Source organism: Phodopus roborovskii, unplaced genomic scaffold (genome assembly GCF_943737965.1).
Source record: "Phodopus roborovskii unplaced genomic scaffold, PHOROB, whole genome shotgun sequence".
Taxonomy (NCBI): Eukaryota; Metazoa; Chordata; class Mammalia; order Rodentia; family Cricetidae; genus Phodopus; species Phodopus roborovskii.
This window is the reverse complement of record NW_026126480.1, coordinates 19532035-20097610: the sequence shown is the minus strand read 5'-3', so window position 1 is coordinate 20097610 and position 565576 is coordinate 19532035. Positions and strand designations below refer to the sequence as shown.

At 40.9% G+C, this 565576-nt stretch overlaps 3 protein-coding genes and 1 pseudogene across 6 annotated transcripts; 1 reads left to right on the top strand and 3 right to left on the bottom strand.

Moving 5' to 3' along the window:
* Positions 1–123270: 123270 nt before the first annotated feature.
* Positions 123271–124765, bottom strand: Adm (adrenomedullin). Its single transcript, XM_051192674.1, has 3 exons — positions 124656–124765; positions 124355–124504; positions 123271–124235 (listed from the first exon to the last, which is right to left on the bottom strand). The coding sequence occupies exons 1-3, from the start codon at positions 124751–124753 to the stop codon at positions 123935–123937; spliced, it is 549 nt and encodes a 182-aa protein (XP_051048631.1). The 5' UTR covers positions 124754–124765; the 3' UTR covers positions 123271–123934.
* Positions 124766–140304: 15539 nt separating this feature from the next.
* Sbf2 (SET binding factor 2) lies at positions 140305–460165 on the top strand. 4 transcript variants are annotated; one of them, XM_051192671.1, is made up of 42 exons: positions 140305–140514; positions 184049–184134; positions 258374–258511; positions 279737–279856; positions 281460–281570; positions 283222–283327; positions 286510–286642; positions 288654–288762; positions 298192–298305; positions 308592–308669; positions 309683–309796; positions 310204–310332; positions 312064–312162; positions 324717–324921; positions 328276–328385; positions 331165–331314; positions 363272–363340; positions 388227–388397; positions 390606–390862; positions 393026–393198; positions 394062–394135; positions 396027–396222; positions 398459–398586; positions 400000–400175; positions 401167–401312; positions 406854–407046; positions 412940–413136; positions 415187–415327; positions 416210–416305; positions 422469–422543; positions 423700–423884; positions 428340–428516; positions 432510–432611; positions 433238–433423; positions 445643–445769; positions 449394–449521; positions 450479–450712; positions 453907–454011; positions 455059–455252; positions 455773–455860; positions 458030–458161; positions 458730–460165. In XM_051192671.1, the coding sequence occupies exons 1-42, from the start codon at positions 140460–140462 to the stop codon at positions 458826–458828; spliced, it is 5706 nt and encodes a 1901-aa protein (XP_051048628.1). In that variant the 5' UTR covers positions 140305–140459; the 3' UTR covers positions 458829–460165. The 4 variants fall into 4 exon arrangements, with proteins under 4 accessions (XP_051048628.1, XP_051048627.1, XP_051048629.1 ...); XM_051192670.1 differs by having other exon boundaries at positions 406848–407046; XM_051192672.1 differs by lacking the exon at positions 416210–416305 and having other exon boundaries at positions 140306–140514; positions 406848–407046.
* On the bottom strand, positions 417573–417959 carry LOC127228193 (40S ribosomal protein S25-like; annotated as a pseudogene).
* Positions 460166–483041: 22876 nt separating the features above from the next.
* Positions 483042–542074, bottom strand: Swap70 (switching B cell complex subunit SWAP70). Its single transcript, XM_051192669.1, has 12 exons — positions 541916–542074; positions 524225–524365; positions 508179–508352; positions 501902–502129; positions 500616–500762; positions 498135–498243; positions 495876–496057; positions 493131–493238; positions 491642–491808; positions 486768–486966; positions 485641–485737; positions 483042–485106 (listed from the first exon to the last, which is right to left on the bottom strand). The coding sequence occupies exons 1-12, from the start codon at positions 542012–542014 to the stop codon at positions 485000–485002; spliced, it is 1758 nt and encodes a 585-aa protein (XP_051048626.1). The 5' UTR covers positions 542015–542074; the 3' UTR covers positions 483042–484999.
* Between the last annotated feature and the right edge of the window lie 23502 nt (positions 542075–565576).

The following is a 565576-nucleotide window of genomic DNA, read 5'->3' as shown; positions in this document are numbered from 1 at the left end:
CCTATCCTGATGAGTCAGACTCCAAAGGATAACCAAATTCCTACCAGTGGGTCTCTGAGGTGTGCCAGGGCTGCACCCTCACCTTTGTATAGCAAAGACACCCTCCATATACACAGTGCTCTTCTAATTGACCAAAATGCATTTCATGGAGGCAGCGTTTCTTTAGTTCATGGTTTGAGGGTGCAGTCCGTCATGGCTGGGAAGGTGTGGTAATAGAAGTGCCAGGCCACAGCTCACATTGCATCTGCACTCATACAGCAGAGAGATGAGTGCTCAGCTCACCTCACTTCCTCCTTTCTTCCTTTTGTATCCAGTGAGGAACCGAACCTATGATAGGACCTATGCTTGAGGAAGGTCTTCCCTCTTTGATTAAGTCTCTGAAAACACTTCACAGTCTCCCATTGGTGATTCCAAATCTACTCAATTCAACAAGGAAAGTCAGCATAATATGCCCTTTAAATCCACCCTCAACATCCATCTCCATAGTGGCTGAGAACTAGAATCTCAGAGGCCTCTACTGGCCATTAACAGAGTGGCCCTTCTATGAGTAGGTCCCAACAGATAGTACCCATATCAGAGATGGAACGTTAAAGAGGTAATTTAATTAAAAGGCTCTTAGGGACAGCACTGAAAGGTGACTGGATAGAAGGACAAGGCAGGATGGCTGACTTAATAACAGAACTATTCACAAAGGTGGAGAAAGGCACAGGGAAATCATAAGGGCCTGGGCAGTATTCAGGGCTGGAGGGCATTGCCTTGTTGCTGGGCATCTCACAATCTGTTCCTGTATCTTCAAACCCCTCACAAGGTCTCTCCAGCCCCCACCCACACATCCACCTACCACCCACCTACCCATCTACCTACCTACCTCACCTCCCCCATGATGTAGAAACCCTCACCGGAGGAGTCTTCCTTTCTCTTGTATAGCCTGCAGGCTACAAACCTTACAACAACAATTATGTGTGTGGCTAAGGCTACCTGCCCCTCTCATTTCCTTCCCCCTCCTCAGTTGAGGACCTCAGAACAGTCCTGAGGGTCACTGCCTTTTCCCTCTGACCTCCATGGCCTTTTTCAAAGTGGGGGAATGGTACCCAGTCAGGCTGAACATTGATGTCACAGACAGTTCCTACAGCAGCCCAGTGTGAAGGCCTTTGACCTCTTGGTCCAGTCCAGTGTAACTTAGCCCAGCTTGAGGCTTACACAACTGTTTCCAATATCTTTCCCAGAGATTATCATGACGGGTGTGGAGTGGAGCAGGAACCCTTCCCCCAACGCTTCCTGGTCTCCTGTGGTCACTCTTATAAAGAGCACACAGCAGAGTGGCCCTGTACTCCCAGAGAAGTTTCCATGACTGCCTCACGTTGCATCACATTCCATTACAGCTGCCTCCTCTCAGGCTGAGCTAGAGCAAGTAGAATCTCCAAAACCATTCTCCTCAAGGGGCTTCTAGAGCAGTGGTTCTCAGTCTTCCTAATCTTCCTGACCTTTAATACAGTTCATGTGTGGTGACCCCCCCCAGCCATAAAATTACTTTCCTTGATACTTCATAGCTATAGTCTCGCTACTGTCATATTGTAAATATCTGTGTTTCCCAATGATCTCTGGGGGCTGCATCCCACAGGTTGAGAACCGCTGTCATAGAGCCTTTTCTATTGCACACAGACTGCAGCCTGCCTGCTCCACAAAGTTGGTATAGACACGCCCCAGTTCACCTGGATATACAACTCTGGTGCTGAAGGTGCCAGGCTCTCCCAGCAGAATCATGACCCTAAGACAAAGGACAGCTTTGTCCAAGTAGTCACCTCACTAAAGTACTCAGTAATGTCCTCTTTTCTGACCAGCCGTCAGCAGCTAAAATCACACCATCCAATTTGCCAGGGGGTGGCTTGTCATTTGTCCTAGTTAGGGTTACTATTGCTGTGATGAAACACCATGACCAAAACAACCTAGAGAAGAAAAGGTTAACTATTTGGCTCACACTTGCACAGCACTGTTCATCATCAGAGTCAGGACAGGAACTCAAACAGGGCAGAAACCTGGAGGCAGGAGCTAAGGCCATGGAGGGCTGCCTTGTTCTCCATAGCTTGCTCAGCCTACTTTCTTGTAGAACCCAGAACCACAAGCCACAATGGGCTGGGTCCTCCCCTACCAACCACTAATTTAAAAAATGTCCTACAGGCTGACTACTGCCTCATCTCAGTTGAGGCCCGCTCTTCTCTGATGACTCTGGCTTATAACAAGTTGACATCAAACTAGCCAGTACACCATTCTTACACCCTTTAGGACTCACCTTACTTGTATTTTTAAGAAGGGGAAAAATGAATATTTTTTTAAAAAATGCTTTGGGGCATGGTGGCACAGACCTTTAATCCTAGCACTCAGGAGGAAAAACAGGTGGCTCTCTGAATTCAAGGCTACATAATGAACTCCAGGCCAGCCAGAGCTACGTTGTTGTAGTAGAGAATTTGAGTTTTGATTTAATCTTTTCTTTAAGGAAGAGCTAGCACGCCAATGCTGGGGTGTTGTGGGTGCCCTGGAATAAGAGAGATGGGAAGGAGGAGGAACGGATCCCAAAATTCAGCAGCAGGACAGAGTCAGCCCTGAAACCCTGAAAATCCCCTGTGGGATGAGACCAGTTAAAGTCCAAAGAAGTCACAGGGAAGATTAAGGATCAGACATGGAAGAACAGAAAATAGACACACAAGGAAAAGAATTAACACAGTCTAAACTTCGGGCTCTAAAGGACATTTTAAAGACCTTAACATAATTGATAAACTTCTAACATGATAATTAATGAGAAACAGAAAATTCATTTATTTATTCACTTTTAAAGTTCATTATAAAATAGTATAAAGGGACTGGAAAGATGAATGGGCAGTTAAAAACTTTTAGTGCTCTTGAAGAGGCCTAGAGTTCAATCGGGTCTCAGCACATGCTGGCAATCCTACCTCTAAGATATCCAAAATCATCTCCTGGTTTTAGCAGATACTGCATTCACATGAACTAACACACACACACACACATACACACGCACATACACACATGCTCGTGCCCCACATAATACAAATTTGTTTTAGCAAGAAGATACTTTAATTTAGGCAGTTGATACAGTGCTTCCCTAGGAGACAGGAACCCTGGGTTCTATCCCTGGTACCAAGTAAAATCAAGAGTAGTGGGCACACCTACAATCTCAACTGAAGAGGTGATGGGAAGACTTTTGTCCAAGGTCATTCTCAACTACATAGAAAGTTTGGGATACATATGTGAGAACCTCTCAAAATAAGACGACAAAAGCAGATATTATAAATAACCTTATGATAATATGATAATCAAATGGCATTCTGCATGCCTTCATTTAGACTAATAAATTGGTATTTAAAACACATGGGTTCCTTAAAATGCAATTTGCCAAAATTACCATAAGAAAACCAAAAATCACTAACAATCATATAAATAGAGATGTGAGTGTGCCAAAGGAATTAATATCAAGGAAAGTAAAATCATTCCCAGGAAAACAAAACAAAACAAACAAACAAACAAACAGGGTCATAAAACTTAAGTAAGAAGTAAAAATGTGTTCAGAAAATACAAGTAGAGGAGACACATCCAAACTCATTTTTATGACCTGTAAAAGCTTGGTTCCAAAAATTCAGACAAGAAAGGAAAATTACTAGCCATCATGTCAGTCTGAGTGAACATGTCTGTACACATGGACCAGCTCTTACTGCTCCTCATGGGAAACCACCCAAGGCCAATCTGTCACCACAAGCAGAGGCTGGTACTAAGACAGGAAGATTACCATGAGTTCTGGGCCAGGCTGGGCTACAGAGTGAAACCTTGTCTCAAAAAGATAAACAAAATCTATCACAGCATTTCATGGGCCTTCCAGTCAAGAACAGACATGCTTCAGTTAGAGGGCAGACCTCTAAACTAAAATGACAGGTTGTGGATCTTCAAATGCTCATGGCAACATACAAACCACAGGATGGGAACAGGATGTGAGCACTTAAAAAGGGACGCCTGAGGCCTGGAGCCACTGGCCTGTGACAATACCAAGGTAACTATGGCAGACACTATAAAGCAGGAAGTCCCTCCCCCATTGTTTGCTGCAATCCTTGCCCCCCTTTCCTGAGTAGCTTCCTCCTGTCCCCTGACTCCCCTTGGCCATGTGGTAAAAGGGACTCAGAACACAAGACTGAAGTGTCACTTCATGCCTGAGATTTTATACAGACTGGTATTTTACCAATACTGTTTCCTCCCAGAGCTACTGGTGTGTTTGTATCTAGTGGGTTCCATTCACCAATGACCATACTCAATACCACTTTGTGAAGACAAGGGGTCTCAAATAAATATGAGGAGGAATCTAGGCTTAGGAGAGAATGACAGAGAAAGAACAGGAGACACCAGGGGCCAACCAGCCAGGCAGCTGCCAGACAGACAGACATGGAGGAAGCAGGAAAGTAAGACATACAGAATGAAAGAAGGGTTAAAAAAAAAAAAAAGCCCCAAGGCAAAATGGGCAAAATGTATATGAGAAACAGGTTAAAATAAGTTATGAGAGCTAGTGGAACAAACATAAGAAAATGCCAAACATTCATAACTAATAATAAGTCTCTGTGTCATGATTTGGGGGCTGCTGGTCTAAGAAAGCCTGTTACAAACCCTCAAAGGCATTTCTGATCAGGGAATTTGACATATGGTTTCTTGTGTCTGGTATCTCATTCAGTATTCAGAGTCCATCTGCGGTGTGGTATGAAACTGAATGGCATTCTCTCTTATAGTCACACCATTTTTGGCTTACTCAAAAATCTATGGAGGCTTACACATGTTCCCTTTTGGGAACACCATCTTTTTTAGCTCTTATTTTAGGGTCTTTGACAAATTTGAGCTAATATGAAAAATTCTGCCGACATACATTTGTGTGAAAGTTTCTCTATGGATGTGTGTTGTGTTGCTCTTACACAGAGCCCTAGAGGGAAACTGGTAACTAATCCAATACTTCTATGTTTAGTATTTAGGAAAGTGTCAAACTGTCTTCCAAAGTGGCTAAACCATTTGATATTCCCACCAATAAGGCATGGGGGGGGGGGTCCCAACCTCTCCGTATGCTCAGCAACCTTTGTCATTGTCTTTATTTGAATGTATCGGTGTTATCAAGTAGGAAGCAGAAGTGGCTTCTCATTGTGGGTCTGGTTTGCATCCCTCTGATGATTGACAGAGAGAGCATCTTTTTGTACGCTTATTGGCAACTCTACATCTTATTTCAAGAAATACCTGTCAAAACTTTTGCCTATATATTTTTTAAGATCTCTCTTTTTCTTTTTAACTTTGTATTTATTCTTTGTGATTCTCACATTATGCGTCTCAATCCCATTCATCTTTCTGCTTCTTTGTATCTGCCCTCTGCCTTTGCAACCTCCTCCCAAAAATAAAATAAAATTTAAGAGAGAAAAAAAAAAGAAAATCTCATCGTAAAAGCTATAGTGTGACACAGTAGCAAGTCATGCAGTGAACCCCTAAGTCCATGCACCTTTACTTACAAGTGCTCATTGCAAAGAGTCATTGATCTGGTTCAAGGCCTCTGGTTTCTGCTACAATATCAATGCCGACCCTTATTGGGATGCCTCTTGGATATCCTGTTGTTGTCATATGTCATGGAGAGCCTGCAGCTTTGGGTCTGCAGAACTGGCTCCTTCATGTGCTTCAGCAGATCATAGATGCAGTGGATGTTGGGGTGGGCCAACTCATAGTCTGATTGCAAGGTTGATCAGCCCTCCCACTGGCCTTCATCCTCACCACCAGGGGGAGCTCTCGAGCACTGCCCCAGCAAGTTCACCCTGTGCAGCAATGAGCAAGGGGCAGGGTTGGTTCTTTTGCTTTCATGCCCTCAGGGCTATGTCTGTGCTGCCCAGGTGATGGGCAGGGCCAGTTCTCCCTAGTGTTGCAGCCAGTGAGGGGCAGGACCAACTCTGTACAGCCCCACCCTCTAGGCCTTCAGTGGTATCAAGAGCCATGGACATCAATACAGACTACAGCTGCAGCAGGACCATGAACCCAGACATGGGCCTTAGCAGCAGCCCAGGCCAGACATCACTGTGGCCCTGGGTGGCAAGTAGGTCACCCATCTCAGCCCACTCCTCACTGCCTTCAGCCTCTTCAGATCTGCTTCTCTCCACAGGACATGAACCATAGTCTCTTTCTCTCCCATGTCCCACCATATAGTTACTCATCATAATAGTGCCAGCTGCTGGGGGGAGGGAGTGGCATGTTTTCTCCTCGATGCCTGGCTGCCCCAAGCATGTGTGTGGGGCTCCTCCCACTCAGTCTTAATGGTTAACCTTTGGCCAGCCTATTTTAAAATTAGATTATTATTATTTTTTGTTTATGATGTTCTTTATATATGTTCTAGATACTTAGCCCTTATAGAGACATTATTTGCATATCAGATTTGAATGTGTTTTCTCCTGTTCTATTTTTGTCTCTCAGTGTCTTTTAGGGGACCCTTTTTAAGAAAGTATGTTTTTCTCTTTACAAAAAGGAAATCATTATAGAGCTAGCACTTGTTGCCCCTGTGGAGGACCAGGTTTAGTTCCCTTCACCCACATTGTGCCTTACAGCCATCATAATTCCAGTTCTTCTGGCCTCTGTGAGCACTAGGCATGCACATCGTTCATGCACACACATACACACGCACACACACAAAGCTATGAGAGTTCATCCCTGTTTCATCTAACAGTATTATCATCGCAGCTCTTACACTTATGTCTTTAATAAATTTACAGTAAGTTTTGTACATGATGGGAGTGTCCTGCTTTGCTCTTTTACGTGGTTAATCAGTTTTTCTCATCCGTTTATTGAGTAGACTATTCATTCGTTCTTGACAGCCTCACAGAAAATCAGTTGAATATAATATGAATATGAGTTTACTGCCAGATGCTGTTTTGTCCACTGACCACTGTATCCACACTCGCACCAGCACAATACTCTGTTGGTTATTCTATTAACATTTTGCCAAGTTTTCAGGTCAGAATGTTCTTTCTTGAGGTATCTTTGGTTATCTTGCATCTTCTGTATTTCCACATGAATTTTATTATAAGCTTGTCAACTTCTGGATCTTGATAGAGTCTGGGCTGAACAGATCTGTCTGTCTAGTACAGCCACCTTGACAGTATTAAGCCTTGGAATTCATGAATCCAGAGTATCTTTCTGTTTGTTGAGGCCTTCTCTAATTTCAAGAATGTCCTGCTCTTCTCTGGAATCAAACATTGCTCTCCTTCTGTTCAGTTTGTCCCTAGGTTTATTCTTTTCTCTGCTACTTCTGCATGTATTGAGGATTGTGTTTTGTTTTTATGACCTGATGTCTTGTCTATTTCTAACAATGTTCCAGGTGTACTTGAGAGTTTTATTCTGCTGCCATTCATTTAGAGAGTTCCTTTGCTATTACGCCTTTTTTTATTTATTGAAGTTCATTCTATTCCAGCCTGTCCCTTTGATCTGTCCAGTTGCCCTATGCACTACTCAAAGTGGGGTGTTGAATTCTTTAAATATTATTGTACAACTATTCCTTCATTTTTTTCCAGTTTTGCTTCATGCATTTTGGGTTATGTCATTGAATGCACATATGCTCAAAGTTTTATATATTTTGATGCTTTGACTGCTTTATGATTATAAAAATGTTTATCATTGTCTCTAGCAACCTATTTTGTCTGCTAGCAGCCACATCGACTTTCTTTTAGTTACTCTTTGCATGGTAGGTCTTTTTCCATTTGTGATGGTTTGAATGAGAATGGCCCCCCATAGGTTCCTGTGTTTGAATGCTTGTTCCCCAGTTGGTAGAACTGTTAGGGGAAATGTGGTTTATCGGAGGAGACCTGTAACTGTGGGTGGGCTTTGAGGTTTCAAGAGCCATGTCAGGCCCAGGCTCAGTCTTTCTCAGTATCTTCCCCTCTCCCTCCCCTGCCTACTTCCCTCTACATCCTGCTTGTAGATCAGACATAATCTCAGCTACTGAACCAGCTTCATCTCTGCCTACTGCCATGATCCTCACCATGACAGTGGTGGACTCACCCTCTGTAACTGTAAGCAAGTCCCCAATTGAATTCTTAAATGCCTTCTTTTATAAGTTACCTTGGTCAATGTCTTTTATCACAGCAATAGAAGAGAAACCAAGACACCATTCTTTTATTTGCAGCCTATTTCTTTTTTAAAGAAGCTTTTTTGATGTTGTTGTAGTTTTTACTACATTTGTTTGCTTGTTTAGTGTCTGTCTGTCTGTCTGTCTGTGTTTGCACTCATGCCACAGCATGCATATGGGAGCCCAGGACAATTTGCAGGAGGTGGTTCTCTCCTTCCACATGTGGGTCCTGGGGGTCAAACTCAGATTGTCAGGCTTGACAGCAAGTTCCTTTACCTGATGAGCATCTCACCAGCCCATTCTCAATCTACTTCTATCTTCAAAGCTAACACACACATTGTTGAGAATATAGTTGAGTTATTTCTTATCCATTGTGAAAGTCTCTGTCCAATTTTACTCTCAGTTTCACTTTTTCATGCACTTAACAAATGTATTAAAACAAATATATCCCCAGGTCTCATCTAATCCAACACAACTCCATTCAGTAGAGGTTGTCAGTTCCATGGCTTGGCTCTCTCCTTACCTGTGGCAACTCAGCCAGCTTAGAGTCTTCCAATTCTGGAGACAGAAAAGGGGAGAAGAATGGGTGGGAGGGGTTTATGCCCAAGCTAAAATATGATACAGACCACTTCTGCCACTAATAGGCCAGGTGTGGTTATACAGCTCAGCCTCAACTTCAGTGGAAATGGGAACTTTAAAAGAATACATGGGGCTGGAGAGATGATTCAGCAGTTAGCACCAGCTGCTCTTGCAGAGGACCTGGGTTCAGTTACCATCACCCATGGGGCAGCTCACCACTGTCTGTAACTCTGGTTCCAGAGGATCTGACACCTTCTGGCCTCTGTAGGTACCAGACACGCATGTACACACATGCACAAACCACTCAGGCATACAAGAAATCTTTCTTTTAAAGAGCACACATATTTGATGATCACATGTAGTCTCCACTGGGCCCCTATCCCATACATATATCAGAACTCACATTTGATGGGGGAGAAAAGTAGCTAGTGCCCAGTCTTTTATGAGTACAGGTCATCCAAGGTACTAACCGGCATCATGGATAAGCTGTGCTGTCTCTGTGGTGCGTGTGTCCTTCTGGTTTCCTCATTTGTGAGATGGGGATTAAGTATTATTACTCTACCTTCTAGGTTTGTTGTCAAGATGAAATGAGGCAGTCCTTGTATCTCATTCACAGTAAATGCATGCCAGGCCAGAGAGGAGGAAAGCGTGAGACAAGAAATGAAGCTGTGCAGAGAGTATTATTATTATTGATGAGGTTTCCCTTTGCATGACTGACTGGCTCCAGTCAATGGCAGGAAAGTGAATGGTCAGACAGATGAGGTGCCAATGGCCCCTCTGAGTGATGAATAGGCGCCTAACAATGGCATCTGCTCTTACAAGTATATGTTTGGGTCTGGATGTGCCCTCCCAAGGACTGAGGGAAGTGAGACTTAATTGAAAATGATTTAAATCTCCATCTCATCCCTGTTCACAGGAAAGTAGGACTACCTGCTCTCTCCTCAAGCACAGATGGTGCTCAGGCTTCCTCTGAGTGTCCAAACCACATCGGCCCCAAAGAGAGAGTCTGAAGAAAAAGCAGAAGTCCAATTCTCCCTGTACCATTCTGAGGAGACAGATGGAAGTTCTTGATCTTGCAGCTAAAAAGTAAGGTAGCAAGTGGAGCAAAGAGTTAAAGTCTCTCACCAAAACTGGGTGGGTATATTCTGGGAATATATGAACTCAGGCTCTTCATCTGAGAGGTGACAAGGAATACTTCCAGAAGCATGGGTTCTGGAGCATAGGGCTGGAGACATAGCTAAGTCAGTAGAGTGCTTCCCTAGCATGAGGCCCTTGAGTTCAAACCCCACCATCTCATCAGGCAGATAATGAGTTCAAGGTCATCCTCAGCTATAGAGGGAGTTACAGGCTAACCTGGGCTACATGAAAGACACTGTGTCAAACAACTGAAAGTCAGTTCTGAAGCCTTCCCTCCAGTTAACTGTGTCAACCTAAGGGGGTTGTTAACTTCCTTCTCCAGACTTTGGTTTATTCACTCCCCAATAAAGTAGATTTATTCTCACCCCCCTATCTGTTCTCCACCCTCCTCTACCCTAACCAGAAAAATGAATGGAAAGGTGGAAGGCACATGGCATGCTGGTGTTTGTGCAACTGGACCCCACCCTGCAGGGGGGGCAGAGAAAGGCTGACGACCCTTCCAAGTAGCACAAATGCTTTCAAGCAGGGTCTCCTTACACTTCCTCCACAGATCCTAGAAGCCACCACCTCTTTCAGAACTGGGACTGTAACCCCAGTATACTGTTGCTAGCCCCAGGCTCTTCCCAGTTAATCCTCTCTTCCATTACCCACATTTAAATGAACCAGCTGATAGAAATACAAGCATGTGGTTGCTAGCCTTTTGATAAGTGACTCAGAGTGAATATGCTTCTCTGAAACCCCTACCACCACCATGTAAAGATGGGCACTCTCAAGGTCATGTGCCTAAGCTACAGCATCCTCCAATTTAATTAGTCCAGAAACAGGTGTATGACTCCAGAAAGGCCAATCAGATTCTCACTACCAGGAATGTGACATTTAGAACAGGAATAGGGACTTGGAAGCTCCTCAGACTGCACCAGATTAATTTCCAAATCCACCTTCTGAGGTACCCACAAAACCAGGCAAAAACTGTTCTCTGAATACCCATGTTTTGCACACTAATTCTTCTCCTGATAGGATGTCCGTTTCATACTCTACCATCATATCAGTAAAATTTTCTTTGCTAGCCAGAATTGATTTCTGTTGCTTACAATCCAGGTTGTCAATAAACCTAGCCCCACACGCAAGTTTTTTTGATTCATGCAGGATATTTACAGAAAGAAGTGTTTGTTGGATGACAGGCACTCTCAATAACTTTTAGCATTTATTGTCTAAAAAGACAAGGCTAATAGTAACCTCACATATGTTGTAGAAATTAAGTATAAATCGTTTAATTCTCTAGCACATTTGGGGGCAGAACCATCTGGGATCTGCAGATCTTGGCTTATTCTTCAGCCCAAACTGTGGAGATGATCACACTCTACTCACACAGTGCTCTAGCAGTTAGGGGTGGGGTCACACACTGGTGGTTCCTTCCGTTCATCTGTGACTTCTGCTCTATTTGCTGTTGGTGTTGGCTGTCTGCTGGCCCTGACCAGCATCTATTGTAAGCATTGTGTCAGATCAGATGGACAGGGATTCTGACACTCGGGAGCCACAGAATACTGAGTGTTACAGCTCAGATGGAAAGGTATTCTGGTGCTCAGGAGCCAAGGAATACCACAGGTCACACAGTAAGCTTACTCCAGGGAAAGGCTCCCAGCAGGGGTGGGCTGCCCTGCCCTGCCCTGCCTGAAAACTTGTTACTTTCTACTCAGTTCCATTCCTGCAAAGGAAGGTCTCACCCAAACCTTATTCATGAGATTTATTGGGAGATAAGAATCCAGGAGAGTGGCTGCCTTTACCAGGATAGAAGGAGCAAGCCGGACAGCCACAAGCTAAACAGGCTTATATAGGGCTTCTTAGGGGCGGAGTTTTTCCAGGGAGATTTCCAGGGTAGGGATTGGTCAGATTTCAATCCCTGCGCTCAGGATGGCTAGATCTGATCAGGGATTGGTTGGTTTTCTGCATGGTTTTAGGACCAGATTTGGCTCTGGTTTCAGGGCCAAAGTGTGTTTCTTTCACTGGTCCTTTTTAGCCTTTTGGCTCTAATTTTAGGACCAGGCTGTATTTCTTTCACTGGCTCTGATTCCAGGGACATAGTATGTTTCTTTGGCACTGGTTTCAGGGTCAGGGTACATTTCTTTGGTTCTGGTTGCAGGGCCAAAGTGTGTTTCTTTGGCTCTGCTCGGGGTGTGTTTCCTTGGCTGGCCCTTTTTCCTTATCTGTGACCTTGCAGGTGTTGCCTGCTTCTGACCTTGGAGGGGTCTGCTTGCTAGCTGTGAATCAAACTGTGATGTCTTTGTTCTCATGTTTATGTAGCCAGCTTGTAGCTTTCACCATTGGCCCTTTTCTCCTCCAGGCCTACAGAGTGCTAGTTCCTGCCTCAGCAAGACAGCTGCATTCCAACAGGTAGGGTTGCTCAATTATATCTGGAGGCTTAGATGGAATAGGCCGTAACCACTGTCTCCAACCCTCTAAAAATGGCAGAACAAGCCAGAATGTTGGAGGACAAACCTACACCTGCCTTATTGCTTTGTAAGTGTCCCTGAGAGTACAGAAGTTCACAGGTTTGTGAGAAAAATCTAAACTAAAAACTAGATAGGACATGCCTAAGGAGCCTAAGTAAAGCAGCTATCACTCAACATGACAGGAGGGGGCTGGAGAGATGGCCTGGGGGTTAAGAGCACTTGCTGCTCTTGTAGAGGACCTGGGATCAGTTTTCAGCCCCAACATGGCAGCTCACAACTGTCTGCAACTCAAGTTCTAGGGAATCCAATACCTCATCTGGCCTCAGTGGGCACCAGACATGAATATATTAATATATATACATATATATATATGTGTGTGTGTGTGTATATATATATATATATATATATATATATATATATATATGGGTTAATATATACAGGCTAAACATTCATACATATAGAATGAAACAGAATAATCTCAGGAAAAATGGCAGGGAGCACTTGACGCTCTCTTTAAAAAAACAAAAAACAGAATGAAACAAAGCAAAGCACAAGAGGAGAACTTGCCAGGCCACTGGGCTGTTAGTCAATAAGAACACATTGCTGGGAAATGCCAAGACACTGTAAGATGAGTGAGCATTTTTCTCAAACTGCCTCTTCCCAAAAGTGCTAAGAGAGTGACAGTCACAGCCACGGGATGTTGGCAGCGAGGTGGAAGCTGCTGCAGAAGGGCTGCAAAGACACAACCAGCTCCGGCTCTCCGTGGGACAGCTGTCAGCAGCACCTGTAGTTCATACTGAGCCTGTGGGTATCTAGGAGCATCCCAGGGCTTCACTAGCCTGACCCCCTCCCAGGCCCCTTAACTCTGTAAATCCATGGGAATGTTGTGATCCCACTGGGGCCTCCCTGGCCACTCATAAAGGAAATGCTCTAGAGGCTCTGCCTCTCTCTCTGTCCACTCTTCAAAACCTTCACATTTTATCTCCCCCTCTATTTTCATAAATGTGTTGCTATTTTTGTTTTTGGTTCTTTTCCCCAAGCCAAAGACATCAATAACCACAGAGACTTACAAAGGAAGGGAAACCATGATAAATAGGCATGTCCCAGGCTCCCGCCCAAAGTCCTGGGGAGAATGTGTCTTAAAATCTACTCTGAGCTTGAAACCACACATTTCAGCTCTAACTGGGAGGCAAAACAGACTTCTCTACAGGCACACAACACAAACAAAAACAGAAACTTAACTCTTGTGTGTACTCACGACCTAGGCCACTTCTGTGATTATGAAATGCTTCCTTACCAGTAAGCAGGGTTTTCTCACCAATAAGCCATCGGTTCTGCAGCAGATGCTCAGAGACACCCTCTACCCCAAGACTGACACCACCTACCTGCAGTCAGCATCACCACAAGACCACTGAGACGCCACTCACAAGTCTGAGCCTCTGACACTTCAGTCTGCCTGGCTAAAAATTGGGGACTTAACAATCCCTTCCCTTGGTTCAACTAATTTTCTGGGGGTGGGAAGTGGGGGTCACAGAGCTTGGAGAACACTTCTCACACCTTCATTCTATAGGACATGTTAGCAGATATGAAGGTAGTCTGGACTTGCCTCTGAGGATTCAGCCAGTCTTGGCCCCTCAACAGCACTCCCTCCTCCCAGGAACAGGACCCCTACTGAAGTGGGAATACATCTTGATTGGTCTTCACTGTCAACTGAATTTAGAATCACCATGGAAAAACATCTGTGGGTGTGTCCAGGAAGGTTTAAGGCAAGACCCACCCTGAGCTGGGGACCAGGATAGAATGAAAAGGAACAGAGGAGAAAGCCAACTGAACACTAGATTCCCCATTCTCAGCTTCCTAGTCAGCACTGTGGACCAAGCTGCTCTCACCGTGGTGGACTATGTGCCTCCAAACTGTGAGCCCAAATAAACCCTCCCTTTCTGAAGCTGCTGTTTGTCAGGCATGTGGTCACAACAATGAGAAAATCAGCTGTACAAGGTCTCATGATTCAACAGCAAGCTTGGTAGGGTAGTGTGCTGGTTAGCTCTCATCAGCTCAACATACGTGTGGGCCATCTAGGAAGAGGGAGCCTCAGTTGAGAAAAATCTCTCCATCAGATTGGCCTGTCTTCGGGGCATTATCTGATTAATGACTGGCGTGGGAGGGCCTAACCCATTGTGAGTGGTGCCACCCCTGGGCAAGTGGCCCTGGGATGGTGTAAGAAAGCAACTGAGCAGCCATGGGGTGCAACCCAGTAGGCTTCACTCCTCCATGGCCTCTGTTTCAGTTTCTGCCTCCAGGTTCCTGCTTTTAGTTTCGTCCCCACGTTACCTTTGGAGGAAACTAAAGCAGGACAGTATATCAGAGAATGGGATGCCACTTTAGGGTCTTATGACCCTGCTTCAAGGAGGAGAGGTTCTAGTTCCTCTGGCTTAGCTTGGGAAGATGAAGTCAGAGAGTCGGTGTGTGAGGGTACCTGTGAGTACTGACTTCTCTCGGCATACCTTTTGCCTTCATCACTCTGCATCTGGTCCCAAGATGCTTTATGAACCACAGTCCAAAGACCAAATACTTTAACCGTATTGTTTTAGACACTTGGGAAATATTATGGGTTATGAGCCACAAAGCGTGGACACAAACAGACCTAGGTGTATGGATATGAGTAAGTGTAAGTATTACAGCATTTTCAGTGTTTCCTGTAAGGAGCCACAAAGGAAAACTGTGTTACCTACTAGGACTCTCCCACATGAAGGAGAGCTGGGAGCCAGTGGCACCAACTCTTCCCTCTCTGATCTCTCTGTTCCTCCCGACTGTGTGTGGGGTCCTATCCTTTTACAGCTGCACGTTGTATTGCCACGTGAGAAGTTACTCCCAGTGAGTTGTAAAGAGTCATGGGAAGTTATAGACTGTTACAGTACAAGAGCTAGGCTGTTGGGGACAGAGGAATGGAGCAACACCTTTGCAGGACAGGACCTTCTGTATGGTAACTCTGTCACACTCCCTACCCACTGTCCCAACAGCAACTGAATCTTCAGTGTTTGCTCACTAGCCTTTTATAGGACCAACAGACTGCATGGTGAGCTGGCCTCAGATGAAGCGAAGGTGTCAGAGACACACTTAGAAATGCCTTTTCTGTCCACAGCACAAGGAACTGTCCCTGCTCCTGATCCCTCATTTATTTAGCACACATACATTTACCGAGCACCTAGTGTATTCCAAATTGTGCATTAAGTAGAGATGCAAAAGTTAAGGGGGGGGGGGAGAGGAAGAGAAAGAGGGAGCGGGAGGGGAGGGAGAGGGGGAGAGAGAGAGAGAGAAGGACCTTCTCAGAGTTAATTGGGGTGGATGATGGTTTGTTTTTGAGACAGCATCTCGCATAGTCTAAGCTGGCTTCCAAATTGCTATGTAGCCAAGGCTAGCCTTAAACTCTTGATCCTCCTGCCTCAGTCTCAGAAGTGCTAAATTTCAGAATTATTATTTTAGTAGAGAGAGGTGATTATGTAAAGTGAAGAAGGACCTGAACAAGGCAAGTTTGAATGATTCTTATTGGGATTTTGTTGCTGTTGTGGTTTGTTTATTTTTGTGGTAATACTAAGGATCAAGCCCAGGGCCCTAGATGGTCCACAAAGTATTCTTCTGAGCTGCATCTCTACCCCTTGTCTCTACTATTGTTGCTTTTGGGGCTGTTTTGTTTGTTTGTTTGTTTGTTTGTTTGACACAGTGTCTCACTGTGTGATCTTGACTAGCCTGGAACTTTCTATGTAGAACAGGCTGGCCTTGAACTCAGAAACAGCCACCTGCTTCCACTTCCCAGTTTATTTGTTTGCTTCTGTTTTGCTTTGTTTGTACATAGGTTTACTACATGCGTGGAGTTCCCCCAGAAGCCAGAAGAAAGCGTCAGACACCAGAACTTGAGTTACAGACAGTTGGGTTGTGAGGCTCCGTGTGGGTGCTAGGAACCAAACCCGAGCTCCAGAAAAGCAATGGGTGCCCTTAACTGCTGAACTATCTCTCCCGCACCAAGCTTTGCTTTGCTTTGAGACAAGCTATTACTTCATAGTTCAGGCTGGCCTGGAACTCACTATGCAGCCCAGGCTAGCCTCAAACTCATGGTCCTCCTGCCTCAACCTCACTAGTAGCTGGGATTATAGGTATGCAGCAATACATCCCACACCTCTACTATGAATATTTCAAGCAGAACCAAAACAAATTGGTGCTCTAAAGAGGGTGATTTGGGAGACAGTTGCCCACCTGGCAAGAGCTGACTAAGCAAGCCTCTTGGAAGAAAGGAATGGTGGTGACAAGGACCATGGTTGAGATGTGCATCCCTGGCAGGAGAAAGGACAGTGTTAGTATAGAACTGGATCAGGAGCAAGCCAAGATGTCACCTGGGCCTTGTGAGCCAGGGCATGTAAAAGATGGCTTTGCCACGAAGGGTGGCCTTGGTATGGTCACTTGCCTTCCTTACAAGGAACAGGAAACCAGTTTCTAAGCCAAGAACATGATAGACATTTTTTCAAATTTTTTTAAATTTTATGTGCATTAGTGTTCTGGCTGTATGTGAGGGTGTCAAACCCCCTGGAACTGGAGTTATAGACAGTTGTGAGCCACCGTGTAGGTGCTGGGAATTGAACCTGGATCCTCTAGAAGAGCAGCCAGTGCTCTTAACCACTGAGTCATCTCTCCAGCCCCTTTGATAGACCATTTTTAATAGACTCAGTTTGAATGCTGAATGGAAGGAGGATCATGGAGTGTAAGGAATGATGATGGAACAGGAGAGCCGATCAGGAGACAGCTGGAGTAGCCATGTCAAGCTACTAATAGGCATTCAGCAGTGGCAACAAAGAGAAAAGTAAAGAGTAGCCAGTGAAGCAAGAGTCAGGGCACAGGCCTATCACCCCAACCTCTCAGAGGCTGAAACAGGAGAACGGGAAGCTCAAGGCCATACTGGACTACAAAGTAAGTTCAAGGCTAGCCTGGGCAACTTAGTGTCTCAACAGGTAAAAGATATAGCTGAGTGGGAGAGGCTTGCCTAACTTATCTGAATAATTCCTGGCACGACAGAGAGAAAATAGCTGTGATAATGACAGGGAAGAGGGATGAAGGGATGTGCTACCAGGAGGGACAAAGGACCAAGACCAAGGGAGTGGCAAGCTGCAGGGAAAGCTGCTGAATCAAGAGGACAGTAAAGAGACACACGAGGTAATTTGCAAGTGTTCTCAACCAGAGCAGTTTTGAGAGGTAAATGGTATCAAGACATTGTGTCAAATATGACTAAGACTTCTCATTCAGCAGGGAGGCGAAACACTCATGATACCCCCAGTCATTTCTGACACTCATTAAGAAATGAAATGAAGTGGTGTGTGTGTGTGTGTGTGTGTGTGTGTGTGTGTGTGTGTGTGTGTGTGTGAGAGAGAGAGAGAGAGAGAGAGAGAGAGAGAGAGAGAGTACCATGATGGTCAAAGACAAAGGTCAGACAAGAGAAGTCAGCTGTTGTTGGAAGAGCAGAGCGAGTGGTCAGACAATGGCTGAAACAAAAGAGTGTAGAGAGTCACGCCAACAAGAAACCAGGGCCTGCAAAAGCTGAGGGCAGAACTGGAGTCTGGATGAGAAATGGGACCAGAGTCCTTAGAAAGAAGGGTAACTCCCCCGAGTCCCTCCCTGACCTGTCCCTCTGGAGAATTAACCTAGAAGACAGCAGCTTCCTCTGCTCTCCCACTAATGCAGGGACACTCAAAGGTAACCCACATTTAGAACCAGGGAAGGAAAGGGGAGACTGTGGAAAGCAACGATTAATTCCACATGCTTGGTGAGACTCCACCCTCCCCTTGCAGGAGCTGATTGCCCTCTGAATAGGGGGCCGAGAAACAGTCAGTGACAACTCTCTCAGGCTAGTGGACAGGTGGGACAGTGCTGGCAAAGAAGCCAGCAGAGAGGAAGCAGCAGAAGTGGAGGGTGTTAGGGATAAAGCCACTTGTGGGTGCTGACCTCCAGCCACAGCTAAAGGTTGCCTATGGTACCCACCACACACATATGTAGCAATGTATTTGCCTGAGCACCTGTAACAGTGGCCACGCCCCTTGGTTACAGGCAACTGGATAAAGGGAGCAGATCGGAAATCGTGGTCCCCTTCAGGTCACAGAGAGCACTGAGGAGGCAGAGTCTGCAACCTTGGAGTGGGAACACTGTGACTGTCACTGTGTTCTGTGTAAGTCCTTTACTCAATAAAACTCCACTATCATTTATACTGGGTCTGGCAAATCCTGGTTTTCATGCCTACACACAACATACACATGCATGCACACAGGCCCACTTCCTCACAGGCCTAGAGCGACCTCGGCTCTCGCAGCCTGATGGTCCCCAATAAAGGCCTGTGAGAGCCCTTTTGCTGTCTTCTGTTATGCAGAAGTAGGTGGCTAAGCTGCAGGATGTACCTTTCTCAGGGACTCTAGAGTGGTCTGGTAAAGCCCAACTGATCTAGAGGCCCTGGACAGACAAGCCATTGTCCTACCCATGTCACAGGAGCCAAGGGTTTAGGGCAGATCTAGTGTGGCCACGATATGCTACGGATAAGGATGGTAAAACTGGGTGATGTGGTGTGTGTGTGTGTGTGTGTGTGTGTGTGTGTAGTTTACCTGAAGCTTCCGTGCTCCATTATTAAAAGAGCTGGTCAAAAGCAGGCTGTTGATCCCCAGCCCCCAGCTCCTTCCACTGCCCATGTTCCCAGTCACTATGCATAAATGACTGGCTGGAAGCATGGTGTGGTGCCCAAAAGGCTGTTATTGTCTCCTCATTACCCCAGCACAAAAACTAAATCACCTGTGATGACTGTCTTAATTGTCAACTCGATTACATTCTGAATCAGAATCACCGTGTGTGGTTGGAATAGAATGGCTCCCAGAGGATCAAGTATTGAATTCCTGGTCATCAGGGAAGGGCACTATTTGAAAGGGTTATTAGGTGTGGCCTTGTTGGAGAAAAGCCCATGCCAAGCCCAGAGTCTCTCTCGCCCTGCTGTTGGCAGATCCAGATGTACTCTCTGCATCATCTCCATCACCATGTCTGCCTGAGCATCACCATGCTTCCTCTCACAATGACAATAAATGAAACCTCTGAAACTGTAAGCAAGACCCAATTAAATGATTCCTTTTACAAGAGCTGCTGTGGTCATGGTGTCTGTCTCTTCACAGAAATAGAACCCTGACTCGGTTACCATGGAAACACAGCTCTAGCTGTGTCTGTGAGGGTGTTTCTCGAAAAGATCAGCTGAAGGAGGAGATCCCACTCTCAGTGTGAGCAACAGCATCTCATGGGCTGCTGTCTCAGACAGAATAGAAAGGAGACAATGAGCTGAGCCGGGCACTCAAGTCTGCTCCAGTGGACATCATGTGACCAGCTGCCTCAAACTCCTCCCACCAGAGCTTCCCTGCCATATGGACTGTTTCTCAAGCTGTAAGCCCAAATAAGTTCTTCCTCTTTTTTTTTTTTTAAATTAAGTCCCCCATGTGTGCACACACTGTGTGTGTGTGCTTATGTGATTACAGACAAGTATTACCACAGTGTGCACAAAACGGTGTCTCTAGCTTCCACCATGTTTGCAGCAGGGGCTCTTGCTTCCACAGCCTCGAGGGTTCCTGCCGTCTCATCAAAGACATGCTGAGATTACAGAATGGCCCTGAGTCCAGTCACCTGGGGATTGAAGATTCAGGTCCTCATGCTTGCACGGCAAGCATCTTACCCACTGAGCCGTCTCCCTGTCCTCTTCCTTCCTTCAGCTGCCTTGTGCCAGGTATGCTGTCACAGAGATGAGAAAAGTATCTAGCGTGCTGCCTAGCTTTAAATTCTCTTCCCTGTCATAAAGAGCCCACTTCGTGCACCACCAGCAGCATGACCAATGCCACTCTTGACTCCCTTCCCCAAACTCATTTACCTCATTTGCAAAATGTGGCATGCCATGCCGTGAGAAAGCACAGAAGCCAAGACTCTGGGAGCGGCCTAGACATGCCTCTTAAATGTGTGGTTTCTGTAAGGGCTCACTATTTTCTTAAATAGATCTGTAAAAATGGCTTCTATTCCTAACTACAAATTCGTTTTAATACAAACATTAATGGAGGTGGCGTTTCACACGGGTATTCATATCACATTGCTCCTCCAGGGGCACTAACTACTTTTCCTTGCATAGCCGGCTGATACCCTGATATCCTTGTGAGATAAAGAAACAACTCACTATGGCAACAGCAGCTCAGGCCAGGCTGCACAGCTCAGCCCACCAGCTGTCTGAAGCTCCACAGCAGCCACAAAGTCCTGGCCCCCAGAGAGGTCCTCTTTCTGGACCTCAAACTGTTCTCTCCCACAGCACTCCTCTGGAGCCACAGCACGGAAACCTGGGAGCTGAAACTCCCTGCTGAGTTCTCGCCCACAGAGGGAGAGCCTGGTCATCAGTCCCTGAGTGCTTCTGGCACTCAGCATGTTGTCTGTGTTCATGGCTGTCCCCTGAGATAGGTCACTGGCTTCTCTGTTTGACCCAAGCAGGTACTCAGGGTCAAGGCCAGGGTCAGAGGGGGCACAGGTCTCACTTCCCTGCTCTTTGCTTTGCTCTCACCCAGGCCTCAGGCCCAGGCCTCAGGCCCTTTCTGTATCCCTGTCCTGGCCCCCTTCTCTCTCTGCCCTGTGGTGTTACAAGATTCCCTCCTTGAACCCCATCCTACTTTGCCCCCTGATTTCCCATCAGCAAACATGACAGGCTGTTTTGAGATGGAACAACAGGCCGGTATCCCAAGTAGCCAAGGGCCCCTGAGCGCAGGCGGTGGAGCTGGCTATAGCTTCTGGTTTCCAGTTGGGCCTAGGCTGAAAAATCAGGTCCCCCTACTGAACTACTGACTCTGTTCCAGCTAAAAGAGTTTCAGCGTCTACTGTGAACTCTGCCTGCACTAGGTTCTATAGGGACAGCTTTGGGTATACGCAGCATGGTCCAGCCCCTAAGGGGCAACAGGTCTGAGAAGCTGAAATCACCATGGATTGGCTGCACTTGGAAAATGGACAAGAGGAAGGGAAGAAAAGAAGGAAGAGAGGGAGAAGTCAGGGTGGCCAACCCTGCTATGACGTCACCACGGCAACAACACCTCTCCATGGGATCAATTCCTGATTTCAACAGAAACTCCCAGTCACAAAACCAACAGACCTCACAGGAGTTCTATAACAGGGAGAGGGAGGGAATAAGACAAGGGTGGATCCAGGTACTCAGGGGTGTGGGGCTCACATAAAAGACAGCAAGAAAAACGCAGAGATGACTGCGGATATTTGCCAGTGGGGATGGTGCTACTTATGTGTGGAAAAAGCTCAATATCATGCAGTCTCAGAGACCCTGTGACCATCCACAAAGCACCTTCTTCCCTAGCATGCACTCTGGATCCTAGTGGAAGTGCCTACATGCTCAGCTCACTGTCAAACTGCCTCCCTGGAGGTGACACCTGAAAAGCTCCTACTCTGAGTCTTATTCAGATAGTCACCCTTTCATAGACCTCAGTCGTAAGAAATTTGATAGCCAGTGTGGTAGCACATACCTGTAAATCCCACTGCTGGAGAGGCAGAGGCAAGAGGATTGAGAATTTGAGGCTAGCTCGGAAAACAAAGCAACACCCTGTCTCAAAAATAAGCACAAAATCAGAGATTGGTGAATTGTGACCCTTCGTGCCTAAGTCTGCTGGGACTGAGTGTGTTTCTGGTGTGTCTTCTTGGGCTCTTGTGTTTAGAGTTGGGTATATAGTGTGCTTGGGCTCCTGAGAGGTGGTTGGTCCTTTACAAGGTGGGTCCTAGTGGGAGAGTCTTAGTTCTCTGGGGAGCTGCCCTTAAAAGAGATTAAGAGTTATGAGCATGAGCCTGAGCACGAGCCTGAGCCAGGCACAGTGGCTCACACCTAGACTCCCAGCACTCAGGAAGCTAGAGCAGGAGAATTGCTGAGTTTGAGACCAGCTCTAACTACACAGTGAGTTCCAGGCCACCCTGGGCTACACTGTGAGACACTATCTGAGCAAAAAAGACAAGTGAGTTTGGTCCCTAATAACTCTGGCTTCTTTGTTTAAGATGCAATCTCTTCCTTGCACTTGTCCCTGGCACGGATACCAGCATATTTAGCCCCCCAGCAGAGGCCTGACTAATGGGACCATCCAATCTTGGACTTGAACCCCAGAAATGTGAGCTAAATGCCTCTTTTCTCTATAAAATTAGCCTGTCACAGTAATGCAAGCCTGACAAGTACAGTTCCAGACATGACTTTATGACAATTTATGGCCCGCTTTCAGTGGCCCTAATGGTGTCTGAAACTTACTTGAAAGTCAAACTGGGAAGACTGGGATTCACAGTCTCTCTGTGTTAAGGATGGAAACTGTGCTAAGAACAGTATTCAGAGGCTGAAGGAGCTTTTAGGTCTCACTCACAGCACATAGGAGCTGAGAACCTCCTACAAAACCTAAAGGCTGTGGCTTCTTAACCAGACTGAGAGCCAGGCATTCCAGATCCACTCACTCTCCAGAGCTCTCCACCCTCAGAGTTCCTATACTAACGCTCCTTTCTAAGTCAGGAGTTGGCAAGCTACCCCTGCCAGCCAAACCATGACTGCCAATGTACGAAAACTAGGTTTTATAGTTTTTTAATGGCTGGAGGTGGGCAAAATCAAAAGAAAAACAAGACTTGGGGGCTGGGGATGTAGCTCAGTTGGTAGCATAGTGACCTAATATGCAGGAAGGTGTGGTTTGATCCCCAGCACTGCATAAATTGGATTAAGCCCATTGTAGTGATGCACTCCTGTAATTCCAGAACTTGGGAGGTAGGAGGACCAAGGGTTCTAGGTCATGGCTAGAGAGATGGCTCAGTGGCTAAGAGTACTTGCTGCTCTTCCAGAGGACCCAGGTTCAATTCCCAGCACCTTCATGGCAATTCACAATGGTCTTTAATTCTAGTTGCAGGGGATCTGATGCCCTTTTCTTGCCTTATTGGTATGTACATGGTACACAGGTTCATGCAGGCAGAACACCCACATGTATATAATTAAAAAAAAATGTAAGAATTCAAGGTCATCCTCATTTATACAAGTTTGAAGCCATGCTGGGCACATGAGGTCCTGTCAAAAAGAAAGAAAGGAAGACAGGAAGGAAGGATGGATGGAAGGAAGGGAGGAAGGGTTTTATGACCCATGGAAATCAGTGAATTCAAATCAGCTTTCAGAAAGAAAGAAGTTGTTGTATCCTCTCCAATGTCCCCTGAGCCTCTATGTAGTCACCCCTCTGTCCCCCTCACCACTGACCCAGACAACTATTCATCTGCTTTCTATCAGTACAAATTTGTTATTCTTTTTCTCAAGTGAATGGAATCACAGCCTGAGCTTTTTGTGTCTGGCTTCTTTCAGTGGGGAGAATGTTTTGAGACTCAATCATGTTGTATCAATACCAGACTGGATATTTCTGCCTTTGTTTGTGAGTGAAAGGAATAATCACGTCAGATCTGAAGGCACAAATCAGAACTCCACATGACCAGGCAGGATAAGAGTCTCTCTAGGTACATGCTGTTTGTCTTTCTCAGCACAGGGGCACTTCTGGTCACAAGGTGGACATTTTACAATTGTGTGTGTGTGTGTGTGTGTGTGTGTGTGTGTGTGTGTGTGTGAGAGAGAGAGAGAGAGAGAGAGAGTGTGTGTGTTGGTGTGTATGTGAGAGTGTGTGTGGACTGTGAGTGTGTGTGTATGTGAGAGTGTGTGTGTGAGTGCGTGTGAGAGAGTGTATGTGTGTGTGAGAGTGTGAATGTGTGTGTGTGAGAGAGAGTGTGAGTGAGTGTGTGAGTATGAGTGTGTGTGTGTGTGTGTGTTTTCTTTGGGTTAGCATATCACTGCTTTATGAGTTTGAGCTGGAAAGACTTGATAGTCACAAGAAATGTCAAGAGTGCATTTGTTGATGGAAAAATGAGAAGAGGAAGTTGTAATAACCTTCAAATACAACTTCATCCACTATATATCTTTGAGTGGTTGTGTACATGTCTTTAATCCTAGCACTAGGGATGCAAAGGCAGGCAGATCTCTGTGAGTTCAAGGCCAGTCTGATTTACATAGTAATTCCCAGGCCAGCCAGGGATATGCAGTGAAACCTTGTCTTAAAAAAATACAGTTACTTGTAACTTTTTTTATTTTTAATTATGTGTATGTATGTGAGGATGCCCGTGGAGGCCAAAGGCATAGGATCCCCAGGAGCTAGAATTACAGGTGGTTGTGAGCTGCCTGACAGAGGTGCTGGGAACTGAACTTAACTCAGCACCATGAGCCCTTAACCACTGAGCCATCTCTCCAGTCCCGCTTGTAAGTTTTATTTCACCAATTTGTTCAAACAAACTTTGCGAATTCTGCTCCAGGAAAATTTGAAGAAATCACATTGTCATTTCAAGTGTATAATTAGATACTAATAGGTTCAGATTAACAGACTTGTGTTTAGTGGTAAAACAGTTGTGATTCCTTCATTTAGATTTTCATACAAATTCAATACCTAAAATTTTCCTTTACTTTGTATTTTAATTATAAGAATAATAAATTTTTTTCATTAAGCCCCTCGAAGGCACCTCCAAACTCATTTCAGCTGGCCCTATCTGTGTTCTGTGTGAACTGTAAAGAGAAAGCAGTGGCATCTCACAGCCCCAGACCAGGAGACAAAGTCCTGCTCTTGATTAGCAAGGTGTCTTGTTAAGGGTGTCCCTGCTGCCCCCTAGTGGTCATTTGTGTACATGGCTCTCAAGAGGAAAATGTGATACAAGAGGTAATAAACTGGTTGTGTACAGGCAAAGCTATCATCCTTGTTACACAAGCATTGCTCCTACCATGGGTTCTGGCAGGGATGTGTGCTTCAGAGGCTTCTTCTTGTTGGCCTGCCATCCCTGGGGAGGTCTATCCTGTGGTTCCTCTCTAACGATTTCATCTCACCCTTTGTCTTCGGCTTCATTATTCCATCATGAGCCAAGTCGCCACCTTTGACATCACCTAATACTATTTTCATTAGACCCCTGTTCCTAAGCCTGACAGATTTGAGGTCCATAGGATGGAAAGGAGACAGCTGATCTGGAAGGAAAACACCACCATTTTAGTGATTGATAACAACGGGCAGACTCTAGGTCTCAGGCACTCAGGGAACTTGGGACTCTCTTGACACAGCACAAGGACAGGGCCACACTGGACCATTAGCACTTACTGCACCCTCTGTGTCTAGGCAGAGACCCAGTCTTTTTGTCACTAGCCACAGCACAGAACAGGTGGCCACAAGAAGAGAACAGAAAAATCATCCTCACTGCAGCTCATAACCAAGCCTCAGTTTCAAGTTACCCATGTATACTGTTTTTTGTTTGTTTTGGTTTTGTTATCTTGACACAAGCTAGGGTCATCTGAGAAGATGGAGCTCAACTGAGAAAAATGCTTCCTTCATTAGACTGTCCTGTAGGCTAGGCTGTGGGACATTTACTTGACTAATCATTGATATAGAAAGGTCAAACCCCCTATGAATAAGATTTTCACCCCTGTGCAGATGGCCCTGGATTGCATAAGACAGCAAACTGAGTGAGCCTCGGAGAGCAAGCATGTAAATAGCTTTCCTCTGTGGGTCCTGCCTCTGTTCCTGCTTGAGTTCCTAACCTGACTTCCTATGATCAGATGTATAAGCCAAATAAACCCTTTCCTCTCCACTTTGCTTTTGGTAATGGTGTTTATTGAATCAATAGAAAACAAACTAGAAGACCAAGTATTGTTACAGAGGTGAAAGTTATGTCAAGCCCACATGGAAATCAGAACATGTCAAGGTTGAGGGTCATTTATGCACACAAGAAAACTGGAAGGCACCTGAATTTGCACCTGAAATGAGAATAGTAAATTCCACACTGAAAACAAACTAAGCCAGCTGTAGAATAAATCTGGAATGTTCTGGTACTCCATCTCATCTTTGTCCTGCTGTGCTGCTCTCGGAGCTTCTGCAGGCTGGAGGCCCCAGACTTCCTGTCCCATCCTGCCCTCCTCTCCCTGACAGAGCCCCATGAGTCCACCGGGAAGTGCTGTCAGAGGTTGAAGGGCACGAGCCAGTCAAAGATGGTGTCGAAGGGATGTCAGGAGGGTGAGCCCTGAGATGCTTACAAAAAAGGGTGATTGGTTGCCAAGATCGAACCAGGTGAGGTCACTGCATGAACGGCTTGTGCTCACTAGGTAAAGCATAGGGTGCCTAGGAGCAAGATAGGTTGACCTTTAAAACCATTGGCTGGCTATTTTCCTGCCCTCTGGTTTTTTACTTTAAAAGATGCTTGCTATGGGACAATAAATGAATTCCTGCTTGACTAGACTCCCCTCTGTGTCTGATCATCTGCAGGATCCTGGGAGGCTGGGAAACAGACTGACAAGCTGTGCACTTCACTCAGCCTTCCATGGTTGGCCTAAGACCCTGCAAGAGGTTATGTTAGGACTGGGGAAGGGCAGCTTATATGCCAGGATGGACATCAGGACTTCATTCAACCTTTGTTTCTGAGTGGGACTTTAGAAGTACTCCTTCTTACAGCAAGTTCAAGTCTTAGTATCTACTTAATCCCTCTTCTCTGAACGGTGAGCAGACTTGCCTTAGGCCATGAGGTTGGCAACAGTCAACTAATCTCTTCCTAGCTAGAGATCCCTGGAGCATGACAGGCAAGGACATTGGTGCTCAGGGGCTCAGGCTCTGGTCACACCTTGGAGCTGTCCTGGGTCACCAGGCTGTCAGTGTCAGAATCCATGGATTCCATTTTACTGCATAGCTGCCACTTACAGGTAATCCCATAAACCATCAGAGACCTACAGAGAGGTCTTATCTATCGCTTTGGTCTTTCAGGAGATGAATTTTATCCTGGGTTCTATATAACATCAGTCTTCTGGTTAGAAGAAATCAAAACAAATTCTAACTGGCTTATGTAATAAAATAAATAAAATAAAGTCCTGGGATAGTTAGCTTCAGGCAAGGCTACTTACCAGGCTGTAAAGATGGCTCTTTTCCTTTCTGGCATCAATCTTAATTTCACATCTAAGGAAAATGACTACTGGCAACTCCATGCTTCATCTCCTAGACACAAGTCCAATGTTCAAGTCTTGCAGATCTCTGTAGAGACAAACCAATGTTTGTAGACTGGGGAAATAGCACAATAGTCCTTGCCACACAAGCAGGAGGACCTGAGTTCGGTCCCCAGGACACCTTACAAAAAAAGCCAGCTATGATGTATGCATTCAGCACCATGGAGGTAAAGACAGGTAAATCCCTGAGTTCCCTGGCCAGTCAACCCAGACTATTTGAGGCCCAGGCCAATGGGAGACCCCATCTTAATAAACAAGGTGTGGGGCTAGTGGGTGCCTCAGCAAGTAAAGGTACTAGTTACACAAACCTGGCAGCCTGAGTGTTCATCCCTAGGACCCATGTAAAGGACAAAGGAAAGAATGAACTCCACAAGTTGTCCTCTGACCACCACACATGAAGCATGGCATATGCACATGAGAGAGGTTTGGAGGCAAGGGTGACCACTACTGGACCATGCATGACTCTGAACTCATCACTGTATCCATCAATGAGAACAGGATGGGGTCCAAAGCAGCCAGGCTGCGCTGTCCTCTGAGGTCTGGATGCCAAGTGCCTCTGGTCTTTCTGAGTCCTATCTCCTGTCCATGACCTCTCCTAGGTCTCTCCTGGTCTCTCCTTCTCTGCTCTGGCTCCAGATGTGGAATGTGAAGGGCTTGGAAAGCACAGCATAGGATAAAGACCAACCAAGAAGACAAAACCTCTCCTAGTTCCTTCCCAGACAGCTTTGACTGTGGAAGTTGTGCTAAGGCTTGGATTTCATTCAGTAGGGGGTTGAGAGTAGGCAAAAGACTCTGGGTGAATGAATAAGAGCCCTGAGATGCACAGTGGCTTGAATCATGTCACACAGCAAACAAGGGGTAGGCATAGGACCCAACGCAATGCCTCCTTGTGCCATCCTGGATCCAGGAGCCAGCCCAGGCAGCCTCCATCTCAGCAGGGCCATCTGGGATCCCTGGAGATTATCACCCTTGACTCCTTGTTGCAATGGAGCCAAGCCTGCACTGCTGAGCCCCAAGCCAAAGCGGGGGGACTAGGGATTAGAAACCTGGGCACAGTGAGACAGAACAGCACCTGGGAAATCTCAGGAAGGCTCACACTGGCACCTGAAATTGAGGAATTCAGTTTCAGTAAATTCTTGTAGAGCAATGCAGAGGAGACACAGGAGCCAGCCCTGAGCTCAGCCATGCTTGGCTCTGTGTGGGCACCATCCCTGACAAAGCCCAGAGCCCAAGGGAGGAGACAGCCAACTAGGGGAAACAGGAAGATGTGTCGCTGGTTGTCACTAGCTGTCTGAACTGGTATTTCCAAGTTCTTGGCATCATATTGAAAGAATTAAAAGAGCACACACCAAGGGCAACATAGCAAGTTTTATTTAAAGAAACAGTACAGCACATGCTGCTAGGGAGCAGTGGCCACATGGGTTAGGGTACCTCAAAGAGCAGTGCATTACTGTTTGGGGCCTTACACGGATTCAGGAGGATGAGAAATTGATTGATAGGAGGTAGGGAAAGGGTGTTCTTTCTGTTTTGATTGGCAAGCATGGATTATATAAGCCTTTGTTGCCATGATCATATAGTGGTGAGTACTCTGTGTTCTAGTCTATGTTCACCAGGAGTGTCCTTTCCCATGATTTATCTGACTTTAATTACATATATGCATGCCTAATTATGTATAGGCATAAGATGGTAAATAGTGGTTTTCCCTATTTCATTCAGAGGACACAGTTTGCCTTGCTGTGTTTGCACCAAGAATGAGTTTAGGCAAGCTGGGGCCCTGCTCTCATCCCCTTGTATGTTTAAATGGGAATCTGACATTGCCATAGTGATTCATTCCATTGTTTAAGTGCAGCGTGTATGTGGCTCAGTGCAGGAGAGAGTCCCAGATTGTCAAATACATTGAAGGAAGGGTATGGATATAGATAGCCCAAGTCAAATGGAGTCCCAGAATTCTAAGGATTCCCAGTTTTCCTGCGTCAGATGGGGGTTGCCTCTGGTCTCAGAGGTCCTTGGTGGTGCTCCTGCTGAGGTCAGCATTTGCCCCACAGCACAGAACTGAATTAAAGCCAGCAACACTGATGCTAGCATCCAAGATGGAGAAAAAGACGCCATTGGGCTCTTGCTTTAGGAGATTCTGAAACTAGCTTCATGCAAGATAAGCCAGGACACTGGACAAAAGGCCCAGAATTTCCATGAAAACAAGAATCTAGCTGTCTAGATGATTACATATCCCCAGTGTCTAGAATACAGACAGACATGCAACAGGTACCTAATAACCAGCTGAGACAATCTGTCCCTTAGCTGTAGAGAAGCAATATTTTTTATGACTCTCATGATGTACTGTACCATCTTCATATAATAAATGTCAAGTCAACACATGGTGGTTGGTTAAGAACTTACTGTCCTCAAAGCTACTGACCACCCCAACTAGAACATTTCATCCTTAGTCTAGTCAAACATGTTGACTGATACCACCTCCCCCCACAAAAAAAATTTTTTTTTTTTAAAAACTAGGCCAGAGACCAGGACATTTCAGTCCTAGGAACAGCCAGTATCTATCAAGGACAGATGTGCAAAAGTACTGTTCAGAACATCCTCACATTGATCCTCCCATGACTGCCCCCATCTGTAGATGTAAAGATAGTTATGATTGGCCATGGGCCACACAGCCTGTGGCTGACAATACACGCATTTATGTATCTTCATGACCGGGGTCTCTGAAGACAGTCCTGAGTCTCCTACAGTGTAGGCAGGAGACAGTCTGGTAGCACATTGTCATGGGATAATCTTTTGGTGCATTGTGAAGATGAGTCACTCTGATTGGTTTAATGAAAAGCTGAACAGCCAATAGCTAAACAAGAATTTCAGAGCATAAGACATGCAGAAGGAGAGATAACAGCCACAAGCCACATGGCAGCACATAGATTGATAGAAATGGGTTGATTTAAGTTATAAGAACTAGCCAGAAACAAGCTATTGGCTGAGCTTTCAAAATTAGTAAGTCTCCTTGTGGTTATTTGGGAGCTGACTTGTAGGACAAAAAAAGACTCACTATAGCACTTCCTGGGACCCTTGGTTCCTGGCTGACCCTTGAGCTACAGTCCTCCTAATACTTATAAAAGATCTATTGTCCCCACCCTGCTCCACACTGGTGGCCAGTCTGTCCCAGCTTGAGTATGGTAAGGTGGGTGTCAGGGGGACTACTTGGGACCTGCCACCCTCACCTGGTTTGAATTTTCCTATGACCTTTTTCTAGAACACAGCATGGAATAAACAGGAAGGACTTTTCAGTGGGGGGGGGGTAGTTAAGAAAGCCAAGATGGCAGAAGGGAAACAAAAGGAGGGCTTACAAGTGTCCAACAGGTGTGGAAAGTGCTTGCCATCACTAATCATCAGAAGAATGTCAATCAAAACTTCAGTAGGATACCAGCTCATACCTTCCAGGGTGGCTAGTGTCAAAAGGTTAAAGGCAGCACACATCAGCCAGGAACTGGAGGAAAGTGGACCCTTTGCACACTGCTGATAAAGGCAAAACAGTGCAGACACCATGGGAACAACATGGAGGGGCCTCCAAAGACCACAACTAGAACTGCCATAGGCTCCAATATGGCAGCTTCTGGGTGCACACACCCAAAAGGAGTGACATCGTCACTTCACAATGACACCTGCATCACCATGTCCACTATTCATAATAGGCAAGACATGGAAACAACTTAAGTGTCCATCTGCAGATGAGTGGATAAAGAAAACTGGTGTGTGTGTGTGTGTGTGTGTGTGTGTGTGTGTGTGTGTGTGTGATGAAACTACAGCATTTTATCTTGCCATTTGAAACAGGGTGAACTTAGAAGACATTGAGCTAAGTGAAATAAGCCAAACAAGTTTTAAAAAAGGTTGCATGATCTAAGTTATATATCGAATACTGTTTTTAAATTATTGAACACACAGATGGCTTGCCACCAAGCCTGGTGACCTGACTGCCATTCCTAGAACCCATATTATAGAAGGAAGGAACTGACCCCCAAAAGTTTCCTCTGACCTCCACATACTCACTATGGTATACACACACATTCTAAATAAATAAACAAATGCAAACAGTGAACATGTAGCATCAGGAGAAGAGAGAATAACTGGAGGGGAGGGGTCAAAGTACAGAGTTATGGTTTTATAGGAAGACTAGAAGGAGATCTAAAGTACACCATGAGAAATGTACTTAACAATATTGTACACTGGAAATTTTCTGAGAAAGTAGGATTTAAATATTAATATTAAATTGGAAGGAGGAGAAGGAGAGAGAAACTGGAGATAATGGATATTAGTTAGTCAATGAATATGTAAACTGTGAGATAATGTATATATTAGATATAAGTAGAGATAACAACAAAATGTCATGTTGGATATTTTAAATTCATACAATGAAGAAAGGATCCAAGACAGGAGACACCGAGGTTTCCACTTCATCTCCTCCCTGTTGTTCTCTTCCCTGGAGCCCCAGACACTCAGGCAGGAGTGCCTCATTCAGGGACCAGCTATTCAATACCCACAGAGATCTAGAATTAGCTGTGACAGACCCAGGGGACCCAAACATGAAAGAGGGGTAAGCCTGTTCCTAAGAAGTCACAGTCTCTTGGAGGTGGTGGAGCTTAGGCAGACATCAGTACCCTTGATACAGCCTGAAACATGCTTTGCAGAGACAAGCCCAGGGACTGAAGACACCAGGGAGGAAGTGACTGACTCTTTGGGAAGTCGAGAAAGGTGGGGAACCTGCAGGGCAGTTCCAGTGTGAGTGAGCCTTGGACAAGGTCACCAAGAGGAACCAGCTGTGAGCAGCCCTCTGTATGAATGCAGGTCCAGCCCACCCTCCCACATCCCTGTTTCTGCTTAGCCTGTCCTTGAGCTCTGGGTGACCCTCAGGTCCTGCCTGTCTCCAATCCTCTCTGCACAGCAGCCTGTGAGCAGCCAGGCACCCTCTGGCTTCTCTGATCTCCATTCCAGCAACACTAGGGGTAAGCCAGATCATATAGGAGCTCTTCATACCTCCCAGATGCCTCTAGTCCTGAACACTGATGTCACTGCCCCACAAGGACCACAGCAGCAACTCCTAAATCCAGCACACTGCAGCTGCCACACCATCCCTCACTAGTATGCGGCTGCCAAACCAGGTCCCCAGAGCAGTTAGTTCTGTAAGCTAGGGAACAGTCTGGCTGGCTCTGATGCCAGCCTTGATATTGCTGTAGAGGTAAATTAGCATTTAAGACAGTAGACTCAGGTCTGGAGAGATAGCTCAGCAGTTAGGAATACTGGCTGCTCCTTCAGAGGACCCATCACCCACATGGCAGTTCACACAAGTATGTAACTCCAGCTCCAGGACATCTACTGCCATATCTGACTTCCTCAGTTACCAGGTACATGCATGGTCCTCATATATACATGCAGGCAAAATACTAATACCCATAACATAAACAGGTAAATAAATAAGTCTTTAAATTAGCAAACTTTTGAATAAAGCAGATCACATGCTGTTACGGGGTGACCAAGCTTGTTTGAGGGTGGCCTTGAGATTACGACACAGAAACTGCCTCCATCTCCAGATTGCCAGCTTGCCCCCAAAACTAAAAATTCCACAATGACATACATATGTCAACTCCCTGAAACAAATCTCTCTTCATGAAAATCCCTAGGAGATGTAATGTATATATGAACATTCTATGTCACTCAGTCATCTAAATCATATACACACTCAAACACCTAATTCACACACACACACACACACATACACACACACACACACACACACCTGCTTGCACATGGTTCTAATCCTCTGAATAGCCCAATACACCCTTTCTTCTACTTCATCCACAGATCGACAGACAGGGCTGCAACCTGAGCTTCCCTCTGTGGCCATAAGTACTTCTAGTACATCAACCTGGGTACCAGGTTGAGCATCTGCTCCTTGCAATCCTTCCAGGAACAGCATGGCTCATGCCCAGTGCTGAGGAGGTCCTTTGCACTCATGGGACAATGCTATTAGAAAATGGATTTGATTAAAAGAAAATATTGACACAAATGACAAACATTAACACTGAAGATTACATATCAGTAATAAACAGTCACTGAGACCTCAATTTTCATCGCATGCAGTGACTCACTTGCTCATTCAACAAATATTTATTGAATGTGTGCATGAGCCAAGCTTTCTTCTAGGTGCTCGGAATCCATCAACAAAGGAAACAATTGCATTCAAGCAGGAGAAATGGGCAACATGCAAATTAATATCTAATATTTTGTTGAAGAGAAACAGCCTACTAGGAGATAGGGCACAGAGGGACTGGTGATGAGGGGTCCAGTTGGTGTGACATGCATAGAGGCTATAGTTACAATGGCATTTGAAAGGAAGTAAGAGGTAGGCTAGGAGGTTCTGTGAGAGGAAAGCATCTCAAGACAGGAGCCAGCAAAGGCAGAGCTCCTGGGGAGTCACACTGGGAGAGCAGAGAGCAGCCAGCATGGCCAGAACAGAGAAGTAATAGAGGGCAGCCAGGCATGGAATTTGATGGGTTTTATTCTGAAGAATGTCACAGTCACTAAATGTTGGCCCAGGGGAGATGTCCTAATTCTGTAAGACTCCTAAGGGGAGGCGGCTCTGAATGTGAAGGCCTGGGTTAGATATTTGTCAACAACAGAGAGTCCCATGAGGGGGAACAAAGAAAGGGAAAGGTGTGGGTTTTCTACATAGTAATTTAGCACCATTCCTGAGTTGCAATATACCCAGAGAAGCCTCTCTTGTCTTGCCTGGTCTGTAGAGGTGGGATTGCACTTAACCCCATCGTGAAGTAGCTGAGGATGAAGAAAGGATGATTAAAGAGAAGGTCACCAAGAGCCATCTGACAAGTTGATGTTTGTGTTATTTTTGGTTTTGTTTGTTTGTTTGTTTGAGTTTTGGTTTCTTTTTTAGGTAGTCTCACTTTGTACCCCAGGCTGTCCATGAACTTATGCCCAGGCTAGCCCCCATCTCACACTGATCCCCCTATCTCTACATCTTATCATCTTTCTGTCCCTCCAGCAATATTCTACAGCCATTGCCAACACTATTGTATCTCCTCCACTACTGACTCCATCCAATGGAGAGAAGAGAGATCCTATCCTGCTAGGCAAAGATCCCTAAGCAACACTCAGGAGGTGATAGATACCTTCCTCCCTGAAGAAGTTGCTTAGGGATCTATGTTTAGTAAACGGAGACAAGTAGCTAATCATAAAGAACTCTGCCCCTCCACAGTGTGTCCTCTAGAGCCAAGAATGGTGGCATCAAGAACCCCATGTCCTTTAACAGCTAAGTCAGTCTTCCATTCAGAGAGCTCAGTCCTGAAGCAAATTCAAAGCCCTCAGCAAGAAATTGTTCCCGACCTGGAAGCCAGAGAGGCACGTTGTGTTCTCCTACCCCCTCAGAAGTGACATGCCCTTCCTTTTCCAATGTCCCCTTTCTGCCTGGAACATGAGGAGGACCATGATAGTCCCTTCCTCCCAGCTAGAGCTGGTGGGTGACTCAGAGGCCACCTGCATCCATTTTCCAGCCCTGCCTGTGGCACATCCTCTGCTCTTGCCTCCAAGCCACCAGTGAGCGGTGCCCTCTGCCTGGGCTACATCTGAGCACTGAAGCATTCTTCTGGGATTCGTCACTTTCTGAGAGGGATTACATAAAGAGGAGCTGTTTCCAGGATAGCAAGGACTCACCAGTAGAATTTAGAACAATCCTCGGAAAAGCCAGTCCCCTAGAGAAAGGAAAATTCCCCTGCTCTAGCAGACTCATCACTTGCGAGCAGCCCTGAGGCTGCAGGGACCCTGGAATGAGAAGGGTAGCAGAGAATCCCAACCCCTGAGCCATGTTCCCTGAAGTTTTCAGGGCCTGGACACTAGGGCTGAGCATGTGGGGATGGGATGAGAAGGCTCTCACTCCTGCTTCTTCTTAAAGAGCATACCTCCCAGCCTACAGCTCTTTGGTACCAACCTCATGTTCCCCCATTGTCTCATCTGCCAGAGATGGTCAGATGGTTCATGAGTATCTAAAAGAGCAGCCAAAGCTGATCTCTGAATGCTTGGTTCCACCCTGCAAAGCTTCCCTGTTCCCTACCTCCATGTAATGCGTTCTGTTTGGGGCAGCCTAGAAGTCAGGCATGAAGTCCCCTTGCCCATTAAGCTGGACTTGCTGCACTACACTCAAGAACATCTCTGGTGACGTGAGACCAAGCCACCATCCACTTCCCCTGAAGCCCCTTTAGTTGAAACTTCCTGACCCCTTCTGTTCACCTTACCTGAGGCAGCAATGAAGGCCTGAACCCCAAAGGACCTGGAATGAAGGACAGGAGACACAAGAAACCAGCAGCAAGACAGGCTTTCTAATCAAGCTGCAAAATTTTATTTTCCTCAAGCATGTTATGTAGTGGTTAGGGCGGGAAGCTAGGTAAGGCAAAAAATCAGAGGGTGGGAGGTTGTTGCCTGGTAACCGGACTGCCTGGTGTTCTTAATTATAGATCACTGAAGGTGAGCAGGATATCAGCTAAGAGGAAATGCAGGTAGAGATAAGCAGGTTGTTAGCAGGGGAAGAGGTCTTGGGACATGCTAAATTCCATAACTGCATAAAGTGGGGTTATCAAGTAACCTAACTGTATTCCTGTAAGCCCTAAATTCTACTTCTCAGGAAGTTGGGGAGGGGGAGAAGGTAGATTGGGCTATTCTAAGGAAAAAGCTGGCAATCTCTAAGTCTTATACCACAATTTCTCCCAGCACCTGAGCTTTTTGCCCAACCATGTCTCCTGCATTCCTCCTTCACCTCACTTCATTCTACTCTTCCATGGGCTGTTCTTCAACTGGTCTTTCTGTAACATATTTTCTTTGCTCCCTTATCTTTTTTAAAGATGGTGTTTCAATAGCTAGCTCAGGCTCACCACAAATACAATGTAGCCAAGGATGGCTTTCAGCTCCTGATTCTCTAGCCTCCATCACCTAAGCACTGGGATTTTAGGTGTGTATCACATGGCCTTGCCATTTCTTTCTTCCTTCCTTTCTTCCTTCCTTCCTTTCTTTCTTTCTTTATTCCTTCCTTTCTTTCTTTTTTTCCTTCCTTCTGTGTGGCTCCTGTGTATGCTGTTGCTCCTCTAGCACATCTCTCAGATCTTAACCTCAGGGTCACCTCCTTAGAACGTTTATGCTAACACTCTCCCTAGGCAGGTCCCTCCTCCCTAACTTCTTGCTCTCTTTTGCTATCTGTTTATTTACTATATAGATTTGGCCAGCTTGTGTTGAGCACATTTTAATAATAAGTATATGCTTGCATGTTTCTTGTCAATCTCCCTACTATTGCTTCTCATGGTTATAGATTGGAGGTAGGAACATCAGAGAGTCCTGAGAGACAGAAATGGGGCTCAGTGGAAACAACAAGACTCTTTGAGAGAAAGAAGAAACCATTTCTCACACAGTGTTTCTACTATCCATCTCAAATCATGGCAGAGGACCTCCTAAATGGATGGATGGTGGATAGATAGGTGGATGGATGGATGGATGATGGCTTGATGGGAGCATTCTAGATTTGAGCATGAAGTAATGGATATCATAACTAAGAAATGGGGAGTAGTTTGAAAAGACTCTAGCTACAGGAAGACCCATTCCTAGGTCTTCGAGACCCATTTCAGAAATGCGGACAATGTCATTCCAGATCCTGGATGAGAAAACTTGTCCATGAGTTCACTCAGGAAATACCTTCCTAAAGGATGAGATGGAAAATGAAAACCAAATGGCTGAGGAATGCCGCCTGCTTTTCTCATTCTTCGCTGGGGGCAGAGCTGCTTGGACTCCACTGAATCACGGGTTGATGAGCTGATGCAGGATGACCCACGATACTCTGGGACATGTTTACACGACAGAACTTGGTTTTGCAATATCAGCATCATTCCTTGGAACATCAGGGACAAATTCCGGAGGAGAAGGCTTGCTATCTATGGACTCTCTGTGATTCATGCAATCAACAGAAGGGACACAAATGACTATTGGGCACAGCTCAATGGAGCAGGCAACTCAACCTATGCCAAATGTTATCAGAATGAGCTCACATGAAACCTTCTAGACTATTCAGTGAGAGGCAGAGGATAGTGGTTGCCTCAGCTGCATACTACTACATTCCCTTATCCTGCCTGACCTATGTGGTGAGAGAAATTACATACTATGGTGTTTGGGAAATCAAACCCAACCCTAACACTACCAATGAAGAACTGAAAAAGACTCCTAGCCAAAAATGTTGCCTCTTATACTAAGAGAATTGTATAACAAAGGAGGCAAAGAGGTAATTGAGGAGGAGAGGAGGTGGCACTGGGGATTTCCTCATGGATATCTTGGATGTTTTCTGGAGGAGGTGGAAGGAGGGTGCAGAGAGAAAAGAGGTAAACATATTATATGTGCACTTCAATAACCTTGGACTTACACAAGGATACAACAAGACTGGCTTTGCAAAAGAATGTGCTTTGTGACAAAAGTGAAGACTGTGGTGGTAATAAAGGAGCTGGGGCATACTGGCCCAACTGCAGAGGTAGTGGGATCCAAATTTAGATTCTCAGAAGGATGGGGAATGGTTTCAGAAATTCAGTCTGTGTGCATAGAGTACTAGAGCTATGGATCCCACTTAAAGACAGATGTAAAGGCTGCAATAGAAAGAAGACTGGGAGAAGATTCTAGAAGATTGTGTTGATTGGGAATTTTTGTCAACTGAACACAAGCTAGACTCATCTGAAAAGAGATAATCTCAACTGAGAAAATGCCACCATCAGACGGGCCTACATGTAGGCCTGAGAGGAATGTTTTTGGTTGATGACGGATATGGAAGGGCCTGGCACACTTTGAGCAGTGCCATCCCTGAGCGTCAGGGTGTATAAGAAGCCAACTGAGCAAGCCTGGAGAAGCAAGACGGTAAGTTCCTCCATGACCTCTGTTTGCTTCAGTTCCTGCCATCAAGTTTCTGCCTTGAGCTCCTGCCCTGATGATTTTTCAAGATGAATTACAAACTGTAAACTGAAGACTCTTCCTTCCTTCCCAAGTTGTTTTTGGTAATGGCGTTGTGTCACAGTCATAGAAATCAAACGAGGACACACAAATTGACACAAAGTATGGACAATGGGCAGAAGGAAACCAAAAACCAGCACTGGAGCCAGGAGACATCATCGTGTTTAATCGGGGCTGTGCTGTATTCACCCAATGAGAAGACCTTGATTATGGACGGACACACAGTTGACTGAAGCAAGTGTGTGTTCTCTAGACACTGTCCTCTTGATGATCAGTCATTGCTTCTTGTCCAGGTCTGATCGTCAAATACAGAGACCCCCAAGTCTGTGCTCAATGAAGGTGTGGCAGTTTATTATCTGCCTTATGGAGCTATGTAATTGTTTAGTAAAATTCCCTAAAAGGCTCTCTTCCAATAAACTTTCTTTGTTAGAAAACTCCTTCCCCTGGAAAAGGAGGTAGAAGAAACTAGTAAAATGGCAAGCAGAATAAGTGGCCCTTGATCCAATCTGAGAAGCCACACTAGAGGAGCAGCATGTGGGAATGGTGGACATCTTCCTAGAGATGGTAGTCTGGTTACTTTTTGTCAAACTGACAAGAGCCAGAGACAGCCAACAAGAAGGAACCTTAGTTGAGGAATTGTCTCCACCAGACTGGCGTGTCTGTAGGGCATTTTCTTGATTGCCAGTTGCTGGAGGAGGGCCAAGCCCCCTATGGGTAGTGCCACTTCTGGACACATGGTCTTGGATCGTACGAGAAAGGTAACTGAATATGAGCATGGAAGCAAGCCAGTAAGCAGACCTCTACTTCAGTTTCTCCTCTAGAATCTGTCCTTGGCTTCTCTTGATTATAGTCTGTAAAATGTAAGAAGATATAAACAGTCCCCTCCCCAATTTGCTTTTGGTCCTGGTATTTCATACAGCAACAGAAGGCAAACTAGTACAGATGGTGTTCATGTGCCTCATACTGAAGAATACATGGCCTGCTGGTATTGAAGGAACCAAACCCTCACCCAGCCCCCTGCTTTAGCAGCCATAACAGGCTGCAGAAAAGACACAGTAGGACATAGGCCTCTGACTCAGCAACATGTGCTGAGTCTCTGGCCTACTGACCTTGCCAGACCTGCCCCTAGTCACTTGGAAGTCAGATAACCTCAACATAGCAAGAAATCAATCAGAAGTTAGCTGGTGGTCTCTGAACAAGCTTAACAACAAAAATGGCCTAACAGTGATGTGCAAAGCATAGCAACCGCCCTGGCAGGACCAATAGGCCATAACAACCAGTTGACCAATCAACACAGGACTGGTCACCCAGGCCCAGAAGTGCACCAATCCTGAGACTGTTGTGTACCCCTAGATACTCCCCTTGCATACCCCAATAAATTCCCTGCCTGGCTGTTCCTCTGGCTCCTTCTCGAGCCAACTGCCAACCACTGTGTTGGGTGGACAGGGGAAATGAGTTAACTCATTAAATAATAAAAGACTCTTTGTTTTTGCATTGGAATGGGTTTCCTGGTGATTTGGGGGTTCAGAATTTGGGCACAACAGCATTTTTCCATGAAGGGGTGAGTGAGTGGGTGAAGGACTATAAACATTACTTACTACTATGTTGTTTCTCTACTCAACTATAGTAGTGTTCTAGAAGTTGAGTGAAGGATGAACATGCAAATACAGAAGCTCTGACTTTGCCTATTGTTTTTAAATGACATTACCTATATAATGATTTTCAGGACACAAGATAGAACAACTTAATGGAGGAAAGTTTTCAGTCCATCATGGCAGATGGGAAGGCATGGTAGCATGGCTCAGCTCATGGTAGTGTGGAAACATGCGGCAGAGACCATTGATGTCCAGGTGGATCAGAAAGCACTGTGTTAATCCCACCGATCCAGACTACTGCTGTAAGGATTCAGTCATTATGCTGGCCTGCCCTTGATACCTGGCAGAATGCACTCAGGCAGTAATTACTCTGGTCAGCCCAGGGTTCCATGACTATTAGTTTGCATGCAGGTGCAAAGTACCCCTTTAAAAGACAGACCCTGCTCACTTACAATCTCTTTCCACTCTCTCTTTCCCTCTCTCTTTCCCATTGTTCCCCTGGGCAGACAGGACTCTACCTGTCTCCCTCTTCTCTTCTGTCCTCTCTCTGTCTGTGTCTTTGTGTCTCTTTACCTCTTCCCCCACCCCCAGACTTCCCTTTATAATAAAACTTCTCACTTAAGCTCTGTCTGTCTAGCATGTTTGTCTTTCTGCCTCAGTCAACCTCACCTGCCATGGGATCGACCAAGATTCACCTCACACTTTATTTATGACAACTACCAGAGTTTAAAGCCAAATTTAAAGCAAGCTTTAATTAAATATTGAATGAAAAGTTTATACATCCAGATAAACCTCTCTACCAATGCAGCAATCCGTATCAAACCAAATCAAAGGGAATTAGAAAAAGCCCACTTTTAAGGGATACAGTGCTCTCAGATGGCCTTCCAAACCCCCAAAGAGGAGACAATAAAGGGAGACCAGAAAAACCAATCATCTATTTTCTGGAGAGCAATTTAAATACCCCATGGGAATGGTCTTGAGCATCTCTGGAGGAGCGGTCATCATTTGGCAAGCTTTCTGAGATGCAGCGGGGTTTGGGGAGAGATGGGGAAGGGGAGCTTGGGTGGAGCTTCTACCATAACATTCCAGACTCTTTGGGTATATGCATGCCAGATGATGGGGTGAAGCTTTCACCATGACACTGGCAAGGTGAGTGTGCTCTGGCCAGGACCATGTCCAGGTTCCTGGGAAATGGCCCAGAATCAAGTATGGCAAGGTCTTAAAAAGGAAAACCTATAATTCATCAGGTCCAGTCAGAGGCAAGTATACATCCTATTTCCTGCCAATGTACCTCCCACTCACATGTGATCAAGCACATCCGGTGCAGATGGGTCAAACAAACTTGTTTAGGAGAGTGAAAACATGTGGCTTGCTATGTCCCATAAACAATAACCTCCAACAGTTCAGGAACTATCTGCCTTGGGCAAGGGGCTTGCAGATCAGAGGCATTTTTGTTCCTTGGCTCTCTAAGGCATAGTAATTAAAACTTCAAATGTAACTTTGGCTTTCACAAGAGCAGCAAGAATCATGGGTTTAATTTTCAGAGGTTGTGATGGTTAAACTGTCAACATGGCTGGATTTTTCTTTTACATGTATTTATTTATTCATATGTAAAAGTGTGTGTACAGGCATGCATGCCTATCACAGCATACATATGGGAGCCATAGGACAACTTGTGTTAAGTCAGTTCTCTCATAACACCGTGTGGGTCCTTCAGACTGAACGCAGCAAGCACCTTTACCCACTAAGCCATCTCACTGACCACTTAACTATATTTAGAATCATCTTAGAAACTTCTCAGTGTGTCTATGTAGATGTTTCTAGAATGAAACATCCCCAAAGGGGAAGTCCCACCCTTTTCCATGGTCTATGGTCTCATCCGTGTTGTTCATGCTCACCACCATTCATCTCTGCTTCCCTGTGGACACATAGCCAGCCACCTCCTGTTCCTGCTACAGTGCCTTCCCCTCCCCTACAGACTTCCCCTCAAAGTGGGATCCAAAATAAACACTTCCTCCTTTGCCTTGTTTTTGCCAGGCATGTTGCAATAGTGATGAGAAAATAATTAATGCAGAGTCCCACCCTCAGTGATCCACATCTGCTAGGTAAGCCTCACCTCCTATAGGTTTCACAGATTCCAAAGTAGGGCCGCTAGCTGGGGAACAAGCATTCAAAGCATGACCCTGTAGAGAGGGCAGCTGTTAGTGATCACCTTTTGAACCAAGCAACCACTGTCTCAGCGAGGGCAGCTTTACTCTACATAAAAGATTAGCTGAGTTGGGCTTATTGGGTGGGAAGGGCCACAGAATGCTCACTTGAGTATCCAGACACTCCCTACCATAGACTGTTGCTCCTCTGCCTTAGTTGCATATGACTTTGGGGAGAGTCAAAGGATGTAATGGGGGGAGGACACTATAGGAGGAGGGCTTTCTGGGGAAACCCTCATCCCTACTTGGTAAGGCTGTATGTAATGTGGAAAGGAGCACTCACTTCCTTAAATAACCCCTCACCTGTGTTCTATAAGGAAACCAAATAAACTCATCGGTTCCCCCAGAGTAAACTTGGGTAGAATTGTGCTTCGGTTTGCTGTTGGGACCTTAGTTTTAGGAGAAGGGTAGATGTTGCTTACGTCTTCCCCCTCCAAAAGGGATTTTAGCAACAAGGAATATTTCAGAATCAAACCGTAACATCAGTGTTCACGCTGAAGTTAAAAATAAAAAAGTAAACAGAAAATGAACTCACCAAGGAAGTATGTAGGGCTGGAAGGAATAAAAGGGAACAGGGGGAGCCTCACTGAACTTGAGCTACAAGTCCAGCCCAGCTGCAAACTGCGGGGGCAGACTCTTCAAAGCGCATGTCTGTTTGACATCAGTGTTGTGGTTTAAACTGAGATGTCTCCCACAGGTTCGTGTATTTGAACACTCGGTCCCCAGCCAGTAGTGCTGTTTGGGGAGGTGATAAGATCTTTGATACTCGGGGCTCAGCTGCTGAATATAAGCCTCTTGGGCCCTGCATTGTACCTAAGATCTCTATTTCCTGATGTACTGAGATGCGAACAAGCTGTGCTGCAAGCTTCTACCACCATGACCAAGCTGCTTCAGCCCCTGTGCTTTCCCTGCCACGGTGACTACATTAGTCTGAGCCAAGAGCCGAAGTAACCTTCTCCCATAGCTGCTTCTATCAGGGATTTGATCACGGTGACAGAAAAGTAACTAATACAGACAGCCAGGTGAGTTGGCAGCAATGACAGAAAGGAAGGGGGCCCAGAGAACCAGGAGAAGGTGCACTGCCATGCCTAACAGGAAGCAGACCCAAAGGCTACAAATGTTCATGGAGCCCCAAACTGGCTGAGTTCAGGGAGGCATAACCAAGTACACCAGGAAGGGGAAGGCAGGGCTCAGGCTAGTGGGGGCACAGCACGGCAAGGCAGGGAGGACTCCAGCTCACTCAGCCCACTGCCCCTTGTATGAGCTTTCCAGTAGAATGTAGATGAAGCCACTGTCGGGATGAGCTCCAAACTGGAGATAAGATTGGTTCCAGCCACTTAGGTGCTAGACACACACACATACACACACACACACACACACACACACAGAGAGAGAGAGAGAGAGAGAGAGAGAGAGAGAGAGAGAGAGAAGAGAGAAGAGAGAACAAGGTACACATGCCACAGACAGCATGCTGGGAAATATTAGCTTTATAACCCTCCCCAAGACAGAAGAATAAGAGCAATGTGGTTGCTCATTAGGTGTGGTGCTTTGAATAAAAATGCTTCTCATAGGCTCATAGATTTGAATGCCTAGTCACGAGGGAGTGGCGCTATTTGAAAGAATTAAGAGGTGCACCCTTATTGGAGTAGGTGTGGCCTTGTTGGAGGAAGTGTATCACTGTGGGTAGGCTTTGAAGTTTCAAAAGCCCAAGCCAGGCCTGATGGATCCCTCTGCCTCCTGCGTATGGCTACAGATGCAGAATTCTCAGCTACCTCTCCAGTACCATGTCTGCCTGTACACTGTTATGCTCCCTACCATGAGGATAGTGAACTAAACTGAACTGTAAGCCATCCCCAAATCAATGTTCTCTTTTATAAGAGTTGCCATGGTCATGGTGTCTCTTCATAGCAATAGAGCATTGACTAAGACCATAACTTTCGCCAGGCAGTGGTGGCGCACACCTTTAATCCTAGCACTTGGGAGGCAGAGGCAGGTGGATCTCTGAGTTCCAGGCCAGCCTGGTCTACAGAGTGAGTTCCAAGGACAGGCTCCAAAGCAATACAGAGGGGGAAAAAGGACAATAACTTTTAGGCTGATTAAGTGCCATGAAGTCTCTTTCCCCTTGGATCCTCTAGTAGCAAGCTCTCTAGCCTGCTTTGGGGACCCTCTTCTTCATCCTCAGAAAAGGAAAGGGTTCTCCCCCCTGACCCCACTGCATGACTCAAAGTCCCTAGTTTGAACCAAGACTTGGGTAAGATGCCTCCTCACTGCTGGCCCCAACCTTCCCAACAAAACAAGGGTCCATCCTCACCAGTGCGCCATCTGTCCTATGATAGGCCACCCTGCCAGGGTCTATGACATGTGCTCTCTGCTAGTTTCCCCAAGGGTCACACTGCCACACCCGTGGGGTTCAGCTCCCAGCTCTTTCCAAGTTCTGCCAGCAAAATTGTCTTTAATCAATGCTGCTCAGTCTGCAGTGTTTCCCAAGGGAATGCCACTAGGCAGTCTGTTTCACAATCACTGGCTTCACATCAGGGCCAGAGGAACAGGGTGTAGTGGAAAGAGCACCACAAGAGACAGGAGCCCTGGCCCAGCCCTCTTGACCCTAACAAAGTCGCTTTAGTTTCCCTACTTGTCCCTTTCAAAGGGTTCAGTTGGGTGAAAGTGAATCTGTCTACAGTTGGGTCTATAAGCATTTTCTATGAAGCAGAGCACACACACACACACACACACACTAGTATGTGTGCCTCAGGGTATGCCTGAGGGTATGCATCCCTTGGACACATTTGTGCATGTACAGCCATAGCTGCTGTCACCAAGAGTGACTGTCCACACCTCAAATAAGGCCAGTTAGCACCTTTCCCCCAAATAATTTGGGATAAGGAAAGAAAAAAATCAAGAGAGGACTCAGAAGCTGGGGATAATCATGTTTTCACCTGAGCCATCTAGAGAGTGGAAACCCCACTGCAGGGAATGGGAAGGTGTGTGTCTGTGTGTGTGTCTCTATCTGTGTGTGTAGGGGTGTGTGTGACTGTCTGTCTGTCTGTGTCTCTGTGTGTAGGGGGGTGTGTGTGTGTCTGTGTGTGTGTGTCTCTGTGTGTGTGTGTGTGTGTGTGGCTGGAGGACAACCTGGACTGTTGTTCCTCAGGTGCTACCTATCTTGTTTTTGAGACAGAGTCTCTCATTGGCCCAGAGTTCACAAGTTCAGGCAGACTGGCTAGCCAGTAGGCTTCAGAGAGCTTCCTAACCCTTTCCCAGTGTTGGGATATAAGCATGCACTACCATTTCTGGCTGTGTATGTGCTTGCTGGTGACTGATTCAAGCGGGTTCTCAGGCTTCAGAACATTAACTTTAACAACAGAACCATCATCCCTGCCCCAACCCCCTGAGCTGGCTTTTGAAAGTGAGTTTGAGGACCCTGATGCCCCCCCACCCCTCCTGATGATTTCAAAGGAGTGAACATTAACAAGCCTGTGTCCTGCTGGTCCATTTGACTTCCTAGTTCTGCTCCACACATCTCAGCCCAGGTTCTGGTCCCCATCTGCATCTTGCTTGGTCCCCACCACCAGCCCAGTGCCTTGGCCACAGCAAGTGTTCCATCATCTCATGTCAGGTTGAGACAGAGAAAACTCCAAAGCCATCATTCCTCTGTGAGGTGTGTTCCTCAGAGCTAACTGGCAGCTCCTCCCTCCCTGGCATGGTTGTCCATAGTGGATCCATGACCCCGCATAAGGCCAGGACTCAACCCCAATGCAGCCAGCCCACAGCTTCCCAAGTTTTATTTTTATTAACCCAACTGGAAAATTGGACTTCACTCAGGGCTCTGCTGCAAAACAGATGCTAGAGCTGGGCTCTGGTTTCCTAGATAAACACATTGTGATAATATGCATCTACCCGTGAAATGTTCTCTGCGGCAGCAGCACGTGGCAGCACTCCAGAAGAAAGAAAAACAGTGTCAATGCTACATTGGCTACATTGGAGGCCTCTCACTCCCCTTCCTGGCCAGAAGCTTCACTGCAGGCTAGCTCCCCCCCCTGGCTGGCTCCCCTTGTCCTATCCTGCCTCTGGCCAGAAATTTAACAGCCTCTAGAAAGAGCACTAGGCTTTCCTCTATTCTCTTGCCTTGATCAAGGGCCTCCCTTTGCTCTCCCTCCATGCCTTTTGTGAACTCTGTCCCAGCACAAGGAGACACTTCAGTTTGCCAGGTGTGTCTGTCTCCTCCAGAGAAGCAGGAAAGCTCCTCAAGGTTAGGAACAGAGCCTGGTACATGGTGTCATGCAGCGCCCAGAGATGGCCCTGGCACCGAGAGAGCGGACAGAGTGTCTAATGTTGCTGAATGAGGGAATAAAAATGAGTCATATTAAGTGAAGCCAGTGAGGGAGGTACGAGATCCAAGAATGTGCCCTGGGTGTCATCCAGCCCAAGCTCGATGCGGGGACCAAGGGATCACCACACATCCTGCCCCCCAAAGTACTGATATCTGTGAAAGGAAATAAGGTAGCAAAATGAAAATTTCTTCCTACCCCCTTACTTGTGAAGAGAGTCTCTGGACAGTCACCAGTGAGTGGAAAAAACTATTAGCATAAAACCCTCAACCATGGACGGCAATCAATTTGAGGAAAAGAACGATGGAGGTGTAACACAGTGATCAAGAGCTCTTGCCTAGCATGTGCAAACCTTAGGAAAGAAGGAGGAGAGGAGGGGTAGGAAAGCCATCCTCCATCAGCAGATGCAGACTCTGGATCAGAGCAATAAGCTGCGGGAGAGGGAGAATGACTTGTGGCTTCTCTCTCTTCTGAAAGACATTAAGACCTGAGGACATTAGGCTATAACACCAAACAATTTTGAGTGAAGTTGAGACTCCAAAAAGGCTAAGAAGCACACAAAGGAAATATGGGGTCATGAGGGAGGTGACATAAGCAAGGGGAACTCCTAGTCACCGACCCCCTAAGGCTACTTGCCTAGGAAGTGATGAATGATTGATTGGGAACATTGTGTTAGGCGGGCTACTCCGTGTACATGAACCTGTTGGGAGGTGGTGTACGGGATGGTAGAAGGGTTACAGACATCCTCCAGTTTGGCACATCCGAGGACATACAAGCACCCACAGGAGCACAGAGAGCAGGAACAGTAATAGAGGGGAGTTCCAGAAACATTTGCCCCTGACCTGGGCTCAGGTCCCGTCACTGTCTCTCTTGCATATGCTCTGGGTCTCTCTGGACTCCGCTGCCCATAGTGGGAAGTGAAAATCTTGTCATATTGTACCCAGGGGAGAGGCTTGTGCTGGGAGGGAGAACATGAAGTTTCAAATAGCTGTCAGGGAAATAACAACCCCACCCGCTACTGTTACCAGAAATGTTTCCCTTTCCACTAACACAACTCAGAACGCGGTGTCTGTGTTCTGAGGATGGTCACATCAGAGAGAAGCTTGTAACCACCATCCCTCACCCAGCAGCCTTTGGCCTTAAATGTATGTCACTAGCTAGTGGGACAGAGCTCAGATGTCATTCAGAGAGCATTCAGGCTCTTCAGTAAAAGCAAAGACCAGAAAAAGCTTTAGATGATAAAATGTCATCTACATATGTTCAGGTTAAGTTGCACCCTGTTTTATGTAGAGGGAGAATTGAGTATTTTAAAAAATAAAGAAAAGCTAGACTTTGGTTTAAATTAAATTTAAAAGACAGAAAATCAACATAATTATGGCAGCTACAAAGGTCACTTTCAGATATATGACAATTACACAGTTTAGTGAATTTCATAGTTCTGAGTGACTCTGAGGGATGGCAATATTTCCTTTTGCCCTAACTAAGGGCAATTCCCTGGAAATGATCTTCAGCTCCTAGAGAGAGCCCTGGGGTGCACAGATCCCCAGACACTGACGAGTGAAAACCAGGATCCCACGGAACCCCACTCAGCCACTTACATTTCACTTAGAGTTGCCCAGACTTGTCCTTTCCCCTTCTAACCACAGTTCCATCTGTCTGAGGGGTTTATGACCACTGTGTGTTTATGAATCTTGACATCCTGATGGGCCTACACTTTTCCTCCACTGTGTCCTTCTTTTCCATCTGTCACTTCCTTTTTTCTTCTTCTTAGCACTTCCTCCCCACCCCACACTCTGCTTTATCCATGAAATTTACTGCTTATCCAAGACAGCGATGGGGTTGACAGAAAAACCCAAGATATGCAGGGACCAGGAGCTGATACTCAGGAACAGGCTGACAGGGTTCAGGAATCTCCTAGAGAAGGAGATTCCAGAGAAAGGGAGACTGAGACACGGGTCAGTTTCCATGGGGCCTTAACATGATTACAGTGCCTTAACTTGCACAACAGTTCACGTTATAGACTCAAACCTGCCAGCCTTTAGAATTTTAGAGTGGTCCTTTCCACCCCAAGATTTTTGTTGTTTTGTTTTGTATTCTGTTGTTGCTTTGTTTTGTATTGTTTCATTTAGATGGGGTCTCTTTGTGTACCACTGACTCTCCTGGAACTCAGTATGTAGACCAGGATATCTGCACGACTCACGATATCTGCACCTCAAGTGCTAGGGTTAGTTATCACTCCTGGCCAATAATATTCTGCCTCCCAGAAGTCCCTCTTTATCACTGTTTCACTTCACATGGTTTCAGTTACCTATGGTTAACCCTGGTCCCCACATAGAAATAGAAAATTTCAGAAATAAGCAATTCATAATTTCTGAACATTTATTACAGCATATTATTCTAATTGTTCTACTTTATTGCTGCTATTGTCAATTCCCCGCTCCTTTATAAATTACACTTTGCTGTAATGTGTGTGTATATAGAGAGGGTGGTCAATACAATCCTCCATTTAAAGCACCCATGAAATGTCTTGAAATGCAAACCTCTGGGTAAGAAAGGAAGCTTACTAAGTTTTGTTCTAAAATTTTTTTGGTTTGTTCTTTAAGTGTTATTTGCATAGTAAATTTGAATATTTGTTTTTCTGTATATATGAGAAAGCAAATTCAGTTTAATTCTTCTCTGAGTAGGCACCCCCCATTCTTCACCCCTTGGCCTCTCATGGGGAACACCATACCCGTCATGGAGCCCAAGATGCTCCTGTATCCTTACTGTGCTCTGTGGAAGAGCCTGTCTATCCCCATGCCAGTCCTACAGTGTTTCAAACACTGTAGCTTTATTGTGGATTTTGATATCAAATAGAGCAAATTCTTCTTTTTCAAAATGTTCTTGGCTGGTTTTGTTCACTTTCTATTCCAGATGAACTCCAGAACCAGCGGTCATGAAAAGTTCAGAACACATCAAATACCTTCTTTCTGAATGTTCCTCCTTTTCCAGTTACTGGTCCGATTCTTCTCCTCCCCACTCCCATTTCCTCTGTGCAGCACAACTGGGCATCAGCAAGGTCTTCCCATCACTCTGAGAACTGGACGCTGACAACTTCCATTTGACAAATAAAATTAGAACCACATAAAGAGGCTATTCTTGGGGTCAGGAGTAGGAAGTATAACAATCTGATTAGATTTAATCATTTTTAAAATATTTATTTTACTGTTAACCATGTGTATTGTGTGAGCATGTGCATGTGTGTGCTGGTGCCTGCTGAGACCAGAGGTACTGGTTTGCCTGGATGTGCACTTACAGGCATTGTGAGCTGCCTAGCATGGGTGTTGGGAACTTCACTAAGGCCTTTTGGAAGATCAGATTCAGTCTTAACCACTGAACCATCTCTCCAACCCCAATAATCTTTTTTTTTTCCTTATAGAAAAAGAGAATAACTTGGCATGGAGGTGCTGTCTTTAACCAGGCACTCTAGAAGCAGAGGTAGGCAGGCTTGTCAGTTCAGGGCCATCGTAGTCTAAACGGCAAGTTCCAGGTCAGCCAGGGCTATATAGTGAGATTCTGTCTTAAAGAAAAGGAGGATATATTGACTACAGGTAGCCAACATTGCAGTCCTCAAGCCCCTCTGCCTCCTGTTGCCAGTGACCATCTGACACGCAGTCAGCACAACAGGCACCTGCAAGCTCATATGAGGCCACCTCCAGTACTGACAGAACTAGGTTTCACGAGGTCCATGCTCTAGCCAAAGACACTTCCCAAGATAAAGCCTGCTCTGTGAGGCATCTGCTAAAAGTGAATGAGCCTCTCCTGGCAGCAGCTGGCCTGGCCACATGCTTTCTTACAGAATGGCGTGCCAATGTTCCATTCACATTAAATGAAATGGCGATAGCCTCATGGGCTTTCAGACCTTTCTTCTTTTGGTCAACAGGAAGTTTTGCATGCAATTTTGCTTATTGTGCAGGGTGTTTGCAGTGCCAGAACAGGCCTCTGCTTCCTGTTTGATTTCTCTCTTTTACCTGAGTCATGCTAGACTGCTGGCTATGGACATGGTCATTTGAATTCTGGATTTTTCTGAGACAGCCCAGATTTCAAAAATTCTGAACTTTAGCCTGAAGCCGTTAAAAAATACTTGGAATTCTAAGGTTTCCATGCCCAGCTAACCCCTCCCATATTGCATTAACGCTGGGAAATATCCCAAAACAATTTTGTAAGATGATGTGACCTTAAAGTTGGTTTGGTTCTGGAAAAAAAAATCTTGTTATAAAACATTCCTAAACCATGACAAACACATCCCTCGACTGTTTCTAACTAATCACTCCAACTCTTATATTTAGCCAAAGGAATTCTTTATTTGGATGACTGTGTATTCCTTTTTATACATCATGCCTGTTAAAAAAGATAAAACTTGAATTGAAACTTCCTTATATCAAAATGAATTAGAGGGAGGGAAGGAAGGAGAGGAAGGGAGAGGGGAGAGAGACACAGACAAAGACAGAGAGAATCATTCACAACACACAAGGTGGCCCAGTGGGGACATCCCAGCCATTTGTTGGGAAGTATGGAGCTGTCCACAAGGGAGGTGCTGACAATTTGCTGAGTTGTACAGGGGCTGCCCTCCAGGGTCCTGAACATATCCCTTCCACACCCCTAGCACAATCTTATCCAAAAAATGTAAAGTATCATGAGAATCTACTTCAACTTGCAGTACCCCCCTTATGCAGCAGACAGGGCGCCAGAGTTCTTTGAATCTTTCCCATACTATTCAAATCCCACATAAAGTCAGTCCACAAGGAGATCCTCTAAACACTCTGTAATGCAATCTATAGATGCTTCTAGAGGGTCTAACAGTCCCTATAGATATTCATTCTGGTGAACCTAGTACAAAAACAGGATCAGCTGCTCAGAAATGTAGGGGATGTGTTCCTAATCTCTCTCCACTTCCTGATGACCTTTATTTTTCTAGTTCCATGTCAAGTCTAAAGACCTGAGAGCCCACCTTTCTTTTCTCCTTACTTGCTGATGTCTAGGCAAGGCAAGGTTATTTTTTAGAGGGGGGACAATTGATTGACTTATATGCTTATGACAGGATGACTCTAAACAAGTTATTCTTCCCTCTAGGCTTGATATCCTCATAAGCAAGGCAAGGAATGGCAAGGATGTAGAGCCTTTCTCCTGCCTTCCTGTCCTCAGCTTTCTTTCCTTATCCCCACAGCCCCCTCGGCCCTATGTCTCCCATCAGGCCAGCAACAGCCTGTCACTCAAGGTCTCCAGCACTGAGGACTCCATGAGTGAATACTGCAGCAGAGACTAGAAAAGGAACCACTGTAAGTACTGAGGTACTGGATGAACCTCAAGGCCTTGGCTATGAACAATTTGGGATATGCAAAAGAACAAAAGCAAAGAGACCACAAATGTGCGAAATTCAGGAGCATCGATTGCTCCTCTTTTTATGAATTTTTTTATCTTTATAAAAGCATTATATAGTTATTATAAGTATTTGAACAATATTAGAGCACATAAAGAAAAAACCTTGTGTCTTCAATATAACAACACCCCCAAATAACCATAGATGGTGTAATAAAACATTGTTGCAGGTGTATTCCTTTATGTGCACAGACAAGAAGGTATGTGACTAAGAAAGAAAAAGCAGATAGTGCATTATGGACAGATGGATGGGTAGATAGAGGCTGCATTGATGAATAAATGAATGAATTGGTGGATGAATAGAAGATGTCATAAAGAGGTCATACTTTTTTTTTGCCATGGGTGTTGGGTCCCCTGTAACTGGAGTTGTAGACAGTTGTGAGCTGCCATGCAGTTGCTGAGAGTTGAACTCCGGTCCTCTGAAAGAGCAGTTACTGTTGTTTTTGTTTTTGTTGTTGTTGTTTGTTTGTTTGTTTGTTTTTACATAAGGTGAAATCGATTAATTTTTGATTTAACAGATTAAAAACACTAAGGTAATGGAATTTCTTGACTTTATTTCTTTTCCACAGTAAGTGTTTCTTAGCCAGAAACTGTAATGTACACCTGTGATCCCAACACTTAGGAGGCTGAAGCAGGAGGATTGGAAGTTTGCAACCAGCTTGGGCTATGTGGTGAGAACTTGCCTCAAAATAAAACAACAACAAGAATGTTGTTTAAAGCATAAATACATTTAAAGAATGTATTTAAAGTATTATTTAGAAACTAAAGTCCCTTTTTTATCTTATTATAGTTCAGTTTTAGGCATTGTCAACCAGGAAACCCCTCTTATACTGCTTCCCATCTCCCCTCTCCCATTTCCCAAATGCCATGTCTAATGCATTTCTTTCCTATTTTTGTCTCTTTATGTGAGTCACCTCAAGGGCATGAGATTGGGATTAAGTGGTGCCTATAACAAAGATGTGATGGCATAGATATGCAGTAAACAGCAAAGAATACCAATAAAAAGACCGTCTTAAAATGCCACTTGGTTACATAAACATAATAATTAATTCAACTATTTATACGGATCACTGACCCAGTGTGCCTAATTGCTCTGAGTCACAAGCATGATTACGTAGGATTATCTTCAAGTATCAGGGTTTTGTTTTGTTTTAATGAAATTAAGTGAGCAGACAACATGGGTAAGCTCAAAAAGTCATACAGTATGACGACATTTGAAATCAATCTCCCCATAGGTCCCCTCGGGGAATCCCCATTGGAGATGAGGGCAGACTGACCGAGCACTGTGCTAACCATAATGAGAACTCCTTGCCCATCCATCAGACACAGGGCTGAGAACCTTACACATAGTGACCCATTTAATCACCCAGCATTCTGATGAGAAACATACTAGATCCCCAATTTTAAGCATGAGGAAACAGATAGTGGTCAAGGACTGATCAAGTTCTCACAGCTAGTGGAGTCTCAGCTTCAGACCTTCACAGTGAGTAACAGAGACAAAAACCATTTGTTTGGTGGTGGGGAAGGGTTTTAGGTGGGAGAGATGTATGTATTTCTGTGGGGGCATATATCTGTGGGTGTATGCACATGTGTGTGCATGGCTGGAGTCAACATTAGGTGGTTTGTTTTTTTTTCTGCGACAGGGCCTTTCTGTGAACATGAAATTCACAGATTTTGCTAGCCTGACTCAAGGATCCACCTCTTTCCACCTCCCCTATGCTGGGATCATAAGACATAAGCCACTGCCCTCAGCTTTAAAAAAATGGGTGCTGGGGAGCTGAACTCAGGACTTCATGCTTGTGGGGCAAGCATTTACCCAGTCTCCAGTCTCAAGAGCTGCAATTTCAACATTACTTTCCTTTGCTGCAATAACTTGCTGGCTGTGTGGCCTTGAGTTAAGCACTCATCCTCTCTGGGCCATAGTGCCCCCAGCAAATAAGAGACTAATAAGAGCTTCCTTGCTGTCATCAGGACTTCACTGAGTACGCCTGGAAAAGAGCTTTGTAAATGGTGTCATTGTCTCCTTCCCTCCTGAGCTCTCAGGGTAGAGCCTGCAGCCTCAGTTGGAATTCAGTCAGGAACCAGCCCCCGCTGATGAGAAAAACACCACCAGAAGTCACAAAAACAAAACAGTTTTCTTGCCAGAAGACAGAAGAGGAGGATAGCAGTTCTAATGGCCGTGAACCTTCACCAAGTTCAGGTTCAGAGTAAACCCCAATACTATTTGTTCACACGATTCATTCTCAAACAATTATTTGAGAGCAGAATTCATTTCCCCCAGACACTATCAAGAGGACCACTGGCTATCATCTTCATTCCTTTGGTCAAGCTTTCTTCTGCTGGAGCAGACAATTCTAGGCAAAGTTGAGCCACCAACCGCCTTTATGGATAGGACACCTGAAAGGCCAAGGCCAGAGAAGGTTTGCTGGAAGCCTGAAGAGGGAGGCTGGAAGCCAGTACTAAGAAAGCACAAAGGTCTGAAGACAGAGACATTTATTTCTGGCCCCAACTCAAAGCCAAGACCTTGGATGAGTCCTCTGTAGGCAGAGGAGTGGCTTGTTTTCCCATCTACAACACACAGGCTTCCTGGATGCTCTCCCAAGGCCTTGCTAACTCTTCCTCATGCTATTCTGGGAGAGATGAAGCATTGACATGATAGTTGTGATTTATCTGGGAGAGTTTTCAGAGAAAGGAATCCAACAAGAACTTAGAGACTACAGACTAGGACAAACTGGAATATTAGAAGCCTTGGACAAAAGGACAAAGTGACAGAACTAGGGTGGCTAGTTTACAGAGCAAAGTGAGGAAGATGTCTCTGAGATTCAGATGCAAGACACACCAAGAAGCGAAGGGAAGAGAAGTTGACTGAATCCAAGCTCGGCAAGCCAGTGTCTCTCCCGATGCATACAATCTAGGAGCAAAATACAGAAGCCTGTTGTCTCCAAGCAAAGGGAAGAGTGAAGGAAATGAGTAAGGCTATAACAGAGGCCACTGCATTGATTGATTGATTGATTGATTGATTGATTGATTGATTGATTGACTGATGAATGGATTGATTGATGATTGATTTTGTTATGTGTGTGTGTGTGTGTTCATATATGCAAGTACACGTGGAGACTGGTGGTTGATATTAAGTTATCTTCCTAAGTCCCTCAATTGATTCACATCTTTATTTGTTTGCCTGTTTTTCCAGAGTTTCTCTGTATTGTTTTGGAGCCTGTCCTGGAACTAGCTGGTCTTGAGACCATGCTGGTCTGGAACTCATAGAGAACCACCTGCCTCTGCCTCCGGAGTGCTGAGATTAAAGGCATGCACCACCATGCTTGGCTTCCCATCTTATTTTTGAGGCAGGGTGTATTGTTTACTTCTCTGTTGCTATAATAAAATACCTTGACCAAAAGCAACTAAGAGGAAGAAAGGGTTTAGTTTAGCTTCAAGTTACAGAGACAGAATCCCGTAGCAGAAAAGGCATGGCAAATATATCAGGGAGCCGGCTGATCACATTTTCATCTACACAAAAGGAAGTGGGGTAGGGCAATAAACTATCAAAGCCTGTGCCCCAGGGACACACTTCCTTCAACAAGGTACCACCTCAAAAAAGATTCCATAATCTCCCCCAGAGAGCACCACCAGCTGGAGACCAAGTGTTCAAATAAATGAGACTATATGGGACATTTCTCCTTTAAACATCAATCACATAGGCTGTCTCACTGAACCTAGAGCTCACTGATCCAGCTAGTCTGGCTGGATAGCAAGCTCCAGTGCTGGCATTACAGATGGACACCTCTATGCTGGGCTTTTTCCATGAGCCCCAGGGATTCAAGCCCAGGTTCTCATGCTTATATACCAAGCACTTTACTGAGTGAAGCATGTTCCCAGCCCAAAGGGTCACTTTTGATCCTGTGCTGGGATGGCATGGCAAAAGGTGTGTAGGGGGTGTGTTTCATCCCTAGTCTAGATGTATGGAAAAGTAGACTAGACAGAAGAGGGACCATTTAATACATTTCAGAGGTTCAGAAAGGATTAAGAGCTCCCAAAGTTCTGGAAATCACATGTTTCTCAGGTTTCCACAACTCTAAGATGAAGCCTGGGCCTCTAAAAATCTTTCTCTTGACAATGACCAAAACCAAGGACCATTTCACCCCCTGAACACCCAAGTCCTCCCACCTTTCAGTAGTCAAGACTTCCAACTTGGTCCCATGCTATTCTCAAGCCTCAGGGAGGAGCTGTCTTTGAGAGCCTGGGAGCCCAGCAGCAGGAGAAAAGAGGCTTCCGTTGTTAGCTCTCAGGGTCTTGGGATGACTTCCCCCACTGGCTTCCTGTACTTTGCTGCAGGTCTAACGTGTAGCTCAAAGATACAGGCAGAAGAAAACTCATTTGGGGTTTCTCCTTAACCCAGGGGTGATGCCCACAATGTCATTGGATCCACTTGTTACCAGAAGTGTTAGGGTCAAAGCCTAGACTGGCAAACCTAACAAACTAGGATCAAATACCAATCCTCAGTAGGTCAATTGTACAGACAAATAACATTGGAAAGCAGAGAAGGGAAATGCATTTGATACAATTGCAATTGGGAAGATAGGCAATAAAGTGGCCCAGTGACCACCCCAGTCCAACACCAGGGTGTTGGCATGTGGCTTATGTTTTAATAGATGGCTATGGATATTGTATCAGCAGCTATCCTGCTGATAAGAAGTCTGGTGACATCTCTTCCTGGCTGGCACTAGGAGTTGGCCTTTCCTTTCTCCAGCATGAGATTCCTGGGGAAATTCCAATTCCCTGAGGTCCATCATTAAAGTAGTATGATAGGCAAAGCAAGAGGCACACACCTGTAATCTCAGTACTTAGCAAATAGAGGCAGGGGACTGCAGAGCTAAAGGTTATCCTCAACTACAGAAAAAGTTTGAGGCCAGCCTGGGACACTTAAGGCAACATAACAAAATAAATATGAGGTGGCTTACAGAATTTCCTTCTGTGAATGAAACTGTCAGGCAGTTTTATCAAGAGCCCTGTTTAGTCTTAGGGATGAGCAAGCAAAGCTAGTACTGTAGAACTCACCCTGGCCCTCAGTCAACACAGCTCATTTGTTATCTGTAACATCCTTGTTTGACAGGCCTCTAGGAAAACATGAATCCCACAGGGACTTTTGGCTGTATTATTTGTGTTGAAGTTTCCCAACCCCCTGGCACCACAGGAAAGGCAAACCAGAAGGCCCAGTGAAGACCTCTTTCCCTATCATGCCCCCTTAGTTTTCTGCCTTCCTATCCTGCCCCCATTTGAACAGGAACTTCCTTCCACAATCCCATTTCCTAGATGATGGCTATTCTTCAGGCTTCCTCTTTTTATTCCTTACATTTACTTGTGGCAAAACACATACATACAACATAGTATTTACCAATGTAGAGCTGGTGAGATGGCTCATCAGGTAAAGACTGAGTTCCATCCCAGGGCCCATATGATGGAAAGAGACTGTCACTTTCGTAAAGTGGTTCCCCGAGCTACACACGCACAACTGCACGAGCGCATCCCAACATACATACAAACAATCACTAATAAACAATGGGAGCTTTGTTGGTTTGCTTGTTTTTTTTTAATTAAGGCAAGTTCCAGGACAGTTAGGGCTACACAGAGAAACTCTGTCTCAAAATAAAATAAAACAAAACAACAACAAAACTACTGCAGCCATTATTTTTACTTTTTATTGATTTTTTTTGTGAATTTCACATAATACACCCCAATCTCATTCATCCCTCCACCCCTCTATATCCTGCCTCCAACCTGCCCCGCCCCCAAAAGAAAACAGACCAAAAAAAAAAAAAAAAAAAAAAAACAAACCCAAAAATAAACAATTAAAAGAGAAAAACAAGGAAACAAATGAAAAGCTTATCTCACTAAGGAGGAGTAGCAATTTTTGAAAGCACAGTCTAATAGAATGAAGTATACTCATTTTGCCATTCATCATTTCTCCTTTCTGAAACTGGCTACAAGTCTTAAAGTGACAAGATCATCTTTTTTATTAGACAAATTCCAGGAATTTGACTCCTCTTTGCTTCTGCGCAGAGTTGTGTGGAGCTGAAGTACAGGAGGTTCATGCTTGGCCTCAAATGTACCCCACTAAATGGCCATTATAAATCACCCACACATTTGCTGACTCAGCTAAGAGTAGCAAGGGCTTTCTTCCAGGGGACCTGCCCAGTAAAGGGCCAGAGCTTCAGGAATGTACAACATAACACATGTTAGATGCTCCAAGTCAGATGGGGGCGCTAGAGGACTGTGACTTCCCTGGTGATTGTCACCTACCTGTGTGGCCTCTGCTTCCACCTCTGAAGAAGCAGTTTATGTAATGCCTGGCTCCTTACCTGTGAAAATCAAATAATGCCCACCTAACAAAGTTTCCAAAGTATCACATGTCTGTGCTATTTATTTCATAGTCAAGCTTATACTAGATACTTTTTAGTTAAGTTCAATGTTTCAGATGTATCCATCTTTTACAGCATTTGGTATTTCATCATATGCCCAAATTTCTACCATGGAATAATTCAATTGACAAAAGTGTAGATATTTACAATATATAGCATGACATTTGATCTAAGGGTATATCGTGGGATAGCTACATCAAAGTAATTTACATATCCATACTTTACATATTTACCTTTCTTTTTCAAATGTGAAAGCTATCCTAGCAATTTGCAAGAATATGTCCTGTTAGCTATAATCACTATGCTATACACTAGATCTCTTGGACTCCATATCTAGTTGGAGAAGAAAAAGAAAAAGGTTTTGTTGTTTGTTTTGTTTTGTTTTAAAAACAGATTCTCACTATGTAGCCCTGGCTGACCTGAAATTCTCTATGTAGTATAGTCTGACTTGAACTCACAGAGAGCCACTTGCCTCTTCCTCCAAAGTGCTGGGATGAAAAGTGTGTGCCAAAACACCCCCACTGTACCCGAACTCATATTCTTTGACCCACATCTGTCTGTCCTAACCATGGTAAGTACTTAAGCAGTGGAGAGGTAGTTCTCATGGTTTCGTCGAGGTGACAGGTTTCCTTATATTTTGCAAGCGTCCAAGCATAATTGATGGGGTCTGAACAGCAATTGCAGGTTCTCTGACTCACACTTCCCCTTAACATGGTAAGCTATCCCTCTAGTGCGAGACATCCCATGGGCTATCTTTGCTGGTGGTAGAAACATGTGCCTCTATGGCACTCTAGTTTCTGAGGTCTACCCTCCCTGTCAGCCCCACCACTGGCACATGAGACACTGATGATGTCATGTAGGCTCTGTCCCTGTGTGTCACACCCAGCAATGCTCAGGGGATGTGGCTGTTGTGTCAATGTTTTATAAACATGCTTTATCTTGTTCTTGAAACTTCTTGAAGCACAGGACAAGCCTAGCAAGTCTCTTGACTCACCTTGGAGCTGCTGAGGCTGTAGCTCCGTTGGTGGAGTTTTGGCCTACATACTCAAGATCCTGGGTTCTATCCACAGCATGGTATAAATCAGGTATGGTGGTGCAGCTCTGAAACCCCAGCATTCAGGTAAAGGCAGGAGGATCAAAGTTTGAGAATATCCTTGGCTACATAAGCAATTTCAAGGCCAGCCTGGTCCCCATGAGACCTTAACAACACAAAAAGATGTTTAAAGGTGTAGACTCTGAAATGTGTTTTTACTGGAACCATTCTGGGAGAAGTACCATCCCTCAACAGCTATTCACAAAGGCATCTGAGAAACATGGCCTTTGGAACTACCAACTGTCAAGGCGGCTAAGTCTATCACAGAACAAGGGTACATTTGGGCTTAGCAGAGTCTTGTTATCATTATCCCACTACACTTGATTATGTCCCAAATAATCTCCCAGGCACATTCCCTATATTAGTTGTTTACTGCTACATAATGATTTCTTTTAAACTCAGTAGCTTAAAAAAAAACCACATGGTTATTATGGAGTTGGGAATCAGGACTGGCTTATCAGGGTCTCTCTTGAGATTATCATCAAGGGTTAGACTAGGTTGGAATCATCAGAGGTTTGTTTGGATCAGGAGCACCTATCTCAAGATCATTCACATGACTTCTTATTACAAAGCAAATCATCCAAGGTGGAAAGAATGACCAAGACCGAGATAGATGCCTTCTATCACCTGATCTTGGAAGCCACATACCTCCACTGCTGTCATGTTCTAGCAGCCACACAAGCCCACCCTACCAGGTGAGAGGCAGGTATCCACAGGGTGTGGATAAGGAAGTAGAGATGACAGGAACCACCTTGAACATTGGCCACCACATGCTCTCTACCCTCTCTCCACCTCCAGCCCCCAGTCTAGCTTGAGAGGATCCCACCTTTCCCCATAATCCAATAAGGGATTTTAAAGTCTCAAGACTGGAACTAAGCACAACCAGTATGGCCCAAGAGCCCAGGGAGGTGTGTTTGAAGGCCGAAAACCAGTTAAAAAAAAAGTGGGGAGAGCTAGGGAAGATAGTTCAGTGAATAAAACACATGCCACACACACATGAGGACTGGGGTGTGGATCCCCAATGTCTATATAAAGTCAGGCAGGTGTTGTGATCATCCATAATCCCAGCACTCAGGAGGAAGAGGCAGAATCCCCAGGGAAAGCTGCACAGCTAGATTAGTCAGAGTCAGAAGCTCCTGGTTCAGTGAGAGATTCTGCCTCAATATATAGGGCAGAGATCAATTGAAGAAGAAACTTGACTTAAGTTTGGGGTCTCCGTGTGCACCTAGACATGCACATGCAAAAGGAAAAAAGAGGGTGGGGGGAAAAATGGGGGAAGAGGGAAGGAGGAAGTCACTAAAGGGCACAGAACTTTTAAGAGAGGAAATCAGCATGATTGTGGGAATAGACAGGAGACCCAGATCTGAAATGACCTAGTGTGGCTAAAATAGGAGCCTTAGGATAGCAGATGGGTATTTCTTCCCTCATGCTCCCTGTTCACACTAGGGTTCTGTTTCACTTTTCATGGAGCCAGCAGCCACCATCTTGAACACCATCCACACCACTGGCAGAAAGAGAGCCCCGTGGAAGGCCCTGCACTGGCGATGAAATGCTTTAGCCCAGAAATGATGTATGTCCCTCTCATGCACAATCCACTGGCCATAAATTGTCACTCCATCTCCAGCCAGCCACAGGGAGCCAAGAAGTGCAATCCTATCACGTGCCTGGAAGAGGAGAAAGCTGGAAGTATTTGGCAAACAGTACCCATGGTTCTTTAGCCTAAAAGTAACAAACTGCAGAAAGGCAGAGGAGGGACTAAAGCTGGAGCCCAAGATTTAAACCCTGGGGAGGAGGAAACTTTTGCAAAGCTGTGCTAAATAAATTAATAATAAATAAATAAATATTAAAATTCTGGCAGTTGTTCCCTTCCCCAGTCATTCTCCACAGCCTCCTCACATACCAGTCCAAAGAATCAAGATCACTTGGGTCCTCGGCCTCAAGTTTGGGCCCTCCCTCACCTTCCCTCACTCCTTATACAGCACCCCACCCTCACCTCGACACAGGAAGGGTCCATGGACTTGAGATCATAGGCCCACTCAATTTCATCTTCTAAAGCACCAGTCAATCCCCTGGGACCCTTAAAGTCAGCCCCCCACCTACTGACCATGGTTCTTAGTAGGCCCGCAGGACCAGGTTTGCATCAACCCGCTGATCCCAGTTCTCTTCTTTTTGAGTAGAAGCTCAACTCCTAGTAATCTCAAGTGCTTCCACACACTATCTGGCCCAGCCTCTTTCATCCAGAAGACCTTCCACAGAGGGACCTAGGGGTGGCTGTGACATGGTGCATTGTAATCCTCAATCTTGCCTTGCTGTAGACTTCATAGGACCATTCACTTTTGTTCATGTTTTCACGTGTACTAACTGCTTTGGTTAGAGCATGTTTTATTATTGTCCAGGCCTAAGGACTCTTGCCCACTCACAGGCTAGTAAATGTTCATTGTCCATCAGGAGAGCCAACATCATCTAACCCCAGTCTCCAGCCTCTAAACCAGTGTTACCCAAGTCACACAGCTGGTGACATGTGCAAGATTCAAACCCTGAATCAGATTCTAGATGCTGTGGCCTTGGCTTCAGATGGCATCATGGGAGATGGCAAGAAAAGAGTCAGCCTAAGCCAGGTACTGTACTGCATAGCTCAGACCTCAGCATCTGGTTTTGCTCAATGAGAGCTGGACAGAAAGACTGGATATACAAGCTGTTTCAAAGTGCAGGACAAAGGCCATTCTGAGGTTTGCAGAACTATGCAGCCAGGCTACACCAGACCCTTGGTAACTTTGGGTAGACATCCAATTCTTGTTTCCCTTGTCGGTACCATCCAGCTTTGAGTCTCTCCTGTGATCCTTCTTTGGAAACTGCCAGATCAAGCCCCCTGCCTCCTTGCAACACTTCAAACCAGCTGCTCTTGGGAACTCCTAGACTCTTCAGTCCATCTCTAAACAGTGAACCTGGGGAAGTGCATCCTATTTTCAGTGTTTGTGGCTGTGAGAAGCCACGACCAGGGCACATATGGTGGCTAAGGGGCAGGCCAAGGCTGCAGAAGGCCAGCTGGGAGAGTTCCTGCAGGAAGTGGGTGGGGCTTAGGGAGAACCTCCATCTGCCAAGGAAATCCCCTCCCCTGGGTTCACTCAGAGGCCAGTTCAGGTTGAAGCAAAGATGCTGGGGAGCAGGCAAGGAAGCCAGACCCAAGGAGAGACAGAAATGCCAGAGACAACACAAGAAGAAAGCCAGGAACCGACTGAAGGCGAAGGACACTAAAGGTCCTGGAACGGGTCTGAACTTATCCAGCCCTGCCTTCTCCAGTCCAGGGGAGCAGAGAGGAGTTTGTTGAGGAGATGACAAAGAAGAAAAGCTACTCTGTTCATTTTATGAGCTCATCAAAACTCTGATAACAAGACCTGTCAGGAACAGCACACACAGGAAGCAACAGGGGGAGATCTGAACAACAAGCTCAATAAAGTATGTGGGAAATAAGTGTCCTCGGGAGTGAGCTGGGGCTTCCTCTGGTGATTAAAATTAAACGGTGTGGTTTGGGAATGGGGTTCAGTTGATACGGTGCTCGTTTAGCAAGCCCAAACAAAGCCCTGGGTTTGATCCCCACCATCACACACACCCAGCACGGTAGCGAAGGCCAAAACTTGAGAGGTGGAGCCAGGATGATCACAAGTTCAAGATCATCTTCTGTTACATAGCAAATTCAAAACCAGCCTGGGATACATGAGCTCTTGTGTCAAAGGTGGGGTGGGGGTGGACCACTCAGTTGATAAGTGCTTGGTGCACTAGCTTGAGGACCAGAACTGGAGCCCCAGCACCTGTGTAAGAGCAGATTCGTCCCCGCACTAGAGGGATGGACACAGGCAGATCCCTGGAGCTTATTGCCAGCCAGCTTAGCCTAATTGGAGAGACCCTGTGTCAAAACAAGGCAGGGGCTAGAGAAATGGCTCAGCAGTTAAAAGCACTGGCTGCTCTTCTACAGGACCCAGTTTTGATTCCCAGCACTCACATGGCAGCTCACAACATTCCTAGTTCTTGTTCCAGGGGAAATGATGTCCTCTGAAGGCACCAGGCTCACAGACACACATGCAGGCAAAACACTCATATATCAACTGGCTTTTTAGAGCCCATTCCCTGTGGTGGGTTCTCAGCTTTGATACAGGGGAGAGGAAGAGCTTGGCCCTGCTTCAACTAAGTATGCCAGCATTTGTTGACTCCCCAAGGAAGGCTTTACCCCCTCTTAGGAGTGGATGGGGAGAGGGAAAGAGAGGAGATGGGGGGCAGGAGATGGGGAGGAAGGGAGAACTAGGGTTGATATATAAAATGAAAAATACATTTTTAAATAAGAAAAAGACACTCATATATACATAAAAATAATAAAATAATAATACAAAAAAATAATAAGGTGGATGATTCCTGAGACACTGAAGGTTGACCTCTGGATTTCATACATAGTTACACATGCATGCATACATAGGATTGCACATACACACACACACACACACACACACACACACACACACACACACAAAACTCATCAGTAAGACAGCAAATCATTCAGACCCTCAATGTAAAAAACATTGGCTAAAATTCCACACCAACTTCTGTTTGTTTGTTTGTTTTACTTTTAAAATATAGGAAGGATAGGCCAGGATCTCTTAACTTAATAAAGAGTGGCAATATCTTATTTACAATTAAAATACAATAAAAAAGAAAAATTATAATTGGTTCATTAAAATTAGCAACTCAAAAAGATATTCCATTTCAGTGCTATTCCTTAATATTGCTCTAGAAATTAAGGTCAATGCCCTAAAAGAAAATACAAAATAAACAAGATACATTTAAAAATTACCAATCAGACCTTAGGTATCAATTCTATATATCAAAATTCTACTAAATAAATTCTAGGAATAACATAATCATTAAGTGGAGCTTTAAACTCACTAAAAATAGAATAGATGTAAATTAACCATCAGAACAAAGTGTTAACAATCAACAAGTTTGGGACCATGCTGAAGCCTTGGGTCAGCAGTCACCCTCATACATTGTTGCTATCTTAGAAAAAGCCAGCTGTCTTTTTTTTTTAATTTATTTAACTTTATTTTGTGTGCATTGGTGTGAAGGTATCAAGTCCCCTGAAACTGGAGACAAATGACTGGAACTGGAGTTACAGACAGCTGTGAGCTGCCATGTAGGTGCTGGGAATTGAACCCAGAGTTCTTCGGAAGAACAGCTGGTGCTCTTAACCCCTGAGCCATCTCTCCAACCCCATAGCTGTCTGTCTTACACTCTCATAATTCTCTGCAGGCACTAGCTGACTGCCCTGCCATTTAACTCAATTCTGAGAGTAGCCACCCAGAGTTAGTGCACACCCCACAGGCTCAGACTGGCCCCCACTTCAGAGGCCAATTACAAGCTGCTTACCTCTGTGTCAATCAGCTGTGGATTGGGAGTTCCCATAATTCTCTGCTTGTTTTTAATAGTTTGCTGCAATGGTTGAAGAAACTCAAAGCAATACATTTACTGGTTTATATGTAATGACAGATGTGACAAAGGGGACAAGTGGAGAGGGGCATAAAGTGGTATCTGAAGTATGCAGGGCTTGAGAGTGTCTGTTCCTGCAGAGGTGGGTACATTCATACACCCACACACTCAGCCTGCAGCTGAGGGGTGTTTATGGGTCTTCCTCACAGAAGTCTGGTCCATTTTCCATTCCAGCTCCAGCTCCTCTTCCCTCCCTGGAGATGGTGGGCTGGGACTGAAAATGGATGGGTCTTTCTGGTGACCAGGCCTCCTCCAGGAGCTCCCCAAATAATCATTTCATTAGAACCAGGATACTTCCATCACATTTCCAGGGGTCTTAGATCTGTGTCAGGGACTAGCGAACTATAGATACACATTTCTTGCTATTTCATAGTATTATGTATTTGTACAGGCAATGGGAACAAGGTGGTAATACTTTAAAATCATAAATATGCATGCTTTTAATCTAATAACTTCTCTTTTAGAGACTAAATTATATAATGAATGTAAGCAAATGCATTATAATGTACAAGAATATCCTAAAGATATCCTTGGATCTATGTTTAAAAGTGTATGTACAATGTTATTTCTATCTATTATTTCCACATTTTTAAAAAGCAGAAATGATCTAAACAACCATTAATAAACAATTGCCATTCATGGTACACTATGCATGTGAAAAGGAATAAGGAGGGGAGCTTTGTATGCTGAAAGGGGATAAGGACCAATGACATAAACTATAAACTAGGCATGATGGCATATGCTTGTAACCCCAACACTCAGTAGGAAGAGGCAGAAGGATCAAGAGTTAAGACTTCCCTCAGCTACTAAGTTCAAGGCCAGGCTAGGCTACATGAGACCCATCTCCAAAACAAACAAACAATGTTTAAAATACTATTACTAAACATTATTAATTGGCAATACTGGCAAAAGTACTTGACAAATACATAAATTAGTAACTTAATACATAGCAAAGTAAACAAAAAATAAGAAGTATGAAATTATTCAACACACTATCTGGTAAAAATAGCTCTTTGACAAAAAAGAATTGTCTCCAGCACCAAACATCCAAATAAGTTCTATGTTATTTAAAAAAAATAAAGCCATTCTGTGCATGAATGTGTGTGTGCATGAGTGTGAAAGTGTAAGCGTCAGTGTGCATGCACACAGAGGCCAGAGTAGAGTGCCAGCACCTTCTCCCACTCTTTGCTTTATTGCTTGAAGCAGGGTCTCCCACTGAACATGGAAGCTCTAAATTTTGGCTGACTGGCTGCCAAGCTCTTAGAACCCAACTTTCTCGTTAGTGCTCCCTGCCCTATGCTGGGGTAACAGGAATGCAGGGCCATTTCCAGCCTTTACTGGGTGCTGGGGATTTGAACTCAAGTCTTCATACTTGCAGAGCAAGTACCCTTACCCACTGAGCCATCTCCCTATCTCTGTTACTTGATTTTTCAAATGTACAAAATTAAACTCTATAAAACTAGGCAAAATCTGTAAGTAATTAACCAATTTCCACATATTTGCAGATTTTTCTGTTTTGAATTATAAATCTGCCTCTCATTCCTGGAATAAGCCCCATTTGGTCATGATTTGTGCTTTTTCAGACACTATGTTTCCAGTTTACTGGTATTTTAAGAACTCATGTCTGATGCTGGTCTTTAGTTTTCTTGTAACATCTTTATCCAGCTGTGGGGTCAGGATAAAGTCCTTCATCTATTCTTTTTTTAAAAAATAATTTATTTAACTTTATTTTATGTGCATTGGTGTAAAGGTGTCAAATCCCTTGGAACTGGAGTTACAGACAGTTGTGAGCTGCTATGTGGGTGCTGGGAATTGAACCCTGGTCCTCTGGAAGTGCAGCCAGTGCTCTTAACCACTGAGCCATCTCCCTAGGCCCCCCCCACCTATTCTTTAGGTGAGTTTGTGGTGGGTAGTAGTCCATTGTGATGCATAATAGACTTCCATTTATTAAGTACAAACTGTCCACAGTATCTCCCCTTTAAAATACCTATGGGGCCTATTATAATGGCCCCTTTTACATTTCCAAAGCTCCTCTCTTTCTTGCCAATTTTACCAACCTTCTTAAAAGCCAAACTTTCAGTTTTGTTAACTATTTTTCTGTGTGCTATTTTATTGATTTCCACGCTTTTTTTTTTAATTTTTTTTTTATTTTATTTTTCTTAATTTACATATAGATCCCAGTTCCCTCTCCCTCCCTCTCTCTTACCCTCCCATACCCCCTGGCCACCCTCCCATCCCATTCCCCCCATCCTATTCCACAGGAAGGGTGAGGCCTTCCAGGAGGGGTCAACAAAATCTATCAAGTCATTTGGAGCAGGGTCTAGGCCCTTCCTCCTGCCTCTAGGTTAAGGGAGTATCCCTCCATGGGGAATGTGCTCCCAAAGTCCTTTTGTGCACAAGGGATACATCCTGGTTCCACTATCCAAGGTCCCTTAGACTGTGCAAGCCTTCTAACTGAGACCCATGTTCAGGTGGTTCTGAGTCAGTCCCATGCTGGATTCCCAGCTATCAGTCTGAGGGTCCATGAGCTCCTCCTTGTTCAGATCAGCTGTCTCTGTGGGTTTCTGTAGCCTGGTCTTGTCCTCCCTCTCTGCATCTGGATTCCAGTTCAGCTCAGTGTTTAGCTGTGGGTGTTTGCTTCTATTTCCATCAGCTACTAAATGAGGGCTCTATGAGGGTGAATAAGTTAGTCATCAATCTCATTATCAGGAAAGAGCAGGAAAGTTGCTCAAATTGTTAGTTGGGGTCAGTCTTGTAGGCTTCTGAACATTTCTCTAGAGTCAGTTTTCTCTTCAAACCTATAATGGCTCCCTCTTTTATGGTCTCTCTCTCTCTCTTTCTCTCTCTCTCTCTCTTTCCTCTCATCTATTCCTCCCCTGACTCAATCTTCCTAGTCCTAGTTCCTCTCCTCCTCTTCTCTTTGTCCTAGCTCCCTCTCCACTCACTGCCCTCCCCCACTGCCAATATGCAAAGGAGATCCCCTTCTGTATGAATCTCTTAGATTCCTCCTTGTATCCTAGTTTCTCTGGTGGTGTGAATTATAGGCCGGTGATCCTTTGCGCTATGATTTCCACTCTTTAAAAAAAATGTATTTATTTTATGTGGATGATTGTTTATCCCCATGTATGTGTGTGTGCCACATGTGTGCTTCTTGCCTATAGAAGTCAGAAAGGGTATTGGATGTCCTAGAACTGGAGTTATAAATGGCTGTGAGCCACTGTGTAGGTGTTGGAAACCAAACCTGGGTCCTTTTCAAGAGCAGCAAGTGCTCTTAACCACTGAGCCATCTCCCTAGCCCCTGATTTCCTCTCTTATTCCCTTCCATTATTTATTACTTAATTTGCTATTTTTTACGGTGTTCAGGGGGCAGGGGAGTGGAATCTTTCTTTTCTAATATGAACATTTCAAGTTAAATGTCTTTGAAAGTATTGTCAGCTCCTTACACCAGTTCTGATGTTTTGAGTTTTCATTGCCTTTCAGGTCAGCGTGTACTTTCCCTCCTGTGACTATGAGTTATTCAGAGAACTGCCTTTTAATATCTGTCCATTTTGTTGGTAGTGATAATTTCCCATTTGATTTACAATTTAATTCATTTGCAGTCAGAGACTCCATATAATTTAAAATCTCATTTACTGAGACATCCTTTATGACTCATTATTGTGTTCTATTGTGGAGAACATTACACCTGTACTTGCAAAGAATGTGTTCCAGTGTGGCTGAGCGCTAGTGTTCCATGATGGTTAAACAGGTCAGTCAGTGATGGAGCTTAATACTTTGTTGGTTCTGTTTTTGTTTGATTGGTTTTGTTTGGAGTATGTTTTTGTTTTTTGTTCGGTCTTTTGAGACAGGTCTCGCTATGTGATCATGCTGGCCTGACTTTTTAAACTCATCCTTCTGCCTTTACCTCACTAGTGCTGGGATTAAGAGCATTTGCCATTGTATCCAGCCCTTTGTTTTCAGGCTGGCCTCAAGTTTGGTACGTAGCTGAGGACAACCTTGAACTTCTGATCCTTCTGCCTCCACTGCCAAGTTATAGGTGTGCACTCCCATGCTAGGTTTATGCAGCCATAGGTATCAAACCAAGCAGCTTCAGACATGCTGAGCTCTCTGGGATTGCTATTGTTTAGACAGCGTTTCTCTGTGGAGCCTTGGCTGTCCTGGAACTCGCTGTAGACCCAGCTGGGATTAAAGATGTCTGCCACCACATCCCAAAACAGCCTGTGCTCTTAACTCTTACTGGTCATCTGTCTGCTACATCAGTGACTGAAAAAGGAATGATGGGGTCTCCAGCTCCACTTGTGATTCATCCATTTCTGCTTTTGCTTTTGAGCCATCTCTTTAGCTCTCTTTGTCAGCTTTTGACAAATGTGTTTTGAAGCTCTGTTGGGTGTACACACTTAAAAAATCTTCATTAAGCAATCTTTTCAGTATTGAGCTAAGTTCCTTATTAACCTTGGCAGTTTTTCTTGTCTTGAAATCCATTTTGCTTTGTATTAATATAGCCATTCCACTTCGCTAATATAGTTTAGTGTTTATAAGGGATATATTTTCTATTTATTTAATTTTGACCCATCTGGGTCTTTAGTTTAAAGTGAGTTTCATCTTGTAAAGAGCACAAAGTTGGTTTTCTGGGGGTTTTGTTTCGTTAATTTTTTAAAACAACATACCAAGGGACAGGCTTAATTATGACAATAATCATTTCATTGACTTTTTTGGGGGGGTCAGTTAGGTTTGGTTCTATCCTAGGTCTCTGGGATGTCCAGCCTCTGGTCATCCAGGCAGTATCAGGACATGGGTTCACTGCCAAGCTAAGGGCCTTAAGTTGGACCAGTCATTGGTTGGCCGCTCCCACAAGTTCTGCACCATCTTTACCCTACATCTTACAGGCAGGACAGAGTGTAGATCAAAGGTTTTGTGGTAGGGTTGATGTCCAAGTCCCACTCTGAGGAGCCTTGCCCAGTTAAAGAAGATGGCCAGTTTAAGCTCCATATCCCCCATTACTAGGAGACTTCACTAGAGTCAGGGAGTTTCCCCTGCACTAGTTTTCTACAATATTCCCCAAATACTCCCTGAAGGCAAGAGTGTAATGATTTCACTAGGCCCAAGATAAATGATAAATGGGTGTTTATTGGGGAACACTTACACAGATAATAATAAAGCATCATCATGTTCCTCTGCCCTTCTGATCAGAAACACTGACCCAAGAGAGAGAGAGGCCACACCTCATGCTTCTCTCTGCTGTCAGCCTGAAGCCACACCTAAAGGGGGTGTGGTCACCATTACAGGTTCACAGGCCAGACACATACAACCCCCCAAATTCCAGTACTCTCCCAGTACTCTCTCCCTGCATCCCTCCCCACCTCACCCCACCTGAACCCTCCTGTTCCCATCCCCACTACCCCCAGTCCACCTGAAAAATCTATTTCGTTTTCACTTCCCAAGGAGAGCCATGCATGAGCCCTCCTTGTCACTTAAGTCTCTCTGGGTCTGAGGATTGTACTATGATTATCCTTTACTTAACAGCTAATATCTACTTACGAGTGAGCACATACCATATTTGTCTTTCTGGGTCTTTCAGGGTTACCTCACTAAGGATGATCTTTTCTAGTTCCATCCATTTGCCTCCAAATTTCGTGATGTTATTGTTAACAGCTAATACTTCATTATGTAAATGTACCACATTTTCTTTACCCATTCTTCTGTTGAGAAACATCTAGGTTGTTTCCAGTTTCTGGCTATTATGAATAAATTTGCTATGAACAGAATTGAGCAAGTGTCCTTGTGGTAGGATGGAGTGTCCTTTGGGTATATGCCCAAGAGTGGTATAGCTGGGTCTTGAGGTAGATTGATTTCCACAGAGGATATACAAGTTTGCACTCCCATCAGTAATAGAGGAGTGTTCCCCTTGTTCCACATCCTCGTCAGCATGAGCTGTCACTTGTGTTTTTTGATCTTAAAATACTTTCTTTTTTGAGTCTTGCCTTGGTCTGGTATCTTTTCACAACAATAGAACAATGATTAAGACATGCAGAAATAAGCATGGTATGCAAATATTCAAGGATGACCTTGAACTTTCAATCCTTCTGCTGCTACCTCCTGACTGCTGGGATTACAGCCAGGTTTCTCTGGTGGTGGGGATTGTGTTCAGGGCTACATGCATGCTAGGCAAACAGTCTACCAACTGAGCTACTGTCTCACCTTCACTCTTAAAGGATATTTTTCCTGGCTATAGAACTCTATGTTGACAGATTCTCCTCTTCACACTGCAAAGGTGTTAAAAAATAAATAAAACTTATTCTGCAGCCCCTCATATCTGTGTCCTCTGTATCTTTTGTCTGGCTGAGTTTCTGATTTTTTTTTCTGTGTCATTGAGTTCTAGCAGTTTATTTCTGTTGTTCCTTGGTGTGGTTTACTTTATGTCTATCTTATCCTACTTGGGGTTTGTTGAACTTTCTGAGTCTGTGGATTTATAGTTTTATCAGATATAGAAACTGTCTGCTGCTATTTCTTCTGTGCTTTCCTTTGGGATTCCAATTATACATACATTGTGCCCTTGTTACTGCCCTGTAGGTGACAGAGGTGGTGGACAATCTTCCCAGTCTCTTTCTGCTCTCCGTATTTCAGTTTGAATGGCTTTTACTGCTATGTTTTCAAATTCACTGGTCTTGCCTACAGTGTCTGGTCTGTTAATGATGCCCATACAGAGAATTTGTTGTCTTCCATATTTTTCATGATCTGTCACCCTGGCATTTCCATGGCACTATTTTTATATCTACCATCCCCTTCCCTGTTCATTATCAGTTAAATCCTCAAGTATTCCTGTTTAAAGCTCCTTCTTGTTAATCACATCATGTCCTTAATATCTATGTCTATAGAATATTTTTCCCGGATTCTGGATCACATTCTTTCTTCTTCTCAGGAGTAGTAATTTTTTCCCTTTTATTAAAACTAGCTTTTTTTCTTACATAATATATACTAATTATGGTTTCCATCCTTCTACTCCTTCCAATTCCTCCCCACCTCCTCTCCCATTCAGATCCACTGCCTTTCAGTCTCTCATTATCAAACAGGCTTCTAAGGGATGATAATAAAATAAAATAATATGATAAAGCAAAAACTAACACATCAGATTTGGACGAGATAAACAGAAGAAAGAGAGCCCAAGAGAAGACACAAGAAACAAGAGACATGCTTATTTACAACACTCAGGAAGCACATAAAAACACTAACCTGGAAAGCTATAATGTATACACAAAGGACATGTGCAGGCCTGTGCATGCTGTTTCTTCAGTCTCTGTAAGTTTATATGAGCTTCATCCTGTTGATTTAGAGGCCTTGTTTTTGGTGTCCTCCAACCCTTCTGGCTCTTATACTCTTATTTCTGAATGGTTTCCTGATCCCTAAAGGGTGGGATTTGGTAGAGACATTCCATCAGGGCCAGCCAAGTGTTCTGATGTCTCTTACTCTCCATATAATGTCTGGCTGTGGTCTCTGTATTGATTCCCATCTGCAGCTTCTCTGATGATGGACGAGGAAGGCACTCATCTGTGAGTATAAGAAAATGTCAATAGGACTTTTTTGTTTTGTTTTGTTTTGTTTGAGACCATTCTTTTTTTTTTTAAGATTTTTTTTATTATGTATATTATGTATTATGTTCTGCCTGCATTATGCATGCAGGCCAGAAGAGGGCACCAGATCTCATTACAGATAGTTGTGAGCCACCTTGTGGTTGCTGGGATTGAACTCAGAGTTCAATCAGAGTAGCCAGTGCTCTTACCCTCTGAGCCATCTCTCTAGCCCTTGTTTTGGGTTTTTTGGGGGGAGGTTGGTGTTTTGTTTTGGGAGATTTTGTTTGTTTGCTTTTCTTTCTTTATTTCTTTCTTTCTTTCTTCCTTTTTTAAAACAGTACCATTTGGTTTTGCCGTAAGTCCCTGGGCTAACTAGTCTCAGGTTCTTGCTCATTCAAGCAGTATTGGGTCTCACTCGGAGAGTGAGCCTTAAGTCAAATCAGCTTTGTACCAGCATTGCCCTAGCATATCTTGCAGGTAGGACACCATTTTAGACCAAAGGTTTGTGGCTGGGTTGGCCTTCATGTTTGTTTTTTTTTTTTTTTTTTTTTTTTTTTTGGTAGTACACAGAGTGCCCACACACACACTAAGATGTAGGGGTGAAGGCCCATATAGATACCAGCTCAACCTCTCCACTTTCAGTGAGTTGTGTAGGTGTTGTCATCAGCTGTCAGTTTGTGGAGAACAACCTATAGTCTTGGCAACAGCCTGGGTAGTTTGGGAGGTCCTATGGGACACCTTAGGCCAACAATTCAATTATATGTAACCCAATCCCAGTACTAGGAGCCTCATTTGGTGACAAGAGATGTCCAGATGGGGTTCTGTGTTTCCCATTATTTGACAGTTTCATTTATAACCCTTTCATATATTTATATATATATTTTATGAAGCTTCAAGTCATAGTATTTTTAATGTTGGGCCTTGTGGAGGTTATTTGTTACATAGTTCTGCATGTTGTTTCCAGTTCAACAGCTTTCAATCTAGAACAGGAAAGGGACACTGATGGGAAAATTGGTGAAATATAAATGAAGCCTGCAGTTTAGTGAACAACAGTGTTACAGTGTTGGTTTATTTTCTGTTTTGCTTGTTTATTTGTTTGTTTGTGACAGTGTTTCTTTGTGTAGCAGTCTTGCCTGTCCTAGAACTCACTCTGTAGACCAGGCTGGCCCCAAACTCACAGAGATCTACCTGCCTCTGCCTCTCAAGAGCTGGGATATAAGGCGTGTGCCACCACTGCCCAGCTAGCGTTGGTTTCTGAATTTGGAGAGCTACTTCACAGCTATGCTTACCTTGGGTAAGCTAGGTAAAGGATATATAGGAATTTGGTATACTATCTTACTTAATTTTTAAAAAAATACATTTTAAATAAATAAATAAATAAATCCCACCCCAAAGTTTATGTTATGATTGAGGGTAGTGGCATATGCGGTTGTGTATGTGCTCACCTATGTGTACACATGTGGAAGACAGACATTGATTTCATGTCTGTCTTTATTGTTCTCCACATTGTTGTTGTTTATAAACAAGGTCTCTCACTGAATCTTAAGCTCAATGCTTCAGCTATACTGACTAACCAGCAAGCCTCTAGGACCCACCTGCGTCCCTACTCCCAGCACTGGGTTTACAGGGCATGCCGCAACACTTGGCTTTTTACAAGGGTGCTGGGCATCCAAATTCAGATCTTCACGCTTGTACAGAAAGAACCTGGTGCACCAAGTCATCTCTCCAGCCCTTCCATCTTATTTTTTGAGACAAATTCTTTCACTGAACAAGGAAAAATACATGTGGGGGTCAGAGGACAGCTCTTGGGAATCGTTTCTCTCTTTCCCCCATGGGTTCTGGGGGTCCCAACTCAGGTCATCGGGCTTGCATGGCAGTTGCTTTATCTGCTGAACCATTGGCTCTCACCTGAGTCTTCCTATTTCTAGTTTGTATTCTCCTCACTAAACACGTGCTGTTTCTGTATTTTGATCTCCTGTTGAGTGGATCTTCCTGGCACACATATTTGTATTATCTGTAGGCATGTGATATTACTGTTGATTCCTTTTCTTTACAGGACCTTTCACCCTGACATTTTTCAGTTGGTTAGACTGATTATGGAAAAACTAGATAACACTACTGATTGGTGGGGTGGGGAAGGGGGCTCTAAACAGCCTTTGATATCTCACAGGACTCTCTCTTCTGTAGTTTCAATGTTGGGTCAAAAACAGCGGTTCACTTTCTAAAGTTAAAGGATTGCTGTCTTACACTTGTTTTCTTCTGCCGAAGCTTTTTCTCTTCCCCTTCTCTTCTCTTTCTTTGGTTTCTTCTGTCCTTATCTTACTGAGGCTCATGTCCTCTCCTAGAAGTTACTTGAAGGGTGAGTCCTGTCTGAAATGGCGCGTGGTGGGTCACTCCATCTTGAGAGTTCATGTACAAAGACGCTGGAGCACCAGTCCCTTCAGGCCTCACTGCAGCTCCGAGTTGTCTCCATGCCCTGACACGCCCTTCAGCTTCCACCGCTGCTCTTGAATTGAGCCTCTGTGCTTTCCTTCCGGCTTCTCATCCATTTTCAGATCTGTCTGTTGCCTTGTTATTCTCCCTGTCCCATGGAGATGCCCACTATATGGCAGGCTGTTGATGCACCCTATTCTGTTACCTAGCTTTGTTGTAAATGTCCCTAGGTATTCAGTTTTATCAATCAGCTCCTCTGACATTTGTATGGTTATTCAAGAATGTTTGTACACGATGCAGCCCTGTTCCCACTTTTTAAGTCACAGCAGGAAAAGGAAATAGTACACACTCTTAAGTAACTTTTGTATCTCATTTGGGTTTTAAACAAGAGTGATGAAAACCTTGGGAGAAATTAGTCAGTTTGGAGGCTGGCAAAAATGGTTCAGCAGGAAAGGCCCTGGTGGTCAAGTCTAATGATTGAGTTTCATCTCCAGGACCCCCATGGTGAAAGGAAAGAATGCCACAGGTTAGCCTTTGACTTCCACATAGGCACCGTGACATACACTGAACAAATACATCTGACTTTAATTCGTTTTTTTTGTTTGTTTGTTTTGTTTTGTTTTTTGAAAATTAGTCATTTAAGTGTGGTTGAACTGGAGAAATGACTCAGCAGCTAAGAGCATGTATTGATCCTGCAAAGGACCCTAGTTCAGTTCCCAGCACCCATGTTGGGAACTCTCAGGCACACAACACATATACAATTATATATAATAAAATATTTTTTCAGTTAACCAGTTGAAAAAGGACTACATGTTTAAAATCACATTCTCACTATATCATTTACTGTGCATGTCCGTCCATGTTTGACACAGCCTTCACAGTGGCCATCTCAACACCTCCAGGAGACTCTACTGAACAGATGTACCAAAAGTGAGGCAGCTCCTTGTTGTTGAACATGTGCTGCCTCTGTGGATGATATCATAAATATCTTTGTGTGATTAGCTGTTTGTTTTCGTTGAATTATTTCCTTATGAAAGAATCCCAAGAGTGGGACGGCTGGGTCAAGGGTAGGAACATCTCCCTGACACCAGCAGTTTATAATCTGAAAATGTGTTTTGAGGATTATTTTTCTTATTATAGGGGAAAGGTTGTGGCTCACGAGGAAAGCCCTGTTCCCAGAGTCACTGCTAATGTGACCTGTCTCCCAGCTGTCGCTCTCTCCCATTCATTTCGTTCAGCTTTCCTGTTTTGGAAGCATTGATGGAGTGCTGTCCTGCAGCAGCCCCTGGGGGTTCTCTCCACCTCACTACAGTCAGTGCCATAACACTGTACATTGCTCTGGCCAATGACTGGTTCAACACCTATAATGCCAAGAGGACCAGGTCAGAGGCACCTTGACCTGTTCTTCTTGATGAGTGAGGATGCTGTGGCCTGTAGAGCAGTTCCCTCATTCCCCCCCCCCCCATGTGTCTGAGACTGTCTAGGCAATCCTAGAATCTCCTGCCAGAGAGGTATGGTGTTAGCAATCAGTCCCTCTCCATAGGTGGGTATGGACCCCAGGCCCAGGCCTGAGGAGAAAGAGGAGTCTAAGCAATAACAACTGTGCCAGCTGCCAGGCGTTGGTGGCACATGCATTTAGTCCCAGCACTAGGGAGGCAGAGCCAGGCAGATCTCTGTGAGTTCGAGGCCAGCCTGGTCTACAGAGCTAGTTCCAGGACAGCCTCCAAAACCATAGAGAAACCCTGACTTGAGGAAAAAGCAAAAAACAAAAACAAAAAAAGAAAGAAAACCCTGCACCATAAGAGCAAACCTGACTCATAAGAGCATCTTGCTACTTTTTCCCAATTAACTGCTGAGCTAGAAATAGCCCCATAGTGACATGGTCACAACCTTCTCATTATCTGTCCGCACTTTACCTTCAGCCTCATTTCCCCTCAGTCCAACTTCCCAAGATCCCTGAAAACTGAATCTTGACCTAAACCCAGATCCTTTTAGTTCAGGCTCTGGGTGTGGTTCCGAGTCTCTGCTTATCCTAGTAGGCATTCCCTCACTTGAGAGTTAGATCCATCCTGCTCCCCAGCCTGTTGAGCCTCTGTTCGATAATCTGAGCACTGAAAATCGAGGTTCTGGGCCTGTCTCCACTTTATGCTCCATGGCCCTACCACCCACCTGATGGATCCTGCAATCACAACCTGTCTGCGGTGGTTTGATAGGAATGGCCCCCATAGACCGGTGTGTTTGAATGCTTGGCCCATAGGAAATGGCACTGGTAGGAGGTGTGACTTTGTTAGAGAAAGTGTTGCCATGGTCATGATGTCTCTTCACAGCAATAGACACCCTAAGACACTGTCCCAACCTTCACCATGTCTCTATAGCTTCTGTCAAGACTACGTAATTCCAGAGACTAGCCATGTTACTAGGGCACATGGATCTAAGCTTGCTAAGTTAATAATCACAATGTTTTCAAGGTGAGCAAGCCAAGAGCCAGAGAGTAAATATGACTTTTCAGAAGTCAAACAACAAGCCCGTAATCATATCTATGCATGGAGCCCAGAGTTCCTGACTCCTGGGAGGAAATGAACAGGTGGAACATTAGAGACGAAAAGCTGCAGAGTAGAGAAAGAGATGACCCAGGACTCGGGAGCAAAGACTACTCTTACTTCTCAAGACCTGAGTATGAAGTAAAGAAAATCAAATCATGGGGGTCACCTATGGTGGAGTTCCAGTTCATTGGACTTAGTTTAGTTAAATACTGCTTGTATCACAGAGTGTCCCAGAGACCTGGAGTAGCGACTGGCCAATAGATGTAGGTCAGGGGTGAGACCTGGGGGAATCATACTTATAGCCCAAGAGAAGAGAATAGACATGAAAGTGAGGAAAGATACAAGGGCTAGGAACTAGGCTGGACCTCATTCATATCCAATGCTCAAAGAACCTACACATTACTAGGGGGCCCCTGCATCACAGGAGCTATATAACCATTGCTCAAAATACACATCACCATGGCCTGTGAAAGTCCAATGCTTCTTGCAATGTTTCCATGAGACCCAGGACACATATCTGCTCCTTGACGGGTTTCCCAGGGATAATGGTCTTTTAGTACTGTGTTTGTTCTTCACTCTATCTACCCAAGCACAAAGTTTTGCCCTGTAATGGAAAAAATTAGCATGCCATATATTATTTTTTTGTTAATGAAAATAAGCTTTATTACATCAAGTAATAAATACAAAGATGCAACAGTTTCAGTCATTTTCTTCCAGATGTTGTGATCATCTCACAGTAAACATGGAACTGAGATCTACAGTCTCAGGGTGGACATTTGCAGGGTGCTTGGTAGCTTGGGTGGATTGCTCTTTCTTCTGTATTTATAACTTGTGCATTTTAAAGATTGACTTCAAAGCACTCAGTCATGCAAACGCTTAAGCAGAGAAGCTCCGTGAAGCAGGGTCTACACTGTAGACAGGCGGGCCAGCTACTAAGCAAACGTGCTGTGGTTTGCACTCAAGTCCTCAGAGGCAGGTGAGCTCAGGGAAAGGAAGTCAACTGGGGTGATGCAAATGAGCTGCCATATATTAGATTAATAGACTTTTCTGAAAATGATGGGCCAAGTTGTCCCTTCACTCATTAGACAACAGACAAATCACAATTCTACTATGTGTTCCTATTATCTTCAGTCAGTGTGAGCAACCCCAATGGCTTCAACTCTTGTGTCTACCATCATGGCAACCATGTTGACATGTATCTTCCTCCTCCATTTCCCTCCTTCCCTCTCTCTCCTGTTGATCTCTCCAGCATTAGACATACATTAGGAACATTCTCCCTCATTCAAGAGTGTGCCCCTGGCCATGACAGCTCAGCCTGAATCCTAGGACCATACTAGGAAAGCTTGAACGGCCCTGTGCCTTCGAAGGCATTTTACAGACTACTAGTTGAGGAAAGAGGCCCAAAGTAAAATACTGCTTTTATTTGATGAGCCAAAGTCATGCTTAAGACAACCAGAGAGTTACAATGTTTTCAGACCTGAGTAAACTCTCCAAGTTTTCTCAGGCTGCAAACACTAGGCTGAAATGCAACTTCAACTTCAACCCAGTGACCATTTTACTCAATGAGCATTTCCTGCAGTCAAACTAGGTAAGGAGGTAAACAATGAAACTCAGGACACATGGGTTGTTTCATTTACTATTTAGTGGCACAAAACAGCATGAGCTTACTGTTTTCAAGAGTTATATGGGTCAGGAATTACACAGGGCATGACAAGGACAGCTGTTATTTGCTACTCAACGGCTGGGGATTACCAAATGGCTGGACTCAGGAATTATCTGAGTATTCTTTTACTCATCTGTCTAGTATTTGTGCCCCTCCCCCCACTCTGGCTTTCTCACAACATAGTGGGTTCTGTGGTAAGAAGACTCTAAGAATGTCCCCAGTGATCCCTACCTGCTGGAACTTACAGCCTGTGTAATCTCATCCCCTTGAGTAACTTGCAGTTAACCAACAGAACATGGCAACATTGAGAGAATAGTTTTCCCATCGTTAAATTACAAAGGTGTATGACGTATTAACTCTCCATAGCTCTTGCTAGCTTTAATAGAGCAAGCTGCCATGTTGAAGAGGCTCCAACAGCCAGCAGGAACTGAGGCCTGCCGTTTAACAAGCCTTAAAGAATTGAACCCATCCCTCAAACCATGGAAATGGCCTTGAAATGGGCTATTCTCCATCTGTACTTTTCAGATGAGTGTCCCCCACTGTAGCCCTTTCCAAAAACCTCAATCACAGTCTTGTGACAGGTCTTGAATCAGAGAATCCAACTGGTCCTCTGGATTTCTAACTCAGACAAATTGTGAAATGAATAATAAATGTGTATTACCTTAAGTTGATGTCTTGGAATCCATTTTTTTTATGGAGCAACAGATATCTAATACAGGCTTCAAGAATGAATGTTTCATAAAAAACAGGCAGGGAAGACAAGGAAGATGGCTTAGTTAGTAAAGTGTTTGCTGTGCAAGTATGAACATCTGAGTTTGATCCCCAGACATACATATATATCGCGTGCCTGACTTTTAAATTTTAATATGCATATATTATTAAATTAATATATATAGTTAATGTATATTAAATTTAAAAAACTTGGCATGGTGATGTACTTGTAACCTCAATCACTAGGGAGACAGGAACAGGAGAATCCCTGTGGCTCACTTGCTCACTTACCAGCTAGCCTAGTGAGCCCCAAGTCCCAATGAGAGACCCTATTTCAAAACACAAGGTAGACAGTGGCTGGGGAATGCCTAAGGTTGACCTATGGTCTCCATGTGCACACATATGTATGTACATGCACACACATGCAAACATGCACAAAAATTTGATGAATTAATTAACTTGAAAAACCAGCAGAAACTATATTATTATATCATCATTTATGGCCTAGACTCAGAAGTCACATACAGAGCTGGGCATGTAAGTCAATGTAGACATTTGCCAAGCATACACAAAGTCAGTTCATTCCTCAGCACCAAACATGTGTGTGCGTACACACACACACACACACACACAGGCACACATTCCACAATATTACTTCCCTCAAAGTTACAAACCTGCTGATTCAAGAAAATAGGTGGTATACCCCATCTTTCAAAGGGAGTGTATAATGTCAAAATATCCTAGGACAAACATGAGGTAGGAGACTCACAGTGATGATCTTGGGAAAATATACTGTCCTCCAGCATGGCCTGGTCTGCTCAATGTATACATTTCAAGAAATTTGTATATTCTTTTGCTATTTTGAAACTGAAGTTTTGTTTATGTTTCTTCTGATTTGTCTCCCCTACATTAAAAAAAAAAAGTTCCAAAATTTCTCAGCATGTCACAATCTAAATGGGAGTTTCCCCTTCTGCAGTCAGAGAGACCTCAGGGCCACAATTTCCAAGAATATAACCATCCGAAGTACAAGATTCTTCCCTTAAGAAAGACTCCGAATGGATTACAGCATTGCTCCGGCTGCATGTGCTGAAATATTCCAACATTGCCCCACATTCTATGCCAGATGAGAAGCAGCACATCAGTGAGGGAGGAATGGGGAAGACTGGTGGGAATCAGACAAAGCAGGGCCTCTTGCACCCCATAGGCTCCTAGAACATCTGAGCCAGCAGGCACTTCAGAGAGCCATCAGTTCATCTTCCTGGCAACCACAGCTGCAAAGTTTAGTGAGACCCAGTGGAACAGCTCGCCCCTGACCGCAAAGGGGTTAATTTCAGTGTTCTGCTGCAGCCTAAATTCATTAGGCTTCACCACTTTGTAAATGCATACACCTGCTGGCTGCATAACACTGCAACCTGAACCACCTGCTACTGGATTTCAAGACGTGCAGGCTTTGGCCACATCCTGGAAAGATGCCTACAAGTTCCAGACAATTCTGTTCTTTCCACCTCTGCTGGCTCTCTGGCTCCATGTTGCAGATTCTTATGTCCAAACACCTGCTCCCCTCAGAAGCCAACTTGCCTGAACTCATTCCCCTGCCTCAGCATGAGGTTGTACAGACCTTACCAACTCCCTTTGTGATAACCCACACTGGGCTGAACTCGATGATTCATTAGTAAACAGTTGGAGAGCAGATAATTACAACACAAAGAAACTCAAGTAAATAAATGCCTCTGTTCAGATTCCCTGGGTCCTAGAGTGACCCCCCCCCACATTCCTTTCTGCTGTGGCCAAACATGAAGCAAGGGCCAGCTACCTCCTAAAATGGGAAGGCTCTTGATTCCCCTAAATCCTGAGGTTTGGGGAAAGGAGGGAGCTATTTCTCCACACTCCAGTCCTGTCTTTGGACTGGTCTTGTTCCTGGTGGTCTGAGAACAGGAGTGTCCATTTCATGGAAATGTGCAACTTCGAATGGACATCAGTGTAGGCATCCAGACACAGAGCACTACATGTGTGAGACTAGCAATCCCTGATGGAATCAGGTAGGCTTTCCTTATTCTCTTTTTATCACAAGTCTATGGCCAGGATTACAGTTTTCCAGTCTTGTGCATTTCTTGGCTCCTATAACTACAGGATGACTAGCCCATTAGAAAATGTCTAAGAGCTGGGTGGTGGTGCACGCTTTTGGTCCCATCACTCAGGAAGCAGAGTCAGGCAAATCTCTGTGAGTTCAGAGCCAACCTGGTCTACAAAGCAAGTTCCAGGACAGTTTCACAAAGAAACCCTGTCTTGAAAAACCAAAAAAGAAAAGAAGAAAGAAAGAAAGCCTAAGAGTGAGAAGTAACAGATAGTTTAAATACATATATGGGAAATAAACCCTGCTCCAAAAAGGAATCTGTCCTGGTTACTTTTTTTTAAGATTTAGTTTTTATGTGTATGAGTGTTATATCTGCATGGCAGAAGAGGGCATCAGATCCCATTTAGATGGTCGTGAGCCACCACGTGGTTGCTGGGAATTGAACTCAAGACCTCTGTAAGAGCAGCCACTGTTCTTAAGCTATGAACCATCTCTCCAGCCCCTGTCCCAGTTACTCTTAAATGTTAATCTGACACAAACCAGAGTCTCCTGAGGAAAGGGTACCTCAGTTGAAGAATTACTCTTATCAAATTGACTCATGGCATGTCTATGAGGAATTGTGTTGACTGGCGGTTGATGTGGGAGAGCCCAGTCCATAGTGGTGGCACCATCCCTAGGCAAGTAGACCTGAGATATTTAAGAAAACTAGATAAGCTAGTAAATAGCATCCCTCCATGGTTTCTGCTCCAGGTTCCTGTCTTGAGTCCCTGACTCATAATGGATTGGACTTGTGAGTGTAAACTGAAATAAACCTGTCCCTTCCCTAAGTTGCTTTTGGTCAGAGTGTTTTATCATAGCAACAAAATAAAACTAGGACACAGCCATTTAGAAAAGTCAACTCTGTAATTCATGACAACAGTAACCTAATTTTGCCAAGTAAAAATTTCAGGTTCTTGAAGCCCAGTTATCAGATCTTCCTCATTACAACTTGAGGCTTTGTTTGCTTGTTTGCTTGCTTTTTTTTTTTTTTTTTTTTTTTTTTTTTTTCCTTATGGCTGGAGCTGGAGCACAGACAGTATAGTGTTTGTAACATGCACAAATCCCTGTGTTCAACCCACAGCAGGAAAAGCACTGGCATGGTTAGTTCACACCTGTAATCCCAGCACTTGCAAAATAGAAGCCAGAAATTTAGGAGTTCACAGCTTGCAGCTAGCCTTGCTTTAAAAATCAAAACAAATAGTCAAACATGATGGTGTGTGCCTTTAATGCCAGACTTAGGAGGTAGAGGCAAGTGAATCTCTTTGAATTCAAGGCCATCCTGGATGACAGAGAAAGTTCCAGGACAGCCAGGGCTAAATAGTGAGACCCTGCCTTAGAAAGAAAGAAAGAAAGATTTTTTTTTAAATCTAATGTGTATAAAACTCTGTATTCACTCCTTTCTCTCCCCTTACACTTGATGATCTTTCTTGTTCTCTTTTGTATGTGTGTGTGTGTGTTATACTGTACCCTCTTGTACATTTGTGTAGATAATATACACATGTTATGAAAGGGGATATAAAGCTAATTGTTTTTCTAATTCTAATCCTATCATGGACGTTTTTTTTTGGTCTGGATGGTGATACATGTGTAAATATATTCATACTAAAAGCATAAAATGTAATATGAAGCTTCACAGCTTCCATTTTTAAGGCCAATTCTAACTGTATGTAGGTTCATGAAGTTATATAGACTTGGATATGCTTAATTTTGACTTGTAATGCTTTTATTTATTTGTGATTTTTTTTTTTTTTTTTTGGTGTTTTGAGACAGGGTTTCTCTGTGTAGCTTTATAGACCAGGCTGGCGTCGGAACTCACAGAGATCCACCTGCCTCTGCCTCCCAAAGTGCTGGAATTAAAGATGTGCACCACCACCTAGCTTTTGATTTTTAATAATAAAGTATCATTAAAATTTTTAAGTATAATTTGTATAAGACTCATAGGAAAAACATCTTTAGACACTTCCTCTTTTAGGAGACAAACTGTATATGCAAATCATAAATGAAAGCGTTCTATCATTTTACATTCTCCATCCGGTGATCCAAAATCTCATTTCTAAACTATGTTCTTTTTATAAGAGGGGGCAGAGTATTACCTATAGCTAGGAAGTGCAGAAGAGGGCAGGGAGTCCCTTAGCTAGAGTTATAGGCAGCGTGGGCTTACTGATACCAACACTAGAAACTGAACTCAGATCCTCTGCAAGAGCGATACAGTACACGCTCTTAACCACAGACCCAGATCCAACAATGTTTAGTTCCAATCTTACCCACCTTCACCTTGTTCTATCTACTTTCTGGACAGAGGAAAGAGGGCTCTGAGAACATTACAGTTTGAATTATACCACTAGAAGGTAGGAACGCTGAGGTTTAGTATCCTAGCTGCCCTGGATGTACCGGCTCTTTGCTGTTATACTAAGCCACACTTGAACTGAAAGGAAATGTTAGCAATCACAAAGACACACATGTGCCAAGCATGCAGCCAGTTGCTCTTGTTCAGCTGCAGGTTAAACCGGACAAACAATGGAGCCGCTTTCAAAGTGAACTTCCGTTTCCAGGATGAGAAGGAAACGCTGGGACACAAGCTCTTAGGAGACACCTGTGACAAGCAGGGGCCTGTGCCAAGGAGTGTAAAGAATTAGGAAAGAGAGAATTCCAGAGCCATCACATTGATTTGCCCATCTCATAAGCTTTTCTCAGTGGGTCCTTTATGCCTAGCTTTGTGCTAAGAGGCAGGCAGATGACAAAGAGGCTCCTGCCTGTCTAGGCCTCATGATGTAGCAAAAGAGAGAAACAAGTAAATACATAATTTGCATTCCTCTGATTCAAACAAATTGGACATCCTAATTAAAACATCTGTGGCACCTCTAAGACAATGTGTGCCTGTGGACAGTGGGAGTCTGAACTGGCTGCCATGTCCTCGCTCCACCAACTGCATTATGTCTGGAAGATCTAGGACACTTAGTGTGATCCCTCTGGATTCTTTGTATAGCTCACCACCCTCAAAATCATTTTACCCTGGAATGGTTCTGCCATTGAGGACTAGCGCGTGACCATGGCCATTGTCAACAGGCAGTGACACAAAGCACCTGTCGTCTTTGGCACAGACCAGCTGAGCAAATGCTTAACTCAGAAGCCTGTTATAGTTTCTGAAAAAAACAAATTACATCAGCACTTACCCAGGACTCTCCCAAGCAGGCTAAAGAGTGTGTGACAGCTGTGTTCCTGCCTCATGTAATTCGACAGAACTCTGCAAAGAGTGAGGTGGGACAAAAGTCTCCACAGCTCGGTACTTTGCCAGGCTATCCAATAGAGCCCTCAGAAAATAGCTTGGCAGAGAGGCAGACATTCTGAGAGGTCTGGGCATGCAAAGCCCTTTGCTGTAGTGAGGGAAATTAAGAAGTTCAGCCAAGATTCCAGGCTCCCCAGGAAATAGGGGAAATAGATGTTTACTGAGCTGCTTCCATGGATTGAGTGCCTTGGCCAGAGATTTCACTTACCTTCCTACTTACTTATAATCCACCTGTGATAACTGTCAACTTGACTGAATCTAAATCTCTTTGGAGGCAAGCCTCTGGGTACAGATAAACCCACCTTAGCAATATGTGTCACCATTCCATGGGCTAGGGTTCTGGATTGTATAACAAGAAGAAATAGAGCTGAGTACTGGCATTCAACACTCTCTGCTTGCTAACTATGGGCACAGTGTGACCAGCAGCCTCCCTCACCTGCCTGCTACTGTGACTTCCTCCATGGTGAACTGAGCATTCAAACTGTGAGCCTAGAAAACAAACCCTTCCTTTCCTGAACTGCATCTATCAGGTTGCCACAGCAACAAGACAAGCAACTAGTGTGCCTCCTGTGCTCAGAGCTTAACAAGGCCACATGTACCGTTATAGTGAGCACCTAACACCTGACCACAGACTCTGTGGAACGAAAAAGGGACATTTAGGGAAGACCACTAGTAAATCTTAATACCCAAGACATCTTTGGGCATCTGATATCTTCAGTTAATAACAAGGTATTATATTCTTGAAACTGCTAAGAGAATAGATTTTTTAAACTCTCCATTTACCACAAAATAAGCATATGAAGTAATATATATTTCAATCATCACATGTATCCATTCCACAAAGTGCACATATTCAAAACACATCACACTGTACATGGTAAAGGCAGTCTGCCCTCTATACTCACATATCCCATATCTCCAAAGTCAACTGTATACAGAAGGAAAATACTGAGGGAAGGACAAAAGCAGGCGTGGTAGCTCTTGTCTGTGGCTCATGTCTGTAATCTTAGCACTTTGGGGCTTAGGTGTGTAGTGTTCCACAGTGAGTTCAAGTGAAAAGATATTGAGCTTAGGAAGACCTGCCTTGTCAAGAAAAGGAGAAACAAAGGAAGGAAGGGGAAGGGGTAGATAAATGAAGTAAGAGAGGAAAGAAAGAGGAAATTTTTTTTAACTTCATGTATGTTGAATATGTACAGATAATCTTCCCTGGTTTTTATTCCCTAAGCAATAGAGTCTAGCTACTAGTTATGTAATTTCTAAAGCTAAAAATAACTTCAACTTAAAGTCTGCAAAAGGGTTGTTTTACACAAATACTAAATTATTTTATATAAAATATTGGGATGTGTTTGAAGATGCCATGATGGAAGCCATCATTTTATGCTAGCCTGAAGATTTAATAAATTAATGGGACTGGGGCACCCAAAGATTTAGATCTGTTTGGGGAACTCTTGAACCTAACTCCTGTGAATACCAAGAGGAAATTGTAGATTCAAAAATTATTTTTCAGTTAAATAAAGATATCAGAAAATTTGTTAATCTCTTGTCTCCCTGTCTTCTTTCTTTCTCCAGCCTTTCTAATTCCTGCAGCAGAGTCTCCTCCCAATAAATATACCCACAGCCTTGTCCCCACCTCTCTCTGCCTCTTCATGGACGTAGCCTCCCCCTACACCCACAGTATCATCCCCATCTCTCTCTGCCTCTCTATGGGCGTAGCTCCTTTTTAAAACTGTTTATTGGGGCTGCACGTACTGCTCTTAAAGAGGACCCCAGTTAGTCCCTAGCACACGTTTTGGGTGGCTTACACACTTCTATAACTCCAGCTCCAGGGAATATGACTCCCTCTGGACTCCACAGACATCTGCAGTCATGCATACAAACTCACAAACATGCACACACAATTTAAAAATACATAAATATTTCATATTACTTTTTTACTTATTTCGTGTGCCTGGTGGGTGCTATGAAGGCACAGCTGAGTGCAGGTCCCTGTCAGGAGCTGAGAAGATAACCCCGGAGAGAGTGGGTTCTCTCCTTCAATCATGTGTGTCATGGGGATTGAACTCAGGTAGTCAGGCTTAGAGACAACTGCTCATACTCTCTGAGCATATCTTCCTCCTCCATATCTTCCTATGTCTTTTGCCAAACCTCACAAGTAAAAATCGAATGGCCAAAACCAAGAATATTCAATTATCCCTTTAAAAGGACCCTTATGAGGCCAGGTTTTTTAAATGCATTCTTTAATAATTGTCAAGATGATCAAATTTGGAGGTGGAAATGGACACAAAAGATAAAACATCTACATCAATAAGCTACCATAATTCTCAGAAGCATCTATTTTTACATATGAGAAATTGGGCCCCACAGACACAGGCACACCAAACCCAAGGCCAACATTCGGTACAGTAAAAACAGCTGATTTGTGCCAGTTGGCCTTCAAGGGATCAGCTAACACCAGGAGTCTGAGGTGAGAGTGAATACGGCACACCTGGGGAAGGGGGGGTGTCAGGGGAAGCATGCATCACCTGATTGACAGCTCTTGGGGGCCAGGTGTACCAACTCACATCCTTAACCAAAGCTGAGGTGAGAGCGTGGTTGAGAGTTCGAAGCAACCCTGAAGCTGCATAGTGAGTTCCACACATAGTGAGACCCAGCCCCAAAAAGCAAAGAAAAAGGAAGAAACAAACAGTCCTTAGAAATAAGAAAGTCTGGCTTAAAACTCCTAGTCTGCCATTTACATGAACCAATTACTTAATTTTCCCTTAGTCTTAGTTTCTCACTCACAAAATATAGATGAAGTCCCTACCCACAAATAAGCTTAGAACCTACCCACATATTTGACTTCGAGTCAGTTTTTGTGCAAGATGATAGATACAAGTCTAATTTCATTCTTCTACACATGAACATCCAGTTTTTCCAGAACTATCTGTTGAAGAAGCTGTCTTTTCCTGAGTGTTTTTGTTTGTTTGTTTCAGGTTTTTTTTGGTGTGTTTTTTTTAACATCTTTATCAAATATTAAATAGGTGCAGCTAAATGTACTCACTCATTTTTGGGTCTTCAGTTTTGACCTCCTAGTCTACATTCCTTGGTCTACATGTCTGTTTCTGTGTCAGTACCATACTGTTTCTATTACTATGACTCTGTAATGTATCTTGAGATCTAGGAGGTAATCTTTTCAGCTTGGTTCTTCAGACTATCCAGGTTCCATATGAATTTTAGGACAATTTTTGGGTTTTGTTTCCATGAAAAGTAAAATGGGGATTTTGACTGGGGCAAATTTATAAATAGCTTTTGCTAAGAATATTCCCTTTCACTATATTAATTTACCAATCCATGAGACACACTCTTTTTAAAATTGCATTTTATTGGAGTTGGAGAGGTGCTGAACAGTTACTGCTCTTGGAGAAAACCCAAGCTCAGTCTTAACACCAGCGGATGCTTATAACAACCAACTCCAGCTCCAGGGCATCCAACAGCCTCTTCTGACCACTTCCTAAACTCATATACACAGAGTACCAGGTTCAGTCCCTGACACCCACATAGTAGCTCATGACTGCTGGTAACTCTAGTTCCAGGGGATCTAATGCATCCTTCTGGTCTTTACAGACACCAAGCATGCAAGAGGTACCCAGACATACATGAAGTAAAAACACCCATACAACAAATAAATAATAGAAATTTTTAAAATAAGCCTTTTGCAAAAACTGCATTTCATTTACCTATTTTGTAGTCAGGAGAGGTTATACAGAGACAAAGGAGTGTGGAGGTGTATCTACAGAGCTGTTGACACAAAAAGCAGAGCTCCTACCTCAAAGGAATAAAACTTTCTTTATTCTGGAGCCAAATTTGAGTGACCAAGGCCCAGGAAACATACAGGTAAGTCACCCCAGGTTCCCACACAGATACAAGTTTTTTGTTTTATAGTAGCAGGAAAAAAAAAAACCTAAATCAAAGCAGTTTTAAAATACACTGGTGGATACATCAAAGAAGCCATGACAGCAAGATGGGGGAATTTCTCCCACAGGTCTGATGCTATCTGATTAACATCCTTAGCTTCAGGGTTGGTAGAACACAGTGGTCTGTTAAGATAATCGATGGCTTATATCTGTTAATCACAGGATGTTAAATCAAACACATAGGTAGGCAAGGAAATAGCTAATGGGAGGCAAAAGCTACTCCCAGGATGAGGTACAAATAGCTCCGAGCTGGCAACATCCCAACCTGTCTACATCACTGCAGTTCTAATCAATTACTCTTTACAGATGTGTCCAGAGCTTCTCCTCACAGAAGTCAGGTGACAACTTTCAGAACTGGGTTCCAGGAATTAAACTCAGTTTGTCAGGCCTAGCAGCAAGTGCCTTTTGTCTACTGAGCTACCTTGCTGGCCTTGTAGACAGCTTCCTTGTAATTCCCTCCATATCTAAAGGTGTGTTCACTAGTTTACATCAACTAGATATAATCTTGAGTCATTTTGGAAGAAGAAACCTCAATCAAGAAAATTCCCCCAACAGACTGGCCTGTGGGCAATCCTGTGGTACATTTTCTTAACTGATAATCCATGTGTGGGTCCCTCCAGTTCACTATGGGGAGTGCCACCCTGAGCTGAGCTGGTGGTTCTGGGGTGCTATAAGAAACAGACTGAGCAAGCCATGAGGATCAAGCCAGTAAGCAGCACCCCTCCATTGCCTCTGATTTAGGTACTGCCTTGAGTTCTTGTCATGATGTCTCTGGACAATGGACTACAGGATGTGAGCTGAAATAAACAACACATTGTTCCCCAAGTTGCTTTTGATCATGATGTTTCATCACTCAATAGACTCAGCAGCATAGGTACGCAAGGAAAGGTAAATCAGACTCCTTGAGATGGTGGCTTCTTGTTTCCAGAAGACACTTCTGGGAGAAATGATGGAAAGGCATGCAGTTTGGTTTCTAAACAGGAGCAATAGTAATGGAAGGAAGATAGTGTGGACTATAAAATACCCAAGTCAGGATCTATTCAGTGGACTTTCAGACTTTTGTCTCACCACAGGGATAAAGCTTGTACTTTCCCTTAATACTCAGCCAAAAGCAAGAATGTCCTCAAGCAGGATACTCATGAGCCTCAGGTATAAGTTCATTATTTAACACATAATTGGAAATTTTCCAGATATAATTTGGATATAGAACAGCAATGAACACAGTAGATCTTGTCTCAAAAATAAATGAATAGGGACCAGTGAGATGCCCCAGCAGGTAAAGGTACTTACTAACACAAACCTGATAACCTGAGCTCAACATCCAGATCCCACACACAAAGAGAGAAATGAATCTGAAAAGCCATTCTTTAACTTCCCCTTGCCTGCTGGCACTCATACATATACACAACTAAATATATGATTCAAGACACATAAGCCACATAAACTCTTTCCTCCTGAAGTTGCTCTGCTCATGGTGTTTCATCAGAGCAATAGGAACATTTTATATATGTATGTATGTATGTATATACATATATATTTTTTTTAACCCTTAAGAAAGACAGATCTTTTTTTTTTTTTCCTGTTGATTCACTAGTCTGAGGTGTCCCAAGTGGCCTTTGCACACATGTCAACATGCCATTTCTGAATTCCTGCCTTGTCACTTTAGCAAAACCTAAAGTGGTAGTAGCTAGAAGAGAAAAAAATTTCCCAGTGGATTACTCAGAGAAATAGTAAAGAGTAAACTCATCTCTATCCATGATTCTTGGACTCATAAAAACTGGTGATGGGAAATGCAACAACACATGTAAGTCTAATTTGTGCTCCAGCACTGCAAGGTGCTCCATCTGATCCTCACTGTAACTAAGTCTCTGAAATGTCACTTCACCACTGGACCAGGCCACCATGTCCAGGAGGTAGGGAACATGGCAAGCTCAGTGAATTCCACAAGTGTGTCACCTTTGCCATACTTGATTTGCTGTGAGTTCCGGAGTCATAAGCAGTGTTCTGTCAGCAACACCATCTGTCAATCCCTGGGCAGTGGTTTTGGAGGAATTGTTGAGAACAGGAGAGAGACATCTGTAGATACGGTGACTAATTTGGTGGGAATGAAGTCTGTCCCTTCCGTTATGGAAGACCATTTGAAAGCAGCCTCTTCCCAGAGGCTACCGTGAGTCCTGTAAATGGATTCACTGCAATGTCCTGCTGAAGAGTGGTGACTGGAAATCCATGTCAGGGAGGCTCTGAACAAGTCACGGGTCGTTTTGTTTATTGGACTAAGATGAGGCTGACCAGAGGAAGAGGAAAGAGAACAGGCCATCAGACCAACATGCTTACTGAGCTCCTGTTTTGAGGGGTGACCATTAGATGATCATCCATATCTTCACATTCCTTTCCAACTTAGAGACTTCTGCCCACAGGCTGCTTTCTCAGACCTCTAGTCATCCACTGTTCAGTCCCGAGCCATGACTGTCCAGTCAAGCCACTAGCCACTGCCTATGATCCGATATAGAGCCACACTTCAACTGAGAGGATTCCTGCCACCCCATCATTCAAAGCTACTTTGGGGTAATTCCATTAATATTATACAGAACTGCCGTTATACAAGCTCTGGACTCTTTCCTCCTCATCTAACCTGTCATACAGAACTAGTAAGAGGTCACCAATGCGAATGAGGGGAAGAGGCCATGGGGCCCTGCTTATTCAAATCACTTATAACTTCAGGACTTACATGAGCCTGATTCACATCTACCATTTCTATTTAATGACATAATGCTGTTGTAAATGGCCAACTTTTTGCCTTGGAAGGCCTGTGATAACTTGGTGACTTGTAGTCAAGCATCCACAGTCATTCTTCAAAATACATCTGTCATAGGGAGATTACTACAGGACATACACATGAAAAGGCAACCCTACAAAGATTCCATACACCATAAAGTGAACACCTAGGATTTGAAAAGAGTTTGGTTGGTTTGGTTAGATTGGGCTGGGTTGGGTTGAGTTTCAGGGTTTTTTGTTTTGGTTTGGTTTTTTGCTTTTTGCTTTTTTTTTTTTTTTTTTTTTTTTTAAGTAGACATACTAAACTTACTATATAGCTGAGGCTGGCCTTGAAATCCTGAAACTTCTGCCTCCATCTCCAAGGCTCTGGGCTTACAAACCTGTCCTGGCCATATCCAGATTGAGAGCTAGATCTGAATCCAGCATCCACTATAATTTATCATTATCTTATCAAAGTCCTTTATCATGATTGCTTTAGGCTGTGTAAAGACACACCAGCCTCACTAGAAACTACATGAGAATTAGTTATCAAAAAGGTGCTGCTTCCAGATGTGAAGGAATACTGTGGTATGTGGTGATACATTGTTTATGATATAATAAAGCCACTAGAGATCAGTTTGCAAAGCCAGTCACACTAGTTAGCTGTAGAAACTAGACAGTGGTGGTACACACCTTTAATCCCAGGACTCAGGAGAGGGCAGGTGGATCTCTGAGTCCAAGACTACCCTGTGCTACCCAAAAGTGAATCAGAGCTCATGCCTTTAATCCCAGGATTTGAGAGGTATAAAGGTAGAGGCATTCAGTCTCAGGATTCTCCAGCCACGATGAGGAGAGCATGTCCAGGATTACATTCTGAGGTTTGATAGAGCCAGGATCTACTTTCAGTCTGAGGTAGAGATCAGAACTAGTGGCCATGCTGGGCATTGGTGGTGCATGCCTTTAATCCCAGCACTGGAGAGGCAGAGGCAGGTGGATCTCTGTGAGTTCAAGGCCAGTCTACAGAGCTAGTTCCAGGACAGGCTCCAAAGCAATACAGAGAAACCCTGTCTCAAAAAACAAAACAAAATAAAAAAACTAGTGGCCATGCTTTTTTATCTTCAGCTTGAAGCTTGAACCCCAATGTCTGTCTCTGGGTCTTTTAATTTCCTGTTACAGTGGTAAACTAGTAGCTATCACCTATACAGACCCTGTCTTTACCAAGCTTTGTCTGTTTCCCTCTAGAATGGGGTGCAGATAAAAAGGTTTAATTATAATACAGCCTGATGAAAGGCAAGAAGAGAAAAATTCAAGTCCTGTAAGAATATATGAATAATGTAGAGATAGATGGAAAAAATAGGGATCTTAGAGCCGGTGATGTAGCTGGGAGCAGAGCACTCACCTGGTGTGCCTGGGTTTGACTCCTAACCAAAAACAATAATATTATAAAATAACTGATACTAAGAAAAAGAAGAATATATGGATGGATATGATCATCTCATTAGATGCTGAAGAAGCCTTCAACAAAATCCAATACCCCTTTGTGATAAAGGTCTTGGAGAGATCAGGGATACAAGGAACATATATATCTAAACCTAATAAAAGCAATTTTACAGCAAGCCAATAGCCAATATCAAATGAAATGGAGAAAAACTCAAAGCAATTCCACTAAAATCAGGAACAAGACAAGGCTGTCCACTTTCTCCATTTTTATTCAATATAATACTTGAAGTTCTAGATAGAGCAGTAAGACAACAAAAGAAGATCAAGGAGATATAAATCAGAAAGAAAGAAGTCAAACTATCATTTATTCAAAGATGATATGATAGTATACATAAATGACCCCCAAAACTCTACCCAGGTACTCCTACATCTGATAAACACCTTCAGTAATGTGGTGGGATACAAAATTAACGAAAAATGAAAATCCATAGCTCTTCTATATACAAATGATAAATGGGCTGAGAAAGAAATCAAAGAAACATCACCCTTTACAATAGCCACAAATATAAAATATTCGGGGTTAACTCTAACCAAACAAGTAAAAGACCTGTATGACAAGAACTTTAAATCTCTAAAGAAATAAATTGAAGAAGACATCAGAAAATAAAAAGATCTTCTTTACTTGGCTAGGTAGGATCAATATAATAAAAACAGCAGTCTTACCAAAAGCAATCTACAGATTCAATCCCTAACAAAATCCCTACATAATTCTTTATAGACCTTGAAAGAGCATTACTCAATTGTATGTGGAAAAACAAAACAAAACAAAAAAACCAGAATTGCTAAACAATCCTGTACAATAAAGGAACTTCCGGGAGGTATCACCATCCCTGACTTCAAACTCTACTATAGAGCTATAGTAATAAAAACAGCTTGATATCATTAGCTTAAAAACAAACAGATGGACCAATAGAATCAAATTGAAGGCCCTGATATAAATCCACACACCTATGAAATCCTGATTTTTGACAAAGAAGCTAAAATTATAAAATGGAAAAAAGAAAGCATCTTCAACAAATGGTGCTAACATAATTGAACGTGGCATGTACAAGAATGCAAATAGAATCGTATCTATTTATATGTACAAAACTCAAGTCCAAGTGGATCAAGGACCTCAACACAAATCCAGTTACACTGAACCTGATAGAAGAGAAAGTGGGAAGTAGCCTTGAATGCATTGGCACAAGAGATTACTTCCTAAATATAACACCAGTAGCACAGACACTGAAAGCAACAATCAATAAATGGGACCTCCTGAAACTGAAAATCTTCTGTAAGGCAAAGGGCATGGCAAATAAGACAAAATGACAACCTACAGAATGGGAAAAGATCTTCACCAACCCCACATCTGACAGAGGACTAGAGTCCAAAACATATAAGGATCTCAAGAAACAAGACATTAAAATACCAGATAATCCAATTAAAATATGGGGTAGAGAGCTAAACAGGGAACAGAAGAATCTCAAATGACAGAAAGACATTTAAGTAATTGCTCACCATCCTTAGTCATCAGGGAAATGCAAATCAAAATTACTTTGAGATACTATCTTACACTGATCAGAATAGCTAAGATCAAAAACACTGATGACAGCCTATGCTGGAGAGGATGTGGAGTCAGGGGAACACTCCTCCACTGTTGGTGGAAGTGCAAACTTGAACAGCCATTTTGAAAATCAGTATGGTGGTTTCTCTGAAAATTGGGAATCAATCTACCTCAAAACCCACCAATACCAATCTTGGGCATATACCCAAAGGATACTCAATCATATCACATGGACACTTGCTCAACAATATTCATAGCAGCATTATTGATAATACCCAGAATTTGGAAACAACCTAGATGTCCCTCACCTGAAGAACTGATAAAGAAAATGTAGTACATTTACACAATGGAGTATTACTCAGCTATAAAAAAAAAAAAAAAAAAAACATAAACATCATGAAATTTGTAGGCAAATGGATGTAACTAGAAAAAAATAATCCTGAGTGAGGTAGCCCAAACTCAGAAAGACAAACAAGGTATGTATTCACACATAAGTGGATATTAAATTCAAAGCAAAGGATACAGACTACAATCCACAACTCCAGAGAAGCTAGGTAACAAGATGCACCCTAGAAGGGACATGTGGATCGCCCTGAGAAGGGAAATTAGGTGATGTCTCCTGGATAAACTGGGGCAAGGGAGTTGTTAAAGGGGAGGGGATGGGGGATGAGAACATAAGGGAACAGGATGGTCAAGGGGGGAAGGGACCAGGAGGAAGAGCAAGAAAAGATACCTTGATAGAGAGGGCCACTATGGAGTTAGGGAGAAACCCGGTGCTAGGGAAATTTCCAAGAATCCACAAGGATGACCCCAGATAAGAATCCTAGCATTGGTGGAGAGGGTGCCTGAACTGGCCTTCCCCTGTAAACAGATTGGTGAATATCCCAACTATCATCATAGAGTCTTCATCCAGTAATTGATGAAACCAAATGTAGAAATCCACAACCAAACACCAGGCTGAGCTCTGGGAATCCAGATGAAGAGAGGGAGGAGGGAATACATGATCAAGGGAGGTCAAGATCATGATGAGGAAATCTACAGATACAGCTGAACCAAGCTTGTGGGAACTCATGAACTCTAGACCAACAGTTATGGAGACTCCAGGGAACCTAAGTAGGCTCTCCATATGTGGGAGATAGTTGTGATGCTTGGGATAACAGAGAGTCCCCTCGCAATAGGACCAGGATCTACCCCTGGTACATGAGCTAGCTTATTAAAGCTCATTCCCTATGAGGGGATGCCATGCTCAGCAGGGGAGAGGGGCTTGGTCCTGCCCCAACTTAATGTGCCAGACTTTCTTGACTCCTCATGAGAACCCTTATCTGTAGGGAGGAGTGGATGGAGGGTAGACTGGGAGGAGGTGGAGGGACAGGAGGAGGGGTGGGAAGACAGACTTTGATTGGAATGTAAAATGAAACTAAAAAAATAATTTAAAAAAAGAATATATGGATGGCACACAATTTTAATCCTAGCACTCAGGAGGCAGAGGCAGGTGGATTTCTGTTAGTTCAGGGCCAACCTGGTCTACAAAGTGAGTTCAAAGGACACCCAGGGCTGTTACACAGAGAAACCCTGTCTGTCTCAAAAAAAAAAAAAAAAAAAAAAAAAAAAAAAAAAAAAGTTTTCTGCCTGGGACTGGTGGAGAACATCTTTAATCCCAGTACTCAGGAGACAGATCTCTATGAATTCAAGGTCAGCCTGATCTACATAGGGAGACCCTGTCAAAAATGAAGAGGAGAGGTTTTCTGAGAGGAAATTATATTTGAATTGAGACAGGAAGATTAAGTAGGAGGCAGGCAGATAAAGTGGGACAGGACAAAAAACAAATGTGGTTAGAGAAAATAGCAAGTGCCAGCCAAGGCCCTGACCTGGTGGTCAGCACAGGAAGTGTGGACCTTAGAAGGTAAAAAGAGAAAAGGCCAGGAATGAGGTTAGGTGACTAAGCTGTTTGTCCTGAGAACAGCTGACAATCAAAGTTTCAAGGACAAAGTCAGTGTCACAGTTGCACGTTTTATGATGCTTCTGTGGCTAACAGGGTTGTAGCAAAGGGCACAGAGAAAAGTTTATGGTTTGATACACCACTGACAAAACTGGCAACTGGGCATGGTGGCTCACACCTACAGTGCCAAGCATTTGGGAGGCTGAGACAGAAGGATCAGCATGAGTTTGAAGCCAGCCTGGTCTACACAGTGTGTTCCAGGACAGCCAGGAATGCATAATGAAAGCTTACTTCAATAAATAAATAGATAAATCATTTTTAAAGTTACAGGAAATTGCTGATATATAATATTAAAACATTTGAAATAGGAGATTAAACTCTGTCAGAGAACTAATGTCATGTTATCTTAGGGTGCAGAATGCAACCTGGGAGATAGAGTCTGGTTGCTAAAACATCAGTATTTCCCAGGTGATCTTGCGGTTTATAGAGATAGAAAACTGAAGCCAGCCTTGTCCCAGTTTTTCAAAGCCAGCAAGCAATGACACTTCTCTGACCTCACTTGAACAGACCCTGGAAAGATTTTTGGAATAGAAAAGTAGGATATATTTGTATTTCTCCACATCTCCTGAGAGTCCTATAGTAGAGACCAAGTAGATAGTGACTGAAGACCCAACAGTCTTCTAGTCTTTTACTGTTTAAAGAGAGTTGTGAGACATGTGTCAATCACAGTTGCACCCCGCTAAGAAAGGCAAGAAAACACTCACCACCACAAACACTGGCTTAAACCACAGGTTCTTGGTATGAGTTACACATTAGAATTGGCAGACGAGTTCTAAAACTTACAAAGACTTAGGTCCCGTCATCAGAAATTCCAGAATGAGCTAAGCAGGAGCTAACTTGAAAATTCCACTACCAATTCTAGTGGGAAGATCAGAGTTAAAAATTGAGTATTAGTTTTAAAAAGTAAAGGCTCTGTGTGTGTGTGTGTGTGTGTGTGTGTGTGTGTGTGTGTGTGTGTAGAGAGAGAGAGAGAGCGCTTGATTACTGCCTGTGGAAGAAGCCTGTGGATGATGAGTTTAGCTACCAAGAGTTAAGTGTCCTGACAGGGATCCAGCCTCCAGAATCTCATTTTGGGGAAAGTCCATTGGGAAAAGGAGGAGATCTACAAACACCTTGTGGGGTGGCTCACAGGAATGCATATCCCTGAGTGTGTGCATAGGTACATGTAGGTATACATGCAAGCACACATGTATTTGGAAGCCATAGTTCAACAACAAGTGTTTTATTCAATCACTCTCCAGCTTAATTTTTCAAGCCAGGGCTCTCACTGAACTTTGGGTTCTCTGATTCAGCTAGACTGGCTGACCAGCAAGCTCCAGGGATCCTCCTGTCTGCCTCCCCAGTACATACTGTACATCTAGCTTTGTACATGGGTAATGAGGACCCAGGCTCAGGCCCTCATCTTTGGTAGCCAGCACTTTGCCATCTCCCCAGCCAAACACGTTTCTTTTTCTTTTCTTTCTTTTCTTTTTCTTTTTCTCTTTCTTTCCTTTTTTTTTTTTTTTTTTTTTTTTTTTTTTTTTTGGACAAAGCACAAAAAAATTGAGTGAACTAGAACAACATAGTTGCTAGGTTGCTAGCAGATATCTTTAGAGTCAGCTTTCCTTCTGTTGGCTACAGACAGATGCTGCAATCAGTGTGTAGAAACTCCATACTGGAAGTCAACCAACTTCCTCTATACAGCCATCTCCCCTGGAATGGAGTCTGGGAGCTGATATGTGCTGCAGCACCTATAGACAACAAGGAATGGAAGGCAGATGCAAGGGCTCATGACTGAGCCCATCTACAGCATTGGCCAAGAACAAGGGGATTACATTTTAAAGGAAATGTAAACATAATGCTATGATTGTAAGACACATACAGCCTGGGAGCATTTTCATCACAACCTGACTCTACACCACTTTATGTCCCTTTACACGACTCTACCTAAGCCCCAACTCTCTGCTACTTTTTCTGAGGTTATACTAATTGGTTAATGTAACTGTCTTTTCAAATCCCAAATTTTCATTTGAGTAGAAAAGCAGCAGTCATTAGCCTAAGCCTGGAGAGTGGAATTACCACAAAATCCTCCCCACAAAGTCCTGGCCTCTTTCTGTCTCATGGTCTCCAAGATAAATTTTCATTTCTCTGCTGACCTGAAGTTCACATTCAATTATTTACTGCCAAGGGTTTAAATTACTGCAAATGTGCCCCTTGGGTCTATCCCAGTTGAAGCCATTATAGAGCCTCTGTCATGATCTCTAGTTTGGGAATAATTCCTGTCTGATCTACACACAGAACTGAAAACTCGTAATTTCCAGCGTCCTCTTGGACAAGAATACCTTGATATCCCATGGGTAAATCCAACCCAGGATGTCACCATGACCTCATGATGCTCCCATCCAACTTCCTGTATTCACTTCTGTATTAGTTACTTTCCTATCCCTGTGATAAAACACCATGACCATGGCAGCTTTTACAAAAGAGTTTATTTTGTCTCGTAGTTCCAAAGGGATAAGAGTCCATCATGGCAGGAAGACACAGAAGCAAGTGACAGGCCAAGGGACGGGAACAGGAAGCTGAGAGCTCACATCTTGAACCACAAGGAAGAAACAGAAAGGGCACCCTGGGAATGTTGTGAGGCTTTGAAACCTCAAAGATGGTCCACAAGGACATACCTCCTCCAGTAAAGTCACATGCCTAAGCATACCCAAACAGCACCATCAACTGGGAACTAAGTATTCAAACATCTGAGCCTGTGGGACACATTCTCATTTAAACTTTATACCTCCACAAGTAAATAGCACAACTTAAACTTTTTCTTTTCTTTTTTTTTTTTTGTTGAGACAGGATCTCACTATGTAGCCTATGTAGCCTTGGCTGTCTTGGAACTCTCTATGTAAACCATCCTAGCCTCAAACTCATAATCTGAGCTCACAGCTTCTCTTAGTTCTACATATATCCAGTCAACAAAACTCTGCCATCTTTGCCACATACACGCTCTTTAATCTGCCCCTCTCTCCTCCAATTCCAGGCCTCACCCATCTTCTGCAAAAAAACCAAAAAAATTTGATGTCTTGAAGGTAGCCAACCCTGCATTTCTAGGAAAAGGAAACAAAAGCCAGCAGACTTGGGCATGAAGAACAAGCAGGAAGGGTTGGGGTTACTGTCCAGATGGTAGGGTTCTTGCTTTTAAGAGACACAAAACCCTGGTTTGATCCCCAGTACCACATAAACAGAGCATAATGGCATAAGCCTGTAACCCAGCACTTGGGAGGTGGAGGTAGGGGGGATTGGAAGTTACATAGCAAGTTCAAGGCTAGCCTGGGCTACAAAGGGTGCTATATCAAAATAGATCAAAAAATAACAAGAGCTGAATATGTAGCTCAGTGCTGAAGCACTTACCTAGCACAAGTGAGGACTGGATTCAATCCTCAGTGCTGCAAAACAGTAGATAGATGGATAGACAGACAGACAGACAGACAGATGATAAACAGGTGACAGATTTGTTAGTTGTAGCAAAGGCACCATGCTGATGTACATTGTTAATAATAGAGGGCAGATGTGGTGGTGTATGACCATGATCTCAACACTTGAAAGGTCAAAGCATGAGAATCAAGAGTTCGAGTTTTTTTCTCAACTATATAGTTTGAGGAAAGCCTGGGCTCCATGAATCTGCCTCCAAACAACCTAAATAAGTAAGTAAATTTTTTAAAAGTAGGGAAACTTGAAGCTAAGCACTATTTGCTCTGTTTTCTGTGCATCTAAAAGTGTTCTTTAATAAAAGTAGGACAGAGAATTAAGGTGCAGATGTTAATGACATCAGGGTTTAAGAGTATAAGTCTTGGAGGCTGGAAAGATGAGCTGGCTACGTGGTTAAGAGCACTGACTCTTGCAGATCACCCAGGTTCAATTTCCAGCACCCACATAGCAGTTCAAAACCATTTGACTCCAGTCTCAGGAGATTCAATGCCCCCTTCTGGCCTCCTCAGGTACTTCTGCACATGGTGTACAGACATACACTTAAGCAACACATAAAAAATAAAATAAAATCTTTAATAAAAAATTTTGGTCAGGCAATGGTGGTGCATGCCTTTCATTCCAGCACTCAGGAGATAGAGGCAGGTGGATATCTGAGTTCAAGGCCAGCCTGGTCTATAAGAGCTAGTTTCGGGACAAGCTAGGTCTACACAGAGAAACTGTGTCTCAAAAAACAAAACAAAACAAAAACCATTTGAGTCTTGTCCAATGGGCATAAGTTCACTCCTCATTAATTGTGACAATTTAAGAATGAAATAAAAATATAACTTTAGGAATCAAGCACGGTGGTACATGCCTTTAATCCCAGCACTCAAGAGGCAGGCAGATCACTGTGAGTTTGAGGCCAGCCTGGTCTAAATATCAAGGGCTAGATAGTGGGACATGGTCTCAAAAGAATAAAAAACTTAAACAAAGTGTGTAGAGTTGATAAAGATGCTTGATGAAAAGGTGGATGACCTGAATTCAATGACCTAGACCTTCCTGGAGAAAGGAGTGAGCCACTCCCAAAGGCTGTCCAGGTTGTCCTCTGACCTCCACACACACACACACACACACACACACACACACAAACAAAATGTAATAAAATAAAGTGGGGACTAGAGAAACTGCTCAGCAGTTAAGAGTATTGACTCCTCTTCCTAAGAACCTGGGTTCAGTTCCCAATACCCACACAGCAGCTCATAATCATCTATAACTCCAGTCCTAAGACTATCCAGTGCCCTTTTCTGGCCTGCATGCACATGGTACAGACATACATACAGGCAGAACAACAATTTTTAAACTGATAAAATAAATTGTATACATGTTAAAAACACATACAACAGAGCTCAAACTCTGAAGATAGTCCTATTGAATCATTCTCTCCCTCCCTACCTCTCCCTCCCTCTTTTTAAAGCTTTATTTATTTGTGTATTTTATGTATATGAATGTTCTCTGTATGTTTATCTGCACACCAGAGAGGGTACCAGATCTCACTAAAGATGGTTGTGAGCCACCATGTGGTTTCTGGGAATTGAACTCAGGACCTCTGGAAGAGCAGCCTGTGCTTTTAATGCTATGCCACTTCTCCAGCCTGAATCTGTTCTCTCTTGACCTGAGCTTGACTTGGCTTTCTTCCTTGCACTAAATGGAGATGACACCAATTGCCCAGACTTTCCACAGAAAGTCTCTGTACAAATACCCTCTGGTTTTATTTTCCCATAATATGAAATACTTTAACCTTGTCTCTGCAGTTTCTGACACCTTTCTTCTCCTCTTCCTCTTTCTCCTCTGTTTTTTGTTTGTTTGTTTGTTTTATTGTTTTTTTGTTTGTTCATTTGTTTTTTTAGTATTGAGACTCAAACCCAAGGCCTCTCACAATCAAGGCAAGCACTGCTGCTGAGCTCCATCCCCAGTTCCATTTTTGCATTTTGGTTAAAAGCAACAAGAGGTCATGTGTAAGGACTCACACCTGTAACCCCTTCTCTTGGGAGGCAGAGGCAGGAGGGTCACTGTGAGTTCAAGGCCAACCTAGACTATTCTCTGTGTTCTGGATCTGTATGGGATACAGGATAAAACCCTATCTCATAAAGAAAATAATGACTATGAAGAATACTAAAAACCAAGGGAGTCCTCATTGAAAGGTGTCTCATTTCCCTTTTGCAAATATATGATTAAGAGGCTGATGAGTCACAGGACTCAATTTAATCCAACAAAATTTTATTGAGCATCTACCCTGTGCAAGGTATTGGGTCAGGGCCAAAATTCCAGAGATAGAAACGTCAAGGGCAGTATAACTTGATCTCATTAAAGTATCACACAAAGTATCTCCAGAGCCAGAGATGCCAGATACCCAGAGGATGTAAGACCATTATGAGATGAGTTAGCTGCTGTCTGACTCTCCCTCCCCACAGAGGCTGATGCACTAGGTGTCCCTCAGCAGGAGCCTGCCATGTGACTCAGTCATCTGTCTTATACTCGGCCTCAGCCTACAGTTTTATAGACTGGCTTAAGTAACAAAGGAGGTAAGCACAAAGTGTAGAGTCTTGGCTGCTAGATAAAGAAGCAAAATGCAAGCTGGCCTGCAATTCAATGAGGACCATTGTAAATTTCTGTACTTAGTTTCCAAAAACACCCTCAAGAGCACAGATTCACGGGGATTCCTGGCTTGGTAGCAATTTGTGTAAAAACAAAATTAATAAATAAATAAAAAATAAAAACAACCTGGCCTTTAATTGACCACAGATTCATTCTGAGGCATTAATGGAATGTGGCCGATAAAAACAAAGGCTAAGGCAATTCTTCAACACAGTCATAAATCTACTACCCAGATAAGAGGGTGGCAGTTTGATCCTGTTCTAGGCAGACCACACCGGAGCTCTAGTTTCACATTCAGGCATCCATTCCCCTGTTGGAACATGACACCCTTGACCTATATACATAATTTTTTACAATTATTTATTTTTCAGAAATGTATATGCATACACTCACAGGTGTCATGGAGCCCATGTAGAGGTCAGAGGACAATTGTCAAGAGCCAATTTGTAGGTCCTGTGGATCAAATTCAGGTCATCAGCTTCAGCAAAAAACTTCTTTACCCACTGAGTCATCTCACCAGCCTTCCACCGCTGCTTGATCCCATTTTTGTGAAGTAATGTTTTCTTACACACGTTTTCTGTCCTCTATTCAAGCATATTCTTGAACACAGTATGTGAGGACAGACAAATGAGCTCTCTACCCCCACCCCCACACACACACATAGGAGGATAATAAAGTGGTAATTATCATGGAAACCTGGTTCCTTCCTGAAAATTCTATCATGCTGGCTTTGTTAACTTATTCTGTTATTATAGTCTCCTTGCACTGGGAACCTGAACCTAACTGAATCTAGAAGACAGAGACTGAGAATCTTATTTTCAGCCATTATGTGTATTCCACCCTCCCATTCTTCATTGTAGCCAGGTATTTTGTTCTTCCTAAGCTCCCATCTTTCCTGCAAAGACTCCAGAGAACTGTCTTACCAAACACCTGCAGGAATCTAAATCGACCATTTAATCTGAGACCTAGGATGCTACGTACAAAGAAGTTACCAGGGCAAAACTGAAGGCATTCCTCTCTGCCCTTCAGTAAATAGCTCTTCCCCAGCCAGGGATCCATCCCAACTCTCATTTCTCCTTCTATCCCAGCCCTGATGAGAAGGGAGAGTAAGGCGGGAAAAGAGAAAACAGAAAGAGAGGAAGAAGCCAGCATGGGATCCCTGCCACTCAGTTTAAGAGATGGAAGCAGCAGACTGCATAATGAGACCCCATCAAAAACTAAAAAATAGGGAGAGGCAGGCTCAGATGGCTAAGAGAGCTGGCTGCTCTTCCAGAGGCCCTGGGCTGGGTTCCCAGAACCTACATTGTAGCTCATAACCATCTATAACTCCAGCTTGAGGGAATCTGTTGCCCTCTTCTGGTCTCTGTAGGAATGTACATGGTGCACAGATACACATGTGGGCCAAACATCCACATACATAAGATAAAAATAAATTTCAAAAACACCAAAAGTAACTTAAGGAAGGAGGGGTTTCTTTTTTGTCTACAGTGTTAAAGTATAATCCACTCTGGCAAGGAAGTTTATAGTGATGGCACTTGAGGTGGCTGGTCATATCATCCCAAGTCAGGAAGCAGAGAGGGGAGTGCCTGTGACCAGCTTTCTTTCTCCTTATTATTCAGTCTGGATCCATGTTTTTTTTCCTTTGGCTTCACGGCTACACATGAATCTACTGATATTTTAACTACAGCCCTGCTGCCTCACAGTCAGAGCTCAAGCACTTGGGGTGAAAACCTGATGGCCCAGAGGGGCTGAGAAGCAACCAGCTAACCTTTGGCTACAGAATCCAGCAAGAGGTCTTCATTTGTTCCAAACCAAAACAATGGTGAAACTCCAAGTCCCTCCGTACTTCTTCCTGTGCATCTCTCTATCCACCTTCCTGGGCCCTCCTAGCCATCTTCCTGAGTCCTCTGTACTCTCTATAGCTAATTTTTGTCACTGGCTCAGCCCCCTGATCCAAGGTTGATTTTACTAACATAGTCTCCAGGGTTTCATGGTGCAATTAAATATCCCTCAACAGATCAAGCCCAAAGGATGATACCGTCCACACAGAGTGGGAGCCACTAAGTCAACCCTCTAAAAAGCTGGGGTTGAAGTAACTTTGAGTTCACATGTCTCCCAGCATCCTACATGGCTCAGTATATATCTCTATTGCCTATAATGGTGTATCTAGAGCACTTCATTCTAAGTCCATGCGGGGTTCATTCACTGGTGTGGGCTAGCCTGGGAACTTTGCCACAACATATAGCATGGATCCTCCTGAGGAATAATCTTCCAGATCCAAAGGATAGATTTGCAAACAGTATTCTGGAGCAAAGCCTGTCCTCTGCTGGGAACTGCCTTTGTTGGACTTGTTTATTTGGGAGAACTGCTCTGGACTTTGACCCAGTAGCTGCCTGGCAGGAGGTGACCTGGCTTTAGCCAATCCAGGGTGGGGCCAGGAGCAGAGTAAAGCTGGTAGCTGCTGCTGCATGCTAGGACATCACAGATGTGCCACAGATAGGAGGAAGGAAGGGCCCAGTGTTCAGAGGCCTGTGGTACTGAGGACTTCACTTAAAGAGCACAAGTCCCCTCCTCACACTTGAAGTTGGTGGAGGAGAAACAGAGAGGCAACTCACTTGATGTGAGAGGCGGCTGCAATTTTCAAGGGCTGCTGAGCAAAACTCTTCCTATAGGCAGCTGCATGCCTCACTGCTGTTGAGGTCTCTCACAGGCAGCAACAGGTTTGAGTGTCATGGTCTGCCAGAGCCACATTGGCCTTGAAGATTCCGGAGAGCCATTCTGAGTGATTTCACTGCTCATGGTCCTGGCAAACCTATCCATTTTCTGACAATATTTAGATTGTGAGGTAAGTGTGAACTAGATAATGACCTTTCAAGCCATGGCACAATATTCTGTTTAAAGCTTTCATTTCTTCCTCAGCATCTGCAAAGTCCTCTGCCCCTTCTTCCTTCTTCATGGCCTCCTGGAGATTTCCCTGTGGTTCTGTCTACACTCCTGTGTGAAGGTGGGGGAGGTAATGAATGATGGGTCCTGAGAACTACAGAGCTTGTGGAGACCCTTTGCCAGCAGCCAGTTTGCCTCCTGAGATGGGCAGTACCAAAGCATCATCTGAGGCATTTCACGCTCTCTGAACATTTTTTAAGGTTAGCCTCAAAACACACGTGAGCACAGCAACAGTTCCCACTCCCCTGTGAGTGAGTGATAACTAGGAATTGGCTTGTATGTCAAACCTGCTATGGCTGAAACAATAGCATATCTGCAGCTTCACTTTAGGTGACTCACTAGAAGAGCTATTTTAAACACTCTGTGTCGACTAACATTACATTTGTTCTAAGAGAAACAGACTGAAGGGACAAAAGGCTAATTGCAAAAGTGCTCTTTTTCAACTCAGAGAGGCCCTGCTGTATTTTCTTGACAGCATCATAGTTACCAGACACAACAGGAGGCATAAGAACTGGTATTGAAAAACACTGGAAACAATCACGCCTTGACACCCCCTGCCAGATTTCTTGCTCATCAAAAGACAAGCTTGCTAAAGAAGCAATGGCCCTGTCTACCTGATCATCATGGAGCCTAGCTCACGTCCCTGTGTGAGAACCTTTGTCAGGCGGCAGCTGTGGTGGCCTTGTGACCAGTCAGTTACCCAACCTTCTGACGATCTTCAGAGCTCTCAGCAATTGCCATCCCTCCCCTCCCTGCCAGCTCAGAGTGAAGAAGCCAGTTGTGCCTTCTGCCTGGATCTTTGAGATAGGGATAGGGCTTCTAGGGATGAGCAAGGACAACAGATGCAAATGGTGGGCTCCCAAGTGCTCCTCAAACCAAGTATACTGGTCAACACTCACCTTATTGTACACCTGAATAGTTGTTTCCCTGCCTGGAGAAGAAAAGTGAGCCAACCTAGAATCTTCGAGAACTAGGAACTGTCGAGAGTATATTGAGAGGAGAGGGAAGCTGAAACCATTACCCTAGACCTGCAGGGGTTTTCCTTCATTGCCATGATCACATTGGCCCCCCAAGGAAATACCGCTTTGGTGACTGGCCTCTTGCCATGGCTGAGCTAGGCTAGAACATTCCCAAAGCCTTTACACAACTCTACAGAAGAACAACAGGACATAAACAAGAAAATGCACGAAACATAAACACAGGCTTGTGAAGCACATTAACAAGGGCAAGAGTTGGAGAACCAGACAGGGGAGGAAGGAATTTTGCTTGTTATAACTTTCCTGTTGGTTTTTCTTTTATTTTGGGGGGGGTGTGAGTGGGGGGACAGGGAAGGGTTTGGAGCCTGTCCTAGCACTCACTCTGCCTGTATACTAGGCTGTCGTGGAACTCACAAAGATCTGCCTGCCTCTGCCTCCCAAGTGCTGGAATTAACGGCGTGCGCCACCACTGCCAGGCTCTTGTTGATTTTTCAAGGGTCATTCTTATTTTATAAACAATACTCAGTTTGAAGCCTATATAACTTTTGGTCTCTTCTTCATACTCTAGTACTCATGGTCTGTCTACCCATGACATAGCCATCTGAGTAACTCTGAGAAGCTTCCTCCTGCCCCTTCCTACTCCCACCCCCGACCCCCACAGGGCTTTTGGAGATGAGCATGGAGATGATCAGTTCAATCATTCAACAAGTATTTCCCTAAGTACCAGCCATGGTACAAGATACTGAGTAATGAGCCATTGCATACCTACCTGGTCCTTATTAGGCACAGTCTGATAGGAGAAAATATCAAGGGTCATTTCTTTAGTAGTTTACATCATCTAAAAAGTACCAGATTTGACTTTAAAAAAAAAAATACTTAGATTTATATGAAAACACATTTAACAGGCTCATTAATCTCTACTAATAAAAAGATCATGATTTAAAGAATTCCCAGTGACAACAACAGAAAAGAACTCTTGTATGTGAGTACATCTTCGAGAAGAGGGCAAAGAGGAGAACGCTGCTCTTCTAGAACTGTCAAGATAGGTGATCTGTGTCCTCTGTGCTTCCAATCAGATGAGTAAGAGCCCTTATCAGGGCTGTCCAAGCTTATGACTGTTAACTCTTACCATTATCACCACATCTAACCTGAGCTCAGATTCTCCCACCTGGGAATATTACCTTCACTTCCCTCTTCCCTAATCTGACTCAGTCTTCTCAAAGAGGACAAAGATAAAAATATTTGAAGACGTCACAGTGATCTTCATCTGAAGCCCTCCAGCCAATTCTGCTAGGAAGAGAATTTCCACTTCCGGGGTGGGGTGGAGGGGTATTTACCAGGAACACTACCCACTGACACACCCTTGGAGAACAGTCCATGTGTCCATATGAGCCTTCTGTTATGGCTCGTATGGCGTCACTGCCCCATGAGGAAGTGATACCCAAACTCTCAAGGCTTGGACCTTGCTCAAGGGGCTCCCTGGGCAGGGCCCTGTAGGTCCTTCCTGTGGTCAGTGAGTATTCTTCCTCTTGATCTTATTCTGACAGACGAGGCAGACAGCCATTAAACTAGCTTAAAAGAGAGCAAGCACCCATGGGACCCAACAGTTTATCCCAGCACAAAACAGATCTCCTGATACAGAACCATATAAACATACATTTCACAGCCCCCAAATTCCTTAAAGCATTTGGCAAAGATCAACCAATACACAAGCTTAGAATTATTCCGATAATTTTTCCAAAAGAAACAGCAGGTGGCAGCAGAGGGTTACAATTTTTTACCCTTTGGCATGGAATGAGAACCGAGTGTCAGGGCATAATCTCATGTCTGAGTCACCCCACTGGCCTACAGACTGCACGCCACCATTTTGTCATGTAGATAGTTGGAGAGTCCTCTCCAGTAGGCTCTCTGAGTGCTGACAAAGGGTCTCCCCAAAGCCCCTGTCCACAGCCAGCAGTTTTCCTAATTCTGTGAGCCAAACAGGAAAGCAGCTGCCAGCAGGGAACCCAGATAACACAGGCTCTACCTAGCCCTATAGCCCAATGTCAAGGCTCTAGTTCATAGCTTCTTCACAAAGTCCTTCTAAGGAGCCTGAATATGATGAAGGAGAAGAGTGCCTAGCTACACAGCCTTTGCTCCATCTGTTATAATGTCATTCAAGGCTAGAACATGGGCCCTGAGGAAGTTAGCAGAACCTGAAGCTGAGGTACCTGGACAATTACAGACCTCAGAAAGTTCTGTCATAGCCCAAGAGCTGCTATAGTGTTGGGTTCCTTAGCTGGCAGTGCTGTGACCACTCTCCCATTTGTCCCAAATGTCTTCCTTGTCTTACTTAGTACTATGCTTAGCTTCCTATGTGCAAGCTGCAGCTGGAAATTTTGCATTATGATGTTATTGTGCTGGAGTTTGCAGGCCAGGCCTTTGCTGAATTGTTTTGGAGGGCATGTCAAGGTTTGCCTTTAAGAAGTGAGGTAGCTCAGTGGATAAAGGCTCTTCCTGCCAATCCTGTGGACCTGAGTTCAATCCCTGGGGCCTACAGGGTGGAAGGAAAAAACCAACTCCCACAAATTGTCTTCTGACCTCTACATGCATACCATGGCATGCAAACTTGTGGGCGCACGCACACACATAATATAAGCATTTTTTAAAAAAGAAAATAATATAAACGACCTTTAATAGATTTGATCTAAAATATTTTTTAAAAAGGAAATGACTGTCCATTTATTTCACTCCAAAATGGTACTTTGAACTCTCAGAAACACTTAGATTTAGCTGCTTCATTTCCATCCAGGAAGAAACTGAAACACATATCTTTTAGGGGGCAAAGGAGGGATGGAGAGGGATGGAGTGATGGAGGAGGATGAAGGGATGGGGAGGATGCAGGGATGGGGAGGATGGAGGTGTGGAGAGGATGCAGGGATGGGGAGTATGAAGGGATGGAGAAGGGTGGAGGGATGGGGAGGGAGGAGGGATGGAGAGGATGCAGGGATGGGGAGTATGGAGGGATGGAGAGGATAGAGGGATGGGGAGTATAGAGGGATGGAGAAGGGTAGAGGGATGGGGAGGATGGAAGGATGGAGGAGGTTAGATGATTTTACCCTTGTATAAAAGATACAAAATTTGTTAAAGAAAAAAAAAAGACAAAAATTGGAAACCTGGTTCCTAAGATCCTAACAGATCTTGCAAGCAGATGTACTTGTGGGTTTTCTTTCTGGAACTTAAATTGACAGAAAAATGAGCAGCCTTGACCTTTTTTAAGTTACATAATTGAACTTACAGCATCAACAGCACTTGGGAGAGCCTCCAGAAAGGTGGTATACTGAATGGGGACAACATTCATTGACTTAATGTGTCACTTGAACTCCGAACATATGAGCTGGTTTTACTTTCCTACAGAAAACATGATCTTGGGGCTGGGAGTATGGCTCAATTAGTAAAATGCTTGCCTAGCATGTTAATCCCTATTCAGTCCCCAGAACTACATAAAACCAGGGGTGGTAGTGCATTCTTTCAGTCTCAGTACTAGGAAGGTGAAGGCAGAAAGATGAGTTCAAGGCCATCCTCTGTTATATAGTGAGTTCAAGGCCAGCCTGAACTACCGTGAGATCCTATTAAGAAAGAGGAGGGAAAAAGAAAGGGAGGTGGAAGAGAGGGAGGGAGGGAGGGAGGGAAGAAGGCAATGATATCTTATTCTGACATCTTCAGGATGAACTTCTCAGCTCTCTTCGTGGAAAGGGTCATTTCAATTTATCAGCTAAGAAAACATTATACAAATCCTTCGAATGTAATAAACAATATCTTTTGGAGAAATGCTCCAGAATTCATATCAACATTTAATTTTCCCTCTGTGTGTATGTTCAACTACACAAACAGGGTGTTAAATCACTTAATGCAGAGAATTGACAGCATGAGAAAACATTTGGATTGACTGTCTGGAGTTGCCATCAGCAACTTTAATTATGACCCACTGCTCTTAGGTCCTGAAAGAGCCAGAAAATGGCATCTGTGTGCCAAAATATTCATTAGAATTCCCTTCTTGGTCATTGTTCAGAAAGAAAAGTTCCCTTCTGGCCCCATCTTTGGTATTTTAAGAGGATCGTTAATATGCCAGATTTTTTTTCAAGGATCTGACAGAAAACAAGATTGTGTGCATACCTTGTATTTCACATTAAAAAAACATCTTAGAAGGGTCAAATGTCCCTTTGCTCTCGTTTTGTTACCCCCAAAAATGAACGGTTCTTGAAGCCATGAGATTAATTGGTCTTCTCTATCCAGACTTCCTTTTCCAAGCTGTGCTTTCTTGTACAAACTGGATCTTGTAAGCTTCAGAACTGGAAGGTCTAAGCAGCATGGCATGTCTCCAGAGGAGCTGCCTAGAAAAGATGGCTGCCTTTCTGGGGCTCTGTGATGTTCCTCTCTCCCTGAATAAAACATTTTAGATTATTGGAGTTGCAGGCAGGTGTTAGAGATCCTCAAGTCTGGTTCCTTGTATCAATTGTCTAAGCTAAACCAGTCTGTGCACTGCTTCAGCCTTCTGTTCTAGCTTGGAGGAAGAACAGGTATGGACTGGAGAGATGGCTCAGATGCTGAGCAAGCCTGAAGACCTGAAGACCAAGAACCATGTGAAAAACCAGTGTGCCTGTGCTGGGGAGCAGGGTGAAGGGTGGAGTGAGATAGGACAGTGATGGGAACTTGCCAACTGCCAGCATAGCTCTTGTTTCAATGAGAGACCTTGTCTCAGAAGACTAAGGAAGAAATGGACAGAACAAGACACCCAAAGTCTTCCTCTGGCTTCCACATACGTGCACCAGGCATGTGACCTGCATACATGTGGGCATACACCACACATACACACATGTGCACACACATGCATACACACACACATTTATGCACAACACACAAAAGAACAGATACTTTTTGTTTTAAGTGGGGACATCCTCAGTTGTTACTACTTTTAAAAGTTGCCAGTTAATGAGCACTGACTGTACTGCCAACCAGGTGTTAAAGCTTCATACAAATTGTATCATTCATCCTAACAAGCCCATAAGGTAAATATGATTACCCTGGCTTTGTAGCTAATGGAATAGAGACTGAACTTAAAGAGATTTGCCCACAATTACAGGGCTGGGAGGAGGGAGAGTCGGCGTGCAAATTCAAGGTTGTCTGACTTCAAAGCCTAAGTCCTTTACTGTCCCCTCTACTGCCTGCCAAATGAAACAAGGCCAGAGTATAAATCAGCCAGGCTATCTTGGACTCTCACATCACTTCTGTGATTCAAATAGTGAGGTGAGTGAGGAGTCCTCCACAGTGATAAAGCACAGAGGGATGCCTGTGTCTAAGCAACAGGATCCTAGAGATGAGTTGGCTATTTTCCATTATCAGCTTGTCACAGCCAATCTGACAGTTCTAGAAGCTTCCCAGCTTTTAATGAGAGTTTGCTGATTCGGTGTTGATACATTGTCTATCATGTAATTAAAAAAAAAACTGGTATAAGGAATTTAGGATAGATACTTATTGAGAACAAAAATATTAGTTTGGAGGCCATTTTTGTTGTTGACATTTTCTTTTCCCTCAATCAAGGTCACACAGGGCTGGAGAGCCAATGTGATCTGAATTAGGGAATCTGACTGTCTACAGTCGCACCGGGGTTACTACCTAGAAATACCAGCTTCCCAGTTCAGGGGGCAGAGCCTTGACATTTCAAAAAAACTAACAAAGCTAAGATGCTGGAATTTGTTCATTAAATTCAAGAACAGACATGGGGCCTTCAGCAGAAACATTTAAGTTTGTTCACTTAGTGCCAAGGAAACTATTGGCACAGAAAACCAGCTTCCACCTCTAGAAAATAAATCCTATACTTAAAATGGGTATAGATAATCTGTTTGGTTCAGCTCTCACAGTTTCCTCTTTGCAAATAAGGTCTCTGAACACCCCCTACAAGCAATTATATGCAGGACCAATGTGAATTAACAAATATCACCTCCATGACTGGTTGCTTTGGTATCAATACCTCATTCTCTATATACTCCAGGACACACCAACATTCTTCTGTCATCTGGATCTTTCTAACAGTAATATAGCTGGTGCCTAGAACGGGACCCAGTCCAGAGTAGATTCGAGAACCATAACATTGCTACATAAATGAATAAATGAAATCCAAGAGCTGGGGAGATGACTGAGTGTAAACAGCTTCCTGTACAAGGGCAAGGCCCTGAGTTCAGATTCCTAGCTCCCTTATGAAAAGCCTGGTATAGCTGTGTGTGTGTGTGTGTGTGATCCCTGTGCTGGGAAGGCAGAGACAGGAGGGTCTCTGGGGCTGACTGGTCACTGGTCCAGATGGATCAGTAAGTTCCATGTTCAGTGAGTCACCAACCTTGTCACATAACTGGCTGACACCTAGCCACAGTTCTATGTCTCTGAAATGGTAGCCTTACCTTGTTCCTGCAAATCCTTTCTCCAGGTTGGGACCACAACAAAATACTAAATACTGGTAGATTAAGCAGTATAGCTCTATTTCCTTGTGATTCTGACAGCTGGATGTCTCATCTCCTTAGCTTGCAGGTAGCTAACTTGTCTGTGTAATTAGGAGTGGGTCTTCTTGTGGAAAGATAAAATCCCTGCACTCAGGAGGTTGAAGCAGGAGAATCTTAAATTCAAGGCCACAAAAAAAAGTCAATAGAAGTAAGGCACAAATTAGATTAGGGTCTTTTTTTTTCTTTTTTCTTTTTTCTTTTTTAACCTTCCTTTCTTTGTTTAATTTTATGTATATGAGTGTTTGCCTGCATCTATGTATGTACACCAAACTCATGCCTGGTGCCTCCAGAGGTGGGGGCAGAAGAGGGCATCAGAGCTGTCACTGGAGTTACTGGCATTTGCGAGCCACCATGTGGATGCTGGGGACTGAACCCTACTCTTCAGCAAGAGCAGCAGTACTCTTGACTCCTGAGTCATCTCTGCAGGAAATGTTTCTGAATTTCCCTTCAAAGGCAGTCATGTCCTCAGATTCTGGGGTTAGGAGTTTAACATATGAATGCTACCCCCCCCATTCAGTCCATGACAAACAGTAACTCCAGTTCTTTCTCTGAATTCTAATAGGCTTGCTTCTAGAATGCTCTCTGTCATTCTTTTCATTTATCTGTTTATTTATTATTTAGTTTTTGCTGCTGTTGTTTTGATTTTTGCAGGGGTAAGGGGAGGTCTCAATATGGGTCCCAGGATGACCTTGAACTTGCAATCCTCCTGCCTGAGGCTTGGAATTACAAGTATATACCACATAGCCATGCTCTCTGCCCTTCTTGGTACCCAGTCACATGCTGTAGCTCCTCCTGGATGCCTACATGGGCCATCAGAACACCTGTTTTGTGTTACCTCATCACTAGCTGGCTTTATTCCCACTGCCACAGCTTGTCTTCGCTCTAAACACCTGACCTTCTGCTGCTGTTAACCCTTCCATTTCTGGCTGCCACCCTAAGTCTAAAACAAACCGATCAACTCCTGTTCTAATCTGCTATGGAACCATTTTTGGAACTGCTGAAGAATGACAATATGTGAACTGAACAAAATGGAATGACCTCACGAGATAAATGTTGTGCACAATAACAATGGCACTGTGCCCTGCCCAGACAGCATCTGGTTGGATTAGTTTGGCATGGTGCTCCCATCAGGAGTTTCTGCAAAGCTCCTCATATGTTTTTAATAGGCGAAAGAGGTTAAGGATCACTGCTCCAACTGGCGTCCATCAAATTGAGACAAAAGGTTACCAACTAGGCTCAACACAGAAGCAACGTGAGGCTGGGGATCTAGGACCATTCGTGACTTGTAAGCAGCTTACTGTGAGCCTCCCCAAGCCCTATGTCACCTAACTGAGAGGTAGGTGACCATCACTTTATTCTCACAAGCTGGGGGAGGCTTATGAGTGTTTATTTGTGGTGTGAAGTAATCTGAGTTGGGGGAAGGGGACCTTAGCCCCTTGAGTCTGGGTATAGGCAAGAGTCATCTGTGCGAAGGCGGGGCCTGGAAGCTGCTGTAGAGGACAGTGGGAAGGAAGGAAGGAACGCAGCTGATAGGATTCCTGCTCAGAACAGGCTCATTTAGGTGGAGAGGAGTGACTATGAATGTGTGGCCGGGCCTCACTGGGAACTAGACTGACCTGCCATGTCTAGGCTGGATGCCCCTCTCTACCCTCTGTCCCTTCTCATCACCTCTCTACCTCCCACCACTTCCTAGGTCCCCAGAGTACTGGGTGAGGAACTCAGGACACTTTCCCACCAGCCTTTTCCCGAATGGGTGAAGCCCAAGTCCAGGAGCTTCCTGCTTTCCCTTTTGATTCTGAAGAGCCTTTTCTCCTTTTAACAAAACCTGCCTCTCTGTGAGTAAAAAGCTTTGACCTTCAAACCATTGTTTTTGATGTGGGCTTCAAGGGGCTATTTAGAAAGCCAGAAAACTCAACACTGACTGGCTTAGTTCAGACTGATTCTTTCTCCTTGCATTCCAGTTGTACCAATCTTAATTCTCCTCCAGGCAATGCTGCTGACTTACTGGGGGAAAGGTCAAGTGGTAAAAGTGTAGCATGGAAAAGCAGGAGGAACGACATTGCAAGATTCTTTCTATGTAAGAAATACTGCAACACTGGTAGATGTGCCACCTGCCCCTCCCATGCCCGGCAGGCCAGGCTGTCCCTGCTCGGGCCTTATTGGGGGGCGGAGGAGGGGGCGGGGGGGGGGGTGAAGAGGAGACTCCAGGGCTGTCTGTGTACTAGAAGTTCTGAATCATACTCATGAATACATTGCTTTTTTTTTTTTTTTTAGAAGTCAATGGCATGAAAACAAAAGGGAAGGGGCTTAGCTCTAGGTTAAGAAATCCTTAGAGATTGAACAAGTTTTCTTGGCATCTGTTTGGAACAAACCACTGTCAAATACATTTGGGGACAAATTTGATTATAGACTGGACATGAGATAGTACCTCAGAATTATTGTTTATGTTAAGTGATGGTTATATAAGAAGACTTTCTTCATTTTTTAAAGGGATGTATAATGAGATTTGGGGTAAAGGATGAAGGAGAGAGGGGAGGAGAGAAATAAGTAAAGAAGGGAGGAATTTATAAAAACGGCAGGTACAAAAAGAAACAAGAATACACAAATCATAATAATTGTTAAATTGTTTTGATTCAGGGTTCTGGTATGTAACTCGGGCTAGCCTTGAACTCACAATGTAACCCAGGCTAGCCTTGAGCTTGGGCAAGGCAACCCCTTCTTCCTCAGCCTCCCACGTATGGGATGACACACAGGCCAGTGCCACCACAACCAACTTCACTTGCTGGGTTGTAATAATAAACATAAGAATTTTTATTTTATTATCTCTATTTTTTTTTCATGAGTTTGAAAAGTTCAGAAAGGCTTTTCAATATTGTGAAATTAGTGCAGGAAAAGGCAGACTGAGACACAGAAGAGAATTAAAGAACCAGAAACATTCAAACATTTACTGTTTGACAAGTTATCAGAGTACTCATTCATCTATAAGCAGATGAACTCTTTCTTCAAATAAAACCTGACATGAAGCCGCAACATGTAACCCATTCAAGACAAGACACAGCCTGGATGCTATTGTTCCATACAACAGAGAGTAATCGGAGCAGGACAGTCTGGTCTCCACAGAAGGAATAGGCTATTTTATATTTTAAACACACACACACACACACACACACACACACCTGTCTCAAAAAGAAGCAAACAAGCTTTGTGGAGTGACTCACCTCAGTCCAGTCCACAGGGTCACCACAGATTAAGCTTTAATAAAATGAACCAGAACATTCAAATTATAATAGGAAATGAAGCATGCAGAAGAGTCAGCTGATAATGATAACTATGCTACTAGAACAAGATTATAACTTAAGTATTCTTAAAAATATTTAAGATATAGCCAGGCAGTGGTGGTGCACTCCTTTAATCCCAGCACTCAGGAGGCAGAGGCAGGCAGATAGCTGTGAGTTCAAGGCCAGACTGGTCTATAGAGAGAGTTCCAGGACAGGCTCCATAGCTACTGAGAAATCCTGTCTGTAAATACCAAAATATAAAAAAGTATTCAAGATATCAAGGGCAACACCAAAACCTTGAGGTGAATCATGGGTAAAGGCACTGTACAAGCTTGACCTCTGACTACCAGTCTACAGTGGAAGGAGAGAAACAACTCCCAAAAGCTGACCTCTGCCTGTGTGCTTTGGTACACCCATACGCACACTCCTGTGCACAAATTATATACCTCTTTTAAAGACAGGGTCTCTCTATGAAGCCCTGGCTAGCCTAGAACCCACAGAGATCCTCCTGGCTCTGCTCCTCTACCATTTTGCTTCCAATTATTTATCCTAAAAAATAGTCATGAAATGATCCAAAAAGAAATGCAAAAAAGAAGTACATAGGAGCTTTTTTAATGGCAAAAATATAGAAAAATTCTATTGTGTAACAGCAGAGAGGAATGATTAAACAAATTGTGATTTTTTTCTCTAATGAGATGCCATGAAGGAAATAAAAAATGATGTTGTATATAGATATGTTTATTGACACTGAAAGATGTCCAAGATACACAGATGAATGGAAAAAAGCAAACAACAGGCAAACACAATCCCACTTCTTTTTAAATTGCCTTGCCCATTAGGGAAAGTTCACGTAACCAATAAATGAGTAAATATAGGCATATTAAACTCCACTAGGGAAGAGTTGTGGAAATGTAAGCAACATTGCATTTGTGTTCTATTTCTTTGTGGGTAGGTAGTGCTGAGGATCAAACTCAGAGTCTAAAATATGCCAGGCAAGTGTTTTGTCACAGGGGTCACCTCCCCAGGTCTGGACAATTTTACTTTTATATTCATCAAAACCATACATCAAAATAACACAAAATGATGGATGGATGGGTATTTAATATAGAAATTGGCTAACACAATTATGGAGGCTGAGAAGCCCCCAAGATCTGCTATCTGCAAGCTGAAGAACCAGGAAAGCCAAAGGTATAATTTAGTCTGAGTCCAAAGGTCTGGGAATCTGAGGAGTTGAGGGTGTAGCTCCTTGTCTTTGGGGAAGGGGTGCAGCTGATGTAAGGCCTGGAGTCTGAAGGTCCAAAACCAGGAATCCAATGTCGATATGAGTAGGAGGGAATGACTATGCCAGTTCAAGAAGAGAAAGGGAATTTCCCTTTCTTCTGCACTTTCTTGTCCTGTTACAGTCTCAATAGACCAGATGATAAATGGCCAGGTTGGTACGTGTAGATCTTCTTCACTGTCTGCTGATTCAAATGCTAATCTCCCCTGGAAACGCCCTCAATGACTCACCTAGAAATTATGTTTTACCAGCTAGCTGGGCATCCCATGGCCCAGCCAAGTTGACATACATAATTAACCATCACATATGCCAGAGCTGGCAAAGCTGTGGGGAGCTGAGAAGTCTGACGCATTGCTGGTAAGACTAGAAACTTGTACAAGGCTGTCTCAAATGCAGCAATTTAGCATCATCTGAGCGCTAAAGCCTCTTGACTAAATGGTGAAAATTCTGGATATAGATAATTAAGAAATGCATACTCAGCTCCATAAGAGGTCATGGAACTGGATGTTTATCTACATGTTTCTTATGGCAAAGGTGATGCTACTACCCTTCACTGAAAGACAGGAAAGGGCCAGTGAGAAGATACAGTGGGTAAAGGCCTGACTACTTAAGTTTCAGGTTGGAACACACACAATACGAGAGATCCAACTACTGAAAGTTTTCTCCTAACTTCCACAAGTGTGTGGTGGCATGGATGCTTGTGTATGTACACACATTCATGCACACACTACTACTAATAATAATAATAGTAATAATAAATTTAAGTTGTATGCTTAAAAAAAAGAAGACAAGAGGTGGCTGGAGAGATTGCTCAGTGATTAAGAGCTCTTATTGCTCTTCCAGAAGACCCTGGTTCACTTCCCAGCACCCACATCAACGGCACACAACCACCTGTCCCTCCAGCTGCAGGGGATCAAATGCTTTCTGGCCTCAGCAACTACCTACATGTACATAGTACACATAGACCTAAGTATGCATACACAAAGATAAAAACAAATTTTTTTAAAATAAGAAAAATAAAAAGTAGTAAAATTTCTTATGTGTTAAATAAAAAAACCTGGGAAATGACAAAAAATGTAAAAATATATTTATATATTAAAGCATGTAGGTGTAAAATGACATATTTTACAATCCCACTTGCACATATACATAGATCAAGCATATTAAGGAGGGCTGTTCAGAAGCATGTGTAGAGGTACATACCCGTAACCTAGCACTCAGGAGGCAGAGGCAGGAGGACCAGGAGTTTAGTGCCAGTCTTGGCTACATAGCATGTTAGTGCCAAAAATAAAATCCTTGATAAAGCTGCTATTAAGGACTCAGGAAAGGATATTAAAATGAATATATATAATATATAACACAATATATAGTATATATGATATATAAAATAAATAAAGAGAGAAATGTTGTACAGCTGGTAATAACAATTTGCCTTAAGCTGACAAGTATGTTTAATTCAGCTTTCCCCACCCAAGAGTTCCATTCTTAAAAGAATATGTCTGTGTGTTAGATGTATATGTCTATGTGTCTATAATACACGTATCTATAATGTATCAAAGTATCTTTTAAAAGTATAAAATAATAGTGATTATGGCTAAGGATGGGAATAAAGGTGAGTCTTTGCTGTGTTTCATAAATACTATGTAATAAGTCAAATACTTCCTACTGTTAGATAAACGTATAATGGTCTACTAAAATCAGCTGCCTGTGTGGCCACAGTCATTTTATTGTTTTTCCAGACTGTTCCAAAATAGCTCTGGAACAAGACCAGTGGGACCACCAGATATCTATCTAGCCTCACCCTTCTTCCCATGCAAATGAAGATGAAGTCTCCAATCCAGCTTTGACAAAACCCTTGCTGGAACTCAGGATAACAAGGCCTCCTGCTCCTCTGCTGGGAAAAGGAGGGGCAGCCTGTGCAGCTCCCTCAGAGTCTCAGAACCTCCCCTCAAAAGCTGCCTTGAACAGCAGATTCCAAAACAAAAGGTCCCACCTCAAGGGTGGAAACGCTGTTTGCTGTTTTGTAGACACAGGTGTTCTTCTCGGCCACTGGAGAACTACAGTGCAGGACTGCACATGGCCAGGAATAGCTCAGAAGGCCCTTCTCTCAGAAGCCAGCTCCAGAGGCCATTCAGTGTATGTTCTAACTATATTTGGCAATGCAAACCAGAGAGGTCAGTGGCTTAGCTCAGGATGGGAAAGGGCTATTCCTCATTTATAATTCCTGCTTCAAACTGAGACCAAGAATGTAAAAGTCACTTCGTTTCTTCTGCCTGTGTTCAGCTCACTGCTGCAGTGACTCTCCTTCCCCAGTCTACTGGCCTCCACGGGAAGCTCTCAGAACCTCAGGTGTAAATCACCTACCCAAGCCGTCCTTGCAGTTGGAGGACATTTGAGGACATCTGGTCTGAGAGTCTAAAGGTTAAAATGATCTCACTTTGCTTAAGTCTTTGTAGCATCAAAATAGCCTGCAGCACTTGGGTACAAATCCAGGCTCCCTCACTGACTACTCACTGTGTGACCTTGCCTAGGTTACTTTCTGTCTCTGAAGTTCAGCTTCCTTATCTACAAATAGAGATAATAACACCTACTTCACAAAGCCACCATAAGAACTCTGTGAGATAAGGTGTATAAACTGGCTAGGAGAATGTCTGACACCAAGTGAGTCCTAAAAAAAGAATCAGTGTCCATCCCACCCACCCCAAGGCCCCTTTCTACTCTTAGCTACTGGGCAACATGTTGGTGCTGAATTTTCAAGAAATTGTCTGGTAGCCTTGGTTGATTACAAATGGACAATACCATCCCCATAGCCAGTAACAGTAGCGACAGATAAAAACTGTGACTACTTCTCAGCTGTGGACAGGTTCAAATCAGCTCACAAATGACTCAACGCCATTGATAAATGATGTGTTCTTGGCATGAGGAGGCCCTATCCTGATAACCTTCAACACCTTATGAAAAAAAAAAAATCGAGAAGGCTAGTTACACAGCTCCCAGAGAAGAGCCCAAAGCTTCATGCTGACCTTTAGTTAATCCCAAATGCTGTACCAGGCTGGTCATAAGAGGGTCTCTGTTTGCTCAGAAATGTCTCGAGTCACAGGTTTAGCCATGGGAAAGGCTCCAGCTGAGCAGCTGTCTGGTTGCTCTCAGGGCTGAACCACCATAGTTACACTTGCCTTAAATTCCCTGAGTCATAAGACTTCCTCAGATGAAGGCTAGATGCCTGTTCCCTGCTCCCAGCTGCCCCTAAGCCAGTGCCCAACCTGTCTTTGGCAGCTTTGTCTGGCAGATTGAAGTACTGCCAGAGTGAGGTTTTGGCTGGAGGGGTTGTGGCTTACAGGACAAACCTTGGCTTAAAGAAAGAAAACCAGTGAATGGCTTGAGCCAGTGTCTATGAGGCCACCGTGGTCTCTGCTCTCAGCAGTTTCCATAGCCCCTTCAGACCACCCTAAACCCACTGACGCAGAAATTGGAGTTTCTAGTCATTTCCTCACTCATATATGCCCTGTGCAGCTTCAGAGCCTGGCACAGGTCCAAGTGAATACTTAGCAAGAAGTCCTTGGGGCCAGAATGGTCTGTTGATGCATTTATGACCCCTTGGTTCTGGAAGTCTCGTGAAATTGTTAAGATCAAATAGGACAGGGAAGTGGATGGGACTGATACTGGTAACAGCCAGATGCCAGCAACTGAGGCTTTGTGAGGGGAGCTCTATGTGCCACTGGCTGCTTTTTTCTGAAGCAGAAGCTGTCTCTAATCAGGCTGTGCTTGGATTCAGACTCAGGACCAGTGCTTTCCATTGTGTATATAGGCTTCTGGAAGGGGAAAAAACAACAACAGCAACAACAACAACAAAAAAAAAAAAAAAAAAAGGAAAATCAAAAACATCTGGCCCCATAGCTGGGGCACTGTAATGCCATCCCCAAACAGGTCCATCCTCCAAACAGCTTCCAGAGAACCTAAACCAGCTAGAGGTACAGGCATTTCAGCATGTCCAAAGGTCCAGCAAAACTTTCAGGAAAGCACAATAACTGATCTTCAGGGATTGGCTGAGCAATCAGCCACCTCCTAGGTAGGCAGGCATATGGCACCACTAGCCTCACTTTCTAATAGTCCCTGTGCTTGGGTCTTCAAATTTAGGATCCAGCGCTCCTCACAGCATCCGGAGGTGATAGAAAGCAAGGAGGAAGGAAAAAGGGAGAGAAAGCCAGAGAGAAGTGGAAGGAGCATGAAAAAAGCTTGGGAAAGAGGAAGGAAGAGGAGAGCTGGAAGGGGAGAGGAACAATGAAGGTCTGAGGCCCTCAGAGGCGCACGGTTCCGGCTGCACGTCCGCCAGCCTCCGGCCACCAGCTGCTCGCTGCACAGCGTGTGGGCGCTGAGTCACTGTCCCAACACTGGGAGCCCTCGCTCAGGTCGGGGGAGCCCGGTTGGCATCTGCAAACTGCTTTTTTTTTCTTCTTCTTTCCTCTTTCATTAAGGCTGTGTGCTGACTCCCACGTAGGAGAACTTATTAAACCGCACGTACTACTCCAAAACTCTTGGGAACCACGCATGATGACCAGCAGGGGGCGCCACAGCCCCACTTATTGACGCTAGGGCCCAGTGAAGACTTGGGGCTACTAACAGGTTTCCCAAAGACGTGAGAACATTTTGTAGGGGTAAGCTTTTTACTTTAAGTCCCGCAGCTACAGCATAAACTCTCTACTTAGAAAGCCTTGAAGATCACCATAAGTATCCAAACAGCGCCTTAGCGCAGGTTGTGTGAGCAACCCCATAAAATCGGGAGTGTATTGCGCAACCAAGGGAGCCCAGTCTCCTCTAACAACTAGGGTTCTTCCTATCCAACCCGGTCTGGCGGCCACGCGAAGCGGCGAACTCCGGTGTCTCCGAGAAATCTTGACTCCCATCCAGGACACGCGCTCTGTGCACCCATATGAACAACGGAGCTCGTGACAGATAAGCCCGTGCATAGAGAAATTCCCAAAACAAGAGGCAAGATCCCAACACTCCCAGGCGATCCAAACCAAGACAATCTTTCCCTAGATGCATGAACCGAGAATGAATCAGCATTGAGACAGTTTATTGGTTTGCTTTTTCTCAGATCACATATTTTATGTAAATAGATACGGAGACACAATGTTTTTTCTTCTTCCACAGGCGGTAATCAGGCGCTCTCCACCTTACACACACACACACACACACACACACACACACACACACACACACACACACGGAACCAAACCTTACACCTCGCTGAGACATTCACGTCTTAAAATAGGGGAAGGTGACAATATAATCACTTTAAAATGCCCTTAATACAATATATAACGTACAAAAATATCTCTATATATTTGAAATTACAAAACAAAAAACAAAAAACTCTTGACAGCAACAAACTTAAATATGATAGTTACCTTTGGCTGTACAAGCATTGCACGTTTCCTCGCTAGGTTTTGGAAAGTTCAAGTAGTAATGAGGCTTATGCCCCGTGAGAAACCAGTTTGTGAGCGGGCAAGGCAGTGGCTCAGACCCCTGCCCGGAGGGTGATGCCTGTAATTATGTTTCTGTCGTGAGCCTGGCTTGATCTTGGATTCCTCTGCCTCCCCTAGGGGCAGCCAGGCAGATCTCTGCAGGATTGTCTCAGTCCGCCCTGGGTGAGAAGCTCTGATTCCGCAGGCGCCAACGGACACTCGCCCGACTGTTCAATGCTGCCACCGCACCTAAATCCTAAAGAGCCTGGAGATGATTCGGTTGTGCCTGGGAGGCTGCGTGTGTTTGCTCCTGGGAGGACACCACAGTCCGGGCCCGGAGGACCTCTGGCAGGGAACGCCGGCGCCGGCGGCCGTAGCCTTGAGGGCTGATCTTGTTCCTGGGGGCGACGCCGTCCTTGTCTTTGTCTGTGAACTGGTAGATCTGATGGGCCAATTTCTGCACTGTACACGTCCCAAAGCGGCATCCGGCGCTGCGGGAGCCCTGGTTCATGCTCTGGCGGTAACGTTTGACTCGAATGTGGGCTACATTCTGAGTACTGCGGAGAAGGAAAGATACTTGAGACCTCATCAACCCACCGGAGCTGCGGTCCAGCCCTGACAATTCCCAGGGCCAGGGCAATAGAGAGGGCACATCCTCTGTGGAGGACGTAGTTACCTGGCTTGTGGGGTGCTAGATGTGCTCTGCTTGTCCTGGATCAGATCAAGAGTATGTGTAGGGACTGTCTTCTCATCAGCGAGCCCCGTGGGGTAGCTGCTGGATGCTTGCAGTTCCCTCTTCTCATGACTTAGCGCCCATTTATTCCACCTAGAAAACACAAGTAGATGCGTTTGGCCTATGTTCAAGAAGTGTCCCAGCCAGCTCCTGTATCCACTCCCTTCTAACGCTTCTGGACCATCCATCAATTTTCCATTACTGTCAGCTATTAGGATTGAAGAAAGTACTGCCCCAAACTCACTTCTTTCGGAACTGCGAGGATGCGTCTAGCCGTGCGGTGTCGGCGCCTAGGAAGGCGAGTGAACACAGGAACATCAGGGTGACGGTAACCAGCTTCATTCTGCGATGCTCAGTTACCCTGGAAAGGAGCAAGGAGCCTAGTGTGAGCAATGAGGCCAGCTGCAGAGTCCCGGTGGAGCACAGTCCCTGTGGGGCGGCGTGGGGACGGGGGGGGGGGGCTTGGCGGCATTGTACTTGGCCCAGCTGCTTATCTCCCCCTGGCACAGAGAGGCGCCAGAGGCTTTTGCACTGGCTGGGTGGGTGACAAGCAAGGCAAAGAAGCCACTGCACAGCGCCAGGCTTCCAGAGGTTTCCAACTCAACTGCTAGGATCATAGCCCAACGAGGAAAGATCTCAGGAGAACTCCAGCCGTGTGCATGAGGTAGGCATGGGGCATGAGTGGGTACCCCAGTGTGGTCCGTTCCCCTTGTCCGGTGCTACAAGATTTTGGCCTTCAGCAAAGCCGCCCCCCTCCCCAACACGCTGGAGGCCAGCGATCCTCACCTGCTGAAGGAGTGATTCTTCAAGCACTTGAAGGAGAAAGTCCGAGAGGTCCTTCTGAAAGTGGCAAAACCCCAAAGTCCAACAATGACTGGGATGAGAAGCCAGGAGCGGTAAAGCTGAAGCTGTTCTGCCTAGCGTCAACAAGAAACCACTGAATATCCAGCTCCGGCTCCAGCACTTTATACTCGCTCGGGGGGGCGGGGCCTGATCTGCCCTGGAGCCCTCCCTTTCCTCCAGAGCGCTTGCTTCTAGGATATGATCTGCCCCGCAGCTTGCTTCTAAGATCTGAACTGCCCCGCAGCTTGCCTGTGGGTACTGGGACAGAGGTAGAGGTCTTTTGTGGCCAGGGGTCTCAGAGATCAGCTCTGGAAGATTACACTGGTAAAGGACTTCCGTTGCCCTAATTTCTCGGCGTAGGGTTCAGACAGTGAGAAGGAAAAGAAGGCCAGAACAGCTTGGGGTGGGGGGTCCTTTTCCCAGAACCTGTACAGCTCAGAGTGCTGATCTGATCTTTTTGGATAGAGCTCTAAGAACCAGGGGACGGGTGGGACACAAGGCTAATCTAATCCTGGATTTGGGGAGCTGTGACCTCAAATGGGCGCGCCCCCTGCCGGCTTATCATCTGACTGAGCCTCGACCCCCCCCCCACACACACACTTCTACCCACAGGGTACCCCCGGAAGGGTGAGGCTCACACCCCGAGACAGAGACTGAGACTGAAGGGTATCTCAATGAGCTAGCTAGAAAGATTTCGTAATAAGGGCAAAGCTGGGAACAGCTGAATTGAAAATTGGGGTTTGGAGAGAGTAGTTATCTGAAGATTCAGAACTCACATTCCAATTTGGAAATACAGGGATAGTAAAAAATAGGAAGAAAGTTTGTTTTGCTCCTTGTAATACTGTTATGCCTTATAAGGCTATAACCTGCGAGTTGGCCTGGCTGCCTTCATTCCCCCATTGTAAACGTGAAGAGTGACTGACGCGGAGCACACTAATGCTTCACCTATGTTAATCGCTTTACCGTTGGCAAATCCTAACCTCTTTTGATCTTTACACACACTCCTGAGCTGGGGTTTTCGTGTATTAAAGTTAAGTTCAGAGAAGGGAAGTATATTGCCCAGTCACACTAGTCACACTAAAGTTGGGAAGCTATAGAGTCTGATCTCAAAAGATGGGGGTGCCGGGGCCTGAATTCTTCGGACTGGGGAGTTCAACATTCTTGTCAAGGGGGAGAGGAGAATTCCGGCCCCCGCCCAGAGATATGTGCTAATTCACGGTGAATCAGTTCGAACACGTTTGGCTCTTTACAGATTCCTGAGTTCACTTACTTCCCTTCTAGGGTCAAACTGAGCAATTAGGTGCAGCGTCGCAGCCAGTTCTCCTGTGTCAATCCACCACCTTCCTGGAAGGTCCCGAAGCTAAAGACCTTGTCTACCCCCCCAGCTCCTCCTAGTCCTCCCCCCCAATGATTTGGATACAGACAAGTCATGTGCTCTTTCTAGCGTCCGGGCAGATCTCCAAGCTTCCTACCTGATCTGCCATTAAGTGAGACCCAGCGCAAAGTTGGCTAGGCACTGTGTCCCGCGGACCTTGCTCACTGCAAGGTCTCGGCTGAGCGCTGCTGGCTCAACCCACTTGTCACTCCCCAGACTGAACAGCGGACATTGCACCTGGATGAGAAACGGCCTCACTGAGGTTACTTATTCTGGGGAATCTTCCTAGAACGGAAGATCTGAGTTCCACCTGGGGCGAGGGACAGGTTCCAGGCTCTGCCTCTGGTAGGGGCTTAGGACACGAATGTTGAAAGGGTTGCATGCAGCTAGGCATGCTTTAGGGCCTTCTGGACAGTCACCGCACCAGCCCCAGCCAGGCTGTGGTGTGTCTGCACCACCGACCCCAGGTAGCACACAGCCTGCGGGGCTCCCAGGAATCCAGAACTTCACTATAGTTTTTTTTTTTTTTTTTTTTTTTTTCCGCTTCTGTCCTTTCCCCTGCCCTTTCTTTCACTTCATCCCGGGACTGTCCGCGCAGCGGCTGTCAGTCTCTCTGAGGATGCGACCTACCTGTCGCCAACTTCCCGCTGGGCCCGGGCCACATCAGGTTTTACTTTCATTTCCCTGGCCCGAGCCTTGGTCTGCCCAGGAGGTCAAGGACAGCCGCGCCTTGGCTCACAGCCAAGGCAAGTCTCCTGAGCTGGACTCCTTTTCTCCAGTCCCTACCAGACTTGAGGGGGGCTGTCTGCAGAGAATCCTGCTGGGCTGGTTCTCATTGCCTCCTTGCTTCGTATTTGAGGAAAGCCGGTGACCCGAGGTTCCCTCTGGCTTGGGACATGATCGCCAAGTATGCTCGTGGCCGAAATGTGTTGTTATTTGAATAGGATCCCCTGTATTCCGTTTGGCCTGTGAAACTAAGTAGCCCAAGATGACCTTGAACTTCTGATCTTTCTGCTCCAGTTCTTATCAACTGAGCTACACCTAGAACCTCCGCACCCCCCCCCCTTCACTTCTTTTTGAACCACAGGTGGTTTCAACAACCAGCGAACCCGAGGGTGAAAGAAGGGATTCCATGCTTGACTCCACCGAGGTCCTGTATCTGCGCCCTTGTGTTGGCCTTGTGCCAGGAATCCCCACCTGAGCGCCTTGGCACGCGCCTTATCAGCCTGGGTGCTCTTCGCTGCACTGGCACTTAGGAGATTGTTGCCTGGCCAATTCTTTTTTTAGGCGAGGTCCCAGACTGGCAACTCAGAGGATTTTGTTAGAAAATCTTAGAAAGCGTCTGCATGATTGTGGTTTGCGTGGGTGGGCAGCCTCTGCCAACGTGTGCCCCAAAGTGCTAAAGGGTGTAAGTGGGAAGTAGATGAGGAATTCACCACGTCTGGGCATCTACTTCTTCCTTCCATTCTAATGAAAATGAGTTGCTTTACTTAATCACAAGTACGGGGGTGGGGGGGGCTGGTTGTGGGGAGCGGTCACTAGAATGAATTTTTAGTTCAAGGTCTAAAGAAGTAAGGAGGCAGGGTACTTGTGGCCACTTGTTCACAGAATTGCACCCATTCAAGTGCAATGCTTGTAAATCCACATTGAACAAGGAAGGAAGGAAGTGAAGGAAGAAACATGTTTAAAATCTTCCTGGCAAGAAAACAGAAAGAAAAAAAAAAATCCTGGTTAATGAAGATCTACTGTGTGTGTGTGTGTTTGTGTGCCCTAGAGTTTTTAAATTGTGTTGATGTGTACATTCTGTCACCATACACATACATATACATTCATATATACATATATGTATATACATTTATACATACGTATGTATATTATACATATACTCTAAAAACTTGCTGTATAATGGTGTTTCAATGTCTTCCTCACAATTATTTTTAGGCCCTAAATCTCAACCTAATTTTTAGCAATTTTTGGTGGTTTTATTTTTTAGTTAACAGTGTATACACAGTCCCTAACATTAGGGTCATCATACTCAGGTCTTTAGAAAAGCAATGAGAAACAATAAATAGTACTAACAATATTAGTAACTAAAATGAAAGCAACTGTGTGCTTTGTGCAATGATCTCAGATGCCTCTTTTCAGACAGGAAATTTTACGATGCATTTTTATTCACAAAGCACAAAATGCCTGTTAAGCTCAGGGATTGTTTACAACATTCTCTTGAAAACAAGGTTCAAGATGCATCCTGAAGTCATAACATCAAGTGGTTTACAGAGAGGACACAATTGGCTTCTCGGATTTGGTCTCCTGGGGATAAGTAGGGCAGGATGCAAAGCTCAGAGCATCTTCCGGGGATCTGACTTCTCACAAGGACTAATGAAAATAGACATTCTTCCTAGAAAATGAACACACACACAAAACCAGCTCAGTATGAAGTAGGAGATGGACCCGGTTAAAAACTGGCACCAAATAAACAGCTGTTTCTGCATCTGTGATTTCTATCTTGTTTGGAATGGCAGAAACAGGAAGACTGTTAACCCCTGGCTTTGGGGCAGAGAATGTGCATAAAGAAAAATAATGCTGGAGCTGGAGAGATGGCTCAGAGGTTAAGAGCACTGACTGTTCTTCCAGAAGTCCTGAGTTCAATTCCCAGCAACCACACTGTGGCTCATAACCATCTGTAATGAGATCTGGTACCCTCTTCTGGAGTGCAGGCATACATGAAGACAGAAAGAACACTATATACATGATAAATAAAAAATCTTAAAAAAATAATACTTTTGAATTACTCCTCTTCTTCCTTCTTCCTCTTCCTTTACTTCATGTGTATGAAGCAACTGTTCTATGATAGAGCTGCAGTCTTATCCCCTGCACAAAACAGGCATATATAGACAGTCTTTGCACATGCTAGAGCCCGATGGCAAACCTCACTAAAGCTTAAAGAAAGTAACTTGTTAAGGGATAAATGAAGAGAACACAGAGAAGGCAACCGGTACAGAAAAGGCTCTTCTAACAGCAGTAACAGAGCGAGATAAAAAGACATTAGGAGTCATTTATTACAGATGGCACAGACTGGCATTAACAAATAAAATGAGAGTACCCACCATGTTCCTGTCCTCTGGATGGGAATTCTGTATTACAATCAGATTATGAAGACCTTGTTAAAGGCCTATATTGTTGGAAAGGCTTTAGTACAGTTCTGGGTACCTAATTTGCAGTTATTATCTGTGAAAGAGAAAATAACACTTTCAACAATACTATAAGCTTTTAGTCTTGCCAGGCAATCCACCACAAGCAAACTCATAGACCATGCACAGAAATGTATACATCACTATAAATCCCACTAAAGAAAAGCAAGAGGGACCTAACACTCCAGATGGAAGGAAGAACATATATACACAAAGGCCCAGAAGTGAGAAAATTTTAGTTCAGTAGAGAAAAGGAAAGGTGAATTTGTTTGGAATGTACTAGGGGAATGTAGTGAGATAGTCCTTCTGTGGCACTGACCACGCCCATTGGGGGGTGGAGCCATGGGCGGAAGTGACCTGTGGAAGGAGGTCTGAGGAAGAGCCTGGAAAAGCTCTCTTGCAGGCAGGACTTGCACAGGAGAGCATCCGGTGGAATTGCTGGTGTTCATCTGTCTAGGTTGTAAGTTATTTCTCCCTGAATAAACATCTATTCAGCCTATTTGTTTATCCTGATCCTTATTTAACAGCAATATCTGGTGTCAGAAGTGGGATTAGGATTTTTAGGGGACCTGGGTTTCACCCAGGCTGCAGACACCGCTCCCCTCCCCCACCATCCCAACGGGCAGGGTCCCTTGCCTAACCAGGTGGACTCACCACAGCTTTGGGACATTTGCCTCTTCCTTACGGCAAAGGAGATCTTTGCCGTCAAAGCGGGCCTGAAAAGGCACACTGCTTCTCATTTTTTGCCCATTTCCGCACTGCACTTTAAATTCGCGCAGAGCCGCTTAGCACCCGCCCTGCTTGTGCGTTTTCCTGCGGTTAGCCCTGCGGTCCCAGCAGTCCCAGCAGTCCCACTCTTGACACTAAAGAGAAGACAGCTCTCCAGAAACAATCACTTAATGAAGCAGAATCTGATATATGGTAAAAATACTTAATTGTACTAAACTATTATTTCTATACAGAAATCTATTTCTCTCTATTCTCTAGTATTCCTGAAGTACCAATTCATGTAAACCAATGCTGGCTTTGGAGTTGGATTTGGCTTTCCTTCTCTAAATTCAAGCATGTTGTTAAGATTAAATTCATGGTTTCTGCCTTAAATCAAGAAGCCAATTGGTGTAAGGCAGAAGAAAACAAAATCTGGGGACTCATTTCTTATACACAATTTTCTCTCTGAAATCCTAATTTTCTCACATACGTTTTAATGCTTATTGTTGTCTTTCCCTAATGCATACCTTAAAACTTGAAAATTTTACTTTAATATTGATGTGTAACTTTTCCACAAGGAATAATAACGATTCCTAACAGCAGTCTTTGAACTCTCCAGAAAGAAGATGGGGCCCCATATCATCGTTTCCATTTGACTCAACCTGATGCATCTGAACTACAAACTTCACCCTAAAACCGGTTTGAGACTGTTTTGCTCGAGACAACTCATGACTAGCTAGCTGTAATGGTGCACCTTCTTTTACACCCTGGCCAGAGTTTCAAATAGAACTACAGTCAAGCATTTTCTGCCACACAGTGACTAGCTACATATGTCACAGCCAGTTCTGTGGAGAAATTTGGTTGCTAAAAATTTTCTTCCTACAGGATCCATTGGAGCAATCATCGTCCCATTTCAGCAGGAATTAACCTTAAGATAACGATGCCCCCTTTCCCTACCCTTGGAATTTTGGGATAATAGTCATCTTCTTTGGGTTGGTTTTAGTTATTTAGGGTTGGGTATGGAAGGTGATGCTTACACTTGGGTTTATCTTTTAGACAGGAATAGGGAATGGTTGGGAAAGGTATGGTTTAGATGGGATATAGGTAGATTAGCCTATTTTCTTGTGAATTTGAGTAAGAATAAGATAGTATTTTACAGCTTACATTGTTATATATTCTTATTTGTGGTAAGCTATGTAAAATTAAGTTTATATTTTGTTATATTGTGTGAAATCTTTCCACTTATGATGTTTTATGCACATTATTTTTACCATATTCTATGTATACTTTTACTTATGTTCAAGACATTTCGTATATTGATACAATTTATGCACATTTATTCTTGCCATATTCTATGTATGTATACTTTTCTTGTATTCAAGACACTTTGTATATTGATACAATTTGGGATATTTATCATGCTGCCCTTTATAGTTCTACCTCTTGCCTTGACATTTCTACTCTCCCTCTATTTTAGGGATTTATATGTATGTATATGTATATAGTTATATTGTTTAAGTATTTGTTCCTGCTTTACTCAGGGAAGTTTTAATCAGTTTTTTAGCTTCACTCATGTTTCCTGTACCTATGAGATTAGTTAGATATAGATGCTTAATCTTCAATCACTTCATAGACATGCAGAACATGGCGTTTAAATGTTTTAATATTAGTACTCCGTTGATATGAGACACTGTTGCTCCTGACAGCACCGTGCACTTTCCCAAAAATATGTTTGACATTGTTGTTGCTCCTGCTGGAGTTCATTCTCGTCTCAGCTAATGGCCTGTTGGGCAAAGAATTGCCCCCACCTTGACCACTGATTTGGACATGCAGTCCTATGTGCTTGCAGGAGACAAATATAGAAGACTGCCAGACCTTGCCAAGTCAGGGTAAGACAGCCATTCTACCGCCCTGCTGTTGTTGTGGTCTGTCAAGTTCTCTTGGCCTTAGCCAAAACTGGTTGTACCAACGTTGCTGTGAGAACTAGGGTGACTATCCAGGTAGCTTGCTGTTTCTGTCCTTGCTGTACCTTTTGGAAGTTGCCCATCCGTACTTCCTGTCTACCCTAGTATCATTATTTTCCTTCTCAGGTTTGATGAGGTTGAAGATTAAACTATCACAACTATTATTCTCTCTTCCTAGTTAGGTATATTAGGTACTAGACTTAGTTTTCTAGCTTAGGACAACTCTATTGTAAACTCCGTTATGCCTTCACTCTAGGACTAGATATGTAGGTCATTTTGTTCTCAATTTTCCTTTTATTAGAGCACACTTGTTATTCACTGTTTTGTATATAGTTTTGTATTAAGCCTAAATCTTTTCTTTAGACTAAAAGGGGAATTGTAGTGAGATAGTCCTTCTGTGGCACTGACCACGCCCATTGGGGGTGGAGCCATGGACGGAAGTGACCTGTGGAAGGAGGTCTGAGGAAGAGCCTGGAAAAGCTCTCTTGCTGGCAGGACTTGCACAGGAGAGCATCCGGTGGAATTGCTGGTGTTCATCTGTCTAGGTTGTAAGTTATTTCTCCCTGAATAAACATCTATTCGACCTATTTGTTTATCCTGATCCTTATTTAACAGCAATAAGGGAGGAAAGAGGAATAACAAGAAATTGAAGGGACATCAGAAGGGCTAAAGAGATGGCTCAGTGGTTAAAAATTTTTTGCTTTTGCAGAGGACCTAGGTTCAATTCCTAGCATGTCCATGTTTGTTGGCAATCTTCTGTCGCTCCTGTTCCAGGGGATCTGATACCTTATGACCTCCTGGGGTCCAAGGCACACATGTGGTACACTTATATTCATGAAGGTAAACCATTCATATCACTCATATACACAAAAGATAAAAATAAATAAACCTTTAAAAAAAGAGGTGGTGACACATGCGTGTAGATAGAACATTCAGGAGATCAGGTATTCAAGGTCATACTGGGTTATATGAAACTATCTTAAATTAAACAAAACAAAACGAAAGAACTACAAGAATCTGAGTACATGATGCATTGGGACACTGAACATTTTGAGGGTTGTAGTGGTTTGAATGCATCAAATTATTTCTCTCCTATTTTCAAACCCTTTGTCTTAATTACTTTTCTATCGATGTGCTAAGTTACCATGACCAAGGCAACTTATGGAAGAAACAGTTGACTAGATAACCTAGAGTTTCAGAGGATGAGTTCACAATTGATGGGGACCACGGCAGCAGGCAGGCATGGCACCAGAGCAATATCTCACTATATAGCCCAAGACAAAAGGATCTTTGAGATCAAATTAATAACATTTCAGAAATTTAAAAAAATCCCTACATTTTACATACAAGAAACTTAAAAGTTAGTTTTGAGTGTTGGACATAACCTAATTCTGGCCCGCAGGATGTTGGGGCAGGATTGTGAGCTTGGGCTATATAGTAAGATCATCTCAACAACAACCATGACAAAACAATAACAACCAAAGATTATTTTGAGGTGGGGTAGATTAGAGTGCACAGGATCTCCTCACTCCCCCCACCCCCACCACTCCAGTGGGGGCATCACACACACACACACACACACACACACACATACATACACACTAGTGTGCACACACACTTTGCTATCACAGCCAGCCTTGTGGAAACGCACTGTTCAGGTACATGGGACCTGTGCTCAGAAGAGCCTGAGCCTGCTCTGCTGAAGCTCTTTTGCAATTCTTAGCTTTTGAATAAGGAATCCTTCACTTTCATTTTGCACTGGACTCTGCAAATTATGTAGCCAAGGCTTGTTCACCAAACATGCAATCTAACTAAAAGCAGACTATAAAACCTCACAGTACCTATTTATACTGTAGCTGCTGCAGTCATGGGTACTTCAAGTGAATGTCAAGACTCAATGGTCTAGGACACATTTCATCAGCCATTTCTGAAGTTCTCTTCCCTGCACCCCAAACATAGTTCAAAGTGAAAATAGTGTGCTTGATACACACATTTAATTTTAAGACAGGGTTTGGTCACTGGCCTGCTTTTTGTCTTTAGGTTATATATTTAGGAACTGGGAATGTAGCTCAGTTGCCTTGCACATTCAAAACCTTGAGCTTGGTACACACCTGTAATCCCTACAAGGAGGTGGAGTCAGGAGGATCAGAAGTTCAAGGTCATCTTCCAGTGCTTGGAAAGTTTGAGGCTAGCCTGGCATTCAAAAAAAAAAAACCTTACATAAATAAAATATTTTACTTACATAGAACTAATGAACAAGGAGACAGGTAAGGGAGGTGACAACAATGTGAGGGGAAGTAGATATGTGGGAAGTTGGAGCAAAAGGACTGAATGACGAATGTGGGGCTGAGAGAAAGACCAGCATCAAGGGTAGCAGTCATTAAGTTTCTTGCTTAGGCAACTGAGTGGTTAGAGATGTGGCAAGGGATCAGGGAATTTTCCACCACAGCTCTCAGTCTCCTTTGTTATGGGTTGGTAGAAGCAATTTGAAGGCCCCACCCCCCACCTCCTTAGGTCTTGCCTGCAGGACTTATGGTCAAATCCAACTATCGTACTACCTCCCTGAACTATGGTGGCTAACCACAGGAAGCACTTGAAATGACTGTACAGTTAAACCACTCACCCCACCACATCCCACTGGAGGAGGACCGGGGTGAGAAATCTTCCTCACTAGTTATCAGCTCCAGTTTGCCTTCTAAGTCAAGAATGTCATCTGTGTGCCCTTCATCACTGTGCTGTACAGCCTTCTTCCCTGCAGCTCTCAGCCTTCAGCAAAACAAATCTAGACTTGCTTTGCTCTTTCCCTGTTGTTGGAAGATGGTGGTAGTTATCTTAGGGCATGGGATGGCCTTCAGCCAACCTCAGCAATCAGGCTGCCTTGTTCAGGCTTATCAGTTTCAGCAGCCTGGCAGTTGGGTGAGAAAACAAAGGACAGCTTCAGTGGATGCTAATGTGTTCATGTGTAGATACGAACACATAGTACCTTTAGACATTACCTTAGGACAGGTGAAAACCTCTTTTTACAAAAAAACAGCCATTTAAATGTCATTGAGTACTGGGAAGGTAGTGCTTGATTCTAGGCTTGAAAAGCTACTCTGATAAAGCAAAAATAAATACATAAAATAAACTTGCAGGGTAGAAATATAGCTTAGTAGAAGAAATAGCGATTACCCTGGGTTTCATTCCTAACATCAGAAGGAAAATACCAATAGTTGCAAATAGAATTTAAATAATATACATTTAAAAAGTAAACAGGGTCTGGAGAGCTGATTCAGTGGTTAAGAGAATTTGATTCATATCCAAGGAACTAAGGTCAGTTCCTGGCACCCATGGTGGGTAGCTCACAATTGCCTGTAACTCTAGGTGTGGGGGCTCTGACATCCTTTTCTGGTCATCACAGGCATGCGGGCTTGTGTTCACACACACACACACACACACACACACACACACACACACACACACACGAGAGAGAGAGAGAGAGAGAGAGAGAGAGAGAGAATAAACATAGAAGAGAATAAACATAGATCTGGAAAAAAAAAAAGGTAAAATGAGAATCCTACCACTACAAAGTCAACTAAAAATGGATCAAAGGCCCAAATACAAGAGCTATAATTACGAATTGCTTACTTAGAAGTAGATCTCCATGATCTTAAATTCAACAATAGATTCTTAGATATGACACAAAAAACACAGAAAACCAACAAACTTTGGACTTTATCAAAGTTAAACACTTGTGAGCCAAAGGACAGGATCAAGAAAATGACATGGCAGTCTACAGAATATCTGCAGAGTTTATATGTGATAGGGATCTAGTCCTCAGAGTTTACAAACACAATAAAGACAAACAGGGCTGGACCTGGGGTAGGGCTCCGTAGCACAGAGCTTGCCTAGCAGGGGGGAAGCCAAGGGTTATATCCCTAGAGGGTGGGAAGAGGGTGTGATTGGCAAAGGACTTGTATAGACATTTATCCTAAGATGATTTAGAAATGGCCAATGTACACAGGAAAAGATGCTCAGCATCATGAGTCATTAAAGAAATATAAGAGCACAGTAAGACATTCATTTAGTTAGGCCTGGTGGTTAATTCCATGTTGTTAATCCCAGTGTGTGTGTGTGGGGGGGAAGGCGGGGGTAAAGAAGGAGGATCCAGAGGTCAAGGGTAATGTAGGTTACAGATTAGTGTGGTCTTTAGTGAGACTGTGTCTCACGAGCAACAACAAAGATTAATAATTTATACCTACTGGGCCAGGCACATTCCTTTAATCCCAGTACTTGGGAGGGAGAGGCAGGCAGAGTGAGTTCCAGGACAGCTAGAGCTACACAATGAAACCCTGTCTCAAAAAACAAGCAAACAAACAAAAGACAAAACAACAAAAGACAGAACCCTGCCAAACAAACAAAAAATGTATTTATACCTATTATGATGCCTATAGTATTTAAAAAAAAAAAAACAACCAGGAAAAAAAGTGTTCACAAATATATAAAGAAGTTAGAATTCAGGGACTGGAGAGATGGCTCAGTCTTCCAGAAGTCCTGAGTTCAAATCCCAGCAACCAGTTGGTGGCTCACAACCATCTGTAATGAGATCTGGTGCCCTCTTTGGGCCTGCAGGCAGACATGCAGGCAGAACACTGAGTATGTAATAAATAAATCTTTTTTTAAGAAAAAGAAATTAGAATTGTTGGTATCCTGGCATTATGCTGACCCTAATCCCTGACAACTGGCAGGGTATTCACACCAGCATTCAGGCAGATACTTAGCTTACTTTACGTGGCTGTGTAAGGACTCTGTACACATGTGCAAGCTTTCCTTTTTAATCGAGGACCTCCCACCTGTTTGCCCCTTATCCCCTCTCCTTTCCCCTTCTTCCCCTGGTTGGCTAACACCTACCCTCTCCCTTTGTTCCCTTTTCCCAATAAATTCCAGTTGGGTTCTGTTGAGTTTTGTGGTTTGTGTTTTATTGTCCATAGCTGAGCAAAATAACAAGAATCCTTGTTCAGTACTATAGGTAAAATCATTCAGTCATTGTGGAAAACCGTGGGTACTCAGGGTTAAACAGAATTACCATATGTAGTTCAGCAGTGTCCAATGGTGCCACTCTGAAGGGTATATCAAAAGAATTGCAAATCGATACTCACATAAAAGCTATGCATTGTCATGGTGCTGGTACCCATGAAGTAGAAACAATGCCTCAACCCATCAGCAGATAAGCAAAGCACAGTCCACACATATAGTGGAGTGTTATTCAACAGTAATGCACAATGAAATACTGATTCTCTAGTATAATGCAAAGAAATGCCCTGCTACAACAGGAATAAAGCTGGAAAACAGTATACTAAACAATATTATCAGACACAAAATTTCACGTATTTTACAAGTTACATGAAACACCCACAATAGGCAAACCCAAAGAGTTAGAAAGCAAGCTGGTTATTGCCAAGGCCTAGAGAGGGAAATGTGAATGTCTATTTAATGAATTTGGGGTGAAGAAAATGTTTTGAAACTAGACAGATGTGGTGATTGTCCAACAGTGAGATATATTAAATGCCATTGAAGTGTATATTTGATAGATAAGTTTTATCCCAATTATAAAAAAGATTTTTACTTCAGCCTGGTGGTTGTGGTGCATGCCTTTAATCCCAGCACTCGGGAGGCAGAAGACAGGTGGATCTCTGTGAGTTCAAGGCAAGCCTGGTCTACAGATGGAGTTCCAGGACAGGCTCCAAAGCTACAGAGAAACCCTGTTTCGAAAAATTAGAAAAAAAAAAAGATTTTTTAATTTCATGTGTATGGATGTTTTCATGTTCTTGTACCATATATGTGCCTATACGTGGAGGAGGCCAGAAGAGGGTGTTGGATCCTTTGCAACTACTAGTTGTGAGCTGTCATTGTGGATACTGGGAATCAAATCTGGTCCTCTGGAAGAGCAGCATACAGCTCTCAGATGCTGAGCCATCTTCCCAGTACCTTATCCCAAATTTCAAAAAGGTAAAATTATGGAACCCCCACTCCCATAACCATTTTCAAAATTATACTAAGACAGAGTCATGTGGTGTCTCTCCCCTACCAGGTAGCTTCAGAGAGGGTAGTTGCAAGACAACTCTGACACAGTACGTAAGGACTTTCTTTTCTTTTCTGTTTTCTTTTTGAGATAGGGTTCCTCTGTGTTGCTTTGGAGCCTGTCCAGAAACTCACTCTGTAGACCAGGCTGGCCTTGAACTCACAGAGATTTGCCTATCTCTGCCTCCCAAGTGCTGGGATTAAAGGTGTTCACCACCAAAAGCCAGCTAAGGAAGGACTTTGTAATATAACGTGGCTGTTCACCAGTGGAATGGGCTATCTCTAGAGGAAGTGAGAGTACTCTTTACTGAAAAAGTGGAGGAAGAGCTCCCTGGGAAGTTACTGGGAAATTTTCTCGGTGAGATGTAGTGAATGGTTTTGTTTGCTTTTATTATTTTGAAGACCAACCTACTTTTCATCACTGCAGTTATGCTGACAAGTAGCAGTTTACAAAGGAGGTCCTGAGTTAAAGTATCTCTTCAGTTTCAATTATTCTAGCATAATCCAACAATTTCAGCATGTGCTGAAAAAGTCTGGCCTTTTCCTGGAAATATAGATTAATGGTACAAAGCTTGCCTAGCATGTATAAGGCCCTAAGTTCCCAGCACGGAAGTGGGAAGGGGAATGCTGGCCCAGAAAAGAGAACGAATCAATCAGAGCAGCTGAGACAATGACCCTTTGGACTTGAGTTCATAGCTCCAGACACTAGCTTTCTGCTAGTCTACTGCAGAGTGTGTGTGTGCTGTATTAATCACATTAGCACTATGTACAATATGTTAAGGATCAAACCCTCAGTGAGTGATGTTCTCACTAAGATCATTTCTAAACCCCAGGTTACGAAAACTTCAGCCTTAATTCGCATACATATTCTACTATTAAAATTTCATGATCATTAAAAAGTGAAAAAGTAAACTGTCCAAGGGTTGTGTTAGCCAATTCGAAAACATTAGTGGAGGATATTTTTTAAAAAACTCAGTCGACTTGGTTATGTCGAGACCGGACTCAGAGCTCCACGAACTCATTCTGTTGAGTGTTTTGCAGTAGAGCAAAGATAACACCTGCTTCAACTACTAGAACCCTGAGACCCGCCGCAAGGCAGTGAAAGTCAGGCGGGCGGAGCTCTCCGGGAGAGACCGGCCCATTTCAGGAGGATCCCGGGAATGCCCCTTTCCTAGGTGGAATACAACTCCCTCGGGCGCTCCGAGGAAAGCCCAAGCTGGCCATTCCTGGCCCAGGCAGCCCAGAAACCATAGGCGCCTCTGAGGATTGCGCAAGTCTTTCCCTCCCCCGCCTGCTCGGTGGCATGTTTCTAAAATTCCCATCTGCACAACATAAACAGGAAACGTGCAGCAAAAAGACTTGGCGGTGCAAATTCCAAGCTTCCAGCGAGGGCGGGAGAATCTCCTCTGTGCTGCCGGTGATAACAAGCAGCAAAAAAGAGCAAACTTTCCAAGTGACCCCGTACCCCTCCATTCGCTTTCCCCCAACTGCAAAAGGGAGAGAGAAGGCGGAAGGAAGGACCCTAGCTCCAAGAAAATAAATAATAAGGGGAGGGGAGCGTTGAGGCAGCACACCAGCTCTAAGCGCACAGCCTCGGCGGCAGCGCGTGCCGAGGCAGCGCCCCACCGCCCACTTCCCGAGCCGCGAGTCCGAGTGGCCTCGGAGCGCCGCGTGGGCTCGCGAACGCCGGGAACCGGGTCGCCGAGCCCTCTCGGGTGGGGCGGGGGAGGGGCGGGCACGAGGCGCGGCGCAGGCGCAGTGCGCGCCTCGGTTGTCAAACATGGCTGAAGCGCCGCTGCTACCGCTACAGCCGCTGAAGGGAAAATGCTGAGCTCGCCCGGGCCGGGTGGGCGGCGGCGGCGAGGGCGGCGACGGGAACCCGCTTCCCGGGCGCGGCGGCGGCGGTCATGGCTCGGCTAGCCGACTACTTCATTGTGGTAGGCTACGACCACGAGAAGCCAGGTAAGGGTGTGGGGCGGGCGCCGCCCCCGGGCTTCGCCTCCGCCCCCGGCAGCCGTCCAGTGGGCTCGGCGGGGCCGGGCGTCGTGGTCGGGAGGCGGGGAGGCGGGAGGGCCGGGTCCCGCGGTGAAGGAGCGGTGGGTCGACTGGTGTCGGGCCTTCGCTGCGCGGTAGAGCCTGGCTGGCGGTGGGCGTGTGAGGGAACCGCGGGACGGCGGTCGCAGGGCTAGGCCACTGCGGTGCGGCCGGGGGCTGGGGGGCTGGGCCGGTGGGGAGCCTGCCCGCGCGCCACCACGCTCTTGGGTAGAGGCTGCTGGCACCCGGGACCGCGCCCTCGTGCCGGCGGGGTTGGAAGGGCGGGAGCACACTGCGAAGTTCCTAGGAATACACTTGTGCCCTGCATCCTGAATAAGAGTGACGCTGGGGGCAGTCCTCCCGGAGAGGAAGTCCAGAGAGTTCAGCGCTGCCTCCCGCCTGCCCTCTGGGGGACGGGGGGGGGGGGGGGGGGCTAGGACATCCCGGCCTAACGCCCGGTACTTGGAAAGGCCAAAGGACCCTTGCACTTTGAAACATTCTTTCAGGACGCATGTGCCGGCATTCCAGAACGAAATGATTCTCAAAGGATAGCCAGGCAGCCATCGCAGGTGCTCTTACTTAGCTTTCCTGTGTTTTGATTGTCTTCTTTAATTGATCGGAGAATTCTTCGCCAGGAACAATTTGGCAGATGCATTGCTTTTTATACATTGATTGATGGACTTGCACAACCAGGACTATACAGGGTCCACGCACGTTTATTTTCGTGTTTGTATCACAGGTGAGCTGTGGAAGCTATTTTCTTTCAGGGTTATTCCAGTCTCAAACTTGGAAGGAAGTTTAGATATCAGGTCTCTAGCCTCTTTGTCCCAGGAGGTGCTTAGTTTGTGCTTTGTCCATGATTAGTCGTTGATAACACTAGTATAGCATTGTTCTATCCACCTCTTACTCGTCCCTAAGACTTTATTTCAGAGAAGGGATCTTTCACTTCTTTTGTTTCTCACTACTCCCTGATTGAGATCGCTTAAGAAAACTACTTGCTGGTATGTGAGATGCTTCAATCGATAAAGGCTTTTGCTGGGCAAGCCTGGAGACCTGAGTTTGATCTCTGAAGTCACGAAAAGGTTGGAAGAACTGATTGCACAGAGTTGTCTTCTGACTTTCATAGGTGTGCCCTAATAGGATGCCCACTCTGTCATAAACACACACACACACACACACACACACACACACACACACACACGGAGACATTGGGCTATATTTAGAGAGTCTTCTGTGTGCTCCAAAATGTCATGTAATTTCTTAGTAATTTTTCAGCCTCTTAGCAAGATGACATAGTCTGTGCTATCTAGACTGACAGTGTGGAGAATCAGTTTTGTTTTTAACCTTGCTCAGTTTTTAGGACATTGCTCTTTCTCCCACAGTAATTTTATCTGCCTGTCTATCTACCTACCTATTTGTTTTTTGAGACAGGGTCTCTTTACAGAGCTCTGGCTCTCGGGGAACTCCCTATGTAGACCAGCTAACTTTGAACTCACAGAGATTCACCTGTGTGTCCCCCCCCCCCAGTGCTGGAATTAAAGCCCATGCCTAGCACTCCCCCAAACAGTTTTAAACAGTAACAAATTTGAAAAAAAAAATAAGTATAGTACACAGTAGTTGGTTTTTTTTTTTTTTTGAACATTTTGAGAGGAACATGCTGATGTTATGCCCTGTCACTCAGAATGGTTTAATGTGAATTTTATATAAATAAGAACATTGTCCTACATTCATATTGACTCAGTATTCCTCTTAGCTTTGGGTTTTGTTGATTATGCTGTTAATCACGTAACTGGCAAAAGGAGTGTTCATTGTTTCATTCTCTCTCTAGTCTCCCCCTTTCAGCATGGAACATTTCTTTCATCTTTTTCTTGATCTTGTCACTTTTGAAGATTATAGGTCAGTTATTTTTGTAGAATGTCCCTCAACTTGAAACCTCTGTGCTCTCATAGTTGGATACATACACTTGGGCAAGTGTATCACAGCACTGATGATCACTGAGTCTTTTTTGTTAGTACATACTTTCACTTTGATTACTTGTAATCAGTGTCTGCCAGGCTTTTCTTTTCTTAAACATAATTTTTAATTCTTCGGGAATTTCATATTATGCACTCCAAGCCTGCTCATTTCCCAGTCTCTCCATATCCCTCCTTACCCTCTTAACAGTCCTCCAAGAAGAAAATTAAAAAATATTAATTAAAAACAAAACAAACAGACCTCCCCACTTCAATCCTTCATCTTTCTGCCTCTCCAACACCTCTCCATTTGGCTTAGTGGCAATAAGAGCTGCCATGTGTCCTGCAGTGTACCCCTTTGTCCATTCAGCTTTACTTGCAAATGTTCATTGCAGTGAGTTGTTGGTCTGGCCCAAGGCCTCTGGCTTCTGGTACTCCATCAATACTGGACCCTCACCAAAACTTCTCTTGAATATCCTGCTGTCACTCAGAGTCGTTAGAGATCCTGTGGCTATAATTCCTCAGGACCAGTGCCTTCACACACTTCGCAGGTCATAGATCGGGTAGATGTTGGGGTGGGCCAACTCAGAGTCCTGGATGTGGGTCTGGGTGGTAGCTTGATTTAGTATGTCTGGGCTGCTGGGACCACCCCTTTAGGCAAAGGGCAGAGCCAGCTCTTCCATGCCCAAGCCAGCTGTCTCACGCCTGTGGTAAGGGGTGGGGCCAGGTCTTTTGCTGTGGCCAGAGAGGGCCTGCTCTTCCAGGACCATCTGCCAGGCTTTTCTACTACAGAGTTAATCCTTTTCAACTTCTACCTTGAAATTAGGTTTCTTTGTCCTCATCAGGATTTTAATGGATGTCATATACTTAACATCAATATAGATTCATGAATTATGTGTCTTTTGTAGTGGATTGTACTGCTATTGTTTGTTTTAGGCTATGGGTGTTATTATAACAAAGTACTATAAACTGGATGATTTATAAACAGTGGCTTTACTTTTTTCAGTTGTAAAGGCTAGAAAGTCTAAAATTAAAGTGCCAACAAATGTGAGGTCTAGTCAGATGCATGCTTGTACATAGCCATACTCTCACTTTATTTAACCTCAAAGAACTAGCGGCTGCATGAGCTTTATAGGATCTCTTTAATAGGGGAATTAACCTGTTTATGAGGACTCCAACCCCATGACCTGAGTACTTCCCAAAGATTCCATCTAGTTCTGTTACTTTGGATGGTAGGACTTCAATATAGGGACTTTTTGGAGGACACGGGTATTCAGACTATTTATTTTGATGTTTAAATTGTTTTGCACTTTGATCAGTGGGAGCTCACGTATTTGGCTTCTGTGTCATTTCTGTGTCTCATCATTCTTTGAGCATCATTATTTTGACATAACATATTCTTGGCATGCATACACATACATTTCCTCTTCTCTTCCGTGGTGCTGAGGCTCTGACATGGGGCCACTTATGGGGCTCTGTCATTGAGCTACATTCTTAGCTCTCTTGGCTTATTTTGCACTTTGCTCTGGAGTCAACTGTTTCTCTAGGAATCCATGCTTTCTCTGAGTTGAGGCTAATTTCTCAGTGCTAACATTTTTATTACTATTGGGTTATAACTATCCCCAGACCCTCTTCATGGTTGGAACTGGAGGATATATGTATAACACACACATCTATATTTCTGTATCTATACATTGTAAACTGAACTTTCTCTAGTACCTCTTACTTTAGTGTAACAATCTAGATTTTGCCTTTGTCATATTCTGAATTCTGATGGTTTTCTCAAACAGTGAGAAATCAGTATTCATTATCCTTCACACATACCCCTTGTTTGTTTTTTTGTTATTGTTTATAACTACTCAACATGCTGAGGCTATTTCTTCATTCTATATCTTCCCCCCCCTCACCTCTAGCCCTGTTGGATCTAAGAGCCCATATCAGGATGCCACAATACAGGGTCTCCACTTGCTCAAGCTCTAATTCTTTTTTGTTTTTTGTTTTTTGATCTTGAGGTGTTTTTTTTTGTATTTTTTTATTTATTTTATATAACCGAGTCCATTTAAATGAAAACAAACATTTATAGACAGTATTTGGGAATTTGGGCGTCGTTCTTTCCAAACTACTTCCTGCTGGTAAGGGGGTACTGTAGTGGGGGATTCGAAGAAGATTCAGAAATCCTGGCTGTAGTCTGTAAGGCTGCTTTGTCCAGCTGTTTTGAATGTAGGTTCATCTGGTACTCTGTTTCAGGTGGTCTGGCTTGAGCAAACCACATTAGTCTGGAAGGAATCCACATCTTTTCATTTTCTATGGAAACAAAAATAGAAATCCTTTTCCCCAGTAACTTGTCCTTGAACTTAAATATTGGAGTCAAAGCATTTTTTTTTAAATTTAATTTATTATTTTACGTGTAGATCCCAGTTCCCCCTCCCTCCCTCCCTCCCTCTTTTCTTCCCTCCCTCCCTCTTTTCTTCCCTCCCTTTTACCCTCTCTGCCCTCTCACATGCACTCTAACCACCCTCCCCTCCCATCCCCCCATCCCAATTCCATATGTAGGGGAATGCCATCTAGTTGGGGTTATGTAGGTCTGACAGGTCATGTGAAGTAGGGACTAGGGCTTCTCTCCTGTCTCTAGATTAAGGCAGTTATCCCTCCGTGGGGGATGTGTTCACAAAGTCCTTTTGTGCACCAGGGATATATCCTGGCTCCACTGTCTGAGGTCCCTTAGACTGCTCAGTCCTTCTGGCTGAGACCCATATTCAGGGGGGGCCTGAGTCAGTCCCATGCTGGCTTCCCAGCTATCAATCTGGTGGCCCATTTGCTCCTCCTTGTTCAGGTAAGCTGTCCCTATGTGTTTCTGCCGCCTGGTCTTGTCCTCTCCATCTGCATCTGAGTTCCACTTCGACTCAGTGTTTATGTATGGGTGTTTGCTCCTGTTTCCAACAGGCATTAGTTGAGGGCTCCATGAATAAGTTAGTTGTTGATCTCACTCTCCAGGAAGGGCATTTATGGTAGCCTTTCCACGGATGCTCAAATTGTTAGTTGGTGGCAGTCTTGTAGTTCTCTAGACCTTTCTTTGTGTTCAGGTTTATCTTCAAACCAGTATTGGCTCCCTCTTTTATGTTCTCTCTCTCTCTCTGTCTCTGTCTGTCTCTCTCTCTCTCTGTCTCTGTCTCTCTCTCTCTCTCTCTCTTTCCTGTCTTCTATTCCTAACCAGGCTCAATCTTTCTGGTCGCACATGTTTTCCTTTCCTCCCCCACCTTTTCTCCTACTTCTCTCTCCATTCGCTGCCCCCCCCCCCCCACTTCCCATGAGCTCTGGGGGACTTGTCCCTTACCAGTTCTGTGAGGGACTTTATATGATTCTCTTAGAATACACCTTGTATCCTAGTTCCTCTGGTGGTGTGAATTATAGGCTGGTGATCCTTTGATCTAGGTCTAAAATCCATATATGAGTGAGTACATTATTGTTGTACTTTTATGTTGCTGAATATTATTTTAACTATATAAAGGTATGTTACTTTGTTTACACTGCATTTGTTTAATGATATCCGGATGTGTGTTTAATTATGTATGATATGTTGCATCTGTTTCACCGTGCTTGCCTAAGGTACCTGATTGGTCTAATAAAAAACTGGACATTCAATAACTAGGCTGGAGGAATGATAGGCGAGGGTGGTGGGCAGAGTGAATAAATAGGAGAAATCTAGGCTCAAGAGAGAAGAAAAGAGAGAATGAGGGAGATACCTGGGCCAAGAAGCCCGGCAGATGCCACCCAGACAGACATAGAGACACAGTGAAAGTAAGATATACAGAAGTAAGAAATGTAATAAACCCCAAAGCAAAAGATAGATAAACATGTTAATTTAAGTTATAAGTGGTAGCCAGAAACATGCCTAAGTTAGGTTGAACATTTAAAACTAACAGTAAGTCTGTATCATGATTTGGGAACTGGTTGGTGGAAAGCCTGCAGCACAGAATTTATTTCTTCTCTCCATGTAAATGCTGTATTTGTGGTTACATCAATATTCTTTGTAAAGTGTTGGAAAGGGACCTCTAAGCTTTTATTCTTCCAAAAAATAAAATTATTGAGAAAGAGTTTCTCTATCTGATAGCCCTGGCTGTCCTGGAACTCACTTGTAGACCAGGTGGCCTCGAACTCACAGAGGTCTACCTGCCTCTGCCTTCAGAATGCTGGGGTTAAAGGTGTATGCAGATGCTGCCACCACCACCTAGCTTCTTTTTCTTTTCTCTACCTACCCTTCCTTCTTTCCTTCCTATCTTCCTTCCTTTCTTCCTTCCTTTCTTCCTTCCTTTCTTCCTCCTTCCCTCCCTCCCTCCTTCTCTCCCTCCCTCCTTCCCCCCTTCCCCCCTTCTTAGATTTCTCTATTTATTATATATAGTGTTCTGCTTGCATATATGTCTGCATGCCAGAAGAGGGCACCTGATCTCATTATCAATGATTGTGAACTACCATGTGGTTGCTGGGAATTGAACTCAGGACATCTGGAAGAGCAGCCAGTGCTCTTAACCTCTGAGCCATCTCCCCAGCCCCTCTTTATTTTTCTTAACACTGATGACATAAGGAAGTTTGTAGTATATATATACTTCAGAAGAACATAATTTTCGATGGTAGAATTAAATTGCTGAGGATCAGCTTCATTGACTTTCTTTTTATTGGAACTTACTTTTTCCCCCAGATTTGTGCTTTTTATGCTGCTACTATCTTTATAAGAACTTAGTTTAAAAGTCATTGATTTTTATGACAGTTTGATTTTGATAATTCATTATTTAAAACTATAGTTTCTAGGCATAGTGAGGTGGCTCAGTTGGTAAAGTGCTTCATGAGGGCCTGAGCAGATCCGTAGTACTCATATAAAAATAGCCAGGCTCAGTTATGCACAGCATCTGTAATCCAAGTGTGTGGGAAGCAGACACAGGAAAATCCCTGGCGAGATGGCTTAGCTGAATCAATGTGTTTCAAATTCTATGAGAAACCCTGTGTAAAGAAATATGGTGGACAGAAATTGAGAAAGACACCCATAACCACCTCTAGTCTCCACACTCATACACACCATACACTATCCCTCCCCACCCAAGAAAAAGTCTTCATTTTACAAGTTTACATTTGGATGATGTTGGAATAATTAGGAAGTATAATTTGTCTCTAAAAGACCTAGTTACTTATCCAACCACCTTTACTTTTCTTATTATATTATTTGGTTTTAGTTTTAATGAGATTTGTCAAAGTAAATTTAGTCGCTGAGTTACTTTCTTCCTTTATGTTTATATTTTTTTCTACTGTTCATAAATACATTTAGAAACAATCCATTTAGCTAAGGATATAGTGTTGTAATTGAGTTGTTGCCTAGCATGCACAGGGTCCTAAAGTTTAATACTTGGTACAGGTAAAAATTATTTGCAGGCAAAAATTATTTGTCTAGACGTTATTAAATTATGTTAATTTTAGGTTTGCTAGTCATTTAAGATTCTTGTATATCTTTAAAAATCAATCTGCTTCAGTGTATTAGAGAAAGTATTCAAAATGCTTTGTAGGTATTAAGCAATATATTGCAGGTGAAATAGGCAAAAGATAAATTCATGCATAAGTGAAATATATTTTGAGACTGTGAATGTGTGTGAAATTCATGCACAAGTGAAATATTGACTCTGTGTGTGTGTGTGTGTGTGTGTGTGTGTGTGTGTGTGTGTGTATACACATCATGGTGTATGTCCAGAGGTCAGAAGACAATTTGCTGGAGTGGGTACTCTCCTACAATATGGTTTCTAGAGATTGAACTCAGATCATCAGGCTTGATAGCAAACACCTACTGAGCCATCTTACTGGTGTGAAAGTGAGTGTTTTTGAGAAGCAAGAATTAATAGAAATGTGACTCAAGTGGCAGTGAGCTGGAGACAGAAGGACCAGTGTGAGGAAATTTAGGAGCACTTGCTGTGGAAAGAGCAGTGTGGATGCTAGAGTTAGCTGAAATTAGTAAAACTTTATGATAAATTATTGAGAGGGATGAAGTAGGAAAAGTAGTTGAGAGTAACAAAGATTCTAACTTGAATAACTGGGTGGGTAATGCTGTATAAATGAAAGCAAGGGGAGAAGTACTGAACTTAATTTTGGACATGTTACATGCGAGTACCTTTTATATGTGTGTGTGTGTTTATATTTATTTATTATTTTTCTTATTACATATTGATCCCAGTTCTCCCTCCCTCCTCCCATCCCATCCCCCCCCCCACTCCACAGGGAGTGGATGCCTTCCAGGAGGGATCATCAAAATCTGTCAAGTTATTTGGAGTAGAGACTAGACCCTCCCTCCTGTCTCTAGGCTAAGGGAGTATCCCTTCTTGGTTAAAGGGCTCCCAAAGTCCCTTTCATGCACCAGGGATACACCCTGGTTCCACTGACAGAGGTCCCTTAGACTGCCCAGGCCTTCTAACTGAGACCCACGTTCAAGGGGTCTGAGTCAGTCCAATGCTGGTTTCCCAGTTATCAGTCTGGGGGGTCCATGAGCTCCCTCTTGTTCAGGTCAGCTGTCTCTATGTGTTTTTGTAGCCTGGTCTTGTATCTCCCTCTCTGCATCTGGATTCCAATTCAGCTCAGTGTTTAGCTGTGGGTATCTGCTTCTGTTTTCATCAGCTACTAGGTGAGGGCTCTATGATAGCATATAAGTTAGTTATCAATCTCATTATCAGGGAAGGGCGTTTAAGGTAGCCTTTCTACTGTTGCTCAGATTGTTAGTTGGGGGTCATCCTTGTAGGTCTCTGGACATTTCTCTAGAGTCAGTTTTCTCTTCAAACCTATAATGGCTCCCTCTATTATGGTATCTTTTTTTTTTTTTTTTTCTCACCTATTCATCCCTCGACTCAATCTTCCTAGTCCCACATGTTCTCTCCTCCTCTTCCCTTTCTTCTAACTCCCTCTCCACTCACTGCACCCCCCCCCCCCAATATGCTCAGGAGATCTTGTTCCTTTCCCCTTCTGTGAGGGATCTTGTATGAATCTCTTAGGTTCCTCCTTGTATCCTAGTTTGTCTGGCAGTGTGAATTATAGGCTGGTGATCCTTTGCTCTATGTCTAAAATCCATATATGAGTGAGTACATACCATGTTCCTCTTTTTGTGACTTGGTTACCTCACTCAGGATGTTTTCTTCAAGTTCCATCCATTTGCCTGTGAATTTCAAGATTCCATTGCCCCCCCCCCCCAGGGTATAGTATTCCATTGTGCAGATGTGCCCCATCTTCTTTATCCATTCTTCAGTTGAGGGGCATCTAGGTTATTTCCAGATTCTTGCTATTACAAATAATGCTGCTTTGAACATAGTTGAACAGATGTCTTTGTTGCATGGATGTGGATCATTTGGGTATATGCCTAAGAGTGGAATTGCTGGGTCCTGTGGTAGACTAAACTTTAGGTGGCAGGGGTTGACTTTCTCTGAGGGCTTCTGGGGAAGATTATTCATCTCTTCTAGCTCCTAGGTGGGGTGGGGGGTCCCCACTTATGGCACTATAATTCTATGTTTTGCTTTTCTCCTCACATGTCTTTCTTTGTCTGAGTCTCTGCCTTCTTTTCATAAAAATGATTTCTGTGCTTGGCAGAAGCAGGGAGATGGCAAGTTCATGGCTTTTGTTAGTTACAGAGCTAGTTCAAGGCCTTGACTGGGTAACTTAGTCTCAAAACAAAAAGGAAACAACAGCAGCAACAAAGAAAAATGACTGCAAAAAATGACTGTGGCTATAGTCAATAGTGAAGCACTTGTCTAGCATGCTTGAGGCCCCAGGTTCAATTCCCAGTCCTGTGTGTTGGGGAAGATTAGGAGGCCTTGTTTTATTCTTTCTTCTCCTCCCTCTCTCCTCTCCCCTTCTTTCCTTCTCTCCTCTTCTCCTCCCCCTCTCCTCTCCTCTCCTCTCCTCTCCTCTCCTTTCCTTTCTTCCCCTCCCCTCCCTTTCCCTTCTCTTCCCTTCTCCCCCTCCTCTCCGCTCCCCTCCTCTTGTCTCCCTCCCTCCTTCTCTTTCTCTTCTTGTCCTTCCTTTCTTTTTCTTCCAGGTTCCAGGTCTATCTAAGTTCCATTTTTCTGGATCTCATATTCTGGCCAAGGTCAGTTTGATTTTTGGATGACTGATATCAGAAGTATGCTGGAGAAGATAATTTCATTCCCTACTCTTTGCAATACTTGGGGTTGAATTTAGGTAGGGCCTTTTGTATGCCATGTAAGAGCTCTGTCACTGAGCTCTAGCTCTAGCCCAATTCTCTACTTTCAACAGTGCCAACTGGGCTCTACTAAAGTTAACACAAGAAGGGACACACAAACACAATGGGATGGGATGGAACATCTTTGTTTTTGTACCTGTTTGCCACCATTGTCCTAGTGCTGACAAAACTTTGATGTTTTCTGAAAATATGCTCATATCTTTCATGTACACATCATGGTTCAGCTAAACAAGCATCATAGTTTCTATTTTTAAAGGAAAATTAAGCTTTATAAAACTACAAATTTAAATTTGTTTTTAATTGATAAAATCTTTTCTGTTTTGATTTTAATCTGAACAAATAATGATATCATTTTTTATTGCTCTCTATGCCTGAAGTTAGTTGATGCAGTTTTAAAAAACAATGCTTTGACTCTAGGAGCATCTAGATTATGGGCTGATTAATTTGTGTAGCTAAATTGTAATGGTGTTGGAAAGCTGACATATCCTTTCTGATTCACTCCCTTGAATAACAGGCCTGGAGTTTTGTTGTTGTTGTTTTTTTAATGATTAAACAGAATAGTTATAAAAACATTTAATTCAAAGGCCAAAACAATCTATTACTTTCATAGTGCTTAAATTCATTGTAGGAACTATTTTAAATGTATAATCCTATACTTGATCTTATCCAAAAGGCCTAGAAGCAATGTTAATTGTATAATTCTAATGAAATAGTATGATAAAATTAGTGTTTACCAAGGGTGGCTTGTTCTTGTGGTCATGAGGTTTGAAGCTATTAAAGATATTGTTAAAAGAATCAAAGAAATGATATGAATAGTTGATAAATAAGCCTCAGCTGGTCTTGCTGTCCTTCTAAGGAGTCGAGATTGCACACCTTGGTTTTGCTAGTATTATTGCCTTATTGTTCTTTTATGGTCATGGCTATCCCAGTGAAGATAAAGTAGTATACATTGTACCTGTTGACATTCTAAAAGATCTTTCCTGAGATTTTTGTTTTGTTTTGTTTTGGGTTTTTCGAGACAGGGTTTTCTGTGTAGCTTTGGAGCCTATCCTGGCGCTTGCTCAGTAGATCAGGCTGCCTTTGCCTTCCAAGTGCTGGGACTAAAGGCATGTGCCACCACTGACCAGCTCACACATATGCATGCACATATACATATACATATATATATATATTTGTGTATATGTGTGTGTGTGTGTGAGTGTCTGTGTGAGCGTGCATGCATGTGCCCGTCCTGTCGCTTCTTGTAAAATCAGGTCATACTATCTGTTCCTTTGTACAATCTGTGCTAACTGCATATTTGATAGAGACTTTCGACACAATATATATTATACAACTGTATTAAGGCTTATTAGCTAAGTATCTGATTATTAAACTATATAAAGTTTAGTGTTAGGGGTGAATCCATGTGGTCTGGGTTTGATTTCAAGTTTGCCTCTAAATACTTCTGGCCTTAGACAGGTTAGCTAATTGTTCTGTTTCTGCACCTACAAAATGAAGTAATTGTGATAAGTGATATATATATATATATATATATATATATATATCACTATACACACACACACACACCCTAGATTTGCTGTGAAGATAAGTTAATTTTTATAAATGTTAAAAACCTTGTCTGGAGCACAGTTACAACATAAGCTTTCATTTTAAAAGTGAAACTGCTGAGTTAAACGATTCGTGTTTTCATGTGGAAAGCTGTAAAGTTTATGCCTAGCATTGCTAATTGAGATTATACTGTGGTCTCAGGCAGTGTTGATCTTTGTTGTATTGTGCTATCCTCTGAGTACTACAGACACTATTTTTATCAGAGCAGCTGTGACTATTTAAAAACCCCTACGAGCAGGCTTCTTGAGAGATTCTCTCATAGAACATAGAAGGAAAGGGGGGTGTGGGTCACTGGACCCTTTCAGAGGTTCTGTGTAGCACGAATTATAATTGGTATTAATAATAAAAACTTGGAGTCAGCTATCAGGGGATGAAGCTGAAGGAACAGAGAAGCAGAACAACCAGCCACTAGAGTTCTTGAAATGCTCAGACTGCCTCCTAAGAATGCAACTTCAGACTGACTGCTGCTCAGACTGCTCTGCTCTTGTCCCCTCCCACCTTATATTCCTCTCTCTGTCCAGCCATATCACTCCTGTCTCACCTCCCTAGGGTTGGGATTAAAAGCATGTGATCCCAAGTGCTAGGATCACCATTGTATGGATCAATTTTGTGTAGCCCAGGATGACCTTGAACTCACAGAGATCTGTCTGCCTCTGTCTCCCAATTGATGGCCTCTGTGGCTAACTAGTTTGGCTAGCTCTGCACTCTGGTCTTCAGGAAGCTTTATTTGTTAGATCATAAACAAAGTATCACCAAAGTTCTGGCTGTTCACTTCTGCATCTCCCAGTAGTAGTATGTGATTCTACCCTAATTGCATGTGATCTAATGAGGGGTGTGTGTGTGTACGTGTACACATAGACAGTTGTGGAGGTTAACTGAAGATGTGACTCCATTTGTGCAACTATGGTGTGAGATTTCTGGTATTACCGGTTTGACAATTCTTTGTCTTTCCATCGAGAGACTACTGCAGCAATCCTGTTTTGCTAACCCCTACTTTAAATGGAGCCAGTGAGAGTCATCCTTAGGATGAGTCTACCAAGGTCTGTTTCTGATATGATTCAGGGTCTGAATAATGATAGAACCTAAGTCAGAATTAGAAGGGAGACACACTTTTGGAAATATCATTTATACCTTTGGTTCCAGCTGTTTCCGAAAACTAAAAGAATATTTCTTGGTGCCTTCAGTTTGCCTCAGGTTTGTTTGAGGTTGCCTGGTTTCTTCTCTTTATCTCATTTGATGACTACTCACACCATCTCTCCTCTCCTCTCCTCCCTCCCTCCCTCCTTCCTTCCTTCCTTCCTTCCTTTCTCCCACCCTCCTTTCATCCCTCCATCCCTCCATCTCTCCCTCCTTCCCTCTTTCCCTTCTCAAGACAGTGTTTCTCTGTGTAGCCTTGGCTGTCCTGGAACTGACTTTGTAGACCAGGCTGGCCTTGAACTCAGAGATCCCCCTTCTTGAATTAAAGGCCTGTGCCATCACCACTTGGCCAAAAGAACGTTTTTAATGGTTTTTGGGTCTACACTAAATTGTCATCCAGAAAGATTGTTAATTTAACATTAGGTAAACAAAGAATCTCCCACCCCCCACTTAACAGGGTTTGTTCAAGATCAAATTTTATATTTAATTTATATTGTATATCTGTAACATTAAAATTGGTGCTTGCCTTTGATATTAATTGTATCCAAGGGGGTTTTGAAAACAGAAATATGAATCATGAAAATTTCAAAGTCTTCCCTCTGGTATTTGCCTGATTTATTTAGATTGCAAGAGAGGGCATGGTCCAGACATATCCCAATATTCTGTGAGTAGAGAAATTTTAGAAACGGAAAACAGAAACAGTCCTTTCAACAATTACTGTATTTTTGAAGACTGATTGCTGAGTAGATAGTGTTGATCGTTTTTTTCAGTAGTTTGCCTAACAGATTAAGAGAAAGAATTGGTATCTTCCCTGAAAAAAAGAAATGCTTGTTTCCACTGATGAGACCATTACATGTCTTTTCCTTTGATCTATTGTTGCTCTTTATATACTTTATTAGTTGACAAGGTTAATTAGTTGGTTTGAATTAAAAACAACTTGTTTGGGAAGTTGAAATCTCAAGGTACTTCTCTTTCTACCAAATATTCTATTATAATGTTCACTTAGAATACAGAGTTAAGAACTTGTAGTGACAAATTGTTTTAAATAAACGAATAGTTTTGGAGCAGTTTTTTTTTTTGAGCTATTTTTTTAAGTAAAAAAATAAATCTGCTTCTAGGTAGTGATGTCTAGTTGTAGGTATTAGTGCATCTTTTGTATTTTCTCAGCCAAAGCTAAGTCTTAGTAACATTCAGAGAGAAATCAAGTGTCTAAATAAACTTAGAAAATAACAGTAGGAAAATTTATTTGCAGTGGAAAGAAGCAGTTAGACTGGAGTGAATTTTATGGATGCTTTATATAATTGTCCCACATGGTCTGCTCTGGAATTTGAAAAGAATGTGACTTGTTTTAATTTTGAGACAGATGGTTTACCAAATAATTTTAGCTCAAGTAAACACAAATCCATAGAAAATTAAAGGTAGTAATTTTTTTTTCTCCTTTGAAACAAGAAGAAAAAACAAAATTCATTTAGAATGGTGAAAAAACAGAAGAATTTTGAAAATACAAGTTAGATATTGTTAAGAACAAAACAAAAAACTGTTCTCTGTATGCTATCTTCTATTCAGATTGCATGTCTGAGGAATTTGGCTGTAGAAAACAAGAAGATGTGAAGAGTATATAGAGCATTTGGTCAAGTTATCACAGTATGATTGGATTACAGAATAATCATTTTTGGTCTTTTTAACAAATTGTTTTTTAAATTAAAAATGTATTAGTTCCAACTAGAAAGCATAATTCCAACTAGAAATGTATATTACCAGATACTGTGTACCAGACTAGTCTAATTTAGTTTCTCACATTAACTACATAGGTGAAGATAATGAGACTTGAAATCATTAAGTAACGTGTTCAAAATTCTGTAGCTAGTATTGGGATATCAGTAAAAGATCCTGTAACTCAACCTCATCAAAACTGTCACCACTACCCTGGAATGTTCCTGGATGCCCTTCCCATTCATTTCCTGTTCCTGTCCTCCCAGAGGCAGTCAAGGTTCTGACTTTTTTGTACCACATAGTGGTTTTGACCATCCTAGAACATAACATCAGAGGAATCACATGGCATATACTACTTTTTTCCAAGGTTTCTTTTAACTCAACACAATTTTTAGATATACCCATGTTGTTTTAGTAGAATATCATCTCCATTTCTTTTGTATTATACTGTTGTGTGAATAAACCAGTTTTCTTATTGATTCTATTGACAGACAACTGAAATGCTTCTACTATTTGGATAAAATGAATTTTAAAACCCTGCACTAATATACTTACTATTAAAAAAATGTTTTCAATTTCTCCTGAGTAAATCCTGTCAGTTGTGTTTCTGGTCTTAGGCTGCTACTTTAGTTTTCATTTGATAAGAAATGGCAATATCTTTTCAAAGTACCATTTTCTACAGTGTATGAGAGTTGTAACTATAATCTATATAGATTATTTATAGTTATAACTCTATAGTCTTATCAGTATGTGGTTGATAGTCTTTAGCATTTCTGGAATTAGAAGTAGCATCTCATTGTGCTTTTTGATTTCTAGGTTTCTCTTATGGTTAATTGTGCTGGTAATTTGCAAGCCTTGATTGCCATTTTATTATTGAGTTGTTGCTTTATGTTGCACAAACAATAAAGACCCAGAGACTGATATTGGGGTTCAAGCTTCAAGCAAAGCAGCCAAGCCAGTAGATCTTACCTCTACCAAGATGAAATGGCAATCATGTCTCCACAAATCCTCAGTGGCAAAAAAAAATTCCTGTCTCCTCCTCTTTATATTCCTTTCTTTGCTCAGTCATATCCTCCTGTCTCCACCTTCCTACTGCTGGGATTAAAGGCATGTGATCCCAAGTGCTGGGATCAAAGGCATGGCTCTTTTCACTCTTGTGTAGGCCAGGGTGGCCTTGAATTTAGAGAGATCCATCTACTTGGGTCTGAGTCCTGGGATTAAGGATGTGTGCCACCACTGCCCAGCAGGCTCTGCATTCTGATACTTCAGACAATCTTTATTAAATCATAAATAATATATCACCACTGCTTTATATGGGGCAATCCTCAAATATTGGCTATTTTTTCCTATACCAAAGTTTACATTAGTATTTAGAAAATATCTTGTCAAAGTTCCACAATAATTTAGTGTTATTGAAGCAACAGTAATGTAGATTAATTTTATTAGCACATATGGGTAGTAGGGGCATATTAGCTAAAAATTGTGGGCTTTAAATTTTTATAAAATTTCTAAAGTTGAACTAACTTCTTTGCTGTTAAGTAGAATTTGTTATCCCAATGAAAGGAGAGTGGTGTAGATAATTTAAAAAATGTCTCTAATTCCAGCTCCAGGGGATCTGATGTTAACTTCTTGCCTCAGTGGGCACCTCTACTCATAAGTGCACATAACCACATACCAAGCACACATACACATAGTTAAAAGTAAAATAAAATTTTAAAAATAATTATACATTATTTTTATTAAGTAAAGAACTATTTGGGGATATGGAATACATTTAGTATGAATTGGGCATTTCTAGAATTAAAATTTCTAGAGCTTGGGTAAGACATGTTTACTTTAATCCTGATACTTGGGAGGCAGAGGCAGGCAGATCTCTTGAGTTCCAGTCCAGTCTGGTCTATAGAGTGAGTTCTAGGACAGGTTCCAAAGCTACACAGAGAAACCAAAAGAAAAAAGAAAAAGAAGAACAGTAAAGTCTGATGTTCACAAATGTTTGCAGAGAGCCAATAAGCTGATCAATATTTATTTTAATGTATGTAAGGAAAGTAGTCATGGGAGAGACTACCAGATCAGTTGGTCCTATGTCACTTTCACACACAAGACTTGACTTCTGGAGAGTTTCCCCATGACAAGCTTTAGTCAATGAAAATTATGTTTTTGTTCTAGGCTAAGACATTTAAAACATATTATCCTATTATTATTTCTTTTACTGACCTGTAGCCACACATTTTATTTTTTCCCAGCCAATATAGCAGGCTAGTTCCTTCTATTTTGGATATGCACATCTTTTTCATTGTAAGGATCAGATGATTCCCTTTAGGTGATGTTTGAGTTAAATATAAAGAAAGATCATTTTTAAATTGGGGACTTTGGTTTCCAAGAATTTTGAAAATAGATACAAAGTAACTGTGCATAATCATGGGATACGATATGATGGTTTTATTTTATTTGTATTTATTTTGCCTTGTGAGACAGGGTTTCTCTGTGTATTCCTGGCTGTCTTGGAATTCCTCTATACACCAGGCTGGCCTTGTTCTCAGAGTTCTCTCTACCTCTGCCTCCCAAGTGCTGGGATTAAAGGTGTCTAGATAAATATGTTTTGATAACCTATATTTTATATACATTGTGTAATGATTAAATCAGGGTAATTAGCATATCTGTCAACTCAGGAATCCTTCTTTCTTTATTGTGGTGGGCACATTAGAACATTGATTTAATGAAATATATTGGGGGAAAATTTGTTTGCTTTCAGAGTGCTGTGCTTATAGGATCAAAATGAAAAGCAAAGCTATACCTCAAAGAAGATCTCAAAATAGTAAAACTTTTCTTTTTCTGTTTTTTAAAAATGCTATCATATTAGTATTTGCTAAATTTCTTCTTATAACTACCCAAGGAAGAATCCAAGAGAGCCTGTGAATTGGAAAAACAGACATTTATATAGAAGTATTAGAATTATTTTACATCTAGATCTTTACAAATAATGGTAAATGGATGTCAGGTTTATTGGTCCTTGGGGAATAAAGCACTGAGGTGAGTCAGGAGTGTGGATTCATATGAGTAAAGCAGGGTTGGGCAAGTCTCCTCAGCACCATGTGACCTGTCAGTCTTGGGTAATTCAATATGATGTTCTGAAAAGACTCTGGAATCTATAGGAAGAGATCACCACAGCAGTATACTGAAGCTGTTCTTTGTCCATTAGTTGGGAGATGATTGGAAAGATTTTTGGCTTTGGCCAGAAAGCTGAGGCTAAATACTATTTTCCCTGCAGCTAATCCCAAATTCTTCTTAGAAAAGAAATTTTAAGTGATTAATTTTGTTGGCTGACATACTGATTATTATTTTTTTTCAAAGCACATACTTTTGCATATTCATTTAAAGTATGTGTGTATGTGAATGTATGCTATATGTGTGTGAGTGCTCGTGGAGGCCAGAAGATGGTGTCAGATTCCCTGGGTCTGGTGATTGTGACCCATCTGAAATGGATGCTGGGATCCAAACTCTGGTCCTCATCTTAACCACTGAGCCATCACTTTAGCCCCTGTAATTTATTTTGGCTAGAGAAATACCTAGGGATTAAGAAAATGTGAATTAAATAGATACTTTATGGTTACAATTGCTAGGATAAGATTGTGAGAGATGGGTTACTCAAGTGTAAGACCAGAATAGCTCTTAAACAGTTGTTATAACATAATACTTAAAAGGTAAACAGATTTGTCAAACTATGATCAAAATGGAGTTGATAAAAAAATGTGAGGTTACTATTTTGTAAGAAAAATTTAAGAGTTAAATTTGTGTATCAGCATGAAATGTTGAAAGGAATAACATGATAGGGTAAGTTGAAATGAAAATAAGTTGTAAAAGTAGATCTTCATAGGTAGTTAACTTCTTGGGTGAAAATATTTGTTTAAAAGATGTCACTGCAGCTAAGAACATTTACTGTTCTTGTGTAGGACCCAGGTTCAGTACCTAGCACCCACATTGTAGCTCTGTGGGCTCCTCAGTGCACATAAACTCAGGCAGGTACAGACACTGAAACAGAAATAAATAATAATAATAATAATAATAATAATAATAATAATAATAATAAATTAAAATGGGGTTGTATAGACTGTATTTTCAGTATTCTATACCATTGTAACTGGGGCTTGGTAGATGACAATTTTGTTCTCTTGGTCACTCTGGGACTGAAGAGAATATGTATAAAAGCACAAATTAAAAAATTAATCACTGTCAGAGGAAACCAAGCACAAAGGAGATGAAGTCTTGAGGGACACCATAGTATTATAGTAGTAACAGGATTTAGTGATATCAAGGAAATTTGACTGTAATCAAATGAAAGAATTGTTTCCCAGCTTCTATTAGATTCTTTGGAGCTGGAATTACAGATGGTTGTGAAATGTCATGTGGGTCCAGAGAATCAAACCTGTGCTCTTAGTCATTCAAGTTTCTCTTCAGCCCTGAGAGTCTTAGTTTTAAAGGCATGGGTATTTGAAAGGTTTTGAAACGTATTACTAATTGGCTCCTTTAACTTTTGCACTAAGCTTGTAGTAATAGGATATATGAGCGTTTTATTGCTGCTGTAGTTTTTATGTGGTCCTAGAGTTTGATTCCAAGGTGTTTCATAAGTAAAGCAAAGCAAATGCTCTGCCACTGAGCTATGCCCCAGCCTCTGTTATTGTTGTTAAAATCCCAATTGGCTCTTGGCATTATTCAGTTTGATATTTGCCAATTTAATAAGTGGTATTATATTTTAATTTACTATAACTATTTCAGTCCAGAATGATGAAACATTTCTGCAAGTAGTAAAATTGTTTCCCTTGGGATGATAGAAGTCATCTGCACACAGTGTAAACACTTTCATGATAAGATGGATGTACTGAAGAGAACTTTTTAGCTCTAGTTTTTGTGATTGTGTGTGCATTTCTGTGTACCACATGTACGTAGGTATCTATAGAGTCCAGAGAGGGCATTTGATTCCTTGGAGCTGGAGTTACAGTTGGTTGTAATCCCCCAACCCCTGAAAGTATTGGGAACTAAACTCAGGTTCTCTTTAAGAGCAGGAAGCACTTTCAAATGCTGAGCCATCTTTCCATCCTCTGAAGAGTGTTTATTATATAATTAGATAACTGAAAGCAAGAACCCAGCATCTCCCCACTCCTCTCTTTCTCTCTGTTCCAACAATAAAGTCATTGTTATCTAGAACTCCCATAAAGATAATAAAAGAAATAAAAATAGAATACTTATTGGGAAATAAATTTCTATTTATAATAGCACAAATACAGCTTCTGTGACTAATCTTTAGGAACAGAGAGTACTTTTGTTTTGGATCTAGATGTTTACTGCTTTCTCAAGAACAAATTTATACCACTTAACTGCTTTTTTGATAGGAAATTGGGGTTTCAAAATGTGATATCTATTAACAAACAATTTATATGGCATAATTTCATGTTATTCCATTTGGGTGTTTTTATGAAGTGGAGATTTTTTATTTTATCAATTGAATTTATTAAGGATTGTTGATAATATCTCTCAATTTTTTTTTAAACCGTATGTGCTAGGGGTTAAACGCAGGGCATTCTTTCTATGTGCTAAGCAAGTACTCTGCACTGAGCTGTATTCCTAGCCTTGGTAATATTTGCCTTAAAATATGTTCCTGATTTGGTTTATTTGGAAGATTACTAATAATTAGTTTTTTTATTCAAGTTTAAAATTCCCATTCTTTTCTGAGTAACACTATTTTCACCCTAAGAAACATAGATTTCTATAAGGAAATATTTTTATTTCCTCAATTTTTAATAAAAATTCTCTCTAGGCATTTATTTGTCAGATCAATTTTTTCATATCCCCCAAGATGGTAAATTACTTCCTATAAATTATTTTAAATGGAGCACAATTTGAGACATTGGAAAAACCTACTTTGGGGTTTCACTTGAATAAAAATTTTGTTTAGAATTATTATTGTACTTGTTATATTGGCTCTTAGACATCCTAGTAAATCTTGCCAGTATGGTCCTGTTCTCATAGAGCTGTCTTTCTATAGGGTACCAAGGGACAAACTCAAAGCAACACGGAACAAGAACACCAAAATTCCAATTTATGACACGTGCTATAATTGTTAATGGAGAGACCTGTCCCTAAAAAGCCTCAGGCCAGACACTTAAAAAAAAAAAAAATAACATACAGATGTGTGAGTACTGAGAAGGGATCATCCACATGAATAAACAGAATAGTATGTTCCAGTGGAACAAATGAGGGCCAGATTACACTGATATTACTAGACTAGTAAGGGAGTTTGGATTGTACTCAAAATGCAATATGAGGCCAAAAAACGAGAGTTTGGGGGGATTGGAGAGATAGCTCAATGATTAAGAGCACTTGCTGCTCTTGCAGAAGATACATACCTGGCTCATAATTGCCCATAATTTCAGCTCCAGAGTATCTGATACCGTCTCTGGTCTCTGTGTGCATATACAGGCATAGATAGGCCTGCCTATACATATAAGTAAAAGATAAAATAAAATAAAAAAAAGAGAAATGATAGAAAGATGGATGAGAGAGGAAGACTTGTAATCAGGTAAGAGTGTTAGAGACCTGACCTAGTGTGGAAGATAGAGACTGGCAGAAGTGAATAGATTTAACATATAGTTAGGAATGTAGAAGACTGCAGATAGACATCTGTCACCATGCACAAAACTCAAGTTCAAATGGATCAAAGACCTCAACATAAATCCATCCACACTGAACCTCATAGAAGAGAAAGTGGAACATAGATTTGATTGCATAGATACAGGACACACACACACACACACACACACACACACACACACACATATATATGTATGTATGTATATGTATGTGTGTGTGTATATATATATGTATATATATTTATTTTATGTATTGATCCCAGTTCCCTCTCCTCCTATTTCCCCCATCCCCCTCCTACCCCTACCCTCCCACTCCACAGGGAGGGTGATGCCTTCCAGGAGGGATCATCAAAATCTGTCAAGTCATTTGGAGTAGGGGCTAAGCCCTCCCTCCTGCCTCTAGGCTAAGGGAGTATCCCTCCATAGGGAATGTGCTCCCAAAAGGAGACCATTTCCTAAACAGAACATCAGTAGCATAGACTCTGAGAGCAACAACTAATAAATAGAACCTCTTGAAACTGAGAAGCTTCTGTAAAGGAAATAATACACTCAATAAGACAAAATGGCTCCCTACAGAATGGGAAAAGATCTTCACCAACTCCACATCTGACAGAGGACTGACCTCCAAAATATACAAAGAACTCAAGAGACTAGACATCAAACTACCAAATAATCCAATTAAAAAAAATGGGGTACAGATCTAAATAGAGAATTCTCAACAGAACAATTTCAAATGACAAAAAGACACTTAAGGAAATGCTCAACATCCTTAGTCATCAGGGAAATGCAAATCAAAACCATACTAAGGTTCCATCTTACACTGATCAGAATGGCTAAAATCAAAAACACCAATGACAATTTATGCTGGAGAGGATGTGGAGAAAGGGGAACACTCCTCCATTGCTGGTGGGAGTGCAAACTTGTACAGCTACTGTGGAAATCAGTGTGGTGATTTCTCGGAAAATTAGGGATCAATCTATTTCAAGACGCTGCAATACCACTGTTGGGCATATACCCAAAGGAGGCACATTCACACCACAAGGACATTTGTTCAACTATGTTCATAGCAACATTATTTATAATAGTCAGATCTTGCCTAGATGCCCCTAAACTGAAGAATGGATGAAGAAAATGGGTATTACACAATGGAACACTACTCAGTGGTAAGAAACAATGATATACTGAAATTCACAGGCAAATAGACAGAACTAGAAAAAAACCATCCTAAATGAGGTAACCCAAAACCAGATAGACAAATCTATATGTTCTTACTCATAAGTGGATACCATAAATGGACTTAAAGGAAAATATACCCAGCCTACAATGTATAACCCCAGAGAAGCTTGAACCCTCTTCTAGAAACAGATGGAAGCAGATGAAGAAATCCACAACTAACCAATGGGCCAAGCTCCTGGAGTACAATCGACGTGAGGGAGGAGCAAAAATATGAACAATGATGGGGAAACCCACAGAATCAGCTGATCTGAGCTAGTGAGAGATCACTGTCTCAGGTTTGACAAATGGGGAACCTGCACAAGACCGAACTAGACTTCCTTAATATAGGTTACAATGGTGTAACTGGAACAGTATATGAGGCCACTGGCAGTGGGTCCAAGACCTAACTCTAATGCACAAACTGACTTAGTGGAACCTATTCTATATGGAGAGATACCTTGCCCAGCCTAGACACAGGGGTGTGGGGGTAGAGAGGTGCCTTGGTCCTGCCTCAACTAGATGATGGGACAGATTTAGTAGACTTCGTAGGGGAGGCCTTGCCCTCTCTGTGGAGCAGATGGGACGGGAGGGGAGTAGAGGGAGTGCAAAGAAAGGAGGGAGGGAAAAATGGGATTGAATATATGATAGGAAGATAGGAAATTCGTAATTTATAGTCTTTAAGTGTTGAACTGGAGTGATGTAAATAAGGAATAGACATTTTTCTTGTTATCCTATTTCCCCATCCCCATGTTTTAGAGCTTTCTAGGTTTTGTGGGAGATAATACAACTGAATTTTCCCAGTCTTAACAGATTTTGAGTAAAGTATTATGGCAACATAAGAAAGTTACAACCTTAACTTTAGGGCACAGATGTCAGGAAACATTTTTAAAAGGAGTTGACACTTGAATTGATGTTAGGAAACTAAGGTGTAAGTAAAAAGGAGAGTTTGTAAAAGGGACAGTATATTCAACAATGAATGAATGACAGTTTGGGGGAGCTATAAGCAGGATTTGAATGTAGAGTTTCTAAGCATAAAAGATAAGGTCACATTATTAGGAAGCCTACCTATCTTGACTATGATGAGAAATTAATTAACTGGAATAGCATGTTGCAAATTATAGTGGTGTTTGGGGAAAATATTTGGAAGGGTAGATGGTGAAGTCTAGGAGAACAAAGAGGAAAGCATAATTATAATCTATATAATAAATGCTAAGGATCCATTGTAAGAAAATGCTGTGTTCAAGATTATAAGGCATTTGTAGTTGCTGCTGCTGATTTAGGAAGGCCAGATGACATGGCTAGTGTGCCTTCGAAAACAGTGGAATGGGTGTGAGTTAGCAGTTTGTGTGCTGCTGTCCTGATAGTGGTGGTTTTTAGTTGAATGTTTACAGCAATTTCCTGCTTGATAGTTTTTGTGATTTTGGCAGAGAAGAGTGATTCTGTGGCTAAGAGTTGTTTCTCAGAAGTTAGTCACTCTGGAGCCTACCTCTTCACTTTTCTAGTAAATTTGTGAGCATGTGAGATTCTTGTAGTAAATCCATTTTTGCTTAGGATGCCTATACTGTAGTTTGACCCTGCATTCATATTCTTAACTGGCTATAACTAAAACTGACTGATGGGCTACAGATGATGGAAGGGTCACTGGTAATTAGTCTGTGGCTCTTAGTGATAAAAGTTAAAGTTTTCATCTGTGGTCATCTGTGCACTGGCTAAAAGCAAATCGTTGGTGAACTAATGGTGGTATATTTTAGGTGATTATAAGGATTATGGAAAGATTGTGGTTTTTAACTCCACAGCAGAATTTAAAGGGTGATTTTCTCTCTAAGATATTTAGAAGTATTTGGTGACATTTTTAGTTATCATCATGGAGGGAAGAGTGTGTAATCAGATTTAGTGGTTAGAGAGCCAGGGTCCTACTGAGTAATACTGTTTCCTCCTCCCTTCCACAACAGCTATCTGACCCAAACTGTCAATAGTGCTCAGTCTGAGAAACTGTGGTTTAAAGAAAACCAGTTTTTTGTTTCGTTTTGGTTTTTAAAGAGTCACAGTTTTAAATCATGGCTGGTTATGCTTAGAGAACTAAGGAGTTCTGTCTTGAGCTGAAGACAATCTCTGATATTTGAAGATGGAGGTTTCTGTCCCACCTAGTCTTGTTTAGTCTCAAATAAACACACAAATGCTATATTAATTATTAAACTGTTGGCTGATGGCTTACTGGCTAGCTCTCAATTATTAAGCTATAACTACTAATCTATGTATTTTTACATGGCCTTATCTTACTAGAGAATGCCTGATATGTCCCATCTTCCTGGTCTCTACATAGCATTTCTCGGCGACCTCTCTCTGCCTTTCTCTCCCCAGCATTCTCCTTATCTCCTAGCCCCGCCTATCTTTCTGCCTCTACTGGACAATCAGTGTTTAATTTATGAACCAATAGGAGATACATATATACAGAAGAACATCCCCCACCATCTCTTTTTTGTCTAAATAAAAAGGTGTCAACTTTAACAGTAAAATTACATATATCAAAATAGTTATCTAGCAAAAACTATAGTTAACAATATTTAATTCATTAACATTTGGAAAATGGAAAAATTATTCTATCTATTCTTTGTGAATCTAAAGTTTTATATGTAACTTATATTTTATCATAAATAAGGAAAATCATAACCATAACTATCTGTCTTCAACTCCATCAAAGACATCAGAAGGATAATGTATAAACTCTAGAATTGAAAGAGACATCTTGATGCCTGGATAGTCACCCAAAGTTCCTCTATAATATTGGGGCATCTATCTTAAGTCTGGCAGGCTTCTCAGTGAAGCAGGAAATTTTAAACTGTACACCTGTATTGGCAGTTTGTCAGTCATTTTTCTCTGTCTTGCAGAATATCTGGCAGACTCTTACATGAAGCAAGAACCCTGCAGGACTATCCCATCTTGTTTTTAAAAATTCAGCAGTCACTTTCCTGTGGTTCCTGCATGTCCAGCATACAATCACACAGTCCAGGAAAGAGCAGTTTCTTACCCAAATGGCTAGTCTTGCCATGTTGAAAGCAAACTTCGCAATGAGTTTCTTTGATGCCCATCGTTCTCTCTGACATAATTGGTGTTGCCAGGAGCATTTGTGTCTCACTGTTTTGAAAAACCCTAATAAACCATTTAAATGCCATATTCTGTAGGTCTTTGAAAGGTTTGAAGAATATCCATTTGAAATATCTCTATATATCTTGAAAATCTAACATAAGTTTTGACTATTTTAAGTGCCTACAATCTGCATTGTAGACTGTTTCGGGGGGGGGGGGTCCTTTCTTGACTCTTGTTGATCTACTTTCATTGGTCCAGTGTCAGCCTTTGGCACATTCTGCAAAATTCAGAAGGTTGGTGCCTTCTGTTTGAGTTATTCCAAGAGATATTGTATAATTCTTGCAACTATCACATCCCAAATCAGGTCTAGAATCTGACCCAAATTATTCAGCTGCAACATAGATTATGCTCAGAGCTTTGTCAGACTTCTTAGATATAAGGATGGGTCATTGAGAAAGAGTAAGATTTCAAGAATCAGATTGGTGAGAATGGGAATATTTGGATTTTTTTAGAATTCTTTTGAGATAGTGTCTTATATAGTAGCCTAAGCCAGCCTCAATTTCACCCAGTAACCAATGTTGGCTTTAAATTCCTGGCATCTCACTTGCTCCCTCCACCTTCTAAGTGCTAAGGTGTATAGTGTATACCACACCTGGCTAATTTAAGGTATTTTTAATCTGTAATTTTTCTTTACTCTCTCTTGCCAGCTGTTTATACTTAGTTTTGTTGCTGTGGACAAATACCATGACCAAAGGCAGCTTAGAGGAGGAAATGTCTATTTCAGTTCACAGTTCCAAGTAATAGTTCCTCCCTGAGGAAAGTTGGGACAGGAACTATGAAGGATGATTGTTTAAGGGCTTACTTGATGACTCATGCTTAGCTAGCTTTCTTATGTAGTCCAGGTCTACTTACTTAGAAAGATGGTACCCACAGTGGGCTATCTTCTTTCACTTCAATCATAAATCAAGACAACCTCTCACAGACACTGCTATAGACTGTCTGATCAAGGCAATTCTTCAACTGAGATTCCTTCCCCCCAGGTACACTAAATTGTGTCAAGGTGGCAGTACAAACTAACTAGGGTACCAGCAGAAGCAACAGCCTGTCTTCCTTTAACAGAAAGAATGGTCTCCCATTATCTAATGGTATTATAGTGGCCTCACCTTTTTTTTTTTTTTTTTTTTCTTTAAGAAAAGCCCAATCTGGCCTCAGACTCATTGTATACCATAGCCTCACTTTGAACTAAGGATTTTCTTATTTCAGCTTCCCAAGTGCTGGTATTATAGATATCTACCATCACAATTTGACATGGACTTGCTTCTTAAAGTGACAGTCTCATTGCCACACCACTTCGTAGCCTTCAGAACAGCTAAAGTAAGCGCTCACATCTTACCAACTTTACTGGCAAGAGACAAGTTTTATATATCAAAAGAATTACAGAATAGCTTTACTAATTTATATTAGCAGATCTCCAAAAAGTACATATAAAAAGAGGAATCTGTTGGTGGAAGTTCTCTGTCTACCAGCCAGCTCTCAAATAAATACACAGAGACATATTATTAATTATAAATGCTCAGCCAAAAGCTTAGACTTCTTACTAACTAGCTCTTACAACTTAAATCAACCTGTAGTTATTAATTTGCATGCTGCCACATGGCTCATGGCATGTTACTTAATTTTATGCACATCCTGCTTCCTCTTTGGCTGGTGACTACAGAGATTACTGCAACTCCTCCTTTCTTCTTCCCAGTGTTCTCTCAGTTTGGCTTCCTTGCCTAACTCTTCCTACCTAGCCACTGCCAACCTTAGTTCCTTCATTGCTGCTAAAGATGACATTTTAATTCAGTAAAATAATGCAGCCTAAGCAACTTTATGAAAACTCAGGTCGATATTTAATTTTAATTATATACTATTTAAAATTTTTATTATGTGTATATATAAATTATGTGCTTTAGTGCAGGTGGGCATATATCATGACACCTGTATGGGTGGTTAGAAGTCCAAGTTGTTTTTCTCCTTTCACTTTAGGTTGTAGGGATCAAACTCAAGTCTTCAGGCAAGTACTTTTAGCCTTTGAACCCATCTCACTGGCCCATCAGTTTATATTCTTTCGGTACTATTTTTCTTGGTTTTGATATTTACTAAGTTGTAGTTGGACTTAAATATTAATGAATTATGAGTTTACAAGGAATAAAGTCATGTAGCATTCATGCATATTATGCATGCTGCACAAGTACACTGTATAGAGAGTAATGGGCATGGCCACAACAGAAGTGCCTGCCTGATTTATTTATTTTTAATGACATTTTGTTCTTCATGCATTGTGTTCAGTATGTATTCTTGTCCAGGTGGGTAGATGTACTCAGTTGGTAATATTTGACTAACATTCAGAAAGTTTAAGGTCCTTTCCCAAACATTGCATAGCTGGGCACATTTGCATACACCTATAGTCTCAATGCTTAGGAGGCAGAAGCAGGAGGGTTAGAAATTGAAGGACATCCTCAGCTATATGGTGAGTCTGAGGCTTGCCTGGGTAACAGGAGACCCTGTGTCAGGGGAAAAAAGTCTTCTTACTCAGTTATGTTTAAAAGCCCATGGGCTCTTTGCTAAGTTTAACTTTCAAAAAAATTAATTTGGGTATTCCAAACAAAGTTTTTGAGTAATATTAGACTATTAAGAAAAATTTGGAATATTATATTACATTCCTACCTACATTGTTGAGTAGGCACAAAAAGACTTGTTTTAGTTGAAAAATAGACTCCTTTTATTAAATGCTAAGTAGTTCATATAGGAAAGCCTTTTGTGGAGTGATTTCTTGTATTCTTTCTATTAGTGAATGAACAGTTTTTTCCCCCCTTATTCTTTGGAAATTGGTCTGTACATACACAATTAGATGTATTTATTTTGGTGAGGTTTGAGTTTCTGATAATTTTGGAATTTGCAGAAAGAGAGAGCCTTTCCTGGCCCCCTCCGACCTCCTTCCACCGGTCACTTCCGCCCATGGCTCCACCCCCAATGGGCGTGGTCAGTGCCACAGAAGGAGGCAAAGTGAATATCCCACTACAGTTGTGCAGTAAGAAAATAGCATGTTTTAAAAGTTTTATTTACTCAAAAGCAAATTTAATAAATTAAGACAGGTAATTTGGGCCATTTGTATTGAATATGACCCTCACCTTTTTTGAGGGATGACAACAACAGGATTTCTTGGTGTTGCCCTTGCTATCCTGGATCTCACTCTGTAGACCATGTTGGACTTGAGTTCACAGAGATCTGCCTATTTCTGCCCTGCAAGTGCTGAGATTAAAGGTGTGCACTACCACAGTCCTGTTTGTAAAATTAACTTTCTTTCGATTAGCCTGTATCATATTAAGATGGGTACAATACTTCTGTATATCCCAGATGCCAGAAGTTTTGTTTTCTTGTATTGTGCCTTTGTTGAAGCCATTTCCTGAGTGGTAGATCTATCAGTGAGAAAGAGAATAGGTATGAGTTGTGATGTTAATGTTTCAAATTAACTCTTTGGGGATAGAATGGAGGGAAAGGAGTGGAACTGACATCAGGAATGTATTATGACATATTTAAAACTTGACATTTTTTTCTTGTGTGGGTGGGAATAGTTTCATGCTAATATTGGTGATTTATTTATTTATTTTTTCTCTTTATTCTGTGTGTCTTTTATATCATGTATCTTGATTCCATTCATTTCCCCTATTCCTTAACAAAATTTAAGAGGAGCAAGGGAAAAGAGAAAAGGAGAAAAATGAAAAATCTCATCATGAAAGCTGCAATGGGACACAGTAAGTCACACAGTAAACTCCATCTGTGTATTTTTACTTGCAAGTGTTCATTGCGAAGTCCCAGGCCTCTGGTTTCTGTTACACTGTCAATGATGGGTCTTCACTGGGCCTTTTCTTGGATATCTTACTGTTGCCCTGTGTTGTGGAGATCTTGTAGCTTTGGGTGTGTGGGTCAGATCTTGTCATGTGCTCCAGCAGATCATAGATGGGATGAATGTTGGGTCAAGTCATAACCCTGGGTCTAGGTCTGAGCTGCTGTAGAGTTGGTCAGCCTGACAGTTTTCCCATCCTCACCACCAGGGTGAGCTCTGCCATTGCCCGAGTTAATTCACCTCTTTCAGTAAAGAGCAAGGGGTGGGGTCAGTTCTGCTTTCATACCCTCAGGGTCTGCTCTCCCACACCTACACCATCAAGCCCAACTCTGTTGTGTACCCTTGTGAGGGACAGGGGCCACTCTGTTGAGTGTTGCAGCTGGTGAGGGTCAGGATAGCCCTCCGGCTCTTATAACCCCATAGCCAGCTAGCTCCTTTACCTATCCCAAGTTGATGGGCAGGGGGTGGGGAGGGCATCTCTCCTCTGCCCATGCTGCCACATGTCAGATCAGTGATGGGGATAGTTCTTCTTTGTTCACAATCTTGGGGCTGGGCCATCCTTACCTCCAAATACCCAGCCAGCTCTGCTGTACCGTGCTGTAGCTCATAAGGGGGAGGGTCAGCTTTCTTGTCTGAGGCAGGTGGTAAGGGACCAGGAGTAAAGGGAGGCATCTCTCCCTTCACAGATGAGTAGTGGGGGCAGTTCTCCTATACTTACAACTTTGGGGCTGGCTCACCCACACACACCTTTGCTAACAGGGTTGGTTCTATTATGTTAACCCAGTGAGGTGCAGGGCCTGCTCTCCCAAGTTCTGCAGTTGATGTGGGGCAAGCACAGCTCTGTCACTCTTGTGACCTCAGGGCCAGCTCTCCCACATGCTTGGTGATCTATTTTATGGCAGTATTTTCTGGAAGTGCTATTTGAGTAGTATGAATATAGTAGGTAACAGGCATAGATGTTTTTATTTTTATTTGTTTTTTCAGATAGGGTTTCTTTGTGTATCCTTAGCTGTCTTGGAACACTCTCTATAGATGAGGCTGTCCTTGGACTCAGAGATCCACCTGCTTCTGCTTCCCCAGTGCTGGGATTAAAGGTGTGTGGAACCACTCCAGTTTATGCACAGTTCTGGTATGTAGCTTAATTGATATAGAGTTTTTGTTTTCACATGCCTAAGATCCTGGGTTCAGTCCATAGCACTGTATATACCTGGTATGGTGGCACATGCTCGTGATCTTAGCACTTGGAAAGTAGAGGAGAGGATCAGAAGTTCAGGGTCATCTTAGACTACATAGGGAGTTAGAGGCCAGCCTAGGCTACTAGAACCTCTACTCTCTCAGAGAAAGAGAGGGGAGGGGGTAGGAAGGGGGAGAAAAAAGAAGAAAAAGAATAGGGATGTAATTTGAGTTTTATAACAATATTCACTAGGATCTGTGACATGAGCTGAAGTATTTACAGTTGAAAGAAAACATTTAGGGAGTGGGGAGCATATATTAGAAGGGATAGGAGGCAAGTTTTGTTGTTTTGTATGTAGGCTCTTACTGTGTAACTCTGGCTGGCCTTAACTTACTCTGTAGACCAGGCTGGCTTGAACTTGTGGTAGTACTTCTTCCTCAGTCTCTCAAGTACTGAGGTTATATATGTGTACTACCATGAAAGACTTGAGACAAGATTTTTGTTGGCTCTACTTAAATATTTGTTCCTGAGTATACATTCCATGGATTAACAGCCAGATTTATTAAGTATGGGGAGATGTGACCAATGGATAGAAACTAGGTTTTAAAATTTCTTCTCATGAAATGAAGTTGAATGCTTATTAGTATAATAAAATATGAGGCTGGAGAGATGGCTCAGTGGTTAAGAGCACTAGGCATGCATGTGGTAACCAGACATTTCTGTAGGCAAAACACCTATACACAGAATATTTATGCTTTCTTTGTTCTTATTTGTTTATGTAATCACTTTACTCATTTCAGTTAAGGACTTACATACATTTTATGTTTGTGCGTTATCATTAGTATTATGGATACTCTGAGGTTTCTTGCTTTTCCTTTTTTAAAAATGAATTTTCCTTTACATTGCCCAGCCTAAATTTGGTAGGCTCAAGTGGTCTTTCTGCTTCAGCCTTCTGAGTAGCTGGGAGAATAGACACCCACTATGCCCTTACCCCAACTTTTAAAAATAGTGCTTGTTTGCTTCCTTCCTTCCTTCCTTCCTTCCTTCCTTCCTTCCTTCCTTCCTTCCTTCCTTCCTTTCATTCATTATAAAGTTCCCCTCTCAGATATTCAGACCTAGTTCCAGGATCATTCATTTCTCCAAGTTTTAGCTTTGTCCATTGGAGGGAAATGTTTAGAAATTATGATCTGGCTATTGGATATATATTTAATGTCTTTCTTTTTTTTGAGACAGAATTTTATGTAGCTAGGAGTAGGAGCTCACACTCACTGCATTGCTAAGGGATGACCTTTAACTACTGATCCTCTTGTTGCCATCTTTCAGATACTGGTGTTGCATGTTAATGCTACCATTCTTGGTTTATTTGGTGCTAGGGATTTAAGTTGGGGCACGTTCATGTGAGGCAAGCATTCCACCAGTTACTAACGTAGTCTTTTTCCCATTCTATGGATGGGCTTCCACTGTTAGCTTTTAAATTGGCTTTCTGGTCTTCAGAACTCCCATTAAAATGGCCAGTTAAACTCTCCTCAGCATCTATGGGCTTTTCTCAAGTTTCAAATTTTTCCATATTTCCATATCCCTCCCATAAACTATTTCTAAAGATGTAAAAACCACCAGGTCATGTTGTTGATACCAGTTTTCTATTGATTGTGTCAGGCAGTTTTGTGTGTCATAGACTGTATCATCAGCAAGTGTGTTAATCAGCATTCTTTAGGAAAAAAATATATATGTGTATATATTCGCTCAGGAGTTAATAGAGTGGCTTACAGGCTATGGTCTGACTATTCTAACAATGGCTATCTCCTAGTAGAAGAAGGTCCAACAATCCAGTAATTATTCATTCCATGAGGCTGGATGTCTCAACTGGTCTTCAGTATACATCAGAAACCAGAAGTAGTAGTTGCTAATGCCAGTGAAGGAATGGACTTCCCAATGAGAGTGAGAACAAGGAGCCGAGAGAGTAAGCTTCCTTCTTCATATAAATTGCTCCCAGAAGTTATGGCCCAGTTTGGATTATCTTAACTTAAATGATTCAAAAAAGAAAAATCCCTCACAGGTGTACTCAGCTGCTTGGGTTTTTGCTTAACTATAGATGTAGTCAAGTTGACAACTAAGAGTTGCTATTACAGATGTTTTAAGGGAAAAAGGGCTTATTTTTGCTCAGGTTTGAGGGTGCGGTCCATCATGGCAGTGAGATCATAGCCAGAGAAGCTTGAGGTGTCTGGTAAGCTGAGAGTGATGAATGGGTGTTTTCCCATTCAAGAAGGGTGAGTCTTTTCACTTTGGTTTAACCTTACAAGTAGGTTCAGGGGCTCATCTCCGAAGTGATTTTAGGATCTTACCAATATGCTTAAAATTAGGGCATATACAACATATACGGAGAGCCCTGAGTTACATATAAAATAAATATGTGTCATTCAAGGCAAAGATCTATCCCATTCTCACTCCTGGCAAACTCCACCTAGACTCAGAAGAAAGAACCCCTGGAAAGGAATGTGAGCCATCTATCTCTTCAGTGTTCACTGCCCCTTTCAGCACATCTACCTGTTACTGTTTCTTTTACATATGAATTAAACCTTTTGCTGTTAAAAGTTTGGGGTATACTCTAATTCTTTGGTTAGGTCACTATCTCAGTTACTTTTTTTATTGCTGTGGCAAAACACCATGACCAAGGCAACTTATAAAAGAAAGCATTTAATTGGGGGCTTGTGGTTCTAAAGAATTTTATAGTCCATGACCATTACTGTGAGGAACATGGATATAGGAAGTTAGGTATGGCACTGGAACAGTAGCTGAGAGCTTACATCTAATTCACAAGCAGGAAGCAGAAAGGGGGGGGGGTAGGGGGATAAATTAACTGGGAATGACTGGACTCCTGAAACCTCAAAGCCACAGCTTCACCCTCCTTATTTTTCCCAAATAGTTCTACCAACTGGGGACCAAGCATTCCAATATATGAGCTTATGGAGGTCATTCTCATTCAAACTACCACAGTCACCAATAACCTGGAATTCTGACTGGTTATGCAGACTCTGATTAAGAAAACAGTCATAGTAGTTTTATTGAAATACATTAAAAAGTGAAATAAAAAGGCAGATGTAGTTGTTTTTTTTTTAAAAATAATTTGGGGGTCTACCACCTAGCTCTCAAATAAATTACATTGAGGCTTATTCTTACTTATGAAACGCCCATCTTTAGCTTGGCTTGTTTCTAGCTAGCTTTTCTTAAATGATCCCATCTATCTTTTGCCTCTGGACTTATACTTTTCTCTCTTCTATATACTTTTCTTTACTTCTTACTCCAGGTGTGGCTGGGTGTCTTCTTCTCCTTCTCCTCCCTTCTTTTCTTTCTCCTTTCTCTCTTCTCTTTCATCCATTTATTCTCTCTGCCTAGCAGTTCTGCCTATTCCTCTCTTACCTAGCTGTTGGCCATTCAGTTTTTTATTAGACCAATCAGGTGTTTTAGACAGGCAAAGTAACACAGCTTCACAGAGTTAAGCAATGTAACATAAAAGAATGCAATACATCTTTGCATCATTAAACAAATATTCCACAGCATAAACAAATGTGACACATCTTAAAATAATATTTCACAACAGGCATGCTAACAGGATAGCTTATCATGTAAAAATGTTTGCCATCAACCCTGATGACCCGAAGAGAGTCCTATGTCAGGTTGTCCTATAGGCTTGTCTCTAGGGAATTACCTTGAGATGGGAAAAACCTACCCACTGTGGGTGGTACCATTTTCTAGGTATCCATTCCTGAACTGTATAAGGAGTGAAAATGACAGCGCTGAGCATGAGTATGTATGCATTCATTTTGCTATGTTTCTGATGATGGATGCAATATAACCAAATCCCTGAAGCTGACTTTCCTGCTATGATGGACTTGCAACCTGGGACTGTAAGCTAAAACAAATCCTTTCTTCCTGAAATAGCTTCTGTCAGGATATTTTATCACAACACCACAAATGGAGCCAAGACATTACCATAACTTTTGGATCCATGGCTGCAAAAACTTCTGGATCACTAAGAATTTCATTGAGCCCAGGCATTCTTGCCATTATAGGCATGTCCCCTCCCATTCTAGGCATTCTTCCAAGAAAATTACCAGGCTTCCCCCTCAGGAAAGCCACCTGGAAAAGAGCCATATTGAACTCTTGATTAACATCTGGCTGCTTCCTGCCTTTGAACCTTTTAATGCTCATCTTTAGTTTTTATTTTTTTATATTTTTATTTTTTATGTCCTTTCTGTTTTTCTTTTGATCTCTTACTTCATGTTTTCATTCATACTATTTTCATGATCAACTGTGTTTTGGGCATGCAGTTGAAGTTATTTCAGCTTTAACCCAGTTCATAAGCGAAGGTAAGAACATGAGCTATTCCCTCCACTGGCCAGGAATGTGTGGCTGAGCTGAAATGGGATTTATGTTAGTGGCTTCATTGCAGTATCAAATGGCAGTGTTTGACTTTGTAATTTGATGAAGACACCAACTCTGTTGTCATTAGAATAGCCAGGTGAAGATTTAGCTTGATAGCATCTGAACAATCTGTCACCACCTATTGGTGACTTTCTGTGATCATCACTTAGAGTTTCAGTGGTATTTCTTCTCCTTTTAAAATATTTGATTGATCTGTCATCTTGGTTATCTCTACATTTTTATCTCCCATATTTTGAGAAGTGCCAATATGTTTTGTTCAATTATGCCTTGTCAGTTTCTAAATCACATTCCTCACTTTGTCATTTCTTCTTTTCAGTATCTTTTTTCCTCAATATTTTCTTACTTTGCTTTATAAAGAATAGTACATTACTTTACCTTCCATACTCTGCACTCACACTTCCCTGGAAATGCAGCTCCTTGGTGTGCACCACGCGCTTTAATTCTGCTTACACATTTACATGAGGCTGTGTATTAGTTGGGGTTCTTTAGAGGAACAAAACTGACTGAATATATACTTAAAAGGGTATTTGTTAGATTGGTATATATATTAATCACTGTCTCACACCAGAGAATGAGTATCCAGTAGTTACTCAATCTGAAAGGCTGGGTGTCTCAGCAGTCCCAATCTGGTGATGAAGGTCTGAAGGATATCTGGAGAGATGCTGTCTTCAGTCCATGTTGGGAGCTTGAAGAAGTTGGTTCTACTATTATCAGAGGAATCAGCAGTGGTAGAGAACAGGGTAGATGAACACTGCAGTGTAGCACGATAAATAAAAGACCCAGAGACAGATATTTGGATTCAAGCTGAAGACCAGAGAAGCAAAGCAGCCAGCCACTATATCTTAACTCTACCCAGCTGAAATGGCAATCCTGTCTTGTTATGAGTGGGGTTTTTCCCTGCTGGCCTGGGTCCACTGCTGCGCTGTATTAATATGTAATTCTGTTAGCCAGTTACTAGTTTCTTATCGGCTAGCTCTGTCTTAATTATTAACCCATTTCTATTAATCTAAGTACTTCCCTGTGGTCTTATCTTAACGGAGAGAGGGGCTGGTGTTCTTCTTTCTTCGTCCTCCATCTTGGAACTCCTCCCTACTCTACTTCTGGAATCCTCCTTGTTTCCTAGTCCTGCCTATCTTGCTTTCCTATTGGCCAACAGTGCTTTATTCATTAACCAATAAGAGAAATATATTTACAGACTGACATCTCCCATCACTGTCTCAGAGGCAAAAGCTTTCAGTTACTGGATCCTCCTGTCTTTTTATTCATTTCTTGGCCCAGCCATAATCATTCCTGTTTCCATCTTCCTAGTGCTGGGATTAAAGCCACGTGATCCCAGGTGCTGAGATCACCTTTGTGTGAGTTATTTTAGGACTGGATCAATTTTGTGTAGTCAGTGTGGCCGTGAACTAACAGCGATCCATCTACCTTTTAATCCTGAGTCCTGGAATTAAAGGTGTGTACCATCACCACTTAGGTTTTATAGCTAACTAGTGTGGCTGCTTTGCTCTTTTGATCTCCAGTGGCTTTAATAAAACATAAACAATATGTCACCACACTCCAGTGAGGTTAAAGGCTAAGTAAGCAAGAAACAAAAATCTTGGAGCTAGAGTTACCTCAGTGATCAAGAGTGCTTGCTGTTCTTCTAGAATTTGGATCCCATACCCACATCTTGTGGTTCACAACTGCCTGTAGCTTATGATACAGGAGATCTGATACCCTTTTCTGGTCTCCACAAGCACCTGCACACACATGGTATGTACACCCACAGAAAATAAAAGAGATAACAAAAATTTTTCCTACCCTGCTCATTTATCTGGGCTGCTACCCAGAAGGTGCTGGCTACAATTAGGGTTGATCTTCCCATACCAGTTCAGGCAATCAAAACAATCTGACAATCTGACAGGTATGCCCACATGGAGGTTTTCTGATTCTAGGTTTTGTCAAGTTGGCAATTAAAATTAACCATCACAGACTGATAAGCACTTACGGAGTGAGAGTTTATGATTGGAGGCAATAGATGTCGACCCTGCTCAGGTTGCCAAATTTCAGGTCTTGGCTCATCATGATCACTGAGAAGGGGCCATTGTCAACATGAATAGATGAGAACCTCTGCTACAGGCTCTTTCCTCTAAGTTTTTATATATATGAATACATCTGTCTATCAGTACCACATTACCTTTATTGTAATAGCTTTAGAGTAAGTCTTGTAGTTAGATAGTCCTGATTTAGTTTTTAAAATATATTTGTCTAAACTTACTGCAATTTCATAAAAGTGTTAGAATCAGTTTCTTAATTTCTTTAAAAAGTTCTAATTTACTTCACTTTTAATTAATCAATTTATCTTGTGCTGGTGATTGAATACAGGTTCTTGCATATTTTAGACAAGCACTCACTTAACCACTGAACTATGTCTCCTGTCTCCTACTGAAAGTTTGATTAGGAATTCACTGAATCATTGTTATGGATGGGACAAATTGTTACCTTTATTGCATCTAGTCTTCTAGCTCATTTGCATACTATCTTTACTTAGATTTGATTATTTACTTATATTTGCTTATATATTTATATATTTTGTGTATATGGTATATGCATGTGTTTATGGGTTATACTTGCCCATGTGTACACAGAAGCCAGGAGGTTTTCTGCCTCTGTCCCTCTCAGAGATAGTGTAGATCACCGAGCCTGGAGCTTGCTATTTCCTTCTTTCCTTCACACATCACACAATATAGTGTTTGCTGAATAAGTGAATTACTATTTTATTTTCCAGATTTGTCTTCTTCTGTTGATCCTGTTGCCTTTTTTAAACTATAAAACTTGCTAGCCTAATTTTTAAAAGATATTTTTATTTTGTTTTATATGTGTAAATGTTTGCCTTTCCTGCATATATGCATATGTACCATGTGTGGCCTGGTGCTTGTGGAGACTAGAAGGCATTAAATCTTAGAACTGGAGTTAGCAGATGGTTATAAGCTGCCATGTGGGTACTGGGAACTGAACCTTGGTCTTCTGCAAGAGGAGCACCAAGTCATTGCTCTAGCCTCCAAAGCTGGTAGTTTTTACTGCAGCTCCAGCTATAAAAATTGCTTTCTGTGGCATTTCATTCTGTTGTGTGTGTGTGTGCTGCATATGTGTGTGTTTTGTGTATATACAAGTGTGTACACATACATGTGGAGGCCAGAGGTTGACAATTTCTCAATTATCCTTCACCATGTATTTTTTGTTTTGAGACAGGTCTCTCACTTAATCTGAATGTGATCAATGAAGGTTAGCCAGCAAGCATCAGGGATGCCTCCTGTCTTTACCTCCCCAGTGCTAGGATTATAGGCACACACTGCCACTCTTTGATTTTTACATGGGTGCTGGACATTTGAACTTTATTTGCCATTGTTTTGCATTGGCTCAAAAAATGCCCCTTTGCCTTGAGTATTCCCTGATATATGTTCTTCTATATAACAACTTTTCAGATTCTTGAACAAAGTTATGCATTTCTAACCTTTCTTTTAAGATTTTTTTTTTTTTTTTAAAAATAGATCATTTTATGTAATTGTTTCCAGAGTAACAGTTTGAAGGAGTTCGATCTAGCAAGGTGCCTCTTACTGTGTGTTTTATTTTGTACTCCAGTGACAAAAATACTGATCTATACTAGGTTAAGTAATGGAGAAGTATTTTAAGTATAGCTTAGTTGTTTGCTGAAAGATGCCATGTGCTTTTAGAATATAGTGAAGATAGAGCCTGGAGAGCAATGCAGTATTTGTCTGATGACATTTGTTTTCTTTCTACATGTCTGTGCTGCTCCCATTCTGCTATATGCCTTTATTTTTACATGCAAAGTCCCATGGTTGCCTGAGGTATGCTTTTTCTTTAGTGCTGGAGATTAAAGCCAGGGTCTTACTTGTTCATACTAAGCAAGTGCTTTTTTTGAGTTATATCACCAGCTCATACATGAGCTTTTTTTGAGCAAATCTTTTTGTTGCTGTTTTTGTCTTTTAAACAAAACAAAACAAAATTGAAATGAGCTTGTTGTGCATGGAGCCCTGGATGGCCTGGAATTTGCAATGTAGACCAGGCTGTTTTTGAGTTCAGAAACATCTGCCTGTTTCTGTCTCCAACAATAGGTATTAAAGATGTATTCCATCACACTTAGCCCAAACCTATTTTAAATTTTTTTGAGAATTTTGTATATGAAGATTGTTTATATCATTCCCACTTTTCTTTCCCGCCAACTCCTCCTGTCTCCCCAGTCTCTTTAATCAGGAAATTTTAATACATCTTTTTAGCTATACATTTTCTTTTATGTGTTTTTTTGTTGTTTTTCCAAATTTTCTAGAAGAGGAATCTGATCGTCTAAGATATAATTCTTATATCGGTAATGCTAGTCGTAAATTTCTTGAAAGTTTATAGGCACACTTACATATCTGATAGTACTATTAATGTAGTCAACAGATACCTTATTAAGTACCTAATATATGTCAGAAACTATGGGTAGTATCTGGCAAAACCACTTAAATCGTTTCTATTGTTCTAGTAATGTGAGACCCACAGTAACCATAGCAATGTGTAGTGATTACTGAGAGATGAATGGTATAAACGTGTATTCCTGAACACAACTACTGTCTTTATAGATGTGGACAGATGGACTTAATAGGTATCCTGTAAATAGCCACAATTGAATGTTTTAGAAACTGTATCACAGAGAAAGATAATTTAGTGACTTATGTGTTAGAATAGCATTTACAAAGTTTAAGGTTTTGTAACCAAGTAGAATGCATATGGATTCTAAGCATATAGAAGGCACTCAGTTATTTTATCAATTATTAAAATCAGTGAATACCAAATATATTTCTTTTTATAGAGCAGAGTGTTAATTTCTCAACCAAGTTAATCCCCCTACTTATTGTTCAGTTCTTTGAAGATGTTCACCACTAGCAGCTCCACACCTTAATATCTGGTAGCCATAGAGAATGTTTGTTACCTTTAAGGTTATCTGTTAAGGCTAGAATGGCTACTTTGCCAAAGGTTGAGGGCTGTTTAATTTATCTTATGATACTTGGTAATCTTTGTAGCTTGCTGACATATCCCCACAGCTCTACCAGGACCCAAATGAAAGAGGTTTACTGACCGCCCCCTCCCCGAAGGGGAAAGGGACAAAATCTCCTGAGTAAATTGTAAATTGGGAGCATGGGGAGAGGGAAGAGGTATGTAGGAGAAAGAGGAGGGGAGAAAGGGAGGGGACAGGAGAACATGAGGGATCAGGAAGGTCGAGTTGGGGGAAAGGCAGAGAAGGAGAGTAAGGAAAGAGACACCTTGATAGAGGTATCTGTTATGGGTTTAATGAGAAACCTGGCACTAGGGAAATTCTGAGGAATCCACAAGATGACCCCCAACTAAGATTCTAAGCAATAGTGGAGAGGCTACCTTAAACGCCCTTTCCCTTATAATGAGATTGATGACTACCTTAAATATCATTATAGAGCCTTCATCCAGTAGCTGATGGAAGCAGAAGCAGAGATCATAGCTAAGCACTGAGTCAAACTCCTCAAATTCAGTTATAGAGAGGCAAGAGTGATGAGCAAAAGGATCTAGACCATGCTGGGGAAATCCACTGAAACAGCTGACCTAGCAAGCGAGCTCACAGTCTCCAGACTCATAGCTTCGGAACCTGCATAAGACTGAATGTGCATGTCAGTTGGGGGGATTGGGCAATCTATGGGGCTGCTGGCAGTGGAACCAGTATTTATCCCTAGTGCATGAACTGGCTTTTTGGAGTCCATTCCCTATAGAGGGATATCTTGCTCAGCCTAGATACAGAGGGGAGGGGCCTTGGTCCTGCCCCAAGTGATGTGACAGACTTTGATGATCTCCTATGGGAGGCCTTATCCTATCTGAGAAGTAGATAGTTGAGGATGAGATGGGGGGAGGTTGGTAGGGGGAGTGAGGGGGGTTGGTAGGGGATTGAGAGGATGGGAGGGATAGAAAACTGGTATTGATATGTAAAATAAGATTGTTTTTAATTTTAATACAAAAAGAAAGAGGTTTACCAAACACAAGAGAAGGAAAACAGTCTGACTGAGGCTGTATTATGTCACTTTTTCTAAGTTTGTTTTGGGTAGTTTGTTTGGTACATTCATAATCTTTTCATAGAAGACCATTTCAAACACTCTGTTGTCTTCTTGAGCTCCTCTTCCCTCTGATTCCTTTAAAAGATATACAGACTCCTTTTGGTCATCATAGTTCTTGAATTTTTTGATTGGGTAAGAGAGTAGGAGCTGGGAAGGAAAGCACAAAGGCCATGATAAATGGCAGTTTCCTCCCTTTTCCATTTTATCTGGGTACAGTATTTGTCTTCTAAGCACTATTTCACTCCTGAAGTGGTCATTCTTCTGTTGATGAGTTTCTCCTTTTCTCTTTCTTGTTGTCTTGACTCATTTAATAGGTAGCTTAAGTAGTCTGTACTTCTGCATTTACTATAATTGACATGACCTACTTCTTTTGTAGATACAAAATAGAAATCAGTCAAACAATCTTCCCTTCTCTATGAAAGTATCATCTCAGACTTTTCCAACACAGTCAGCACTACCATATGGTGGATATTGAAACTTAAATAAAAACTTTGGGAAGTCAGTTTGAACATTCAGAATAACCCACAAAATCAAACAAATCAAAAAGAGTGTTTACCTCTTATAGATGGTTCATTAAGTTCCTCAAAGGCTGTCAGTGACAGCAATTTACATATTTAGTATTTGAGAAGCAAATCTTTATTGCTCTTTTTGTTGGGTGGGGGGACATGTAAGTGTCTTTGTGTAGCTCTGGTTGGCTTTGAATTTGTAATTCTTGTGTCCTAGCTTCAGAAATGCTGTGATTGCAGTAAGTTACTACTACACCTGGCTTCTTTGTACATTTTGTTTAGAATAAAAGATGATTTTCCCATTTTGATTTATACTTCTTAACCAAATTTCTGTCTTCAAATAATAACAAGTTTTACCACTCATAAATCACATTTTGATAGGCATTTATAAATGTGTCAGAATTTTAAACTAAGCCATCATGTTACAGAAACACTAGCTATTATGAAATCAGTACATAGTATGTTGCTTCTGGAGAGGTTTTGAAAGTCACACTCTACCAAGGAGGAAGTTTTCTCTTCCAAATTGAACATAATTAAAACGAACTAGTATTAATTAACCACCTATTTAATTAGCTTTGCAATGCTTGGTATCGAACCAGAACTATTATAACTGATGTATAGTATAGGTCTGTGGTTTTCACTCCAGGAATATTTGGCAGTGTCTGGAAACATTCCATTCTTGGTTGTAATAACTTCCTTGCGAGAGATTGTAAGTGTTGTAATCCAGTGAGTTGACACTGAAGATGCTGATACACATAGGATGGTGCTCAAGGTCACATTCCCCTCACCTAACACCAAACACATTTAAGAATTATCCAGCCCAAGATGTCAGTAGAACTGATACTAAGGACTCTGCCTAGATGGTAAGGTCTCAGGCTAGCCTTAAAAATGAATACATGATAGTACTTATAACCTATACTTAAAATTTGGTGCTAACAGTACCATTTCATTCGGCAGTTAAAATTAATTTTTTTTTTTTTTTTTAAAGTGGAGACATGGGTAGCTGTCACTACCATGATATGGTAAATGTCTAGATTTCAGGGCCTCAACTTTTCTTAGCTTTTCATGTGTCAGTAAATTTCTGACAGTCCATGCTAGGGTAGGGATTGTCTGCTATTTCAGTATTATGTTCAGAAGCACATGTCCTCGTTTCTTAAAACTTAAGAAATGTTTACTCTATCACTTTATTCAAATCTTCTTTTGGAAGTGAATAGTAGTATAACGAGTATACATTCAGATTTTTTTATTTTTATTTTTTTATTTATTTTATATAACCAAGTCCATTTAAATGAAGACAAACATTTATAGACAATATTTGGGAATTTGGGCGTCATTCTTTCCAAACTACTTCCTGCTGGTAAGGGGGTGCTGTCGTGGGGGATTCGAAGAAGATTCAGAAATCCTGGCTGTAGTCTGTAAGGCTGTTTTGTCCAGCTGTTTTGAATGTAGGATCACCTGGTACTCTGTCTCAGGTGGTCTGGCTTGATCAAACCACATTAATCTGGAAGGAATCCACATCTTTCATTTTCTGTGGAAACAAAAATAGAAATCCTTTTCCCCAGTAACTTGTCCTTGAACTTAAATTTTGGAGTCAAAGCATTTTATTATTTTACATGTCGATCCCAGTTTCCCCTCCCTTTCTCCCTCCCTTTTACCCTCTCTGCCCTCTCACATGCACTCTAACCACCCTCCCCTCCCATACATTCAGATTTTTATAGTATTTTATAAGTGATTTGTTTTGGTTTTATCAACAGGGCCAGGAGAAGGTCTGGGGAAAATAATTCAGAGATTCCCACAGCAGGATTGGGATGACACGCCTTTTCCACAGGGAATTGAATTGGTAAGTTGATGGTATGCGGGCATGCCTTTATTCTGGTTTCCTCCTTTTAAAAAATTGCTACATTTTAGCTTACACTATAGTACTTTCCTTATTTAATAGAAATAGAAATAATTGATTATATGAATTATGGAATGTCTGTTATGCTATCCCCCCAAAGTTCTTGCAAGCATTACAGATTAATGATCTTTTATGTGTCTAGAAGCAGAAAAATTCCTCTGATTCTTTAAAATGTTGTGTTACAGATAGTCATGAGCCACCATCTGGGTGCTGGTAATCAAACCTTTTGCAAGAGCAGCCAGTGCTCTGAGTATCTCTTCAGACCCTGAATTGTTTCTTTGCTTATTAGCATGGTTCAGAAATATCCATTAGGAACAAAGTATGTTGAACATTTTAAGTTTTCTTATCCCTAGCTGATGACACTCAAACTTCACTTAGTGCTTAGTTTTGCTTCTTATAATCTAGCTCAATATAAAGGACTGTGTTTTTGTAGATGAATAAAGGTGAATCTTAAATTTTGGCTTAGAAAATGGAGAAGGAATTCGAGGATTCAAGGCAAGAGACTTTTTGGAGAGCTTCTTGCATTCCTTTCTCTTCTCTCCCACATGCCTCCACAAGCCAAGAATTGGTTTTATTATTTGAATAACCAGGCATTTGTACTATAAATGTTTTAAAACGGTTTCAGCATTAGTGGTGATCAAAAGAGAAATTTTTGGGGTCTTGATTGAATTTTCTGTGACTTTCTGTCTTGGTTCTCATGAAAATATAGATGTATAAAAATGGCTGCAGTTTTGCAGTATGGATGATGAACCTCTTCACAAGTTTCTAGATCAACAAAAAATATGGTGGGCTAAAGAGGTTGTGTATTTTGGTAGAGATTTTGCTAGGACCAAGAAAGGATATGCTTTATATTTTATAAATCAAGGGGACAGATAATCTGTGTTGCCTCTGGTATTTTTTTTTTTTTTTTTTCTGGCAGTGAGGGAGAGACAAACTGATTTTATTATCTAGTAAGTGGATTTTTTTTCTTGGTATGACAGAAAGTACTATGTTAAAGTGTCAGTACAATGACAGGTGGAATTGTATACTGTTAATTAGGTGGAATGGTGGTACTATAGGTAAACGGAACTTATGTGACTTCTTGGCTGATTCTTGGCATAGCATTTCAAAACTTTGGAAACTAGTTACTACTTTAGGAATACTTAAAATATTGCATGCGGATGCCTCAGTGTTTGTGTGGAGGTCAGAGGGCAACTTTTCAGGAGTCATTTATCTCCTACTTTGATTTGGAGGCATGGTCTTTCTTCTTGCATCCGATGCACTGCATGCTCCAAGCTTTTTGGCTCTTGAGCTTCTTGCCAATTTTTCTTTCTCAGCCTACATCTCAGTCATGTGCTGTGACTATAAATGTGTGCCATGGCATCTGGCTTTTTATTTAGGTTCTAGGGATCAAACTCGGGTCTTCAGGCTTATGTGGCAAGTACTTTTACCCACTGAGCCATCTCCTTAGCCCCATAGTGTGTTTTTTTTTTTAATTCTTTAAAAAATTTCCATACTTAATAGCAGCTTTGATTTGTTAGTGTCTGTAGTTTGTCTCAAAGTAAACTTAACTTACAATTATTGAGGCTTATTTTAAAAACTGAGTAAGTTACTGTTAATTTTTGATAGAAGTCTTAAACTGTTATTGCCTCATGATATCCTTGCATAAATTGGTTATATGATTCTGTATATGAACAACAGTAACTTGGATAACTGATATACTGTGTGATTGTTACTCTAATAGTGTCAGAAAGGAAGATGTCAAAAGTGATCTGTCTCAGTTTCTAAGCAGTTTGTTATGATAGTCTTGTTCCTGATGATACACATGAAAAGTTAAACACTTCTTACTTTCTAAGATAGAGTGACTTTGAGCATGTAACATTAATGTTAATATCTAATAATTATAAATAATTGTGGGCACTCATAAAAACTAGATGATTGGTGGTCATGTATTCATTTACAAATAAGTAAGCTGAGGCTTAGGAAGTTTACATAGTTTCAGTGAAGTCTTAATATGCAGGATGCAGCAAAACTAGTGTTCACTTACAGCCTTTGTTTATAGTCTCAGTTGAAACACAGTTGTTTTTTTTTTTGAGACTGTGTTTCTGTGTAACAGTCCTAAGCTGTCCTGGAATTTGCTCTGTAGATCAGGCTGGACTTGAACCCATAGAGATCCACCTGCCTGTGTCTTCTGAGTGCTGGGATTAAAGGTACACACCACTACTGCCTGGTTGGAAGTAGCATTTTAAAACTATGATAGTATTTGTATTCTAGTAGAAATACAAAATCTGAAAGATAATTGCTCAAGAAGAAAAATAGGTTTATTTAGCTCATGGCTTTAGAAATTGAAAATCCACAGGTTCTGTAATGTGAGGTGATACGGTGTGTAGTAAGACATTTTTTCTCTTTTTGGGGACCCTGCCACCCAGCTCCCAAATGAATCACATATGGAGACTTACTATTAGTTATGAATGCCCAGCCTTAGCTTGGCTTGTTTCTAGCCGGCTTTGCTTATCTTTAAATTAACCCATTTACTTTTTGCCTCTGGGCTTTTCCTGTTCTTCTGTAAGTCTTATTCTAACTCTGTGAATTGCTGTGTAGCTCTTCTTGTTCTCTTGCTGCTCCTCCCGTCCTTGTTTCTCCTCCTATTTAATATAATCTCTGCCTGTCAGCCCCACCTGTCCTTGCTTCTGCCTCGATTTTGGCCATTCAGTTTCTTTATTAGACTACCAGGTGTTTTAGACAAGCAAAGAATCATAGCTTTATAGAGTTAAACAAATGCAGTATAAACAAAAGTTACACACTTTAAAATAATATCCTGCCACAATGGTGGGAATACATGCAGGAGCAAGCAGTAGGTACAGAGTGAAAGATACCAGGCCTTCCGTTTTTATAACAATTCTCTCATAACAACTATCAGGGGAGCCTATGAGAATTAGCTCTTTCCTCCAGTGACCTTTATAAAGATTATTCTGTCCTACTTCTAAAAAGTTTTATCACTACCTTCCAGACCAGGTCTCATTCATAGTGAATTCTTGGGGGAAAGTCATATTATATATAAAACATAGTTCATGCTATTGATTAGAGACCAATTTTACTTATCTTATTTTGAGGCCATATATGGGATTAGAAAACATACATTTAAATTGCTTTTTGTTGCGATCTCAGCTTCTCAGGCGACACATATATGGTGTACTTAAATTTTAAATGATCACATGTTCAACCGTAACACTGAACTTTGGGTTTTACGTATTTATTTACTAAGAAATCTCAAGTGTAGAGGATGCTGAATTTATTATTTCCATTTTTACATAAAGAATTTGCCTTCTTCTGTTTAGAGATGATGAGCTTTAGTTTGGATAGATTTAAAAATAAAAATATGAAAATAAGCTAAACCAAACATAATAACTGCTTTTCCAGGTCTGGGATATTTTTGTCTTTTTTAGGTATACACAAAGCCACAGACAGTTGTATAAATAAAGTTGAAAGTTAATTTTAGTAACTGTATTTCAAAGAACATGAGAGAATTGGTTTTCAGGGGCATTCTATGGCTAACAATCTATTTAGAATTATAGGAACAAATACTTTTATTGTCTAGGTCTCGTGCATCAGGAAAATAGTTTTGTTTTGGCACTAGTTCCTTTTAAGATGCCTTGTCTCTGGAGTTGATCTTTCTATGCTGTAATTCAGAAAAAAATTGTTGCTTGAGAAGTAGCAATCAAATTTTCCAAAGTTGAATTTTTAAAGAAATTCAGTTATTTAAATTATTTGACAGTGATTTGATTGTCTAATATAAATTTGGTGTTCTATAAGTTTGTATTGAAGAAAAGAGAAATAAAATCTATATTCAACATTTTGAAGATATAACATAGAAGGAGTAGACCAGTGTGTGATGCTCCTTGAGGGCAGAGGATCAAGTTAAAAATACCATCTAAATATGTGAGTATTAAATATTGTTGGCTAAGGAACTGAGTGAAGAAAGAATATAAGCAAATTTTAGTTTTCTTTCTGTATTCTGAAGAATAAGAATGAAAACTTATTATTTCCAAGAATTAGAGTTTACCAAGATTTGGCTTTATGACTTCTTTATCAAAGAAGATAAGAGTGTAGTAGGTTCTTTCATGTAGGTATAAAGAGCTAGCTGTGCAAGTCATTATTTATAATAAAAATATGTAGATAACAAGACTGGAGAGATGGCTCAGTGGTTAACAACACTGGGTGATCTTCCAGAGGTCCTGAGTTCAAGTCTCAGCAACCACATTGTGACTCACAACTAACGATCTCTAGTGGGATGTGATGTCCTCTTCTGGCATGAAGGTATACATGCAGATAGCACTCATTCGTAAAATAAATAATTTTTTTAATGTGGATAATATGATCAACAGAGAGGTTTGAGAAATACAGGAAACTGCTTTAAAGAATTACAAAATATGGTCTAGTTGTATCTAAACCATGTGTGTTAAGGGCAGATGCTAGGTGATACATGTAATATTAAAGGTGATACAGTTTTTGATGTGAAATACATGTGGAAGGATACTTGTTTCTGTTAAGAGTCAGGGTACAGACATAGGAATTTTGATATAAAGTAGGAAGATGTGGCTTTAAAACATCGTAAGGACTACAAAAAGAATTTTTAGAGTTATATTTACAGCAAAACAATTGTAATTGTATATATCTGGGTAGAAAGTAGTAGTGGTAGTCACAGTTTTGTTTTTCACTCCTTTTTTTCTCCCTTTGAAGTAATGAGACCACATGGCAGAGAATCTAATGATGTCTAGGAGGTACATCTAAGCAGTTAATCCTTGCTGTAAGTATCTCTGAGGAAGTGAATGTAGTTCTTTTTTTGTGATCAACTTTTCATGTGCCTACAGATTCCTAAAGTCATTTACTTATCCTGTACTAGACTTTCAGTTACTTTTAGTTCTGCTTAAGGAGTGTTGTTAATCATTCATGATAGAGGATGCTTTTTTCCTCTTGTCAGCTGTTTCAGTACTGTTCCCAGAACTGCTTTAGACGAAGCTTTGTTGCCATTCTGGATGCAGCTAAACCTGATGCTTTGAAGCCTTAGAGTAGTTTCTGAGAAAGATGCGGAACTGCATAGACCTGGCCCGCTATAATTTTTTGTTTGCAATCAGCCTTCTCATTCTACTATTTATCTTTCATTCAGTTGCCTATCACCTCGGATTTGTGGGTCATTCTGCACTTGCATAGTCCCAATTCTTTTCTGTACACTTTCATTGATCTTACTCTCTTTGTCTGCAAAGTCTGACTAAAAGTAAAATCTGGAAATTGTAATGGCTTGTCATGGTTATTTTTTCTCTTTTTACATACATTAAGGATAATAATGGGGTAGCCTAGGAGCATGTTTTTCCATCTTCAAAATGAATTCTGTGAGCCATTTCGGAAATCAACAGTTCATCTGGTGGAAGTCTAAGAGAAAGTATGGAGGAGAGTAAAAGTGGGTTTAGGGATATACCTGAAGGTAATGTATCTATCACTTGTATTTATATTCTATTAGTCAGAAATCATTCATATACCATTAGCTATAGTAAAGGATAACAGATAAAATCTAGATGCGTGCTTTGGAAAAAAAAAAAAAGAATAAATTTAATGAGCAGTTTCTCTTTGCCATACATCTTCTCCCCACTATTATTCTGCTGGACCACTTTAATTATTTGACTCCAAGACAAGTTACCAGTTTAGGCTGTCCTCAAGCTTACTGTGTTCCAGGTTGGCCTGTAATTTACAGCCCTCCTTTCTTGGCCTCCCAAGAATGCTGGGATTATAACCTTGTACCAGCATACCTAAATTTCACTTTATTTTTTAAAATTATATTTATTTATTTACCACATATACTTGTGTGTGTGTGGGGGGGGGTGCAGAGACAAACACAGAGAGATAGCAAAACAAATGAAGAGAAGAGATAGAGGAGTGGGTTGTGCACATAGGGAGAGTGGAGGACAACTTGAAAGAATCAGTTCTTCTTCCACCATGTGGATTCCAGGGATTAAACTCAGGTCATTAGCTTGCCACTCACCCCCAATTTTTAAACACAATTAATTTATTCTTTGTGGTATACTGTTCTTGAGTTATATCTTGTATAATAAACCATTAAATGTAATAAAAACATTTTCTTGAGTTCTGTGAATTGTCCTACCAAATTATTGAACCTGAGACAGGATTGCAGGAACTCTTAAATTTATGGGCAGATTGTTTAATTTTAGCTCTACTTGTTATCACTGATTGTTTGTGAGGCTAAATTTTCAAGTGTGTGTGTGTGTGTGTGTGTGTGCGCACGTGCGTGTGTGCATGTGTGATGCGTCCCTGCTTGCCAGCCATCTCTCCCTCTTTCAAGCTGTCGTCTCTATTTCTGTGAAAAATAGTGGGATTATAGTTCTGCAAATCAGTTGTACTTAATTCCGAGTCATGCTTTTACCTATTCTTAGTTCATATCACCATTCCCTGTAACCTAATTGTATTGGATACATACCTCAGTGAGGGTTAATTGATATTTTGGTCTAACTAGTAGTAGGTTTACAATGTGAGTGAGTTCTGGAGATAGACTGAAAACTTGAATCAAAGGTAGCTCTTGTCTAATTTTACTTATAGCACCTTTCCCTAATTTTAAAACTGAAATCAGAGTAACTACTTAAACCAGAATGTTTTCTGATAGTAAATGGGATTGGGAAAGATGCATAAACAGGCTATTTTGAACAGATTAAAAAATTACTTAAACACACAGTTGTACCATATACATGTATATGCCATTCATAATAGAAGATTGGAAATTGCATAGGTCCATCAGTAGAAACTGATTTAGTTAGGGTTGCCAACAGCCATTTGTTAGACTGTAACACTACTGTTATGAAGGAGAAGCTATAGTATAAGATCTGTAGATGGCTACAAGACTGGGATAAGATGCTGACATCACGCCGGATGTTGGTGGTGCATGCCCAGCACTTGGGAGGCAGAGACAGGGGAATCTCTGTGAGTTTGAGGCCAGCCTGGTCTGCAGAGTTAGTTCCAGGACAGCCTCCAAGCCACAGAGAAACCCTATTTTGAAAAGCCCCCCCCCAAAAAAGATGCTGACATCACTATCATTAGGGAAATGAAATAACAACCTTTGTAGATTGTGGCCATGGCTACTATTAAAGAATTTGTTTATTATTATTACTACTACTACTACTACTACTACTACTACTATTAGTGTGTGTATGTATATATATGTCTGTCTGTGTGTATCTGTGTGTATCTCTGTGTGGCTATATATGTATACACGAGAGCAGATGCCCTTGGAAGCCAGAGGTGTCAGATCTCCCAAAGCTGGAGTTACAGGGGATTGTGCTAAGAACTTAGGAACTGAACTCAACTCCCTTGTAAGAGCACTCTTAGCAACTGAGCCATCTCTCAAGCCCCCATGGCTACTATTAAAACAATAGAAAACAAGAAGTATCAGATTAGGGGAAATAGAAATCCTTGTGCACTGTTGGTAGGAATGTAAGATGATGCCAATGCTATCGAAAACATTTTATCAGTTCTTCAGTAAAGTAAAATTACTTTGTGACCCAGCAGTTTCATTTCTAGGTATATTCAAAAGAACTGAAAGCAAGAAATCAGGTGTTTGTACTCACATGTTCATAGCACTGTTGTTCACAATAGCCAAAGAGGGAAAGGAACTTAAGTGTCAGAAGCAGGTGGAGAAATGAACATTTAGTAGTTCATTCAATGGAATATTATTCAGTTACGAAAGGATGAAATTTTGATAAAAGTGTCAGTTGACCTTGAAAACATTATGAACTTGGAAACAAGTGAGTCACTAGAAGACAAATACTCTATAATTTCTTTTACAGGTGGCATTTAGAGTAGTCAAATTTATACATACAGAAAGTAAAATGAAGGTTTCCAGTAGGTAGGAAAAGGTAAAAAAGGTAAATTGTGATCAATCTTGGCAATATTAAAAATAGTTCTGGAAATTGCTTGCCTATTAATGTGGATGTACCTATCACTACTAAATTATAAATGTGAATATGGCTCAGGCAGTCATGTTTTGCTATTTACTTTTCAAGAATTGTAGAGTTGTATATAGACCTAAGATAATGTGAAACACAGTATAAGGAATTGAAGGTGTAAGTATTCAAACAGTATATAGCTTTCATAGTTAGGGTTTCTATTGCTGTGAGTAGACAGTATGATCATGGTAACTCTTATAATGAAAAACATTTAGTTGAATATGGCTTACAGTTTCAGAGGTTTAGTCCATTATCATCATGGTAGGAGGCATGGTGGCATTCAGGCAGACATGGTGCTGGAGAAGGAGCTGAGAGAGTTTTACATCTTGTTCCCACAGGCAGCAAGAAGAAACCAAGATCCACTAGGCCTGATTTGAGCTTCTGAGACCTGAAAACCTTCCCCCCAGGGACACACTTTCTTCAGAAAGGTCACACTCTAAAAATGCCACTCCCTATTAGCCTATGGGGACCATTTTCTTTCAAACCACAACAATAGCAAATGGGCAAAACAGGTTGTAAAGGAGAGAACAAAGTTGTTAATACTACCTTGTTTCAAGACACATTGTAAAACTTCATAATCAACAGGGTATGGTATTGGCTTAGGGATACACATGTGTTAATAAGTCAGGGAACTATGTAAATGGATTTCAACAGTTTCCAGGTGTAATGCAGTTGTGGAAGAGATGGCACAGGTAAATACTAGTACAACTGATTGTCCATCTGAATAATTAATCTTGATCTGTTTTTAGACTACATAGAGAAATCAGTTTAAAATCTGTTGTAGACCCAGGGTAAAAGCCAAAGGTATAAGTCTTCCTGACCTTTTAAAAGTTAGGACAGGATTTTTAAAGTACAACATCTAAAACATGACAATGATATTTCTCTGAAAATTCTTTAAAAATATTATATACAATATGATGGTTAATCAAATAAGATGAAGGCTTATTTTTGTAAGTTTCTTGGGGTGGTCCTGTAAATTCTCTAGAAGCTGTAGAAGCTGCTTGGGCCTTCTGTATTTTGCCGTCTACCTTTAGTGAGAAGGAAAACACCAGAAGTAAAAGGGGACACAGAACACTTTATCAGCAGCTCATAGAGAACACAGAGCCAGTTTTTTTTTTTTTTTCTTCCCTGAGGAACTAATACCTTTTCCTTGTTACTAGATCTTCTACAAGTTGGAATTTTGGGTGTGTCACTGCTGTAGATGGTGGCAACTTAGGTGTTAAGAACATATGTGAAATACCTTGCAATATGAGAGAAAGCCCTCTGGCAATTTATATATGTTACACAGTGTTTGTGTATATACACAGAGACATTGTTTATTTATAAGAGGCACTGGGTGTTCAGAGAGAATATGGACTGTAGTTCATATACACTATTTTCAAAGATATCTATCTAGTGATATTTCTATACTACATAGTCCCTCACCCCTTTATTCTTTGTGTGGTAAAGTTCTTTGGTGATCCAGATATCCTGTTCACTGTGTAAAGTATGCTTCCTTTTTTTTTGTTGGAGTTTGTGTTGTTGAAGATTCATGTGCAACTTTTTTAGTTATGGATATTGAAGTTCATAGTTACTTGCTTATAAGATGGATTGACTTAAGTACTTAGAATGACTTACAAATGTTTTGGTTTAAGAAAAAGTAGTATTTGGTGGCCTCTAGTGGTAGCACTTAAGTTTTTTAGGGAGGAGCACTAAAGTGGCAGAATAAACACATATGTACATTTATTAGAACAAATTTTTGTTTCAAGAACTTAAAATTTATGATTCAATTACAAATTTATCAGTGGTGTGGCTGTATTTGTTACAATGATCATTACTGGATTCTTTTTCAAGGAAAGGCTTGGATTTCCTTTCTTCCTCCCTGCTCTCTCCCTTACTTTCTACCCATTCTTCGATAAGATTTTGCTTTGTATTCTAGACTGATTTTTAACTTTAAGGTCCTTCTGCTTCAGTTTCTCAGTGGTAGGATTGCAGATATGCACCAGCCTCCTGGGCTTCACATGCATCTTAATTAGGAAGTATTTGTCTGCACATTGTACTTCATGCTTAGTATTTATTGCATTGTATTTCAGTGATGGGATTGATGGGGATAATTTCTAATACTTTAAATGTAATGCAAGCTCCAAAGAGGCATAATATCTTACATATTAATCATAAAAATGATTAGCCCTGATAGCTTAAAGATATTCCATGTCAGTCTAAGAATATCTGGGATCTGGTAATTTAGATATAACATGTCAGAAATTGAGAAATCCATATAAAATCACTATTTGGAAAGCCGAGGAGAACATAGACACTTTTAGGACAGTTATTGTTAGATTAATTTCTGTTCATTCTAAAAATTAGCCATTGACATCTAGAAAGATTTAAAAACTTGCCCTGTGCCACATAGCTATTTGTTAGTTGCTAAGGTAATAAAATTGTGATCTTTTGGCTCTGTTAAATCTAAAATATTCAAGCAAGGTCAAGCAAGGTGGTGGTGGTAGCCCATGCCTTTAATCCCAGCAGGAGGCAGAGGCAGGTGAGTCTCTATGAATTCCAGGACAGCCAAGTCTACCCAGAGAAAGCCTGTATAACCCAATAAACAAAAAATAAAACAACAACAACAACAACAAAACCCTAACCAACCAAACAAAACAAAAACTCAAGAAAACCCCATATTTATGCGGGCTCAGACTATTGCTCAGTAGTAGCATTTTACCCAGCACATGCATATTATTGAGTTTGGTGTATGTGTGTTGGGGCACACTCATTGTAATAGGTAGAACAACCTGATTTTAAATATTTTTGTTAAAAATAGGACTAATCAGCTGGGCATTGGTGGTGCTTGCCTTTAATCTCAGCACTTGGGAGGCAGGGGCAGATGAATCTCTATGAGTTTAAGGCCAGCCTGGTCTACAAAGCTAGTTCCGGGATAGGCTCCAAGTCTACCCAGAGAAACCCTGTCTTGAAAAACCAAATAAATAAATAAATGACTAATCTTAGATTCTGCTTAGGAAGGTTAATTAAGTAGCATAAGGAACACAGTAGCAGGGGCTGGGGAGAGGGCTCAGTAGTTAAGATCTCTGGCTGCTCTTCCAGAGGACTTGGGTTTGGTTCCTAGTACCACACGGTGGCTCAAAGTTGCTATAACTTCAGTTTCTCTTCTGGCTTCTGTAGGCTCCAGATATAAACATGATGCATAGACGTGCATGTAGATGATTCACTCATCATACACACAAAATAACAAATAATTTAATAAAAAGTAAAAAACAGTAGTAGAAAAACCCTTTATTATTAAAATTTAAAGACTAATGATGTATGTACAGAGTTTGTGGCTCCTATTTTTTGTTTGTTTGTTTTCTTGTTTTCCCAAAGATAGACCCTCATTTACAAGAAACATCCATGCAGCTTGTGTACTGGGCAATTATGGCACCAATGGGGCTCTAATGAAAAAGGTTAGATTTTACAAATTGAGGTTATAACTGAATGAAAGATACTCCAAGGGCAGTAAGGCCTTAGTATCTTCTCCAGTTTAGAACTATGTACTTAGTTTAAAAGGAGAAATAACCTGTCAAAAACCTGAGTGAGAAATTCTATTCATTTTTTTATTAATTTTTTTTATTTATTTTATATAACCAAGTCCATTTAAATGAAAACAAACATTTATAGACAATATTTGGGAATTTGGGCGTCGTTCTTTCCAAACTACTTCCTGCTGGTAAGGGGGTGCTGTCGTGGGGGATTCGAAGAAGATTCAGAAATCCTGGCTGTAGTCTGTAAGGCTGCTTTGTCCAGCTGTTTTGAATGTAGGATCACCTGGTACTCTGTCTCAGGTGGTCTGGCTTGATCAAACCACATTAGTCTGGAAGGAATCCACATCTTTCATTTTCTATGGAAACAAAAATAGAAATCCTTTTCCCCAGTAACTTGTCCTTGAACTTAAATTTTGGAGTCAAAGCATTTTTTTTTAATTTAATTTATTATTTTACATGTCGATCCCAGTTTCCCCTCCTTCCCTCCCTCCCTCTTTTCTTCCCTCCCTCCCTCTTTTCTTCCCTCCCTTTTACCCTCTCTGCCCTCTCACATGCACTCTAACCACCCTCCCCTCCCATCCCCCCACCCCAATTCCATATGTAGGGGAATGTTATCCAGTAGGGGTCATGTAGGTCTGACAGGTCATGTGAAGTAGGGACTAGGGCTTCTCTCCTGTCTCTAGATTAAGGCAGTTATCCCTCCGTGGGGGATGTGTTCACAAAGTCCTTTTGTGCACCAGGGATATATCCTGGCTCCACTGTCTGAGGTCCCTTAGACTGCTCAGTCCTTCTGGCTGAGACCCATATTCAGGGGGGCCTGAGTCAGTCCCATGCTGGCTTCCCAGCTATCAATCTGGTGGCCCATTTGCTCCTCCTTGTTCAGGTAAGCTGTCCCTATGTGTTTCTGCCGCCTGGTCTTGTCCTCTCCATCTGCATCTGAGTTCCACTTCGACTCAGTGTTTATGTATGGGTGTTTGCTCCTGTTTCCAACAGGCATTAGTTGAGGGCTCCATGAATAAGTTAGTTGTTGATCTCACTCTCCAGGAAGGGCATTTATGGTAGCCTTTCCACAGAAGCTCAAATTGTTATCTGGCAGCAGTCTTGTAGTTCTCTAGACCTTTCTTTGTGTTCAATTTTATCTTCAAACCAGTATTGGCTCCCTCTTTTATGTTCTCTCTCTCTCTCTCTCTCTCTCTCTCTCTCTCTCTCTCTCTCTGTCTCTGTCTCTCTGTCTCTGTCTCTCTCTCTCTCTCTTTCCTGTCTTCTATTCCTAACCAGGCTCAATCTTTCTGGTCGCACATGTTTTCCTTTCCTCCCCCACGTTTTCTCCTACTTCTCTCTCCATTCGCTGCCCCCCCCCCCCACTTCTCCTGAGCTCTGGGGGACTTGTCCTTTCCCCCTTCTGTGAGGGACTTTATATGATTCTCTTAGAATATACCTTGTATCCTAGTTCCTCTGGTGGTGTGAATTATAGGCTGGTGATCCTTTGATCTAGGTCTAACATCCATATATGAGTGAGTACATACTGTGTTCCTCTTTTTGTGACTGGGTTACCTCATTCAGGATGGTTTCTTCAAGTGCCATCCACTTGCCTATGAATTTCAAGATACCATTATTTTTTTTCTGCAGAGTAGTATTCCATTGTGTAGATGTGCCACATCTTCATTAACCATTCTTCAATTGAGGGGCATCTAGGTTGCTTCCAGGTTCTTGCTATTACAAATAGTACTGCTATGAACATAGTTGAACAGATGTCTTTGTTGCATGGATGTGAATCCTTTGGATATATGCCTAAGAGGGGGATTGCCAGGTGCTGTGGTAGACTAATTCCCATTTTTCTGAGGAACCACCATACTGATCTCCAAAATGGCTGTATGAGTTTGCACTCCCACCAGCAGTGGAGGAGTGTTCCCCTTTCTCCACATCCTCTCCAACATGAGTCATCATTGGTGTTTCTAATTTTAGCCATTCTGGCAGGAGTAAGATGGTATCTCAAAATTGTTTTGATTTGCATTTCCCTGATAGCTAAGATGTGGAGCATTTTCTTAAGTGTCTTTCAGCCTTTTTGATTTCCTCTATTGAGAAGTCTTTCTTCAGTTCTGTACGCCATTTTTAAATAGGGTTATTTGGTGTTTTGTTGACTACTTTCTTGAGTTCTTTGTATATTTTGGAGATCAGCCCTTTGTCGGATATAGGATTGGTGAAAATCTTTTCCCGGTCTGTGGGCTGCCGTTTGGTCTTGTCCACTGTGTCCTTTGCCTTACAGAAGCTTCTAAGTTTGAGAAGGTCCCATTTATTAATTGTCGAACTCAGTGTCTGTGCCCCTGGAGTTATGTTCAGGAAGCGGTCTCCTATACCAATTTGTTCAGTGGTACCTCCTACTTTCTCTTCTAAGAGGTTCAATGTGGCTGGATTGATGTTGAGGTCTTTGATCCATTTGGACTTGAGTTTTGTGCATGGCGACAGACATGGGTCTATCTGCAGTCTTCTACAAAGCCTTATCCAATTGTGCCAGCACCATTTGTTGAAGATGCTGTCCTTGCCCCATTGTATAATTTTAGCTGTTTTGTCGAAAATCAGGTGTTCATAGGTGTGTGGGTTAATATCAGGATTTTCAATTCGATTCCATTGGTCTGTCTATTTTTATGCAAATACCAGGCTGTTTTCAGAACTATAGCTCTGTAGTAGAGCTTAAAGTCAGGAATGGTGATGCCTCCTGAAGTTCTTTTATTGTATAGGGTAGTTTTGGCTATCCTGGGTCTTTTATTTTTCCATATAAAGTTGATTATTATCCTTTCAAGGTCGGTGAAGAATTGTGGTGGGATTCTAATGGGGATTGCATTGAATCTGTAGATTGCTTTTGGCAAGATTGCTGTTTTTACTATGTTTATCTTACCTATCCAAGAGCATGGGAGATCTTTCCATTTTCTGGTATCATCTTTAAATTTCTTTCTTTAGAGCCTCAAAGTTCTTATTATATAGGTCTTTTACTTGTTTGGTAAGCGTTACACCAAGATACTTTATGTTGCTTGTGGCTATTGTAAAGGGTGATGTTTCTCTGATTTCTTTCTCTGTCTCTTTGTCGTCTGAAAAAAGTAGGGCTCCTGATTTTTTTTTTTTTTTTTGAGTTTATCTTGTATCCTGCTAGCTTGCTGAAGGTGTTTATCAGCTGTAGGAGTTCCCTGGTAGAGTTTATTGGGTCACTTATGTAAAATATCATATCATCTGCAAATAGAGACAGTTTGACTTCTTCCTTTCCAATTTGGATCCCCTTGATCTCCTTTTGTTGTCTTATAGCATTAGCTAGAACTTCTAGTACGATATTGAAGAGATATGGAGAGAGAGGGCAGCCTTGTCTTGTTCCTGATTTTAGAGGAATTGGCTTAAGTTTCTCTCCATTCAGTTTGATGTTGGCAGCTGGTTTGCTGTATATTGCTCTTATTATGTTTAGGTATGTTCCTGTTATCCCTGACCTCTCCAAGACCTTTATCATGAAAGGGTGTTAAACTTTGTCGAAGGCTTTTTCAGCATCTAGGGAGATGATAATATGGTTTTTCTTTTTCAGTTTTTTTTTTTTTTAATATGGTGGATCATGTTCATAGATTTTCATATGTTAAACCATCCCTGCAACTCAGGGATGAAGCCTATTTGGTGGTCATGGTGGATGATTTCTCTGATGTATTCTTGGATTCAGTTGCCAGTATTTTATTGAGAATTTTTGCATCGATGTTCATCAGGGATATTGGTCTGTAGTGTTTTTTCTTAGTTGTGTCTTTGTGAGGCTTGGGTACCAAGGTTATTGTGGCCTGGTAGAAAGAGTTTGGTAATGAACCTTCTGTTTCTATTGTGTGGAACAATTTGAGGAGTATTAGTATTAGTTCTTCCTTGAATTTCTGATAGAATTCTGCACTGAAGCCTTCTGGCCCTGGGCTTTTTTTGGTTGGAAGGCTTTTAATGACTGCTTCTGTTTTATTGCTTGTTATAGGTCTATTTAAGTTGTTTGTCTGTTCTTGATTTAATTTTGGTAAGTGATAGTTATCCAGAAATTTGTCCATTTCCTTTGAATTTTCAAATTTTGTGGAATACAGGTTTTCAAAGTATGACCTGAAAATTGTCTGGATTTCCTGTGTCTGTTGTTATGTTCCCCATTTCGTTTCTGATTTTGTTAATTTGCATGTTCTCTCTCTCTCTGCTTTTTCGTTAATTTGGATAAAGGTTTGTCTATCTTGTTGTTTTTCTCAAAAAAACAACTCTTCGTTGCATTCATTTTTTTGTATTGTTTTCCTGGTTTCTATTTTGTTGATTTCAGCCTCAAGTTGATTATTTCCTGGCATCTACTCCTACGGGGTGAATTCGCTTCTCTCTGTTCTAAGGCTTTCAGTTGTGCTGTTAATTCTCTTATGTGATTATCCTCTGTTTTCTTCATATGGGCACTCAGTGCAATGATCTTCCCTTGTAGCACTGCTTTCAAGGTGTCCCATAAGTTCGGGTATGTTGTATCCTCATTCTCGTTGAATATTAGAAAGTCCTTAATTTCTTTCTTTATTTCTTCTTTGACCCAGGAGTGGTGCAATTGCACATTGTTCAGTTTCCATAAGTTTGCAGGTTTTCTGCTATTTGTGTTGTTGTTGAATTCCAATTTTAAAGCACGGTATTCTGATAAGATACAGGGAACTATTCTAATTCTCTTGTATCTGTTGAGGTTTGCTATTCCACCTAGTATGTGGTCAGTTTTAGAGAAGGTTCCATGTGAAGCGGAGAAGAAGGTATATTCTTTTGTGTTTGGATAGAATGTTCTATAGATGTCTGTTAACCCCAGTTGAGACATAACTTCTGTTAGTTCTTTTGTTTCTTTGTGGAGTTTGTGATTTGTGGTCCTGTCTAGTGTTGAGAGTGGAGTATTGAAGTCTCCCACTATAAGTGTGTGAGGTTTTATATGAGGTTTGAGTTTTAGTAGTGTTTCCTTTACGAATGTGGGTGCCTTTGTATTTGGGGCATAGATGTTCAGAACTGAGACTTTTTGGTAATGGATTTCTCCTGCGATGAATATGAAATGACCGTCTTCATCTCTTTTGATTAATTTTGGTTTGTAGTCTAATTTGTTAGATATTAGGATAGCTATGCCTGCTTGCTTCTTAATTCCGTTTGATTGGAAAATCTTTTCCCAACCCTTTACCCTAAGGTAATGTCTATCTTTGAAGCTTAGATGTGTTTCTTGTATGCAGCAGAAAGATGGATTCTGTCTTTGTATCCATTCTGTTAGCTGGTGTCTTTTTATAGGTGAATTAAGACCATTAATGTTGAGGGTGAGTAAGGACCATTGATTGTTGATGCTTGTTTGATTTAGGTTTGTTGTTGGCAGTGGTATTGTGAATATATTAGTTCTGCTTCACCCTTGGTTTCTGGTGTAGTTGGATTATTTGTTGCCTACATTTTTGTCGGCATAGTTACCTTCCTTGGGTTGGAGTTTTCCTTCCAAAACTTTCTGTAGGGCCGGATTTGTAGATACATATTGGGAAAATCTGGTTTTGTCATTAAATATCTTGTTTTTTCCATCTATCGTGATTGAGAGTTTTGCTGGATATAGTAGCCTAGGCTGGCATCCTTTTTTTCTTAATACTTTTAGAACATCTTTCCAGGACCTTCTGGCCTTGAGGGTTGCCATGGAGAAGTCAGGTGTAATTTTGATGGGTCTGCCTTTATATGTTACCTGTCCTTTTTCCTTCACTGCTCTTAATATTCTTTCTTTATTCTATATGCTAGGTGTTTTGATTATTATATGTCCAGGGGTCTTTTTTTTTTTTTTGGTCCAGCCTATTTGGGGTTCGGTATGCTTTTTGTACTTTCATGGGCATATCCTTCAGATTTGGAAAGTTGTCCTCGATGATTTTGTTGAATATGTTTTCAGCACCTTTGAGCTGGGCTTCCTCACCTTCCTCTATGCCTATTATTCTTAGGTTTGGCCTTTTCACGGTGTCCCACATTTCCTGGATGTTTTGTGTTAAGGATTTGTTGGATTTATGATTTTCTTTGGTCGATGAATCTATTTCTTCTAGTTTATCTTCCGCGCCATCTCTTGAATTCTGTTGGTTATGCTTGTATCTGTAGTTCCCGATGTTTTGCCCAGTTTTTCTATTTCCAGCATTCCTTAGGCTTGTGTTACCTTTAATTTCTCTATTTCAGTTTTCAAGCCTTGAACCGTTTCCTTCACCTGCTTAATTGTTTTTTCTTGGCTTTTTGTACTTTCCTTAAGGAATTTGTTCATTTCTTCCACTTTTTTGTTTGTTTTCTCCTCCATTTCTTTAAGGGATTTTCTCACATCTTCTTTGAGGTCCTCTATCATTTTTATGAAGGTAATTTTTAAGTCGTTCCCTTCTGTTTCCTCTGCTTTGGTGTTGTGTTCCGTTCTAGTTGGTGTAGATTCCCTAGATTCTGGTGGTGTCATGCTTGTCTTTCTGTGGTTAGGTGTTTTCTTGTATTGCCTTTTTCCCATATTTTCTTCCAGTAGGTGTTGGTGGGGTCTCCCCTTCTCTCTATGGTACTTCCCCGGTGTGCTTATGTGGGTCAGAGATTCAATATCTGTAGCTCTGTGTGGTCCAAGCTCTCTAGGAGGTCTCTCCGCAGTCAGGGACTCTGTGATGGGGTCAAGGATGAGGATCCAGAAGAAGATGCCAGCAGAGATATGCGGATCTCTGGGAGGGGCCCGGGACTCCAGCAGAGGACTGGAGGTGGGGGTCAGAGACCAAATAGTTGGGAATTATGGGTGGTCCCACGTGGATAGGCAGGTCTCCTTTGTTCAGAGTTGCTCCGAGAAGTCTCCGAAGTAGGGTGGACTGTTGGCTCCACACTCTGTCCCAGTGCTCAACCAGAGCGGCAGGACCGTGGGCAGGGTATGGCACAGGGTGGGGGGGCAGGCTCATGGTGGGGATGGGTGGGGGTGTATCAGATCTCCAAGGGTGCTCTCGATGGGACCGGACACAGGAGCAGCAGGATCAGGGGCCAACCCAGGGAGTTGGGGGGGGTTGCAGGGGAGAGGCAGCCCCGATTGGGCCCAGACTCACCTCTGGTCAATAGCTGGCGGAAGTGGACAAAGGCTGAGCTGAAACTTGGGAAGGTTTTGCAGGATAGTCGGATCTCATTCGAAAGTGGAACTCTCCAGCTGAGGCCTTTCTGTAGCAGAGGCCTGGATTTGGGGGTCAAGGATCTTGCGGGCAGGAGCTCAGAGTGGACCTGCAGAGATAGGTGGATCTCTGGGAGGGGCCTGGACTCCAGCAGAGGACTGGAGGTGGGGTCAGAGACCAAGCAGGTGGAAATTACGGGTGGTCCCGCGGGGATAGGCAGGTCTCCTTTGTTCACAGTTGCTCTGAGAAGTCTCCGAAGTAGGGTGGACTGTTGGCTCCACCCTCTGTCCTAGTGCTCAACCAGAGCAGCAGGCCCGTGGGTAGGGTACGGCACAGGGTGGGGGGGCAGGCTCATGGTGGGGATGGGTGGGGGTGTATCAGAGCTCCAAGGGTGCTCTCAATGGGGACAGGAGACAGGAGCAGCAGGATCAGGGGCCAACCCAGGGAGTTCGGCGGGGGGGGGGGGGGTGTAGGGGAGAGGTAGCCCCGATTGGGCCCAGACTCACCTCTGGCCAATAGCTGGCAGAAGAGGACCATGCTATTCATTTTTTTTTAAAATCAAGTGCAGTTTTCATTATTTGAATTTCACTGGACAGTGATGGCTTTTTCACATATTTCTGAACTCTGATAAAGTAAGGTAGAAATATGCATTCTTAAAGCCTTAACATTGCTTTTTAATTAAACATTTTTTATAAATATATTTTGGTTCCAGGATAGCCTCCAAGGCCACAGAGAAACCCTGTCTCGAAAAGCAAATATGTGTGTGTGTGTGTGTGTGTGTGTGTGTGTGAGAGAGAGAGAGAGAGAGAGAGAGAGAGAGAGGGAGAGAGAGAGAGAGAGAGAGAGAGAGAGAGATTTCCCTTTTCCCAGCTCCCCCCCAGATCCTGCCCTCCTTCCTCCTCACCTAACTTTATTTTCTGGCTCTCTCTTTCAAAATAAAGAGAACACAAAAATGAGAATCAAAACAAAAATCAAGTTTCCCTCCCGTACCCAGAAAATGCCAAAACAAAACAAAAAGCTTGTTTATGGCTTCCATTTGCTTGATAAGCTGGTTTTCATCTTCCAACTCTCAGTGTTTTGGGCATCTTTGGTAACAGTGTGTTTCTTGAAGAAAATACATAATTGATCATTATTTCTTTAAAAAAACTTTATTCTTTGGGAATTTCATATATTTTGATAATATTCACTCTCAAATCTTTCCCTGAACTCCTGTCAGATCTACCCCTCTTTCCATCTGCCCAAACTTAGTGTACCTTGAAAACAATTAATAATTCATTGACTCCAATTTGCTGTCTGTATAATTGTGGATGTGGGGTCATCCAATGCAGCATGGTTAACTTACTAGGAGCTGTATACACCCTTAAAGAAAACTGATTCTCCCTCTTCCAGAAGCCATCAGTTGTTTGGAGCTTCTCAGTTAGGGACAGGGGCCCATTAACCCCTCCCCAATCAATGCCAGAATGTTGACTGAATTCATCTTGTCCAGGTCTGGTGTAGGCAGCCATAGCTGCTGTGAATTCACAAGTACAACCCTGTCATGTCCAGACAGGTCTTTCCCTCAAAGTCTGGCTCTTAAGCTTTTCTGCCTCCTCTTATCCTCTGAGCCTTGAGAATGTGGTGTGATATCGATGTCCCATTTGTGATTGAGTACTCCATAGTCACTTAGTTTCTGTATTTTTACTAGTTGTGAATTTCTGTGTTAATTACTATCCACTCCCAAAGAAACTTATCTGATGAAGCCCAAGAGTTTTACTGATCCACTTGTAGAGACTGTTGTCTTTAGAGGGCATTTTGATACTTTGTCCATTTAGCGAAACAATAGGTAGTAAGTAGATTTATCCTTGGGTCCTGTGAGATCCTCAGCCACAGATGGGTTTTTGGCCAGATGTTGTGTGATGTTTTACTGTTGGCCTTTTTTTTTCTTTTTTTTTTTTTGGCGGGGGGATTAGGGGGTGGGAGGTGGGTGGGTGGTGGCAGCAGCAGCAGTGACTGTTTGACCTTCCTTTGGCTTATTTCTTGCCTGCTGTTCTTAACTTAAATTACCCCAGATATTTTTGGCCTAGAGGCTTTTTAACTTTTTCTTTCTTTTGTAATATTTTACTCTCACCCATGGCAAGCTGGGTGGCTAGCTTCTGAAGTCCTCCTTTCTTTCTTTCTTTTATTCCTTGAGTTTCAGATTCCTTTCTTTCCAAATTTATCCTCATATTTATCCTCTTTGCCTGCCAGCCCTGCGTATTTCTCTTTCCAGCCTTGCTATTAGTTGTTCAACACTTTATTAAACCATCAGCTGTTTTAGTCGGGCAAAGAATCACAGCTTCACAGAGTTAAACAAATGCAAAATAAAAGTAACACACCTTAAAATAACATTCCCCAACTCCTGTGGAGTTGGCCTTAAATACAGTGTTATGATTACCCCCTGTCTTAGTTAGGGGTTCTTTTTCTATGAAGAAACAACATGACCATGGCAATTATTTATTTATTCATGTATTTATTTATTTATTTATTTTGTACATGTCGACCCCAATTCCCCCTTCCTCCCCCCACCTTCACTCTCTCCCTCTTACCCTTTATCCCCCCCCTCACATTCACCCTGACCACCCTCCTCTCCCATCCCCCCACCCCAGTTCCACATGTAGGGCAATGCCATCCAGGTGGGGTTATCTAAATCTGTCAAGTCATTTGAAGTAGGGACTAGGACTTCTGTCCTGTCTCTAGGTTAAGGGAGTATTCCTCCATGGGGGATGTGCCCACAGGGTCCCTTTGTGCACCAGGAATACATCCTGGTTCCACTGTCTGAGTTCCCTTAGACTGCTCAGGCCTTCTAGCTGAGACCCATGTTCAGGGGATCTGAGTCAGACCCATGCTGGATTCCCAGCTATCAGTCTGGGGGGCCCATTAGCTCTTCCTTGTTCAGGTCACCTGTCTCTATGTGTTTCTGCAGCCTGGTCTTGTCCTCTCCCTCTGCATCTGAATTCTAGTTCGACTCAGTGTTTAGTTATGGGTGTTTGCTTCTGTTTCCAACAGGTACTAGATGAGGGCTCCATGATGGTGGATAAGTTAGTTGTTGATCTCACTATCAGGGAAGGACATTTATGGTAGCCTTTCCATGGTTGCTCAAATTGTTAGTTGGCGGCAGTGTCGTAGGTCTCTAGACCTTTCTTTAGGTTCAGTTTTCTCTTCAAACCAATAATGGCTCCCTCTTAGTTGGCAGCAGTCTAGTAGTCTCTAGACCTTTCTTTAGGTTCAGTTTTCTCTTCAAACCAATAATGGCTCCCTCTTTTCACTTCATTCTCTCTCTCTCTCTCTCTCTCTCTCTCTCTCTCTCTCTCTCTCTCTCTCTCTCTCATTTTCTCTCTTTTCTGTCTTCTATTCCTACCCTGACTCAATCTTCCTAGTCACATGTACTTTCCTCTTCTCCCCTTCTCTTTCTATTACTTCTCTCTCCATTTGTTGCCCCCCCCCCCACTTATCCTGAGCTCTGGGGGACTTGTCCCTTCCCCCTTCTGTGAGGGACTTTATACGAATCTCTTAGAATACACCTTGTATCCTAGTTCCTCAGGTGGTGTGAATTATAGGCTGGTGATCCTTTGTTCTAGGTCTAAAATCCATACATGAGTATGTACATACCATGTTCCTCTTTTTGCAACTGGGTTACCTCATTCAGGATGGTTGCTTCAAGTTCTATCCACTTGCCTGCGAATTTCAAGATTCCATTATTTTTTTCTTCAGAGTAGTATTCCTTTGTGTAGATATGCCACATCTTCTTTATCCATTCTTCAGTTGAGGGGCATCTAGGTTGCTTCCAGGTTCTTGCTATTACAAACATTGCTGCTATGAACATAGTTGAGCATATGTCTTTGCTGCATGGATGTGGATCATTTGGGTATATGCCTAAGAGTGGAATTGCTGGATCCTGTGGTAGACTGATTCCCCTTTTCCTGAGGAACTGCCATACTCATCTCCTGAATGGTTGTACTCCCACCAGAAGTGGAAGAGTGTTCCCCTTTCTTCATATCCTCTCCAGCATAAGTTGTCATTGATGTTTCTAATTTTAGCTATTCTGGCAGGAGTAAGATGGTATCTCAAAGTTATTTTGATTTGCATTTCCCTGATAGCTAAGGATGTGGAACACTTCCTTAAGTGTCTTTCAGCCTTTTTGATTTCCTCTATTGAGAATTCTTTCTTCAGGGGGTAGGACACAGTGAGATTTTCTCCCTTCTACAGTAGTATGTCTATTGATATTGCCAATGTTCAGGTTTTGTTTATGCAGCCATTTTTTTTTTCAGAGAGAAAGTCTCATGGCAGACTTCCTGTATTCTATATTTTAAACATACACACACACACACACACACACACACACACACACACACACACACACACACACCCCTACACCTGGTATTCTATATTTTACACACACATTCTCTCTTTTTCTCTCTCTCCTTCTCTCTCTCTCTCTCTCTCTGTCTGTCTGTCTCTGTCTCCATGGCATCTTCTATTTGTTTAGCATTGCTTCCCTTTCACTGATACCAGAGATGCTATTCCTAAACCTGTCAGATTCTACCACTCTTCCCCTTCCTCTTAAAGCTCAAGTGAAGTTTCATTCTCTGCAAAATGCATTCTCTACCATGGCTCTTAATGATATGTAATGAAGGTGATATGTAATTAGTCAATTGGTATTGCTTAGTTGAAGTGAAATTCTGATCAGAAAGCATATACATAGTGACAGTAATGAGCTTCACTATTAAGAGGAGTTCAGATTTTCTGTAAAGTTAGAAGTTTCTTCTGTGAAATACACTGCTGTCTTATCCATGATTTATTATTAAGAGTTCAGGTTAAATAAAGAAACAGTAAATAAATATCAATAATCAACAATCATATTTCTCTTAAACAACCTAAAAGTCCCTATTATAGCTAAGTTATGTATATTTATGCTTATGTACATTTCATGCAAATATGAAAGGTATTTATAACTTTGTGTTATTCTCTGCTTTGCTCACCTTGGTGATTAGGAATTCCCTGTTGTATACTGTATGTAGCTCTGTTTGGATACCACCTTAATGTTTGCAAAGATATTTTGCGGTGTGATATTCCTTTTACTTTTTTGTTGTTGTTAGTTTTTTTTTTTTTTTTTTTTTTTTTTTTTTTTTTTTTTTTTGAGACAGGGTTTCTCTTTGTAGCCTTGACTGCCCTATAATAACTTACTCTGTAAACCCAGCTGTCCTAGAACTCACAGAGATCTGCCTGCCTCTGCCCTGATGCTGGAATTAAATGCATTCACCACCACTGTCTAGTTCCTTTGACTTTTATTAACCTTTTGAGGAAGGGAATTCTAGTCAAAGATATCAAAGAATATATGGAATCTTATGGTCTTTCTGCCTAATCAGTAGGAAAGCAGGACCTAACAAAGGGGTGACTAAGTGGATAGAGAAGTTCAGGGGTGTTTATACTTGCTGACAGCTAGGTTACTAGTGCCACATAATAAGCATTTAGAGCACATACATATCTTCAGATTCCTTTTGGTCCTTGTAAATCAGGACAATGTGTTTCAGAATGTAAGGTTGGTAAATGTGTTTTCCTCTAAGGCAACTAAATGTCACCCTTTAACATGGAGACTTGGGAGGAACCCTTTAGTTATGTAGGAGTGTTACAAGAAATGCTGACTTGTGTCTCTGTGATGATTTCACCCCAATTCCAGGAGGTTTAGGTCATGTGTGATCATTAGGTAATTGCTCTAGTTCTGCCTTTGCCCTTACTTGGTCATATAACCTCCCATTTCATGCCTGTTCTTGTTTCTATTTGGCCGTTGACCTTTTCACACAGACTTGGCAGGGGGATCCCCAAATTCCACACACAACAATGAAAAACCTTCATGTCATGTTTGCCCATACTTTAGGAAAGCCTTTTAAAGATTGCTTTGAAGTGCTTAAGTCTGAGTGCTTTTTCTCAGGTATACAGTAGAGCATTTATTTTAAGGAAGAGCTAAAACAGATGAACATCTCAAATACTAGCAATTTTTTCCACTCAGTAAAATAGACTTAAAAATTAAAATGATTGAAAATTAATGTTTAAAACATAAAGAAAATATATTAAATGGTAAATATAAAAATAACATTTAAGACAAATTCTTTGAAATATTTAAAAATATTTCAGCCAAACTGAAATATTTTGTGTTAAATTTACATTTAAGTATGCTAAATTTACATTTAAGTATCACTTTTTCCATTAATTTTCCTTCTCTATAGAAATAATGTTTTTAGGGTTATTGATCCTAGGATCTTACTGCTTATTTCTGAGCCTGGGTCTCACTGTGTTACTTAGGCTGGACTCAAGTGTTTAGCCTTCTGAGACGTGTGAATCTGAAGTTTATTTGCGTTACAGTTTTGAGGCTGAAAAGTCCCAAGTTTGAGTTGCCATGGCTAGTGAAGACCTTCAACTGCATCATAGTCTGGGAGGTGCAGGACACCTGTGTAAACAGTCACCAGTACACATAGAAGAGGCCACACATGAGGTGTCTTCGTTGTCTAGCCAGATCTCAGAAAAACTAATCTCCTGAGAGGCTACATACTTCTTTGATACAGATTTAACCCCTGCTAGGATAGTTCTCCCAGTGACCTAAAAGGCCTCCCACTAGGCTCCACTTCCTTGAAATAATACTATATTGGGGATCAAGCTTCCAACACAAGATCCCTTGGGAGACAAACCCATCAAAACCCTAGAAGCTCCTTCTTCTGTTATGTGGGGCTGTGTGACTTGTTTTTGAAAATGGAATATAGGTAAAAACAACAAACATGACCTTTAGACCCACCTCTGAAACTTCTTTCAAACTTTTTATGCTGTCTTCATTTGTTGATTGTCGCTGTCAGAATAATCAGTTGGGGAGGTGTTTGAGGTCATAGGATAGAAACTACAAAACCATTTAGTAGATAGTCATCTGTCTTTTCCTTAAATGGATCATGACATAATAAGAATTTTGTTATGTAAACCATTGAAGCTTTTGGGTTGGGTGTTACAGCAGAGAGGGTTAGTTACGCTAGTTAATACAGAAATTGATATTACCAAAATGGGGTGTTATTATGTCTTAGGATTTCTATTGCTGTGGAGAGACACTATGACCATAACAACTCTTATAAAGGATGACATTTAATTGGGTGGCTTACAGTTCAGAGATTCAGTCTGTTATCGTCATGGTAGAACATGGCAGTGTGTAGGCAGACATGATGCTGGAGAGGTAGCTGAGAGTTATATATCTTGCAAAGGAAACAGGAAGTGATACTGGGTGTGGCTTGACCATATTTGAGACCTGAAAGCCCACCTCCACAGTGTCACACTGTTGTTGGTTATTTTTACTCTTTACTCTTTAGGGGGCCTGCCACCCAGCTCCCAAATAAATACACATGGAATCTTATTCTTATGAATGCCTGACCTTAGCTTGGCTTGTTTCTAAACAGCTTTTCTTAACTTAAATTATCCCATCTACCTTTTGCCTCTGGGCCTTTACCTTTCTCTATTTCTGTATATCTTACTCTTACTCCGTGGCTGACTGTGTGACTGGGTGGCTGGCCCCTTGTGTTATCCTCTTCTTGTTCTTGCTCTTCTTCTTTTTCTCCTTCTATTTATTCTCTCTGCCTGCCAGCCCTGTATGTCATTTCTCCTGCTTTGCTATTGGCCATTCCACTCTTTATTAGACTAATCAGGTATTTTAGACAAAATAACACAGCTTCACAGAGTTAAACAAATGCAACATAAAAGAATGCAGCACATCTTTGCCTCATTAAAACAAATGCTTCAAAGCATAAACAAATGTAATGCATCTTAAAATAATATTCCACAACAACACACTTCCTCCAAAAAAGGCCACACCCACTCCAACAATGCCACATCTCCTAATAGTGCCATTCCCTTTGGAGACTGTTTTCTTTCAAACCACTACATACTTAAACAAAATCCTAAACTAATATGACTTGGCTTAAGAGTGGGCAACAAATATCAAATATATGCTATATGATGAGTAGTTGGTAAAACTCACACTTTTGGAAATTTGAAGACCTCACCAGGTTTTTGCCAAACTTCAAGCTTTAGAAAGAGCAATAGTATTGTGCATTAATAGCAAACTTGGCTAATGTAGCCAAGAAAGACAGGTTAGAATGGAATTACTAGTTCATAGGTATTGAAGAAAATAGGGGTCAGGACTTCAGTGCATTGAAAAGTTTGCAAGAAGCAACTTCTAAATTTCAAAAAGGTGAGTTTTTAAAAGGTTTTGAGCCCAAAAGATCTAGTAATGAAGATACTCTCATTTAGAGTATCTTTTTTTTCTATTTATTTTTTGTTTTACATATTGATCCCAGTTCCCTCTCCCTCCCTCCTCCCTCCCTACCTCTTCCCTCCCCCCACATGCACCCTGACCACCCTCCCCTCCCATCCCCCCAACTCCATATGTAGGCTGATGCCATCCAGGAGGGGTCATCTAAATCTGTCAAGTCATTTGAAGTAGGAACTAGGACTTCTCTCCTGTCTCTAGGTTAAGGGAGTCTCCCTCCATGGGGGATGTGCCCACAGGGTCCCTTTGTGCACCAGGAATACATCTGGTTCCACTATGAGGTCCCTTAGACTGCTCAGGCCTTCTAGCTGAGACCCATGTTCAGGGGGTCTGAGTCAGTCCCATGCTGGATTCCAAGCTATCAATCTGGGGGCCCATTAGCTTCTCCTTGTTCAGGTCACCTGTCTCTATGTGTTTCTGCAGCCTGGTCTTGTCCTCCCTCTCTGCATCTGGATTCTAGTTTGGCTCAGTGTTTAGTTGTGGATGTTTGCTTTTGTTTCCAACAGGTACTAGATGAGGTCTCCATGATGGTGGATGAGTTAATCATTGATGTCATTATCAGGGAAGGGCATTTATGGTAGCCTTTCCACTGTTGCTCAAATTGTTAGTTGGAGCCAGTTTTGTAGGTCTCTAGACCTTTCTTTAGGTTCAGTTTTCTCTTCAAACCAATAATGGCTCCCTCTTTTATGTTATCTATCTATCTATCTATCTATCTATCTATCTATCTATCTATCTATCTATCTATCTATCTTTATATTGCAAATGACATTCTTAAGCCTGAGAAATCAAAATAGGCACCATTAAGTTAAAGGATGCTAAAATTTAGAAAAACAAGTAAATAAATACGCTACATTTTCAGTCTAGAGAGAATTTTTTATTTGATTATTGACACATGGATCTGACTGAAAGTCTAGTATGATCCTGATAGAATTGTGTTTCTAGTAAACTTGGTCTTAAAGTGGATATGATTATTCAGTTAGCTCTGAAAATCGTCTTCGCAAGAGAGAATGTTTTGCAATATCAATTTCCTGTGTTACCAAAGGAATTAATAAAGAAGAAAGATGTGAGCAGAGTGGACCTAAAGACCATAAAGAATGAAAGATTAAAATATTAGCCACCCTGCTCCTCCACACAAGAACTGTAGATCAGTGGAATTTGAGACTTACAGATCAGTAACTTACCGAATGTGCCCTTTGCCTTTCTAACTGCGGTTATCCTTTCTTTTTTCTCCCATAGTGTGTGCTTTATACAGGAATGGATAAGACATATGTCTTTTTTATAGAGTTTGTGGATCTGATGAAGTTGGTGACTCTATTGAGTGTGGTTTTATTTTTTATTTTTTATTTTTTTTTGTTCTGGGTGGGGCTTTGGGTAGTTTTCTTAGGGAGGTGCTTGAATGCATTCCATATCTAGGGAAAAAATGGGGTGTTTAATGACTGGCAGAAACCAATCAGATTTTCTATTTGTTCTTTTGGGGCATATAACTACATCTGTATGCATTCATATATATATATTAGGCTCCCCTAATCTGGAGGTGAGATCATATGATTTTTTTCTGGTCAATAAAATATGAAACAGAAGTCATTTTGAGGCAAAGATAGTATGTGTTTTCTTTTTCTATGATATCCTCAATGCTAGGTGTCAAGATTTTTAGATCCAGATTCTCTGAATGACCAAATAAAAAATATAAAGTATTTGCTATAATTGCTCTCTCCCAACTGTGAGTTACTGACTTATTTTATGAAGGAAACTGAGAGTTGTATTATTGGTTATACTAGTAAAAAAATTATACTATTTTTGTAAAGCAAAGTAATATATGTTTTATGCTGATATGTTAAGCTGGTATTGTATATTACTACTACTCTTGGTGCTTATTAGGAAATATCATTTTTCATTTATTTATGCTGTATTAGACACTTTTATCATCTCTTTTACTTCACTGGAAGTAAATGTTGTCAACTATATTTCAGAGAATTGGATTTTAAAGCTTAGAATATTTATAATTATCTTGATCTAGTAATGCTGTTTATTCTTTTATTATAACTACATATTTGATTTCTTTCCTCTAGACTGTAGTGTTTTAGAAAGCAAAGTTAGCTGTCATTCACTGTCTGCAATGGTTGCAGAATAAATATTGAAGAAATATATCAATTACATTGGCATAGAGTAGTAGTATTCTAGAGACTACAAAGGAATGCACCAATTATTAAGTCCACTAGAACTCTCAATCAAACCAAAGGTTTTAAGTAATAATGACAAATACTGAATAAATTTAGAGAATTTAAGTCTTCTTAGGGGTCATTTGTGAAGATTTTTTCCCCTAAAAATAAATTTTATCATAATTAAGGCAAGCTTTAAAACAGTGGTCCTGAAATTCTTTGGCATTTTTTCCTTCAAGGTGTATGTCTTTCTTCTTTCTATGATCTGGATGGTCTTGTGGCTATCTGCCTGTGACAAAAGAACATGGACTTCTGAGCTAGTTCCTAAGTAGTGACCCAGATGTCTGTCTTGCCCTCAGAATACTTACACTTGAGTCCTTTAACCCTTAACCACAGTTAAATTTCCCATTGCTGTGGCAAAATACCTGACTGAAGCAACTTAAGGAGAAAGATCTGTGGTTTCAGGGAATTTTAGGAGAATTAAATGCTTTTAATGATTTACGTTATGTGTACATGGGAATATCTGTATGTGGGTATGTGTGTGGGAATGTACATATCCATAGGTCCAGGCCCACAGAGACACAAGAGTTCTTGGAGCTGGAGTTACAAGTTATGAGCTCTCAAATGTGGATGCTGGGAACTGAACTTAGATTCTTTATAATCTCTTCCGCCCTGAGAATTACATTTTTAATAATATTGATCTACCTATGCATAAGCTCAAAAATTTCTGATTATTTGGATCTCTGAGTCTTACGTGTTTTGTAGATGTTTTGCAAGATTGTTAATATCACTTGTCAGTTGTAGTAACTTACTGTTTTAAAATTTTTATTCGATAACTTTCATTTATATTTAGAAAACACTTGAGCTTTTCAAATAATAACAATAACAATAACAACAACAACAACACATTTGTGACTATGCAAGTGTAGTCATAATAGCCTTTATAAAGCTTTTTTTTGTGCAGAAGCAGTATTTTTTTATTAAATTTGAAACAAGCTTGTTATACATACTAATCCCAGTTTCCACACCCTCCTGCCTCCCCTGTTTCCCCCACCAACCCCCATCCCATCTCTTTTGTGCTCCCCAGGGAGGGTGAGGCCTTCCATGGGAAGTCTTCAAAGTCTGTCATATCATTTGGAGCAGGGTCAGGGCCCTCCACCATGTGTTTAGGCTGAGAGAGTATCCCTCTATGTGGAATGGGCTCCCAAAGTCCATTCATATACTATTGATAAATACTGATCTACTACCAGAGGCCCCATAGACTGCCCAGTCCTTCCAAATAACACCACATTCAGGGAATCTGCGTCAGTCCTATGCTGGTTTCCCAGCTGTCCGACTGGGGTCCATGAGCTCCTCCTTGTTCAGGTCAGCAGGCAGAAACAGTATTTTAAGGCAGCTGTTAAGATTAAATAATAATGTTTGTTTACCATTAACTCTTACTTGGTGCTTTTAGTGTTTTTATAAGTTATCATTTCAGAGCAGCAGCAGCAGCAACTAGTGTTACATTTTGTTGATGTTTCATGTGGGTTATGTCACAGGGGGTCAGGGAACCTTTGTTGTACTTTCCTTTGGCATACTTTTATGGACAAAAACCAATATACTGACATTGATAACACTTAACTAATGACTGACATTGATAAAACTGAACTAAGGACGGAAAAATGGTATAATTTTCTATTTGTACCCCAGTACAATTGCTGTTTTATGTGTCAACAATATTTATAATTTAAAGATGCTTTACAAGCCTTCTGACTTTGTTGACAGGATATTTCATCTTTGGATATAAATTTGATATGTACTTTTTATAATAGTTACTACCTTTATGAAGGCAGCCTGAGTTTCTAGTAATCTTAAAGCATACTTGTATTAGTTACACACTGTCATTACATTGTTAGAAAGTACCTTTCTTTATACCATTGTTCTCTTGGAGATACTGCTTATGAATAATCTGAAGGTAAATTCTGAAAGTATGAACCTTCTTCATACTTTCACTGTTGTGTTGTATTGGTTAATTACAATCAGTCTATAAGTTTAATGTATTCTGTGGGAAAGTTTTGCTTCTCCAAACTTCACTATTAGCAGTGAAAGAAGTTGAGGCTGAAATCTTGAAGGACACATGTTTCTAAGGGCAGGTGCAGAGATGGCAAAGTTTAAGAATTAAAGAAATGGGTGAGTGTTATAGCTAATATTCCAAGAAGTGAGATTTGGGTGTAGAAACTTCATGACAAAGTTTCTTGGTGAATGCAAGTTTTGTATAAGGGTGATGGTAACTGTAAGGTTATACTTGAGATGACACACCTGTCAGAAATTTTGTTCAAGAGCTGGACAGATGTGTCACTGTGATCTCATTTTTTTCATGTGTAGTGGGGGTACATGTGTGCACGTGCCATGTAGAAGCCAGAGGGCAATCTTGAATATCATCCTAAGGAATACCATAAACCTCTTTTTGAGACAGGGTCTGTTTTGTCCTGGAGCTCACCAAATAGGCTAAACTAGGCTGGTCAGCAAGACCCAGGGATTCTCCTATCATTATCTTCCTTGTGCTGGGTATGTAATTAAGTATACTAAATATATATGTAATTAAATATATATATTTCAGATGCAATTCACACAAATATATACATATATATGTTTATATATGTATATACATATATATTACACACACACACACACACACACACACACACACACGCACACACACACAATTATAGCACCCTGCCTTTTGACAAAGGTGCAAAAGCAATTCAGTAGATAATAGCCTTCTTAGGAAGTGGAGCTAAGATCAATTGGATATCAGTAAACATCCTCCACATCCCCCTCATCCCCCCAAAAAATTGACTCTAAAATGCATGATTTGTACAAAATAACTCAGAATGGATCTTAGATTGATTTTTAAAATGTAAAACTATATAACATTTAGGAGAAATCAGAACATCTTTAAGAACTAACTAGAAAATTCTCAGGTGTCCACAATACATGGCCTGTAAAAGTAAAAATGATAAATTTCAATTCATTAAAATAAGTAAGTTTTGTTCCACTAAATATCCTGTGATGAGAGAAAAAAAAAGGGCTAAGATTAAAAAAAAATAGTCAATTGCATCCAACAAAAGACTTAAGACAGAACACATTGGAAACTCAAACATCAATCTCGAAAACAATAGCAACAGAACAGTCTATTTAAAAAATAAATATTTTTGTCTTCTCATTCATTTTTTTTCCTCCTGGTAAACTCATTCAAAGTCTTTCCTGGGGCAAGTATTCTCTCTAGTTCAGATCAGGTCACAAATCATGTGACAGAGGCTTGACAGGAATCTCTTTTTGAGTAGTTATTGAGACACAGTAGAGGCATTTGGGCAGCTGGTGCACCCAGGTATAGAGATTGATCTTGTGAGAGAATGAGGGTCATATGATGGATATGTTCTAAAGGATTCCCCTATAGGAAGTTAGCAAGTGTTGAAGGGCTCCATTCATCTCTGTGTTATATAAGATGATGTACCTGTTACTAAAGCACCCAGTGATAAAGCTCCCAAGCAGGCTTTGTGATCTAACATCTGCCCCCACTCCTGCCTGCCCCCAGGTCATGCCATATTACCCTCCCTAGTCCTTTCAACTGAAACCTGATTTCTTACTTCCTTTTTTGCCCTTGCAACAGATCAAGGAACCAAAATATTCTCTATGAGTTTGAAAGGTTAAACTGAGATATAGCTCTAGTGTGGCATAATTTTTAGCAATGAGAAGTAATGTGAATGCTTGATACACTAAGCAATTTGTATTGATCTCAGAGGGTATTTTTAAAGTTTCAAAGAAACATCATGTATGCATCCATTGATAAAGCTTTTCAAAACAATATAGAGTCATCAACACATTAATAGTTGCTAGGGATTTGTGTTAATATGTTGCTGGAGTTCCTTTTCCTTCCAGGCCCCTCCGCTTCAGCCCCAAATGAACACACAGAGATGCTGTATTAATTATTAAATTGTTGGCTAATAGCTAGGGCTTCTTTTTGGCTAGCTCTGTTTTAATTATCAACCCATTTTTATTACTCTATGTATTTCCTTGTGGTCTTGGCTTACTGGAGAATGGCTGAACCGGTTACTCCTTTGTGTTCTACATGGTATCTCTTCGAGGCACCTCTCTCCGCCTACCTTTCCCAGAATTCTCCTCGTCTTAAAATGTTTTATTCATCAACCAATAAAAGAAACATATATATAAATTCTACTGAAAACAAAAGTGAGAAAAAATACACTCATAGACAATAAACAGAGTTTTGGGCATGAAGCTGGCTACTTGCTAAAAGTCCCTGGAGGTTTTCGGTTTTTAGTCTTTGTGTCCCATCATTAATGGGAGGTGGGTAGATGAACCCATAAATATGTACCTCATGATAGAGCTACAGGGTAATGGAACAGTTTTTTTTTTTTAAATTGATGATGATCATTATACAAATATATGCAAGTAATAAAATGATATTCAAGGTCATGTATACATTATGTTAGTATCTTTTTTCTGATTATGATATCATAAATAGGTAAAGAGTAATCCCTGGGGAGAACTGAGTAAAGAATGCAGGGTATTTCATGGTACTGTCTTTGTTAACATGATAAGATTTTGTAGTTATTTCAAAGTATTGTTTTACCAGAATAATATTGAGATTTGATGATACTAAATTTTGTCTAGCACCCCTCCCCCGACTTTAGTATAATTGATTAAAGAAACTGTGAAGAAACTGTGGGTTAAAAGATAGCAGGCATGGTTATTGTTCATGAGGCAACTTTTTTTTTTTTTTTTTTTTTTTTTTTTTTAAATAAAGCTGTTCTGCTATACTTCCCAGAAAATTAGAAATTAAATAATTCTTGTCTGGGCACAAGTCCTTTTGGAAATAAAGTGATTACCAATGAATTACCCAATCAAGAAAATTAAGGAGGATCAAATTAGATTTTGAGCTCCTGTTTTACTCATAATTTAATTTTTAGTTTTTTTACAATATTAAAGTATACTGAGTGACTGTGGTTAGTTAAAAGTTTTGGGCTGAGCGTTGGTGGTGCATACCTTTAATCCCAGCATTTGGGAGGCAGAAGCAAGCAGAGATCTCTGACTTCGAGGCCAGCCTGGTCTACAGAGCAAGCTCCAGGACAGACTCCAAAGCAATACAGAGAAATCCTGTTTTGAAAAACAAAACAAGTTGTTGGGTCTTTGGGAAAAAGGAGAGAAATCACAAGGAAATAACCCCTTTTAATCAAGATTTCTAGAAAAATTGTAGCAAAAAAGGAAGGTAAATTATTTCATTCTAAGCAAGACTAGTGTGTAATCAACTTGTTTGGATACGATCTGCTTGTTCAGGTAGTGAGGACTTCCTGTTTTCATAGCAGATTTAAACTAGGTAAGAGAGTAAGAAGGAAGAGAAACATTTACCCTGGCCTGTGGTGAGGGGCAGGGGCCATCTCTCCAGCATGGAGGGACCAGCTCTCTTGCTGTAGTTAATGTCCAGCAAGAGGCAAGGCCAGCTTTTCCAAGGGCCAGCGAAGGGCGTAGCTAGCATGGCCTTCTGATTTCATCTTGCATGGTTCCTAGGGTTGGGGGTGGAGGCAGTGGTGTAGAAAAGCAGGCCTAGTATGGTGGCTTCTAGTTATTGCCCTTGAAGGATTATGTGGGGGGCCTTGGTCACTTCCCCTCTCCCTTTTGCTTCTTGCCCATGGAATGAGGTCTTTGCTCTGTTGTATACTCCCTTTGGTTAGTTGTTTGACCATGGACCCAAAAGGAATGTTGTCAACCAGTCATGAACTGAAGCTTCTAAAATTGTCAGTAAAAGTCAGCCTTTATAGGTTGACGGTGTTGGGTTCTTGGTATAGTAACAGAAAGATATCACATCTACTAATCTTAAAGGAGAAAATACAAGTCATTACAACATAATTACTACTACTTAGTTAAGTAAACAACTTAGAAAAAGAAAAGTTTTACTCAACTACATTGCACATATTTATGAGCTAAACCTCATGTTGCCATTCTTACTCTCACCAAACTCTTCCTCAAGTGTCTCTTTAGAAGATAGATGCACATTACAGGTATCCAGGCTTTTATTATTTTATGGCACCACAACCCCTGATTCATCTTGAATTTCAGTAGGTAAAATAACAGGTGAATCCAGCTACTGAAGTAGTGAGACCTAGTCAGGGAGGGATAAAGTCATGGTGATGTGGTGACTCATGAAAGAGTTGCTATGGCAGAAAACATAAAAAGGCATAGACAAAGACAGTTTGTGTGTAACTGCAAAAGCACATACCTTATAAGTCATGCACATTCCAAAAACTACATGCTAACAATATTTCATCATGAATAGCTAAAGTATTCTTTGGGAGTATTAGGTATCATCATCTCCTATAACAAGTGATGCTTAAAATAAGATGTGAGTGTGTAGATATGAAGGTCTGACCTAACCTACTTTTTTTTTGGTGAAACTTCCATGTCTTCATCGTTAGCCTTCATGTAAATACATTTGTTGTGGATTCCAGAATCACCTGCATTTGCTAGAATTTTATTCAAGATAAAATAATGATTTAGCAACAGCCAAGGGGTTCTCGTATAAGTGAAACCAATTCCCTTTAAACAAGGTTTGTGATACGTAATTTTATTCTTTTACTGTTGATTTGTTTGACCTAATTTTACTATTTGGGTTCTTTGCCACACAGTTAAGAGTGTTGAATAAGTGAGATGTTAGAAAATCCTTATTCAAATATTTAGCAGCTTTTCATGCTTTTTTTTGAGTCCTAGCTTCATACTCTAAAATATCAGAAATATAGTTTATTATCCAGGCCTTTAAGAAAATTCTTGGTTAATGAAAATATATTCTTAGAGCATTATTGGTCACTTTATATTATTATTATTATTATTTTAATAATAATATTTTAAATAGGTAACTTCTGGTGAAAGATTAACTACTAGTCATGTTTAAAATTCAAGTTTAAAAACCTGTGGGAGACAGGTTTTCCTCCCCTTCTCAGTACTGTGTGGTGGGAGGAAAGAAAACAAAAAAAAATTCCTGATCGAAACATTATTGGGGTCTTATAAATAGAGGTGGGGGTGGGGGTCAAGAACATTTCCACAGTGTTAAATCCTTCCATAAGGGGAAGTTAGGCTGAGAGATTTCAGAGAAGGAAATATGCTGAGTCTGAGTAAACCAGGTTAACTTGAAAACTGTTTCACCTGTATTCCAGCCATTGCCTCTCTGTGTATATATTATTTCATTTCTGTAAGCTGGTTACATATCAATTGGGTGGATGGTACTTACTTCATGTTGCCTAGCATTATGAAAATAATTTCACTCTAAGGAATTAAATATCTATAACTTACTTGCTGTTTTCAATTTAGACATTAGAATTGAAGTCAGAAAATCTTTTTAATGAAGAAAAACAAACAAAAAACCCCCAGAAACCTAAGTTGCATTCTTGGGCATCTTTAAGGATGCATATCAGTATAAATATTTAAACACGATAGTCATTACTGATAAATGTATTCATTGCAAAAGATCAGGGGCAGTTTAGAAAACATAGAATTAGGCAAATATCACAGATTTATGTAGTCAAGTATATTATAAATACAGCTACTTTAATTTTTAGTATAGGATTTCCATCTTAAATATGTTAATATGTAAAATCACTTCTGTGTGACATTGTTCAGCCCGACTATTGAAAACTATCTGCTGGCAGGATATGAACTTGGAAGAGAAGAATGTTCTTTTTTTTAGTAGCCTTTTCCCCCCCTGCAGATGTGACTTTAACAAAGGAAGGTGTGTGTGTGTGTGTGTGTGTGTGTGAGAGAGAGAGAGAGAGAGAGAGAGAGAGAGAGAGAGAGAGTGAGAGAGAGAGAGACAGATGAGAGAGAGAGACAGACAAGCAGGCAGGCAGACAGATGGGGGATCAGCAGTAGAAATAACAATAATCATGTTAAAGTAATTTAGATAAAGAAATTATGTTACTGTTTGAAAGTATATGGCTTGGGAAAAGATTGTGAGTTTAATATCATGCTGAGCCATTATAAGACCCCCTTTAAAAAGTCCTTTATTTGTGTTCTAGAAAATAAAAATAACTTGTTTAACCATCATTTCAGATCTTATGGAAAACAGACATAGTTTTTCTTCTAAACTGGAAGATGAAATTGATGGTGATAGTTCTTATCTCTTATACAAGTACATTGTATGCATGGTATAAGCAACCAGTAGGAAGCTTTCTTTATAAGCACTTTCTCCTAATACACACATTAGAAACATATGTTTTCTGATTACATTTCAACGTTGAAATAAGTTTCATTGTGCTAAATTAGATGTTGTATATGGTTGCTTGTAAGTCTTGTCCTGCCTAACTCTTGACTTACTCCATTTTCCTCCCTTTGTTGTACTTTGAGTCCCTGTTGTAATCTGGAATGCAAAAATAACTTCCAGGAAGGACATAAGTCTTACTTTAGAAATGTACAAATAGGAATAGATCATCAGTCAGTGACTAAGGATAGCTGAATTCAATTTGCTGCTGTTTAAATTGTTTAATATCCTGTCCTTCAGTGTAACTTACATTTGCATTCAGTATCTTTAACTCTAGTTGAGGTGAAAGGAAAGGTGAATTCTAATAATGAGTCAGAACAGGAATTGAAAGAGGCTTTGTTTGTTTCTGTAGCTTGTTTTGTAATAAGATCAGATGTTTCAGTGGATAACCAAGTTGTAGTGACACGAGGAATTGCACGTTGCTTTGTGAGATGGAAATTCTTCTCATTCATTACAAATTCCAGAAAGAGGACTTTTAACCAGAAGTATTATATTCCTTCCTCCCCCTGGGGACCTTCTTAAAACTAGATACTCATATTTTAGGAACTGTATAGCATTACAGCTTTACATTAATCCTTGAGAGGAATCTCATTGTGTGGTTGTAATCAGGGAGGAAAAGTGTTGGAATAGTACAGAGAGCAACTCTTAAGGCTGTGTCACCAAGTTCAAACACAGCTTTATATTTCTAAGAGGTTACCAATGCTTGTCCACTTGTTCCCTTTCAGTAATTACACTTAATTAGTCTACTCCCAAAACTGGAAAGTCATCAGTTAAAATGCAAGAAACAGCTAAATAATGGGCCTGTTTGTATTTTAAAATTTCATTAAGTTGAAAGAGCATAGGGTTTGGTTCTTACAGTTTGATTTGCTTGTTCATGTGTCAATACTGTGAGAACAAAACAGTTCCCAAATTGGGCTTTGAACTGGCTTAACTACTTTTAACTCTTTGGTTGAGGATTTCATTTAATTTTCTAAGATTGGGTTTTCTGTCTTTAAAGCCCCCCTTCCGCTCCCCTTCTCATGGGCTCCCTTCTTTGCTGCTGTTCACCTGCCCTCTCTCTTCTGGCCTCTCCTTTTGCTTTAGCATTCCTTCACTCCCCAGCCCTTTTTCATCGAACCCAGACCTCATCAGCCTACTTGCTTTTTAATTGAGCTATACTCTATTCTTAAAAACCCTCCTCTTTCTAAAATCTCTGATGGAGAAGAGATGGCTGCTTTCCACACTCCTAAGGCTTTTAAGATCTATTAGGGGAAAGTAATTGTTTAGAAAGGAACAGGTGTAATTATGTAATTATACAACAGCATTCACCTAACTATATTGAGAACTCAGAATGAATTTGAGTGAAACCTGAACTGAGCCTGAAGGCTGGTTAGGATTTTTTTTTTTTTTTTTTTGCGGGGTGGGGGTGGTGGGGGGGAGGGCTTTGGAAAAACTGGTAGTGAACAGACTAAAGCAGAGTTGTAAGAGAAAGATAAAAACTTGCTCAAACATACTGAACCTGACTCAATTCGGGAGCTCAGCCAGGGAGTGGTGAGGAGAAAAGTAGAAAGTGTAGTTCTCTAAATTTATGAAGCCAGGGAGTGGAGGGCATTGAAAGTTGTGAGGTATCTGTATTTGAAGTAGGAAGCAATATGAAACCATTGTAATTTGTTGGCTTGTTTTCTTAAGATACTTGGTTCAACTATGATGCCCTTGAACTGCTGATCCTCTTTCTTCTGTCCCACCCCAAGTGCTAAGATTATAGGTGTGTATCATATCCAGACCATTATAGATTCTTATACAAAAGTAATACAACATACTGGAACTTTTGAACTATTTTGATTTTTTTTTTTTTTAAAAAAACTAGTTTATTAACCATTTCCTGGCATTGTAAATGAGCAACAAGTCCTTAAAAATTTTCCCTTTTTAAGAAAATTTTATTTATTTTATTTAATGTACATTTTTTTTTGCCTGCATGTACATATGTATGAGGGTTTCAGATCCCCTGAACTGGAGATATAGACAGTTCTGAATTACCAAGCAGGTGCTGGGAATTCAACCCAGGTCCTCTGGATGAGCAGCCAGTGCTCTTAACCACTGAGCCATCCCACCCTCTAGCCTCAAGATTTCACATTTTCTGCTGCATTTAACTGACTGTATAGTATATGGCCATCCACTTTATATATGTGGTCTTATTTTCTGTTTGAGAGCAGTATGACTGTATTTTTTTTAACAAATGTAAATATTTTTAACCAAAGTTGTGTTAAAACAAATAAATATTTTATGAGTATAGTTTTGTTTGTTTGGTTTTGTTTTTCAAGACACAGTTTCTCTGTGTAACACATCTGGCTGTTCTGGAACTCCTTCTGAGAACCAAACTGGCTTCTAACTCACAGAGATCTGCATGCCTCTGCCTCCCAAGAACTGGGATTACAGGTGTGCACCACCACCACCCAGCTGCATAGTTGTGTTTGTTGTGATGTCTTATTGTCTACCTTTCTCAGTCTGTTTGAACATAAGATTTATGTGACTGTAGAAATATTAGAGTGAAAGATGTGTCTTAGGATCAGGGTCACATGGTATTTTCATAAATGCCTTCAGTAGCTTCAGTGTCTAGTATAGTAGGAGTCTTGATTAGTATTATATGTGAATAGTTGAAGCAGTAAAGGAGGTAGGGAGAGTTTCAGGCTTTATTACTTGAAATTAGCCAAAACGAGTAAGAATAGTTAGTAAGAGAAAACCAAATCTGTGTACTCTTAATGAACAGTTAGTGTAATGGGTTTTGTTGTTCTCATTGTATTTACCTATTTGTGTGTGTGTGTGTGTGTGTGTGTGTGTGTGTGTGTGTGTGTGTGTGTGTGTGTGTGTAGGTGACTTGACAGTTTCTTACCTCAGATCGTATGTCTTAAAACTTAGTAAACCATGCTCTTTCTTTTTTCCTAGGATGGTTATGAGAAACAAGGGAAAGATATTCTGTTTTAAGGTGACTTAAAGGATTATGTAAACTTGTGTTTCCCAAATGCATTTGGTAACATCACTATTTCTTCTACTATGTTTTGAATATATACTCTGAAGTTGAGACTTTAGAAATTTGAGTGTGGTGCTGTGGTATTGAGAGGAGGGCCAAATGGGATGTAAGTCATGAGGACACAGATCCTGTGGAATGGACTAACACTGTTATCAAGAGAGGGTTTCTGTGGGAATGGATTTACTACCTTTTCTGTCTGTCCCACTCCTTTGCCCTTGTACTTTTCAGCTGTAGGCCTCTGCCACAACTTGAACAAACAAAAGTGGTCTTTGGGAATGTGTGTGTGTGTGTATGTATGTATGTATGTATGTATGTATTACTTTATGTGTAATCTTTACTTTTGAGAAGTCAGTTTCTCAAACAAGCAGGAAAATAAACACAAGTAGAGCTAATAGTAATAAAGATAATAAATAATAAAAATAATTAAAGCACAAATTCATTTAGAATGAATGTAGATAAATAGCACAGAGATGCAAAGATAAAAAGTAAAAGATAGTAAGAATAATGAAGACAGAATGAGAAGAGAGGGTTCAGCTTATGTCTTATAGTTCTGTTCTTTTTAAAAAGAAAAATAAACACCTTTATTACATGAGCTACAGATGACAACTTATTTGCTTTTCCAGGCTTTGATCTTCCTCAGATAGAACTCTAGTTCCTTGCCTTCAAGCACGTAGTCCTCTGCTCTACCACACTGGCTCAGGCTTGATGCAGTGCAGGCCAGAGACTGGTCCTATTGGAACTGCTTTCCCAGATGACTTCTGATGTTGGCATTCTTTTTTCCTTTCATCATATTTCTTTTTAATTTTGATTATTTTTGGTTTAAAATCCCTTTCTCCTCAAGAGTCAACTTGGCCTCTCCTTAGCTCAGGGGCAGTGCATAGTGGGATTCTGTTACTTGTTGGGTGTGCTCTCAGTGAGCACAATGCAGTTCTTCACCAGGGTGTTGGTGCAGACAAGCTTGTCACTGAATTCATTGTAGACAGCAGCAATGACACTTGTTTTTTGAGTGCAACACTCAGAACCTCAGAAGTTCCCCACATCCAGTTTCAGGGCATGATATGTGATACGGGTCGATCCTAGTTCTGGTAGCAGGTTGCTCCAGCTCACACTTCTACTTGTTGTGGTGTGGAGGGGCTTTCTCTTGTCTCCAGTTGTCCCAAGAAATGTTTATCATTTGACACTGTCTGGACAGGGAAAGGATAAAGCTTCCTAGTTTAGTTTCTAGAACACAGCCTTCTTCCTTTCTTATAGGAGTTTTTGATCCAGACATTAGAGATTCTGAGAAAAGAGAAAGACTGCATTTTCCATAGCTGAAGAAAAACAGAAACCTCAGGTTGATGATGCATGTGGAGTCACAAAGATAAATAAAAGTACATTAGCAATAGCTAACACTCACTGATTGGTTTTGATATTCCAAGTGTCCTTACATGCATTACTTCATTTAATATCTTCTATAACTTTTTAGAGAAAGCACTGCCTTTTTTCCTATTTCAAAATTGAGTGAACTGAAGTTTAGGTAAACTAATTTACCTAAGGCCTCACAGATAGTATTTAAAGTGTATGTTTTCTCCCATTACTTAGAATTGAGAACAGGACCTCACACTTGCTAGACAAACATGCTACAATTTAGCTATATCCCCAGGATCTCACACACACACACACACACACACGCACGCACGCACGCACGCACGCACGCACGCACACACGCACACACGCACACACGCACAAACACAACAACAAAACTACCACCAACCACAAAAAAGTTTTACTTTGAAATAGTGTTTGGTCTGACTGGTGTTGAATTCACTCCATAGTCCAGGCAAGCCTTGAATTTATAGTCTCTCTCCCTGGGTCCTGGGATTGCAGACCTGTGCATCAACCAGGTTTAGTCTAAAGCATTTAGAGTTGGGCAGTTTTCGTGATCAAAGGGATTAAGAATTAAGAGGAAAACTAATAACATTAGTACTATGAAGAACATTGCAAAGATTTTAAGAATTATAATAGCATGTTTGAACAGATTTATTCTAAGAATATGAAAAATTTGTGCATAATTTAAAATTTCTACTTTTCTAGAAATAGGAAAGGAAGTAGAAATAAACTGGAACCATTAATGAGGGTGATTCGTTAGTTTTTAAACACTGGGTAAGAGAAGCAATAAGAGAGATTTGACTTGGGAACTTCACAGAAACTTTAATTAAAAATTCACCAACATTTAACATTAAATATTTCAGAAGGTGAAAAATTGAATAACTTTTTGAGTAGCACTTATCATGACTACTTGCTTTCCCACTGACTACTAGAGAGCAGCTTTCATGAGGGCAATGGGCTTGCCTTGCTCTCCAGCTCAGGGCTGTATCTTTGCAGTGCTTGAAGTCCTTGGACCACAGAAGGCTTTCATTAAATATTGACTAAGAAATACATAATATTTTAAGTCTTGTTTTTAAAAGTATTTGTTAATTGTATTCTCTATTACTTAACCTATCAAAATTTCTATAGTGACATACCTAAATGAAATGAGTTTTTAATACTTGTTTTGTGGTTTAGTTTCTGGAAACATGAGATTGAAATAAAATACATTAGATTATAAAAGTGTAATGCTGAAAGTATGTTGTTAGAGAACAATCTCACAAAAGCAACAATGCTTTGTACGTGTAAAGACAGTTTAGAAGTAGCTGGTGATAGAGTTCAGGCAGTGAGGGTGCTTGGCTCAGACATGTGAAGCTCTTGGTTCAAGCCCAGCACTGCCAAATAAAAGCAATAATAATTTAAAAGGAGAAAAACTCTCCTCATTTCTGTTTTATCTACTAAGTTAAAATTAGATTTTTTTTCCTGTGCTTCATTTTGTTTTCAATAGCCATAGTAGGCTTTTGTTGTAAGGAACAATCTCATAGTATTTAAAAGCTTGTAATTTTTGTTTGTTTTTAACTTTTTTTGAGACAGGGTTTCTCAGTGTTGTTTTGTAGACCAGGCTGGCTTCGAACTCACAGATATCTGCATGCCACTGCTTCCTGGGTGCTGGGATTAAAGGCATGTGCCACCACTGCCTGGTTTAAAAACTTGTTATTTTTATATCAGATTAAAATAATTTTGCTTTTCTGAATTTATCTTTTCTGTTTTTTCTTTTTTGAGCACTAACCAAAGATTACGTTAGGATGCAACTATCTTATCTATTGGTGAATGGGTGATCTACCCTTAGGTGTGTTTTTATTTATTTTTTTTTGTTTATTTGTTTTATTAGTATAAATCAAGGAGAAGTCAGATGTGTTTTAGAAATTGGGATTTAATCTTAACATATATGGAACGTGATACTTTAGTTCATGGCCATTCTCAGGTTGTGTTTCTTTAAACTAGAAGCTTTATACAATTCTTTTGAAATATTTTCAAATTTTTTACTTATTTTTTAAAACTTCCTTCTTGAATGTTTGGAGGTTTCATATCATATACCCCAATTCTGTTCACCTTCCCATCTTCCCATATCCCCCCTTCAGTCTGTTTTGTCCCCCCCCCCTCCCAAAAGAAAACAAAACAAAGTAAGCAAGTAAGCAAACAGAAGCAAGAACATTGAACTCCCAGGAAACCAAAACTGAACAAAACCACACCAGGAACATTGAAAGTTTCAGTGTGTCATATAGTATACCCCTTTGTCCCATCAGCTTGACTGGCAAATGTTAATTGCAATGAATCACTGGTCTGGTTCAAGGCCTCTGGTTTTTGGTACACCATCCTCAATAGATCCTCACCAGAGCTCTTCCGGGGTATCCTGTTGCTGCCCCCAAGTCTTGGAGATCTTATGGTATCATTCCACAGGACCAGTCTCTTCACGAGCTCCAGCAGGACCTAGATGGGTAGATGTTAGGGTGGATCAACCCAAGGCCCTTTTGTGGGCCTGGGTGTTAGCGAGGCAGGTCAGATCAAGCCACTGGGGCTACCCGTCTTGGGTGCAGGGTTAGAGTCAACTCCCCTACATGCATATCCTCTTGGGTAGGTTCATCCTTTTCTGGTGGTTAAGAGTGGGGGCCCTCTCTCCTGAGTGCAGGGGCCAGTTCTCTTGCTGTGGCCAGCAAAAGGCAAGGCCAGCTTTTGTAGGGCAGTGAAGGGCAGGACCTGACTAGTAAGTATATCCATTCAATTTCATCTGGAATAATTCCTAGGGCCTCCTGAGGTGACACTAGCCACAGATATCAACACAGACCCCAGCTGTGACTGGACCATGGACCCAGACATGGCCCTTGGCAGCATTTTAGGCCCAGATGATATCCTGGCTCTGGGTGGAAGGAATGGAATCTCAGGTAGGAATGATTCTGGTAGCCCTGTGGCCTCAGGTTGTGGTTCCAACCCTGAGCCTCTATGTGACCATTGGTGGCAATGTAGAACCCAAACTTCAGCTCAGGCCCTAGCTGTGGTAAGGTCATGGACCCCAACATGGTCCTCAGCAGCAGGTGGGTCTTGATGTCACCACTGCCCCCCAGTGGCAGTATGGCCCTGAGACTCTTGATCTTGAGTGTATATGTTGTGCCCAAAGGCTGGACCACCAAAAGACCACCAATGCAAAGGCCTGATCCAATGCAAAAGCAGAGTCTATTAAGAGGTAACTCAGGCCTCTCTGCCCATCTGACCTAGCAGTAGAGAAAGAGAGACCTCAAGCAGCTCAGGGGTAGGGCCTTTTAATTGTGGTTTGACAAGTGGGGATGTGGGGTGGAGGTGGGAATGTTGGTGGATTCCAAAATTTGGTAATTTCAGACTTGGGATTGGCTCAAGCATTGGTTAGGGGTATCTGGACAGAGTTGATTGGCTATTTTGGGTCTAGGAAAGTTGCAAATTTTAGTCTCAACAGGAGGACATCTAGAGTTGTTTGTTTCTGATTGGACTCTACCTGTGAAGGGAAATGTTTATAGTGTTTTTTTTTGTTTTTTTTTTTTTTTTTTTCTGTAACTAAGGCTAAGTAAGGTCAGGGGCAGTCATGCCCTGCTGAGAGGGAGGGGACTGGCTGCATCCTGCTCAGGTCTTTATGCTATAGTTGCAGTTCTGAGGCCTGGGTCTCTCAGTCTCTACTTCCTTCGATAGAAACAGGAGCAAGTGGACTTCAGCACAGACCCTGGATGCCATGGGTGTAAACATTACAAAGGCTTGGATCAGATGGGATGGACAGGGATTCTTGCACTCGGGAACCAAAGAATACTGAGTGTTATAGCTCAGATAGACAGGTATTCTGGTACTTGGGAGCCACAGAATACTCAGTGTTACAGCTCTGATGGAAAGATATTCATGGCACTTAGGAATCAAGGAATACCACAGGTCACAGTAACCATAGCAGCTTACAGCCTTGCTCCAGGGAAAGGTTTCCCCAGTATAAAAGCTCTGCTCCAGCAGGGGAGGGCTTCCCCTGCAAAAGTGTTGCAGCCCTGCTCTGCTAGCTCAGCTTACTCAGCTCTGCTTTGCTCTGGCTCCTATGAAAAGTTGTTACTTCTCTCCTCCTCTCCATTCCAGCAAAGGAAGGCCTCACCCAAAGCTCATTGAACAGATTTATTGGGAGGGAAGAATCCAGGAGAGTGGCTGTCCTCTGCCAAGGTGGCAGAGAATAGTCGGGCAGCTGGACAGCTACAAGCTGAACAGGCACAGGGTTTATATAGGACTTCTTTGGGGGCAGAGTTTTTCCAGAGAGATTTCCAGGGTGGGGATTAGTCAGACTTCAGTCCTTGAGCTCAGACTGGCTAGGTCTTCTGCTCAGGGATTGGTTAGTTTTCTGCATAGGTTTAGAGTCAGATTTAGCTCTGTTTTCAGGCCCAAAGTGTGTTTCTTTCACTGATCCTTTTTAGCCTTTTGGCTCTAATTTTAGGACCAGGGTGTATTTCCTTCACTAGCTCTGATTCCAGGGACAAAGTGTGTTTCTTTGGCACTGGTTTCAGGGTCATGGTGCATTTCTTTGGTTCTGGTTGCAGGGCCAAAATGTTTCGTTGTCTCTGCTCAGAGTGTGTTTCTTTGGCTGGCCCTTTTCCTCTATATTGGGGCCATGGACCCTGACATGGCCCTCAGCTGCAGCTTGGACCCAGACATTACCATATCATTGGGTAGCAGTATAGGCCACTCAAATATGGGTACATCCTGGTCCTCAGACACAACCTGGACTCAGGTGGCTGGATTGACTCTGGGCTCCTTCATGGCATTCAGTGACAACCGGAGCTATGTATGTCAATCCGGATCCTGGCTGCTACCCAGACATGGCCCTTGGTAGCAGCCTGGGCCCAGATCACACCTTGTCTTCAGGTGGTAGCACAGGCCACTCATATCTGTATGGTTCCTGCTGTGGCATGGCTCCCTGACTCCACCACAGCTACAGGCTCCAGCCCAGATCCCAGGCCTCTGTATGGGCCCTAGTGGCAACCTGTGCCAGAGTTCAACACAGACCCCAGGTGCAGTTGGGCCATGGTCCTAGACATAGATAGCCTCAGGCAGCAGCTCAGCCTGATGGGCATCCTTTCTCCAAATGGTATCTTCAGGCACTCAGATCAGAATTCTGACAGTAACATGACCCCTGAACACCAACAAGGCCACAGGATTCATGTGGTCTTTGGTGGCACTGTGGGAACACGGGCATCAATATAGACTTCAACTATGGAGGACTATGGGTACAGGCATGGTCCTTGGCAGCAGCCTAGGCCTGGCTGTCACCATGTCCCTAGGACATGATTTCTTGCTTTTTATTCTACAGTAATTATAGTGACTGGTTTCCAGCATCCATGCTCATCTGGAAATTATCCTCACTCTTTAAATAGTGATCACTTCTAAAAATAACTCCTACCTGCAAAAGTTTTTTTATTTTAGTTTATAATTTGAATCATTTGAATAACTATTAAATATTACTGTGAAATCATTTAAATTCATTTTAGATTTACGTTAAAATAGATTGTTAAATTTTAAATAATCATTTTTTTATACCAGGATAAAATAAGGTAAATTTCTTATTAAATAATTGAAAAAAGTTGCACAAAATTACAGTAAGTCTCATGTGCCGGTGCAAATGTATTTAGTAATTTGCCTTAGTAATTTGCAGTGGTCCCTGAGTTGCCATTCTTTCTTAGTTGATTAGGCAATTATCATTTAAACTAAGAATAAGCATTATATAGATCTATTCATAAGTCTTATAACTAAATTGCATTTGTGCATCAATTCTGCATAAAAATAACCTCTCATCCATTTTCTTGACTTGACTTTTGTTAAATATTTAATAGGATCTGTTAAATATTTGAAAAATATCTGATGGAACGGACAAATAAAATGTAAGCACCTAAGGCGTGGAGAGATCAGTGGTTAAGAGAACTTGTTCTTTCAGAGGATCCAGATTAGATTCCCAGCAGCCATATGGCAGCTCACAACAATCTTGCACCTTCAGTTTCAGGTGATTTGATGCCCTCTTCTGACCTTTGGATACATCAAGCACACAGATATATATGCAGGCAAAACATCCATATGCATAAAATAATACATCCATCTATACATACACATATACACACATAATTATGTTCCCAAAGATGACTTTTGTTTAAGTTCTTAATATGGTAGAAATTGGGTTTTTCGATACTAAATTTTAAATTTTAGGACTTGTGCCATTTGGCATTTTAAAGTATTATAAAACTTTGAGATCATGAAATTAGATTTTCTTAAATTTTATTGGGATCATTAATACCATTGTAGATTCATTTTCTTTATATATAAAATCTTACCTTGGATCTTGAAGTCATGGCATTTCATTAAAACTGGAGGTATATTTTTTCCTCTTTAATTTCTATATAATGTGAAGAAAGTGTTATATAAAACAATTTCTTTTTTGATTGTTATGGCTACTGAACACAGACATGATGGATTGTAAGTGTGAAGTTGATGAGGTTGATGTTCACTGATAATGTGGAACAGTAAGTAGTTCTTTAGTGTCTAGTGAGTGATGCCTTATAGTAGTGGAATGCTGAAGGTCTCTAAGAGTTCCTCTTTGCTATCCAATGTATTTTTAAGTAGAGAAATGTTTTATTTGTCCTTATATTTATAAAATGCATCTGGAAGAATGAATTCACATCTGGCTTATGGATTTCCTCCATGGAGATGTTCCAAATTCAGTGTTAAGATTAGAGTTTGTACTCATAGGGTTTGCAGAATCTTGTGTGGAATTTGAAATATTTTGTTTGGAAGCAGTTGGGGGAAACAATTGATTCAGATGTTTTTTGTTGAGTTCTAATTTTAGTTGTATTTCTTCCTCTTTAAAATACATTTGTGTTCCATAGAATAATCAAGGTACATTTATAATACACACTGTTTACATTTAACAAGCTGTTATAGATGATCATTTTGACCTTGTTTTATGATGGATATATAAATTAAATTGTTAAACTTACCAGGATATGATCATTGGTAACCATAATTATTATTAGAGATTTACTTCTCATTCTTAGTGTACAGTATTGATTATTCTGTCAGACTTATGGACACCATTTCAAAGCAGCAATAGTCACTTTTTAATTGTGTTCTTAATGTCTTTCCAAATGAGATGTATTATTTGAATTCTCAGAATATAATAATTCAACAGAGTGTTTTACTCTCGTTCAATGGCTAACAAACATCTTTGTGCCTGAATGGAATTAGTCCCTGGAGTAGCATAAAGTAGATGCGTTTATGGGCTCAATCCAAGAAGCATGTGAACTAAAAATAATATTGTCAAACTTTTATGAATTATTTGTCTTATGCATTGAGATTGCCAAATTGAATTGCTAGTCATGGGAGTTAAACTTGATACACTGGAACAAATGGGTATTGCTTAGTAAATCTTCATTAAAGATGCTTGATCTTTTTCAAAGATTGTGTTTTGGTCCTTTTATTTGATATATTTTTAATGGAATAACACCATAATGTTTTTTTTAATAGATAAATCTAAGTTTATTTGCTTTACTGTGTTTAACTTTAAACTTTCAGTAGAATAGGAGCCATGCATTTTGCATACGTGTTTAATTTAGTAGTTTCAAAACAATACAGGAGGAATTTTTGTGTTTGAGCAGATTTTCCAGAACACTATTAAACACTCATTAGTAAGGGTCTGAGAGGAGGCAGTCCTGTGAGAGTTCATATTTCTCTCCCCTTTCAGTTTTCTTCTCTCATAGTAATTGCAAGGTAAACTTTTATGTTGGTTATTGAGAATGAAAGTGGATACAGACTGATTTGATGTACCCTTTAAAAAGTTTTCTATTTGCTTTTGCAACCTTCCTGGATGTTCTCTCACTTCTTGGTTTTGCTTAGCCAACCTCCCTGGTCTACAAGCATTACTTGGTAGTTAGCACAGGGGGTTGTGTGAGTTGTTGCTCCTGTGGTTCACTGATGATATAAGCCTTCACCAACAATCCATGTGAGGCTCTTGGGAAACAAGCATTAAGCTCTCTGATTTACATTGCTTTCATATTTGGGGTAGCCACTATCATTCTGCCAACCATTGAACTTATAATTGTTTGTTCTCTTCCTCCTTAATTCCACCTTTTTTGTGTGTGTGTGTGTGGGTGTCTTCCTGTGTAGCCCAGGCCTCTCCTTTCAATGGTCCTCTCCTTTCAATGGTCCTCTCCTTTCAATGGTCCTCTCATTTCAATGTCTGGAGTACTGGGATCGTAGCTCCCTCAGTTTTCACTTGTTAAAAAACTCTATTTTGCTTTTTTTCCCTTGTTTTGAATTTTAAATGCTAAGAATTAGTATCACTCATGATTGCATTTTGAATCATGGTTTTCTCATTGCAAAGTGTTATGATAAAGCGTGAGGGGGACCTTGGCGGATTCCATGGCAAGTGAGAGTGACTGAGGTGGGGGACAAACATGCCAGGCAGACAGAACTTAAGTGAAAGGGAAAGGGTCGGGGCAAGGAAAGAGAAAAAAGATAAAGAGACACAGAAACAGAGGGAGAACAAAAGAGAAGAGGGAGACAGGAAAAGTCCTGTCTGCCCCAGGAGAACAGCAGGAAATGGAATGGGGGGAACGTTAAGTAGGCAGGGGTCTTCCTCCCTCCCTCCTTCCTTCCATTTTTTGGTTTTTCAAGTCAGGGTTTCTCTGTATTGCTTTGGAGCCTGTCCTGGAGCTAGCTCTGTAGACCAGGCTGGCCTGGAACTCATAGAGATCCGCCTGCCTCTGCCTCCTAAGTGCTGGGATTAAAGGCATATACCAACTCCCAGCTAGGGGTCTTTCTTAAAGGGGTTCTTTGCATCTTTGTGCAGACTAATAGTTGTGGAACCCTGGGCTGACCAGGTACTGCCTGAGTGCATTCTGCCAGGCAACAGGGACAGGCCAGCATAATGCCTGAATCCTTACTCAAAGTGTACACACTTTAGTAACATTTTTTGGGGGGAGTGGTGAGAGTATTTTGTTTTGGTTGTAAGACAGGGTTTCTCTGTGTAGTCCTGGCTGTCCTATTACTCACTATGTAGACCAGACTGGCCTCCAGCTCATAGAGATTCATCTGTCTCTGCTTTACCAGAGCTGGGATTAAAGGCACCCAACTCATTTTAATAACTTTAATATATGTTTATACCCATGAAGCTGTCACTACAATCAAGATAACAGACATAAAATTTTCTCATGCCTCTTTGTAATCTTTTCTTATAATCTCTCCCTATCTCAATTTGTTTTCTGTCTCTGGAATTACATAAGTTGAATGATGTTCTTCAAAAGATGTATTTACCCATAATCTACACATGGACCATATTTGGAAAAGAAAGTCTGCAAATGTAATTAAGTTTCTAATTACAGATAATTCTTGATTAGTATGTGTTTTAGTCACTGTTCTATTGCTGTGAAGAGACACTATGATCAAGGCAGCTCTTATAAAAGAAAGCATTTATTGAGGGTTTGCTTACAATTTCAGAGTAGTTTCAGGTCCATTATGGCAATAGGGTACATGGTGGCAGACAGGGTCATTGAGAGGCAGGAGGAAGAGCCTGGTACCTACTCCAAATGACAAATTTTGATGATCCCTCCTGGAAGGAATCACCCTCCCTGTGGAGTGGGGAATGGGGTGGGGATGGGATAGGAAGGGGGTGGGGGGATGGGAGGGAGGGAGGGAGAAGGAAATGTGATCGATATGTAAAATAAGAAAAAAATAAATATATAAAAGTGCTGAATAAAAAACAAGAGTGCTGAAAAAACTTGAAGGCTAGAGAATTGGCTCAACAGTTAAAGAGCATTGGCTGCCTTTCCTGAGGACTCGAGTTCAGTTCCCTGTTCCCACATTGTGGCTTACAGGTGTTTGTAACTCCAATTCCAGGAAACCAGTGTCATTATTTTAGTCTTCCTTGGGTGCCAGGCATGCATGTGGTACACAAATGAAAGGTATTAATGTATACACATAAAGTAAAACTAAACCTTAAAAAAAAAAAAAGCTGGTATTATTTTAAGTGCTCTGCAAATCTTTCTGTTTCCTGTTAAATACTAATACATATTAAAAATAATTAGTTAAAAACCAGTATTATTATAATTTCAGTTTGTAACTCTGAAGTTTATTTTATGCACAATTTAATAGATTAGGTAAGGGTCTGAAATATGGCTTGGTGAGTAAGTTTGCTTGCTATACAAACTTGATGAGTTTGATCCCTGGAACTCATGTACAGTGGAAAAAGAAAACTAGCTCCACAGGACTGTCCCCTGATTTCCAAACATGTGCTTTATCACATGTCTGACTTCCCCATAATGAACTTACACAGACACATAATAATAATTATTTTTTAAAGGCTATTACACTTAATCAACTATGAGTTTGTATCTTGGGCATATAGTCTATAAGAATTAATTTGTGATATCAATAACCAAAAGAACTGGGACAAAAGTCTAAAAGAATAGAGTCTGTATATTTTTGAAGTTAAGGTTGTATGAATTAAAATTAGAATATAAATGTTATTATAATGTCCCCAGTAACCAGTTTTAAGAAAATGCTACTGGTAAAGAAAAGAACTGCATAAAAGTAACTATTGCTGAGTCCGTAGAGATGGCATAGTGGTGAGAGTTTTTCCTGTGTGTCTTGGATGGGGTTTCTATTGCTGTGTTGAGACACCATGGCCATGGCAACTCTTTCTGTTTCTTTTTTGAGATAAGGTTTCTTTGTGTAGGTTTGGATGTTTTGGAACTAGCTCTATAGACCAGGCTGGTCACAAACTCAGAGAACTGCTTGCCTCTGCCTCTCTCCTGCTGGAATTAAAGATGTGGGCCCAAGCTGACCACAGGTAACTTTTAATAAAGGAAAACATTAATTGTGGCTGGTTTATACTTTTGAGGGCTAGTCTATTACTATCATGGTTGGAAGCAAGGTAACATGTAGATGTCATGAAGGAGAAGTAGCTGAGAGTTCTACATTGTTTTTTGTTTGTTTGTTTGTTTGTTTGTTTGGTTGGTTGGTTGTTTTTTTTTTTTGTTTTGTTTTTTTTGTTTTTTTTTTTCCAGATAGGGTTTCTTGAAAGCTTTGGAGGCTGTCCTGGAACTTGCTCTGTAGACAAGGCTGGCCTCAAACTCAGAGATCCACCTGCTTCTGCCTCCTAAGATTAAAGGTGTGCATCAACCACTGTCCAACTTCAATGTCTTGATCTGCAGGCAATAGGATGTGAATTGTGAGCAACTAGGTGTAAGGGTATGGTTTTTCCGCCTGCCGCCCGGTCTCATCCCACCACCGCAGACTTTGTATTTGATATGATGCTGTTGGTCAGGTACTAGTTTCTTATGGGCTAGCTCTGCCTTAAATATTAACCCATTTCTGCTGATCTATGTATTTCTCTTACCGGGGAGCCGGCTGGCATTCTGCTTTCTCCAGACTCTCCATCTTGACCCCTCCTTCCTCACTACTTCCTCTCTCCTCCTTGTCTCCTAGTCCCACCTATCTTGCTTTCCTATTGGCCAACAGTGCTTTATTCATTAAACCAGTATGAGAAACATATATACAGAATCACATCTCCCATCAACTAGGCTTTGCTTGAGCATTTGAGACTTGACAGCCCACCCCCTAGTGACACACTTACTCCAATAAAGCCATATGAATAGTGCCACTCCCCAAGTTTTCAAGCACATGAACCTATGGGGAGCCATAACTTTTCAAACCACCATGCCTGTGCAAAACAACATGATCAGAATTTGCATATCCTGATTCTGTATAAGTGCCAGTAGATATGTAATTTTACTTAGCAGGTAGGGGTAGGAATCCCATGGCAAACTGGCTAGTGAGATGAGCCATTTAGCCCATATCTGGGGTAAGTTGTGAAACTCTACCTTGAAAGAACAAGGGAGAAGAGCAGTGAAGGAAGATGTCCACCATCAAGCTTGGACTTACCTGTGTACATATGCACCCCACATTCAGAGGAAGACTGGAGAGGGGAGTGTTGCACAGTGAAGATAATAGTGCACCCTACTAAATAGTTCCTGAAGAATAATGAGGATTAGATATACTGGAATTTGGGCAGATTAATAAAATTCCCTAATTCTTGAATTCTTCATCAAAATTCATGAGAATTTTTTCTACTATTTTTCTTTTATGGGTTTAGGGATATCTTACTTATTTGTGGATTCTGCTGAAATAAACTTGTAGTTGGCTAGAATGTAATACTTATTCTACTGCATGGTTTTAACTGTTTAATCCAGAGTATGATTGAGTCAGTATGTCAGCTCCTTTAAGCTGAGCATCTTATAAAAGATATTTATTTTCTTGCTGAGTGGTGATGGTGTACACCTTTAATCCCAGCATTCATTGCCAGAGGCAGGTAGATCTCTGTGACTTTGAGGTCAGTCTGGTCTACACAGAAAGTTCCAGGGACAGCCAGGGCAACATAGAGACAAGCTGTCTTGAAAAACCAAAAGAAAAAAAAAAATATTTTCTCACATACCAGAAGTCTGGAATGTTCTGTCAAGGCACTAACAGGTTAGTTGTCTCTTGAGGTCATGAGTTTAGTTTCTAAGATGGTACTTGTTACAGTGTCTTTCAGAGGAGACACAAGCTGTGTCTTCACATGGTAGAAGGGGCAAAAGGGTAAACTTGCTCCCTAGCCCGTTTACAGAGTTTTCTAATCCCATTCATGATTGAGCCCTTCCACAATGACTTAAGCACCCTTGAAGGTTTCACTTGCTAGTGTCATTACACTGGTGATTAAAGTTTAGCACATAAAATTTGGGGGAGCTTTAGACCATCACAGTTAAAATAATGGGGTCTGGAGAGAGCAGAAGTGACCAAATACTACAAATGTGCTTGTCTGTTTCTTCCATCTTTGTCAAGGCATTTTTATAATAGATATACATTTTTTCCCGGTTTTAGGTAACACTGCCTAAAGTTGTGCAGAATTTGTTTGGTTCTTTATAAAATAGTTTTCTTAGTTGTATGGGATGGCTCAGCTGATGATCCGAGTTTGACACATGGATCTCTTGGTATTAGGGGAAATAGCTGGCTTCCAAAGATGTCCTCTCATCTCTAATGGGTTTGCCCAAGCTCTGCCCTTGGTCATAATAATAATAATTATTATTATTATTACAAAGATAATAAACATTTTTAGGAAGTGAAAAATAATTGCTAGGTGATTCAGAAGCTCAGCCTTCCTGTGTCAAGCTGCTTTTCCAAGTGAACAGGAAGGCAGGACTTTTCATGACTTGCCTTGTTTGTGTTGCTGCGGATGCTTTGTTCCCAGCTTTGAACAGTTCTTTCACTGTGCAACTTTTTTTCTGAGTTTCACAGGCTTGTGAGAAATAATGTAATAATAGTATTTTGAAATGCCTTGAGGGATACAGAACCAGTGATTTAGATTTAAATAACTGATTTTTGATCAAGTCATGGCTATAGCTAAGAGCATTTTGCTATTTTATTCGTTTTGTTTTGTTTTTTTGTTTTAATCAGAGCCTTGAGTTATAAGGTCAACAACTGAAGGTAGGACATTTTCTTTATATACTATATCACATGTTAAAAATGGAAAATTTGTACTCATCCGAGGTTTTTTTTTTTATTAAGATATAGTTTTAATTTTAAACCTTTGATGATATTTAAGACATAGTGATAAATTATCTGGAATTTAGAATAATGTAAATTATCTGGAGTTTTAAAAAATTTAGGCTGTATTTACAATATATGGGGAGGTTATCTCTGTTGTTGAATCAGTGTGGCATGGTTCATAACTCCTGGTGCAGTTTACTTTTGAAATAGTTCCCTATTTAAAGTAACTTAAGCAATGGTAGCTTAAAGTAAAGATTAAAGGCCACTATGCCAGCCGTTTATTGAATTATTTTTATTTACATGCATCTCCGTCCCATTCATTATCCCATCCCTTTGTATCTACCCTCTGCCCTTGCAACCCCACCCCCTGCCCCACAATAAAATAAAATTTAAGAGGAAAAAGAGAAGGAAAAAAAATCAATAGTCATGGAAGCTGTAGTATGACACAGCAAGTCATGCAGTAAACTCTCTTAGCCATATATCTTTACTTGGAAGTGTTTATTACAGAGAGTCATTGGTCTGGTTCCAGGCCTCTGATTTCTACTACATATTGATGCTGGGCCTTCACAGGAACTCCTCTTGGTTATCCTGCTGTTTCCCTGTGTTGTGGAGATTCTGCAGCTTTGGGTCTGCAGGACTGGTCCCTTTAGGTGCTCCAGCAGATCACAAATAATCCTGTTTATGGGCCTGGGTATGTATAGGGTTGGTCAGCCCACCAGAGTAAGCTCTCCTGCATTGTCCTGGCAAGTTCAACCTTTGTAGTTATGAACGAGGGGGCAGGGCCAGTTCTGCTATCATTTCCTTAGGGCCAGATCCTCCACACCAACACCTTCAGGCTCAGCTTTACTGTGTTGCTCAGGCATGGCATAGGGACCACTTTCCTGAGTGCTGCAGCTGATGAGGGACAAGACCAGCTCCCTCACCTGCCTCAGGTGTTGATGGGAGGGGGGCATTTCTGCACCACCCATGCCACCACATGACAGATGAGTAATGGGGACAGCTCTCCCATGCTAACAACTACTACGGGGCTAGCTCACCTCCACCAACAGGATTGGCTCTATTGTGCTGCCCAGGCAAGGTTCAGGGCCTGCTCTCCTGAGTGTTGCAACTGGTGGGGAATGGGGGCTGCTCTCTCCTGCCATTATGACATCAGGGCCAGTCCTCCTCACTCCCTCATGCAGCCACAAGAGAGATAAGTAATGGGGACAGCTCTCACATGCTCACAACTTTAGGACTGGCTCACTCATGCTTCTGCCAGTGGTGTTTGTTTATTAAACTTTTAACAAATGTTTATTTATATTTATATACCACATGCTTTAGTTTTTCTTATTCTGTACCATTGATTGGCTGTAACAGCAATTGTTATTTTAGAAAATGTTTGTGGACTTGAATGATGTTGCTTTTATTTGTGGGTACAAATGTTTAGTCCTATCATAGCTTGCTTAAAATGGCAAGTTAGGTGTTGACCACTTTTTTTTTAATTGAACTATGTTTATTTCATGATGTCTTACATTCTCTGTACACATTCAACATGCTGATCTTATTTTAAGAATAATGATTTTAGTACTAAAATATGTTATCGTGTTTCATTTTTAGTACTTTCTCAAAATGTAAATACAGTAACTTAAAGAAGATGCTGTTACGCCACTAAAAAACTAACCTTATTGGTAATGCTGTTACCTCATATACTGGTCCTCATTCTGTCCTTTGAAGAATCAGGAAATAATGTCAATATCCATATGCATTTTGGTATATAAAAATTTTATGCAACCAATGCCCAGGGGCTTATAAACAGCCATTATGTGAACTTGCAATTGTCTTAAATGCATAGCTGTATATTGAAAGTGATTTCTAAGTGAAATGAGACATTGCATGTCTAATTTTTAATGTTAAAATTTTTATTTACAAAATTAAGATATTTTATTTATTACAGTTCATGTGGAATTGAGAGGACAGCTTGCAGAATTGGTTCTCCTACCACATGCATTGTTTTTACCCAATGAGCCATCTGACTAGCTCTATTTATAAAAATTCTTTCTTGGGGGCTGGAGAGATGACATAGCAATTAAGAGCACTGACTGTTCTTTCAAAGGACCCAAGTTCAATTCCCAGCACCCACAGTGCTGTCTGTAGCACCAGTTCCAGGGAGTCTGACACCCTCATGCAGATATGCATGCAGGCAAACACCAATGCAAGTAAAACAAAAATAAATACATATTTAAAGAAATCCTTATTTTGACAAATGCCAAGGAGTACTTTTAGAAACTTAACCTAGACACTTTTTGTTGTTGTTTATGTTTTTAGAGACAGTGTTTCTCTGTGTAGCTCTGATTGTCCTGGAGCTCCCTCTGTAGCCCAGGCTGGCCTCAAACTCACACAGATCTGCCTGCTTCTGCCTCCTGAGTGCTGGGGCTAAAGGTGTGTGCTACCACTGCCAACAAGAATTCTCTTAATTTGCGTGTGTATTTCCTACTGCATGTAATTTGAAACTTATGTGTGACAACAATAATAATATTTACTTTTTCTCCTATGGTGTATCAAGATTTCACACTATTACAAAATAACATAAGTATTCAACATGGTAGCATATTCCTATGTCTTAGCACCTGAAAGGCTGAGGAAGGAAAAGTGCCAGCTTGAGAACAGCATGGTTATGTATGGAGACACTATTCCCAAACAAATACCAGAAGGTCATCAATTATGCCATTTTAATTTTTAAGAAATATTCAATAATACTTTCAGGTAAATTACGGACCTGACAGATATTACAGAACATTTTGTCCAAACACAAAAGAATATACCTTCTCAGCAGCTCATGGGAATTTTCTCCAAAACTGACCACATATCAGATACCAAGTCTCAACAGATAGAGGAAAATTGAAGTAGCACCCTACATCCTGTGTTACTACCACTGATCAAAAACTGAATATCACCAACTATAGAAAGCTAACAAACTCATGACCAAGGCACCTGAGATTAGATAGCTGAGGGACTTATGGTAAAACCAAATACTATTGTCCTAAAAAACAAAAGCAAAAATCAAACAAACAAAAAAACATAGCAATAAAATGACTGTTAAGACATTCTGCTACAGAACCTTGCTCAGCCATCATCAGAGAAGCTTCCTCCTGCAGCAAATGGGAACAAACAACAGAGACCCACAGCCAGACAGTGAGAGACCTTGGTCACTCAGCCCTGAATGGAATGTCTCTGTCAAATCCCTCCCTACAGGGCTCAGGGCACCCCTTGGATAGCCCAGAGAGGGTAGAGCACACCAAGAAAACAAGACCTTCTAGGTCAGCATGATAGATGCACATATGAACTCACAGAGACTGAGGAGGCATGTACAGGGCTTGCAGGGGTCTGCACCAGATGGATCCTAGAGCTGAAAGGAGAAGTGAACACATCTCCAAATCTCTAACTCAGAAGCTATCTCCAGTTGATAACTACTTGCACATTCTTCCAAATGAATCTCACAGAGGAAACAAACTACTTGTAAGATCTGACATGGACAACAGAAAATTAATTTGGTGGCATCTTTGGAAGTGCCTTGTCTCATAATGGCACGTCAGGGCTTTTTTTCCCCTCTCTTTTTGAAATAAAAGTTTATTTTATTATATTGCAGGTCCATTGCACGCATGTGTATGTGCATGCGCATGTACACACACACACACACACACATACACGATGGCTTCCAGTTTCATGGGGGTTTTTGTTTTTTGTTAGTTTTAAATGTAATTCCTCTTGTTGATTCTTTGTGAATTTTACATTCTATACCCCAGTTTCACACATTTTCCAGTCCATTCATGTCTGTAACTTCACCCCAAAATAAAATTAAAACAAAACAAAATGTTTCACTCCTCCATCTTTCCCGCCTCTTCATCACATGTTCCTGTTTGTAGTAGCCTTGGGAACTGCAGTGTGTCCTGCAGTGTACCCTTTTGCCCAAACAACTTTACTTACAAATTTTTGTTGCAAAAAGTTGTTGGTCAAGTTCAAGGCCTCTGGCTTCTAGTACACTATCAATGCTAGACCCTCACTGAAACTTGTCTTGGATATCATGAAGGTGACACAGCTATGGTTCCACAGGACCAGTCCCTTCACATGCTCCGTCAGGTTTTATATGGGGTAGATGTTGGGGTGTGCCAACTCAGAGCCCTGGATTTGGTCCTGGAAGGTAACTGAGTTGTCAATTTGTGCCCCCACTGGGACTGCCTCCCCCAGCTGATGGTGGTAGCCAGCTTTCCTGTTCTCATACCACCAGTGCCAGTTGGGGGTGGGGGCGGGGGTTAGGGGGAGACAGCTCTTCAGCTGAGGCATTGGGGGTGGGACCAGTTCTCTGGTGCGCAGAGCAACCAAGGCCAGCTCTCTCATGGCTCCCTGTGGTAACATGGGTGATGGGAGATGTCATTCTGTAAATATGTTTCTCATACTGGTTGATGAATAAAGCACTGTTGGCCAATAAGAAAGCAAGATAGGCGGGACTAGGAGACAAGGAGGAAAGAGGAAGGAGGAAGAGGAGTCAAGATGGAGAGACTGGGGAGACTAGACACCTGCCCCATTCCCCAGTAAGATTAGAGCACATGGAAGTACTTATATTTAACAGAAATGGGTTAATACTTAAAACAGAGCTAGCTGATAAGAAACAAGTACCTGGTCAACAGCATTATATCTAATAGAGAGTCTCTGTGCATTAATTGGGGCAGACACAGCGGCAGGACAAAACCAGCGGCGGGTGGAAAAACCTACTCCTTACACATGGGTAATGCACATCAACTCTGACCCCAGATGCCACCAACCCACACATGACCCTGGCCTGAAGCTTAGACTAGACACCACCATGGCCTCAGGTGATAGAGCAGGCCACTCATATTAGTATGGCCCCATTGGTAGAATGGCCCTCAGACATCAACATGGCCTAGGGTGGTGGCCCAGACCATGAGCATCCATGGCTTTTGGTGGCAACATGGGCCACAGACATCAACATAGACCCCTGCTTACATAGGGCCACCCAGACATGGCCCTCTCTGGAAGCACATGGCTCCAGGTGGTATGTAGGCCACCCATATCAACTTGTTCCTCACTGCCTTTGCATCTTCAGTTTTGCTTCTTTCCACAATTTATGAATTGCTTGGCTTCTCCTTCTTTCCCATTTCTCCATCATAAACCTGTTCATCATAGTGGCACCAGTTGTAATTTTTAAAAATTCAGCTTGAGAAAGATACCATGTGACAGAGTTCAAGCAGAGGTTTTTTTTTTTTTTTGTTTGTTTGTTTTGTTTTTTGTTTTTTAATTAAGAAAAAAAGGAGGGAAAGAGAAAAAGGATGGGAGGTGAGCAGGGTCCTTTTAAAAGGGAACATAGTGACTATGTACAGGTGGTGGTCTTAGTGGCTGCAGCTGAGGGCATATCCTGTCAGAACTACAAGGACAGGCCAGTACAGATGCCTGAATACTTACACTTCCTGTCCAGTTTTGTGTTTCATTAGTAATCTTGAGTGTGCAAATGAGTGTGTTTATCTGTATCTGTTTTATGTGCCTTTTCTTGGGTTCTTTTTGTTTTGTCCTATTCTGTTTTTTGTTTATTATATTTCACTTTTTTTTTTCGTTATTATCCCTTAGATATCTCTTTGTTTAAGGGGAGACAGAAAGAGAGTGGATAAGAATGGAATGGAGGTGGGGGGAACTCTTCAATTTCTTTCTTCAATATTAAAAAGTTTTTATTCTATAAGTCTTTTACTTGCTTGGTTAGAGTTTGACAATATTGTGAAAGATGTTGTTTCCCTGCTTTCTTTCTCATTTGTTTTGTCATTTTTATATAGGAGGGCTACTGATTTTTTTGTGTATGAGTTAATTTTGTATCCAGTTACTCTGCTAAGCGAGTTTATCAGCTGTATGGATTCCCCCGGGGAAAATTTTAGGGTCATTTATGCATACTGTATCATCTGCAAATAAAGATACTTTGACTTCTTCCTTTTTAATTTATCTACCTCTGATCTCTTTTAGTTGTCTTACTGCTCTAGCTAAGACTTCAAGTTCTATATTTTTTAATGGATGTGAAGAGAATGGACAGCCTTGTCTTGTTCTTGATTTTAATGGAATTGCTTTGAGTTTTTCTCCATTTAAGTTGAAGTTGGCTATGAGGTTACTGTCAACTACCTCCTAGACTTTTATCATGAAGGATTAAACTTTGTCAAAAGTCTTTTCTGCATCTAAGGAGATGATCATGTGCTTTTCATCTTTCAGTTTGCTTAAATAATGGATTACATTTAATGATTTAGTGATTATATCACTCCTTAGATCTGCTGATGGTTTTACAGTATTCATTTTGAAATGCTATTTCTTTTTTGTTATGTCAGAATTGCAGTTAATGTTCCTGTTCATAGATTTTTTTAGATCCAAGAATTCAAGAGGAAAAAGGTTGCATTTGGTTTAACATATCTGCCTAATTCCAAGGGTTTAGGTAAGAGGGCAATTGGTTTGAGGTGCTTTTTCTTTGTCTTTCTTTTTAAATAGGTCTCACAGTGTCACCATGGTTACCCTACAATTTACTGTATAGACCAGGCTATTCTTGAGCCTTTAGCTAGCCTCCTACCCCCTTGTCTCTGAGTGTTAGGATTACAGTTGTGTGTTACCATACCTGGCTTCAATTATAATAGTTTTATATTTTTCATTTTAAAATAATATTGTGTATTCCCATGTTGGTAAGTAGCTTGTGCCTGCTGACTCTTCTTTCACCGTGTCTATGTGTAATTTAGTTCAAATATGTACAACATAAAATTTACTATTTGAAGTGTATAATTATGTGGCAGTAAGTGAGTGAATGGAATTGAAGACTATTTTCTTTTCATCTTGGTTTTTCTGGGTTCTGATGTCTGGCTTGAGACATGCCTCTATTGCGACAGTCAGTCTCTATCTGTGAGCAACTAATTTTGATGTTGCTGTTTCAATGGAAGTTTCTTTCTTATATGTTTTAGTTTCAATAATATAACATTAAAAAGTGTCTTTTTCCAGGCTCTGTTTCAAATGTTGTTACCTCTGAAGTTCCAAAGAAACACCCATTTGCTATCATCCAGATACATTCAGAATGAGCTTTTGGAGTAGAACATTTTGTTCTGTTTGTTCTAAATTTTTTTTCAAGGGATGAAGACAAACAGCTTAACTAGATAGCCATCTCTGGTTGTTGCTTCTAACAATAATATTTAGCAGGCAGAAAGTATTCTACAAATGCCTTTCTCAGAAGGGCTGCATTAAGTAAACAAGCAGTAAACATTCTGGTGACTGACAGATGATAGCTTCTAAAGTTATCCAATTGCCCAAATCAAGCTAAAATATTGTTTCTGTTTTGGTAAATAGAACCCATCTTGTTTAGACAGGTCTTATCAAAAACAGTGTTAACATTTCATACCAAACATTTTTATGAAGCTCATGTGAACTAAAACTAACAAATTTGAACTGTTCGAATCATATTTCATTAGTTCTCTTTAGCTGTATGTTTTGAGTCATTTCCAAATCACAGGTTCTAAAGTGTCCTGTATTTCAAAGTGACATCTATTCCAACCAGTCAGCATTTACAGCATAGCTTAGTTAATTTTTGCACTGAAATCTTGTCTGTGGTTTGAATTATACTTGGGGATTTATTTTATTTGGTCTTTGGTGTCTGAGGGATAATTTGATGTAGGTGTTTTCTGATGTTTATGTGAGTGAATTGTTCATCAGGTACCAAGGAAGAGAACAGATTCTAAGAGATGTGGCCATTCATAAATCCTTGCCTTTGTTTATAGAATAGAAAGCTACTGTTTATATATTTTTAAGTCCACATGTTTTTTGAATTATTTTTATGTATAAGTTAATAACCATGTGTCATTGAAATCACCAGAAAATACCAGATAGTGAAGTGAAGGGGAAAGGCTTCATCTGTCTAATTGTGTTTTCAGTTCTGGAGACTGAGGGTGGCATGTGGTAGTTTCTCAATAGACTAATTGGATCAGTTCCTTTTAGCATGAGGGTCACCATCATTTATATTCCCAACATATATTCTCTCTCTCTCTCTCTCTCTCTCTCTCTCTCTCTCTCTCTCTCTCTCTCTCTCTTCCTTTGAAAAAACAGTTCCTCTGTTCCCTCTATTATTCAACTGGTTGTGACTCGGTCCCCAAGTTTGGTAGGTTTCATTTGTCAACCCTCTCCTGTTCCTTTATGTAATATTAATAACAGTGAAAACAATACTGATTACTTGTAAAACTGAATACATCAACTGTGATTAGCCAGCTCGATAGCATTACTATTTCAGCACTGGGCACTATGCATATTTGCATGTGCAAATATGTACATGCATATTTAATACTAAGTGTGAAGTGAGAGATATTTTGTATTCAAGAAAGATTGAGGTTCAGAGAAATTAGGAAATTTTACCCAAATAATATTCTAAATTAGGGGTCAAACCAGGACCTACTTCTTAACTGTATGGTGGCAAAAGTCATGAGATAATCACATTTAGCCTTCTTTATGAACTCTTTTTAATACATCTGGTAAATTGCCATAATGTTTATAGTAAGGGAGTTTCATTCTGTTAAGAGACTAGATTGATAGTTCAGTGGTGGAGCATTTGCTCAGCATGTGTGATATCCTAGGTTCAGTCCTCCATTTCAAACAAAACACAAAAAAGTAAACAACCCCCATGTGAAAAAGGGAGTCACTGTTCTGTGTTTTGATATTTTAATCTATGTCCTTTTTATAACTGAAATTTGAAATTCATTTTATGTACACGAGTGTTTTGCCTTGATGTGTCTGTGCACCATGTGTGTTTCTGGGGTCTGAGGAGGGCATAAAATCCCTTGGGACTGGAATTATAGACCACTGTGGGCCATACCATATGGGATCTGGAAATTGAACCCAGTTCCTGTATAGGTGCAGAAAGTGCTCTTACCTTTTGAGCCATCTCCTCAGCCCCTAATTTTTCTATGTTCTTAAAGAAAACAACAACAAAAATTTATTTTGAGATATGGAACTCTTCTGTAGACAAGGCTAATTTTGAGTTTGCCATCTTCATGTCTCAAAATCATTCTGTATAATTTATTTTAATAACATCTTATCCATAAATATTTCTGCATGTTGACTTGTAGGGGAAAAGGGGAGAGAAGATCTCACTATGTAGCCTAGGCTTTTCTGGCCTTGAACTCATGATCCTTCTATCTGTATCTCCTGAGTGCTTAGATTACATGTGTATACTACCACACCTGAGGATCAGTATGTATTTCTGAAACCCAAAAAACTTTAAAAAACTACACTGTCATCATCATACCTAACAAATAAGAGGTCAAACATTTAATCTTCACATATCTGTTTGTATATGTCTGTGAATGTTATTCTTTTACTGTCTTTCCATGGTGGTTTTATTTGAATTATCATCTAAAGAATGGCACAATGGCAATACATGCATTTAGAAGATATGTATTTTAACTATTATTTCTCTCCCCCCCCCCCGCATTCTTATGTTTTTCAAGAACATGATTCTCTGTGTAGCCCTGATTGTCTGGGAATTTGCTCTGTAGACCAGGCTGGCCTGGAATTCAAAGATTTTCCTGCCTCGGCCTCCTGGGGGCTTTAAATATTTCTTAATCTATAGTTTTCTCTTTCTTTGATGTATTTTTCTTGTAAGTCATTTGTTAAAGTATTCCCCCTTAATTTTCGTTTAGTAAGAAATTTAATATTTTCATCTAAAAGTGGAATATATCAGATAATTTTAATTCCTATTAATGAAAAGTATAGGAAACACATGTAAATATATATTAAACCAACTTTATTTTTCTTAAGGTGACCTTTATTATGGGAGGCCCTCCTACAAACAACAACCGAATAAAGACTTGTTAATGACTTCATATTATGTTGTAGTCACAGATGCTTAAACCTTTTTTATTTCTTCAGTAGTTCTAGGGATGGAACCCAGAACCTTGCACATATGGGACAATGCTCTATTACAAATTATATATGTAGCTCTTAGACCATATTATGTATAATCTTTGTGGAGAAGTTAATTGGCAATATTATACTGATATTTTTTTGTTTGAGAACATGGTAATGGAATTATGAGTGGAAAAGCCCCAAGTGATAGCATACTTTCTGTTTGTTATCCAGGAAATGAGTAAAATTCCAGTGTTTGTAGTTTACCAGAAAGGAAGAAGTATTAAAATGGGATGCACCTTATTTCCTCTATTTAAGCAAGAAAAAATTTAAATTTCCTGAAAATCCAAGGAATTTATATGACTAATGCTAATTTTAAATTTCTATTAAAAGTTCCTTTCTGGGACATTATGCATATATGTTTCTGACTTTTAAAAGAGTACATTTCAAGGAATGAGATTTGTTGGTCTTAAAAGACTGTCAAATGCCAACTTTTTATAATCTTAATTTTTAAAATATACAAAGTATTGATGTTATGATTCTTTGTTCCATTGAAGTTATTTATAAAATTTTGTTCTGAGTGACTACAGTTTTAATAAGTATCTTATAGAGCTTGTGAAAGATATGTGAAATAACTTAATGTTACAAAAGAAAACTAATCCATTGGGCTCAGTACTCAGGAGGCAGGAGCAGGCAGATCTCTATGAGTTCAAGATTAGGCTGGTTTACAGAGTGAGTTCCAGGACAGCCAGGATACACCAGAGCTATAGTAATGAAAACAGCTTGGCATAACAACAGAAAGGTGGACCAGTGGAATAGAATTGAAGATGCTGATATCAATCCACACACCTATGAACATCTAATTTTTGACAAAGAAGCTAAAACTATAAAACAGGAAAAGAAAGCGTATTTAGCAAATGGTGCTGATATAACTGGCTGTCAACATGTAGAAGAATGAAAATAGGTCCATATCTATTGCCACACACAAAACTCAAGTCAAAATGGTTCAAAGACTTCAATAAAAATCCATCCACACTAAATCTCATAGAAGAGAAAGTAGGAAATACACTTGCATACATAAGCACAGGAGACCACTTCCTAAGTAGAACACCAGTAGCACAGACTCTGAGAGCAACAATTAATAAATGAGGCCTCCTGAAATGAGAAACTTCTGTAAAGCAAAGGACACAGTTAACAAGATAAAACAACTCCTTATGGAATGGGACAAAACAACTTCCTATGGAATGGGAAAAGATCTTTACCAACTCCACACCTGAAAAAGGGCTGATCTCCGAAATATACAAAGAACTCAAGAAACTAGACATCAAATTACTAAATAATCCAATTAAAAAATGGAGTGTAGATCTAAGCAGAGAGTTCTTGACAGAACAATGTCAAATGGCAGGAAATGTTCAACATCCTTAGTCATCAGGGAAATGCAAATCAAAACCACTTTGAGACACCATCTTGCACCTGTCAGAATGGCTAAGATCAAAAATACCAATGACAGCTTATGCTGGAGAGGATTTGAAGAAAGGAAACACTCTTCCATTACTGGTGGGTATACAAACTTGTATATCCACTGTGGAAATCAGTGTGGTTATTTCTCAGAAAATTAGGGATCAACCTACCTCAAGACCCTGAAATACCACTTTTGGGCATATACCCAAACGAGGCACATTCACACCACAAGGACATTGCTCAACTATGTTCATAGCATTATTCATAATAGTCAGGTCTTGGAAACAGCCTAGATGCTCCTCAACCAAAGAATGGATGAAGAAAATGTAGTATGTTTACACAGTGGAGTACTACTCCAGTGCCAAAAAACAATGGAATCCTAAAATTCGCAGGCAAATGGCCAGAACTAGAAAAAGCCATCATGAGTCAGGTAATCCAGACCTAGAAAGACAAATACAGTATGTACCCACTCATAAGTGGACCCCAGACATAAAGCAAAAGATATCCAGCCTACAATCTGCAACCTCAAAAAAGCTAGAACCCTCTTCCAGAAACAGATGGAAGCAGATTCAGAAATCCATAGCTAACCGATTGGCCAAGCTCCTGGTGAGGGATCAGTGATAATATGAACAAAGGAGTCAAGAATCAGCTGACCCAAGCTAGTGAGAGACCACTGACTCAGGTCTGACAAATGGGGAACCTTCATAAGACCAAGCTAGACTCCTTTAATATAGGTAACAATGGTGCGACTGGAACAATATATGAGACCACCGGATGTGGGTCCAAGATCTAACACTAGTGCACAAACTTACTTAGTGGAGCCCATTAGTGGGCTTTGGGGGTGGAGAGATGCCTCAACTAGATGATAGGACAGACTTAGTAGACTTTCTAGGGGAGGTCTTACCTTCTCTGAGGAGCAGATGGGTGGTTGAGGGGGCAAGTGTGGGAGTGGGAGGAGAGAAGGGAGGGAGAACTGGGATTGGAATGTAAAAAATAATAAAAAAAAATGTTAAAAGTTGTGTAGGGTTACACACTTTTTAAGTTTCATTTAATCAATGAGTTCTGGGTAGTTGCTATAAAATATGCTTCATCGAAAGGTCCTTGCTGAAGTTAAGCATCTATGTGACTTCCGTCATTTTATAATAAAAGGTTTGAGTTGCAAAGTCTTAAGTTGGCTACCCTTTGAAACTGTTTATTGTACTTTTTTCTGAACTTGGAAAAATATATACAAAGAATAGAGCATATGTCTAACCCTCCTCTGACATAGTTTAGTCTCTTAAAATTTTTTGTTAATTTACTTAGCAAGGCAATTTTTCTTTGGTTTGTATTTCGTAAGACCTTATTTAATTTTTTTAAAAGAATTTAAAATTTTATGTGTGTGTTTTGTACCTGTATTTGTGTATATACACATTGTATGCAGTGCCAGGACCAGAAGAAGGTATCTGATTCCTCTGGAACTGGAGTAGGGATTTTTGTGAACCACCACATGGATGCTAGAACTAAACCTGGGTTTTCTGAAAGAACAGCAAAGCTCTTCTTACTGGACCATCTCTTTAGCTCTATAATAATATTTTTTTAAATCAGTTGTAAAATTTTCCTTAGAAATATGCCACAAAACTAAAATATTCTTGCAGTTGCACAACCTTAGAAAAGTATCTCAAGGATAATTAAACTTTTTTTGTGTTAGATTATACATACTTTACAAAATGTCATAGTTCCATAAAGAATATTGATAAATATCTCCAAAGATTCCTGTAATATTTTCTGTATTTTAGTATTAGTTATAATAAAAAGGTGATGAGCACCCCAGTACAGTTTAAAGGGTCAGGTGCTTAGGCAGGCTGTGATATGCAATTCTTTGCCCAGTAAAATCCCTTACTGCATCTGGAGCATCAGGTCCTAGATTTTCTTGGGAGCAATCATCCTGTAGATGGCCTCATTTGTCACATCGCCAGCAAGTTCTATCTACTTGGTGCCCTTGGGTATGTTGTCAGCATGCTGCCTGTCTGTAAGAAGGGCATCCAGGAAAGCAGTGAGGCCAGCAATGGGACCTTACTGGGGTTAAGATCTCTTGTGTCCAGTACCCACTTGTAAATGTCCTCATTGCAGACTGCTGCAACCACATTGCAGGTGGGGGCATTAAGCATTTCCCAAACCAATTGTTTGATTACCATTTTCCTAGTGGGGCCCAAGTCTACTCTGCTCCATTGCCTCATTGACACATGTTGAATAAGATTGTGGAAGTATGCTGAAGGGTCCTGTGGGGTGCATGCCTTAAGAGCCTTGAAGGTCAGAACAGAAATCAGTTTGTAGTAGGCTTGATGGCCAATCTGTGCCTGATGGACAGAATGAACAAAGTTATTTCATCCAGTGCGCATGTCAAGGATCACTGGAACATTAAGAGGTTCGTTGGTGCTTGAGCTTCTGCCTGATCATCGTAAGCCAATTTCCAGCTAAGAAAGAGCCGGCTTCAGCACAGCATTGAGCAGACTATACCAATCAAAGTAAGTTGTTAGTTGCATTGCCTACTGAGTAAGGACCTGCCCAAAGTAAGATGAATCTGGGCCCAACTCATTAGCCACCTTTCGGATAAGGGAGAGTTCAGCTATGGGGGTGGGAATCCAGGGCTACTGGTTAATGGCATTTTGTTAGTGTTTTTACAGATACAAAGTCTCTGGTTTTCAACTCATTATTTTAATAGCTCTTTAATACATTATTAGGTACCATTAAATTATCCTGTTCTTAATTTAATTGAACAAAATGAAAACCAGCAAAAAGATTAGCTTTAATATACAAACATGCATGTTTATGGGACCAAGGTGACTATGGCTATCCCTCTGGAACTCCACACTCCATGCCCTTTTTGTGCATAATGCTTTTACAAATATGAGGTCTTCTATATTTATACTTTAGTTTATAGATAGTTGAGCTGTTTTCTTGAACTTGATCTACTTCTAATGTTTGGGTAATGAAACAAAGAGTTTGTAATGCATTGCAGAAATTAGGGGTACTGAGCACTGAAAGCTCCTAACTTTGCCCCCTTGAGTACCAGTTGCTAAGCTATGCCAGGGAAACTTTAGATTAACAAGGAATGCCCTGCTTAGGTATTCCCAGATACATTGTAATATTTTCATGGACCTAATTTGTGTGAAGTGATGAGGTCAAGACAGAAGGGGGATGTAGCATGAATAATAAAAACTCAGAGACAGATATCGGGGTTAAAGCTGAAGATCAGAGAAGCAAGGTGGCCAGCCACTTGAGAGTTCTCACCTCTTCCAGTGTTCAGACCCAAGGGAAGATCCACTGAACCTCAGACTCGACTGCATTGCTCCTAAGATTCACAGAGACTGTACTGAGCCGCTGCATTGTTTTTTCTGTAGTGCTGGGACTAAAGGTGTGAGCTCTATTTCTCCTTTAGACTGATTTACTCTGATGTTGTTCAGGGTGGCTTTGAACTTACAGAGATCCATCTGCCTCCTGAGTGCTGGGATTAAAGATGTGACCATCACTGCCTGTCCTCTGTGGATAACTACTGGCTTAGCTCTTAACTAGATGTTTGGCTAACTAGTGGTTTAGCTCTGTCTGAACTCTGATCTTTATTTAGGCAAGCTTTATTAGATCATAAATGAAATATAACCACAGGAAAATGTTGAGACATATTTTGTTGCATCTACCCATGTGTGTGTGACAAAAAGTAGATTTTTTTGTTTGTTTGTTTTGTTTTTGGTCAGTTTATGTAGTATCTTCTTTGATAATGTAGTTCTAGATATGTATGCTTCTCAGCTATTTGAAGGCAGCCAAACTGTAAGTCTAATTGTTGTCAGTCAGTTCCAAGCATTTTAAGTTTGCACCTGTGATAGCAATTGTTCTCTTTTTTTGCCAGTAAAGACACTAGGGAATATAAAACCCTGCATTTCTTCTATTTGTTTAATGCTTATCATTCTGTTCATTGTCTTTTTAGTGACTACCCTTTTCCCAACTGTCTAAATATTCTCTCACATTCCTGTCAGAAATGTGACTGGAGCCTAGGTTTAAGAATTGTAATGTCTATTCTCTCCTTGCTTATTGGTTCTTTGGCATACATTGTGAAGAATTAAAATGACTAAGCCGATTATCATTATTGCTTTTCAAATCCAGATCCTAAAGGAAATAACTTCTCATTATGTATTAGGATCATATCTCGATCCCCAAATGCTGTATTGCTTTGCTGTGATACAGTAAACATACATTTGTAATCATATTTTCATGCTTTGAAAACATCATTTTTTATACTCAGTTGTATAAACTTTATTAATTGGATATTTATGTACTCATGTATTTCATATGAGAATATAGATTCATATTTTCCTGTAAAGCTTGAGTCTGATGTTATTTTCCAATGCATAAATTAAAATAATTCCTTTGTGTAGTTATAATTTTATATTTGAAATAAGGGACCCCACAAGTAACTAGTGTATAGAAACTATTGGCAAGTTTTTTTCTGAAAAGCTTGTTAAAACTATCTAACCAAGCTAACCATAAAGTACCATTGTTTTCTTAGCTCTGGTTACATTAAATAGAATTAGGAAGAAATACTTACCTAATTGAAAATGATCCTTTGAATTTCCCTGAATTTTAAGGTTAGTACCTTTTAATCCCACAATTCTTGTTGTGATGTAAGCAACAGAAATAGGACTATTTGAGTGACTGAGGAAGTCTTACAGTCTTTTCCCTTTGGATGTTTCATGTTTTGTTTTAGGTTTGGGTTTTTTTGTTTTTTTTTTTTTTTCCTTCTCCTCCATGCCCCCAAGATACAGTTTCTGTGTTTTAGTCTTGGCTGTCCTGGAACTCATGCTGTAGATCAGGCTGGCCTCGAACTCACAGAGATCTGCTTTCCTCTGTCTTTTAAGTGTTGGGATTAAAGGCATGCACTACCATTGCCCAGCCTTTTTGCTTTGATTTTGTTTTAAAATAATTAGTTTTTGTTTACATTGGTGTTTTGCCTGCATGTATGCCTGTGTGAGGTGTTATATATTGGAGTTACAGACACTTGTTAGCTGCCATGTGGGTGATGGGAATTGAACCCATGTCCTCTGGAAGAGCAACCAGTGTTCTTAAACACTGAGTTATCTCTCCAGCTCCTTGAAGACTTTTAAAAGGGACACACTTATTATTTTAGTTTAATGATGGCATACACCCCTTTTACAGGTCAGCAAAGTATGATTTTACAGATGTGGATGAAGGCTAACTTACCAGAGATGCTCAGTGTGACCATTGTCCAAAGACCTTAGTTTGCCATCTTTGAAAGGATCATTCAGTTTAGTTCAAGTAAACCATGAACCTTGTCATTCTGTTAAATTCTTATATTCTCTGTATGTATAAGAAAAATGAGAAAACTGGACATAGTTGCTTTTTCTGTTTTCAGGTATTGAAAAATACCCAAGTCCCCTTCTTATAAGTCTGTTTGTTCTAAAAAGGTTACTTTGTTATTTGTTAATTATTCTCTGACTGGTAACTTCAGTTTTATAAGTTTTATATTTGACAAAATGAGAACAGAAATACCATTTTTAATTCCTTTTTGAACCCTTAGTAGCATTTAAAATTCAATAAAGATAACTAATACTCCTGGGTATGCACTTTTCCACACCTAACAGTCTGCTAATGAAACTGAACTATATACCCCATGAGCATATATGTATCTGCTATTTATTCATAGAACTTATTTGCTTTATATCAGACTAGTAGTTTGTCAAATAAGTGGTAATAGTACACCTGGTGATGGTGAATGTGCAACTTTTATTATTTTCAACCAATACCAGGCCTCTTAGGTCTGATTCTGAGTCACTTTACAAGATGAGACTGTTAGGAAGAAGGGTTTCAGAGAGAGAGAGAGGTAACAGGTGTATGTATGAAAGAGACTAAAATTCAGCATGTCCATCTATGAAACCATCCAAGCATAGAAAAACAAATAAGCCGGCAATGGTGGTGCACGAATGGTGGCGCACGCCTTTGATCCCAGCACTCAGGAGGCAGAAGCAGGCAGATCTCTGTGAGTTGAGACTAGCCTAATCTACAAGAGCCAGGACAGCCTCCAAAGCCAAGACATTTCTGAGCTTGTTATAATCTGAATAAACTTTTTGGTGGGACCACAGCTATGCCTTTCTTCTACCCTGGAGTACAATCCAAGGTTAGTTACGTGCTAACAACCACTTGCCATAAAACTATGATTCTCAGGAATTTTTGGCTCAGTGTCCTACATGTTAATGGATTGTAAAGACTATAAAAGAGTATTATTCACATAATTTACTCACATGTCAGAATCTACAATAATTTTTAATGATTACATTTTATTGTTTTTAATGTGTGTGATATATGCATGTATGGTATATGTGCCCACTTGTATGTGCAAACATGTACATAACGATGGGTGCAGAGACCAGAAGAAGGTGTGGGATATCTTCCTTTATCATTCTCTGTAATATTCCTTTGAGGCAAGGTCTTTCCCCGATTCTGAAACCTGTTTTTTTGTTTATTTTTTTTATGTATTTATTTATTTGCTTGCAAGCCTCAGCAGTGCCTTTTATCTCTCCTTGTAGCAGTATGGGGGTTACCGGTATGTGGGAGACCATACTTGTTACAAGGGTGCTGGAGTCTGAACTTTGGTGGTCTGGTTAAACAGCAAGCACTCAACCACTGAGCTATTTCTACAATCCCCTTCCCCCACTGACTTTAAAAATTATCTTTTGGAATAATAAAAACTGAATAATGTTTTGGGCAGCACACAAAGAAGTGATGTTTCATACATGCCCATCATTCCACTTCATCTTTATTCATCCTCTACTGTCATTTCTTTCCTTTGCACTTCTCTTGCTGGTCACCTGCCTTCATCCCCAGCTTGTACCATATTTATTTTAATATTTGATGCTATGTTCCTATATATGCCAAAAGTGGATTGGCATTGCAGAATGATATCTATGGAACAATTTGGTGAATGTTTTCATAGCTATGAATCTGTATATGGATTTTTTATATTATCTGTTGTAGCATACTATATCAAATAGATAAATTTGCATGTGATACATGTATATGTGTGTGCCCACACCTGCATGTATGGAAGCCAGAGGTCAATAGCATGTACTTTTATTGATTTCTAGCTTATTTTTTGAATCATAGTCTCTCTGAATCAGGAGCTCACCAATGGGTTAGACTGGCTGATCAGTGAACTTCTAGGATCCCTGTCTGCTTTCTAGTGCTGAGATGTCAGGCATGTGTGATCACCCTTGACTTTCTTTATATGAGTGTTAGGGTTGAAGCAAGCACTACTTACCCTGTGAGCCATTTTCATAGCCCCTCAATTATATAGTTGAAACGACAATGTTATGTTTAATATTTTTATGTATTAACAAATGGTAAATTTTTATTTTTATTTTAAAATGTGACTGTCCCTCTTGCTATCCTTTCAGTTTTGTCAGCCTGGTGGGTGGCATCTGTCCAGAGAGCGGAAACAGCCAACATTCTTTGTGGTGGTCCTAACAGATATCGACTCAGATCGACATTACTGCTCGTGCCTAACTTTCTATGAGGCAGAGATCAATCTCCAGGTAAAGAAACTTCCCTATCCAAGGATGGGGATAGATGGCATTACAGAATCTTTTACAGTCAATATTTGTTATTGTTAAAATTGAAAATTTCATGCTGTCCTCTAAAAAGCTTGAGGATTGTATATGTTTAATGTTGGAGAAGGAGCAATGAAATAGAAATTGGCAGTTTAACTGTCCTAATTTAAAATAGTGGTCATATTTGAATTAATGTATCTGTGAAGTAGTTACTAAGATTAGTTACCTTTGGTGGTAAACTATCACAGTTCTCCTACACATACTTCATGGGACACAATTTATCACAGTGTTTCACATTATTGTTACTCTCTGAAATCCATATCCAAGCACTGAAGAAATTTACAGTCCCTCCTCTTTTAGACCAGTGATTAAGTTCCTAGTTTTCAGGCAACTAGTTTAATTTCTCTAATTTAAGCAGAAATATCAATGACAAAATGTTGGGCTATTTATGGAAGTTCAGGGATGAGGAATGAGCAGGGGTTCATATTCTGAGTGTGAGGGATAGTCCCTAGAAGTGACATTTATGCCCTATTTTAAGCCACTGGCACTTTGTGGAGCTTGATATCAATCAGTATAACTCCACCCTAGTTGCCCTAGAATATTCCATCTCCCCTGAGTGCTTCCTGACACACACCAGAACTTCTGCTTTGATGTTTCAAGTGGGTTTCCTCTTTGGTAGAAGTTAAGAGTCTTATACCCACTCATGTGAAAGGGAGTAATAAACATGACATAGTTTCCTTAGTGGTGGTGTGGTGCCAGTAACTTGTTGGTTCATTTGGCTCTTATTTGATAATATAGAAACTGCACAGAACTTTGGAGTTATTAATAGTTGTGAGCTGCCATGTGGGTGATGAAAATTGAACCCATGTCCTCTGGAAGAGCAACCAGTGCTCTTAACCACTAAGCTATCTCTCCAGTCCCCTATGTCCATATTCTTAATAACTCCCTTGAGTTGTCCAATGGAAACTAAATGATAATTTGACTTCTCCCTCCTCTCTTCTTCACATGCATTCAGCCCTCAGATAAGCTGATAGAAAGGCAGTATATTAAAACATCATTAAGTAAAACAGGATTGGTAGGTGGATATATGCTTATAATTCCAGAATTAGCAAGTCTGAAGCAGAAGAATTGAGAATATGGAGATACCCTGAGCTACATGGTGAGGCTGTCTTAAAAATAAAAAGAAGGAAAAACAGGAAGGAAAGAAAGAAGGCCCACCAACTAAAGTAAAAAAAAAAAAAAAAAAAAAAAAGAATACTTCCTAAGTATGTTCCTTCCAGTAGTGTCCAAGGGTACACATTTGGATGCATTTTATATCTGTTTGTCCCTTACTGCTGGTGTTCATTTGTTAGACTGTTAGATTGTTATAGTTGCAGGTTCTTTTTTTCAGTTGCAACTAATAAATATTCCAAGGAAGGTAATTAATATATATCCCGTTGCTTGTCACTCATGGTCCCCTTGATTTAGTATTTAGTGTTGACTCTGCCTCTGTCTTATTAGTCAATAGTTGACTTTTTTGTTTTTTGTTTGAAGCAGGGTTTCAATGTGTAACTTTGGCTGTCTTAGAACTCACTATGTAGACCAGATTATACTTGAACTCATAGAGAGCCACTTGCCTTGACCTCCCAAGTGCTGGGATTAAAGGTGTGTGCCACCATGCCCAGCTAGTAGTTGGCTTTTTAAAATTAATTAATTTTTCATATAGAATATTTTGGTCATGTTCTCTCCTTTCTCCAACTCTTCCCAGATTCTCCTTACCCACCCAATTTGATGTTTTTTTCTCTTTTTCCCTTGCTCTTCCACAACGCCCTCCAAAAATTAAGATCAAATCAAAACAAATACTTTTAAATAATCACAAATAAAAGGATCTGTTTATGTTTGTCATCTACTCCTGGACAAGGGGCCTGCTCTGGAGTGTTGTTGATACACCCAGTGACACTCCACTGGAAAACTGATTTTCCCTTTTTCAGTAGTTATCACTTGTAGATCCCTTCTTAGTCAGAAGTAGGATTTTTGTGTCTGCTTTCTCCTTCTCCAGTGCTCAGATTTTGTCTGGTTTGAACCTGTGTAGGTCTTGTGTATGTTGTCACAATCTCTGCAAATTCATATGTAAGTATATCAGCACTGTTGTATCTGGAAGACACTGCTTCCTTGGAGTCACCCACCATATGTGGCTCTTACAATCTTTCTGCTGTCTCTTCCACATAGATCCCTGAGTCTTGAGGGGAGGGAGTCAATAAAGGCATCCCATTTAGGGCTTAGAGCTCCAAAGTAGCTCAGTCCTATACATTGTCCAGTAGTTCAATATCACCTGCTCCAAAAAGAAACTTCTTTGATGAGAGTTGAACAATGTTCTGTTCTGTTCTAATAGCAATATATCATTAGGCATGATTTTATAATGGAAGTAGGTTTAGCCCTAGACCCCATGACTTATCTCAGATTCTTGACCACTTTAGAAGTGTCAGGTGTGGGTTTTATCTCACAGTGACAATTAAAAAAAAAATGGTTGGTTACTCTCATGACATTAGTGCCACTATTATACCAGTATATCTTGTAGGCAGGTTACTGTTGTAGATTACAGGGTTTGTAGCTGGAGATATTGGTGATGGCTTTTCTGTTAGCATGTAAAGTACCTTCCAACAACCTAAACTCCAGTCAGTAATGCTGAAGCTTCTAGTTGGGCACCTGCTTGCTTTTATCATGTTCAGTGACATAAAACTGTGTCATAAAGAGCAACCAATAACCTTGGAAATAGCCTGTGATGTTTGTGGCGGGTGGGGGGCTTCTATAGGACCCCTTTGGCCAATGACTCAACAAGATATAACTCATTCTTAGCACTGGAGACTTTATTTGGTGGCTTAAGATGTCTAGTTAGCACATTGTTTCCTCTATTATATGGTGACTCCATTTAAATTCTTTTCACACATGTTTATATTTTAGGAACCTTCTACTGTGGTATGTTTCCATATGGCTTTTCAAAAGACCTTTGATGTTTGTTGTCTTTTCCCATGTTCCCTCCTGTACCCTGTCATCCCACCCCCACTTCCCATTTAATCCTCCTATTTATATTCTTCTTTATGTCTATATAACACTATACTCTCCTTCCTTGGAAGATCCTCTCTTCCTTGCTGATTCCTACTAGCCACCTGGAAGATGGAAAGACCTCTCATGCTCTTATATCAGTAGGATTAAAATTGTGAAAATGCTATCCTAACAATCTATAGATTCAGTGCAGTGACCATCAAAATTCCAACACAATTCTTCACCAAAATTGAAAAATCAGTCTTCAGCTTTATGTGGAAATTAAAAAGTCCAAGATATCTAAAATGAGCTTGAATATTAAAAGAATTGCTGGAGGATATCACCATCCCATAGAGCTACATTAACAAAAACAGCTTGGTATTGGCATAAAAACAGACATGTTGAACAATAGAATTGAATTGAATACCCAGACACAATTCTATACACCTACAGACACTTCATTTTCTACAAAGAAGCTAAAAATACACACAGGAAAAAATTGCATCTTTAACAAATAGTCTGGTCTGCTATATAACTGCATGGAGAAGGAAAAAATAAATTCATGTCTGTCACTCTGCACAAAACTCAACTATACATGGATCATGTACCTCAAACATAAGGCCAGATACACTGAATCTGAAATAAGAGAAAGTGTGGGATAGCCTTGAACTCATTGACACAGGAGAGGAATTTCTGAACAGAACATCATTATCATAGGTACTAAGAACAACAACAATAAATAAATGGGACCACATGAAGCTAAAAAGTTTCTATATAACAAAAGATACATCATTCAAACAAATCAGAAGCCTACAGAATGAGGAAAAAAATCTTGGCCAATTATACATTTTATAGAGAGTTAGTATCAAGAATAAAGAAGTTTAAAAAAAAAAAAACCTCAAAACTGAACATTAAGAAAGTAAATAACCCAAATTAGAAAATTGGGTTTTAGAACTAAAGAGAGAGTTCTCAAAAATTGAAACACAATTGGCTGAGAAGCAGTTAAAGGAGTGTTAAGGGATTCATATAAGGTCCCTCACAGAAGGGGGAAGGGACAAGTTCTCCAGAGCACATGGGAAGTGGGGGCAGGCAGTGAGTGGAGAGGGAACTAGGAGAAAGAGAAGGGGAGGGGAGGAAAGCACATGGGACTAGGATGATTGAGTCAGGGAAGGAATAAAAGACAGAAAACAGAGAGTGAGGGAGGGAGGGAAGGAGAGAGAGAGAGAGAGAGAGAGAGAGAGAGAGAGAGAGAGAGAGAGAGAGAGAGAGAGAGAGAGAACATAAAAAAGGGAGCAATTATAGGATTGAAGAGAAAACTGAACCTAAAGAAATGTCTAGAGACCTACAAGGCTGCCGCCAACTAACAATTTGAGCAACAATGGATGGAAAGGCTACCATAAATGCCCTTCCCTGATAGTGAGATCAACAACTAACATATCCACTGTCATGGAGCCCTCATCTAGTACCTGTTGGAAATAGAAGCAAACACCCACAACTAAACTCTGAGTTGAACTAGAATCCAGCTGCAGAGGGAGAGGATAAGACCAGGCTGCAGAAACACATAGAGATAAGTGACCTGAACAAGGAGGAGCTAATGGGCCCCCCAGACTGATAGCTGGGAATCCAGCATGGGACTGACTCAGACCCCCCTGAACATGGGTCTCAGCCAGAAGGACTGAGCAGTCTAAGGGACCTCAGACAGTGGAACTAGGATGTATTCCTGGTACACAAAAGGACCCTGCAGGCACATCCCCCATGGAGGGATACTTCCTTAACCTAGAGACAGGAGAGAAGTCCTAGTCCCTACTTCAAATAACTTGGTAGATTTAGATGACTCCTCCTGGATGGCATCACCCTACATGTGGAGTGGGGGGGGGATGGGATGGGAGGGGAGGGTGGTCGGGTGCATGTGAGGAGAGGAGGGAGGGGAGGAGGGAGGGAGAGGGAACTGGGATTGGTATGTAAAAAAAAAATAAAAAGGATGGTTAACATCTTTAGCCATCAAAAAATGCAAATTAAAACTATCTTAATCAGAATGCCCATACTACTACTACTACTACTACTACTACTACTACTACTACTACTACTACTACTACTAAGAATAATAAAATGGAAGTACATGCTGGTGAATATGTGAGAACAGAGGAACACTTATTCATTGCTGGTGGGAATACCACTATCAGAATCAAGGAGATCCCGCAAAAAGCTTAACAATTTAGCTACTACCAAATCCAGCTGTGCTACTCTTGGGCATATAATCAAAGGGCGCTACATCCTTCTTGTTCTTCCTTGTTCACTACTACTCTGCTTTATTCATAATAGCCAGATATTAGAAACAACCTAGATGTTCACCAGCTGATGAAAGGATAATGAAAACGTGATAGATTTGCACAGTGGCATATTGTTCAGCTGTTAAAAAAATGCAATTTGCAGGTAAATTGATAGAACTAGAGACAGTCATTCTGAGTGAGGTAACTCAGAGTGAAAAAGGTCATTGTTCACCCTTTCCCCCCTTTGAGAAAGAGACTTACTTTGTTGCCCTGGCTGGCCTGGAACTTGCTATGTAGATCAGTCTGACCTCACATTTACAGAGATTAACTGCTTTAGTTCCCCAAGTCTGATATTAAAGGTGTATGCTACTATGCCCAGCCAGTAGTTGACATTTTCCTATAAGCAAAGTTCTCTTATCCTCTGACTAAGCTAGGGGCTCATGGATTCAAGCCTTTTCTCCTTCTTTTAAGAAGCCTATAATTCATTAATGGCTTGTATTATTTTCATGATCATGTTCTCTCATATCTGGCCAGTGGCCACTTGTAAGTTAGGTCTCATTGGGTTTGTGGGGTGCTTTTTCATGTAAACACTTTAAATCTCTGTCATAAAAAGCTCTAATCCAATTCTTAGTCTTCTCTAGCACCAGCCCTGAAATGAGACATTTTATTAGGGAGCCTTGTCTCCTCTGCAGAGGGTAATACTGGAAGCCATGGTTTGGGCTCTTGTGTGCTTTGAATCAGTGTCTTACAGCTTCCTTTTCATTGAGCTCAGGTGTTTGTGCACTTGTCATTTTAAAAGGAACACACACACACACACACACACACACACACACACACACACACATATATATATATATATATATATATATCTTTTAAAGCTGACTTTAAAAAATTTAAAGCCTGATTTCCTTTTGAGCTTTTTCAATCCTGAAAATATAAACATGTTATCAGGATTCTGTCTTTGTGTGATGTATTAGGTGCTGCTGGAGTTGTAAGCCTCCTTTTCTGTGTTGGAAACAAACTATTGTCATTTGAGATTGTTCTGAATGAGAGTATAAACCATGAGGTAGAATTTGGAGAAGTAAACTAAAAGACATTCCTTTTTAGGTCATTAGTAACATTATTCTCACTTTTGGCACTGTTTTTAACAAATATGTTTTTCTTTTATTTTTGGATCATATTAACAGTTCAAAATAGATCTTAACTCATTTGGTGTGAATTACTTCATACAAAATGTACTATGACACATTGCTTGGAATACTGAAGAGAAGGAACTTCAGGACTTACACTATCCAAAATAAAATTGTGCAATTTAAAAATATTGTCTTATCATTTAAAAAATACAGTAACATGTTCAGTAATCATAAGCAAAACTTTGGCATTAAATTTTTAATAACATGTTTCCTAAATTATCTAACTAGATAATATGAACCTTGACTTTTTTAAAGAGTAAATTATAATATCCGATTTTTATTGTTTAGATTAAATACATATATCTTATATATGTTTTATATATATATATGTTCTTTTCTTTAGGTTTGTATCTAGGTTTTTAAATGTGTTTTATATCTCTGAATCAATAATAATTATTAAATTCTCAGTAAAGAAAGACTTTTGGTGTGTTAGCAAATTAATTGCCATTAAAGAAATGGAATGGGAATTAATGAAGATGATTTGGGGAGATAAGATGAAGAATGAAAAAGAGAAAGACACAGAAGCCATAAGACATTCTTTTGTGTTGTTTTTTTCAGTGGGTATAAAATTTGGATATGGAAGCAAACAAAAAATTCAGATGCAAGAGTATCTCAAAGTACTGTCTGAGTACTATTCTATGAAAAAGATAACGACTGAGTACTGCCGAGTTTTTAAAAATCTAACTAGATTTTTGAAAATAAAGAGCTAAGAAAAATAGCAATCTGAGCAAAAATTTGGAGAGAAGAAACAAAGATGAGGTTTTATGATCAATTAAGGCTTGGTGTGTTCCAGATACCATGCCAAACGCTTGGTAGTGATTTATCTCATACCACTATATTTAACTCACATCAGTCTCATCTTAGTCACTCTGTTACATTCTCATTTTACACATAATACTAAAAACTTAACCCAATATAGTAAAAGGACTTGACTTTTTCTGTCTGTCTGTCTTGAAGAGTGAGATACTAAAGAATACTCCATAGCACTAAGAGATTACACCATTGTGTGATTGATTCAAGAATAAGAGAAATGATGGGCATGGAAGTTACAGTTGAGAAGCACAGTGGAGCGTGTAACATATCAGTATCTTACAATGAAAGCATGAAGTTGGTGGGAGTCTGTCCTTGGGTTCTGTTGTTGTGTAATAGGGTCCTATTATGCTGGTCTTGTACTCTCCTTGTGTTACAGACTTTTGAGTCTTGGTTTAAGGACAGAGCATCTAATGAACCTGTACATTTCAACAAATGCTACTAAGCACATGGGAGGCTAATATGAAGAAACAAGAAATTAATTCATAATATTATAAAACAACTCTTAAGTGATTAACGAAGCACCCAGAGAACCGAATGGATAAAGAAAGTGTGGTACATTTACACAATGGAGTACTATTCATCTGAAAACAAACAAACAAACAAAAACAAAACAATGAAATAGATAGAACTAGAAAAAAACTATCCTGAGTGAAGTAACCCAGACCCAGAAAGAAAACACAGTATGTACTCACTCATAAGTGGATATTAGATGTAAAGCAAAGGATAACCAGTCTGCAGTCCCCATCCCTGAGAAGCTAGGTAAAAAGGGGAACCCTAAGAGGGACACACATGGAGGGCCACAGGAAGGCAAAATAGTTAAGATCTCCTGGGTAAACTGGGAGGGGAGTAGAAGGGAGGAGATTGGGGATGGGAACATGAGGGATCAAGAAGACTGAGTTGGGGAGGCAGAGGGGGAAAGCAATGAAAGAGAGATCTTGTTAGAGGGGACATTATGGCGTTAGAAAGAAACCTGGTTATTGATGTTTAATAAGGATCAGGAGAAACAAATAGGCCAAACAGATGTTTTCAGGGAGAAATAACTTACAACATAGACAGATGAACACCAGCAGGTTCCTGGTCCCAAGGATGCCTCCAGATGTCCCTGCGCTTCAAGCAAGCAAGCTCTCAGAGGCTCCTCCTCAGACTTAGTTCCCCCAGGTAACACCCACCCGTCCCCACCCCCAATGGGTGTGGTCTGTGCAGACAAAGTGAATATCTCACTACAATTCCCCTTTTAGGCTAAAGAAAAGATTTAGGCTTGATACAAAACTATATACAAAACAGTGAATAACAAGTGTGCTCTAAGAAAAGGAAAATCGAGAACATACAAACTTAAGACCTAACTTTCTAGTCCTAGTGTGAAGTCGAAAAGGGATTTACAATAGAGTTGTCCTAAGCTGGAAAGCTTAAATCTCTCTTCCTAAGAAGAGAGAATAATAGTTGTAATAGTTTAATCTTCAACCTCATCAAAGACCTTAGAAGGAAAATAACAATACTATGGTCGGCAGGAAGTACAGATGAGCAACTTCCAAATGATGCAGCAAGGACATAAACAGCATGCCACCTGGACACAGCAACGTTGGTGCAGCCAGTTTTGGCTAAGGCCTAGAGTACCTGACAGACCACAACAAAGGCTAGGAGGTAGAAAGGCTGTCTTACCCTGACTTGGCAGGGTTCAGCAGTCTTCTATGTTTATCTCCTGCAAGCATATAGGACCAAATCAGTGGTTGAGGTGGGGGCAGTTCTTTGCCCAAGAGGCCTTAGCTGAAGCAAGGATGGACTCCAGAAGGAGCCACAACAGTGTCCAACATTTTTTCGGGAACATGCATGGTGCTGTCAGGAGCAATAGTGTCTCGTGTCAACAAAGTACTAATATTAAAATTTTTAAATGCCATGTTCTGGAGGTCTATGAAGTATTTGAAGATTAAGCATCTATGTCTGACTAATCTCAAAGGTACAGGAAACATGGGTGAAGATAATCTGTAATACTCAGGAACCTAGCTATAACACTGATGGAAACTTCCCTGAGTAAAGCAGGGACAAATACCTAAGCAGTATAACTATGTATGTATATATACATGTAAATCCCTAAAACAGAAGTAGAGTAGAAATGTTTAGACCAGAGGTAGAACTATAAAGTGCAGCATGATAAAAATATCCTAAATTGTGTCAATATACAAAAATGTCTTGAACATAAGTAATATGGTAAGTGAACATAGAATATGGTAAGGATTTTGTGCAAAGAATATAACTGGAGATATTTTCACAATATGACAAAATATACAATTTATATACAATTCTTGGAAGGGAATAAAAACTTAATTTTACAAAGGTTATCTCATATGAGAATCTATAACAGTGTAAGCTGTATAATACTGATATCTCACTATTACTAAAATAATTCACAAGAAAATACCCTATCCCGAGTCTAAGCATCACCTTCCATATCTAACCCTAAGAAGATGAATATTATTCCTAAATGCCAAGAGTAGGGAAAGGGGCATCATTATCTTAAGATTACTTCCTGCTGAAATGGGATGATGATTGCTCCATGGGATCCTGTAGGAAGAAAATTTTTAGCAACAAAATTTTGACAGGACTAGCTGTAACATATGTTGTTAGTCTGCGTGGCAGGAAATGCTTGACTGGAGTTCTATTGAAATTCTTGCCAGGATGTAATAAGGTGCACCATTACATCTAGCTAGTCAGCAGTTGTCTTGAGCAAAACAGTCTCAAACTGGTTTTAGTAGTCCAGATGCATCAGGTTGAGTCAAGAGGAAATGAAGACATGGGGCCCCATCTTCTTTCCAGAGAGTTCAAAGATTGCTGTTAGGAATTGTTATTATTCCTTGTAGAAAACCTAAGCATTGATATCAACGTAAACTTTTCAAGTTTTAAGGTATGCATATAGGGAAAGGCAACAATAAGCATTAAAATATATATGAGAAAATTAGGATGAGAATATGAGGGATCAAGAAGACTGAGTTGGGGAGGCAGAGGGGGAGAACAATGAAAGAGAGATCTTGTTAGAGGAGACATTATGGCATTAGAAATAAACCTGGTTCTAAAGAAATTCTCAGGTTCCACAAGGATGATCCCAGCCAAGATTCCTAGCAATAGTGGAGAGGGTGTCTGAACTGGCCTTTTCCTTTAACCAGATTTGTGATTACCCTAATTGACATCATAGAACCTTCATCCAGCAACTGATGGAAGTAGATGCAGTGACCCACAGCCAAGCACTGGACTGGGCTCCTGGAGTTCAATTGAGGAGAGAGAGAGAGGAGGAATTATATGAACAAGGGTGGGGGGGGGGGCAAGAGCATGATGGTGAAAGCCACAGAGACAGCTGACCTGAGCTAGTAGGTGTTTAGGAACTATGGACTGGCTGCTGGGGAACCTGCATAGGACTGAAGTAGGTAGGCCCTCTGAATGTGGATGACAGTTATGTGACTTGATCTCTTGGGGAGCGTGGGGGGTTGGGGGGATTCTAGCAGTGGCACCAGGACCTATCCCAGGTGCATGAACTGGCTTTTTGGAGTCCACTCCCTATGGTGGGATACCTTGCTCAGCCTTGATATGGGGGGGAGGGGCTTTCCTGCCTCAGTTTGGTATGCCAGATTTTGTTGGCTCCCCAAGGAAGGCCTTACCACTCCTGAGGAGTGGAGAGTAGGAGGAGGGGAGGGAGGGAGAACTGGGTTTGGTATGTAAAATAAAAAAAAAAATTTCTAGGAAAAAATTAAAACAAACTTGTAGAAAAAGAAAAGAAATGCCTTTCATGAGCTGTGTAACCTTAGCAGGTCACTTGGACTCTCTAGACATGATTGTTAATTTGTACAATGAACTAGACATATATTTATAGGACCTTCTGTGGTATTGTTTGTCATGGTAATTTCCTAATTTTAAATATATATCTAAGTTTTTAATAATATATTTAAATTTTAAGTATATATAAATTCCTACCTGAGTAATTCTTAAAGAATACTACACCTGCATATAGCATACTAATTGGAGTGGTGTCCATTGTAAAATTAATTGTATGATATATATATATATTCATAGGCAGATATACTATGTCTTTAAGGAATGTTTGAATAAGCTATGTTTAATTGTAAACAAATGCTTTGGTGTATATTTCTAATTGATGTTGAAATCTTGATCTTTGAGGTTAGTTTGTTATCCGCTTTTCCATTAGGAACTCTGGGAAAATATATGTTATTTAATATAAGAACTAGGGAATTTATCTGGAACATGGTGATGCACACCTTTAATTCTAGCACTGGGAAGGCAGAGGCAGCTGGGAGCCAGTCTGGAGCAGCTCCTGGCAGACCTCTGGAGTTCAAGGCCAACAGGGCTACCTAGTAAATTCCATGACAGCCAGGGCTGGGTAGAGAGACCCTGTCTTAAAAGAAAAAGATTTCTATAGTTCATCTAATAATACAGTGTTTTGCATTAGAAAAAATAATCACATTTTATTCTTAATTTTTTCACTAATCTTAGCAGTGAAAGGCAAATTTAAAAAGGATCATTGACTCCACAAAAAATTCATAAATCTATGAGGAACTAATTTTAAAATAATTAGTCATGCTTGAAAGATGACATACATGATGCTCATGTCATGTTTCCCATCTCTCCTGAAGGATTGCGCTGATTTTTCTCTTCTCCTCAAAAGTCAAATGTTATCCTAATAGTATTTCTCCCAGTCTTCACATTTTACAGTCATTCCTAAATTTTCTTATTATTTTTTATGTAATCCAAAGAATTCTCAAGTAATCTAACAGTTGAAACATGAATTACTTGTGTTGTTAGAATAAATGATGAGCAGAAACATGTGGCTATGCCAGTGACCATATCTCTTAGTTTATGCTTATTAATTCATTAATTCTGACTTACTAGCTATTAGTTAATGAGCAAAAGTTGTTTTAAAGAGTATATTTAGTAAAACTTATGGAAATAAAATGTGCCAAAAATTAAAACACTGAAATATCATCATCATTCTCTGATATTAAAATTAATGTTCAGATTAATTTTTCTAAATTATGATGATGAAATAGGCACAAATTTTAGTTCAGTGTATTTAACATAAAAAATTAGTCCATGTTGCTATTTTCGTTAAGTATATGTGGATTAAAAGTAGTAAATCTAAATGGCAGTTATATAAGGGTGCATTGAATTCAAGCCAGTCAAGGAACAAAATGTGTTACATTTTGAAAGCTTAACCTCTTTGGCTTCCCTTACTGTTGGATTTCTCTTTTTCATTTTGCTTCTTCCTGTTTTGATTATCTTTTTATGTTCTGATGATCTGTTTATCTTTTTAAACCCCAGTTTACTGCTGTGGGCTTTACAGAGTCCCTTCTCAGACATGTGACTCTGACCTCTAGTTCTAAAACTGTTTTGACTTGTGCTGTTTGTTCACCTGTGTTGCTCTTAGCATTTACGTGACAATGAATTTCCTGGCAGTAGAGGTGGTACCCTATCCTTTTGTGACAGGTGCTATGTGGCTAATGAGCTACAAATGTTTAATAAATAAACAGACACTAACATATTGGTCTTTACTTAAAAACCTTTAGCCCTTTGTTTTAAAAATAATACAAATGTAAATATTTTAGAAAGTTGTTTTGCTCTGTGTGTACATATATTTTCATGTGATCTATATCAACTATAGTCCCACGGCCTACAGGCATTTGAAATACAGTCTTCTAGACACTTTTCAAATTCAAAGTATAAACAAGCATAATACAGGTAATCATACTTTCCATATAGATAGCCATTTAAAAGCTTGTGTTTATGTATATATTTATAGTTATTTTTAAATTGTTTTATAGCCACTATTTCTAGTAGTGTTTTGCAATTCTTTTATAAAAGAGGAAGACAAAAAGAGATTGAAAAGGAGTAGAACTCACATATATTGTTTTTGACATATGTAAGATACATTGCTTCCTTAATATTGTTCATTCTTTTATTCTGTTCTCCCTGCTAGTTTGCTAATTTTCTTTGTTAAAATAAATGGCTTTACTCTCAATCATAGTTTAAAACATAATCTTCTTTTTTTTTTTTAATATCCAGATTCTATCCATCCCCAAACCCTGTCTGAGACCCCACTTTCAAGTAGTCTCCTCCAGTAACCACACTACCATTTATCTTGTTTGAACTACCAAGTAGATTTGTAAATAGCCTTCCTATTTCTATTTTTGCCTCCTTACAAGCTATTCAACTCTTACCATCAGATTAATCACCTAAAAACAACATTGTGATCACTCTTCTTTAGTGCAAGGCATTCAGAACAAAAACTCAAGTGTCATCCTCTGAGCTCTGACTAATCAGTTCCTGGCTTCCACTCCAGTTACTAGCCAGTCCTCCAGCTGCTGAGACTGCCCGGGTCCTTTGCATTTGCCTCTCTAAATGTCTGCTTAAATATCCAACCAGCTACTTCCACCCACCCCCGTTTCAGATATCATCTTCTTTTGCCAATTACACTCATACATAAACATACAGTGCCTAGAACATTCTAGATACCAAATAAAATAATGCTAAATGGATATATATGCCTTCAGCCATCTTTTCTAGTCTTTTCTAGTTATACACCAACTTTTCAGCCTCTGCAATTACCATCTGCTTGTTAATAAATTAAATTAGATGTTTCTCTATCCTTTATAATGGAATATAAACTCTGAAGTCAGACTTTAGTTTTAAGACATTAACTTTGAAAAATTCTTGACCTTTTCATATTTCTGATTTGTTCCATAGAACATACTAATAATAGTACCTACCTTTGAGGGTTTTTGGAAGGGTGTAATGAGATGTAGTTAAGAATAAAGATCTTGGAGCTGGAGAGATGGCTTAAAGGTTACAAGCACCCAGCTGTTCTAAAAGACCTGGGTTCGATTTCTAGCACCCACATAATGGCTCACAACTGTGCTAGGGAATCCAAAGCCCTCTTCTGGCCCCCATGGGCATTGTATGCACCTGGTGTACAGACATACATATACATATAAAATTAGAATAAAGTTTAAAAAAATGAGAGAATGCAAGTCTCCAGGGTTTGAGATTTGGAATCTAAGCCATTATTAAATCTGTCACCTAGAACAGTATGTGACATATAGTCGGAGTTCTGTAGGGTTTTATTTACTTTAGCTTTTATAATGAACTTCACACATTACTTACATTTTAAAATTGTTAAGATTTTCTATCTTCTCGAATATAAATATCTGAGGAAGAAGATAATATTTTAAAGTGAACCATATTTATTACATCATTTCACTTGTAAACATATCTTTGATGGATGAATGAGTGGATTGATTGATTGACTTGGTTGGTTTTATGAGGCAGGTTATTTGTCCTGGATGATCTGAAACTCATTATGTAGGCCAGAGTTGGCCTCAAACTCACAGGAATCCACCTGCCTTTCTCTCCATATGCTGATATTAAAGACATGTTCTACCATGTTTGGGTGATTAAATTCAATTTTAAAACTAAAATACCTCCAAGATTGTGTTGTATTTTTTGTTGTTTCCATGATAACACCATGGATCAGTTGGTCCAAAGTAGTGCCATTGATGATCATCGCCACATCCCCTTTCTTACTAGGAATCTCATACAGAAGTTTCTGAATCTGTCTTTCCTTCTGCATTTACTAGCTGATCATCTCTGAGACATCTTTGTTCATCAATTATAGACAGAAAACATATTTCATTTTTATTTTTCAGAGTTGTAGAGTAATGCCCTAATTACTTTCAATAGTGGTCATGTAAAATTATAAACATGTGATTTTTATATATTTGATGGGTTTTAATAATCTGTACCTTCTATTCATTTTGATACTACTAATCTTTGACAGATTCTTTACTTTTTGATACAATAAGCTAAACATTGTAATTTATTTTGTACATTTCTTGACCCTGAAGTAGAGTGCCATTTCTCCAAGGAATTTTGTTTTCTTTTAATGGATAATAACATTTAGTAATCTTTTATTGTATTAATGAGTTATTAGCATTTTTATAAAGCATAGCTTGGCATTGCCACATAAAAACTATGTTGGCTGATCTGATTTTGTTTTATATTAACAATAGTCTAGAGCAGTGATTCAGAAAATGTAGTCCCTGTGTCACCAGGAAACTTGTTACAAATACAAATTGTCAGACCCTACCTCATACCCACTAAATGAGAAATGCTATTGGTGGAATACAGAAATCCTTATTTAGACAAGCTCATAGTTGTGCTTTTTGATTTACACTAAAGTTTGAGAACCGAAAGCTGGGAGTAGAAGGCCCTATCTTGTTTATTAAGTCTAAAAGTATTGTATGAATTCTAGGGCAGTTGTGCAGTGCCCTGTTGTCCAGCACCCTGTCTGTGCAAGTCTTATCTTTGTGAAACAGGAGAACTAATGGAACAGATGTCAACAAGATTAGCCTATTTATAAACAATAAGCATTATATGCACCTAGCCTTCAAAAGACATAGGACATATGTGCAAGTGTTTTAATGACAGCTTTTTCTAGGTGTGTGTATTCCAATAATGTATTATGTTTGTGGGGTGGGGGGCTAATAAAATCAAAAAGTGCTATATGCTATGTGTCCTCTGATAGAATTTACATATCAGAGTCAGAAATCATTCTGTAAAGACACCCGTTTTAACTTAGCTTTATTTATTGTTTCTAAAATTCTTTGGTTAGAAGACCCTATAGCTAAATGATATCTGTCAACTTCTAGGGAACACTAGAAAGTAATGACTTGTAAGAAGTTTTTTGTTTTTGATGTGGCCATAATTTATAGCAGCAGCATCTTTCTGGGTCAGTACGTAGCCCTACAATTGAATTTCCTCCCTTGCTAGTCTGTAGACTCAGGAGCTGTGCTATTATTGCACAGACAAGACTGCAGTATATTGCCATTACCAGAGGAAGTGTGTACTTGTGAATCCAGTATTTTCCAGGATGGACATTGCCTGAAAGGACCAGGTTTTTATCATGTGAACATTCCATTGTAATTAAATAATCATTTGGCAGAAAATTAGGAATCTTTTCAGGGGAATTTTGTAGCATAAAGGATTTTTGCAACTATTTAGACTTCTCCTTTTCTAATTCTGGAATGTTGAAAGTCTTTGTTTTATTAAAGAGACAGTGTAATAGGATGTGGTAAGAAATGTATTTCAGAAAGGAATTTAGAACTAAATTTGTTTTACTTTGTTTCTTGAGACAGGGTTTCTCAGTGCAATAGATAAAGGTATGCATTCCGTTTTTTAGAGAAGAATCAATGTATAAAAATTAGTTCTAGCTGATATAGTGGCACATGCCTTTAATCCTAGTACTCAAGAGGCAGAGCAGGCAAATCTCCATGTGTTTGAAGCCAGCCTCGTCTATAGAGCTACTTCCAGGACAGCCAGGGCTAGGCAGAGAGAAACCTTGTCTCAAAAAACCAAACCAAACCAAAAACAAAAACTGAATGTTTAGAGAAATGTGGGAAGATTTGTAGGATAATGTGGTATTAGTAGAAATGAACATAATAGAGAGATGTTGAATGCAGCATTTACTCTGGTATGAAAATCAAGCATTAGGGTACAACAAACATGTGGCTGGAGTATCCAACCTGAACACTAGTATTAACTTCCTGAAGCTAGAACTTCTCAGCTATATAGAGTCATCACACGAAATCAGTAGAGTACCTTTTAGCATTGCATTTTAGGATGTGCTTGAAGTGCAATAGTGTAATACCCTTCGGAAATGCATTTATATAACAGGCGTTAATTTAGCCCGTGCAGAATCATGAGGACTATAAGCATAACAGGACTATGTAGGGTGGAGAGTCTCACATAGTTGATGTAATAACCAGTAGACACAAATACCTGCTAATAGATAAGGTATGGCAAGTGATTCTGATGTAGATAAAAGATGAAATGGGGTCTGAAGAGATGTCTCCATGGGTAAGAGCACTGTCTGCTCTTCTAGAGGACCAGGGTTCGATCCCCAATACTTACATGGCAACACCTGTAGCTCCAGTACCAGGGGAGCTGATGCCCTCCTTCTGGACTCCTCAGTCACTAGACATACATGTGCTGCACAGATCAAGCATGTGGACAAAACAATAATGCACGTAAACAAAAATTAAAAACGATAAGGTGACCTTCCAAATCAATGCAGGATAATTCAGTAAAAGTATTTACAGTAAATTTATTGGGGCATACTGAAATTTTTAAAATCCTTTTAGTTTAGAAGACTTAGAACGTTGAGCTAGATAATGTAACAATATTTTACAATATCAAATACTAAATTTCAAAGTATCAAAGTATCAAGTTCATTTAATTTCCTGCTTTTTTTTTTTTTTTTTTGTGAAAATTTGTTCACTGTTAAGTATACAAGCCAAGCAGGATTTTCATGTCTATAATTCCAGAATTCAAGAAACTGAGGCAGGAGGATTGCCATGAGCTCAGGCCAGTTTGAGCTACATAGTAAGTTTAAAGCTATCCAGGGTTACAGTGAAACCCTGCCTCAAAACGAAACATACAAACCAGTGTCAATGATAATTATTACACAAAAGAGTTTAACCACAAAATGGGAGAATCATTATTTCCATGGCCTGATAAATTATTTGAAAAACATTATTGAAACATATTGTCTTAGGAAAAATACTTTATTTTATCTAACAATTGTCTGCATTCATTTTTTTCTTCAAAGTGAGATTAAGACTGTTTCTTAAACTGGGGACATTTTTTGGGGTTGAGCATAGGTCCTTGTGCATGCTAAGCATGTGCTCACTAGTGAACTTCATTCCCAGCCTTTGGGGCACTGGTTCTTAAAAGTCAGTTAGAGGGATTAAGAATAACAGCATTTCAGGATTTATAAAAGTAGATCTCAAAATCTGTAAGAAAAATCAGTGTAGAAATGTAAAATGTGAAGTTGTTTTTACTTAATATTGATTTACATTGTATTGATGCTTTTTCCTAGTTAATGATTGGTGGGTATTTAATGAACAGCTTTAAGTAATGGCTACACATTCTGTTTTGTGTTTTGGTTAAAGTGGTCCAATGATCATTTATTTGAAATGGCTATCTGCTTACTCAAGTTGTCTTTTAATGATACTCTAGGGCAATTATCACAATCTCCTAAAAATGTGGATAGGTTTATCTGTTCCAGGAATTTCAGTCATTTTTGCCATTTTGAGTTTTTTAGTAATTCATGAAAGCCATGATTCATTAAGTGTAGGAATTTTGGTAAATTAATAATCATTACTTTTCTATTATTTTTAAGGATTTCAGAAATCAGCTAGACCCACTTTATTTGTACTTTGTAACAACCAAAATCTTTGTCTTTCAGGAGTATATGGATCTTTTATATACACATAGTTCCCTTTAGATGTTTGCATTCCTTGGACAACTAACTTTTGGTTGTCATACTAGAAACCAAATGGATTCTAAAGGGGAGTAAAATATATTTTCCTGGCCTCTAAGTGAGGAAAAAAAGATTTCTCTTGGTGAAATACCCATTATTCTAAGAAAATTTATTCTTGCATTTATGCAGTGAATAAATACCAGGTAATAACCTCATGGCCCCAACCCTTACTTTAGGAGCTTGGTGATCGTAATTGAACAAAACAGAATTCTGCTCTGTGTTTAGTTCAGTGGGAGAAACATGTCAAAAGAAAAAGGCTGAGATATTCAAAATTGTTAATGTGTTAGATAGTAATAATAGCATGGAGAAGGAAAATAAGGAAAGGAAAAAGGAAGAGGGATGTTAGACTGCAGTTTCAAGTAGAGAGGGCAGCAGTAGCTGTCAGAGCAGAAAGAACAGGAACACAGACATAGCTTGTCTGTGGATAGCATTCTAGGCAAAGAAACAATAGGAACCCTGGTAGATGGGACCATTCCTGATGTGCCTGAAGAGCATCCAGGAATAGTAAGGCTTAAAAGAATAAAGGAAATGAAAGCAGGCTGTTGTACTAATCCAAACAAGATATAAGCTCTCTATTTGGTGGTAGCTGTGGGAAAATTAAGATTTCAGGCTATTTTGATAGTTGGATATGGGCCATAATTGAGAAAAGAATGTGAGTTTTGCTACATCCCCAAAAAGTAGAATTGCCATTAATAGTTACGGACCATTCACCATAGGAGAATGACGTTTAGGAAGAAAGATTATGTTTTGACCATGATTGAGATGTCAAGTAGACAACTTGCATTTTGTGGCATTTGGGGAAATGTTGAATAGCAAGCATAATAAGCAAATCTGATGTGTTAGTGAGCCATACTGGAAAGCAAGAGAGCATAGGTCAGGAAAGGAAGGTTTCGGGAGGAATGAATTTAAGCTGGACTTTAGATACTGGAAAAGGGACAGGAAAGGGGCTTTAGTTAGAGGAAATATTCCAGAATCTCAGAATATTCATTAACAGATCTTAATGTTTCATTAGTTTGCTCTTCCCCATTCCCTTCTTAACTTTCAGTGTGTCAGAGTCTTGTCAAACAGTAAGTACACAGGAATTATTTGTGGACTCAAAACTTCTTTTAAAGATTTATTTATACTCTTTGAAGGTATTCTTCATCTAGAATAATGTGTTGGGTCTCTTGGTGGTGAAGCCCAGCTTCTGCTGGCATCACCTTGGGCAGCGAGAACTTGGAGCCTTGGATAACTTGACAGAAGCCACTGGTACTTGCCATCTCGCTCACCTTGATGGTTGGATAGATTGTGCATTGGCGTGCTTGTCATGATACCTCTGCATGCTGGTGATGGTTGGATAGAATGCATGGTGCTTCCCTCTGTGCTCAGGTCATGGCACTGGCAATGTGTTTATGCCACTGACATCATAGTGCAGCCAGTTGTTGAATTTCTTTCTTTCTGCTTGGTGATGTTTCAGACGACTACCCAAGTTCACAGTCTCCCCTAGGACCTCTTCTTTTGCTGTTACACAAAGTACTAGAAGTGGGATTTGGCCACCATAAAGTTGAGTGCAAAGATGCACATGCTAACGGTGTATCCTTCTTGGGGTGGGCTCGTGCAGCACTACACCTTGTGCTTTGCCTCCTATGACTTGTGCTCACAAGCTATGTCCGAGGCCTTTATGGAACTCAGTTTTGCCTTTGCCCCAACTTAAAGATTTGTTTTTGTTTTATGTGCATGGGTGTTTTGACTACATTTATATTTATGTACCTCTTGCCTTCAGTGTCATGAGGCTAGAATAGGGCTTCAAATCCCCTGGAACTGGAGTTACAGACAGTTGTGAGCCACTGTGTGGATGCTGAGAATCTAATTGGGGTCCTCTGGAAGACCAAACAGTGCTCTTAACCTTTAGCACTCCAAATAATATTTTTGCAGGCTTATTAAGTAGTAGTTAGTTGTTGAAACTTAGGTGTGTGCTTTTTTTTAAAAAAATTGTGGTAAATCTACTTTAAATTTTAACCACTTATAAGCATACATTTTCATGACCCTAATCACCAAGTTTTGCTTCCTGTACAAAAATGTTTTCTTTTTAAGGCAACTGCTATTGTTGTATGTGAGCAGAAACACTTGACAACTCAGTGTGCTTTATTTCAAGAGGACTAAGCTTTCTGCAGGCTTTAGAATCCCCATAGGAAAGAAAGATTGGGCCAGAAAAACAGAAATGAAAATCAGTGCCTTATTTCTAAAATATACTTTTCTCATTCTTTTTAAGACCAACTTTATACTTAAATAAGTTACATTTTTAATTGTTTGGGTCATTATTTAAGATTAACTTAAACATGCCTTACCTTGATTCCTCAGAAAGGAAACACTCAAAGTTGGTGCATATATCTGTAAATAAATGAAACAAATGTTACTTACTTTGCCATTTCTTGCCTAATATTTGTAATTAATTTGGATTCTTATGAATTATCTGTAAGGTGTGTGATTTGAATATATTGTGTGAATTGTGAAACTAGGAAACTTTGTACATTGATTGTAATTTCTCTTTTTCCAGGGAACAAAGAAAGAAGAGATTGAAGGTGAAGAAGTGTCTGGTTTAATTCAACCTGCAGAAGTATTTGCTCCCAAAAGCCTCGTCTTAGTATCTAGATTAGACTACCCAGAAATTTTTAGGGTAATGAACTTATAGTTTTCATTTTTAATCTATATTATTATATAAACTGATTTTAAATGAGCTAAGGTGACAAGATTTTTTTTTAATTGGAAATACTGTTAGATTGAGTTAGTGATTCACCAATAAACTAAAAATAGTGTGACATGAAGAAACAAATTTGTGTTGAATGAAAGCAATCCCTGAATAAGTTAACATAATTAGTTACACTAATGAGTATAATGTTTGTTTAAAATAGACCTCATGTTACATGCAAAATTATAAATCATAACAACAATTTGACTACCTTCAAGAAACTTAAAATGCACTCATAGTATAGTAACTATGAACATGTTTATTAAGTTTGTGGAGTTAGGTTACAGTATTATGTGAGATTTCAGATAATTCTGATCCTGTCTTTAAAATATTGTTTACTGCCAAGCCTGATGGCCCATCTTTATAATTGTAGTATTTAAAGTATAGACAGGAGGACCTGAAGTCCTATGTAAGCCTGGCCTATCTAGTGAGACACCACTTGTTACTTGCATATTTTCCCCCTTTTATTAATATTCATAATTTTCAAATATGAAAATGTACGAAAGTATAAATATCTGTTCTAATACATAAGTATAGAAACTAGAAAGTGAATTAATAACATCCTTACTATTACAGTGACAATTATGACTCCTTTAGTGTGTTTTGTGACATACTGTTTAGTTTGTGTCTTTACTACATTACTATTAATTAGTGACAATTACTAATTTTTCAGTCATAAATTTCAGTAAGCCAAAAGATTGATTCAGTTTGTATTAGGACCAAGAAAAGGAATCAGTCAGAAAAGAGCTTGCTGTACCAAGAGGATTTGAATTTGGATCCCTAGCACTTCTTAAAAGCCAAGCATAGGACTGGTCACATGTCTGATCTCAGTGCTAGGATGGAGGAAACAGGACAGGGAGATAGGAGGATCCCCAGAGCTCACAGGCCAGCTAGTCTAGCTGAACCCATAAGCTCCATATATTAGAGAACTACTGAAGAAAACTGTTGGAATTTTTCTCTAGCATCCACATGAATACACACACACACCCCCAAATACAAGTAAAATAAAGAAAATAAAGATTGAATTTTATCTTATTTTACCATTTCCTGTCTTCCAAGCTCAAAGTGTTAATCTTCTTATCTTAATGTTTCTTGCTGTCTTTTGTTGTAATTCATAGAAGTTTAAGTTTCTATAAACATTCTGGATTTATAAGAACCATAAAACAGTATTTCTAAATTTTTATCTTGAAATGTGGAGTTTCTTAAAATAAGTTTAAAACAACCAGGCAAACTATATAGAAAAAAAACCAATTCAGCCTTGGAAATTAGCTGGAGTGGTCATCTAAATAGGATACCTGTTTTACAAATTATGGCTCCCTGCTTTCTACAGACTTATCTTGGAAACTCATTTGGGTGTTCTGCTCCCAGAGAAAAATTTAATTAACTTAATTTGTTGCTTAAAATTTATTTCATATTCAGTGCAGAGTATAATTTATGTGGTTCAAAGAGAAATTTCCTAGGAGAGATGTCACAATTTATTTTTAGTGACACTACACTGCCATGAAATGACTGCATGCAACTCTCTCTGCAGGCTTGCTTGGGTTTGATCTATACTGTGTACGTGGACAGCCTGAGTGTCTCTTTGGAAAGTCTCATTGCAAATCTTTGTGCTTGCCTTGTCCCAGCTGCTGGAGGGTCTCAGGTAAATAGAATGAAAGGCAGATAAACTGTTTTGTGTGGTTTTGCTTTTTTCCCTCCAGTGACTTAATTTATGAATAAAGAGAAAGAAGTCTTTAACATACATTTATTTTACAGAGGATCCTACTTTAGTTAAACCTTGTCTCTATGGTGTGCCTTCCAGACACCTACAATTCCATTCTGAAGTCAAGAGGCTGATTCCAAGGCTGGAGAGATGGCCCAGTGCTTAAAAGAATATGTTACTCTTCCCAAGAACCAGAGTTTGATTCCCAGCACCCATCAGGTGGTTCATAATTGCCTGTAAGCCCAGCTCCAGTGGAATCTAACCTCTGTGGGCTCTTGCATTCATGTGCATATACCATACACACACACACACAATCAAAATAATAAAACTAAATATTTTTTAAAAGAGTGATTTCAAGACTGAGTTCCCCTTTTACATAGCATAATTAGCAGGCATATTTGATATAACTTCAACTCTACTTTTTAACTTTTTGGACATACCTTTCTTTAGATAGAATTTTTCAGTATGTTTTTGGTATTTTATTATTTCTGTATGTAGTTATACCTCAGTTTTATTAAGTAAAAAATTTGACCAAAATTAGGAGACAACATTAAGAAAACTCTCTTTATAACATTGTGACTGTTTTTAAAATAGATTTTTTAAAAAATTTTCTATATCTTGACATTAAAAAAAAGTCTCTGAAGCAGGAGAATAAGGATCTTTGCTTTTATGATTTACTTGTTTTAGGACATCTGTTTTTTTAAAAAGAATTGGAACTATGGATTTGACTCTGGTGAGAAGCACGTACTCATCACGTATAAGGCCTTGCAATCAATCTCCAGTACTGAATAGAGCAAAACAGAAAACTTTGCTCCTTAAACCTAAAAAACAACTAGTTGGCCATGTATTTTGTTTCTTATGTAATATCGAGGAAGAAAGACAACCCTCTGAAAAATCACACTGTATTTCAGACCATCAAAAAAGAAGAATTTTTGAAGTTTCATGTATATTTTTAATTTATGTGTGTGCACATGTGCACACATGCTGATATCCCAGGAACTCAGAGGCAGCAGATCCCCTAGAGTTAAGAGTTACAGATGGTTGGAACCTCTTGACATGGATGCTGGAAAGTAAGCTTTGATCCTCTGAAAGAGCAGCAAGTTCTCTTAACCATTGAGCCATCTCTCCAGCTCCCCAAAATGTTAAATTTTAAAAAGATGTCACATAGAGAGAAATTACCATTTTCAATTCTTCCCTTTCCCAATGTCTTTTGTCTTAAATTATCCTCTCTCTCTCTACCTCTTCTTTTCTCTCCCCCTTTTTCTCCCCACTTCTTTCTCCATCCTGTTCCAAGGACAGAATCTCAAAGGTGGTCTTGGTAATCTTCAGGGCTGCCCTTCATCAAATAAGCAAATGGTCCTGTGGGCCTTCAAAAATGCAAATAGTTTCTGATGTGAACATGTTTTTAGTCAGTTATAATTATCAGTGATTTTTGTGTCTCATCTACTTAATTTTCAACTTTTATGGGCTGCATTTTCTGATATTTTGAGTTGTACATAGTGTAACTTATATGTTTTAGGTTATATGTTATCGCTTCATATTGTCTCATGACTTTTTATATGTTTTTTTTTTTTTTTTTTCCATTCTGCAGAAGCTATTTTCCTTGGGTGCAGGAGACAGACAGCTGATTCAGACTCCTTTGCATGACAGTCTTCCTGTCACAGGCACTAGTGTGGCTCTTTTATTTCAGCAATTAGGTATGTCTTATCCTGGCTTTTTAAATATGTTCTTACAAAAACCTATGGATGGCAAAAAAGATTTAAGTTATTATCATCTGACATGATAAAGAAAACAATGAAACCACTTATTATCTGTTCTAGCTTAGCTGTGTCAGAAAGAGAGAAGAATGGAGCAAGCTTCCTGAGGGACTTAACTTTTGTATCACCCCACTGACATAGTTTGGTCATTTGAGAGCAACTTAACAGCAAAGAAAAGAGATAGAGGAAGGATTCTTAGCATTTACTGATTGGTCTGATTATAATGAGGCATGCAACTTAAGGATGGAGATAGGCACATCAGAAATTCCAGCTTGTTAAAAAATTGCCTGACTACATATTTGAAGACATATTGAGTAACTGGAATATTGTTCTTTACTAATGAAATGAAAAGATTCCTTGGACTATAGTTTGTTTGCTTTTTAAAGTTAAGTTCATTTTTAGGGACGTATTTACCCAAGGAAAATGATAATACAAAGCCATAAAATATTTGCACATGAATGTCCATTGTCATTTTATGATAGTAAAACTGCTTTATGAAAACAGTCTTAGTGTTCACTAAGGGTAATAAAAAAGTATTAATAGAAACACAGTAAATTCTGTGGTCTATCCATGTGATGGCATATACAATATATAACAATTAACTTAAAAATAATTGTGCTGAATGAAAACCATCACATGAAAAGAATGCATAATTTATGATTCAGTTTCTTTTTTTACTTAAATTAGAAACAATCTTATATATCAATCCCAATTCTCTCTCCCTCCCATTCTCCCATGCCCTCACCAACTCCCATCCCATTCCCTCCCTCTTCTGCTCCATAGAAAGGGTGAGGCCTGAGCTGGGGAGTTGGCTCAGAGGTTAAGGACATTGACTGCTCTTCAAGATGGACCTGAGTTAATTACCAGCAACCATATGGTGGCTCACAACCATCTGTAATGAGATCTGGTACCCTCTTCTGGCATGCAGGCATACATGCAGACAGAACACTGTGTACATAATAAACAAACAAATGTATTTATTTTTAAACAAATCTAAAAAAGAAAAGGAAAAGAAACCCTTTTTTGTGTTTTGTTTTGTTTTTTAAAGGTGAGGTCTTCTATGGGGGAATCATCAAATTCTGTCACATCATTTGGGGGCAGGCCCTAGCCCCCCCACCCCCGTGTGTCTAGACTGAGAGAGTATTCCTATATGGGGAGTGGACTCCCAGTGTCCATTCGTACACTAGCTATGAATGTTGTTCCATTACCAAGGGCCCCATAGACTGCCTAGGCCTCCTAACTGTCACCCACTTCAGGGGGCCTGATTCCGTCCTATACTGATTTCCAAGTTGTTAGTGGTATCCATGAACTCCCCCTTGTTCAGGTCAGCTGTTTCTATGGGTTTCCCATAGAAACCCAGCATGGTCTTAACCCCTTTGCTCATCACTCACTCCTTCCTCTTTTTCAGCCTTTGCAAGCCAACTGCAATAATTTGAGTCTCATATTGGTATGCCAAATTGTAGTTGTTTTTTTACTCTTTGGAGACCTGCCACCCAGCTCCCAAATAAATACATAGAGACCTAATCTTACTTATGAATGCCCAGCCTTAGTTTGGTTTGCTTCTAGCCAGTTTTCCTAACTTAAATTATCCTCTTTTTTGTTTGTTTGTTTGTTTTTTATTTGTTTGTTTTTGTTTTTGAGACTGGGTTTCTCTGTGTAACAGTTCTGGTATCTTGTTTCTCTTTAACTATATTTTGCCTCTGGGTTTTTTACCTCTCTTTATTCTATATATCTTGCTTCCCTTCTTACGTTGTGGCTGAGTGACTGTCCCCTGATGTCTCCTCTTCTCCTTTTTTGCTTACTCTCCCTCGTTTTTCCCCTAGATTTCTTCTACATATCCTCTCATGCTAGCATCACCAATTTAGCTCTCCTCCCAAGCTATTTGTGTTTCAGCTCTTTATTAGACCAATCAGGTATTTTAGGCAGGCAAAGTAACACCGCTTTACAGAGTTAAACAAATGCAACATAGCCGAATGCCACACATGTTGGCATCATTAAATATTCCAAAGATTAAATAAATATAACACATCTTAATATTTCACAACAACAGAATCTCAAGAGAAAAGATAGAAAACCATTTGTGTAAGTCAGCATTCGGTGTGACAAAATACCTTCAGCCACAACAACTTAAAAAAAGAAAGGCTTATTTTAAGATATTTCACTCCATGGTTGGTTGGCTCCATTGCTATGATCCTATGGTAAGGCAACGGGAACTGTAGTGGACAGAAGATTAGGTGCTTACCTCATATAGTTATGTGTCAAAGAATAGCAAGAATGTATTCCTAGAAGTGGATCATTGGGCAGACATCCTCAAACATATGCCCTTCCACATCTTAGATAATATAACCTGCTACATATCTAGGCTATACAATGAAAACAGATAGCTAGCATAATATGTTAAGCTGAGGACCTTGTATGCAAAATAACATTAGATTAAATCAAGCACAAAAGATGATACAGTCAAGAATCACAGTTGTAGTATATAAGACATATTTGAGTAAATATAAAATGTTTGAGGCTACTGCTATCATAACACAATATAGAGTTTTCTTTGTAAGCAGAAAGAATACAGAATACAAACTATACTGTGGTATAGTAAATAACATAAACCAATTATATAGTCATTGATCACATTATTCACTGTACCTAATTGTTCTCTGCTTTCATATGACTAACAATAGTTTTGTTATGCCTACATTACCACAAATATGAAATGCATTGTACTATCATATTAGGACGGCCACATTGTCCAATTTTCACCTCTATTATATTGTGATTGTTGGTGGCTAAAGTGTCATCTTGAAACACAACTGTTTTAACATCAGACAAAGGAGAACAAAAACCAGTGTCAGCATCTTTAATGGGAATCTTGGAGATGAAGTAAAGAAGGTAGTAGTAAATATCCATACAACTCACATGATCAGTGAGTATCACATCACATGTGGAAGACATCACATTGAGGAAGACAGATGCCCATAGGTTGTGTAGGTTAAGGTGATCAATTATTTTCCTTTGGAGATTTTTAGAATATTCATTTTGTTTCTTTGTCATAGATAATCTGTGATTCGTGGCAATACAATACAGTTTGTTGTGTCAAGTAAGCCTTTGTTCTTTTTTTTCAGGAATTCAAAATGTCCTCAACCTCTTTTGTGCAGTCCTTACAGAAAATAAGGTTCTCTTCCACTCAGCAAGTTTCCAGAGACTTAGTGATGCCTGTAGAGCCCTGGAATCTTTAATGTTTCCTCTTAAATACAGGTAAAGTTTTTACTTGATAATTTTATTTATTCCCACATTATGCATTACTTGTTGATAAATCAAATTGCCATGACCCAATTGCTTTAAACTATGGAGGTTTGTATATGACGTTAGAGAGTCATGATTCTAATAAAATTTAGTCTAGAATTTGGGACTTTTCCAAGTTGTATATGACTGAGAGCTAATTAATTTAATGAAAAATATTTAATTTACTTTGAATAGTATTGCCAGCAATATTTAATTATCTTTCAATACTGATAAAATTCTTTAGTTAGTGCTATTTGATGCCAATGTATTAGTTTTTAGGAGCTATTGGAATTCTGTTAATGTAGGGTTTTCATCTGTTTTAGATAACTCTTAAATTATTTGTATGTAAATGATGTGATGTCACTTCACAATAACAGAAGATAGATGGTAAGTCAGTAGACATACGTGGCTATACATTGGTCATTGTCAAACCTAGATTAGACAGCTTCATTATACATTTCCCACTTCCTTTTAAGAGGTATATTAATTGTTTTCCATAATAAAAATTCAAATTATAAAAATTTAAACTGTGATGGCAGGTAGAATATTTTAACCTGGTTTAATTTTCTAATCATAATGTCCCAGAAACTTAAATTCATGAACAATAGATAGACTTTTAGATCACCTCTGGAATTTTCATAAAATTTTAAAATGTGTTTGTTGAATGTGAACATCAAACACAGTGTAATTTAGACAAGTCCTTACATTGCCTTGAGAATGGAGGTCCGTCAGCACTCCCCTCTGATATCAGGATTTTACATAATGTAAAGTGCTTTAAAAACAGCATGCATTTTAGGAGGAAGAAGTCAGACACTTATTGGGTTCCATTTACTTTGTGTTTTATCATCTATGATGATGATCCTATTTCCTTTTCTTTTTTTTTTCTTTTTTTTTTTTTTTGTGTTTGCGTGTGATCCTATCTTAAACATTGATATTTTTAAAATTATTCCTTTTAGAACTTTAGTGTTAACAATAATGCCAATAAAATTTAAGTTCTTCAGTGCTTTAAAAAAATTATTAGTTCTTTGAATTCATATTTGACCATATCCCCACCCCTTACCACTTTCCAGATCCCCTCTCCTTCCCTACCCATCCAATTTTGTATCCTTAAATATAAATAAATAAAACTTTCAAGGCCAATTTGTGCTACCCAAATAATCTTGGATGTGTAGTCTTCCACTGGAGTATGGTAGACTTACCAGGTGCAGTTACAGAGAAAACCACCTCTTCATTTCCTGTCAGCTAACAATGTTATTATCTCCACAGCTAGAGGTAGGATGGAATGCATGGTTCCCATCTCCAGGCCAGATTTGGCCTGGTTTGGGCTTACACAAACTTTATTCATGCTGTCACAACTACTGTGAATTCTTATGTAGACCTATCCCTGCTTGGCCTAGAACTTAGTATATAGACCTAGCCAGCCATGAATTCATAGAGGTCAACCTATCTCTGCCTTCCAAATACGAGGCTTAAAAGCTGGCACCACACCAGCCTACTTGATAATTTCTAAATATAAATAAATTTAAAATCAGACCAAAAATAAATTAATAAAACAACACAGAGTTGGCAGATAAGGAGGTGGGGCAGATCTGAAAGGAGTAGAGTACTGACTGCAATAGAAATACATTGTATGAAGTTCAAATAATTAATAAAAATAAAACAGTGTTACTAAAAAGTAAGTAAATAGTATTTATTATTTTACTAAACATTATATTAAATGAATATTATAATAAATTTTATTTATTAAAATAATTAAGAATTATAAAGAAGACAGAAAGCTGAGGTGGCATAGGGTGGTAAGGGGTTTATCTGGGAGAAGTTGGGAAGGAGTCAGTGACTATAATCAAAATACATGGTATGAAATTCTCAAATAAGTAATAAATACATGTTTATAGTTCAGACTGCATAGAAATAAAAGGAAATGTGTTCACATTTAAAGAAAATATAAATAAAATATTTTTATTTATTTATTTTTTTTTTTCAGTTATCCTTATATTCCCATTCTTCCGGCTCAGCTACTGGAAGTTTTGAGTTCTCCAACTCCTTTCATTATTGGAGTACACTCCATCTTTAAAACTGATGTTCATGAGCTTGTAAGTATCCAGTTCTTATATTTATGGTTGTGAGCCTAGCCTTTAATGGCTGAGCTATCCCTTCACTCCAGAAGTATCTAGTTCTAAAATGTCTAGATTTTGAGTCTTTCGTATTTGAGTGTTAGAAGGTTTCACATCATTATTGTTTTCAGATATGGTGCTTTTTTCATAGAAAAGATAGACTAGAAGTAAACCAATATCAAGAAGCCTAAGTGTATTTACTTTTGCAAGTATGAGAGTTTTTAAAGAATTTAATCATTCATATATTTATTTATGTATAAGATAGCTTTAGACAGGGGAGATGGCTGAGGGTAAAAATGCTTGACCTGAGTTCATTGCAGTGATGTTTGGAATTCCAGCACTCCTAGCAGAGCTAGGAAAGTCACCTGGAAGGCTCTAGGTCAGCTATCCTGTTGTGAGCAATGTTGCAGAAATAAGAGAAACCATGCCTCAAACAAGGAGGAAGGGATGAATCAACTCCTAAAGTTGTCTTCTGATCTCTATACATGTACCATGGCATGTGTGCCCCCCCATCTCTCTTACAAACATTGATTAATTAATTAACCAACCAACTAAACAAAAAAAAAAAAAAAAAAAAAAAAAAAAAAAAAAAAAAAACAAGACAGGGTCTTGCTGTATGGCCTAGGCTAGCCTCTAACTCCTGAGCTTACAACAGTCCTTCAGCTTACAGTCTTCTGAATAAGTGGTGACATGTGCCACTGTGACTCACTTTAAAATACCCTTGTATAGCAGATCATTTCTATCTTAATGTTGTCCTCATGTGAGAAACTCTATATTCCTGTAAATCAGTGGTTTTCAGTCTTCCTAATGCTGTGACCCATTAATATATTTCCTCATGTTGTGGTAACCCTCAACCATAAAATTATTTTCTTTGCCATTTCATAACTGTAATTTTGTTACTGTTATAAATCATAATATAAATACCCGTTTTCCAATGAGAAGCACTGCTGTAGATGATAAGAATTAACAATATATTTTTTATTCATAATTTTCTTACTAATTCTTAATTATTAGTGTTTTCAAATGAGACCTGCCAATATAGACTTCCTGAAAACTAACTAGCAAGAGTAAAATGGTTTGCAGAGAGTTTAAATTATGTAGAACTCAATTTCAATATGAGCCCCCAAAATATTCCTAATCCATGTGGATAAAGAAAAGCTAAGGTGAGTTCAAGAATAGTGTGTTTGCTCCTAATAGAATTGTAGCAGTTTACATCAGAGGACGTCAGAATCAAAAGTTTACAGACTGCAGTTCTTTGAAGAAATTGTCTCAAGTGATAATTTGGTACTACTTAATAGCTACAGATTACTATTTAAGGACTATCACATAGAGGAAGGAAAAGGTGGTGGCTTGTAGCTATAAAACATTCAAGTAGCATCGGTAGATTTATGAATACAGAAACAAATTTCTCTTGGGTATGTTTCCAGATGTGAGAGCTGACAAGTAATAGACTGGGACTTCTAACATGAGATGGGGAGTATACTCTGAAGCATGATGACTGAAGTGTAGGAAGCAGATTATGTGGCACTTTTCAGGGAATATAAGAAAATTTCTTTACCAAAAGGATTTGGTTGTACAACATCTGTAATCCACAAGACTTTGTAATGCTGTTTCTGTTCGAAATGCCAGCAAAGAAGGAAGTTTTGGTGGTCCTTATACAGCAACTGCAGCTAGAACCATATCACAGAAGTCGTTGACACTGTTGTAGAGTAGACAAGACCCCCAGACATGTATACAATTAAATACTGTATTTAATATCTAGTTCTGCTTAACTTCAGTATCATATAAACATGTGTAAGCTACTAAATATGTTTATTAAAATTAGGTATCATACAGTATGTAAATTATCTTATTACTACTAAATAGATAGGACAAACCAAATGTTGCCAGTTGAAGATTTCATAATTTAATGAATAAATTAGAATGAATTGTAATCACATCATCAAAATATTTATGTAAGTTATTCATGCTTATGTAAGTTGATTTTTTTTTAATTTTTTTTTTATTTTACATGTCGATCCCAGCTCCCCTCCCTTCTTCCCTCCCTCCCTCCCTACGACCCTCTCTGCCCCCTCACATGCACCATGACCACCCTCCCCTCCCATCCCCACCCCAATTCCACATGTAGGGCTATGCCATCCAGGTGGGGTCATGTAGATCTGTCAAGTCATTTGAAGTAGGGACTATGACTTCTCTCCTGTCTCTAGGTTAAGGCAGTATCCCTCCATGGGGGATGTGTCCACAAGGTCCTTTTGTGCACCAGGAATACATCCTGGTTCCACTGTCTCAGGTCCCTTAGACTGCTCAGTCCTTCTGGCTGAGACCCATACTTAGGGGGCCTGAGACAGTCCCATACTGCATTCCCAGCTATCAATCTGGGGGCCCATTAACTCCTCCTTGTTCAAGTCAGCTGTTTGTATGTGTTTCTGCAACCTGGTCTTGTCCTCTCCCTCTGCATCTAGATTCTAGTTCAACTCAGTGTTTAGGTATGGGTGTTTGATTCTGTTTCCAACAGGTACTAGATGAGGGCTCCATGATGGTGGATAAGTTAGTTGATGATCTCACTATCTGGGAAGGGCATTTATGGTAGCCTTTCCACTGTTGCTGTTAGTTGGCAGCAGTCTTGTAGGTCTCTAGACCTTTCTTTAGGTTCAGATTTCTCTTCAAACCAATAATGGCTCCCTATTTATGTTCTCCCCCCCCCTCTCTCCCCTGTTTTCTATTCCTACCCTGACTCAATCTTCCTAGTCACACATGTTTTCCTTTCCTCCCCTTCTCTTTCTCCTACTTCTCTCTCCATTAACTGCCTCCACACACTTCCCATGTGCTCTGGAGGGACAAGTCCCTTTCCCCCTTCTGTGAGGAACCTTATATGAATCTCTTAGAATACACCTTGTATCCTAGTTCCTATGGCAGTGTGAATTATAGGCTGGTGATCCTTTGCTCTAGGTCTAAAATCCATATATGAGCGAGTACATGCCATGTTCCTCTTCTTGTGACTGGGTTACCTCATTCAGGATGGTTTCTTCAAGTGCCATCCACTTGCCTGCGAATTTCAAGATTCCATTATATTTTTCTGAGGAGTAGTATTCCATTGTCTAGATGTGCCATGTCTTCTTTATCCATTCTTCAGTTGAGGGGCATCTAGGTTGCTTCCAGGTTCTTGCTATTACAAATATTGCTGCTATATGAACAGTGTTGAACAGATGTCTTTGTTGCATGGATGTGGATCATTTGGGTATATGCCTAGGAGGGGGATTGCTGAATCTTGTGGAAAACTAATTCCCATTTTCCTGAGGAACCGCCATACTGATCTCCAAAATGGCTGTATGAGTTTGCACTCCCACCAGCAGTGGAGGAGTGTTCCCTTTCTCCACATCCTCTCCAGCATTGAGTTGTCATTGGTGTTTCTAATTTTAGCCATTCTGACAGGAGTAAGATGGTATCTCAAAGTTGTTTTGATTTGCATTTCCCTGATAGCTAAGGATGTGGAGCATTTTCTTAAGTGTCTTTCAGCCTTTTTGATTTCCTCTATTGAGAAGTCTTTCTTCAGTTCTGTACGCCATTTTTTAATAGGGTTATTTGGTGTTTTGTTGACTACTTTCTTGAGTTCTTTGTATATTTTGGAGATCAGCCCTTTGTCAGATGTAGGATTGGTGAAAACCTTTTCCCGGTCTGTGGGCTGCCGTTTGGTCTTGTCTACTGTGTCCTTTGCCTTACAGAAGCTTCGAAGTTTGAAGAGGTCCCATTTATTAATTGTCGATCTCAGTGTCTGTGCTACTGGAGTTAAGTTCAGGAAGTGATCTCCTATACCAATTTATTCAAGGGTACCTCCTACTCTCTCACAATTCAGTGTGGCTGGATTGATGTTGAGTTCTTTGATCCATTTAGACTTGAGTTTTATGCATCGTGACAGACTTGGGTCTATCTGCAGTCTTCTACCCACCCTCATCCAATTGTGCCAGCACCAATTTGTTGAAGATGCTGTCCTCGCACCATTGTATAATTTTAGCTGTTTTGTCGAAAATCAGGTGTTCATAGGTGTGTGGGTTTATATCAGGATTTTCAATTTGATTCCTTTGGGTCTACCTGTCTATTTTTGTGCCAGTACCAGGCTGTTTTCAGGACTATAGCTCTATAGTAGCACTTAATGTTGGAGATGGTGATGCCTCCCGATGTTCCTTTATTGTACAGGATTGTTTGGGCTATCCTGGGTTTTTTGTTTTTCCATATAAAGTTGATTATTATCCTTTCAAGGTCGGTGAAGAATTGTGGTGGGATTTTAATGGGGATTGCATTGAATCTATAGATTGCTTTTGGCAAGATTGCCATTTTTACTATGTTTACCTACCTATTCAAGAGCATGGAAGATCTTTCCATTTTCTGGTATCTTCTTTAATTTCTTTCTTTAAAGCCACAAAGTGCTTATTATATAGGTCTTTCACTTGTTTGGTAAGCGTTACCCCAAGGTACTTTATGTTGTTTGGGGCTATTGTAAAAGGTGATGTTTCTGTGATTTCTTTCTCAGCCCCTTTGTCATCTGAATAAAGTAGAGCTACTGATTTTTTTGAGTTTACCTTGTATCCTGCTAGTTTGCTGAAGGTGTTTATCAGCTGAAGAAGTTCCCTGGTAGAGTTTATTGGGTCGCTTATGTAAACTGTCATATCATCTGCAAATAGAGACAGTTGACTTCTTCCTTTACATTTTTGATCCCCTTGATCTCTTTTTGTTGTCTTATAGCTTTAGCTAGAACTTCAAGTACAATATTGAAGAGATATGGAGAGAGAGGGCAGCCTTGTGTTTCTCCTGATTTTAGAGGAATCGCCTTAAGCTTCTCTCCATTCAGTTTGATGGTTGGTTTGCTGTATATTGCTCTTATTATGTTTAGGTATGTTCCTATTATCCCTGATCTCTCTAAGACGTTCATCATGAAAGGATTTTGAATTTTGTCAAAGGCTTTTTCAGCATCTAGGGAGATGATAATATGGTTTTTCTTTTTCAGTTTGTTTATATGGTGGAACACGTTGATAGATTTTCATATGTTTAACCATCCCTGCAATCCAGGGATGAAGCCTACTTGGTCGTGGTGGATAATTTCTCTGATGTATTCTTGGATTCAGTTTGCCAGTATTTTATTAAGTATTTTTGCATCGATGTTCATGAGGTATATTGGTCTGTAGTTTTCTTTCTTGGTTGTGTCTTTGTGTGGCTTGGGTACCAAGGTGATTGTAGCCTCATAAAAAGAGTTTGGTAATGAACCTTCTGTCTCTATTGTGTGGAACAATTTGAGGAGTATTGGTATTAGTTCTTCCTTGAATTTCTGATAGAATTCTGCACTGAAGCCTTCTGGCCCTGGGCTTTTTTTGGTTGGAAGGCTTTTAATGACTGCTTCTATTTCATTGCGGGTTATAGGTCTATTTAAGTTGTTTGTCTATTCTTGATTTAATTTTGGTAAGTGATAGTTATCTAGAAATTTGTCCATTTCCTTTGAATTTTCAAATTTTGTGGAATACAGGTTTTCAAATATGGTCTGAAAATTGTCTGGGCTTCCTCTGTGTCTGTTGTTATGTCCCCCTTTTCATTTCTGATTTTGTTAATTTGCATGTTCTCTCTCTGCTTTTTCATTAGTTTGGATAAGGTTTGTCTATCTTGTTGTTTTTCTCAAAAAAACAACTCTTCGTTGCATTAATTTTTTTGTATTGTTTTCCTGGTTTCTATTTTGTTGATTTCAGCCTCAAATTGATTATTTCCTGGCATCTACTCCTACGGGGTGAATTCGCTTCTCTCTGTTCTAAGGCTTTCAGTTGTGCTGTTAATTCTCTTATGTGACTATCCTCTGTTTTCTTCATATGGGCACTCAGTGCAATGATCTTCCCTTGTAGCACTGCTTTCAAGGTGTCCCATAAGTTCGGGTATGTTGTGTCTTCATTCTCGTTGAATATTAGAAAGTCCTTAATTTCTTTCTTTATTTCTTCTTTGACCCAGGAGTGGTGCAATTGCACATTGTTCAGTTTCCATGAGTTTGCAGGTTTTCTGCTATTTGTGTTGTTGTTGAATTCCAATTTTAAAGCATGGTATTCTGATAAGATACAGGGAACTATTCTAATTCTCTTGTATCTGTTGAGGTTTGCTATTCCGCCTAGTATGTGGTCAGTTTTAGAGAAGGTTCCATGCGAAGCGGAGAAGAAGGTATATTCTTTTGTGTTTGGATGGAATGTTGTATAGATGTCTGTTAACCCCAGTTGAGACATAACTTCTGTTAGTTCTTTTGTTTCTTTGTTAAGTTTCTGATTTGTGGTCCTGTCTAGTGGTGAGAGTGGTGTGTTGAAGTCTCCCACTATAAGTGTGTGAGGTTTTATGTGAGGTTTGAGTTATAGTAGCGTTTCTTTTACGAATGTGGGTGCCTTTGTATTTGGGGCATAGATGTTCAGAATTGAGACTTTGTATTGATGGATTTCTCCTGCGATGAATACGAAGTTTGAAGTCTTACTTGTTCGATATTAGGATAGCCTCACCTGCTTGCTTCTTGGGTCCATTTAATTGGAGGATCTTTTCCCAACCCTTTACCCTGAGGTAATGTCTGTCTTTGAAGCTTAGATGTGTTTCTTGTGTGCAGCCGAAGGATGGAATCTTTCTTTTTATCCATTCTGTTAGCTGGTGTCTTTTTATAGGTGAATTAAGACCATTAATATTGAGGATAAGTAAGGACCATTGATTATTGATGCTTGTTTGTTTTTGATTTGTTGTTGGCAGTGGAATTGTGAATATATTTGTCCTGCTTTATCCTTGGTTTCTGGTGTAGTGGGATTATCTGTTGCCTACATCTTTGTGGGTGTAGTTAACTTTCTTTGGTTGGAGTTTTCCTTCCAAAACTTTCTGTAGGGCAGGATTTGTAGATACGTATTGTGAAAATCTGGCTTTGTCATTAAATATCTTTGTTTTCTCCATCTATAGTGTTTGAGAGTTTTTCTGGGTATATTATCCTGGCCTGGCATCCATGGACTCTTAGTAGTTGTAGAGCATATATCCAGGACCTTCTGTCCTTGAGGGTTTCCATGGAAAAGTTGGGTGTAATTTTGATAGGTCTACCTTTATATGTTACCTGTCCTTTTAACTTTGATGCTCTTAATATTCTTTCTTTATTCTGTATGTTAGGTGTTTTGATTGTTATATGTCCAGGGGTCTTTTTTCTTTGGTCCAGTCTATTTGGTGTTCAGTATGTTTCTTGTACTTTGATGGGCATGTCCTTCTTCAGATTAGGAAAGTTTTCCTCGATGATTTTGTTGAATATGTTTTTGGCACCTTTGAGCTGGGCTTCCTCACATTCCTCTATGCCTATTATTCTTAGGTTTGTCCTTTTCACGATGTCCCACATTTCCTGGATGTTTTGTGTTAAGGATTTGTTGGATTTATGATTTTCTTTGGTTGATGAATCTATTTCCTCTAGTTTATCTTCTGTGCCTGAAATTCTCTCTTCCATCTCTTGAATTCTGTTGGTTATGCTTGCATCTGTAGTTCCTAATCGTTTGCCCAGTTTTTCTATTTCCAGCATTCCTTTGGTTTTTGTTGTCTTTATTTTCTCTATTTCAGTTTTCAAGCCTTGAACCGTTTCCTTCACCTACTTAATTGGTTTTTTTTTTTTTTTGGGGGGGGGGGGGCTTTCTGTACTTTCTTTACTTTCCTTAAGAAATTTGTTCATTTCTTCCACATTTTTGTTTTTTCTTCCATTTCTTTAAGGGATTTTCTCATATCTTCTTTGAGGGCCTCTGTCATTTTTATGACAATAATTTTTAAGTCATTCCCTTCTGCTTCATCTGCTTTGTTATGTTCCAGTCTAGTTGGTGTAGATTCCCTAGATTCTGGTGGTGTCATGCTTGTCTTTCTGTTGTTAGGTGTTTTCTTGTATTGCCATCTTCCCATAGCTTCTTCCAGTAGGTGTTGGTGGGGTCTCTCTCTCTCTCTATGGTACTTCCCCGGTGGGCTTAGGTGAGTCAGAGGTTCGATGGCTGTAGCCCTGGGTGGTCCAAGCTCTCTAGGAGGTCTCTCCATAGGCAGGGGCCCAGCAATAGGGGTCAGCGATCAGGGTCCAGCAGAAGACTGGCAATAGGGGTCAAAGATCCTGAAGGCTGGGAGTCAGGATGTTCCTTGTACCTATAGGAAGATCTAGCCTGAGCCTGGCACTCTGCAGCTGAGGCCTCTTTAGCAAAGTCCCTGAGATGGGGGTCAAGAATACTGCTGGAAGGAACTCAGAGGGTCCCGCAGAGATAGGTGGGGCCTGGAACTCTAGTAGAGGACCGGTGGTGGGGGTCAGAGACCAGGCAGGTGGAATTTATGGGTGGTCCCGCGAGGATAGGCAGGTCTCCTGTGTTCAGAGCTGCTCCCAGAGGTTCCCTGAAGGTGTCTGGATTGTTGCCTCCACCCTCTGTCCCAGTGCTCTACCAGAGCAGTGGTCTGGGCAGGGTCCAGCACAGAGTAGGGGGAGAGTAGGCTCTCGGTGAGGGTGGGTGGGGGTGTTATCAGAGCTCCAAGAGCGCTCTCGATGGGGACAGGACACAGGGGCAGGGGAATCCGGTGCCAACCTAGGGAACTCCCGGGGAATGGTGTAGGAGTGAGTCCACCCAAATTGGTCCCAGACTCACCTCTATGTAAGTTGATTTTAAATGTCATCTTTTAAACACTACAGATGAGGTTTGGGGCCTTGATTTTGTCTGTTTTAGTCTTGGTTTTGAGAGAGGGTCTAATGTATCACAGGCTGATCATAAACCTAAACTTATTACATAGCTGAGGATGGACTTGAACTCATACTTCTGCCCACCAAGTGCAGAATTGTAGGTGTGCATCACTATTCCAAGCCTGGTTTTGTATCTAGACAGTAATTTTTGTTACATAATGCTTTATTTATTGATTTTTATACAGTCCAAATGAAATAGCTCAGTTAACATGGAATTTTATTAACACATAGCACTTCATAGAAATTCTCCCATGTGCCTGAGTAGTTTGCTCCATGACATCATTTACCATCCAATCCTCCTTCCATCCTGCTTTTCTATTACAATTCTCTCAGGTAGTGTCCTCATCTGGATGATTAATGCTTGACTGCTCAAATTCATTGTTTTTCCCTATGGAAAGAAGAGAGAAATAGAAGATCCCTACAGCACTGCTGTCTTGAAGAGCCAAAGAGCACATATCATTTTTCATCCTTCAGTGGCAAACTTGTTCTCACATACTGTACCTAATTTCACAGGAAGTTGGGAAATGTAAAGTAATGGGAATTTCTAAATGTAGAACTCTTACTGTGGTAGCCAAGAACCTCCTTCTCAACTGGTCTTTCTGTTTGAGTTAGCCAGTTCATTTGTTTAACAAGAAATATGCTTTATGAATTATAGTTAATTTTAAAATCTTTTTCAGTTAGATGTAATCATAGCGGATTTGGATGGAGGAACCATTAAAATCCCTGAATGCATTCACCTCTCCTCTCTCCCGGAGCCACTCCTTCACCAGACTCAAGCAGCACTTTCTTTGGTATGTTTCTTTGTTCATGGTCATTGGTCTTTATTTAAACCTGAAACTAACTGGGATTTAAAAAAAAAAACACTGCCTGTAATTATATGTGTGTGTGTGTGTGTATGTGTGTGTGTGTATGCATGTTTACACATATATACATATGTTGAGATATTTCTGTTACTGTGTTGGTTTGGCACTTGTATTGTAAACACGGCTGACCTTGATCCCACTTGCTTCTACCTCCCAAAGTGTTGGGATTAAAGGTATATGCTACCATACACTGTTACAGATGTAATTATCTTAGTCCTGTATTTGAGACAAATATAGTTTTTTATATTCTTTAGAAGAGAATCATTTATTTACTATGTAGTTATATTTGCTTCTTGTTTGGTATATTTATATGTAGACACTATATACAAAATACTGTGGAAATAAGATAAAACTTTGCCTCAAAAATCTTTGATTCCTGCCATCTGTGGGGGTATACATCTTTAATCCCAGCACTAAGAAGGCAGAGGCTGGCAGGTCCTTGAGTTTGTGGGCCAGCCTGGTCTGTAGAGTGAGAGGACAGGACAGGACAGCCATGGTTGTCTTGAAAAAAAAAAAAAAAAAAAGATATGTATATGTATTTTTTTTCTCATATTTTTTCTATTAGAAGTTGTTAGCTTCTGGTCCCTAACTTAACTCTTGGCACATTATGTTTTTTGTGAATGTTACTTACAAAACAGGCTCTCTTGTCTGTGTTTTTAGTTTGTTAACTTATGATTAATCAAAGCAGTAAAGATCCAACATTACATGTTGTCAAAGTTTTAAAAATCTTACGGTCTATGTTTTTCACATTGAAACAGATTTAATAATTTTTGTTATGCTATTTTTGTTGATTAAAAACAAACAAAAACTAGTGTATGTATGTGTATATGGAGGCCAGAGGATAATCTTAGCTGTCATTCCTCAGGTGCCAGCCACCTTATTGTTTGAGACAGGGCCTCTTTTTAGTATGGAATTTGCCAGGTACTCTGGGTTGACTGGTTGGCAAGTCTGAGGGATCCTCTAGTCTCCAAATCCTCTGAACTGAAATTACAAGTGTAAACCACCACGCCCAGGGGTTGGTTTTGTTTGGTGTTGTTTTAATGTGCATTGGTGTTTTGCCTGAATGTATGTCTATATGAAGGTGTCAGATCTTGGAGTTAGAGACAGTTGTGAGCTGTCTGTGGGTGTTAGAAATTGAACCCAGATCCTATGGAAGAACAGGCAATGTTTTCAATCCCTGAGCAGTCTTTCTAGCCCTTAGTTTTTTGTTTTGTTTTGTTTCTTAAATAAAACAAAAACAATAACTAGGATTCTGGGATCAAACTTGGGTCTTTGTTCTTTCAAGGCAAGCATTTGCCAAGAAAGCTGTCTCCCCCGCCCTGAAACATATTTATTTGTAGTTTTTTAGGTGCTCATTTATCTGACACCAGAAAAATAGGGCCTTAGAAAGTCTACATTCCCACTGGGTGGTAGTGTACATGCCTTTAATCTTAGCACTTAGGAGGCAAAGTCAGGCAGATCTCTGAGTTCAAGGCCAGCCTTCTCTATGGAGAAGTTCCAAGAAATTCTATATTCCCTTTAAAGATGTTGTTAGAAGTAAGGCCTTTGTAATCTTTTAATTCTCCAATTTTGGCTGTTGAAATGTGTTGTTTTGTTCCTTTCTTAATTAGAAGTTTAAATGTTTACCATTACCTGGGGAGATTTTATTCTCTGTAAACTTCGAACTTTGTGTTAATTCTTATGCCTTTTGTAGTGGTTATCTATAAAAGGGAGGCATTTAGAGAAGCCTGATGTTTCCTAATATAATTTATAAATTGAAATACAAGGAGTGACAGAATGGGAAAGAAACTAATATAGGATTCAGTTTACATTCTGTAGCTTGATGCCACTGAACAAATCATATCCCTTCAATAGGCCTATACTCTAGATTTTATAGGATGTTTTATTTCTTAGAGAGATGAATAGGTAGATTCCTCGGACTTAAGCATGGCAAGGATAGTTAAGGGTTTCTTATGAGTAGGAGAAGCCATCTCAAAACATATGAGGAGACATCAAAATACCAAATGCTTTAATTTGGTAGAGTAGTCCATCTGAGAAGAAATTTCAGACAAGACATACCTAGAAATAATATTTCTTCTGGGAATAACTCAAACAAAAGGCCCCAAACTTCTGGACTGTGTAGGAGATGCGGCAAAGACTGACACTGGACCAATGAATGTAGATCAACAAGAAACAAAGCAACTCTTTAACATTGGGAAACTCCTTGGGGGCTCATGTCAAAATTGGTCTAGTCATTCCCAATCACTGGAGGAAAATCCTCCCCAGAACCATTAGGAAATCCAGTGGCTATTGAAAAATATGATACTGCTCTGGATGGTAGAATAGCTTTGGAGAATGAATAAAAAGTCCAAGAAGTTAACAGAAAATGTATATTTTGACAGACTTCGATAAATGACCAAAGACTAAAACTAAGAGTACAAATAAATAATGTTATACTTGAAGGATACCAGATGTCACCATTATCACTCCAGAATCTTGGCATCAAGAGGTAGATGTCCAATTCTTAGGGATTTGACCCCTATCTCATGTAAAGCATAGCATGAAATGGGTTGAGTGCGTAGGGCCAGAAGGACAAAGAGGAAGGCTGAGGCCATATGTGGCTAATATATCAGTAAATCTATGGTGTTATGATCTGCAGCAGTTTAATACCCAAATTAACATTCCTCCGGTATCAAAAATGAACCTTAAGCCAACAGATATTTATGGGAAAAGTGTTATAAGGCACTATATAAAACAGACACTGACCATCCAGGATGTACAAAAACAGAATAAAACAAGTGTGGAACTCATAAAGGGACCAGAAGCCCTACCCTTAAAGTGGTTAACTGACAATCCTGTCTGGGTGGTGCAGTGGCCTATAACTTCAGAGAATCATACATACAGAATGACTTCCCCCATCATCAAGACTTGTAATTTCAAAGATAGTATCATCTCAGATAATCCCACATTTCAAAAGGCGAATCATTTTAAAGAAAAATATTAACTATGTAATATTAACTACTGCATATGTATATAGCAGTTGCTTTTGTAGGAGTTCTTTTACACGTTGTATGCTTCACCTGCAGTGCCTCTGCTACCTAATATGGTTAAATATATACAGTTTATTTGTGGTAAAAACTGTATGTATTTATTATCACAGGTCTCAAGCATAATAGGTTATGTGCTATAGTATACAGTATAAAATATCATGAATAAGAGATAAGAGCAATTTATATTGCCCATCAAAGACCCAAAAGAAATCAGATTTAATGGTCTGATTAGGGAACTTGGAAAAACATGTATAAAATGTTTGCTTAGTTATTAAATAATTATAATCAAATGGCAGTACAGTACCAGGACTGCATAAGAACCATGAGTGGCTTCAAAAACACCAAAACTAAGATAGTAAAGGAGGTGATTTATAATTAGGATTGATATTTTTAGTGGGTTTTTGTTGTTGTTGTTGTTGTTTGTTTGTTTGTTTTGAGGCAGTTTCTCTGTATTGCTTTGGAGCCTGTCCTGGAACTAGCTTTGTCAACTTGGCTGGCCTCAAACTCATAGATATCTGCCTGCCTCTCCTCCCAATTGTTGGAATTAAAGGCGTGCCCCACCAATACCTGGCTAGTGTTCATTTTATTTTGAGAAAGGGTTTCACCATGTGTCACAAGCTGGCCTCTGACTGACAGTCCTCCTACCTTAGCCTCCAGAGTGCTAGAATTGCAGATGTTTACTACTACAATTAGGTTAGTATTAATTTTAAGGATTACTTGAGTCTTCTAGCCTATTTATTCTTAATAATACTATGAACAACCTTAGTTTGTTTTTGTGGTAGCAGGGATTGAACTCAGAGCCTTACATATACTTGGCACCATACTGAGCTACATCCTGCCCTTTTTAATTTAATTTTGAGACAGGCTCTCCCTACGTTTCCAAGGTCGGTATCTTATTTGCAACCCTACTACTGCAACAGCATTCCATGTATCTGCAATTACAGGTGTGTAATTACACATACTTGAAAATGATCTGAAAAAACTAATTATGTCCATACTGACAGAACCTCATCTTTTCCTCTGTGCAAGTCTTGCCTAGACCCTCTACCACTTCCACCCATTCTCTCAACTTGCTTACCTTCAAAGTTATAGTTGGACTTTACTTTGGGCTGCCAGGTTACAAATAGCGACACACAGACTTATTATTAATTATGAAAGCTTGGCCTTAGCTTAGGCTTTTCCCCAACTAGTTCTTATAACTCACATGAACCTGTTTCAATTAATCTGCATTCTGGCACTTGGCTCGGTTACCTCTCCTCTGCAATGTCTGCCCAATTTCTTCAGTCTTTCCTGGCATCTCTTGTCTACCTAGATTCATCCCAAGTTCCTCTCTTTGACTGGAACTCCCACATATTCTCTCCTTCTTAGCTATTGGCCATTCATCTCTTTATTAACCAATCACAGTGACACATTTTCACAATGTAAACAAATATTCTGCAACATTTCCCCCTTTTGTCTAAATAAGAAGGAAAGGGTTTGACTCTAACACAGTAAAACTGTATACAATAATAACAATTATCAGTAAGAATTACATTAACAATGTTTAGTTCATTTGTATTTGGCATATACAAAGAAACTATTATCTACCCTCTCTTGATAAGTCCAAAGTTTTACACCTCAACACTTTTTATTATAACTTGTATTTACCTTTCTAAAAATGTCCTTTTAGACTGTAAAATATTTTCTTAGATTAAACAGCTTTTATATTTCTCAACCTTATATACTTTTACACCTCTTTTGTGAGTTTCTTTTTTCTTTCTTTAATTTGGTAACAAGGACAACTATAACTATCTATTTTCAACCCCATCAAAGACCCAAGAAGTATATTACCTGAGTAAGCAGGAAATTCAGAGAAAATATCCAAAACTATAGAAACAACAGAGTCATCTGGCTGCCTGTCACCCAAGGTTCCTCTGCAGTGTTAGTCATCCACCTTTGGCCTACAAGCCTAGAATACCTGACAGATTTTTTGTGAAGCGAGAATTTTTTGGAGGACTGTCCTACCTTGTCTTGGCAAAGTTTAGCAGTCATCTTCTTTTGTGTCCTGCTTACCCAATTTAGACAATAGACTGTCAGCAGTTGAGGCAAAGGGCAGTTTCTTGCCCAGTGGCTAAATTTGCCCCAGTGAAAGCTAATACCATGTGGAGGTTCTTGCCTATCATCTTCTCTGAAGTAGATTGGTGCCACCAGGAGCAGACATATCCCACTGTCATGAAAAGGCTTATGTTATTAAAACATCTTTTTTAAAATTTTATTTATTGTATATCCAGTGTTCTACTTGCATGTATGCCTGCATACCAGATCTCATTATGGATGGTTGTGAGCTACCATATGGTTGCTGGGAATTGAATTCAGGACTCTGAGCTATTTCCCAGCCCTATTAAAACGTCTTAAATGACATATTCTGTAGGTCTCTGAAGTATTTGGAGACCATTTGGCTATGTAAATATATCTCCTTTAAACCTCGAAAAACTATCTAATGGCTACATGCTTGATTATTATAGATGACTAACTACCAACCTGATTTCTTAATAATGCATTACATTTTTTAGACAAGCTGCATAGGTACAATACCTTAAACAAGAATAGAAACATATATACAGTATATTTAAAAATAACCTTAAATTTGTATCAATATACAGAAATTAATACCAGTTTAAAATATTTAAGGCTAGTAGTTGCTTTTTTAGTTCAAAAGTAGTTTCAGTAATCTACCCTTTTAGCCTACCTTTCCTTTATCTCCCTTTTATTCTTTTCAGACTGAGATCCCTGAATCTAACCTCCTTTGCTTTGTTTCTTCCTCACCATGACCAATAACAACTTGTAACTAGCCACCTAAACAATAACAAACATTCATAACGTACTGAACAACCAAAACCCATCTTCTCCACCTCTTGGGAATGTGGGCATCAAGTTCTCTAGTCTGCTTCTTATTGTGTTGGGACACAGCATCTTTAGGAGACACTGAGAAAATTGGGATAATGATCAAGTCCTAAGAGAGCTAGCTGTATCATTTGTCGTCCAGTTTCCCCCCCACCCCCCAAAACAGGGTTTCTGTATGTAACTTTGGAGTATGTAACTTTCTTTGAACTCACTTTGAGGCTGGCCTCAAACTCACAGAGATCTGCCTGCCTCTGCCTCCCGAGTGCTGGGACTAAAGGCGTGCACCACTACCACATGGCTTTGTTGTCCAATCTTTATGTGATGGGAAAGTGAAGGGTTTATCTGAAGTCCTGGTGAGAGTAGTTTGTGATGCTGGACCATCTCAGCTAGCAGTGTTGCTGTCCTAGATGCAGATTTTTTGAGGAAACTGCACCAGAGGCATTCTGTGGGATTGGATCACCTTGGCTATTTGACTTGTCTTCATTGGTGTCTATCCTTTTGTTCTGATAATATACAAACTTTTAAAGGTAACATACATACATACATACATACATACATACATACATACATACATATGCATTGGCACAAGTGTGGAATTGTGTGGCATGTGCAAGTCAGCTAAAGATAATTGTCTGCTCTGTGTTTGAGCAATAAAAGATGTCTCTCAACTTTATAAGTCTGTTTGGATTATATAACCAAATTGTAATATAAATCTTCATCCATGTCACATGAAAGTATGGCATGTAATAATAAGTCATGAGGACTTTGTAGTCAACAAGATTTATCATGTCTCATCCAGTCTTAGAGCTGTTCCCTTGCAGAGGGATCAGCATATATGTCACCTGTCTTGTAGTTTTTCTTGGTTTCTTCCTTCTTGTCTGTAGCCAAGATTTTCAGGTGATCTCTTCCAATCAAATCTGATCTTTATTAACTTTGAAAACCCCATAGCTTTTTGTTTCCTGAGGAAACAAAGTCATAACCTCTCCCCTAATATAATACCTTTCCTGACTTACATTATGAAATTAAGACATTTTTAAAAATGTATAGGTTGGTTCAGTTTAGCAAGTGCAGTGTCTCACAACCTCGTTTGTCTTTAGCTCATCAGCATTCAAAAACCTTAAAGTCAACAAAGTAACTTACAGATCCAGGCACACTGTATTTCCCATCCTTATATGGCTTATTATAATACATACGTACATATATACATGCATATAAAACTTTATTCTTTCTTTAAAGACTTAACTTTATTATTTGTAAACTATTTTCTATGCTTGTCTATACCTATTTTGTTTTCTTTCTTTAGCATCTATGCAGACTTTTAAGCATTTTGTACCTGTTTAGAGGTTTATTCAGTCTGGACCTGGCTTTACTAAGTACCTCCAACATTCTCTGTCCAAATGAGCCAAAGCTTAAACTGCTAGGTTGCAGCTAGGCCCTCTGCTGTGCAGCTAACTCAGCAGTTGGTACTGGTAGCTGCCTCTCCGAGTCCCCACCCTCCGACCCTGGGCCTAACTGTCCCTGCTCTGGAAGCTGCTATGTCTAAGCTGTGGCAGACATTTTTATCTAGTCTGCAGCACCAGTAGCTCACAGGCTGCTTAAGTGATCAGTTGTATTAAAGGGGCCACCCCTCTGCATGCTGCAAGCACTGAGTCTGCTTGAAAGACAAAGATTGCCTGAAAGCCATGTCTGACTCCATGTTCTGATTTTTTTCCCCCCACATTTCTCAGCCCTTATGTGGATATGCATAGCTGGACATTGGGTACCTTCCTTTAGGCTGCCAGCTCACAAACAACAACACAGAAACTTATTAATTATGAAAGCTTGGCTATAGCTTAGGCTTTTCCACAACTAGCTCTTTTAACTTGAATTAACCTGTTCCTATTAATCTACATTCTGCCATATGGGTCAGTTACCTCTCCTCTGTACTGTATGTCCAGCTTCTTCAGGGTCTTGTTGGCATCTCTTGTGTGCCACCTAGATTCTGCCTAGTTCCTCTCTCTGCCTAGAAGTCCCACCTATTCTCCCCTGCCTAGCGGTTGGCCATTTAGCTCTTTATTAAACCAATGACAGTGACACATCTCTGCAGTGTAAACAAGTATTCCACAACACAAAGCTGAACTCAAATATTAACCTTTTTCTTTAACTTTTCTGGGTAGTTACACTTGGTATTTCTCAAGTTACTATTCATAGATTCATCACAGTCTACACTGTACTAAAATGCAAAGCTTAAGAGCTTCTTCCTTCCCTGAGTAATTCAATTAATTAGTTTGTTGTGTTTTCTGCTTTTATTTTTTCAATATACTTTAAAAAACTTTTTTTTTCATTTTTACTGTATGGGTATGCATTATTTGCTTGCATGTATGTACACCATATGTGTGCAACAACTGAGTAGGCAAGAAGGTATCTAAACTGTAGTTGTAGGTGATTGTAAGCCATGATGTAGGAACTGGGAACCAAACTCAGATTCTTTGGAAGAACACTGAGCTGTTTTTGCTGTCTCCCCTTTAAACATTTATGAATTAATTTTTGTTAGAATACAAAATGGGCTTTCAATTATGACACTTTCATCAATTCCAGTTAAAACTGCATAACATTTTCTTTATTCATCAATAGGCATCTGGGTATCTTGGTCATTTTAACTAGTGAAGACAGAGTTTCTGTTTTGCCTGGTCCCACAAACATTTAGTCCCAAATAAACACACTGAGGCTTATATTAATTATAAACTGTTTGGCCGATGGCTCAGGCTTCTTATTGGCTAGCTCTCTAGTAGCCCATTTCCATTATTCTGTGTAAACTAATACTGCAGTATACATGGGTATGCCTATTTCAGTGGTTTGCTGATGTAATTTCTTTTAGGTGACTACTACTCTAAGAGTGGTATAGATATGTGAGATTGTGGGGTTTGGTTTGGTTTTCTTGTTTCACTTTTTTGATGACCATACTGATTTACATAGAGGTTGCACCAGTTTACACGCCTCTCAGTGGTGTTTTAAATTCTGCCTTCCCCACAGCTTTGCCAGCATTTGTTGTCGTTTGTTGTCTTGATGACAGTCATTCTGACTTTGCAGGAGATGAAATCTAAGTATAGTTTTAATTTTTGTTTCTCTGATTGCTAAGAATGTTACCCATTCTTTTTTCAAATATTTACTAGCCATTTTTTCTAATTATTATAAATTATTAACTTATTTATTAGGTGATTTGTTTTATTGGCTTTAACACTTGAGTTGTTTATATATTTGAGATATGACTTTCTGATCCAATATGTAGTTGGCAAAGGTTTTCTCTAATTCTGTAGGCTACCTCTTCTCTCTTTTAATGGTTTTACTTTGTGTAGTACCATTTATAGGTTCTTCTGAGCCATTGGAGCCTTCTTCAAGAGATCTTTTTGCCTGTGAATAGATTTTGAAGTATTTTTCATGTTTTCTTCTAAAAGTTGCAAAATTTCAGGTCTTATATTACAGTTTTTTTAGTTCATTTTGAGTTTTTGTTTTGTTTTGTTTTTTTGCAGGATAAGACACAGAAAGGTCTAGTGCCATTCATGTGTGTGGCACTACTTGTTAAAGAAATTGTCTTTTTTATAATACATGTTTTTGATACTTATGTCAAAATCACATGTTTGTAGCTGTGTGGTGTTATTTTGGGGCTCTCTATTTATCTCATCTGTTTAATTTTTAAATTACAAGATATAAAATTCACCTCTTTTAAAAAATAGCCATATGGATATGTAGCACTGCTCCCAACTGCTCACTTCCCAATAGTGGCTTATCTTTTATAATTTGGTATATGCTCTTTGAGAACTGTACGTACTCAGAGGTATGTTTATCTGTGTGTGCATTTATTTGTTTATTATTTTCAAATAAGTGAGACATGCTATATGACTTTTTCTAGTTTGTCTTTTTTTTTGTAATGTTTATTTTATTCCATTTGTATGGGTATTTTGTCTTCATGCCACATGAGTACCTATCTGAAGAAGATGTCAAAGCCCCTAGAACTGGTACAGGAAGTTATGAGCCATCATGTTGGGAATTGTACCTTGGTCATCTGCAAACACAAGTGCTCTTAACCCCTGAGCCATATCTATCCAGCACCTAGGAGATTTTTTTTTTTTTCTAATCTAATGGTTTGTCTTAGGGATCTTTCCACAACAGTACATGCAAAGCTGTATCAATTAAGTGATTTATATCACATAGTGGGAATATAATCTAACTCATATACTGACAATTCACTTAATGCCTCAAAGAAACTATAGGGTAAGTCTTATTAATCCTAGATATCTTATATAATAAACTTGTTTTCTTTAGATTTTGCACCCTGATTTGGAAGTAGCAGATCATGCTTTCCCTCCTCCACGAACAGCTTTATCCCACTCAAAAATGCTGGTAAGAAATTTAATATTCAAATTTGGTACTTTAAACGAGTGCTAATACTTTTAGGTTCACTGAAGTAAATTAGTTAGTAGTATCCCCAAATAGAAATTAGAATTCTGTCCTCAGGAAGGTGTTACAGGAGAGAATATTTGACTTTTTTTTTTTTTTTTTTTTTTTTTTTAGGAGGCAAGAGTAAGGACAACAAAAGAAATCAGTGCTTCAGATTTAGTCTGGAAAACTACTTCTGTAGTGCTGTGTATCAAACCATGAGCCTTACTCGTGCTATGCATGTGCTGTATCACTGTGGTACATCAGCATTAGGATGGGGATACTTAGAAAAATGAAGCAATGAATGTTGATTATAGGAGAGAGTCAGGTTTGAGGAATAAGTGTTCCACAATGTATTTGGATTAGCAGTCATAACAGAATGGAAAAATAGTAGACACCCCTTTTTTATTTTGCTCAGTTTATGTCTTACAGGTGAATGTGGGACCAGTAGGAGATCTTGCAGAGCTATGGTCCTTTGAAAAGTGATATAAGCATTGTTGACCTTGATTTCTTTATCTGTTAAATAAGATTTTGACTAATAAATGTGGACTTTTCTTTAATGGTTTTAAAACTCTTTCTATTAAAGCCTGGATTGGCAAGACTTACTTTTTAAAGTCATATAATCTTTTGAGAGCTTTTCCCTTTTATATTTGTAACTATAATTTTTTGCATATAGAAAAATCAAAGGTCTTGGCATATATTCCTTTCACTGACACAGTAAAAGAGAAAACTCTTGTACTTATTTTTCCTCTGGAAGAAAACTGTATGAACTAGAATCAAATTTTATTTGGTTCAGTAGAAAGAACAGACCAAAATAGGTAGACTCCCATGGGTCTGTGTCTGCTGCTCAGGGAGACAATATTGGAAGCACAGGACACTTGCTCACTCAAATGTCTTCCTTCTCTCTGTTTTACTTAATTTGTTGTTGTTGTTGATTTTAAATTAAATAACCTATGTGTTTCTTTTTATAATTCCAGGATAAAGAAGTACGAGCAGTTTTCCTTAGGTTATTTGCACAACTGTTCCAAGGATATAGGTCATGCCTCCAGCTTATACGGATCCATGCTGAGCCTGTGATTCACTTTCACAAAGTAAGACATAGTGCCAGGTTGTCTGCCAACTGGACTCACTTAAAGAACCACTCTCTTGGCCATGTGTATTGAATTAATTTTTTGAATGTGATTAAAGTCACTGTGTTATGTGACACAGTGTTGGTATAATATTTTCCTTCAGAATATATAAACTTAAAGTTGATTTTTCTCTTATTAAAGTTGAATATTAATATCTGATTTTTTCCTTCTCTTAGATGGATTTTTATTTTTCCAAATACATGTAATATTTCAGGTATTAGACAAAACCCTTTGAAAGCAATGTGTTTCATGACAATGTTTAGTTATACCTGAAAGCATTCAAGCAATTTTCAATCTTTCTATTTTTATTTTAACTATTTATTAATTACCCAGTGATAAATTATCGTTTCACATTTGTTTCTTTATAGACAGCTTTCTTGGGGCAGCGTGGTTTGGTTGAGAATGATTTCCTCACGAAAGTGCTCAATGGAATGGCATTTGCAGGTTTTGTTTCAGAAAGAGGGCCTCCATATAGAGCCTGCGATCTCTTTGATGAGGTATAGTTCTTATCAATGACTAAAACCATCATTTTAACATTTACTCATTCATAAAAATTGTAAATTAAACATTAAGTAATCTAAATATTATGTATCAAATCTTGATATTTATAATGTAAATTGAGAAAATTATAGAATGTTTCAGAACTACATAAAGAAGTTTGAATAACTAAGATTGAATAGCTTCTTAGATCTTTTTGAAAACTGGACAGTGTTTATAGAAATAAAGCTCAGTTTTGAAATACAGTTATTCAGTATTGTCAGTCTGCCACTGGATTTTACTTGATGCACAGATTTGTGACTCTAATTTGCCATTATGTTTAGTCCACCAATGTCATAGAGCCATAATTTAAATTTATAGCATTCCTACTAATCAGTAATTACCATTTTCTAGCACCTTAGTAGAACTATTTGGGCCAGATATATATTCTCTATCAAGGATTTGGCCACATGTAAAGGGAGAAATAGACTAAATGAATAAGATAGTATTTTACATTTATTGTGCTTTCTCTTTCTTAAAAATACATTTCCATTTATCACTTAATTCTATATTCACAACAGTGTATTATGGGCACAGGAAAGCAAATACCATTTGTATTTCAGTTTCTGAAACATCACCATATTGGAATCAATAGATTCTAAAGTTCCCAATGTCCATCAAAGAAAATCACTCCTGCAGCCCAAAATAAAGAAGGCTCTGTCACCCTTTGCCACTGGTAGCTTATCTTATGAAAAGAAAGTAGGAATAAAGTTTTTTGTTTTGTTTTGAGATGTATCTTTTATTCTTTGTAAAGATAGTTAAGTACTCACAGGTAAGGAAAGGGAAGCAGAGTTTCTTTTCTGAATAAAGACCTATGCTTGGGCCTCACTTAGTAATGAGCACATGCATCTATAAGACACAGTACCCTGACTTGCATGGTTGTTTGTAGGTACTTACTGAGCTTTGGTTCCCTGTTAATATCAGTTAATGTGACTTAGTCTTTGATCAAACCAACATTTATATCAACCTTTAGGTTCCTAATTAAGTACTCAATGGTTGATGGCTTCTATAGTTAAACTAACATGCTTGCCAAAGTCCTTTCCTAACTGGTTTCTGAAACTTCATTAATAGCAATATTAGGCTATGTGCTGTCTTTGTTTTCCTGGAAGGAAGGCACTCTAGTTCCTTTCCCTTCTCATCTGTTTCCTCTCCTACATTCTTTTCATGTCAGTCTTCTACAGGAAGACTATATTCCCCCACAATTGTCTTAACAAACTAGTTAATAGGGAGATGGATCTCATATATATCATTTGAGAACTAAAAGGAGTCTAAATGGCATCCTACTGTTCCATAGTCACTTAAAGATGAGGACTATGAACCCAGGTCATACTGTCCATAAAGTCCAGTCAGCACAGCATGAATTATTTGTTAATATTTGTAAGTTAAAAAATATTTTGAGTCTTTTCTCTCATTCTGAATTTTTCTAAATAAGTGAATTATCACGAGTGAGGCCTATAGCGTGAAATGCTTCTCTGCACTCAAATGACTTCCCCAGGAATCACTTGAGTACCTGGCAAGCCATGAATTTGATAAGCCTTTGTCATCCTGGGATAAAGGTGAAACCCAGTATAAATCTAAAGTAATTTATTTTTAAAATAACATGTATTTTTAGTTTGCATTTTTATGAAAATCAAGTTTTTCAATTCAGCGTATTTGGGTATTGATTATTGCCATTTGATTCTTTTTCCAAGTTGGTAGCTTTTGAAGTAGAGAGAATTAAAGTTGAAGAAAATAACCCGATGAAGATGATAAAGCACATCAGAGAACTTGCTGAGCAACTATTCAAAAATGTACGTAAGTGTATTTAGTTAATTTTAAAATATTAATAAAATGTTTCATTTTCAGAACTGAGAAACTATACCATCATAGCAGTGATAGTTATACCTTGGATAATCAATCCCAAGGTGTCACACTTGGTCCTGTGTGTCAAAGTGTGTCACATTTTCATCAGTTACTGTATCATGACAATGCCTCGACCACACTTTTTTCCCATTAATCTTTGCCTTCATTATAAATTTCCTTCTGGGGCTCCTGTTTATTTAATACAGAGAGTTTAACACACTGGAGCTCAGAAGAATCTTAGATAGCACTAAGGGATGTGCTCTGTATCAGCATAGTGCAGTGTTGTCATTTAGGTTTCATTCTTTTGAATTAATGAGGTAATAAACTAAGGTGAAAGAAAGAATGAAAACTGGCATGTGACCACAGAAACTCAGAAGCCAAAATACTCCCTGGAGAGAAGAATGTTGTAAGTTAGCAGATGAGAATGTGGTGGACTAACCACCTGAATTCTTAGGCTGCCAGGGAGAGTCCATGCCTGTAAATAGTGGATTTTGGCTAAATGAGTGCTGATCACTCTTGGTTGTGGAGCTTTTTTATTCCATTTGCTAAGAAACATAAATCAAATGGGAAATGTGGCCCTCTAAAGAAAAGCAGAGGGAAGTTTTTTTGCTTTTGTTTTTAAAGGAATTTATAGAGAAGAAAAACTTGGTATTAGTGTTCTGGCCCCAATGTGAATTGTTTAATCTAGCCATTTGATAAAGTAAACTGTTTTGACAGTGAGTTATTAGTCACACATTTGTCATAATCATTTGAAATCTGGTATACAGTAAGTTAAAAGTAGAAATACTAAATTAGAACCTTGTTACATATTGCTTAATTATTTTCTTTGCTTGTGTGTACATGTGTGCATGTGTGCCTGTGCATGTGCATGTGCATATACTGAGCCTACGCTATACTTGTGAGCTATTCCCCCTACTCTACTTAATTATGCTCAAACTCTACATTTGGAGTCTGACCTTCCTTTGAGAGAAATAATTCTTTTTGAAAGATTTGTATTAAAACAAATGGTCATTCTTTCTGAACTATACCCATCTAAATTTTGATACATAACTGAATATTCCCAGTTTATTTCTTCATTTACTAGTGATTTTTATTATCAGTTTTGGCAGTGACTTTTGTCTAAAAAAAAAAAAAAACAAACAGTAACACAGGCAGAAATCGAGCATTACATGCTTGGTCCTGGCAAAGGATTATTTTTTATTTTAATTATCAACAGCATTACTTCAATTAACTACCATTTATAGATAATTAGCTCCTTTTATAAGAATATATTTTGTGGGCTGGAGAGATGGCTCAAAGGTGAAGAGAACTTGCTGTTCTTCCAGAGATCCTGAGTTCAATTCCCAGCAACCACATGATGACTCACAACTATCTGTGATGAGATCTGCTTCCCTCTGCTGGTATGCAGACAGAACACTGTATACATAGTAAATACATATTTTTTAAAAGAATATATTCTGTATTCTTAAAATCATCTCATTTTAAGTCATAAGTATAATCCATACTCCTGTAGCATCTATTTAAGGCAGGTTCAGTATGCCCATTTTCTTGAGAATTTAATTGCCTCAGAATCATGTAGTTATTAAGTAATAAAATCCAGACTTTAAATTTATGAACTTACTCATGTATGATCCCTAACTTCACTCTGTCAGATTGGCTCTATCTGTAATTAAAAAATAATAATAATAACAACCAGGAAATGATGGTATGCACTTTAATCCCAGCAGTCAGGAGGCAGAGGCAGGCAGATCTATGAGTTGGAGCCAAGCCTGGTCTACAAAGTGAATTCCAGGACAGCCAGAGAAACTCTGTTTCAAAAATTAACAACAACAACAAAAAGTAACAATGTTTCCATTACATTTTTTGACAGTGTTTTAGCAAACTTTCTCACTTAGCAGTGACCCTAAGCAGTAAAAGAAGGCTGGTGTTGAATAGATGAGGAAATTGAAGATTTGGAAGTAGTTTATTCTTCTCTAGGTAGGAATGGTTTATTGATGTATTTCAAAGATGATCAAAATGCCATCTGGAAATCAGTTTAATCATACAAGTCAAATGGGACTGATATTTTTAATAACTAGTTGTTTATTTCTTTGATCTTTTTTGGGGGGAGGGTGGTGTTTCCAGATGGCTTCTCTGTGTAGCCCTGGCTGCCCTGGGACCTCCCTCTAGACCAGACTGGCCTCATACTTTGAGATCCCCTTGCCTCTGCCTCTGGGTTAGGGTTAAGTGCCACTTAACACCACCTAGTGTTCTTAGATCTTTTTTTCAAGACAATTCCAGGCCAAATGTTGTAGCTAGTAAGGTGACTAAAATTAGGATTCTGCCGTCATTTTGGCTCTAGTATGTGAGAGTCTAGTTTATAAGGGATTGTGCCAAACCATTTTAATGCAAAGACAAAATAAGTAATTGCTTCTTGCTATCTTATAACTTAAATTTTATGATGCATTCTTTATATTTAATAGTATATAACTAAAATTACAATACAATTAACATCTTGTGATTATACTTTCTTTTTTATTATTCTCACATGTATTACTTCCCGACCTCAGTTTCCTTTCCCTTTCTTTCCCCAGTCTCTATTCTGCACCTCTTCTCTCCCCCAGACTCAGCCCCCATCTCCCCTCAGAAAAGAGCAGGCCTTCCAGGGATATCAACAAAACATAACCAAACTTAACATATATGCTACAATAATAAATACCAGGCACATACCATTACATCAAGGCTGGATGAGGTGACCCAGTAGGAGGAAAAAGTTCCCATAAGCAGGCAAAAGAGTCAGAGGTATCCCCTACTCCCACTGTTAGGAATCCCACAAGAGTATCAAGCTACTCAGCCCTAACATATATGCAGAAGATTTAGGTCAGACCCCTCCCCTACAGGCTTCCTGATCCCTACAAGCCCCCATTTGTCCTGGTCCGTTGATTCTGTGGGCCTTGTTCTTGCAGTGTTACTGTCTCCCCTGGTTCCTCCAATCCTTCTTCTTCATCCTCTGGAGAACTCCCCAAGATCTGCCTCGTGTTTGGCTTTGAGACTCTGCTTCTGCTCCCATTGGTTTCTGGATGAAGGCTCTCTGATCTCTTTGATGACAGTTGTGCTAGGCTCTAGTCCCAGAACACTCAGCAGGCAGGACAAACTGTAGGTCAAATATTTTGTGGCTATGTTGGTTTCCTAATCCCCCTCTTAAGGCTGTGCCTGGTTATAGAAGATGGCCAATTCAGGTTCCATGTCTCTCATTACATGGAGTATTTGCTAGGGTTACTCTCATAGATTCCATTGAGTTTCCATTATACTAGGTATATTTCTTGCATGCAGCAGAAGGATGGATTCTGTTTTTTTATTTAGTCTGTTAGCCTGTGCTTTTTTTTATTGGAGAACTGAGTCCATTGATATTGAGAGATACTAATGACTAATGATTGTTAATTTTGCTATTTTGGTGGTGGGGGTAAAGTGGAAAGAGAGAGTTTCCCTTTGGGTTTTGCTGGTGCGAGATTATTTATTGCCTTTTTTGTGGGTGTAGTTAACTTATTTGGGTTGGAGTTTTCTATCTAATGATTTTTGTAGGGCTGGGTTTGTGGATAGATAGTGTTTAAATTTGACTTTGTCTTGTAGTATCTTGTTTTCTATATCTATGGTGATTGAAAGTTTTGTTGGGTATAGCAGTCCGGGTTGGCATCCATGGTCTCTTAAGAGTCTTCAAGACATCTGTCCAGGCCCTTCTGGCTTTCATAGTCTCTGTTGAGTAATCCTAGTAATTCTACTAGGTCTGCCTTTATATGTTACTTGGCCTTTTTCTCTTACAGGCTTTAATATCATTTCTTTGTTCTGTGTGTTTAGTGTTTTACTATGTGGTACAGGGACTTTCTTTTCTGGTCCAGTCTATTTGGTGTTCTGTAAGCGTCTTATACCTTTATAAGTATGTCCTTCTTTAGGATAAGAACATTTTCTTATGCTCTTGTTAAATATATTTTCTGGGTTTTTGATCTGGGATTCTTCTCCTTCTATTCCTGTTATTTTTATGTTTGGTCTTTTCATAGTATCCCAGATTTCCTGGATGTTTAGTGTTAGGAATATTTTAGACTCAACATTTCCTCTGACCGATGAACATATTCCTTCTATTGTATCTTCAATACTTGAGATTCTCTCTTTTATCTCTTATATTCTGTTGGTGATGCTTGCTTGTAGTTTCTGCTTGTTTACCCAGATTTTCCATTTCCAGAATTCCTTCAGTTTGTGTTTTCTCTATTGCTTCTATTTCAATTTTTAGATCTTGGATGGTTTTCTTCACCTGTTTGTATTTTCTTGGCTTTCTTGGCATTCTTTAATGGGTTTATCAATTTCCTCCAACTTTTTGTGTTTTTTCCTCAACTTTAAGGTTTTTGTTGTTGTTGTTGTTGTTTGGGGTTTTTGTTTTATTTCCTCTTTAAGGACTTCTATCATCTTCATAAAGTTGGCATTAAGGTCATTTTCTTGTGCTTCAGCTGTGTTTGAATATTCAGGTCTTGCTGTTGTTGATTGTGTTCTTACACTGGCGTTTAGGTATCTGGATTGGGATGATTATGTCTAGGTGTTGATTTATGAGTTTGTATTTGTTAGATGGGTGTTTTTTTCCTTGGTTTCTGTTTCATCTTTGGTCTTCTGGTCTTCTGGATTTCTAGCAGCCAGTGTGACCTCTGATCCAGTAGGAAGCCAGTGTCCAAGTTGGGAGCTGGACTTCTGGTGGCTAGCTTTATTTAGGTGTAGCAGGGGATCTCTGTACTCCTGACTGGTGTGGCCTGCAGCTGAGCTAATTATATACTCTTACAAGTGAATGTAAATCACAGCCTGTGTCTTTCAGTTTTTAAAATGATCATAATGAAACTTTGTGTTATTATGTAAACTAAAACTTGTCTTATTTATTAACTTTTTAAAATATACTTTATATTTCATGAGTCTTTAGTAGGCTTTAAAAAAACCTAATTCAGTTCCATTTATTTAGTTGATTTCACTCATCCAGTATGTAAAGAACTTAGTAATGACAAGTATATTTTAGGCACATGATTCTCCTAATATCTTTCAGAAAAAAACAAAACAAAGCAAAACAAAACAAAAAAAAAAAAAAAGAACACGACGACTGAGAATCTAAGAGTATTGTGATAGATTGTCATTGTTCCTTCTTTGTAGAATTCTGGTTTGTGACAGCCCCAACATTGCTAAAGTATAGATACTTTATAAAATTAAAAAGACAAAAACAACAAAATAGGGTCATTTGGGAAATTGGGGGTAAGGAGAGGAATCATGTCAGTTTATGGAAAGTGATCCACATGCAAACCAGTCTCACTACTATGTCAAAGTCACATTTCTAAAGTTCCCCTTTGGTAAGCAGGAACCAAACAGATAATTTTACTGTTTGATTGTTCTTGGGTTAAAATTGAGAAATGGTGAAGCCATTCAAATGTTTGTAATACTTTGTTGTATCTAAATCTGGTATGTGTGTTTAGCTTGTCTTCACAACCCATTTCATGATTTCAAAGAAATCTTGATTTTTCCAGTTTCTTCTCATCACTTCTTTATTTTGCCCTTTAGTGAGGTTCAGGAATGTGAGTTCTATGAGTTGAACTATATTTGACTACTTTTCTTGATTCCTGGAATGTCCTAAATAGTTAAGAAAAGTACTGGTGACTTCAATACCTTGGAAAAGTGGAATAGAAAAGACTAAATGCATTTGAGACTAGTTGTGCAATCATTGGTAAGTTTTATGCCATAAAGATTAGTGTATACTCATCTCTACAACTTTTCCTTTTTTGTGCCCAGTTGATAATACTGAAAGCTGTCCTCTGCCTTTTAGTGTCTGTAAAAGCACATGTTTTCCTACTTAGGCACCTTATCCCTGTGATTCTAGACCTTATGCAAAACTTTATAATTGAATGCCAGAGTGGTAAGAATTTTATGGAACTTCATTTCAAGGTACTTGAAAATCAGCTGAAATAAGACCCTTTAATTCAAAGCATAAATTTCTCTATCTTTTTTGCTTGTTCACCTTAAGTCAACTTATTGTGATTTGATTTACATAGAATAAAAATTTTAATGTGACAGCTATACATTTCGACAAGTTCAATATACCACCAGCACCATAGTAGATGCATATAACATTTTTACCACTCTGAAAAGTTCTTTACTGCCTCTTGATAGTCACATCCTCCTGCCACCTCAAATGCTTTGTCACCACTGGTCTGTTCTCTGTCTCTGTGATTTTGTCTCTTTCATAATTCAGTTGTTTTGAAATTGGTTTCATTCACTCTCAATATAGTTTAAGTTTCTCCATGGTCACACATAGCTGGAGAGTGTACATCTCATATTTGAGTAGCATTCACCTTGTATGGATTACATAAGTTTTATCTCTTTGTTGATCAGCTGAGAAATAATTTTGGCAATAATGAATATTCTAAACATTTATACATATAATTTATTTACGTAAGTATAATCTTTATTTCCCTTAGACAAATACTTAGAACTGAGATACTAGGATATATGACAATACAACATTCAACTTTGTTTAAAACTGTTAATTGTTTTTCTAAGTTTCTATATTATTTTGCATTCCCACTAGCAGCATGTGAAAGTTTCATTTGCTTTATATCTTCAGCAATACTCATTATCATTTATTTTTGTTTCTTTGTTTTTCTTTCAGTTCTCATAAATGTGCAGTAGTGTCTCTTTGTGGCTATTGTTTTAATTTAAACAGGCAGTGTGTATTATCTTAGCTTATCATTATCTGCAAATGCTGTCTCAGTTTTTGTGATAAAAGTAATTAGGTAAGAATAAAGACCCTCCATCTGGAGTCATTAAAGTAATGACAACAACAAAAACCTCAACCCTCCTGCTGTATTTAGAGACATTGTCATATTGGGCAATATTAGAAGATACTTTTGGTTATCATGGCTAGAGAGGCTGTACTATTGTCATTTAATAAATACAGGCCAAACTTTTTACAGTACATGGTCAAGTTTAAAATACACATCCAGCAAAGGTGAAACAGCATATTAGATTGGAAAAATCCTCAACACCAAATGCATTGGCATTAAGAGACTGTGATGCATCTAAGTGATCATTGAAAGACTTATAAAGTTGAAAGATCAAGAATATTTCATTCTATCAATCTTAAGTGCTACCAGTCAGCTCAAGTCCAGTTATATTGGTAGTATTTAGTGATTTACATCATCAATAATAATGTGATTAACTATATTTGGAAGGATTTGAGTGATACCCCAGAGTGCTAAGTATAAGTAGAGGATATTAAAGAATTTTAAAGAGCTGAGCTAATCTTGAATATTTGGTAACCTTTATTTGACTGCTAAGTCAAATTTGTAGGAAGAATTTTTTTCTAGTGTGGCTATTGCCTACTTTGAATTCCTAGTGAATCTTAGGATTTTTGTTTTATTTTGTTTTGTATTGCCTGTATTTGACATGAATGCTTTGCCTTCTTTTCTGTAAAACCTGTATATACTCTCATTTACTCTGGCAAAGAAAGAAACAATAGATGTTCCCTGGCTATATGGGGTATATTTTTGTAGGTTTTTTTCAAGACTGAGAAAAACAGGGAGTTTCTCTATGTGTACTATATCAGGATTACAAAGACCATGCCTTGAAAATCATCTTCAAAAGTTAAAATTTACTCCTAATGGTAGGCATTAATTTAGCCAGACTTTCTCAGGTTGTTCATTCTGGCAGACTTACACAGAAGTGTTTCCATGTCATTTTGTTCAGTTGTGTAAGGCTTTGGTTATTACTTCGTATTTACATTTCTCCGAACCCAAGTAAAAATTTGTTTGTTGGTTTGGACTCTTAGAAAAATAACGGATTTCCTTATTTCAGCAGCAAAACTGGACTGTATCTCTTAATGAAGTCAGTAACCTAGGGAACCAGATAAAACCCCTTTATCCCTTTACAGTGAAAGTAAAAATAGGTATTTCTGAGATCCCCTTGAGTACAGCAAATCCTAAGGCAAATATCCTATCCTTGCTGCTCTTTTAAGTCCTTTTAGGGACCAAACATGTGATGGTCCTTTACACTTAACATGCTGCCCATTAGAGGGCAGTAGTGCACAGACACAGAACCGGGGGAAACCAGTTAGTAGATTTGCATCTTGTAAACCCGGTATGTCATACTTTAGTAAATTTATCTAAGGTCTGCATTTTGATGTAGAATATTTCTACAAGTACAGATAGGGTCACCTTTGAACTTTTAACTTGGAGTTTTCAAATGCCTGTTGTGTGGATTTGGTTTGCAGTTTTTCTGATTTTATTTATAGGAATATTGTTAATGAGCAACATCATATATATCCCCAGTTTCCTCTCCCTCCTATGCCCCCTGACCCCCCTCCCAACACCGCCCCCCATTCCACAGGGAGGGTGATGCCTTCCAGGAGGGATCATCAAAATCTGTCAAGTCGCAACATTTTTTCTTTAATAAGTGATTTATTTATAGACTGCTACTGCTACTTTTACTGCAAGTACAATCGCTATTGTTACTAACAAGTAGTTGGTGTAGCGATCTTAGAAAGGAAAGAAATACATTTCATTTTAACACATGGCATACAAAAACATAAGTACCTAGTATTATCATAATTTCATATCTAATCTTGTTTCTGGGCTGTCTGTTCAATTTGTTCATTTAAGTTTATATAAGTTTGGATACATCTGGAAACCTAGACTCACCCATTTTCTCTCTGTTCCTCAGTTCTCTGTTACTGGGACAAGATACCTGAAACAATGAACTTACAAGGAGAAAAGAATAGTCTTGATTCTATGGTTCAGAGACTTTCAGCAGTAGCTTCTGGACTCTGATGTTTTGGACTTTGATAGCATAGTTACCATGACTAGTATACATAGTGGAAAAAGCTATTCATCTCACTGTAACTAGGAAGCAGAGACAAGAAAGGGCCAAGGGTGCATACTTGTTCCTAACTCCTAAAGATTTTAGCATTCCTAATAGCACCAATAGCTGGTGACAGAGCCTAGTGTATGAGTCACTGGGGGGCATGTAAGATTCAAGCTGTAATGTTTTTCTGAACTTCCTTGACTTTTTGTGGGTCTTTGTTCTTTCCTATAAAAATTACAGATTTTGACTAGAAGTGCTGTGTGTGCCCTTTGTTTTTCTAAACGACCTTAAATCATTGTTAGAACAGCAGGTAATAGAGATGCTAAGAAAAATAAAATGTAACCCGCATTATTACAAAAGGTTATTTTTAATATGTTAAAAGTTGTTAAAATGAGGAGGCTAGGGATATGGCTCAGTGGGTAAAGCCCTTACCATATAAACGTGATGGCCTGAGTTCAGATCTCCAGAGCTCATATAAAAACAAGACACAGTTGCCAGGCATTGGTGGCACCCACCTTTAATCCCAGCACTTGGGAGGCAGAGGCAGGAGAATCTCTGTAAGTTCGAGGCCAGCCTGGTTTACAGAGTGAATGCCAGAACAGGCTCCAAAGCTACAGAGAAACCCTGTCTTGAAAAAAAACAAACAAACAAAAACCCCAAAACACGGGGTGGTGTCCAAGTCCATACTTCATTTCAGTGTGCTTCTGTGTGGAGATGGAATGTAGAGACAGGAAAAATGCGAGAAGCATGAAAGCCAGCTAGCCCAGCCTACATGGGGGTGAACAAGAGAGAAACTGTCTCAAATAAGATGTAAAGTGAGAACCAACACCTAAAATTTTCCTTAGACCTCCACACACACTCCTTAGGTATACATCCATGATGACACACTATGAACATATATGTGTGTGTGTGTATATTGTATATATATACACACACACACATATATATATATACATATACACAAAAAAACTTTAAAAGTTGTCATGGTGACTGTTACTTCATTTGAAATAGCGTGCAGAGTTATGTGTTTTTAAAAATTTCTACACAAGTCAAAATAGAAATAATAAATATACTTAATGGATTCAGGATTCAAGGTCCTTATGAATTACCTCTCCACCCTAGAAAAACAATGCATTAAAAAATCGTTAATTAAATATTTTGACAATATATGGATAAAAATCATGCTGAAGATCAGTTCTAAACAAATGTACTTTTTGAAGAAGGAAATTACAGAGAATATAGACAAGTGATGTTTGTGTTAATCCAAGCAGAATTTTAGGGAAAAAGTTAAATATACATGATTTTGCTTTTTCAAGGAAATTTGTAACATAAGCCTGATTATCTTAGGTAAAGTTTTTTTTGTAGCATCACATATTGAGCAGTACAAGAACCAAAATATAGTGTTTTGACCTATAGAGCACTCTTATTTCCATTGTGTTTTGGGAAATGCTAACTGTATCTTCTGCTCTGATCTATCTTTTTCTTTTTCTGGGTTTGAGCGACATAACCAAAAAGAATTTGGAGGTGCATTTCTAATAGATGGTGACAGTTGACCATTTTTAACTGGCAAGAGCATGTTATAGGATACTATTGAGTTTAGTCTATGCCATGAATACCATAGGTTCAGTGGAAGTAAGGAATTTCCTGGTGGCAGAAGGATAATAAATGCTAGAATTGGTCTAAGAAAGGTTGTAAAGCAGCCTTCCCCAGAGAACTTTAGAGAACACATAAATTCCACTCTGCTTAGGATTTGAAATAGAATCCTCCTTAACTGGATGCTAGATAAAGTTTCATGCTTGCCCCAGAGTATATAAAAATATTAGTTGGTAGGGTTAGGGGGTGTCACTCAGTGGTAGCATATGGAAAGTCCTGGGTTCAATCTACTGAACCAAAAGCTTTAAAATAATTAAATAATTACAATTTTGATATGTGGCATTGTTAACATGCAGTGAGAATTACTTTAGTACCTTCTGTATACCTCTCAGTTTTTTCCTGCAGCAGGTATATAGAACAGGACAAATAAAACACAACAAAGAACAGCAGGGAACAACAACAAAAACCAACTCTTTAATATGGGGCTGGAGACATGGCCCAGAGGTCTTTTAAATGACTGGAATTCAGTTCCCAGCACCCATACTAGACAGCTCACAGCCACCTAGCTGTGACTCCAGCTTCAGGACAGTTGATATCTTCCTCTAGCTTCTGCAGGCACATGCATGCATGTGTGCATATGCACACAGAAGCACACATGCACACACACAGGGCAAAATAAAATGGTTTAAATTTTTTTAATTAAAACATAACTTAATCCAAGGAAGACATCTGCTTTTGTGGTGCTTCATTTTAGTAAGATAAGGCTAAACAATAAATAAAATTTATACCGTGTGAAAAGGTTTTACATAGTAAAGAGAAAAACAGAAGCTAGATAAGGGATGTATTAAGGGAGGCAATATATTTTTGGTAAAGTGTCCAGAAAGGGTGTCTATAAGAAATGCAAATTCACAGGGAATGGAGAATTATTCCAGACCAGGGTAATAGTTGTGTGCCATGGAATCTATGAGCCCCCAACTCAAATGGATGTAGCGTATAGTTGCATAGAAAGGTTAGATCTTTTAGCCTCATTAATAATTTTGAGTTTTACTCTGATGGGAAGGCCACTTTACTGAACAAGGTTGTGTGGTGAGTTGTCATGCTTTTAATGAGATCAATGTCTTCATTGTTGAAAGATGGAAAAGGGCAGAACCAAGGAGACCAGGTGTACTGGATAATATTAGAGCTGTTTGGTTAAACTGAGAAGTAGTCAGATTATAAATGTACTCTGAAGGTGAAGTCCGCAAGAGAAGTAGATAGTTACATGTTAGAAAAGGGGATAAAGATGACCAGTCTTTCTACAAGATGATTGGAGAAAATGCAGATGCCATTCACTGAAGTAATCAAGACTGTGTAAAATAGATTTATAGATAGACTATGTTTAAGACCTAAATTGAAGATGTTATTTTAAATCTTAGTGGAAATGTTTTGTATAAATAGTTAAATGCAAGACTATATAATTGAAGAACACTCAGATTAAGAACATTGAGTCAAGCCAGTCAGTGGTGGCACACACCTTTAATCCCAGCACTTGGGAGGCATAAGCAGGCAGATCTGATTTCAAAGCTAGCCTGGTCTACAAGTGAGTTCCAGGACAGCCAGGGCTACACAGAGAAACCCTCTCTCAAAAAAAACAAGACCAAAATAAAAAGAAGCCTTCCCCCTCCCCAAAAAAAGAACATTGACTCATTGATGTCTTTATGATTAAGAGGTAAGAGACTGGAAGTGATCTCAAAGGGATTTAAATGTTAATAGAGTAAAGGCCCAAGGATTGAGGATTGAGGTATTCACATAATTAAGAGGAGGTGAGGAGATGCAATCAGATCTAAAATCCCAGCAAGGGACATAATCATGGAAGAAGAAGGCCAGCTGTCTCAGATGCTGCTGAAGACCCTGGAAGAAGATTCTGGCATTCTATATATGTTGACATGTATATGAATATATAATCATTCACCTGATTTCAGTGTGTCCCTCTGTGTTATTGTAGTCTTCCTATTTTCCACTGTTATGTTCAATATGTTAACTTGGATAATTTTACTTGTGTCTGATGCTACAGGAGAATCCAAACCCTCATATGGCGTTCCAGAAAGTTCCACGCCCAACAGAAGGCTCCCACTTGAGAGTTCATATTCTTCCTTTCCCAAAGATTAATGAAGCCCGGGTTCAGGAACTAATACAGGAAAATCTTGCTAAGAACCAGAATGCACCTCCTGCTACACGGATAGAAAAGAAATGTGTTGTGCCAGCAGGTCCACCTGTTGGTATGTATTTATTTGTGTGTGTGTGTGTGTGTGCGTGTGTGTGTGCGTGTGCTTACTTTAAAAATAAACCTTTTTTGAAATGGGGATGGTGGCACATTTCTATAACCCCAGCACTCAGGAGGCCAAGGCAGGATTGCCCCAAATTCTAGGCTAAACTTGCTATACAGGGAGTACAACACCCAACTACACTATACAATGAGACTCTCTCAAAACCATGAAAACAAAATTGGTGTGTCTTTCCCCCCCCTACCCCCCAGAGAGTGTCCTTTTATCAAATACAAGACACAGCAAAGAGAAGTATATAATTTTATAAAATGAATAAGCTCATGAATTGGAATCAGAGTGTTAGCAATACTCAGATACTCCACCCACACTACCTCTCAGGGAAAATGATAATTATCTGACTGCTACCACTAAAAAATCTATTTCTTAAAACACTTTACTGAGCTGTAGTTCCCATATCAAAAGTTCTCCTACAAGTGTACAGTGCTGTGACTTTGAGTAATTCAGTTAACTCTTCCATTATCACTGTTTAGTTTAAGAATATTTTCTTAAGCCATTTAAAAATGTTCTTCTTTACCTGTCTCAGTGATTTCCTACTTTCTTGCAGAACTACCTTCTCTCTGTGTTGGAGAGTAATCTACTTCCTGTCTTCACAAATTTGCCTTTTGTGGGCATTTGTACAAATAGGATTGTGTAACACGTTCTTTTTGTGACTGGTTTATTCATTTAGCATAATGTTTTCTAAGTTTTTGTAGTAGCAGATGTCAGTATGGCATTGCTATTTGTGGGTGAGTATGTTCAACAATTAGGGAAAATAATGTTCAACAATAAGGGGAAAATATACATTTGACCTTTTTTAATCTATTCATGAGTTGATGGATATTTGGTTCTGCTTTGGGCCTTTTATGATGCATAACTTCTGTGTAGATGTGTTTTAAATTCTCTTGAGTACATACCCTGGAATGAACTGGTGAGGTGGTGTGATACTCTGTGTTTTAAAGAACTGACACTCCTTTCCACAGCACATGCCCTTCATTATACTCTACCAGCAATGAACAAGGGTGTGACACCCCCCACACACACACCAGAATACTCAGCAACTTATTATGTTTGTTGCCTTTTCTTCATCTTCTGTTAATGGTTGCACATACCTTTAGTTTCAGCAATCAGGAGGCAGAAGCAGGTAATTCTCTGAGTTTAAGGCCAGTTTGGATCATGTAGCAAGTTTCAGGGGCAGCCAGGGCTACATAGTGAGCCCTGTTTTTAAATAACTAAAAGAATATCTGTCCAATTTTAATTTGAGCTCTGTATTATTGAATTACTAGAATTTTCTATAGTTTTTAAGTGATTTCCTTAGCAGATGTCTGACTTATAAATACATTCTCCTCTTTTGTGGACTTTTCTTTTTCCTTTTTCTTAAAGTTAAAATATTACTTAATTTTTTATCCCTGATACCACTATCACAATTTACAGGACAATATAGCTAATATAATGAAAAGAAAAAGACAAAGCTACAACAGATAAAAGACCCCAGGAATGTACATCTAGTTGACACTACATTTCATTAACCAATAGATGCACTTTTTTGCAAACTGTGGCTTTGACAGTCCTGAACAAGAAGGACTTGCTGTTTAAGCTGCAGTAACTTTTCTGACTATGAATCATCATTCCTGTTCTGGAGGATTTTTACAGTTCCTCTAGTACATTTAGGACAACTGTCTCAAAGTAACCTGCCACTTTCCTGAAAACTCTTCTCTCTCTCTCTCTCTCTCTCTCTCTCTCTCTCTCTCTCTCTCTCTCTCTCTCTCTCTCTCTCTCATTAAAACCTATTTCTTACACATTTTTTTCTGATATTTTTTTAAAGCCTTCTACTACCATATCTACCACTTCCACCACCAGATCCATAGGCTTCTGATAGGGAGGGACTGCCTGAACTTCTTCCACCAAAATTGTCTGCCTTCATGGGTCCATGATTTGATTGCTGTTGTCCACTGTAATTTCCAGAGTCATTAAAGTTCCCACCACCACCATAGTTCCCTCTACCAAAATTTCCTCCTTCGTTGTGATCATCATATCCTGTTCCACCACCACCATACCCACCACCCTGGTATCTACATCATGATCTACTACCACCATAGCTTCCTCTACTGCTGTAACAGCCATAGTTGCCAATGTCTCCTCCAAATCTGTTATATCCATCGTCGCCACCTCCATAACTACCTCTGCTGCCACCACCTCCCCCCTCCCCCACCATGGCCTCTTCTTCCACCAAAGTTTCCACCACGACTAAACACCTCAGCTACCTCCAAAGTTTCCTCCATGACATATAAAGTTGCCAGGTCCACCTCCATGACCTCTTGTCATCCAGCAGATTGCATCTCTTGTTTAGAAAGGGTCTTTTCCATTTTACAATTATGCCCATTAATAGTGTGGTATTTCTGAACAACAATCTTATCAACTGTGTCATGATCACCCAAAGTTACACAAGCAAATCCTCTTTTTTCCACTCTGCCTGTCTTCCATAACTTCTGTGCTTTCAGTCTTGCCATACTTTTCAAAGTAGTCTCTCAGAATATATTCTTCTATATCTTCTTTAATACTACCAACAACCATTTTCTTCACTGTTAAACTGGCACCGGGCTTTACAGAATCCTCTCTGGAAACAGTTCTCTTTGTTTCTACCACATGTCCATCAACCTTTTGTGACTGAGCACACCTTGCAACATCCACCTCTTCAACCCAAGAGTAGGTCACCAAACCAAAGTCCCTGGAACATTTTGTTTGGGAATCTCTCATTACCACACAGTCTATAAATGTGCCCCGTTTCACAAAATGTTCTCTCAAGCTATCATCTGTAGCTTCAAAGCCCAGCCAACCAGTAAACAGCTTCATCAACTGTTTTTGTTCCTTTGGATGTGGCCCTCCATTTTGAGACTGGACTTACCTCTTCCAACTCAAGTTCAATATGGGACAAAGAGGAAGAGGTGGGGCTTTCTTTACTGAATCTTGTTCCTTCTTCCCCACCAATTGAGGGAGATGTATTAAAAAATGATTTTAGCTCTAGCTCAGCATTCTAGGTGTATCTTGAAGTTGATTTGATAGATGAGTATATATTTGCAAGTGTTATACTGCTAATTGTCATTGTCATAAAATGTGAACTAAGTTGTATCCTCCAAAGGGAAAACTTAATCACTTTAAGACTGTTTTACCATGACTAATACATAGTAATTTTTTCTTGTTACATGGCATTTGTTATTTTAATTTTTTTCCAGGATTTGAAAGATTAGGCTAGTCATTGCATAATTTATGTAGTTTTCATTTATTTGTATTTTCTTTATTTTCCTCCACTAGTTTCAATAATGGATAAAGTGGTAACAGTTTTCAACAGTGCACAGAGACTGGAAGTTGTTAGAAACTGCATCTCGTTTATATTTGAAAATAAAACTTTGGAAACTGAAAAGGTAATAAAATAACATTTTCCCTGTTTAATATTTTCCTTCTAGATTTACATTTTGAAGTTGATAAGTGGTCTGTTTTCTAATTCCCTTTGGAATTAGCTATCTAGACACTAAAATGAATAGTGTCTAAAATTTAAGACTATAGTTCAAGCCTATCAAGAGAATTTGGTAGTCATTTTTTTTCTCTCTAGTTGTTATAATGATTAAATATTATCACTTTAAATTGTGTGTGTGTGTGTGTGTGTGTGTGAGAGAGAGAGAGAGGGGGGGGGGAGAGAGCTATACACATGTGAGTAGTGCAGGCACCTGCAGAGGCTATGGCATCAGAACCCCTGGAGCTAGAATGATAAGTCACTTGATGTGGGTGCTGGGAACTGAACTTGTATCTTCCACAAAAACAATATACACTCTTAACTCTTTTTTTTTATTATTTCATTTTATTTTCTTATTTTTTATATATTAATTTTTTTATTTTTATTTTACATATCAATCCCAGTTCCCCCTCCCTCCCTCTTTCCCTCTCTCCCGCCCTCTCATACCCACCCACCCTTCCACCCCCCCACTCCATATGTAGGCTGATGTCCTCCAGGAGGGGTCATCTAAATCTGTCAAGTCATTTAAATTAGGGACTAGGACTTCTCTCCTGTCTCTAGGTTAAGGGAGTATCCCTCCATGGGGAATGTGCCCCCAAAGTCCTTTTGTGCACCAGGAATACATCCTGGTCCCTTAGACTGCTCAGGCCTTCTAGCTGAGACCCATGTTCAGAGGGTCTGAGTCAGTCCCATGCTGGATTCCCAATTATCAGTCTAAGGGCCCATTAGCTCCTCCTTGTTCAGGTCATCTGTCTCTGTGTGTTTCTGCAGCGTGGTCTTGTCCTCCCTCTCTGCATCTGGATTCTAGTTTGGCTCAGTGTTTAGTTGTGTGTGTTTGCTTCTGTTTCCATCAGCTACTGGATGAGGGCACCATGATGTTAGTCGCCGATCTCATTATCAGGGAAGGGCATTTATGGTAGCCTTTCCACTGTTGCTCAAATTGCTAGAGAAGGGGAAGAGAGGAATGCACGTGGGACTAGGAAGATTGGGTCAGGGGAGAAATAGATGAGAGGAGAGAGAGAGAGAGAGAGACAATAAAAGAGGGAGCCATTATAGGTTTGAAGAGAAAGCTGAACCTAGAGAAATGTCCAGAGACCTATTTTATTTTATTTTTTAAATTTAAATTTGAAACAAGGTTGTTTTACATGTCAATCCCAGTTCCCTCTCCCTCCCATCTTCCCCTATCACTCTCACTAAACCCCAACCCATCCCCTTTCTGCTCCCCAAGGGAGGGTTAGGCCTTCCATGGGGAGTCTTCAAAGTCTGTCATATCATTTGGAGCAGGACCTAGGCCCTCCCCCTTGTGTCTAGGTTGAGAGAGTATCTCTCTATGTGGAATGGGCTCCCAAAGTCCATTCACATATTAGGGATAAATACTGATCCACTACCAGAGGCCCCATAGATTGCCCAGGCCTTCTAACTGAGACCCATGTTCAGGGAGTCTGGGTCGGTCCTATGTTGCTTTCCCAGCTACCAGACTGGGGTCCATTAGCTCCCCCTTGTTCAGGTCAGCAGTTTCTGTGGGTTTCTCCAGCCTGTTCTTGACCCCTTTGCTCATCATTCCTTCCTCTCTGCAACTGGATTCCAGGAGTTCAGTTCACACTCTTAACTCTTAACACACATTTCTCCAGCCACTTTCTCTCCAATTTTAAAGCACAATTCTTTAAACCTTTTTTTTCCCACATACTTCATTTTGTATATAATTTCTTTTTTCTTCTTGTGGTAAGGAATTTAGTTAAATTGTATGGTGTATACTAGAAACTGACACTACAATTTAAATGTGCCTCTTTGGATTTTCTTGCCTTCTTCAATGGAACATGTTGAACATAACATAGCCTTTTCTTGGTGACTCATGATCACATTTCTGAACATCTGCTACAGGAGGTTGGTAAACAAGTACAGTTGCTTGCTACTATACTGAATAACCAACCCATCATCCCTCACTTTTTCATGCAGATTGTTTTTGTTGGTTATTTGTTTGTTGACTGGTTTGGAGGGGTGGGAGGAGCAAGTTTCCTATTGTTTCTCTTCAGCTTTTGCATTCTGTTTCTTTCTTTCTTTGGTTTGTTTTGGTATTAGATTTTTGAGACAAAGTCTTGCTCTGTAATAGTCTAGATTGGCCTTGTTCTACTGGTCACCTTGCCTCAGCCCCTCTGAATACAGGCGTAGACCATCATACCAGGCTTTTTTTAATACCTGCTTCTAGTGTTGTTACACCCTCCTGTTATAATGTTTTCTTTTCTTGCTTATGTGTACCTTCTTTTTAGGTTTTCTGAATTAAATAAGCTCTTTATTACTGTATGCAAATGAATGGCTTTATATGGTGAATTAGAGGAAGCATTTCTGAATATCCTTACAATGAGAGTTAATGCATATATCTAAAGATATCTAAATGTCTGTAGCTTTGCATCATGGTCTAAGCAGCAATTTATTTGGCCACTAAGATTCTGTCAAGTCTGGAGCGGGGAATGAATTTAATGTTTTCTCAATCTACATTATAAGCTACCTGTACTTGTTTTTCTTGCTGTCTTACAAATGAACATACGAATCTATTTGGTCATAGCAGTCAATCACCTGTTCTCTAGAAATTCAATTCTAGTAATTTTATTAAATACTTGACAGGCTGTACTTGAATTTTCAGTGTCGTTGCTTGAGGTACATTTGGTCACTTGGAATTCTCTTGTCCTCAGACCCTTCCTGCTGCCTTGAGGGCCCTTAAAGGAAAAGCAGCCAGACAGTGTCTCACTGATGAACTGGGTTTGCATGTCCAGCAGAACCGGGCAATATTGGATCATCAGCAGTTTGACTATATAATAAGGATGATGAATTGTACTCTGCAGGTAATTCTGAGTGATTTTGGATTATTCCTCTCTTTTGCAAAATCCTTTTTTACAGATGTATTATTGAAGTATCAATATCTTAAGGCTGTTGTAGCTAATGAAGATGTGATTGATATCCATTGAATAACTTTCTCACTAATTGATGTAAATGCTCACTTCTTTGTTCTTTGTTTTCTCTTGACAAATACTATGTTGCTATACTGGAGTCATATATTACCTAATCCTATAGTCATATCACTCCTCAGTCAGTTTTTAGTTGTACTGTGAAAGCAGAGAATAATTAATGATAAATAATCCAATGATAAAAGAATGAGTTATAAGAAACAGTCTCCTATGGGCTTCAGAGTAGGTATATGTTCTTACAGAAATAATATTTCTAAAAATAATGAAGACTCAAGTTAGAAGAAACAATCTGGGTTTCTTGTTTGTTGTTGTTCTGTTCTCTTTAAATATTGAGAATTATTGTATGCCAAGTGATGTAAATAAAATACACATGAAGTATTGTGTAATAGAAACAAGAACCACAGGATATAATTGATAATAAAATTTGTAAATGAAATGAACCTAAATAAATGACAAGGTACACTATATAACAGCTCTCAAAATAATTTCTGGTGGTGATATAGTTCTGTCAAAAATCCAAGTAGATCCATAATCCTCTTTGTAGATATCATCCTTGTCCTAATAAGAATAAGAAAAAGAAAAGTCATGGAGAATTGCCTTGTCAATTCTCAAATAATTAGATAATATAAAATGGCACAGTTAAAATCACATTGACCAGTAAAACAGAAGAAAGAGCCCAAAAAGATGCACACTTATATTGAAAAGTGCTGTGTGGAAAAATGGCATTTTAGAACAGTGGCAGAATTATGACTAACTCATTAAATAATTGTGGGACCGTGGATAAACACATGCACATATTATACCATCAACATGTGCCAGGCATAGTGGCATATGACTTTAGTTCCAGCACATGGGAGACAGAGGTGGATGGCTCTGTTGTTAGTTTGAGGCAGCATGGCCTACATAAAGTGAGTTCCAGGACAGCCAGAGATACATATTGACACCCTGTTTAGGAAAAAAGGAAAAAGTACCAAAACAAAAAGTATGCACTCTCAAATTAAAAAATGTCAAATCCAAATGGGGTAGAGCAAGATTTGTATAAGTCACCAACAGTGGAAATCTTAAAAGATTTTATTTCATTAAAATTTACAACTTCTTTTCATCAAAATAAATAAATAGAAAGCTAGGGAGAGTGACAACACAAGCCAGATATGGCAGTACATACCTCACCCTATGAGGGGAGGCTAACACAAGAGATCTAGAATTAGAGGCAGTCCAGGGCTACATAGTGAAACCATCTATAAAATGAAGAATAATGAAAATACAAACCTCAGACTAATAGATATGTGTAAAGCATGTAATTGCCAACAAATTTGTATCTAATTGTAATAGCATCTGTAGATTTCTTTTTCAAGGCAACCTAATTTTTAAATGGGGAAAACGTAAAGAAAACTGTCTGATTAATAAGTATATAAAAAGATTGTCTAGGCCAGGCAGTGGTTGCACACACCTTTCATCCCAGCACTCAGGAGACGGAGGCTGGCTGATCTCTGAGTTTAAGGCCAGCCTGGTCTACAAAGTTGATTCCAGCCCCCTTTCCTTTCTGCCACCGCCATGCCATCCAGACTAAGGAAGACCTGGAAACTCCGGGATCACATGAGCCATGGCCAAGGTCTCATTGGTAAACACCACAAGCACCCAGGAGGCTGCGGAAATGCTAGAGGCATGCATCACCACAGGATCAACTTCAACAAATACCATCCAGGTTACTTTGAGAAAGTTGGTATGAGGCATTATTACTTAAAGAGGAACTAGAGCTTCTGCCCGATTGTTGGCCTGGATAAGTTGTGGACACTGGTCAGTAAGTAGACATGGGTCAATGCTTCCAAGAACAAGACGAGTTGCTCCCAATATTGATGTTGTGCGACCGGGCTACTACAAAGTTCTGGGGAAGGGAAGCTTCCTAAGCAGCCTGTCATCGTGAAAGCCAAATTTTTCAGTGGAAGAGTTGAAGAGAAGATAAAGGGTGTTGGAGGTGCCTGTGTCCTGGTGGCTTAAACCACCCAGGGAAGTTAATTAAATTCTAACATTAAAAAAAAGTTAGTCCCAGGACAACTGAGACTACACAGAGAAACCCTGCCTTGAAAAACAAAACCAAATGAAAAGAAAGGAAAAGGAAAAAAAAGTAGTCTAAAAAAGGAAAGCTATTCATATATCTAATAAAGGAAGTAAAAAAAAAACTTCTTCATTGAAAACTTTAAAACACTGAAGAAATTGAAGACACTGGGAGACAAAAAGACCAACCATCATGTTCATGAATTGATATTGTGACACCAGAACACTCTCAAGATTTGCTGTGCTCCCTACTTAAATTCCTCCATTTTTCACCAAAAAAAGGAAGAAAATAATAAAATTTATATAGAAGCACAGAAGAGCCTGGATAGCCAAGGCAATCCTGAGAAAAACCAAATAATATTAGAAGTATTATCAGACCTGGTCTCTGGTTGTACTACAGAGCCATAGTGACAAAACTGTCATGGCACTGGCACAAAAGCAGACATGTAGATCAATGGGATAAGATAGCAGAACCAAATATAAGCTCAGATATTGCCACCTGATTTTTGACAGAGATGCCCAAAATGCACATTGGGGGGAAAGCTGCCTCTTCAATGAGTGATGCTGGGGAAACTAGACATCCACATGTACAAGGATGCATCTAGATCCCTGTCTCTAACTCTGAAACTTAGAAGACAAAACAGAGAAAAACATCCTCAAGACATTGACCTAGGAAAGGACTTTCTGAAAATGATCCCAATCACTTGTAATTATATTAAGCATTAAACTATTTTCACAAAGGCATATATATGTTTTCTCTCATTTGTGGTATCTAGATATTATATAGATAAACTTAGGTCTGTATATATAATACAAAATTAGAAATGATACTGTCTAGGGTAACACAGGGATCTTAAAGGAAGGGAAGACACTTGAAAATAAAAAATAGTCTGGGGGAATATACTTAACATACAATATATACTTGTATGAAAACTTAAAAAACAAAATCTGTAAGATACAATTAATAAGATATTAGAAAAGAAGGTAATTTGTGACTATCTTATAAAGCTACACCTGAATCTTATTATAGAACCCAGATATTCCATTAGATGGTCTGTTGTTTATATACACTAAGAGATGTGTATCAGTGTTCTGAGTTATACAGGACAATTAAAGAAAGAGGGTTACTTCAGAAGTCATTTAGGCCCTGTGGCAGCAGAGAATTTAGCCTTGATGAATGAACCTTGAACAGCTTTGCAGAAACATAGTTATTGATTATTATACACAAGTTTTTTGGGAACAAAATAAGTTCCTCATACCAAAGCTCCTAATATAATCTATATGTTTCATGAAGGAAAATATCATACCCCTGTAACTTTAGACCATTGTGTACTGTTTGCAGTACTCAATAATGCAAGACATTATGTGTGTGCCAGGACCATCTTGTGACCAAAGTCATGTAAAGGTTGTAAAGCTTCTTCAGAAAAACAACTCTATAGATAACAAAAAAGAATCACTGTTTTTTACAATGACTTCTCTGAGGTCAAGGTGCTATATAAAAAATTCATTCTAATGTTTATGCTAGATATAGTTAAAACAATTATTTGACTCTAATGTTTACCCTAGGTACAATAATTCTACTAGAATTCCAGTCCAGATGTGCACAAAAATGTCTGTTGCAACATTATTTAAAATAACAGAAAAGCTTGGACCTGGAGAGATTTCTTAGCAGTTAATAGTGCATACTTCTTATGTAGCCAACTGGAGTTGGGTTCTCAGCACCCACATCAGGTGGCTTAAAACTTAAAACCTTTAACTTCAGCTTCAGAGACTCCAACTCTCTTCTGTTTTCTGTGAGCGCCTATGCTCACATGTGCACATAATTCCCACCAGACATACTGTTAAAAATAAAGTAGATCTTAAAATAATAGGAAAGCTGAAACTTGTCAGTGATTGAATGAATATAGAAATATATAAATTTTCTTTCTGTAGGGTATTATTTAGCAGAGATTACAGCCACAGGTAACGCTATGATTGAATTGTAAGATACTTTCTATAAGACAGCTTAATTACAATATGGTTCCACATAAAAAAATCAAAAGTATATAGTTTTATATAAGTATATATAAAAAGTATATAGAAATGTTTAACTTAGTGATGGTAAAGCCACAAAGAAAATCAAAGTCAAGATAATGGCTATGGGGATGGAGATCTAGTTCAGTGATAGAATGTTCCAAGCATGCAGGAGGCCCTGTGGAAATTCAAAACCCCTAAATAGTTACCATTTTGATATTGATTTATTTAATGGTGGTCTCTTTGGAAGACTGTTCAATTCTAAGTAGAAACATGTCAGTCTACATAAATACTGATATGGAAACATTTGTGTTATATAGTAAAGATAGGGTAAAAGATAATTACATAAAGTAGGTATGTGATTCTTTTTTATCTGTAATTACATAAATGTGTACATATAGTTGATTTTAAGTCTGGAAAGATATTTACACTAAATCCTATTAAAAATTAAGTGGGCTTTTCTCAAATGGATTCTAATAGTTTTGACTTATAATTTAAATTCTTTGAATCACATACATAATAATTAAATTACATAAGAGCATATCTTTAATAATGAAAATTATTTTGTAGAAAATAAACCTTGTTAACCTGTATGAAAAGAATAAACGATACTAAATTTTCTCTTCAAAAAACCCACATATTCTTTTTTTCCCCACACATTCTTTGTTATAGTAACCTTTTTTATTCATAAATTACAGACCAAAGAAGTAGGATTGATAAATCATGACGTTAAGAAGTCCTGAAGTCAGACAGTTTCCACACTTCCTAATAACTGAATTAAAGCTACAAAAACTGTATTGGATTTTTTTTCTAACAGTATTTTCTATGCTGTTTATGAACTAAGTTTCAAAGCTTTAAGTTTCACATTTTAAGATGATGTTTTTAAGGTTTTATCTAAATGTAGTCTTTTCTTCTTCTCCTTTTTTTTTTTTTTTTTTTTTTTTTTTTTTGGTTTTATAAGATAGGATTTCTCTGTATTGCTTTGGAGACTGTCCTGGAACTAGCTCTGTAGACCAGGCTGGCCTCGAACTCACAGAGATCCACCTGCCTCTCCCTACCAAGTGCTGGGATTAAAGGCATGCACCACCAACACCCGGAGTCTAAATTTAATCTTAACATATATAATTAATCATGTCATGCATAGACCTATAGGCAGCTGACTATAATTTTTTCTTTGAACATTCATCTTTCTGGTAAATAAAAAGTACAATCATAATTTTTTATTTCTTTCACATACATCTTTCTTACACAAGTACTTCCATAAATTAGCATTTCTCATGCATATAAGCATAGTCCTGTGTCAATGTTCCTACCATTGTTTGCCATCATATAAGCATTCTTTCTGGTTATAAATGGTCCTACATGTACTGTCCTTGTTTGAATGAGTTCTTTATTTACAACTTGGGGCTGGGGCTTATTGGTGTCTCTTCTTGTTGGGATTGCATAAATCACATGACATTATTAATATCCTTTACAAAAGCATAGAATTTAAAAGCAGGCCAAACATCTGTGTTGATATTTTAAGAAAGGAACATTAACTAAATGAACTAATTTTTAGTTAGTGATTCAAACACTTAGTAATCTTTTTTTTTCATGACCTAGAAGTTAGTCTCTTTCTTGCCCTCAAGGGAAAACCAAAAGGAACATCAGTACTGCAAAACAACTGCTTTGTTTACCAGGCTCTTTCAAAGCCAAGATAAGTTTTTCACAGTATTGTTAAAGTATAATTAATTTCTACATACATTTCATTTCAAAAAATGGATCATTTTTTAAAACAAGGGTACAAAAACATGAATTGAACCTTCATTTAAAGCTTTTATTTTATTGCAGCTAGATCCTAACTACTGTTTTTTAACAATAAATTATGATTTGAAAACCCCAGGAAAGTTCTCCACTTCTGCCATTATGTTAAACTTCATGCTGTGAGGAACCCATTAGACAACACAGAAAAAGATACTAGAAATCTTCAAATGAATGTAGATCACAATTTTGATATACAGTTCTTCTCAAGAAGATAATATCTCCTAATATATTTTCCCCTGTATTCTTAATAAAGGAACAAATAGAACATCAGCAAGATTTTAAAAGGATTTTTTTTGAAGACTTATTTCTGTATGCAATGGTGTTTTATCTGTATGTATGTCTGTGAAGGTACCAGGTTCCCTGAAACTGGAGTTAGAGACAGTGAGCTGCCATGTGGGAACTGGCATTGAGCCTGGGTCCTCTGAAAGAGCAGCCAGTGCTGTTAACCACTAAGCTATTTCTCTAGCTCCTGAATCAGTAGGTTTTATGACCACATTTATACATTGGTCTCTTTAAGGCTTGAATATCTGGTTAAACCTAAAAAGTGTACATTGAGATAGAAACACTGAAAATAAGAGGTAATCCCTACTTAGTAGCATGCCCTTACCCTTTGTTGTCAGGATAAGCAATTATATATCCTTTTTAAAATAATACACCCCCTCTTTGAGCAATCAGAATTCCCTAGATCAAGTTCAATAAAATATGAACTCACAGTTTTATAATGGTCCAAAACCATGGTCAAGATCCAGTATGAATTAGTTTCAACATCAACCAGTGAAAAACTTAGACCTCCCCCTTAGGCTGTATTTACTTATCTAACATGTATATATAGCAGTTAAAATACTTTAAAAATTGATTATTAAAAAATGAAACTAACAAAAATGACTCAGTAAGCTTAAATTATGTACTCAAAAGTAAAAACTCAAAGGATGTGGAAGACTTAGTGTTATTAAGTTGTCAGTTATCCTTAGTGGAGCCCATTCTATATGGAGAGATACCTTGCGCAGCCTAGACACAGGGGTGTGGGAGTGGAGAGGTGCCTTGGTCCTGCCTCAACTAGAATTTGGAACAGACTTAGTAGACTTCCTGTGGGAGGCCTTACCCTCTCTGTGGAGTAGATGGGAGGAGGGGGGAGTAGAGGGAGTGGAAGGAAAGGAGGGAGGGGGAATTGGGATTGGTATGTAAAAAATAAATTAATTTTAAAAAGAGAGAAAGAAAAAAAAGATGTCGGTTATCACTCTATAAATGAACTCTCTATTAAAATGCAATCTAAGTCAAAATTACAGGTAACATCTTTTAGAAGTTAACAAAATGATTCTTAAATTTCTGTGGAAGTACTGCAGACGTAGAATAGCACACTCAATAAAAGAACAAAATTGGAAAACTTTAAAACATATCAACCCAGGTTAATCAAGATATGTTGTATTAACATAAAGCATCAATGCTAGGTCAGTAGAAAAGAACAATCATAAGTAGACCCATAGGCATTTTCCACAAAAGCATTGAAATGATGCAATAGAGAGATGAAGGCTTTTATGTCTTTACAAATAGTATTAGAAGCTCAGTGGTGGTGCATACATTTAATCCCAGCAATCAGGAGGCAGAGACAGGCTGATCTCTGAGTTAAGGCCAGCCTGGTCTGCAGAGTGAGTTCCTGAACAGCTATGGCTACACAGAAACCCTGTCCCCAAAAGCCAAAATAATAATTAATAATAATAATGGAATAACTAAATGTCCAAATGAATACTGACTGTACATCAGAAAACAAGGATTAGAGATAGAGCATTGACAAAATGTAGACCTATACAATTTTGATTCATTGCTCAGTTGATATTCTTAGATGAAATCTTTTTAAAACTGGTTATCTAACTTCAGATTCATTATCTTCCTGAACATGTGAGACTACCAGTGTGTACCTACATGTATGTACCTCAGATAGGGAGAGGTGATACAGGTGATAAAACACCACAGGGCAGCTCCAGCAAAATCAGCCATTCATGGTGTTGTACATCTATAAGCTCAGCACTTGGAAGGTGAAAACACAGGGACCTAAAATCAGTATTATCCTTGACTGCTGTGCTGGACAGTTGATGTCAACTTGATACAAGCTAAAGTCATCTGAGAAGAGGGAACCTCAGTTAAGAAAATGCTTCTGTTGTATAATTTTGGCTTCTTTGTCAAAAATCAGGTGCTCATAGGTGTGTGGGTTTACATAAAGGTCTTCGATTTGATTTCATTGATCCACCTGTCTGTTTTTATGCTAATACCATGCTGTTTTTATTACTATCACTCTGTAGTAGAGCTTGAAATCAGGGATAGGGATACCTCAGGAAGTTCATTTATTGTACAGTATGGTTTTAGCTATCGTGGGTTTTTTGTTTTGCTATATGAAGTTGAATATTCTTTCAAAGTCTGTGAAGAATTATGTTGGCATTTTGGTGGGGATTGTGTTGAATCTATAGATTGCTACTGGAACAATTGCCATTTTTAATATGTTGATCCTACAAATCCATGAGCATGGAAGATCTTTCCTTGTAATATCTTCTCCAGTTTCTTTCGGGTCTTTCACTTGTTTGATTAGAGTTACTCCAAGATATTTTGTGTTGATTGTGGCTATTATAAGGGGTGGTGTTTCCCTGATTTCTTTCTCAGCCTGTTTATCATTTGTATATAGAAGGGCTACTGTTTGCTTGCTTGCTTCCTAACATTCTACAATGATGAACAGTGATATTTTGGAAGTGTAAGCCAAATGAACCCTTTCCTCCCCAAATTGTTTTTGGTCATAGTGTTTTATCACAGCAATAGAAACCCTGTAACAGCTACATAGTGAGTTAAAGGCCAGCCTGGACAACATGAAAGAAAGAAAAACAAACACTTGGATTTGCTATCCAAGCAGACAGTAAATGGGGGTGGGATCCAAAGAAAATACTGTTTTTTAGGTACACAACTAAAGCAGAGGCAAAAGGGCATTTAAAAATACCCCTGCTGAGTCAGTAGTCCTAAAGGCAAAGGTCCTCCCTTTGCATCTCACTCTTAGAACCTAGGGAAAGTACTAGGAGCCTGTACTCTGAGACTTGGCCTGTAGGATTCTTCTGGTGACAAAAGCTTTGAGTCAGAACCATGCAATATTTCTTGTGGTGAAAATCTTGTCTAAACCAGAGATTGGAGTATGTTCTGGGATTCACCAGCTCCCCTAGAAGAGGAACAAATACTGGCAAGTACTGTAAGAGGCTGAGTCTTAAGTGCCCAAAAGAAAGGTTTTTAACAACTCTAACATGACTTAGAGACTAAAATACTCCTGAAGTTACAGTACTCACCACTTGTTTCACTATCCATACCCTTTGGTTGTGGAGTAAACAACACAAAATTCAGCAAAGGACGTGCTATACCACAATGTTTTGTTCTCATTGGAAGGCATCCCTGTCAACCCAAATATTCATAGATGAAAATCCAGGACAATATAGCAACTGTACCTGCCTTCACAAAAGTAACCACATAGAGACAGATTGAACTACTGACTGAAGTGCAAATATAATTAATCTTACCAATAAAAATCAGGAGTCAGATATGGGGTAAAAACCTGTAGGAGCAGAGAAGCAGAGGAGTAGCCTTCAGTTGCTTTCAACTGCTTCTGTTCCTAGGTCCAAAAGGACCAAGATCCTCTCTCTGCCTTGTATAGTTCTCCAGATCTCTATGATTAACTAGTAGCTAACTCCACTCTGTGACTCCAAGTAAGCTTTGTTTGTTAAAACACAGAGTATCATACAACATTTCCCCCTTTATGTCTAAATAAAAAGCAAAGGTTTTAACTAACATAGAAAAGCTATACAATAACTATATACAAATGCATATATTAAATATTACATTAACAATGTTTCATCTATTTGCATGTAACAAGTTCAGAGAAAATGCTCAATAATTCATCTTATTTTGATGAATCCAAAGTTTTGTACCTAAATCACTTTCTATCCTAACTTGTATTACCAACTCAAAACTATCTTTTTATGTCTCTCAACCTTATACACTTTACACCTCTTTTATGAGGGTTTTTTTTTTTTTCTGTTAACATGGAAAACTATAACTGTCTAGTCTTCAACTCTATCAGAGACCCGAGAAAGATATGTTACCTGAGTAAACAGGAAGTGCAGAGCAAACAACTTCCAAAACTAAGAAAAGACAGAAGCATCTGGCTGCCTGGACAATCATCCAAGGTTCCTCAGCAGTGTTGGGTTGTCCATCTTTGGCCTACAAGTCTAGAATACCTGACAGACTTTTCTATAAAGCAGAAAATTCTGAAGGGCTGTCCTACCTTGTCTTGGCAAAGTTTAGTAGTCACTTTTCTTTTGTGTCCTGCTTGTCTGGTGGGCGACGACATCTGTAGAGGAGCCTGAAAAAAAATTAGGAAAATTCTCAAATCCTGGGAAAGCTAGCTATATCATTTGTTGTCCAGTCTCTGTATAATGAGAGAATTCATGGCTTATCTCAAGTTGTAGCTAGAGTAGTCTGTGAGACTGGACCATCTCAGCTAGCTACCTTGAAATTGTATTGATCAATTTGTAATTCAAAGCCGATCTTTGGGTGGTGTATGTCAACTTAGAGGCATTATAGTCCCAGTGGAATCATTGTTGTAGGGCCTAATCCTTCTTTTTGAGACCTCAAAGGTAGCTGTTAAGCATGGTCATGGTTCACTGCAGAAAACTTAAACATTTTAAATGTCATATGCAGTAGATCTCAAACAAGTTAAAGGACCATAATTTGTTATATATATCCAGAGTACAAAAACATAATTCCTAGTTATCTGAGACTCAAACCTAAAATCATGTACAAGAAACTAGATGAAGCCTTTTTTTCTAGAATTAGTATTCTATATAACCATTAATATTATGCCAAAGTTTGTTTGTGTGTGTGTATATATATATATACATATATATATGTATATATATATATATATAATTTTTGAACTAATATTTATACCTTAAGAAAAGTTTTAAGGAGTCAAAACAAAACCAAAGAGTTATGAGATTAGTGTCAATAGAATAGTCCCTTAATTTTGGTTTTTCTTCTGTCCCATATCAAGTGGCTATTCTGACATGAGACAAGATTTTGGGTTTTCCTTTAACAAGCATGCTTAGGTTTATAGAAAGACAGAGTCACTTTCCAACTCCAAAGCCAGCTTTAATTTTTAATTGAACTAGGATTACACAAAAAGACCTTTTACATTATGTGCAAGCAAAAACAAACATTTGGGAAGATTTATGAAATTTTGTCCTGTTGGATATGGGATATACCAGTAAGAGAATTTACTCTTTTTTTTCTTAGGAGATTTTCTCTTAATGATTCATCCATTTTCTTCAGATGTCTCATTTGTCTGGTAGTCTTCAGATTCCTTAGCTTGATACCTTTATTCTTCTGGAAAGACAAAAATAAAACCTTGCCCCATCCCCAACTATGGGACGTTTCCCTTTTAGCAAGTTATATCTAATCAAATGAAAAGCATTTGTTACTCTTATAAGTCAGTTTAGATTGAATGGTCTCATGTTTGTTGAACTTTCACCTCTTCTAATCAAGAGGTCTCTCTTGTTTGAATCTAATCTTTATAAGTTTTGATGGTATCCATAGCTTTTCTTCTGTAGAAACAAAATCAAAACCTCTTCCCCAACATAACACATGTCCTGGTTTCCATTCTGAGGTCAGCACACCTTTAAAGTATTCATGCTGATTTAATTCAAGAGTGTTTTCTGTTATCCAGTGTCACTTAGCAGCTGTTGTTCCCTTCTCATTAGCATTTAGAAAATTTAAAGTTAATAAAGCATTGTGTAGTATATTTCTGTGGAGTCTTTATTACCCCTTTCTGTTTATTAAGCATATATTTTAGAGTTCAGTTATATCATTTTATAACTGCTTGCCCTGTAGGGTTGTATGGTATATGTGTAATATGTGATATGTTGTAATATGCAAAAAAAAAAAAAAAAACCTGTTTCATTTTTCTAGAGACAAATGCTGGATCATTGTCAGTCTTAATTTGTACAGGTGTACACACATGACATCCATGACTTCTAACAAATGTGTGATTGTAGAATTAGCCTTTACAGAACTCAAACCAGTTGCCCATTGAATTCCTGGATAATTTATATATATGTATATGTATATCAATCAAAGGGTATGGATAGTGAAACTTAACACCCACATTCAGGCAGTCTGGGTCAATCCTTTGTTGGTTTCCCAGCTATCAGACTGGGGTCCATGAGCTCCCCCTTGTACAAGTCAGCAGTTTCTGTGGGTTTCTCCAGCCTGGTCTTGACACCTTTGCTCATAACTACTCCCTCTGTGCAACTAGATTCCAGGAGTTTGGCTCTAGGATGGCATATAAGGTAATCATCAATCTCATTATCAGGGAAGGACATTTAAGATAGCCTCTCCACTATTGCTTAAATTGTTAGTTCGGGTCATCCCTGTAGATCTCTGGGCATTTCCCTAGTACCAGATTTCTCTTTAAATCTATAATGGCTCCTTCTATTATGGTATCTCTTTTCTTGTTCTCCTCTGTTCTTTCCCTTTCTCAATCTTCCTGTTTCCTCATGCCCACCTCTCCCCTCCTCTTCTCCCCTTCTCTTTCTCCTAACTTCCTCTCCCCTCCCTCCATACACCCAGTTTGCTCAGGAGATCTTGTTCCTTTCCCCTTCTCCAGGGTACCATGTATGTCTTTAAATCTATTTTATATACTAGGTAATTAATAGAATCTCCTTTTTTGTATTTTTCAGGAACAATTAATAATTCCCAATAAGGCAAAGTTTTCTTTACTTATTCAATAATTTTCTGTAAGTTATCTACATTTGAATTGGCTAGTAAGATAATGGTAAATTATAGATTGAGGAAACTGTACATGAATCATTTGCCACAGCTGCCATATAAAATATTGTCACATGTGGGGCTTTTTAACATCCTTTGTAGAAGAAACCTCCCCTGATATCTCTTAACATGTTGAGGATTATTATAAGCAGGCACCATGAAAGCAAAATTCCTATCCTTTTCTTTTAAGGGTATAGTGAAGAAATAGTCTTTTAAATCGATAACTAAAATATACCATTCTTTAGGTAATAGAGAAGGTAGGGTAATTCCAGGCTGTACAGAGCCCACTGGCTAGATTACTTTATTTATGGCTCTCAACTGTTAACATTCTCCACTTTCCAGTTTTCTTTTTAATAATAAATACAGAAGAATTCCAAAGACTAGTTGATTCTTCTGTATGTTGTGTATTTAGTTGCTCCTGTTCCATCTGTTTAGTACCTATAATTTTTCTGATACAAAGGCCATTGTTCCACTCAGACAGGTGTTTCAATAAACCATTTTTTTTTTCAATAAACCATTTTAAAGGTAGGGCTGTTAGTACTTTTGAAAGAACAGTAGCTATTGTGCCCTGTTTTTGTACAACCTAAATGATTGGTGAGTGTTCTTTATAATACCTTTTAATATTTTTCCCATGATTATATATTAGTTTTTTTTTCTGAATTTAGAGGAATGTTAATCTGGATATTCCATTGCTGTAACAAGTAATGTCCCCATAAATTCATTGCTATGTTCACCATATATGGTTTTAATTTTCCTCTCTGTCCTTATGGCTCTATACATTCAACTTGGTATGCTTCTGAGTTACTATTCTACTCTGAGAGTTGTATTGGTATGTGTCATACCATGAAACTTAGTGATAAAGGCTTGATTATTAAGCTATAAACCCCTGGCCCAAAAGAGAAACACAGTGCCTAATCACTATTGCAACCTAGTCACATTTAAAATGTTGCAAATACTTCAACTTAAGGAAAATGGATTTTTTTTTTTTTTATCTAACCAAATACCATATCTCAGATGTATAAGTTTCAGTGCACTAACACACGAAATTTAAAAAAAAACAACAGGACTTCTCTAAAAACTTACCAGTTCCTTAGTAATGGATTTCTATGGGAGTGAACTAGATGAAATCTCAGGCAAAGAATTCAAAATAATCATAGTAAATTCCATGAATTTATGAATAAATTCCAACACAAATTCAAAAAATTGCAGACAACTGAATGAAATAAAGTTAATATAGAATATGAAAGAAGAATCCAATTAAAAAGAGAAACACTGAAAAAAATCAGATTAAATTTTGGAAATGTAAAGCTCAAAGAATGAATTAATAGAACAGAAATATTTACCAGTAGAATGGATCAAGTGAAAAGCAGAGTATCAGAGCTTGGAAACCAGTATAATGATAAATCTTATTTGTTAACTCTAAGATTTAGAATCATCTGATAGATGAGACGTTGGGCATGCCTGTGGGGACGTAACCCTACATAGATTAATTGAGGTGGGAAGACTAACCTACTGTGGGTGGCACTGGTCCCTGGGTCTGGGATTCTGGACTGTATAAAGAGGAAAAAAGAGAGATAAAGACAAGCATTCAACATCCTCTTCAAGACTGAGGATGTAACATGGCCAGCTGCATCAAAATTCCTGCCATCTTAACTTCCCCACTGCGACAGAAAATATGTTAAATTGCAAGACAAAATAAGTATGTCCTCCTTTCTCATTCTTTCCTGCTTTCCTTTCTTCCTTTTTTCCTTAAGTTACTTTTGGAGGATATTTAATCATAGCCTAACAAAGACACCAAGGAAAATGAATTAGAACATTCAGACAACAATAAAGACAAAATAATAAAGTGTGAGGAGACATTTAAGATCTATGGGACACCATTAAAAGATCAATTTTACAAGTCATAGCCATAGAAGAAAAAAAAGTATAAGCTAGAGGCATAGAAAATATGTTCGATAAAACGATAACAGGAAATTTTACAGAGAGAAATACCCATTCATATACAAAAGGCATTTAGAATGCCAAACAATCAAGACCAGAAAATAACCTACCCAATGTCTCATCATAGTTAAAACACTGAATATACAGAACAAAGAAATAATATTGAAAAGTGACAGAGCATGGTGTCCCACATATAGGCAAACCAATCAGAATATTAGTTAATATCTCGAAAGCAACTCTAAATGCCAGGAAGGTGTTATATGATGTGTTTTAAGCTCTGAAAGGTAAAAAATGCAACCCAACTTACTGTATCAAGAAAAGATATCCTTGTGATTAAAGGAGAAAAACCTCTATGAGATAAACAAATCTGAAGGGATTGACAATCACTATGCCAGCACTATAGAAGATACTTGAAAGAAGCCAGCATGCTTAAGAAAAAGGTAGATACATAGAGACATAGGAAATAACAAACTGTACTAAAACAGTAAGCAAATGAGTATTAGGAAAGTTACAAGTATAACAAAAAGAACAAAATTATATGAATTGATATGTAATTTTAATAAGAACTCTGGTTGTTAATGTTATCAATTCTCCAAAACTGCTGACTAGCATATTGGATTAAAAACCAAGGTGTACTTACTTGTTGCTGTTAGTTCATTAATAAAAACAAACAAACAAACAAACAAAAATAAACCCAAAAAACAAGGATAGTCTTAAAGTGAAAAGACCAAAGAAGTCATTCTAAACAAAACTAGAAAGCAAGCAGGCCTTTTTCCATTCCTTCAGTCTAAGGCCAGAAGAAACTAGTCAGGAGATTAAAGTCTATAACCTATTATTTTATTTTATATGTTATGAATGTGTGCCCAAGTGTATGTATATGCATCACATGCATGCAGTGCTCATAGAGGCCAGAAGAGGGCAGTGATCCCCTGGGACTGGAGTTGCAGGTAGTTGTGAGCTGCCATGTGGGTTTTGGAAATTGAGCCCAGGTCCTTTGCAAGGGCAACAACTGAGTTCTCTCTCCAGTCTCTTCAACCTATTTTAAAGTCAAGGAAATATATACCTTTTTAAATGTAACATCTTTTTAAAATTCTTATGTGTATGAATATTTTGTTTGCATGTGTGTCTGTGTATTGCATGGGTTTCCAGTGTATGGTCACTTTAGATGCTGGAAGAGGACATTAGATTCCCTGAAACTGGAGTTATGGACTATCATGAGCTACCATGTGGGTTCAAGAGCAGCCAGTGCACTTAACTGCTGGGCCATCTTTCCAGCCCATATAATTTCATTTTTATTTGTTATTTGATTTTATTTTATGTGTATGTGTGTTTTGTCTGCATGTATGTTTGTGTACCTACCACATGTATACAGTACCCATGGAGGACTGAAGAGGAGGCATTGAATCTCCTGGAACTGGAATTAGACAGTCCGGAGCCACTGGGTGGGTTCTGGGAATTAATAATGGGTCCTCTAGGAAAGCAGTCAGTGTTCGTAATCACTGAGCCATCTCTCCAGGTCCTGTAGCTTCATATTTTCTATTATAAATGAAATTCTGATAGATTAAAAGTTACACATAGTAAGCAGTGACCATCATGTTTCTGTACACTAGACTTATATTTACATTGAATTGAAATACACTTACTATCTTTTACAATGCTTAATTTTCCCCTACTGTCTATTCATAGTAGCCCAAAATTCTTCCACTGAACTTGAATTGCTCAGGCTCTTCATTCTGGAACTCAGCCCTATTAAGTAGAATATGTTTGAAAGTAGGCTTTACAGTTTGAGGGATGTTTTTTCTATCAGTAATGCATCAAAACTTGTTCAGCCAAGATTTTTACTATTGCCATGGCCTCTTGAGACACATCTCTTTAGAGATGAAGTAATGTATTTTAAGGATACTCTTTCCTAATGTGAACTGTTATGAGTACATATTGAGCATAACATTGTGTTCTATAAACTTCATGCAACTGGCTTCTGGAATCCATAGTGTTTGCAAGGAAGATCTCCCTGAGTTCCCATTCTTAACAATCTTTTCATTGAACTAGTTGAAATCAGAAATGGAATCTTCCAAGGGATTTAGGACAGTATGAAATAAAGGTCCTTAGAAATCACTGATAAACTTTTGTCTAGTTGATGAAAACAGTTCCATGAATGTGAAATGATTGGGTCAGGATAGCAGTACCATAGTAGTGTATGCAAGGGTTAAGAATGGAGGTCATAATGATGTCCAGACATGTGCTTTTTTTCCAGTATTGTAGACAGAGTGTCTTTAAATAATAGTAATGTTTGATCTATATGGTAGTCATTCTTTATTGCTTTCACAAAGTACTTGAGAAAACAATTTTTAGGGGAAAGGATATATTTGGCTCCCAGTTTCGAAGTTTAAGTTCCTGGTTGGCTGGCTCCTTGTTTCTGAGCATTACTGGGGTAAAACATCATGAGACAGTGCATGACAGAACAAAGTTGCTCACTTTATTCATGATTGCCAAAGAACAGAGCAAGAGGAATGAGCCAGGAACAAGATAATACATTTAGAAGTCATACCCCTAATGACTTCCTCTAACCAGACCCCACCCCCTATTCAGCTGTAGGTGAAGGTCAAGTCCTCCTGGTCCAATTATGTCTTCAAAGCTGATGTCTACAGTTTTATCACGTGAACCTTCAGGGACAAATTTAGATTCAAACCATAACACTTCCATTTCTTTGGATTTTTAAAAAAAAAAAACTTAATTTATGTAAGTAGATAATTTTAGAATCTTTATTGAGACAAAATACTGCTTTTATTACAATTTAGTAGATGTTGCTGGATGGTGGTGGTGCACTCCTTTAATCCCAGTACGCAGGAGGCAGAAGCAGGTAGATCTTTGTGAGTTCAAGGTCAGCCTGGTCTAGAAAACAATTTCTAGGACAGGCTCCAAAGCTACACAGAGAAAGCTTGTCTCAAAAAACAAGAAGCAAACAAACAAACAATCAAATAAATTATTGAATGTCATGTCTAATGTGAAATAGAAGTACACTATAACAATAGCTTAAAATGTTAAATTGTGCTTAAGTGTATTGTCCTTACATATTAGCTTGCTTATCATATATAACTTTTGTGTATTTTTAAAACATGGCAACTAAAGCCACATGTAAAACAATACCCATTAACTGAAGTTGTAAAAGATTGTTTTTATAAATGAGAACAATGAGTGAAAGAAGAACATTGAGTCCAAATAGTTCATCTTCCCTCAAGTCCAATTCAGCTGTACCTGGTTCATGAACCCTTTTCTGTGTGTTGGATGCAGTCATCTGTCTTATATGCTCCCATAATATCTTTCTCTGCTACCAGTGTTGCATGTAAAATACATTAATTTTTTTTCTTAGCTATTTCTGAGCCTGTCTGTTCATTCCACTAACTTGTGAAGTCTCTAACAGAATAATTCCCAATGTTAGGGACCATGCACACATTTTTAATTTGTAGGCACTGGATTTATTCTTGCTGCATAAAGAAAACAAAGATATGTGAGTGTAAATAACAGTAGCTTATTTCTTTAAAACACTTAGATTTAGTTATTAAGAACTTGGGGACAATATACTTTAAGCAAATTCTAATAACCTGTAAAATGCTCTTTATTTCACACATAACTATTAGCACCACAGAGGATTTTCATTGGACATAACTGTTTACCTCTTGTGGTAAACATCAAGAAACATACCAGGAGGTGTGTTAAGAAAATATTTCATTTTTATGAGGAACAGTCTAACTACTTCCAAAGTGGCTGTCCCAGTTTGAATCCCAGCCACAATGCAGTGTTTTTGTTCCCTAACAAAATCTTATAATACTTTATATTTGGTTTTTACACGCTATCTTTTTTTGTTTGTTTGTTTTGTTCTTCAAGACAGGGTTACTCAATATTGTTTTGGAGCCTATCCTGGAACTAGTTCTTTAGACCAGGCTGGCCTCAAACTCAGAGAGATCCACCTGCCTCTGCCTCTGCCTCCCGAGTACTGGAATTAAAGGCGTGCACCACCAACTCCTGGCTACACTATCATTTTTTAAGAAAGAAGTAACTCAGAGGTTTTTTTTTGTTTGTTTGTTTGCTTGTTTTGTTTTGTTTTAATCAAATAATTTTAAAACCTTTTCACGTTAAGTCCATCTCTTTTTAAAGCACATTTTATTATTTCATCTTCGTCTCTTCTTTTTTGAACCAATCTTATTTTGTTGTATTCTTCTGTGTAAACAACTTTGGACATCAACATTGTAAACAGTCTCTCTCTGAGACTCTTCCTAGGCAACTCTAGATTGTGTCTAGCTGACAATTTAAGCTACTGGCCAAAACAAGTAGAACTCCATTTTCCCCTGAATGATCAAAGTCTGTCTTCACTGGCTTTTTTTCTACATTTGTCAGAGTGGACATTTGAAAAAGGAAAGGAAAAAAAGCTAACGCAGTTATACCCCAATTAATGAGTCTCTGTCACATTACTGGCAAAAATCCCAAGAAAATGTTGATATTTTATCGACTGTAAGTTTTATTGATGGAGTAAATATTTATGAAAAGTTTTAAGAAAGTTCTCTTTTAATTCTTTTATAATTACTTTTTTAATTTAAATTTTTTATTTTTATTTTATATATTGATCCCAGTTCCCTCTCCCTCCCTCTTTCCTTCTTTCCCTCTTTCCCACCCTAACATGCACCACAACAACCCTCCACTCCCATTCCCCCCCCCACACACACTCCACATGTAGGGTGATACCCTCCAGGAGGGGCCATCTAAATCTGTCAACTTCTTTGAAGTAGGGACTAGGCGTTCTCTCCTGTCTCTAGGTTAAGGGAGTATTCCTCCATGGTAGATGTGCCTGCAAAGCCATTTTGTACTCCAGGAATACATCCTGGTTCCACTGTCTGAGGTCCCTTAGACTGCTCAGGCCTTCTAGCTGAGACCCATGTTCAGGGGGTCTGAGTCAGTCCCATGCTGGATTCACAGCTATCAGACTAGGGGCCCATTAACTCCTCCTTGTTCAAGTCAGCTGTCTCTATGTGTTTCTGCAGCCTGGTCTTGTCCTCCTCTGCATTTGGATTCTAGTTCGGCTCAGTGTTTAGTTGTGTGTGTTTGCTTCTGTTTCCATCAGGTACTAGATGAGGGCTCTATGATGGTGGATAAATTAGTCATTGATATCATTATCAGGGAAGGGCATTTATGGTAGCCTTTCTACTGTTGCTCAAATTGTTAGTTGTAGGTCTCTGGACATTTCTCTAGGTTAAGTTTTCTCTTCAAACCTATAATGGCTGCCTCTTTTATAGTCTCTCTCTCTCTCTCTCTCTCTCTCTCTCTCTCTCTCTCCTTCTTCTCTTCTTCTCCTTCTCCTTCTCTCTCTTCTTCTATTCCTCCTCTGACTCAATCTTCCTAGTCCCACATGCTTTCCTCTCTTCCCCTTCTCTTTCTCCAAGTTCCCCATCCACTCACTGCCCCCCCACTCCCCATGTGCTCTGGAGAACTTTTCCCTTTTCCCCCTTCTGTGAGGAACCTTATATGAATCTCTTAGAATACACCTTGTATCCTAGTTCCTATGGTGGTGTGAATTATAGGCTGGTGATCCTTTGCTCTAGGTCTAAAATCCATATATGAACGAGTACATGCCATGTTCCTCTTTTTGTGACTGGTATTCAGGATGATTTCTTTAAGTTCCATCCACTTGCCTACAAATTTCAAGAGTCCATTGTTTTTTTTCTGCAGAGTAGTATTCCATTGTCTAGATGTGCCACATCTTCTTTATCCATTCTTCAGTTGAGGGGAATCTAGGTTGCTTCCAGGTTCTTGCTATTACAAATATTGCTGCTATGAACATAGTTGAGCACATGTCTTTGTTGCATGGATGTGGATTATTTGGGTATATGCCTAAGAGGGGGATTGCCAGGTGCTGTCGTAGACTGATTCCCATTTTCCTGAGGAACTGCCATACTGATCTCCAAAATAGCTGTACGAGTTTGCACTCCCACCAGCAGTGGAGGAGTATTCCCCTTTCTCCACATCCTCTCCAGCATAAGTTGTCATTGGTGTTTCTAATTTTAGCCATTTTGACAGGAGTAAGATGGCATCTCAAAGTTGTTTTGATTTGCATTTCCTTGATAGCTAAGGATGTCGAGCACTTTCTTAAGTATCTTTCAGCCTTTTTGATTTCCTCTATTGAGAAGTCTTTCTTCAGTTCTGTACGCCATTTTTTAATAGGGTTATTTGGTGTTTTATTGACTAGTTTCTTGAGTTCTTTGTATATTTTGGAGATCAGCCCCTTGTCAGATGTAGGATTGGTAAAAACCTTTTCCCGGTCTGTGGGCTGCCGTTTGGTCTTGTTTACTGTGTCCTTTGCCTTACAGAAGCTTCGAAGTTTGAGGAGGTCCCATTTATTAATTGTCGATCTCAGTGTCTGTGCTACTGGAGTTATGTTCAGGAAGCAGTCTCCTATACCAATTTGTTCAAGGGTACCTCCCATTTTCTCTTCTCAGAGGTTCATTGTGGCTGGATTTATGTTGAGGTCTTTGAGCCATTTGGACTTGAGTTTTGTGCATGGTTTCTACACACCATCATCCAGTTGTGTCAGCACCATTTGTTGAAGATGTTTTCCTCCTCCCATTGTATACTTTTAGCTGTTTTGTCAAAAATCAGGTGTTCATAGGTATGTGGATTAATATCAGGATTTTTGATTCAATTCCATTGGTCTACTTGTCTATTTTTGTGCCAGTACCAGGCTGTTTTCAGGACTATAGCTCTATAGTAACACTTAATGTTGGAGATGGTGATGCCTCCCGAAGTTCCTTTATTGTACAGGATTGTTTGGGCTATCCTGGGTTTTTTATTTTTCCATATAAAGTTGATTATTATCCTTTCAAGGTCAGTGAAGAATTGTGGTGGGATTTTAATGGGGATTGCATTGAATCTATAGATTGCTTTTGGCAAGATTGCCATTTTTACTATGTTTATCTACCTATTCAAGAGCATGGAAGATCTTTCCATTTTTGGTATCTTCCTTAAATTCTTTCTTTAAAGCCACAAAGTACTTATTATATAGGTCTTTCACTTGTTTAGTAAGCGTTACCCCAAGGTACTTTATGTTGTTTGGGGCTATTGTAAAAGGTGATATTTCTCTGATTTCTTTCTCAGCCCCTTTGTCATCTGAATAAAGTAGGGCTACTGATTTTTTTTTTTTTTTTTTTTTTTTTTTTTTGAGTTTACCTTGTATCCTGCTAGTTTGCTGAAGGTGTTTATCAGCTGAAGAAATTCCCTGGTAGAGTTTTTTGGGTCGCTTATGTAAACTGTCATATCATCTGCAAATAGAGACAGTTTGACTTCTTCCTTTACATTTTTGATCCCCTTGATCTCTTTTTGTTGTCTTATAGCTTTAGCTAGAACTTCAAGTACAATATTGAAGAGATATGGAGAGGGCAGCCTTTCTCCTGATTTTAGAGGAATCGCCTTAAGCTTCTCTCCATTCAGTTTGATGGTTAGTTTGCTGTATATTGCTCTTATTATGTGTAGGTATGTTCCTATTATCCCTGATCTCTCTAAGACCTTCATCATGAAAGGGTGTTGAATTTTGTCAAAGGCTTTTTCAGCATCTAGGGAGATAGATGATCATATGGTTTTTCTTTTTCAGTTTGCTTATATGGTAGAACACGTTGATAGATTTTCATATGTTTAACCATCCCTGCAATCCAGGGATGAAGCCTACTTGGTCGTGGTGGATAATTTCTCTGATGTATTCTTGGATTCAGTTTGCCAGTATTTTATTAAGTATTTTTGCATCGATGTTCATGAGGTATATTGGTCTGTAGTTTTCTTTCTTGGTTGTGTCTTTGTGTGGCTTGGGTACCAAGGTGATTGTAGCCTCATAAAAAGAGTTTGGTAATGAACCTTCTGTCTCTATTGTGTGGAACAATTTGAGGAGTATTGGTATTAGCTCTTCCTTTAATTTCTGGTAGAATTCTGCACTGAAGCCATCTGGCCCAGGGCTTTATTTGGTTGGAAGGCTTTCAATGACTGCTTCTATTTCATTACTTTTGAAACCACAAATTAAAGGGCAGAACATTTTCTTTTTTTCCCCTGCTGATATGCTCACCATACCCCTAGTCTGCTATTAAAATGTCCTTGCTTTCATTTTTTTTTAAACAACATTTTCTCATTTTACATACCAATTCTAGTTTCTACTTCTCCTCTTCCTGCTCCCACCACCTTCTCCTACCCCACCCCCATTCACTCCTGATAGAAGGTAAGGCTTCCTATGGGGAGTCAGCAAAGTCTGTCTGGCATATCACTTTGAGGCAGGACCAAGGCTCTATGCCCTATATCTAGGCTGAGCAAGGTATTCCTCCAAAGAGAATAGGCTCCAAAAAGTCAGTTCACTTGCTTTCATTTTTTTTTTTTTTTTCATCCTTGTAAAAGTATTTTTGAGCCAGGCATGGTGGGGCACACCTTTAGTCCCAGCACGTGGGAGACAGAGGCTGGTGACTCTGTGTGTGTGTGTATGTCTGTGTGTGTGTGTGTGTGTGTGAGAGAGAGAGAGAGAGAGAGAGAGAATGTGTTTGCTTTTTAATAAACTACATAAAGTAATACAATACCTAATAGAAAATGGCAGTTCACAACCATCTATAACTGTAGTCCCATAGAATCCAATGTCCTCTTCTAGTGTCCAGACAAACACCCACACACATAAAATGAACAATTAAAATACTTTTTTTTTAAATTAAAGATATGGAGAGATGGCTCACTGCATAAAGGCATTTCCCCCAGCAAACCTGTTGACCTGTTGATACTAGAACCCAAACAAAGTTGGGAGGAGAGAATTGACCCCATAAAGTTGTCATCTTACCTCCCTTGACATGTATTCACTGGCACTCCTGTACAAAGACACACACATACATACTGACAACTTATTTTTAAAGTAAAAAGCGAGTACTAGGAAACAATATTGGCAGAACAGGTTTGATAAAGTTCTTACAGCCAAAACTAAATTCTTACAACTCAAAAATAAAACTCTAGTCACTTGATTTAAAAAAAAAAAAAATGGGTATGTAAAACATACTGCATCACAGGTGATAAATAAGCACATTAAAATATGTCCAATATTTTTGGCCATTGGAGAAATATAAATTGTTAAGCTTGCAAAGAAACCTCTGTGCACCTATTAAAGTTACTGCAAATACTAAGTTCTGGCAAAGTTATAAAGATAAAATAATTCTCTGATAAAATAGTACAACCAATTTGGCAAACAATTTGACAGTTTCTTATCAAGTCAAACATATATTTGCTGTATAATCCAGCAATTCCATTCCAAAGTATTTTCTGTGGAGAATTGACATTAACATAAATCCAGTACATGAATGTTTGTAGCCCTGTAGCCTTCAATAGGTGAGTGCCGCTGAAATGGGATACTATTTAGCAATTAGATTGAACTGTTGAACACTATCATGTAGAGGAATTCCACAGATATTGTCCTGAATGAAAGAAACTGCTTTCAACAGGTTATAGATTGTACAGTTCCATTTAGACAACCTCCTCAAAAAGACAGATATACAGCTGTTAGTTACCTAGGAGTAGGAGTAGGCTCAGAAAAGGATGGAAATATTCTGTGTCTAACTCTGATGGTTGTTATGGTTGCATGGGTCTCTACTGCACTAAAAGACAACTATTTAACCAAAACAAATAACAAAAGCAAGTTAATATCACAGTATTATTTCAAAATATAAATAAATTTAATAGAATTTTTCTTAGAACCTTGAAATACTGCTCTGATTTTTCTATTACCCAACATTTTTGAACTTTGTAAACTTGATGCTTGTCAGTTGTAGATAACACACTTTTTAAACCAACTTTTATAACAGATTTAGTGTTTTATCCTTGTTGTAATGAAATTTTGTCAAGACACATTTTAAGACGGGTCTTCTATATTTGCTCTGCATAACACTCACTGAGTTCTTTGTATCTCATCAATCATTTTTCGCCCCCATTACCTCTTCTACTTCCTCCCATCTACCTTCTCTTTTCTCTATTTCTGGATTCTTCCTAGGTGTGTTTTAGAAGCTTTGATTGCATTATCTATATTTTTTATTTTTTAATTCCTACATAGAGAGGTAAAATAAAAGACTTTAATAAGAAAATAGATCTAGTTTCTATCCATCCATTTGCATTTTAATTAACTTTTAATTTTCAATTACTATTTCATAGATATGATTCAAACTCTCTTGAGCAGATTTATACTTTGTGAGAATGTTTCTTCTTCTACCTGGATTGTATGTGTTCACAGATGCCAGTTTTAGATTTAGTTCAATAGCTGATTGCATTTGAGAAACAAGAACACATGTTTAAAACAAAAATTACTGAAATAAGATCACTTAGATTCAAATATAAGCTATGATATTTATAGCTATGTAAATCTCAGCAAGTATTTTAGTCTTTAGAAATTCCATTCCTTCAACAATAAAATGGGCATAATTATAGCATATATCAAATAGAAATATTATCATATTAAATGAAATAAGTTTAGAAGTAGACTGTATGTGTTACCTAGTGGCACTCACTATATGTTAACTGTTATTTCCATGTGCTAGGTATAGTGTTCTATTTTCCAGGTAACTAAAATCAAAACAGACTTGACTCATTCACTCAAAGAACTTAATACTTGATATATTTGTCAGGCCTAGCACTCATCTTCTGTCTCTTATGAGTGTCACAGTACACATAAGTTTATATATGGCCTTTAGAACTATGATACATCCTCTGTGATTTTATAAGTCTACTTAGCACTAAATAATGAAGATCCAATGAGATGGATCAGACGATAAAGGCACCTGCCACTCAAGCCTGAAGACCTGGGTGTTATCTTTGAATTCCACATAAACATAGGTGAGAACCAACTCCATGGAGTTGTCCTCACCTCACATGTACATCATAGTGTACATGATATACACATATACCATTTAAATAAGTGGGGAGGGAGAGCTGTAATGATAGCTATATAAAAGTGGTAGGGTTGACAAAGCAAATAATGAATCCATTCCCTAGATGCTGTTGTGTTAGAAATGAGTACAGTGTGCTATCGCGGTAAATAAGGATCATGATAAACAAATAGGCCGAATAGATGTTTATTCAGGGAGAAATAACTTACAACCTAGACAGATGAACACCAGGAAATTCAACCCGATCCTCTCCTGTCCGAGTCACGCCAGAAATAGAGCGCCTTTCCTGGCCCCCTCCGACCTCCTTCCACAGGTCACTCCGCCCATGGCTCCACCCCCCAATGGGCGTGGTCAGTGCCACAGAACTATCTCACTATAATTCCCCTTTTAGTCTAAAGAAAAGATTTAGGCTTAATACAAAACTATATACAAAACAGTGAATAACAAGTGTGCTCTAAGAAAAGGAAAATCGAGAACAAAATGACCTACATATCTAGTCCTAGGGTGAGGGCAATATGGAGTTTACAATAGAGTTGTCCTAAGCTGAAAACGTAAGTCTAGCACCTAATATATCTAACTAGGAAGAGAGAATAATAGTTGTGATAGTTTAATCTTCAACCTCATCAAGACCTGAGAAGGAAATTAACAATACTAGAGTAGACAGGAAATGCAGATGGACACCTTCCAAAAGGTGCAGTAAGGACAGAAACAGCAAGCCACCTGAACAGTCATCCTAGGTCTCACAGCCACGTTGGAACACCCAGATTTGGCTAAGGCCAAGAGAACTTGACAGACCATAACAACAGCAGGGAGGAAGAATGGCTGTCTTACCCTGACTAGGCAAGGTCAAGCAGTCTTCTATATTTGTCTCCTGTAAGCACATAGGACTGCATGTCCAAATCAGTGGTCAAGGTGGGGGCAATTTTTTGCCCAACAGGCCATTAGCTGAGGCGAGATTGAACTCCAGCAGGAGCAACAACAGTGTTCAACATATTTTCGGGAAAGTGCACGGTGCTGTCAGGAGCAACAGTGTCTCATGTCAATGGAGTACTAATATTAAAACATTTAAATGCCATGTTTTGCATGTCTATGAAGTGATTGAAGATTAAGCATCTATATCTGACTAATCTCATAGGTACAGGAAATGTGAGTGAAGATAATCTGTAATACTCGGGAACTTAGCTAAAAAGACTGATAAAAACTTCCCTGAGTAAAGCAGGAACAAATACTTAAACAATATAACTATTTACATATACATACATGTAAATCCCTAAAATAGAGGTAGAGTATAAGTGTCAAGACAAGAGGTAGAACTATAAAGGGCAGCAAGATAAATATCCCAAATTGTATCAATATACAAAATGTCTTGAATACAAGAAAAGTATACATACATAGAATATGGTAAAAAATAATGTGCATAAAACATTGTAAGTGGAAAGATTTAACACAATATAACAAAATATAAACTTAATTTTACATAGCTTACCACATAAGAATACACAACAATGTAAGCTGTAAAATACTATCTTATTCTTACTCAAATTCTCAAGAAAATAGGCTAATCTACCTATATCCCATCTAAACCATACCTTTCCCAACCATTCCCTATTTCTGTCTAAAAGATAACCCAATTGTAAGCATCACCCAATCCCAAATAACTAAAACCAACCCAAAGACGATGACTATTATCTCAAAATTCCAAGGGTAGGGAAAGGGGGCGTCGTTATTTTAAGATTACTTCCTGCTGAAATGGGACGATGATTGCTCCAATGGATCCTGTAGGAAGAAAATTTTTAGCAATAGATGTAAATAAAGCTGACTCCCTAGAGCTAATGGTCATATGGTTTTAGAGATGGGTCCACATGACCTCATGATTCTACCATGTTTACAAACCTGACAGGACAATCTGGTTATTATTCTGTGACCATCAAAACATAACTAAGACTTGTGAACAGTAGACTATTGTAATATAAAGAGGTATTTTTGGTTTTAGTCCCTTTGTAGAAGATGTGCATATTTTTAATACTTTGAACAATTCACAGCTATTTTATTTTTCATTTTTCTGGAGCTACATAGCCTCAGTTCTATAGTTAGCTCCATAAACAAGCAGTACCTTTGATTTTCATTTCTTATTCTTAATGTTTAAATGTAACGATTTTGAGAGAACCCATGGTTTTATGAAACAGGAATGTTGGCTAAAACAGTTCAAAGGTAAGCAGGTTGTTAAAAGTATTAAGTGTTTAAGGATAAATGGGAATTGAGATTGCAGAGCTCATTCTCTAATTGTAATAGGAAAATTAAAGGTGAATTACATAGTGGAGTTGAGAATACAGCATGTATAAATATTTTAGTCCTTGCAAGTTTATAAATTGTCTGGTATGTTTATAGCTACAGTGCTATTATGTAGCCAAAGCACAGGGGACTCCAGAATGTGTATTTATGAGCTGATCCCCCAATAGATAACTGCACTATTCTGGAATGCAATTGCTGTGTCAATAGCTGTAGTCTTATTGTTTTAGAATTTTTCCATCTTTCAACTTAATTAATGTCTCTAACATGATTTGCAAAGAATTTCATATTTATATTTTGCAATCAGTGTTTGAGTGGCAAACACAGTTTTTAGACATTAACTACAATGTGTAAATATTTTGTAAAATAATAAATAGCTCTTTCTAATCTAAATATTTTATGGTTGCTGAGTCTCTGCTAATTGGTCATAGATTAAAATACTCCCATTCTTTAATTTTTTTAATTTGTGGGAAATTTTTATAAATGAGTATGTAGAGCTTCATATCACAGCTGTTGTCATTTAAAGTTTGGACAGCATCATTACAAATGAAGCCCTGCTGTGAAATCAAAGTCAAAAGGCATCTTGGCATCCCAACCATTTCCTTGGGAGAAGATTACAGCTCAAGTCTGTTGAACTTTATTGCCTTGGGCCTCATGACAGTCTTCAGAAACATGCAAGGCATTTCTGTTAAAGAAATTCAGATGTGCGGGGACATAGATGACATTCTTGAACATAGCAGTATCCTAGGAGGATAAAGAATAGTCAAGAGGGAAAAGATAAACAGTTTTTGCTGTGTTCCTAGATTATTTTATAAGATTTATAGAGATGATGAAGGCCATTAGTGATACCATGTAGGGTTTTTCTGTGTGGCCTAACTATATTTTAAAACAAAAACCTAAACATGACTCCAACATAACAACTTAGCCTCAAAGTCATCTTCCTGTCTATGTGCTGTGGGTACTAAGGTTCAAGGTCTTATGAGCACAAGGCAGGCCGTGAAATTCATCTTTGATTCAGTTGATTTTATTATTCTCCTTGATTGTTTTTCTTCATCTCCCCTCCTGTCTCCTGACACATGTGTGTCTGAAGGAGAGGCATTACTATAATAGTTCCAATAATTACCTCTTTTCTAGCTAAAGCTCATTTTGATCTAAAGCCAAAGATCACTCATTCTAATTTATTATCTATACAACCAATATCTAGATTCCAACACAGATTCTCACAGAGAGCATAAAACAACATGGCAGGCCTCTTGTCTTCTCCTTTTTAATTTCATGATATGTATGTATGTGTTGTGTGTATGTATACATATATGTGTGTGAGTGTGTGTATGTATACATGTGTGTGCATATATATAATATATATGTATGTATGTATATGAAGTTAGGATCCATGTATGTATGTATGAGAGAACATATGGTATTTGTTTCTCTGAGTCTGTTCTACCTCTGTTATGATATGGCATGAGGTGGGACCTTTGGCAGATCCCTTGGTGGGGGTGCTACAAACAGTGGGTGAGAGAGACCTGCAGACATAATTTATGTGGAAAGCTTATTGGGGAAAGGGAATGGAGTAAGAGACAGGAAGGGAGAATTGGGAGAGAAGAGAGACAAAGGGACAGACAGTTGCCTCCCTGGAGAAATGGCAGAAACAGAGAGAAAAAATAGGCAGAATTTGTCTCTTAAAGGGGCCTTCACATCTGCATACAGGACCAAGGTACTGCCTGCTAAGGTAGAGGGTAACAGTGTTCCAGGTTCCCAAGGGATGGGGCTAGGTTTACTTGAATTACAACAGCCTCACTTAATATTTTTCAGTTCCATCCATTTTCTTGCAATTTTCACAATTTCATTTTTCTTCATAACCAAATAAAATGCTAGTATTTATATGTACACCATGCTTTCATTACCTGTTCATCTGTTGTGAACATTTTAGGCTAATTCCTTTTCCTTACTGGTGAGAATAGAGTAGCAATAAACATGGGTTTTGCAAGTATCTGTGGTAAGGTATGGAATACTTTGGGTACAGGTCTAGGAGTAATAAATATAGCTAGGGTATTGATTATGGCGATATTTGGTTTATGATCTGACAAATAATGCTTACCTCAAGATCAGAGTGCAAAGCTAACCACACTAGTTTGCCATAGAGGCCAGACAGTGGTGGCATATACCTTTAATCCCAACAGCCACACTAGTTATCTATAGAGGCCTGGTGGTGGTGGTACACACCTTTAATCCCAGCACCCAGGAGACAGAGGGAGACCTCTGTTCAGGGCCACCCTGAGCCATAGGAAAGTGAATCAGTCTAAAAGAGAAACAGCACACACCTTTAATCCCAGCCCTAGGGAGGTGAAGACAAGAGTGACATGGCTGGGTGGAGAGAGGAATATAAGGTGGGCAGAGACAGGAGCTCACTGCAGTCTGGCAGGAGTCTGGGGAGCAGTGAAGTCTATAGATGGAATCTGAAGACAGGATCAACCCTTTAGTCTGAGGTAGAGGTAAGAGCTAATGGCTAGCCACTTTGCTTTTCTGATCTTCAGGCAAGCGTTATTTGTTAGGTCATAAACAAAATATCATCACAATTAATGGTAGCTCTATTTTTGTTTTAAGAAAGCTCTACACTGATTTCCATAGTGGTTGTACTAGTTTGCCCTCTAACGAAGTGAATAATGGTTCCTTTTTTCCCTATAGCCTTTCCAGCATTGTAATTTATTTGATGATTGCCATTCTAATTGGGATCTCAAAGTTATAATTTGCATTTTCCTGATGTCTGTGGATGTTGAATACTTCATTTAGGGATTTGGGGTTTTATTTTTAAGATTAATTTATCTGTTTTGTTTGCAGAAGAAGACATTAGGTCCCATAGGACTACAGTTTTATGCAGTTGAACTCAGAACCTCTGGAAGAGCAGCCAGTGCTATTTACCACTGAGCCATCTCTCCAGCCCCAAAACATATATATATTAACCATCTGTATTTCTTCTTTTGTAAACTGTTGTGATTTTGCTCTGTTTATTGACTGAGAGTTTGATTTTGGTACTTTGATTTTTACAGTTCACTATACAGTCTAGATACGAACCTCCTGTCTAAAACAAAACTGGCAAACCTTTTCTGCTGTCCTATTGACAATCTGTTCATTCTTCTGATAATATCCTTTCCATGAGGTGGCCATGGATGTCAGAAGAGTTCATTGAATTCCCTGGAACTAGAGTTAAAGATAGCTGTGAACTGCCATGTGGATGCTGGGAAGCAAATTCAGGTCTAAGCACTGTGGAGTCTCTCAGCCCCAGTTCTTACATTTGGTTCTTTAGGTTCCTATCAAGATGTTGATAAGCTAGAACTTACAGTAATTTCATATACATATATACATTTTTATATATGCACTGATTTCAAATCCAGTATAGTAGCTCTGTTTTACCTTTTTTTAAAAAAAAAAAAAAAAATTACCACTTTTCCTCAGCATCTGCACCATTTTGATCTTTCCATTAGGAGTTTTTTATTCTGTTCCCCAACAATGCAGTAAGTTTCAGCTTTTTATATAACCCTGAGAAAGAAAATTGGTGCTTGTAACCAGTTATAAAGTACACACCAATATGAAAGATAGTTAAGCATGTGGGGAAAAAAAATCCTTGACCCAGTGAAATATATTGGGTCTATCGAAAATCCCTTCTAAAAGTTTCTGACTTATTAAAACATCTTTTAACACAGACTCTCAAATTCAGTAAAACATAAAAGTCATATTCTTCCCAGTGTGTTTATACTTTGTTTCAAAATGAATATGCTTTAGGGACAATATTTTCCCCTGGACTTACCCAACTATGCCTTAGTAACAACTTGGAATAAAATGAAAAATTTTCACAGGTTGACAATGTAGCCCAAACCTGGTATGGCATACATAACAAGTGATTCTGATAAAGATTCTAATGATGTTCATTTGCCTTTGTTTTCTTTAAGGATTGTTCAAGTTTAGAAGAATATAACATTGCTGCAGCACTACTCCCTCTTACCAGTGCTTTCTATAGGGTAAGTTTTTTTGGTCTATACATAAACTTGATATGATTTACATATATGTATTTTGTTTGATTTCTCATGGCATTATGTCCCCTAAAGACACACCTGTAATTATATTAATGATAGCATTTATCATATGGCATGTATAGGAAGTGTAATATCAAACAAGTCATCATCATCTTTTGGTCCAGCACCCCACCCATTCCAGCCAGCTTCACTTTCCTTACAACAGCCTAAAGTCTATTCTAGATTGATTTATGGGTAGGTTCACCCTGCCACAGAAAGTAAACCCCATGAAGCCAGGCTACTATTACTGTATACTTAGTGAATGAATGAATGATATCTATGGAGACAGAACATAGAATTTGCTGTCAGTTTTCTGGACTGTCCAAAGGGTTTTTTTTTTCCTAATTCTGTACTTTATTATAACTCTGTTGTTCATGCCATCACATAAAATATTAGCTCTAACTTTTTATGACATCATTTACTTTGCATGCTTGTGTATGTGTGGGGGTAGGTAAGTGAGCAAGTAAGTTCATGCCATGGTGTGCAGATGACAGCTTGCAAAGGCTAATTGTCCTTCCACCATGTCAGTTCTGAGGGTTAAACTCAGGTCATAAGGCTTGGTGGCAAGTATCTTTATCCACTGAGCCATCTTGCCAGCCTTAACTCTTAGAAACAAATCTAGCAAGTGCTCTCTCTCTTCTTCTCTCTCTCTCTTTCTCTCTCTCTCTCACACACACTCTCTCTCTCTTTCTCCCTCTCAAGATTCATGTGCTGAATGATACATTTAGTACATTTCTCTAAAATAAGCAATAGGAACCAAACGGTGACCATATCTGACTTAATATTGAGTCACCTGCACCAGTCAGCTACAGGAGACAGCAAGCTAACAAGTTAGCTAATACTGTTTTCTCTGCATTGTTAAACTTAATAATAAAAACTTACATTTATGAATTTGCTTTGACTTTAGGCCAGTTGCCAAAGTTTACATAGGAGCCAAAAGCCTATCAGTCATTTAAACAGGGAAAGATGTTTGGTTTTGGTTTTAGGGGATAATTGAGGCAAGGTCTATGTAACCTCGTCTGACCTGGAACTAGCAATGGAGACCAGGCTGGCCTCAAACTCATAAGATCTGCCTTCTGCCTACCAAGTACTGAGATTAAAGGCATCACACCTATCTCAAGAATGTTTAAATGCAAAGAACTATTAATAATTAACTACTAAAATAAAGAGAATTCTAATGTATGCAGGAATGGAATACAAGGAGCAGCTACTACCCATAGGACTAAGTCTGGATGCCCAAAACATAAGTAGAATTGGAAGAAGGCCTCTCCTCAGACAGTGATGTTAGAGAGGTTTTACTGGGCCACTGCAGCATAGGATACAACTGGCAAGTGGCAACTGGAAACTACCTGCTGCAGTGCTGGCAAGATTTGTTTGGATTTCTATCTCCTAGAATGCCACTGGGTTTCTAAGGTATCTGTGAAGCTTCACTACTGAAACTCCATAGAGTTTCCAGATGTCCCACATTCAGGAGCAAAAAAAGAAAACAGTCTCCAGATGTAGGCAGAAGTTTCTGTCCCAAAAGCTGCTTCCAAATAATCATACAGAAACTTAATATTAATCATAAATTAATTAATGCTTGTCCATAGCTGAGCCTTGTTACTAACCAACTGTTACACTTAAGATAACCAATATTTCTGTCTGTGCTGTCATGTGGCTTGGTACCTTTTGTCAGTACAGCATGCTCATCTTGTTTTTCTCTCTGTCTGCTTGTGACTCCTTTGACCCCGCCCTTCTTCCCAGCATTCTGTTTGGCTCTCCCCCAACCTTATCTTTTCCAGTTATTGGCTAGTCAGCTTCTTTCAATCACACAGTGTAAAGGAATATTTCACATCCAGAAGCAGAAAAAGAAGCCACTTCCTACTGCATTGCCCCTTAGTAGCTTTATTAATAACCCTTAATATTCCCATTTGCAAAGGAAAGATGTTTATAAGACCCATTTCCAGGGTTATAAGGCAGGGCAAAGAGATACATATTTGGAAGGAAGAGTGCACAGTGGTCAGGGAAGGTGAATCACACAGATTGTTGGATATTTTCTCATTATGCATCTTTTGTGAATTATTTCTGTGCATAGCAGATTTCTTAAATCAGGAAGCAGTTATAAATTGCTTTAGCCTGGCCATAAATTAAAATGAGCCATCATATTTCCCAGCCAGTATAAACTCTTTGGATGTGCTCACAATTGCCTTAGGAAATAGATTCAGCTGATTTCTATTTTTTAATTTAATTTTTATAAGTTCTTTCAGAATTTTATACAGCATGTATGTTCATATTCACTGCTCAATTCTTTCTGGACCTACCCAACTTTGTGACCCTCAAAAAAACAAAACCAATTTATACTGCCCAAGTGTCCTTGGACATAAGCTCTTCTTCCACTGGAGCACAGTCTACTTATCACAGGCTACAATTTTAAGAGAATTAACTTCTCCCTTTCCCAGCAGCTAGCAACTGTTAATAACTCTATGGGTATGGGTAGGTTTCATGCCCAATTCTCATTTCCTGCTGGAATTTTGACTGACTTGCCCTTGCACGGGTCCTATGCATGCTGTTATAACTGCTACAAGTTCAACTGCCCTGCTGTGTCCAAGAGGCATTGCTTTCTTTGTAGTCATCCGTTGCCTCTGATTCTCACTCTTGCTGTCCCCTCTTCTACAATGATTCCTGAGCCTTGGAGGTGATACTGTATATATACTGTCTCTTATTCTTAGTACCCTGACTAGTGGATGTCTATATTAATCATCATGGACTATAAGAAGGAACTTTTCTGATGAGGATTGAGAGATACATTGATTTATGAGTACAATAATAAGTCACTAGGAGACTGCTGAATACTCTGTCCATTTAGCAGAATAATAGTTTTCTTCTATGGCCTATGACTTGTCTAGCCACAGGTTCTTAGTCCTATAATGCTACCAGTTACAGATTGCATCTTGTAGAACAGTAATTTCAATCCAAAATTAGTTACTTCCTATTTTTAAATATTTGAATAAGATCTTTTTTTTTTTTTTACTCGATGTAAAAAACTTTATTGGATGACTGGAGAGATGGCTCAGCAGTAAGAGCACTGGCCACTCTTCCAGAGGACATGAGTTCAATTCCAGCACCCATCTGGCAGCTTACTTAAAACTGTCTGTAACTTCAGTTCTAGGGGATCTGACACCCTCATGCAAATATACATGCAGACAAAACACCAATGCACATAAAATAGAAATAAAGTAATCATTTTTTTTAAAATTTACTCCTTAAAAAAACTTTTTTGACCATCTCAACATATAAAATTACTATACCGGAGAATGTATGAGCTGCACCATTGATAGTATAGTAGCATGACCTCAAGTAACTTAACTTGATAGTCTTGCTAATATAACAGTGATTTAAAAAAAAAAATAGTCTGGTCCACAAAGCCACCAAGCCATTGGAATTTTCTTAAATAAATCTAGTATATGTGTATGCTTAGAACATTCAAATACGGGAGGTTGTGAGGTAGCTGAATTGTAAAGGTCATTGCCACCAAGCCTGGATGACCTAAGTCCAATCCCTGGCACCTATATGATGAAAAGACAGAGCCAGCTCCTGCAAATTGTCCTTTGACCACCATACATGCACCCTTACACACATGTACACACACCAACCAGATAAATGAATGTTAAAAAATAATTTTTAAAAATAAAATTCAAATATTATAAAAACCTCATTTTTCCAGTTTGACCCCCATTTTTTCCTGTTGCTTTCTTAAGGACGGATGGCATTGCTGACAGCACATACTAACAATTTATCAGTCCTTTTTCTCTTTTTGTTTTTAATTGAAAGCATAAGGACAGAGAAGGGCTCTTCATTCTGTGATTTCCAAGGCAGAGGCCATGGTGATTTCATTTACAGTTGTGAGTTGTATATATTCCTTTAGAATGTATAAGCCAAAGTAAAAAATTTAGCAAGTTAAAGAACTGTAAAATTAAGCAGAAATACACCTAAGGCTGGCATGGCACACAGACCTCTTGTCGTGGGTTTCAGGTGAAGGGTTGAATCAGTCATTGAGCTAGTGTTTTTTATAAACCCATTGGCCTGGTTTCTCTGATACAGTACAGTGTGTCTCTGTGTCGTGGTTTAATTTGATAAGTTCATAAATGGCAATGTTTTGTTAGCATAAATAAGTTATCTATCATTTTGTGCCTTGTGATTGTAGAGTACAGATGGTGATTGTTATCCTAATGAGTTCAGAATGTCCAGCCCCTGGTTATTAATTCCTTGAACAGACAGCAAAGTTGCTGCTCTGTATATACTGATATAATCAGGGCAGAAAATAGCCTGCTAGCTGCCATCTAGTATTAGGACACTTCTGTCACCCCAACAAGAAACCTCATGTCTGTTCCCAGGCAATAATGAATCTACTTTCTATTGAGTCTGCCTCTTGGAAGCCTTGCACATGAGTGAAATCATACCATATATATTCTTTTTTCTCTCATCCTAATCACAGTCTGCCCTCCCTCCTTTTGTTCTGCTTTTCATTTTTCTTATTTTTATTTATTTATTTGTTTATTTATTTCAATATATTCGTGTGTGCGCACAAGTACATATAGTTGCATATGCACATGTGTGTACTCACATGTTGAGACAAGATGACAATGTCAGATATCTTCGTCAGTCACTTCCCATTTTATTTTTTTGGGATGGATCTTACTAAACTTAGAACTTACACATTTGGATTGACTAGCTGGCCAGCAAGCTCCAGGTATCACAACTCAGGTCCTTATGCTTGTACAGCAAGTGCCTTATCAACTGAGACATTTACCTGCCCTTCGGTACATGTTCTCCTAACCCTCACTTCTTCCACTAAGCATAATGGTTCATAGTCTCACCCATGCTATTAATTGCTGCCTTTACATCTTTTAATTTTGAAATAACAATTCTTTCTGCACATACCTACAGTGCCTATCAAAAGCTGAAATTAGGAGGATCATGAGTTTGAGATCAGGGCTCATAAAAAGACAGACCAGGGGTAAAGAACGCACAAGTGTAAATATGTATTTTCATCTGTGATCAGAATGCTTCAGCTTATGTGTTATTTCAGCTAATTCTGTATTCAATGCAGAATTAAGCTAATCCTCTTTTAATAAATGTATATGATGCAAAGAGCTTGATTTCTCAGTTTGAAGACAAATTTTATATTTTGTTATAATTTTGCAAGTCTTTCATTTTCTAACTTTGGCCCATCCAACCTTAAAAATCATACACAACTATAAATAAATTTTTTATCATAAGTATTATGCCAACGTATTTTCTTTTCAAGACTTAAGAGCCTATGACTAGTAAACTAAACTATTGTAATAGGAAAATCTGTTGATGCCCAGCTGAAAGGCCTTTATTGAAAAGCTCTGTCAGCCCACAAAGCAGAAAGTGAACATGAAAGCATAGAGTCACAGAATTTCCTGTGCTGCCTTTAGTGGTCACTTTCCTGCCACTGCCAAGCTCTTACCAGTAATTTTTTATGTCAAAAACTGCTATCCCCTAAAATTCTGTTTGCCTAATGGAATAGTGTAATGAGTAGGCCCAGAGGAAGGTGATGGGAATGAGAGCTGGTATTTAATGAAGCATCATTCCTAATTTGACACAAAGAGTATATGGTTCAGAAGGGCTCTCTGCCTATGATAGGGTTTAAACTCTATTGTGTGTAATTCCAAAGCTCAGATGTTTTTTTTTTTATTCTTGTTTTTTATTCTAATAGTATTTTCCAAGTGAGTCACAATTTGTACAGGCATACTTCTGAAAATCTTTTGGGAGTTTTGCCCAGACATGTTGAACTGGTATCACTCTTAGTCCCACACTAACCCAGCCATTTTCATAGTCATGTCCAGCTAGGCTATTTCATTAAGCATTGAACAAGGTCAGGAAGTACTAGTTAATTAGATGTTACAATTTCAATAACTGTTATATAATATTATTTAAAAGTCTCCAATCTATATTTTTTAACCAAAAACATACTAAGTGCTCAGACGATTATAAAATACTTCCTTTATTTCTTTTTGAATACTAACCTTGCTCTGGTTAATATGGACAGTAGTCCTACTGTAAAATTACAGTCTGTAAGAAATTATGGAAAAATCCAAATAAACCTTACATAGTATTAATATTAAAATTGTTTCTAAGAGAAAAATCCTACAATAATACAAAAGACATTTCACCAGTCATTAATTTTAATTGGTAAGAATTAGTCTAGATATATTTCATTCCCTATAACAGATCTCAGAGGATTATATTTTTGGTCCCACCACGCAAAAAATTTGCAGGAGATTGTGATAAAGGGTCTTCTTGCATCATTTTCTGCTATAAAACCAAATATCTTCAAAATGGGTTAGCAGGAAAGAAGTACAAAGTGAGAAGAAACACCAACACTCACTGAATCTAGCTTAGCCAGGACACATTGCATGTTTACTACAGCAGATACACTTCTAGCACTATAGAAAAAAATTAATTACTAATTAATTAAGTTTATTTATTTAATTATTATTCCCTCCTTTATTTTCTCCTTGACTAGTTTTATGTCAACTAGACTCAAACTAAACTTATCTGAAGGAGGGGCCCTCAATTTAAAAAATGCCCCCAAAAGTTCCAGATGTAGGTAAGCCTATAGGGCATTTTCTTAATTGGTGATTTAATTGGAGAGGACCCAGCCCATTGAGGAGATGCCACTCCTGGGCTGGTAGTCCTGGGTCTTTAAGAAAGCAGGCTGAGCAAGCCATGGGGAGCAAGCTATAAGCAGCACCCCCATGGCCTCTGCATCAGCTCCTTCCTCCAGGATCCTGCCCCCCTTGGGTTCCTGCTCTGACTTCCTTTGATCATAAACTCTGATGTGGAAATATCAGCTGAATAAACCCTTTCCTCACCAACTTGCTTTGGTCATGGTGTTTCATGACCTAGGGCATTCTTTAGGACAGCTTAGCTTACCTTTCTTCTCTTTTAGCACAGCCTTCCCTGGGTCTCACTTTCTCTTTCACGTTCTGAAGGACTATTGATTTTTTTCCTAGTGTTCCTAAGAAACTACCAGGATTTTTTTCTTAATATATTTATTATCTTTTCTTATTTTACATATTGATCCCAGTTCCCTTTCCCTCCCATGTTCCCTTGGTCCCCCTCCTATCCCATCCCCCCCCCCACTCCACAGGGAGGGTGATGCCTTTCAGGAGGGATCATCAAAATCTGTCAAGTCATTTGGAGTAAGGTCTAGGGCCTCCCCCCCCCCCCCCCCGCGCCTCTAGACTAAGGGAGTATCCCTCCATGGGGAATGTGTTCCCCAAGTCCTTTCATGCACTAGGGATACATATTGGTTCCACTGTCACAGGTCCCTTAGACTGCCCAGGCCTTCTAACTGAGACCCACATTCAAGAGGTCTGCGTTTCCCAGCTATCAGTCTGGGGGTCCATGAGCTCCCCCTTATTCAGGTCAGCTGTCTCTGTGGATTTCTGTAGCCCGATCTTGACCCCTTTGCTCATCACTCCTCCCTCTCTGCAACTGGATTCCAGGAGTTCGGCTCAGTGTTTAACTGTGGGTATCTGCTTCTGCTTCCATCAGCTACTAGATGAAGGCTCTATGATAGTATATAAGCTAGTTATCAGTCTCATTATTAGGGAAGAGCATATAAGGTAGCCTTTCCACTGTTGTTCAGATTGTTAGTTGGGGTCATCTTTTGTAGGTCTCTGAACATTTCTCTTTAGTAAGTTTTCTCTTCAAACCTATAATGGCTCCCTCTATTATGGTATCTCTTTTTTTTTTTTCACTCTCGTCTGTTCGTCCCCGCACCCACCAACTCAATCTTCCTGGTCGTACATGTTCTCCTCACCTTCCCTTCTCTTTCTCCTAACTTCCTCTCCACTCACGCCCCCATCCCCCTCTCTGAATATGCTCAGGATATGTTGTTCCTTTCCCCTTCCGTGAGGGACCTTGTATGAATCTCTTAGGTTCCTCCTTATATCCTAGTTCCTATGGCAGTGTGAATTATAGGCTGGCGAACCTTTGCTCTATGTCTAAAATCCATATATGAGTAAGTACATACCATGTTCCTCTTTTTGTGACTTGGTTATCTCACTCAGGATGGTTCCATCCATTTGCCTGCAAATTTCAAGATTCCATTGGGTTTTTTTTCCCCCCAGTGAGTAGTATTCCATTGTGTAAATGTGCCACATCTTCTTTATCCATTGTTCAGTTGAGGGGCATCTAGGTTGCTTCTAGGTCCTTGCTCTTACAAATAATGCTGCTATTAATGTAGTTGAACAGATGTCTTTGTCACATGGATGTGGATCATTTGGGTATATGCCTAAAAGTGAGATTGCTGGGTCCTGTGGTAGACAAATTCCTATTTTCCTGAGGAACCGCCATACTGATCTCCAAAATGGCTGTACAAGTTTGCACTCCCACCAGCAGTGGAGGAGTGTTGCCCTTTCTCCACATCCTCTCCAGCATAAGCTGTCATTGGTGCTTGTAATTCTAGCCATTCTGACAGGAGTAAAATGGTCTCTCAGAGTTGTTTTGACTTGCATTTCCCTGATGGCTAAGGATGTTGAGCACTTTCAGCCATTTTGGATTCCTCTATTGAGAATTCTCTATTCAATTCTGTACCCCACTTTTTAATAGGGTTATTTGGTATTTTGTTGACTAGTTTCTTGAGTTCTTTGTATATTTTGGAGATCAATCAGCCCTCTGTCAGATGTGGGGTTGGTGAAAATCTTTTCCCAGTGTGCGGGCTGCTATTTGATCTTAATGACTGTGTCCTTTGCCTTACAGAAGCTTCGAAGTTTGAGGAGGTCCCATTTATTAATTGTCGATCTCAGTGTCTTTACTACCGGTGTTATGTTCAGGAAGCAGTCTCCTATACCAATTTGTTCAAGGGTACCTCCCGCTTTCTCTTCTAAGAGGTTCAGTGTGGCTGGATTTATGTTGAGGTCTTTAATCCATTTTTTATGAACATTAGTTTATGATCACTATTTAAACTGATAATTTAAAAAATATATGGAATAATGTATATCAGATTATCAAGATGCCTATTGTGTTTTCTAGTGAGTAGTTAACAGAATTTTTAATTTTTTAAAATTTATATATTTTAATCTTGAATTTATATATTTTAATTAATACATTTATTTTGTAAATTTGGATTTTTTCTTAGTTACTTTCTCATTGCTGTTATCAAATAACTTGTCAAAAGTATATGGGCTTATAGAGCCATAGAATACAATCCATGGTGGTTGAGAGGCTATGGTGGTAGAAAGTGAAGGCTGGCTGGTCACATAGAAGTTGTACTCAGGAAGCAGAGCATGAACAGGAAAGGGGGTCAGGCTATAAAACTGACCTGAAAAGCCTACTCCTAACTACACACTTTCTCCAGCAGGTTCTTCCTTCTAAAGGTTTCACAGCCTTTCCAAATAAGGCCACCAGCTGGGGACCCAGTATCCAAACACATGAGCCTGTGGAGACATTTCATGTCCAACCCACAGCAGAGTATTTTTATGAACTTTTTCATTTCTTTCTTATAATGGCCAAGAATGTTCATTCTGCTGAAAATGAAACTACTAGAACCGCTGTTCCTTCTGAATTCCAAAGCCATTTTGTACCTGTGGGTTCAGTAAAACTACTACCACAATCTAGTGTTAGACTATAACGATGAGCAAGTAAGTTTCTCTGCCTTCAGAAACACATACACCTATGGAGATAGGGTAAAAACTATTTGCCATTTAGTTACATAATCACACGCTCAAAAAATATATTAATTGTTGAACCAGAGAACTCTACAAAGAAATAATTATGTTTGTGCTGGTGAAAGATACAGGTAGGGATGAAGTGAAGAACAAGCAAAGAAAAGAATGTATAAATGTTACAGGCAGAGAAAATAAAAAATTTACTGGGAATGTAGCTGGAGGTGGAGGCAGGTGGAAAAGATACTTTGTGGTTAAACTGTGACTGACCTGTGTGCCAGGGTAAGAGATTCCAGTGTCAGAAAAACAAGGATTTGCTCCTCTTTTCTCTTGACTGAAATGCAAAGGTTTAAATAAATGAATAGCACAAACAAGAACTGAAGGTACAAATCTATTTAATAATGTAGATACTTTACCTTAGTAGAAAAATTTTCTTCACCAGAATCTCCATCACTCCATACTAGGTATTGTAGGTTTCAGTGGTGGTGGCTCAGACTAGGCATGGTGGCCCACACTTCTAATTCCAGCACTTAGGAGGCAGAGACAGGCTGAGAGGCCAGCCTGGCCATGGCAGTTCACAGCTATAATTCTAACATGGAAAAGCAGAGGGAAGAGAGGAGGGATAAGAGAGCCATTCTATATGAATTGGTTAACTTCAGGTTCAGTGAAGGAGTCTTGTCTCAAAAAACTAACTTTAAAAACCTGTCCCAAACAAAACAACCAAGAGAGTTGATGACCGAGGCCATCAAGGAGTAGGACCTCCTGCTCAGGGGTGCCACCATCCACAGCAGGCTAGGCCTTCACAAACAGCAATCACTAAGAAAAGGCACCACATACTGGTGTACAGGCAAATCATTTGGAGGCATTTTCTTGATTGAGAATCCCTCTCCCCATACATCTTTCAACTTGTGTTGACGATCATCCAGTCAGTACAGTTGTGCATACTTTCAGTTACATCACTCAGAAAGTGGAGATAATTATAGCCCATCCTAGACTAAATATGAGCAAGACCTTGCCTCAAAAGAAAATCTAGTGCTAGGAATTTTCTAATTGATTATTAATAATAAGATTCAAAAAAAGGTGGGTAGTGGTGGTGCATGCCTTTAATCCCAGCACTCAAGAGGTAAAGGCAGGAGAATCTCTGTGAGTTCAAGGCCAGCCTGGTCTGCAGAGTGAGTTCCAAGACAGCCAGGGCTATATGCAGAGAAATCTTGTCTCAAAAAAACAAATAATAATATTCAAAACAAAATAACTATAAGATGCTAATTTGTATCTTGGACTTTGTGGACCTATAGAGAAAAATAGAATTTGTATATTTTTAACTTCAGAGATAAATCTAATTTAAAATATAAATTTGAGAAACTTCTACAAAGATACCTAAGACAGAAGAGAAAAGAATACAGGCCAAAAACTTGGAAAACTCTATGGAACAAAATGAAGGAAAGCCAAATAATGAGACAGCACACAAGAGCCACGTTGTGGGGTAAGGGTGTCCGGGTCAAGCAGACTGCACAATGCCTTCTTAGAATAACAGTCAAAGTTACTAATTTGAAAAAATTTTAATATAATACTACTGTCATTAAAAATTAACTGAAAATGTTGAAAAGGGATGTACAGTTATGTACCAAAACCAAATACTACTTTATTCCACAGTAGCATGGAATTTGATTTGTTCTTTATTTTCCTTTTAGAAGACTGTGGCAGATTAAAGGAGTGTTTGGCAATAACAACAGTGCTGTCTCCTTCCTAAATCTGAGACAGCAGGAAGTGGGGGAGGGGTACTCAGTAGAAGGTCATGGAGAACATGCAATCTGCCCTTGCAGAGGACTTCCTAACTCCAGCCGGCTTCCTTGTTTCTCTTCAATTATTGAGCTAGATTTTGAAACCCCTAAGAGTTTGTTATTCATGTTTATGTGAATGCTAACAACACTAGACAGGGTACTGAGATTTCAGAGTTTAAAATGAAGGGATACTCTTTCAGCCTAGATTCACAGGGGAGTGCCTAGGCTCTACCCCAAATAACTTGACAAATTTTGATGATCCCTCATGGAAGGCCTCACCCTCCCTGGGGAGTGGATGGGGGGGGGGGGGTTGGTGAGGGGAATGAGAGAATGGGAGGGTGCTGGAACTGGGACTGATATGTAAAATAAGATGATTTATAATAAGAGCTTATAGCAGGTTACTTTCCAGACAAAAGTATAAAATTCCAAAAGGTAGGTTAAAAACTAGTAAGAAATCTTGGCAGTTATTTTCATGCAACAGTAGATAAATAAAAATATTAGTGTAAGTAAGTTCAGGAGACTTTAGACAGTACATTAACTGGCATTGTGTAGGTATTTGAAATCAAGTTGTGATATCCAGGTGTCATCAATATGAAACTATTGTATGTGTACTTGGGAAAGGGAACTATCATGAATTAAATGGTATTCTATTAGCTTCTCACTGGAGTGCAGCTTAAGAAATACTGACTAGTGCAAACAGATATTTTCAAGCACTTTAAGTTTTTTTTAAAAAGGGACTGGAGAGATGTCTCAGTGATTAAAAGAGCACTTACTGCTCTTCCACAGGACCTGGGTTCAATTCCCAGCACCCACATGCCAGCTCACAACTGTCTATAATTCCATTTCCTAGAAGACCCAACACCCATGGCAAAACACCAATGCACATGAAAAAATTAAAAAGTTTTAGAAAAGCAGACTACCATATATAGAATTGGTAATGAATGATTCCATGCTAAATTAGTTGATATTACAAATATCTGCTAACATTGTATAGTTGTATACCTTTTGTGACTCAGATTGTTGTGTTACCATTAATAATATTCTTCCTCATAGTTAAAATCTAATTTTACTTGCTTTCTCCCAATACCTGTGAGTTTTGTAAGAATTTTTCTATAAGAGAGCAATATACATAATAATTCAGTTCCAAAATTAGCAAATAATGAAGAGTTTGTTTCTATTCGAGCATGTCCTAGGATGCGTTTTCTGAAATATTTTCTGCCTGCCGTTTGCATTTTTGAGTGTTTCTCAGATGAAGAAGACATTTGCTGGAACAGAATTCTTACCTATTTGCTAATTGTTTCCCAATTAAACATTTGATGACTTGATTTACCTTGTGAAGATATGCCATGTTACAAGAAAAGCTGTGAGCAAAATACACTTTTGTACTTTTTCTTAGAAAAAACAAGCTTATTTGTTTAAGGGGGCAGTTAAGGAGAGTTGCAGACACTATACTTGACCAAAGTGAAAACCTGTTCTCTCTTTCTATCCAAAACCATTAACTGAAGCTGACATCAGCATTTGCAGATGCCCAAGTGTAAGCATGAGAAATCAGCCCAACAGAAGTGGAATTTGAATCCCAAGAAAGGATTGAGATTTTAGAAAATTATCTGGACAACATCACTTTTTTAGAACTAGTAAACTTTAAATTTTATAGACTAACTCGTTGTGTGGTTAAGGGAAATACACTGCTGTGAAACAATGAACAGTTACTTGTTACTAAGAAAACCATATGCTCAGTTTGAGTGGCTTTGTTTTAGTATTTTGAAGCTTGAATGTGATAGTACATTTTAGACTTACCACATAGCTTATGTGCAAAATAATGTTCATGGTTACAATATAATATATCCTTAAGTACCAATGTTGCGCAATAAGACATTTCCAAAAACAGATCATATCTTACTTAAACATTGCATCTATTCATTTATATCTTTTATTTAACATTAGTTTTTTCTTTTTTATCTTAAAAATTAAGTAAAAGAAGATTCCATATTAAAAATGTTTTAGGAACACTTACTATGTCACACACACACACAAAGTAGAATATTAGTTCCTTTATCTCTATGATTTGTATGTATGTAGGGTTTCTGTCTTGTTTTGTTTTGCTTTGTTTTAGATAGGGTTTCTTACTGCTCACTCCAGCCTAGGCTTAACTCAGCATCCTCCTCCCGCAGGCTTCTAATACTGGATTATAGGCACTGTGCCATCATATTTAGCTTGTATATGTAATTGTAAAACTATCATCAAGAGGTCTGAAGCAATGGCTTGCAGATTAAGAGTACTTGCTGCTGTTTCAGAGGGCTCAAGCTCAGTTCCTAATACCCACATAGCAACTCATGGACAACTCCAGTAGCAGGGGATCCAACACCTTCCTCAGACCTCTGCAGGCATAAAATGAAAATAAAAGAATCTTTTTTTAAAAAAAATACCATCAATCTCATTATTCTTTTTGTTCTTGCCAGTGGCTTCTTTAAGTGGTAAATAGACTAGGGCACATGTCTCTCAGAGACAGCTATAAATAAATTGTAGGTTCCTGGTGTTTTTTGTTTGTTTGTTTTTAATTAACTTTGAAAACCATACTTGCAATCCAAGCCATGTTAAAAAAAAAAACAAAACAAAAACATTAAAAACAAAACACAGAATTCTACAGCAAGACACTTGAATACCTCCTTTTAAGGTAACCATAACCTACTCACTCATTAAATATGGAAAATGTAACAGCAAAGGTAATTTGAAATCAAGCAGAATGCCTAAAATGCCTAAATGCTAAACTCTAAGGAGTTTAGACTAATATTATTCTCTAGTCTCTAAGAAGTATGCAATACTAAGCTTTCAGGAACTTAGAGCAATGCACATAAGGAGACTTGAGAGATTGACAGGCCATTAGTAGGCCAGCACAAGATACTAGCACTCATAAAGCAATTTAGGGAGAAATGCAGAAAGGTATTAAGAATTGCTTACCTAAATGCCTAGAGACCAGAGAATGCAAATGAGTAAAGCAAGGTAAAGGAAGAGCGGGTTCCTATCTGCAAGACAGCCACTGTTCAGCTCCAGCAACTATAGCCATGCAAGACTATTATAAGTATATCTGTTTTTGTTTTTTTAAGAAAATTATAAATTTGGTGTTGGTGGTACACACCTTTAATCCCAGCACTCAGGAGGCAGAGGCAGGTGGATCTCTGTGAGTTTGAGGCCACCCTGGTCTACAAAAGCTAGCTCCAGGACAGTTTCCAAAGCCACAGAGAAACCTTGTCTCAAAAAATAAACAAAAAGAGTCTTCCTATCATCTTTTTCTCTATTTGTCTGTCTGTTTTATCTGTCATACACACTCCCTCATAAGCTTCCTAAATAACCAAAGCAAAATGTTATACTACATGCAGTTGATAGGATGTCAGCTTCACAACCTCTCACTCTGACTATAAACTCTTGTGGTGTATTATAGTAGTTTGAATGAGAATGGCCCCATAAGCTCATACGTTTGAATACTTGGTCCCTAGTAGGATGGAACTGTTTTGGAAGGGTTAATAGGTATAGACTTATTGAAGAAGGTGTGTCATTGCTGAGTGTGGGCTTTGAGGTTTCAAAAACCCATGAAATTCCCAGTTGGATCCATCTCCCTGGTTTGTTATTGTCTTAACATGCTATCTCTCAGCCACTGATCCGATGCCATGCCTGGTTTCATGCTCCCTGCCATGATGGTCTTGAACTAACCTTCTGAAACTGTAAGCAAGCCCCCAATAAACTCTTTTGTAAGTTGGCTTACTCATGGTGTCTCTTCACAGCAATAGAGACATTAGTGAAAAGCCCTAAAATGGGAATCAGATCTGAATTTGAACTCTGGTTTACGCTGAGATTTTAAGCAGATGTCTGGGATGGTGATGAGTAAAGGTGGAAGGAGGTAGTACACATAAAGAATCTGTTGAAGTGACTGGCATATACTAAGCACACAGTGAATATTGGTGGAATGAAGGACATAGAGAATTCAGCTGCAAGTTGAATGTCTACTTCACCAGTCACTGCATATGCACAGAAGTACAGAGCTCAGTCAAAGTCCCACACTCAGGCCAGCATTCATAATTATTATTGTGCACTACCTGTTAAGGGCCTGTATTCTCCATTACTATCTTAATTCTAGCTAAAGTAGGAAGCAAAAGTCTTCTGTTTACTGACTTTCACTCCAGTGAAAAAGTAAGCAAACTAAATATGCACATCTAAATATATAAGTACACTTGTGTATTTGGTGCTGTTGAATTACTCTAAGACCCCATACATGCTAGGCAAGCATCCTACCACAGCATTATTTTTCCAGCCCCAAGCAAAATACTTTCTTCATAGCTTTATCTGTGTAGTTTTTCCTATATAATCAAGAGCAAAGATTATTGCCCTTTGCAATATTAAAAAGTATTTGACCCTGATTAACAGTGGAAGAAAATGTTCTTTCTAAATGAGCTGAACTGTTCTGGTGGGATTTTTTTTTTTTTCTGTATCTTTCCATGCCCTTTCACCTCCTTAGGGCCCCTCAATAGTTCTGGTACCTGCTCTGGTAATCGTTGATTGCTTGATGTTTACATTGATTTTTCAGTGGACTTTAATATATTCATTAGGGTGTGGGTTTTCTGGCCTTAGGATGGAAATTATAAAGTTTTGAGGTACCTACAGCATGTTGTAATTGGAAAATGCAGAACTCATGACTGCCTTTATGAGTAACAAAAACACATATTTTTATCAACTGCTTGTCCCTAAAGCAAACTTTGAAAATAGACTATTCCTCTCGTTTAATTTTGCTTAGGCAGCAGTCCTTCCTTTATAGTAGTCAGCATTGTTAACATTTTTGAGAAGTCATAGGCTTGATGAGGATCTGTGGGGGAGCTGCTGAATTACAGAAGAAATTATTACAGCAGGAAGTGAACTGTGTGCTATTATAAACACTCAGTGACTCAGCAAATTCCCTTTCTATATGAATTGCAAATACTTTGTTTTTAATTTTGTTAGCTTTACAGTTGTCGTTTTTTGTCACTGTGATTTGTAAAGACAAACTCCTTTCAAAGATTTGAGTATTAGGGTGATAAAAGCAGAGGGAGCCCTTAGTCAACAAAAATACTGTCCTATTGATGATAGGGGATTACAGTGAAGAAGTCATAGAACCATCTGGAATGCCTGGGAGAAATTGATCTGTTTTGTTATGCCCTTGGAGGGTATTTCCAGCTAATAAAATTAGATTTAGAATTGTATTCTTAGAACCAAACCTGAAAATATATAACAAATCTTTTAGAATTTGGCAAGTTCTCTGTGTATCTGCAATATCCGCAGGCAGTAATAGGCATTTTTGAAGATGGATGTCAGTAAATGGTAAAGATTTTCTGGGCTTGAAAGTGTAGCTTATTAGTAGAGTACAAGTTTCAAATTAATGATATCCCAGCACCCATATCTAGCAGTCTATAGATTTAATGAACTCACCATCACAATTCCAGTGAAAGAGTTCACAAACACCCAGATAAAAGAATATCAAATATTTATTTGGAGAACACTTACACAGTGAAGGTAAAAAGCCACTGCTATTTTCTGCTCTGTAGGCACAGGATGCAGCTCTCAACTCTCCAGACACCACCCAACAGAGTGCCAGCCTGCTCCCAGTCCACCCATAGCTCCCATAGCACTTTGAGCTGGTACCTCAAAGACTATTGGCTGAGTGAGTTGCCACAACATGACATCCTTCACAGAATTAGTAAAATAATCCAAAAATTCATTTCTAAGCACAAAAGACTATGAATAGCCAAAGCAATCCTAAGCAGAATGAGCAGTGTTGGAGACATCATAATACCTGACCTCAAAATATACCACAGAACCATAGTAGCAAAAATCCAGGATGTTAGTGTCACAAAGTAAAATAGAGGACCCAGAATTGAACCCATACAACTACAGCCACATAATTTTCAACAAAGTTGTAAAAATATATATTGAAAAAAGATAGCCTCTTTAACATGTAGTACTGTGAAAACTGATATCTACTGTGAAAACTGAGTATCTACCTATCAAAAAAAGAAACTATTCCTATCTCTCACCATGCACAAAAATTAATTCAAAACAGGATCAAATATTTTAATGTAAGACTAGGAAATTTAGAAAATGCTGGAGGAAAGAATAGGCTTTAAAAAAAATATTCCAAGATACATAGGCAAGGACTTTTTTTTTTTTTAAAGGACTCCATTAAGAAATAACCACAAGAAATCACAAATTAATATAAATGAAATTTAAAAGCTTTTGCATAGTAAAAACAAAAAAAAAAAAATCAGAAGAATGAAAAAGAAGCCTGTAGAATTGGGGAAAGTCATTGCCAGCTATACATCAGACAGGACCTTAACATCTAATACATAAAGAGAACTGTCAGAGTTAAATACCAAAATAAATCAGGTAATCAATACATGGGCTAATGAACTTTAGGTAGTTCTGAAGAGAAATATAAATAACCAACAAGAATTTGAGAATGTATCTAGCATCTGTATCCATTAAAGAAATGTAGAATATAATTGCTCTAAGATTCCATCTCATCCCATTCATAATGGCTACCACAAAGAAAACATGACAGCAAAGACTGACAAGAATGTAGGGAAATTCTAAGAAGATGCAGAAATCCTGGCATCTTCTTAGAATCCCCCATGACAGCGCCCCTTACCAGCAGGAAGTAGTTTGGAAAGAACGAAGCCCAAATTCCCAAATATTGTCTATAAATGTTTATTTTCATTTAAATGGACTTGTTTATAATAAATATATAAATAAATAAAAACAAACAAAAAAAAAAAGAATGTAGGGAAAGAGGAATTCTTACTCACTGCAAGTAAAAATACAAGCTAACCCAGCCACCAAAGAAGTCAATGTGGAGGTTCCTAAACCTAAAAATAGAACTACCATATACCCAGCTATGAGCTGGAGAGATGGGCTCCATAGTTAAGATTGCTTGCCTTTACAGAAAACCTGGACTCAATTCCCAACACCCACATAGTAGTTCACAGCCATAACTCCAGTTCCTTCAGATCAATTGCCCTCTTCTGACCTCTACAAGTACCAGGAATACACATGGTGCACATACATACAGCAAGCAAACATTCAAACACACAATTTAAAAAATAAAAAATTACCATTCTTAGGTATCGAACTGAAGCAGTCTATATGGACATACTATAAAGATACTTGCACATCCATTGTTAATTACAGCACCATTCACAGTAGCCTGAAATGGAACCAGTCTAGATACAGAAAATGTGGTATATACAGTGAACATTTTTCGGCCATCAAGAAAAGTGAATTCACAGCATTTGCAGGGCAAAGGATATGAATGGTCATCATCATCATGTTAAACAAACTAGACTCAATGACAAAGAATAGAAAAGCAACTAATATATGACCTATTACCCTATTTCCTACTTCCTTAATATCTCTTCCACCCACCCCTTCACCATCTTCTTTCTGTTTTTTGTTTGTTTGTTTGTTTGTTTTTTGTTTGTTTGGTTGGTTGGTTTAGTTTGGTTTGTTTTTTGTTTGTTTGGTTGGTTTTTTTTTTTTTTTTTTAATCTACAAACACATACATATGGAAAATGTGACCAGCAAAAAACCCCAGGAGCCTCCTACTTTCACCTCTCATGTGATGAGAGTGTAGACACATGCATCTCACTACCTTTTCACCTAGGGTCTGGATATCCAAAACCAGGACCTCATGCTTATTGGCAAACACTTTATTGACTAGGCCATCTCCTAGTACCTTCTCTAAATTTTTGTGTACCTGCAGACCTAGCCATAGCATAGTTGACTTGTTTTATGAAATGTAAAAAGTGCTTCATTTGTAAGCATATCATCATGGTAACCATTTTAATACCAGCATGATATTCAAGTGTATTGATAAGGTGCTGATCATTAGCCTTTTTTTCCTCTACAGTGAGCATTGAAGTCACTAACTTTGTAAGGAGAAGCTACTGAAACAACTCAACAATAAACTGTGTGCATTTGTGTGTCCTCTTGCCTGGGTGTGGATTACATGCATTGTCATAGCTGCTTTTATGAGTGCTAGTCATCTAAACTCAGATCTTCATACTTATTGCCCCAAGTGCTCTTAACCTCCTCCTCAGTTTTTTTGTTTTTTTTTTGGGGGGGGGGGTTGTATTGTTTTTTGCTAAAATTTAGAGCTACTTGCAAATCCATGTAATGAGAGATGCATTCTTTCCTTTTGTATATTGTACATACTACTCTTAGGTCCCTGAAATAATACCCTGCTAGGATCATTTTGTTCATGGCATTGTAATAAGTCTTTTATCCTCTCAGATTGCAGGGCTCTTATACGCATAGTTATTAGGTTCATCAAGTATCACATACTCTGCGATGATCATTTCCCCACATAGGTTTTAGAAACTTTGTATGTAGGAACATCATAGCGCATGACATTGAGTTAATGAAAATATGGATTTCTAATAAACACTTGAGGATAGGGTTTGTTTATTTCTAAACATAAGTTTAAGAATCTCTAAATATTTTAAATTCTCAAGTTTATAAATGTGTTAATGAAAGAAAGGCCAAACTAATGTGTTACTGTAATGATAAAATTAACTCATTTATTTTAAATACTACCAAATGAAGAGATCAAATCAAGTATTGATTCTGATTATGTGCATGCATGTGTACACATACATGTTTCTCTTTTTAGCAATGTCTCAGGTAGTGAGTACATAAGGAAGTGATGTTCAATAAGAACATCATGTCCTCTCCATGGGGAGCAGAAAGGGTATGGGGTGGAGGTGTTCGGGGGAGGGGGTGAGGGAACTGGGATTGACATGTAAAACAAGCTTGTTTCAAATTTAAATTTTAAAAATTATCAAAAAAAAACCTATCTTGTCTTACTACTAATAATAATGATCCCACTTATTTTCTGTCAACAGTGCTAACATTATGAGACAGTACCAGGTGTGCCCCTTGAGATGGTACCATCTGTGAAGTATTCTTTCCAGACAATCCCAAATCTAATCAGACCATTAGATATTGCCAATCCGTAGGAAACACAGGGGCCAAGAGAATGTTAAATGATTGCATTCCATTCTAGTCAGCAACTGCTATAGGAATACATAAATGGTCCTGTTTTTTGTTTTGTTTTGTTTTGTTTTTAATAAAGTCCAACTTAGAACAGAACGTATAGTAGAACTGATCTGAGTGATGGTCAAACTAATGTTAATATGTATCCTCATTTGGATCCTACCTGAATTAAACAAAACTATAAAAGTAACACTGAAGATGAGGGGGAAAGGGAATTTTCTTATACTTGGAAGACAATTGGAAGTTAAAACCCCAAACTGAGATTTTATATTAAGCAATTCTAGTTAACTATTTTTAATAGTGAATTTGCAGAAATTATGTATGGAATAATTTGTTATTGGGATAAATAATGATCAACAGACCCTCACATGCTTTTTGATACAGATGACAATAGGAATCATATTTCTTGAGACCTCTTTCAAGCATTCCATACAACTCTAAGCAATACTGAAACTCAGGCAGGTATGGTGGCACAAGCCTGTAATCCCAACATTTAGATGGAGGCAGGATTATTGTGTCAAGATCCTCTTTGGCTAAATAGCAGCTAAGGCTACATGAGATCTGATCCAAAAAGTGATACTGAAACTATCACAAGATGACAGTTGACTTGTGTTTTGATGTTTGTGCCCCATTTTCTGTTGTAGCAAAGAGTTAGAAACAACCTTACCTGGAACAGAGGAATGCTATATATTCTCACAGTAAGAATTCCCAGCTCTAGATTTGCCGCTTGCTGGCAATGCCTGTTTTCTCATGTTACAGAAATGAGAATTAGAACCTGTGTCAGTGGTCAGTCATAAGACTGCTTTGAGTACTGAATAAGTACAGTAAAGAAATCCTCATCAACTTAGATAGTTCTACATTATTCTTAAAGATCATTACATGTTTATGGCTTTGGACCTTCCCACTAGCCTTCTCCGAAGTGTAGTTTCCCTCTGAATCCTAAATGGAGCTGTGAACCATTTCTAGCCAAACAGATGTTAGACAGTTCTTGCATGCTCGGGTAACTCTTGATCGTCTCTTCAGGTGGTGTGTGTGTGTGTGTGTGTGTGTGTGTGTGTGTGTGTGTGTGTGTGTGTGTTTTTCAGTTGGGCCTGCTGTTTGGTGAGCACCATGAATCTGTTCTCCCCTTCCTGTCTCATGCTGGGTTTCTTTTTAAAGCTCTGTAGAAAATAAATGGCATTGATTAATCTAGTACCTTCAGGGCAGTTTTTTCTAGATAAGGAAGGAAGTCAACACATTTTTAAAAATCTCACAAAATTGGATGACAAAATATCATTTGTTTCTTTAGGACATAATTATAAGAAGTGTTATGAAATTCAGAGTAAATATTTGCGCCAGAGTAAGGGTAAAAGAGATGACATTTGACAAGTATTCCCTATCACTACTCTGTCACTCTCAGGATAGTCACTAAGAGAACACATGGACTGGTTTGGGAAACTTTACCAGAAAAAGTTTGCTTCAAACCAAAGAAGTGACTAGAATAAGAGAGTTTTGTCCATAGTTGCTTTTTTCCCCAGTTACTAAACCTGTGCTACTGCCACTGGTTTCTGAAAGTCTCATTACATTTCTTTACCCATACTTGTATTAAAATTCCATTTTATAGGATATAGTAATATTTGTATCTTAAGGAAAGTGTAATCAGATGTGGTAGAGAAGTCCTCTAATCCTATTAAACCTTAACTTAACCAGAAGCAGGAGACTCTTGAGTTTGAAGCCTGCTCGGAATGATTAGTGAACTCTAGAACAACTGAGACCCTGTTGTTACATACATACATAACTTACTTACATGCATGCATACATACCACCACCTCATTTCTGTGTGACTTGGGCAAATCTGTTCTCGCAGAGTCTCAGATGGGCAGTGAAAACATGAAGTGTTCCTTCTACCTGCTTTCAGCAAAGTTCTGCTTTTATAACGGCCAAAGCTATGATGCTGTCTAGGTAGAAAAGGTTTCAGTGCCCTCTGCTGGTCCTAAGAACATACTTGTCCATCAGTATAGTATCCACACTAACTAGGATACCTGTTCCCTCCTCACAATTGAGCACAGCATGAAATCACCAAGAAAGAAGGTGTATTTCGTGCTCTAAAGAGGTAATATTTTAAGTGCTTGAGAATTAATGATTTCATATACATAGCTTAAGCAGATGCTATTATCTTATGATTCCCTTCATTCTGTTGTAATTCTCACCTAGAAAACAGACTGTGGCTCTGACTCTTTGGGCCACTATCATTCAGTTTTACACCATTTTTCTGCCTTTGAATGTATGGTCTCATTTTGTTGAAAAAAAATTTAGAAAAGTTTTACATATTTATCTAGTTTATATGTAAACAGGAAAGTTATTTCAGTGGATATGTGACCAGGAAAAGAAATATGTAGCATAACTAAGAATATTGCTTAAAAAGAAGGGCCAGGCTTCATTAAACTGTCAGACTCATGGAGAATCTCCTAAACCTACTCAGTTTTCTGAACTCATCTATATTCATATTATGTCAACACTATAGACTATATAGTGCTTCTGTAGTTTACAATGTGCTGCATTTGTAAGAAATAGTTCTACCTTGGGTTATACTCAAGGGAAAGACAACTTAGTATTATGTTTTGAGAGAGGGAGTATGAATCAGGGTATTTCTACATAGTATCTAGCCATGGCTGTCCTGGAGCTCACTCTGTGGACCAAGATGGCTTTGACCTCACAGAGATCTGCCTACCTCTGCCTCCTAAGTGCTAGAATTAAAGGTGTGCACAACTACACCCAACTCAAAATTATGTTTTTTCTTATTTGAATTTTATGCTCCAACAATCTCTTTAAGACATATATGCATGTTTTCTCTCATGTAAAATACAAGAAGCTCATAATATATATCAGAAGGAGAGTTATTTGGTGAGGAAGAGAATGGGGAATAATGGGTAAGTATGAGCAAACTACAGTGGTATGAAAATGTCAAAGTAAAGTCTCATTCAGAATAGGCCTTTGCACTGTTTGAAGTGAAAATCTAAAATGCAGAGGGGATAATGTATAATAAGCTCACTGGATGTCTCTCCAGAGTCTATAAGAAAACACATGGTTCATTGTAGTTTCTGCTAACACAACAAGCAGAACCACACACGTTTTGTCCATGTTTTCCCATGGAAGAAAGCATCTGAAGTGAGCAAATGAGGCACCATGAAAACCAAACTTGACTTTCCCCTTGTTCTGCATCATGGTCAGCATCTATTTATAACTACCTTATAGAAGGAACTGTATTTAGAGCTAATCACCTCCATAGCAGTGCACAGCCCTGTCTTGAAAGGAACTTGCATCATATATGACACATTGATTCTTGCAGGCAAAATCACAGTCACCCTGCTTGTAAGTGTGTAAGACTAAATTTCATGATACACCTGTTGCTTGCTCTAGTTTAGGGTTGGTATGCCCTAGATCAAGAGGAAAATTACACCAAGTATAGCATTCTACTGGTATCTTAGTTATGTTACACAGCCCTAAAAGTGACATGTATATACCCTTGACAGTAATGATCTTTGGTAATGAACATTTCAGAAGAGAATTCACCTTATTACATTGCTTTAAAAAAAAAAAAAAAAAAAAAAAAAAAAAAAAAAAACAGAAGCCAGTAACAGTGGTAGGCACTTCTGTAACCTCAGCACTCATAAGGATAAGGTAAGAAGATTAAGAGTTCTGAGACAAACTAGGCTGGATAATAAGACCAGCCCAAAATAATTCATTAAGTACCATTCTTGGGCCAGTGGGATGGTTCAGTAGATAAAGATATGTGCCAGTAAGCCTTGAAATTTGAATTTGACCCTCAGAATCCACATGGTAGAAAGAGAGAACCTAGTCTACAGCTTGTCTTCCAATTTCTGAACACAGGCCATAACATACATACACATACGCATACCAAATAAATGTAAAAAAATCATAAAGTAAGAGAAATTTTAGATTACTAAAGTTTTATGTTTAGGTTGTGTTGGGTTTTAGTATGCATCCCAGTTATAACTGCACAGTACCCACCCTGTACACAACAGAGTAGTATCTACTTTTTGTATAGTCTATAATTCAAAGAATTACATTAATTCTATTATTAAAAGTATAGCGACTGTTTAAAAATTGTCATTTAGGTAGGTAAAGTAAAAGATTTTAAAGGATTTCATAGAGACCCTACAGCTGTCAGTTGAACATGAATGCAGTGTTGATTACTAAGTTTTTATCACCTCTATAATTAAGTATAGCACCTGTGACCTGAGAACTGTATAATCTTTTTGCCTACACTGTGCTGATAGATATCACATGTTCTCACAGAAACTTGCCCCTGGAGTCAGCCAGTTTGCCTACACCTGTGTACAGGACCACCCCATTTGGACAAATCAGCAGTTTTGGGAGACAACTTTTTACAATGCAGTACAGGAGCAGGTTCGCTCCCTGTATCTCTCAGCAAAGGAAGACAATCATGCACCACATATGAAGCAGAAGGTAAGAGAAGGAAGGTACTTGTGTGTGGTTGGGATTGACTTTAAGGAATGCTCAGGTAGATAGATGTTCCTAGGGCAAAGGTTCCTGAGTGTTAGGGAGTCCTGTGGTGAGCGTCTTTCTTCCTTTGATTCTGGCATTGTACTTTTCAATAATGGTCTCATAGTATAGTTTTTTAGCACTAGAATTGTGTTGTTCTATTTTGATGAGAATCCCTTGAAAACAATTGGAGAAAAATGAATAAAAGGAACAAACCTAAAATGGACGCAGGTATAAATCTCTAACTGCTTACTTCCTTGAAGAAATTCCAAGTTTAGCTCAGTGATAGAATGTTTTTACCTAGCATGCTCAAGGCCTTGAGTTCAGGTACTAGCATTAGAAGAAGAAAGAAAAAAGAAAAGAAGAGAAAAGAAAAAAGAAATTCACTGACTATAAAGAAAAATGTAAATTCTGTAGTCCTGTTCAAAAATATGTCAGCAATAGCCTAGGTCTTCCTTTGTCCTGTATGTGTGTGTATATATATGTATATTAGCAATATTTGCTATATATACATGTATTTAAATATCAGGAAAATTAAAATACTCCTATTTTTAAACGTAATTTACTAGCTCTCTGTTCTTGTACTGACTAATCACATTACCCCCATACTTCCTTATTGGCAAAATATGTAGCTGTCACTACTGTAAGATTTTCATGTCTGGCTGGGCGATGGTGTCATACACCTTTATCCCCAGTACTCAGAGAGGCAGAGGCAGAGGCAGGTGGGTTTCTGTGAGTTTGATGCCACCCTGGTCTATAGAGTGAGTTCCAGGACAGTTGGGTCTACACAGAGAAACCCTGTCTCAAAAGAAGAAGAAGAAGAAGAAGAAGATTTTCATGTCTGATATGTATTAAAGTTTATTAAGAGTTCTTGGCACACACTAAGTAGTAAGTTTTAGAAATCATAATTCTCATGAACTGAACTTAACACAGCCTAAAAGACTCAATGCTGATTCACTTAAGAGTGATTTTAAATCAACCATTTTAAACTGCAGATTTTGGGATATATATCACTGCAGATTCTGTCCATCATCTTCTACTTAACTTATGTCTAGATAGGATGGATTATCCTAGGCATCTGAGAATGTGCTTTATCACCTTAAGCATATTATCAGTTTATTATTAAGTAGAAGAATAGAAACTTAATTTAAAAAGAACTGACATGTAATTGTTCAAATGTGAATTGTTTGCTTATTTTAATTAATATTCAGAATTTTTTTTGTTATTGTTGTTGAAACACTAAATGCACCACTTAAGGTATAACTTGTAGCAGATGCAGAGACTGTTTTCCTGGGGCCACACCCAAGAATAATCAGACTGTTAGGATGCCTTGGTAACTTTTAAGCAGCTGTGATTTGCTGACATTGATATTTCTAGAAAGCATTCATACAGCAAATTGTCACAGCTGCTGTGTCCTTCCTTCTGAAAAAGAGTCCTATCTCTGCTCTCTAGATTAGATACAATCCATGTTTTAGCTCTCCATGGCTAGATAAAATACTATGCAGATGTGAATTGCTATTACCAGCTATCTCTTCAGCTTTCTAGGAAACCCATCATTAAAACCCCACTATCACATTACAAGGAGATCTAGCTACACTTTTTGTGACCTTGGTCATTCCTTCCTTTCAAAGAGCAGAAAAGAAAATAATAGTTTTAGCAGATACTGCTGAAGGGCGTCCATGGGAAATCTATGTTAATTTTTGTAAATAGTAGCTTCAAAGAGGTAAAGCCACAGAGTGAAGTGTAAACAAGTGAGATGTTAGAGTGAGAAACATGCATCTGTGTTTTGCTGCTGCTTCTTTGAGATTGCCATGTGATGCCAACAAAGGCATGCAGGCCAGGGGTAAGACTGTTACTGAGTTTCACTCTGCTGAAACATGTATTTAATAAATGCTTTCCAACATTATGACGTACACCAGTAATCCCAGCACTTGAGAGGTGAGTTCAGTCATTTCAGCTATACAGCAAATTCAAGATGAGATCCTTTCTCAAAATTAAAAAGGAAATCCATTTTTCTGATCTTTAAATATTTTCTTGATATTTTCCTTAAAAATAGTATATACTGATTAAAATTATACTAAAAGATACAGAATCACCCAAGAGAAGACCTTCCATGTCTGTGGGGCTCGCTTGCAGTGACTTGGCTTGTTTTGCTTTTTCTTCTATGTTAAGCTTCCCAATGGCCGGTGTCAGGAGAAGACAGCAATGGACTTGGCAGCTGAGCAGCTTCGCCTTTGGCCCTCTCTGAGCAAGTCAACTCAGCAGGAGCTGGTTCAACATGAGGAAAGCACTGTCTTCAGTCAGGCCATTCACTTCGCAAACCTGATGGTTAACCTGCTAGTTCCACTAGACACAAGTAAAAACAAGCTCCTTCGAGCATCAGCCCCAGGAGACTGGGAAAGTGGGAGCAACAGCATTGTCACAAACAGGTACTAAGATGGAGCCCACAGTCCCTCCTCTTCTCAGAGCTAATCATATCTCAGCAGAAACAGCAAATATTACTGTATATATTTCAGAACTGGCCTTTTTTCCCATCTGTAGCTTGCTCAGTCCTGTTAAAAACAAAATTTTCCTTCATCCTACTTAATCTCTCCCTCCCTCCTCCTTCTCTCTCTCTTTCTCTCTCTCTCTCTCTCTCTCTCTCTCTCTCTCTCTCTCTCTCACACACACACACACACACTTCTGTCTAATCTGTAGTGTTCTAAAAAATGACATATGAGCAACTTCTTGTCCCTCTTGTTTCTCAGTTTATCCATAGAATTTGTCTAATTATGGTATAGGAATTGTTTTTCACTGCTTTAACCGAAATACTGGGAGAAATAAGAGAAAAATTGCTTATTTTTGAGGTTTTTGGACAATTAAATCCATTATTGCCTGGCCTATGACCTTGGACAGAGCATTATGGTAGCAAGAGTTTGTGTCAAAGAAACTTCTCCACCTGATTTCATACAAGAAGCAGAGAGAAGGGATTGCAGGAAGGGACCAAAGCAAGAACTGCCTCAGTGATACATTCCCACTCCCAATGATTTACTTCTCCCCACCTCCTACTCTTCCTAGTAGAACCATCATATTATAAATAGTTCAGGGTCATTCAGATCTAATCACTTCTCAAAAGCCACCAGCTGGCAAGCAAGCCCCAATACATGAGCCTGTAGGCCCATTTCATATTCAAGCCATAACATAATATCCTCAACCTTGCCTTCCTCTCTATTCTCTAGTGACTTCCCATGTCCCAAGAATAAAGCCCAAAGTCTTTGCTATGACCTTCAAGGCCTAATAAGAACTGTACATTAGCAGGCTATGACTCTAATCTTACTTCCTGTTGTTCTTTTTGTCAACTAGCCTGGCCTTTCTACTAATACTAGTCCCCAGACACTCCAAGGATGATGCTGCCTTCTTATTATGCCATCAGTCTACAATACCTTGTCTACAGTAGTCCCTAGATCTCTCCCTTGCTGTAGATTTTTGATCAAGTGCTACCCATCAAAAGGCTTTGTTCTCCTTTAGGTGTCCGAATTGTTTGTTACTATTTTTTACTCTGATTAGTTGTTTTCCATAACTTTTCCCCCCTTTTTATTTTCTCTTTTATTTTTGGTTTATGGGGGTGTGGTATTGAATTTGGGATTTTTTGACACCAGCTCTCACTAGGTTGGCCTCAAGCTTGTAATAATCCTATCAGCCTTCCATAGTATTCCACCACATTACAGTCTGACATGTTTTCATGTTTGCATATTGTCTGTGTCCTTTCTTTGTTGTATTCATTGTTTAGTTCTCTACATCTTTGCAGATAGTAGGTGCTACGTAATAAAGTTTAACTGAACAGATGATTAAGTGAATAAATAAATGAATTCACCACTAAGCAACAGTTTTAGCTCAGTGCCCTGCTGCAACACCCTGCTAGTTGCAGTTCCCATAAACTTTTGTCAGACTCCTGTTTTTCTTTTTATTGTCAGCCCTCTGCTTCATTTCATTTCAAATGTGTTGCCTTGTCTTGCATGAGTTTACCACCTACAGAGGAATGTGCCTTTACAATGGCTCTAAGGGTTGTGATTTACATGCAGGGGTGCAGGTGCAGGGAAGCTGGAAGAGAAACTCTAGCAAGAGAAAGGGTCATAACAGTCACCTTCTTCCATGTGAAATAACAAGTAGGTTTCTCAAAAGGAACATGTTCCACAGTCACTAGCATCAGACATTCCTCTTGCCTTTCTAATGATTAACTTGGACAAGTTTTGTTTTTTTGTTTTGTTTTGTTTTGTTTTTTTGTTTTTGTTTTTTAGAAGGTTCTGATAGTAGATAATAAATAGCGTGGCATTCCTTTACTTTATTTTCTGTGATATTTAAGTTCCTTTTTGGAGAGTACTAGCAGGTATTGCTTACAAAAATAGATCTTAGTCCAATAGATGTTGTTTAAACATAGGCACATAGAAGATAACATTTCACACCTGCCAGTTACAGAAAGAAACCACAGTTGAGTGTGTCCCTCCTCTTTTATCAAGCTTCAGTTCCTCTGTGGAGAGATTATGATGTTGTCTTTATTTTATTTTATTTTTAGTTTGAAGCCTGGCCTTGATTTCTTTCCTTGGCTCTCTTAGCATTGCAGGAAGTGTAGCTGAGAGCTATGATACAGAGAGTGGGTTTGAAGATTCAGAAAATAATGATGTTGCCAACTCCGTTGTAAGGTTCATTGCCCGATTTATTGACAAGGTTTGTACAGAGAGTGGAGTGACTCAGGACCACATCAGGAGTCTCCACTGCATGATACCAGGTAATCAATCTTTGTTCAGGTAGTTAAGCCCTAGCACAATGCCTGTGATGATGCTTGCTTTTCTCTGATTTGCTCTTTATTTCTTTTATTGTTGTTTTGTTTTCTAAAACAAGGTCTTGTAGAACACAGGCTAACCTCACATTCGAAATGTATCCAGGCTGGCTTTGAGTCTGGACTTGATTTCCTGATCCCTAGCCTGTGCTTCCCAATTTCTGGGATTATAGGCGTGTGCCACCATGACACGTTCTAAAGTTTTATTACACTGTGGCAAATACATAGTATAAAGGTTGCATTAATTATATTCACAGTGTTCTATAAATCACCATTATTTCCTAAACTTTTCAATCACTCAAAAACAGATAATCAGTAATTAATATTAGGTAATAAATTTTATTTCTTCAGTCCCTATCTGGAAATGCCTAACCTGCTTTCTGTTTCCATGAACTTTTCAGTTCTAGCAATTTTACATATGTAGAATCATATAATGTTTCAAAGTTGTGTGTAACTTTTTTTAGTTAGCATAATGTTTACAGGGTTCATCCATGTGTTATTTCACTCATTTTTTATGGTTGAATACTATTCCATTCTATGGATATAACTTATTTGTTCCGCCATTCATTTGTCAATGGAGATGGGTTTTTCCACTTTTGGAGATTGTGAATGATGGTCCTATGAATATTTGCCTACAGGTATCTGTTTGAGTTCTTGTTTTCAATTCTTTAGCGGTATATACCTAGGAATAGAATTTTATGGATTACATGATTATAGTTTAACATTTGGAGGACCTATCAAACTTTAATTGGTTTTTCATTCTAAAATATCTGGAATGTGCTTTTGTTCTCCCTGGTTTATTTTCATCTTAGGAATTGTAGCTATGCACATTGAGACTCTAGAGGCAGTACATCGAGAGAGTAGAAGACTTCCACCTATCCAGAAGGTAATTACTCTATACTGTGTGCTTTCAAGGTACAACAGGCCCTTCCAACACACAGCTATTTACAGACAGTTTTAATGGTGCATGAAAAGTTCTGGGGAGTATCCCATACAGAATTTTGTAAACTGTTGAAATCCAAATGCTGCCTTTTTTGTGATTCAACAAAACAACAATAATAATCTCTTGTTAACTTTTATATGGAGGTCATAAGTTATGTATAATTCTAATGCCCAAGCCCAGGGTTTATATACCTGCCTCCCACTACCACCACCACCACCAAAAGAAAAGATTTTAAACGTAAGAGTGCTGGGTTCTTGAATCTGACTGTCCACAAGAAACATCAGGGAAATTGATTAAGGATTTGGAGTTCCTGGTCTCCTGGATTAGAAAACCCTGGGACCTAGAAATCTATATTTGAAGAAGCCACTCAGATAGTTATTTTGCTACTGGCCTCACGCTTATTGCTGACTAGAATTTGGGCCCTTAGCTCTCTGACAGAACTATTAAAAATATTCCCATAGGAGTGATCAGAAGCCACACAGTTGTGTGATGCCTAAGATAAAATAGTCAATACACTTTGATTTCTGCATTTAGTTCTAAGATTCCTAGAACCTTTAAAAAAAAAAAAAAAAAAAAGAATAATGCTGATTTCAGTCATTTTTTGGTTTTGGGAGTTTTTTGTGGTTTGTTTTTTGGTTTGCTGTTTTTGTTTTGTTTTGAGACAGGATCCCATTATGTAGCTCTAAGACTGTCCTGGAACTCACTATATAGACCAAGCTAGTCTCAGACTCACTCACAAAGATCTACCTGCCTCAGCCTCCCCAGTGCTTGGATTAAATGCATGTGCCACTATGCCTTACTTACTTAGGTAGTTTTTATTTCTGATTAAAACACAGATGTTCAAGGGGAATGATTGTTTTCCTTGCCCATATCTCCCAAGAGGATTCTTATCATGTTGTTCCTTTTATACTGGACACTAAGCTAAATGTCTCATTGTGTAAAGTTCATTACTTAGCCAAAAGTACATCTCTTTAAAAAAAAAAAAAAAAAAAAAAAAAATCTATGGCCAGCCATGGCGGTGCATGCCTTTAGTCCTAGCACTAAGGAAACAGGGGCAGATGAATCTCTGTGTGAGTTCAGTACCAGCCTGGTCTACATAGTGAATGCCAAGCCAGGCAGGACAAACAACAAAAGCTAACTGTGGAACCAGGAGTGGCAGCAGTCAACTGTAACCTCAGTATTTAGGAAGTGGATGCAATAAAATGAGGAATTCTTATTTAAAAAAAAAAAACAAAACAATAAAATCTCATGATGGGCACGCCTTTAATCTCTGGAGAAACCCTGTCCAAAAAACAGGTGAATCTCTGTAAGTTTGAGGCCAGCCTACTCTTTAGAGTGAGTTTCAGGACAGCCAAGGCTGTTTCACAGAGAAACAAAAAACAGACAGACAAACAAAAGATAAATCCTCTTAAGTATTTGTTTCTTCAGTTTACAGTATAGTATTATTTTGTGTAAAGTTTAAGTGTAAAAGAAATGTGCAATGTATTATCTTCCCTTCTCACCTTTCTCTCCGCCATAGCCATCATAGCATCACCTTTATAAGTTATTCATATTCTTAATGCTTTTTCTTTTACATTTTAGTTTATAAAAAGTTGTACAATGATAGTTTGAATAGCCATTGCAAACTTTCAAGTTATTTCCCTATGTCTTTACTGTTAAAAAGCAATGCTGCAAAGAACGTTTTTATACTTAGATATAGAAACATCATGTCTGCTCCCTCACAAATTAAGCTTGGGGTTGGCTCAGGGCTTCCAGATTATACATGAGAAGGTAACCTGAGAGTAAATGATGGAAACCCCACAAGAGTTGCTTTAAAACAGTTACCTATTTTTAGCCCAAGATTCTTCGACCAACTCTGCTGCCAGGAGAAGAAATTGTATGTGAAGGTCTCCGAGTCCTACTGGATCCTGATGGTCGAGAAGAAGCCACTGGAGGTCTCCTTGGAGGTCCTCAGCTCCTGCCTGCAGAAGGGGCCTTGTTTCTTACAACTTACAGAATTCTCTTCAGAGGGACACCACATGACCAGCTAGGTATGACCCAGCACATGCCATCAGGCAGGGATCCCTATATGACACTTGAGATTTTATTCAGTCCATTCACAATGATTTATGTATCATTTCAAACACAGAAAAGGAAAAAGGTAGGCTTAGTGTTGAAATCTCATTTTGTTACTCTTTTCTTTGCAATTTTAATGTTAACTGTAGGTTTTAGAAAAATGTTTTTGACAGAGAAAACCTTTTTTCTATTTCTTTTAAAATTTTTAATTTACAAACACATAGACACAGGTGGGGGGGGTTCCACAGATTATATAGTCATAAGTTGTTTAATACATATTAGAACTTAAACTGAATGTATATACCAGTTTTACTTAGCCTCTGGATATGAATTTAATAAATGGATAGTCCAGATTTTTCAGGGTGAAGATTGACAAATCCAGAGAATGAGGATGGTGAACAAATATATAAGCCTCTAAATCCGATAATCCTAGTCCATGTCTTCCCTGCTCTGGCTCACTGGCTATGAGGCCTTCATTGCTATTCCTATCATGTTATCTATCACAGTGCCTAAAATGCCTTCCCTCTTCCCTCTGCAAATTCAGACCCTATCCTCTCTTCAGAGTTTGTCTTCCCTCCCACATCTTGCAGAAATTATTCTCTATCCATCCAGCATATAGAGATTGTCTTCTTTTCTGAAGCACTCAAATCCTTGAGTTAACAGTTCCCTTGAAATGAAGAGTTGTTACTCACATGTGACTGTAGTGTTCATGTGACATAACCCCAATGGAGACCTGGGAACTGCCCAAGGAAGGCCATGATACTTCTTTTTCTAAATGTATCTTCATCCCCACTGGTAGTTTGGATTTTCACATTCTTATTTTATAAAATGTTTAAATTCCTAAAACTCTTGGACACACATCTAGTCTCATCTTCCAAAGGCTTTCTGGAAGAAACATTGAACTATACTGAATGAAAAAAAAAAAAAAAAGAAAGAAAAAAGAAAAGGATATGTCTGCTCCTAGGTATGGTGGAGGAGAAAGTTTATTGTAGTCATATGGGAGAGCATAGTCAGAGGTAGGGACATCTGGGAGAGTTCAAGGTGGACATACCAGATTGAGCCAGACCATATGGGGAAAGGGAAAAAGAGGGAACCAGGTGAAGCAGCCAGGAGGCCAAAAGTATAAAAGGGATGGGTTACCAAAATGTCTGGATTATGTAGGAAAGAGCAGCCCAGGCCCCAGGACTAGAGAGTTCAGGGTAGGGAGCAAAGTATACAAGCCAGGAGGACCCTATAATAGTTAGGGACTTGGGGGTGCTGGGAGAAACAGGCATCCCATTTTGATATGTTAAATAGGCACTTAAGCTGTTTGTCCTGGGTTTGAAATTTAGCAAATACCTTTTACTATATGTGGAAACAAATTTCCAGGAATGATAGCTTAAGCCTGTAATCCCAGAACTTGTGAGGGTGATGCAAGAGGGTCATGAGTTTGTGGCCAATGTGTAGTAACAAACTTTTTCCCCCACCCCCAAAAATATGTTCTTTTTTGTTTCATCATTACATTAATTATCTTGGCTTTCCTCTCAGAATAATGCCCATTCCTATATGACTGCCCTGAGGCAGGTGATTTTATATGTACACAATAGGTAAAGGAGATAGAAACTTTAGCAGATGCCCCAGTTCTGTATTCTGTAAAAAATGGTATGCTTTTGGAGTGAATTGCAGTACAGTAAAACTAATTAGTGATTTAGGTGTGGTGATACACAAGTTTAATCCCTGCACTTGGAGCCAGAGGCAGGAAGATCTCTGTGAGTTCATGGCCAGCCTGGTCTACATAGTAAGTTGCAGGACAGCCAGGACTACACAGAAAGACCTTACCTTTTTCTTTCTTTTATTTTTCTTTTTTGGGGGGATGGGGAGTGGCAGGGAGGCTGTTGCTTTGGTTTGGTTGTTTGAGATAGGCTTTCTCTGGGAGCCCTGGCTGTCCTGAAGCTCACTCTGTAGACCAAGCTGGCTCCAGACTTGGAGATCTGCCTGCCTCTGCCTCCTGAGTGTTGGCATTTAAGGCCTATGCTGCCACACCCAGCATGAGAAACCTTGTCTTTTAAAAAGAAAACAAAAACAAAAAACTACTGAGTGAGATCCTAGAATCTTGACGTTTTCTCTCAGTGCATCCCTGGCATTGCCCTCTGCTGATAGAGTTCTTCAGAAAAGACTCTAGACCTTAGCTCTAAAGTGCTATTGCTGAGTCTGTGTCCCATCTTCTTACAGTTGGTGAACAGACAGTTGTGCGGAGCTTTCCCATTGCCTCCATCACCAAAGAGAAGAAGATAACCATGCAGAACCAGCTACAGCAGAACATGCAGGAAGGGCTGCAGATTACATCAGCATCTTTCCAGGTACACCATAATATTTCAGATTTCAGAATACGTGCACACTCTGTCACTTGAGTGTTCCTAATTAAAAACTTCAAAACCCAACTCACATGGTGTTTTTAGAGTATTTTCAACTTCGTATGTCCACATACATAATACTCAACATGTATCAAGAAAGAAAGCCCTTCTTATTAACAGATCTAGTGATGTATCTGTTTTCTGTGGTCATAGGGGTAAGAAGGTGAGTATCTGAGGGGGTTGTCTTTGGCTTTGGATGTGACACTACACTTCAGGATTTCCTTGGTCAAAAAATTGTTAGTCAGATACACAGTTGCTCTTGTTCTCTAACAACTTATTCCTCAACTCCTGCTGATAAAACTTTACATAAAAATAATTATCTTCAGCAAAAAATACTCTATGGCTTTTTTGTGGGAAAAGTAAAACTGAGAAGTTTAGCTGGAGCTAAGATACTGTTTTCAGGAATGACTAAGTGACCCTTGATGAAACAGTGACTTTTCCAGAAGCCTTTGACTTATCAAACATGTAGAAACAATGATATATACTGTGCGTGGGAAAAGGGACCTTTTCTTCATCGTTTCTTTTTTTAAATCTGCATGTCTGTAATGGTTTGATTTCCTATTCTTTGCTGCTTGGTGCTGACTTCTGAGACTGCCAGGAATCCCAGTGCTTGCCTCTCTAGCTCCTGTGCTCTTTCAGTGGAGTCACTGCTTTAGAACCTGAGCCCTTCTCACATCGGCTGACAGCCCTGACCACTAGGGATCTGCTTACTGTCCCCTGCCTAGGCAGTCTACACTTAAATGTTGCCTGCCTACACTATTTGCCATTCTTGTAAAACTGACTTTTCTATTCCTAGATTTGTTTGTTTCTATAGCTAAGAAGGAACTCTATTAGGCTACATTCATTCTCTAGACCTAACAGTTGAAAAACAGAAAGGACACATTTCCTATTTCACCTAGGTTAATTCTTAATCTCATGGTAAAAAAGATAGTTTTAAAGAAAATCAACATCAAGAACATACTTTTTCTCGTCAACTGACAATCTATATTGAAAATAAACTTTCCTGAGCCTCACTTTTTTTACTTCTAGGCTTTATTTTATTGTATGTATATGTATATGTATGTGTGTGTAGAGGTCAGAGGACAACTTTGTGGAATCAGTTCTCTCTGCCCACCTTTACATGGGTTCTAGGGATCAAATTCATGTTGCAAACACCTTTACCTACTGAGCCATCTAGCTAGTCATATCCAAAATCCCTACAACTTCTAAAATCCTATAACTTCTAAACTTATAATTCTATTACTAATATTTTTCTATTTAATATTGTTATTTTTCTGTTACTTTTGTTTTCAGTGATGTGAGTAAAAGTTGTCAAGAAATCCTTAATGCTTCTGATGTGTTTGTCTCTCTTATCTCTAGTTGATTAAAGTAGCATTTGATGAAGAAGTCAGTCCAGAAGTGGTAGACATCTTTAAGAAACAGCTAATGAAGTTCCGTTATCCTCAGTCCATTTTTAGTACCTTCGCTTTTGCTGCTGGACAAACTACCCCACAAATCATTTTACCCAAGCAGAAAGAAAAGAATACCTCCTTTCGGTAAGAGGGTCTCTTGCCTTCATCACTTCCATAGCCAACTGAGAGGAAGTAACCTATATTTCATTAATGATGGCTTTTCTCATATCTTGTCTGTGTGCATGTGTGTACATCTGTATGCCACCTGTGTGTGGAGGTCAAAGGACACCTTGTGGGACTCAGTTCCCTCCTTTTACCATGTGGATACCAGGGATTGAACTCAGGTCATCAGGAACAAGCACCTTTATCCGAACTAACCATTTTGCTGCCCCCCTTGTGTGTGTTTGTGTGTGTGTTTTGTTTTTCAAGACAGGGTTTCAAAATCTGTGTAACTTTGAAGCCTAAAGTTTTGGACTCCCCCCCCCCCTTTTTTTGTCAGCCTCTAATATTTCTTATCTCATTAATTAAAACTGATTTTCAAAAGGATTCTCAATATCTAAGTTGTTATTTTATCCTCCTAATGTGAAGGAAGATTGAGAATTTCAGTGCATGATTGAAGACTTGCTAATGTGATTTAGGGAACCATGGTGGAGGTGATAGTATGGATAACAGAATAGGCTTGGGAATGCTGAAACTGAACCAAGGAGTTTAAGATTTGAGTAATCAGCTGGGCATGGTGATACACTTTTTAATCCCAGCACTCAGGAGGCAGAGGCAAGTGGATCTCTGTGATTTCAAGACAAACCTATTTTACCTAGAAAATTCCAAGACAACCAGGAGACATAGGAGACCGTGGGGAGGAGGGAGAGAGATATTTGAGTGATCAGTAGTTTGTGTCACACTTTGAGTTCTTGTACTTTGAGCCCGAAGCAGTGTCCTCATGGCAGTGACATTTATATATAGGAAAGTAGTTCTCCACAATATGGAAAGTGATACTAAGAAGCTTAACAACAGTATGATCATAGTACATACAATCCATAAGGATATAGGTCTGAAGAAGAAACTGAAGTAATATAGCTATCATAAGTATTAGTAGAGCCTTTATATTAAACTTATTTTCTCTTGTTTTTATGAGAACTTTCTCAAAAACCATTGTGAAAGGTGCCAAAAGGGCAGGAAAAATGACAATTGGGAGGCAGTATTTATTGAAGAAGAGAACAGGAACAATTGTAGAAGAAAGAGTAAATCGTCCTGGGTGGAATGAAGAAGATGACATTTCTGGTATGTAAGAAGAATTAATTTTCCATAATTCAATTTTCTTCCTTGTTTTCTTTTTTGGTTGGTTAATTGGTTGGTTTTGTTTGGGGTTTGTTTGTTTGTTTGTTTGTTTGTTTGTTTGTTTGTTTGTTTTTTGAGACCAGGTCTCACTATGTATGTAGCCCTGGCTGTCCTGGAACTTGCTACCTACACCAGGCTGGTCTTGAACTCACAGAGATCTGCTGATGGAAGTTTCTGTCCCACCAAGTCCCACAGCTGTTTGGTCCCAAATAAACACACAGGGGCTTATATTAATTATAAACTTTTTTGACAGATGGTGCAGGCTTTTTATTGGCTAGCTCTCTCTTAATAATTAATCCATTCCTATTAATCTATGTATCTCCACGTGGTCTTGACTTACCAGAGAATGTCTGGATGTCCTACCTTCCAGGTAGCTACATGGCATTTCCCTGACTATGCCTACTACCTTTCTCTATCCCTGTTTGGATTGCCCACCTGGCTAAATGCCTGTCGGTTGGCTGAAACAGCTTTACTCATTGACCAATAAGAAAAACATATGTTGACAGCATACAAGAAGGCATCCCCCATCAGAGATCCACTTTCCTCTGCCTTCTGAGTGCTGAGATAAGGTGTATGCTGCCATGCTTGTCTGTTTTTAAATGAGTAACAAGAGACTAAGTTGTTGTACATAAATTCTAATGCACAATAGCTGTGAAAACTTTGTGAGCACCTAACAGTTTCTCAGAAGTGGGAAGATAAATTTTTACTAATATTCTATTGTTTAGAAAAGATTTGGTTGGATATATATAAATAAAGACAGGTTCTCATGTAGTCCAGACTAGCCTTTAAGTCACCATGTAACCAAGAATAAATTCCTCATCCTCTTGCCTTCACCTCCTGGATGCTGGGATTGCAGGTGTATGTTCCATCATGCCTGTTTTTGTAGCGCTGCATGCATCCTATGCAACCACTCTGGCTAGTGAACTACATCCCCAGCCTGATATTTGTTAACTTATATTGCTCCTTTACTAAGTCACATGCCAGCCATTTTTATCTGGGTCATATTAGAGGGAGAAAGAAGGAAATCTTTCTCACAAAATAAGAACAAGGGAATAAGAATCTAGGTTGTGGTGGTGATGCACCCCTGTAATCCCACACTAGGGAGGTAAAGGCAGACAGCTTTCTATGAGTTTGAGGCCAGCCTGGTCTACAGAACTAGTTCCAGGTTAGCCAGGGCTTCACAAACCCTGTCTTGAAAAACCAAAAAAAAAAAAAAAACTTCCAAGTTAAAGAGTAGGGGAACTGAAGATGAGAAATCATTAGGTAATTAAAAAATAATACCTGAGAGATAATTTTTAAAATACATGTAGTTAGACAAGATATTTCTTAGCTGGGAAAAATAGAAGAAAGCAAGATGTCTTGTTGAATGATTTTTTTCCCCCAATTTTTAACCAAGGATTGAATATGCTATGGATATAATACATAAAACAGTATGTAATGGATGGAAAATAATATTGTCCCTTTGCCAACTCAAGAACTTAGATTCCATCAACAGTAATTATACAAGTAGCACATGTAACAATCTTTTTAAAAAAAAAAAACACCTCATTTTTAGTGAGAATGTTGCCTAAAAAATGCTCATCTGGCTTGCTAAGATAAAGAACCTACAAGATTTTGTGGGTAAAAAGACTTATCCCTGTGAACAATAAAAAGACCTCTGTTGTTTGTTTCACTCTTTCTATTCTTTGGCTTTTTACTCTTTTTTTTGGGGGGGGGCTGCCACCCAGCTCCAAATTAAAATACACAGAGGCATATTATTTATGAATGTCCAGCCTTACCTTGGCTTGTTTCCAGCCAGCTTTTTTTAATCTTAAATTATCCCAGCTATCTTTTGCCTTTAGGCTTTTATCTTTCTTTATTTCTATAATCCTAATTTCACTCTTACTCCATAGCTTGCTGTGTAGCTGGGTGGCTGGCCCCTGATATTCTCCTCTCCTTGTTCTATCTTGCTTATAATTTTTAATCTATTTACTTCTTTCTGTGGCTGTCTATACCCATTTTCTTTTCTTTTCTATTTTTTTCTTAAGCCTACGCTTAAGAAAACATACTGGAACCTGTTTACAGGTTTTTTTCTATCTGGATCTCTTTCACTTTGTCTCTCCAGTCTTTTTTGACAGCATGAGCAAACTAAACTGCTAAGCTACACCTGGATCCTCTGCATGGCTGTCAGCTGGCTCTACACGCTTCCAAGTTTGTGAGAGGCAAGCCTAAAGCTCAAGGCCTATTTGTGGGTTCCTGACCGGGAACTGCATTCAACCCTCCTAGATGTAGGAAGCTGGTACCTGAGTTGCCACAAGCAGTTTTTTTGTTTTTTTGTTTTTTTTTGTTTTTTTTTTTTTTTTGTTTTGTTTTGTTTTAACTTAGCTTATCAGGCATTTTAATTTTTTATTTATTTATTTATTTTAACTTAGCTTGCCTTTTCTATTTAGCACTACTGCTTGAACAGCAGCACCTATAAAGGAACAATATCCTATTTCTTTCTTTCTTTTCTTTTTCATTCCATCTTTCTCAGGCCCTACATGGAAATTTGAGAGTCCCACACTGGTATGCCAAAATGTAGTTATTTTTACCTTTTTACTTTTTGGGGGGACCCACCACACAGCCCCCAAATAAATCACATGAGTCTTAGTCATATATATGACTAAGGCATATATATATATATATATATATATTTTTTTTTCTTATTTTACATATTGATCCCAGTTTCCTCTCCCTCCCATGCCCCCTGACTCCCCTCTCATCCCATCTCACACACATACACACACACACACACACACACACACACACACACACACACTCTCTCTCTCTCTCTCTCTCTCTCTCTCTCTCTCTCTCTCTCTCTCTCTCTCTCTCTCCCCACAGGGAGGGTGATTCCTTCCAGGAGGGATCATCAAAATCTGTCAAGTCATTTGGAGTAGGGTCTAGGTCATCCCTCCTGCCTCTAGGCTAAGGGAGTATCCCTCCATGGGGAATGTGCTCCCAAAGTCCTTTCATGCACCCGGGATACATCCTGGTTCCATTGTCAGAGGTCCCTTAGACTGCCCAGGTGTTCTAACTGAGACCCATGTCACAAAAATATAAGAGTCTTAGTCTTTCTTATACACTCCCAGCCTTAGCTTGGCCTATTCCTCTCTCCTTTTTTTTTTTTTTTTTTTTTTTTTTTTTTTTTTTAATTGTGCTATACATATATTTTTCCCTACTCCAGTTCCCTCCTCCCCTTTTCCCTTCCATCCTCCTCTGTGCTCCTCCCCCCCCCCCCCCCCCCCCCCGCTTCCAGTTTACTCAGGAGATCTTGTCTTTTTCCCCTTCCTAATCAGATCCACGTATATCTCTCTTAGGGTCCTCTTTGTTACCTAGGTTCTCTGGGGTTGTGGCCTGCAGGCTGGTTGTCCTTTGCATTATGTCTAATATTCACTTATGAATGAGTACACATTACATTTGTCCTTCTGGCTCTGGGTTACCTCACTCAGGATGGCTTTTTCTAGTTCTGTCCAATTGCCTGCAATTTTTTTTTAACTGCTGAGCAGTACTCTATTGTGTAAATGAACCACATGTCCTTATCCATTCTTCAGTTGAGGGGCCTCTAAGTTGTTTTCAGGTTCTGACTATTACAAATAATGCTACTATGAACATAGTTGAACAAATGTACTTATGTGAGTGTGCATCCTTTGGGTATATGCCCAAAAGTGGTATTGCTGGGTCTTGAGGTATATTGATTCCCAATTTTCTGAGAAACCACCATAGTGATTTCCTAAATGGCTGTACAAGTTTGCACTCCCACCAACAATGGAGGAGTGTTCCCCTTTCTCCACATCCTCTTCATCATAAACTGACATTGGTGTTTTTGATCTTGGCCATTCTGACAGGTGTAAGATGGTATCTCAGAGTCCTTTGATTTGCATTTCCCTGATGACTAAGGATGCTGAGCATTTCCTTAAGTGTCTGTTGAGAGTTCTCTGTTTAGATCTGTACCCCATTTTTTTTTAATTGGATTATTTGGTGTTTTGGTGACTAGCTTCTTGAGTTCTTTGTATATTTTCAAGATCAGCCCTCTGTCAGATATGTGATGTGTAAAGATCTTTTCCTGTTCTTTAGGCTGCTGTTTTGTCCTATTGACCATGTTCTTTGTTTTACAGAAGCTTCTCAGTTTCAGGAGGTCCCATTTATTAGTTGTTTGTGCTACTGGTTTATATTTAGGAAGTGGCCTCCTATGACTTGGCTCATTTGCCAGCTTTTCTTAAATTATCCCAACTACCTTTTGACTCTGAACTTTTTCCTTTTCTAACTTCTATATATCTTACTCTGTGGCTGGCTGGGTACCTGGCGACTAACATCCTTCTCTCCTTGATCTATCTTGCTCCTTCCTAGCTCCTTTTCTAGTTTCTTCTTCCCAGATTTCTCCTCCTATTCTCTAAAGTACTTGGTTATTGAGTAAATTCTTCCACATTTAAATCATAGAGGAATGTGAACCTGTGATTACAAAGACTGACAGTTTTTTGTATATATTACATCCTCTAATGAAAGGATTTCCAGGAACCAAGTGAACTTTTCATAGTTTTCCCTCTACTATGCTTTTAATTAATTTAGAAATTTCAGTATAAATGTATTCTTTTAGAAATAATATAAAACCTTGGATGATGACTTCATGTCGTGATCTTATTAAAGATGCATTTTAGTAACAGGTTATCCTCTGTTTTAGAGTTCTGTATACAAATTACTATACTTCAGTATCAATGGACAGGCTTGGCTGAAACAAAAGAAAAATGTGCCTAATAAATTTAAAATCATGTTATTTTTTAGTTGTTTTGCTCTTGTTTGCTCCAGTCTTTCTGGCTGGCCTGAAACATACTATATAGACTAGTCTAGCTTCAAATTTAGAGGTCCACCTGCCTCTGCCTCCTTAGTACTGGGATTAAAGCCCTATGCCACCACACCAGGTGAATTTTCAATTTCCTTGTTTTTTGAGACAGGGTTTTATATAGCCAAGGCTGGCCTTAAACTTCTAGTATTCTTGCCTTTGCTTCTCAAATGCTGGGAGTTTTAGGATGCACCTACCATGCCTTACTTGGTTTTTAGAAGTTATTTAAATGGTATTACTACACTGATTTTTTTGTTGTTACTCTTAATATATTTACTGACTTCCATTTACTGTTTTCATCTCATCTATATTGAACTATAATTCCTTGGAGAAATTATGATTTAGTTTATTATACATAAAATCCTGGTAACCCTAACATAAAAACCTTCTTCAAAAGGAGGTTTTGAGACAGGCATGGCATTGGGGAGGAAGACGTAAGCAGGTCTTTGTGAATTCCAGACCAGCCTTATATACATATCAAGTTCCATGTCACCCCAAACTACATAGTGAAAACCCTGTCTCCAATAAAGATGAAGTAGTAGTAGTTTTTGTTGTTGCTATTGTTTTAAGTCCTTAACTTTGAGATAATCATTTTGACAATACCTGTTTCTGCCTGTAAGTTTCAGATGATAGTGAACTCCCAACAAGTACAACCCTGAAGGCCTCCGAGAAATCCACAATGGAACAGTTGGTGGAAAAAGCATGTTTCAGAGATTATCAGCGCTTAGGTTTGGGAACCATAAGTGGCACCTCCTCCCGTGCAAAACCGGAGTATTTCCGAATCACTGCCTCCAATAGGCTGTATTCACTATGCAGGAGGTAAGTGTCACTTGGCTCTAGAAAGGGATCTTTATTTCCCATTTGAATCTTCAAATATTCCAGAAACAAGATCCCAAAGATGTGTAGACTTAAGAGATATGTCTTATGCAATATGAGATGGCATCCCATTGGTGTTCTCAGAAAAAGTAGGTTACTAAAAATCACCTCTGCTGTAGCAGAAGGTGACAGTGCTTGTTCCCTCTGCAATTTCCTTATTATCTTTCCTTTTGTAGTCTGGCTGTTTTCCAGCCTGTGTGTGAAGATGACCTAAAGTAAAAATAACATCTGCAAGAGAAGAATGTCTGCTGGAGGCCTGAACTCCACAGACATTCTCCAGAGGCAGAGAGTGAAGATGGACAGTTTGCAGACCATATGGCCTATTATTGCAGGAGCTTAACTCTGCCACCAAAGTAACCATAGACTAAGGAGTGAATAGGTGTGGCAGGCTTTGGCCACAGGCTGTGATTTACTGGCCCAGATATAGGTAGGGGCTCTCCTATATTGTCTACTTAAAGTGCTTTCCTAAGATACTGCTTTAAAAAATGTTAATGAACACATCTTTTCTTTGTTCTTGTCACTTATTGCTGTTTTCCAAAAATGTTAAATTCTATTTTATGCTTTACTATATATATATATATAAATATATTCTCTAGAACTATACTCCACTCTACACAAATTTAATACTTTGATTACACAGTAGGTGATTTTACTTGAACTTATAAAATTTCTGATTTCATTAAGTAGCTCTAAAAGCACTTTGTAAATTGTAATCCTTGTATATATTTTAGACAGTTGCCTTAATGCTGATAGTAGTCTCAGCTCTATTTGTTGAAGAACTGTAGGTAATTCAAGCTTACATATGGCTTTGTAAAACTTAACAAGTTGGAAATATAGTTTGAAACTATGGCCAAGGAAAATATTTGCACAAAAACATAAAAACTTAGGACTCTGAATATATAGTCATTTTTCTGAGCTTCCCTATCCTTCACACTAACTCCACTTCCTAAATAAGTACAAGTGGAATTGTCAGTGCAATATCCTGTTAGGGAAAGCTTGCTATCAGAATTATGTCTGCTAGTGAAAGAACAGACTTCATTTATCATTCCAATCTGTCAGAAACAAAATCTTTTCTTTTTCCTTCTAAGTTTATAACCACTGCTTGGTTAGCTTTTTTTCCCCTCTCCCTTTTCCTCCTTCCAAACCCTCCCATGCATCACTACCCCCTTTGCTCTCTTTCAACTTGGTGGCATATATACATACATGTATATATTCCTAAATGTATAAATACAACTTTCTCAGTCCATATAAATGTTATTTGTTGTGCTAGTTAGAGTTACTATTGCTTTGATAAAACACCATGGCCAACAGCAGGTTGAGGACGTAAGGGTTTATTTCACACACAGTGCCATATCACAGTTCAGCATCAAAAAGAGTGAGAGGGCAGGATCTCATGCAGGGCAGGAACCTGGAGGCAAGAACTGATGCAGAGGCCAAGGATGGGTACTAGCTTGCTTCCTGTTGCTTGCTCAGCCTGCTTTCTTACAGACCAAGGACCACCAGTCCAGGAGTGACTCTACTCCTAATCAGCTGGGCCCTCCCACGTCAATCACCACTAAGAAAATGCCCTATACACTTGCTTACAGCCCAGCAGGATCTTATGGATACATTTTTCTCAATTGAGACTCCCTCCTTGAATGACACTTGTGTCAACTTGACATAAAACTAACTAGCCAGTATGTATGCAAATGTGTGTGTGTACATATATGTATGTTTTTGCACATATATATGATTTCGGGACTAACCACTTGGTATTGGATAACCACTTTAGAACCCTTCCCTGGGAAAGACTATTTTTCTGCTCTCAGCATTCCTTAGTTGCCTGTAGTTCTTTATTGAGGATTGAGGCCTGATGGTCTTTCCATGTCCACTTTATCAGGTCTGTTATTGTCTTAATAGAAGATAGTTGGAATACTTCTTTTTTTTAAAAAAAAAAAAATTGCTTTTAATTTAAATTAAAAGCAATCTTATTTTTTGTTCTTTTTTTTTTTTTTTCTACATTCCAAACCCAGTTCCTTCTCCCTCCTTTTCTCCCAAACCCTTCACACCCCTCTCCTCCCATCTGCTCCATGGGCCTCCCCTAGGAAGTCTGTTAAGTCTGTCCTATCATCTAGTTGAGGCAGGACCAAGACACCTCTCCACCAAGTCAGTTTGTGTATTAGTGTTAGGTCTTGGACCCACTGCCAGTGGCCTCATATATTGTCCCAGTCACACCATTGTCACCTATATTAAAGGAGTCTAGATTCAAAAATATTAAGATCATTAAAGCTTCACAAAAACAGATACTTCCAAGTTCTTGGATTAGAAGCCTCAATGAAAACCGCGGTAACAAAGGCTGAAAAGGTGACTGTAAGTTACATAGCATTACAGAGGACCAAGAGTAGTCCAGGTACTTACAGAACAATACTATCAAAACTTACAGAACAATACTGCAGGCTATCAAGACTTTATTTAGCCAAAGTAATCAGAGGTGGAGAGATGATTCTGTGATTAAGAGCACATACTGCTCTTGCAAAGGCCCCAAGTTTGGTTCCCATAGCTCACGCTGTAGCAGTTAACAACCGCCTCCAGTACCAGGGGATCCGATGCCCTCTTGTGGTTTCCATAGACACCTGTACTCATATACACATACCCACACAGACATAGACATGTGATTTTAAAACATAATATGAACTTTTTTAATGTTTATTTTATGTGCATCAGCATTTTGCCTACATGTGTGTTTGTGTGAGGGTGTCAGATCCCTGGAACTGGAGTTACAGACAGCTGTGAGTTGCCATGTGGGTGAAAGGAATTGAACCCAGGTTCTCTGAAAGGGCAGCCACTATCTCACTAGTCCTGATAACACAAACTTTTAAAAAAGAAGTACTGTCCAAAAAAAAAAAAAAAAAATACAGCAATTAAGGTAATCTTGGAGTACCACAAACAGACTAATGGAAATAAGAAATGTAGGAACATTTGGTTTCAGAAAAAAAGCAGTTGGTGGAAGTTTGGTTTTTGCTGTTTAATAAATAGTCCTGGAGATATATATATATGTTTCCTTTAAGGAAACATTAATCTTGATTCCTGTCTTATACACAAAAACTCAATTCCCATTGATTTATACAAAATGTTTTTAAAATAAAGCTTCTATAAAATTGGAGAATAGTCAGGCAGTGGTGCCCCACACCTTTAATCTCAGTACTCAGGAGGTAGAAGCAGGCAGATCTATGAGTTCAAGAACAGCCTGATCTACAGAGTGAGTTTCAGGACAGCCAGGGCTATACAGAGAAACCCTGTCTCAAAAAAATGAATAAATAAATAAATAAAAATAAATGGAAAGTATTTTTCAAGACCTTGAGATAGGAAAAGTTTCTTGTGACTAGAGACTGAAATAGGATGATCATAATTCAAGGACAGCATGGGCTACAGTGAGAACATTTCTCAAGAAGAAAGAGAAATGGGATAAGAAGGGAAGTTAAAATGGTAACAGGAAATTTTAATAAACATTCCATAGGAAAGTAGTTATTTTGGTGGGAAAAATTAAACACACAAAATCATCCTTTCAGTAAATGAACAAATGTTTGAGAAGACTGATCCCAAAAGAAATGTTAAGTGTCCCATAAATATATGAAAAATGTTAATCATCCTTAATTCTTAGAAGAATGCAAATTAGTGCATTAAGATTCCATTCCCATCCCCTGTCAGACTGGATATTGACAAAACAATGAGTAGCAACAAATGATGGTGAGGATTTTAGAAAGGAAACCCTTTTATCCTGCTGGTGAGAATATAAAAAGATGTGGTCACTGTGGAAATCAAATTGGAGGTTCCTCAAAACACTAAATAGGATTTCCATATGATCTAGCCATACCACTGATGGATATAAACTTGAGTGAATCTAAGTCAGCCCACAACAGACACATTTGCTTGTCCGTGTTTATTGCAACACTGTTCACAATAACCAAAATAAGGAACCAACCTAGATGCCTATCACAGATGAATAAAGAGAATGTGGTAGATATACACCATGGAATTTTATTCAACTATAAAAAATGAAATATATCATTTGTAGGAAAGTAGATGGAACTGGTAAGCATCATGTTAAGCAAAATAAACTAGACTTGTAAATACAATATCACATTTCCCCTAATATGCAGAATCTACATTTACTATTATATATATATGACATGCAAGTGAAAGTACTAGTGAGGGGAGAGGAGTGTTAAAGAGGGAGGTAAACAGGGAACAAGAGAAGGTAATAGAGGAAAACAGAGTACTACATTTTCTCTTATGAAGTTTGTGTTTGACCCGAAAGCAGTATTATTTGGTGGGAAGGCAATGAACAAGAATAGGGGAAGAAGAGTTGGGGTGATATATATATACAACTTTATTAATGTACTTAACTGTATTTGTGAAGTGAATAATAACATGGTAAATTTTATGTCAAGCATATTTTACCAGGATAATAAAAAAAATCACTGAGGAGTTAAAATAAGTGTGATTATTCAAATAAAGCACATTTTTTCACTTACAAATTATGTACTCATCCTGTCCTGAACTTTGAGAGCCTGTCTTTAAAAATGAATACATGAACATGGAGATATGTTGTATGAAATTCTCTGAGAATTAATTTTAAGTTTTTTAATTTAAAAAAAAATTATCATAACACAGACTTGGTGGCACACACCTTTAATCCCAGCCCTTAGGAGCCAGAGGCAGAAGACAGATAGGTCTCTGAATTCAAAGCTAGCTCGGTCTCCATTAAATTCCAGGCCAGCCAGGGTTACATAGTTAAGTTCTTGACTATAAATAAATAAATAAACATCATTATGTAGTGTTAATGAAACAAGTCAACTTGTTCTGACATTTGAACTTTTTGTTGTCATTCCAAAATTCAATTTGGTTTTGATTTTTAACCCTTTCACTTCTTAGGCAGTCTACAAGTGGCTTTGTTCTCTGTTGTCATTAAGTTGTTGACAGTTTGGCTTTTTCTCATATCACAGACCTTTAATCCTAGTACTCAGGAAAGCAGAGGCAGATGGATCTCTGTGTGTTCAAGGCCAACTTGGTCTATATAGTGAAAGACCCACAGAGTGTGGACCTTCACACTCCCACTTAGGAAAAGCAACACCTCAAATCACTCACGAGAGGCAGTCTTGATGCAAAAGCATGAGGACTTTTAATTCCAAGTGCACTGGGGTCCACAGTCATACGCCACGTAGGGGTAGAGGACTGAGGACCCTGAGTACAGAACTGAGACAGCTTTTATAGGTTTACAACAAAGCCCACGCATAGTAAACCAATCATCTCATAGCATCCAGAGTCCACGCAGTGCGGACCAATCAATTTAAACCATCCAAGCCCACGCTTTATAGACCAATCAGTTTCCTATAGCCCTGGAGGTCTGCATTTGTGTGGGCTCCTAGGTGGGGTGACAAATGGCAGTTAGGTTAGATCACTGGAGCGGGGGTTTCACAAGCAGTTTATAAAGTCAGGTAAGCGGCAAGGAGTGTGACCTTTTGCCTATTTACTGGCTGAGGGCAGGGTCTGGAATTTAAGGTATTTAGTATTTTTAAATTTCTAGCTTCCTGGGGTCATTGGAGAGTTAGGCTTTATTTTTCCATCCTTACAATAGCAAGTTCCGGGCCAAACAGGGCTATGTAATAAGACTGTTTCAAAAAAAAAAAAAAAAAATTGAGTTTAAATGAACTTCCATATTTTATGGCACATCTCCACCAATATGTTTCTGCATATTCAAAACTCACAGTGATATGCTTTTTATACTTTTATCTCAATTCCAGTGTTTCTTACCCTTATCCCAATTACTCTCTTTCTCCCCTCTGCATTCCTGAAGCTACCCTGGCCTTTTAGTCATACCTCAAGCTGTACAAGACAGTAGTTTACCAAGAGTAGCCCGCTGCTATCGACACAATCGCCTACCCGTCGTATGTTGGAAGAACTCAAGAAGTGGTACTCTGCTCCTCCGATCTGGGGGATTCCATGGGAAGGGAGTTGTTGGTCTTTTCAAATCACAGAACTCCCCTCAAGCCGGTAAGCATCGCTGTACAACACAGCTCTCACTGAAGAATATTCCTAACCCCCGAACAGGCACAGTGTCTAGGCCTGTGGACTCAGCTCCCTGGGAGCTGAGGCAGGGTCATTTGGTCCCTTTGATCCCTGAAGGTTGAGGGCATCCTGAATGCCACAGTGAGGCTGGAGAGACAGCATCTTCCCAAAGGTAAAGGGAGTAAAACCTGGCTCCAGCTGCCTCTCCCAACACCTTGTTCCCTGTGCCAAAAGCACAATGTGCAGAGTTGGACCTAAGTGAAGACAGCTGTGGGCATGTGGGATTCCATGTTGTATTTAACATCTTACTTATTTCTTGTTTTTTGACAGATAATAGGCTTTGATTCTAGGTTGTTTTCATTCTGACAAACCAGAATACCCATTATTAGAAACTAGATTGTACCAGTCTTTGCTTTTTTTTCTGAAAAGTATGCAGATAAATTTAAGAGTTGCAGAGATCAATAGGGATTTTGTCCTGTGTGGCATGTGAATATATACAAATGATAACAGTGAACTCAACCAAATGCAGCTTTTGACAGTCTCAGACCAAAAGTTTTTAGGAAGCTAGGGAAGTAGGAAGTGATGTTGTCCCTTGTCCTGGGGATATTTAGGAGCATCATGACCAACATAGTAATGTATGTATGAGTATAGTTTGCTGACTTTTTTCATAGTTTCTAGTTAAACTTTGACCCACTACAGTATTAGATATGATTTGGGGAATAACATTCTTTTTTAGAACCCAAAATCTTTGGTCAAGAAGGTAGAAACGCCATGTGATTTTTGAGATCTCTGCATTTATCTACTTCCCTCCTGAAAGTTGGCCCATATACCCCCCTCATAATTTGCCCCCCTCATAATTGAGGGCATCATACACGTACTGTATTGTGCCTGGCTTGGAGTTTCAACAGTGTTTAAAAAGGAAGCTGATTTTGCCACTTTCTGTTTTAGAGAGTTCTCCCAAGCCAATGTGTGTATATTAGAGCATAAGCAGATATTACTGCAGAGAGCCTGAGAGTTCAGGGACACTGGCAAGCATATTCCTGTGTTCTGATTTCTCCGATAGGAATTTTGTTTTTTATTTTTTTATTCTAGTATGTGTTCTATATTTCTGAATAAATGCATTTGCTTAAACTGTTTTGATGTTCTTCAAATTGGGATGTGCCTTCTAATTGATGTGATCAGAAACAATAGTGTCATAGTTGAAAATGGCATGTGAACCTTTATTTGATGATATCTTAGAGCAGATAAAAATAATGCTAATTTCTGTTTACGGTATAAGAAAATGTATGATTCTGTTGTCCTTGTAGTACACCTCTTCTGGATACTTGTGCCTGCCAAGTATGTAGTATCTACCTATAATCCCAGCATTCAGGAGAGGTGGAGGCAGGAGGAGCAGTATTTCAAGGTCAACCTCAGCAACTTAATGACTTTGAGGCCAGTCTGTACTACATGAGCCTTTATCAGTGATTTATTTTGCTTCACACAAACTAGACTCATATTCCTGCCAACTATTTGCTTTATAGTTATTTGTATTTGTGTCTGATTTCTGTCCCTCTTTTAGAAGGAGGAGGGCAGGTGACAAAAATGGCTCCTATATTCCTCCTGTCTTCCTCTACTCTTCCAGCAACAGAGCCCCAATACCCATGTCACTTGTTAAGATATTCTTACCTCTGCCTATTCTGGAATGCCAAAGAAACCCCACTCTGTCTTCTAACATGGGCAAGATGTGAGGAAACCATCAAGGATGTTTGGGGATCTTCATTTTGATTCTATCAATACATCTATGTTTAGAAGGCGAGTCCTGTGCTGGCTTTCCAGACTTGGGCCTTTTATGGGAGAATCATGAGCAGTTGAGAAGTAGATTTGTTGAAACCTGCATCAAAAGACAAACTACATAATTGATCAGGCTCTAAATCTAACTGGTTTCTATATTTGGGTGTGGTAGCATGAAATTATATAAAGAAAGTATAAGCGAGTATAGTTGAGCTTATTTTATTAACAAACTTATTTTATATATTTTTCTTTTGTATTATAGTTTCTACCTCCTCTTTAGAATCTTCCAGTAGCATAGAGCAAGAAAAGTACTTACAAGCATTATTGACTGCAGTTACTATCCATCAGAAACTCAGAGGCAACAATACCCTGACTGTCAGACCAGCACTTGCTCTGTCCCCAGGTAAGAGCTGTTGATATTCCTTGACAACTACTCTGAAAAGGCAGTGTCTGTTTCTGAGGTTAATCTCTTTAGATACATGCTTTTAGTTACTTCAACGTGACTCCTGAAAATTTTTACCCTGCAAGGACATAATTTAGCTTCTTTTATTTAGAAGTCAAAGTATCACTGTTTTTGTCTAGTAATTAGTAACTATGTATAGATACTCAATTATTTTCTTTTAAAAATAGTAATAAAACAGAAGGTATCAAACATAAAGTACCAGAATCTACTTTACATAAACCTTAAAATATTATTATGAAGTTGAATGTATAAGTTGAAGATCTGATTATTAAATGTATACTGATTAAAAATTATCATATAAATTTGAAATTCCCAAAATTTCTTTAGCCTTTTATGATTTTGTAGTAGTTTGTTTTCTGTAGATTTGGATGAAGCCATTAAGACTTGTACTAATATTCTGTTTCAGTTATCATGTGATGGAACCCCAAAGGGTTCATGTAGAGGTAACCCTGATATGTTAGACAGGAGCATGTGACTTGAGAAGTTGGTCTCTTTGGCTTTATCAACTATCTGAATTACCTCAACATAAGCAGAAAAGTGGCTTTTCTTGCAAAGTAACACCATGCATGCCTTGCTTCATTTATCATTGGATTCTCTGATTGCAGTTGCCAAACCTAACTCTATAATCTTTCAAATATGTGTTATCTCTGGTGAAATAATAACATTGCTGTGTTATCTCTAATAAAGCTTTTGGGGTTTTTAAAAGTACACTGTTTGGCAGCAATTAGACTTGCTACACATGAAGATAACTTTTTGTCATTTGAGTAATATTAACCTGAACACCATGATTTTGTTCTTTTTTTTTTTTTTGGCTGACTTTAGGGACTGAAAGGAGGACTTCAAGAATGTCCACTGTGCTTAAGCAGGTAGTGCCAGGACATTTGGATGTAAACCCATCCAATAGCTTTGCTCGAGGAGGTTAGTAAGACCAATTTCATAACTGAGCACTGAAACTAGCTTAACAGAGGAGAACATTCTTCAAAATAGATGTTTTAAAAATCAACTAATCATGTTTTTGAGTTGTTCTTAATTACCCTTCTCCAATGAATGATCAAATTTATTCTAGTGACATAGGTGTTATTATACCTTATAGAACAATGAGTATAATATTAATGATGCTTACATATTGATGAATTAGAGAGAATGAGGATGTGAATTAATTATGTTTAAATGGTGACAGCCCACCAGTTCACAGGGTAAAAAGACTACTTACAAAATTAGAAGAGATACCAAATTTAGTTGTGTTCAGAACCTTTAATTTTACTAGTCTTGGAGGGTAAGCTAAAATAATATCTAAATTTCTCTTCTTCGCTCTCACTGAATATAGCAACTGAATAAGGAGATAGAAAAGTAGTCACTTCACTCTAGTCTCTGCAAGATTCTTTGACTCTGCAAACAAAATTCTAAACCAGGCATCTTGACTGCAGAGTTCTGCTGCTCCACAGCAGAGTTATAATCATAGATTTTTTTTTCCCCCTCTGTACAAGGATGACGCTCTTTGAAAACAAGCCATCCACATGATCTGGTTCTGCGTGGACATTGTCAGTTATAGACAATTCCTTTCTTTCCAAAAATAGTGCTTTGCATGTACAAGCAACTCTTTGTTAAGAAGGTCTTTCTCATATTTCTAAATCTCTACTACCAGATAATTTTTACATGTTGACCTTTGCTCAAGCAGCATACATCTATAATCCCAACACTCAGGAAACAGAAGGATAATAAGTTTGAGGCCGACTGAATATAAGGAGTTAAAAAAATAAATCGAATTTTTACACTTTAGATCTTCAGCTTTAAAAGCTGTTTTCATGTTTTCTCTCTGTTTTAATTATCTTTGAGTTTCCCCCAGGTTATTTGGTTGTAGCCCACTCACTATCGTCTACACAGTGTGGCTTCTACAGAATCACACCCAGCACTTCAGGTGTTTAAACAACTTTAGATTACCTTGTGGGCAAAGCCCCATCCTGCAGCAAGCCCATGCTAGAGTAATGTTTGGCATGTGCTGCTATTCTTAACGTACTGACCTGGAGAATTGCTTTTGGTCATAAGTATATGCTATTGGTTGTACCTATAAAATTTATCCTTCTGGGTGTTTTCTAAATATAGACTATTAACTGTGTTAGAATTTGGATATTAGTTCTGTCCACTGGTATGTTAATAGTTTGGGTTTTTTTTTATTTAATAAAGTTTTATTTTTCCAAATGTACAGCTGATTGAACCTGTTTATGTATCTTCACCAGCAGCTGGGGCATCTCCACCCTTTGTGTTTCTGGTGTAAACTACTTGGGCTTGATTAAGCCTTTACTAAGCAGCTCCTGAAGGGCTGCTCTGGCCAGGGAACCTAGAATCTTCAGTCTCTCAGAGACCACAGCCAGAGTGGCACTTCCTTGCAGAGTTTGTCGTATGTAGCTTTGTCAAACAGAACTAGATTATTGAGCTTGTCCCGAACCTTGTCTTTGGACCACTTCTTTGTGGCCTTGCCACCAGACTTGTTTACTAGGTCTTTGTCTTTCTTGGCCGACTTTCCAGCATCTTTCTTCTTGTCATCCTTAGGCGGCATGAAGAAGCTTGGAGAGTGGCGACGACCACTGCAGCCTCCCTAAGATGTCAGAAAAAAAAAGGAAGCATGTTAATAGTTTTTACAGACCCTTTTCATCTATAGAGTCAATTTCTGTTCTCATGTTGTTTGAAAAACAACACACAAACATTAAAAAAAATCATCAGTAAAGCAAAGGCAGAGTCATATAAGCTCTGAAAGAGAGTGGTCTTTACAGGCTGTGTTCTTACTAAAATCCATTTAGTCCTTTTTCTAAACTGATGCCATTCTTTTTAATCAAGAATATTTATCTGTATCACCAGATATTTTTATGGTTATTTTTACATGACATAAGATTCAGTGCTTTTTCCTAAGAACTATAAAAAGTCTATAAATAATCCATTGCAGAATTTGGTTCAGAGTCAACATATAAGCTGTTTTTCAAAATTCAGCCTTTTCCCTATACATGTCCTGATAGTTTTCAAATGCCTCATCAAAACCATCTGAGATTACATTTCTTCCCAAGAGCTTCCAGCTTTCTGGAGCCATGCTTGCAGTTAATTTGTTAGGCCTGAGACTGGTGTTTCATTTCCTGGGGCTACTATAGCAAAGTACCACAAATGGTGGCTTTAGGCCCAAAGTTTTAGAGCAGCCAGAAGTCCAGAATCAAGGTCAGCATCCTGAGGGCTTTTAGGAAAAATGTTTGATGACTGCCTTCTAGGGGCTGGAAGTTATAAAGAAATCTGTGGCATTCATTTGTGTGTAGAGGCATCTCTCCGATCTCTGTTTTCATCTTTATGTGGTATTCTCTGTCTGTGTTGGTTAGGGTTTCAGTTGCTGTGAAGAGATACCATGACTACAACAACTCTTTCATGAATGAAAACATTTAATTGGGGAGATTTACAATTTCAGAAGTTTAGTCCATTATCTTTATGGCAGGACATGGCAGTGTGCATGCAGACATGGTGCGGTCAAAGAAGCTAAGGCAACAAGAGCCAACTTTGTGTCATACTGGGTGCAGCTTGAACATATGAGACCTTAAACCGCACCCCCATAGTGACACACTTCCTCTAATGAGGCCATGCCTACTCCAACAAGCCACACCTCCTAATAATACCACTTCCTATAGGGGCCATTTCCTTTCAAACCACCACAGTACTTTTCTCCAAGTGTTTTTCTTTTTATAAGGACCTGGTCATATTGTAGTAGGGGCCTAATCTATTCCAGTATGGCCTTATATTAGCTAATTATGTCCGTATCACACTGTTTCCAAATACAGTCACTTCTGAGGTACCAGGGACATGATTCTAATACTTGAATTTAGACAGATACAAAGTACCCATAACAAGTCATATGTGGTTGTTTTTGTTTGATTGGTTTGTTTGTTTGTTTGTTTGTTTGTTTTAAAGATTAAGATGCAAACTTCACTCTTCTCATTTTGTCTTCAATGGATTTGAAGTATTTTTTTCCTTAGAGTTTGGGATTTCTCCTATCATGAAATATTGCCATATTTTTATAAATGATTACAACTTACCCTTTCTGTGTGTGTATACTATTGGGGGGTTGAAGTTAGGTCTCCTATATGCTAAGCAAACACCTTACAGCTGAATTATAGCCCTACCCCAACTTTCTGATGAACATTTATACAGATTGCACATCTTTGATCTCAAGTGCCATGGACTAGATGTTTTTGACATCTTAGAGTAGTTTTTTCTTTGGTTGGTTGGTTGGTTGGTTTGTTGGTTTTGTTTTGTTTTAGATTGTTGGATATTTACACAGACTTTTAACTTGCTAAGCATCCTTCTTCTGAAAGTACAGAATCCAAAATCAGAAAGTTCATGATCTATTATGTCAGCATTCGAATGTTTCATATTTTAGAGCACTTCAGGCTAACTTAGGGATACTCAGTCTGTTTTGGCAGGAAAAGTAAGTCAGTAATTTGCCCATTTAATTTTTAGTAGAATGCAACTTCCAGCAGATACTTAGTTTAAATTGTCCTCCCAATATCCCACTCTTGTATTTTATTTTTATAAACTTCAAGAACATTTTATCTATTCTCATATTGGGCCAGGTGGCCTGCAAGATAAATTTTAGGTTTAAAAAATTGTCTTTCCAGTTTATGACCCATTTTGTTCATATATAGATATAATTATTATCTTTGATCCCTTACCCAAGTACATCTTGCTACAAATTTCTTTGTGAACTTCGTTTGTATACTTATTACAGCTTTTTGCTCTCAACCAATTGCCTATCATGTGACTCTTAAGCAGGCCTCGTTCTTATGTGCTGTCTCTTCACTGCCAAAGCCTCCGGTAGCTTCCAGAGGCCCAGTGATTAACTAAGATATGCTGAGGTTCGCTAGCCCCCTCTGTGGTCTTAGAGCTGCTTTATGTTTCTCTCATGTACATTTCTTCTGTGTAAAGTCACAATGATGAACTGTAGGACAGTACATTTGGAAGTTTACATAACTATGACAGGCAGATGCACATTTGTCAGAGAGGGCAAAACTAGATGCAGATGTTGCACAGCCTGCAAGTTCTTCCTTAGGCCTCTTGCAAGTTCAGGTCTCTTCATTCTTCCTAAGGGCTGGGCACCACTTCTTTATCAGTCCCTTAGTTACCTGTATGAGAAGAACGTTCTGTTTTTCTATTTTCCCTCTTAGTCTCCTTGTTAACTCTTCTGTTTTCATATTCCTTTCTTTGAAATACAGTGTTATTTTGGGATTTACTTCTTACATCCATTGTACACTTTTCCTGCTCAGATCCCTTTGCATTTAGTGTATAAGTTGATGATTTGTTTTGTTTTGTTTTGTTTGTTTTTCCAGACAGGATTTCTATGTAGCTTTGGAGCCTGTGAAACTTACTTTATAGACCAGGCTGACCTCAAACTCCCAGAGATCCACCTGTCTCTGATTCCTGAGTGCTGGGATTAATGGCGTGTGCCACCCCCAGCAAGGTGATGGATTTTAAGAAAAAGGATATATCCTTTTTTTTTTTTTTTCAAACAAAGCCACTTTAAGAAAAACGTGAAGATGTGAATAACATTGTTTTCTGACTTAAAAGTTTATCCTTGAATTAACTACAAAAATAGAGATTTTTAGCTATTTAAAATTAACTTTGCCAATTTATTATAGCAAGCAGCAATCCAATTAGTGTTGAATCATTTCAGTGCAACATTGACTATCTGTATCTCATGCACTAAGCTAAATGTAAGATCACATTGAAAGTAAGCTATGCTCTCTCTCCCTAGACCCAATTTACGAATTGCTTTCCCTTATCTCTGAAGTTTGGTCTGAACAACGTAACCATATGTCCCATGAGAATACTGAGGCACATCATTCCTTCACTGGCACAGTCCTCTTAGCCACTTCTGGACAGATCCAGGGTCACTTGGTTGCACAGGCCACTGTATATGGAAGGTTTATTCTATTTGAGAGGTTGAGGCAAGAGGATTAATGCAAGTTTCAAGTCAGCTTGGGCACTGCATAAGGCCCTGTCTCAAAAGAGCTTCTTCAGCCCTTACTCAGTTGTCATTTGGCTACTAAAGCCATGAGTGCTTATCATTTCTTGCTTCCAAGGGAGTGAGATAGGAATGAACATCACTTCCAGGGATTTTTCTTATTACAAGATTTATCATATTATGAGATTATGTTTTATGCAATTTTGCATTGTAAAGCTAACAATGTTATTAGTAACTCTGAAAACATTTATTCCCTTAATTAATTTCAATAGTTCTGTTTCTCAGGAAATGATATATAACTACTTACCATTTTTGTTATTACCAGGTAAAGTTTTCCATAGTCACAAAACACTTTCTGTCTAAAGAGAAAAATATTACTCAAATTACAAAAGTATTATCTCAAAAATTACCTATCATTTGGTGCAAATAAGAATTTAAGAGAAGCCATTTACTTCAACCATCACAGACTTGTATTGGTGGTATTAGGCATTGTCACAGAATCATGAATTTTTTGCTGCTTGTAACTTTACTTATTTATGAAAAATATAATTTCTGAAAGCACAGGAGAAAGGAAGATGCTGTGGCACTGCTTAGTGCTCACTGCAGAACACGCCCTCAGTTATCCCAAATGGTTGCTAGAGCTTCACTCTTGCCTGGTGTGATGACCTTGCTCAGAGAACAAATGTGTGGGACAACACATGATTTTTGGCAATCTCCTTCAGTGTGAGGGCCAGTGTACTCCTAACATGGACACACATACCCCAAATTCCCTATTTTTACAATATAGAGTTATTTCTGACTGACAGTCTTCAAAAGCTTGTTCCATTTGGTATAATTTTTTAGTGGCACCCTCTGCTGTGCTGTCCATTTCATTGTGCTTATAATGTTTATAAACAGGTGCTGAGAATTCATCCAGTAGACACTCAGTTCATCTTTTTTGTTTTTGGGAAGCTTTCTGTTTGTTAATTCTTGTATTTACATTTTCCTCCTATGTTAACCATAAGACTAAACATTCTTCTCTTACTCGATTGCTCTGATGTTTGCTACTGTATATATTTCATTTCTTCTGTCTTTAACCTTACCTACCAGTGCATGGGTACAGAGACAAATGTGTCACTCAGTCAAATCCCAAATCGTCAGCTAAGGAAACAGTTCATAATCAAGGTACTGTATTATGTGTCCCAGTGTGTCATTTTTTAAAATCACCTTCATATGAAAGTAAATGCTACAAGTAACTTTTCATGTTTGTCAAGTTATATCCTTAGACTCATTTGTATTATGAAAATCCTGCGATCCCATTTAAAAACCATTTGCCATGATGCCTAATGAAAACTTACTGATTATATAGAAGGACACCTTTGTTTTAAGCAGAAATCACCTTCCCTTTTCTGAGAGAGAGAGAAGATAACAGCATTATTGAAACAATATCCAGTCCTTTAGAAACAGGGCTTGATTTATCACTGGAGAAAGATTCTGAAATAGCCTTTCCAGGTTTACACAAGAAAAGCCAACTTTGGGGAGGTCTTCTACCCCTCACCCCACATCTGCAGGTGCTGTTTTGAAGGTACTGCAGGGTGAGATTTGGGAATTAGTATATGCCTCTGTGGATGCTTGATATTTTTCTAATTTATATGAACTGGATCAGCTTATACAATAAGGCTCATCTGTCTGCTTTGTCTGTAAAGGACATTCTCCTGAAAGATGTCTGCTTCTGACTGTATATTTTAAATACTTCTAAATTAAATGAAATGCATATTAATAAATTATAATTTCTTACTTTTATGGATACTCTATAATAGAACTCTTAGTTGTTTAAACTTAGTTAGGTCATTTATTACCTAACAAATATGTATTCTACACCGAACCTCTAGCTTTAGATGATTTAGGAAGTTTCTAGTTTATCTCATGATGTAGCTTCTTGTTGCATGGAGTAAAGAGGCAGAAGAGCTCTCCTCCTGTGAAGCCTGAGAGCTGCATAGAGACTCCAAGCTCAGACCCCTTCCTTGGCTCCTGCTGCACTCTGCTCCCTGCATCACACTCTGCTTATGCTCTCATATTCACTTTAAATGCCAAATTTATGTAGATGTGAAATGATATGAATGATTTCTTAAATTCTTCTAAATCTCTAAATCTAAGACAAAGTGATTCTAAATTACTACAGCAAATAATGTTTATATTGCAAAAAATAAGTGGCAAATGATCATGATGATCCGTGGCTTACACTGATTACTTAATATTAGCACAAAAACTGCCCCAGAGCATGCATCGTCCTCAGTGGCATTCCCACTTACCTCATTCAATCTTCTTGGCTTTTGTGAAGGTGTATGGGCAAGTCTTCGTTCCAGCAGCCGTTTGATCAGCAGTCCAACATCCTTCATTGATGTTGGTGCCAGGCTGGCAGGCAAGGATCACTCAGCCTCCTTCAGTAACAGCACCTACCTACAAAACCAGCTCTTGAAACGACAAGCCGCCCTTTATATATTTGGTGAAAAGTCACAGCTAAGGGTAAGCTTTTTTTTCTCTCACTTAGAAGACATGGCAACCCAAAGGCAGCTTGTAGACCCAATCACTAACTTTACCATAAAATCTTTATAGCGTGATTCTTATTCTAGATGTAATAATCTCAAAAAAAAAAGCTTAGTTCTAAACCAGGCATGGTGATGCTGCCATGCCTGTAATCTCAGTACTCAGGAGGTAGACAAAGGAGGATCAAGAGTTCAAGGCCAGCCTCTGCTTTATGAAAATCTTGTCTCAAGAAAGCACAGGCAAGACTAGAAAGATAACTCAGCCAGTAAAGCTCTGCTACACAAACATGAGGACTCTAGTTCCATTCCCAGTACTCACATTAAATGGTTGTGCATTCCTATAGTCTTAGCACGGGTGGGGGGGGTGGGAGGGGGTAAAAGAGGAAACCCCTGGAGTTCAACAGCTGGCCAGCAAGGCTCCAGTCCCAATGAAAGACCTTGTTTCAAGAAAACAAGGTAGATGGTAGATGGGGTACAGCCATAACTCAGCAGTTAAGAGAGTTTGACATACAAAGCAAGTACCCTGAAACCCACTTAATGCTAGATGAACAAGCCAACCTGCCTGTAATTTCAGCCTTCAAGGCAGAAGCAGGATTCCGAAAACAAACTGACTAGGAAGACAGCTCCCATAATGGGAGCTCTGGTTTGATTGAGGAACTCTGCCTCAATGAATAAGGTGGGAGAACAATTGAGCATGAATTCTGAAACCACTCTGAGCCTCCTTGTGTACATATGCGCTTATACGCACATGAAAAATGGAAAGAGAAAGAAAAAAAGGTAGTTTCTGAGGAAGTACACTCAAGCTTGACCTTTGACCTCCATAAAAACCTACACGTGCATATTTTGTTCACCCTGCATATACACATATGTCCATACACAAGAGCATGTGCACCAAAAAAAGTTTTTTAAATTAGCTGTTTATATTTATTAATACATATACATATATGTGTCTTTATATATATATATTTATGTGTGGGTGAATGCGTGTGCATTTTATTAGCCATAAGGATGAATATTCATAGTCTTTTTTTAAAACAAAGGCTATCGGGAAGTATAAATACAAAGGAGAAATAAGGCTTATTTAAACTATATTTCTCACTGTCTTCATTCAGTTTCCATAGGCATCTATACTTTGTAAGACAAACAGCCTTTATCTCTGAACCATTGATACAGAGGCTACAGAAAGTCAGAGGATGCTGGACTGTGGCACTGAAATTTGGAGGCAAGGGAAGACCTGTATACATAGAGATATGTATTCTATGAGCAGATAATTCAAAATATCAGCTGCTAATCAGCTTTAGCCTATTACTGTGCTAAAGAGCTTTACTGTGTAAGGTCTCATTAATTGTAAAAATATTATCTGCCTCCAGAAAATCAACAGTAGTTTCTTAAATTCAGTGTTTTCCAGGTCATGAATTAAAAAATACATGTTGAGCCAACCCAGTGGGTAAAGGAACTTCTTGCTACAAAGTCTGATGACCTAAATTCAATCCCTGAAACCCACTAACAATTCTAATCTCCAAACAGGTGTTATGGCATGTGCCCAGGCTACCCTACCCTACCCTACCCTACCCTACCCTACCCTACCCTACACACACACCCCAAATGAATGTTTATGGGGTATTTGGTTTGGTTTGGTTGTTTGGTTTTCCAAGACAGGGTCTTTCTGTGTTGCAGCCCTGGCTGTCCTAGAACTTGCTTTATAAACCAGACTGGCCTCAAACTCAGAGATCTGCCTGTCTCAGCAACCCCCCAAGTGCTAGGATTAAAGGCATGCACCACCACTACCTGGCAAATAGATGTGATATTTCTGTCAAGGAATACAGAGGAAGTGGAAGCATCTGTTAATTCAGAAATCTCAAAGTTTCGCACTGAGTAATTCAAACAGACCTTTGGCTGAACCATAGAGCAGAGGCTGTGTGCAAGTTACTCTCAGCAGGAACCCACATGCTTAGCCTTTGCAATGCCAATGACTGAATCATCTCTGCTGTAACAGGCTGGCATGGCTAATTCTTTCACCACTAGCTAGACAGCTGCAACCAGTTAGTCACAGCCTAAAGGGTAAAGGCCATGAAAACTTCAGGTAATACTCAGTTTTAAAATTTGCACATGTCTTCTGATACAGCAGTTAATTGTGTATCTAAAAAAGTAGAACTCTTTTCAGCAGCAAAGATTGCCTGCACAGCATTGGTGGCACCAGTGACTTTTCCAGAACAGACCTTCTACTTTTTGGCACTCTTGATATAATCTGAATTTCCTCCCAAGGTTTGACTACCTGAATACTCACCTCTGCTATTCCCTTTCTGTATGAGGTCTCAGAGTAACTGTATGATCATGTATAATTAATTAGTAAGAAACACAGACCACTCAGGATCTTTCCTTCCCTCCTTCCCTTCCTCTTTTTTCTTGCTTCTGTCTGTCATTTATCAGTAAGTTTTATATGTGCTATATTCTAGTTATCATTTATGATTTTCAGTTGTAACTACATACTTCATATCCCAACAAAGGAAGCATAAAGGAATCGAATCCAGGTCTTTATGCTTACAAAACAAGCATTTTACCAATTGAATCATTCCTGAAGTCCTCTTTAAAAAAAAAAAAAAAAAAATTGTTTTTTGAGACAGGGTCTCTATTATGTAACCCTGGAAGTCCTGAAACTACTCTGTAGAATTCACAGAGATCCACCTGCCTCTGCCTCCCCAGTGCTTGGATTAAAGATATGCACCACCACACCTGGCCCCTCTTTTAAAACTTTAATTGGACTTTAACAACAACTAAAATAATCAAAATTAAACATCAAATGGACTAAATGTGTGTGTCTCTCCTTTGAAGCAGATTTTAAACATTTTTAACAATTTGTTTTTATTTTATGCACATTAGTGTTTTGACTGAATTTTTGTGTGAGGGTGTCCGTCCCCTAGAACTGAAGTTAGAGACAGTTGTGAGGCTTCATGTGGTGCTGGGAATTGAACCTGTATCCTCTGGAAGAGCAGTCGGTGCTCTTAACCAGTGAGCCATTTTTTATTTTTTTAAATTGTAGTCAAAATAATATTTACCTCCTAACCATTTTTAAATTCATAGTATTAGGTATATTCACATTGTTATACAACTGATCTCCAGAATACAGTTTTACACTTTGAAAACACACACACAGAGAGAGAGAGAGAGAGAGAGAGAGAGAGAGATTATCTAGTAGATATCAAAGAAAGTGAGGAGCTAAGAGAATGATTCGTTCTTTGGCATGAGAAGTTAGAGGTCTTTTTAAGTCTTTAGAACTAGACAATCAGGTTGTCAAACTGAAATTGCATCCCTAAGCCTGTGCAATTCTTTAATTATAAATATAAAGCTCAGTTGGCAGAGTGCTTGTGGTGTATGCACAAAACCCTGGGTTTGATCCCCAGCTCCACCAGGAATGATAGCACACACCTGTAATCCCAACACTTGGGAGAGAGAGGCAGGAGGACTAGAATTTCAAGGTCATCCTCAGCTAATAAATTTTGAGGCCAGCCTGGAATGCATGAGATCCCATCTTTAAATACATGAGAGAGACGGACCAAGAGACCCTTTGGATGTATGTGTACAAGCAAAGCTCAAAAGCTCATACCTCACAGAATAAATTACATGTGAAATATAGACATAAATGAAAGGATACTCAAACATAAGTAATGTATGTTTCATGAAAAAAATGACTCACATTTTATTGTAGATAAAATCTTAATGACTTAAAATGTAATCGTATTGCAATGAGATCATGTTTATCTTTTGATACTTTTATAATGAATTTATTTCATTTACATAATACCTTATTATGTAAATATGTTTATAGCTATAGAATTTTATTGGTTCAGTTCTGGAATCCCAACAATATATTTTAACCTTCAATTAACAATGTACATCTTGGGAAATGAAGTTTGTGTTGTTAGATTAACCATGTTGTTCATTTGTCACTGGTTCTTTGTTTCTTCCTGAGACAGGGTTTCTCTCTGAAGCTCTGGCTAAAATGAAACTCTGTAGATCAGGCTGGCCTTGAGCTCAAGAGATCTGCCCACCTCTGCCTCCCAAGTGCTGAGACTAAATGTGTGCACAACCATGCCTAGCCATTCTTTTAAGTTATCAACTGTTGGTTCATGGCCTTAGAATTGCCCTTTATTTGGTGTTAAGATACTCCATTAACTTCAGCTTGCCAGTCTCTTAAGTTCTCAGAATGACAGCATTCCTGAGCTAAGTAATCTACCCCTAAAAGGACTAGACTGACCATTATGGGCAGCCACTAAAGCCAGCTGCACTGGTGACATGAGAACCACACAAGACTAGCCCTCTTGATCACTGCAGCTTTTGCAGCTACTTGGCATCAATTTGGTGTTTATTATTAGGGATTGTCCTGGGGGAAACTTTGTTCTTTTATCAGCCTAATTCTCTGTATCTTCATATTCAGAGCTTCAAGGTAGAATTTGCTTTAAACTGTGAGTTTGTTCCTGTTGAATTCCATGAAATCCGACAAGTGAAAGCCAGTTTTAAGAAGCTAATGAGGGCTTGTATCCCAAGCACCATCCCTACAGACTCGGAAGTGACGTTCCTGAAGGCCCTGGGAGATTCTGAGTGGTTCCCACAGGTAACATCAGGGAAAAGTTATCCTGTACTCACAGAACACCCCAAGTGGATACACAAGCAGCGTCTGAAAAGCCTGTATTTTCTCCCCTCTACTTCCCATTTTCTTCCTTTGTCATATGCTCTCTATAAAGGCCTCTCAGTTCCAAGAAACAGTAAGGCCTAAGTGTGAGGAAGGCAGACTCTTCATCACCTAGGTTTTTTTCTCTGTGAATTGAAAGTGTGGCATATTGTACAGAAATGTTTTTGATGGACAAAAAACTTCAAGTCACGTGTTTGTATAGCTCTCCTGTGCTATTGTCAAGTCAGCAAGGATCCAGGACAAAAGGTGATTTCTGCATGACTCCACATGCCTTTCCCTCTGACTTTCTTACCTCCCATTTACTTCTACCATTTTTATGTCTCTAGATTTTAGATTCACCCACATACCAGCCATCAGATACTAGATAGTTCAAACCTACCTAAGGTCTGGGAAAACTAGATATCCATCATCATTCAGCCAAATCACCCTAAAGATATTTCTAATTGAACTTTTATTGAGAAATTAAGGGAAACATAGTTTGCCAGCACACATATGCCTACATTTCTTCCAAACCACAGAAAGAAAGGTATTTATGACTTGGACATTATAGGCAACAATTCCAGTTTGGCATAGAGCAGCAATTCTGCAATGTAACCTTCTGCTGTGTCTATGTTCATGTTCCTTCCTAACTGCAGGAAGCTCTAATTCCTCTGATTTCTAGTTTCACAGTTTTTCTCCAAGCACTCTGTCTACCTGTTCCTCCCGTGCTGGAGAACAAACCCAGGCCTCCAGGTATGCCAGTGGATACATACTAGCATGAGTTACAGCCTCCTCCCCCAACTCCATGTCTAACCCTGCTCTGTCAATGAGAGAGTTATTTCTCATAGTCACTGAAGTAAATGGTAAAGACACCTAGAAATGCTGTCGGTACCCAGATCACGTATCAAGGCATGTAAACTTTAGAAAAAACAGAGCCACATGTGCAGTGATTGTAAACATGTCTCAGGATATGTTCACTGCCCTAAGACAGTTTAGAATACTCTTGAGTACCCATGGAAGAAGTTCACTGGCACTTTGCTCTACCCCCAAGTTATGAAGCCCATCCCCAAAATTTTCTCACCACCAACTCCCATCTGCATTTCTGATAGATTCTATGTACTGTTCCTTGCTAGAAAGGGAACCTAGATAAGAAATTAAATGCCGAAGATAATTAGTACTGTTGTTCTACTGTGTTAGCCGCATTTGCCCCCCCCAAGAACATTCAGGCTGATAACTGTTATAAGAAAGAAATGAGGGGCTCTCCCCGTACCTTGTTCCTGTGCTTATTAACATAGCCCAAGTCTGCTTGAAATGTGGGTTTTACTTCAAAGATGGATTTATACTGCATATGTCAAATCATGCTCAGAGTATTTTTTATATTCACACACTATTACTGTCATTGTCCCCCTCCTAATGATTCCCTTTATGACCCCCCTGCTGATTCCTACCTTCTTCCTATTTTCATGGTTTTGTTTTTGCCTTTGGTTATAGAATGCATTTTGTTAGGGTTGCATGCTGAGCCCCTATTTGCAGGGTCATGGAGACCTTACCAGTGGCTATTCCATTAGAGAAAATGCCTCTTCCTCTCCTGGTACCCATTAATCACATATACCTCTCTAGTGAGGTGTGGGAGCCTCAGGATACCTTCCTTCCTCTGTGATAGGATGTTGGGAGGCCTAGTCTTGGGCAGGTCTTATGTAGGTAATCACAGCTACTATGAGTTCACAAGTGCAATAGCCATGTCCTATCCAAAGGAGAGGACTCCATCCCTTCCTCCCAAGATTTTACATTCTTTCTGTCCCAACTTATATGATATTCCAAGTGTCTTGGAGGATGTGATATAGATGTTCCATTTGGGACTGAACAGACTTTTACCAATTAAATCTCTCTACCCTGTCAACTGCAAACAGAAGCTTCCTGATCAAAACTAATGACAGCACTATTCTGTGAGCATGAACATAATTTAGAAGGTAGTTTGACAGATACATCAGGTTTACTTAGAAAACAGTAGTAGAAGCCTTTCCACAAGGACCTATGACCTCCCTAGCCATGGCTTTTGCCCCAGTTTATAATAACCAGACATGAATTTTCTGTGGAGCAGACCTCAAATCCAGTCAGGTACAATTGGTAACCCTCATAACAGACTTGCCACTGTTGTTCTAAGGGGCATATCTTAACTGTCCAGTTGGTAGGGCTATACACAGGAACCACAGCTGAATAAAGCTATCAAGGACAATTCTGCAGCCTGCATAGTACCTTCAAGCAGTATGAAGACCAGATAGGTCCATCTTGACTTCTCAATATTCTATAACCAGAGAGTTAGAGTATCTTCAGCAGCAGGATCTGACACATTATTTTCAAACATATCTACCTGAGCTAAAGAAATGGCCAGGCAGTTGAAAACATGTCCTGTTCTTGCAGAGGACCCAAGTTCCTAACACCCTCTTTGTGTGACTTACAACTGCCCATGGGTCCAGCTCTAGGAGTTCTAATACCTTTGTTCCCCATGGGCACTTTCATGCATCACACACACACACACAAATGTAGTTACAAATAGTAAAAATAATCTTTTACAAAAATAAGAAGTTGGAAAGATGGCTCAACACTTAAGCACAGTCACTACTCTTACAGAGGACCCAGATTTGGTTTCCAGTGTCCACATGGTGGCTTACAACTGCCTATAACTCTTGTTCCAGAGGCTCCAATACCTTCTGGCATTCATGAGCTCTGCACACATGTGGTGTACATACATACTACTCAAGCACATACACACCACACTCAAAAATTTAAGTAAATGTACTAATATTTAATTTGATTTGGCAAGAACTTTTAAGAATTTGAACAGTCTGATTCTTTTTTCCCAAGTGCTTCATCTCATCTTGTTTGATTCTCCAAGACTGATAGGAAGTCTGCCTTCTACTTCTGATTAGCAAGTGATGCATTATAAATAATGGAGATTTCTAATGCCATCAGAAGCAAACTGGCCATTAAAATATGTATGTATGTGTGTATGTACCATTCAGGAAGTAGGAATGTTTGGGTAACATAAAAGGCATTAGTCATACAAAGAAGCTTAATTTAATTTATGGTCATAGCTCATAATTCAGAGTAAACAAAATAATTAAGAAGCAACAGTATGGGGCTAGAGAGAGAATTCAGTGGCTAAGAGCACTGGCTGTTCTTTCAAAGGACCTGAATTCAAATCTCAGCACCCACATGGCAGTTCACAACCACCAGTTCCCTCTTCTAATCTCTATGAACACCAGGCACTCTAATGGTACACAGACATGAATACAGAAAAAAATACCCATATAGATAAAATTAAATGATAAAAACTGATGTGACCAGTAGCTTCACTGGTCACAGCTCCTGCTTAGGGCTGACTGAAACGTGAAAAATAGGACTCTGACCCTGGCCTTATAACTTCAATTATTTGCATCTACCAGTTATTTGAAAAGTAGTTACGGGAATCATCAGTCCTTCAGTGTCTATGAAATAGATTTATCGATACTAGGAAATAGGAAACATAATTCCATATTGGTCTTATATTTTACCTCTCCTGTAAAATGTAATTCAGAAACTGCTGTTTTATCTTGTTCTATTTGGAAGATTGTGAAGTACTTTACACTGTAAATCTAAAATTACTTTGAGGAAGCCAGTGGATAGGGGGATTTGTGCATGGGTCTGATGACCTGAATTTAACCCCTGATCCTACAAGTTAGCGAGAACTGAGTCCCAGGAAGTGTACTCTCACTTCCACGGACACTCCACAGAACACATATGCCTGCACTTACACACATATACACATAAAAATAAGTAAGTGAATGGAATATTCTTATTTTCATTCTATATTATGTAAATTGTAGTAAATGTAAAAAGTAAAATTCCAAACCAAAAAAGTGCTTGCTCTAACTGTAGCCCTCTTTTCTCTCTTAGCTTCACAGGATAATGCAGCTGGCTTTGGTTGTATCAGAAGTGCTGGAGAATGGGTCTTCAGTTTTGGTGTGTTTAGAAGAAGGCTGGGACATCACTACACAAGTAAACGTTTACACATATTTTCCAATATTTTTTATTTGTATTTCAATGTAGAGTTTACCTTTTGGATTATTTTATATAATTACTAATGTGTTTATGGACAGAAAAAGTCCCCTGCTAACCAGCCCCTGGCAAGCCATCAGGTAGCCTGCATAGCTTTGGGTCAAGCATCAGGAATCCCCATCCTTAAGTACACATACAAGCTTGCAGCTAGCGCACTTGGCCAACAGGATGAGACATGGACCGCTCTTCCTACTACCTTTCCACCTTTCTTTCTCTAGCTCTCTCTCTCTAAGCCTATGTTTACTCCAGAAGGAAAAAGAAAATTTGTGTGAACATCAGCAACATTAAGACATTAACCTGTTCCTGCCTATTATCATACTGAACAAACTAGTCAATTAAGGATTAAAATCTTAATTCTCTGAAAGAATGCGTGTAGCCAGAGTAAATTTGGGTTTTTGTTTTTACTGGAAAGTTTTTAAAATTCATTTGATTTTTCCATCCTGAAGCAGCTAGTCAACAGATTTGTTGTTCAGGTAACTTTGTGAATCAGCTATCATCCAGAGGAAGTTCAACAGGACTTTTGTAGATCTAAAATTAATGAAATGTCCATCCTTCTCTTGACCTAGGTGACATCCCTGGTGCAGTTACTCAGTGATCCCTTCTATAGGACAATTGAAGGCTTCCGGATGTTGGTCGAAAAGGAATGGCTCTCTTTTGGTCATAAGTTCAGTCAGCGCAGCGGCCTGGCCCTTAACTCTCAGGGCAGTGGTTTTGCTCCCATCTTCTTGCAGTTCTTAGACTGTGTGCACCAGGTAAGTAAAGCAAGTGTAGAGTGGCTTGACCTGAAGAACACACTGAGCTGTGCTGCCACAGCTCAGTCATAGGACATGCTGGGAATGGAGAAGAAAATTTCAGTTTCTGAAATTAGAGATGTTGACCTGGCTCAAGCTAAGGGAGTTAGCATGGTAAATTACCATTTCCAAAGAAGAGAAGCAAAGTTGGGAAGTTCCCCAAAGTGTGGACTAAACAGCAAAAGTATGGCATGCCCTGAAATGCCACATATGATCTTCCCAGTTTGGATGGGCTCTGACACATGCATGGGCACAAGAGTTAGATCCTCATCCCTTGAGTAATAAATAGGTCCCTGCCAGGCAGGCTGACGGGATTGAGAACCGTGCTTAGTTCAATGAAGTAACCAAACAGCAGCTGATAAGAGGACTTACTGTGTAACCCAGTTAAATGCAGCCAGGGGTTGAGGGGATAGTTCCCAGCTCTATCTTCCTAGGCATGGAGTTAAGACTCACCTTGCTGGATCCTTGCTCAGGACTGGGTTGAAGAACAGGGTGGCACTATGCTTTCATCCTGAAGGAAAAATTGGCCTAGGAAAAGCAGCACTGATACTGCAGCCTTGTATCAGACAAGTAGGTGTTCCCATGTCAAAAATGGCAGTGAGCCTCTGCAATAACTACTGGGAAGGAAAGCAGGTCTTCTGCATAGCCCAAATTGGCATACGACTGTATTTTGTTTTGTTTGTTTGTATTATGTTAATCATTTTCTTTAAAAAGAAAGAAAGAAAGAGAAAGAAAGCTCTATTGAATTCTCACTTACATACCATACAGTTTACCCATTTTAAATGTGAAGTCCCACTTTTAGGGCATTCACAGAGTTGCAAAACTATCACCACAGTTTTAAGACTGTTTTCCCACCCAGCAGACACTCTGTAGCCACTAGCAGTGATTTTTCTATCCTCCTTCCTGGCACACAATAGGGCTGTGTCTGATTTCTGCCAAGAAGGATGTGAAGCACTGGTAACAGGGAGCTTACACTTTGAAACTCCTTGCAAGAAATAGCATTATGTGTTCTCTGTTTGCCTTTTTATTTGCCTTTTGTTTGCCTTTTGGCAAATAGATAAGGGAGATGTTTAGGGAGAGTTGTACTTACCTGAGGCTAGGGGAGAAAAACGAGTTTCTTAGCTCTCATCTAGGTAAGAGTGAGGATTGGGATCTGCTTTCCTAATTTCAATGGTGAGGACTCTTGTGTATGACGACTAAAACTAACCAAACTGATGCTTACACTGGAGAATTTAAAGGAAACTATATAATGTTTACTTAAATAGGAAAAAGTTATGCTAATTGTAACATCTCAGCACATTAACATTCAGAAAAAGGAAATAGCAGCAGTCTTCCAGCAAAGGCCTATAAAGCTGTGACTAGACAGGCTGGGGAGCTTGGCTGTCACTAGCATTAGGGCAGAAAATGACCCAAGACAGGAGATAAACTGTTACTTTCCCATGCTATTTTCAGTCAAGTCTCTTCACTAACCAAATTGTGTCTAGAATTCTCAAGTTTTGGATTTGTCTAGTATGTTTTTTCCAGAAACTAACCATCTAATCTCTTATTCTGAATAGGATTATCACAACAACATAAGGCAGGAAAGGACTCTAGAGTCTAGCCACGTTAGCCCCATTTCACCTTATGTACTGTTTGGGGGTTTCTCTGTATCCTCAGCAATTTATGAGAGTCTGAAATCAGTTTCTTTCCGAAGGCTTCCCATGTAGCTTCCCTCTGCCAGCCACTCCCACTCTCCCTCCAGTCTCTTCCTTTTCAGTATTCTGCTGAATTGGTTTTGGCCTATTACTGTGTTGTCTTTCTCTTCCCATTCCTTCTTGGGTTTTTTGTTTTGGAGGGTTTTTGTTGTTGTTGTTGTTGTTGTTTTGGGTTTTGTTGTTGTTGTTGTTGTTTTTGTTTTTCCCTACCTTTAAAAATGCTTTAGCAGCCAGGCATAGTGATACGCCATCTGTAATGTCTGCACTCAGAAGCAAAGGCAGGAGGATACCCACAAATTATTCCAGGCCAGCCTGGATTACATAGCACGTTCCAGGCCAGCCATGGCTACATAGTGAAACTGTAACTTTAAGGGGGAAAAAAATTTCTTTCTTTTCCTTTAATGGGGGAATATTTCAGAGGAATGAGGTTTTTTTGTTTTGTTTTTGTTTTTGTAGCTAAATTTAGCTTAAAGTTAAATACACTGCTAAATGTGCTAAATCTCTGTGTTCATCTTATCAAATTCTGTATAGCTAAACAGTGTCAGTACTAACATCATTCATAATCAATGACTACATAAAACACACTGTCCCCACAGATGGGAACATCACTAAATCCCAAATGCAATAGTCCTTGTTTAGAATGCAGTTCTGTTTTATTGTTGGGGGTAAGACCTGAGAGTGCAGCCTGTAGAAGATAGCCTGTAATCTTTGAATTTCTTAAGCAAAATTAATCAGTTTAACATAAACTACAATGAGATATAAATTATATGCCTGCTGGCTTTAGGAAAAATTACAATAAATGCTAAATTTTCAAAATATGCTTACTAAAGCAACCTGGCATAAAAGTTAAACTTCTCTTATCTGTTTTCTAAATAGGTAAGAATTAAAAGTTGTGAATGGCCCCAAATGAAAAACAGTCGATTTTTTTTGGGGGGCGAGGGGTATGGGGAAGTAGGTAGTTTCAAGACAAGGTTTCTCTTGTAGCTTTGGAGTCTATCCTGGAACTCTCTCTCTCTCTATGTAGATCAGGCTGGGCTCAAACTCACAGAGATCCACCTGCCTCTGCCTCCCAAGTACTAGGATTAAAGAAAGGTATGCACCACATTGCCCAGCTGAAAAATAGCTAACTTTAATGAAAATTCAGTCATTTGCAAATAAAGGCTTTATAACCAATAAACTATAACATTCAGGATCTAAAGACTAGAATACTCTATCAGTCCGTGTCATGTTAAAATTTTTCAACTGAAATATTTTTTTAATTTGTCTGAACCTGCTACCTCTTACATCATCAGCTGAATGTAGACAAGCCATGACAAAAGGTACATGTGACCTTAAGGGCTTGACCATGATAGGTTTCAACTTGGTTGAAGCAAATTATTTTATCTCAAAGAGAGATGGTTTATCATTTCAAAACTTAGGAATCTAAGGAGTTAACAAATGGTACTTCTGACTTTTGCTGACTTAATTATAAGGTAGGTAGTGTTTCATCATCTCCTACACACTGGTTTGAGGCATTAGAAAATGCCTTCTTTGAATGACTTTCAAGTGAATACTAGTGTTTTACATGCCCCTTACTTTTACCAAATAATTTTAATTAGTGCTATCTTCAGACTTTTTGGGACACAGAGACAGACCCAGTAACAATACAAAAATAAGTTCAAAATTTCACAGCCGCAAGCAAAACCTTCCCTGGGTAGAATGTGTTCCCTGTTTGTTTAACCATTTATAACACACTGAATGCAAAAGGAAGTTAGTTTATGGACATATGCCCAGATGTGTCTATTAGTACTAAGAAAGTTGCAAAGAAAACAGATGAAGCACCATTCTTAAATTAGAAATTCCTCATCATATAAAAACCCATTGTTTATGCCAGTTTATCCAGGTGTCAGATGAAGAGTAAATGCTAGATCACTGTTTCATAATAGCAACATCTGCAGATACATTTTTTTTTTTTACTTCTAAAAGTAATTGGCCTAATTGAAGTGGTATCATGACAGGATGCTTCCTTTCCTTGAAATAACTGAGCCAAATCTTTCAAAAGGAAAATAATATACAAAACATAAAAATGAAATTTTTACCTAAAATTTATTTTTTATTTTTGTTTTGTTTTTGTTTTTCAAATCAGTGTTTCTCTGTGTAGCCCTAGCTGTCCCAAAACTAGCTCTGTAAACCAGGCTGGCCTTCAGCTCATAGAGATCCACCTGCCTCTGCCTCCCAAGTGCTGGGATTAAAAGTGTGTGCCACCACCACCCAGCCTATTATTTTTAAAACACAATACCAGGACCAGCAAAATGGCTCATAGGGTAAAGTTGCTTCACACCAATCTGAGAACCTGGGTTTAGTCCCAAGAATTCATATGGTAAGGTAGCACCCACTCCTATTGTCCTCTGATCTCCACACACAAACACTGGCACATTTGCACCTGTATTATGGGGAGCCCACCAGAAATGATCACTCAGACAACAGTTTGTAGCCAATTGGAAGTCCTTATTCCAGCTAGTTGGGACTACACTCGGGTATTCAGGACCCAGGTGTAGCCCTGAGCATTTAGAGCAAGGTGTTTTTATAAGGCAAAAAAACATATCCTGGTATCTCACTCAACAGCTACAGGGGGGTGTTTTGTGTAAAAGCAAGCAGTTTAACAGAAGCTAAAATAAGCAGTTAGCTGGAAGTTTAACAGAAGCTAGGGTAAGTTAGCTGGGGCATCTTGGCCTGTCAGATTCCTAGAATAAAGCTGGGTAATTTTCCATGGGCATCTTCATCAAGGAGATCAAATTCTAATTAAGCCTAAAATGGCCTTAGCAAGAATACAAGACAGAGAAAACTTTGCACTGTCCTGCCCTCTCACACCTGTTCAAACATACACACTAAATAAGTTTTTAAATAATAATTTTTAATCTTTTAAAACATAATACCAAAGAGGAAATATGTGTAATGTGGATGAAAATGTGAAGTGCAAGAATGACCCTTTTAATTTCATCATTGAGTACTCCTTGAACAGGTTCTAGAACCTTCATATGTTCCCTAGAGAACCTAACAGTGCTGACTGTGCCTTCAAAGCTTATTTACATTATTAATTGGCTCACTCTAGCCTGATGTGCTGCTGATGGTTCTTCTCAGAGTTAACATGTTCCAACAGTGCCCTTTTAAGATAGGTTACTTCCTTGTGACCAGCTGCCCCCGATGGCTGCATGGTAGATTCTAGAATGTTGTCTGCTTCCTATTCAACTGAAAACTGGCAAACTTCCCATAAATCAAATGGTTTAAAAACAAAGCAATTTCCCATTGTCTTTTAATGTCATGAGTTTTAAAGCCTATAACTTATATGAAGGGCTAGCACAGTACAAAACACACTGTTGGTCCTTCCTGAATCTTACTTGGTGAAGTCATAAGTTATTATCAGCTACTTGTCATTAGTGTATCTTAGCCATACCTATAGGTTCTCACATAGTCTACTGCACACTCTAGTTTAATATCACTTCACACCTGAGAGCAGAATCCTGGTTTGTTGCAGCATACTCTCAAGGTGTTGATATTGCCTATGGTTTGACTTGTATATTTTTTATGGTTCTCTTTAAGTTTTAGAAAGAACCTAATGGTACATATACAAAATAACTCTATAAATTCGTATTTCTCTAAATTCCATCTCAGATTTGATTCTTACTTATGTAAGTAAAGCTGTCAGGTATTACTCCAAATGGAAGACAAAACTAAAATGCCTACAGTTCAGTCCTTTTACTCTGTACTTTTAATCTTTACTAATATAAATACAAGATTGAAGAGTATTTAGATAATACCTGAGAGAAACATATAAGAGTCAGTAGAATTAGTTTACTGACTGACATGCCTCCCATTCCAAACTGTATACAAGGTTAAATTATTTGATGCATATTTGCCTTGATGCTCTGAAAATCTTATAACCAATCACAAAAAAATATTAATGAAGCACCAAAATGCTCTTTGAGATCAGTAAAACAGATGAACCCCTAGCGCGGCTAACCACAGGGGAAAGAAGGCAAGAGATTGATTGCCCATGTTAGAAATGAACATCACCACAGTTTATGCCAGTAACATCTTTGACTCAGTCACTTCATTCTCAGCAGGTTCCAAGAGAGATGAAAGCTTCAGTCTACACACACACACACACACACACACACACACACACATACACACACACACACACACACACACACTTGCAGCATACCTCTTCATAACAGCCTTATTACAGCATCCAAAATCATGGAAAAGCTCCATATCTACCAACAGGGGAGTAAGGTATGGTGCATCATTACAGTGGAATACTGTCCGTAATAAAAGATGCATGAACCGATAATTAAGCAGTATGGATCAATCACAGACAATTGTGCTTAGTGACATAAGGCAGACAGATCCCATCTGCATAAGAAAGTGAAATGGGCACATTCTGTCCTTAGAAAGCTCTGCTGCCCACATCTTCATACATAGTGACAAAGAGCAAATCAATTGTTTCTTGGGTAGTTTTCAAAATTCTATTCCTAAGCATATTAAATATCAGAATAGTTAGGAAAGATTTCACACACCTTTGAAGCATGTAGGTTCTAAAGAAAATAGTCATTAAGAGAAGCATTAAAATGTCCTTCAATTTATTTATTTATTTATTTATTTTTTGACTGGATCCCTAGTAGAGAGCTGAAACTGTCATTCTCTGGAAATGGTGAGCCTGGCCTGGCCTGTGACTGCTGAAGGTTGTTCCCACGTTTGCCCCTTCTGAGCATACTGCAGTGTCTGCCTCCCCGAGACTCTCAGATGGTAAAGAGCCAGGTTCTATCCTAATCTTGCTAGTCTCCTTCACTGTCTGGCTGTCCTGTAAGTTACCAGGTCTCAGTATGTGGTTCTAAACCCGAAGCTTGAACTAAAAAGCCTTATATGGCATCAAAGGACAGGTCACAGGGGAAACCTGAAGTCTGAATGCTGTTTGAGCAGGGACCAGGGGGGCTGGATGTGGGGTGCTGTTCAATGGTGCAGTGCTTGCCTGCTATATGCAGGCCCTGGACTCAGTCCCTAGCACCACCAGAAGAGGGGAAAAGGCCAAGCATGGTAGTGCACACCTTTAATCCCACACTTGAGAGCCAGAGACATGTGAGTTAGAGGCCATCCTGCTTCACATGGTGACTAAAACACCCAGAGTTTCGAAGTGAGTCTGTCTCCTTAACCAAATAAATAAATAAATATAAATAAATAAATAAATAAATAAAATTGCAAAAGTTTGAATGAGAATTGCTGTATTAGGACATAGTTGGCAAACTCCTAACAAAGCAAGAGGGGGAAATGCTTTTGTAATTTATTTTCCATTAGAGAAATGGAAGAAAAGTATTACTAATCTAATATCATTTGGATTAACTTCTTTTTTCACTATGTAGCCCTGGATAGCCTAGGACTCCCAAGAGATGTATATGCCTCTGCCTCCTAAGTAAGTGCTAGTATTAAAGGTATGTACCACCACAACAGGCCAGAGAAACTTATTTTTATGTCCAAAGATAATACTATAAAATAATGTCAGTCTGACTTGAGTTTTATTTAATTATAACTATAAGCTGTCCAACTGTTCTTAGTCTTTATAATTAGTTGTTCTTTTACCATAATCACAGTAAATTCATGAGGTTTAGTTCCTTTATTTTTACTAATTAGGAAACTCATACTACAGATGCTTACAGTTCTAAAGGCTAGAGGAGCCACACTCCCCATTATTCAGAACATGTTAAGGAAGAGGCACCACAATGTGCAGGCCCACTGTGTGTGTGTGTGTGTGTGTGTGTGTGTGTATCTTATTATGTCCATTTAGCTTTGCTTATGTATACATAAGTCCAAGGCTGACCTCTGGGATTGGACAACCTATGTAGGAGCTCATCCCTTTTGGAAATGTAATCTCTGTCTATTAGCAGCCATTGTCCACCTATTGCTCTTCATCTATGTGTTGAACTGTGCAGAATTTCCTGTCAGCAGTAGCTTGTCAGCTAGTGCTGTTGTTCAGATACCCATATTGAGTGTTCTTGGGTTCATTTTTTGTCATGTCTAGAGGACACTATCTAACATCAGGTATCCCAGGCCTCAGACTCTTAGAATCTCTGCACCCCTCTTTTCCTCCAGTGTTCCTGAGCCTGAGGTATAGGAGCTGCCTTGAAGCTGTGTCATTGAAGGCTGGGTACACCTTAGTCACTCAGTCTCTGTCATAGTCTTGTCTGTTGCAAAAAGAAGCTAGTTTGATGAATGATTAAAGCTACACTTGTGGTATAAGGAAAAATTTTTAGAAAAGCATTTGAAATTTGGGAAACGGACAATAATAGGTTCTCCTCTTGAATCTTTGATCTCTCCAGACACAAGTAGTTTGCTAGATTTAAAAATCTAGATTATGACTTAAATTCCCATTAGTTTATTAGGAGCAATCAACATTATACACACACACCTGCTTACTTCAGCTAACCAAGTCTGTGTCTGTCATATTAAACATGGGAGAAAGGCTGTATTTGTGGTATGTATCAGTGCATGAATGTACCTGCTCACCTGTGCAGGCACTTGGGGAGGATAGAGTGTCATCACAGTATCATCCTCAGTGCTCCTCTACTTATTTCGTTAGACATTTTGTATAAGATCTCACCAAACCTGGAAGCACCATCTTGTCTAGGCTTGCTAGCTACTAAACCCTAGGGAATCCCCTGGATCTTTACCCATACCCAGCACTGGGCTTACAACATGCACTACCACACCCAGCTTTTTATGTGGGTGCTAGGGACCTGGGAGTATTGTGCCATCTCTTCAGCCCCAAAGGCTGACCTTATGCAGGCTACCTGTAATACTCATTAGAAACAGCTTTTAGCAAATACAGTTATGACTGGAACTTACCTTGACCAGGCAAAATTCTGTAGCTACTCTTAGGACTAAGCAACACTACCCAGGCAGCAATGGCTCGCACCTTTATTTTCAGCATTTGGAAGACAGAGGCTGGCAGATCTCCTAGTTTGAGGCCAGCCTGATCTATAGAGGGAGTTCCAGGACAGCCAGAATATGCAGAAGAACCCTACCTGGGGGGAAGAAGGAGATTTAAACAGAATGGGGTAGGACTGCCTGGTAGACTGGGGTATGTCACAAGTCATCAGCCTACTTTCTGCCAATATGAGGTGGCTCTACAGAGGCTGAGGACAGCTTGTCTAAAATATACTGTAAACAATGAAACAGTCAAGCCTTGCCCTGCATTTCCCCTCCCTCTATCATCCATATTCCTTTGTCTGGGACCTTGCTGGTGAATTGATAAAAAATAAGGTGAAAATTGGGTCTGGTGGCTCAGCATATTGGAAGCTAGGAAAGGAGGAGCCCAGCAGGTTTAGGCCCAGCTCCCTGACCCCCACCCCCATGCTACCTAATGAATTCCAGCCCAGAATTGGGCTGCAGTGTTAAGTTCCTGTCCTACAATACCAAGAAAAAAAACGTGTTAAAAGACACACATTCCTCACCTTTCTTTAACATCTGAAGGGATCTGTCTTTTTCTAGAACGTGTCTCCTATCAGCAAGGCTGACATTGAGCCTTGACAAGTGTTTGTTGAAAGGATAAAAAAAGACAAAGTGGGTACTTTTGGGGGCCTTGCCAAGGTATGCCACCAAGCAAACATGCAGTACACAATAGAGTTAGTGCACGAGGGTTACTGGAGAGTGAGAGGTAGAGAGTGGAAGAGTGGTGGTATGAGAGAAGCAAGCGCATGGCAACAGGTGATAGCATGTCTGCCTCAGCAACCAAGGTGGGCTGCTACCAAGAGGGGAACTAACATTGATAAGGGCTTGAGCCTTTGTGCCTAACAGACAGGCTCTTTGTCTGCAACCTGTCCCTCTTTTCCAATACTTCTGGTATCTAAGCCCTACACTGTAGACAGAAAATTCTGTCTCTCCTAGTCCTGTAGCCATTCAGTCCCAAATAAACACAGAGGCTTATATTAATTATAAGTTGTTTGGCCCATGGCTTAGGCTTCTTATCAGCTAGCTCTCTCTTATTATTAGCCCATTTCTATTAATCTGTATATCCCCATGTAGTCTTGGCTTACTATGATGCCTGGGTCTCCTGCTTCTTCAGCAGCTACATGGTGTCTCCCTGACTCTGCCTACTACCTTTCTCTATCCCTGTTTGGATTTCCCACCTGGCAAAATCCTGCCTATCCATTGGCCAAAACAGCTTTATTCATCAAACAATAAGAAAAACATATATTTACAGCATACCCAAGGACATTCCCCCATCACTAGACTCTTTCATTCTTGACTGCAAATTGTTCTACTAGCTCTTTGTAAAATATGCTGTCTTCCTGTTGGCTCCTTCTGAACTGCCTTCAGACAGACCCATATTATCTCTTGCCCAGAAAGTGTCACCTGCTGTCCTTTAAATCCCCACTTCTTCCTAATTCTGTGCTTGGCCAAACTTCCATGAGTACAGGGTGTGTGTGTGTGTGTGTGTGTGTGTGTGTGTGTGTGTGTGTGTTTCACACTGTTCTGCCACACAACAAAAGCCACTAATTATGTTAATTTATATGTCATTTTCTGTACAATATAATGTTGTGAATGGAGCCAAACAATGCAGTATTCAGATTAGGGCCTAAAAGTTACTGTTGAATGATGTTGCTGACCTAAGCCTCATCACATGTAAACTGAGAGTAATAAGGTCTGTCTTGTAGTATTGTAGAAATTAAATAAAATGCCCTAATCTCGTGTCATGTACAGTAGATGCTCAGAAAATCTGCCCCTTCCCATCTCTGTTAGTGGTGGAGGTGTGAGAGCCAAAGTTACTAAGTTTTAATTACTGTGCCTAAGAGATCCATGAAGCAAAAATACCTCTGTTCTACAAGCCACTTGTCTAAGAACAGATAGTTCCTGAAATGCTGGAGGCTATTGTCTATGAGAAATAACAAATCACTTGTTTTTCACTCCCCTAATCAAAATTGGATCAACTGCATTGGATGTGTTTGGTGGGAGGTACATTATAGGGTAAAAGATCCAACCAAAGAAACCCACTTTGGCCAAGTGACACTGGAGCCAACTCTGCTCCTACCAACTGAAACATAAAAACAACCAACTCCTGAGCACCTTGACTTTGAACCCAGAGCCAGTGAAAGAAATATACCCAGGATTTGAAACCTGAGCCAATGAAAGGAACGAACACTTTATCCCTGGACCCAGAACAAAAGAAAAACACCCTGACTTTGAAACTAGTACCGAAGAAACGCACTTTGTCCCTAGAATTAGAGCCAGTGAAAGAAATATGCCCTGGCCCTAAAATTAGAGTCAAAAGGCTAAAAAGGACCAGTGAAAGAAACACAATTTACCCCGAAATGGGAGCCATCTCTGCCTGACCCACTAAAGTAAAGTGAGCAGAAAATCTTGTCCCTGGGAAACCTCTACCCACAAGAAGCCCTATATAAGCCAGTCTGTGCATTCCCTAGATGGCTGTCCCTTACCACGTGACAGAGGCAGCCACTCTGCTGGACTCCTCCTTCCCGGATAAATCTTTCTCAAAAGAGTCTTGGGTGGAGATCTTCATTCCCCAGTACAAAATAGAAGAACAGAAGAAACGTTCGTTCTCTTGGGCTGACCAAGTCTGTAGCAGAAAATTAACAACTCCCTCCCGCCCCAGGAGATTGCTACATTTCTCCCAAGGCTTCCTTCCCTTTTAGCAGACTGTAGCCAAAGAAAGACTGAGGAATTTAAATCTGCTAGGGCGTTACATTAGGGAAACAAAGCAGAGCTCTACTGTAATAGCTCTCTGGAGAAGAGTAGGCTTGCCATCCCCCACTGCACCTCAGCCTCAGGTATCCTTGCTTCCCAATAAGTCAGGACACCTTTCTCTACCGGGCTGAGCTGTCCTATTACAGCTCTAGATAGCCTGGCTTCCTGAAAATTCAGGACACCTTTACATTTTGGGGCTGAAACCTGGCAACTCACATTTGCTTATATACATAGACAGGAAATACATCAGGATGTATGAGGATGTATGCTTGGCCAACATTGGACCTGATGGGAAATATGGTGGCCTTGTAGGGTTGTCTTTTTAAATTTCTGAAAAATGTGACTTGTCCACATTTCCTGGGAATCTGGGTATGGACCTGGCCAGTATTTAATTAAAGCTTGTTTCAAATTTGCCTTTAAGGGCTTGAGAGATGGCTCAGAGGTTAAGGGCACTGGCTGCTTGCTCTTCAGAGGTTCTGAGTTCAGTTCGCAGCAATCACACAATACCTCACAACCATCTGTAGTGAAATCTGGTACCCTCTTCTGGCCTGCAGGCATACATGCAGACAGAATGCTGTATACAGATCTTTTTAATTGTGGTAGTTGTCTTCTCAACTGGTGGGATTAACAGAGGTTTAAGCATTTGTCAGATGAATGGCAGAAGTCTCTGTCACATTTCAGGTAAGCATTCTCTAGGCTGGCTTTTACTTTTCTGTTTAGACTCTTACTCTTTGTTTGTGTGTTTCAGGTCCACAAGCAGTATCCAACTGAGTTTGAATTCAATCTCTATTACCTAAAGTTCTTGGCTTTCCATTATGTGTCTAACCGCTTTAAAACATTTCTTCTGGATTCAGACTATGAAAGATTAGAGCATGGTATGTATTTATATGCCTCTGTTCAATTTTTTTTGTTAGTTTTGCATGTTTTCAGTGAAAACTTAAATGATATAACTGACCCCAAATAAGATTTGAATGTAGAATGATCTGAGTAACTGCCCAGTTCTGGGGCAATGTACTCTCTCTCAGCCATTAGTTACACCAAGTGTTCAATCTTGTCCTATCTTTGTAAAGTTAAAAATGCTCACTGTTTGACACCTCCAGGCACTACCACTGTGTAGGAAACATGTTTCATTTATAGTATTTCCATTCACGTCCACACTGACAGGAAGGGACCTGTCCATAGTGGCAGTTCATGCAAAATTAAATTCTAGCACCACTAGTTACCAGCTGTGCCTTTTGGGGGGGGGGGGCGTTAAGACTCTCTGAGCCTAGGCCTCCTCATCTTACTAATGTGGGGACAGTGACCACAGGAGGAACCAGTGGGCAGTTTCTCAGCACAGTTGCTAGCGTATAATAAGCACTTGAGGAATTGTAGACATCACTGTCATTATTACAGCTTTTAATAGTTACAATGTTTGAAAAAAAAAATAGATTCTGAAAAACTGTGAAAACATTTCCCAAAGGGCTTTCGTTAGAAAAACGGGGAAATATACCTGGCAAAATGTTAGGACAAGTCAAAAAAAAGTCAGCACTTGTCCCAGGTGGCTTGGTTAGAAGAGTTCCTACCTAGTGTGCATAGAGCCCTGGATGCCATTACCAATATCATGTAAACTGAGCATGGTGCTATGCTGTAGTGAGGTAGTCCTTCTGTAGCACTGACCACGCCCATTGGGGGTGGAGCGATGGGCGGAGGTGACCTGAGGAAGGAGGTCGGAGGGGGCCAGGAAGGCGCTCTTTCTTTCTGGTGTGACTCCGACAGGAGAGGATCGGGTTGAATTTCCTGGTGTTCATCTGTCTAGGTTGTAAGTTATTTCTCCCTGAATAAACATCTATTCGGCCTATTTGTTTATCCTGATCCTTATTTACCGCAATACTATGCATCTGTACTTCTAGCATTCAGGAGGTGGGGAATTAAAGTAACAAAGTTGGTATTCTCGGTACATCATATGTCACCGAGTATTTAGAAAGAGGAACCTTCACAACTAAAACTTTACCAGCAATCTCTGTTTAAAATCTAAAATCAGGAGCCAAGGCAGTGATGGCACACTCCTTTGATCCCAGTACTTGGGAGGCAGAGGCAGGAGGATCTCTGTGAGCTTGAGGCCAGCCTGGTCTACAGAGTGAGTTCCAGAACAGGCTCCAAAGCTACACAGAGAAACCCTGTCTTGAGAAGAAAAAAGTCTGAAATTAGGAAGTACTACTTACAGAGCATGTTGTTGAATTTCCATCCTGTTTGTTCTTCAGACCTTTGTCATACCTCATCACAGTCAGAAACGGTATCTTAAGCAGCATATGGTGGGAAGGTAATTAGAGCTGGTGACAGCTGCCTGTATCTGGTCTTCAGCTAATTACCTTTACTCCAGTGGATATGGCCAAAACCCAAGGTTCCTGCTGTGCCAGATGGCAACTCTAGTCAGAGAAACAACAGAATCTGGTGTGGCACTGCTCAGACTTGACTAGAATTAACTGGGGACTCCAAGGCAGCACCTCCAGCCAGCTGAATCAGAACAGAGCTCCTTAAACTCCCCAGTGATTGTACTGTGTTGCCAGGGTTGAATGCTCCACTGGTCCATCCAGCTATGTCAGAAAATATGACAGTGGGTGAACAGCTTCATCCCTCAGCCTCAGTTCCCCATCTGAAAAGTAACTGGTCAAGGCTTTCTGTCCCGTCTATGACCTAAAGGAGATTCAACAGAAAGATTAAAGGAATTGACAGAGTGAAGGTAAAACTAGTTTCATCCTGGGTCTTACACATTTTTCATAACTACCTAGAATGTCATTACTATGGGCCTATCCAAACGTCCCTGTGGACGGACCTAAGGTACCCACCATCTAGCCTGGTTTCATTTATATGCCAGGCAGTCTGTGTTGCCTAATTGGAATCTGTCCCTGCTAGGCACACTCACAATTTATGAAGCCTGCTCAGTAAAGCACTGGTTACCAACAGCTGTGGGAACTCTCCTCCACCTGCCAAGGTCAACAATTAGAGACTAGGACTGTCAACCACTGCTGACGGACATCAGTCAGAACTGTCAAGGGTTTCATCAGAAACTCCCCACTGACTTGGAAGAGTATTACTGTTTTGGAATTGGACCTTAATAGCACTTGATGATACTGTCTGATGGTGCAAATATTTTAAAATGTTTGTTTATATTTAAATAGTTCTGTGTGTGTACATGTAACTCTGAAACAGTCATTTGGATAGTGTAAGAGAAGTCCATTGTCCATGGTTCCAGTCACTGGGTAGCACTAGGATGGAAGAATGTGTCCTGAGAAACAGAGGGCTACCTCTCATACCCTCTCTCATTCTTCTGTCTAAAGTCTATCACATGGCATCCAGGGTGCTTCTTCCCTAGTGAAGCTATAATGAGAGGACCCTGCAGTTAAGAGAAAAGGAAGGAAGGAAACAGTCTGCCTTGGGGCCCATGAGTTACAGGGTTTTGTACGGCCTTGGGCCTGAGGTGGTCTCTTATGGTAAAAAGTTAACTTTTAACAGGATCACTTCATACAAAGCACAGAGCAGCACTGCCTTTGTAGAATTGCCGTTACCTCACCCTGGAGTATTTATATCCCCCCATTAAGAGCACAGAATACACAGCCAGACATGGTGGCACATGCCTTTAATCCCAACACTCAGAGACAGAAGCAGTCAGATCTGAGTTTAAGACCAGCCTGGTCTACATACCTAGTTCCAGGATAGCCAGAACTACATCCAAAATGGGGGTGGGGGGCAGGAGACAGGGAATATCAGAATCTAAGTTCATATAATCACTCAAGGAGACAACACACTCCATCTTCCATAGTTTGACTATCATTTGTAGTACAAGTAAACTTTTAACCAAGAATTTGCTTTTAATTGCTTCATAATAAACAAGTTTTTAAAAGAAGCATAAAATCACATTGTCAGCTGAGCTGCATCAGTTAATAAGTCCATTTTCTCTTAAGAAATGTATATATAGCCTGCCTGTTAGTATTTAAGCATTTGTATTGGCCTGCCTTTGGAGTTCTGACAGGATGCTCTCAGCTGCTGCAAGAAGACCGCCTGTGCCTATTCACTAGTTCCCTTTTAAAAGGGCCTACCCACCTCCAATTTCTCTCTGTCCCTTCTCTCCCCCTCCCCTCTCTTCTGCCACTCCTGTCCCCAGAGGCCTGTCTCCCCTCTCCATTCCTCCCTTTCCCCCAATAAATAACCCCTCCACCCAAGCTCTGTTGCGTGGTGTCTTTCTCAAGCTCTTTTTGAAACAACATTGTCTCTTTTGTGGCTGTACATTCAGAAACAGGACATGAGTAGGACAACCCTGCCAAGACCCTATCCCACATTTCCCACAGGCTTGACTTGCTTGGCTCTGTTGATTGGCAGTTAGCTTTTAATATTTCTGTACATTTGTTGCTGTTTTCAGAGACATAAATACTTCACTTTTTCCTCTTCTGTGTGTTTCATACTTTTAGACAAAATTTCAATTTCTTTCCATACTGATGGATTTTTTTTTTTAATTACAGGAACTTTATTTGATGATAAAGGTGACAAGCATGCCAAGAAAGGAGTTTGTATTTGGGAGTGTATCGACAAAATGCACAAACGGAGTCCTATTTTCTTCAATTACTTATATTCACCAGTGGAAATAGAGGTAGAACTGTCATTTGTGTCTTACTTTATGAATGTTTTGTATAAAAGTTTCTCTTCATTTTAGTATACATACACATTTGACAGGGTTTCATATGAAAGATATTTAAAAGTTTGAGATGACATAGGTTTGGGTTGTAGTGGGACGGGGTACTGTTCACTAAATACTTGATGCAAATACTAGGAGCTAGTCCATATAATCAAAACGAAGCAACTTTGCCTATGTAGGATTAAAGGGGTGCCACCATACCATGCCATAGCCAAAAAACTTAAATGCTTTAGTATTTAGTAACCCTGAGGGAGGGGTCTTAGGGGAAGCACAACATTGGAACCCAGCCCAGAGGACAGCATAGTTAAGGGGCAGCAAAGCTTGGTCATATGCATCTTCATGACCTAGTTAGTCATGCAACAGGCTTGTTTGACCACCAGAAGTGGCTACATCTTCTGGAAGATCACCAAGTACTCTTAACAGCTAAACCCTCTCTCCAACCCATAATTTCATCTTTTAAATGACTCCTTGGGCTCAGTGTGAGTGGCATATACCTCTAATCCCATCACTTGACAGAAGCAGGAGGATCGCAAGTTTGAAGCCAACCAGAACTGCATAGCAAGACTGTCTCAAAAACATCTTTTATGATATTTTATTTGCAAGGTCGGCATGGGAGGAGGCGGTGGCTAAACAAAGACCTATGAGCTGAGGACCTATCTCCCCCTGGGCCACTACTTCCTAGTATAGAATTGTGAGGAATCAAGAATGCTTTATTTGAACCTGACCTTTCAAATCATTAGGAGGTTATATTTGTTGAGGAAGGAGGGTAAACATGTTTTATTTCATTCTCTCTTGACGCATAAGTTTTAAATATTTAGAGTAATTTATATATTTGCCCTGCATCCTGCAAATGTAAGTATCAAGTACTTCAGGGTTGAGATAAAACTACATTTCAGCATTTTCTTTAAACAGGCCCTGAAGCCTAATGTTAATGTCTCCAGCCTCAAGAAGTGGGATTACTACACAGAGGAGACTCTGTCTGCAGGTCCTTCATATGACTGGATGATGCTGACCCCCAAGCATATTCCCTCCGAGGAGTCAGATATAGCTGGAGGAGCTGGACCCCAGACTCAAAGGAGAACAGTGTGGCCATGCTACGATGACATAAGCTGCAGCCAGCCAGATGCCCTCACCAGACTTTTCAGTGTAAGTCAGCAATGTATAAACATACATACAGGCACTTAGGACCCCCAAGAGGAGAGCATAGACAGGCCTGCATACTTACATTTATTTTCTTGGTTTTTTTTTTATTATTACTAATTTATCTTTTTACATCCCAATCCCAGTTCCCACTCCCTCCTTTCCTTCCACTCCCTCCACTTCCCCTTCCCATCTGCTCCTCAGAGAGGGCAAGGCCTCCCCTAGGAAGTATACTAAGTCTGTCCCATCTAGTTGAGGCAGGACCAAGGCACCTCTCCACCCCCACACCCATGTGTCTAGGCTGGGCAAGGTTATCTCTCCATATAGAATAGGTTCCACTAAGACAGTTTGTGCATTAGAGTTAGGTCTTGGACCCCCTGCCAGTGACCTCATATATTGTCCCAGTCACACCATTGTCACCTATATAAAGGGAGTCTAGTTCGGTCTTATGCAGGTTCCCCATTTGTCAGACCTGAGTCAGATGATTTTATGGGTCTCCCCATCATGGTCTTGACTCCTTTGTTCATATGATCACTCCTCCCTCACTTCGATTGTACTCCAGGAGCTTGGCCCATTGGTTAGTTATGGATCTCTGCATCTGCTCCCATCTGTTTCTAGAAGAGGGTTCAAGCTTCTCTGGGTTGATGGATTGTAGGCTTTATATCTTTTTGCTTTATGTCTGGTATCCACTTATAAGTGAGTACATGCTCTATTTGTCTTTCTGTTTTGGGTTACCTTACTTGGTTTGTTTCTAGTTCTGTCCATTTGCCTGTGAGTAATACTTCATTGTGTAAATAAACCATGTTTTCTTTATCCATTCTTCAGTTGAGGGGCTTCTAGGCTGTTTCCAAAATCTGGCTATTACAAATGTTTCTATGAACATAGTGGAGCAAATGTCCTTGTGGTGTGAGTGTGCCTCCTTTGGGTAGATGCCTGGGTGAGTTTGCTTCTTTTTGTTCTATGCTTTCAGTTGTGTTAATTCACTAGTGTGGGATTTTTCCAGCTTCTTTATGTAGGCATTACTGCTCTCAGCCTGCTTTCATTGTGTCCCTTAAGTGTGGGTATGTTGTCAGATCATTTTCATTAAATTTTAGCAGTTTTTTATTTATTTCTTTCTTGATCCAATGGTCATTCAGTTGATCATTGTTCAATTTCCATGTGTTTGTGGGCTTTTTTTTTTTTTTTTTTTTTTTTTTTTGTATCTTTGAGGTTTGTTTTGTTACCGAGTATGTGATCTGTTTTTGAGAAGGTTCCATGAGGTTCTGAAAGAAAGTATATTTTTTCATGTTTGGGTGGCATGTTCTATAAATGTCTGTTAAGTCCATTTGAGTCATAACCTCTGTTAGTTCCCTTATTTCTCTGTTAAGCTTCTGTCTGGCAGGTCTGTCCAGTGGTGAGAGTGAGGTGTTAAAGTTTCCCACTCTTAGTGTGTAGGGGGCTTGATTTGTGCTTTTTAGCTTTAGTAATGTTCTTTTTACAAATGCAGGAGCCCTTGTGTTTGGAGCATAGATGTTCAGAATTGAGATTTCCTGATGGATTTTTCCTGTGATAAATATGAAATGCCTTTCTTTATCCTTTTAGAAGTCTATTTTGTTAGCTATTAGGATAGCTACAGCAGCTTGTTTCTTAGGTTCATGTGATTGGAAATTTTTTCTCAACCCTTCACTCTGAGGTAATGTTCTCTGTGAGTTTGAGGTGTGTTTATTGTATGCAGCAGAAGAATGGATTCTGCAATAGTTTCTGGAAGCTACTGCTGGAAAGCGCTGTTGTTGCTTCACCTGATGATCACTCCTCACTCCTGGGGCTGAGGCTGGGGCCTCCCTCTAACACTGCTCCCAGTTCTGAGGCTTATGGCTCCCTTGATGCTGCTCCGGGCCTGAATCTCAGGCCTTCCTCCAATGCTGCTTCCAGGCTGGGATTCGGGCCTCTCACTGACACTGCTTCAAGACTCTGACACTGTTTCTAGGCTCGAATATTTAAATTTGTAACCCTTACTCTAGCCTGTGTCATCATTAACACTATGAATCTGAAGACTCTGTAGCACAAATTCTAGTGGGAATTAATAATAAAAACCCTGACCAGGCAGTGGTGGGGCACTCAAGAGGCAGAGACAGGCAGATCTCTGAGTTTAAGGCCAGCCTGGTCTACAGAGGTAGTTCTAGGACAGGTAGGGCTGTTACACAGAGAAACCCTGTCTAGAAACACTAAATAATAATAATAGTCTGAATCAATTTCATGTAGCTCAGGATGACCTTGAACTAACAGAGATCTGTCTGCATCTCTCTCCTGAGTGCTGGGATTAAAGGTGTGCACCACAATTGCCTGGCCCCTATGGCTAATTAGTGTGTCCAACTTTTCACTCTATCTTCAGGCAAGCTTTATTTGTTAGATCATAAACAAAATATCACCACAAAATCCATCCTTGGTTCTGTGCAACAGTGGGCACCACACTTACCTGTTGGCAAAGGTACCCATAAAAGTGACTTTGTGGTGCTACTAGGAAGCAGCCAAGAAAACAGCAATTACCCTTCTGGCTACTTCCCAGCAACATTACCTGTCTAGGCTGTTGGAATTAGATCTAGGCAGTGGCTTTTGTGGGTGCTTTATTCCCTTTGTTAGAAATACAGGTAGCTGATGGCCCCATGGGACACCTTCTGCAAGGCATATTCGGGAATGAAGCCGTTGTGGCAGTAGCCACCCCCAGACAGCTTTGTGTTTGATGTGAGTCAGACAGTTCATGAAGAGTCCTTCTGTCTTCAACTGCAGATGTAAGAAGATGCTGCAGTGGTGGCTGTCTCAGACCCTGTCAGAGTGAAAGCATCTGCATGAGCATCTATCTCTTGGTTAATTCTTTGCACATCTGGGTTGAGTCATCAGAGATGAGAGCACTGTCAAGAAAGACTTAACAGCCTCAGCCATTAGGGTTGGGACATAGGCCCACAGTCAGCCTTTAGCTTTGGTCATCAGATTTCCAACAGGCTGTCCAAGAGTGAAGAAGGTGTTTGAGACACACACTCCATGTATTATTATTAAAATCAATCTGTTCAAAAGCCCTGCCGAGTCCTAATAAATCATTAAATCCAGCTATACACTAGCCATGCTGCTCATCTGGGCCCAGTACAGAGGAAACTGTCTCTAGACACATCCTGGTCTTCCATAAAATATTCGTCTGTCAAACTGTCCTTTTATTTTCTTTGCAGGAAATTGAAAAATTGGAGCATAAATTGAACCAAACTCCTGAAAAATGGCACCAGCTATGGGAAAAAGTAACCATGGACCTGAAGGATGAGCCAAGAACAGACCATGTGAGTTGGCAGAGCCCCCTAAGCTTTGGAGGGTGTTAGATCAAAATGGAGCCCACAGCCCAGAGAAAATGATAGAGAGGGGTCATGCCCTGGGGGTTCAGGGCAGAACGTTCCAGATGACCAAATGCTTTCTGAATGTCTCACTCCCCACAGTGACATAATGCACACATGTTTCAGGCACCGAGTCCAGAAGAAATTACTGGGTTCTCTATCTCGGGGCCACTGTGGTCTCTGCTGAGCTACCACAAAGGACAGGGAATGCCAAGTTCATGTTTGCTCCAGAGAAACAAGCAAAGAGAAATACTCTAAAATGACAACATATGCTACTTTCTGTTTCCCAAACTTCCTTTTCTATTGCTTCCTGTTTCTCATACCCGATTTCCTATCCCTGATATTAGAAACATGTATCAAGCACATGATATGTCGAAGAGACTGAGCCCAATGCAGTTCACAGTGAGCAAGGTTTGTACCTCATGCACAGGAGGAATGCAAATGCAGCTACAGTGGCAGGGCCACCACTCAAACCCACAGCAATCTGACCCCCAGCCCAGCACAAGGAAGTAAGGATGCATGAGTGTTTTGAAGAGCTCTTCAGGAAAAAGACACAAGACCAGTGGCCTGAGGTGGCGGCCTTGATAAAAGGGCCTCGGGCTCTATCTTAGATTCACAAGGCTGTTCAGTAACTGTTGCCTCTCAGCCAGAGAGCATCACCATCCTGTGGCCTTTTACCCCAGAAAATAAAATGGCTTCTAGATTTTTTTTTCTAATTATGAAAGTAGGATGTGTATTTTTAAAATAACAGTACACAGAAGGTTACCAAGAGATGAAAATTACCTATAGTATATAACCTAGAAATAAGAAATTTATTGTGTGATATTTTAAAACCTACCTTCTTGTTGGCATGCATGCCATTCATTTGCATCATTTTGGTTGCTGTCTAGAACACCATTTGAAAAGTTGTTTGTTTTTTTAACCAGTCCCCAAATAATGTCAGTTTTCACCCTAGCTTCTGGGTAACTTCCTAGCTCTTATTTTTGTCATTTTCAGTCCCAGAGACACTCATCAGGGTCCCCAGGACTTGTGTCCACCAACGTGCCTTCGTATCAGAAGAGACCTGTGCTCCACCCACTGGACCGCAGCACTGGCGAGGACCAGAATGCCACCATTGCCCCATCCAATGGTGTAGAGCACAGAGCAGCCACGCTTTACAGCCAGTACATATCCAAGAATGATGAGAACAGGTGATATTGCTGGGCCCTAATGTTAGCCTAAGGAAGCCCTGTGCAAACAGCCTTGCCAGACTTGAAATGGGTTTGCTTTCATTTGTGGGTTTTTGATTTTTGGTTTTCTTAAATGCTTTGTTTAGATGGTTCTGGAGGTGGGGAAATCACTATTTGAGAGAATGTGTGTCAGACAATACTTTTTCAGCGGCACACCAGAAATCCCACTCATCCTGGCTGAGAGAAAAGGAATTTCCTCACATAAACAAGGGATGCCAAGGACATGCTAGTGTCTCACAGAATTTTAAGACTTCTGTTTCCAGCTCTGTTTTCCCTCTGTGTTACAGCATTCCTAGCATAGCAGAAAACAAGGAAACAAAGAATTCCTAGCCAGGGGAGTGTGGTGGTCCCAACAGAAGGAAGGAGTCAGTCTCTCCCCAATGGGCTAGAGACAAAACTCTCGGGGAGGGCTCTCATTAGGGAGACAGAAACTTGACAAACAAATGAAGTCAGGTAACTGTCCTGTCGCCCTTTCTTGTAGATCCTTTGAAGGGACACTGTACAAAAGAGGAGCACTGCTGAAGGGCTGGAAACCCCGCTGGTTTGTTTTAGATGTAACAAAACATCAGGTGAGAGAGACCTGTTTAGTGTTTCTCATACACAGCATGCTCACCTACGGCTTCACCTTTGCAGAAGGTACCTCTTCTAAGGCCTAAAATGTCCCTGCACCCTGGCACTAACTGTTGAAAAGAGATTTTAAAGCAGGCTCTATCCAGAGCCCAGCATGCCCAGGGCACTGGAATTCTTAATGTGTAAACGTCTCTTTAATGCATAAACGTCTCTTCTTTAACAGCCAGATCTGGAAGCATCTGGGAGCTTTAGCCCCGCTGTATGCAGATGTGTGTCCCCCTCCCTCCCAGGGTATACAGCTGTCTGTCGTTGCTGCAGAAACCATCCAGTTATGATGGACTTTTCCAACAATTATTGCGCCCCACCTCATAGTACTGGTTATTTAGCAAGGAACAGCTAGCTGTTCTTCAGAGATGGGAGCATTGGGAGGGAATGTGCCCAACCAGTCTTGGGACCTACAGCTGTCTAGATTAGACCTCACTAAGAACTCTTTGTCCTAGCTGCTACAGGTTAGACTTCATCTCTTTGCTACTGTAATTTCAAGGGACTTTTACCCAAACCTTCTGCCCCACAGCACTCTTCATTTGCAAGAGAAATGAAGCCTGTTTCAGGCTGACTTGCTGTGGTCAGAATACAGAGACTATCGGGAAGGACCTAAAGCAGTGGTTCTCAACCTTCCTAATGTTGCGACCCTTTAACACAGTGTCTCAAGTTGTGATGACCCCAACCATACATTATTGCATTGCTACATCATGTCTGTAATTTTGCTACTGTTATGGATTGTAAACATCTGACATTTGACCCCAAGAGGTCACAACTCACAGGTTGAGAACTGCTGCTCTCCTCTGTGCCCTAACAGCACTCCTGTAGGACAGTATCAAGAGGAACCCTCCAGAACAAGGCTGGTCTGGGGTCACCTTTTCCTCTGATTCAAGGGCTTTATTGGTATTTTGTTTGTTGACCCTTAAGAATATTGAGATTTGCAAATATACAAATAGAAGCCCTTTGTAGATCTGCACTTTAATATAGCAGTGTCCCTGAAATCATAGAATCCTCACTGGGTAGAAAAGTTCCATTAAACCACTAAATATAACATAGGAAAAATCATGATTTTGCTATAATTTAAAATTATATCAAATTATATTTGTATTCTTACCAATCTTCTGGTTTTCTTGCTCATACCATGCCTGGGGGTAGGGGTAAGTCAAGAGCCACAGAGATGGAAATGTCAATCACAGTCCTGCTGTGCACCCTGGGAGCCAGGCTAGGCCAAGAAGGCTTTCACCAGCAAGCTCTCTACCTTTTAAAATACTTCATTCCTTCTTATTCCAAAATAATACATGGTTATTGTGCCAAATTTAAACATCTCATAAAGCTCTTAACAGCCCCAGAGCTGGCAGCTAGGAGCTGTCTGTGATGTCCTTTGGTACCATTTCATACTGCATATGTGCCACTTGCCAGCTTGCTGTTCATTTCAAAGCCTTCCTTGTCCTCTGTCTGTCTCCTGGCCATACTGTCACTAAGAGAGCCAGTGTTCAGTGCTGTGCTGACAAGTACCGCACCAATGGGGGCCACAGCATTTCCTGACCCTGTGGTAAAGCTGAGGTAGGAGAGATGGTTCACACACAAACATACTCATCTTAGCCAACATCACTACTAAGTTTTTTTTTTTCTAACAAGTGTTGTTCCCAGTAACAACATATAGGAAAGAGTCTTACTGTCTTGCTGGACATTGCCAGCCACTGTAGTGTTTCTTAGACTAAGGTGGACTCTGGATGTTTGCAGCTAGATGATGTTTCTCCTGTGATTGCCCATTACAATCCTTTGGTCATTTTCAGGTAGGTTATTTATTGGTGTCTAGAAATTTGTTTTTTGTTTTGTTTGTTTTTTCAAAAGAGTTTCTCTGTGTGTAGCCCTGGCTATTCTGAAACTCACTCTGTAGACCAGGCTGGCCTTGAACTCACAGAGAGCCTCCTGCCTCTGCCTCCCAAGTGCTGGGAGTAAAGGTGTGTGCAAGAAAGAGGCAGCCGCGTTGTTAATGCTAGGGTATTAGTCCATGAAGAGTTAGCACTAAAAAAACAAAGTGCAGAGGAAAGTGATCAGATACAGTTTGGAAAGCCAAGTCATTGCTCATTTCTGTATTTCATCTGTCTTATTTTTGGTCCTAGCTGCGATACTATGATTCAGGGGAAGACACAAGCTGTAAAGGACACATTGATCTGGCTGAAGTAGAAATGGTTCTCCCTGCTGGCCCCAGCATAGGAGCTCCAAAGTATACAAGTGACAAGGCTTTCTTTGATGTAAGTCACCTTCCCTGTCCCCTTGCACATCTCTTATCGACTCCCAACGTTAGAGTTAGTAGTCACTAGACATGGATGTTTTATGGCTTTGAGTGAGTGGCAGACTAACCCCATGACTTCCTCTACCCCCTCCTCAGCCTTACTACAGCACTGTCACTGCCCTTGGTCACCTTGGAGAGGAAGTCAGGCAGAGTAGAGCACAAGGACAGCTGACATCTTCCTACAGTTGCCTTTGAGGAAGGGGGGCGGTTGCTCAGGACCAGCTAGTGCCTCTGGCCTCTCATACACAGCACCAAAGCAAGAATGGTGAGATAGCATCATAGTTTATACAGGATGGAGAATGTGACTCCCACTTGGTGACCCTGGCTTTATCCTCAGGATTAGTCAGTCAGGGACTAGATAGCCATCTGTTTTTGCATGGCCCTTAGAATGCCCCACAGCCCACCTCAAGGTGACAGACGATGTTAGAACAGGCAGTTATGTCTGTCTGGATGGGACTAGTTTGTCACTCACCCAAAGCCATAAACATCTTGCTTTATATCTGCTCCTCTGTCATTTGGTTCTATAGCTTAAGACCAGCAAGCGTGTGTATAACTTCTGTGCCCAGGATGGACAGAGTGCCCAGCAATGGATGGACAGGATCCAGAGCTGCATCTCTGATGCCTGATGCCCATGATTGGCCAAGCACATGGGTAGAGGAACTCAATCTGCCAGACAGGAGCAGGTGATGGTCATCCCAAGGCCTGAGGTTCTGCTTATTCTGGCCCTGGCACACTGGTCTGGGTAGGAGCCCAGGTCCCCTTATGGCATCATTCCAACAGGATTTAAGCAGTTGGAGATCAGAGAAAGTTCCCAAACCTGCTGCCATCATCTCCTAGGCAAGGTAGCTACGACCTGAGCCTTCATGAAGGTTCTTTTTGTTCTCCAAGGCCATAATTTCCTTCAAGAACTTTGACAACAAAAATCCATACCCTCTAAAGGTCATCATATGTTCTGTATATATTTCCCATATGTAACACCTACTTTTATGCCTGACCTTTGAGATGCTTGGTTCTTGGTGCTACCATGGAGCGTCACAGCAAGAGACCTCATTACTCATTGGCAGGCAAAGGGAGTGCACAGGATTCTCATGGGAAAAGCAACAGTGACACAATAGCTGCTTCTAACCACTGGCCTCTGAGGACATGGTGCCTGTGTCCCGTGCCCGCTCCTGCTCCTTGACAGCTTTCTTTGAAGTAACAGCAAGCAGGGGCAGAATGTGAGACCCCACGAAACACTGGCATTGAGCTTTTAACCAAGAAGCAAGTAGGAAACTGATGCCAGCTGCTTGCCAGCATGCGCCTGGGACAAAGCCAGATAACCAGACAGCACTGCTCCTGAGAAGTAAGAACTGCTCTTACACTCCATTACAATAGCCTTGTTTCCTTAGCCTAAAGCTCAAGGGCACTGTTCACCTCCACGAACCTGAGCAGCTGCTGCAGCCGCTGGGCCCCTGGTGGCTTAATTGATGTGTTTGTTTTGAAATGTTAATATGTTAAATACCAAACTAATATTTCAAAATATGTATATATGATTTCTATACCCTGATTTTTCAGATAGCCTGCTTATAATTTAATATAAAAATAACTAAACTGATTCGTAAGATTTTAGTAATAAAAGATTGTTCCCTTTTTAAAGAATAAAAACTACTTTGTAGATTAAAAATAAATCAGATTTTCAAATTAAAAAGTATCAACACACTAGAAAGTAGGGTTGTATTAATATATAAGAAATTGGGAAATAAAAATGAAGGAATTTTTTATCATATTCATTTTATAAATTTGCCACCTGTGAAAACGGTTTTGCACATTATTTGTATTTTTCTTTGTATATGAAATAATTTTTTGTACTTTGTAAACTATGGAGCCCATTGTACTTTAGCTCTTTGAGACTGTGCCCACTACTGCTTTTATAACTGGATTCTTTTAACTTTCATGAAGGCATTACAAGCCTTGAGTCCACTAACCACCGGAATTAAATTTATTTCTTAAAAAAAAGAAAAAAGTGTCTTGTGTACTGTAAAGTCAAGTTCATTCTGCACTGTCTAGTACTCAGGTTCCATCTGAATCGTGGCCCATTTGGACCTTGGAAGCAACAGAGATGCTGGACTGCAGCCACAAGCATATGGGTCCTAAACACAGTCTGTGGCAGTTAAGGGAAAGTCTCAGCCGTCCTCTGCTTCCCCAGTAAACTGGACCAGAGTTTACTACCTGTGGTGTATGGCAGATGATAAAGATCATAGGCAGAAGACATTGAAATCCTATTGAGTCATAGACTTTTCTGGGCTGAGCAATTGGTTTCAGTTCTGGAGTTTACTGCCAAAAAGAATACTGATCTTTATCTTAACCTTCAGCAGGCCAGAGTGCTCCAAGGGCTTCAGAGGTCTGTCCAAAACAGTGCTAGTCCCTCCTTGAGCCTCCAGGTACATGTGACCCAGCCAATGGGCCTCAGGACATGCCACAATGCCCTACTGTGCCCCTGAAATTCAGGAGGGAAACTGGAGCCAGGGGCTGAGCCGGTTCAATGCTCATAGTATTGAGATACTACTCCATAGCTGCAGTCAAACATAAAGGGGAAGGACAGACAAGCCAAGGCTATGGCAAGTCCCTAGCTGTGGCTCTGGAAGATGCAGCCATTAGGTCTTGCTAACATAGGTTCCATTGTGGCCAAGTCCCTACTCACCACCACCTCCACTCCCTGACCACCCCTGAGCAGAGACTGGAAATTGCCACTTTATCTCTTCCTGTTGCTGCTTTCTGGTGATGAGCCCCAGTCCTGAAGCTACTAGAGGGTCTACCCTGCATGAACACAGATGTGATTGAAAGGGGCTCAATATAGACAACAAGACCCTCCTGTCACCTAGAACATTCCAAGCGTTTTAGCAGCCATGTACTATCTGTTTGCACAGCCCTGTGTATTGAACCGCATACTTGCACAGAGCCCTGTCCCCACTGTTCGTGTACTGGATGATGCAGTAGAGCCAATAGCCTGCTCAGAGCAAAACGCTTATCAGGGAGGGCTGGGAGCAAGACATTGACTTGCTCTCTTTTAATTCACTGTGTGACCCTGAATCAGTCCCCTAATTCTGCTGGGCTTTGTTTGAGCTGTGACATAAAGGATTCAACAGGCCAAAAGGGTGTGCTTACTAGTAGAGTGGAGGAGCCCCTGGGTTTGATCTGTTATGTTGCTTCCAAACTCTACTTTGGCAAGGGCTTACATTCCAAACTGAAGTTTAAAGAGCAACTGAAAAGAAAATACACTAATCATCTTGTTAAAATGAAGATTCCAGAGATCAGGGGTGCAGCCTGGTAGCATGTGCTTAGCATGCACCACACCCTCGTTCCCATCCCTGACACCAAAGCAAAGAAATATTCTGACCAAATAGGTGTGGGGTGGGATTTAATCTGCCATTTCTAACTCACTTCAAGGTGACGCTTCACTGCTGGTCCAAGGAGCATCCCAGGAGTAGCAGGCATGCTTTCTCCATCCTGGGAGAAGGGAGCACCAATGAGAGGGCATGCAGACAGACAAAAAGCCACAATGAAGATGTGGTCTTTGGTCATCTTCCAGGGATACTGGCCTATTCTGAGCATAGGTCGCTTCCCCTGACTGCAGAGTCCAACTTGGTCAGCCACCTCATGACCAAGTTCTAGAGACCTACTGAATGCCAAGTCCAAAGATACAGGATCCACCCAGGGTAGCACTAGACCAGGAGACATTACATCCTTACAGGGTGCTGCCAAGTCAATTACAGTTGCTAATTGCTAATGTCTGAAGACCAGAAGACAAGAAGAGGGACTACTGCATGCCCAATGAAACTGACCTTGACACTGTTGCCTTGGCCCATGGGGAGACTATCTTGTTACCATTCCAGGCATTCAAGGGAGATGTACATCTGTTTTCATTGGTATGTAGGAGTCCTGTGCAGTGACAAGGACTGTCAATGTGGGTTGTACAAAGCATCCCCACTTGCTTATTAGATGCCTGTTCTATATTGGGTGCTTTCCCTGACCATCAGCATGTGGTATAAACATGCCTGCCCACCACATTGTTGTCCAGCCACATGCCTCTGCCCCATCCCAGCTCACCTCTCAATCACAATCCTCCACTCTCAAGCGTCTGACCAAATGTCCAAGCTTTTGGCCCCTCCCCAGGAACATGTATGTGTGTAAGCTCACTGCCTTGGAGCACTGTTTATATCTTATACACAGAACAGACAGCCAAGCACTACTCACAGCTCTGCTTACAGGTGAGGTTTTCCCCTGCCTTAAGTGTTTGTTCACATTTATTTACTTATTTATTTGGGGGTGGGGAGGGTTGCATGAGCCAGTGTGTGCTGAGGTCAGAGGACAATCCTGTAGGAGCTGGGTCTCACCTTCCATGGTGTAAGTTCTGGGAATGGAACTCGGGTCATCAGGCTTGGTGGCAGATCCCTTTACATGCTGAACCACTTAACCAGCCCTCCCTGCCTTTTATCTCACAGTCAGGGGGCCACTGTCCATCTTTACACTTGGTCCCATTAAGCAAGCCATCCTATCCATAAACCAAACTCTGGCTTTTTCATCTTTGAGCCAGTCACACAGGACTGACTCTAAATGGCGACATGTGCAGGCAAGAGAACAGGCTCTGGTCACCTCATTAAGCTTGCTAGTTCCCTCTGGCCCTGCCCAGGCTCCTCCCAGGTGGACCCATCCTCTGGTCTGATAAACTGGCAAGCCTGCCTTTCTTTATGCTGTTGTGAACCCAATGGAAGCCCACTCAGGAGTGAGTGGTAGCTTCACCAGTGTGCAAACCTCTGCCTGGGGTGGCCTGAACGTCCTATATAGTCCCAAGTCCTATATGGCAATTTTTGCACAAGGTTTGCCACAAGTTCATCTAGTCTGGCAAATGGCAGGGTTGCTTGCCTCACAGCCTGAAACTCCAGCTGAGCTCTTCTTCCTCACAACTACAGCCTTTCATGCCACCCAGAAGCAACATGTTATCTCCATTCCTCCGAAAAGGCTGCCTGGCAGTATGTATTCTTTATTGCAGTATTCTTTAACTTCCTTGGAAGGGGTTATCCCCGGATACTCCTAACTACTGGATCCCTCAAAACCTTTGTTGAAGTAGCCAGTGTTTGCACTGCCATGGGCCCCGCATACCTATGAAATAAATGGGTTTTATACACGGCACTCCTACCATTGCCTCACTGTGATATCATTTGTGAATCAGAGATAACGGGGACCCATTCCAGAGGGTCCTGGCCTTTGAACAAGAAAGAAGCAGAGAGAGTGAACACAACCACAGCAAAACCACAAACGAGTAACAATTGTCCCGAGTGTGAGGTACAACCAAACCTGTTTTCTAATTGGAGGGGAAAGGACAACATTTGCCAAATGACACCCCAAAAACCTCTCCTGTGGCATCCTAGAGACTCACGTTAATAAGAATCTGTATTAATCTGCACTATAAATGATCTCACATGTGCACAGCCATTAAGCATGGTGTCATAGTAATTAATTGCTGTGAAGAGACAGTATGACCACAGCAATCCTTATAAGGAAAACATTTAATTGGGGTGACCCGCTTACAGTTTTAGAGGTTCAGTCCATTGTCATGATGGGGAGCATGCAGGCAGATGTGCTGGAGAGGTAGCTGAGAGTCCTATACCTTGGAAGTAACAGGAAGTCAACTGAGACACTGGGCAGTATCCTGAAAATAGAAAACCTCAAGGCCTGCCCCACAGTGACACTCTTCCTCTAACAAGGCCACACCCACTCCAACAAAGGCACACCTAATAGTGCCACTCCCTATGAGATTATGGGGCCAGTTACATCCAAACTACCACACACAGTGACCACTGGACAAGCCTGAGGTAGGTGGTCTACTGTCTCTCTTCAGGGTCCACTGTGTATCTATAGGGGTCAGACTGCTAACACTAGTGGAGAAAGGGAGCACCACCTAGTCCTTTAGCTTGCCAGCAGTGGTGCCAGCCTCTAGCAGCTATTGCAGGGAGATGCCATTCATCGGCAGAGCTGCAGACTGACAGCTCAGAAGTCCTTTTCGCAGACTGCCAACAGCTGGGCCATGACCATGCTTTATTAATATCAACTCGAGCTCCTCCACTAGTCCTCGACATTGTTATTGCCCCCTTCCCTTCCCCATAAACAATCACACCAGTAAATGGCCACATAGATCCCTGTGTTAGTTACTTTTCACATCACTATGGCAAAAGCATCTTAAGGGAGGGGGGCTTATTTCACAGCTGGGAGGTATAGACTGCCACATGGGGAGTTTCAAATGGCTGCATGAGGGAGAACACAGCCTGCCTTTTTCCCCTTTGCAGTCATCCTGGGACTCTAGCCTTGGGGTGGGGATGCCACATTGACACGTGTTTCCCTGATAGACGTTTCCATGGTGATTTTAAACCCCATCAAGTAGACAGTGGAGATGAACAAATCATCTGACCCCTGTGTATGAAGTGTCCCCAAAAACTTGTGTACTCAAAAAGTTTGTTCCTTGGTCCTCTTATCTAATAATGTCTGTCACCTGCCAGGGGCAGTCAGGTCTGTCTGCTTCATTGAGTGATGCCCACACTGGCCCAGGCTTCTAGGGGCTACCTCAGCAGAGACTGCCCATCTCTTACTCCACACAAGGACAGCCTTTCAGCCCCTTAACTGAGCGCCCTCAAAACCCAGACTCAGACCCAGGTGGATTGACCCCGCCTGGCCAGTGAATTCTTGCTATTCTCTCAGTGTAGTCTTTCTTCACTTTATCCAGCCTAGCATGTCTCCAGATTATTCTAGAGTTCAACTCTAATCATGCTCTTGGCAAATCAAAGGGTTTGTCTTAGAAGTGAGGCCTTCATTACCCTCAGCACCAGGCACAGCTCTCAGCAGGATGGTGACCACGGTGCCAGTGTCCTCAGGGACATGCATCCCTGAGCCTCACTGGTGACAGAGCTGCCCTCACTGAGCTCTTCAGCTGCCCCTGGGCCTGTGCTGCTGGAGACACGGATCTCCACCTCATACCTTCATGACCAGCCTATGTTCTTGACTCCACAGAGCACCAACAGAGTTCACAGGAACCAGCCAGCAGGTCCTTCAAAAGCAGTATATTATACCTATCCTCATCAACACCATCAAATGTGCCAAGCATACATGATGCCCTGGGATCAATCCCTAGCACCACAGCCTGTAACCCCAGCACTGAGATATAGAATCTGAACAATCAGAGGTTTAAAGTCATCCTCAGCTACACAGGAAGTTTGAGACCAGCCTAGACTAACTCTGTCTCATAAAGACCCTGTCTCAAAAAAAAATAACCAGCAATAGCAGCCCACAGGCCACAGTGATGGACTATGGAACAGCTGGGCCATCAGTTGTGGTCCCACAGGCCACAGTGACAGACCACAGAGCAGCTAGGACACTAGTCAGGGCTCTCACATCCTTATCTGAGAGTTGTGGTCTAGAGATTCAGATTCCTTGAGCTCTCTGCCTAGAGACAAAAGTGCCAGCATTTCCAACATGCCATTGATGTACACGGAAGCCCCTGGCCATGAGCAGTTAGCTCCCCACTGTCCTCAGCCTCATTTGCTTCACCTAGAAGTGAGGAATAAAAACTAAAAAGCCAGCCTGGCTCAGTGAATGAAGGAACCTACCACCCTACCACCCTGCCTGAGCTCAACCCCTTGAACCCACAGGGCGGAAAGAAAGAGCTGCCTCTTCAGATGGTTGTCTGACCTCACATGTGTGCTGTGGAACTCAGGTGTTCATGTACCACACATGCACACATGTACACACATATAAAGCAAGTACATGCAACAAAAATTGTATTTTAAGCCAGACAGTGTTGGATTTTAATCCCAGCACTGGGGGGGGGGGGCAGAGGCAGGAGGATCTCTGAGTTTGAGGCCAGCCTGGTCTACAGAGTGAGTTCCAGGACAGCCAGGGCCTCATAGAGAAACCCTGTCTCAAAAAAAATTGTATTTTAAAAACTGAAACAATATACAGATGACCCCTCTCTTAACAATGGTTTGATTGATTTTTTTTTTTTTTTTTTTTTTTTTTTTTTTTGACGTCTCAGAAGTAATACAAATTCAGTAGAAACCATGTTCAGATTTTGGCCTTACATCTTTTCCCAAGCCTCTTCTGGAGCTGAACTATAGGACTGAACCGTCTTCAATGAGCAGGGCACCCAAGCCAGTGTGCTGTCTGCTCCCCACGTCAGCACTCATTTACTAGTGCTACCAGGACACTTGGGAGACAGCATAGGTCACCTCAGGCTTGCCCTCTCTTGCAATCTGCTGGGCAGCCACAGGAAGCTGAGCCCCCCCAGTTAGCACCCATCCCAAGGGAACACCACTGACACTACTGTGCACTGCTAAGCAAGGATGCTCAGTGGGTTTGGTGGTTGACACATCTTATACTGGTCTCCATTTAAGACCGATTTAACAGAACAAATTCCCACAAGCTAAGGGGTGCCTATATGTAAGCACTATGCCAAATAGGGTCTCAAAGTGTGGGCTCAATGGGTTTAACCAGCTGCACGGTCAACTCTCCTTAGGAATCTACAGTTCAGAACTCAAGAAATTCACACTCTATGTCCGGCGATGATGCACACCTCTAATCCCAGCATGGGGAGGCAGAGGCAGGCTCTGAGTCTGAGACCAGCCTGTTCTACAGAGTGAGTTCCAGGACAACCAGGGCTAAACAGAGAAACCCTGTCTCAGAAAAAGAAAAAGAAATACACTGTAAGGTCAAGATGGGCCATTTGTATGACAGCACAATAGTAGCCTTCAACATTATAATCCCCAGAACCTGGGACCCCGTCGTATCAGTGGCAAAGTAAGGTTGCAGCCTGGCCGACCTCCAGTGGTTATCCTGATGGATGGACCCAGCGTCATGCCAACAATGCTTATCATTGGAAGAAGGAGTGAGTGAATGCATGAGTGACTCTAGGAGCAAGACTCAGTCAGCCACTGATAGCCTTGAAGACGAGAAGAAGCTGTGAGCCAGGAAACCGCAGCCTCCAGAAGCTAGACAAAGCGAGAAAACAGATTCAACCTGGCAGCCTCTGAAGCAAATGCAGCCCTACCAACCCCTTCTGGATTTAAGGCCTCCAGAGCAATGCAACAGGACATTGCTTCCAGACCCCCTGCTTGCACTCAGTCATTTGTCACAGCATCGTGAAGCTACTCTTGCAGCACAACGGAGGTGCAGTGGGTATGGAGAGGGCAGGAGCCCTGACAAGGAATCTGAGTAAGAATGCCATAGAGTTCAGAGACAGGCTGGGCCGGGCGGTGGTGGCGCACGCCTTTAATCCCAGCACTCAGGAGGCAGAGGAAAGCAATTTGTGAGTTGGAGGCCAGCCTGGTCTACAGAGTGAGTTCCAGGCCAGCCAGGGCCACACAGAGAAACCAAATCCTGTCTCGAAAAGCCAAAAAACATGAGACATGGGGCAGAGAGAGGTACCTCAGAGAGTGTGGGCCTGCTGCCTGAGGAGAAGGCAAAGACAGACTTTAAGTTGTGCACACACAAGCAGTACACACACACACACACACACACACACACACACTCCCTCCCTACCTGGGTGACATTCTTACATCCTTTCAGACATGGACCCGGATTCACCTGGGTCCCACCTGGTTTTGGCCTACCACTAGCTGAGTTAGTTGATCCAGGGAAGGGGCTGTCTGCCAAGGCCATCATTAGCTGGGAGACTTACCAGTGAGAAATAGCAAACATTTCCCTCCCCAGGACCCCAGCATGTGCCAGCCTCTTCCCTGCCCCAAGCATAGGATGGGACCTGCTATGAATGGATTATTCATACAAAACCCCTGACCATTGTTTAATCATTCAACATGCATCCACTGGTGTTCTGTGTTGATGCTGCTCAGATACTCTGGACCCTAAATAAAGTCTGCAAGTGTTGTTTGTGTCCAGGGTAGCAAGAGCTACTCAAGTGAAGGCAGGCAGGAGCCAGCGAAAGTCTGCCTCAGGTCCAGCGACTTCCTGATCAGCCCCATCGATGTTGACTCTTAAGTGAGGCGATGGCTGAGCAAAGGTGAAGCAAGGGAAAGAAGCCAAGCCAGTGTGCGCGCTGGGGCAAGGTGTGCTCAGGGCAGGCAGGTTGGGAACTGTTGAGGCTGCTCAAGCTTGATGAGGCCCAGGGCTGGGTAGGATCAGAGCTACAGACAGCTGGAGGAGGCACCTGTGGGGGCTGGGCCCTATCTGGGGGAACAGAATGGATTACCAGGCACCAAAGAATGACCATGGGAGGGGAGGGCTGGCCAGGGAGAGAACACATGCAGATTAGGGAGCTGGAGACTTTTCCCGGGTTAAATGACCTAGTCTAAGGTCACACAGGATTTGAGCCCAGAGCTGTCTGATTGTATCCTGTGAGTCCCTCTCCCAGCTAGGCCAGAGAGGGAGATGGTGACCCGTGCCTGGCCAGGCTACTTGGACAGCTGTTCAAGGCCAGGAGTCCCCTCCTGGGGACCAGACAGAACATAAAGTTCCTTCTGTAAGAGAGAACTTGAGCCTTGTAATAGAGAACAGAGGCCCCCAGCTGACTTGGCCCCTCACCCTCTGCCACATACAACCGGAACAGTAAGGAGGCACATCAGCCATTCGGCATAAAGACATGAAGATGCTCCCGACACCTTTCCAAGAGAAGCCCAGCTCCGCCTCGCCCCTGCTGCCACACAGCCCAGCCGTAGCAGAGCCTTCTAGGAAATCCAGGCCTGGGCAAGAAACAAATGAATTTGTCGGAGTGCAGGAGGTGGTGCCTTTCAACCCTGTGTGGCCAGGCTTCTTTCTCTCCAGGCTCCTGTAGCCTCAATATCTTCTGGCTTCCGGCTTCCACTATGCAGGCCCTGGCCTCAGGCAGCCAAGGCTTCAACAACAGATGCCTGGACAGACCCCCACTCTGGCCACAGCAGATCCATCTCCTCATTCCCGAAGGTCCCCTGAGGTTCCACATTCAGTACAGCCCCAGCCAGAGGAATGTGAGCCATTCCCGGCATCTCCTCCCCTGTGGCCAGCCCGGAGAGGGGCTGGGGCCTCTGGGCCTTGCTGACAGGAAATTAGCTGGGCCTGGCCTTCCCCGCTGCCAGCTGCTCTGCTGCCCCTGACCTATGTTTTCTGAAACTTGATCCTGCAAATTTCAGAACTTCTTCCAGGTCCCCAGGAGGCCTGTGGATCTCTGCACGCCTAGCAAGCCTCGGAGGGCTCAGCCTGAGACGGCCTCATGGAGGTCTGGAGCTCTATCCTGAACGGGCCCTAACTCCTCTAGACCGTCAGGCCCTGGTCTCAGGAAAGCTCGGCCTGGAGAATGACTGCACTACAGATGACTTAAGGAGCACCCCAAACAACACTTGAAAGGCTACTGTGTACTGCGGCTCAGTTGATAGAGTGCTGCAGATAGAGTGCCTGTAACACATACACAAAGCCAGGCCAGGTCCCTCCCCCACACCACAGAAGCCAGGCCACCAAGTACCAGGGTGTGATCCCAGCAGGAGCAAGACAAGCTCGACTCAGAGGCTGAAGTGCCAAGGGGAAATGGTGGTTTGTTCTCGGGGTACAGCAGTGTGAGAGAGCTGTACAGAGGTGATTAGAGGTAAAGATGGACAGAAATCAAAGAGAGGGGTCTGGCCTTGGAGAATGAGTGACAGTCATTTTAAAAAGGACAAGTTTGCCAAGCCATTCGTGTGCTGCATGGTGGCCCCTTTCACTGAGCTGCGGGACACTGCCAGATGACCAGTGCTCGGGCTGGGGGAGACAGCCAAATCTCTGAAACCCAAGGCACCAAGAGCTGAGGAAGATGAGGTTTCAGAGACCCGAAAAGGAATGCAGGAGACAGAAGAGCAGAGGTGATAGAGGTGATAGCCGAGGCCCGGCCCAGGCAGGGCAGAAGCACCTGAGGGCATTCCCAGCTGTAAGCACACTAATGTGTCAGGCTGTGCAGCAGAAAATGAGCCAGCACAGGGGCTAGGGGGCTAGAGGGCAGCAAAAGGAGTAGAGAACTCAGAAAGGAAATGAAGGCCCCAAAGGGAAGGCCAGCCAGCTGGGCAGCCTGGGCTACAAGGAGCACAATCTCAAAGAAACAACAGTAACGCGCTGAGGGCAGGGGTCAGTGGTAGAGCACTTGCCTAGGAGGTCAGGGCCATGGATTTGATGGCCAGCATCCGCATAGTTAAACTGGGGGCATCTGGAGCCCTGGAGGTCTCCAATGACTTGATGGAGTGGGAGCCAGGCTGTGGAAAGGAGGGAGGGATGCCAACGGCAAGGAAGCAGGCCAGGTGCACAAGAGCTGAGGGGGTTCCCTGAGATTAGGAGGGTGTAGGATGTGGCCTTTGTTTCCAGGCTACCTAGTATGGCCACAGGTAGCAAAGGTCTCTGTTGAGAGGTTGACACTATCTGAGCTGGCAGAGGGACTTGCCAAGGCTACTCTGCAGTGACTGAGCTAAAGAAACACACAACCCATAGACACCCAAAGGGGTGGGGGCAGCTCTGGGCCACCCCTGACCCCTTCTGGCCTGAGAAGAAATGCCCATGTAGACCCTGAGGTTAGAGAAGGTGAGGGCAGCTTCCCACCACCCAGAGGGTGTCTCCAAGGTACAGGGACACAGCGGGACAGCCTCTAATCCTGCAACGAGGGTCCTGGCTCTGTGCTGGCAGTGGCCCTGCCCGGACTTCATGTCTCCACAGCTCAGGGCTGAGCCCTCATTCCTTCTGGGCCCTTTCAACTCTGAGGGCCAGAGTTAAGACAGGGGTCTCTACCCCGTGGGCCTGCCGATGCCATCACTGGGAATCTGCTAGCAGGCAAACCAGAGTCCAGAGGCTATATGTCCTTCCCCATCAAGAGCCTGCAAACCAATAAACCAGTGTCTTTGGTCAAGCCATCCCTGTCCCCATCATGCCTGACCTACATTTCTCTCCAGTCTCAGTGCCCACTCCCCCTCGGTGTCCTTCAGGGAGCATTCTTCCCAGAGTCACCTAGGGCTATCACTCAGACCCTAACTATTCACTGACATCTCTGACCAATGACTTCAAATGCCATGTAAGTGACATACTTGCAAACTTGAAGCCCAGCTCAGGCCTCTCCTGAACCCCAGACTCCCAAGCCCAGCTACCTTCAGTGCATCTACTTGTAGATGCCCTAACCTGAAGTGACTGAAAGTAAGTCCTGCACCCCACCCCAGAGGAAAACCCATTCTTTAGAAATGGAAGCTAATCTTTCCTGTCACTGTGGCCAAGGTCTTAGGAGCACTCGCTGTCTGAATGTGCCTTTCCTCATGCCAGCACCTCATCTGGCAGTCAATCATAATGCACCTAAGCCAAGCCTCTCCTCCTGCCGCCAGGAAAGTAGCCCAGCAGCTGAGGCGAAGGGCCGGGCTGTCAGGTCCTATGGCTTCCTGCCTGCCGCCCTCACCTTTCTACCTTTTTTTTTTGGTTTGTTTGTTTGTTTGTTTGTTTGTTTGTTTGTTTGAGCCAAAGCCAAATGTGAGGCATCAAGCAGAGTGAACTTTGTGACCTGGGACTCTTCTGAGTTTGGGTCTTCTCAGCAGCCCTCTTGGCAGCCCGAGAGCCTCACCCACATGCGCATCCCACCCCTGACAAGTGTCTCCTCCCCGTAAAGACATAAAGCTTTTACAGTTTCACACTGTAACTGGTGGCGGCACACGCCTTTAATCCCAGCACTAGGCAGGCAGAGGCAGGAAGATCTTGAGTTTGAGGCCAGCCTGGTTTACAGAGTGAAATCAACTTGGACAGTTTCTATTCAGACATCGGCTCAGTACAGCACAGTCCAGGAGAGGCTGATCCAAAAAGCATAGGAATTGAGACAGAATCTCATCCTCAATGAATTTTTTGGGGAAATCCCCTATTTACCATCTCATGCACAATTGGGGATACATATATACATATGATTAAAATTAGATGCATTGTGGGAAGGGACATCTGTAGTAGATTAAATGATATGACCAGTCAATCAAAAAAAAAAAAAAAATATCACCCTCATTAGGCTTCTTAGTAACCAAACAACTCCTTCCCCTGAACCCCTATAAAAGGAGCCCCAACATTAATCTGGGCCCTGAAGTTCTTCTTCATTCTCTTGACAGTTGTCCCCTGGCTGGCCTGTTCCATAGCCTTGCTTTGAAAGACATTTTCCTGCTATGTTTGTAAATCTGTGAGGCTTTTATTTCAATTCCTTGAATAAGAGGCCAAGAACCCAGCAACACTTGGCCCAGACCAGACCAGCAGCAGCAGCAGGAGTCCCCACAGCTTCTTCACGCTTCATGATCTGTCTTCTGTTGCCCTGTGACCTCAGCTGCCACTCCTCTGGCTGCACTGGCCCAGATGGCCCTCAAAGGTGGCCCTTCACAAAGCTACTACTCATGCCATCCCTCTCCCTAGGACGTTCTGTCGGGTCTCTTCAGGGCTCATCCCTGTCAGACACCCCTGAGCACCCCCATGCCACATCAACCTAACCTCCAGCACCCCTGCCCACCTTCCTCCACAGCATCTGCCGGCACAGCTCACTGCACCCCCCACCCCCCCAGAAGCCTGCTTCTAGTACTGACATACCTGTGATCCCAGCACAGGGGGAGGCCGAGACCAGGATGAGCGAGTTCAAGGCCAACTTGAACTACACAGAATCTCTATCTCAAAAGGGAAATCCTCTTTTAAACAGAAAGACACTTTTGTTTCCTCTGGTGGACACTTTTCAGAACATAGGGAACTTTGTGGCTCGGCAGAGGCTGGTGCTGATTCCAGACTTACAGTGTAGACACAGAAGGGTTAAGAGTTCCAGGCCAATCTCAACTACATAGCCAACTTCAGGCCAGCCTGGACTACATGAAGCTTTATTTGAAGAAAGTAGGGAGCCTGGTACAGGCACAAACAGCCCTGGGTGCAGGCCTTAGAGGACCGAGCAAGAGCTGCGAGACGGCCACGGCTCTGCCACAGGGCAGCTGGGTGGGCCACTGGGGGCAGCCTAGCCCACGTGTTCCCAGGCATGCCCTTTCCTTTCTGGTCCTTTGATCCCTTGCATTGAAAACAGTCCATGTAGACAGCTTCCGCCTGCCTGTCTACCTACTCATCTCTCCATCCTTCTGCCCTCCTTCATCCACACATCCAATCCTCTGCTAACGTCAACAGTCCACTAGTCCCATATGAGCCAGCCCATCACCTAGCCATCTAGGCAACCTCCACCCATCGGTCTTGTCAAGGGTGCTCCTGCTGTGCTGAAACACATGACCAAAGAACCCGGGAGGAAAGGGTTTGTTTCACTCCAACTCCTACATCACAGTTCATCACTGAAGCAGGCAGGGCAGGATCCCGGGGGCAGGAGCTGATTAGAGGCCATGGAGGGCTGTTGCTTACTGGCTTGCTCCTCATGGCTTTCTTGTAGAACCCAGAACCACCAACCCAGGGACAGCACCACCCACAGAGGGCTGGGCCCTGTCCCATCAATCACTAAGAAAATGCCCTACAGGCTTGTCTACAGCTGGGTCTTATGGAGGCACTTTCTCAGTGGAGGGTCCCTCCTCACAGATGACTCTAGCTTGTATCAAGATGACTTTAACTAGCCAGCACAACTGACCCCTTGCCTCTCCTGGCCTCTCACAGTGCCAAGCCTCAGCTGCTCTCCATGACCCCTCCGTGCCTTCAAAACCAGAACCACCTGGGAGACCACGTCCAGGTGCCAGCGCTGGGTATAACTTTGGCTGCCCCTGGAACACAGCTTCTGTGTGTTGGCCCTGAGGAGACATTTCCCAGAAGATTTCACCTCAACAATGCCACTCTCTTCTTAATCTCCGCTAATTTCTCAGCTCCAGCATTATCCCCGGAACACAAAGGTTTTACTTTAATGGTTCTGGTCTCTTGTTAATCACGGCCTAGTCTTTAACCCAGCTGACCAGAACCGCAGAGTCTTTTTTTTTTAAGACAGGGTTTCTCTGTGTAGCCCTGACTGTCCTGGAACTCATTCTGTAGACCAGACTGGCCTTGAACTCAAGGGATCCACCTACCTCTGTCTCTGAGTGCTGAGATTAAAGGCATGGGACATCAACTCACAGTGTTATTTAAAAATATATAATGGCCCTAACATAAAGGACACTCAAATTTCCCTCCAGAACTTTATTCACAAGCCAGACCTCCAACATCTACATTTCTCTCAACATTCCCTTTTTCTAAGCTCCCACAGAACAGCTCACCCAGCTTGGAACACTCAATGGCTTTTCTAGCCCAAAGTTCCAAAGTCCTTCCACAATCCTCCCAAAAACACGTGGTCAGGTTGTCACAGCAATGCCCCACAATCCCGGTACCAATTTCTATCTTAGGATTGTTATCATTATTGCTGTGATGAAGCATCACGGCCATAGCATCTTGAGGAGGAAAGGGTTTATTTAGTTCACACTTCCCTCACTGTTCATCATTGAAGGCAGGTAGAGCAAAACAAACAGGGCACAAACCTGGAGACAGGAGCTGACCAGAGCCACGGACGTGCTGCTTGCCGGCGGGCTCCCCATGGCTTGTTCAGCCTGCTTTCTCATAGAAGCAGGACCACCAGCCCGCAGGTGACCCTATCCACACTGGCTGGGTCCTCACCCATGGGTCACTAATTAAGAAAATTACCTACAGCCTACCTTATGGAGCCGCTCAGTTGAGACTCCCACCTCTCAGATACTCTACTTAGTGTCAACTGACATAAACCTAGCCAGCACACTACAAGTGTGCCAGCCTTTCAGAACACCCAGAAGAGGTGGACCCAGGAAGGGAGGCCTGGGCACCAGGGGAGAAGGCTGACCACTCGCTAACCACTGAGAAGCCCAGAGCTTCAACAAGAAAGCAGAGGCAGGTCTTTAGAGAAATCCCTGGCAGCTGTGTTTAGGACAGCAAGGCTCCAAGTCTAAAGGCAGGAAGATGGCCCAGATAAATCAAAGGGGGCGGGGGTTGGCTTCTCAAGAAAACAGGGATTCTATCTACCCAGTCCCAATGGATACATCTTTGGAACATGCCCACACCTAAGGCTCCCGGAACAGGAGGATTGTCAGGGAGTGTGCTGTGAGATCGTGTCTCCATGGAATGTCAGAAGCTACACCCATGAAGTCTCACCAACACTGTGAGTGCCTGACTGTAAGCTGAATGAGGACAGCAACAAAGACATGCCAAAGTGGACAGAGGAAAGCCCCGAGACCTCAACTCTACACAAGGAACTACAGGCAGCTAAGGGATGTTAAGAGTCTGGGAAACAGTCTTCCCCGAGGAAGAGCACACACTTTCCGACACCAAAAGGTCAGCCTCGACATACATACAAGTAACACAGACTGAGAAGTTATAGTAAGAAATATATGCATATACACATACATTTATATCTATGTAATAACAACTAATGGGGGAAAGCCATACATTTGAAAGAGAGCAAGAGGGATCTATGGGAAGGTTTGCAGGGAGGAAAAGGAAGGGGGAAATGATGTAACTACATTATAATCTCAAAAATAAAAGAAATAATAAAGAAGAAAAGATTCCAGAAACAAAGGAGTGGCCCTGGGAGCAAGCCCAGGCCAGAGGGCTGTCCCTGCCAGATGATGGACATCCCAGCAGGGGGCCTGCGTTATGCAATCACAGGCAGGCCCCTGCCTCCCCCAGGGGGTGCCAGCCAGAAGCAAGCTTCTAGAGTGCACCTCTCTGCCCTTGTCCCACAGTTGCAGATGCCAAGCAAGTGGCATTTGCAGAGTCCAGCCCCACAGTTCAAGCCTGGCTACGGGGAGCTGGGCCTCTGTTCATTTTCTCCAGGCCCGCAGAGGCTGGGCCTGGGGCCCAGTGAAGTCACCGCCTGGGAAGCAGCCCTGGCCCCCTGCCCACCCACGGAGGCTATATTTGGAGTAAGGCAACTCCCTGCAGACACAGAGCTTGGGACCCACCCTGAGGAGCTGCCCTGACCAATTTTATCAAGCAGAGGGGTTGTCACCCATCTCATTTGTCTATCCATTCATTCTGCTCACTCGTTCATTCAGCACGCATTTATTGGCCCCCTAATATGAAGTAGCAGGTACACTGGGCTGCATTTTGAGCACACATCGGTATGTGGCCATGTGGGTGTTGGCATCTAAACAGGGGTGGCAGAACACACTCTTGGTGCCTTTCCTCTGGGTTGGCTGGCAGTGGTGACTCATAGTCAGGTGCGTCCTGTCTGTATGTACCTGTGTACACATGCGAGCCGGCACGTGCTCCCCAAGGAATAATGACTCAGCTGCAGAGGGCATCTGGGTACCTGTGTGGATGTGTCTATGGGTGCAGCCCTGAGAACAGGCTCTTGTTCCCTGGGGTTGTGACTCAACTGCACATGGTGACCCAGGAGCCCACAGGCCAGCTGTGCCTTTTCAGCTTCCAGCAACTTGCCAAGCCAAATAAACAGTGTTGGGTGTAAATATTCTTTCTCAGATCGTGCCTGGAATACTGCAAGGTCAAGTGACCTCAGGAGGCCGGAGAGCTGTAGTAGTTCTGACCCAGCAGCAGTGGCCATGGTGCCCTACCTCGGCCCACACCCTGACTCCCTCAACCTTTCTGCTGGTGCCTCCTGGCACCTCCTAGATAGCACACTCGCCTGACCCCATGATCGCACACATGGGGGCACCAGGCTCAGAGTCACACGCACTGGGTTGTGTCCTTCAAGCTGGCAGCACTGCCTGTGTCCCTGCCATGCCCCCCAAATCCCTCTGCTGCAGCATCATCGCGATCAAGCAGCCCTTAGCGCGCTGAGACAGGGACCAGCGCCGACCTCTGGGGCCCCCCACAGGCGGCTGCCCCATCTTCACCTCTGAGCTCCATCTGTCGTCCCTGGCTGTCTCTGTCCTTATCTGTCCCAAGTCTATCTTTGTCTCTTCTCCCCGTCAGGCTGTCTACCACAGAGGCCTCGCTAGAGCCGAGGTGCTGACAGAGATGGGGTGTGGGGTGGACGCTCGGTGTCCCTTTCTCAGCCTTATCGAGAAAACTGAAGTCATTGCTCAGGGGGCTCAGGCTGGAATTTCGCCCTAGATGACCTTACTGGGCTTTGGGCCTCCGCAGAGACAGCCGGGGTCAGGGAGTCAGGAAACAGGCCCCTTCTCGCTGGCTGCTGACCCTCCACACTCCACCCTCCCCCATCCCCAAGGCGCCTCCAGCCAAAACTCCAAGCTTGCTGGCTTGCTCCAAGAAGGCACTATAAAGTAGGGCCAGGGACTGAGCTGTGGTGGCTGGACCAAGGATGCAATGGAGGGCCTCCTCAGCTAACAAGGGAAAATGCTAGAAGCCTCAGCGATAGGGAGATCGTTTGACCCACACCATGCCTTAAGCCTGCCTGCATCGTGGGTGTGGGAGGCAGGCTCTGGCACTAAGGTTCTCTGGTCCCTGAGCCTGTGGCTCTCTAAGCCTAACTTTTCACATCTGTAAAATGGGTAAATCACACCAGCCCTTTGGGTTGGGAAGATATGATGAAATCAGGTGGGCCTGGCTCCCAACAGTGCTCAGAGTTGGGGTTGTCCCCGCTGACAGGACCCTGAGACTTAACCCTTGGGCACGGTGCACGGCTGCCACCTAGTGGCCACCAAGCAGAAGTGCATGGCAGCACTGAGGTCCCAGATCCAAAGGGCTCCTGAGTCCTGCTGACTATTCCAGAAGGTGACATCACAACTGCTTTTCCCTTTTCCCCACATTGGGTTTCACATCATCTTGTGACAGTAGAAAGCTACAGGAGGTGTTTGTTAGGAGACAGGGTTCAAATTAACCTGCCCATCAAGGAGTCTGGGAAGTCCCCTCTAAGGCATGTGGGGAGTTTTCTACCTTCCAGTATGCGACTGCATGAAGACTCGCAGGGAGAAATATAAACTAGATGGTGGGATTGGTTTTCTTTAGTAAGAAGGGAAGATGTGTCCCCAGTCTCCAGGAAGTTGCCTGTGCTTGTGGAGCTCTGGGATCACCTGTAGGGGCTTTTCCACTCGACACAGCTGTTGGGGAAACATCAGAGGTGGCCACTCAGAGCAGCAGGAGCTGGTTAACCCCTGAAAGACAGGGCATCTCTTACCATGGCACAAAACTTCAGTGGCCACCCAAGCAGGAGCAGAGGTGTGTGTCCTTGGGGACTTGCTGGGTAGTGGCAATGCCAGCCCCCTGAGATTCTCACAATAGCCCCTTGCTGGGGCCTGGGAGGTAAGCTATGAGATGACAGGAACTATGTATTTCTGGGCCTCACTCTGGAGCTCTTTGGTTCATTCCTCCTTGGACGACTCAGAAGCTGAGCACCTGTGGGGCCATAAAAAGCACCTAAGATATTTCCCTAATTCTCCAGAAGCCTTGCATGAGCAACCTACTCCAGCCACCTGCCAGAAAACCAGCTGAAATCCCCACATGGCCTGACCTAGCTCTGATGGAAAGCACCTCTCCACATGACTGCTCAAAAACACTGTGCCCTGACAGCATGTAGGGGGGGGGAGTGGGGAGTGTCCCCACCAGCCTCTCAGGGGCAGACAGCCACCCTGTGCTCTAGAGTGACATGCTGGGGACATCATCTGTGCAGAGTGGTCCTAAGAGCACACAGCCTGAGTCTAACCCTTTTAAATGACACCCACCATGAGCTGGAACTGTCCCCAGTAGCCTAAGGAGTTCCCCTTAGGGCCTAGGGTAGGGATGGGGGGGGGGGGGGACTCTGCTTGGTTACAGATGGGTTTTGGCTTAACTGCAGAACAGAACTTTGCCCACTAGCCAATCCAACACTGAACTCGGTGGAGCCTGCCACCATCACCTGAGAATGTCACCTTTCCACTTGATGCCACAACCTACTCCACAAACAGGCGCTGTCCTCAGCCTTGGCCACAGAAGCTCCTCTCTGCAGTGGGCAGCAGCCAGTGCAGACTCATAACTGGCCAGAGTGCTGAGAGGAACTGCTGGACGCTCAGCCCTAAAGGAGGCATCTGCATCAACCCCCACACCATGGCCAGGGAACCTCACGGAAGAGGGGGCAGAAAGAAGGCAGGAGTGGAGGGCGGGAGGAGGATAGGGAGGAGTTCTGTGCAGCTCCCTTTCTGGCTGAGAGCTCGCTACAGTTATGTTACCTGCAGGAGACCAAGCCTACAGCAGCAGCACTAACCTGGCTAGGCTTTTTAAAAAGGGGAGCAGTGGGAGGGGAGCATTGGGGCCATCTGTGAGGAGTGGTGCAGGAGTGCAGGGCAGGCCCTTGGGGTGGGTATGATCGGGACACAGTATAAATGTGTGAAGTTGTTAAAGAACAAATAAAAGTCTAAGAGAAAGCAAACTTCATGGGAGGCTCATGCTTAGGTGAGGGAAGGGCCACACCCGAGTGCAGGGAACCTCAAGCTGACTCAAGACACCCCAAGCCCAAGTTCTCAACACAAAGATGTATCTGCCCCAGAGGGGCAGAGGGCAGGGATAAGAGACAGACAGGAGACAGGTGGAGGGAAGGGAAAGGGACCAAGGGAGGGGGAGGGGTGTTTGTCCTGGGAACAAAGGCTTCTGGATGGAGGAGGCAGGACCAAGTGCAAATGGCAGTTTATAAAGATAAAAGGGGAAGCCCTGAATTAGAATGAGGTGTTTAGTTTAATTGGGCATGTTAACTAGGGTTTTGTTGCTGGACTTTAATACTTTCATAGCTTGATCTTGGTGGTCAAATGAGGGAACAGACCTTGGGGGCTGGCTTTAGGAATGTAATCTAATGGATTTTAGCAAAGGTGGAGGGAGTGGGAGAGAAGGCAAAGGCCATGCTGTCGCTGGCTAGACCCGGGATCTCTGTAAGAAGGTTCGGGTTGTTGAGGGAGGCTTGAGCTGGTGCAACCCCTTTCCTGAAGTTTGCCCGAGACTTCCTGTGGGCACACTATGTGTACGGCTGCAGCGGGTGCCTGTAGATAAAACATAGGTAGCCCAGAGAGTGGACTACAGACTGGTTCATAAGCCAAGTTAATCTCATGGGAGGCATCTCTCAGAACCGGGGACTGTTCTACAGCAGGCAGCCTCAGTAGTGGACTCCCGGGTCAACCCAAGGAAGTGGAGCTCAGAAACAGACGTTCTGAGCTGGGTTGGGGGGGGGGGGGGTTGTCCTCTCTTCTCATGTCATCCTGCCTCAGTGCCACAACTAGACTCAGATCTATGTGACTAATGCCCAGACTCTTTCCCAGCTAAGTACTCTGGATGCCAGCTGGGGGTAGGTTACAAGAAATGAACACTCCGGGAAAAACGCCCTTGGCTGCCCTGTCATCAGCTTCCGGCTCAGTGGAGGGCTGCAGGCCTTGGGCCTCTTTCCCATAGCCCATGTTTTCTGTAATCACTTGTTTCAGACCCAGATGCTCTCCCCTAGGAACAAAATACCCATCTGACAGCCTAGGCCAGCAACTCCCATTAGACAGATTTTGAAGGTGACCATGGAGGTGGCAGATGATCTGAAACCACTGTGATGGACCGTGTCCCTGGAACATGCCTGGCTGAGAACAGAAGTACTTAAAGCGAGGCCCACGATGCACCTTCAGAAACCCAGCTTAGGCTGCAGGTGTGAGGGAGAACTGGGAAGAGAAGGGACTTCAGATAGGGAAGCAGAATCTGGCAGGACGAGGGCAGCGGGACAGAACTCTCCACTTCCCACTCCTACAATCGCCCTGGCCCTGCCAACCACCAAGGAGAAGGCAAAGAGAAAGGCCCTCATTCCTGCGGATGCACAGCCCGGACAGGCCAGGGACTGCACTGGTGTGATAGAAACTGGGAAAGGAGGCCGAATCTGGACTAGGGTTGGAATTTAGTATCCACCACAAACGTGCCCACTACCCAAGACCAATGACTCGGAAACCTCAGAAGGGTCAATGAGGCTCAACAGGAATTAACAACACTCCCCTCCAAGCTGGGGTGATGCAAGGCCAGCAACATTCCTTCCAGTTAGGAAAACCACAAATTGTCTCCAGACACTGCCAAATGTCCCCCCAGGAACAAGAGCCCCTACATGAGGGCTGTTGCAGTAGAGAAAGAACAATTGCAAACAACCATTCCCTTCCCTCCTCCATAAGAGGAAGACCAGTTTGCCAATATGGAGTCAAGCTACAGTCAGAGTTTCAATCTTAGTGACCATGTAAACCCAAATAGAAAACTACACTGTGTATTCTAGTGAAAGAAAAACTCAAAGACATAAAGAAAATTGGAGAAAACAGACAAGAGTAAAAGGCTCGGGGTAATAGCAACAACGAAGTCAGCTCTGTAGGTCCTTGAGCTGACACATCCACCGAGGGTTCCCACATGTGTGACTCGAATGCCAAACATGAGGCCACAGCTAACTACTTGAGGTCTTGACTCCCAAACCCAGTGTTTTCAGGAGTGTCCCTAAAGTATGTCCACATCATGACTGTATGAAAATGAACATTAGAGCGCGCGCACACACACACAAAATTTTTTACACTCCAATCCTAGTTCCCCCTTCCTCCTCTCCTCCTGCTCCCACTCCACCTTCCATCTGCTCCTCAGAGAGGGCAAGGCCTCCCCTAGGAAGTCTAAGTCTGTCCCATCATCTAATTGATGCAGGACCGAGGCACCTCTCCACCCCACACCCCAGTGTCTAGGCTGGGCAAGGCATCTCTCCATATAGAATAGGCTCCACTGAGTCAGTTTGTGCATTAGTGTTAGCTCTTGGACCCCCTGCCAGTGACCTCATATATTGTCCCAGTCACACCATTGTCACCCATATAAAGGGAGTCTAGTTCGGTCTTATGCAGGTTCCCCATTTGTCAGACCTGAGTCAGTGATCTCTCACTAGCTCGGGTCAGCTGATTTTGTGAGTCTTTCCATCATGGTCTTGACTCCTTTGTTCATATGATCATTCCTCCCTCACTTCGATTGTACTCCAGGAGCTTGGCCCACTGGTTAGTTGTGGATTTCTTCATCTGCTCCCATCTGTTTCTGGAAGAGGGTTCAAGCTTCTCAGGGGTGATGGATTGTAGGCTGGGTATCTTTTGCTTTATCCACTTATGAGTGAGTACATACTGTATTTGTCTTTCTGATTTGGGGTTACCTCACTCAGGATGATGATTTTTTTCTAGTTCTGTCCATATGCCTGTGAATTTTAGGATGTCATTGTTTCTTACTGCTGAGTAATACTTCATTGTGTAAATGTACCACATTTCCTTTATCCTATTCTTCAGTTGAGGGGCATCTAGGCTGTTTCCAAGATCTGGCTATTACAAATAATGTTTCTATGAACATAGTGGAGCAAATGTCCTTGTGGTGTGAATGTGCTTCCTTTGGATAGATGTCCAACAGTGTTATTGCAGGGTCTTGAGGTAGGTTGATCCCTAATTTTCTGAGAAATCACCATACCGATTTCCACAGTGGTTGAACAAGTTTGCACTCCCATGAACAATGGAGGAGTGTTCCCCTTTCTCCACATCCTCTCCAGCATAAGCTGTCATTGGTGTTTTTGATCTTATCCAATCTGATCAGTGTAAGATGGCATCTCAGAGTGGTTTGATTTGCATTTACCTGATGACTAGGGATACCGAGCATTTCCTTAAGTGTGTTTCTGCCATTTGAGATGTTCTGTTGAAAATTCTCTATTTAGATCTGTACCCCATTATTTAATAGGGTTATTTGGTGTTTTGGTGACTAGTTTCTTGAGTTCTTTGTATATTTTGGAGATTATCCTTCTGTTAGGTATGGGGTTGGTGAAGATCTTTTCCTCTTCTGTAGGGAGCTGTTTGGTCTTCTTGACTGTGTTCTTTGCTTTCAGTTTCACACTCACACGTTACCATTTTATTAAACCAGCTTTAAAATGTATGATGTTCTGGTGTGTTTAATTTTCTTTTGAGTTCACTATACTAAAAACAAAACAAAAACCCCATAGAAAACATTTTAATATCTTAGAAAAATTAGCAAAAAATTAAGAAAGTTGAGCATATTACATTGTACAATGTTTAGATAAGAATGCTTGAAAATTATAAATATTTTGTTCCTTCTCAATACAGCAGATTCCAAAACAGATTTTAAAATGTTTTTCATTCACAATTCCTGCAGATAATATTATCTCTAGCTGATTACAGAGAACATGCAGACAGGCACTCCTAACGTTTCCTGTAGCTATTACAGAGACAAGGCGAGGGGTCGACAGGCACTTAGCTGAAGCCACAGCAAGGATCAGGAGAGGCCCATGAGCATCCAAGCATCTGCCCAAAAGGGAGTCACGGAGTCCACATCTGTACTGTCTTCTTTATCACTGTTTAAAAGGACTTTCTTGTCCATTCCACAGCACTGCAGAAGTCGGTGTCTACAGACTGCAGATACCTCTGCACAGCCCCCATACAGTGCTGCATGCCCTGGAAGCAGGCTTGCACCCAGCCAATGAGGGTCGTGGCCACTGCAGGCCCTGTGTTAAAGGAAAGTCAGGCTGAAGGAAGAATGAATGTTCTGGCAGCCAGGGCAAGGCAGTCCCTTCACCTCAGCCTCCCCTGGACTCCCAGGCCCCCTGCTTCCATCCAGACAGTTCACACCAGTCAGTACCTTCTTGCAGTTTCTTTTCCTCATTCTCTCCAGGGTCACTGAAGTCCCCTAGGAGACATCATTAAGCCACTGGGGAGGCCCTGGTCCCCACCTGATAGCCCAGCAGCAAAGACAAGAAAATACTGGTGAGTGAGATGAATGGATGGCCAGGCAGAAACACACACCCAAGTCAGCTACTCAGCTAGGAAGGTCCATGACACAGTGATATTCTGCATACAAATCTAAACTTTATGAAGGCAACTATAAACATTAAATAAAATTACAGTCATTAAGCAGCCCAAAATCTTAAGAAAAATTTATAAGACTTCCATTGGCAAATGTCTTCCAGTCATAAAAGGTAGAGATTTATGGAATTCTATTCAGTCCGTATGTAAATACCAGGAACACTGAAATCTATCTCTAGATTTGCACACGTCTGGAATGGCCTCCTCTCTGCTCCAAGACAAAACTGGACCAGGACACTCAGGGTCCTCTGCTGTGTTACTGAATTCCGCCTTTTCTGTAACTTGGAAACCACCTTGCTGTTTACAACAGGCTGTGCAGGGAGTCACTGCACTTAAAGACACCAACCAGTGCGGGAAGGCTTACTATTCTCAATCCCAGACCAGACTACAGGTGAAAACCTTCCTCGATACACTCAAAAAAGAAGCCTAGGAACCATGGCCTGGTCACCCATGGAGGAGAGAAAAGCAGAGACACAGTCCTAGCTTGGCTGAAGCAAGGGCTTGCCACCATCCCGAGACACTTTACATGTACCCAGCCCACGTACTGTCAGCTTCCCACTGCGTCCACATTTAACCTCACAAACTACCCAATCGCCACTGGTCGCAAGTCAGCCCCTCTACTAGTCAACAACGTGCACTCGTGGACCAGGGGGCGGGCGGCAGAGACACTGGGCCAAGATAGGTTTTGCTTTGAAGTGAGGGGAGAGGAAATGCAAATGAAGCATGCCATGGGCAGATGGCCAGGTCCATCACAGCACCAGCAATGAGAGCTTGTGTCACCTGACAGGGAAAAGCAAACAGGCCAGCAGAGGAGACACACTGTCGGAGGAGGCAGCGGCTGCAGGGCTGCAGAAGGCGACAGGGAAGGCGGCCCCAGCCACACCTGTGCCAATGTTCTCGCCCAGGAAAGCTCAGACAGCCCTAGAAGGTAAATACAGCGTTCTCAACATGTGGACCCCGCTGGAGTCCCGAGGGAAGACAGTTAGAAGCAGCAAAGCCAGTGTCCTTGTCCTGGGCATGGAGCTCGACTCCTCACTGATGTGACTGGCCTGGGGTGGCCACTGGGAGAGCTGTCACTCCGTGGTCTTCTTCTCTTTCCAGCTCTTCTCTCTCTCCTCAAGCTCTGCCTGGGTGAATGCTGCAGGTCCCCAGTTGGTGATCAAGTGAGGATTCTTTGAACCTAAGCAACAAGGATGTCTTCAATTCAGGTACTTCCTCCACACTTGTCATCACTCCAGGGACAAAACAACCTTTCTACTTCACTCTGAGAAATGCACAAAAAGGCCCAAAAGAGCTGCAAGATACATGCAGGGAGGTCACCTGGGGCCACTGACTAAGGAGGACAAGCTGTTCAAGAGAGACTCACAGGAAGCAGCTGGCCTTCAGGGTGACTCTCTACCCCCATCCCCCCGTAGGGTCCCTGGGACCACAAATGTCCGTGTCCCCATCCAGGCTTTGATGAGGGTTCCGAGGACCTGAACTCAGGCGGCCGGGCCTGCAGAGCAAGGGCTTCACCCTGTGAGCCATGTCAAGGGTGACCCTGCTCTTCAGTTCCAAGTGCAGGGTTACAGGCGCGTGCCCCTACCCCCAGTTTTATATGGTGCGATGCATAGAAGCAAGGGCTTTGTGCCCCTAAGATAGGTGTTCTTAACACAACTCACATAAATACAACAGAAAGCACATTAAAGTAGACCATATAGATATATAAAATTACCTGGTTCTATCAATCGTATTAACCCCTCATGATGGGCCACTTTGTCCTTCCAGCTCTTCGTCATATTCGTTGCCATCTCTAGCTTCTTTTTAACTCCCTAGAACAAAAGTGGCAGTTTAAGAACCAAGTAGTGTGGGCTGGCACCTATTGTATACCTGTGGGTCCCCTGGTTAAATGGTCAGAATCACTCTGGGAGGAGGAGCTGCCATCGCCACTACCACACATTAGCAAAAACTCAGGCTCAGAGAGCTAAGCATCTGCCGAGGGTCACATGCGGGACGCAGGGCTGGTAGCCAAGCCAGCTGATTCCAAGGCTCTTCTCACCTCGTGCACATGACCTCAGGACCCTACGCGTCAGCTGACTGCCTCTCTGCTCCAGGCTGCCCTTTCCCAACCTGTCTTGTTGCTATATTGACTCTCACTATAGCTGGCAGTCCCAGCTTCAACAACAGGATCTGAAGGACAGGGAGGAAGGGGCTGTTCTCTGTGCTGCCACTCACTGGCGACAGCCATGGTCACGGTGGCTTGAATGAGAATGGCCCCCACAGACAGCTGGTGGGACTGTTTGGGGAAGGGTTAGGACAGTGACCTTGATGGAGGAGCTGTGTCACTGGGAATGGACTTTGAGGTTTCGAAAGGACTCATGGCGTTCCAGTGTTTTTCTGCCTTGTGCTTTCAGATCAAGATATGACCTCAGCTTCTCCTGCCTCCATTCTCCCATCATGGACTCTCACAACCAAAGCCCTAAGTCCAACGGAACACTTTATTGTCATAAGTTACCCTTCCAATGAGGTGTGACCTCGGCTGGGTGCTCCACCTCAGGGAGGTAGGCTGCTGACTAGACCTGTCACCCCCGTGGTTCTCAGAGTTTGTTCTACAGCTTGGTGGGGACTCTCTGTCACAGTCTGTAACCGTGCAAACTTCCCCACTCATGCGCCTCTGTGGTCCCCAAGTGGACCAACACCCCCATCCTTTCTTCTCTATGCTAAGAAAGATCCCGCTAAGTGGATGCAGGGGTTTTGCGTTTGTTTGCAAGCCTCTGCAGAGTGGGGCAGAGCCCCACCTCCACCGCAGCTGATCAGTTTCTAGGGAGCCAGTCACAAGTGTGTGCAGGGGAGTCCAGCCACCTCATACTGCTCCAGCGCCTGTTTCCGCTCCAGCTCCAGCTGTTCCAGCTGCGCCATGGCCTCCTGAAGAGCCTGCTCCTTCATGACTCGCTGCTGCTCCAGCTCCTGCTTCTCGGCCTCTGTCATCTGAATGGCCTGCTGCTGTGCCAGGTGCCACTTTTCCAACTCAGCTCGCTTAGAAGACTCTTCCTCCAACAACCTGTAATGCAGAAGAGACCCAGGTCACATCCTGCTGGGGACCCCCCAACCCAGATGGGAAAGCAGTCATCTTAATGCCTGACCCCCATTTTATAAGGAGCTGGGAGCCAAAGGAGTCTATCACGAAGTTAGGGAGTAGCCCACGTATCCTGCTGTAAGTGTCCTGAGTCTTACCCCCTCTATGCAGGAAAAAGAAATTACCATTTAGGCAGCACTGAGTGTGTGCCAAGAACTGAGTCAAGTGTTTTCCCCACTGTTTCACGAAGTGCACGTAAGAGCCATTAGTGGTCACACTTGAGATGACGAAGGGGGACCTTAAGCCATCTACCTGCCAGGGGATGGGGCCAAGCTCTGCAACTTGCTTGGTTGCTACAACGTTAAAACATTTCTTCATCTACCAAAGACCCATTACCAACAATCCAGGAGATGTAGCCCCTCCTCACAGATGAAGCAATGTGTCTGCACGTGCATTGCACAGAACACAATGGACTTGAACACATATGTGTGACTCCAAAAGTGTTAGCTGTATTAACAGCCTGGCTTGGACTAGTCGACTGTATTCATATTTAAATAAATAAACCAACACACGGGCCAAACCCAAATTCAAGATGCAGACAGTATGGTCAGGACATAAATCTAACAAGGAGCCACACAGAGTGAAGTCACATGGTAGGGCAGCCACTGCCACCTGCAGCATCTGCTCTCTACAGCAGCAGCAAGGAAAGAGACTCAGCCTCTCCCTGGAGACACATTCGGGCTCCTGAGAAGTCTCCTGGAATACAGCGACCACCACGGAGCCCAGCACTGCAGTCTGACGTGCACAGCTCTTCAGTGTGCACCTGTGACGTGTTCCTCTGGGGATAACCAGTGAGGGAGGCTGCAAGACCTCTGTGTTTGCACAGTGGTGCTGGTGAACAGAGGGGCAGTAGGCCTTCTGGGGGCCCAGCGGCTGGAGAATCAGCACAGTAGGGTCTTGTGCGAGGTGGACCCCATCTCCCAGAACTGATGCCACCTTCAGAACATGCCCTTGGCAGCAGAGTATGAAGACCCGAGCTTGGCAAAGCAGTTGTTCTTCCTGATGCAAAAGCAGTTGACACAGAACCAGGGACAATGGAGATTCTCTCTTGCGGTGGCAGGGGCAGCAGCAGTCCTGACACCTACGGCCGGCCGTGTCCCTGGCAGCCCTAGGCCCATCCCCCTTGTTTCTGCCACTCTTCAATGCCTGGCCACCCTCCCTCCGTGGGACCGGAGAACTATTTAAGAACACTCCTGTAAATCATCTTCTTGTCTTCCCTCATCCAAGTTGGTTTCTGTGGTTTGCAAATTAACCTCGGACTAAAGACTTGAGCATCTCCATCCTCTATTTCTCAGCTTCCTGAGAAACAAATTTTAGAGAAAGAAACCAGCCAAGTACGTGCACTTACATGCCTGTCATCACTGCCGCTCAGGAGGCTAAAGCAGGAGAATCAGCTGTGCGTTGCTGTAAGGGTGCTGGGACTTGAACCCTGGCCCCCCACAAGAGCAGCAAGTGCTCTTAACCAATGAGCCATCTCTAGCCCCTCTACTTGTTTTTCTGATATTTTCTTGGCCTAACACTCTCATTCTAGCATTTCTTCCAACATTTTCTTAATTCTGTACATAATGTATCTTCCCCATCTGTGAGGAGATAAAAGAACAGAAAGCTGCATGCAGACTTTATGCTAAAACACTACAACATCTGCAATACCTAGCCTCATCTTCACAACTCTAAAGCTGGCCATCACCCTTATTTTACATATAAAAACTAAGCCTTTAATCCCAGCACTTGGGAGGCAGAAGCAGACCGATCTCTGCAAATTTGAGGCCAATCTGGCCTACAGAGGACAGCCAAGGCTACACAGAGAAACTCTGTCTCTTGAAAACAGAACTACAAGTTTGACATAGTAAAATACTACTTTAAACTCATATAGACTAAAAGTACCACAAACAGGAATTAAGTAGCCACGCCTCACCTGCGAACTCAGGCCCTAGCTGTCCTCAAACACGTGAAAAGCGTTGCAGAAGCTGGAAGGGAGGCAGCAGTGCACACTATCCACCAGGTACACGAGGACCCTTTCAGCCATTCAAGAATTATTCCCAGGCCTGAGAGGTTGCTCGGGTGGTATCGAGTGCTTGTCCAGCTTGTACAAAGCTCAGGGTTCAATAGCTAGTAATCTTTATGGTACATGTCTGTAATCCAGCACTCAGGAGACAGAGACAGGATGATAGGGAGTTCAAGGTCAGCTACAGATAGATAGCAAGTCTGAGGACAGGCAGGGATATGAGACACTTCCTCAAAAATAATAGTCGTAATTCCCTGGGCACTTAACTAACTCACCATGTGCTGGGTACTGCCCTAGCTGCTGGGAATGCAGACATGAGTGAGATCCAAACTTGGTTGGCTGGCTGGACTTCTGAGATGGGCCTTATATAAACAGAGCAGGGTGGCCTCAAACTTGCAGTGGTCCTCCTGCCTCGGTCTCCTGAGTGCTGGAATTACAGGCATGCACTACCATGCCTGGCTCCAATCTAAAACTCTAATGAGGAAAGTTAAAATGAGATAGATTATGGCTCAGCTTCCAGAACTTCCCAACAAAATGTTAAAAGTTTCCTTTTAAATTTTTATCAGATAATCTTCAGAATTATATATTAAAAACTAACCGTCTAGCTGGGCAATGGTGGTGGACACCTTTAATCCTAGCACTTGGGAGGCAGGGACAGGGGGAATCTCTGATTTTGAGGCCAGCATCGTCTACAAAATAGGTTCCAGAAAAAGAAAAACAAATAACAAATTTCAAGCCAGCTATGGTGGCACACACCCTTAGTCCCAGAGAAGGTCGAATCTGTGAGTTTGGACCTCTAGTCCACATACCAATCTCCAGGCCAGCTGGGGCTACACAGTGAGATCCTGTCTTAAAAACACAAATCAACTTTAGTTTAAAGACAAAAATAGTTGAATATGCATATGGCCTTTCTGCTGGTCCTTCTAGCCCATTCCATGCCTTTGTGCCACAGGGTGCAGACTCTGTAAACTCACCTCACTTCAGCTTCCTCTCACCCTCTCACGGGTGGAACTGTGATGAGGCACTTCCTGCCCCTGCCACCATGCTGTGCCTTCCCAACAATAACTGACTCTCCCTCTGTACCACAAGCCAAAGGAAACCCCTTCCCCCAAGCTGTTTTTATCATTAACGAAACAACAGAAAAGTCACCACTGCAGAGAGCATCGTCACTGCACACAGGAGAGCTGACACTTCAGTGAATTTCTGAGTTCTCTGGTCTTCTGCCACTTAATCTCAATTCCCTCCAAGATGACTGAAACACAGCGTGCCTTCCTTCCCTGTGGACTCTGTGCATAAGAGTAATCTAAGAACTCCCGGCACAGAACTAATCAGCGGCTCAAAATATGTCTGGTATCGCTCAGAGTGCTGCTCTTTGAAAGTGATACAGGATTCGCACCTTCTCCCAAATGACCTGCTAATGCCACTGTCAACAGCATCAGCCGCAGCTCCACGTAGCTGGCAGCTCCACGTAGCTGGCTGGGGCCACTCTGGAGTGGCTTCTCTCCTGCCATCTTTATTCGGGTTCCGTAGATTGAACTTGGGTTAGCAGCACGTGGCTTTTAATTCCACTTGTTTGTTTTATGTGTGGCTACACACCAAAGTGCGCATGGGAAGATTCAACATCAATTCTCGGGCCTTGGTTTTCTCCTCCCACCACGTGGGCCTCAGGGATCGGACTCAGGTCATAAAGCCTGACTGCAAATGACTCCACCCACCAAGCCATCTCTCCAGCCCCGTCACTTTTGGCAAACTCCCTTTCCCAGTTTGTTTTTCTATTTTTAATATTTTAAGAAATTCTTACTGTGTGTATGTGTATTAGTGTGTGTGCTATGGCATGAGTGTGGAGGTCAGGGGACAGCTCTGGCTGGCAGGGATGGAACTCACGGGGACAAGCATCTTTTACCTGCTGAGTCTCCTCATTAGTCCTTTCCTTCTCATCCCAAGGTTTAAACAGCATCTTTTGCTTCTCTCCATGAAAACTGGCAGCTATACAGATTCTAACGGCTCACCTTCTGAGTGTTCCCTAACACAGCGAGAGGGTGCCACAGCTCAAGGCCCAGGGACATCCACACTGCCTCCCACAAGGGATCACAAAGAAGCAAATGGGACAGCAGGCTAAACCAGGTCGGCCCCTCATCACTCTGGGGTCCTCATTTTACTTTGTTCTCTGGGATGTTACAAAGACCCAAAGCAAAATTTTCTCTGAGAATATGAGTATCACAACTGTAAACCTGATTTACAAATACCAATCCCATGCTGCCAAAAAGAGAGTGTGTATTCCCTCATTATTCACAATACCTCTGTCATGCCTGCCCTTGCACCAAGGGTCACTCGGGCCTGGACAGTGACAAAACCAAGTTTCCACCAAAGCTGACTTGGCTTACAGGCATTTTAGAATAGAATAAGCAAACACAGCCCCACATTGCTCTCAGCCACAAGGCCCTTCTTTAGACCCTCAAGTGAATCAGAAGACATCCAGCCAGCCCAACACCCAGAGTCCCTGGACAACACGTGGGCTCGGGCTTCCTTTCTGCCAGTGTTAGAATCCAGAGCAAACAAAACCGACAAGGGCGAGGGCTACCGAGCAGTCTGCACCTGGCCTGAAGCTTGCGCACTGTCTCCTCATCCTGCCGGGCCTGCCTCTCATCCTCAAGGGCTTCCTGCAGTTTTAGGTACATGGCTTCCAGCTCCCGAACTCTCTGGAGATACTGTTCCAGTTCTGAGGACTTCTGGGCAACCTGCTCCTCCATCTGCTGTCTGATCTGGAGGGATGAGAGAACCACACACAGTCTTGCTCAAATGCAGGCGACTTCTTCCCTAGGGCAAGGCCCATCCCACCTCTACCCTTGAGCTAAGGATGGAGGAAATGAGGACATATACCCAATCAATACCAGTGCTAGGAGTCCAAGAAAATAAACTACAACCCAAAATCTGCATATGTTCTGTCCTTTGTACTCTATATATTTTTACTCAAGTCAAGATTTATTTATTTGTGTTTTTGTTGTTGTTTTGAGACAGGGTTTCTCTGTGGATAGCTTAGGAGCCTGTCCTGGAACTCGCTCTGTAGACCAGGCTGGACTGGAACTCACAGAGATCCACCCACCTCTGTAATTCCTCTTTAAATTCTTTTCTATTTTAAAATCAGAACCTCTTTGGCAAATTTTAAGGGTGAGCAGAGCGGCCCATGATGAGGTAGGTGAAGTCCCACTGCCTCTGCCTCCTTCCCCGTCCCTGGGGCACCAGTACCTAACGAGTGCCTGGATATCCCTTCTGCATTGAAGAGGCGTTAACCCCTGTCTTAAAAAACAAACAAACAGGGCTGGAGTACAGTTTACTGTAGAGTTTTTATGTAGCATGTGTGAGACATAGGGTTCAATCCTCAGGGCCCTGACACACATACTATCACACATTTTGGTGTATGTCTCTGCAGTTTATGAATTATGTCACTGTATTCTCAGGAGAACCCTGAGAGCTGACAGAATGACCTCTAATGCAGGAAGCACAGAGCAAGGAGGAAGGGCAGCTGGGTAGCCTCACACACATCACACTCGCCTTCCTCAACACAAACAGGGATCTCGCCTCTGAGCAACATCGGACCATGGTCAGGCAACTGGGCTCAGCACAGCGGTGCCCCATGGGAGATGTGTGTGCCAATAACCAGCTAACTCCACAAAGCAGCCTGGACCTTGCCATGGCCAGAAGAGCAACCAGAGCCACGGCCTCGGTGTTCACTTTGCTCATTATGGAGGAGAAATGCTGTGAATTTAGGGTTACGTTCTCACAGCTAATCACTGTCCAAACCAGAGTCTTTTGAGAATGAAAAAGATCCTGATTAGCATCATCGTGGGATGACAGACACACGTCAAAGAAAGAAGACATGTTAACCACATTAACCAAGCGTTTGTGACTGCGCTACATACGATTCTGCTCAGGGGTCTGCAACATAAGGTGTCTACCCTTTACCTCTACCCCTCTGATACACACACAAACACAGCTCCCCCAGTAGCCACCACATATCACAGCAAAGCTTGGACACAGCAGCCGCCAGCCTTCCTTTAGCAGGCACAGCAGGTCTCAGCCTTACCAGCTTCTCCCGTTCCAGCTCGGTGCTGAACCTGGTCTGGAGTTCCACTTGAGTCTGCAGACGCTTCTTTTCTTCATCTGCAGCACGAGATGCTGCTTCCTCCAGTTTCTAATCAATCGATCAAAAAGCCACCCCCAGAAAAGCAGGATCATTATATTGGAAGATAAAGCCTTGCTTAAGCATATGAAAAGAGCCAGTCAATAAAAAGTAAACACGGCTGTGAACACCCTGGAATGCCATCCAGTCTTCCCCATCAGCATATAAAACAAGCAGGTATGAATGACTTGATTCTAAACCCTGTGCAGAGATGTGAGGGCGGCCACTGAGCCATAATCTCTCGGACAGTTTGACCTAGTTCAGGGGCTGTCTGACGGTATCGTCACTTAGTACACCCACTATTCCTCCCACTGTTACCAAGGCTCAGCTTCCAGGTGGGTGACACAGGGCGCTTCCTCAACCCCCACTCCCACCCCCTCACACACAACCGGTTAATGAAATTATTTTAAAGAACAGAACCAAACACGGTAAAGGTTTACAGACTATCCTAAGGGCATACACCAAAGGAGAATAGTCATCTGAGAAAACGTATGAGGGGCTGGGGCTGGGGCTGGGGCTTGGTGGTAGAGTGCTTACCCAGCATGCACATGGCACCAGAGTTGATGCCACCCTCAAAAACAAAATATAAACAAGAACACAGAAAACAAAACAGCAACAAAAGACAGTCAACTGGATCTTGGGCCTTTCAGGCATAGGCACTCCCATCTGCCACTCCTGGCAGATGAAACCAGAGACAAGAGCGCCCTCTATATGCTGCTCACATCCCAGGCTACAAAGCAGGCAGGGTCTCACTTGCTGGGTAAAAGCTCCACAGGAGAAGATGGGTGACAGCAGGCTGTGTCTCTGCTTGGCAGCAGAGGCTCTTAAAGCAGGAGTATAGATCCAACAGACTGGTGCTGCTGTCTCCAACCAAGGAAGCCTCCTGCCTCAGCTCCCAAGCCGTCACACACACACCCAGCCTTTCCTGGAGGTTTTGTTCAAGGTTAGTAGGCTCTGTGGCTCTCACCAAAAGAAGTGTCTTGGTTATGTGTGATGTACAAGTCTAAGGCACAGTTGAAAACAATAAAGATTTGGGCCACAGGAATTAAAAGGAGGCTGGCAGCACCACACAGCAAACCAACCAGACTAGGTAAGCCTGACAGAACCAGGAAGGCTGGCTAAGCAGAGCCCTCATGTGGTCAAAACAAGTCTCAAAGACTGAACTCAACCCCAGACTGTGAGCTGGTTAGTTCTGAGGTCACTGCACAAAACAGATCAAACATCCAGAAATCAGTGAACTCTAGCAGTTAGGGATGACATCGACAAACGTAGACAGCCTAACAGGGAGGAGAGAAGGAGAGCAGCTTGGAGGGTCATTCCAGGTGACTGTGGCCATGCATAGCCACGGCTACATCTCTGAGGAGCAGACTGAAAGGCCACAAGGGTCCAGGAAATACTCCAGCCAAGTCACTAAACAAATAACCAAACAAGGACAAGCTGAGGGCAGGGGTGTGAGGATCAGCATCCACAGTTCCTATAACATGTTATCTTCTAAAACATCCAAAAAAAGTACGAGAAACAGGAAAGTGTAACCCATAAGTAGGAAGAAACAGTAAAACAGATACTGCCTTTGAAGAAGCCCAGGAGGCACAGCTACAAAGCCATTACTGAGCATGCTAACAAAGAATAAAAGGAAGTCACGGCTAAAGACATAATGGAAGGAATAACAATACCCACCGAGCAGAGAATACCAACAAAGAGGCAAATTTAAAAGAGCCAAATGGAGCTGGCAGGACTGTGATGTTCAAGAATGGAATGAAGTCTTATAGAAGGATGGGGCTACGGCTCACCTGGAGAGCCTTCAGGAAGCCAGGGAGCTGTTGGACAGAACGTAAGGGTGAAAGGGGAGAAAAAGTATTTGAAGAAAGAAATAGACGGAAACTTTACCCAACATAATGGAAAGCCTTGGTTCACAATTCTAAATAGGTCAAAAAAAAAGGAAAAAGAAAAAAAAAGAAAAGAAAAGAAAAAAGAAATGTTTCCCAAACAGGGGCAAGAGAATCTCGTCTACACAGCCAGCTTTGGGCCAACCAGAGCTGCTGCACATTGAGACCCTATCTTAAAAACAACAGCAGCACCCACAAACATGGCAGTGAAAAACCACTGAAAGACAAAAAGGCCTTGAGTGCAGCAAAACAATAGGGCCTGCAGTAAACAGCACAGCTGACTTCCTCTCAGAAACACATGACTAGTTCTAGACAAAGTAGCCTGTGAAGCTGAAATACACCATAGCTGACTGCAGCAAGTAACTGGCTAGCCCTAGAAGCAGAGTGAACAGCACCACTCAAGATGGTGGTTTTTACATCAGCACAGCCTTCCTGACTACAGATCTAGCTCGGCTTCTACTCAGTTCTGCTTCTGTATGTGTGTCCTACAGAGCGATCAGAGCACATGTGAACATGCATAAAAATGGGTCAAGTCTACACCCTACAGGACCATCTAATAAGGACAAACGGGACAGTAGGGACAGCTGAGGGCTTTAGTAGGCCCAGAGCTGGACACACTTCCTGAGAATTCAGGTCACCAAACCTGTCCCTGAACTTATCTTAACGTAGGGTGGGTGAAGCGAAGTTCCTAAGGCTGTGTAGCTTCAGTACTGAATGGGACAGTGTTACCCTTGCCGTGCCCCGGCCTCTCTGTCCTACCTACCTTCCTCACACTCTCCAGTTCCTGTTGCTTGTTCTCATTGGCGGCTTGGAGCTCCTTCATCTGCCGTTCCAGCTCCTCCTGCTCTGCTAGCAGCTTCCTTCGGAGCTCTTTCCGACGCTGGCGGGCCTCCTTGTGTGGCGGGGGGCTGCCCAGCTTCAACAGATGAACAGTAGAATGGATGGCTAGAAGGACAGGAGAAAGAGGAGCACTGTACTTTTACATGTAGCACTCGAGTGATGGGGTGAGACATGAGCACATTCTGGTCCTGCCAGTGAGCAGAGGTGTGGCCTGAGAGGCATCTGCTTCTCCAGCTCCCACATGAGGAGTATGCTCATTGAGGTCTCTTCCACGTGCAGGTGCACACCTGTGCTTACAGACACTTCATTGGGAACACTTAAGAATTTATGACACAGCTGTGCGGTGGTGGCATATTTCTTTAGCCCCAGCAGGCAGATCTCTGTGTTCAAGGACAGCCTGATCCTCAGAGTGAGTTCTAGGATAGGCATGGCTACACAGAGAAACCCTGTCTGGAAAAACCAAAACAAACAAAAAACAATGTACAACACATTCATCTCCCTTCCACATACTTTCTTCAAAATCACAGCAACCCTGCTGTCTTTGGTTACCAAGTGTTAATACTACGCTAATGCCTGGTCCTTTTCTACTCCTAAATAAGGACTGGCAAGATGACTCAGCAGGTAAGTCTGGAGACCATCTGATCCTTGGGACCCATAGGTGCCCGTACAAACAAATCATGGGTACTCACACACAAGCAATAATAACAAATAGTTTTTAAAAGCCAAATAAAACTAAGGCACATGCTGGGCGGTGGTGGCTCAGGCCTTTAATCCCAGCAAATTCAAGAGCAGCCTGGTCTACAGCGCTAGTTCCAGGACAGCCAGGGATATACAGAGAAACCCTGTCTCAAAAACACAACAAAACAAAACAAAAACCTAAGACACACTAAGGGGCATACAACCAAAGTTCCTATCTGATGTGCAGTCTGCTACCCTGATTCTGTCTTCATCTATCTGTATGTGACCTTTATACATATTGCAGTCATTGCCATTTATTGAAAATCTACACCCATAAGACACATGCATATCCCAGATGCACAGCATTTACATACATACATTTCATGAAAAAAAAAATCTCTTTTCTGTTTTTCTTAGATTTATTTTATGTATGAGTGTTTTGCCTACATGTCTGTGTGTACACTATATATGTATATGATGCCCAAGGGTCAAAGGAGGGTCAGATCCCCTGGGACTGAAGTTAAGGATGGTTGTAAACCACCATGTATATATTAGATGTTAGACCCAGGTCCTCTAGAGGACCAGCCAGTTCTCTTAATCACTGAGCCATCTCTCTAGCAACTTTTCTGGTTTGTTGAAACAGAATTTAACTCTGTAATCAAGTTGACCTGAACCTATTAAGTAACCCCGACTGACTTCAAACTGACAGCTATCCACTGCCTCTGCCTCCTGGGTGGGGGGGATCACAGGCACAACCATTTAATGTCTTCAACCATTTAAGTTTAATTTCTTGGATTACTAATACCTAATGTTCAAATTCAAGAAGCATGAACAGACATTCAGGAAAGTCTCTGCCTATGCCTCTCCTCCAAGTTCTAGGTTCCTGGCCATCAGCAACTAATGCTGACCATTTCTGTTTCTTCTGAGATATTTTAAGCAAATGGACATGTCTACACATCATTCACTTCCTTGCATGCTAGCACAATGCACTCTCCTCAAGTTATTGGTTTCTTGGGCTACTTAAAAAGCTCTTGAAGTATTCAAAACCACTTCACACATTCCTTCTCTGCCTTGTACATGAACAGAATCTCAAGATGATCGCTAAAGTTTTTCATAAGCCTAGGGGAGGGGGGAGTAACCCTTTCAAGGATTAGGGTAATAAGACCTAAAATGCAATTTTATCTCCACAAAGTCACTATGTAAATATATTGACCAAAAAAGGAGGAACTCATGTTTCTTTGGGTTTTCTTTCGAATATAGCAATAGCCATGACATAAGGAAACAACACTGTAAGAGTCTTCTGTAAGATTTGAAAACAGAAAAGTTAGAACACTCATCCTTTTGTGTGTTTTTTATATTTTTTAGGCAGGGTCTAAAGTAGCCCAGGCTGGCTTGGAACTCCTGTGTCCTCCTGTGTCCACCCAAGTGCTAAGATGAAAAATGTGTGCCTATGCCCAGTTCTGCTTTCAAGTTTTTTCACGGAAAACAATTAAAAATGTCCTACCCTGAATCCACTCTTGTTTCTTCTTCTTATCTGAAGCACTGATTTCAAAGGTCTTCTCAAAGCATTTTATTAGGAAAAGACACTTCTTTCCGTCTTTGTCAGGCAGAGACTAAAACAAAAAGCATGATCAGTTCTTCAAAATGTTATTTTTCCTTGTGTTAGATTATTTAAAAGAAGCTGTAGAGAAAAGGCAGAAAGACGACTGGTCTGACCTTGGGTAAGACCATGTTTATTCAGGGTGAGATGACATCTTTGTTACCCCCACAGAGAAAGATAGGATGTGGCCTCTTCTAGGGGTGGAAATGACTTCCACAGTCCTCAACAGAAGCTGGGAAGTGTAGCCCTTCAGCAGAAAACCATCCGTTTACAGAGACAGGGTCTCACAATGTAGACTAGGCCAATCTTGAACTTTCGACCCTTCAGGCCCAGCTTCCCAAGTGCTAGGATTATAGGCATGTGCCACCACACCCAGCTTAAGTTTCTTCTTACCCATTTCAAGTCATTTCTTAACTATTTATACAAATATAACTGAAACTCAATGCCAGTGAAAAACACCTACAAATGCAAATGTATGATTTACTAATGCTGCGTCCCAGGCAGCCTCATGATTACAATGACCCCTGAGTGGAATGTCACAACTACAGAGGACGAGCAGTAACAGCTGGTGAAGACAAGAGGACCCCATGCTCTTTACTAAGGGTACAAATCTTTCACTTGAGCATGCCCTCTGCAAGAGCCCAGGAATCCCAGAAAGGACACTGACATAACTGTAACAGACCTCTGCCTGCTAAGGATTTTTCTTATACCTGCAGTTTTATTGTTGGTGCTCTGTGGTCCTTCGCCTCTATCTTTATGAGTGCAATGGTAATGGTCGGGCTTATGGTAATCTTGTAGGTCTCAGGTTAGCTGAATGTAAGCAAACCCCTTAGTTAGTGTATCTCTACGCCATTTCTACAGGTGAGTGTGAATACTCATATTTTAAATGTTCTTCAACAAATACAGACATTCATGGTGGTTCACTGTGGTAATATTTTGTGATCTAACAAATAAAAGTTTGCCTGAAGATCAGAGTGCACAGCTAGCCCCACTAATTATCCATAGAGGCCAGGAAGTGCTGGCACGAACCTGTAATCCCAGCACTCAGGAGAAAGGCAGATAGATCTTTATTATATAGAGTTCAAGGCCATCCTGGCTACACGAAATTGGTCCAGTCTAAACGAGAAGCAGAGCTCACTCAAAGGTGATCCCAGCACTTGGAGTAGCAACACCTTTAATCCCAGCACTAAGGAGATGGAGACAGGAAGGGATATGGCTGGGCAGAGAGAGGAATATAAGGCGGGAAGAGACAGGAGCTCAGGGCAGTCTGAGCAGCGGTCAGTCTGACACAGCAGTCTGAAGCAGGCAGTGTGAGGAAGCAGTCTGAGGAGCAGCGCAGTCTAAGGCCAGGATCGCCCGTTTGGTCTGAGCACGGGGAGAGGTAAGAACTCTATCGGCTGGCTGATGTACTTCTCTGAGCTTTTAGCTTTCACCCCCTGATAGCTGACTCTGAGTTTTTATTATTCAGATCAATGAAAATTCATACTATAGTTCATATACAAGTCATTTTTAAAAAAACAAAGAGGGAAAAAAAATTTTTTTGAGACAAGGTCTTGCCATGTAGCCCTGGCTAAGTAGATCCGGCAATCCTCCAGCTTCCTCAGTGCTGGAATTACAGATATGTGCCATCTTACCCAACAAAAGTTATGTTCTTGAGGACTTCACATCTTTACAAAGTTAATAGCTATAAAATAAGTCACTCAAGGCAGGCACGGAGGCTCACATCTGTAATCCTAGCACTGTAGAAAGAGGTAGAAGGATTGAGTTCAAAGTCATAGCAAGTTTAAAAACATCCATACTATTTGAGATCGTATTTCACAAATAAAAACATAAGTATGTCTCTGTCTCAGAAAATCAAGGTGAAGTATGGCAGCACATGTAATCCTGTCACCTGGGGTAGAAGAGGCAGGAGGATGAGGAATTCAAGGCCGTCCTTGACTACATAGTGACTTCAAGTACAACCTGAGCTACAGGAGACCCTATCACCCAAAATACTTAATTTTAATGATTAATTTCTTCTATCTGTTTTACTTATAATGACCCAGATCTTTTAATCTATTGATAATTTCCAGTATTACCTTACTGAATTTTTTGCCTTTTTAATGACTTGATTTTAATGACTGTATTTAAATGATTCTTTAAATACAAATCCCTCATATTTAACACATATACTTTATTTCCAAGAATAAGGCAGAAAACAAATCATATTAGGTACACATTTTGTCAGCTGTCTTTAATTTTTGGATTAGAAGTCACTTTATTCTGGAGATGTCCACTCGGGATTATTTGAATGTTTAGTCTGGAAAAGTGAGTGAGGTGGAGAAAGTCTGTGGACAGCAGGGGGCAGCAGAGGGCAAGCATACAGAGAAGCCACAAGCCACTCACCTCCACACAGCAGTTTTCATCCAAGAGGATGTCTCCCTTCTTATCCTTCAGATCCTCACTTACATAGTAGGAGATTATGTTGGGTTTTAATACAAACCACCGCTCAGTCCAGTTTTTCCGTTTGTGGCCTTTTTTCATCATGTAACCCTATGAAAGATTAAAGCTAATGTAGATAGATACGTTTGTTTTTATGTGCACGAACTTGAAGGTCCTTCTTCGATTGTCTTATTTACTCCACTATCTGAAACCTGGTCCTAAATACACACATGTCAATGGTTCTCGACCATGGGAATCATGGCCTGGAGTCTCTGAGAATCTATGAAGGTCAGAGGCATGATCCATAGCCAAATTCACATGATATTTAAGTAAAAAGGTTAACATGTAACTTTAGACATTTCAGAAAGTTTCTGCAAGTGACATACATATAACAGAACTGAATTTTCCTGGACTGCCGTACCTCTTAGGACATTTATTGAAATATTTATAGGTAAACAGAAATGTCTGGGATTTCCTGGCACCAAAAGGAGACATAAAGGTATGTGGACAGAGTCGTATCACATACTTTCTTGTAATACCAAAACCCTATACAAGTTAAGACTTAATTAATGATTATTGATGGGTCCCATCAGAAAGAATAAAAGAACAAAGACAATAACAATTACCAATGGAACAAAGAAAGGGGCTAAGTAAGAAAACCCAAAAGCAGAGTTATTATTTGATATCATGTAAGGTGTTTGAAAGATCTGTATATAGAGCCAGGTACAGAGGTGCACACCTTCAATCCAGCATGCAGATCTGAGGCCGGCCTGGTCTACATGCTGACTTCTAGGCTAGCCAGAGCTTTAATATGTATTTAGTTCCTACATGTATACCGGGCGCTATGCTGAGTGCTGAGAAAACAAATAGTCTGGTAAACACAACTTTGCTCTATGAAAGTGTCTCTTTCTAATGGCAAAGATATTTTCCTAATTCTGTAAAAGCATGAGGGCACTTTTTTAAAAATTTGGAAATTGATTGAACAATCCCTTCAAAAACAGTAACTTCTCAGTTAACTGTACTGAAAAACTGTGCCAGCAACTCTTTAAAATAGGATCCTAGGTTACACATACAGCTCAATCACACAGCACAAATAGAAACTTTATTCTTGTTCTAAGTCATTAAGGAGTATAAGTGATTTACATTACCTATTCAGAAAGGGGGGTGGGAAGAGGAGAAGGGAGGAAGTTATTTCGTTTCAAACATCAAACGCTAAAGATGAAGGAGAGTAGTGTCATGGCCTCTCTTACCTGTTTCAATACATCTAAAATAAGCTCATTGAAGACTTCATTAATAGCCATAGACACCGTCTGATGATCCATGCCCTTGCTAAACTGTCCATTTCCAATTAGCTCAATAAGTTCCCATGCAGAAAGGCCATCTTTATTGTCATCAAAGTTTATTTTGTAATGTTCAAATTGTTCTTGTTGCCAACCTCCTCCCATAGCTTCTGTAAGTTTCTTAAGCAGGTATTCAATCTGTAGGGGGAAAAATAATAATTTCCTTTTTTTAGTTTTCATTTGTTTGTTTTGGGGATTGTCTTTTTGTTTGTTTGGTTGGTTGGTTGATTGGTTTTTGTTTTTTGTTTTTTGAGACAGGGTTTCTTTGTAGCTTTGGCTGTCCTAGAACTCACTCTGTAGACCAGGCTGGCCTCAAACTCAGAGATCCCCCTGCTTCTGCATCCTGAGTGCTGGAACTGAAGGTGTACACCACTATCACCTGGCTAATTATTTTGTATTTTCAACACAGGTATTCATTTGTGTTATTCACACTATTGTGGTCAACTCAGGAAATATTCTTTTGGAGGGGGCAGAAACTGGGTTTTTCTGTATTACAGCTCTGGTTGTCCTGGAGATCAGGCTGGCCTCAAACTTAAGAGATCCACCTGCCTCTGCCTCCTAAGTGCTGGGATTAAAGGTGTGTGCCACCATCGCCAGCAGGAAATATTCTTTATACTTCCAAAAGATTATTTCTTTAATGAAACCCCCATTGCTAGGGAAAGTTGTACACATAAAACACAGATAACTGTTCTCCACTGACCTAGGAAGTAAATCAAAATTTGATACCCACCGCTTGCCCGTTATGCCTGTATGCAAATGGAGCTAGGGAGACCTATAAATACACCATACACAAGCTAATTACTGCCTCCTTGTTACTCTATTTGTATAAATATTTCAATATACCAAGAACATTAAGCTTTTCTTCCTTTTTTTGTTGTTGTTTTACTTTGAAACAGGGTCTCATGTGGTCCAGACTGGCTTCAAACTCACTATGCAGTACTGAAATACTGAGGCGTTTGAAACCAGCACCCAGCTCTGCATATGAATCTCACTGAACATGATGTGTTATATTAAAAACATCTCAAATGCACAAAGTTGTTCCCTAATTTACAGATTTCCTATGTAAATTAATTACAGATCTCCATCCATTAGAACACTGATGATGTTATAAATATGGCTGGATTCCTATAGTAAGCCAGAGGGCTTAATAAATCTTGAAACATCAGACATTATCTGGGACAGTAGCTATGACTGGGGAAGGAGAAAAAGGGAAAAACAAGGCAGTGATGACAAGAGATGTTACAGTATTCTCAAACTACCACTCTTCCCTACCTCCCAATGGCTCCTTTATTCCTAGAGCACATTCATTGTACAGACTGATGGGTTTAATTATGACAATTCCACACATGCACATCATGTACTTGGCTCATATTCATCCCACCTCTTGTCCTCTCTGGTCCTCTCCTCCTCATTAGTGATTTCAGTTGTTGCAATATCCCCCAAACCCACACCAGTATCTAGGTCCTCGCCACTTACATCAAACCAGCAACAAAATGCTGTGGACATTGTCCACGAGACCAATGCTTTTTCACCACGAATTCAACCATTTACAATGGAATGAAAAATATTTTAATCCAACCACAACAGAGCCAGATACGGTTGTATAACAAGGTTTTTGTGTGCTTATCTGTGTGTGTTGGGTCAGGATATGAGACTCTTATTTTCCTATAAGTTCAAGAAGGAAAGAAAATATTTCACTGGGTGTGGTCACACACACCTTTAATTCCAGAACGTGGGAGACTGAGGCAGACAGAGCTCTGTTTCAGGCCAGGCACAGCTGCACAGTGAGACTGTCTCCAAAATACAAAACACAAGGGAGGGGGGAAAGGAGGGGAGGAGAGGGAAAAGGGAGAGGACTTTTTTCCAGATGCTTCTCAAATATGTTCCTCCTCCTCCATCATCTGCTTAGTGCCTCGGCCTCACACTTGGCCTAACACTTGCTCTAACCAGTGCTAACACAGGCCCTGCATCCCCTGCATCCTCTCGTGTCCCTGCTGCACTTAGTGTGCTGTGCTCCATCTCTAGTCCTCACTTGCTTTTCCTCGTGGAAGGGGCTGTGCCCCATCCATCTCTGAATCCCAGGGCTCAGCAGCAAGCACAGCAGGGCTCAACTAACATCTAAAATGAATTAAACTCTGCTCCAATTTCCTCACATGTGAAATGCAATTACAACACCCATTATAGAGAGAGATAAAAGAAGACACACAGAACAGTGTGCACAAAGCTACCCAGCAGGCACACAATCAGGTTGCTTCTCCTCCACACTGGGTGACATTTTATACAGTCACTTAAAACTACATTTGAGAAAGCAGAGAACACAAAGTTAGGCAGACCTGTGGCTTTACCTGCATAAACACCATACAGATTCTCTGGCAAACATTTGCCAAAAAACAGAAAATCTTTAGTTACAAGTAAGACTTGGGATTCACGTCTGTTTCATTCTTTGCACCCCCACTAATGTGATCATAATGTTGTTTACAAAATAATGAAGTGTAACAGGAAAAGAAGGCAAACAAATTTACAATCCCTAAGTACCACAAGTTCAGAAACTGTCACCAGTTCTAAAGACTGAGCTTAATGGCAGACGCTCCCATGGGATAAGATTACCGGAGGTCTTGAAAAGCATGAGAGATGTCAACAAATGTTATGTGCTGAAGAGAAGCACACTGAGGCCTCTCCCTTCTCTTGCTAAGATGTGCCACTGACTGCTTGGACACTCATACCTTTGGAGGGACAGGGAGGAACAGATGATGAAAGAGAGGGGAAAAAAACAAAAGATAACAGGAAAAATGACTAAAGTCAAGAAGAGACTAAAGACAAAACTACAACAAAGTTGAAAAGAAAGAAAGAAAGCAATAAGAGTCGAGTTGGCAGCAGAAGGATCAGGAGTTGGAGACCAGCCTGGACTACCCTGCAGCCATGTAATAAAGGATAGTTCTATATAAATAATGGTTCGAGGTAAAATAGGTAGTGTATTAACATACACAGAAGCTCTAATTCCTCAGGGTGCCAAGAAGGCTCTAGGCTGCTGGTTGTGCCATAGCCCATAAACAGAACAGCCAGACAATAGTGAGGGAAGCACACATGTGTGGCCATGTGTGTGTATAGGATGACAACATATTATAGTGCATGACCATCAGCCTGATCTCTGCCTCGTCTACCACTCTGGATGCAGCCACCTGCACCTTTCAGCTCTGGGCTCCTGTCTTCCCCAGGTGACCTTTGGTTTCCAACTCAGAAAATGAATGTTACTAACAACTCAATTCTCAAAGCAGCCTCCCACGTTAATGTGGAACCTTCCTAGAGGTCCCCCCCAAGCCCTAGGAGACTGACTTTCAGTCCCAACAGCAACAAGCCATTCCTCCCAGCAACTGTGTCTCTTCCTGTTGACTTCGACACAATCATATGCTTACCATAACCAAATAGAAGGACATTTTTATTATGCTGGCCAAAGAGACACATTCTCATGCCCCACTATTCAAGTACACTAAGTAATGAGTCACGTGCTGGGGCTGGTTTACAGTGGCCTGCACCAATTCTAAGGCTCATTCAGTTCAGGAAGCAGCTTGCTTCCTCCTTCCAAGCAGATTTCACCAAAAATAACAAAGAAGAAATTTCGAGCTGAATGGGATTTCTCCAGGCCTTTGGTTTGAATTTTTATTCTGTCAAAAGTTCTCTCTCGTTAAGGGGCAGCTAGGTTTTACTTCGCTTGAAATCTCTTTAAGACGGTTTCAAGTTTGAGTTTTTCACTGCAGCAAAGCAATTCTTCCAAGTGAGTGCATGACAGACACATCCTGTTTTGTTCTTGGTTCTGTGGGAAATGACACTAGTAAAAACTACACTTTACAGGCACACATTTCCAGGAATAAGTATCACCAGAAGAAAATAAGGAACCAACTCAAAGGGAATCACCTTTTATTGACAAATGCGTCTGTCAATAGAAACATCTTTATCATTCGGTATGGGTGATAGGGACTGGCTCAAATGAGTAATACAAATGCATTGTTCACACAACCGACACTGTGATACACTATTAGCTCAAGTAGAGGGGGAAAAAAGAAGAAAAAAACTTGGACTTCGATGGATATGATAGAGAGTATCTGTAACTCAACACTTGGGAGTAGAGCCACAAGTTCAAGGCCAACCTGGGCTTCATCATGAAACTATCTCCAAAAAAAAAAAAAAAAAAAAAAAAAAACAGAGGCCAGGTGGTGGTGCCCACTTCTAATCCCAGCATTCCGGAGGCAGAGGCAGGTGGATCTCTGTGAGTTCAAGGCCAGCCTGGTCTACAGAGCGAGTTCCAGGACAGATAAGGCTACACAGCAAAGCCTTCAGGTCCACCACGAATATTTTAGTGACAGAAAAATCCAAAAGATAGAGGATAAGAGACCCACCCACCTCTAATTCCAACACATGAATAAACCTGGAATTTTGAGTGTGGCTGCAAAAATATCTTCAAAGACCATATTGGAAAGCTGGGCATGGTGGCATATGACTTTAGTGCCTGCACTGAGGAGGCAGAGGCAAGTGGATCTCTAATTTGAGATCAGCCTGGTCTACATAGTGAGTTCCATGATAGCCAGGGCTCTGTAGGAAGACCTTGTCTCAAAAAAAAGTAGTGTGTGCACAGCTTTGGGCAGCAGCCATGTCTGATAAGTGCCTTTTAGGGCGCCATATCCCACTTATCTCTGGATTGTACTGGGCAGTATTCTAAGATGTTGCTTTTTATTTCCCCTTTAACAGTCATACATACTTGATACCTACAGCATTACCATGATTAACACTAACATGCTGTTCCCACTACCACAGGAAACTGCCTTTCCCTTGTTACCAACACTACCTCCTGTTGAATACAGTGGCCCCTTCTTACCACTATCTGATTTTTCTGCAATTTAAAATTCTGATGTGTCTCCTCTTATCTCACAGCCTGCCTAGCTCTGCTTCCTTTACCAAATCGACTTCCTCCTGCTGTTATAGAAACAGCCCCAAGGTTCTCCTTGGCTCTTGAAACTCCTACTATGGTGGCTTCCTCTCTGCCCTAACCCATCCCTGTGGTTTCTCCATGTCTCTCTCCAACCCCAGCCTCTCACAAGCTTTAGCTGTGTATTTTCCACAAGGATAGTCTACCTACAACACCAAACATGCTACAATCCTCATCATGTACCCATTGTTCATCGACTTGTTGTCCAATCTTCTCTACCAAAATGCATGAATACATCTCTTTAGTGAGTATGTGTCACAGCACTATGTCAAATGCTTCACATACGTCAACTTGTTCAGCCTCACAGGGTTCACTGTACAAAACAACTGTCTCCATTTTAAAGTTGGGGTGACCCAAATTGGGAGGCTAATTTGTTACTCTGTGAATAAGTGGTAAAGTCAGTCTATTTCAAGCCCATGCTTTAAACAAAAGCATCAGGCTACCTCTAGTTGCCCAGGACTGAAACTTGCCTGTGCTTCTCCACAACCAGGCACTATTGACATGAATGGACAGGGAACAAGATGACACAAATTTAACCTGCTGGCTATACCCTTATCCAGTATAGACCAGTTAGCTGTGCTCTTCAGAGAACTCTGAGACCCAAAAGTTCAGCCACAGGACTCAACAACATAATCATGGCATCATGAATATAGCTACCTCATACAGGAAATTGTCATCTTGATTTAGAAAGATCCTTGTCTGGTCAAACCTCTCCTGTTCCCCGCTGCCCACACTTTGGAAGTGGGGGGGGGGAGGAGATAATACAGAACAAAACCAGCAGAAGCATTTGCTTTGAGAGGGCTAGGAAACAGCCATCATCCTAGACTTTGAAACAGGAATAGTAGTAGTACCTATTAACATAGTGGGAGAACATTCTGGTTGCTATGTGTTTCCCACAGAGCATTAGCCAGTTCTTCCACAAGGACTGAAAATTATGTTGTCCCTTGTATTGAACAAATGTTCCTTGGGTATCATGAGGATGGACTCATCTACAATCACAGCAGTTCCAAGAGGAAGAGTCTCACTATCCCTGAAAATCTCCAAGGGTGTTACCGATCCCCAAACCCTTAAGCTTTTTTGGATTCAACCTGTTTTTGCTTCTGATCCAAAAAAAAAAAAAAAAAAAAAAAAAAATTACTGCTTCTAATAACAGTACTGAATCAACACAAATGTTTGCAGGCCAGGTACTCAGTGAACTCCCCTTACCTCTTCTGGCACAATAATTAATGGATACTTGTCCTCAGACAAAAAGTTGAAAATGACCCACACTTTGAATGCATCATCCTCTGTAATTAGTAGCGGACTCTTCGTGAGGTTTTTCTTGACACAGAGGGTCCAACACATTCTATTGAATTCAATCTTGTCAAAGTTATCTTGGACCTAAAAAAGAAAGAAGAAAACTTGTGAGCCAGTGCAAAGTAAGGTCGGTCTCACTCTCTCTCTCTCTCTCTCTCTCTCTCTCTCTCTCTCTCTCTCACACACACACACACACACACACACACACACACACACGAATGCAAGCAATAAAATAGGAGAGGCCTCAGCAAGCTTTCTACTAACCAACAACCATATCCCACATATCTGCTCCTGATACTAACACTGTCAGTGGCTCAGCTAAGAAATGATCAGACCTAAGAATGTCAGAACTAAGAATGCCAATCACTATAGGCCACATTCTGATACCCTATTTCACTCCATTTTTATTTATATGGGGAAAAGAAGAAACTCTGTTACAGAAAGCCTGTTTAACTGAAATTCTGAGACAGCTATGCCAATCATTCTTGAATCTCTAAGAGCCAACTGCTGTGCTATGCAATAGAAGGCAGAGATGAAGAAAATGATCTATGTTCTTACACACTTAGTTTATCAGAGAAAACATATGCAAGTAGAAAGCTCTAATATTAGCATGCAATCAATAGTTTCTCATTCCTCAACAAGAGAAACATATAATTGCTATTCCAAAGACAGATACCCAATCAATACTAGCCTGTCTTTCCAAGAAACATAAAGATCTTATGATTTAGTGTGACAGTTACTATAACCAAGACAGGCAGAAGATTTCATGGGAATGCTGAGTAGCTAATCCAACCTGAATGAGGGGCTATGTGATATCTGGACTGAGGTGTGGCTCCATGGTGGATTGCTTATGCAACATGTTTAAGGTCTGGGTTTGATCCCCAATACTGAAAAAAGGAAAAAAGAGTCAAACATCAAGAATGGGGCAAAGCATGTTCTACTTTGTAGAGCAGAAGCTACCAGAGGTGACAGGAACAATAGCCAGTTTAGAGGGAAAGTAGGCAGTCAAATGTGAGGGGACACTACACACTACAAGATGGTCTCAGTTAAGGCTTCCATAAGTGCAATGGACAGATCCACTATGTTCCTTTGAACAAAAAAAGAAAGTTCATTAGGTGAACAATGAGTAACCTCACAGATTCAACAAGAGCCAGAAAAAAGAGGCACTGAACCTGTGCCAGTGCCAAGGTAGGGTAGGAACTTGAACTTCAGGCCAAGACAATGAAAGGAAAAGTCTAGTGAGGACCCCACAGCCATTGTAACATGAAGACAGAACCATTGCACCTGTCCGGGGGCCTCACTGCAGTGTATCTGTCTCACTGAGGCCAGGTCACATTTTCATGTTCTGGAGTCACGGAGCAGGGAAAATGAGGACCTGTTATTTCTCTGTCTCCTTGTAAGACAGGTCTTGTTCCCCACCAACAAACACCCTGGGAAATTTTTCCCAGAAGAGTTCAAAGACTGGTCAGATTAATATTGGCAAATGCCCACTGCACAGGACACAAGGAAAACTGAGGCTATAGAGCTGAAAACCAGATCAGGAAGAGGCTGGTCATTCGAGGTAAGGAGTCGGGACTTCATCTGTACTGACAGCTGAAGGCTCCATATGATCCTCCTCTTCTTCTTTCTCTTCTTCTTCCTCCTCCTCCTTCCCCTTCTTTTCAAGACAGGTTTCTCTGTAACTTGGGATCCTGTCCTGGAACTTGCTTTATAGACCAGGCAGGCCTTGAACTCAGAGAACTGCCTGCCTCTGCTTCCCAAGTGCTGGGATTAAAGGCATGCACCACCACAGCCTGGCCTGTAATCTTCATTCGTTTTTTGTTTTGTTTGTTTGTTTGGTTGGTTGGTTGGTTGTTCAAGACAGGGTTTTTCTGTGACTCAGACTCAAAGAGATCCCCCTGCCTCTGTCTCCCAATGCCTCCCAAGTGCAAGCGCTAGGGTTTTTAAAGCCATATTCTAGGACAATATGGGAGGCACCATGGAGGAGCTGGCGAGCAGGATAACAGGAGCAAAGCATGTATTTTTATTTTGGAAAAGTGTCATGTGTTGTGCACAATTTGAAGAAGTCCCTGCAGGCCAGGGAGATGGTCTCTTCATCTCCAGCCAGAGCCTGTGGCTGGCAAACCAGACTCTGGGAAGCAGAGAGATGCTCTCTATACTCTGCCATTAGTCCCAGCTTGTTCTGCTATCACTCCCCACATTTCACTGCATGTGGCAGCAAGTGTCCCTGCTTTACTTAATTATTTATTTAGTCCCTACACCATTTACTGAACATTTATTTGTATGTGAAGTAAGGGGATATCTTTCAGGAGCCAATCCTTTCCTTCTACCATGTGGATTCTGGGGACCAAACTCAAGTTGTATAGACTTGTGGCAAGCAGATTTACCGGATCAGTCATCTCAACACTGCCTGCCCCCTTAGGTGCCAGGCGGGTGGATTACTGTGGAGTTCAAGGCCAGCATGGTCTACAGAGCACACTCCAGAACAGGCTCCAAAGCTACAGGGAAACCCTGTCTCAACAAAGGGAAAAAAAAAAATCAACCAAACAAAAAAATATTAGACATGCATTTGAACTTGTACATCACCCCTACCCCTAACTTAGACCTTAGACCTCATACTGGTTTTGTAAGTTAAGTATCATTCCTGCTGTATAGACCAGAAAACAGGTTTGGAAAACAATGAGATGCTCTACTCAAGTTCACATGGCTGGTACACATCAAAACTAAAGCTTAAAGGCCAACTCTTTCCACTATGTCAAACCGCTTGCAAAACTCAGTAGATGGAGGTCCCCTGTGTAATGCAACTCTACCCACATCGTGAAAAACAAAAAAAACAGAAAAACATTAAGGGAAAAACAGGCCATATGGGAAATAATGTGCACAAAAGCGTGTATTCCTGCTCTGAGGAAGAAGTGATTCCATGAGTATGTGTGAATCACAGGGCTCCCCCAAGAGTGCCTTAAAACATGACATTTACTTTCCTTTCTTTTTTTGTTTTTTAAACTTAACTTCTTTATGGAAGTTTCACATCATGCACCCCAATTCTGGGAATTCACTGTTCTAAGTGAACAAAGGTCAAATCATAAGGACTTACAATTAAAATATATATACACTACACAGGCCAGTTTAGTATTTAGTAGAAAAGATGGCATTCAAAGCAGATCTTAAAGTATGCTGAAGGCTATCTTTTAGATGGCTCAGTGGGTAAAGGCATTCATTTACTGCTAAGTCTAATGACTTGAGTTTGATACCTGGATTCCACACAGTGGGAAGAGAAAATTGACTCCCATTAAGTGGTCCTCTGACTGTCTGTCTGTCTGTCTGTCTGTCTGTCTTCTCTCTCTCTCTTTCTCTCTCTCTCTCTCTCTCACCCCCACCCACACACACACATTATGGCATGTGCATGTGTACACACTAAATAAATGTTTGTTTGTTTTAAATCAGGAGCATTGACAAAGACAAGAAAAGGCATCCCAAAGGCAGAGAGTAGCCAACTTGGGTTGACCAGCAGGAAGATGGCAGATCAAATGTCAGAGGGCAAATTGTGCTACATCTAAGCACAAGAGGAAACAAAGGTTTTAAAGGTAGGACCTGTCTCAGTGTTTGTGGACAGCACATTAAACACACTGACATTATGTAAGAGGGTTTTCAGTAACTAGAAGGTAGGGAGATCAGAAGACAGCAGCAGCAACAAGGGAATGATGTTGGTGAGAATGCATGAGTACCAAACAGGTGCACAAAACTCCCTTGTTTTGTGAAGGAAGGGAGGTGTTCAGCTGTGGGCATCAAGTTGATATTATAGGACTATTTAGAGTATCAAAAACCAAAGAAGGGGAAATAAAACCTACAAGAGGCAGACTTGTGAGTCAACAACAGTTAGATAATGACACAATGATAACCACAGACAGAGAACATAAAGCAAGAATAAATGGAATCAGAAAAAGAACTCAAATTGGGCGCACACCTGTGATTACAGCACTTAGAAATTGAGGCAGGAGGATCATGAGTTCAAAGTCATTCTCATCTACTTGGTGAGTTCAAGGCCATCCTGAATTAAGACCCAAACCAAAAACCAGAAGTTGGCCACGTGTGGTCCACACCTGCAATCCCAGAACTTGGGGGGGGCTTAAGCAGGAGGAAACGATGAATTTGAGGCCAACATGAACTGCATAGTGAAACCTTGTCAGGAAAAATAATCATACATCATATTCAAAGGTTAGAAACTGAAAGCCTTTCCTCAAAGAGGAGGAACAAGACAAAGACACCAACAATCCTTGTTACTCCTTGATATAACACTAGAAGTACTGCCAAAGGATTGAGGCAAGGAAAATAAATAAGACAAAGTACCTACGTGTAGATGATCAAATCTAATATACAGTAAACAGTAAGGTTTTTAGAAATTAACTTTCAAGAAGGTGAAAGATTTGCAATGAAAACTGTCGTGTAAAGCAATGCTGAAAAAAAAATGTAAAAGATATAAACAAACAGGACAGCATCTCATCTATGTTCATGGATCAGACAACTTAAGATGTTATACCTACAGTAATCCACAGATTCTATGAAATTCCTACCAAAATGCCAATATGTTTTCTTTCAGAACTAGACCCAGGAAAAATGCAAACATTCATATGGACTCTCAAGGGCTCCAAATAGTCAAAACAACTTACAAAAGAAAGAGAAGCCAAAGCTGGAGGCCTCACATTTCTTAACCTCAAAATACATTACAAAGCTAAATTAATTAAAGTATTATACTCTGACATGGAGACAGACAGGACAGAATTGAGTCCTTAAGTATATAATTACATGATCTTCAATAAAGGGCCAAAAATACACAAGGAAAGGATAATTTCTTCAGTAAGTAGTGTTTCGAAGACTGGATTTCAACACAAAATGTAATGCTCTTTCTTTACCTAACACTATATACAAAAATTAACTCAAAATGTTTGAGCTACAGCTCAGTGGACAATCCCTGAGTTAGATCCTCAACACCACCTAACTGGACAAGATAGTCCATAACTGTCATCCCAGTACTTGTGTGGTGACAGCAGGAGGATCAGCATCTCAAGACCACTGTAGCTACAGAGTGGGTTCAAGGGCAGCCTGAACTACATGAGACTCAGTCTCAAAAAAAGAAAAAAAGTAAATCTCAAAGAAAACAGAACTACCACGTCAAGACATTCTAACAGTAGTGGTATCTTGTTTTTAGTAACCATGTATTTAAAGGGGGTCAATTATCAGAAAACTTAACAGACTCCTACAACTCAACATTACCCAACTTAACAATGACCAAAAGAAAAAAATGTAAGTGAGCAAAGGGCTTGACTAGAAAAGCCTCTGTGTGTGTGTGTGTATGTGTGTGTGTCCAGAGAATGTCTACAAATAGCCAATAAACCTATGAAAAGATATTTAAAATCACCATCACTGGGAAATGCAAATCAAATACAATGAGCTATCAGCTTGAACCGGTCAGATGGCCACCACCAAAGAATTGTGACTTGAAGATGTGTGGAAACTTAGCCCTTTGTTTGTTTGTTTGTTTGTTTTTTGCTTGTTTGTTTTTCCAAGTCAGGGTTTCTCTATGTACCCCTGGCTGTCCCGAAACTCACACTGTAGATGGGGCTGGCTTTGAACTCAGAGATCCACTAGCCTCTGCCTCCCAATTGCTGGGAAAACTGAGCTCTTTGTACAGTGCTGCTAAGACTGAAAAATGGTGCAGCTGAGAAAAACGATGCAGACATTCCTCAAAAGTTAAAATGAAGCCATCACATGACACAACAATCTCATTACTAGGTAAATATCCAAAAAAGAACTGAAAGCAGGACCTTTAAGAGATACTGTATCCCCAGACCCACTGCAGCACTGTTAAAACAACAGCACGAAAAAGAAGCTGTCTTAGGCTTTACTATTGCTGTGAGGAGACACCAGGACCACGGCAACTCTTATAAAAAATAAATAAATAAGCAAACACACAAATATTTAATTGGGATGGTTTCCTTACAGTTTCAGAGGTTCAATCTATTATCATCATGGCAAGGAGCATGGCAGCATGCAGACGGTCATGGTGCTGGAGCTGAGAGTCAGAGACAACAGGAAGTGAACTGACTCTCACAGTGAGTGAAGCTTGAGAAAAAAACCTCAAAGCCCGTCTCCACCGTGACTCACTTCCAACAGAAGTGGTCCACATTCAAGGTGTGGTCCACATCAAAGGTGTGCCCTTCAGCCTCAAGATCTGGATTAAAGGAATGTGTCATCCAGCCTCCTCCAACAAAACAATACATCCTCCAACAAGGCCACACCTCCTTACAGGGGCCAAATTCTTTCAAACTACCACAGAAGCCTATGCATTTACCACGATTTGTTAAAAGTACAAAATCCAAACCAGGTGGTGGTGGCACACTCCTTTAATCCAGCACTCTGGAGGCAGAGGCAGGCAGACTTCTGTGAGTTCAAAGCTAGCTGGTCTACAGACTGAGTTCCAGGAGAGGTTCCAAAGCTACACAGAGAAACCCTGTCTTAAAAAAAAAAAAAAATCCATCACCTCTCAATCAAGTAGCAATTAAACAACAGAATTCAAAAGCTTTTACATAAGGTATATGCTAAACAAAGCAAGGAAATACAATTTTGGGTTCCAGGAATTTCCTACATGTATGCCAAAATAAGACTTTTGAGGTTCTAAAAATAAGAATAAATATAAGTGATCTTGCTAAATACAGCCAAGCATGGTAATATACAGCTTTAATGCCAGCATTCAGGAGGTAGAGGTGGGTGGATCTCTGAAAGTCTGAGGCCAGCCTGGTCTACAGAGTGAGTTACAGGGCTAAATAGTGATAGCCTGTCTTTAAAATAAAAGAGTAATAAATCTACCAAGTATTTGACTACATGATGCTCTGGCCATATACATGGTAAGAAGTAGGGACCCTGAGTTCTGTCTATGCACAATTCTGCAAAAGGATCACTAAGTAACAGTTCCAGGTGTGTCAGTGGGAAAAGCCAGCTATAGGAGCACAACCATTTTTGTAAATCTCCAAGAAACGTTGCTTGGGAGGGGTTCATGGTGTCCTGACCCATCCAGGGGAGCTACTGACTATGAAGGCTGCTTAGTCCTCATTTTTATATAGCCAGTGGTGTTACCAGCAAAAGCTCCACACACACTTGTGCCCATAAAATGTAGCCCTAGTTAGACCAGTGGACCATAAAATAAACCCACAAAAAAAAAAAAAAAAAAAAAAAAACCAAAGTGGAATCATGACTTCAGAGATGGCATAGGGCTGGAGAGGGAGATGAGTGAGAGTAGAGGGGTGAGAGGGACCAGAATGATTCATATTTGTGTGACACTGTCAATAAATAAATTAATTTTTAAGTACTTTCACCTAAAAATTACTCACATATGCACAGCACCTATGATAAAGCCTTTTCTAACATGAGGCAAGTATGCATAAAATGTAGGTAGTGGCTTCCTTGAGTAAAGGAAGATGAGGAAAGCTCAGAAGGAGACAGGCGAGGCGGGAGACAAACGGCAGATTGGAGATGTCCATTCATGCTTTACAAATCTTCCATGTACTTGTTCATTTGTGACAAAGATCCCACTGTGTAGCCTAGGCTGACCTCAAGCTTAGAATCCTCCTTCCTGAGTGCCCTGAAGTCCTAGGCTTGGAGGCCTAAGTCAGAACACCTGGCCAACTAACCACTGCAGGTCGTACCTTCAACTGAGGCAATGCAAATGTTTATCTCTTGTGGAAAGTCCCACTTCAAGTCGATAACAGTCACTACCTCATATTTCCTGGACTCTAGGAATCTGGGGCAGAGGAAAAGACAGACTAAGACATCAAATGCTACAAGAAAGGCAGTGCAGATAGCTCTGGACTCCACAAGTGGTAGAGACACTGCAGGTGTGGACAGAGCAGTCACACTCCAGGACTCTCTGCACCCAGGTGTAGAGTGGGGTGTCAAAGGGCTGATAAAGGACTTCCAGGGAGCTGACAAAGTACAAGAGATTATGTCTTATATTAATTTATGGCTTTCGATATATAGTGTTGAAGGCTTAAAAGTATTAGTTTTCACATGTACTGGGCTGGATATAGTTCTAAAAATGAGGAATTAAAAAAAAAAAAACAAAACAAAAATAAAGAAGAAAAAAGAGAGTATCTGCCAATGAATGTGTAAATGAAATGTGGTACATCAACACAACAGGATATTATTCAGCCGCAAAAACATGGATAAATGTTAAAAACATGTTACATGAAAGACACCAGACACAAAAGACCACATATCATACAGTTCCATTAACAAAATACTCAGAACAGGCAAACCCATGAAACAGAAAGTAAGTTGAAGTTACTGGTTTCCCAGGGACTAGGAAAAAGGAGAACTCACAGTGATCTGAAAGAGTACAGGATTTCTCCGAGGGACAGACTACAGAATGTCCTCACAACTACTAAACTGTACACTTTAAATGGTAAGTGTGAGCTAAGCGTGGTGGTGGACACCTGAAATCCTAGCACTCAGACTAACACAAGCAGACTGCTGCAAGTTAGAGGCCAACATGGACTACACTAGCAAATAGACGGAAGCCAAAGAACAATGAAACAAAACAGGTATCATAGCCCATGCCTTTTGTCAGGACACTCAAGAAAGAGAAGCAGACAGATTTCTGTGAGTTCAAGGACAGCATGGTCTACATAGTAAGATCCAGAATAGCAGCAAAATCCTGTCTAAAAGACATTAAAAGGGAGGGAGGGAGTAGACGCTAGAGAGATGACAATGCAGTGTGGGAGACAGTTCAGTGTTTGCCACAGAAGCATGAGGACCAGAATTCAAGTGCCCAGACTTCACGTAAAGCTGTGTGCAGTATTATGTGTCCATAATCCCAGCACTCTTATATACAGAGGGATAGGAGGAAGAGACACTCACATGCTAGTTGGTCTAGCATAAGCAGTGGATTAAGAACAAAGAGATCCCAACTCAAGAAAAGTGGAAGGCAAGAACCAACAGCCAATGAATGTAGTGCTTGCACACCTGCACACACACGAAAGCACTTGCAGGTACACACACACACAAAAGTAAAAGAGGACCAGTCTGGGCTCTGGCTGTGACTCAGTAACAGAGTACTTGGCTGCCTTGCACAAGACCCTGGGCTGATGTCCAGCATGTCAAAGAAAAGGAGCTTTATATTATGTGAATTATACCTTAAAGGAAAAAATCATCACTTTATGAACCATAAAACCAGAGCAAAGGTGTGGAGCTAGGAAAATGCAGAAGGAAAAAAGAGGAATATAGTCACATGCAATTCTACCTTCAAATTCCTTCCTGAGTTCAAGCTCTACATTACTCTAAGTCAGTGGTTCTCAATTGTGGGTCGTGATCCCTTTTCACAGAGGTCGCCTAAGACCATCAGAGAAGACAAATGTTTACATTACAATTCATAACAGTAGCAAAAATATAGTAATGATGTAGCAATGCAAATAATTTTATAGTTGGAGTCACCACAACACGGGGAACTGTATCAAAGGGCCACAGCATTGGGAAGGTTGATAACTTCTGGTCTACTTCACACACACACACACACACACACACACACACACACTCACTCACACTCATGAATCCTTTCCAATATAAGGCCATATTTTACTCACATCTGCATTTCCTTAGGTTCATTTGCTTAAACGGTTGTGAAGGAGCTAAGCATGGTGGCTCGTGCCTGTGATACCAGCACTAGGAAGAACCGGGCAGGAGGACTGCCATGAGTTCAAGGCCTGCCTGGGCTACAGAGACTTAAACAAAAGTTATAAGCATTTACCAGGTACCAGTCACTGCACTGAAAGTGGACAGCAGTAAACTGACCTTGCTGGCACAGAACTCACACCCCAGAGGCTGAAACAGATGGCCAACACTACTACAATACTGGAGAAGCACAGAATGCTGTCAGAAACCCAGCATTCGGGGGAGGGGGGAGACTCGGGGACAACACCTGAGGAAGTGACCAGAGGATGAACAACAACTGGCTGTGTTCTACTAGTGAAGGGCTGACAGCAGAGGAAGCAGGAAGAGCCTTGGTATTTAGAGGAACCAAGAAAAGGCCAAAGCTGTCACACTGAAGAGCAAAGGCCAAATGTTCCCCAATTGAAGGTGTGGACAAAACATGTACACCTGTGAGAGAAGATGTGGGGACGGGGTACTGAAGGGGTGGCTCTTTGGTTAAGGACAACTGCTGCTCCTGCATCTTGCAGAGAAACCCAAATTCAGTTCCCATACATTATCCTGATGCTCTCTGCTGGACTCTGAGGGCACTGCATGCACACACATGGATACACACATACAGCACATGCTCAAGTGCATGCACACGTGCGCGCACGCGCACACACACACAAATAAAACTAAAACTAAAAAATATATAAGAACAGCCAGGGCAACACAGAGAAACCCTGTCTCAAATAATAATAAGAGGAGGAGGAGAGGAAGAAGATTCTGCCATAAGAATGGAGTAAACCTGGAAACGGGCAAGCTGACAGACACCAGACACAAAAGCTGGACATGGGATGAGTCCATTAGTAATGAATGTCAACAATAGGTAAATGTGTTCACTAGTGCTTGCCCAGAGCTGTGGGGGAGGAGAGTATGAATGCTAATAGGATGAGATTTTTTTTTGGAAGGGAATAAAAAAAAAGGATTCTAAAATTGGTTGTGGTGATCAGTATACAAAACTAGCCATACTAAAAACCACCAAAACTATAAGGTTAAATAGGTAAATTGCACAGGACTTGCACTTGTGCCAACAACACTGTTATTTTTAAACATGTTATTCCTTTAAACCACATTGCTGTTGTATTTACTGTGCTAGGCATGGTGTTCAGGAGCATAAGGTCATTGGTGGCTCTCAGCATGAACCCCCTTATCCACTCAAAAGCCCACAGCCTTCAGCAAGGCAGTGTTCCCAACCCTACTGAGGTGCAGACAGGACAGTCAGGGGTTCAAGGTCATCCTTGGCAACTGAGCAAGTCTAAGGTTAGACAGAGCTACACAAACCTGTTTCAAACCACCTCTTTCCCTCCAAAAAGGCAGAAATGTGGTAACCCTCTACCACTCATAAATAAGATGAAATCTCTCTGGAAGGTAATTTGATCATGTTAAGCTACTTAACTTTCAGGCTGGACAAATGGCTTAGTGGTTAAGAGAACTGGCTGCTCTCCCATAGGACCTGGGTTTGATCCCCAGCACCCACGTGGTGGTTCACACTCACCTGTTACTCCAGTTCCAGAAGGTCTGGCCCTCTTCTTGGCCTCTGCAGGCACCAGAGACACACACAAGTGCACAGACATATACATACATACATACATACATACATACATACATACATACATGCAAAGCACCCATGCTTATAAAATAAAAGCTTTCCACAAACCTACCTAACAGTGAGAAAGAACATGAAAAGGCCTGGGCTAATGCTTATGAACAATACCATTCACACTCAATGACAGCTGAGGAATTTTGAGAGTTGAAATGTACGGTCAATTAATAGAAAAAAACAAAGCACAGACTTTATGGGGCTGGAAAGATGACTCAGCAGTTAAGAGCACTTGCTGTTCCTTCAGAAGACCCCAGTTCCATCCCCATCTGTAACTCCAGGTTTGGGGGGATCTGATAACCTCTTTTGGCCTCCTTTGGCAATGCATGAGTGTGGTACATAGACATACAAGCAGGCAAACACTAAGGCATATGAATCTTTTTTTTCCAGAAACAATACCAAAGAGAAGAAGAAGAGGTTTTTAAGCAAGAAATCTAACTATTATATGAGCACCAAACACGGTTAGAAAGTATAGAAAAGGAAAACTGCAGAAATGTGAGACTAGAAGAGCAGACAGCTGGGAGGCCCCGGGGAAAACACTGAGCTGATATGGTGTGTGTTCCTCTCTCTATATGCTTCCAAAGCACAAATGAGAACCGCATAAGGGGGATTCTGCTGGAAAGCCTGGGCATCCCCAATGTGAACCTGGCATGTGGCCAATGGGTTACCGGCTTTAATCACATAGCCCAGATGAACCTTTAATACACCAGCCTAATCAGCCATAAATCTCATGGAAGGATGAGACAGTCTCAAAGACAAGCTGAGGCAGAGCTACTACTTTATGTAGCTAATCAGAAATAAGTTGTTTGTTTTTAAATAACTGACCAATGTCTTCAATTATTCACCATCAAGTAATCCAAGTACAAAATCTTATTTCAAAAAGAGGAAGCGGGGAGGGGGAATGGAGAGAGGAAGAAGAAAGCCCACAAAACTGGGATTCCAAATCTTTTCACTAAAGAAGGAATTTAACAAAATTAACACTCAGGCAAAATGCTTGGTAAAGAATAACAGACTGGTTAGCCACCTGAAGTCCCAGGAAAACTGGAAGTAAATTCGATCAGTGTGCAAACACCAGGGATGACTATCAGAGAGTAAATGCAGAAGGCAAACATGAAAACCACTTTTTGGAAAGCAGGTTTCAACATACTGAATTATTTCAGCACCCTAGACTACTCAGAGTGATGCTCCCAGACAAACGCAGAAAAAAGACTTGGAGAACGCAACCAAAGAACACAAACACTGAAGAAGGGACGCGATCTTGAGACAACTTGGGGGGAAGCGGAGACAGTCTGAAACAGAAAGTTTTCAAAGTAACTCCACCCCTGCCTTCAAACATTACTTCCCCTATGTAGAATATAATAGTAATAGTAATAATTCTGAAAAAGAGGACTTAGTCTTTAGGAGTACAGTTAACAGAACACTGCTGGAAGAAGTTAAATGGCTTGAGTTCAAAATTCACTTACAGGCCAGCAAACTGGCTCAGTGGATAAAGGTGCTTGCCACCAAGCTTGAAGACCTGAGTTCAATCCCCAGAGGAGAAATTGACTTCTACACGGAGACCTCTAACCTCTACAAGCACACACTCTCTCATCCCCATATAGACAATAAACACATAAAATGTAACTTTTAAAACTGTTTTGATCTATTGTCCCTTATCTGCTCATAGAGTTAACACTGGGATCCAGCAAAGCCGCATGAACCAGAACATAGTCTAGCAAGTGTGTGATCAATGGTTCATATTTTCACTGCATAAGGAATAGCAATACACACACCCTCTGCGAGCATTCTTCACACTATTGGCTTTTTTTCTCCCCAGTCCAAATTTCAAAACAAGATACTAATCTTTGCTGATTTTACCCCAAAGCATAAGAACCCTATTGCTTTCCTTGGACGGCAGGCAGGACGACAGGCTTCCACTCCCGAACAGGGGCTCACTGTTCTCTCACATCCTCACAGGCTCTATGACAGAGTTTCGCTCCAAATTTAGTGGTTCAATTTGGACTTTTTCAATGCTTCTGCCTTTCCTCCCCAGTTACAGAACTTTAAATTATCACGTTATAAGAGTGTTTTAAAACTTAAAATCCAAATCTACAAGTATACCACACCAAGGGGAACAAAATGCAGCATCAGGCACAGCATTTCAGAATACGGAGCCAGTGGACCATGCCCTTGCCACTGACTCAGCCCACACAAATTCTGATGCTGGAAAACAAAGCAATTTCCAGACTTCTGAGAATTCCTCAGGATGTCTTATGGTATTCTGTTTGTTTTGATTTTAGAAATAGTGCCTAGGGCTGGAGAGATGGCTCAGTGGTTAAAACTACTGATTGCTCTTCTAGAGGACCAGGGTTCAATTCCCAGCACCCACATGACAGCTCACAACTGTATATAACTCCAGTTCCAGGGGATCTGACACCTTCACACCAATGCACATAAATTACAGTTAAAGAAATTGTCTTTAAAAAAAGAAAAAGGAAGAAATAGGGTTCATATAGTCCAGGCTGGCCTTGAACTTTACTGCTGAGAGTGACCTTGAACTCTTGCTCCTCCTATATCTACCCCCCATGTATCATTATAGGCTTTTACCACCACACCCAAATGCTGTTTATACCTTTTAAGATTATGGCTGGGCATGGTGATACATACCTTTAATGCCAACGCTCTAAAAGGCAGGGGCAGAGTGGAAGAGGGATCTTTGTGAGTTGAGACCAACCTTGTCTACACAGCAAGGGCTAGATAAAGAAGCCTTATCTCAATAAACCAAAAAGAAAAAAAAAAAAAAAAAAAAAGCTTAAGGTATATAGCCTTCAAACATACCTAAGGGCAATGATTCTCAACTTTCCTAATGCTTTGACCCTTTAACACAATTCCTCACATTATGGTAACCCCAACCTCAAAATTATTTCGTTGCTACTTCATACCTATAATTTTACTACTGTTATGAATCATAAGTATCTGACACACTACCCCTAAAGGGATCATGCATGACCCACGGGTTGAGAATTACTACCTTAGGGTTTGTCTGTGATGAAGTCCCAGAGAGGATTAAGTAAAGGAAGATGGCCCATCCTTATGTGGATGACACCATCCATAACTGAAGGGAGACTGCCCATCCTTACGTGGGTAGCACCATCCATAACTGAAGGGAGACTGCCCATCCTTATGTGGGCAGCACCATTCTGTAGTGAGGTAGTTAGAAGTTGTCCATCCGCATTTCCTGTCTACTCTAGTATTGTTATTTTCCTTCTCAGGTCTTGATGAGGTTGAAGATTAAACTATCACAACTATTATTCTCTCTTCCTAGTTAGATATATTAGGTACTAGACTTACGTTTTCCAGCTTAGGACAACTCTATTGTAAACTCCATTATGCCCTCACCCTAGGACTAGATATGTAGGTCATTTTGTTCTCGATTTTCCTTTTCTTAGAGCACACTTGTTATTCACTGTTTTGTATATAGTTTTATATTAAGCCTAAATCTTTTCTTTAGACTAAAAGGGGAATTGTAGTGAGGTAGTCCTTCTGTAGCACTGACCACGCCCATTGGGGGGTGGAGCTATGGGCGGAGGTGACCTGAGGAAGGAGGTCGGAGGGGGCCAGGAAGGCGCTCTCTTTCTGGCGTGACTCGGACAGGAGAGGATCGGGTTGAATTTCCTGGTGTTCATCTGTCTAGGTTGTAAGTTATTTCTCCCTGAATAAACATCTATTCGGCCTATTTGTTTATCCTGACCCTTATTTACCGCAATACCATTCCATGGGCATTAGTCCTAGACTTAGTAAAAAAGGAAAGAGAGAAAATGAGCTGAGCTCTAGCAATCATTCCTCCCTCTAATCCACTTCCTGGTCTGCTCTGATGTGAGCAAGCAGCCTCATACTCCTGCTGCCACAGCCACTAGCCCCTCCTCCTGCTAAGCTTTGCACATCATAATGGACTGTATCACACGAAACCATGAACCACAGTAAGTATCCCCTCCTTAAGTTGCTTCTTGTCAGGTACTTCGTTATAGCAACAGTAAAAGGAACTAGAGCACATCTTAGGATACAACCCCAGAAGGAGATGTCAAGCAATCCCTTGAAAAGCCTAGGCTGAAGTTTGCTGTGTGATATCTACACAGTAATTACAGAATTATCAGCACCTTTGATACTCACACTTAACTCCATCACACTCATTCTTTAACAACCACTGCCAGCACCTGGAAAACCGTATTTTCCAGGATAAGTAAAGCATCTGAGAGAAGATAAACACAGAGCAACACAAATGTATTTCAACCTGGAAGTGTCAGCCTGAGAGCAGGGGAGGAGCTCATTCTCACTCCTTCCTATCCTCTGAGACCTCAGCACCCATCTTCTTTTGTTTGTTTGCTTTTGTTTTTTGAGACAGGGTTTCTCTCTGTAACAGTATTGGCTGTCCTGGAACTCGCTCTGTACACCAGACTGGCCTTGAACTCAGAGATTCGCCTGCCTCTGCCTCCCAAGTGCTGGGACTAAAGGCATGTGCCACCATACCTGGCTGCATAACCAGCTTCTTAATGTGCTCAACAATAACGACTGCCTTAGTCCACTTGATGTTCACAAGGCAAGCAAAGCTGTAGGAGAGAAAAGGTTAGCATCATACCTTTTCCAAAATGAACTTGTTTAAATATGGCATGTAGCCCTGGTTGGAGACAGGCCCTTCATCATCATCCCTGAAGTGTTCTTCAAGGGCAACAGGGTCATGTGGAACCTTTAGCACCGTGCACAGGTTATGGGAAAGGACCTAAGGGTAAAAAGAAAAACAACAATGTAAAGACACCCACTTACCACCATGTCACCTGTGTGAATGCAACATACTGGTCCCTGGCAAAGTAGAAGACGAGAATAATCTAGCAAACATAGGGTCGGGCTCAAACACTCTACGTGCTACCAAGGGAGCTTCCAGGTTTTGTTTCACTTCAAGCAAGTCTATATATTACCTGCTGGCTATGAGCCAGGCTCCTCCATGCAAGGTTATTTTGTTGTTGTTGTTTTTAAACAGGTTCACATTAAGGAGGAAAAAGGGAGCAGAGGCAAGAAAATGTGCTCAAAATCAAACTTTTCCCCATGTCGAAAAGCTTGTCTGTCAGAACTTGTTTACAGAAAGAACCTGGCAAAATGCTATAAAGCATTTTGGAGGTATTTGACCTTGACAAGACACAACTGCTCGGAATCAAGTTTTCCCATTTATTACAAAGAAAGGACCACATTGATATGTGAATATATCAAGCATTAATTATTAATCTCTAAGTATACTAATATCTCTAATTTTTTTTTAACTTTAGGCTTAGTTTAGCATCAGTATAAAAAGGCACAAGACAGTCAGTCAGCCATAACACATCTGTAATCCCAGCACTGGAGAGGCTTAAGCAGAAGACTGTGAGTCTGGGCAACAAGTTTTAGACCAGAATGGGCTCTCTTATCTCAAAACCAAAAAGGAAAAAATAATCACAGATAGACAAAGAAAAAGAAGTCTAGGAGCAGAAGATGCAGCTCCTCAGTGGTAGAGTGCTAGCCTAGTGTGCAGAGGCCCTGGGTTCCATCCTCACCAAGAGAGAAGGGAGAGGAGGAGAGAAGAGGGGAGGGCTTTTACCCCAGAGCACACACAAAGGACTACCACTGTGGTGTAGTAACCTGAGTGCAAACTTCAGCACCCACGAGAGAATCAGCAAACTCAGTTGTCTCAAGTTTTAAATTAAATTAAAACTCCAGAACCTTCCATTTCATTTGTACACTCAGAACAGATCACATTACAAAGGCAAGGCTGTACTTTCTCTAACTGCTGTAAAACTTTCCTAGGTGTCAAATCCCAGGTTAATATACTTCCTATTCGTTCAATATTGAACATGTAACTACTCTTTGCCACATGTACTGGGCAGTGGTGCAGGCTATTAATCCTCGCACCCAGGAGGCAAATGCAGGAGGATCTATCTCTGAGTTTGAGGCCAGCCTGGTCTACATAGTGAGATCCAGGACAGCCAGGACTATACAGAGAAACCTGATCTCAGAAAGAGGAAGAAAAAAAGAAAGAAAGAGCAAACAGCTTCAATTTCATTAAGGAAGTCACCTTCTGCATACACCTAATCTCAGTTAAGATATTTTAGATTTAAAGTTTTATCTATAAAAAGAACATTTGCATACCCTCTTTCTACGCTGGTTTTGTTTCTCAAAGCTTCATCTGTGTGGAGATCCTTTTGTACATGCTCTACCGGTTTTAAGGAAGTCAGTTTACTAATGGTTATAGCCCATCAGTGCAGGCGTTTACTTGCACACAAAGCAGGCTGTTCCTCAAACAGATCCTGTACTTGCCAGCAGAGCCTCTGAGGGGAGCACAGTGGGGATGCATGCAGCCTAGCACAAGAGCCAGCAAATCCTAAATACACTGTTTCTTCTCTCCACCCTCATCACCCCACAGAGGCTTTGTAAGAATCTAGTTCAAGACCGTCAAGGGCTTAAAAATGACAGAGAACAGTTCTCATGTCAGGCTCAAAGACCATCCAAACATAAATATCACTTGGGACTTTACCAAGTCAAAATCCCCAGCCACTGGTTAAATTATGGTATGTCTATAAAATGTTAAAATCATGATGAAGCATTGTGTACCGATAAGAAAACAACTCCAAGGCAAGCCTCGCTTTTTAAGGGTATAGTATTCAAGTGTCACAAGGTGAATGAAAAGGGAGGAAACCCAAGGACTTCTGGAAGAAGACACAAGAAACTAAGAACTGGGAGGGAATGGTTTGGTTGATGGGAAGTCAAGGACCGAAGACAAGGTTTCACAACAGCTCCTTTAAAAAATTTTTTAAAAAGTTTTTTTTTTGTTGTCGAGTTTGCTTCCCGTTCTTGGAACCCAGGACTTTATACAAGCTAGGCAAGCACTCTATCACTGAGCAGTACCCACATTCCGTACCTCTTCTTTTGCTTAAGTTCAAGAAAAAAGGAAAAGGAAAAGAAAAACTTTACCTAATCATGGCCTGGGAGATGGCTCCCAGAGCTTGCTGCACAGACATGAGGACCTCAGTTCAGATCCTAAAGCAAGGTGTAGGCACATGAGATTATAACCCCTGCCGTATGGAGAACAGAGATGGCAGCTGCCTGTAAGTAATCCCAGCACTCAGGAGGGAGAGACAGAGGACAGAGGCAGCAAACAGGCTGCACAGACTAGCTGGAACTGGTTTGGGGTTTAGAGTGCAGAGAAATTAAGAAAATACCTAACACCAACTTTGGGCCACCACATGTGCATATACTCATGTGTACATAAACCATTACCACCCCCCCCACACACACACACACACACTTTAAAAGAATAAATGGGCAGGATCTGGGGATACAGTTCAATTGGCAACATTCTTTGCTAACATGAAAAAGACCCTCGGTTTGATGCCCAGCATGGCATACACCACACACAGTGGTACATGTTTATAATCCCAGCATTTAGATGTGGAAGCAGATTAATCAGTTCAAAGTTGTCCATAACCAAATAATGAGTTCAAGGCCAGCCTGGGATATATTGCAAATTTAAATTTAAAAATATTATAAGAGAGAGAGAGACAGAGAGACAGAGAGAGAGAGAGAGAGAGAGAGAGAGAGAGAGAGAGAGAGAGAGAGAGAGACTGTCTCAAAAGAAGTTAACAATATTCCTGAAGATAACTCCCAAGGCTCTCTTCTGGCCTCCACACCCACGGGCACACACACATACACATTATAAAAAAGTAAAAATTCTGGTGTCCAAATACAAGCTAATAAAAAGATCAGAAAGTTTCATAAACCACCACAGCAACCTGGGCCTTAGAGTAGACCCACACCATCCACTAACTGCAAGGGAAAGCAGGAACTATAGTTATTTTTACAAATGAAGACATTTATCATGAAGGAGTAGAAGATGTGCCCCAAATCCATCTTGCACAGCATGACACTGGGATTAGAACAGAAGCCAATCACTCTGATCTGTGCCGCCTTCTCTCTCCTGGTAGACTGACTTGTCAATGAGAAGATAACTCCAGTGTGCATGCTGTGTCTAGGTGGCAGGGTTGGACTAGTGCTCCCTTAGCCCCACCAGTCAGTTCCCAAGGGCCCAGCAAGATGACTGGCACTCAGAGATGAGTCGAGCCCAGTAGTAAAGAGCTACTGCAAACCTAGAACCAATCTCTGTGCAGAAACCCTTCTCCCAGCTCATGAGGAAACCACTCCCATAAGCATTAGCCCTTTCTCCACATGAGAAAGCAGAAAAACAGATCAAACAAAAGCAATCAGAAGCAAAAAAAAAAAAGACTACACATCCCTAATTTGTAAAAGGACTGCTATGAGCTGCTCCAATAGAAGTCTTTGCAAGTTGCTTGAAAAAGCTGAATTTATCCCACTTCAAATGCCTGCTCCTTCAAAGGCCATTCTTTTAGCACCCACATGATTGCTAAGCAACTTTGCTCCCAGTCCCCTCCTCTGAAGAATAAACCATTGTTACACAACAAAATATCCACATCCATGCCAGAACTCATCCAGCTGGGTCCTTGATGGCAGCCTGCTGCTGGCCCTGCAGGGCCTCTGCTCTGAGATGACCTGTGTGAGCACTGCTGTGCCCCAGCTATCATGAAAATGAGATCAAGGATGGTGGGCAACTAAACAGTGTTTTACTGCACACAGTACTGATGAATGTTCCCCCTCCCCCCTACCAAAGGCGTGAGATTCTAAAGGGTTCTTTGAAATGTACCCCCGAGTCACACACGCTTCCCTTCACAGGGCTTCCCCTCACAGGATGTGCGCAATGGGCAAGCTTCAGCACTGAGAAAAGGGGTGGGGATCTCCATTCCAAACACTTGTCTGAACCAGCACAATTACAGAACTGTAATTCATAATGGGTGATCTTTTTTAAAGCACAAAAATTCCTGTCTGACTTACAAGATTTCACGCTAATGGCAAGTTACCAGAAAATTCTTCCTAACAATAAGCCAGAATGACCAACTTCCTACCATGACTATGCCAGGCCTCAAAGGCATTGTCTACTAAAAGTCCCGCCCCCTTTCCCCATGCAGTCATTTTCCCCTTCTGCCAGCCAACAGCTTTTCCTCCTGCTTATCCCTGCTGTGTCTTGCCTGCTTCTCTTAAATATCTCCATTCTGTCCAGCCTCAAAAATGAAAAGAAAAACATAACAAAAAGACCCTCAGTCCAAGTACAATCAATCAATTACCATCCTAGACACTTTTACCAAGTAAATCTTCAAGTGCTACTTACAGTAATTACATTGTCTAGACATCACCAAGAGCCAACAGAACTAGAAGCCAGTGAAGTATCCACACCTAAGTCTTCCCACACACCAGTTTACTTTACCCTGGCAGTCTCAGCTTCTCCAGGGCTTTGCACAAACACAGCCAAGCGAGCTCATGCACTAGATCTCAGGCAAACCCATAGCTCCCTTTCTCCTGGGCTTGCTTCCCTTGAGTGAGGCCCATTCACCTCCATTTCTTCCTAAGTCTAAGCGCTTGCTGAATCCCAACACCAGCCTCTTCTCCAGCTGATATCCCAAGCCACCTGTAACTGTTGCACCCACTACTCCACAAGCTTTTCTCCCACAAGATCAGACATTCTCACCCTCACCACACATGCTGTGTGATATCCAAAGTGCTTTCAATGACAGCTGACTGAGTTCTTCCTAAAACTTCTCTTAACAGTGAAAGTCAGTATTTTAATAATAATGACAATCATTTTAAAAATCCACTCCCCTTTCTGTCTTTGGTTGATTTTGAGACTAGGTCTTGTGTGTAAACCTTAAACTCATGGCAATCCTGCTGCCTCGGCCTCTTACATTCTGGCATTTATAGATGTAAGCAACCACAGTCAGCTGTCTATTTCTTTACATCACAGATAAAAAGACTAAGGCCCAAGACTTGACCTGAATCACCCAAGGATATGTAACAAAGCAGAGACTAGAGCCCAAGTCTTCCAACTGTCTCACATGATAACCTACACTAGAGACACACCTTCTACCCACCCACCCTCTTCAGCAACACACCCTGCACAACATTTATTCTGTCCCGGTGCCAGTGGGATCTCAGATGCCTGTCTGCAGTTGAGGAAGAAAGCTCAGCTTACTACTGCTTTCTCTGTGTGCTACAAAATGACTAGCACAGGGCCAAGGGAGGACCCAGCAGAAGCACAACCCTGAGAGACAGAGTAAGGCAGGGCATCTAGCAGTCACCCTTGGTCAGCCTGGGCTCCAAAAGATGTGCGTGTCTCAAAAACAAAACCAAACCAGTATCCAGCCATCCAAAAATTCAAGCAAGAAGAGCAGCAACAACAACCTCTCCAAAAGCAACAGAGAACAGAACAAGTAGCAATGCAGAGGACGATCTCACTGGGTAGCCCTGGCTGGCCTCTGCCTGCTGAGTGCTAGGATTAAAGGCAAGTGCCACATGCATGGCTGTAACTCCTTAAGTGTAGCTTCCTTGTAAAAAGCTACTACTATACCCTAACAAACCGCGTTTTAAAAATGCTTTTAAATACAGAAATGCCTCAGTGGGTGAAGGTGCTTGCTGCCAAACCTGACAACCTGAGTTCAGCCTCTGGAAGGCTCCCTAGAACACAGATGATGGAAAGGAGAGACCTTAGTTCCCAAAGCTGCCCTCTGACCAAGGCTAACTGTGAACTCCTGATCCTTTGACCTACCATCAAGTACTGTGATTACAGTACTTGCGCCAGCCACCACGCTCAGCTGAGTTTATTTCCATGACTTCCTATCTTGTAGTGTACCACAAAAAGGTAAATTTTTTACCCTTTTTACTTCAAAAATAAATGAATCAGTGAACAAAAATAAATGATAGGAAAAAATACTTAATTTACTAATGTGGATTAAAATAAGCTTCCCTTTTGCTGAATAACATCCAATACTTAAGCAGCCACACAGCACTGACTGCTTACAGACTCAGTCTTTGACCTGCCAATGCCCCCATGCTAGAGAAAGCTGAGCCACCGTCTCAAGACAGCACAGCTAACAGGCAGACACAGAGACGACAGAGAAGTGACCTAGGATTTGTAGCATGCTTAGCAGAAGGGAAAAAAAAAAATCTCGAAAACTCTATGAATGAAAATACAGTAAAATAAAACAAAACACATTACACTGTGGGAACAGTGTGAGAACACTTGTGGGAACAAGTGTTAAAAAGGATGGGATTTATAACTCTGTAGTATGATATTGAAAGATGTTCAACACAATGCTTAAGAAGGGAGGTCACGCTGGGCGGCGGTGGTGGCACACATCTTTAATTCCAGCACTTGGGAGGCAGAGGCAGGCAGATCTCTGTGAGTCTGAAGCCAGCCTGGTCTACAGAGCAAGGCCCAGGACAGGCTCCAAAGCTACACAGAGAAACTCTGTCTTGAAGAGGAAAAAAAAAAAAAAAAAAAAAAAGCACATAAAATAAGATCCTATTTAAATAAAAGCATGTATGTATGTCTCGAATTTTATATACTATATATGTATATTTTACATATAATACATACACCTGCATATATCTGCACACATGTATGTATGCATAGATACTGGGAAAAGAGTATTGGGAAAGATAACCAGCAGATGTGACAATGTATACCTTTAATTCCAGCATTGAGGAGGCTGAGGCAGGAGGACAGCCAAGAGTTTAAGATCAATCTAGACCCCATAATGAACTTCAGGATACAGAGTGACATCCTATCTCAAAAAAGAAGCCATCTGTGGAAAGAAAATTCCAGTAGGTTTCTCGCCTGTGACTTGCACCACTGTGCACATTCCTCACAGACAGGTCTTTTATCCATTTATGCAACACTCCCCCCCCCCCCAAAAAAAAAAAAAAAAAACAAAGAAAGTACTTCAGGAGAAACCTAGCCACAAACATGGCTAAGGCAAGGGCACTTGAAATTCCTCAAGATTATTTTCTTTTCCTCTTCACCATCCTCACACATATGTGTACCTTTTAATTTATTCTACTTTACTTCCAGAAAGAACATTTAACTGCAATTTGTACTTCAGATAACTTCCAGACTTACTAGTTAATAACATTGCTGGAGCCAGTCAGGCAGCATTCATCCAGCTTGAGATCTAATGAGGCAGTCTCAGTCCTTAAAACTCAAGTGTAGTGCCTGCCTTGCCTGCATGAGGCCCTGGGGTTGATGCCAGCGTGGGGGTGGGAGAGACCTCAAGGACAGACTTCCAAGGAAAGGACAGAATAAGAATTAACAGTATGATGTAGGCCTCCACAGTAGGAGAGAGAAATTAGGTGGCTCAACGTAGCACCCTCTTCTCCAGGAGAAAAATCTGAAGCCTCAGTGTATAGCAAAGTAATGAGGGAACTCTCAACCCTGAGGTTTACCTCTGCTGCCCTCCTACTGATTTCCCAGCTATGTGTGGTACCTACAATATGGCTTCTATCCTGACCAGCCTCCTGACTAATCCTCGGGGAGACAGCCAACAGCTCCCCCAAAATGCAGGGAACCCCAAATAGGACCAAACCCCATAAATGCCATTTTTAATTCATGTATCAATGATTAAGTTCAACTTACAAACTAAGCCAAGCAAAAGATTAAAAAAAAACTTAGATGATAATAATAAATGAACAACTAAAGCAATATTCTATAACAAGTTATTTAAAACTTCTGAACCATTTATTTCTGGAAATTTCCATTTGACATTTTGGGCTACAACTGATCACAAGTAACAGAAGCCACAGAAAGCAAAAAGCAAGGATAAGTGAAAGAGAGAGGGAGAAGTACCCTACTTCTAATCTTCCCATGTAACAAATAAAATACAGCAGTAGAGAGTTAGAGAGATAGCCCGTGGCTAAGGTGCTTGATGCCAAGCTTTACAATCCCAGTTCCATCCCCAGAACCCATGTGGTAGAAAGAGAGAAAGATTACCTACATGTTATCCTCTTATCTCCAGGCACATACCCCTTCACCCACAAAGTAAATAAATGAAAACATTTTAACACAGAATTTCCCAAAGTCGCCCAATCTATCGAGTCTGTATCAAACAGCATTTCTGAAGCTATCATTGAGACCCATGTCAGCCCCCACAGCTGTCTCTCAACTCCAGTGTAACAGCTATGTCTCTGATCATGCATTATCCTATGAACAGAAAGAATTGCTGGGGCTGTACTCACCCCTCCTTGCACAGCTCAGGGAAAAGGTAGGAGGTCTGGAACTAAAGGCCTCCGATACACTAGACAGTCTACCACTAAGTCACATACTCCCTAGCTCCAGAATATCTTTTTTACTATCTAGTGTGATTTCTAGCTAGTCCACCCATGCACACATGTACCAGTCTTCTAATCCAAATCAAATATGGCAAAGCTAATTATTCCTAAAGAGTCAAAAGACATAGGAGGCCTGGAATGTTCTTAGATGAAAGAGATTAATTCTCCAATTACTTAAGTCTACTCCTAACCCACTCTTGCAGACCAGGCTGGTCTCGAAATCACAGACATCCACCTGTCTCTGCCTCCCAAGTGCTGGGCATGCAACACCACCACCCAGCTGCAGATTTTCTATTAAATGCTTTTCCTCTTGGTTGCTGAGAACTGCAGCATCAAGTAGACTTGGAGTGAAAAAAAGGACTGTGCATAGTGACAGAGCATTCCAGTCCCAGCTATTGGGGGACCCAGCAGAGGAATCCATGAGTTCCAGGCAAGCCTGGGCAAAACAGTGAGAACCCCATTTCAGGGTGGGGAGGGATGCTGGACCTTACAGCTCAGTACTATAACCTGCCAGTTCTGGGGAGGCTGAGGAAAGAGGATCACCTTGAGTTTTAGGCCAGTGTGGGTTACACAGAAAGTTCCAGGCCACAGTGGACTAGAGTGTGAGACTTTGTCTCAAAAAAAAAAAAAAAAAAAAAAAAAAAGTAAGAGTGGGATGGGAAGGAATACGGGGTGCTGAGACACAGGCCACATTTCAGTGTCTGCTGTGAGATGGGAGGAACATGAGAAGAAGAACCCAGCTGTTCTCATCTCCTACTGATCACAGACAGGAAAGTTCCGGCCACCCCTCCGCTGGGCAGGAATGAGACTACCCGGCAGCAAGCTTAGAAGGCAGGTACCTGCAGCTTCATCACTGTGTACCCATAGGACAGAAGTGAGACCCAAAGGAAGCAGGAAGTGGGTGGGGCTCAGGAAGGTGTAAGCTCTGAGTTCTAAGATCAGAAATGCTGGGCTAAGGTGCATGGACAACACTAACAGTGCCCTGAGATTCATGTATTATCTTCAATAAGGCAAGAGTTCACATTTATTTTTCATTTTTAAGGTTTATTTATTCTATGTCCATCAGTGTTTTATCTGCATATATGTATCTGTACACCACGTATGCGCTTGGTGCTAAGAGGTCAAAAGAAGGCATCAGGTCCCTCCTCGAGCCTCACACATGTATTTTTTTTTTAAGCATAAAATTTTCAAGTTTTCTAAAAAAGAATAGAAATCAGAAATAACTCATAACTTACTTGTATCCACTGTAAGATTTGGAAATATCTAATTTAGGGAGCTATCTTCACTCCTTTGTTTTGGTAAAGTATTAAGACTATTTAGAGACAGGCAGTGTCTCATCTCAGTTCTCTAGTCTCAAGGCTGTGGAGGGCTGCCACAGCAGACAGGGCCCACCACTGCGCCGGCTTACAACACCTCCGCCTCCGAGTAGGCTCACTTAGCATGTGAGCCCTCTAACCTTGCTTTTTAAAATTAGAACTTTTGGTTTCCCAATATAAAAAGCTTTTATCACAGTGGTTAGCAGAAAACACAGCCAACAGGATTGGGAACACAATGCTATAAATGCCAAGTACATGAGAATTAACCTCGGCTTTGTGTGCCGTTTCACACAAGGTAAGGCCTTCATTGAAATTTGCTTCCTTATGTTTCCAGCTGATTATTCTTGCCTGGTCAATTACTTTAACAATCCAAGTTAGAACTTTTGAAATTAGATGCCTGCATGGGAACAAAACACATGATATTATCCAGACGCTATGCAAACCAACACTAAGTTAAAGGATAAAAAACAATTGATTCAAAAATCTTTTGAGTCTAATGGTTTTGAGTCCTATAATCCCATCTCTTGGCAGAGGCATTTGAGAGTTTGAGGCCAACCTGGGCTACACAATGAGACTCTAATAGGGGAGAATATGAATGAATATCTATCACTGAGAAAATAAGAAAACACTATCACTCTAGAAGTAATTTTTATTTAAATCCTTGCTGAAGTCGTTTCAAAAAACAGACAGGAAACAGCCAATACAGTTATTTTCAGACATTCCTAGCACTAACGTGTAATTCACACTAAAGCCAAAATTGCAAACTAAACTTTATAATGGAAGCTGCAAAAATATCATTAGAGTTTGCTATGTTTAAGAGAAAAACATGTTAGAACACTATATATAACTATAATCACTATGTAACAATAGGAGCATTAATTTAAGGTACATTATGAACTCTGGAAGGAACATAGGAACAGAGAACTAGTGTGAGCCAAGAGAGACTTTTCATTTTATAAATACCCTTTTTTTTTTGGTTTTCAAAGCAAGGTTTCTCTGTGTAGTTTCAGAGCCTTTTCTAAAACTCGCTCTGTAGACCAGACTGACCTGGAACTCACAGAGATCCACGTGCCTCTGCCTCCCGACTGCTGGGATTAAAGTTGTGCACCATTAATGCCCTTTTTAAGTTGTAAGAATTTTATACCATTTGTACATATGAACTATGACAGTTCCTCTTTAAAGTTAAGCAACAGCCTTTATTATTGTGTGCTGGCATTACATATAATTCTTAGCAAGAAACAACCAATGAAATGGTAATATGATGATAGTTTTTAAATGACTACAGAATAAAAAATAATCAGAGGCCAGCAAGATGGTTCACTGGGGAAGGGTATTTGCCACATGGTCTGACAAGCTGACCCCGGGGACCCACATCGAGAAGGAGAGAGCCAACCCTCCCAAGTTGTCTCCTGACCTCTATGTACACATTGTGACTTGCTCACATACCTCACCTAAATAAATATACAAATAAAATGTAATAGAATAATTATCTTTCTATTTCAAACAATACACCCAAACCTATTTCAAATGTGACTTCTGAGAACTTATACCATGACCTAAAAGCAATGTCTACTTCAAAAGACAGATTACTAAGGTCTCCTAAAGTATAGAATCTACAAGAAATTGTCACACTTTAAAATAACAATAAAGGGGATTGGAGAGATGGCTCAGCACTTAGGAGCTCTGGCTGCTCTTGCAGAGTTCCTGAGTTCAACTCCCAGCAACCACATGGTGGCTCACAACCATCTGTAATGAGATCTAATGTTCTCTTCTGGCCTGTAAGCATACATGCAGACAGAACAGTGTATGATAGATAGATAGATAGATAGATAGATAGATAGATAGATAGATAGATAGATAGACCAGACAGACAGACAGACAGACAGACAGACAGATAGATCGATCTTAAAAATAACAATAAAGGCACTGGGAGGCAGAGGCAGATGGATATCTGAGTTCAAAGCCAGCCTGGTCTTATAGACCAGAGCTATCCAGGACAGCTTCCAAAGCCACAGAGAAACCCTGTCTCGAAAACCAAAAAAAAAAAAAAAGAAAAAGAAAAAGAAAAAGAAACTGAACTTAACCCCTTAAGGTCTTAATGTCTCTCATATTCTAATCTGTGAAACAGAGCAACACCAAATCAGTATTAGAATAAAATAATAATATGATCTGCTTTTTAACAATACAATGAACTGGCTAATGAAGTGGATGGTTTCTAAAGTGGACAGAAATGGTTCCCTTCTTTGTGGTTAGGAGGGGACTTCTGGAAACTTTCAGGAAGACCACTGACCTGCAGTGACCTTGAACTCACTTGTTTTGACAAGGAAACATCCCTGTGACAATGCTGGACAAGTGCATTATCAAAATGGTTTTTATTCACATGTTCTGTGTTTTAGTATTTATTTGCTTGGTTTTATGTGTAGATGTGAGTGCCTGGATGCATATATGTGCACTGTGTGCATGCAGGAGCCCACAGAGGTCAAAAGAGAGCACTGGATTCCCTAGAGGTGGATATACAAACGGTTGTGAGCCACCACGAATGTGGGTGTTAAGAACTGAACTGAACCCGTTTCCTCTACAAGAGCCATAAATGCTCTTTAACTATTGAGCCATCTCTCAGCCCACATATATTTTTACTCTACTGATGAGTTCAGTGAACGCCTGTATTTGCAACACTAAAATAATGTCATTACATCATACAATATTTCTTTGGATTTTATGTTTCAAATTGAGTATCTTCTATCCAATGATACCTCTGCTGTTTGTGTTTCCTATCTTTCCCGATACACTTCATGTCGTATATACCTACCACTTCATGCATGTGGAGGTCAGTGGACAACTTGAAAGAGTCACTTCTCTCTTTCCGACGTGGGGATAGTCAGGTTTGGGAGCAAGTGCCCTTACTAGCTGAGTGATCTCACTGGCCTTTCTTCTGTTCTCTTAAACAGTCTAATATATAGCCCTGGCTATCATGAGGCTCACTATATAGCCAAGATCATCTCAAACTTGCAGTAATCCTCCTTCCTCAGATTCTCAATGTTGGGATTACAAGTGAGCCACCATTCCTAGCTAGACTTCTTATTTCTCAAAGCTAGGGTAATTATCTAAGCAATATAGTCTATATGGGTAGGGGGGCAGAAAGGATTAATAAACAAGTCTTTTTCTTCTGGGTTTTGGTGTGGGGGGGTTATGGTTTGGTTTGGTTTGGTTTGGTTTTGGCTTTTTCGAGACAGGGTTTCTCTGTGTAACAGCCCTAACTGTCCTTGGAATTCCATTGTAGACCAAGCTGGCCTAGAACTCACAGAGATCCATCTGTCTCTGCCTCCCCAGTGCTAGGATCAAAGGTGTATACCAGCACAGCTGGCTCTAAACAGGCATTTTCTAATGATTTCACTCTCTTAATTTGCATGCCAAAATTTAAGCTCTTTGAGAGCAAGGACTCCTCCTGATTTCTTTTTCTCCCATGTCTCACAACCCTATCACCTGCGCTGTGCACAAGGCCCAACACAAGACCTACATTTACTGAATGCATCCATCTGTGCCAACAGTTACAAAGGTAGGTCAGCAAGATGGCGCAGAAACACAAGCCTGAAAACATGAGTTCAATCCCCAGAATCCACTGTGGAAGGAGATAAAGATTCCTGAAAGTTGTTCTCTGAACACAACAGACATACATACCAAGGCACACATGCTTCTGATTTTACACACACAATAACAATAAGCAAACTTTTTTTAAAGTTATGAAAGTGGGGCTGGAGGTCTCTTAGGAGTTAGCTTAGCAGTTAAAAGCACTGGCTGTTCTTCCGGGAGGACCCAGGTTTGATCCCCAGTACTCATAACAGTTCACCATCCGTTTGTACCTTAAGTCCCAGGGGGGCTCCTATGCCCTCTTCTGGCCACTGAGGGCACTATACTTATGTGGTACACAAACATAACAAGCAGGCAAAACACCCATACTCATAAAACAAAATAGTGCCAGGTGGTGGTGGCGCACACCTTTGATCCCCGCACTTGGGAGACAGAGGCAGGTGGAGCTCTGTGAGTTTGAAGCCAGCCTGGTCTACAGAGCAAGTTCCAGGACAGCCAGAACTGTTACACTGAGAAACCCTGTCTTGAAAAACCAAGAAGAGAAAAAAAAAAAAAAGTAGGCCAGCATAATGGCTCAACGGATAAAATTGGTTGGCCACCAGGTGTGACCTGAAGTCAATCTCCAGAACGCTCTGTGTCGTCCTCTCATCTCCACACATGTCACAGAACACACACTCCTGTGCATGTGCACACACAAAGATATACACTACAAATAAACATAAAATGAATTAATGAATAAACAAACAAGATAAACCAGGCATGGTTTCCACGTGCTATCTCAGCACCTGAAAGGGAAAAGCAGGAAGAGTACTGTAAGTTTGAAGTTGGCCTGGTCTATACAGCAAGTTCCAGCCCATTCAGGACTACATAGACAGAATCTGTCTAAAAACAAAACAAAACAAAAAACAGTTAAACTAAAATAAAAAAACAGATATATGAACAGAGACAGAAGCATAGCTGGGTGATAAGGAGCTTGCTTAGGATGCAGCACTACAAAAGTGAAAAAATAAGTATGTAAGCAGAGGCTGCGTGGAGGTACACGCGGCTCAGTCAGTGAGTGTGCGGGGACCTGAACTCAACCGCTACCATCTATGTGAAAACACCCAGCATGGTACTGTGTGCTTGTAATCCTAGCACCAGGGACGTGGAGACAGAAGGATTCCCTGGGATTCAATAGCTAACCAGCCTAGTCTAACTGGTGACCGTCTGCGGGAGGTTCATGGCATTCCTAAGAATGTCACCAGAGGTTACCCTCTCCTCTCTACAAATACATGTACCCATGTGCACTCACACATACAAGAACACATGCATACACAGATACACATACAGTTTTTAAGTAAAAATGGGGCTAGAGGAATAGCTCAGGGGTAAGGGGTAAAAGTGTTAGTCTAGAATGCTGGGTTCCATCCCCAATACAGAGAGAAAAAAAATACTAAAAGAACTAACCTTTTATTAAATTAGCATGGTACTTTATACACATTAAGACAAAAAAAATTGTATAAATAAATCAATACAATAATTCCAAAAAGATGCTGTTCACCAATGAAACAGACTCAATCAACACCAGGAAGAAATTTAAATTAAAATATTTTCAGTTCTAAAAACACTGGCAAGATGCACACACTAAATTAATCCAGTCTCTTATGTAGACACAGGACAGATACAACTTCACAGATGTGCTAACAACATGTGATTGAAACTATGAACTGAGATTTTACACTTCCTGCCTAGGTTGTTGTCAATAATCCCCTAAGGGGCCAGCAAGATGGCTCAGTGGGTTAAAGATGCTTGCTGCCAAGCCTGATGACTTGATCTTGACCCTAAGAATCCACCCAATGGGAGGACAGAACTGACTCCTGAAAGTTGTCTTTTGATCTCCAGATCCACACTGTGACAAGAAAACCACACTGAGGTAAGCACCCACACACATGGACACACACAATGACATTAAATAAATGGAAGTTCTCTAGGGTTTTTTTTTTTTTTTTTTTTTTTTTTTTTTAATCCCCTAGGTTCTTTTCCTCAAATTGTAATGGGGTACAATGAAAGTGTAGAATTTTACCTCATCTATGTCTCAACTGGAAAGGGGTGGGGGGGTTAAGAAACACTGGCTTTAAAATGTGAAAATCTTGCTAGGCACAGTGGTACAGCATTTGGGAAGCTGAGGAAGGCAGATCTCTATCAGTTCCTGGTCTACATAATGAGTTCCAGGACATCCAGGACTGTATAGACCTTGTCTCAAAAAAAAAAAAAAAATGTTGGCTCTAACCTAGCTACTGCTTACTCTGTACCCTGGGACAAATCACACCTCAGAAGCTTCAACTACCATATCAACAAAATTGTGGAGTAACCTGGGACTATACGGAGGAAAGATGAACCATTTTCTTAAGATCTTTAAAAGTTATAATTGAAAGTTAAAAAATAATAATGTGGACGTTTTTCAATGTATACAGAGTAATAAATATGACAATTACACACAAGGCAAAAAGGGTAATGGATTTCACATGGCATAAGGGTTCTATATTGCCCTTGAAGTGGCAAAACAGTAATTCTAAATACACAGAACAAAAAAATATAAAGAAAACAGAAGCCAAATCATAAAATGGCAATCTTAAATCAAACAATATCGATCATTACATTAAATGTAAATGGCCTAAATAATCTGATTCAGACAGTATCATAGAACAACCAAGGTTACACAGAGAAACACTGTCTCAAAAAAAAAAAAAAAAAAAAAAAAAAAAGACAGGTGTCAGAATGGTTAAAACAAGACCTAGCTACACACTATACAAAAACTATAAAGTAGGTAAAAGTAAAAACAAAGTCATACAGCTCTATTCAAAATCACAAACTAGAAATAACATAAATCTTCAAGGGTGAGTGAATAACTATGGCACACCTGTACAATGTAATAACCTAGCAATAACAACAGTACACACAAGATAGGTCAATTTCTGAGTAAAGGAAGCCAGTTTCAGAAAATCCCATTCATATCAGACTGTAGAAAAAGAAAAACTAGAACAGATCAATGGTTACCGCCTTGGAGATGGGGCAGTATGACAAAGCTTTGTGGGAAGGAACTGATGAAATCCTAGTGACAGTGACTTCCTACATGTGCTAAAACTCAATGAACTGTACACCAGAAACGCCTATTACTTTTTTAAAACATTAACTATAAATTATGTGTATGAGTGTGAAAACGTGTGTGCTGCTGCCCAGAGAGGCAAGAGGCATTAGATGCCCTGGAGTTAAAGGCAGGCGTGAGCTGCCCCACGTGGGTGCTGAAAATGGAATTCTGGTCTTCTGGAAATGCAGTCTCTCTTAACCACTGAACCATCCATCTCTCTGGGCCCTATGTGTTAATTTCTAAAGTAAAAGTATGCGGCTAATCTCCATCGACCCTTCCAGACTATGATTTAATGAATAAGATCAAAAGGAAAACAAGTGAGAACATCAAATCCTACTGGCATAAAAGTCACTCACTACTAAAAAGAACTTCCTCATTTACTGCGCAAAATATACAAAGCAACCCCAATCTTCGAAACTTCTTTCCTCCCAAGAGTCTTAAAAAAAAAAAAAAAAAAAAAAAAAAAAAAAAAAAAGGCCATTCAGATCCAAAATGTCTATATTTGAAAAATGCCTGTGAATGGCTCTTCTTGTCTGTTTCTATATCTCAGACTCCTCAAGAGGCTGCCAAGTTCTCCTGGCTGAGTGCCACTTTGGGGTTTACTCAACTTACAAGTGTCCCTTTATGCGTACCTCATACCTTGGGGTCCTGGGGCAGCCCTGACTAGGACTCTGCAAGAGTCATTGCTTTTGCCGAGAGCCAGCAAGATCCGGGCTGCTCGGCACGCGCTCTCACTAGCCCCAAGGTCTGAGGACGCTGGGCGGGGAGGCTGTGCTCCGCGTCCCCAAGGCGAGGCGAGACTGAGGCTCCCGGGCTCCCCGACACCCCGTCACAGGGGGGCGCCCTGCAGGTCCCGCAGCGCCCCTTAGAGCGCTCCTCATGCCGTCGTGGGAGCCGGAGGAGCGCGCCCGCCCCCGCGCACCGCCTGGAGGCCAGAAGGAAGCGTGTGGACCGCCGCCCCGCCGCCTTCCCAATCACCCCTCCCTGCGGACACCGCCGCGGGTCCATTCCCCCAGGGAAGCGCCGGCCGGCAGGGGCGACCCACCTTGAGCTGCGACTTGGAGACCTTGCCGCTGCGGTCCAGGTCGAGCGCGGTGAAGGCGTGCCAGATGGCTTTGAGCAGCTCGTCCTTCAAGACCCCCATGGCCGTGGCCGCGCTGCCCCGACTGACCCAGAACGCCCCAGTCGACCCCTCAGCGACTCAGCCTCCTGCAGGAGTTTCACAGACGACGCTGGCCGCCGTGCGGTCACCTGACCGCGGCACACCCCGCCTACTCTGACTCCGCCCCCTGGGGCCCCGCCCCTCCCCTCCTTCTCGCCAGCCAGCCCAGGACCGCCGCCTCTGCCCAGTATGTGGTTGTAAACACCACACCAAGACCCTCTAGTGGGTTTCCACGCCAACTCGGGCCATGCCATTTTCAGAGCTCGAGTATACATCCCAAAGAAATGTCCCCCATCCCGAGGAACACTCGAGACTGTAGTGACCAGCCTCTGTGGCCTCCATGAAAGTCCCACAGTTATTAAAGGAGCCTTGGTTTCAGTCTTGGGATGCAGTCATGGTCTCAAGAGGCCAGACAAGACCGTGATTAAAAGCCCAGAGTGCGACTAGAATGCTTATCAGGAAGGACGAGGAAGGGGACAGAAACAAAAAAGGAGCCTCTGAGAAAAGTTGGTTCATGCGTTTTGCAAAGGTTCATTAATGCCGGTCTGTAGTGACCTCTCAGAGGGCAACAAGTTTTAAGGAGAGTTAAGATATCAATGACGGGCTGGTAATATGGCTTGGTGGTAAAGGCTTTTGCTGCCAAACCTGAAGACTTTGAGTTCCATCTCCTGAACCCACATGGTGGAATGAGAACTACTGAAAGCAGTCTCCTGACTTCCACCACATGCATACACACTTAATAAATGTGCAAAACGAAGTTGATATAAGCCCAACGACCTTTTCTTTCTAACCCTGTTAGCTGGGTATCATCTCACATCTTAGGAAGGGCTTCATGGAGGCGATGGTGCTGCTGTAGCTGGTGGATTGTGGTTGCATGGATGGAAATCTCGGTCAACCCCAGCAAAATTACTAATGAGACTGTTAACCCACTAAAAAGACCCTATTCATGCCTCATGACTGCAATTGCTCAACTTACACCTCTTACCACTGGTCACTTGAACTCTCCTGGCTTCAAATTCTCCACAAATAAAATGAGCATAGGATACCAGATGTTCCAGAAGGCTCTTCCACTGCCTGGGACAGTGACTGTGACTGCGTGACTTGAATCTGGACACAATAGCACTCACAGTGCCTTTTCTGTCCAGTCCTAAACCCAGTTTAGATACTATGGAAAGGATCAAAAGTCAAAAGCAGGAGATTCTCAGATTAAAAGTATAGTTTATTTTTCCTCTTTAAAGTTCCTTTGGTCTTATCCTGTGTAAAACACACACCTTTAATCCCAGGACTAGAGAAGCAGAGGCAGGTGGATTTCTTTTTTTGTTTGTTGTTTTGTTTTTTGTTTTTTGTTTTTTTTCAAGACAGGGTTTCTCTATATTGCCTAGGAGCCTGCCCTGGAACTCGCTCTGTAGACCAGGCTGGCTTCGAACCCACAGAGATCCACCTGCCTCTGCCTCCTGAGTACTGGTTTTAAAGGCATGGGCCACAAACACCCAGCTGGCAGGTGGATTTCTATGAGTTCAGGACCAGCCTGGTCTATACAATGAATTCCAGGACAGCCATAGCTACATAGTAAGACCATGTCTCATAAAAGAAAAAAAAAAAAGTTCCTTTGGGCTGAAGTGAAGTGTTGCTCAGTCAATAGAGAGCTTAAAATCCTGGCCTCGATCCCTAGCACCATGTGGTGGCAAACCAGGCATGGTGGTTTCACACCTATAATCCCAGCAACTGTAATTCAGAAGTTCTAGGTTATCCTTGCTACATATGAGGCTGGAAGCCAACCAGGACTAAATGAAACCCTGCCTATGAATAAGGTAATAAACTTCCTTGGTGTCCATGTATGTCTTATTTTAAAGGGGGCCAGTGAGATGAGCAGATTTGGAAAGAGCAGAAAAAAGAATAAACTGAATCAATGAGTTTAAAGTCAAAGGAAATTTAACAGGACTGAAGGTAGGAACAAAAACAAAGGGACCATGATGTCACCTCTTCCTCACTTTGACAGCCTTAAAAGTGCCAGCCCATTTTATTACCACTGGTCAGGATTTTTCTTGCCCTTCCAGAATCTGGTTTCTATTGTTTATCTTCTCCAAATCATCAGTCAACAAATAACACAATGTTTAACCTCTAATTTATTTATGCCAACTCAGCTTGCTCTAAGCAATGGCTAAAAACAAACCCCAAACCAGGCATGGGCATGTACACCTGTCCTTAGGAAGGAAGCTAGAAGGCTAGCTACATTCTTTGAGGCCACTCTAGTCTACACAATGCATTTCCAAGCTACAGAGCCCAATTCTGCCTCAAGAAAAAAAGAAAAAAGAAAAGAAATCCTATTCCTGCAGGTTCAGTAGATGACACTTTTTCTCAGTATCTAGAAACACTAAGCATACTTCAAAGCCTTTATTCTAGGCTATTCTGCACTCCAAATTCCTACTTCTCCTATGATTCTCTTTCCTTTTTCTTTTAGGTTGGATGGCTGGTTGGTTCCTTCATTTGCTAGTATTACAAAGTAAGAACCACGGCACCAGTCAGGCATTGGTGACACACGCCTTTAATCCCAGCACTGGGGAGGCAGAGGCAGGTGGATCTCTGTGAGATTGAAGCCAGCCTGGTGGTCTACACAGTGAGTTCCAGGACAGGCTCCAAAGCTACACAGAGAGACCGGTCTCAAAAAACAAAACAACAACAAAAACAACGACAAAAAAAGAACCACCACATCTTGCTCCTGCAATGTTTTTATGTCTTTTTTTTTTTTTTTGATCCAGCCCAAGACTCATTTGTCACCACTTATTCAATGTTCTACTAATTACTCAAGTCCATTCTATTTAATGTGGAAGCGAAACCACAAAAATAATGAACATTAGTAGGCATGAGTCGTTTGGAGTCAGTTTGGAAGATAGCTGTTTACTACACAGATGGGGGCTTACTACACAGAATCTTGGCTTTCCTGTTCAGTTGCCTATGAATAAATACGAAGTTTCATTTCCTTGCTTGTAAAATGGGGTGGAGTACTACTATTTATTATGTTAAATATTAGGTTTAAATGAAAAGCTAGTGTGACATACATTATCACAATATCAGACAAGTGTTGATATTTGGCTCATGTGATGGTTTTATTCTGTCAGTTTAGCCAATCTGGAATTTAGGCCCCTAAATTTCCTCCCCCTCCACCTTCTTTTTTGAGAGCATTTCACTGTGTAGCTTTAGCTTGGGGAGAAATCCCTATGTTGACAAGAACCTGGCTGGCCTCCAACTCATAGCCCTTTTACTGGCTTCTGCCACTAAAGTGGTAAAATTGAAAACATACATCACCACACCTGACCTCATCCTAAAAGAAAGAATTTTTTTCTTCATATTTGAATGTGTGTGTGTGTGTGTGTGTGTGTGTGTGTGTGTGTGTGTGTGTGTATGCTCGGTGTGTGCAGGTGCCCGGGGAGGCCATGAGAGGGTATCATATCTCTCTAAAGCTGTAGTTAGAGATGGTTGTAAGTTACCCAGTATCATATTGGGAACCAAACTCAGATCATCTACAGTCAGGGTACACACTGCTAACCACTGAGCCATCTGGCCAGGCCCCATATGGAACACATTGTAAATTCTAGTATTCAGGAGACTGAGACAAGAAAATCACCAAATTCAAGGATAACTTGAGATATATAGTGAGTTCAAGGCCTGTCTGGGAGGATGGATGGATAGATAGATAGATAGAAGATAGATAGATAGATAGATAGATAGAAGATAGATAGATAGATAGATAGATAGATAGATAGATAGATAGATCCTACCTCAAAACACCTTGGGGGGGGAGCAAAAGGAAAAGAAAGGGTCAAGTTGGTATTAGTGTCCTCCCCAAAATTTATATGCTGAGGTCCTAACCCCAGTACTTCAGAACAGCATCATATTTGGAGATGGGTCTTTTTAGAGATAATTCTGATCCAGTATGATTGGTGTCCTCATAGAAAGGAGAAATTTGGGCACAAACATGCACAAGGGGAGACTCTCATGCCATAGGAAGGCAGAGACCAGAGTGATGTAGCTCTAGGAAGGATTATGTGCAAACAGCCAACAGCTGAGAGGCATGGGATACATTCTTCCTCACAGTCCTTAGACAGAACCAAGCCTGTAAGCAACTTGGTATTAGACAGTCCCCACCCCTCCTGAACCCCCACCCTTCAATCCACCACCACCCACAATGAAGACATCCAGTTCTGTGGTTTAAGGTACTCAGTCTGGGATACTTTGTTACAAGAACTCTAGCAAACTAATACAGTTGGATTAAAGATGACACCCATTACATAATGACAGAAAACAACACTGTTCCCTAAAGTTACAAAAACTAGAAAGAAAAAGAGGCTAGCCGATGGTCCAGTGGGTGAAAGCATTAGTCACCAGGATGGACAACAAGAGTCTGAATCCTGGAACCCACATGCTGGAAGGAAAGGATCAACTCCAGAAATCTGTCCTCTGTTAGTCCACATACTCCCCATGGTACACGCATGCCCATACACATGCATACATGTACACACACATGCATACAAATAAATAAAGGTGAGTCTTAAAAGTTTAAAAAAATATATAAAAGATAGCCAGGTAGTGCATGCCTTTAATCCCAGCATCTGGGAGGCAGAGGCAGGCTGATCTCTGTAAGTTTGAGGCCATCCTGGTTTACAGAGGGAGTTCCAGGACAGCCGGGGCTACACAGAGAAAGCCCATCTCAAAGAACCAAAAAGAAAAAAAGAAAGTATAAGCTAATTCAAAAATATTTTTAGGGAGTTTGAGCACAGACAAGTATACTGCATGAGTGGACAATGCCAAGCATAGAGTATCTCCCTATGACTTATCGGCCAGGGAGGCCCCAGAGTACCTCCACCTCAAACAACATAGGCTACTGCCCTTGCTCTTAGTTGCCCACCAGAATAAAATAGCACAATCCTACTACTTCAGCTCTCTTGCTGCAGGACAAAGAAATCAAGCTGGAACTAACCTGAAAATTTCCTCCCTGCTGGCCAGACTTCATAATAGCAGAAGGTACTATGCAGACCCGTGAGGAAGAAATGACACCAATGATAGAGGCAAATCTTGTAGCTTAGTTGCTGTTCTATTGCTTTGAAGAGACAACATGAGCTAGCCGACTTAGAGAAGAAAGCCTTTAACTAAAGGCTTGCTTACTGTCTCAGAGGGTCCATGACCACCATGGCAGGGAGTATGGTAGCAGGCAGGCAGGCATGGCATTGGAGCAATAGCTGAAAGCTCACATCTGATCACAAGCTGCAGAGGAAGAGAGACTGGGCTGGCATGGGCTTTTAAACCTCAAAGCCCACCTCCAATGACCCACCTCCTCCATCAAGGCCACACCTCCTAATGCTTCCCAAACAGTTCCACAAACTGGGGACCATGCATTCAAACATATAAGCCTATGGGAGCCATTCTTATTGAAATACCAGACCCTGTAATAGGATGTCTGATCTTATAATACTGACCTGTCAGGTAAAATGTACCCACTAATGCAATAGTGGCATGGGTTTATTGGGGTCACTAACTACTTTTGGATTGAAATTGAAGCTTGTTTCACAGGAGGGAATTCATACTTTAAACCTGGTATTGTTTATAAACCTAAATAGAAGCCCATGACTACAGCTCCAGAGGTCATAGACCTTAGGGACAACCTATTATTGTTGCTAAATGGATATGTTGACAATCTGCCTTTTAAATAGTTATATTTATACACATAGATTAGTGCTGTTTCACCTTGGCCAAAGAAGCTTTTGTGTGCAGTGATTGGCAGTTAATGTAGAGTCATAACTAGTCAAAGAGCTAAGAACTACATGCCTGTTGAGTCCTAGACTCTACAAGGGACATTTCTGCTAAGGCTCAAGGAAAACCACAGAAGAGGGGATAGAAAGAAAACAAGAGCTGGAGGGTGGGGAAAAGTGCTGTGAAATACTGTCTTTTGGATATGACATGGCCATTACACTGTAGCTATGATGATTACCTACACAAGACCAAGCCAACAAAATCACCCAACATTCTAATAGACAGCTCTAAGGGTCACCAAAAAAGGGGCAGGGTACAGTGACCCATTCCTTGGGCTGCAGAGGCAGGCATATTTCTGTGAGTTTGAAGCCAGCCTAATCTACATTCCACTCCAGCCAAGGCTACATAGTGAGACCCTGTCTCAAAAAAAAAAAAAAAAAAAAAAAAAAGGAAAGGACAGGACAGGACAGGAGGTGTAGGAGGGAGAAGAATTGTTGGGGAGTGCCTGGGGGAAAGGGGAGAGCAAAGGTGGGAGATATGATCAGACTGTATTGCTTACAAGTATGAAATTATCAAAGAAAAAAGAAAAATATTCTTATTAAAACAAAGGCTGAGCCAGGCATTGGTGGTACAGGCCTAAATCCCAGCACACAGGAGTCAGAGGCAGGCAGATCTCTGTGAGTTTGAGGTCAGCCTGGTCTACAAGAGCTAGTTCCAGGTCAGCCTTCAAAGCCACAGAAAAACCCTGTCTCAAAAAAAAAAAAAAAAAAAAAAGAAAGAAAAGAAAAGAAAAAACAAAGGCTGGGTGGTGCAAGCTTTTATTCCCAGCACTTGGGAAGCAGGAGCAGGCAGATCCTAGGACTGTTACACAGAGAAAACTTGTCTCAAAAAAAAAAAGAAATAAAGAAATAGAGAATGTTGGAGACAATACTAAGTGCTGGCTATTCTTCCAGAGGACCCAAGTTTGGTTTCCAGAACCCACGTGCGGGGCTTACAACCCTCTGTAACTCCAGTCCCTGAGACTCCAGTACCTTCTTCTGGCCTCCACAGGCTCTGGACATACATGGTGCACAGATGTAAATGCAGGTAATACACCCACACACATAAAAATAAATAAAATCTCAAAAAAATAAAAATAAAGAGGAGTAATGACATAAACATAATACATTCTTATCATGTTCAAGTACAGGGCTTAAGCTCCTAAAAGAGATAACAACAAAATCCTAAGGCAGATATATACTTGTAATACCAGCAACTCAAGATATAGAGAAGGAAGGAGAATCAGTTCAAAGCCATCTTGCACTACCTGATATCATCTCTCAAAAATAAAAAGAAAAAACTAGGTTAAATTACACTAAAAATTGTTCAGTCAAACATATTGGTATGTGCCTGTCATCCCTCCAAACATAGTGATTCCCTATCTTTAAAAAATTTAAAGAAAAAGTAAAAGAATTGTTCAGTTTTCAAGGAGAAGTTAGAGAGTATGTAAAGAAGCCAATAACTGGAGCTGGAGAGACAGCCCGGTGAGTAAAATCATGAGGGGTAAATAAAGTGGAAAATGATCAAGAAAGACAACTGTCATCAACCTCTGGCCTACACACACAAACAGATATACACACAGAGACACACACACAGAAATACACATACCACACAGATATACACACAGACACACACAGATGACCACACACACACACACAGAGATATACACACAGACACAAACAGATAACCACACACACAAACATACACACACAGACACACAAATATACACACAGACTCACACACAGAGAGATAACCACATGCACACACATACACAAATATACACACACACACAGAGATATACACACAGATACACACACACACAGATAACCACACACACAGACATACACACACACACACACAGACATACACAGACACACACATAGATAAACACACACACACACACACACACACACACACACACAAACACACCACATACTCACGAAAAAGAAGCAGCAGTAAAATGTTGGCCAGGTTCAGAAATAAAGCTGTCTCTAATCCTTAGTCTTTGCCAGCAAAAGACAAAAGACTCTCCAAGCAGGAAATGGTCAAGCAGTGAAGCCTGGATCCAGCACATTTCAAGGAAAGCACAGCCTTCGGGTAAAAATAGTCTCTGGCTTTCCTCAGCTCAGGGAATAGCTCAAGACTTAAAGAATACTCATCTAATTGGAAATCCTAAGAGCTTTGTCTCAGAACTAAACTCCAAATCTAAGAAAGAGAAGGGACAGTTTTCAGAGTCTTCAGGAAGTGTGGCTTTGGTAGATTGAACATGAACACTATCATTTGAAAACCCACTACGGTATTTTTGGTTTGTGCTTGCTTTAAAGTTTATTTGTTTCATTTTGTGTGTATGGATGTTTTGTGTGCATGTATAAATTCTCACCACGTGCCCAAGGATGTCAGAACAGAGTGTTGAATCCCCTGGAACTGGAGTTATAGATAGTTGTGTACCACCCTGTGGGTGCTGGGAACTGAACTTGGGTCCTCTATCTCCCAAAGCAGTAAATTATCTTAACCACTGAACTACCTCTCCAGCCCCCTTTCATTGTGATATATATATATATATATATTTGGTAAAAGCATCATCAATTTAGGCTGAAAAAAATAGAAATGGTTCAAAGTAAAAAAAAGGCCCCAGGCACCAGTACAAAAGGAGGGGGTGGAAAAGAAAGTATCAGGTTTGCAAACACAGACTATCTCCTTGGAAAGAAAGAAAATCTGAATATCATGCCAACAAGCCAAAGAACAGAGCCAAGAATCCCCTGCAGGGAGACTGGACATTAATCAAAGAACTAGAAATGAGTCTGGATGGGTTTCAGAATTTCTACAGATAAATGACTACCACATGTCTATGTCCTTTTCCTCTCCTTCCTGTTTTGAATGGAATTGTTTAATGTTATTTCATTCATCTACCATTATTACATGTCAGCCAGTGTTCAAAAAAAGAATTAATATACAGACATTACTGTTTATCCTTAGAAAAGTATTGTGTATGTATATTTCATGTATATTACATATGAATATACATACACACACATACATACATTTATATATTCTAAGACAGGGATTTTTTGTTCAACAGCTTTGGCTGTCCTGGAACTCACTTTATAGACCAGGCTGGCCTTGAACTCACAGAGATCCACCTGCCTCTGCCTCCTGAGTGTTGGGATTAAGGGCATGTACCACCATGGCCCAGCAAAAATATGTATTTAAATATTTTAATTATATGATATGGGGAGTGTACATGGAAGCCAGAAGTGTGGGTTCCCTGGAGCTGGAATTACAGGCAGTTGTGGGCCACACAATATGAGTTCTAGAAACCAAACTCTGTAAGAGCAGCAAGGGCTTTTAACAACTAAACCACCTCACCAGCACCTAGAAAGACCTATTAATGGGGCTAGTGGGGTGTCTTAACAGGTAAAGCTACTTGCTGCCAAGCTTGACAACCTGAGCTCAATTCCAGGGTCCAAATGGCGGAGGGAAGAACCAACCCTGTGCCTCCACACAGTACTGTGGCCCATGGCTGCCCAGCCACAGACACAAGTGCACTTGCACACACTAAACAAATGTGACACAAGGTCTGTTCACAGCGTTGTCTGTGGTGATATATGATTTATTAAAGCTTGCCTGAGGATTCAGAGAGCAAAGCCAGCTACAAGCTATAGAGGTCAGGCAATAGTGGTACACACCTTTAACCCCAGCAGTCATACTAGTTAGCCTGGCAGTGGTGATACACACCTTTAATCCCAGGACTCAGGATTAAGAGGTAGATAGATGGCTCTCTGTGAGTTAAAGGCCACACTGAGTACACAAAATTGATCTAGTCCTAAAAGAACCAGAGCTCACACAAAGGGATCACGTGCTTTTAATTCCAGCACTAGGGAGGAGGAGACAGGAGTGATACGGTTTGGCAGAGAAAGGAACAAAAGGTTGTAGGAGACAGGAACCCAAAGCTTCTGCCTCTGAGAATTTGTTGAGACAGGATTGCCATTTCATCGGGGTAGAGGTAAGATCCACTGGCTTGGCTGCTTTGCTTATCTGATCTTCAGCTTGATGCTTGAACCCCAATCTCTGTGTCAGGGCCTTTCATTTATCATGCAACAGTTGGCCTTTGGCTCGCACCTGGGAACTTCGTAGACTAGTTACTTCTCTCCTTGCTGCTTCCACCCCGGTCTCTCTTTTTGCTTTCTCGTCCACCAAGATGAACAGGCTCATACAAGCTTCCCTCTGCTGACTCACCTTCCCTTCCAGCCATCATGGACTATAAACCACAAACCAAAATAAATCTTTCCTGCATTAAGTTGCTTCTTGCCGGCAACCACCATATCCGTATCTCCTAGAATCTCACTCTGGGATGTTCCTCTCCGAACCATGTTGCCATGTTATAAGAAGTTAAGTCATATAGAAAGGCTATGTGTGTGTGGGGGGGGGGTTGGGAATACAGGCCAGACCCCAGGTGTTTCATCATATATGTGAGGAAAGTCAAGGAAGCCCCAGACACAACTACAGGCAAGCTGTCCCTGCTGTCCCCAGCCCTCTGAGCCAACCCAGCTGGATCTTCAGGCACTAGGAAGTGAAGACCAGCCTGTGCACTCCACCCTGCCCAGTCTCCTGAGACGCCAGATCATGACTGGGTTTTGCCACGAAGTTTGGGGATGGGTGGTTAAATTGTATTAGATAACTCAGCAGTGGTGACAAGATGCTTCCAAAACGATGCTTCCTTCTCCTGCCCCCAGAGAAGACGGTGTCTTGGCCCACTCAGATCCTCTCCTCCCGTCTCAGACCAACACTTAAACTGTTTTCTCTATTGCAGCATAGCAAGGGCAGGTGGTGGAGAGCACTGGGCAGAGTTGGGGTTTGTGTGTTTCGGGGGACAGTGCAGGGGGTGCTTTTGAGAAAAGAAGGAACAGTTGTCACCCGTGACAGCAGTGACATGGGAAAGGGTGAAGATTGAATTCAAGATGTTTCAGAGGACTGCATGTCTCCATAGTGACCGAAGCTTCAGAGAGAGGGGGCACTGTGAGCAGAGGGCAAATAAGATAAGCACCGGAGAAGCCAGGAAAGTTAGACACACAGCTCATCTCTCCACAGGGAGATGGCATTTAGCTGCTCTCCCTGAAAACTGGGGGGAAATGTAGGTTATACAACCTGGTAATTCTTTGCTACCTGTTGGGCCAAAATATTGTTTATTCCAGACTTTCCTCCCCCCCAAAATCCTTGAGCTTTACTTCTAGGCCATAAGACTCATCCTTATGAGAGATGTCATTTGTACTTTACAACAGCTGGAGTGACTTCTGTGATATCTTCTGGCCAGGCCAAATCCTGACTCCCACAGGCATCATGTTTCTCCCTAGACCCTTATCTTGAGCACTGTTTCTAAGTCAACAAGAACCCACCTTACGGATGAAGCCGTATGTACTTTGTACAGAGTGTCGACACAAACACATCTTGAGCTTTGGTGTACCCACAGGACAAAGTTAGTTGTTCTCTGAAAACTTTTCCCCCCAAAATTGTGCTTAAATATGGCAAAAATATATATATGAGCTGATGTCAGACTCTCAAAGTCTTGCACTGGTACAAAATTCCAACTGAACCAGGTCCTGTCCTTTTCCTTTTGCAGATCATTTTCCTGCTGGCTGGACACATTTATTTATGTATGTGTCTGTATGTGAGTTTGACATATGTGTGTGGGTACTCATGGAGATATGAAGAGTGTGTTGGATCCCCTGGAACTAGAGTTCCAGGCAGTTGTGAGCCACCTTACATGGGTGCTAGGGAATGGACCTGGGTCCTCTGAAGGGCAGTCAGTGCTCTTACCCCTGAGCTACCCTTCCAGCACCAAGCCCCTGTCACCCAGGCTGACCCCAACTTTGAGGTTCAAGTGACCCTTCTCCCTCAGCCTCTAGTAAATGAGTCCACTCATTGCACCTAGCTTTGAATTTTGGTGGGAATGAACAGGTTGAGACAGGGATTCAAGTAGCCCAGGTTGGCTTCTAACTCCTGCTGTAGCTGCCTCCATTTACCAAGTGTTGGAATGATAAGGATCAGCTTGAAGTGAAATATGTAACGAGTACGGTTTTTCCGCCCACCGCTGGTCTTGTCCCGCCACCACGCCGCCAGCCCCAAATAATACACAGAGACTCTGTATTTGGTACAATACTGTTGGCCCTGTTACTTGTTTCTTATCGGCTAGCTCTGCCTTAATTATTAACCCATTTCTGCTGATCTATGTATTTTTCTTACCGGGGAGCCGGCGGCATACTGCTTTCTCCAGACTCTCCATCTTGGCTCCTCCTTCCTACTTTCTATTTCCTCCTTGTCTCCTAGACCCTCCTATCTTCCTTTCCTATTGGCCAACAGTGCTTTATTTATTAACCAGTATGAGAAACATATACAGAATGACATCTCCCATCAGAAATATTTGTTTGGCTTTTGTTTTTTTGAGACGGCGTCTCATGTAGCGCAGTCTGACCTCAAACTCAGTTTCCAAGGATGACCTCCTTCTGCTCCCACCCGTGTGAAGATGCTGAGGTTATAGGCAGTCATCACCATGCTGGCTCCATGCCGTGCTGGGCATGCTAGGCGAGCACTCTACACCAGCTGAGCTCCATCCTCAGCCCCTCACACTGTCTTTGTTCTTTAATTCAGGACTAGCTTATTCTTATTAAATGTCATAAATAAGTGACATTCCCTCTCCTGGATATCCACTCCATATAATTCTGTCTTTCCTTGTAAGTGCTACAGTGTCAGTGTTGGTAAGACAGTATACACATAAGCACGATGGTCTGGCAAAGACAAGGGATTGACAATGAGTTTGAATAGCAAACCATGATCTGCAATTAACTGGGCCAAAGATGGGAGGCAAGCCTTCTGAAAAGCCATCTGAAAAGAGAATGGTTTAGTGAGAAACCACAGTGAGACCCAGTTCCGCCAGAGCAGGACAAATGATGAACAGAACACAATTGAGAGGAGAAAGTGGAGGATTGACACCAAAGCCCAATAAGCCAGGAACCTCAGGCCTGTCGGTTAACTCTATGCAATTCTTCTCTTACTTCTCTGCAAAAGCCTGAAACACCCTGCAGTCAGTGGGCACAATCTGGCAGCCAGAAACAGAAATGCTGAATATCTATGACAGAAGTTGGCAGATTGAGTGACATCCTGCCCCTGACACTGGGATCCTCAGCTGATAACATCTTCATTCTGCCATTCACCCACAACTTTCCTAGGGAAGCAAGGAAACTTCTGGTTCTAGAGGAAGCTTTACAAGCCAGTTTCAGGATTTAAGATAAGCCTCAGGGAACTGGGCCCGACCCAAGTCCTCAGAGCTGAGCCAAGTGAGGCGATAGACTACCCAAATGGTAAAAATAATGTTCTCTCTGTCCCATAGGATTATTTATGGTGATGAATGAGTGAGATAGTAACAGTTGCGCCATTGAGATGGCTCAGTGGGCAAAAAGCTGCCACCAAACCTGATGGCCTGAGTTCAGTCCCTGGATCCCACATGGAAGAAGGAGACTACCAACTACCAAATGTGGCCATAGCACAAGTGAACCCACACACATTTAAAATGTAATTTTTAAAAGGGTAAGAGCTGTCATTGAGATAGTGGGGCATATCTCTAATCCCAGCACTCAGGAGGCCAAGGCTAGAGGATTGAGAGTCCAAGGCCAATCTGGGCTGTCTAGATACAGACTGTCTTTTCCTCAAACAGCTGTGAAAACAAGACACCATTTAAGGGGGGGGCAAGAATGACAGACAAGAAAAAGAGGGACAAAAATAACAGAGGGGTAGGGCTTTGTTTTCTTTCATTTTTAGGTTGTAGATTTTTGTTTCTGTTGCTTTTATTCTTTGCTATTTTAAAATGGAGTTTTTTCTTTTCTTTTTTTCAGTTTTTCAAAGCAGGGTTTCTCTATTTAGCCTGGCTGTCCTGGAACTAGCTCTGGATACCAGGCTGGTCTTGAACTCACAGAAATCCACCTGCCTCTGCCTCCTAAGTATGGCTTAACAGTTCTGCTAACAAATACACAAACTTCTATAACAAGGACACAAACCTCTAAGGCCATGGGGCTAGCTGTTTCATTTAAGATGTAGAAGTGTCCAAATCTCCTCTTAAATGCTGAGGAATGTGCAGCAACGCTGACCACCAAATACTTGTTTGACAATGCCTGGCGTTCTATGCAAAGTTTCAACGTAATGATCTTCCCCTGCGCCCAAGGCCAGGTGTACTGACACTCAGAATGCATGAAGCCAGAAATCCCACACCAGTCCAGCCCTCTGAGGACAGAAACAAGGGTAGTCAGCAGAAGCTTATCTGAGGTGAAGGCTGAGCTTTGAGGGTTTGTAAGAGGTCACAGATGGCTGCACAGAAGAACAGACATTCAGTAAGAGGGAGCTAGCTGCATGTGCAGAAGTATGGAAGAAAAAACAGAAACAATAAAATATAAGAAGTGAAAGGAAGGATACAGAACAATGTTCTTTTTTGTTTTGTTTTGTTTGTCATTGCTTTGGCTTTTGCAAACAGAATGACTTATTTCCATCAGGAGTTCAATCTACAACCAGGCAAACCTACAACAAACATCTTACATAATAGTATAAATATTAAAACTTTTCCTTTAGGGGCTAGAGAGATGGCTCAGTGGTTAAGTGCACTGGCTGCTCTTCCAGAGGACTGGGGTTCAATTCCCAGCATCCACATAACAGCTCACAACTGTCTATAACTCCAGTTCCAAGGGATTTGACACCTTTACACCAATATACATAAAATAAAGTTAAATAAATTATTTTTTAAAAAAACTTTTCCTTTAAGGTCAGGACCAAGGCAAGATTGCCTGCCATTGCCACTTATATTCAGTATAATGCTAGACAAAGATTATTCAGTCAAAACTAACTTAGAGAGACCAAAGAAATGACTCAGAGGTTAGGAACACTTGTTGTTCTTGTGGGGGACCCAGGTTCAGTTCCCAGAACCCACACAGTGACTCATAATCATAACTAATTACAGTTTCAAAGGATTTGATGACATTTTCTGACCTCCATGGGCACTAGGAATGCATAGGTGTTTATAACATATATGCAGACAAAGCATTTTTACACATAAAATTAAGAAACGCTAACTTAGAGAGGCTGAGGTTGTAGCTCTGTTGGCAGAGTGCTCACCTGGCATGCAAAAAGCCCTGGGTTCCATTCCCAGCACTGTCTGAACTTGGCATGGCGATGTGTGCCTATAATTCCAGCATCTTCACATGGGGCAAGCAGGAAGAACCAAAGTCTGAAGACCTCCTCAGCTATCCAGTGAGTTTGAGGTCAGCCTGAGATACAGGAGATGTATCACAAATAATAAAAGACCCAGACACAGATGTTGGGGTTCAAGCTTGCAGCTAAAGATCAGAAAAGCAAAGCAGCCGACCACTAGCTCTTACCTTTACCTCTACCTCAGACCAAAATGGCAATCCTTTCTCCACGAATCCTCAGAGTGCAATCTAGACTGCCTGCTCTCCACCAAGTCTCAAGCTGCAATCCCAGATTGCTGTGCTCTCCTCAGCTTGGCTGGAGACTATTTCTCTCATGAGACCCTTTGCTTCTTCCTTTCATACCTCTCAAATCCTGAGATAAAAGGCATGGGTCCCAAGTGCTGAGATCACCTTTGTGTGAGCTGTTTCCATTTTAGACAGGATCCATTTTGTGTAGCTCAGTGTGGCCTTGAATTAACAGAGATCCATCTACCTCTGTCTCCTGAGTCCTGGGATTGAAGGTGTGGGCCACCACCCCCTAGCTTCAATAGCTAACTAGTGTGGTTGGCTTTGCATTCTAATACTTCAGGCAACCTTTATTAACTCATAAATAATATATTACCACAAGGACTCTGTCTCAAAAAAACAAAACAAAACAAAAAAACCCTAATTTAGAATTATGTTTGGTGGCACATGCCTGTAATCCCAGTATCCTCAGGACTTAGAGGCAGGAAGCTCACACATACCCATACACAATATTAATGCTATAGAAATTTAATTCTTAAAAATTGTCTATCAAAACATAGCATCAGGGCTAGTAAAATGTAAGGGCACTTCCCACAAAACCTGCAGACCCAAGTTCATTCCCTAGGAGAGACAGGGTGGCAGGAGAGAACTGGCCCCTACAAGTTGTGCTTGAACTTCTACACTTACTGTAATGAGCATGCCCTACACACACACAGTGGTTTTTTTCCTTTTGGTTTTTCGAGACAGAGTTTCTTTGTATTGCCTTGGAGCCTATCCAAGTGGCATTCACTCTGTAGGCCAGGCTGGCCTCGAACTCACAGAGATTCACCTTGCTCCCAGTGCTGGGATTAAAGGCATGTGCTACTACCACCTGGCCCAAAAGTTGTTTTGTGACCTACATACACACACAGATAATAGAAAAAAGTAAACAAAGATATATTTTTGAAAACAAGATATATTTTTATAGACTCATATTTTTAATTATTTTTCAATCATGTTGGTACATTTATGTCAGGTATATCAAAGACGATACATTTTATGTTGTATTTATCTTACAACAGTAAACAATAGTGGGAGCAAAGGGAAGCCATGAAGACCCTCAAAAGGAGTACAAGGCATAGTGGGAGGTATATATAAACCAGAGGTGCAGAGATCAGGAGAGCAGACCACATACCACAGAGGGCGGAGGCAGAGCCTGAGGAAACACCTGTGGGCAGAGGCAAGGCATGACAGCTTTTGGATAAGGCCCAGCTCAGGTGTGACACACATGTGGACAAGTAGATGAGGTCAACCAGAAATATCAGACAGATTAGATAAGAGTCATAGGGAAGAGTTCTAGGGAATGTTGGAACCTAAAGTGGAGCTTAAAGAAAACCCTGGCAGATCTCTGTGAGTTTGAGGCCAGCCTGCTCTACATAGTGACCCCCCCAAATCTAGTCTCAAAACTATTTTTGAAAGAAAGAATAAAAAGCTATGAAACCGGCAAGGTTCAAAGTCTTCCTAGCTACTGGTACCCTGAAGCCCCACACTCCTTTCAAACTGTTGGGTTATTAGCTTGCTTTTGCTGTTGGCTTGTGTTTTGTTTTGTTTCAAGACAGGGTCTGGCTCTGTAGGCCTTTGATCATTTATTTAGTCGCTAATCTATTACAAGAATCACACCAGGAAACAGGTTTAGGTCTGTGCAGTCAGTCCTTCTGTGTGGTGTCTGACCGACATACCACTTGCTACCACACCCTCTTTTGCCCTGATCTTTTTGTGGCCATCAGGATTATTCAGTTTCCTGTCCTTGGCTCAGCTCCTGCTTTTTGAAACAACTCTTTGGTTTAACTTCAGACTTTTGTATATGTCCTCTTCATGTAGAAACTGGATGCTCCCTTCAGAACCCGTTTTGAAGAACTAAGGGCATCAATCAGCTGTTAGAGCATTCACCTGAGGTTCAAAAAAGCCTGGGTTTGGTCCCCAGTGTCCATGTACATCATGCATGTTGGCACATGCCTGTCATCCCAGCACTCAGGAGGGGAAGGTAGGAAGACAGTCAGAGGTCACTCTGCACAGTAAATTTGAGGCCAGCTTGAGCTACATGAGAACCTGTCTCCAACACAAAACAAAACCACCCCAAGTTGAAATGTTATTGTGAGTTAAGGCAGTGAGAGGGAATCCTACCTCAACTATGTCACCTAGAGATGGGGGTCTTCACAAGGTAATAAGAGTTAGATGGAAGCCAGGCAGTGGTGGCACATGCCTTTAATCCCAGCACGAGAGAGGCAGAGGCAGGCAGATCTCTGTGAGTTCAAGACCAGCCTGGTCTACAAGAGCTAGTTCCAGGACAGCCTCCAAAGCCTCAGAGAAAACCTGTCTAGAAAAACCTAAATAAATAAATAAAAGTTAGATGGAGTCATAGGAATGGGGCCCTCATACACTGGGACTTTGGGATTTTTGTTGTTGTTGTTTGTTTTGGTTTTGGTTTTCTGAGACAGGGTTTCTCTGGGTAACAACTCTGGCTGTCCTAGAACTAGCTCTGTGGACCAGGCTGGCCTCAAACTCACAGAGACTCACCTGCTTCTGCCTTCCAAATGCTGGGATTAAAGGTCCAGCTGGGACTGTGGTTTTTAAACAACAGATGTAAACTAGCATGTTCTGTCCCATCATATCAGACCCTGCAATCCCTTGGAAATCTACAGAGTCCTAACCAGCAGGGAGGACCTCACCAGAGGCCACCTCCCACTCTTGAACTTCCCAACCTTGGGAACCTTGAGGCAAATAAATCTCTGGTCTTTGTGTAACATCTAATCGTAGTATTCAGTGATGGCAAAGAAAGGTTCATAGAGACCCCCCAGTGAAGTTTGTGGGAGCTGGACCTCACTCTGCCAAAGCAGCAGATCTTTGCTGTCTGTCCAGCCCCGGCCAGGAGTGGGGATTGGAAGATGTTGGCTACAGAGGTAAAATTGCTGGGAAAGTTCAGCAACTGAGTAAAGGGAATTATTAGTTCCAACTCATTCATTTGTTTGTTTGTGTTATTTTGTTTTGATTGAGACGGGGTCTCTCTAAGTACTATGTAACCCAGGCACCAGCCATGAACTCACTATTTAGCCCAAGCTTATCTCAAACTCAAAGCCATCCTCCTGTGTCTGCCTTCCAAGTGCAGATTACAGCATGCCATTGCTCCTCATTTTGATTTGTTTTGGTTTATTTGTTTATTTATTTATTTATTAGGCAGGTGCATAGCATGTAGCTTTGGATAATCTAGACATACTATGGACCAAGGCGGCCTCAAACTTACAGCAATCCTCTTACTCTGCCTTCTGAAATGCTAGAGTTACAGATGTGAGCCAGGACACCTGGCTCAAACATTTTTTCTTAGCACCATTCTCTTGACAGTTTATAAGCCCTTCCTGATTTTCCCTTCCTCCAGGCTACGCTTCAGATGGCCTTCCATCTTTTCCCTCTTGCCCCAAGGGTTGTTTTGGTGCTGCTGTAGGTTATTTGTAGGTTTTGCTTTGGTCGAGGTAAAGTCTTCCCAGTCTCAAGCTTTTACACTCCTGCATCACCCCTCCAGACCTTAGGATACGCCATCACAGCCGGCTTCAAAAGCCTTGGTGGTCTACTGTTGCTTGTTTACTTGCTTGTTTTGAGGTATATTAGAGCATAAAAGCTAGCTGGCAGGTGAGCAAGTTAAAGATTTATTCCTTATTGCTTTCAATTGCATGTATGTGTTCATGTGGTATGTGCACATAGGTGTTACAAGAGACTGTGAGCCTCCCATTGTAAGTGCCCAATGTGAGTGCTGGGAATGGGACTCAGATCTCTGTAAGAGCTGTATGTGCTCCTAGCCACTGAGCCATCTCTCCTGCCCATATTTATTCTTTCAAAGCCACTGATTTCCATTAAAACTTCATTTTTATCCAGCTCTATTATTTCAGCTCTAATATAAAATTATAAGTAATTTATTCCGAATGCTTCCTTAGTTTTAAGCCTTTTTCAAATCTATTACTGTAGCCTGTTCTCCTTCAGAGTTCTTATTTGAGTCATCTAGCTCACCTCATTGATGCAAATTTGTTTGCATTCACTTCTGGTCCAAAATAAATTTAGTCTTCAACTGTAAGACAGATTTTCCAGTTAACTGCACACGTCTATGCCTTGGCTATTTATGAGTGATCTGTTTTTTGCATCAGTGTTAAACCTTTTTTTTTTTTTTTGGAATTCCCTAAGTATGAAATAAGTGAGTGGTTAATTATGATAATCAAATCAAAGTTAATTAGAAAACACACATTGATTCCATGAGCTACTACTATGATGATACATTTAAGCATGACATATAAGAGGTCACATAGCAGCTGGGGTAGATCTCAGTAAACTTGCCTTTACCAACCACGCTGAGGTTACAGTAATAGATTTGAGGGAGAGTTAAAACATTCCGTAGAAATTACTTACACTTTAATATTGAAATTGAAATTACAGAGTTAGATAAAAATGAAGTTTTTATGCAAATCAGTGGTTTTGATTTAAAGTGAATTTGAACCTCAGTGCTGCATAAAACCCAAGCATGGTGGTTCACACTGACAGTCCCAGCACTTGGGAGACTGAGGCAAAAAAATAGAAAATTTAGTCGTGGGGGGCTAGAGAATGGCTCAGTAGCAAAGAGCTTTTGCTGCTCTTGCAGAGGGACCTACGGGTTGGCCTCCCAGCCCCAGCTCCAACATTTCATGACCATCCATAACTTCAGTTCCAGGAAATCCAGTGCCCTCTCTGACCTTCTCAGGCACCAAGCACATACATGATATATATGTATATATATCATGTATGTAGGCAAAACACTTATACAATACACATAAAAGAAATAGGTCTTTTGACAATATTTTTTAACTCTGTCATAGGTTGGCAAGATGGTTCAGCAAGTAAAGGTGCTTGCCGCTAAGCCTGATGACCAGAATCTGATCCCCAAGATCCATGTGGTGGAAAGCGAGTTCCTGCAACTCATCCTATAACCTCTACATGCATGCAGTGGCTCACACAAATACATACAATGTTAATATTTTAATTTTAAAAAAACAGTAATTGTAGCCAGGAGGTGATGGTACACTCCTTTAATTCCAGGACTCAGAAGGCAGATACAGGTGGATCTCCCTGTGTTTGAGGCGAGCCTGATCTACAGAGGAGTTCCGGGAAAGTCAAGGCTAGACAAAGAAACCCTATCTCAACCCCCACCAAGATGAAATCGAAAATGAACCCACTCAACAAGAGGATACTGGAAACCTAGCTAACTACTCAATGGTAATGAAGTCATGCTTAGTGGAGGAGACTCTACAACCTGCAATTTATTAAACCAGCATAGTCCCTTATAACAATCTATAAACATTTGTCCTTATACCACATTAAGGACACTTTTCTTTGTAGCAGGCAGTGATCACCACAGAGAATCACAACCAATCAAAATGCAGAATCATGGAGCCAATCTCAGTGGATACATCTACAAAACATTCCCACACCTAAGGCTCAGGGATCAGTTTGGAAGACTGAGCAGAAAGATTATAAGAGCCAGAGGATTCAAGAGTTTGCTGTGAGATTGTGTCTTCTAGCAATATTAGAAGCAACACTCATAAAGTCTCACCAACAGGACTGCCAAACCTGAGCTGAACAAGGACAATATCCATGAACATGCCAATACAGAAGGGAAAATCCCATGAGGACTCCACCCCAAACAAAGAAATACAGGCAACCGAATAAAGCTGAGAGCAGGAAGGGCGGTACTCCCTAGGGAAAAGCATTCAAATGGTTTGTTGTCCAGTATCAAATGGTCAACCTTAAAGACATACATACAGTAACATTACACAGACTGAGCAAGCTATACTAGAAATACACACACACACACACACACACACACACACACACACACACACTGCACGCACGCACGTACATGCTTTCAGTAAGAATTAAAGAGAACAGAGACCATGAATTTGAAAGAGAGGGAGAAGAGATGTGTGGGAGGGTTCAGAGGGAAGAAAAGAGAGAAATGTAATTAAGATATAGTCTCAGAAATAGTTTTTTTAATGTAGGAAAATTTAAAAGACAATTTTCTACTTAAAGCTAAAAAAAGCATAGGGGAATGGAGAGATGGCTCAGTAGTTAAGAGTACCAGCTGCTCTTCCAGAGGACCTAGGTTTAATTCCCAGCACCCATGTGGAAGCTCACAACTATCTGTAACTCCAGTTCCAAGGGGTGGACACCCTCACACTAATGCACATAAAATAAAATTGATTTTTAAGATAACTTTAAAAGAAAACTCAAAACATTTATGTATGTATAATTCTGATCACTGTACACTAAAGGACAATTAAGGTACACTCTGATCTTTGTTTTGTTTTGAGCTGGACTCAGCTGATCTCAAACTTACTACTAAGTGGATGAGGGTAACTTTGAACTAGATTTTTTTCCTATTTAAATTTTTTGTTTATTACTTTTTGTTTTTGTTTCTTCAGACAAGGTTTCTCTGTATTGCTTTGGAGCCTGTCCTGGAACTGACTCTGTAGAATATGCTGGCCTTGAACTCACAGAGATCCACCTGCCTCTGCCTCCCAAGTGCTGGAATTAAAGGAATGTGCCACCAATGCCCAGCTTGTTTTTACTTTCTTGTTTGTTAGTTTGTTTTTATATTGAGGCAGGGTCCCACTAGGTAGACCAGTCTGGCCTTGAACTCCCTGCCCCTCCTCTCACGTGGTGGTATTAAAGGTGTGTGCCACCACACCTAGCTAAATGTTTTTTATTTATTATTAATGAATGTGTACATGAGTGCATATGTGTATGTGTGCATGTATACATGTGTTCATGTATAAATGTGTGCATGTGTGCATAAGGGTACCATGGAAGTGTGTGGAGCTCAGTGGACAACTTTATGGAGTCTATTCTTTCCCTCTCCCTTTGCCTGGGTTTGGGGATTGAACTTGGGTTGCCAAACTTACTCAACAAGCCTCTTTATGTTTATCCAGGAATCACTTCAATAGTCCTGAACTTCTGATCCTCTTCCAGATGCTGGGATTGCAGGCATGTGTTTTACAATACATGAATTTTGTCTCCATAAAGCCATTATAAAAATGATAAGAAGCAGGGGAAAAGGTAGAAGGTCAGGTATGGTAAAGCTCGCCTGTAATCCCAGCACAAACAGAAAAGAGAATAAAGTTCAGTCATGTCCATACAGGATGTCTACGATACTCTCAACACTCATTTCACTTGGGTGATTGATTAGTCCTTGTGGACATGACACAGCCCTAGCTAAGGAGATGTGAGTAGGAGTCCACAATGAGGCTTTCAAAAGACTATAGGCTCCCCTGGAGAGGAAACAAGACTCACACTTTGTCCTCTGACCTGTTGTGTGATCACTGTGCACTGTACACTGTGGCAGCCACATCTCATAGCTTGAACATGACACTCTGAGAAGGGCAGAATCAAGAGACTTGCAAGAGACAGCAGCCCCACCTGAGCTGAACACTATGTAGGAGCTCCTCTGTCCTCTGGACTTAGGATACGCGAGAGGATATGCTCCTGAACTGGTTTTGTTATCCTAGATCAGGATCCTTAATACTTCATCCAAATTTGAGACAGGGTTTCTCTGTAGCTTTGAAGCCTGTCCTGGAACTCACAGAGATCCATCTGCCTCTGCCTCCCAAGTGCTGGGATTAAAAGCATGCCATCACACCTGGCATGTTGTAGGGGTTTTTAAAAAGATTTTTTTTTGTTCATATCATGTGTGGATATATCTCTGTGTGCACACTACATGAGCTCAAGTGTTCGTGAAGCCCCTGAAACTGGAATTACAGGTGGTTTTGAGCTGTCTCACATGGGTGTTGGGATCTGAACTCAGGTCCTCTATCAGAGAGCTGCAAGCACTCTTGATATGTTAGACATTTCTCCAGCCACAAAAGATGTACTTATACAAACATAGCAGCAATAAATATTAACTACAAATTTATACAAGTAAATTAAGTGACCTGTTACCTGCAGCTACTTCGTTTTCTTCTGTGTATGTGTATTTTGCCTACATGTGCAACATGCATGCCTGGTGCCTGAAGAGCCGAAAAAAGGTATCGGGTGCCCTGAACTGGAGTTACAAATGGTTGTGAGTCACCATGTGAGTGCTGGGAACTGAAGCCAGGTCTTCCAGAAGATCAGCAAATGCTCTTTACCTGGGACTATTTAGTGTTATCTGCTGAAGACTGGCTCACAGTTTTCACTTCAGTCTTTGCCACATCCTAGTGGCATGTGGTCACTGATGAGCCACCGATGTGACTGA

Coding starts and splice junctions, on each gene's coding strand:
- Adm (XM_051192674.1), bottom strand. CDS start 124,753: ATGAAGCTGGTTACCGTCACCCTGATGTTCCTGTGTTCACTCGCCTTC. Junction 124,505..124,655: donor TCCTCGCAGTTCCGAAAGAA/GTGAGTTTGGGG, acceptor TGTGTTTTCTAG/GTGGAATAAATGGGCGCTAA. Junction 124,236..124,354: donor TCTAGCACCCCACAAGCCAG/GTAACTACGTCC, acceptor CCTTCTCCGCAG/TACTCAGAATGTAGCCCACA.
- Sbf2 (XM_051192670.1), top strand. CDS start 140,460: ATGGCTCGGCTAGCCGACTACTTCATTGTGGTAGGCTACGACCACGAG. Junction 401,313..406,847: donor TGAAGAAGATGACATTTCTG/GTATGTAAGAAG, acceptor TCTGCCTGTAAG/TTTCAGATGATAGTGAACTC. Junction 433,424..445,642: donor TCTTAGACTGTGTGCACCAG/GTAAGTAAAGCA, acceptor TGTGTGTTTCAG/GTCCACAAGCAGTATCCAAC.
- Swap70 (XM_051192669.1), bottom strand. CDS start 542,014: ATGGGGGTCTTGAAGGACGAGCTGCTCAAAGCCATCTGGCACGCCTTC. Junction 524,366..541,915: donor TCTCCAAGTCGCAGCTCAAG/GTGGGTCGCCCC, acceptor TTTTACCCTTAG/GTCCTTTCCCATAACCTGTG. Junction 500,763..501,901: donor TTTTAGATGTATTGAAACAG/GTAAGAGAGGCC, acceptor AATCTTTCATAG/GGTTACATGATGAAAAAAGG.